We start from the raw sequence: 576716 nt of genomic DNA on the forward strand, positions 1-576716 counted from the left end.
CTTTGAAATGAGGCGACAGTATAATTACCATTGGTTAATTGCCGGGTTTTAAGATGTTCGATCCTCCCCAGCGCCACGCCCATCCCTGCCCTCTCCCGGGCTGAGCCGGCTCGAAGAGTCCGCCCCCGCTGTGACGTCACCAGCGCGGGGACCAATGGGTGGCGTGGGGTCCGGGACGCTTGCAGTTCCCGAGGGCGCCGCCGGCCTCGAGCGAGGCGCTCGCGTGCGCTCTGACTCCCTCCCCTCCCCCGCTCTTCCTCTTCCTTCCTGCCGTCTCTTCTTCTCCTCCCCTCAGCTTCCATTTTCTCTCGGCGCTGCCGCCGCCGCGCCGCGCCGCCACAGAGCTTAGAGGCGACCGGAGTCCTCCCCTCCCTCCCCCAACCCGGCACCGACGCCTCGCGCACCGCCGAAATGAATGAGGAGTACGACGTGATCGTGCTGGGCACCGGCTTGACGGTGAGCACAGGCCCCCCCCCCCGGGCCTCTCCCCGCCCAAGAAGCGGTGTTCCTGCCGCCGTCCCCGCTTATTCGGCGCCGGGGCTCCTTGCTTAACACGGGAGGGAGGCGGGCTCCCGTTTATGGATTGTGCACCGAGGGGAGGGGGGGAGGGGAGATGTTTGGCGCTGAGGCCTGGGCCGGAAGGAGGCGGGTGACGCTGGGCGGGGATGGTAGGGCCCAGGCGTAACCGGGCCTCAGTCTCGTAGAACCAACCCCCTCCTCCCGAAGAAGCGGCGACGCTCCGGGCCGCTCTTCCTCGTCGGGGGTCGCAGCGGTCCCGGACGCGGTTCCTCGCGAGTGCCGCCGCCGCAGATCCTTTCTGCCCAGCTGCCCCCTATTCCGGGGGCCCCCAGGCCCTTTCCGACCTTCTCCCTGCGGCCCGGGGAAGTAACGCGTTCCCCCGAAATAATCCTCTGCTCCGCTGGACTTGTACACGGGGGACCGTAACTTCCAGCGTTCGTGAAATGCACCGACGTGCGTTATTAAATAAAATGAACTCGAAATCTGCAGCGATTTTAGACTTCGTGTTTGTGGTTTCCAAGTCATAGTTTGCAGCTTTTGCAGTTGTCTCCAATTCTGTCTTTTACTTGCCTCTCAGATCTACTTAACACGTCTCCTGCTGATCTGATTTTTTTTCTAAATATACAAAGATAATTATAGAAATAAGTATATATGTGCTCAGAATCTTAAAGTGGGAAACATATACCGTTGGTGCAGTTTTCCAAGTTTCTTATTGAACCGTGATCTGTGAAGTGGATGGACCTCTTGCTCTTTACCATTTATTTTTTTAGGAATAGTAAATCAGATACTATGTGAATGATACTATTTAAACTTGATAAATTCAGTTAGCCTATATCTGTTGATAGGAAATAATCCTCGTTTGGAACTGAACCATGAAGATCGCTGTCCCATATCACTGGCCCACTCTCATCCAAACACACTCTAACATGACTTGCTTTGTTCGTTTCAGGAAGACATTCTAGGGTGTGCATTCTGGTTGTATGGGTGTGGTTCTCAGGCAGCAAAATGTACTCCCCTTCACTCAGTACAGCCTAAGCATGCCGATACCCAACAACTTGCACCTTGTTATACCTTGCTGTATAAGCCTCCTTTCCTCTGGCATACCTCTTGTAGCAGTGGTAAACTCCGGAGGTGGAGTACAGGCTGTGAATCAGGGAAGCCAAGGTTTAAATCCCACTGCCGCCACGCGTGACCTTGGGCAAGTCAATTCACTTTCCATTGCCTCTGGTGTAAACTCAGACTGTAAATCCTCCGAGGATAGGGAATGCCTCCTCTTTATAAATGGCTGAATAGCAGAACCTTAGATAAGAAGTACATGTAAAGTAACCATGATACATGTATAAAAGGACAAGACAACTGAAATTCATCAAATAGTCTTTATATTAGAACTCTCTGTAACTGGATCATTATTGGCATTTCTATAACGCTTTATCCTAATTATTTAACGCTACTATATGTGCCTTTTTGTAAACTGTTGTGATGGTAAATAACTTAATGACGGTATAGAAAAGATTTTAAATAAAATTCTCTATCTTTATTATATGTTCTATGTAAACCGATACGATGTGAATATGGTTATCGGTATATAAAAACACTTAAAATAAAAATAAATAAAAAATATTAAAAAAAAGTTGAACACCTATCCTTAGGACACTCCACTATTCTCCGTAGACTTCACTTGCTTCCTGGAATCACTACTGTGGGTCAGAGGTACATGGTATGTGATAAGGGTTTATATGTAGGAAAGAGAGGGGGATGTTAAGAGAAACAGATTCCATCAAGTTTGCCCCCAGCCACCCGAAAGCTGTCAATTCTTGGGAGGGCAGACGAGTGAAGCAAGCAAGAATCCCTTTCAAGAGGCAAGGGTCAACATACCAGCATCTAGTAGATGTATCTTCTTTGCCACTTTGCTAAAGGGAATTCCTTCCCCCCCCCCCCCCCAAAAAAACCCCAAAAAAACCTTGCTGATTCCTGAAATAATGCATATGTATAGTTGTCCTTGCTGCAAGGCTGTTTACTTACACTCTGCTGATGTGACAAAGGTGGTCCTCCCATTCAGCCACAAATTGTGCCCACATTGTATCGGGGCGGGGGCCCCCCCCTGTTTGAGCTTACTGGAGCATCAGGACAAATACTGTAACAGAAGATTGTGAAATGTGCCTACGTTCGGTTAAGAGTGCAGTTCTCCAACTTGTTTTCTCTGATCTGTGCTTGATGGGGAACTCCTTTTAAAGGAGCCTTACAGCAGCTTAGAACTTTCTCTAAGGCAGTGTAGCAATAATATTTGAGCAGCAGTTGGATTTAGCTATCTGTTGTGCGGATCTGATTAACAAATGGTTGCTTTTTCAGCCTGTTGATGTCATAGGGAGGGCAAGTTTGAAACTCCCAGCGTGGTAGGACTGCAAGCTAATTTTCAAAGGGAAACTGCTCCTAGCGTTGCTGTTAGAAATCTTGGCCAGCACATACTTATAATGTGGGGTCAGAAGTGCCAGTGTTTCTCTGTACCCGCATGGAAGCAGGTGCAAAGTACACACAGGTTTGAAAATGAAATCTGTGTATACTTTCTCTGCTCCTTTCACTAGCATACCGGGGAGGAGGGAATGATTGCAGCTTGTTTTTATATGTGGGTAAATGTTAAACATGTTTATTGCTCTCTAAATGTTTAGTAATGGCACTTGAGATGAATTCCAACACTGGTGAACAAGTCTAGTGTAATACAGAAAAGGATCTGTCAAGACAGTTTTAATGAGTGAAGCCTTTGCTTCTTAATTTACTCTGCTAAGGGACCTGCATGCTCAAATCCTGCATATTGTCTACCACGTACTTGCTTTGCATGGGTACTAACGGCATTTCATGGTAAAATTTTATCAGTGAGGCAAGAATATATTTCAGGGTCAAAGTTTGCTGGTTGCTTGTGACTATAAAAACCTGTAGCTTTTGTAACGCTTACTGAGGCGAAATAGTTAAGTACCATAGAAATGAATTCAGTACAGATGATGTCGTGGGTGTTCCTTCCCACTGAATAACCTATGGATTGTGAGGGGAGTTAGCTGATTGGTTGATCCATCTTGACCTGCCAAAAGTGCGCTCTGGTGGAGGGAGCAAAGATCAGTGACACAATTCCTGTCTGATTCATTCACTTTTTGTGGTATAGCTGCTGCTACTTTCTGTTAGTAGTGGATGTGCTGTCTGCCAAGGGTATTTATTTATTTATTTATTTAAGGCTTTTATATACCGACTTTCATGATACAGATCAAATCAACTCGGTTTACATCAAACGAAGCAGAACTAAACCAACCATACAACAAGACAATTTGAAGGAGCATAAAAAGTTACATTCTAACAAGGTTGCCTTAACTAGGAGAAGGAAAAAAAGAGAGGGGAGAACAAAGATAAATTACTATATACAATAAATTACTATATACGATGGTGTATGGGAGGGAGGTAGAGGCAGAATCTCGTGATGACTTTTGAATAAATCAGGCTGTTGTGTTATTGGCTGGGAAGGCTTGGCGGAATAGTCATGTCTTTAGTTTCTTTTTAAAAGTTAGTAGAGCAAGACAGCATGCTGCCCAGGAGAAGCTGAAACTGGAGGGAGTGAGGCTCACTCAGGAAATCCTTGACTGAAAGGGCAGCGGTGCCCTGAAACAGTCTGGCTGAGTTACATGTATTTATGTATGAGCATTACGGCTGCTTTCTCTGCATGCAAATATGTACATATTAGTGTAACTTTTTCAAAGCAAACCAAAAGAGCATGCTGCAACTCTTCCGTGGGGTTTTTTTTTTTTTTTAATATCTTAACCTACAGAATTGGGTATTTCCGCTCTGGAGCAGAGTGGGACCATCATCTTAGTCTATCTTGGGAATATCACATACCGCATGTTTCTTGGGCCCTGTGTGTATCATAGTCACACCAGCAGCCAAGAGCAATTATACAGCAGCATAACTGTACTGAAGGAAACTTTTGTAACATGCTTAATGTCTAAAGCATATACAGGGACATCAAATATTAAATGTACTCCCTATGCAAAGTGGCAAATTAATTATTCTGCAGACCTAACCTGTCAGCTCCAGCACCCAGTAAACATCATTTGCCCCATGTGGGACTCTCTATTTAAAAATGTGCATATGTTCTACAAGCTTTTTGATAGTGGTTCCTAGAGCTGGTTACTGCCCTCTCTTGAATGGATCCAGAGTAGGTGAAAAGCAAGTTGGAATAAACAGGTGCGCATAGCGAAACTAACGCTCTTCTGTTTTATTGAGGTTATTTGGAAAAAGTGTAACAAATCAGGCCTTTCGTTCACTGGCTTTGGACTGCTGTATAAACATGTGGGGTCTTAAAACATTCCTGGAGGCCCCTCCTTCTGTCAGATTGTTTTCCTGAAAGGTTTTCTTTTTTGCGAGCAGGGGATGTAGGACTTCTCTCCAGTGCTTCTAATATTTGCAGACATCTTTGTTCTTATGGTTGAACCAGTAAGAACTTGCTCAGTAATGCAGCAGAACAGGTGTGATCACAGAAATTCACGCTGATCCCCCATACAGAAATTGGAGCTGCAAATTGTTTGGGTTTTTTTTTTTTCCTTTCTCTTTATTAAATGTTTATATTTGTAAGTTTCCACAAACTTATTACCAAGAGGTGTAACAAAGCAAAAAAAACAAAAGCCATAGCAAAATATATCTATGAATATAAAAATAAATTAAACATCAGATCCGCAAACTCTTCATGGCATTATTCTATGAATTATAAGAAACTCGGGCAAGGAAAATTTTACTGAGAGGATAAACACATTCCTTGTTCAAATTTGACTTGTTAGCTTAAATAGGAGCCATTATTACTGTTTAAGACTGCAGCCTTGTTTTAAGCCCTGTGCACTGAGGCCGTCCACCACAGGTGTCAGTTTGTGAGTAGAAGGTAATGTCGGTGTTGGCAGAGAAGGTCCACTTGGCCCACTGAGTTACCCCTGGTTCCTGTCTCGCCACAGATCTGTTCCACCTTTTTAGCATGCTTGAACTCAGCCAGACTGTTTCAGGGCACCGCTGCCCGTTCAGTCAAGGATGTCCTGAGTGAGCCTCCCTCCCTCCAGTTTCAGCTTCTCCTGGGCAGCATGCTGTCTTGCTGTACTTTATTGAATCTTGCTGACTGTTTAAATTCTCCAGTTGGTCTGTCTTCCTCTTAGAGTAAGTTTAGTTTTGGAGCCTCTTCAAGTAGGATTTGTGTTTCAGGCCCTGCACCATTTCAGTTTAATTTTCATTTAGCTTTAAAACTTTTCTATGCCACACTCTCTAGTCCTAGGCAGCTTACAGGTTAAAACATTCATATTTTACAATAAAACACAAAGCAACTTAACAAAATCCTGCAACAAGCATCTCTTAGCATCAAGACCCATTGTGCTGTTTCTTTAATAACTTAGTTCCAGAAGGCTTCACAAAAGTCTGTGTTGAAGGTTTAAAACATGTTTCTTGCTGCAAATGTTTTGGTAATGAGCCCCACACGGATGCACCTGCTATAAAATATTCTGTCTTAACATTCAGCTAATCGAATGATTTTCACAGAAGGAATATCGGGAAGGCATTTGCCAACAGACCTCTAATTGCTCGTAGATCTGTAAATTCTGAGCAAAGCACTAATGCAAAAAGACGCATTGCTATATCATTGTCAAGATCTTAAATTTTATCCTGGATTGAACTGGAGTGATGTTGACATGAGTAATGCTCATTGTGAGAGGTCCAGGGAGTATCATTTCTGCTGGATTTTTTTTTATCATTTGGAAAGCTTTCAAAACTGAACCTGGTAAAAACCAAGGTAGCCAGAATTAGTCTAAGCTGGTCAGAACCAAAGCCTGCAGCACTCTCTTAATTGCCACGGAATCAATCTCACAAGATGCAAAGTTTGAAATAGGCAGCTCGGCTAACATTTAATCTGAGGGCAAAATAATAAAAGTAGTATCAACAGTAACTCAGAGGCTTCTTACCTGGTTAATAGGAATGCAGTACAGCTTGGAAATTGGATACAGGTGATCTACTCAATAATCCTAATTTCTGTTTTGGCAGCACTGACTGCTAATCTGTTTAACCAGTATTTGATGGTGTTTAAATATATAGTAGCCAATGCTAACACATTAGTAATTGAGAGAAACTGGATCTCATCCATGTATATTCTAAAATGTAAGCCAACACTAGCCAAGAGCTTACAGATTGGACTTGGATGTTGAATAAAGTGGCTGAAAGGATGGCGTCTTGAGGAGCACCTGCTACCAATGGAAACCAGGAAGACAGAAGCTGCCTTCTGAATTTCTCTCTTAATGTCATTTGTGCATGGAGGAAGGGAGTGGCCCTTTGCAGAAGTTAAGGAAGAATATTAGCTTGTCCTTTTTTTTTTTTTTTTAATTTGTCCTTATTCACTGGTGTGTTTTACACGTCCCTAATTGGTTTCTTCATCAAGTTTGAGTCTAATTAGTGGCCTTGTTATAAGCTGACCAGCTTGGCAGCGCTTTAATACGTCTTGCCTAGCACAAGGTTTTTCCCCTCAGCTGTTTCAGGCTTGTGTATGGAAGCCTGTCTGTAAGGCACAAGAACTGGGAGCCAGGCATATCTTTCTACTGTTTTCACATTAGCATAAGAACATGCCATACTGGGTCAGACCAAGGGTCCATCAAGCCAGGCATCCTTTTTCCAACAGAGGCCAATCCAGGCTACAAGAACCTGGCAAGTACCCAAAAACTAAGTCTATTCCATGTTACCATTGCTAGTAATAGCAGTGGCTATTTTCTAAGTCAACTTAATAGATAATGGATTTCTCCTCCAAGAACTTATTCAATCCTTTTTTAAACACAGCTATATTAACTGCACTAACCGCATCCTCTGGCAACAAATTCCAGAGTTTAATTGTGCGATGAGTAAAAAGAATTTTCTCAGATTAGTTTTAAATGTGCCACGTGCTAACTTTATGGAGTGCCCCCTAGTCTTTCTATTATCTGAAAGAGTAAAAAACCGATTCACATCTACCTGTTCTAGACCTCTCATGATTTTAAACACCTCTATCATATCCCCCCTCAGCCGTCTCTTCTCAAAGATGAAAAGTCCTAACCTCTTCAGTCTTTCCTCATAGGGGAGCTGTTCCATTCCCCTTATCATTTTGGTAGCCCTTCTCTGTACCTTCTCCATCGCAATTATATCTTTTTTGAGATGCGGCGACCAGAATTGTACACAGTATTCAAGGTGCGGTCTCACCATGGAGCGATACAGAGGCATTATGACATTTTCCGTTTTGTTTACCATTCCCTTCCTAATAATTCCTAACATTCTGTTTGCTTTTTTGACTGCCGCAGCACACTGAGCCGACGATTTCAATGTGTTATCCACTATGACGCCTAGATCTCTTTCTTGGGTTATAGCACCTAATATGGAACCCAACATTGTGTAATTATAGCACGGGTTATTTTTCCCTATATGCATCACCTTGCACTTATCCACATTAAATTTCATCTGCCATTTTGATGCCCAATTTTCCAGTCTCACAAGGTCTTCCTGCAATTTATCACAGTCTACTTGTGATTTAACTAATCTGAACAATTTTGTATCATCTGCAAATTTGATTATCTCACTCGTCGTATTTCTTTCCAGATCATTTATAAATATATTGAAAAGTAAGGGTCCCAATACAGATCCTGAGGCACTCCACTGCCCACTCCCTTCCTTTTTATTACAGTTAATGTTTCTCTCTGCTTATGACAATAGGTGGATGAAGTCTTGATGATGTCAGGAGCAGAGTAAACACAACTTCAAGCCAGATAATGAGCAGGCTCCTTTTCACTTAAGTGGATTAAAGAATGGAGTGGTAGAAATCAAGTAGAAGGGACATGGTGACAGGACGTGGGCAACACACTTTTACACTTTTAAAGAGTGACTTCTAATGCAACTGAATGTAGGGCCTCCACATTTTTATCTTTTTAACAGTTTAGAATATGATAAAGGATCCAAACCGTTTTGTTTTGAATATGAGAAAAATGTCGACATGGAACTTCTGCCCCCTCCAACAGTAAAGGTTGTATCAGCGGCGAGGAGAAATGCTGAGAAATAGATATACAAAAAGGACAGGCTTGAAAATGATACTATGACATACGAAGTCCATCAAGCCTAAAGAAAACTGTACCAGCCAGCAAACTGTTTTAGTGTCTCCCTGGCCTAGAGAAGCCCTGTGGCCATAGGTTTAATTCTAAGGGGCTGCAGTTGCTTGTGCAACTGATGCAGTGTGTGCCTGTGGTGTGCGCATGTTGATCTGCTTTTCTGGGGAACTTTCTTCCCAGACTGAGGCCCTGTAAGGTAACGAGTGGCCGTCTGTGAGCATGTGGGCTGTGAAGCAGAATTGATGATGCCATGGGGAAGGCAAGATGGCTTCAAAGTGTCAGTGATGGACAGGCCAAGGAGAAGATCCTGCCAACATGGTTTCATCCCATTATCTAAAATCAGCCCCTGAACTTTACATCCCAGTGCAGTCGCTCTTGCAAAGCTATTGGATGTGCATCATTTAATGTTTCTTCTTGGAAAAACCCTGAAATGCTCAGCTGGGTTTTTGTTCCAGTAACTCTCTTTTTCTCCAGGATATTTTTTTCTGCTTTTCTGTTAGGGCAGAGATTATTGGCTGCTTGTGAGGCCTGAAAGCACGACAGCCCTACCGTTCTGAGTTTTGTCCAGGATAAGCATTAACCTTGGATCTTTTCTCCGTGTAGGAATGCATCCTGTCCGGTATAATGTCTGTCAAAGGAAAGAAGGTTCTTCACATGGACCGCAATTCTTACTATGGAGGGGAAAGTGCATCCATAACACCATTGGAAGATGTAAGTCAGCAAAGCTTACAGGGAATGCGCTCTGGTTGGAACTCAAAATAACTATGTGGGAAGTTAAGAGGAAGAGATGAAGACTGATATTCTTCTTTATTTGTTTTTGTCTGCCTTTGTATTTTCTTTGAAGCTATATAAAAGATTTAACCTACCAGGGAGCCCCCCAGAAAGTATGGGAAGAGGAAGAGACTGGAATGTGGATCTTATTCCTAAATTTCTTATGGCAAATGGTAAGTCATCTCTTATGCAAACTAGATTTGTAGAAACTTGGTTGGATGGTGTAGGTCTGCTTGATGTGTAAATATAATGTCCTCTTGGAGCCTTTTCTCGGTAACTGAGGTCAGGAAAGAGGTGGTAGAAGGTAGTGTTGGGGAGAGAAGGAATTGTCCACAGTTTTGAATTGAAGTTCTGAGATTTGGTGATCCGGACTTACTATCTGAAGCAGGTGAGCTGAACATCCGGAGGATCAGAGAGATGGTGCTTGAGGAGGTTACAGATCAGTTGTAGAAAAGCAAAAGCATGAATGATTCAAGAGTGGAAAAGTGATGTTGTGAATGGCCCTAGATGAGGAGGGAGCACGTAGAAATGAAGCAGAAGAGTTCTTGGAAACCTGGTCAGAAATATAATTTAAACATTTATAAAGTGGTATCTTGTTACTGGATTAACCTAATACATTTCTTTGACTAGCTTTTGGGAGTTAAGTGCATGAAGCTGATAATTTTGGGTGTCACAAATGGTGACACCAGGATTACAGCTAAGAGGCACATGTGAGTGAATGTGCAGCACTTGAGGTTATCCCTTCCACTCACTTTGCTGTTTTCTTCCCCCAGTACTGGTGTGACTTAGTTTCAGGTTTTGTGCATTTGATATTCTGATGATCAGATATACAGGACAGAATCTGAATTGAAAAGAGCCTGGGGAGAAGCACAAATAATCTGAGGGGAGTGGTATTGATTTGTACAGATGAGTAGTTCTTATGTATGGGGAGATGAGAGAGGCTGTATTTCATTTTTTTTTTTTTTTTTTTTTTGCTGCCATCAAGTTTCTCTGTTTGTCATGAATTGTAAGATGAATTTACATGGGTTTGTCACTGGGGATTTTTCTAATCCTTGATGTCTCCCATAACACACAATATTCTTATGGTTTTCAGGTCAGTTGGTAAAAATGCTGTGTTATACAGATGTCACTCGCTATATGGACTTCAAAGTGATCGAGGGAAGTTATGTCTACAAGGCAGGAAAAGTCTACAAAGTGCCTTCCACTGAAGCAGAAGCCTTGGGCTCCAGTAAGCAAGCACTTCCTCCTTTCACTGCCCTGTTGTGTTCCAGTATCTCTATCAGTTGAAGGGGTTTTCCCAAACTTGTTTTTCATAGCATGAGAACTTATTGCCGGATGAGCCTTGAGAACATCACTTCATTCTGGGTCTGAATTTTCCTTTTGATTTAACATAACTGTAGCCTCTGCAGGTGGGGGACTCTCTTTTTTTTTTTTTTTTTTTTTTTTTTTAATCTTTAAACAAAATGCCCAGGTGATTTCATTTTGTTTGGGGTCGGTTGTACAGTGCCACCATTTTAAGTTTGTTGCTTAAGTATTTATATTTCCAGTTCGTACTCCAGATGAGTGGGTTTATGCATCCCTACCAGCAGACTGAGGCAGAGAACAAAACTTTGAGGCACTGCTACGGAACAGTGTGCGCCACCTGCAGTCCCTCAGTATTTGTCTCCAGCAGATGGTAGAGGTGTAAACCTGCAATCTGGAGTTTAAAAAAAAAATTTTTTTTAGGAGATTTCATCTCCCTAAGGTGCTAGGCTCCTTCATGGGACATCCCTCGGGTTGAGCAGAGGGGGTGAAAGCCAGGGGTCCTGGTTCCCTCACCCCCCCTCTGGGTCTCTGGCATGCTTGGCCTCCTTCGGAAGCAGGGAAGTATATGAATTTTCTTCCCTTCCCTGGTTGTTTTAAGTTGTTTGGGGGTGGGGAACTGTTTCCAGGCAGGAGAGCAGCAGGGCTGAGGCAGTTGAGCGGCTGAATTTCTCTGCCAGGAGGGAGGTAAGGGGTGGGGGGTAGCGAGTTCATTCCTTGACCGGGCACTGTTTTCTCCTTGCGTGAGCAGGGGCTATTTTTAAGCCCAATTGCGCTGGCATGCTACCACCCGCACAGCAAAGTTTGTCACGGTAGCAGTTCGAAATGGGCTTTCCTCAATTTGGCCACACTTTGCAGGGAAATCTCTCCGGGGGAGGGGGGGGGGGGGGGGGGCTGGGACTTCGGGGGGTGGCAGGAACACGAGGTCAGCTGGGCTGGTTCTGGAGGCCCGGGTAGGGGAGCCAGAGGAGCCGGCAGCCATTTTGTTAGCACATACTGGGAGTCAGGCTGCTATGGTAAAGCCTCGGAACTCCCCTCCCACACAGTTTCTCATGGATCAGGACCCTGAAGGTAGTAGGGAAAGGGAAGAAGCGCAGGGGGATGCAGACCCAGACCCTTCTTCAGATCCGGAAGCTCTTTTCTGCAGATTTTGTCCTCCTATTTGGCCAGAAAGGGAGCAGGGACCAAAAGACTTTTCCCCAGGAAGTTCTGGATGGCTAAGAAGCCTAGGGATTGGGGGCATGCAGAGTCCAGAGAGGTCCTGCGAGCCTTGGATCTCAGTTGGTCTGTAGTAGAATAAGACTTTTCAGAGGAGATGAATGATCCGGAGGACCAGTGAGGACCAGTGGATCTGGAGACGAACCCTGTTAGTACCTTAGTGGATCCATTGCAGGATCTGGTCAGGTTCCTGTTAATGCGTTGGGGGATCCAATGCAGGAACAGGACGAGGTTCCGATTGTGGACGTGATGAACCTCGAGTGGTTCGGCTCTTCCATAGGGATGAGCTGGGCCTGCCAATTCCCCAGGTGCTGGAGGAGCTGGGGATTAAGGTCACTCAGGAGGATTTGGATAATGAAGGGGTAAACCCAGTCCTAGAGGGATTACCGGGAGCCCCTAAGGCTTTTCCGTTGCCGAAGAAGGTGAGGAAGTTGGTGGATCGGGAATGGGAATCGCTTGAAGGTGGCCAGGGCTATGGCTAAATCATATCCCTTGCCGGAACTGAATCATGGAAGATTCCTAAGGTGGATGTGGCAATGTCCACTGTTACCAAGAAGACTATCATCCTGGTAGCTGGTTCAGCTGCACTGAAGAATGTCCAGGATCGGAAACTGGAAATTATACTTTGAGGTGTCAGCCTTGAGTCTGCGTGTGGCAGTGTGCGGAAGCTTGATGCAGAGAGCCTGCTTGTGCTGGTTGCAGAAGGCACATGATAAGCAGTCAGGAGTGGTGGCTGAGGCAGCTTAAGCTACCGGCTTGGACACGGGAATGGCCAATGTAGCAGATACCCTGTATGACATGATCTGGACCTCTGCTAGGAGCATGGTCTCTGCGTGGCGGCATGGAGACTCCTATGGCTGCGAAATTGGTCAGATGTGTGGCCTAAAGCCTAGCTCCCCTTCTTTGGCAAGCTGCTGTTTGGGGATGATCTGGAGCAGCTCATGAAGCAGTTGGAGTCAAAGGGTAATAAGTTGCCCAAGGATAGGAAGACCTCCAAGAAGTTTGTTTTTTTTTTTCTTCCGCGAGCTCGCTTCTGAGAGGTGAGATTTCACACTGATAGGAGCTGAGGGCGTGTGGTGCAAAAACAATTCGGGCAGGCAGTAGTCCTTTCAAGCCCAACACAGACCTCCTGACGGATGGTGGGTCCCACGGAGGGGGCGGAAATAAGTTTGGTCAATGAAGGCAGGCTGGTCTGCAACTCTCCGGTGGCTATCTGAGGGAGGTTGTCCCTCTTACAAGGAGTGGACCCAGGATCACCTTGGACCAGTGGGTTCTGGAAGTGGTAAGAGAATGGCTATGCCTTGGATCTCTCGTAAGCTCAGGGACTCCTTTGTAATTTCCCGCAGCGTCTCCTGGTCCAAGCAAGAGGCGGTGTGGGATACTTTGCAATGGCTGCAGCTTCTACATGCCATTGTTGGTACTTAGTGTACTTTGTGGTGCCCAAAAAGGAGGTGACTTTTTGGCCCATCCTCTATCTTCAGAAGTCAATGCTGCTCTCCGAGTGCTGCGGTTTTGGATAGAGATGTTGCGCGTGATGATAGCGGTGGTGCGCAAAGGGGAGTTTCTGGCATCGTTGGACTTGTTGGCAGCTTATCTCCATACCCCCATTTGTGCCGAACACCAGAGGTCCTGAGGTTCATGGTCCTGGGGGAGCATTTCCAATTTTGATCCCTTTGGGTTCGCGATAGCGCTGCACACGTTCACAAAGGTGTGATGGTGGTAGTGGCTGCAGCGCCTCATACTTGGACGATTAGTCAGGGTGAAGTCTGAAATGGTGGTGTCGCTCAGTCCAGTGGGTCCTGCAGCTCCTGGATTCATTGGGCTGGCTGGCTGAATCTGGTTAAGTGCCATTTAAAGCTGACCCAGTCGGAATATCCGGATAGGGAAGGCGTTTCTGACTACGGAGAGGGTAGTCAAGATGCAGAGTTAGATCCTTCGGCTGCTGCGTCTGTCTAGTCGCAGATCCTGGGTTCTGTAGCTTCTGTGCTGGGGTTAGTTCCATGGGCCTTTGATCACATGCACCCTCTCTAGAGGGTGGTGTTATCCTGTTGGAATCTGTTTTTGGAGAAATTTCAGCTTCCTTTGCCGATGCCAGTTCCAGTGTATCGTGATGGCTGTCTCTGTACAATCTTGAGAAAGGAATGGATCTGGAAGTGCCTGACTGGGTGGTGGTGATGTGTCAAGGAGAATCTGCCCAGGGGCAGTGGTCGTTGGAGGAGGCGAACTGGTCCATCAATCAGTTGGAATCCAGGGCAGTAAGCAAAGCCTTACTGGCATTTCTTCCACTCATTCAAAACAAGGCAGGGCGAGTGTTCTCGGGCAATGCGACAGTGGCGTATAACTGGCAGGGCGGAACGAAGAGTCATCTAGTAACGCTTGGAGGCACAAGAACTATTTGGGAGGAGAAACATCTGGCAAAAATAGCTGCTTCCCATGTAGCCAGAGTAGACAGTGCGCAGGTGGACTTCCTCTGCGAAACAGCATCTGGATCCAGGGGGGCTGGGAGCTAGCAGAGGCCTTTTCCTTGATTCAGGCCAGGTTGGGCAGACCAGCGGTGGACCTCAACTTCAGGAAATGCAAAGACTGATCATTTTTCAGTCGCAGAAGGGAGGTCGGATTGGAGGGTTTTGATGCCCTCGTTCAAACGTGGCCGACACATCTGCTGCTGTACATGTTCCCACCATGGCCTCTCATAGGTCGAGTGCTGCGGCGAATCGAGCTTTATCCGGACAGAGTGATTCTGGTGGAACCTGAGTGGCCAACGCTGGCTGTGGGTTGTGGACCTTTGTCTAATGGTGGACGGTCTTGTTCACTTGGCCCATCTGTCAGGGCTGTTGCGGCAGGGGCCGCATTTTCCGTCTGGTAGGATCGCTTCTGTCTAGTGGCTTGGCTTTTGAGGGGTGGCGGCTCCACTTGAAGGGTTATTCTGAGCCTGTGATTGCGACTTTGCTTCAGGCAAAGAGGCCTTCCACATCGTTGGCTTATGTCAGTGTGGAGAGTGTTTGAATTGTGGTGTTTGCAGAATAGGGTGCAGCCTTTGAATGTGGATGTTACACAGATTCTGGCCTTTGCAAAGCGGCTTAACTAAGGGTTTGGCCTATAATTTCCTTCGAGTTCAGGTGACAATTTTAGGATCCCTTCGAGGTAAGATTCAAGGAAGACAGTTGGTGTCTCATCCGGATGTGGTTCGTTTCCTCAAAGGGGCAAAAAACATCTTCGTCCTCGGGTCTGGAAGATTTGTCCAGCATGGAATCTGAATTTGGTTCTTCCGGTGCTGTGTGGTCCTCCTTTTGAACTGGTAAAAGCTTTTTTTTTTAAAGGATTTAATCCTGAAGGCTATCTCTCCAGCTAGAAGGATTTCTGAACTGCAAGCATTGTTGTATAAGGAACCTTTCCTGCATCTTTCGGAGGATGGGGTTTCTTTACATACAATTCATTCTATTTTGCCTAAGGTAATGTCCTCTTTTCATCTTAACCAGGCTGTCGAGCTACTGGCCTTTCCGAATTTGGCAGCCAATGCTCTAATGGCAAGGGAGCTTCACTTATTGGCTGTGCGTCAGATTCTTTTGTGACGAATGCCTTTTTAAGATCTGATCACCTGTTTGCCCTGTTCAGTGGTGCAAGGAAGGGTAATGAGGCTTCCAAAGGCACTATTGTGAAATGGTTGAAGGAGACTATTGCTTCAGCTTTCATCTGTAAGGGCCGATCAGTGCCAGAGGGGTTGAGAGTGCATTCCACTGGGGCACAGGCAACCTTGTGGGCGGATTGTCAATTGTTTTCTCCACAGGAGACTTGTCGTGCGGCAACGTGGTCTTCTCTTCACACTTTTACCAGACATTACCGCTCGGATGTGCGAACCTCCGAAGAGGTGGCGTTTGTGGAGAGTGTATTGGAACGGTCTTTCGAGTTCCCGCCCAGAATAGAGGGGCTTGGGTACATTTCACTTCTCTGGACTGATCAGGGGTATGAACAGGAAAGGAAATTTGGTTCTTAGCTGCTAATTTTTGTTCCTGAAGTACCACAGATCTGCCCATCTTTTGAAAGACTTCCTCGCTTCTGGATGTTGCTGAGCTGGTATGTGATATTCAGATTAATGAAAAGTGTACATAGTTTGGTATATGCTTTGTGTTAAGGGGGCCTAGTTTGCAGGGGGCTCCAACTTTTAAGTCTCTGTTCATCCAAGCTTTATTGGGGTTTGTTAAGGTAGACATCTTGGCTTGGGTACAGGTCAATACTGAGGGACTGCAGGTGGCACTCTCAAAGTTTTGTTCTCTGACTCCATCTGCTGGTAGGGATGCATAACCCCACTCGTCTGGACTGATCCGTGGTACTTCAGGAAAGAACCAATTTTCCTATATTCTGGTCTTGCACCCTAACAAGTGTGCCAGTGTTAAAATACCACCTGGTTGCTTAGGAGCATTGTTAGTGTCTGTCTTCAGGGGTACAGGTTGGATTGAAGTATGATATAATCTGCTTACCCAGCTCTTATCGCCCTTAGTTCGAATGGTCTAGTTTTTGGGCAGGGCAGAGGGTTTTCTTTTTTTTTTGTTTATGTTTTAGATAGTGTGACAGGAACAAGAAAGTGTATAGTAAGTGCTGGTACAACACTAACCAGTGTCCCACTATATTTTTGGTTGAAATCATAAGCCAATTGTGGATTTCAGTTTCATATATAGGGTAGCTTAAGTACTATTCGGCAATGCTTAAGCCGCTTGCCTTGCTTCAGTAAGACTTGCACTCTTTCACAAATGCAGAATTTACCTTGCCCTCCTTGAACACTAAATTCCTTTCCTCTACCTTTTAAGACTTCATCCCAGAAAAATCATTAGGACTTCCCTTTCCACTGGTCCTCCAATAATCTATTGAATCATTGTGGGCCGGACTTCATAATTCTAAAGAAGCAAGCTTGGCCTTTTGCAGCGACCATGACTCTGGTCGGTAGTTCCCAGCTCACAGCGAGTGACCAGCATAGTCTGGATGAGCCAGAGAAGCGCTCTCCACTGCTTAGGACTTGAGATAATTGTGGCCTGTAATGGAGAGCCAGCATAGCAATCCAAGCAAAGAAAAACTTGCTATCACCCTGCACACTGAATTAAGAGTTAGAACAGGTGATTACTACATTGGTATAGAATTGGTTTCTGAATATTATATTTCTTATTGCTTTCGCTTTCAGGTTTAATGGGCTTATTTGAGAAACGGCGGTTTAAGAAATTTTTGGTGTGCGTTTCCAACTTTGAAGAAAATGACCCCAAAACCTTGGACGGTATTGATCCCAAGAAGACAACCATGAGGGATGTGTATAAGAAGTTTGACTTGGGTCAGGATGTGATTGATTTCACAGGTCATGCTCTGGCCCTTTACAGAACTGATGAGTGAGTGTTTGCTGTTCACTGTCTGACCCTTGATCTCAAATGAAAGGGTATTTCTAACGTGGCATTGTGTTCTCCAGCCACGGAGCTGCAAACGTTTTCATGCTCTGACCCTGCTCTTCCAGCCTAACATTTTGATTTTATACTCTGAACAGGAGAGAGTCATCTATTTTTACAGGAAAAATAAATAAGTTAACCCTATACTGAAATGGGCAGCAGGCACAGCAGCCCATGCTTCCAATGACATTTTTTATGTTGCTCTGACATTCTCATCAGTACTGTGGAGAGTGGCTGCAATATGCTATAGATGTTGCCTGTGCTGTCAAGTTGTTTTGCAGACCCTGATGCTGTATTGCAAGATTTACTACAGTAATTAGTACACTGAGATCTTTGTTGTTCCAGTTACCTAGACCAGCCGTGCCTAGAAACCATCAACAGGATTAAGCTGTACAGCGAGTCTCTGGCCAGATATGGCAAAAGTCCGTACCTTTATCCTCTCTACGGGCTGGGAGAACTCCCACAAGGATTTGCAAGGTAATGGCATTCCTAGAAGAGCTACACCATTAGTAATGACTCTTAGTATTTTGGTAGAAAGAAATATGATTGTATACCTATGAGCAGGTTCCTAGCCAAGTTCAGGTTTTGCTAGTCTGTTCTCATGATGTCTTATTAAATTCTTACTTGAATGTGGTTAAAAAAAAAATCCCTGGGTTAAGTACCTAATTTTATCATTGAGCAGAAATGAGCTATCACAAGTGCCAGCAGTCAGCATTTATATGACATAAACATTAATGCCAGTATTGAGTGTGAAGGGAGTGGCTTGGTTGTGGCCTCTTAGCCAGCTGGCGTGCCTGGCTTGGGCACTGCTTATGCTGGCTCTTATTGCTCTCTAACCATTTTATTTTGTTTCTTAGAATTTCATTGCTGAGTACACGTGTATTGTGTTGAAAGTAAATGTGCATAATGGTTGCTCTTCGATAAGATTTATTCTCATTGATGATGAGTGAGAGGAGGCTTTTAATTCATAAATGCTGAAGTCCTAGGATACCTGTGAAAGGGTGTTGATTGTTCCATGTGTTTGAGAAGGCAGTCGGGTAACACTGTTGTGGACTCTGATTTGGTTTTGACTGTGTCACTGTATTTAAGTCTGGCAAGAGAGATCTGATTGATCAGATGCTTTATTGCCTTATTGCATTCGAATTTCAGAGCAGGAATTGAAGAGAAACTTGGCCTCCACCATCTAAACCTGATGGCAGGTAACACACTCTTTTATGTACCAGCAGTAAAGTTATAGGCTGGTATTGGTTTCCCTTACTAGCCCAATCCCAGTCCTTTGAGGAAGGATTGGGCTAGTAAGGGAAACCAATACCAGCCTGCAGTAAAATTCAAGAACTCTTGAATCAAAATATAGAAATCACCCTTTCCTTATCGTCCCCCAGATCAGTCCAGACGAATAGGTTTTTGTCCCCAACCAGCAGATGGAGATAGAAGAAAAGCCTTACTGCAGGTACATAAGACAGTGTGCCAGCTGCTCAGTCTCCAGCAGAAGGTGCAGGTGCAAAACCTGCAGTCGAACTTAGACCAAATTGCTCCCAGAACTATTAGATCCCGGATTGGGACCATTCCCCCTGGTGGAGTAGGAGGGAGCATTTGGTGGCCCTTGGGTGCTGGTGCTCTATCCTGGAAAGGGATTTGAAACCAGTGGTCCGGCTCACTTCCCCTGGATCATAAGAACATAAGTTGCCATGCTGGGTCAGACCAAGGGTCCATCAAGCCCAGCATCCTGTTTCCAACAGAGGCCAAAACCAGGCCACAAGAACCTGGCAATTACCCAAACACTAAGAAGATCCCATGCTACTGATGCAATTAATAGCAGTGGCTATTCCCTAAGTAAATTGATTAATAGCCATTAATAGACTTCTCCAAGAACATATCCAAACCTTTTTTGAACCCAGCTACACTAACTGCACTAACCACATCCTCTGGCAACAAATTCCAGAGCTTTATTGTACGTTGAGTGAAAGAATTTTCTCCGATTAGTCTTAAATGTGCTACTTGCTAACTTCATAGAATGCCCCCTATTCCTTCTATTATTCGAAAGTGAAAATAACCGAGTCACATCTACTCGTTCAAGACCTCTAATGATCTTAAAGACTTCTATCATATCCCCCCTCAGCCATCTTTTCTCCAAGCTGAACAGCCCTAACCTCTTCAGCCTTTCCTCATAGGGAAGCTGTTCCATAAGAACATAAGAAAATGCCATACTGGGTCAGACCAAGGGTCCATCAAGCCCAGCATCCTGTTTCCAACAGTGGCCAATCCAGGCCATAAGAACCTGGCAAGTACCCAAAAACTAAGTCTATTCCATGTAACCATTGCTAATGGCAGTGGCTATTCTCTAAGTGAACTTAATAGCAGGTAATGGACTTCTCCTCCAAGAACTTATCCAATCCTTTTTTAAACACAGCTATACTAACTGCACTAACCACATTCGCTGGCAACAAATTCCAGAGTTTAATTGTGCATTGAGTAAAAAAGAACTTTCTCCGATTAGTTTTAAATGTGCCCCATGCTAACTTCATGGAGTGCCCCCTAGTCTTTCTACTATCCGAAAGAGTAAATAACCAATTCACATCTACCCGTTCTAGACCTCTCATGATTTTAAACATCTCTATCATATCCCACCTCAGTCGTCTCTTCTCCAAGCTGAAAAGTCCTAACCTCTTTAGTCTTTCCTCATAGGGGAGTTGTTCCATTCCCCTTATCATTTTGGTAGCCCTTCTCTGTACCTTCTCCATCGCAATTATATCTTTTTTTATATGCGGCGACCAGAATTATACACAGTATTCAAGGTGCGGTCTCACCATGGAGCGATACAGAGGCATTATGACATTTTCCGTTTTATTCACCATTCCCTTTCTAATAATTCCCAACATTCTGTTTGCTTTTTTGACTGCCGCAGCACACTGAGCCGACGATTTCAATGTGTTATCCACTATGACACCTAGATCTCTTTCTTGGGTTGTAGCACCTAATATGGAACCCAACATTGTGTAATTATAGCATGGGTTATTTTTCCCTATATGCATCACCTTGCACTTATCCACATTAAATTTCATCTGCCATTTGGATGCCCAATTTTCCAGTCTCACAAGGTCTTCCTGCAATTTATCACAATCTGCTTGTGATTTAACTACTCTGGACAATTTTGTATCATCTGCAAATTTGATTATCTCACTCGCTGTATTTCTTTCCAGATCATTTATAAAAATACTGAAAAGTAAGGGTCCCAATACAGATCCTGAGGCACTCCACTGTCCACTCCCTTCCACTGAGAAAATTGTCCTTTTAATCCTACTCTGTTTCCTGTCTCTTAGCCAGTTTGTAATCCACGAAAGGACATCGCCACCTATCCTATGACTTTTTACTTTTCCTAGAAGCCTCTCATGAGGAACTTTATCAAACCCCTTCTGAAAATTCAAATATACTACATCTACCGGTTCACCTTTATCCACATGTTTATTAACTCCTTCAAAAAAGTGAAGCAGATTTGTGAGGCAAGACTTGCCCTGGGTAAAGCCATGCTGACTGTGTTCCATTAAACAATCTTTTTATATGTTATATATGATTTAAATTTGCATTAAAAGTTTTTGCTCTGTCGTGCTTATAATATGTAACAGTCTGAAATGAGCGTGATTGCAGTTTTGGAGAATAAGAGAGATTATTGCTGTCAACAAAAAGTGAGAATATTGTGAGTAGAGAAATAATTGAGTTTCTGCTTATATCAATTGATGAGTGATAATTTGATTTACTGTTAATATATTATTAGTACCATTACATGGTACTATTTACTCTGTGAAGTGTGTCAATGAATGTTTTTATTATGTATGTTTTGTTCATCGCCTAGGCCTATTAGTGTTAGGCGACTAATAAATTTTAATAAATGTAAAATGTAAATGTTCTGTGATTTTGATGTTTAGAACACTTTCCACTATTTTTCCTGGTCAGAAGTACCTTTTAGGATCCCAAATGGGTAGGTATATTCTAAGCTGCCTTATCCCAAGAATAAGCAGTAGATTTCTGCAACTTTACCTTAATGGTTAATGGACTTTTCCTCCGGGAACTTGTATAAATCTTTTTTAAATGCAGCTACACTTATAGCTTTCACCAGATTCTCTGGCAATGAATTTCAGAACTTAATTATGCATTGAGTAAAAAAAAAAAGATTTCTTAGTCTTAAATGTATTACTTTGTTTCCCCTGTTCTTTGTACTTCTCTCTTCTCCTCCAAGCTGGAGTCCTAACCTCTTTAGCCTTTCTTCATAAGGGAGCTGTTCCATCCCCTTTGTCATCTTGGTCGCCCTTCTCTGTTCCTTTTCTAATTCTGCTGTCTCTCTTTGAGATACGGTGACCAGAACTGCACACAATACTGAAGATGAGATCGCACCATGGAGCGATACAGAGGCATTGATATTCTAGTTTTTTTTTCCTCTCCATTCTTCCCTAAGTGCATCACTTTGTACTTCTCCACATTAAATTTCATTTGCCATTCGCATGTCCAGTCTTCCAGTTTTGCAATGTCCTCTTGCAATTTCTCTCAATCCTCTTGCGATTTAATAACTTTGAATAATTTTGTCATTGGTAAATTTGATCTCCTCACTTGTTCCCAGGTCATTTATAAATATATTAAAAAGCAGTGGTCCCAGAACAGATCCCTGGGGCACTCCCACTATTTATCTTTTTCAATTGGGAACATTTACCATTTAGTCCTGCTGTTTTCTATCTTTTAACCAGTTGTTAATCCACAATAGGACACTGCCCTCTATCCCATGACTTTTTAATTTAATAGCAATGCTCCTGTGAGGGCCTTTGTCAAATGTTTTCTGGAAATCCAGATACACTATATCGACTGGCTCAGGTTTATCCACATGTTTGTTTACGCTCTAAAAAAAAAAGTAGCAAATTTGTGAGGCAAGACTTCCTTTGTCTAAATCCATGTTGGCTTTGTACCATTAAACTAAGCTTATATGTTCAGCAAGTTTGTTCTTTATGATAGTTTCTACCATTCTTCTTGGCGCAGACATCAGACTTATGGTCTGCAGTTTCCTGGATCACCCCTTGATCCCTTTTTAAAAATTGATGTTAGATTGACAACTCTCCAGTCTTCAGGTACCATAGATGATGCTGATAATTTACAGATTTCCAATAGCAGATCTGCAATTTCATTCTTCTTGTTGGAGAGGGTTTTCCAGTTGATCTAGGGGTTATTGATTTCCCCTGCTCGAAGATAAGGGGGTTAATTGTAGCTTGGTTACAGGTTATCCTGAGTGACTGCAGGTGGCATACTCTTTTGTACCATCAGTAAAACTTTCCTTCTGCTGGTTGGGGAGAGAAAAACATTCATCTGAACTCATCTGTGGGACTCCAGGAAAGAAAATTAGCAGATAACCAATTTTCTCCTTCCTCATGTAACTACAATTTATTTTCTTCATTCTTTGGTTTGCTTTGGCTATATTCCTCATTTGATTTGCTTCCTTTTTTTTTTTATACATACTAAAAGTAACAACTGCCTTTCTAGGTTGAGTGCCATTTATGGTGGTACCTACATGCTGAACAAACCGGTTGAGATCATGGTAGAAAATGGAAGAGTAGCTGGTGTGAAATCTGAAGGCGAGGTACAGTGAATTTCACAGTGGCAGTCTGACTGCTTTTTAGCGCTCATAATTTTCTTTACAACGTTTTTATGTTCTCTGGATAGAGTAGAGATGTTCTTTTGTCCTTTTTTTGCAGGTTGCCCGTTGCAAGCAGTTGATCTGTGATCCCAGCTATGTGACTGATCGAGTAGCAAAGGTGGGCCAGGTGATTCGAGTAATCTGTATCATGAGCCACCCAATCAAAAACACAAATGATGCCAACTCCTGCCAAATCATCATTCCACAAAACCAGGTCAACAGGAAATCTGGTAAGAGCTGGCAACAGCATCTTGCATTCAGGTTGAGACCTTTCTAAATTCGGGCTCAGAGATATTTATAGAAACCCAGTTTATCTTTTGTAGGGTGCATTCTGTCTTGGGCCTTTTCTAGCTGTAAAAGATACAAGCTGCCATTTTGCTTTGTTAGTTCAGGTGGTTTCAGGGGAAGAAAGAACAGAGGCAGATGTGATGCATTCTCAGTAAGACTTGATTCCCTTTATGTACCCAGATCATTCCAGACTCCTGGGTTTATGCATCCATGCCAGCAGATGGAGACAGAGTTTAACTGACACTGCTTGATAAGCACTGGTGCCGCCTGCAGTTCCTCAGTATTTCTCTGTCTCCAGCAGATGGTGGCTGGTGCGTTCACCTGCAGTTCCTGGTGATTTTTCAGTCTTTTTTTTTCTTTCTCAGTTTTTTTCTCAGGAGCATTTCTCCCAGGGGTCGGGTGCCTGGGGGAAACCCTTCCCTGTTTGGTTAAGGTGGATGAGCTGGAGGTTGGTGACCTTTTTGAAAGCTCACTCCGGCTCCCATCCGTGAGGTGAAAATCTGGTGATCCAGATCCCTCCCTTCATGAGGCTGCCTAGGTGGCTTTTCAGCTTGGGGCAGCTGCTTTTTGTTTTTAGGGCTATCTCTCCTAGCTTTCAGGCTGAGCTGAAGCTGGACAGCTCCCCCTGGCCTTAGGAGAGCAGAGGCCCTGTTTTTGTAAAGTGTGGTTTTTTGTGTTTTGTTTTGTTTTTTTTTCAAAACAGGTTCAGCAGGAAGCAACTGCAGAAGGGGCAATAAGTCTCTCCTGGGCTGACAGGTGGCGTTTTTGGTGGACAGCATTGCAGGGCTCCATATATAACCGCGTGCTATGGTTTGTGGTTGAGCCTGACATGGGTGTGGTGCGGTTACTGCCCGCCTCAGCCATCTCTCTGCTCGGGTGGTGAGGGGCCTTCTCTTTCCCCTCACCCTGCAAAACATGTGGTACGGCTGTCACCAAGAAGACGACTATTCTGTTGGCGGGGGCCGCAGCTTTAAAGATTGTCCAAGACCATAAACTGGAGATTTACCTCAAGCGGATCTTTGAGGTTTCTGCTTTGAGCCTTTGGGCGGCTATTTGCTCCAGCTTCATGCACCGGGCATGCTTGAGTTGGGTGCATCAGCTGCAAGGGGACCAAGCTGGTCTTGCGGAGCGCTTGGAGGCTTCAGTGGCGTATATTGTATGGCTTGGTGCAGGTCTCTTCATGGCTTACGGCTTCAGCGGTGTCAGCCAGGAGATTATTGTGGTTGCGGCACTGATCAGCGGATCTGTCCAAATCTCAGTTGTTTCCTGCTGTTTAAGGTCCGTGTCTTGTTTGAAGAGGACCTTGAGCAGTTGGTAAAACAGGAGACAACAAGGTCCACAAGTTGCCAGACAGTCCTTTCAGTCTCGGGCCCGTTTCCGTGAAGGCAGAAGGACTCAATATGCGAAAAAGGGCAACAGCCCTGCAGAGGCAGTTTGCAGGCTGTAGTCAGTCCTGGGTGCAGACTTCTCGGGGAGCTTGGAGGCCCTTTAGAGCCCTCTCCAGAGGTGGGGCTCTGGGGGCAAAATCCTCCTAATGAGGTGAAGCCGGCCCACTCCGTCGTTCCCTTCTTGGGGGAGTCTAGTGCTTTTTCTACGAGGAGTGGGCCAGTCTCACTCTGGAGCAGTGGGTCCTCTTGATCATAAGAGACTGTTACGCTTTAGAATTTTCTCGTCCCGTCATGACCTCTTTTTGGTCTCCCCTTGCGGTTTGTTGACAAAGCAACGCACAGTTCAGGAGACCTTGGACAGGTTATGGGGTTTAGGAGCCATGGTGCAGATTCCCCCGGAAGAATGAAGCACCGGGCGGTACTCAGTTTATTTCATGCTTCCCAAAAAGGAGGGCACTTTTTGGCCTATTCTGGACCTAAGAAGAGTAAATGCAGCTTTGAAAATCCCAAGATTTCTCATGGAAACCCTACGGTCTGGGATTGTGGCAGTTCACAGTCAGGAATTCCTAGCTTCCTTGGATCTAACTGAGGTGTATCTTCATATCTCCATTCATTGGGATGACCAGCATTATCTGGGGTTCATGGTTCTCTGTCAGCATTTCCAGTTTCAGGCCCTTCCTCTCAGCCTAGCCATGGCGCGGCAGACCTTCACCAAGAATCATGGTGGTAGTGGCAGCGGCCTTGCCGCGCGAGGGAGTTCTGGTACATTCTTATCTCAACGATTGGCTCATCAGGACAAAGTCTGAGGCCAATTGTCACTCAGCGATCAGGAAGGTCATTCAACTCCTTCAGTCACTGGGCTGGGTGGTGAATTTCGCCAAGACCCATCTCAATCCCACCCAGTGTCTTGAGTATCTGGGAGCCCAGTTCGACACTAACGTGGGCAAGGTGTTCTTGACAGACCAGAGCACGAAGAAATTTTGTCACATATTCACAGTCTATTGGCATTGGGGGTGCCCAGAGCCTGGGAGTTTTTGCAGGTTCTGGGATCAATGCTTCCACCCTAGAGTTGGTTCCCTGGGCTTTTGCGCATTTGAGACCATTACAGAAAGCTCTGTTGGCACAATTGAATCCGCTGTTGGAGCTTTTTCATCAGCTGGTATCACTGGATGTTCCTACGAGGGAGAGCCTCTTGGTGGCTCCAAAGGTCTCACCTTCTTCAGGGGGTTGCTCTAGAGGTACCAGATTGGATTATTACTACTGATGCCAGTCGGTCTGGGGAGGGGGCAGTTAGCCAGCTTCAGTCGGCTCAGAGTGTGGTCGCCAGAAGAGCGCTCCTGGTCTATCATCCGCTTGGAGACCAGGGTTCTGTGATTAGTTACTGGCCTTTCTACCGATGGTCCAAGGTCGCTCGTTCAGAATTCTGTCGGACAATGCGACAACCGTAGCTTATATCCGTCGACAAGGCAGTACCAAAAGCCGGATGGTAGCTTGAGTCTCAGGAGTTAATGATGTGGGCAGAGGCATACTTGACTCTGATAGCGGCCTCTCATATTGTGGGCAACGAGAATGTCCTGACGGATTTTCTAAGTTACAGTCTTCTAGATCCGGGCGAATGGGACATGTTAGAGTTGGTGATGTGGGGTTGTCCACGTAGATCTGATGGTGTCTCGCCACAATGCAAAAGCCCCACGATTTTTCAGCTGTAGACGAGACTATGGAGCCGAGACTAGTCAATCTGGCTGTGATGGTCCGATACGGCCTGCTCCATCAAGATCCCATATTTTTCAATCAGGCAGATCTCTTCTGTCTAGCGGCTTGGCTTTTAAGAGGCGTCGTTTAAGGCACAGGGGGTACCCAAAACCGGTTATTACTACCCTTCTGCATGCGAGGTGCACGTTTACCTCATTGTCTTACCTCCAAGTCTGGAAGGTTTTTGAGACTTGGTGTGTGGCCAAAGGTGTTGTTGCTTTGCGGGCTTCGGTGTCCCAGATTTTATCTTTCCTGCAAGATGACTTGGACAAAGGCTTTGCATTTAACTCTCTCTGAATTCAGGTAGCGGCTCTGACCTCTTTGCGAGGGACGATTGATGGAAGATTTGTCCTCTCATCCTGATGTTGTACGGTTTCTTTGAGGGGTCAAGAATTTTACATCCTTCGGTATGGAAGGTCTGTCCATTGGGGAATCTTAATCTGGTCCTTCGAGCTTTGTGTGAACCACCTTTTGAGCCTCTTCGTAGGGCGACTCTTTATGGATTTGACCTTGAATGTTGTTTTCCTGGTAGCCATTTGTTTGGAACGGAGAATATCCGAGTTGCAGGCTTTATCTTGTAGGTACCCGTTCCAACAGATTTTCGGATTCTGGGGTGTCCTTATGGAGGTTCCATCTTTCCTTCCCAAGGTGGTCTCAGCTTTTCATTTTAATCAGACAGTCGAACTTCCAGCTTTTCCCAATTTGGATGCTGCTTCTCCTCATGCAAGGGAACTCGGGTGATGTTCGGAGGGCCTTACTGAGATATCTGGAGGTGACCAATGCCTTTCAGAGATCTGATCACTTATTTCTTTTGTAGAACGGCGCGAAGAAAGGGCTCCAGGCTTGCAAAGCTATCATTGTGAGGTGGCTCAAGGAGGCTATTGGGTCAGCCTATGTTCTTAAGGGCTGCCAGCTGCCGGACGGCTTACGGGCTCATTTTATTCGATCGCAAGCAGCCTCATGGGTGGAGGCTTAGTTGGTGTCGCCACAAGAGATTTGTTGGGCGGCTGCATATTTTTCGAGATATCGCCTAGACGTCCAGGATCCGGAAACTCATACTTTTGGCGAGAGTGTTTTGCGAGCGGGACTCCCCAGGAGTCCCACCCCTGCTAGGGGGCTTTGGTACATCCCATGAGTCTGGAATGATCTGGGTACGTACAGGGAAAGGAAAATTGGTTCTTACTTGCTAATTTTCGTTCCTGTAGTACCATGGATCATTCCAGAGCCAGTCCGCTTGATGGAGGTGGAGAGTATCCGCTGAGCTGTGCTCTTTTTGCTATGCAGATTTTATTTATTTAAGAGTTTTTATATACCGTCATTAAGTTATTCACCATCACAACGGTTTACAATAGGGCACCAGTAAAAAAAAATATGGGTCGTACATTACATAGGTGGTGCCATTAGTATTCGGTAACAAAAAGGCATTTATTTGTGGGGATTGAGTGTTTCATAGCAATGTGACCTGAAGGTTGCCTACAGTTTAAAAAAAAAAAAAAAAAAAAAAAAAAGTTGAACTAATTCAGTAAGGAGCATTAAATTAGGCATTGGGTGCTTTATGCCGCATATCCTTGCTTAATTGCCTGCATCAATTTTCTTTCTTGAAGGCTTGTATGAAAAGCCAGGTTTTGAGTTGTGTTTTGAAAAGTTTATGATTGCTCTGGAGTCTGAGATCAAGGGGCATGGAGTTCCTAATATGGGACCGGCTAGGGACAAAGCTCGCTCCCTCACTTGGGTAAGTCTTGCGGTTTTCACAGAAGGAATGGGAAGGAGTGCTCTGTTTGCTGACCTTAAATTTCTGTGTGGGACATGTACTCTAAGTGCTGTGTTCAGCCATTCTGCTTTATCGTTGTGGATAAGCTTGTGTATTAAGCACAGTGCTTTGAACTGTATTCTTTGTTCTATGGGAAGCCAATGTAGGGTGGCGAGCATATCTGTTATGTAATCTCTTGTTTTTTCCAGTGAGAATTCTTGCAGCAGCATTTTGTAAAATCTGTAGAGGTCTTACTGTAGTGTTAGGTAGGCCTAGTAGCAAGGCATTACAATAGTCTGTGCTGGCGAAAATCAGCGATTGAAGCACAGTACGGAAATGTGGTAATGATAGTAATGGTTTGAGTTTTCTTAGTATCATGAGTTTAGCATATCCTTCCTTAACCTTTATTGATATGTGTTGTTTGAGGCTTAGTTCATTGTCAATTATTACTCAGAGATTGCGAACTTTCTTTGCTAAGTCAATTTGTTGGTGTTTATTGAGAAATATTGGGGTTTGTGTAATGTTCATGCTTTTCCTTTCTAAGTGTATAGATTCGGTTTTATCAATGTTGATTATTAGCTCCATTTGGTTTAGAAGTTGTTTTATTATTTCAAGATACATCATGGCTAGGCCTATTGTTTTTTCAATAGTTTCATCGATTGGTAAGATTAACTGGATGTCGTCAGCGTAGATGGTAGTGTATGATTCCAAGTCCAGCGAGGAGATGGCATAGTGGCAGAAGATATGTTAAACAGCGTAGCAGATAGTGCTGACCCTTGTGGGACTCCAGTTTTCAAGGTAATCTTGTCGGATAGTGTGTTTTTAATTTGAACTTGAAATGTTCTGTTATTTAGATATGATTTAAACCATTTGATTGTTTTGTCTTGCAGACCTATTTCTTCGAGCCTTTTGATTAGTATTATGTGATTCACTGTGTCAAAAGCTGCAGATAAATCTAATATCAGAATATATTGTTTACCGTTGTCGAACCCTCTTAGTATATTATCCGTTAGTGCGAGTAGGAGTGTTTCAGTACTATAGCGCTTACGGAAACCGTGCTGGGATGGGTAAAGGATATTGTTATTATCTAAGTGCTCAGATAACTGCGTTTGTACTGTTTTTTTCGATTAATTTGGCCATTAGAGGTAAGTTTGACACTGGTCTGTAGTTTGCTAGTATTTGGGGGTCCATGTTTTTCTTTTTGATTGTTGGTTTGATTGCTTCTTTCAGTGTGTCTGGCATGTGTCCTTCTAGAGAGTAGTTTATAATTTTTGTGAAAGTAGGCGCGGTGATTTCAGTAAGCTTTTTGATTTCTACTATGGGTAGTGAGTCTATTTGCTGTGGGGCAGGATTTAGTTTCTTGATCATGTTCTCAACCTGATAGTCTGTTATTTCGACAAATTCGGACCATGGTGTCACGTCTTTTACACATTTTAATCTCTTGTTTGGGTGTCTTAGGTATTTTGTTTCTCAGGGTCTCAATTTTGTCATTGAAGAATCTCGCTATTTCATTACATCTGTTTTTTGGTATATTCTCTGGTGAGTTTGCGTTGTCTTTAGTAAGATTATCAACTGTTCTGGGGTTATTCATGTGTTTCTCTAACTTTGTGCTAAAGAAAGTTTTTTTTTTTTTGTTTTTTTTGGCTTCAGAGCTTTAACAGGTGTTCAAGTTTTTTTTGCAAGTGAGTGTTTGTGCTTGGGTACATATCAATACTGAGGAACTGTAGGTGGCACCAGTGCTTATCAAACAGTATCTGTTAAACTTTCTCTGTCTCCATCTGCTGGCACGGATGCATAAACCCAGGAGTCTGGAATGATCCGTGGTACTACAGGAACGAAAATTAGGTAAGAACCAATTTTCCTATTGGGCCTATCAAAACTACTATATAAAAATAGTGCTGATGGCACTCACAAGGCAATACAAGGTCATGTGTTCATTTCCCTGAAAAATGAAGTCATTCAGATAGAGCAGGCCAGGGAGTTTGTTTTAAAGAACTTACAATGTACATGGGAGGAAAGAGGAGATGAGGCAATTGGAAGGGTGGTTTGATGACCCAGCCTAAACCTGTGCTGTAAGATGAAGATACAGAGTAGGTACGGTGACAGGAATCTTGGACCAGGGGATTGTAGCCGGCTTGAAGGTGTCCCCCCACAGGCTGGGGGACCAGCTCCCTGAAGAATTGTCATTAATGTCTGGCACACTGCAGACGTTACCAGTGAACGATTATAGTATTAAGATTTCACACATCTTTCATATACACACACAATTCAATTATTGTAAAATTTACCAAAACCTTTATCTAAAGCGGATATATATCTTACATTTCCTTACCTTGTGCTTGAGTCAGAAAAGCCTGGGCATGAGTGTGACAGAATTTAAGATGTATTTTTTCATTGCAGGCATTTTTTAGTTTAAGATAATTGAATTATGAATGTATGTGAAAAATGTGTGAATGGATTGTAGTTACCGTTGAAGCCTCGACGATGAGCAGCACTGCTCACACGTTTGACTTGCCCTTTGTCAGGTCGATACAGTTATGCCGCGTTAGAGTGCGGCAGTGCCAGGCGCACCCTCGTTCCCCGCACGCACAGTTCTCTTCACCTACCCCTCGATACTCTCTTCTAATTGCATGCAAATGCATGCCGCGTCTGCGAAGCGTTAGGCGAAGGTTAGGCCCGCGCAACCCATTTTACTGTATAGAGCGCCTATACAGTATCCTGGGTGCGCGGGCCTAACGCTTCACGGCCGCGCTGGTATCTGTCATTTCAAATGTCATTTCAAATGACATTTGAAATGACAGGTACCAGGAAGTGGACAGTTATGTTCTCCGATGCTCGGCAAACTTTCCCCCGCTCACCTGCCCTGGCCGTGTCCGGTCTCCGGTGCAGCCCCAGTCCTGTCCCCTCCTCCCGAAGCAAAAAAAAAAACCGAAAAAGTAGCAAGAGAGCGAGGGGAGAGACGGGCAATCCTAGGCTCGGGCCTGCTAGTCCCTTCTCCTCTCCTCCCGAAGCAGGGCGCGAAAAGCAGCCTTGCTCCGGGAGGAGGGGGGGGAGCAGTTTAAAGCGACGCAGCGACTTACTTTTGCACCCCCCCCCGGACATCGGCGACGACCGCGGCTCCAGCCTCCAGCTGTCAGACGCATCGCACGTGGGAAAGCGGCCCCTATGCGTGCAATTGGCTGCTCAAGACGTGACGTCACGACGTTTGGCGTCACGGCATGTGACGTCACGTCTTGAGCAGCCAATTGCACGCATAGGGGCCGCTTTCCCACGTGCGATGTGTCTGTCTGAAGGCTGGAGGCAGGAGCCGCGGTCGTTGCCGATGTCTGGAGGGGGGGGTGGCTGCAAGAGTAAGTCGCTTCGTCGCTTTAAACTGCCCCCTCCTCCCGGAGCAAGGCTGCTTTTCGCGCCCTGCTTCGGGAGGAGAGAACAAGGGACTGGCAGGCCCGAGCGTAGGATTGCCAGTCTCTCTCCCCTCGCTCTCTTGCTACTTTTTTTTCGGGTTTTTTTTTTGCTTCGGGAGGAGGGGACAGGACTGGGGCTGCACCGGAGACCGGACGCAGCCAGGGCAGGTGAGCGGGGGCTGGGGGAAAGTTTGCCGTCTACCCTTACCCCTGCCTCTAACGCTGGGGTAAGGGTAGGCGGTAAGTTAGCAGGGTAAACGCGCGGCAAAACGGCAGGGTAAAAAAGCGATAGTCGGGGCGCGCGTTACTGTGTGGGAGGGAATAGCTAATTCGCTCGTTTACATTTAATATACATGCCGCGGGCGGAAGGGGTCACCCGGGGATTTTAAGAGGCGGTAGGGATGAGTTAAAGGGGATAGTGTATCGCGGGAAGGGCTAACGCGGCCGGAAAGTGAGTAGAAGGCGAGTTAGGAGCAGGGTAACCGCGGTTGCACTTTACTGTATCGATCTGTGTGTCTAGAGACGGCAAGCTCCCCATCTGTTCCTTTAAAATAACTTGGCCTTCAACCATGGTTGTTTAGTAGGTTGGGTAAGGCGGGCAGTGGCAGCCAAACAAAGCATGTGAAGTTAAAGATCTTGGGCTAGCCAGTGGAGCTGCAGGACTGTTAGAAGTGATGGAGGGGATAGGGGGGAAGGGAAAGGGGGGGGTTAAGGTATGAATGGAGAATGTATGTGGTGTCTGGGGGAGGGTTGGGGATTGGGACGGGGGAAAGATATTGGGGTGAAAACACAAAATTACGGTGGGAAGTATGTTGGGACTATGGTTGTACTGTGTTATTTATGCTGTTATGGTTCCATTTTGTACTATACTTTTGCTTGGGTGGCGGAGGCCACTTCCCACCTGTTAATAAAAAGTATTTTGACAAAAAAAAAAAAAAAGAAGTGATGGAGGGGGAGGAGGGAGGTGTATGTCTCAGAGGAGACTTCCGTTCAGCCTTGACCAGTGACGACGCTGAAGTCACACTGGGACAGTCGGCAGAGGTGTGGAATTAAAACCTTGACGGTGAAATTTTCAGTGTTTACATTTTTACACTTAGAAATAGTAAGAGGTCTGTACTCTTGAGGATTGGCCATCCACATTTCCTCCAGTCCATTACAAAGTTTGATCTTTCAACATAGTTTAAAAAAAAAAATCTGGGTAATACGGAGATGGTATTCTCAGCTGCATGCACTGCAATAAGCTTCTAAGGTGTCATTTCTCGGGGTAGGAGGAGATCGGTTTCAAATCGGGAACTAGAGACTATGGTTTTTTTGCCCTGTTGCTTTATATTTTCTCTGCCAGATATCTACGTCTGCATGATTTCCTCTGCGCACAATGTGGCAGCACAGGGAAAGTACATTGCCATTGCTAGCACCACCGTAGAAACGAGTGACCCAGAGAGAGAAATCAAACCTGCCTTGGATCTCCTGGAGCCTGTGGAACAGAAGTGAGTGCTTCCCATTCTGGTACTGGAGCGCATGGACTCCTAGTGAAGACGGTGCTTTTGTGTAGCCATTCTGGGTGAGGGAGAGATGTTAACTGGCACAGAACTGCATTTCAAGCTCTGAAATAACGTGTTTTTACTTTTATTTTTTTTTTTAGGTTTGTTAGCATCAGTGATATGTACAGTCCCACCGACCTGGGAACTGAAAGCCAGGTTTGTACAGATTTCTTTTCCCGAGCAGTGTGCGCACTTTGCTCTGACTGTCGTGTTTTGTATATGTTGTGTGGATGCTCTAAATACCAGGAACCTCCTCTATGTCCATAGTGGTACAGTATTGCAGTGGAGCTTGATAGACCCAGGACGATGCAGAAAAGTGCGTTCAGGTGAACACACACACGTTTACCTACTCTTGAACACTCGTTTTGTGAGCGTAAACCTTACTGCTGATGAAGCGAGGAGTTTTACGCTCTCAGAATGAGCGTTCAAAAATGTGTGGTCAGCCAGATAGTCGGATAAGTCTGACTTAATTGGGTAAGTGACCACGGTTAGCGGCTGCCACTTACCCAGATACATCAGTACTTATCCAGCTAAGTGGTAGGAACTGTCATAGGCCTGACTGTTCCAGTGGTGGCTCCCGCACTCCCTTCTACCCCTCCCGAGTTAAAATGTGTGCTCAGCCCATGCTGAGAACATGTTTTAACTCCTGATGCATTAGCATATTGTTAGCTTACTGCATCTGGAGTTTAAAACATCGAATCTGTGCGCTGTATTTCAGCGCACTGATGATTGCATTGGCCTGCTAATTTGGAAGTCCGAGGAGTGAGCTAGCCTGTGCTGCCCCGGCTGGTTTAGTGGAAAGGCAAAGTAAATTGTTTTTTTGCCATGCACTTTGCCTTTGTCTGAAACTGAAAATGGCTCACATCAAGATTTTGTACTACAGCAAATAGAGAACATAAAATCATGAATCGAGTAACAATTAATATAAATGTTCCATTTCCCCTACAGCAAGCAATAATATGAACTTTTATAAATAACAGGTATCTGCAAAATCATAGACAATTAAGAGACAAGCCATAGCAAAAAAGTCTTCACACCTTTCCTAAATTTTAAGAAATTATCAGCAAGATGAAACCCTTAGGAGGATTATTCCAGAAATATGATGCAACATTAAAACAAAAAGCGCTTTCTTCCGGGTGGCCTGTAACTTGGCAAACCGCTAAGAGCTGGAATTTGAAGAAGCCCTGTCTGGAACGTCTGCCACTGGCAAGGAAACAACTGACCTAGCTTATTCAGTACCTTGAAGGCCAGCGTCAGAGGCTGAAACTTTACTCTGTACTGAACTGGCAACCTCATGATGACAGTCTGCTGAACAAGCACATGAAGAGAGCGAGATTTAATATTCATCTGGAGTTGGGTCACCAGATCTGGGTGGTTTTAATGTTCACTTGGATTCTGCTGTTGAACTTCTAATGCTTTATGTACTCAGGATTTTCATTAGATGACACATTCACCTATTCTCCAGAGAAATCTCCTTCATAACAGTCTTTCTCCCTGTATGCAGGCTGGCTTTCAGATTGCTATTACTGTGGCTCCGGTAGTAAAGTATTTGACCTGGTTTCAAGCAGAGATGAGCAAACTTTGAGCCAAGGCCCCCTTGCCAAATTGGGTTGCATTACATAATGTATGCACATGAAGGATAGCTGATATAGTGTTTCCCTGTACGTACCAGGATCAGTCCAGACGGTGGGTTATGTCCCCCGTCCAGCAGATGGAGTCAGAACAGACTTCGAGGGGGCGTGACCATATAGGCTAGAACACCCTCTGCAGGAGAGCACTGCTTTTTAATAAATTTATAAATGACCTGGAAATGGGAACAAGTGAGGTGATCACATTTGCCACTGACACAATTTTTCAGAGTTGTTAAATCATAAGAGGATTGTGAGAAACTGCAAGAGGACTTTGCAAAACGGGAGACTGGGCATGCAAATGAAATGTGGACAAGTGTAAAGTGATGCATTTAGGGAAGAGTAACCCAAATTATACCTATACAATGCAAGGTTCCACATTAGGAGTCACTGGTCAGGAAAAGGATCGAGGTGTCATCATTGAAAATACATTGAAATGTTCAGCTCAGTGTTCAGCAGCAGCCAAGAAAGGAAATAAAATGCTAGGGATTATTAGGAAAGGAATGGAGAATAAAACAGAATATCATAATGCCTCTGTATCGCTCCATGGTGCATCCTCATCTTGAGTACTGTGAGCAGTTCTGATCACCACATCTCAAAGTTATAGCAGAATTAGAAAAGGTACAGAGAGAGACCACAATAAGGGGATGGAACAATTTCCCTATGAAAGGCTAAAGAGGTTAGGACTCTTCAGCTTGGAGAAGAGAAGGCTGAGGGGAGATATGATAGAGGTCCATTTATTTTATAGAACAAGCCGTTAAGCCCGTTAAAACGGGCTACATTACATTTTTTTTTCAGTCCATTTTCTAACACAGCACCCTTCTACACTTTTTTCTCCCCTCTCCCCCTTCCCCTCGTTCACTCCTCCCCTTTCCTCCACTCAGTCTTACTCACCCTCTGTCTCCCACTGCCTTTTTCCCCTCACTCTCACCTCTCTCCCCTTCCCTCAGTCACTCCCCACCCTCTCTCAATCCCATCCCCTCCCCCTCAGCCCTCCTCCACTCCCTTTTTCTCTGCTCCACAACTTCTTACCCTTCCACTTACATCCCTGTCTCTCACCTCTCCCTCATTCTCCCTCCCCCTCCCTCACTCTCACTCAGTCCCTCCCTCTCACTCAATCCCTCCCTCTCTCTCTCTCCTCCCTCCCTCGCTACTGGCCGCCGCTGGCAGAGACCGATGTGCTCGCCCGCACATGCGCGGTAGAGCTGGTCTCTACTGCGCATTTGCGGCACGTCGGTCAACCTTCAATTATTAGGTTGATGGAACAAGTAAACAATCAGTTTACTCTTTCAAAAAGTGCAAAGACCAGGGGACACACAATGAAATTACTAGGTAATCCGTTTAAATCTAATAAAATATTTTTTACTCTGCTTAAGCTCTGGAATTTGTTGCCAGAGGATGTGGTGAAAGCTGTTAGTGTAGCTGCATTTAAAAAAAAGGAAAAATCCATTAACAATTATTAAAGTAGAGTTGCAGAAATCCACTGCTTATTCTTGGGATAAGCAGCTTGGAATCTATTGACCTTTTGGGACCCTGCCAGATTCTTGTGACCTGGATTGGCCACTGTTGGAAACAGGATACTGGACTTGATGGTCCTTTGGTCTGACCCACTATGGCAAGTCTTAAGTTTTTATGGTATCCTGGATTCCTGGAGTTGCCATCCTCTCATCAGCCAACCAATCAGCCGTTGAACTGTTTGCCAGGCTGCAGGCAACCAACCATTCTGCCAACCAACAGCTCAAAGGCCAAGTTTTGATTCTCTTCAAGTTGCTGAAAGATGCAAGCAGATACACACCACAACTAGGCAGGCAGGCAGATGCACCACACCCAGAGAGACAGGCATAGATACACCAGGCATCCTGAGTTCCCTGTACATACCCGCATCAGTCCAGACAGTGGGTTGTGTCTCCCTTCCAGCAGATGGAGTCAGAGAGAAGCTTGAAGGGTGCTCTCTTACAGCCTGGAGTGCCCTCTGCGACCCTTCAGTATTTCTCTGACTCTAGCAGATGAAGGTTGCAGAACATGCCGTTCCCCATTTCAGCTACAGCAGGATAGAAGTTTAGATTTCTCTCTCTCATTCCTCCTTAAATTCTTTCACTGTCTGGATGGATCAAGTTTATAAAAAAAAAAAAGGGTTTCTGGCTTCTCAGTCACTTCCAAACTTGCAGGCAGAACTGGTAGCAGTATTACCTGGCATTTTTTCAGAGTAGATTTGGTAAGTTTTTGTACTTTTTCCTTCTCAGGCTTCTCTGACTTCCAGGGGTGAATGTTGATGGTCCAACCTCTCCCCCCTCACGACGGCCCGCTGCCCTGAGACGCCGCCTTCCTCGGGGCAGCGCTAGCAGAGATGCGACATTCCTCGGCTTTTTGTAAAAAAGCCAAGTAGTTTTCTGAGTGGAGGTTCTCTTACCCGCTCCTGCCAGGCTCTGGGGGTGTTTCTCATTTATTACCAGACTTTCCCTTCCCCCCATGCTGCGCTCAGTGTGATGTGCTGCCTGCGGAGAGCCCGGGACGCGGCTCTCCCTTGAAGGCATTTGTTCGAGGTGCTTCCCCGGCGGGGAGGGTCCCTCAAGGCTGGCTGGATATTCGGCTTTGCGCTCCCAGACGTGACTGCTCACTGGGGGGGGGCCATCCCCGAACCAGTCTAGCATGGGAACGGCGGCTGTTTTGTTTTCAGAGCCAGGCGCTCCTAGGCAGCCAAATGAGGATCCAGTCGGTGGTTTTTCTCCTTACCCACTGGTTTTAAAGCCGGTTAAACCCCTCCCCCCCCAGCCAGGGGGCAACGCCAGGGGACCTTCCCTCCACTTCCTCACTCGGGACCTCCATCAGGACCTCCACCCCCCCCCCCCAGCCTTTTTTCAGCGGATTTTGTGCTTTTGCACAATGCTTATTTGGCCAGTTTGGAACAGCGCCAGGATGCATCTTCAGGCCCCCCTCCTCCTAAGCTGATTTAGATTTGACAGATCCTCTGCAGTCCGCGGCAGTTCCTCAGGGGTCCACTGCATCTCCTCGGGTATCCTGAGTCAAGGCGGTCCCCTATCTGGATCCTTCTCCCCAGGGTGCTCTGGGGCCGGACCAGGATGATCTGACTTCACATGCACATGGAAGGGGATGACCCTAGGGTCTTATGTCTGTTTCAGAGGGATGAACTTGATCCTATCATCCCCCATGTCCTAGCACAGTTGGATATTGAGGCTCCACAGGATCCACCTGGCACCAGTCAGGGGCCATGAAAGGGGACCCCGTCCTTGCTGGAACGCGTCCACCAGCAAAAATGTTTCCTTTTCATCCTATGCTCCTTCAATTGCTATCCAGAGAATGGGATTCGCCAGAGTCTAGTCTGAGAGTAGGAAGGGCTATGGACAAGCTCTATCCCCTCCAGGAGGAATTCCTAGAACTCCTCAAAGTCCCCAAGGTAGACGTGTCAGTAACGGCATTCACAAAAAGGACTACCATCCCAGTCACGGGTGGAGCCGCCCTCTGAGACCTCCAGGATTGGAAGCTCGAAGTCTGCTTCAAAAAGGATTTTTGAGGTATCAGCCTTGGGGGTAAGAGCCACAGTGTGCAGCTCTTTAATGATGGGTCCAACAGCTGCTCAGTGCTCAAGACCTGCCACACAAGGAAGCGCAACAGGCAGAACACATAGAGGCGGTAATAGCTTATGGAGCGGATGCGCTATATGACTTACTCCGTGTCCTGGCCAGATCAATGGTATCAGCCTCTGCCAGGCGTCTCCTCTGACTCCGTAATTGGTTGGCTGATTCTTTGTCTAAGACTTATCTGGGATCTCTCCCCTTCAAAGGCAAATTACTGTTTGGTGAGGATCTTGACCAACTCTTCAAATCCCTGGAAGAGAACAAGGTGCATAAGTTGCTGGAGGATCGTCCTCTGACCTCCAGGATGTTCAATTCTACTAGAAGCCGATTCCGGGGTCATCTGTGTTTTCGACAGTCAAGACCGGCCTCTCAAAGACCACCTTCCTCACGGTCGCAGTGCTGGTCTCATTCCTTTTGCTGTTGAAGACCAGCTTGAGACAGCCTCCCTCAGGGGGCCTCTTCCAAGTCTTCCCAGTGAAGAATTGCTGGCCCACTCTTCGACACCCCCTCCCCCCCCCCAGGATAGGGGGACATCTCTCCCTCTTCTACGAGGAGTGGGTTAAAATTACATCAGACCGGTAGATTCTGGATATTCTTTAGCACAGCTATGCTTTAGAATTTGCTGGCCCCCCCCCCCTTAAAGGACAGGCTTCTTTTCTCTCCCTGCGGCCCAGTGAAGAAACATGTAGTACGTTAGACGCTCGACCGGCTCATGGACTTAGGTGCCATCCTCCCGGTGCCCCCGAAGGAGCAAGGGTTAGGCCATTATTCTACTTCGTCATCCCCAAAAAGGAAGACTCCTTCTGTCCAATCCTGGATCTCAAGATGGTCAACAGGGCCCTCAGGATCCCACATTTCAGGGTGGAGACGTTACGCTCTGTAATAGCGACGGTACACCGCGGAGAATTCCTAGCCTCCTTGGACTTGACGGAGGCTTATCTCCACATCCCCATCCTCAAGGGAACATCAACGCTTCCTTCACTTCAAAATCCTCTCTCAACATTTTCAATTTCAGGCCCTACCCTTCGGCCTAGCGACCGCTCCCCGCACCTTCACCAAGGTCATGGTGGTGGTGGCAGCAACCCTACGGATGAAGGGGATTCTAGTCCACCCCTACCTGGACGACTAGCTCATTCGAGCGAAGTCCCTGGACATTTGCCAGCGGGCAGTTGACAGTCTTGCAGCTTCTCCACTCTCTCGGATGGGTTGTCAATTTTGCCAAGAGCAGCCTTACTCCCCCTCAGACGCTTGACTTCTTAGGAGCAAGGTTCGATACCAATTTGGGCAAATTCTTCCCGCGTCAGGACCATGCTCTGTCGCTTATCTTTCAGGTACAGCGCTTCCGTTGCCTCTCACTTCCCACAGCATGGGACTATCTCCAGGTCCTGGGCTTGATGGCTTCAACTATAGATTTGGTTCCTTGGGCCTTTGCGCATATGCGTCCTTTGCAGAGGGTGTTACTCTCCTGCTGGAAGCCAGTGTCTCTCAGGAGTTCCAAGCACTCCTTCCACTGCTGGAAGTTGCCACTTGCTGCAGGGAGTGGTCTTGGAGATCCCACAGTGGGTGATCATCCCCAGGGATGCCAGCCTCTCCAGATGGGGAGCTGTGTCAAACGCAGTCTGCACAGGGACGATGGACTTCAGTATAAGTGACATGGCCAATCAGTTGTCTCGAAACCAAAGCCCTAGTTCTCCCATGGCCGCAAAACATCCTACTTTACATGTTCCCGCCATGGACCCTGATGGGAAAGGTGCTTCGAAGAATAGAGATTCACCAAGGTCCTGTAATTCTAGTGGCGCTGGAATGGCCACGAAGACCGTGGTTTGCAGACCTAGTCAAACTCACGGTGGACGGATCTCTGTCTGGGACATCTTCCCAACGTTCTGCGTCAGGGCCCTGTATTTTTCGACCGGGCAGATCGCTTCTGTCTTGCGGCCTGGCTTTTGAGAGGCACAGGTTGAGGAGATGGGGCTACCTGGAGGATGTTATTTCGATCCTCCTGAAGGCTAGGAAGACTTCCACTTCCACCTCCTATGTGCGGGTGTGGAAAGTTTTTGAGGCCTGATGTGAATCCACAGGTGTATCTCCACGTCGCGCTTCAGTAGTCCAGATACTATCCTTCTTACAGCGAGGCCTGAAGAAGGTGTTGGCATACAATTCCCTGATGGTTCAGGTGGCAGCCCTTGGTTCCCTCGTCTGTCACCTGGATAGAGCTCCTATTTCGTCATATCCTGATATAGTCCAGTTTCTAAAGGAGTTCGGATTCTAGGTGGTTCTCCTTTCGAGTCGCTGAGAGCTACCCTCAAAGACCTCACTCTGAAGACAGTTTTCCTGATCCAGCTCCGAGAAGCTCCGAGATCCAGCGGGCAGAACTTCTGCCCGCTGGATCTCGGAGCTTCAAGCTTTGTCGTGCAGGGAGCCTTCCCTCCATTTCACAGATTTGGGAGTATCCTTTAGCACAGTTCCATCTTTCCTGCCAAAGGTGGTCTCGGCCTTTCATTTGAATCAATTGGTGGAACTACCATCCTTCCCTGATGAGGATCCCAGAGAACTTAGACGGCTCGATGTCAAGCGAGTCCTAATTCAATATCTGGAGGTTACGAATGAATTCCGCCTATCGGACCATCTCTTTGTCATGTGGTACGGACCCAAAAAGGGGGAACAAGGCCTCTAAAACCACAATTGCTCGCTAGTTAAAGGAAGCAATCTCTTCAGCGTACTTTGCTGGTCGGCCACCTCCAGAGGGCATCAAGGTTCTTTCGCTCCATGCTCAAGCAGCTTCCTTGGCAGAAAGCCAGGCAGTCTCGCCGCAGGACATATGCAGAGCACCTACCTGGAAACCGTTGCACACCTTTGCACATCACTATTGCTTAAATCTCCAATCACCGGGTTTTGGCTCCTTTGGCATTCAGATCATTTGAGCAGGGCTATCTGAGGCCCACCCTACGTAGGGAAGCTTTGGTACATCCCACTGTCTGGACTGATCCGGTTACATACCGGGAAAAGAAAATTATTCCTTACCTGCTAATTTTCATTCCTGTAGTACTGCGGATCAGTCCAGACGCCCACCCTAAGAGTAGATATGGGTTTTGGGATTGTCGACTCAGTACTTTTGAATATCAGCTCAAATGATTAACAGTATGAGGACTGTTCGTGTATTGCCAGTGGTTCCTTTTGCAAGTTTGTTCTCACTACAATTTCTAATTAAAACATTCTTGTACATAGTTAGTTTGAGGTTGGTTTACTTGATCCATTCCGTGGTTTCTTCTTGCTTTGATATACTCAGGGGGTGCTCCAGACTATAAGAGCACCCTTCAAGCTTTTTTCTGACTCCATCTGCTGGAAGGGAGACACAACCCACTGTCTGGACTGATCCGTGGTACTACAGGAACGAAAATTAGCAGGTAAGGAATAATTTTCTTACAGATAGGCACAGACACAAACAATACCACATCAAGACAGAAGCAGAGAGACACTGAGGATACCCTCTGCACCCCTACTACTACTTATCACTTCTACAGCACTGTACAGAAACACATGAGACAACCCTTCTCAGCAGAGCTTACAATCTAATCACGGTACACAAGGCAAAACGGAGAATTTCATTTTTTAAGAAAACAGTTAATAAGACTGTGAGTGGAATAATGAGTTAAGATTTAAACTCAGCCTCCAAAAAGGTGAGTGTTTAGACTGGATTTGAGACCATGTGCCACACTGACTAAGAAAATCGCTTCTCTTCCTGGGGAAGCTTTTAGAAGAGGCTGCTTCAGACTATTTGTGGAGCTGGAGGAGAAAATGGCTGCAGTACAGAGAGTGCATTTTGTTTTTGTTTTTTTTAATAATGGTTTGAGAAGAAGCTTGGATTCAGTGGGGCTTTCTTTAGGCCTTGCTGCCTTCATGATCATGGCTCATGCTATTTTTTTGCATCGTTTGAAAGATCTCTGTAGCAGAGGCACTGTACTCAATTGGTTTGTTCTTTTTTTTGGATGGTAAGGGTTGGGGAAATACATTTCACAGCAGTGGAAGTTAGAGAGCAGGACCCCCACTCAGTTTAATATTTGTTTAACCACTGGGGGAATTAATCCGGGGGGCTACTGGTCTTAACTTTCACATGTGCTGATTTCCAACTGTTGTATGAGCTTGTTCCTCTGCATCAGGAAGCCCTTCAGAAACTCTCCAATGGGCTAATGGTGGTGATCTAAACTGCCAGAACTATGGTATTTTGGATTAAAGCCAAAAAGTAGTGTTTTTACTTGGAAGGAATGGAAGTGTCTTTACAGCAGGAGGTTTGTATTTTGGGGCTGATTGTTGACTCTTGGATTACATTTTCAGAGACCAGTTTCCTGTGTGCTTTAGACAATTTGTTTTTCTTTCATTACTCCACGTGACTGGCGAGCTGCCTGGGTTACAGCAGCTCCTTCGATGTGGGTCTCTTGGATGCCGAGATGGGAAGGTTGCAGTGTATTCAGAATACTGCTGCGTGCATTTTGATTGGTCTGCGGCTTTTTGATTGTATTTCTCCAGGCCGGAAGTCACTCCCCGGGCTTCCTGTTTTGTTTCACGTGCATCTTAAAATTGTTTGGTTTTAAGATATTGAATTGTAGTAGCTTTGAGCCATAGTTTGAGGACCCCTGATGTGTAACGTGTTAGGAACAGGCTGTTTTTAATTTTTAGTCTGTTGGGAGGGATATAGATGTGTCTGAATGTTAGGTCCTGCCATGCCCCCTCTGTGCGTTAAGTGATAATGCGCACACTGTACTAAAATATTCTCATTTTCTCTTTTAGATGTTTATTTCTCGCACTTATGACCCTACCACTCACTTTGAGACCACGTGTGATGATATTAAGGACATCTACAAGAGGATGACGGGCTCTGACTTTGATTTTGATGAAATGAGACGCAAGCAGTGTGACATATTTGGGGAAGGGCAGTAACAGATTCATGTCTATTGGGGAAATGGAAAACTGGTCTAAAGCATATCTATATATTTCAGGAAGTTAATGAACACTGTATAAGACTGAATATTGTAAGGCCTGCTTTTGTAAAACACATCTTTGAGAAACTGAAGAGTATTGCACTGGTAACTTACCTTTTTTGCTTATCATGTACAAATTTTTGTTATAAGAGGGCTGCTGTCCACAATTGACAAATTACTGTTTGATTTTGGTTTTCCAGTACTGGACATCAGTAGGCAAAATTTTCAGAGATAAATGGTTAATGTTTACAACCAGAGAGAATGAGGCAACATTTTGAAAGCAGTGAATTATGGGCAGTAGATGTATCTGATGGAACTGGGTGTTAGGACAGTAAAATTGAGACAAGCATTGCTCATGGAGTTGCCTCTTGTGCATGGCAAAAAGGAATTTGCACAATGCCTCTAGAATTGAGCTCTCTTCCCATCCATCTCGACTTTGAGTTTTCTTTGTGTAAGGTTCACTAAAAGTGCCCAAACTTGCTGTTGCCAAACACGGTCTTGATGCAGAACTCTAACCCAAGACTTAAGATTTTAAACCAGTTTTTACAGCATTTAGAGACAGCTGTAACCAGCACTCCTTTGTTTTAATCTAATAAGGTGATAAAGAGAGCAGACAAAATGTGATAGCATTTTCTGTCTTTCACAGGCTGTTTGGGATGGGCCAAACTGCATTACAGTATTGATAAGACCGCGCCAGAACTGCTCCCATTTGTTTCATGCCAGCGTGCCAGATTTCTGTACTACAAAGTAAAGCCAAAACCTGAAAACCAGAATGGTGCATTATTCATCTGTGCTCTCCCTGCAAGAGTTGGAATACCTAGATTGGTTTTCCTTTTTAGGCTGTGTGACCCAAACAAATATTGGTCAATGTTAACCTAGCAAGTGGCGCACTCTCTCTCCTGGAGAGGTTTGAGCAGAACAGGCGGTCTACAATGTGTGGTTCTCTATCACAGAACTTGTGTCTTGGAACTTGAGGTATCTTTAACTTAGGCGTCTTACCAGCTGAGATTCTGGTAGGTGACCTGCAGCTATGCACTAGTAAAAGCATAGAGTAGTAATGATTTTTGGAGGCCTTAGTGAACAAATTGCAGCCTTTTTTCCCAAGTAATTATAATTACAGAATATTAAAAGGTCTTATTAAATGGTTGAATTAAAAAGCTTAATTCTAAAACAGCATTGTGTGTTAAACCATTTTAGTGCAGTGCCAGTATCATAAGAAAATTAAAGGTGTCTAGCACTTGTTATGATGCTTGATGCTATCACATTTTCTGGCTCTGCTTGCATTCGATTGAACATTCAGTGCAAAAATTGGAAATTTGTTTGTATCCCAGATCAGCCCAGACAAGTGGGTTTATGCATCCCTACCAGCAGATGAAGGCAGAAAACAAAAACTTTTAGGCACTACTACATAACTGTGAGAGCACCACCTGCAGTCCCTCAGTATTTCTGTCTCCAGCAGGTGGAAGAGCTGCATGTCTGCAGTCCTGAGGGAAAGGAGATTCTGGGAAGGAAGATTGAGAGGACGGCTCCCCGAGGTGTTAGGTTCCTTTGTGGGCCATCCCTTGGGTGTAGAGCAGGGCAAGTGGGGGGTTGATTATTCCTGTCCTAACTTGGCCCTTGTCTGCAGGGGGTATGATAGCCAGGGGTCCTGGTTCCCTCACCCTCTCAGGTCCTTGCCCCTTGTAGTGATCAGCCCCTTCCAGCCAGAAGCAGGGAATTATTTTCTTTTATTCCCTTTCCAGTTGTCTGTTCCTCTTTTAAAAAAAAAAAAAGGGGGGAGGGGGCAATGCAGGAGGAAGTACAGGCTGAAGCAGGGCTCTGGGGGCTGGTCGCAGTGAGCAGGGCCAGATTGTCGACATGGTTGGGGCCGGGCGTCAGCACCGGGACAGTGCCGTCGACTGCATTGCAGGCGGGGGCTATTTTTAGGCCCGATTTTGCATCTTGGGGGCCGCCTGCTCAGCTTGGGAGAGAAACGGGTGTGGCTGCGATTTGCTCAGAGTGTGTGTCTGAGGGGTGGGAACTTCTGAGGAGATAGCCGGACAGTTGGCTGCTTCAGGTGTGATAGAGCTGGTGCAGGAGGCCCCTGGGGGGGTTGTCCTGAAAGCACTGTGGCCATTTTGGTTGTGTGTGCTAGGAGCATGGCTTCGGCTGTGGGGCTGCAGGATTCCCCTCCCCAGCTTTTTCCTGTGATTGAAACCCCTGCCCATGCTGGGGGGGGAGGGGGACCTGAAGCACACGGAACCCGATCAGAGTTCTTCTGATTTGGAGGGGTTCTCCACTAATTTTGTCCTGCTCCTCCACAAGGCCTATTTGGCCAAGGAAGAAGGGTCCAAGCGACTACTCCCTAGAAAGGTCTAAGGGACCCGGTGCCATTTGGTGACCTCTGTGGCTCAGAAGTTCCATGGAGGACACTGGGGACACATCGGGTGACATGGCTCTGAGCAGCTGCAGGGTGGTCTGGGGGATCCGGATAAGGACCTGATGCAGTTTTGGGGGATCCAGATGCCACGGTGGAGGACCCAGTGCAGGATTCCAAGGACATCCTGGTAACAGAGGGGGCGATCCTCGGGTGGTCGGGCTCTTCCGTAAGGATGAGCTGTGCCCTCTCATTCTCCAGGTTCTGGAGTTGGGGATCAAGGTTGCAGAAGAAGGCTCAGACAATGAGGGGATGACCGTGGTCCTATAAGGGCTGCGAGGTCCACCAAAGGCTTTTCATTTACCAAAATTGGTGGATTGGGAATGGGAATCTCCCGAGGCAGGTCGCAAGGTTGCCCGGGCAATGGTTAAACTGTATCCCTTATCGAAACAGACCTTAGAGCCCTGGAAAGTTCCTAAGGTGAATGTGGCCATGTCAGCTGTGACCAGGAAGACTACAATCCCGGTGGCAGGTGCAGCTGTGTTGAAGAATGTGCAGGATTGGAAATGAGATTTTGCTAAAGAGATTTTATTTCGGCCTTAAGCCTCTGGGTGGCTGTCTGCAGCAGCTGTTTCTGCTGGGCTCGGAAGGCTCACGAGAGGATGGCGGTTGCATCTAGTGAGGCTGCTCAGGCTGCCCCTTTGGAAGCAGGAATTTCTTGCATGGCAGATGCTCTGTATGACACAGTTCGCACATCGGCCAGGAATATGGTTTCTGCTGTGGCGGTCCAGAGACTTCTGTGGTTGCATAATTGGTCCGCAGATGAGTGGTTTAAGGCATAGCTGGGTAACCTCCCTTTGAAGGGCAAGTTGCTGTTTGGAGAGGACTTAGAGCAATTGATGAAGCAGTTGGGAGAGTCAAAGGAAAATAAGTTGCCCAAGGACAAGAAGACCACCAAGAAGTCCTTTCCACCATGGGCTAGTTTTCGAGAGACAAGGATATTTCGGTCAAGCAGAGGCTCCGTGGTGACGGCGCAAAAGCAGAGCTCAAATAGGCAGCAGTCCTTTTGAGTGCAACTTCAGTCTCCCAAGGACAGCGGTGTCCTGGGGGAGGCAGAAGGAAGGGTGCCCAATGAAGACATGCTTGTCCACTCCTCTCCAGCAAAGATCGGAGGGCGGCTATCCCTTTTTTTATGAGGATTGGACCAGAGTCACAACCAGACTAGTGGGTGCTGAACAATGGTGTGAGACGGCTACGCCTTTGAATTTTCTCAGCTGCTTAGGGATACCTTTGTGATCTCCAGTTGCGTTTCCCGCACCTTGTGGGAGGTGGTGCAGGACACCTTGCAAAGGTTGAGTGGGCCAAAGAAGGGGCAGTAAGGCTTCCAAGGCCTCGATTGCAAGATGGTTGGGAGAGGCGATCAATACAGCTTACATCTGGAAGGATTATGGGTGCAGGCAGTGTAACATCTCAGCAGGAGTTTTGTCGAGTAGCGACATGGTCTTTGCACACTCTCTAGTCATTACCGCCTGGATGTGGAGGTGCCAGAAGCGACTTTTGGGGAAAGTTGCGCGTGGGTCTTTTGAATTCCTGCCCCGTTTAGGGGAGCTTATGTACATCCCACTTGTCTGGACTGATCTGGGTTATGAACAGGAAAGGAAAACTTGCTCTTACATGATAATTTTTGTTCCTGTAGTACCACAAGTCAGTTCAGAGACCCATCCCCTTCAATCGAAAGACTTCCTTGCTTCTGGACGTAGTTGAGGCAGAATATACTCGTACACAGTAATGAGTGTACCGATACATGTATATGTTTGTTCTTGGTGTTCATTAAGGGGGTCCTAGTTCAGGGGGCTCCAACTAGTTTTCTGCTTGCCCATTGTTAGGGGGGGTGTTCATCTTGGCTTGGGTACAGCTCAATACTGAGGGACTGCAGGTGGCACGCTGATATGTTGCAGTTCCTAAAAGTTTTTGTTCTGCCTCCATCTACTGGTAGGGATGTATAAACCCACTTGTCTGGATTGATCTGTGGTACTACAGGACCGAAAATTATCAGGTAAAACATTTTCCTGTTTCCTAGCCTGTAGCCAGATGGACTCAGGACCAATGGGTTTTGCTCCCCTGCTAGCAGATGGAGACGGAGTGAGATTTCAAAGCAGATGTCACCCTAGATACATCCCTGCTTAGACCTCAGCCCTTCAGTTGCTGTACTTTTTGGAAGGAGAAAGTGTACATTTAAATTGGAGAAAAAATTGAGCCCCACTATCCTGTGGTGATACCTAAAGATCCCTCAGAGATGTGCCTTGGTCTGGTAGCCGATTCCTGGTGTGGACTTTGCTGTTTAAGCAGCTGAAAGGCAGTGGGTGCAGGAAGCCGAGCATGGCAGTGACTGCCAAAGCCCTCTCCCCCGACAGTCGGAGACACTCTGTACTCAGCTGGTAAGCACTGAGCCCAGGTAAGTGCCTCACAAATCTGCTTCACTTTTTTGAAGGAGTTAATAAACATGTGGATAAAGGTGAACCGGTAGATATAGTATACTTGGATTTTCAGAAGGCGTTTGACAAAGTTCCTCACGAGAGGCTTCTAGGAAAAGTAAAAAGTCATGGGATAAGTGGCGATGTCCTTTCGTGGATTACAAACTGGTTAAAAGACAGGAAACAGAGAGTAGGATTAAATGGGCAATTTTCTCAGTGGAAGGGAGTGGGCAGTGGAGTGCCTCAGGGATCTGTATTGGGACCCTTACTGTTCAATATATTTATAAATGATTTGGAAAGAAATACGACGAGTGAGATAATCAAATTTGCAGATGACACAAAATTGTTCAGAGTAGTTAAATCACAAGCAGTTTGTGATAAATTGCAGGAAGACCTTGTGAGACTGGAAAATTGGGCATCCAAATGGCAGATGAAATTTAATGTGAATAAGTGCAAGGTGATGCATATAGGGAAAAATAACCCATGCTATAATTACACAATGTTGGGTTCCATATTAGGTGCTACAACCCAAGAAAGAGATCTAGGTGTCATAGTGGATAACACATTGAAATCGTCGGATCAGTGTGCTGCGGCAGTCAAAAAAGGAAACAGAATGTTGGGAATTATTAGAAAGGGAATGGTGAATAAAACGGAAAATGTCATAATGCCTCTGTATCGCTCCATGGTGAGACTGCACCTTGAATACTGTGTACAATTCTGGTCGCCGCAGCTCAAAAAAGATATAATCTCAAAAGATATAATTGCGATGGAGAAGGTACAGAAAAGGGCTATCAAAATGATAAGGGGAATGGAACAACTCCCCTATGAGGAAAGACTAAAGAGGTTAGGACTTTTCAGCTTGGAGAAGAGACGATTGAGGGGGGATATGATAGAGGTGTTTAAAATCATGAGAGGTCTAGAACGATTAGATGTGAATCGGTTATTTACGCTTTCGGATAGTAGAAAGACTAGGGGGCACTCCATGAAGTTAGCATGGGGCACATTTAAAACTAATCGGAGAAAGTTCTTTTTTACTCAATGCACAATTAAACTCTGGAATTTGTTGCCAGAGGATGTGGTTAGTGCAGTTAGTATAGCTGTGTTTAAAAAAGGATTGGATAAGTTCTTGGAGGAGAAGTCCATTACCTGCTATTAATTAAGTTGACTTAGAAATAGCCACTGTTATTACTAGCAACGGTAACATGGAATAGACTTAGTTTTTGGGTACTTGCCAGGTTCTTATGGCCTGGGTTGGCCACTGTTGGAAACAGGATGCTGGGCTTGATGGACCCTTGGTCTGACCCAGTATGGCATTTTCTTATGGGCTGAAGCTAGACTGCCGTCTCCTGTTGATATCTGCTGAGCAGCAACATGGTGGTCCTTGCACACCTTCTTCAGGTTCTATCGCCTGGATGAACAGACCCGAGAGGATTCAGTCTTTTCAAGGGCAGTGTTGACTGGACTGTGGGCAGCCTCCCACCCTTATCAGGAGTAGCTTTTGTACATCCCATTGGTCTTGAGTCCATCTGGCTACATGCTAGGAAATGGAGAAATTACTTACCTGGTAATTTCATTTTACATAGTGTAGACAGATGGGACTCTGCATCCCACCCGCTGCTGCCTAAGAACAGTGCCAAGGATTTGCCCGTGGAGTGGATGTAGATTCCAAGAGTTTATGGGTAAGCCATCATTCAGTCCTTAAATCAGGGCATCTATATTCTTACTGAAGTTCAGTATTTGGTTGAGTACAGTTAGTTATCTGTGTTTAATTATTTTAAATCAAGTTTTTTTCAATAGTATGTCCATGGTGGCTTTTGAAGAGAATGCTGATGTATGGAGGTCACTGCAGGGGGTGTATCTAGGGTGACGTCAGCTTTGAAATCTAACTCTGTCTCCATCTGCTGGCAGGGGAGCATATCCATTGGTCCTAAGTCCTTCTGTCTACACGAAGGAAAAAAAATTATCAGGTAAGTACCGTAATTTCTCCATTACTCTGCTTTTACTTTAAAAGCAAAAGGTATATAGGGAAGCTTTGGTTCTGTTTCACAGCTTCTTACAATATTTTTAGTAGCCTTGGCATAACTTGCTGGCTGCATTGAAAAATTTTTCCTAAAATAGTTAACTAATTCTTTATCTCTGGTGGCTACATGTGAGAAACCTTGTAGTGCTTGCATGTTAAAATTGTAGTAACACACGCTGCACTCAAAGTATGAAACTGCTAATTTGGTCAGAGTAATTTCAGTTCCTGTTCATACCCCAGATCAGTCCAGACAAGGGGGTTTTGCAGCACTAGCAGTAGATGGAGGCAAGAATAAAAACTTCTCAGGCACTGCTACATTAGAGTGCCACCTGTAGTCCCTCAGTATTTCTGTCTCCAGCAGATGGTAGAGGTGTAAACCTGCAAGTCCGGAGTTTTGAACTTTAAAAATAAAAAAATTAGAATTAAAATTAGAAGAGAGATTTCTAAGTGAGGCTCCTCAAGGTGTTATGCTCCTTTGTGGGCCGTCCCTCGGGTAGAGCAGGGTGAGCATGGGGTTGGTTATCCCTGATCTAGCTCTGCCCTCATTTTTCCAGAGAGGAGGGGAAGTCAGGTGTCCTGGTTCCCTCACTCCTTCTGGGTCCCCTTCACTGTCAGCCACCAGCATCCAGAAGCAATGAAGTATTCAGTTTTATTTGTGCCTTCCTTTGTGTGTGTATTTTTTGAATGCTGTTGCTTTAAAATAAAGGAAATAAGCAGAGCATGACAGATAATCAGTGTGTGTGCGGGGAGGCCAGAGTCGGGTGAGTGGGGACAAGTGATTTGTTTACTGTGCTGGGTGCAGGGTCAGTGTTGGAACTCTTTGTTGCACTGGCAGGGGATTCCTTAGGCAGGAGTCTGTTTTTACAGCTGACTGTTGCTTCATGGCACCTCCCACTCAGTGCGGGGAAACTGTCGGGACGATTGTGACTTGATGCACCCTCGATTTGTCCCACTTTTGTCTTCGGGGGGGGGGGGGGGGGGGGTAGGGACCTCTGTGGGAATCCTGGGTGATGGTCATTCCACCCAGTTGTCCAGCCTTGTGCAGGAGACTGAGGGGGGGGTGGAGGTGGCAGTGGCCATCTTGACTCCATGTGGCAGAAGGCAGTTCTCTGCAAGGAGCCACAGGATTCACCTCCCCTGCTCTTTCCAGTTGATCAGTACCCTGTTGAGGACAGGGGAGGGAGAGAATGAGGATGGGGAGCAGGATTGGCAGGACTTCTCTGCTGATTTTTGTCCTGCTCCTCCATAAAGCCTATATGGCTAAGAAGGAAGCAGGAAGTAAGCGCTTTGCCCATCAGAAGACCCGTTCGACTAAGAGGCCTAAAGTGGCTAATCAGTCAGAGGTGGGGGAATTCTTTGGATTCTTGGTCTGGGTCGTCCCTCGGGGGATGAGGATGGCACTTCGGACAAGGCAGAAGGTATGCAGGGGAGGTCTGGGGTTTGATATGGGTAAAGATCTGTGGATACTCTAGCAGTTGCTCACTTTTCTTCTGTTCATTCAGGGGTGGACAGTGCGAGTGTTCTGACAATGCAACAATGGTGGCATACATAAACTGCCAAGGCAGAACAAAAGTAGTCTGTGTCTCAGGAGGTGCAAGAGTTGTTTGGGCGGAGGAGAATCTATTGGGAGTAGTGGTGTCTCATGTGATTGGAGTGGATAATGTGCAGGAGGACTATCTCAGCAGACAGCAGTTGGATTTGGGAGAGTGGGAGTTGTTGGCAGAGGCCTTGGCTCTTATCCAGACCAAATGGGGCAGTTGTCGGTCCGAGAAAATGCAAAGGCAGAGCAGTTTTTCAGCTGCTAGAAGGGTCGGCTCAGAAGGAATAGACACCCTGGTTCAACCGTGGTCGATTAAGCTTCTACTCTACGTTTTTCCCCTGTGGCCTCTCATAGGCAGAGTATTGCTTCACAACGAACATCTGGGCATGGTAATCCTCATGGCACCAGCATGGCTGCACTGGCCATGGTTTGCAGATTTGGTTCATCTCTCTATAGACAGTTCAATTCGCTTAGCCCATCTGCGCGGGCTGCTACGGCAGGGGCCCATCTTTTCAGAGCAGGCGGATCGCTTTTGTCTAGTGGCTTGGTTTTTGAAAAGTGACTGTTTCGCTTGAAGGGGAACTCAGAGCAGTGATAGTAACTTTGCTTCAGGCGAGAAGGCTTTCATGTCCTTGGCTTATATCCAAGTTTGGAGAGTGTTTGAGTTGTGGTATTTGGAGAATGGATTACAGCCATTACACATAGATGCGGTTTAGCAAAGGGACTTACCTATTATTTCATCAGAGTACAAGTGGCAGCCTTGGGTCTTCAAGGTAAGCTTCAGGGGAGACCATTGGCATCTTGTCCAGATGTAGTGCGTTTTCTGAAGGGGGCGAAGCATTTGCGTTCTCCGTTCCGGAGGATGTGTCCAGCATGGAGCCTTAATCTGGACCTTCAAGTTCTTTGTGGTCCTCCCTTTGAAACAGGTTAGACAAGCTTTTTGGAAGGATCTCACCTCGAAGACAGTTTTCTTCGCAGCCATTTGCTCAGTTAGGATTTTGGAGCTACAAGCTTTATCGTGTAGAAACCCCATCCTTCGCATTTCGGAGAATGGTGTATCATTACTTACGACATTTAATGCTTGATACTCCACTTGCGAAGGAGCTGCACCTATTAGATGTTCAGATTCTCTTACAGTATCTTAAGGTGACAAATGCCTTCCGGAGATCAGATCTTTATCTTGTTCAGTGGAGCGAAGAAGGGAAATAAAGCTTCTAAGGGTATGATTGCGTGAAGGTTGAAGGGGATAATAATTTCAGCCTATATCTGTAGGGGTCAGTCAGTTCCGGAGGCGTTGTGAGTGCATTCTACTAGGGTGCAGGCAGTCTTTTGGGTGGAGTGTCAACTGGTTTCTCCGCTGGCGACTTGTCAGATGGCAACTTGTCTTCTCTTAACGCTTTTACCAAACGTTACCGTCTGGATGTTTTTGCGCCAAGAGAGTCTGCGTTTGGGGAAAGTGTTTTGCACACTGGTCTTTCAGGTCCCCATCTGGTACAGAAGGGCTTGGGTACATCCCACTTGTCTGGACTGATCTGGGGTATGAACAGGAAAGAAAAGTTGGCTTTTACCTGCTAATTTTTGTTCCTGGAATACCACAGATCAGTCCAGAGGCCCATCCCCTTTGATTTTTCGAAAGACCTTCCTCGCTTCTAGATGTTGCTATGGTGGTTTGTAATTGTATGTAAATTTACAAACTTTTGACTTCAAAGATTGTACATAGGTTATTCCTTAGGGTTTCTAATTATAATAAACCTTGTTTTGAGACAGGGAGATCTAGTTTAAGGGGGCTCCAACTTTGAGTTTCTGCTTGCCCAGAATTATTTGGGTTTGTTTGGATTTGAACATCTTGGCTTGGGTACAGATCAATACTGAGAGACTGGAGGTGGCACACGGTTGTGTAGCAGTACCTGAAAATGTTTTTATTCTCCACCTCCATCTGCTGGTAGAGATGTAAAACCCACTTGACTGGAAAGATCTGTGGTATTCCAGGAACCAAAATTAGCAGGTAAGGACCAATTTTTCTCACTTATCCCTGAGCTTGAAATAGATCAACTATTTGGGATCTGCTGGAAGTTCCTTTAGCTTATGGTGCTAGAAGAGCATTTTCAATTTTGAGCTCTTCCATTCAGCTTGGCAATGGCACCAGAAATGTTTACCAAGATAATGGTGATGGTGGTGGCCGAAGTGCTGAGAAAGGAGAGGGTACCGGTTCACCCGTACTTAGACTGTCCATTTGGGCAAAGTCAGAATTGAAGTTTCATCAGTTGGTTCTGTAGTTCATGAGAATGTTGCAGTCTTTGGGCTGGGTAGTACACCTGGCACAGAGCAGTCCAATCATTGGAGTACCTAGGGGCATAGTTCAGTACCTGCATAGGCAAAGTGTTACTTACCTCGGCAAGGATGACAAAGTTGCAGGCTCAGGTTCTTCAGCTACTATGGCTTTTGGTGCCCAAGGTCTGGATTATTTGCAGGTCTTGGGTTCTCTGGCATCTACGCTGGAATTAGTTCTGTGAGTATTCAACCCCTTCAGAGAGTGCTTTTATCCCATTGGAGTTTGCTGTTGGAGGTCTTTCACCTTCCTTTACCACTTCAGGGATGTTCCTTGTCCAGTTTCTCATGATGGCTTTCTCGTCCCAATCTGGAGAGGGGTGGCATTCCAAATTGAGTGGTGGTGACCACGGATGCCAGCTTTAAGGGTTGCCGTTTGTCAAGACAAGGCTCAAGGTTGAGGGTCAGCAGCAGAAGCTTCCTGGTCTATCAGTCGGTTGGAAATGAGTGGTTCACAGAGCATTATTTTCTTTTCTGCCGCAGTTGTGAGGGTGGACAATGGGAGTCTTCTCAGACAATGCATTGGTGGCATATATCAATCAGGGTGGGATGAAGTTGCTTGCTAGCTCAGGAAGCCTAAGATCTTTTTGTCTGGGCGGAGCAATATCTGGTGGGGTTGAAGGCATCTCGTGGCCGGAGTGGACAATGTGCAGGTGGACTTTCTCCTTCCCCCGGCAACAGATCCTCTGAGGTCATGGTTCTCATTTGAGCCAGGTGGGGCAGTCCCCAACTAGACCTGATGACTTTGCAGTGCCAAGGCGAGTCAGTTCTTCATTTGCAGAACAAAGATTGGATCTGAGGGGCTCAATGCTCTAGTCCATCCTTGGACTACGGAGATCCTGTTATATGCTTCCCCGGTGGCATCTCGTAGACAGAGTTTTGCGACTCATAGAAGGGCACCCAGAGTGGTCCTAGTAGCTCTGGAGTGGCCGCATCAACCATGATTGCAGATCTCGTTCATCTCGCAGTAGACTGATCCATAAAATTAGTTTATCTGCAGAGGTTGTTTCAAGGGCCCATCTTTTCAGATCAGGGGGGATCGCTTTTGTCTTGCGGCTTGGCTTTTGAAAGAAGGCAATTGTTTGTTTAAAAGGGTACTCCTGAGTCTGTTATTGCTACTTTATTATGTCAGAGTATGGAGAATGTTTGAGGTGTGGTGTCTGGATGGGAAGGTTTTGATCCTCTGTATGTGGAGGTGTCTCAGATCTTTTTACAAAGAAGGAAGCCAAGGATCTAGCTCAGTGATGGCGAACTCCAGTCCTCGAGTGCTACAAACAGGCTAGGTTTTCAGGCTATCCACAGTGAATATGCATGAGAGAGAGGCAGTGCATGCAAATCTTTCTCATGCATATTCATTGTAGATAACCTGGCCTGTTTGAGGCACTCAAGGACTGGAGTTCGCCATCACTGGTCTAGCTTATGACTCTCTTCCAAGTGTAGGTAGCCTTCGGCTGCCTTCGAGGTGAGGTTCCAAGGGATGGTGTTGGCTTCGCATCCGCATGTCATTTGTTTTCTGAAGGGGGTGAAGCATTTGCATCCTCCAGTCTGCAGAATCTGTCCATTGTGGAATCTTAATTTGGTCCTGTGAATGCTGTGGGCTGCCTCAAGACTTTGAGACAGCCTTGAAGGATCTTACTTTGAAGACAGTCTTCTTTGTTCAACCAGACAAATGTCTGAACTTCAGGTGTTGTGTAGAGATCCTTTCCTGTGGATTACGGATGACAGGATTTCATTGCATATGGTGCCTTCCTTTTTACCAAAAGTTATCTCCCCCTTTCATTTTAACCAGATGGTGGAGTCTCCTGCATTTTGACATTTGGCGGTGGAGATACTACTAGCAAGGAAGCTTCACTTATTGGATGTTTGCCAGACTTTGTTGTGGTATCTTAAGGGTCACTAACAGTTTTAGGAGATCGGATCATCTTTTTGTCTTTAGTGGGGCAAGAAAAGGAAGGTAAGACTTGTAAGGCCACAGTTGTGAGATGGCGTAACTCTGTAAAGGTCACATCATTCTGAAGGGTTTGCATGCGCTTTCTACTCGGGCGCACGCAGACTCCTGGGCGGAATGTCAGTTTATTTTATTTAGCATTTGTTTATATACCGAGGTATAGCTGACATTGCCTTCACTTCGGTTTACATAATAACAACCAGTTACATTTAAATTCATAACAGTATGACAGAGATTGAATCAAAAAAACAATAACTTAATAAAATTCAATAAATACAATGAACATTAGATATGAATGTATGCATATCTTGAAGTAGACAGTTGATATCGTAATTGAGAAAAAGGTTTCTGCGAATTGGGGCAAGTTAGAAGGAGGGGGTTGCAGCAAGAAAAGGAATGAGAAGTGGATATGATAAAAGGTTTAAGTTCTGCTGTCAATGGGTGAGCAGTCATTGTATGACTGTGAGAGTAGCCAATTTTTGAGTTCTTTTTTAAAAGATTTAGAGTTTACTTGCGAATTGAGGTGTTGAGGTAGTGAGTTCCATAATTTTGGGCCGACGATAGAGATGGCTCTATTTCTAGTGGAGGATAGCTTGGCTTGTGGTAGTGAGGGGACATCCAGCTGAATTTTATATGTTGATCTTGTGGTACGTGATGATTTATGTAGATTTATAATATTGTCCAGGGCAGTGAAGTCAGCTTTGTGAATTGTCTTGTGTAGGATAGTGAGGACTTTATACTTTATTCTTTTTTTTAATTGGTAGCCGTTGTAGGTTGTGACTCCGCACCAGCAGATGGAGACAGAGCAAAACTTGACGGGCTCCCTACATATAGTAAGGTGCCACCCACAGCCCCTCAGTCGAATGTACTGTCAAAGCAAAACCAGTGCCCGACTAACTAGTAACAAATTTAAACAGATTCAGACCACCTCCGGCTGAAAACAGAAAACATCAGACCAGAGGCAAGCGGCCGTATGCCCGAACTGGAAATAATGCAGCACGAATAACCAAACGAGCGGACTCTCTCACTCTTCATCGTACCGAACAGACGGGCGGGAGCCTGGACTGATCCGTGGTACTACAGGAACGAAAATTATCAGGTAAGAACTAATTTTCATTTCCCTGTACGTACCCGGATCAGTCCAGACACCTGGGACGTACCAGAGCAAATTACCGAGGGTGGGAAGCAGAGAGTCCCGCTCGGAGAACACTCGCCCCAAACCCCTGAGACTCATATGCCTGGACATCAAGTCTGTAATGCCTCGTGAAAGTATGCAACGACTTCCACGTCGCTGCTCTACAGATCTCCTGCGTGGACACCTGAGAGACCTCGGCCCAGGATGTGGCTTGCGCCCGAGTGGAATGAGCACGAAGTTCCCTAGGTGCCAACTTACCCTGCAGAAGATATGCTGAACTAATAGCCTCTTTGAGCCAACGCGCAATAATGGCCCGCGACGCCGCAGACCCCCGGCGAGGCCCGGAACAGAGAACAAACAGATGGTCGGAAACCCGGAAGGGATTCGTAACCTCCAGGTAACGAAGCAGAATCCTGCGAACATCGAGCTTCCTTAAGTCTTTCATCCCCTTGTCCATCTGATCCCCGACCTCAAAACCTGGAAGGTCCACGGACTGATTTAAGTGAAAAGAGGACACCACCTTGGGCAAAAAGGACGGAACAGTCCGCAGGGAAACTCCGGCCTGCGAAAAACGCAAGAACGGTTCCCGACAAGACAAGGCCTGCAACTCCGAGACCCGACGAGCAGACGTAATGGCCACCAGAAACACGGTCTTCAAAGTAAGATCTTTCAGCGTCGCCCGCTTGAGTGGCTCAAACGGCGCTCCTCCGAGAGCCGAGAGCACGCAATTTAAATTCCAGGACGGACAAGGATTCCGTACAGGAGGGCGTAAATGTTTAGCCCCGCAAAGAAAACGTACCACATCCGGATGGCACGCCAAGGACACTCCGCGAACCTTACCGGGCAGACAACCAAGCGCAGCTATCTGGACCTTCAGGGTACTCCAGGCCAGCCCCTTCGAGAGACCCTCTTGTAGAAAAGCGAGGACCCCTGGCACCGAGGGACGTATAGGATCCACCTCATGAGTCCTACACCAGTCCTCAAAAATCGTCCACACCCTCATGTAGGTTAAGGACGTAAACTGTTTTCGAGCCCTCAACAAGGTAGCGATGACTGCCTCGGAGTACCCCTTAGTCCTCAAGCGCGCCCTTTCAAAAGCCAGGCCGCGAGACAAAAGTGATCCGCATTCTCCAAACAGACGGGTCCTTGTCGAAGAAGAGATGCAGCCCCGTGAAACCGAAGCGGAGGCTCCGCCGCCAGCTGAATGAGGTCCGCAAACCACGGGCGCCTTGGCCACTCCGGCGCCACCAGGATCACGTCCGACGGATGTAACTCGATCCGGCGAAGAACTTTGCCTATCAGAGGCCACGGAGGGAACACATATATCAACACGTCCGTGGGCCAGGGAAGCACCAGAGCATCGACTCCTTCTGCGCCCCGCTCCCTCCGACGGCTGAAGAACCGTGGGGTCTTTGAGTTGTGAGCGGTGGCCATCAGGTCCAGGCGAGGCATTCCCCACCTGGCACAGATGAGGCGATATGCTACGTCTGGTAACTCCCATTCGCCGGGATCCAGCCGGTGACGGCTGAGGAAATCCGCCTGTACGTTGTCTACACCTGCGATGTGAGACGCCGCCAAACTGCTGAGGTGTTGCTCCGCCCAGACCATGAGCTGCCGTGCCTCCTCCGCCACTTGCTGGCTCCTTGTTCCTCCCTGACGATTGATATAGGCCACTATGGTCGCGTTGTCCGAGAGCACCCGAACCGCCTGGCCCCGTATCCACGGCAGAAAAGCTTGCAAGGCAAACGACACCGCTCTTGTCTCTAAGCGGTTGATGGACCACCGCGATTGCTGGCTCGACCACTGACCTTGGACCGAGTGGCCTCCGCAGACCGCCCCCCAGCCGAACAGACTGGCATCCGTCGTCACCACCGTCCAGGTGGGCATGACCAGAGACACCCCGCATGTCAGATGATCGCGGGAGAGCCACCAATGCAGGCTGGCTCTGGCACAGGCCGTGAGAGGCAACGGACGATGAAATTCCTCCGACACCGGCTTCCAGCGGGAAAGTAACGCTGATTGTAACGGTCGCAGGTGAGCAAATGCCCAGGGGACCAGAGTGAGGGTCGAAGCCATGGAACCCAAAACCATCAGGTAATCGCAAACCAGCGGGCACCGCATGGACAAAATGTGTCGCACCTGTCGCTGGAGTTTGACTACTCTCTCCTGAGTCAGCGACACCCTGGCCCTCTCTGTGTCGAACAGGGCTCCCAGATACTCCAACCGCTGCGTAGGCTGCAGATGACTCTTGGAAAGGTTGACTACCCAACCGAGAGACTGCAAGAGCTGTAGGACCCTGGCAATCGCCTGCCGACACTCGGCCTCCGATTTGGCCCGGATGAGCCAATCGTCCAGGTAAGGGTGCACCAGCAGCCCTTCCCTCCGGAGCTGAGCAGCCACCACCACCATAACCTTGGTGAAGGTGCGTGGAGCCGTGGCAAGACCAAAGGGAAGAGCCCTGAACTGATAATGTCCGCCCAGGATGCAGAACCTCAAGTACCGGTGATAAGCCGGCTGGATCCCGATGTGAAGATACGCCTCCGTAAGGTCCAGAGAAGCAAGGAACTCGCCCGGACGAACCGCGGCAACTACCGAGCGGATCGTCTCCATCTTGAACCGCGGTACCCATAGGCACCAGTTGACGCCTTTTAGGTCGAGAATGGGCCGAAACGCTCCATCCTTCTTTGGGACCACGAAGTAAACGGAGTATCTTCCCTCGCCCCGCTGACCCTGCGGAACAGGAGTAATGGCGCCCAGGTCTTCTAGGCGCCGAAGGGTGGCCCGGACAGCGGCGCGCTTGACGAGGGCCTTGCAGGGCGAGACGAGGAACTTGTCCACCGGGAGCCGAACAAAATCTAACGCGTAACCGCCTCTTATCACTGCGAGGACCCACTGGTCGGAAGTTATCTTGGTCCACGCCTCGTAAAACAATGAGAGCCTCGCGCCCACGTAGGGTACGAGGGTTGGAGGCAACGAGGAATGGACCCTTCTCGTTTCATTGGGCCGACTTGGACCCCGAGCCCGACGAGGGTCCACCGGTCCTGTGGAATTTCTTCCCTCGAAAGGACTGAGACCAGGAGGATGATCTAGCCGAACCGGACCGGTAGGACTGGCCCGACCCCGTCGCCCTCTGCGGCCGCTGGCGGCGGTTAGCCCGGAACCAGTTTCTCGCGGAAAAGGAAGACCGAGGCCTGGGCCTATCCTCCGGCAACTTAAAAGCCTTGTTCTCGCTCAGGAACTGCATCAGATCGTCCAGCTGCTTACCAAACAGGAGCTTTCCCTTAAAGGGTAAGGAACCCAGATGGGCCTTGGACGCCCCATCCGCAGCCCAGTTGCGAAGCCAAAGGAGACGACGCGCCGAGACCGACACCATAGCTCTGGCCGAGGTTCTGAGTAAATCGTGCATCGCATCAGCGCTGTAGGCAATCACCGCTTCCAAGTTATCCGCCTGGGCAGCCTCCCCCGCGGAGAGGCCGGCGTTCGCTTGTAGGACTTGGGCCCAGTGGAGCCCCGCTCGCAGTGCAAAATTACTACATATGGCCGCCCGCACTCCCAGTGCGGACACTTCGAAGATCTTCTTCAATTGCACCTCCAGCTTCCTATCCTGGATATCCCTGAGGGCAGAGGCACCCGTAACTGGGATGGTGGATCTCTTTGTCACTGCTGACACCGCTGCGTCCACCCGCGGGAGACGCAGCAGTTCCAGAACGTCCTCTAGGAGGGGATACAGCTTGTCCATAGCCTTACTCACCTTCAGCCCCAGTTCCATTCCCGGAACAAGATATCTGAGGCCGAGAAGTGAAAAGGGAAAGCAAGCGCAGGGCCTGCCAGGCCCAACAGCACCGGATCCATCTTGGCCCCTTGCCGGGACTCCACTGGTGGAGCTTCCACACCGATCTCGTCCAGAATAGCCGGGATAAGGGGAGAGAGTTCTTCCCTACGAAACAGGCGGACGACCTTGGGGTCATCCCCCTCTGCCGCCTGCGGCCCCTTGCCGGCTCCCGGCTGGGCCTGCCCCTCATCCTCGTGGCCCTTCTGGCCTTCAGGGGCTCCCGAAAACGCTTCCTCCTCTGAGGAGGCGGTGGACGCAGTCTCCGACTCCTGCGGGTCGCCACGCGGCGGCCTCTTCTCCCGCGGACCACCCCGGGCGTCCCGGGTCCGAGCGGTCCTCTTCCGGGGCTGGGAGAGACCTTCCCTGCCCCCTGAAGCCTTTCCAGCCTTTCGCCTAGACTTCTTGTACTTCGCTAATTTCTGCAGCAACAGGGAAAAATCTTCCGAAAATGACCCCTCCGATCCGGAGGAACCCTCCACAGCACTCGGGCTCCCCGACCCACGGGGTCCCGGGGGCTCTCCCCCCGAAGTTCGAGGCTGTGGCGACAGCGAGGGAGGTTGGGTGCCATCTTGGAGTGCCCTCCTCGTGGCCTCCCTCACACTAGACAAAATGGCTTCCGTTCCCGCGCTAAGCGGGAATGGATCAAAGGACGTGGCCTTCGAGGTCTTCTCTGCAGGAGATCTGTCGAGCAGCAGCATGGTCTTCGCTTCATGCTTTTACCAAACATTACTGTTTGGATGTTTGAGTACCATGGAAGGTGACATTTGAGGAAAGTGTTGGGAGCTGGTCTTTCAGGTTCCTGCCCAGTGTGGGGGAGCTGGGGTACATCCCCCATTCAAGGACCAAACATTAGCAGGTAAGAACCAATTTTCCTTTCTGGTTCATACCCCAGAATCAGGCCAGAACCCTGTCCCTTTTTGGTTTCGAAAGCCCGTTTATTGCTTCTGGTTGTATTATAGTGCAGAATTTATTATGGATGTATATAGCAGAAATTTATGGTTGAAGATTTTCAGTTTCCTTCATTAGAGGTGAGGGCTCCAGTTCAGGGTCTCCTACCTTTTCCCTGCTCGACCTGGAGGGGTGGGGGGGCGGGGGTGCTAGGTTAGTTATTGCTGTCATTCATCTTGGCTTGGGTATAGATCTCTACTGAGGGGACTGCAGGTAGCAGTCTCTGAGATGTTTTTATTCTCTGCGGGTAGGGTTGCAGAACCCACGTGCCTGGACTGATCTATGCTATTTGAGGATCGAAAATTTAACTCGTACTTCAGACAGCAGCAGGGACATAAGCTGGCTCTGCTGAGATTAACCCCTTTAGCACCTGCTGCTGGTAGCTGTCTTGTAAAAGGAGTTTTAAATGTGAGATACTCATTTATAATGAAACCACTCTTCTGCTACAATGTTCAACTAGTGATGGGATGGCTGGGAGGAGGCGATGAGATGGTTGTTAGGAGTAACTTATGTTCTAAACATTTTCTTAAAATGGCAAGACCAGCTCCAGCACCTGTCCTATGAACATAAAGAGTTTTCCTTTCCCCCTGTCTATATTTTCTTGGCGATCCCTCCCACTGCCCAGCAAAAGCTACAGCTAGCCCACAATTTAAGGAGGGTAACCAGCCAATGCCTGGCATGCAAAAGGTTGAAAAGCACCATCCTATTGAATGTTGGTGTCTACACCTGTTAGACTTTAGGCAAGTCACTTTTGCACCGCAGAGGTGGTGCCTGATTGCCGTAGAGGGTGCTTTAAAACTCTTTAATTAGCAATGTCTTACTAGGACCAAAGACCTTTTATACTTTATGTAGGTTAGTTGGCATATATAAAGTAGGCCTAGTGCTAGAAGAAACTAGCTTTTCTTTTATGTGAAAAGCACTATGTAAGATGCTACCCCTAAGTCTGGAATGTGGTATTATGAAGATTAAAATTGTTTAACATTCAGGTACTAGTATATCCAAGAACAGAAAAAAATCAGCACCAGCACCTAATTTATACCCCCAGATTGACATTAGTGCATAATACCATGGTTATTAGATCACAGCTGTACTGCCAAGGACAATCCAAGGTGCATGAGTGCCCTACCTTACTGTAGCTTTCATCTTCCCTCCCTTGCTGAGAACTTGTACCGAGTGGGGTGGCTGAACTGTACTTAGGCCTGGGCTATGGTTCCAGACTATCGACCTGCCAGGAGTCCAGGCTTTCAACTGCTGTCATCTGGGATTAAATGAAACATGCAGATCTGTCCACTGTGAGAAGGTAGGAGCATAAGTTGGTGCCTTCTACCCTACCCCCTAACCATCTGTGAAATTTTCAATTAGGCAGCAGTACCAAATGCCATGCTAAGACATGCTTTTAGCACTGCTGCCCGTGCATGCTTTAGGCATCAGCTGGGATGAGCAGGGTAACCTAACCAGCAAGGCAAAAGCCTCTGCCAGTGTATAGAAGGGACACTGTAATTAAATCTCTGCCTATGCTGCTGAACAAAGCCAGAGCACCTGTTAGTACAAAGAAAGCTTGTTTATATATTTGTGCCAAGTTGGTGGAAGCCTTATAAATTAGGTTAAATTAAGGCCAATGTAGTTTGACGGTGCTTTACATGCTGACACTCTTATCTGCTAATTTCCTTTGAATCCTGCCCGACAAGTTGGGTAATGCTCACCTACTGGCAGTGAGAGCCAGAACAATAGGTTTGCTGACTCTCTCTATATATAGGGTCCTGTGCTAACACGCAGAATACACTTCTCCCCCCCCCCCCCCCCACCCCCCACCTTCAGGATCCTTCCCACTGATAACACTGAACTTTCCTGCTCCTGGGGGCAATTAGCACTACTGCAGAATTTGAGAGGGGTGAAGCCAGCTGTGAGCAGAGCCCATCTCGCTTGTAGTGAAGATGTAAATAAGCCTGGAGTACTGTTTGTGGCAACGATGCAGCAGGCCTGGCATATCGCCAGCAGAGCCCATCCTGCTCTCAGTTAAGATAGGCCCTATGAGAATGAGTGAGAGCCTGTGGGTAGGGGGGTGTGAGATGGGGGGTGGGGTGTATATGAGAAACTGAGGATGTATGGGTGGCTGGCAGCGTGGGGGAGCCTATGGGAGGAGATTGAAGGCGTGTATGTGTGAGAGTGGGAGCTGGTGTGTTTAAAAAAAAAAAAAAAAAAAAAGTGAAGGTGAGTGGGCATGTGTGAGAGCCTGGGTGAAGGTGTGTGCAAGAGAGGGAGCCTGTGTAAGGGAGTGTATATAAGAGTGAGCTGTTGTGAGGATGGGGTATGCATGTATATGAGAGCAAGGGCCTCTGGTAGGGTATTTGTTTGTGCAGGAGAGAGGGATGGAGAGAGCATGTGTAAGGGGCAATATTGAGAGAGGGGTCAAACTCTAGGAGTGGAGTTAGATTTGTAAAGGGTTGAGCCCATGGAGGAGTTGGGGCCTGAGTGGGCAAAGTGAAAGGGGTCTGGCCAGAGCAGTAGGAAGAGAGGGTGGAAGGTGCACTCTTATGAAAATTAATATTTTTTCTGTATTACATTTTAAATTAATTACTCAAAGACTAATGTATATTGTGTTAATTTGACCAATACAAAGTGTTGTAGAATTTATCCAGGAGTACCTTCCCCCAACTTTGGAAACTGGTTAACTAAGATTCTGACAGGATTCAAGGAAAGGAAATTAGTCTTATCTGTTAAACTTCATCTTTTTCTTAATCTGGCCAGAAAGGTCTGGACAGGCGCGATCTATGCAAGCTGTCCCTCTGTGGGCAGGTGACTGCCAAAACCTGCTCTCAAAATGTGGCCACCAAATGTGGCAGTGTCCTCCTAGCAGGAACATCCAAACAGTAATGTTTTGTGAATGAGTGCAGTGATGACCAAGTTAACTATCTTGCAAATCTCCACTGGGCAGAGCAAGCGTGCCTCTTCCCACAATGCTGCTTAAGCTCTAGTTAAATGGTTTAAAAACCACTGCAGTAATACTCTGCTTAGCAATTTGCACTGAGCTGATTGTTTCCTTAAGCTATTGTGCTAATGAAGCCTTCAACAATCATTCCCCCTTCTGGGTTTTCCCTGAAAGGCACAAAGCGGTGGTCAGATCTTGTAAAAGGATTAGATACTGTCAGATATCACAGAAGAGCACAGCCAATGGCGTTTCTCCGGCACCTGGAAAATTCCTTCCTGAAGCAGGGAAGAAAAACTGAGCTGAAACAGAAAACTACCATTTGCAGAAAAGAAGGAACTGTGGACATAAAACTTCTGAAAATCTGAGAGTTTGCAAATCTAAAATCTGACCTGCCAAACAGGTTCCAACCAAAAAGACTGTGTTAAGCATCAGCTCCTCAAATAATGTTGCCTTGAGAGGCCATAAGGCAGGATAACCAAGGCCCTTGTTCCTCTATTCAGATCCTAAGTGTGAATCACTACCTATGAGGCCATATTTGCTGCCCCTCACAGGAAGTGCAAGGTATGTGTGGATGGACTAAGGAAAACCCCTTGGAGCTTCCCTCTATAACAGACTAAGACCGCCACCTACACTGTGAGCGACTTGAGGACCAGACCTTTCTTCAGATCCTCCTGTAAAAGGATCAAATTGAAGTAATCTGTGCTTTGTAGGACCTTAATCCCTGTGCAGCTTCAATTCACTCCCTAAAATAAGTCATGGGCATGAAGGTCTGCAGGAGACTAGCTACCTTCTCTGAAAGACCTATTCTCTTCAAAAGAGCCCCACAAAACAGAATGGAGACAGACAAGATGGGCAGATCCAGGATTTTCCCATGCATAGGCATTGATAGTGCCCTTGGGAGAAAGGTTGAGCAACAGGAAATGAGTCTAACGCACAGAACTAGAGTTTCTTGCAGCAGCTCAGATTCTGTAGCAAAAATGTGAAAATTGTGAGATGCTGATGGCATTTCCATCGTTGATATTACATTATAAACCTTATGTGGGTATTTTTTTTTCTTTCATTGGTGAACAAAATGGATCTCGAGTATCTGTATAGGAAAGAGATCTCAGATGAGGAAAGGAAAAGGTGAGATCCAGGGATGGGGAAAAGGAGAGGGGAAGAGTAGGAAGCTGGTTGGAAGAAAAGCAGGGAGAGGGACAGAAGTTCTGGGATTGAGGAAGGGGGAAGGTGCTGAATCAGGAACCTCAGAGCTCCTCTGCTGAATGAGAAGGCAGTAAATGTTCAGCCAGCCTGCTGCCTCCCCCTCCCCAGAGTTTTGCTGCCCTAGGTATAGGCCCAGTGTACCTATTACCAAATCCAGGCCTGACCTTGAGTGAAAAGGGTTGCTGACTTGGAGAAGCCAAAAAAGATCCTTCTCAGATCTGCATACTAAGTGTGTCTAGTCCAAGGCAGAGCTACCCTCAAGGCTAAGTTGTGCTGAGCTGCCACTTTAAGAATGACTCTTCCCACCAGTGGCCATTAAGGAAAAACATGATCCTGAACCAGGCTATGGTTGTTTCAGAACATTCAGCCCCTCTGAATAACTTACCTTTCCACCTTGGAATTTCTTCTAGTGATTATCAGATCCATAATTGGTCTTCCCTAGCTGTTTAAAATCTCCCAACATGATAGAGACCTCTGCAAAGAAGGCATAAGAACCTTTGCCCAAGGTACCAAATCCACATCTGCTGCGAGGGACTGAGATTTGGACACCACCCTGCCATCAGACTGTATGTTTGACCCTAGAGCTTCTGAATTCTCTCGGCATCTCCCGTCCTACATCTTGAAACAGGTAAGGACTTGCTCTTGGGAAAAATTCACCACCCAGCCCAATTCCTGTAAATGGTGGTAGAACTCGGATTTTCTGTAGCCGGCCATCAGTTTGGAGAAAGTTCTCTGTGCTGTGCCCAGTCTGAATGGCAAAGCTTGGCACTCAAAATAGCCTCTAATATGGTGAAGAAACCTAATTTTAATTTATTTATTTAAGGCTTTTATATACCGACTTTCTTGATACAGATCAAATCAACTCGGTTTACATCGAACTAAGCAGAAACAATAACCAACCATATAACAAGACAGTTTGAAGGAGCATAAAAGTTACATTCTAACAAGGTTGCTTTAACTGGGAGAAGGAAAAAAAGAGGGGGAGAACGAAGATAAATTACTATATACAATAAACAAATTACTATTTACAATGGAGAATGGAAGGGAGGCATGATAATTCTAGATCAGGCTGTTGAGCTATTAGTAGGGAAGGCTTGGCAGAATAGCCATGTCTTCAATTTCTTTTTAAAAGTTAGTAGACAGGTTTCCTGTCTGAGGTCTGGGGGTATAGCGTTCCAGATGGAGGGTCCTGCGGTAGAAAATGTTCTGTGTCTGATGTTAGCGTGTTGTACAAATTTGATTGGGGGAACATGTAATGATCCCTTGTAGGCATCTCTTAAGGGTCTGGTCGTCAAGTGTAGTTTGAGAGGGTGTAAAAGGTCTATAGGAGTCTGATGGTGAATGTTTTTGTGGATAATTGTCAGCGATTTATGAAGGATCCTGAAGTTTACTGGGAGCCAGTGGAGGTCCTTTAGGATGGGGGAGATATGCGCTCTCCGATTAGTATTTGTCAAAATTCTCGCCGCTGCATTTTGGAGTAATTGGAGGGGTTTTATAGTGGAATTCGGTAGATCTTGCAAGATGGAATTGCAGTAGTCTATCTTGGAGAAAAGAATAGCTTGCAGGACAGATCTGAAGTCATGGTGGAATAGTAGCGGTTTGAGTTTTTTGAGTACTTGTAGCTTGTAGAAGCACTCCCTTGTTATGTGTTTTATAAACTGCTTTAAATTCAAGTGACTATCTATTATAACTCCAAGATCTCGGGCGTGGGATATTTGAATGTTAGAATGCAGTTGGTTATGAAATGGACTGCCTTCTGGGGTTATTAGCACTAGTTCAGTCTTAGAAGTGTTGAGTACCAGGTTAATACTTGAGAGGGGGTTGATCTTTTGTAAATGAGAGTTCCATAATTTGAGTGAGTCCAGTGACCTGGATATGGGGATTAAAATTTGTACATCATCGGCATAAATATAAAACTTAAGATTTAGATTTGAGAGTACATGGCAGAGAAGGGAGTATGTAGATGTTAAACAAGGTAGGCGATAAGGAGGAACCCTGAGGAACTCCGAATGGGGCATTTGTTTGAGAGGATTCCTTGTTATTGATTTTAACCTTATAGCTTCTATTGCTAAGGAAGGAGTTGAACCATCTGAGAGCTGATCCAGTAATACCTATATCTGACAGCCAGTTTAGTAGGGTATTATGATTTACGGTATCGAAAGCTGCAGAGATGTCGAAGGGCTAGAAGGAATGATTGCCCTTTATCAAAGCAGATGTGAATTTGATCAAGGAGAGAAATGAGGAGGGTTTCCGTGTTGTGTTCTTTCCGGAAGCCGTATTGTGAATCATGTAGTATGTTGTGGTCCTCTAGGTAGTCTGAAAGCTGCTTATTTACAATTTTCTCCATAATCTTGGCTATAAACGAGAGATTCGAGATGGGGCGGTAGTTGTTTAGGTCATCCGGATCCAGGTTTGGTTTTTTCAGAATGGGTTTAAGTGTGGCCGATTTGAGAGCATCTGGGAAAATTCCTTGTGAGAGGGAACAATTATTAATATCAGCTAGATATTTGGAAATGTATTCTGGTATGAGAATCAGGAATTTGGAAGGGATTTGGTCCTGCGGATGGGTCGATGGTTTCATTTTTTTTATCAGATTTTCCACCTCTATAGTGTGGGTAGGATCAAAAGATTCCAGGCTTATGTCTGTGTTTGTTCGGTGGAGGGTATCCGGAGGCAGTGAATTTGGATTGGTAGGTAATTTTAGCTAGAGTATTTGAGATTTTATTCTGAAAGAATAAAGCCAGATCATTGGCTTTCGATTGGGCTGTATCGTCTGGAATAGTAGGGGGAGCAGTTTTGGTGAGTTCAGATACATATGAGAAGAGGGCCTTCACATCAAAGATCATATCGTGAATACGGAGGGCAAAGAAATCTTTTTGTTTGAAGCGTTATCTTTCTGTAATTGTGGAGAGCGGTTTTGTATGTGGTTAGAGAATGGGGGTTGGGGTTCTTTCTCCATTCTTTTTCTTTCCGTCGAAGGTTTTGCTTCAAGGTGCGGAGCTCCTTAGAGAACCATGGTTGTTTATTTTTTTGATAAAGGTCTATAGATTTTTTAGACAGTGGGCATAAATTATTGGCTATCATTTCAGTAATAGTTTGCCAAGAAGTGATAGCAGAGTTAGGGTTAGATAGATCCAGTTTAGGAAGTTCTTTGATAAGAGAATTGCCGAGGTCTTCTGAAGGACATGGTTTCCTGTAGTGCAATGTGGTCGCCTGACGTGTGGCAGAGAATCCTGTCAATGATTTAATGGTGGAGGTGATCATGAAGTGGTCTGACCATGGAACCGGGAGGCATAAAGGGGGTGTGAGTGGGGTGAGGTTGGAATTTGTGAAGATAAGGTCAAGGGTGTGACCTGCTTTGTGTGGGTTGGTTGATGTGTTTGAATCCCATGTCTGAAAGGGCTGATAGGAAGGCTTCGCAGTTAGAAGATCGAGGATTGGCATCAATGTGAAAATTAAAATCTCCAAGGATTATGGCTGGAGAATCTGGATTTACATATTTTGCTATGATTTCCACCATAGGGGAGGCATCTTGTTCTAAAAGTCCAGGTGGGGCGTAAGTGAGGAGGATTTGGAGTGACTTAGATTTGAAAAAACCTATCTCCAGTTTGGGAATTGTGTTGATAGGTTGAAGAGTGAGGTTGAGGGATTTTTTTGCAGCTATGAGGAGACCTCCCCCTTTTCTCTTTTTTCTAGGTAGGGAGAAGATATCATATATCTGTGTAGGAAGTTGATTAATTAAGACTGTCTGGCTTTAGCCAGGTCTCCGTGATGGGCACAGATGTCAGGTTTAGCATCGAGCAGATAGTCGTGAAGGATGTGAGTTTTTTTGGTGATTGACTGAGCATTGAAAAGTGTTAAGGTGAAGAGGGCCAGCCCCAGCAATTGTGTAATGGGAGAGATCATCACCGGGGTGAGATTTCTGCGAGTTATTGGTTGATAACGTAGCAAAGGCTTCGTCTTGAAGCAGCTGTTGTGGTGCAATGTGTGTATCGGGTGTGCAGACATCATGTTGGGCATGAAGAGAACACTTTGATGGGATTTGCCAGCAGATGGTATTCCAAGGCTTAAAGGAATTGAGGACTTGAGGAGGAGTCTTAGAGGGAAGAATGATTAAGTAGTATGGCGGTGCTGGTTTTTGCTGAATGAGTAGTGTTGGCTAATTGAAGTCGTGGGATGAGTGGATGTAAGCTGATGATGGCTGGATGAATGCTGAGGGTCCTGGATGAATGCTGGAGGAATACTGAGGATCCTGGAAGAAAGTTAGGATGATGAGGATCTTGGATGAATGCTGAGGATCCTGGATGAATGCTAGAAGAATCCTGGAAGAGTGCTGGGGATCCTGGATGAATGCTAGAAGAATCCTGGAAGAGTGCTGGGGATCCTGGATGAATGCTGAGGATCCTGGTTAAATACTAGGGAGTCTGGAGAATGCTTGGGAGGGCCTGTATTAGATGTGTGAGGGAATTTCTATGAGGATGACCTTTCATGCTCCTCTCCAGTGGGGCTATTCAGATAGGCTTCTACTAGGGCCAGAGAGCTTAGAAATTCTCCATCCTGAAGGGGGAAATTCTCAGTGTCCAGTTCATCCATTTCAGATCGAAGCTCAGACAAAAAGTGTCACCTTGGGCTGCAAGAAGTAAATGGAATATCTTCCTTGTTCCCATGCCAGCATAGGAACAGAGGCTAGCTACCCTGACTGAAAATGGTCCGGAGCAGTCTGAACTGTCACCCTCTTCTGAAAGGGGGGGAAAACCATAATAGCACCTGAAATAGATCTGGGAAAATTCCATAATGTAGTTGCTTCTGCTGATGTCCACAATCTGCCTCTGGTAAAAGGCAATCGTTGGCCACCTATCTGACCTTCCAGATGGTGGGCCCCAAATTTCACTGAGTGGAATGCGAGCCTTCAGTGCCACTTGCCTCCCTGTCATGACCTTCTCGTTGGCTCCCTTGAAAGGGCAGGGATATTTGAAATGGGCAACCTGCTGATGTGCACTGAACTTTCCCAGTGCTGACTCCTGGCAGGGGTGGAATGGGCTGCCCCCCCCCCCCCCCTTAAACCTATTGTCTGGTAACCTAGGGGCCTTGGACTGCCCATGACCACAATTTTTGCTTTTCCAGATTCTCTCCAAATCTGAATTTTCAGTTAAACAGCAGGCTGGCTAGATGGGCTTTGGAAGCCAAGTCTTGTCTCTAGTTCCTCAACCAAAGCAAGCAGTGAGCTGCTGTGACTGAGGTCACAGTCTGAGCTGAAGTGCAAAGAAGATCATGTTACTCTTACTCAAAGAACCTCCTAACTGAGCAACACCTTTCATGTCTGTTCCTGAAGATCCTAAGACACCATATGAATCACTGCAGACAGCTGCCTGCAGTCAGACCCGCCACATCAAAGGATTTGTTTAATCCATGACAATGCTGTACATCCTTGAGTGGTATCCCCTTCTACTGCAATGGTGGTCTTCCTCTTGCCATTTGTCACCAGGGTGCCTAGAAACAATCTTCGGCTTCTCCTTCTCTTCTCTTTTAACATGCTCAAGAGTACTGGTGGATGAAGGATGGCAGGGGCTGAAGATGGTGGATCACTGGGGTAAGGAAGATAGATTTGGTCCCTTTGTCTCTAACACCTCATTTCTGTCCTGCTGAACCTGATCCTGCATACTCAGCTCCCCCCCATCACTTCCCCACTGGTCCTTGTCCTCTCCCTACTAGTTCCAAAGTCCCTAATTCTCACCACCTATACATGTGGTCCTTGAGCACCCCCTCCTCTCCCTGGAAAATTACCTTTTTGAGCAACTCTCCATCTCTTCCTGCTTGCAGAGATTGCAAGCTTTCTCTTCAAGCCAGACCAAGCTGGCTCTGCGCTGTCAGGGGGAGAGAAAGAACATAAGTTGCCATACTGGGTCAGACCAGGGGTCCATCAAGCCCAGCATCCTGTTTCCAACAGAGGCCAATCCAGGCCACAAAAAACCTGGCAAGTACCCAAAAACTAAGTCTATCCCATGTTACCGTTGCTAGTAATAGCAGTGACTATTTTCTAAGTCAACTTAATTAATAGCAGGTAAGGGACTTCTCCTCCAAGAACTTATCCAATCCTTTTTTAAACCCAGCTATACTAACTGCACTAACCACATCCTCTGGCAACAATTTCCAGAGCTTTATTGTGAGTTGAGAGAGAATTTTCTCTAATTTGTTTTAAATGTGCTACTTGCTAACTTCTTGGAGTGCCCCCTAGTCCTTCTGTTACCCAAGAGTAAATAACTGATTCAGCCTTACCCTGTTCTAGACCTCTCCTGATTTTATAGATTTCTATCATATCCTTCTCAATCGTCTCTTCTCCAAGCTGAACAGCCCCTAACCTCTTTAGCCTTTCCTCATCGGTGAGCTATTGCATCCCCTTTATCATTGTGGTTGCCCTTCTCTGTACTTTCTCCAGTGCAACTTTTTTTGAAATGTGGAAACCAGAATTGTACACAGTACTCAAGGGGCAGGCTCACCATAGCATGACACAGAGGTATTATGCCATTTTCCATTTTATTCACCATTCCCTTCCTAATAATGCATGTTTCCTCTTTTATTGCTGCAGCACATTAAACTGACTTTTTAAAATGTATTATCCTAGATTTTTTCCTGAGTGGTAGCTCCTAATATGGAACCTAACATAACTACAGTATGGGTTTTTCCCCTATATGCATTACCTTGCTGTTGCTCACATTAAATTGGGCATCCAAATGGCACATGCAATCTTCCAGGTTCACAAGGTCCTCCTACAACTTATCACAGTCCACTTTTGATTAAACTACTCTGCATAATCTGATTACCTGACTTAATGTATTCCTTTCCAGATCATTTATAAATATATTGAAAAGCACTGGGTGAAGTACAGATGTCAGAGGCACTGCACTGTTTACTCTCATCGTGAAAATTGACCATTTAATCCCACTGTTTCCAGTCTTAACTAGGTTGTAATCCACAAAAGAACATCACTTCTAATCCCCTGCCTTTTTAGAAGCCTCTCATGAGGCCCTTTCTCAAATGCCTTCTGAAAATCTAAATCCATTACAGCTACTCGTTCACCTTTATCCACGTTTATTGACCCCTTCAAAAAAAAAAAAAATGAAGCAGATTTGTGAGGCAAAACTTCCCTTGGGTAAATCCATGCTGACTGTTCCATTAAACCAGGTCTTTCTATATGCTCTATGATTTTGTTCTATTATTTTTCTCTTCACTGAAGTCTGGCTCCCTGGTCTATAGTTGCCTGGATCATCCTGGGAGCCCTTTTTAAATAGTGGGGTTACATTGACCAGGCACAATGGATGATTTTAAAGATAGTTAAAATGGGTAACCTAGTAGATCTGAAATTCCACTTTTGAGTTCCTTCAGAACCCTAGGATGCATACTATCTGGTCCAGGTGATTTGCTACTCGAGTTTGTTAATCTGGCCTACTAGATTGTCCAGGTTTCACAGTGATTTGGTTCAGTTCGTCTGACTCATCACCCCTGAAAACCATCTCTGAAACTGGTATCTCCCCAACATCCTCATTAGTAAACACGGAGGCAAAGAATTCATTTGGTCTTTCTGCAATGGCCTTATCCCTAAGAGCCCCTTTAATTCCTTGGTTATCTAATGCTCCAACTGACTCCCTTGCAGTATTCCTGCTTTGGATATACTATTTAAAACAGTTTTTTATGATGAGTTTGCCTCTAGGGTTAACTTCATTTCAAATTCTCTTAGCCTTTCTTATCAGTGTTTTTCACTTAAGCTGATAATGTTTATGCTTTATCTTATTTTCTTCAGATGGCTCCTTCCATTTGTTGAAGGATTTTTTTTGGGCCTCTTTTTTTCACCTCCCATTTTAAGCATGGCGGTAATTGTTTTGCCTTCCTTCCACTTCTCTTATTGTGTAGAATACAGCTGGAGTGTGTGTGTAAACACTGTCCATGCCTGTTGTAGACTACTGTGCAGTCTGCAGGGTCATTGGGCAAGGATGTGGGACCTGCAATTCAAAAGCATGGCCTGGTCTTTGCCACCTTTGGAGGGGAAGGAAGAGAGCAATATCATACTCACACCTCACTTTCTTTTCTCTCCCTGCATGTATTCTACCCCTTAAGATAGGTGCAAGGAAGGTCAACTGCGTGCCAGCGTAGCTAAAAGGTCAGGTGAAAGAGGCTATTTTAGATACAAGCACTTCCTTCAAAAATTGGAAGAATGATCCAGCTACAGCAAACCAGAAAACATATAAGCACTGGCACACTAAATAAAAAAATATTGATGGCAGGTTTAGAAAGCCAGAGCATGAAAGTCATAACTTTTTTTTTTTTTTTTTTACAACTATCAGAACCAGGAAGCTGCTGAGGGTAATTAGAGTGCTTAATAATTGAGGGGTGAAAGGGGCACTTAAGGAAGATAACACCATTGTAGAAATCTTAAATTAATTCTTTGCTTTGGGGTTCACCAATGAGGATAACTGTAAATGTGTTCTGCAATGATGATTTAGATGACCTGAACCAAATCACAATGAAGCTGGAACTTATAGGAGGCTAGCTTGACAAACTAAAGAGTAGCAAATCATCTGAAGGGGATGGCATTATACCCCAGCCTCCTGAAAAAGAGCAAGGTGTTTGGACCTTGTCATCCCTGGCACCCAGCTCTCCTGAGCTTCTGCTCCAGGCGGCCTCCTGTGTGCACACCAATGGGTATATGCACATCCTTCTAGCATGCATGAAAATATGTGCTCAAGCCTAGGTTGTGGTTGTATGTATACAAGTACATGCTCCTCGAGGCCATGGTCATATGTGCACAAGTAGCAGCACAGATCCATGCTCAAGCCTAGGTTGTGATTGTATGAATACAAGTACGTGTGCAAATACATGCTCCTCGAGGCCATGGTCGTATGTGCACACAGCAGTGCAGCTCCATACTGAAGTTTAGGTTGCAGTCTTCTACCTGTCCAAGTATGTGCTCCACTCTTAGGTGTGCAAGTACCTATGCAAATATATGCTCAAAGCTAGGCTGGGCCCTTATGCACAGAGGTTGTAGCACATCCATGCAGTGTGCATGGGTGCACCTGCAACGATCAGTACTGGGAGCACTGCTCTTTAATAAATTTATAAATAACCTGGAACTGGGAATAAGGGCCTCATTTTCCAAAGCTATCGCAGGCTTGCGCTGTTAGCACAAGCCTGCGATAGCTAGGAGGAGTCGGGGCTTCACTGGGGCTGACTCTGCGACAACAGCACGCACAGCGAAAAGGTAAGTACCTTTTCGCTGCCTATTTCGCACCCAATAACTACACCTTCTATGGTGTAGTTATTGGGCGCGATACCGGCAGCGATCGCACTGCGGTGGTGCGAGCGCAGCACCGCCCCCCCCCCCCAGCGCAATTTTCTAAAGTATCGCAAGCCTGCGATACTTTAGAAAATGAGGCCCTCAGTGAGGTAATCAAATTTGCCCATGACACAGTTATTCAAAGTTATTAAAGCACAAGATGATTGTGAGAAATTACAAGAGGACACTGCAAAACTGGGAGACTAGGCATCCAACTAGCAACTGAACTTTAATATGGATAAGTGCAAAGTGATACACGTAGGGAAAAGAAACCCAAATTATAGCTATATCATGCAAGGTTTCACATTAGGGAGTCTCTGAAATGTTGCCTGCTCCACGTGCAGGTCCCCAGAGGCAGGCAGAGCTCCATGAGACCATGGTGCAGGGAAGAGGGATTCAGCTTTGTAAGGAACTGGGGAAACCTTTGGGGAAAGGGGAGACTTTTCTGAAAGGATGGGCTCCACCTTAATCAGAGTGGAACCAAGCTGCTACTAACTTTCAAAAAGGAGATAGAGCAGCTTTTACACTCGAACAAGGGGGAAAGCCGGCAGTCACGCAGCAGTGCATGGTTTGGAGAAATGTATCCTTGAAGGATACTAATGAAACAGGAGAGTTAGGGCATCCCAACAGAGAGGTTCCATTAAATGCAAACATAATTCATATACCTATATGTAAAAAAAAAAAAATCACCAAAGCTAATGCTTTCCGAATTATCCTTAACAACGGAAAAGCAAGTTGTTAATACAAACAAAAAACACACTTTGAAATGTCTGTATGCTAATGCCAGAAGTCTAAGAAGTAAGATGGGAGAGTTAGAGTGTATAGCAGCAAATGATGAGATTGACATAATTGGCACCACAGAGATTTGGTGGAAGGAGGATAACCAATGGGACAGTGCTATATCAGGGTTCAAATTATATCGCAATGATAGGGAGGATCTGTGGCACTTTATGGCCGGGAGGGTATAGAGTCCAACAGGATCAAGATCATACAAGAGACTAAATGTTCAGTAGAATCTATATGGGTAGAAATCCCATGTGTTTTGGGTAAGAGTATAGTGATAGGAGTATACTACCGTCCGCCTGGACAAAATGGTCAGACAGATGATGAAATGCTCAGAGAAATCAGGGAAGCCAACCAATTTGGCAGTGCAATAATAATGGGAGATTACAATTACCCCAATATTGACTGGGTAAATGTAACATCAGGACTTGCTAGAGACAAAGTTCATGGATGTAATAAATGACTGCTTCATGGAGCAATTGGTTCAGGAACCAACAAGAGAGGGAGCTATTTTAGATTTAATTCTTAGTGGAACACAGGATTTGGTAAGAGAGGTAATGGTAGTGGGGCCACTTGGCAACAGTGATCATAACATGATCAAATTTAAACTAATAACTGCAAGTGGGACAATAAGTAAATCTGCAGCTCTAACACTAAACTTTCAAAAGGGAAACTTTAATAAAATGAGGAAAATAGAAAAAAACAAAGGTGCAGCTACAAAGGTTAAAAGTGTTCAACAGGCATGGACATTGTTTAAAAATACAATCCTAGAGGTGCAGTCCATATGTATTCCACACATTAAGAAAGGTGGAAGGAAGGCAAAACGATTACTGTCATGGTTAAAAGGTGAGGTGAAAGAGGCTATTTTAGTCAAAAAACATCCTTCAAAAATTGGAAGAAGGATCCATCTGAAGGAAATAGGATAAAACATAAGCATTGTCAAGTTAAGTGTAAAACATTGATAAGACAGGCGAAGAGAGAATTTGAAATGAAGTTGGCCACAGAGGCAAAAACTCATAATACAAACTTTTTAAACTATATCCGAAGCAAGAAACCTGTGAGGGAGTCGGTTGGACCATTAGATGACCAAGGGGTTAAAGGGGCTCTTAGGGAAGATAAGGCCATTGCAGAAAGACTAAATGAATTCTTTGCTTCCATGTTTACTAATGAGGATGTTGGGGATATACCAGTTCTGGAGATGGTTTTCAGGGGTGATGAGTCAGACGAAGTGAACAAAATCACTGTGAACCTGGAAGATGTAGTAGGCCAGATTGACAAACTAAAGAGTAGCAAATCACCTGGACCGGATGGTATGCATCCTAGGGTACTGAAGGAACTAAAACATGAAATTTCTGATCTATTAGTTAAAATTTGTAACCTATCATTAAAATCATCCATTGTACCTGAAGACTGAAGGGTGGCCAATGTAACCCCAATATTTAAAAAAGGCTCCAGGGGCGATCCGGGTAACTATAGACCAGTGAGCCTAACTTCAGTGCCGGGAAAAATAGTGGAAACTATCCTCAAGATCAAAATTGTAGAGCATATAGAAAGACATGATTTAATGGAACATAGTCAACATGGATTTACCCAAGGGAAGTCTTGCCTAACAAATCTTCATTTTTTTACATTAACATGTGGATAAAGGTGAACCGGTAGATGTAGTGTATTTGGATTTTCAGAAGGCTTTATATATATATAGATAGAGATATAGAGAGATATGTGATCTGGAAAGGAATAGGATGAGTGAGGTTATAAAATTTGCGGATGTTACAAAATTATTCAGAGTAGTTAAATCACAAGCAGAGTGTGATTATTACAGGAGGACCTTGCAAGACTGGAAGATTAGGCATCTAAATGGCAGATTAAATTTAATGTGGACAAGTGCAAGGTGGTGCATATAGGGAAAAATAACCCTTGTTGTAGTTACACGGTTAGGTTCCATATTAGGAGCTACCTCCCAGGAAAAAGATCTAGGTGTCATAGTGGATAACACTTTAAAATCATTGGCTCAGTGTGCTGCGGCAGTCAAAAAAGCAAACAGAATGTTAGGAATTATTAGGAAGGGAATGGTGAATAAAACGGAAAATGTCATAATGCCTCTATATCGCTCCATGGTGAGACCGCACCTGGAATACTGTGTACAATTCTGGTTGCCGCATCTCAAAAAAGATATAGTTGCGATGGAGAAGGTACAGAGAAGGGCAACCAAAATGATAAAGGGGATGGAACAGCTCCCCTATGAGGAAAGGCTGAAGAGGTTAGGACTGTTCAGCTTGGAAAAGAGACAGCTGAGGGGGGATATGATAAGAGTTCTTTACGATCATGAGAGGTCTTGAATGAGTAGATGTGAATTGGTTATTTACACTTTCAAATAATAGAAGGACTAGGGGGCATTCCATGAAGTTAGCAAGTAGCACATTTAAGACTAATCGGAGAAAAATATTTTTCACTCAATGCATAATAAAGGTCTGGAATTTATTGGCAGAGGATGTGGTTAGTGCAGTTAGTGTAGCTGGGTTCAAAAATGATTTGGATAAGTTCTTGGAGGAGAAGTCCATTAACTGCTATTAATCAAATTTACTTAGGGAACAGCCACTGCTATTAATTGCATCAGTGGCATGGGATCTTCTTAGTGTTTGGGTAATTGCCAGGTTCTTGTGGCCTGGTTTGGCCTCTGTTGGAAACAGGATGCTGTGCTTGATGGACCCTTGGTCTGACCAAGTATGGCAATTTCTTATATTCTTATCACTCAAGAAAATTATCCAGGTGGCACTGTTGGAAAATATATTGAAATGTTCTGCTCAGTGTGCAGCTACAGCCAAGAAAACAAATTGAATGGTAGGAATTCATTAGGAAAGGAATGGAGAATAAAACAATAGCACCATGCCTCTATTGCTCCATGGTGTGACCTCATCTTGACTATTGGCTGCAGCTCTGGTCACCACATCTCAAGAAAGATATAGCAGAATTAGAAAAGGTACAGAGAAGGGTGACCAAGATGATAAAGGGGATGGAAAAGTTCCCCTACGAAGAAAGGCTAAAGAGGTTAGGACTCTTCAGCTTGGAGAAGAGACGGCTGAGGGGGGGGATTTGATAGCGGTCTATAAAATGAGTGGAAGGAGTAGAGTTGTTTACTCTTTCAAAGAAAGACGAGGGGACATGAAGTTACTAGGGGATACATTTAAAGCTAATAAAATATTTTTGTACTCGATGCCTAATTAAGCTCTGAAACTAATTGCCAGAGGATGTGGTGACAACTTTAGTGTTTAAGAAAATGTTCAGACAAGTTCCTGAAGGAAAAGTTCATAAACCATTATTAAGGTGGACTTCAGAAATCCACTTCTTATCCCTGGGATAAGCAGCTTGGAATCTATCTACCCCTTGGGATCCTGCCAGCTACTTGTGACTTGGATTGGCCACTGTTGGAAACAGGATAATGGGCTTGGTGGACCTTTGTTCTGACCTAGTATGGCAAATCTTATGTGCCCTGTGGTTCAAAGATGGCAACTCTTCCACTGCAGCCCCGTCATGCCAATGGGGGAAACTCCTTGCTTCCAGAACTGTTGCCATGTGGACTATCTGCAGGCACTGGGCAGGACACCTGCACACCCCCCCCCCCCTCTTCTCAGAACCCAAATGGTATCGGCTGCTGCCTCTAGACATTGTGGTAGAAACAGTCTGTGCGCTTAACAGAATCACTGGGTCAAGACAAGACAATCCCTGCCTTCCGAGGGCTACTTAACTACACCCACAAAGTATCCAGAATCTGCACTCTAGGGCCTGCTCCTGTTTGCAGTGCTATTTGTATCTCACTTCCCCCCCTCTTTATTTGCCAGTGACAAATTTCAAAGAGGCTCTGAGCAGTGGAGGAAAGGTAAGAATTCTTCCAGGAATCAAGATCAAAAATAAAAAGGAGGGCTGAGAGAAGCCTAGCAATGCAGGCAGCTCCAGTCCAGGTGCTCTGCACTATCCTGGAAGCCCTGCCCCCCCCCCCCCCCCCCCCCCCCTGCAAAGTAGTCATTCTGCTGACCAAATTCCTCTTCCTCCAACCCCCACCCAACTGCACCGGTATCCTCTCCTGTCATCTGCTGGAGACAAAATTCTGGGAAGCCGATGTTAGGCTGGGCCCGTGGCACTCAGCCAGGTCTGGAACATGCATGAGGTATAAACATGTCCTGCCCCTATTGGCTGCAGATATTTCTCATGCACACTCATTACGGAAGTCCTGGCAACGGGCCTGGTTTGTGGCATTCTAGAAAGGAAAATTGGTTCTTACCTGCTAATTTTCGTTCCTGTAGTACCACGGATCCGTCCAGACTGCTGGGTCCTGCCTCCCCTCCAGCAGATTGAGACAGAGAAAGAAGAGCACCCCCCCTCTTAACCTGGTACCACCTGCATCTCTTCAGTGCAAACATTCCCAAAGCAGAATGACAACTACTGCAGATCAAGCAAAGGACAAAACAGACAACTCCCAAAATAAACAGGAACTGGCGAAAAGATGCCAAACTCAGAATAAGAAGAAACCTGTAGCCTTCTTCAGCAAATAAGAATATCAGAGGAATATCAAAGTGGACTCAAGAGAAACTGAGTGATACCCCCTTCAATGGGAGGGCATCTGGACCGATCTGTGGTACTACAGGAACGAAAATTAGCAGGTAAGAACCAATTTTCCTTTCCCTGTACGTACCCGGATCAGTCCAGGCTGCTGGGATGTACCAAAGCTTCCCTAACTAGGGTGGGATCTTGAGAGTCCCGCTCTAATGACACTGCTCCTGAAGCTGCTGAGTCCGGTGCCTGGACATCCAAACAGTAGTGTCTAGCAAAAGTGTGTAGAGGCTTCCAAGTCGTCGCTCTACAAATTTCTTGCGGCGAGACCAACTGACACTCGGCCCACGAAGTAGCTTGAAATCAGATCGAGTGCACTTTCAACCTATCAGGTATAGGCAATGTAAGTGGAAGAAATAGCCTCTTTCAACCAATGGGCAATGGTCGCCTTGGAAGCTTTGAGACCCTTTTTAGTGCTGCTTCGCATTCAGTGGATCCAGTCCTGTCGGGGTTGCAGAATTAATTCGTGCAACCCCGACAGGACCAGATCCACTGAATCCTGGGCTGAGACTTCCTGAGGGAACTCTACTCCGAGCTCTGACAAGACCCATAGGATGAGAGGGTCTAACTCCTCCCGGTGGAATAGGTGAACGACCTTCAGGTCATCTCCCTCCAAAGCCGATGCCTTCCCCGGCCCTTCATCTGGATCTGTCCCAGACAGGGGCTGATGGACCAAGGGAGCATGCGAAGCACCGACACTAGAAGGGGGAAGGTGTGGCTCTTTATGTCAGACAAAACATCCAAGCAACTGAGCTACAAGGAAGTTGGGGTAAGGAAGAAGCTCTATGTCAGACAAAACATCCAAGCAACTGAGCTACAAGGAAGTTGGGGTAAGGAAGAAGCTCTATGGCTCGACCTAAAAAAAGATGACGGAGCATCCATTTATATTGGAGTGGTTTACAGGCCTCCAAACCAAAAGGAAGAGCTGGACAGAGAGCTGGTTGAAGACATCCATAAGATAGGTAAGAAGGGAGAAGTGGTGATCGTGGGTGACTTTAATATGCCAGATGTAGACTGGAAAATCTCATCTGCAGAAACTAAAAATAGTAGAGCGATAGTGGATGCCATGCAAGTATCTTTGTTCAAACAAATGGTGTTGGAACCCACGAGAGAAGGAGCTATACTCGACTTAGTGCTCACTAATGCAGATAATGTCTCCGATGTCCAGGTGGGAGCCCACCTCAGCAGCAGTGACCATCAAACGGTATGGTTTAATATCAATAAAAGAATAGGGAAAAGAACCACAAAGACCCGAGTTTTACAGTTCAAAAACACAGACTTTGAGGAAATGGGTAAGTACCTGGAGGAAGAACTAAAAGGATGGGAGAACGAGAGAGATGTGGATCAGCAGTGGACCAATCTAAAAGGAGCAATCACCAAGGCAACTGCTCTATATGTTAGAAATGTAAAGAAAAGCAAAAGGAAACTGAAACCTATCTGGTTCTCAAAGGAGGTGGCTGACAAAATTAAAGCTAAAAGAACAGCATTCAAGATATATAAAAGATCCCAAAGGGAGGAGCACAAAGAAGCATATTTGAATCAACTGAGGGAGACAAAGAAATTAATCAAGTTGGCAAAAAGTCAAGCGGAAGAGAGGATTGCCAAGGAGATAATAAATGGTGACAAAACATTTTTCAGATACATCAGCGAAAAGAGAAAGGTCCAAAGTGGTATAGCAAAATTGAAAGGTGGTAATGATCAATGTGTGGAGAGTGACGAAGAAATGGCAGAAATATTAAACGAATACTTCAGCTCTGTGTTCACTAAAGAAGACCCTGGAGAAGGACCATCTCTACACAACAAGAAACTGGAGGGAAGTGGAATAGATGAAAATCCTTTCACAGTAGAAAATGTGTGGGAAGAGCTAAAGAACCTGAAAGTGGACAAAGCCATGGGGCCTGATGGTATTCATCCAAGGATATTGAGGGAGCTCAGAGATGTTCTGGCGGCTCCACTGTATGACCTGTTCAATAGATCCCTAGAAACGGGAGTGGTGCCGAGTGATTGGAGAAGAGCGGTGGTGGTCCCGCTTCACAAGAATGGCAACAGGGAGGAGGCTGGAAACTACAGACCAGTTAGCCTCACTTCGGTGGTGGGAAAAGTAATGGAGTCACTGCTGAAAGAGAGAATAGTGAACAATCTACAGTCCGGAGAATCGATGGACCAGAGGCAACATGGATTCACCAGGGGAAGATCCTGTCAGACAAATCTGATTGACTTTTTTGACTGGGTAACCAAGGAATTGGATCAAGGAAGAGCACTCGATATCATATACTTGGATTTCAGCAAAGCTTTTGATACGGTTCCGCACAGGAGACTGGTGAATAAAACGAGAAGCTTGGGAGTGAGTGCCGATGTGGTGACCTGGATTGCAAATTGGTTGACGGACAGAAGACAATGTGTGATGGTAAATGGAACCTTCTCTGAGGAGAGAGCGGTTATAAGTGGTGTACCGCAAGGATCGGTGTTGGGACCGGTCCTGTTCAATATCTTTGTGAGCGACATTGCGGACGGGATTGAAGGTAAGGTTTGTCTTTTTGCGGATGACACTAAGATCTGCAACAGAGTGGACACGCCGGAAGGAGTGGAGAGAATGAGACGGGATCTAAGGAAACTGGAAGAGTGGTCGAAGACATGGCAGCTGAGATTCAATGCAAAGAAATGCAAAGTCATGCATATGGGGAGTGGAAATCCGAATGAAATGTATTCGATGGGGGGGGGAAGGCTGATGTGCACGGAGCAGGAGAGGGACCTTGGGGTGATAGTATCTAATGATATGAAGTCTGCGAAACAATGCGACAAGGCGACAGCAAAAGCCAGAAGAATGCTGGGCTGCATAGAGAGAGGAATATCGAGTAAGAAAAGGGAAGTGATTATTCCCCTGTACAGGTCCTTGGTGAGGCCTCACCTGGAGTACTGTGTTCAGTTCTGGAGACCGTATCTTCAAAAAGACAAAGACAAGATGGAAGCGGTACAGAGAAGGGCGACCAGGAAGGTGGAGGATCTTCATCGGATGACGTACGAGGAGAGATTGAAGAATCTAAATATGTACACCCTGGAGGAGAGGAGGAGCAGAGGTGATATGATACAGACTTTCAGATACTTGAAAGGTTTTAATGATCCAAAGACAACGACAAACCTTTTCCGTAGGAAGAAAATCAGCAGAACCAGGGGTCACGATTTGAAGCTCCAGGGAGGAAGATTCAGAACCAATGCCAGGAAGTATTTCTTCACGGAGAGGGTGGTGGATGCCTGGAATGCCCTTCCGGAGGAAGTGGTGAAGACCAGAACTGTGAGGGACTTCAAAGGGGCGTGGGATAAACACTGTGGATCCATAAAGTCAAGAGACCGCCAATGTAGAGTGGGTGGCTCACCAGAACGATGGCTACTGCCCGGAGACAATACCCTTATTAAATAAACATACAGATGCTTACTGTGACTCCAACATCGCTCTAAGCTTCAACGGCAAGAGGAAATGTGGAAAAAAGGATTTGCTATCACAAAGAGGGGAGTAGCTGGCTTGTTACGGCGGTTACTACCCCAAACCAAATAAGCCTAATACTTCACTTTCCAAGCATATACAGCATAGTTCTCTGCTTCAACGGCAGGGGAGAAGAAAAGAGGGTTCGCACTCACAAAGCGGGGAGTAGCTGGCTTATTACGGCGGTTACTACCCCAAACCAAATGTGCCTGATACTTCGCTTTCGATGCATATCCAGCATGGCTCTCTGCTTCATGGCATGGGAGAGGCTGATACATCAAGCATTTCCAGCATAGCTCTCTGCTTCAACAGCAGGGGAATAAGAAAAGCTGAGGCTTCACGCATATCCAGAATAGCTTCAACTGCAGGGGAGAAGAAGAAAAAAAAAAAAAAGGATTCGCACTCACAGAGCAGGGAGTAGCTGGCTTGTTACGGCGGTTACTACCCTAAACCAAAAGGGCCTGATACTTCACTTTCAATGCATAACCCGCATGGCTCTCTGCTTCAACGGCAGGGGAGAAGAAAAACAACCAATAGGGGCTGTATGACATAGTCTGGGTAAAGGGAATAAGCATGGGTGTAGCTTGCTTATTGCAGCAGTTACTACCCCTACTACCCCTAACTAATCAAGCTTGATATTTCACTTGGATGCAGCTCCATCACTGCTCTCTACATTAAAGGTGGGGGTGGAAGGGAAATAGAACCAAGAGTTAAGAGAAACAGATAAGTATGAGAGAAAAAATGTGTGAAGCTTGCTGGGCAGACTGGATGGGCCGTTTGGTCTTCTTCTGCCGTCATTTCTATGTTTCTATGTCCGAAGAGGGGCCCCGTAATTTCGTGACTTGAAGGAACCCCTGGGAATCTTCTTGGGGGTCCCCTTCAGGGTGCCCCTGCTGTGGATCCCCACTCTGCTGAGCCTGGGTAGCCATGAAGGCCTTGTGCATTGATAGCACAAAATCCAATGAAAAGGCATTTGGACTGCCCACCTCCCCCTCCAGGGGAGTGGGCTTGCCATTTGAAAAGTCCTGGGACAGATCCTGAAGGTCCTTAGGACTGCTGCGAACTGGAGACAGGTTGGGCGGGAGATCCCGTCCCCAACGCCCTAGCCTCTGTGTCAGCAAAGGAATTCAAGATGGCCGCCGTTCCCATGCTCAGTGGGAACAAGTCAGCCTGACCCTCTTGAGTGGCAGATCATTTCGCCGCACTGCGTGACTTAGCCAGCAACCTCAGTTCCCGCTCCGAGGGATCCTCCCCAATGGGAAGGCACCTGACACAAAGCCCAGAACGGGAGAGCCGCGAAGAGGACTCCCCGCAGGCCACATGTAGTGCCAGAATACGGCACGGGGAAGATGTGGGGAAAGCGCCGACGGGACAGGGGCAGGAAAAGAGCTTCCCCACAGGCATCACGGCCACCGGCGGAGCTCTGGAGCACACCCGATCACAAATGCCGTGCTGGAGAAAGAGCCTGCCCTTTACCGTCCCAGAGAACCACAGACAAATGTCTTTACTTTATTTTATTTTTTATTTTTTACAGCAGCCGCAGCAAGAAGCAAAGAAGGCTGACAGGCTGCTCCCTGATCAGGTCAGGAATAAGGGGGGAGGACCGGACTCCTGGTCGTCACCCCTGGCGCCTTGTGTCCTGGAGCCCCAAGGAGTCACCAACCTCAGCTTCAGGAGACCAGGGGGGATGGCCCCACTAGGACCTACTTACTCCCTTGGAGGTTGGACCTGTTTAATGTCTTGCTTGATCCTCAATGTATCAAAAAAATCTTTTTTTTTTTTTAGATTCTTTTTTTTTAAACTGAGGAATCAGTCAAGACCGCAGCTTTTGCATCACCTTCATCTACTAGAGACAAAGAAATATAGAAGAGATGTAGGTGGCAAACCAGCATAAGAGGTGATGCTCTGCAAGCTTTTTTCTGTCTCCATCTGCTGGAGGGGAGGCAGGACCCAGCAGTCTGGACTGAGCCGGGTACGTACAGGGAACCAGATTTACATCTGCAGAGTTGTTCTCTGGTTCCATATGATGATAGGAGAGAGCATAAGCCCACTTCCCTAGACTTGTCTGGCAGGATGGGTAAGAAATTAAAAAAAAAAAAAAAAATCCTCCCAGTTTGTCCCCCACTATCCTCATGCCTGCATATGTGTCTTACAAAGCCCCTGCAAACAGCTACCTGCAGAGTGCATGTGTGTAATATTTTGTGGCAGTTTTTATCTTCACAATAGATTAAAAAAAACAAACCAGCTATCATGTAAAAAGGTAGATGGGTCCTCCCTCAAGAGCGATGAAAGATACCCACAGTTCTTGGGCAGCAAAAGACAGAACCTCACAGCTACTGAAAAAAACTGTGGCAATTCGGTTCAGTGAACCGAAGGTGGACTGGTTAAGTGTGCTAGAGCCAGCCGTGCTCGCTGTTACCACCAGCAATAAAAATGGATTCCGGAGGGAAATGGCTCTTGACTGTTCATTTTAGAAATCAACTGCAAAGCTTACAAAAAACAATATCCAAAACCTTTATTATACTCTTCCAAGTAACGTTAGATTTCATGCTTAGATCATATAAAAAACAGCTACTTTTACAGAGAGTCTGCCTTGTGAAGGAACGCAGGAAGACCATGAATGCAACCACAGCCTCTCACGCTCGCTAAACTTTACATGAAAGGAAAAAAGCACATGCCTAACGTCCTTTCATACAATTCATTTAAAAACAATCGTTGGGAAATCTCAAAATAGATCCTGGATGAGCTGGGGAGTGTCCAGAGGCTCCTGCAGAAAGGTTTCTATGTCATAAATGTGACTTTTCGCGTGTTCCAGCTTCTAAAGACTATATACAGAAGTGCTATACAGGGCCCACACCATACCAGAGAGCCCATGAATCCCCCGAGCAAGGAAGCCACTCCGAGGGTAGTGCTGCCTGTGTAACAGGTTCGGTTTTACACATCAATAATCTTTGCCCACAGGACATCTGCTTAAGTTGCGCATGGTGAGAGAATTACAGACCATGAAACATTTCAATGTCTCCCGTAGGCTATTTACAAGGAGAATGACCCCCCCCTACACACACAAAAAAAAATATATAAAAGGCAGGGGGGCGGGGGAGAAATCCATTAACACTCCACCCACATTAAAACTTACAGTGAAATCAAATGTACATTTTAATTGCAGCAAAGTCACTGTCCACATTTCCTATTTCATTTGACTGCCAGGTTGCTGGTTCTTTGGGGGTAGGGGGATTTCAGGAAACAAATAACTTATAATTGCTATATACAATAAATAATTGTGTAAAAAAAGGTTAGGGATTATAAGTGATGTTAAAAAAAAAACCAACCCAAAAATTCCTAAATAAATTCAAAGAAGCTTATTTATGAGAACATGGTAGGTTATCCAGGAGTCCATCGAGCCGTGGGGCCCAGCTGGGCTCTCTTCATGTGGCCAGCAGAAGAGCGACGGGAAGGGAGGGTCCTTCCGCAGCACTTTGCCTCAAGAGCTTGTTCATGTAGTGCTGGGTTTGATGCAGCCACACACTGGTTCCGTGGCGCCGTTTCACAGCCAGTGGGGTTCTCTTGCAGCTCGTGATCCATCCACCTACCTGAAAAGAGAGTTCACCTATTATTTCTCCTCTGGCCACAGAGGGGCAATGCTGTATCGTACACCCGAGCTCGCCTCCTAGGGGGACAGGGCTCGCTGGGGGAAGCACCTAGTGCTCCCGAGCCCCTGCGTGCAGCTGGATGGACAGAAGTGACCCTGCACCAGCCAAGCCTCATCAAACTAAATGAGAGAAAGCAGCCTGGATTGTCCATCGGTGTGAAGAAAAGGGGGATCAGAATGAGAGAGCCTGTAATTTCTATCATCTACCCCCCTGAATGTGAAGGGTTTTTCAGTATGCACCGAAAAATACATGGTGTAGGGAGACTCCCTCCATCCCCAGCTCAGGAAGTAGACTCTAAACCCAGATCCTCCAATTTACAGCCCACAGCACTGCCACCGAGTCAGCTGCCTTCCACATCTTAACGGAAGGGCAACACGGCAAAGACCAGCAACTTCATTAACTTCCCCACTGTTTCTGTGCAGAAGTCTTCAAAGTTGCCATCCTGTTCTCTTGGCCATTTTCATATGACTGTGGTTTAAGTGACACAGTTGGTTCCCTCTGCTAGCTCCCCATTAACAGGCACTGGGGGGGTATCCCAGGGTGCTGATATAGACAGCAGAGGTAGACAGTTCAAGCTCCTCTTACCTACAAAAGCCTTCATTCTGCAGCTCTTCACTATCTCTCACTCATCAGACAAGTCACTCCTACCTGTGCCCTCCTCTACCACCAATCCCCGACTCCGTGCTTTCCACCTGGCTGCACCGCGTGCTTGGAATAATCTTCCTGAGCTGGTGCATCAGGCTCCCCTCTCTCGCCTTGTTTAAATCCCATCTAAAGACCCACCGTTTTGAGGCTGCTTTTAAATCTTAAGCCCAACTGTTTGCCTTCAGCCTCATTAACTAATTTTAAGCACTGTCTTACGTCTGTCGACCTGTATGTTTGTCTTCATTAGAGCATAAGATGCATTGAGCAGGAGCTCTCTCTCTTATGTGTTTTGTGCAGTGCTGCAAACATTGAATAGCGCTATAGAAAAGTTAAGTACCCAATCTCCCTTAAAGTACGAGATCTAGGGATCTTCCTGGATTGTGAATTCTCAATGAACTCCTGCGTTAAAAAAATCATTAATGATGGTTATTTTAAATTAAATGTCCTTAAGAGATTAAAACCTCTTCTATTCCCAAAATATTTTAGAACAGTTTTAGAGGCACTTGTCTTGTCGAAATTAGACTACTGCAATTCATTATTTTCAGGCCTACCAGCAAATATTACAAGACCATTACAACTTCTGCAGAACTCAGCAGCTAGACTTTTAACAGGAACTAGAAGATCTGATCATATTACCCCAATATTAAAGGACCTTCACTGGTTGCCTGTTAAATACAGGGCTCAGCATGAAATCCTGTCCCTAATTCATAAAACGCTCTACAATGAAAAGATTGAATGGTTAACTTCATCATTACATTTCCACATCCCTTCAAGAATCGCTAGATCAACAGGTACAGGGATGCTACCAATTCCTTCCCCTAAGATTGCGCATCTAAATAATGTTAAAGAAAGAACTATTTCTATTGCTGGGCCCCAACTACGGAATTCTATACCACAGGAATTACGATTAGAAACAGACATTAAATTATTTAAAAAGGGCATTAAAACATGGCTATTCAAACAAGCCTTCCAAGAGCTGCTAACTTAATCAATTCAGTCTATTGACTATAATTCAAGGTAATGTATATTTTTGAATTTACTATCTCTGCTCTTACTATACTGCCTCTCTAACAGTTTAAATATGATTATTTAGTTTACTATTTTATTTAGTTTAATATTTTATTTTATTTATATTATGAAACTATGTATTTACTTCCTTTTCTCTTTTGGAAATGCAAATATTTTTAAATGAATATTTCTTACCTACTGTAAACTGGTTTGATATGTTCGCATGAAAACTTTGGTATATAAAAGTTATTAAATAAATAAGTAGTAGTAGTAGTAGTAGTAATAGGTGGGACAAACGTTGTTAAAACTGTGGATAGTGAGGAGTGCTGATAAAATGGGGAATGTGCATGTATGGTTGGTTGTGACTGAAGATGGAGTAAAAATGCCGGGGTTGTGAGGTCAAGGGGTGGGAGGGGCTATACTGAAAAATGGTAAGAAAAGAACGTATTATATTTGGTTTTTGCCATTTCGATGCAGATATTGTTGCTGTTTTCTTTGATGTTTCTGGAGACCAGTTTTTTATGGTCTGAGATGGAGAAATTACTTACTTGATAATTTCATTTTCCTTAGTGTAGACAGATGGACTCAGGACCAATGGGTATAGTGTGCTCCTGATAGCAGTTGGAGACTGATCAGATTTCAATCTGACGTCATCCCCTAGTACATATACCCCTGCAGGAAGTGCAGCTCTTCAGTCTTCTCCTCGAAAAGCAATTGTGGATATATGTATGACTGAATAATTTGAATAACTTGCTTAACTTTATAACTTGGTTAACTTAATTAATTTGAACCGGTTGAGTTGGTTGTAGCTGGAGACTGCCAGTGCCCTCAACCGAGAAACGTCGACACCTGGCAGGATGGGTGTCCTAGCTGGAGGAAAGCATGGCTTACCCGTGAATTACTCGCTCTCGGGATGTCACCCGAGAATTCCCTGAATAACGGCAGCTGTGGGTGGGATGCTGAGTCCATCTGTCTACACGAAGGAAAACGAAATTATCAGGTAAGTAATTTCTCCATTTCCTAGCATGTAGCAGATGGACTCAGGACCAATGGGATGTATAAAAGCTTCTCCCGAACCGGGTGGGAGGCTGCTCGTGACCCACTTAGTACTGCCCTTGCAAATGCTGTGTCCTCTCGAGCCTGAACATCCAGGCGGTAAAACCTGGAAAAGGTGTGGATGGAGGACCATGTCGCCGCCCAGCAGATCTCGGTGGGTGACAGCATCTTGGTTTCCGCCCAAGACACTACCTGGGCTCTAGTGGAATGGGCCTTGACTCGTAAAGGCGGTGGCTTGCCTGCTTCTACGTAGGCCGCCTTGATGACTTCTTTGATCCAGCGGGCTATGGTTGCTCGCGAGGCCGCTTCCCCTTGCCTTCCACTTTTGTGAAGGTCGAACAGATGGTCCGTCTTTCATACGGATTCCGACCTTTCCGGTATCTGACTAGGAGCCTGCTGACATTGAGATGGTGTAGCCTGCGAGACTCTTCCGAATTCGTATGCTCATCTGGCGATGGTAGCGAGATGGTTTGGTTGAGATGGAAGTGAGATACCACTTTGGGGAGGAATGACGGAACTGTACGTAACTGGATGGATCCCGAGGTGAGTCTGAGGAACGGCTCCCGGCAGGACAGTGCTTGTAGCTCGGAAATACGACAGGCCGAACAGACTGCCATCAGGAAGGATGTCTTCAATGTTAATAGTCGGAGACACAGGCCGCGAAGAGGTCTGAAGGAAGGTCCAGCTAAGAAATCTAGGACCAGGTTGAGGTTCCAAAGAGGCACCGGCCACTTTAGGGGTGGTCAGATCTGCTTGACTCCTTTCAGAAAGCTGGAGACATCTGGGTGAGAGGCTATGCCGCCACTCTCGGTTCTGTAGCATGACAATGCGGTCACCTGTACCGTGATGGAGTTGAGAGACAATCCCTTCTGTAGATCGTTCTGCAGGAATTCCAAAATTTCAGGAATTTTGACTGAGCATGGAACGATGTTGCGGTCCTCGCACCAGGCTTCGAATACTCTCCAAATCCTTATGTATGTTAGGGATGTGGAGAACTTGCGTGCTCGTAGTAGGGTGTCAATTACTGCCCCCGAGTATCCGCTCTTCCTCAGGCGAGTCCTCTCAATGGCCAGACTGTAAGAGAGAATCGAGCTGGATTCTCGTGGAGGATCGGTCCTTGTTGGAGCAGGTCTCTGTGTGGAGGTAGCGGGAGGGGGCTCCCTGTCAGCAGCCTTCGCATGTCTGCATACCACGGTCTTCTTGGCCAGTCTGTGGCCACTAGAAGTACTGGTCTATCTTGTGAATGATTGCGCCCAATAGGGGCCACGGTGGGAAGGCGTATAACAGAGTCTCCTGGGGCCAGGTCTGTACCAGGGAATCAATTCCCTGGGACTGGGGGTCCCACCTGCGGCTGAAGAAGCTGGGCACTTGAGTATTGGACCGGCTTGCCAAGAGGTCCATGGTTGGTGTTCCCCAACGGTTTATTATCAACTGGATTGCTGTGGTCCACAGCCTCCATTCTCCTGGGTCTAGACTTTCTCTGCTGAGGTAATCCGCAGCAACGTTGTCTTTCCTGGCGATGTGGATGGCCGAGATCTCTTGAAGGTTCGCTTCCGCCCATGAAATTAGGGGTCTATTTCCAGAGACACCTGTTGGCTTCTGGTTCCTGCCTGGCGGTTGATATAGGCCACTGTTGTGGTGTTGTTTGACATTACTCTGACTGACTTGTCTCTGAGTCTGTGACTGAACCATAGGCAGGCTAGTCTGACTGCCCGGGCCTCTAGGCGATTGATGTTCCACCCTGACTCTTCTTTGTTCCATTGTCCCTGAGCTGTCAGCAGTGTGCTCCCCATCCTCGTAGGCTGGCGTCCGTGGTGAGCAGGATCCAGGATTGTGAGGATAGTCTCGCTCCCTGGCTCAGATGGTCTTCTTGTAGCCACCATCGTAGTTGGGTCCGGACTTTGTCCGGGAGCTGAAGACGTATGGTGTAGTTCTGGGACAGTGGATTCCATCATGATAGTAGTGAGCGCTGTAGGGGTCTCATGTGAGCTCTTGCCCATGGCACTACTTCCAGTGTGGATGCCATGAGGCTGAGGACCTGTAGGTAGTCCCATGCTGTGGGGCGAAGCTCGCTTAGCAGGGTTCGTAACTGGATCATCAATTTCAATCTCCTTGTCAGTGTCAGGGTGACCTTGTCTTGTTTGGTGTCGAACCGGACTCCCAAGTATTCTAGAGATTGGGAGGGCTGCAGACAGCTCTTGTTTGTGTTGAGCACCCACCCAAGGCTCTCTGGTAGAGTTTTGACTCTTGTTGGTCACCTGGTGGCTTTCCTCTGGGGATTTCGCCCTGATCAGCCAATCGTCTAGATAAGGGTGTACGCGGATTCCTTCCTTCCTCAGTGATGCTGCCACCACTACTATGATCTCGGTGAACGTCCGGGGTGCTGTGGCTAACCCGAATGGTAGTGCCCGGAATTGGTAGTGACAGTCCAGGATCGTGAAGCATAGAAAACGCTGATGCTCTTGATGGATCGCTATGTGGAGGTAGGCTTTCCGACAGACCTAGGGATGTAAGGAACTCTCCCGGTTGTATCGCCCTTATTACCGAGTGTAGGGTTTCCATGCGGAAGCGAGGAGTCTTCAGATGACAGTTGACAGACTTGAGGTCCAGGGTGGGCCTGAACATTCCTTCTTTCTTGGAAACGATAAAATAGATGGAATAATTTATTTAAAGCTTTTTTATACTGGTATTAGTAGTTACATCATACCGGTTTACATCAGAACTGAAGGTGGAAAATACATCAAACAGGTACCGGGGATGGGACTACAGAGAACAAGAGAGAAGTAGCCGGAAACTGGCAAACAAGAGCAACAGACTGTATAAAACAACAAGTAAACAATATGACATAACGTTATACATAGGTTCAGATCACGTACTGAATAATGTCCAGTATTTACTTGATGTGGAGGCACCGGTGTTATTTATTTATTTATTTATTTATTTAAGGTTTTTTTATACCGGCATTCATGAACTCGTTCACATCATGTCGGTTTACAGAAAACAGGGGTGCGGATAATACAACCAAAAAACATAAATAACGTGATGAAGAGAAGCAGTTACAATTAACAAGGGCTAATGAACTGGGAATGTAAGAAATAGAAAGAGATAGAGGAGAATAATTATGTACAAAAGTTCAATATGAATATGGTGTCTCATATGTACAGTCTGAGTAGAGAGTTTGTTTATGGTGCATATTAGGTAGAGTTCGAGAAGGCTTGCCTGAAAAGCCATGTCTTGAGTCTTTTCCTAAAGGTTAGGAGACATGGTTCGTTTCTGAGTTCTGGAGGGATGGAGTTCCATAACTGTGGGCCTGCGGTGGAAAGGGCTCGGTCTCTTAAGGTGCTGTGATTAGTGGTTTTCGTGGGTGGAACAATGAGGCATCCTCTGTAGGCTTCCCTGGTCGGTCTTGTGGATTTGTGGAAGCGGGGAGGAATTTGTAGATCGATTGTGGTATGTTGGTGAATGATTTTGTATATCAAGGTGATGGATTTATAAATGACTCTGAAATGAATTGGTAACCAGTGGAGGTCTTGTAGCACTGGGGAGATATGGTCTCTTTTCTTAGTGTTTGTCAGTAGACGGGCTGCTGCGTTTTGGACCATTTGGAGCGGTTTTGTGTATGAGGAGGGGAGGCCAAGTAAAGTGGAGCAGCAGTAGTCCAATTTTGAGAAAATGAGGGCTTGGAGGATGGTTCTGAAGTCTTTGGCATGGAAGAGTGGTCTTATCCTTTTTAAAACTTGCAGTTTATAGAAACAGTCTTTGGTGGTTTTATTGATGTGGGCTTTGAAGTTTAGTTTATTGTCGATTAGCACACCTAGATCTCTTACATGAGTGGTTTGTAGGTTGTTTGGCAGAGAGGTTGTGAGATTGTTATCAGGAGTTATGAGTAATACTTCAGTTTTGGCGGAGTTTAGTACCAGATTGAGGCTGTTGAGGAGGTTTTTGATTTCTAGGTGACAGGATTCCCAGTATTCAAGGGTTTTTGAGTATGATTCTTTGATGGGGATCAGGATCTGGATGTCATCTGCATAGAGAAAGTGTATTAACTTGAGGTTGATGAGGAGTTGACATAGTGGTAGGAGGTAAATATTAAAGAGTGTAGGGGATAAAGAGGAACCTTGTGGGACTCCGATGGTCGAGTCGTGGCGTGATGATTCTTTATTCTGGATTTTTACCTTGTAGCCTCTGTTGGTTAGGAACGATTTGAACCAGGAGAGCGCTAAACCAGAGATTCCTATCGCAGCTAGCAGTTTGATGAGGATAGCGTGATTTACGGTATCGAAAGCTGCTGAGAGGTCCAAAAGGATCAATAGAAAGGATTGACCTTTGTCTGTACCTAAGATGAGTAGGTCTGTTAGGGAGGTAAGTAGGGATTCTGTGCCCCTATTTTTGCGGAATCCATGCTGTGAGGCGGATAGAATTTTGTTGTCTTCGATGAAGTCCGATAGTTGGGCGTTCACAAGCCTTTCCATAATCTTAGCTATGATAGGGAGATTAGCTATTGGACGGTAGTTGTTGGGGTCTTTTAGGTCCAGGTTGGGTTTTTTTTAAAAGAGGTTTGAGTGAGGCTTGTTTGAGGTCTTCTGGGAAGGAACCTTGGGATAGCGAGCAGTTGATGATGTCTGCTAATGTTTTGGATATGGTGTCTGGTATTGAGAGGAGAAGTTTTGAGGGAATATGGTCCGCTGGGTGCGAAGATGGTTTCATTCTTTTAAGGATGGTTTGGATTTCGGAAGACGAAGTGGGTTCAAACATTTCAAGATGAATGTTTTGATGTGAGGCATTAGGGCTGGAGTTAGAGGGATGATATTGGAGGGAAGTTGAGTAAGAAGATTTGTGATTTTGTTTTGAAAGAAGATGGCGAGTTCATCTGCTTTAGCTTGAGCTTGGTTACTAGGGCATTCTGGTGAGGGTACTTGGGTTAGGGAGGAAACATAGGAGAATAGAGCTTTTGCATCAAAGACTAAGTTGTGGATTTTGGAGGCAAAAAAGTCTCTTTTTGATTTGGAGGGTGCTGGCCTTGTATTGTTGTAGCGAGCGTTTGTAGGCTGAGAGTGTGCTAGCAGTAGGACTTTTCCGCCAGTTGGATTCCATTTGTCTTAATTTTTGTTTTAGCCTTCTAAGATCGTCGGTGAACCATGGTTGTTTTTTGGAGGCGTCTGGGTGGGATTTTTTTGTTGTTAGAGGGCAGAGCTTATTGGCTATGGATTCTGTGATGGAGTTCCATGATCGTAAGGCCGTATTGGGATCGGTGAGAACAATAGCGGGAAGGTGTTTGGTCAGCTGATTGGTGAGGTCGTCGGGGTGACAAGGTTTCCTGTAATTAAAGGAGGGAGTAGGTGGATGAGGAGCAGTAGATTTTTCCAATGCGAATGAGGTAGAAATCAGGGAGTGATCCGACCAGGGTATCTTCGTATTTTTTGGTGGGGAAGACGATTTTATGCCTTTGTTGATAAAGATCAGGTCCAACGTATGTCCTGCTTTATGTGTCGGGTTATTGACTATTTGGGTAAAGCCCATCGCTGAGAATGCTAGAAGGAGAGTTTGGCAGCTAGTTGAGAGAGCTGAGTTATCCATGTGGAGATTGAAATCTCCTAGTATTATTGCTGGGGCGTCCAGGTTTAGGAAGGTTGTGGTTATTTCGATGATGGGTGAGACGTCGGCTTCTAAGAGTCCTGGGGGGGCATAGATGAGAAGTATTTGAAGTTGGTGTGATGTGAAGAATCCAATTTCAAGTTTGGTATCGGAGTGGATCGGATGTTGTGAGAATTTGAGGTCTTTTTTAGTTGCAAGTAGGATTCCTCCTCCCCTCTTTTTCAGTCTAGGCAGGGAGAAGATGTCGTAGGTTAGCGTCGGTAGTTGGTTTAATATTGCAGTATCTGAGGGTTTCAACCATGTTTCAGTTATTGCGCAAATATCTGGTTTCTCGTCAGTGAGGTAGTCGTTGAGGATTAGTGATTTTTTGGTTATAGATTGCGCATTGAATAGCGATAGGGTGAATAGGGAGAGGCCTAGTAGTTGGGTTATCGGAGCTATTAGGATTGGTGTGAGTGTTTTAAGGTTGCGAAGGTTTGCTTGTCTGGTTGGATTTCTTTTCTGTGAGAAATAGTGAGGTGTGATTGGGATTGCAAATGTTGGATGCATTTTAGAGGCTAGGTCCATTTTAATTGTGGGTGTTGTTATAGAAGATGCTATGTTTGAGTGGAGTTGTTGAGTGGAGTGGCGTTGTTGAGTGGATGCTGGAGTCCTGGAGTGGCTGCTGGGTGGATGCTGGAGTCCTGGCGTGGATGCTGGGTGAGTGCTGGGTTCCTGGGTGGTTGTTGGAGTGTGTAGTCGTTTGTGAAGTTTGATTGTCTTTGTTTAGCGTTGTTCAGAGGCTGCTGGAGTCCTGCAGAGTTGTCAGTGTGTTTCACCGGTACTGCTGTTTGCCTCTGTATATGTCGTCCTGAATTGTTGTTTGAGAGGGAGAGCGTTTGAGCGTTAGATGGCTGACCTTGACTGTGTAGACGGACCTGGTTCTGATATGTTTGGAAATCTTGGTGGATTTTAGCAGGTGTTCAGCCGGCTTCAGTTAGTGGACCAGGATTCAGGGGCTCTCAGGGGCTGCACGAAGGGGCGCTCAAAGGGGCAGGCCCCTTTGTCGCGCTCCTTCGGCGCGTGACGCTAGGCGCGTGACGCTTGACCAGGTTAGATTTTTATAGATGACTCTTTTTTGTGTCGCTCAAAAGTGATGTCATCAATATGGGTCTTAGCATCCAGCACAGAGATTTAAAAGCGGAGTCGTTAGAAGCAGGGCAGTCTTCCAGCTGGGGGAGGGGTCAACAGCCACGAGGTGGAGGAGGAGGAGAGGGTCCAATGGAGGGCTGGGTGCAGGAAACAGCTCAATCCAAGCCCTGGATCCTGGCTTGCAGAGCAGAGAAAAGAAAGGCAAGTACCTGTACGGAGATTTAAAAGCACATTCGTTATAGCCTCTAAGGCTAGCAATTTGGTCAGTGTAGCTTCCGCTGCCATCCTCTTGGAAGGGGCGTGGCAGGGAGATTCCACAAACTTGTCCGGAGAGAAGTGGTGGAAATCCAGGTAATATCCCTCTCGAATGATGGCTAGGACCCACTTGGCCGAAATTATCTCGACCCATCTTTGGTAGAATAGGGCAAGTCTGCCCCCTATGGCTTCTTCCTTTGGATGGGTCGGCTGATTTTCATTGTGGGGTGCGGCTAGGGCCTGGGCCCGAGTTGGCTCCCCTTTTGTTGTGCTTGTTCTCAAAGGACTAGCTTCGGCCTGCGGGGCGGGCCGCTTGATATGTGCTTCTATATGGGTTGAAGCGCTGTGATCCTCTGCCCCTGGAAGTTCGGGGGAAGGGTCGCTGGTTTCTCTTATTCCTGTCCTCCGGTAGCTGTGGCAGTGGGGACTCACCCCATTTGTTGGCTAGTTTTTTTAGTTCGCTTCCGAACAGGAGGGGTCCCTTGAAGGGCATCCATGAGTCTCGTTTTGGAAGATGCGTCAGCCAACCAGTTTCGGGGCCAGAGTTGTCTTCTGGCTGCCACGGCGGATGACACTCCTAGCTGCGGTGCGCACCAGATCAGAAGCGGCATCCTCAAGGAATGATACCACTGATTCTAGGGCTTCCCCGAGAGTGTTGTTCCTGGTCTGTGATAAGCAGGCACGTGTCACCACAGCACAGCAGGCCGCGATCTGTAGAGACATAGCGGAGATGTCAAAGGACTGTTTGAGGATGGATTCCAGACGTCTGTCTTGAGCATCCTTGAGTGCTACTCCTCCCTCCACTGGGATAGTAGTGCGCTTTGAGACCGCGCAGACCATGGCATCCACTTTCGGACATGCCAGGAGATCTTTGGCGGCTGGGTCCAGAGGGTACATAGCTGCCAGGGCACGCCCCCCTTTGAACGTAGTTTCCGGAACATCCCATTCCAGATCAATTAGTTGCTGGACGGCTTGTAATAATAGGAAATGACGGGAGGTCTGACAGTCCCTCCAGTAGGGGGTTCGTCTTAGGGTCCCCTGAGGCACTTGTGCTTGGGATAGCCAGCTCTTTTAAGCTGTGTGTGACCAGGTCTGGAACCTAGTCCTTGGTGAAGAAGCGTCGCATGGTTCGGTGGGGCTCTGTCCCCGGGAGTTCCCCTTCCTCCAGGGGTTCTGAATCCTCATCCAAGTTGTCCTTGTCCCCGAAAGTGGGGCTTCTGGGTGGTGAGATCACTTCCCTAGGCATAGAGGGTCCCGGGATGTTGGTGTCCTTTGGTGGGACTTGTGGCCGTATTATAGGAGGCCCTGGTTACATGTGGACGAAGGTATGCAGACCTTTGATGAATTCCACCCAGGAGATAGATGCTGGGTCTAGACTAAGGGACGCCGTATCCCTGGGGAGCCCCGTTTGAGGGGGTTTCCGCTGTGCGATGCTAGGTCTGGCGTACTGTTCGAGAGGCTGGAACCCGGTACTGGCTGGGGAGGGTCATGAGTTGGATCCCTTAGGGCCTCTTCGCACTGTATACACAGGGCCGTGGCCTCCTCATGCTGTGCTGCTCCAATGTGGCATGCTGGGCAAAGGCCCTGAGCCTTGAGTTTCTTTTCCAGTGGTGCCATGGCTTGTGTGCATAAACTACAGTTTTGATGTACTCTCAGGGAGTTGTGCACGCTGTTGTGCGCACAGATCGAGTTGTGTGCCCGGCACAGTAAGCGCGTGGCTACGCGCGTCGTCTGTGTGCATGGTGCTTGTGCGCACGGCTTGCCTTTCTCCGCGCGGATCGGGGCGGCGAACAGATCAAAATGGTGATGGTGACGGCGACCACGCGGACAATATGGCGACCACCTCGGAGGGTCTCCACGTGGGAGGACCCTCTGATCTAACTGGGGTCTAGCCCTGCTAAGATAGATCAACCCGGTGGCACTGGTCCTGGCTGGTGACCTGTGCGACTCCTCGAGCTTCGGGGACCGGAAGCTTTTAAATAGATTTCTACCTTACCTTGTCTCGATGCTTCCCGGTCTCGTTCCGGGCGGTCTTCGGCTGCTGGGGGAGAGGGAAAATACCTTCACCGCCTCGCTCGAGGTTGCACCCGCTGCCTCTCAGCCTCACCCGATGTCGGGGGCTAGGTCCCCGCCGAGGGTCGGCCGCCGGTCCAAGGCTTACCTCCGAGGGATCGCGGAAATCACTTCGGGAATTCTCAACTGGGGGAGGGACCCAATGGGTGTCACCGCAGGAGAGCGGGGCTCGTCTGCAGAGGTAGGAATTCTTCTTATTCTTTTGGTTTTCTTTGGTGAAATTACTCTAACGCTGTGTGAGCGTGCATAGAGTCCCTAACTGCTATGGAGACGGAAAATACTGAAGAGCTGCATTTCCTGCAGGGGTAAATGTACTAGGACTGAAATCTGACTCCGTCTCCAACTGCTATCAGGAGCACACTATACCCATTGGTCCTGAGTCCATCTGCTACACGCTAGGAAATTGTGTATTCCTTGTCTTATCTAATAAAAATGATTTTTGAAAACAAAAAAAACCACAACCTGTGGATAGTCTTTTAGAAATAGAGGCCTGAGTGCTGCCAAACAAACTCTTCTGATTCCTCTACCTCCAAATCACCAGAAATGGGGAGAACTGAAAGAAGCCTTCTGTGGGCGAGAGCAGTCCCAGTCGGGGTATATCCCTGGGAAAATAGTCCAAAGGGAGGGGAACTCAAGACCCCCCTATGAAATCCCCGGCGCAGGTTCTCTTACCAGTATGTGGTTCTAAATGGAGCGGCCATTCTTTGCACGGTCCCCAAAAAGGTGGCTACGTCAGCAACCAGGATCCCGTTCTCTTCAAAGTCTTCTCTGCTAGTGCTGCGCTTATCTGCAAAGGCACAGCAACATTAATTCAGTTCCTTTTCTGCTTTGCACCCCCCTCACGCACTGTCTTACCAGTTTGCAGCCTGCAGGGGCTCCTCCCCCTTATAACCCACCTATCACACTGCCAGCCCTTTGGAGGGGGCCACAGTTCCCTTTAGAATCTGTCCCGCTGGCGTCCAGCGGACGGGACTGAATCCTGCCTCTGCTAATTATATTCTTAAGAGACATTGTACTGTTTCAGAGCTCAATACTTCTTTATCCTGTGTGGACTCCTCTTAAATTTTCACCACAGGCTTCAAAACCAAAATGACAGTGAACTGATGTGCAATTTACTGAACTCGGTCGCTGCTCTCCATGCCCCTTAGACTTTACCTGTTGGGGGAGGGATCCTTAGTTTTCTGTATCTCCTTACACAAACATAAGGCAAAGACTGCAAGCTTTGAAGTCTTGTCACAAGGATACAGAGCCTGGCCCAGAGCTCGTCACCTCTACGACTGGGTGGCTCAGGGGACAGGCACAGGGACAGAGAGCCTTTCACCTCCAGAACGGAATGGCTTGGTGGACGAATATAGGGATACAGAGCCAGTTACCTGGAGGACTGAATGGCTCAGGGTAGTGGTACAGGGATACAGAGCCTGTCACCTCCAGTACTGCAGGGCTCAGGGGACGGGGATACAGAGCCCGTCACCTCCAGTACTGCAGGGGACAGGGATACAGAGCCTGTCACCTCCAGTACTGCAGGGCTCAGGGGAAGGGGATGGGGATACAGAGCCTGTCACCTCCAGTACTGCAGGGCTCAGGGGAAGGGGATGGGGATACAGAGCCTGTCACCTCCAGTACTGCAGGGCTCAGGGGAAGGGGATGGGGATACAGAGCCTGTCACCTCCAGTACTGCAGGGCTCAGGGGAAGGGGATGGGGATACAGAGCCTGTCACCTCCAGTACTGCAGGGGACAGGGATACAGAGCCTGTCACCTCCAGTACTGCAGGGCTCAGGGGACTGGATACAGAACCTGTCACCTCCAGTACTGCAGGGCTCAGGGGACAGGGATACAGAGCCCGTCACCTCCAGTACTGCAGGGGACAGGGATACAGAGCCTGTCGCCTCCGGTACTGCAGGGCTCAGGGGACGGGGATACAGAGCCCGTCACCTCCGGTACTGCAGGGCTCAGGGGACGGGGATACAGAACCTGTCACTTCCAGTACTGCAGGGCTCAGGGGACGGGGATGGGGATACAGAGCCTGTCACCTCCAGTACTGCAGGGCTCAGGGGACAGGGATACAGAACTTGTCACTTCCAGTAGTGCAGGGCTCAGGGGACGGGGATACAGAGCCTGTCACCTCCGGTACCTGCAGGGCTCAGGGGATGGGAACAGGGATATCACTGGGGATGGGTGCAACAACACAGAGTCTGTCACATCTATGACTGGAGGCTAACTCAGGGGATGGACACCTCTAGGACTAGAGGAATAAAGAGAGGGACACAGGCTATCACCTCATATTGGACAGCTCGGGGATACCAAATGTATGGCAGCTGAGAAACGTGGCCCGCTTTGAGATGTCTGGTGCTTGGCTTAAGAAGAATGGTTTGCGGCATGCTCAAGTAGTGAAACATTGGAAAGAAAGAAAGACCCGCATCACCCTGGTAAGAATCTCTCAGATTTGGTGCATGCATGTGTGCTCCTGAAAATCCTAGGGAAGGCTGCTCATACCTGTCAGAAACAGAGCTAGTCTGGCCCCAATGTGCTGGATCTGCAGATTCAGTAAGCATTTCAACTCCTCTGATTTCTTCGGAGACCTGGAGTCACAGGGGTGGTAAGGCAGGACTTCGACGATATTGGCTTGCTGGCACGATTTCAGGATGAAGCTCTTTTTCTGAGCAATCAAGTTCACCCTGTTGGACAGATAATTCGAGACAGGTCAGCGGTGCTTTTATTTATGCTTTAAAAGGGTAGGGTGCCTCTCCAGCCAGGCCAGGCCCAATATGCCACTGTGCTTGCCAGAATTAGCTCACATTCAAAGTTACTTTCTGAACTGGAACTCAGCCTCCTGGCAAGATCTGCGCCGCCTTGTGGGCTACGAGTGCACATCCTACACCAGGATGTACCAAGGAATCGGGGAATAACTAATATTCTAACACCGAGCAGGGGTCAGTGCTCTTGGTATCGCTCTACAATTCCTTTTAAAAGCTTGAGCCAGGACCCCCCCAATCACCCTCCTCCCACACAAGGGATTATAAAATTTAGTGGCCCTTTTCCACAGACTCGCACAAGTTTTATGTCGCTTGTAATGCCCCAGACAGGGATGTTTGGGTCCTGGTTCACAGAATCTTCTTTCATTCTAAGCCTATGATAAAATCAAGCCCTCTATGTTTTGTCTCTCCTGAAGGATCCATTCGGGATCTGAATGAATGCATAAACCAAAATAAAGCAGCTACGAGTGTTCTGCCCACTGTAACTCAGTTGCCCAAAACAGTGATCGTGTGGACAGAGAGAGCATCCTAGCACCTCTTTTGCTAGAAGACACTTTTTGGAGCAAAAAAAAAAAAAAATACAGTTTTCTACTTTCTCACATTTTAAAGCTCTTCCACCTTGTAACTACTGGCACAGGTGCAGCTCACACTAAGAACAAATGACAAAAGAGATCTTTGTATAGCCAGGGCTCGTGAGGACCGCTGAGCGTACAGAAGACCTTAAGAACAGATCCCGATGAGCAAATATGAGGTTTGGTGGGAGGGGCAGAATTTGGAGACTGCTTCCAGGCAGTGGACAGTGAGCGCCATAGCTATCCTGAGGACGCTGAACTCCCCCAGATAAAGCTGGGGCGAGCCCACAGATCGTTGGGGGAAGCCACCGGGGAAACCTGGCAAGAGATACTGTAACTTTACTTTGAAAGAACGAGTCCTGGCTTGCTGCACTGGAAGGGCCTTAGAGTGGAGATATCCCAAGACCTGTCTCAGATTACAACACGGAGGAAGGAGTGCGCAAAGGGAACATCAAGTACAGACAGCTGTTTCCCTTCGGGCTTAGTTTCACTAATCAGTAGAGTGAAGGCTGTTTCGGAGGTGGCCAAGATCACGAAGGCAGCTGGTACAGAGGTACCCGCAGGACCAACCCAGAGCACGGGCGACACTAGCTCGTCAGCCCGCAGAGAGGCCCCCTAAGTGGCAGCGAGTTACCACCGGCGGCTGGGGGCCCGTCAATGTTACAGGAGGTCAGCATTCCCATTAATGCACTGGGCTAACGATTTCTCCTTTTCTAGAGGATAGCAGTGTCTGATCGATGCTGCATGCCTGATCTACTTGAGAAGGGATGAAGACAGTTATATTTCCGAACGCTGAACATACATTGAGGGTCGGAGGGGATTGGGATTGCTTTTTGGTGGGATGAGGACCTTCCTCAAGGAGGAGAAGTTCCACTGGGAAGCGTGGCGGATGGTGTTGAGGGGGGGAAAGGGGAAGGGGGTGTTAGAGAGGGCTGGATTGGGAGGCAGGCGGAAAATTTGACATTAGGGGAGTCTGAAATGTGGGTAAATATGATGGAGAGGGATAGGGGGCCTGGAGCGTCTACATTTTTAAAGGTTACACTTATTACTAGGCAGTGATGGGGGTTTGGAAAATTATGTCTTTGAATGCCAAAGGGGGCTGAATTCCCCGATTAGACGACTATTATTGTTTCAAGATGTGGAAGTTTTGAGAGCTAATGTAATATTCTGCCAGGAGAGACAACTCCGCAAGCATAATGAATGCCTTTTAAGGAATGCTTTCATCCTCAACGACACTTGGCCTCAGCGTCTCTCAGCGTCTCTCAGCGACACTTGGCCTCAGCGTCTCTCAGCGTCTCTCAGCGTCTCTCTTATTGTAACTGCATTCCTTAGCCTTCTCTTGTTTAATGTTTTTTACTACCATTACTATTATTTTATTATTATTACTTAGATCAATGTTATTTATTGCCTTTTGTTCCCTATCTACTTGTTAATTGTAAACTGACATGATGCGATATTTATCGCGAATGCCGGTATAGAAAAACTTAAAATAAATAAATGCAGGGGGCGGGTATAATTTTCTAAACACCTGGTGGTGGATGTGAGGGTGACTATCAGGGATGCAGAGGGTAGGTATACTGGGGTAAAGGCGACGTTGGCTAATGAACTTTTCACGTTAATCTATATGCTCCTAACAGCGCACAGGGACCTTTCTTGGACAGTATAGCTGAAAAGCTTGCGGAATGGGCAGAGGACCACCTCACTGGAGGAGGTGACTAATATAACACGCTGTCCTGGAGGGGGGGCGACATGGATGCAAGTGAATAGGCTGGCTCTCAAAACCTTGATGGGACTCAAAGGGCTGGTAGATATTTGGTGGCTGAAAAATCCAATGAGACGTGACTATTCATTTTTCTCCACAGTCCACTCATCCTGTTAAGATGACTACTTTTTTGGTGGCTCAAGCTTTGACTGGTCAGGTATTGGATACAAATATTGGGAGTATCACATGGTCGGACCATGCCCCCGTGTGGCTGACCATCACTACTGGCGGAAGTAGGGTTGGGGGAAAATATTGGCCGCTTAATGATAGTCTGTTAAACGATAAAGACTTTATTGAGCACTTAATGAAAGAGATCCAGGAGTAATTTAACTTTAACAATACAGAAGAAAGTTCTTCTGTGGCAGTCTGGGAGTGTCTAAAGGTGGTGGTGCGAGCAAATTCTTGAGAGAGAGAGAGAAAGCAGCATCTCGAGCTGGAACTGAGGCATAAACGAGCCCCTCATCCACAAACTTTGGCAAATGTAGAGCTGGCTAGACAAAATTTGCAAGCCCTAGATCTGGGTAAGATATCTTTTCAGATGGACCTCATTCAGCAGGAAGTCTTTGAATTCAGCGAGAAGGCTGAAGGAAAGATTTACTCATAACCATATTACTAATATTAAGGATATGAAGGGCACATTGTGATATGATGCACAGACTGTAGGCCAACGGTTCACATGCTTTTATGAGGAATTGTACTCAGATGATGAGACCATAATGAAATCTAATACAGATGCCTATCTGGATGGTATATCCTTGCCATCTTTGCCGGGAGAATATCGGAAGCGCTAGGTAGCCTCTGCGGAAAGAGTTAGATGTGAGGAGTGTGTAAGGGGCATTCGAGAGGGAGACTGGAGGTACAAAGTGACCCTTTTTTGCAGACAACCTCTTGTTTACGATGACAGACCCAGAGGACTCTATGCGAACTCTGCTGGAAGAGTTGCGAGGGTATGGGAAAGTCTCCGGATTCAAAGTAAATGAGGGTAAGTTGGAGATACTAAATAAATCTACGGATGGGGACCAGGTCAAGCAAATGAGATCTCAACTGCCTTTCAGGATAGCCAAAGACTGGGTGACATATCTGGGTGTGCGCAGAGTCCAGTTTGGGACAACTATTCCAGCTGAATTATTTATTTATTTATTTATTTGACAGTTTTATATACCGACGTTCTGGTAACAGTTACTAATCACTTCAGTTTACATTGCAACAAATAACTTGACAATATATAGAATAATGTCTTACAATGAACTATGAATTATGGCGCTTTGCTTATAGGTATTTACCGGGATTTAGACAAATGGGATAGAATGGGTTTGTTGTGGTTGGGGAGAATATCAATCATTAAAATAAATGTGCTGCCCAGGGTATGCTACTTCTTCCAGATGCTCCCAGCTGTGGCGTCAGATCAGCTTTAGAAATCCTGGCAGAAAAAGATTTTCACCTTCACTTGGAAGCGGAGACCGCCTAGAGTAGCAAGGGGAGTGCTATTTTTAAATAAAGCAAGAGAGGGGGCTTGTTGTGGTACTATGCGGCATCAGCTGCAAGTGATAATCGATTGGCATATAGTGGGAAGCTCTAAGCTTTGGGTTCAGTTAGGAGATGGAAATAAGTGTGTGGATGGGGAGAGATCTTTCACCTTTTTCTAGGTCAACACTGGCAGTGTGGAGGAAGCAGAGACCGCTAATAGTAGGGGAAAGACTTATCATCGTACTATGTTCTTATATAGTAAGGTTTTTCCCTTATTTATTTATTTAGAAACTTTTATATACCGGTATTAGTGGGGACATCATACCGGTTCACATATTAACAAAAGATTTAGAAGTACATTTCAACAGGGGAGGCGAACTGGGCAGGGGGTTAACCTAGAGCAGTAGGGAAAATAGATTAAACAACAAGAAATCAACAAGAGGTCATAACAAGAAGACAACAATGTACATTGTGATTAGATTCCTTAATATAAGGAAAAGGGCGGTCACCTAGGGGGTATGAGCAATAGAGGGAAGGGAGGGTCTATTCTGTGTAGGCTTGGTTGAACAGGAATGTTTTTAGTTTCTTTTTGAATTTGATGGCGCAGGGTTCAAGGCGCAAGTGGACGGGTAGGGAGTTCCAGAGGGCGGGGCCGGCAATGGATATGGAGCGGTCACGGGTGGATGAGAGATGAGCTGCCTTCAAGGACGGTACATGTAGATTACCTTTGTTGGCAGATCTGGTGGCTCGGGAGGACAGGGGCGCAGTGAAAGGGAGGTCAAGCCAGTTGGAGTTGTGTGTGTGGATAGATTTGTGTACTATGGTCAGGGTCTTGTAGTGTATACGGAAAAGGATGGGAAGCCAATGTAGATCCTTGAGGACAGGGGTAATATGTTCGTGTATGCGTGTGTTGGTAATGAGCCTTGCAGTGGCGTTTTGCAAAAGTTGAAGGGGTTTTATTGAAGATAAGGGGAGCCCTAGGAGGAGGGCATTACAATAGTCCAGTTTGGAGGTAAGGGTGGCTTGGATCACTGTGCGGAGATCTTGGGTGTACAGCAGGGGTCGGAGTTTCTTAAGAACGTTGAGTTTGAAGAAGCCTGCTTTGAGGATAGATTTGATTTGTGGTTTCATGCTAAGGTTGGGATCAAGGAGAACTCCGAGGTCCCTAACAGCTGGTTGACCTGAGAGGAGGTTAAGTTTAGGGTCATTAGGTATGAGGTCAGGCGGTTGCGAGGAGATGTGGAGGAGTTCCGTTTTGTTTGCGTTGAGGGCAAGCTGAAGGTTGGTGAGGAGGGAGTTGATGGCTGCAAGGCAATTTTCCCAGTGCTCCAGGGCGTCAGATATAGAGCTATGAATGGGAATGATGATCTGAACATCATCAGCATAGAGATAGAATTTGAGTTTAAGGTCAGTGAGGAGCTGGCAGAGGGGGGTGATATAAATATTGAAGAGGGTTGAGGAAAGAGATGAGCCTTGCGGGACTCCTTGTTGTAAAGGGTGTGAAGCAGAGAGGTTGTTTCCAATTTTGACAGAGAACTTTCTGTTTGAAAGATAGGATTTGAACCAGGCGAGAGCTATTCCTGAGATGCCGATGCTTTCTAGCCGTGTCAGGAGGCGGTGGTGGCTGATGGTATCAAAAGCCGCCGAAATGTCAAGGAGGGCAAGGAGGTAGCTGTGGCCTTGGCCCAGACCTCTGAGGAGGTAGTCGGCTAGGGAGAGGAGTAGGGATTCGGTATTAAAATGTTTTCTGAAGCCAAATTGGGAAACATGGAGGATAGCGTGATCTTCAAGGTAATCCATGAGTTGCGAATTAACAACTTTTTCCATTAGCTTGGAAATAAGAGGGAGGTTGGAGATGGGGCGGAAATTGGAGGGGTCTTTAGGGTCTAGGGAGGGTTTTTTAAGAAGGGGTTTGACGACAGCGTGCTTAAGTGAGTCTGGGACCATCCCATGGGTGAGGGAGCAGTTGATAATGTCTGCTATGGCTCTAGCTATGCTGTTTGGGATGGCTATTAGCGCTTTGGTGGGGATGGTGTCGCTAGGGTGAGAAGCTGGCTTAAGTTTACGAAGGAGGCTAATGATTTCCTTAGAGGAAGTGAAGTCAAGAATGGCCATTGTGGGTTGGGATGAGGCGGGGATAGGAGTAAGGGTGGTGGGGGCACAGAGATTGGAGAACGGAAATCTGGAGAGGAGGTTGGCGATTTTACTCTGGAAGTAGATGGCCAGTTCCTCACATTTGGCGGCTGCCTCAGAGTCTGGTATGGTAGGAGGGATGGGGGTGGTGAGGCTGGCGACATAGGAGAAAAGCACTTTGGGGTTGAATTTATAGTCATGGATTTTTTTTGAGTAGAAGTCACGTTTGTGTTTGAGTGTAGATAGTCTGTATTCGTGTAATGCTGTTTTGTAGCTAGAGGAGTGTTGCGGGGTAGGGTCCTTGCGCCATATTCTCTCTTTCTGTCTGAGATTATTTTTTAGGATTTTTAGCTCTTGGGTGTACCAGGGCTTGGAGGGTTTCGCAGAGGTGTTTATGACTCGTTTAGAGAGGGGGCATAGTTTATTGGCTATGTCTTCTGTAAGGCTATTCCAGGACGCTAAGGCTGTGTCGGGGTCAGAGCAGATTAGGTTTGGTAAGGACGAGGCTAATGCATCTGTAAGTTTGTCGCTGGGGCAAGTTTTTCTGGAAATTATGGTAGTGTGATGTGTATGGTTACTAGGAAGAGGTCTCATGGCAGAGAGTCGGCTTTCAATGAGGCAGTGGTCGGACCAGGGCACTGGGGTGCAGGTGGGTGTGGTGGTGGTTTGGAAGCTAGAGTTGATAAACATCAGGTCTAGCGTATGGCCAGCTTTGTGGGTTGGGGTTACTATGATTTGTCGGAAGCCTATGGCAAGGAGGGATTGAATGAAGGTGTCGCAGGATGCAGTGGGGGGGAGAGAGTCAACGTGGAGATTAAAATCTCCGAGGATGATGGAGGGGGTGTCAGTTTTTATCCATTGGGAAAAGATCGGGATATTCCTAGGGGTGGTGAGATTGGAGCAACACAGTTTTCCTTTGATATATAACGGAAGAGATCTTTGTTAGTGGATAGAGATCGATTCCCGTACGTCCAATTAGCGCATTATATTAGTCAGAAGAGAATAGGGTGGAGTTCGGGAAAGGAAAGACATTGAAGGATACTGTGATCAGGCAGATAAGTTTGTGAGGTCCATCTCGAAAATGTATGCTCTGCCGAATGCAGTCTTAAAATTCAAGCCAGCTCATGTATGGGCATGGGAGAAAGATTTGGGAAAACCGTAGAAGGAAACCGAACAGAAATAGTGTTTTCTGGCCCCAAAAGAGAGCTCGGTATCTGCACAAATAATGAAGAACGGGCATAACATGGTGTACAGATGGTACCTAACTCTTACGTGACTGCACAGAATCTAACCACAGGTGGACTTAATACACACATTAATGATTCCCAATTAACAGATGAGCAATATCAACTTTTACGACAGTTTGCTACGGTTACCAATTGTAAAACTGCTCGGAGATGGCGTAGAACTGCTGCCCCACCATTGGCATCCAATTTGCTCCCATTTAGAGAGGGTGTATTAAATGGAGAAACTCACAGTTATTAAGCATGACACCCTGTTGAGATTTGGGAAAACTTGGCAACCCAAATCTCAATGGTTAAGCACAACAAAGGAAGTCCCCGATTTGAGCTCTACTCCTATATGTGCTCCGTCATACATACTGAGAGGGGCAGGTGGGGGGTTATAGAGATAGTTGTGTGGGATATCTGTAAGCTGTTTCAAAATTGTTAGGAGTATATAAGTTGCCTAGTGAATGTTATGATATTCCTGTATTTGTCATGTTCAGGACCTTGTGATGACACATTGATGTACTTACTCTTTTGTCATTGAGCATTCAATAAAAGAAAGTAAATGATAAAGAAAAAAACAAAACAAACAAAAAATGACTGGCAAGGCCAAGAGCAGAACATGACATGGCCAGGCACCAAACTCTTGTCTCCAGCAGGGCCAGGAGCAGGAGCAGAGCAGACACTGGGCCACTGAGCTTTTTAAAGAAAGGCTTCCAATTAGCCGCCCACCAGCCTAATGGTACAACCCAAGCTCTCAGGCAGACTGAACCATTACCTCCTATCCTCTTTTAGTTTCTTGTCCTCTTTGTAATGAATTAACCATTTCCACCTTCCAGTCTCATTCAGTTTTTCCAGCACCTTCACCACCTCCTTCAGTTGACCTGTGGAGAGAAGAAGGTTACAAGTGGCAAGGTAGAAAACACTCGAATCACAGACCATGCATGCAGAGGAACGCACGTTCTCATGTTTATTTATGCTACGGCTACCTCCGGGAGATCAGGGGAATCGGCTGAGCGGGAGTCACGCGGACAGGGAGCTGCCCTGCACATCATGCTGGGATCCTTCTGTAACCTTCACGGCACCTGGATTCTTCCTGCCATTCTGTAAGCTATTCTGCACAATTATTTTGTTCCAAGCTTTGTCCCTCACTGCTACGTTACTGAAGTACCAATACCTTATAAATAGCAAGCAGAAGCTGCAACACTCTCTTATGCCACACAGTTCGAGTCCCAATGCATTTCTTAAGGCAGAAAGCCCTAACTATGCCCCACCCCCAAGTTTGAAAATTAAAATGTTCTCATGTCCCACCGACAACCTAGTCTGATTAAGCTGTGTCCCACCATTTGATCGTTATAGGGGGAAGTGGGAGACACACAGAATTCACATCCGGAAGCTAGGAAAAAAGTGCTCAGAAGCCCTTATCGGGCTTCGTTAGCTTGCACACCACCCAATCACGTCATTAATTAAAACAGGATTTACTAACCTACTGTTACAGTTTCCAATACTGTGTCCTCCGAGACCACAAAGCCTCCCGACTGAAAAAGCCCCTGGTAAGTGTAATTCATCACATCCTCAGGGCTGTCCACCCCGGCAAAGATGACGTTGGGAAGGAGCTTCAGTCGCAGCAAATGAGGGATCTGGAGAAAGAAAGCAAGGTGAGCCGGCAGCAGCCCAAAAATATCTATGGCCATACTGCAGCGCTGGGCACAGTGCTAAAAGGTGGTTTGAAAAGGCACACACATTACAATTTCCTTACAGGGGCAGAAAGGCGCAAAGTCCTGGATAGCTGGCTGCTTGAATGCTCACAGCGTGCTGAGATTTTGCATCAACTTTTCACTATTCAGTAGAAGCTGCCCTTTACATAAATGTAATTACCCTTGGATTACCTTGCTGGGCAGCCTAGATGGACCCTTTGGTTTTTATCTGTCATTGATTATGTTAACCTTCAGAAGATCCCTGCAGCCAGATACATGGCCCTGAGCACCATCCTGTGGGATAGGGCACATGACCAGATCTGGACAGCTTCCTGCACAGGAGGTACAAACCCATACCTACCTATTTTGTTGACAAACCGCATCTCTACCTGGTTGTCGGTTTGGATGAGGACAACTTTGTTGGACAGCTGATCTCTGAAAGCCCATAGCATGTACTTGATCGCCCGAAGCTCCAGGAAGTTGATTTGACAACAGTTTTCCTGAGCAGACATCCATGGTAAGAACAATTTGGGTAGGGAGACTTCAAAAAGAGATCCCCCATCTCTGATTTGAAAGTACCCACCACCCAGACAAGTCCCGAAGGGACAGGATGACTCTGATGCAAACCTGGAGTTGACTGAGGCGCCAAGTGGAGCATAGGGGCTCTCTGCTGCCTGGGACGGCCGCAGAAGCCCTGATGCTGTTGATGGGAGTGAGGGAGCGGAGGATAGTACTTCCTCTGCCCCAATCTTGCCGACCTCCTACAGGAGGACAGGTTCAGAGTGCTGGCGGAGAGGTGTTGAAGGGTTTCATGGTGGTCCCAGAGCTGTGATGATTCCTGCTGCAGAGACCCTCAATACTGATCTCGAAAGCATAAGTCGCTCAGACCTCATGTTTTCCGCACTCTAGGCCTTTATGCACCAGAGACATGAGGGTGTCCTGCTGCTGTTGAGGCAGCTGCTCGGCCACCTCCTGCATCTGCTTCCAGATGTCCCACGAGTACTGGCTCATGTGGAGCTGATAGGAAGCTATGCGGGCAATGAGCATGCCCCCCTAAAACACTTTCCTCCCAAGAGCGTCCATTGCTCTATGGTCCTTCCCCAGGGGGCACCAAGGAATGGGTCTGAGAATGCTTGGCTCTCTTGAGAGTGGATTCGACCACCAACTGGTGGGGCAGCTGATGATTATTTAATCCGGCAGCCTTCTTTTTAACGGCAGGCACTGTGAGGGGCTGTTCCCATATCCTCAGCAGCAACTCCTTAAGGATATCATGTACCGAGATCACCACAATCTCCTTAGGAGGCTCCACGAACTGGAGGATCTCAAGCATTTTGTTCCTGGCATCTTCCTCTGTAACTGAAATGGGATGGCTTCCACCATCACCCTCACAAACCCTATGAAGGTTAAGTCCTAAGGCAAAGACTTGCCTTCACGCTTCCGGAGGAGAAGGTTCTAAAGGGAGACTCTTAGAGCAAGGTTCCCTCTAATTTCCTACATGCTATGTGCGCAAATATTTTGTTGTGTGCAACTTTTCCGAAACTTAACTTAATGTTGTGTGTCCAAACATACAACTCAGCCTACTGGAGTTAAAAAAGAAGTGAAGACCAAGTGAAATGTTAACATGTTTATATACTTCTTAACTAAAGAGGTTACTAAGGTATAGCAAGTAGAAAGCGTAACAGTTTATTTGTTTTATACCATATATACTGGGCGACTGCGCCTCATAACTCAGTTCACAACTTCACAGTCTATAATATTTACATTTGTTCCCCGTGGTCTTTGACATTTGTCCATTCGTTATAGATTCTGTCAAGATCTATATTTCCACCATCTAGTTAATAGCTCTTCACACGCACGATCATATCCAAATGCTCCGTCTGTAATAGATTCCACGATTTGGTTTTCGTAGCGCTCATTAAACTGAAGCCACATTCACAGTCTACACTAGATGCCATGAATGTTTCTCCAATATCCATCAACACAGCGAGGTCTTTGAATTGTTCATTTTGAGTTACAAATGACAACATAGATGACAAATTTGAAACAACTTTGTCTTTGATTTTCTCAGCAACAACGAATTTGAAGACGTTGTATTGATCAACTATTGTTAACTCCTCAGGCAGAAACTCTTTATATTGAGCACAAAGTGATTTTATGTTATCAGTTCCGAAATCGAAGTCATAATTGACAAGTGACTCAATATCAAATGCAGCCCATGCCTGTACTTCCTCTTCTGGAAACCTTTCATCCAGATGGACACACAAGAGATTGATAAATGTGATCAGTGAGCTTGTGTCGACTGCACTATTGGTTGGTACTTGTAATAGTGCTTTAACACTTTGACTCCTCTGAGGTGAGCTTGTTATAAGAACATAAGAAAATGCCATACTGGGTCAGACCAAGGGTCCATCAAGCCCAGCATCCTGTTTCCAACAGTGGCCAATCCAGGCCATAAGAACCTGGCAAGTACCCAAAAACTAAGTCTATTCCATGTAACCATTGCTAATGGCAGTGGCTATTCTCTAAGTGAACTTAATAGCAGGTAATGGACTTCTCCTCCAAGAACTTATCCAATCCTTTTTAAACACAGCTATACTAACTGCACTAACCACATTCTCTGGCAACAAATTCCAGAGTTTAATTGTGCGTTGAGTAAAAAAGAACTTTCTCCGATTAGTTTTAAATGTGCCCCATGCTAACTTCATGGAGTGTCCCCTAGTCTTTCTACTATCCGAAAGAGTAAATAACCGAAAGAGTAAATAACCGATATATTGACTTCTGATCTTATTCAGTTTGCCTCGACCTAGATGGTGAGCTTCTAGAGTTGTTAAACTCTTCTTCTGAAGAAGAAGAGACAACGAAGCCAAATCTGATAGAACATCATTCAAAATTTCCAGAGCTACCCTAAACTCAGAAGTGCTCAGCTTCTTGAAACAGTATTTGGCAATTGGGTCTTTTCCCCGCTCTTCCTTGAAATATTGTAACAAAACAGCATAGTTTCGAACTATAGCTTGCACAGCAAAATGCCTCGACAGCCATCGCACTTCATTGTGGAGGAGTAGCCTAGTGGTTAGAACAGTGGGCTACAAACCAGGAGACCAGGGTTCGAGTCCTGCTGTCGCTCCTTGTGATCCTGCTGTCGCTCCTTGTGATCTTGGGCAAGTCACTTTACCCTCCATTGCCTCAGGTACAAACTTAGATTGTGAGCCCTCTGGGGATAGGGAAATACCTACAGCACCTGAATGTAATCCACTTTGAAGCGCTGTGAAAAGTGGAATATAATAAATCTAAATAAATAAATACATTTAAAAGTCTGAATACCACTCAATCATGCTCTGAGGCGTCAACGATTTCTTGACATTTAACTCTTTTCGAAATAGATCTACTAAACATCGAGTACACAGTTCTGATAAGAGTTTCAATGTCTTGCATCAGTTTGACTTCTTTCCATGTATCAGTTATTCCTAAATCTTCACGATGTGCTGCACAGTGTTGCTGAGTTAGGTGTGGGATTTCTTTTTTCAACTGTGCTACTACTCCATTTTTTCTTCCTAACATAACAGAGGCTCCGTCTGATGTAAACATAACCATCTTCCTTAAATCAAGCTTGTTTGCTGTATAAAAGAGTTTGATGGCAGATACGATTAAAGCAGCATTACAATGTTCTAATCGCAAAATGCCACCAAATGATACTTTGTAATCCAAAGCATTGCTAGGCCGATACTTAAAGTAAAGTATTAAGCATTTATCCCAAAAAAATGGAACTCTCTACCGCCTTATTTAAGAACTCAATCTAACATCAAAAAGTTCAAGAAGGACCTAAAAACTTTCCTCTTCCATACAGTCTACATCAATGATCATCTTTAACAACAATCCTTCTACAATCAATTCAACCATTCAAACCCAAACAAGAAAAAACAGTAACTACAACTGGCATCAACCTTAAGTATTACAATTTCAGAAATTTAATATGAAGCCCTCCTTTAAGATGAATTAATACTATTTTTGTTACTTTCCTTTTTTACATCTTTCCCTTCTCCCCCTCTTTCACCCCACCATCCCCCTCTACCTATCATTTCACTATTGTTATTGTTTTCTTCTTTTGCAATTATGTATAATTTATCTGATTGTTGTTTTGATTCTGTAAACCATTGTGATGGCTAAACCGAATGACGGTATATAAAAACGAATAAATAAATAAATAAATAAGCAAGCATTTGGTCAAAGATATGTCAGTGTTTTCATCAACTGTTAAAGTGTGGAACAATGCCGAAGAAATTTCTTGCATTATATCATTTTGAACAACGCTGTTGATGACTTCAAGAAATTCAAATGCGTAATTTTTACTTCTCCAATTATCTGGCAGCTTTACAAATTTGACCATGTGTTCATTTATATCTATAACAGCCAGCATAGAGGAGTTCAATTTGATGGCTAGCAAGACGCTGTCAATCAGGACCTTTATCTCATCTGGATTTGAACGCTTCCATTCTACAACGATTTGCCTCCTTTGCTTGTCTTCTGGAGTTTCTAGTAACAGGTTCTTCAACCCACCGCAAAATAGTGGATTCATATTTTTCAATTTTGTTACACTGTCAATGTGAGATTTACTTACTAGTTGTCTTTTGAGGAAATCCAGTTTCCAGACCTCGTTCCAACTTTTACCCATAGAAAACTCTCCTATAGCTTTCGCTTCAGCGCAGATAAAACAAATGACTTCTTTATCTTCGTCATACGAAAAACTTTTGCGCAGGGCTACACGAGTTAGGCCATGCGACTTCATGGTACTAGGTTTAACAGTATCATCTAGCCATTCGGATTTAAATGATGTAGCTGTTTCTCTTGCGTTTAAACACCTTTACTCATTTTGGTTTTATGCGTTCAAATCTTATTATCTTAATTGTAATTAACTTAAATATTATCAACTTATTTAAACTTAACCAGTTGACACTATCTTTTTCTAATGTTCTTTATAAATGATTTATATTACCACATGGCGTCATATATACTCAATCATCTAGCTGCTGACGCAGAGCACAGATTCTTGTACGCATGTGTATTGTGTAGCCTAGCAAAGCTAGCATCCCTCCTATCCACACTGTGTCGCTGTACCCTGAACCGCTGCAGCTATGCCTTTGGAGGTTGGGAGTATGAATTCTCCCTGACCTCATCCCATTAATGACCTAGCAGGCTAGCAGTCAGTTCTAGGTAACAGGTGGCATCCTGGCCTCTGTCAGAGATCTGCATCAGTGTGTGCACTTAGGCGTAAATTCACCTGGGTTACAGAAACTTTGGAGCAAGTGTTTAAACCAATACTATGGACTGTGTAGAGATTAGTCAGTTCTCTTAACCCACAGAGTGGCACAGACATTATGTAGTGCACGTTAGTTGTCTCCCATCATTGCTGTGCAAGTGTAATGATTTTATGCCTAATAATTTGCCTAGTTTTTGGAAAAACTCTAGGATTAAAAACTCTGTGCGCTAAACTTTGTACCATGTGTGCGGCCTTCCCGGGCCGTGTGCGCACGCACAGCTTAGAGGGAACACTGCCTCAGCCCTCGGAGGATGACTCTATGGTGTCATCCCTCCAGGGATCATAGGGACCCTCTTCCTCATTGTAAGCAACAGGGAATGGAGCCCTAGGCTCTCGGCCTTCATCCAGAGGTGCAGGCACAGGCAAAGTTTGATAGGGGGATACAGGCCTCGGCGTCTTTGCCCACTTGGGTGGAGCTTCCTCCTCCGAGGAACTGGCAACGACCACTGTATCGGTAGGGGGAGGCTGAGGTGCTCCGACAGGCACAGATGCAGTTCGGGGAACAGACACCAGTTGGATTGGTAATGCACCTATGAGTGCATTAAGCTTCTCCAGCAGTGATTCCAGGATGAATGGGACCGGTTCCGGTGCCGTCGGTGCCACAGGAACAATGCCATGCATCGCCTGTTCCACCGCCAGCTGGACTCTGCGTACCAGTTCATCCTTGAATGTTGCTGCGGCCAACACAAACTGGGAGGAAGGAGGGGGGTGACCAGATCCTCTTCAGACCCTTGAAGCAGATCGGTGATTGGATTCAGAACCAGTAGAGACCGTCGCAGAACCCGGCACCAATGGATAACTGATGCTCCTCACCACGGGGTCACTTCAGGGACATCACAGCATGTGCCACTGCATCCCCATGCCTGGCACCATGTATCGACGAAGACCGGTGCCGATGCTTCTTCAGCTTTCCTTGACGCTTGGCCCGGTCCTTCCCTGGTGCCAAAGCCGATGACAAGGAACCAGATGTCCTCGGCCTAGAGGAGATTAAAAGTGGTTGGGCTCTGGCACCCCTATCCACTAACGGTTCTGCCGATGGCCATGGTGTGGTGTCCACTGGTGTGGCTCAGAGGTCCATAGATGCCATTGCTGCCAATGCCAGTGGCTTGGTCTTCCTAGATTCGAAGAGCTGTTACACCTTGTTGAGTCAAAGTCTACGTCCCTTACGGGTCATCTGTGTGCCTAAGCGGCAATCTCGGACATCATGCGATGCCCCCAGGAAGGGGATACATTTCATGGGGGTTCGTAATGGATATAATCCTTGAGCACAGAGGGCATCACTGAAAATCAGACGTGGCATGACAGGTTGAAATAAAAGGGACGCAAAGTCAAAATCTATGGTGGCAGGAGTCAATAGCCGGCGGGCACCAAGGTATCACTGCTGCGGGGGAATCGACCACAAAAGGAAACTTACTGATAAACGAAAACCTGACTAGGAATACTATCAGGGATGGACTGAGAGGAACCCGGCATCGAATGTAAAAAAAAAACGCAAAACGTGAAAAGAGAAAGTTTTCCAAAACTAGGCCAAAAAGGCCCAGATTAGAGCTGACAAACTGCAATGCTGAAGCTCCACGGAAAAAGAGAGACTGGAGAAGGATCCCATGTGGACGTGTGGTATAGGGCATACTGAGCATGCTCAGTGTGCCAAGTCAAAGTTCTAGAAACTTTGACATAAGTTTTCCGTATTGGGGCTCCATCCTGCTTGTCATTGGAGAATAGACAATAGCTTCTGAAGTGTAAAGCCTGGCACAACGCAGGTGACCTTCTAATGTGGAAATCCTGGGGTGGGAGTAGAAGAACAGCAGTGGGCAAAGGTGGTACGTGCTAGTTAACATACAGAACTGGCAACTGCTATCATGAAATACAGCAAGTACAGGTCTCTAAACTGACAACTGCCTACCTGGTCATTTAATTTTTGAAAGTTAAGAACTTAAAAAAAAACAAACAAAAAAAACAAACACAAAAAACTCCCCAGACTAATTATACCATACTTATTTAAAAAACAAATGCACAAATGCAAATTATGATATTGTTAGCTACGTTACATTTTTCAGCACCATGACAGTAAGAGCTGACTTTTAAAAATAGTCACAAACCTTTGCTGTGCTTGGCCAGAGAAGGTTATTTGCACCCACCTCATGGACATGCAATGAGATGTCCTCATTTCTAATGACAATGATCAGCGTATCCTCCTCCAGATGTTCAGCCTGGCAGAAGGGCAGAATTTCCATTTCGGTATGACCCTTCCGTTTCAGCAGGTTCTAAAAAGGAGGAGTTACAGCAAAACACAGCATTAATGTCTCCCATACAATGTGGCCCAACATCCCAGTATGTGCTAGTCCTAAATTTGAGTGACCTGCATAGCTGGCGGAGAGCCCTTGCTGCTATACCCTCAGTGGCAGACCCTCAAGCAACACAAGATGGATGAATCCAGAGCCCAATCAAGGTTAAACAGAGACAGGAAACAGAGAGTAGGATTAAATGGTCAATTTTCTCAGTGGAAAAGGGTAAACAGTGGAGTGCCTCAGGGATCTGTACTTGGACCAGTGCTTTTCAATATATTTATAAATGATCTGGAAAGGAATACGATGAGTGAGGTTATCAAATTTGCAGATGATACAAAATTATTCAGAGTAGTTAAATCACAGGCAGATTGTGATACATTATAGGAGGACCTTGCGAGACTGGAAGATTGGGCATCCAAATGCCAGATGAAATTTAATGTGGATAAGTGCAAGGTGATGCATATAGGGAAAAATAACCCTTGCTGTAGTTACACGATGTTAGGTTCCATATTAGGAGCTACCACCCAGGAAAGAGATCTAGGCATCATAGTGGATAATACTTTAAAATCGTCGGCTCAGTGTGCTGCAGCAGTCAAAAAAGCAAACAGAATGTTAGGAATTATTAGGACGGGAATGGTTAATAAAACGGAAAATGTCATAATGCCTCTATTGCTCTATGGTGGTCACTGCATCTCAAAAAAATATAGCTGCGATGGGGAAGGTACAGAGAAAGGCAACCAAAATCATAAGGGGAATGGAACAGCTCCCCTATGAGGAAAGGCTGAAGAGGTTAGGGTTGTTCAGCTTGGAGAAGAGACGGCTGAGGGGGGATGTATGATAAGGTCTTTAAAATCATGAGAGGTCTTGAATGAGTAGATGTGAATTGGTTATTTAAACTTTCGGATAATAGGAGGACTAGGGGGCACTCCATGAAGTTAGTAAGTAGCACATTTAAGACTAATCTGAGAAATTTCTTTCACTCAACGCACAATTAAGCTGTGGAATTTGTTGCCAGAGGATGTGGTTAGTGCAGTTAGTGTAGCTGGGTTTGGAAAAAGTTTGGATAAGTTCTTGGAGGAGAAGTCCATTAATTGCTATTAATCAAGTTTACTTAGGGAATGGCCTCTGCTATTACTGGCATCAGTAGCATGGGATCTTCTTGGTGTTTGGGTAATTGCCAGGTTCTTATAGCCTGGATTGTCCACTGTTGGAAACAGGATGCTGGGCTTGATGGACCCTTGGTCTGACCCAGTAAGGCAATTTCTTATGTTCTTATGTGAAACATTTAAGGTTATTCCTTCAGTCATGAGCTCTAGCAGGCTATTAACACTATTTGTTATTGACAGAATGCTAATAGCAGGCATAATGCATTATCAAGTAAATTATAAGATTTGACCATATGACATCAGATGAGTCTTTCTGCTCTTGATATATAAAAACAGCAGCACTGGCAAAACTCTTTGCCAGCTGTAACAAACAAAGGCAGGACAGCTTTAAAATCAATGGGGTGTGTGACCCTAAACGACAAGTTAAATAGGCAAGGAAAGAAACTGAAGTAGGATGAAACTGAAGCAAGAAGCAAGTCTTTACATATTTTACTGAATATGAACATTAAAGAAGGCACGACGGGCCAGCTTTGTGGCTGTGCAGCAGACCTGCACACCGCCATGTGCAGGAACTTGGGTTCGGTTTGGCTGGGGATGCTGCATTCTCAGCCCAGAGGGAAAGACAGACCCAGTCATCATGCAACAGTGACACCTAATAGCCAGATTTAGGCCCATGCCCCCCCAACTCCCAGCCCAGGACTCTCTCTGCTGTAACCAGACTAGGCGGATCCCAGCTCCCAGTTCAAAATGAGCTGAAAGCCCAAAAGAGCAGGAGGAAAATGCCAGGTTGAAAAAACAAAGAAGAAATGACATAAGATGCGTCAGAAAAAAAGTCTATCGCACACAGCATCCCACCTCCAACAGCGGCCAATCCAGGTTACAAGTATGCGGTAGATCCTGGAGAGTGGATCCACTTCTTGTTGCTCATGCCCAGGAAACAAGTGGTAGCATTCCCAAGTCTACCTGGCTAATTATTTATGAACTTTTCATCCTGGAACTTGTCTGACTCTCTTTTAAACCCAGCTACTCTAACAGCTTTCACCACATCCTCTTGGCAACAAATTCTATAGCTTGACTGTATAGAATCAAAAAATAGTTCTCCAATTTGTTTTAAATCTGCTGTTAGTTTCTTTGCATGTCTCCCAGTCTTACCACTATTTAAAGGGGAAATAATCATCCCCTATGTACCTGTTCTACCCCACTGGTAATTTTATAAACCTTTATCATATCCTCTCCAAGTCATCTCTTCTCCAAGCTAAAGAGCCCTAATTGGTTTAGACTTTCCTCACAGGAGAGCTGTTCCATCCCCTTTATCATTTTAATCAGACGTCTCTGTACCTTATGTAGTTCCACTTTACCTTTCTTGAGCACACAATACAATACAAAGACATTACTTTACTCTCGGTTCTGTTCTCTATGCCTTTCCAAATAATCCCTAACATTCTATTTGATTTTTTGGCAGCTTGAAGCTTTGAACTGGCACTTTTAATAATTTTATCAAAGCATTGATGGCAGAAGCAAGTGTTCGAATATATTTAATGTTATTGTTTTATTTTATTGTGATTTTTTTTTTACTCTCATTTACATTTTATATTTGTTGTAAGTTGTAACTAATATGTATGTTTTATTGTGAGCTGCTCAGAAGTTTAGATGATGCTAGAGGTTTATAAAATCATGAGGGGGATGGAACAGGTAAATAGGAAACAGCTATTAACCCTTCCATATAGTGTCTAGTGCGCACCCCATTAAACTATCTGGTAGCAGATTCAAAATAAATTGGAGAAAGTATTAGTTGCCAAGGGGAGTGGTCAAGGCATCTAGCACAGCTGGGTTTAAAGACGATTTGGACCAGTTTCTGGAAGAGAAGTCCATAAACAATTATTAGCCAGGTAGACTGAGAAAACTGGCGAAATTACTTTCTGATAATTTTGTTTTCCTTGGTGTAGACAGATGAACTCAGGACCAGTTGGTTATGCTCCCTTGCCAGCAGATGGGAGACGGAGTCAAATTTCAAAGCTGACATCACCCTAGATATACCCCTGCAGTGAGCTCAGCTCTTCAGTATTCTCTTCGAAAAGCCATTGTGGATATATCTTTCCTTAAATAACTTGATTAAAACTGATTAAACTTGATTGAACTGATTCAACAGATTTAAAAAAACTGGAGACCGCCAGTGCACTCAACCAATTAACGCCGACACCGGGTAAACTGCAGGTGTCTTGAACTGGGGTAGGCAACAGCTTATCCGTATTTGCTTAACCTCGAGTTTCGCTTCCCGAGGGTCTCCTTCTCTGGGGCAGCCGTGGGCGGGATGCTGAGTCCATCTGTCTACACTAAGGAAAACTAAATTATCAGGTAAGTAATTTCTCCATTTCCTAGCGTGTAGCCAGATGGACTCAGGACCAGTGGGATGTACAAACGCTACTCCTGGACAGGGCGGGAGGCTGCCCGTGGCCCACTTAGTACTGCCCTTGCGAAGGCTGCGTCTTTTTGGGCTTGAACATCCAGGCGGTAGAACCTGGAGAAGGTTTGTAGGGAGGACCACGTCGCCGCTTGACAGATCTCGACAGGCGACAGCAGCTTGGTTTCTGCCCAAGATACTGCCTGGGCCCTCATAGAATGAGCCTTAACCTGAAGGGGTAAGGGCTTTCCTGCCTCTCATTCCACTCCAGGTCAATCAGTTCCTGGATGGCTTCCAACATTGGGAAATAGCATGAGGCCTTATGAAGGGACACCAAGATGGGGTTCTTCTTTGGTTCCACAATAGGATCCGTACCTGAAATACCCAGAGTCTTCAGAGTCTGGGAAACAAGGGCTGGTAATTCATCCCTGTGGAAGAAGCGAAGCATGGTTCTGTATGGTTCCAGGCCTGGAGGGATTTCTCCTTCTTCTAGGGAGCCACCATCATCATCTGAGGTGTCCAGGTCACTGTCAGGGAAATTCTTGGTTAGGCGAGGCATGTCTCGAGGCATCCAAGCCGGGCCGGAAGGATCTTGTGCTTCCGGCAGGGGTTGAACCCGGGTCGCAGCTGGGGCTGATTGCGCCTGAACGAAGGCTTACAGCCCTTGGAAAAATTCTAACCAGGAGGTTATTGGGTCCATGTTAATCCCAGGGGGAGTCTGAGTAGGGGACCCCTGAGGTGCCCTCTTGTGGAGAAGCCATTTCGGAGTTGCACAGATCCGGGGCGCTATCATATGTAGTGGCTCTGGACCCATCCTCAGACAGTGTGGGACCAGGCTTTGGTCCCCCCTTGGCTTCTTCACAGTGATGACACAGGCAGGACTCCGGTTCAGGATGTGCGGCTCTGATGTGGCAGGCTGTGCAAAGAGAGTGCCTTCTGGGCTTCTTGGACGCCGGTGCCATTGCCTCTATGTCTAGGCGCACAGGTAGTGTGCTTCAAAGGGCGCATAGTTATGCGCGTGAGTACAATGCGCGCATGTAGCTGTAAGCGCGGCTGAGCGTGTAGTTATGTGCGCGGTTCTGCGCACGTCTACGCTGAAGGCGCCCAAGTTGGGCACACTGACTGACTGACCTGCTCCGCGCGTACCGCCGGACGAGAAGGGAAGATGGCACCCCTGAGGGTCTCCATGTGTTCGGACCCCCTGCTCTGGACCGGGGCCTAGCCCAACCAAGGCTGCTCAACCTGATCCATGCTCCCTTTTATCTTGCCGGGTGAAATTTGGAATCGGGACGGCACTCCAAGCCCCAGAGACCTTAAAGTTTTCCTTTTATCTGGTCTCTGTGCTTACCGATCGCGTGCAGGGACGGTCTCCAGCTGCGGGAGGAGAGGGCTTTACTTTCACCACCGCGCTCAGATGTGCACCCTCTGCCTTTCAGCCGCTCTAGGGGCTAAGTCCACGCCGGGGTGACCGGCTACCTCACCTCTGAGGGATATTGAAATCACCTCAGGAATTCTCAACTGGGGGAGGGACCCTTAGGTATCACCGCAGGAGAGTGGGGCTCCTCTTAAATTAAATTGTGTCTTCTTGCTGTAATTTCCTAACACTGTGCTAGTGTCCGCATCTGCTAGAAGACTGAGAGATACTGAAGAGCTGAGCTCACTGCAGGGATATATCTAGGGTGATGTTAGCTTTGAAATCTGACTCAGTCTCCCATCTGCTAGCAGAACAGCACATAACCGACTGGTCCTGAGTCCATCTGGCTACATGCTAGGAAACACTGCTTATGCCTGGGAGGGAGCAATAAGGAATGAATCTGCCACGTAATTTCTGTTAATCTGGATTGACACTGTCAAGAGTCAGAATGCTGGTCTCAATGAACCCTTGGGTCTTACCCAGCATGGCACATTTTATGCTTTTAAGTCCTCACAGGTACTGGCAAAGTAGATGTAAAGCATTAATAAGCCAGGTCAACAAAAGAATTTGAGAAGATGCTTGCCACAGAGGGAAAAACTAATAAAAGCTTTTTCAAGTACATCAGAAGCAAGAAGGCTATAAAGGCATTATAGTTGGACCACTGAATGACTAGGAGATTAAAGGGGCACTCAGAGAAGACAAAACCATTGCAAAAAAACTCAAAAACCCCAAAACATGCTTGCATCTTTACTGAAGAGGATATTGGGGAGATACCCACACGAACTGATTTTTGAAAGTGACGAGTCGGAGGAACTGAAATAAATCACAGCAAATCTACAGGCTAAATAGCAGCATATCTCCAGGAACTGATGGCATTCACTTCAGAATTCAGAAAAAAACTAAAATATGAGATTTCAGATCTGCTCCTGTTAGTCTATAACATATCATTAAACCCTGCCACTGTACCCAGCTCTGGGAGTGATCTAGGAAACTACAGAGCAGTAAGCCTGATGTCAATGCCGGGCAAAATAAGAACTACAGTTAAGAACAGAATTGCTGGGCATATAGAAAGAGCCAACACGGTTTTAGCAAAAGGAAGTCATGCCTTATCAATTTATTAGAATTCTTTAGTGGTAGCAATATGCAAGAAAATTAATACAAATGTTCAGAAAGCAGCTTACGGTACACCTTTTTAAGTAAGCATTTTGCTACATGATTCTATGTTGTTTTATCTTAAATTTTCTCTGTCTTATTTATTTATTTATTAATAGACAATGTGTTTTATCAGTTATTTAGTTTATTTTATAATACGCAATGCTATGAAGATTATGTATGTTAACACCTGTGTGACTCCTAGACCCTTGGATTTGTGTCATATTGGTTTTTAAGATAAAATAAAAGGGTGAGCTGGTCGACATTGTACTGGGGTTTTCAGAAGGCATTTCCTCTCAAGTGCTGCATGAGAAATTCCTTAGGAAATTATAAAAGACATGGTTAGCCTGACTTCAGTGCCAGGAAAAATAGTGGAAAGTATTCTAAACATCAAAATCACAGAACATATAGAAAAACATGGTTTAATGGAACAAAGTCAGCATGGCTTTACCCAAGGCAAGTCTTGCCTCACAAATCTGCTTCACTTTTTTGAAGGAGTTAATAAACATGTGGATAAAGGTGAACCGGTAGATGTAGTATATTTGGATTTTCAGAAGGCATTTGATAAAGTTCCTCATGAGAGGCTTCTAGGAAAAGTAAAAAGTCATGGGATAGGTGGCGATGTCCTTTCGTGTATTACAAACTGGCTAAAATGAGCAGAAATGAGCCATGCCTACTAACTTTTAGGAAAAGACTTAAGACATGGCTGTTTAGGCAAGCCTTCCCGAACTCCACTTAACACGCCCACCATTAAAGACTCCACTCAGCAACTGTATATTTCGGATTGTGTATATATACTGTACTATTGTATATAATTAACCTCCTCTTTCTCTTTCTATTTTCATCTCCCAGTTATCAGCCCCTGTTAATTGTAACTGCATCTCTTCTTCACGTTTATTTATGTTCTTGGTTGTTTCTTCACACCCCTGTTTCATGTAAACCGGCATGATGTGAATGCTTTCATGAATGCCGGTATAGAAAAACCTTAAATTAAATAAATAAATAAATAAATAAAAGACAGGAAACAGAGATTAGGATTAAATGGTCAATTTTCTCAGTGGAAGGGAGTGGGCAATGAAGTGCCTCAGGGATCTGTACTGGGACCCTTACTTTTCAATATATTTATAAATGATCTGGAAAGAAATACGACGAGTGAGGTAATCAAATTTGCAGATGATACAAAATTGTTCAGAGTAGTTAAATCACAAGCAGATTGTGATAAATTGCAGGAAGACCTTGTGAGGCTGGAAAATTGGGCATCTAAATGGCAAATGAAATTTAATGTGGACAAGTGCAAGGTGATGCATATAGGGAAAAATAACCCATGCTATAGCTACACAATGTTAGGTTTCATATTAGGTGCTAGTACCCAAGAAAGAGATCTAGGGGTCATAATGGATAACACATTGAAATCATCGGTTCAGTGTGCTGCGGCAGTCAAAAAAGCAAACAATGTTGGGAATTATTAGAAAGGGAATGGTGAATAAAACGGAAAATGACATAATGCCTCTGTATCGCTCCATGGTGAGACCGCACCTTGAATACTGTGTACAATTCTGGTCGCCGCATCTCAAAAAAGATATAATTGCGATGGAGAAGGTACAGAGAAGGGCGACCAAAATGATAAGGGGAATGGAACAACTCCCCTATGAGGAAAGACTAAAGAGGTTAGGACTTTTCAGCTTGGAGAAGAGACGACTGAGGGGGGACTTGATAGAGGTGTTTAAAATCATGAGAGGTCTAGAATGGGTAGATGTGAATCGGTTATTTACTCTTTCGGATAGTAGAAAGACTAGGGGGCACTCCATGAAGTTAGCATGGGGCACATTTAAAACTAATCGGAGAAAGTTCTTTTTTACTCAACGCACAATTAAACTCTGGAATTTGTTGCCAGAGGATGTGGTTAGTGCAGTTAGTATAGCTGTGTTTAAAAAAGGATTGGATAAGTTCTTGGAGGAGAAGTCCATTACCTGCTATTAAGTTCACTTAGAGAATAGCCACTGCCATTAGCAATGGTTACATGGAATAGACTTAGTTTTTGGGTACTTGCCAGGTTCTTATGGCCTGGATTGGCCACTGTTGGAAACAGGATGCTGGGCTTGATGGACCCTTGGTCTGACCCGGTATGGCATTTTCTTATGTTCTTATGGAAGAGGAGGCAATGTCCTTCTCTGAATTGGACACTGGTTGTACAGGGCACCAGCCTGGCTAAAAAAGAAAGTTTATTTTCCTTTGGAGCCCTTGAAGGGCTGTTGTCACCTCTCGCCACACTCACGGAGCACAGAAGAGTTGCTGCTGAATACCATCCCTTAAGTGCTATTTACGGTCAATTCCACAGGCAGCAGAGCAGCGCTGGGGACCAAGGCAGCTTCTTGCCACTACCGTAGCACATCTTTAAGAACATAAAAAATTGCCATGCTGGGTCAGACCAAGGGTCCATCAAGCCCCGCATCCTGTTTCCAACAGAGGCCAATCCAGGTCACAAGAACCTGGCAAGTACCCAAAAACTAAGTCTATTCCATGTTACTGATGCCAGAAATAGCAGAGGCCATTCTCTAAGTCAACTAGATTAATAGCAGTTAATGGACTTCTCCTCCAAGAACTTATCCAAACCTTATTTAAACACAGCTACACTAACTGCACTAACCACATCCTCTGGCAACAAATTTCAGAGCTTAATTGTGCATTGAGTGAAAAAGAATTTCATGGAATTGCCCCCTAGTCCTTCTATTATCCAAAAGTGTAAATAACCGATTCACATCTACTCGTTCAAGACCTCTCATGATCTTAAACACCTCTATCTTATCCCCCCCCCCTCAGCAGTCTGTTCTCCAAGCTGAACTGCCCTAACCTCTTTCTCACATGGTACACAGTTTCAACTGCACAGGGAAGAGAGTCACAGAGATCCCGGCAGCAGGAAGCAGCATTCAGAAGTGCCAGGCCCCCAGTGTTACTTTCTTATTGGTGGGGCCAGGGCAAGAATGGAAGGTAAGAGTAAGGAGGAGAGGAAGGAATTAGAAGTGGAAGTCGTGGGAGTAAAGGATGAAAGGAAGTGGGCAGGAATGGAGGTAAGAGGAGGTGAGGATGGAAGATGTGGGAGGGCAAAAATGGATAATACGGAGCAGGAATAGAAGGGAAGAATGAGGAGAGGAAGGAAGAAGAGAAAGGGTAGGGATGAGGAAGAGGAGGCAGGGATGGAAGGTGTGTGTTAGGGAAGTGGACCCCTGTGCTGTGGTGTGGTTGGCATACCTAGCGAGTGAGCCCCCTAGGTCCATACCAACAGTTGGTAGATGAACCTAGAGATGGGACTGATCTGGAGCTTCAGTTATACCAGTCTCTTTCCCCACGGGTTGAGCCCTTGGGTTCCAGGGTCTGGCAGGACTTAGACAGGAGTCCCTCTGGGTCTGGCTGGAGAGAGTCTGGGGTTGGACTGGATCAGGGCAGGCAGCAAAGGAGAGTAACTGAAGTCCTGGCAAAAGTCAGAGACAGGCGGCAGGCAAGAATGGTCAGGGTCCAGGCTAAGGTCAATGGCAAGCAAGAATGGAAGTGAATAGGCTAGGGTCAGATCCAATGGTCAATCGAAGGCAGGACTGGGTAAGGTGAAAGGAGCTGGGCATGGCAGGGCAGGCTGGAGAGACAAGGCTGGGCAGACTGGACACGAGGCAGGACAGGCTAGAGAGAGAAGACAAGGTAAAGCAGGCTGGAGAGACTAGGCAAGGCAGACTGGGCACAGGAATACAATGAGCGAGGTTATCAAATTTGCGGATAATACAAAATTATTCAGAGTAGTTAAATCACAAGTGGATTGTGATACATTACAGGAGGACCTTGCAAGACTGGAAGGTTGGGCATCCAAATGGCAGAAGAAATTTAATGTGGTCAAGTGCAAGGTGTTGCATATAGGGAAAAATAACCCTTGCTGTAGTTACACGATGTTAGGTTCCATATTAGGAGCTACCACCCAGGAAAAAGATCTAGGCATCATAGTGGATAATACTTTAAAATCATCGGCTCAATGTGCTGCAGCAGTCAAAAAAGCAAACAGAATGTTAGGAATTATTAGGAAGGGAATGGTTAATAAAACAGAAAATGTCATAATGCCTCTGTATTGCTCCATGGTGAGACCGCACCTTGAATACTGTGTACAATTCTGGTTGCCGCATCTCAAAAAAGATAGTTGCGATGGAGAAAGTACAGAGCAGAGCAATCAAAATGATAAAGGGGATGCAAAAGCTCCCCTATGAGGAAAGGCTGAAGAGGTTAGGGCTGTTCAGCTTGGAGAAGAGACAACTGAGGGGGGATATGATAGAGGTCTTTAAGATCATGAGAGGTCTTGAAAGAGTAGATGTGAATCGGTTATTTACACTTTTGGATAATAGAAGGACTAGGGGGCACTCCATGAAGTTAGCAAGTAGCACATTTAAGACTAATCGGAAAAAAATTCTTTTTCACTCAACGCACAATTAAGCTCTGGAATTTGTTGCCAGAGGATGTGATTAGTGCAGTTAGTGTAGCTGGATTCAAAAAAGGTTTGGATAAGTTCTTGGAGAAGTCCATTAACTGCTATTAATCAAGTTGACTTAGGGAATGGCCTCTGCTATTACTGGCATCAGTAACCTGGGATCTTCTTGGTGTTTGGGTAATTGCCAGGTTCTTATAGCCTGGATTGGGCCCTGTTGGAAACAGGATGTGGGGCTTGATGGGCCCTTGGTCTGACCCAGCATGGCAATTTCTTATGTTCAGGTTAGGGCTCTTCGGCTTTGAGGAGAGACGACGGAGAGGTTTATAAAATGATGTGTGGTATGGAATGGGCTAGGGGACACTCCCTGAAACTAACAGGTAGCAGATTTAAAACAGTTATGAAAGCATTTTTTCAGTCAGCCTGTATAGTAAGTTATGGAACTTGCTGCCTGAAAGTATGGTGAAGGCTTATAATACAGAGGAGTTTAAAAAAAAAAGTTATTGGAGGCCAGGTCCATATATAGTTACTAGTCAGATAAACATTGGTTTGTCCATCCCTTTATACTTGTAGAAAGTAACAAGAAACAGACTCAGATTGAGATTTGTCAGGTATTTTCAGTGGATCTGGACAGGTCATCATCAGAGAGAGGATTCTGTATTCAATGGGCCACTGATCTGAGCCCGCATGGCATTCTCCAGTCCTCACAGACTGCTTGTGTTTTAAAAACTCTGAATAATTTTGTGTCATCCACAAATCCGATCACCTCACTGATAGCTCCCTTTTGCTGATCGTTTATGTAAATAAATGCTGAACAGCACTGGTCCCAGTACAGATTCCTAGAGCACTCCATTATTCACCTCTCTTCATTGGGAAAACTGACCATTTAATCCAACTCTGTTTCTTATCGTTTAGTCAGTTACCAACCTACAATTCTTTTTAATTTCCTAAAGACTCTCTCAGGAGGGACCTGCCAAATGCTTTCTGAAAATCCATATATACTAAATCAACCAGTTCATCCTTATTTATACCTTTAAAAATTAAAAAACATAGAAACATATAGAAACATAGAAATGATGGCAGAAGACCACCATACGGTCCATCCAGTCTGCCCAGCAAGCTTTCGCACTTTTTTTTTTTCATACTTTTCTGTTACTCTTGTCCCTTTAAATAACTTTTTTGGTTCTATTTCCCTTCCACCCCCGCCATCGTAGATAGCAGTGCTGGAGCTGCATCTAAGTGAAGTATCCAGCTAGTTGGTTTGGGGTAGTAACCACCATAATAAGCAAGCTACTCCCACGCTTGTTTACCCAGCCTGTGCAACTCCTTGTTGGTTGTTTGAATATATATCCTCTTTTCTTCATTCCCCCATGCCGTTGAAGCAGTGAGCTGCGCTGGATATGTATTCCAAGTGAAGTACCAGGCTTGATTAAGGCAAGACTACCCCTTTGCTTCTTCCTCATTAAGCCACATCTAGCTTCTACTATTTTGCATAGCACAAATATCAGGCTCTGGAGCCCTTTGTACATTTTTGGTCACCCTACAGTTTTCAGGCACACAGGCTGATTTTAATGCTAGGCTAAAGATTACTGGTAATAAGTCTGCAATTTCATATCAGAGTTTTTAGAACTCTGGGGCAAATACCATTCAGGCCCCGTGATGTGTCAATCTTTAGTTTGTCAAGTTGCTTTATTGCATTTTCCAATTTCACCTTCAAAGTAGTTACTGGTGTGGGCATCATCCATCATCCTCTTGTGGAAAGCAAAATCAGCACAACTATATAATCCATCTATGAAAACCACCAAGTTTTCAAGATTCTGAACATTTCAAGACACAATCTACCTAAGAGACACAGCCATTTTGTTCATTATTGATGTCAACAACATCATTCTGGTCCCATGGCTTTCTCTCCTTTTTCACGTTGCTTCTTTAACTGTAAATATATATTGCAAATATATTTACAACTGAAAACATAAGTAAAACATGATTTCAACGGGCATTTGCTGACGGAAAGCAAAATGTAGATCACTGATTGGCCTCTCTTTTCTCACACATTTCAGTTACTGCTCTGACACTGAGTAGGATTCAAGATGACACAAGAGTAACTGAAATGTGTGTTGTCATCTTACGCAAGGAAAATATTAAACATCATAGGCTCTTTCCGTTTGCGATGGCCTTTACAATAAGTGGTGTGACCTCCAGAGTTAAAACTGTCCTTTACTATCTTAACAGCTGCTGGTAATGCGGTCATCTATACAAAAAGTCTCCCACTAGAGCTCCAGTGAAGAGTGACTCGGTGACATGGCACCATGTTTCTGCATCCAAAGGTGGAAAATGGTTGAGGATGCAATCTCGGGGTTCTGCTACATCGAAAGCCACTGCGACTTGAGTGCTTTGAGTGATAGCTTGGAATGTTTCTCTGTTTTTGCTTTCTCTCCCATAGCTGAACAAGGACGGGGGAGAGCGCCAAACTGGGTTGGACACTATATTTTGATGGAGCTTTTTGGTGGCTTTCCTGATCGTTGTTGTCATTCCTCATAATCTGTACTATGGATTTGGGGAGTACAGATCTTATTGGGAAGGGGGTTGGAAAAAGGAATGGGATAGATGAGGGGCTGGTCATGGGGGCAGCGGAGGGTGCTTTGGTTACTGTTGAGATTCAGAGGATATGTTTATTTTCCTTTACAGAGCTTGAGAACTTGTATGCTTGTTTTCTGGTGTTTTGTATTTTTTTTTTTTTTTTTAAATCTTTTTTCACCTGTACTGATGCTTATCTTCTAATCTTCTGGGGGGACACAGAGTTATTTCTTTAAATGTGAAGGGGCTTAATGTGTCCTAGAAGAGACAATTGCTTCTTAAAGAAATCTTTAAAAGCTTCTATTTGTTTTGTACAAGAAACCCTTTTTAGGAAAAAACATGAACATCTTTTGAACAATACGTTTTTTTTCCAAATATATATTTCGCTTCTGTGCAAAATAAATATTGTGATGTTGGGATAATTTTTTCTAAAGATCTCCTTGTGAATGTTCACTATGTTATTAAAGATAAAGAGGGGAGATACATTATGGTCAAATTTATATCATAGTAAATATATGTGCTGCCAATTTAGACTCAGTTTACATTTAGAAGGGAAAAAGATTTTACTATAACTCATAACCCAGCTTTGGATAATTGATCAGGGAGCGTGAGGAGGAGTCGCCTTCAGAGATGTCCGCTGAAAAAATTACTTAGGAAATTTGATTTAATATTTGGCAGATGTCCAATCCTTTGAAGAGGGCCTATACTTTTTTTTTTCTTCTCCTCAATTCCTATACCAGGATAGATTTTTTTCTCATCAATAAAGCATTATTGGCTTCTCTAGTAATAAGTGTGGATATTTGCATTATTTCCTGGTCCAATCTTGCTACAATATGGTTTGATTTCTCTCCTATGCGGGAAGATCTGGGCATTCGCTATTGGAGGCTGAGAGTCTGGTAGCTGATGCTGAGTTTTATCAGCAGTTACAAGAAGAGACGGTAATTTACTTTAGGGAAAATGGTGGGATTGTTTTAAGGTAGTTGTCTGAAAGAAATTGTTTGCATGAGCAGTTTAAAAGAAATGGGAGAAATCGAGAGAGTTTGGATTTAGAAATATCATATTCAGTTCTTAGAATAAGCATAAACAATCTCTGTCCTTTAGTCTACAAGCAGTTGGCATCTACGCGTACCCAGTTACGTGCTTTGTGTTGAGGAGATAAATCATACTTTGAATCTTACCCATTAGCAGTATTTTGAATTTGGGAAGAAGGCTAGCAAGTTATTAGCTTTTAAACTGTGGGAGAGAACAGAAGTGGCTCATATAGGGGGTAATTTTCAAAAGGATTTGAATGCTTAAAACTATGCATTTTACATATGTAAGTGGGCTTTGAAAAATTGCTACAATATATGCCAACAGATTTTATGCATGTAAGTACATTTTACATGCATAAATAGAGTTTTGAAAATTGCTACAATAGTGAGTTACATTTACATGCTGTAATAGCTCAGTCTCTTGAGGGGGAAATTGGCCTTTGAGTGCACCTATCTCTTCTTCAGGGACTCCCACCACCCATGGAGAGGGGGGAAGTCAACACATTCCTTTAGTTTACTCTGATGTATCCATCCATTCCTCCATTTTGCTAGACAAATCTCCTGTCTCCTCCTCTCTGCCTCTCACCCTTGAAGCCTCTTCCCTTTGTAATTCCATCGACTCTGGTTCTGCTTCCTTTTGGTAATCAACCCCTCCCCTTTTCAACACAGCTTCTTCCCAATCTAGGTCATCCTTGCTCCTCCCAAATGGCTCCCTAAGAACCCAGGACCCTTGGACTTGATCCCTCGTACCTCCACGCCCCCCTCCCTTGGCCAAGGGGAATCTGGGATATGTAGAGCTGCAGGATTGCTCCTGATACCTAGGTTTCCTTTGTCTCTATCTAGCCCTCTGCTTTTGCTCCATTAGAAGTAGGGTCAGTATGACATTCACCACACATGCCTCCCCCAGTCTCTACCCCATTAGCTGAGTTGGGACAGCATGACATTCACCACACATGCATAACTCCTTTGAAAATTACCTCCATAGTGAAAATACATAATACGCATGGAGGCCTTCTAGTGTGGAGCGCAGAGATACACGATTTGTTGAATTTTTTTTAGACATCTCTCTAGGACTGATTGTAAAATTTCTGAATCAGATATAGATGATTATTAAGATGAGGCTGCTTTACCTGATCTAAATAATCGCTCCCTCTAGATTAACAAGATAGATTGAATAGAGATCTCAAAATATGAGATTTCTCAGGCTATTATAAGTCTGAAGTCTGGGCAATCACCTGATTTGGATGGACTCTAGCAAATTTTATAAGATGTTTAAATATCTGCTTGTGGAACCATTAGTGCTTATGTTTAATGTCCTATTAGATGGCAGAGGTTTGCTACACTTGATACAGACGATTGGGATCTGGTGATACCTACACTGAGGGGGAAAAATATGCTCTTTGTGGAGCATATCGACCTATTTCCCTATTAAATTTGGATACTAAAATATTGGCTAAAGCACTGGCAATTCGGTTGGGGGGTGTAGCCCCAGATTTAATAGGAAAATTAGTTTCTTACCTGATAATTTTCGTTCCTGTAGTACCAAGGATCAGTCCAGGACACCTGGGTTGTGACTCCGCACCAGTAGATGGAGACAGACTAAAACTTGTGGGCGGAGCCTTATATGCCCCTGTGCCAGTCACAGCCCCTCAGTCATACGTAATGTCAAAGTAGAAACCCAATTAGGCAACCATAGCTAACTAGCCAAACTCGCTACTTAAATGGAAACAATTCCAACCCTTGCAGGAACCAGACTCCCCAACCGGGAGAGCGAACAAGCAGAGAGCGTACGGAAACAACGATGAGCGGACTCTCCGATACCTTAGCGTAGGACTGCGGGCGGGATCCTGGACTGATCCTTGGTACTACAGGAACGAAAATTATCAGGTAAGAAACTAATTTTCCTTTCCCTGTACGTACCAGGATCAGTCCAGGACACCTGGGATGTACCAGAGCCAACTTACCGAGGGTGGGAAGCAGAGAGTCCCGCTCGGAGTACCCTCTCCCCAAAAACCTCCGGCCTCAGCGGCCTGAACATCCAGACGGTAATGTCGGACGAAGGTATGCAACGACTTCCAGGTAGCCGCCCTACAAATCTCTTGAGGCGACACCTGAGAAACCTCCGCCCAAGACGCAGCATGAGACCTTGTCGAATGAGCCCGAAGATCCACCAGCGGAGGCTTTCCCCGTACCATGTACACTGAGCCTATGGCCCCTTTGAGCCAACGGGCGATCGTCGTACGAGACGCTGCAGCGCCCTTCCTTGGGCCGGAAAAGAGGACAAACAGATGATCCGTTACCCGAAAAGGATTAGTGACCTCCAGAAAGCGAAGGAGGGACCTCCGCACATCCAGCTTCCGTAAATCTCTCGATTTCGGATCCGACGACTCCCCGACCGCTAAAGCGGGAAGTTCAACGGATTGGTTCAAATGAAAAGCCGAGATGACCTTAGGAAGAAAGGAAGGGACAGTCCGCAAGGAAACGCCTGTGTCGGAGATTCGCAAGAACGGCTCCCTACAGGACAACACCTGCAATTCCGAGAGACGGCGAGCCGAAGAAATCGCCACCAGAAAACACGGTCTTTAACGTGAGATCTTTGACAGTAGAGCGCTGCAAAGGCTCAAACGGTGCCGAACATAAGGCCGAAAGAACCCAATTGAAATTCCAAGCCGGACAGGGAGGACGCAAGGGAGGATGGAGATGTTTAGCCCCTTTCAGGAAACGGGCTATATCCGGGTGAAGAGCCAGGGAGGATCCCCCGACCTTCCCCCGCAAACAACCAAGTGCCGCCACTTGGACCCGTAGGGAACTGCACGCCAATCCTCTGGCCAGTCCCGCCTGGAGGAAAGCCAGAATATCAGGGACCGCAACGGTAGTGGGATCCAAACCTCGCTTCACACACCAATCCTCAAAAACTACCCATACCCTGACATAAGCCAGGGACGTAGACTGCTTTCGGGACCTCAGTAGCGTAGCAATAACTGCGTCTGAGTAACCTTTTCTCTTCAACCGATTCCTCACAAAAGCCATGCCGCGAGACAGAAGTGATCCGCATCCTCCAAACAGACGGGGCCCTGATGAAGCAGCCCCGCGAACCCCTGAAGACGAAGGGGAGCCGTCACCGACAACTGTATGAGGTCTGCGAACCATGGACGGCGTGGCCACTCCGGTGCCACCATGACCACGTTGGACGGGTACAATTCTATGCGCCGCAGAATCTCGCCGATCCTTGGCCACGGGGGAAACACGTACAGCAGCACATCCGTCGGCCAAGGAAGCACCAACGCATCGACGCCCGCTGCTGCCCTCTCTCGACGCCGACTGTAAAAACGCGGAGCCTTCGCGTTGTGCCACGTGGCCATCAGATCCATGTGGGGAACTCCCCACGTCCTGCAGATGAGAAGAAACACTTCGTCCGCCAGTTCCCACTCTCCGGGATCTAGACGATGCCTGCTGAGAAAATCCGCCTGCACGTTGTCGACCCCGGCAATGTGAGACGCTGTTATGCTGCTGAGATGTTGTTCCGACCAGGCCATCAACATTTGCGCCTCTTCCGCCACCAGTGGACTTCTCGTCCCGCCTTGACGATTGATGTAGGTCACGGGGATGGCGTTGTCCGACAGTACCCGGACCGCCTGTCCCCGCACCAATGGTAGGAAGGCTTGGAGAGCCAGACGGACCGCTCTGGTCTCGAGGCGGTTGATGGACCACTGAGCTTGCGATTCTGACCAAAGGCCTTGCACCGACTTCCCTAGGCAAACTGCTCCCCAGCCGGAGAGACTGGCATCCGTGGTCACCACCGTCCAATGTGGAACGAGAAGGGATACGCCACAGGACAGATGACTTGGATCCAGCCACCAAAGAAGACTGGATCGTGCCGGACCCACAAGCGGGAGCGGTGGGTAGAAAATCCTCCGAAATCGGCTTCCAACGGGACAGCAAAGAAGACTGCAATGGCCGCAGGTGAGTGAACGCCCAGGGTACCAACGCGAGCGTTGAAGCCATAGGGACGGCGAAGAGACAACAGACGCCTCACCTGAGATTGCAGCTTGCATATCCGATCGACTCTTGTGGTAATTGACCACCCAGCCCAGGGACTGCAAGAGCTGGAGGACCCTGTCCACCGCCCGTCGACATTGACTCTCGGACTTCGCCCGAATCAGCCAATCGTCAAGGTAAGGATGAACCAGGAGACCTTCCCGTCGCCGCTGCGCCGCCACTACCACCATCACTTTCGTGAATGTCCGAGGCGCCGTTGCAAGGCCAAATGGGAGCGCCCGAAATTGGTAGTGCCTCCCCAGGATGTAGAACCTCAGAAACTGCTGGCACGATGGCTGAATGCCCACGTGAAGGTACGCCTCCGTGAGATCCAGAGAAGCCAGAAATTCGCCTGGACGCACCGAAGCGATAACTGACCGAATCGTTTCCATTCTGAAGTGGGGAACGCGAAGACATCTGTTTACTCCTTTCAGGTCCAGAATTGGTCTTGAAGAGCCGTCCTTCTTGGGAACCACGAAGTAAATGGAGTAACGGCCCGTGCCGCGCTGATCGACAGGGACGGGGGATATGGCCCCCAAGCTTTCCGCCCTCTTCCCGGAGGCCTTGCAGGGCGAGACCAGGAATTTGTCCGCTGGGATGCGAGCAAGTCTAACTCGTAGCCGTGGCTGATCACGTCGAGGACCCATTGATCCGACGTCACCCTGGTCCACTTCTCAAGGAATAAGGTTAATCGCGCCCCTACATTTGGAACGGCGTGCTGCGGGCGCGACGAGGGGTGGACCGGCCGGACTTCATTGGGAGGGCTTGGCCCCTGCACCCGACGGGGCTCCTCCTTGCCTCCCGTAACGTTTCCCACGAAAGGACTGCTGCCACTGAGTGTTCTGGGAAGAAGATGGCCTATACGAAGGTCCGGCGGATCTTTGAGGGCGCGATTTCCTGGGCCCCCGGTATCAGGACCAGGCCGGAAAAGAGGACCGCGCTCTGGCCCTATCCTCGGGCAGCTTGAATGCCCTGTTCTCTCCCAGAGAAATCATCAAATCATCCAACTCCTTACCGAACAACAACTTTCCCTTGAAAGGTAACGAACCCAGGTGGGCCTTGGAAGAGCCATCTGCTGCCCAGTTGCGCAGCCACAGGAGACGGCGCGCTGAAACTGCTGCCACCATGGACCTAGCCGAAGTGCGCAGAAGGTTGTGGAGGGCGTCAGCTCCATAAGCTATTGCCACCTCCAATCTAACAGCCTGAGACGTCTCTTCCGCAGACAGGCCCGCATTCGCCTGAAGGACTTGGGCCCAGCGTAAACTAGCTCGCCTGGCGAAGTTAGTGCAGATTGCGGCCCGCGAAATTAGTGCAGATTGCGGCCCGCACCCCTAGGGCGGATACCTCAAATATCTTCTTGAGCTGCACCTCGAGCTTCCTGTCTTGTAGATCCCGAAGGGCCGTCGCCCCCGTGACCGGGATAGTGGACCTTTTCGTCACCGCGGAGACCGCTGAATCCACCTTTGGAAGTCGAAGAAGTTCCAGCGCCTCCTCCAGGAGCGGGTAGAGCTTGTCCATGGCCTTGCTGACTTTCAACCCTAACTCCGGGGTATCCCACTCCCGGAACAAGATATCCGAAGAAAAATGAAAATGAAAAGCCACCGCCGGTCCCGTGAGACCTCGCAGAACTGGATCCATATTGGCCTCCTGGCGGACCACCACGGGTGGAGCCTCTATCCCCAGCTCCTGGAGGATGGCCGGGATGAGTGGCGACAGTTCCTCTCTGCGGAACAGGCGGACTACCTTGGGGACATCCCCGTCCGCTGCCTGTGTACCTTTTCCCGCGCCGGGCTGGGCGGAATCATCCGCCCCCGACGCCTCGGCCCTCCTCGGGGACTCTTCGGGATCATCAGTATCCGCCGTGGAGGAATCTTCTGAATCTGCTTCCTGGGGTACGCCCCGGGGCCGCTGTTTCCCTCGCGAGGGAACCTGGGCGTGCGCACCGCGGTATTTATTTATTTATTTATTTATTTATTTTTTTCTTCTTTTCTTTGCCTTGCGCTTTCTCGGTGGGGCCTGGTGGGGGCCCTCCTCAGAGCCTCCCCCCTCGGGAGCGCTTGCTACGCTTGTACTTAAGTACCTTGCGCAGCAAAACCGCGAAATCCTCCGAAAACGACCCCGAGTCAGAAGAATCGGCCCCGGAATCCCCCCGGGGCCGAAGCCCCTCCGCGACGACCCCTCCCGCCGTGCCCCGCTGCGGGGAAAACGCGGGAGGTAGAGCCGAATTGCCCGCCGCGGTCCGCGTGAATTCCCTGCCGGTGGCCCAAAATGGCCACCATTCCCGCGCTGAGCAGGAAAATGTCCTGAGGCCTATCTAATTGGCCTACCCCTCGCGGCGGCGAACGCGCGCTCCGGGCCCGAGCCCCTCGCGATGCCCCGGACGTTCCTTCACCGCCCGGGACGCAGGCCGAGCAGAGGCCCTCCCGGGACAAACGCGTGCGCGCCGATCCGTGGGCTTGCAGGAAGAACCGCGCGGCATGCCGACGAACGCGGGAAGAAAAAACTGAGGCGCGCGTCAAAATTAATAAAAACTAATTCGGCGACCTTCCCCCCTGCCAGCGGCGCCCCCCCGCGTGAAAAACGAAGGAGTAGCGACGCCGAAGCAACGGAGAGCCGGCCGCAACAAAATAAACAGGAAACTTTTTTTTTTTTTTTTTTTTAAACGCTGACGCTGGCCGCTGTCCCGGGTCCTGGAGCCCTAGTCCTGCAGGGGTGAGTGAACCGGGCTCCCCGGTGTCACCCCTGACGCTGCCACTAGCCCAGCCGGGTCCTCGACCCTGGCAGCGGCCTCAACCGGGGGAGGGTAGTCCCCTCAGGACCTCTCAACTCCCCTGGGAGGCAGGGCACCCGGGACTAAGGATTAAAAAACAAACCCCAAATTGGTCATAAAACAACTAGGCCTAACAAAAACTAACTCAAAATTAAAACCTGACTAACCACCAGAATCAGGTCAGGCAGGGCTGTGACCGGACCTGCACCATCTACTGGAGACAGAGTAAGACTGAGGGGCTGTGACTGGCACAGGGGCATATAAGGCTCCGCCCACAAGTTTTAGTCTGTCTCCATCTACTGGTGCGGAGTCACAACCCAGGTGTCCAGGACTGATCCTGGTACGTACAGGGAAACATGATTTCCAATCAGTTTATAGCACGTAGACAATATTAGCAGATAATATTCGCTGGGTTCTAAATTTGATATAGTTTGTTAGAAAAGAGAATATTTCTTCTTTAGTTTTGATTGTTGATGCCAAGAAGGCCTTTGATAGAATTCATTGGCCTTTTATGCTTAAAGTGATGGATAAAGTTGGACTTGGCAGTCATTTTGTTCTGTGGATTAAAAAATTTTATGAAAATAAGAAGATAAGATATGCCATACTGGGTCAGACCAAGGGTCCACCAAGCCCAGATTCTTGTCTCCAACTGTGGCCAATGCAAGTCACAAGTATCTGGCAAGTACCCAAACATTAAACAGATCCCATGCTACCAATGCCGGCAACAAGCAGTGGCTATTCCCTATTAATTCAAAGCAGTTTATGGACTTCTCCTCCAGGAGCTTACCCAAATCTTTTTAAACCCAGCTACACTAACTGCCTTAACCACATCCTCTGGCAATGAATTCCAGAGCTTAATTGTGCGTTAAGTGAAAAATAATTTTCTCAGATTCATTTTAAATGTGCTACTTGCTAACTTAATGAAGTGCCCCCTAATCCTTGTATTATCTGAAAGAGTAAATAACTTATTCACATTTACCTGTTCAAATGTAGACCTCTATCATATCCCCCCTCAGCCATCTCTTCTCCAAGCTGAACAGCCCTAACAGTAGGGTACTAGGCAAGGGTGCCCACTGTTGCCATTGTTGTTTGCTTTATGTATGGAATCTTTTGAAAAGATTAGGAGGAAGTCGGATATATAACCTTAACCTCAAACACTTCCTTTACGCCGATGATATCCAGATTGTGATACCCATTAAAGAATCTTACACGAAAACACTGGATTATTGGGAAAATTGTCTCCATGAAATCAAACGCCTCCTCTCCAACCTTAACCTAGTTTTAAACTCCTCCAAGTCCGAACTTCTGCTCATCTCCCCAGATAACAGCAACTTCATCTCTAATCCTCCAGCTATCCCTACAATCACTCAAGTTAGAGACCTAGGAGTGCTAATTGACAACCGGATGAACCTGAAAGCTTCCATCAACAGAACTACCAAAGACTGCTTCCACAAACTCCAAGTGCTGAAAAGAATAAGACCGCTCTTCCACACTCAGGATTTCAGATCAATTCTACAAGCAATCATTTTTTTCAAAGATAGATTACTGTAAGTCTATCTTTCTGGGTCTCCCTTCCTCCTAACACTAAACCCCTTCAGACGGTACAGAATGCTGCCGCTCGACTACTGACAAACTCCAGGAGAAGGGACCACATCACCCCAATCCTAAAAGATCTACATTGGCTGCCAATCCCCTGCAGAATCATCTAAAAATCTCTTTCCATTATCTACAAAACCATCCACCAATATTCCCCACTCGACCTACAAATCCCTTTCCGAATTTACAATTCATCAAGACCAACAAGAGACGTACTAAGAGGATCTCTCCAGGTCCCCCCTGCCAAAACCACCAAACATATCACCTTAAGAGATCGAGCCTTCTCTACAGCCAGCCCTCCTTTGTGGAACTCCATCCCCCCTGATCTCAGACAAGAACCCAGCCTCCCAACATTCAGGAAACGACTTAAGACCTGGCTGTTCAAACAAGCATTCCCGGACACCAATTAATATCTCTCACCTTCAAACACAGGTTACCCAGCCAGGTCTACCTCTTCTCCTTGTAAATATCTATAGCTATTGCCATAGCTACTGTTATAGCTAATATTTTAACTAATGTAATTATTCTACAGCTATTACTATCCTCTCCTTTATTTCTCTTCTCCCAGTTCTATATTCCTTGTTATTTGTAACTGCCTCCTCTACACCTCCAGGCTACTCAGTTGTTTTTTGTTTATTGTTTATTGCACACCCCTGTTTATATGCAAACCAGCATGATGTGAATATTTCATGAATGCCGGTATATAAAAATCTTAAATAAATAAATATATATGGTGTGAAAGTAGATTCTAAAGAGTTTAAAATGTATCTGTTTGCTGATGACCTCTTTACCTTAAGTGAAGAGATGAGCTCTCTCCTCTTTGGTGGATGAGATTTTATTTTGGGAGTGTGTCTGGTTTTAAAATGAATATGGATAAATCTGAGATTTTGAGTACTAATCTCCCTCTAACCCTAGTTGAGAGATTAAAACAAAATTTTTCTTTTCACTGGGCAAAGCGTTACCTTAAGAACATAAGAAATTGCCATGCTGGGTCAGACCAAGGGTCCATTAAGCCCAGCATCCTGTTTCCAACAGAGGCCAAACCTGGCAATTACCCAAACACTAAGAAGATCCCATGCCACTGATGCAATTAATAGCAGTGGCTATTCCCTAAGTAAATTTGATTAATAGCCATTAATGGACTTCTCCAAGAACTTATCCAAACCTTTTTTGAACCCAGCTACACTAACTGCACTAACCACATCCTCTGGCAACAAATTCCAGAGCTTAATTGTACGTTGAGTGAAAAAGAATTTTCTCCGATTAGTCTTAAATGTGCTACTTGCTAGCTTCATGAAATGCCCCCTAGTCTTTCTATTATTCGAAAGTATAAATAACACAGACCTCTCATGATCTTAAAGATCTCTATCATATTCCTCCTCAGCCGTCTCTTCTCCAAGCTGAACAGCCCTAACCTCTTCAGCCTTTCCTCATAGGGGAGTTGTTCCATCCCCTTTATTATTTTGGTTGCCCTTCTCTGTACCTTCTCCATCGCAACTATATCTTTTTTGAGATGCGGCGACCAGAATTGTACACAGTATTCAAGGTGTGGTCTCACCATGGAGCGATATAGAGGCATTATGACATTTTCCGTTATATTAACCATTCCCTTCCTAATAATTCCTAACATTCTGTTTGCTTTTTTGACTGCTGCAGAACACTGAGCCGACGATTTTAAAGTATTATCCACGATGATGCCTAGATCTTTTTCCTGGGTGGTAGTTCCTAATATGGAACCCAACATTGTGTAATTATAGCATGGGTTATTTTTCCCTATATGCAACACCTTGCCCTTGTCCACATTAAATTTCATCTGCCATTTGGATGCCCAATCTTCCAGTCTTGCAATCCGCATTACAGGAGGGTTTTTTTCTTTCTGCTGATGTGAATAATTTGTATTCTTTAAATTTTACTCCACTTCTTAAAGACATTATTTCTGCTTTTGGACAATGTCAAGGAGTCACTTTTTCATGGCTAGGGAGAAAGTGAAACACTGAAAACGTCCTGGCTAGCTGAGTTACTATTTTCAAGTCTGGTCTCTTGAAATCCCAGATAAAATACTTCAGTTGCTACATCAGCATATTTTTGGATTTATTTGGAAACATGGAGGATCGCAGATAGCGCAGTGTTTCAATATAAGATGAATGGGGGTTTAGGATGTACTATATTGTTGCTCAGATGCATGTTTTTCTAGATTGGCATAGTTTAGGGTGGCCAAAACAATGGTTGTATATTGAACAGCTGCTGATGGGTAAGGTTCCTTTACAAGCTTTTTTATGGCTACCTAAGAGGGCTCATATTTCTACTTTATTCTGTAGCTTTTCACTATTTTTTTTCTTGCAGATGTTTGGACAATGGGGCCTTTGTAGAGTGGGTCAGTTGTTTACTTCCCTTTTCAGATATGGTTGAGACATTTGCCCTTACAGATAAAGGTAAGTTCTCCTATTTACAAGTGCAGCATTTTCTCTCCAAAGGGGATATTTTGGGGGATATTGCAAAGGGCAACTTATTGAGGGGTTTATGTTCTAAACCTCAGGGTACTAAAGGCTTGATCTAAAAAATGTATTCCATTTTGAATAAGGAACTAAAAGATAATCCTACACATATACTTTCTTGAGAAAAGGATCTTCCAACTGAATTGGATGAGGTACAGTGCTCCAAGTGCTTCCTGGGTGTTAAAAGGTGTTCCATTTCTTCCTTAATTGTTGAAAATGGATAAAAATTGCTTTTTCAATGGTATCTGACTCCTGAGAGACTGCATCGGATTTACCCTGGAGAATTTATGTTGGAGGCTGTGTGGATGGAGGGCTTGATTCCTTCCTTCATGTCTGGTGCAACTGCCCTAAAGTTCAAATTTATGGGAAATGGTGTGGCCTTTCTTTTTAACATCACTGGTTGTACAATCCTGAAGGCTGCTAAGGTGACACTGCTGGGTATATGCGATTTTGATATTTCTAAATGGGTGTGGAAGCCGATTCCCCAAATCATAACTGCTGCAACATGTGAAATTGCTCAACATTGGAAAACTGTTGGTTTACCTGGGGAAGCAAAATTTCAGTGCAGAATATGGCAGGTAACATTTATTGAGTCATTCAACTGCTCTCAGGAATGATAAAGTGTTTAATTTAATGCGATATGGAAACCATCTGAGAAATGGTGTAATGTAGGATTTTAATTGTATCTATGATGTATGCTATCATTCTACACGTGCAGAATAAATATAAATATAATATAAATATAAAAATATAATATAATATTAATATAAAAGTCTTTAAATAAATAAAATAAATAAATGTGTGTGTGTGTGTGGGGGGTTATTGAGGAAAATATTCATTGTTATATTGTGCGGTTTCTTTTGGATTTATCCTGGAATTTCAATAAAATGCAATTTAAAACATTAATTAAAGGCTGTGAAATGTCTGGCTCTGACCCTTGCAAATCCAGCCAGTAAAAATGTATCTGCAAGTAGGAAAAATTAGCAGAGATCGTCTTTGTTTTTGAGGGGATGGTTTTGTTAATGAACTTGTATATGTGGTCATTAATCAAAAGGTACTAGGATTCTAGAGGGAGACACAAGTAGTTCAGGAACTAATCTCCTGAAGAAGGAAGTGCCTGGATGCCAAACAAAAAAAACCTGTGATTTGGGCAAGATATATTCCTCAAGCCACTGCAAAACTAACTAATGCACTTTAATAAAACAGAGCAGGAAGTTTGCAATCATTACCTTCATTCTCCTAAAGGATGGGTCATCTCCAGTTTCAAAAACGAAGAACATAAAAGGCTTTTTACATGCGTCTTTTGCAACACTGTTTAGTTTGAAGCACATGCTGGAGCAGAGGTCTGTAATCAAGCTTCTGTAAGAGGCAAGGCTTTGTGGATACAAGTCTGGTATCTCCGCTAGACTGGCCATTTCCTGCTCCAGGCTACCTGAACTACTACTGCTCAATTCCTTCCTGGCATGCCGAATGGGCCCACTTGGAGTTGAAACAGCAACAGGTGCTTCTCTTAGCTTATTTGAACACTTGAATTCATTGGTAGGGAAAGAAGATGGGGCTGGCTTGCTGGTCTGAGTTCTGCCTTTGAGGGAATTTCTACCATCGGCAATTTTGTCCTGGAATCTGGCAGACAAAGGAGGCGCTGTCAAAACACCTCTTGTTTTACATCGAGACTGCTGGCCCAAGGCACCTCCCCCTGCATCTGAGCGCCTTAATGTTACTACCAGAGGAGTTGTAGTACAGGTTGCTCTACTGGCACTCTGCCTTTGTGGCCCCTTCCGCAAAGCCAAAGTCTTAATGGTGGCCTGGCTACAAGAATTTGTCAAAAGTTTATGTGCATGGGCAGAAATTGGTGGTGCCAGGCTCTTTAGAACTTGTTTTAGCTTATGAATGAAACGCAAGTACTCTAGGTCTAAAGTGTTCTGAGTGAGATCAGTAACCATCCACTTCCTAGTCAATGCACTAATCTGGTTTGATCTTTCTGGGAGGCTTTTATCTCCCTGCAAACTGTGCAAAGTCCTGCTCGATTCTCTTGGATGCATTTTAACAGTAAAATTTATGTAGTGCTGTTGGCTTCCGTAATGATCAGTAACGCGATCAGGCAAAGGAGAGCATTCACTATCTTGCTCGAACGCTGTATGAAATCCTCTGTATTTACTGACAGAGTGCGACAGTGGAAACGTTCTGCCCACTGCTGTGTAATCCCGTGCATAGGTGCTTTTGCCACTTTTGCATTCCGGGTACCTGTTCGCAGACTTTTTCAATACCAGTTTCCTGGCTGTGTTCCTTATTCTTGAAACAAAAGAACCATAAAGTTCAACTGTGGAAGGGTCAACATCACCACCAAGTTCCCGTTTAGAGTGTTGTTGCGTATAAAGATGGTCAGCACTGGGCTCCTTTGCCAAATTTTTGTCAGGGGTGTGTTCTGCAGCAGAGAGCTCAGAAGCATTTTTGGCATTACCAGTGTCCAAAATCCCTTCAAAACTCCCATACATTGAGGATTTTGAAGAATTCTGAATAGAAGAGCTACAAAATCCTTCATTAATACGTTGAGTACATGTCACCATGGTTGACTCAAGAAGTACTATCCTAGACTCTTCCACTTTCTCTTCATTATTTTTCAGTTCTGTCACTGCATTTTCTAGTTTTTCCTCACCCTCAGAAGTGCATACCGAGCTCACAGGACTAAAATCTCGCACATTAATTTCAGGTTCTTCTATCAGGAGTTGGCCACTCTGCAGCTCTGCCACTTTACACAAAGAGCTCTCATGTCGTGAATCCAGTGCCTTTTGCTTACCCTCAGAAGCACACACAGAACTCACAGGACTAAAACCTCCCACATTGATTTCAGGCTCTTCTACAAACAGCTGGTCACTCTGTAGCTCAACTTCACACACAGAGCTCTCATGATGTGCATCCATAGTCTTTTGCTCGCCCTCAGAATCACGTATAGGTCTCAAAGGTCTAAACTCTCCAAGGTTGTTTGCAGGCTCTTCTGCAAGTTGCTGGTCCCTCTGTAATTCCTCCATGTCACACACACAGCTTTCGTGATGTGCATCTACAGTTTTTTGCTCAACTTCAGAAGCACTCACAGGGCTAAAACCTCCCTGGTTGATTTTAGGCTCTTCTGCAAGTTGCTGGCCCCTTTGAAGTTCCTCCATATCACACACAGAGCTCTCATGTTGTGCATCTACATTATTTTGCTCGCTTTCAGAAGCACTCACAGGGCTAAAACCTCCCTGGTTGATTTCAGGCTCTTCTACAAACAGCTGGTCACTCTGTAGCTCAACTTCACACACAGAGCTCTCATGATGTGCATTCAGAATATTTTGCTCATCCTCGGAAGCACTCACAGGGCTAAAACCTCCCTGATTGATTTCAGGCTCTTCGGCAAGTTGCTGGTCCCTTTGAAGTTCCTCCATGTCACACACAGAGCTCTTGTGATGTGCATCTACAGTTTTTTGCTCATCCTCGGAAGCACTCACAGGGCTAAAACCTGCCTGGTTGATTTCAGGCTCTTCTGTAAGAAACTGGTCCCTCTGTAATTCCTCCATGTCGCACACATAGCTCTCGTGATGTTCATCCATAGTCTTTTGCTGTCCCTCAGAATCCCGTACAGGGCTCAAAGGACTAAGATCTCCAAGGTTGTTTGCAGGCTCTTCTGCAAGTTGCTGGTCCCTCTGCAATTTCTCCACGTCACACACACAGCTCTCATGTTGTGCATCCATAATATTTTGCTCACCCTCAGAAGCACTCACAGGGCTAAAACCACCCTGATTGATTTCAGGCTTTTCTGCAAGTTGCTGGTCCCTTTGAAGTTCCTCCATGTCACACACAGAGCTCTTGTGATGTGCATCTACAGTTTTTTGCTCAATGTCAGAAGCACTCACAGGGCTAAAACCTTCCTGGTTGATTTCAGGCTCTTCTGTAAGAAACGGGTCATTCTGTAGTTCTGCCACTTCACACACAGAGCTCTCATGACACGAACCCATATTATTTTGTTCACCTTTGGTAGCACACACAGAGCTGATAGAAGTAAAACCTCCCACATCAACCATAGATGCTTCTTTAATTGTCTCCTTATTCTTTAATTCCATCACCTCAGATATGGCATTTTCATGACATATTTGCCTTGATTTTCCCTCTCCTTCAGAACTGTATTCAGAGCGTACAGGAAGGATGCCTCTCAGGTTCACATTGGACTCTTTTGACAGTTCTTCACTACTCTGCATTTTCATCAGACCACATACAGAAATTTCATCACAAACTTTCTCTCTCTTTTCCCCTTTGGAAGAGTTTCTAAAGCTTGCACTTTCCCAGTTGATAGACTTATTATATGAAACGCATCCACTGTTTACCTCAATCTTTAACAATTCTGGGGATTCAACCAAAGCTATTTCATGCTCTTGATCTATAGTATCCCTTCTAATGTGTTTTGTGAAATCAATGTGGGAAGAACTGTCCTGAAATCTGGTTTCTTTATTTTCTGAGTCCATATTTGCTTGTGCAGTGTCCAATTCATCTCTCTTTTCAGAGTTTCCGGCTTTGTTCTGCAAGGAATCTTTAAGCTTTTCTAATGTAGTGAGTTGGAGCTCTGTCACATGACTGAAGGGATGACTTCTCCTTTCGCCTACACTATTTTGTGGCATTTGATCTGACACACACAGGGAGTCATCCTTTTCAGAACACACTTCTTCATTCTCTTTAACGCTATTGTCCAGAAAGTTATTGTGTGTAAAATAGTCCTTATCTAATAATTTTTCGCTAGGGTGCACTGGTGGTACACCTGGTGATTCTGTCAGCTCAGAAAACGAGGCATTAACTTCTCCACTATTGTCTTCTCTGAGCTCTTGTACTTTACTAGCACATACTGGCTTCTCCTCCACAGAATTCACTCCTTCACTCTGAGAGCAGCTCTTCTCCGATGCAGAGCTGCTTATATTTATATTTCTAGGACCCACACTATCACTTTCACTTGCTGTTGGAAATTTGCTTGGAGGTGCCATCATTACTGTAAGACGATCCTCGTGTTCTTGAGTGGCAGCTGCCTCATGGACTTGGTTTGTTTCATTGCTCTGAGCAATGGAACTGTGCCTAGCATCTTCCAAGGAGGTCCAAGTGTGTTTATTAGCTACTGTATCAGTTTGGACAGATTTCATATTTTCAGACTCCATAACATCCCTGAGCTCCTCCTGGTGCTCATTTGAAGAGAGCAAGACCTTGTGGGAAGTCGCTTCATTGTTATGGTTGGCAGATGGTAATGCTGCTTGGGATAAGTCATTTGGATAAAGTGACTTGTTGGCAGTAACACTAGCAGATTTGTTCCCTTCAGGTGCTAAAACTTCCTGGGCATATACTTCATTAATCTGCTCCAAGGCCATATTTTTGTTGTCCAAATTAGCATCACCACCTTCTTTACTACCTATTGATTCCTGCAGATCGACTGTCTGCTCTTGGCTGGAACTGTCCAGGTCTAGGCATACAATTTCTTCCTCTGTCTGCCACTCCTCAAAATGATGTAGAGTCTCTGTATCATCATCACTAGTACACTCCTCTTCATTATCCTTTAAGGATATAATCAGCGTATTTGTGGGACTGTCAATTTCAGAAGCAGAAGTTATATCACCAACTGCAGACTGTTCCCGGTTCATCTTCTCAGAGAATTCAGCCTGTGACGTATCGGTATTTCTCTGTGAAAGCTTACTGAAATCTCCAGGACTTGGTACCGAGCCCGAGTCACTGTTAGGGGGTGCTTGGTGCATCATATTTCCATCTGAGCATTCATTACTGGAAGATACAGTCTCAACACTCAAAGACATTTCTTCTTCTTCAACTTCATGTCCATTAATCTGAAATTGCAAAATTAGAAATTCAAGTTTTATTCTACTGGTCCAATAATACAGGCTATTTTACTAGTTTACTATTCACAGCATTGTGCCCATTAACTTTCCCACAAATGTGCTTGAAATTCAAAGGGAATGCACACAAACTCATTTAAGGAAGAATAAAAGTCAACAAACAAGTTGTAGGTGATAACCTTTTACTGTTTACAGTGTTTTACCTGAGGAAATGAGTTTTGCCTAACCTCAATGCGGGGAAAAATAGGAAAATTGGTTCTTACCTGCTAATTTTTGGTCCGGGAATACCACAGATCAGTTCAGACAAGTGTGTTTTACATCCTTACCAGCAGATGGAGGCAGAGAACAAAAACATTGAGAAACTGCTACTTAACCAAGAGGGCCACCCACAGTCCCTCAGTTTTGACATACACCCAAGCCAAGATGTCTATGCCCCAAAGCCCTAATGATTTCCATCTGGGGCAAGCAGAGAATCAAAGTTGGAGCCCACTACAACCTTGGAACCCCAACATCTCCAACAAGGGCAAAAAAACCTTCCAACCCTAACTGTTTAACATATATACAATCTTTGCAAATACAGCATTATCAGCACCCAGAAGCGGGGAAGGTCTTTTGGAAAATAAAAGGGACGAGATTCTGGACTGATCTGGGGTATTCCAGGAACAAATATTAGTAGGTAAAAAACAATTTTCCTTTCCTGTTCATACCCCAGATCAGTCCAGACAAATCCTGTTCATACCCCAGATCAGTCCAGACAAATGGATGTACCCAAGCCCCTACAGTGGGTGGGAACCTGAAAGACCTGTTCATAACATGCTTTCTCCAAACGTCACTTCTTGGGTCTGAACATCCAAGGCAGTAATGTTTAGTAAAAATGTACAGGGAAGACCATGTCACCGCCCGACAAATCTCCTGCAGAAATACCAGCTGACACTCCACCAAGGAGGCTGCCTGCGCCCTAGTAGAATGTGCCTACAACCCCTCAGGAATCGATCGACCCTTACAGAGATAGGCTGAAAAATTGATCCTTTCAACCATCGTGCAATCGTGCTCTTAGAAGCTTTACATTCTTTCTTTGCTCCACTGAACAAAACAAAAAGATGATCCAACCTCCGAAAGTCATTGGTGACCTTAAGATATTGCAACAGAGTCCGACGAACATACAACAAGTGAAGCTCCTTTATATGCAGCGTATCTGATGTCAGGTGCAGAAAAGCTGGCAACTCCACCATCTGGTTGAGATGAAATGGATACGATCTTCAGCAAAAAAGAAGGAACTATACGCAATACCATGTTGTCCAAAATCCATAGAAAAAGACCTCTGCACTACAAGGCCTGAAGCTCCAAAATCTGGCTAGCCAAACAAATCACCACCAAGAAAAGAGTCTTCAAGGTGAGATCCTTCAAAGATGTCCTTCTAAGCAGTTCAAAGGGAGACCCACAGAGCGCCTGAAGATCCAGATTAAGGTTCCACGATGGACACATCCTACGAACCAGCAGGTGTAAGTGCTTCATCCCCTTAAGAAATGCATGATATCCAGATGAGTTGCCAACGGCCTCCCCTGAATCTTCCCTCGAAAACAGCCCAAGACTGCTACCTGTACTTGGAGCGAATTATAGGCTAATCCCTTTTACTAAGCTGTCTTGCTAAAATGCCAGGACCTGAGAAACCTGCAAAGGTTCAAAGTCGTTCTCCAAACACCATGACTCAAAACACTCTCCACACTCGGATATATGCCAGAGAAGTGGATGGCCTCCTAGCCTAAAGCAAAGTGGCAATAAATGGCTCCAAATATCTTTTTAAGTGAAAATGCCACCTCTTAAAAGTCAAGCTGCTAGACAAAAAGGATCCGCCCATTCTGAAAAAATGGGCTCCTGACGCAGCAACCCCTGCAGGAGACCTAATTGGATGGGACTATCTATTGTCAGCTAAACCAGATCCGAAAACCACAGATGGTGTAGCCACTCTGGTGCCATGAGGATCACTCTTCCTGGATGCTGCTCGATACAATGTAACACTCGACTTACGAGAGGCCATGGGGGTAAACATACAGAAGTAGTCTCGTGGGCCAAGGTTGAAGCAGGGCAATCAATCACTTTGGATCCCAACTCCCTCCTGCGACTGAAGATCCTGTCTGCCTTGGCATTTTCTCGAGACGTCATGAGATCCAACGGAGGCTTGCTCTACTTGCCCTGGATGAGGACAAAGGCCTCCGCTGACAACTCCTATTTTCCCTAGACCCAGCTGTTGCTTGCTGAGGTAATCTTCTTGCACACTGTCCAGTTTGGCCACGTGAGATGCCACTAGCCCCCGCTAGATGGTTTTCTGCCCAGACAACCAAATCCTCGGCCTCTTGAGCCACTAGGCGACTCTTCGACCCACCCTGAAGATTGATATATGCCACCGTTGTTGCATTGTCTGAGAATACTCGCATTGTGCGCCCCCGAATCTGCGAAAGGAAAGTAACACCTTGCGAACTGCCCTTGTTTCCAATTGGTTGATCAACCAGGAAGCTTTTCTTGGCAACCACTGACCTTGGGCCATCTGTCATAAGAAACAACTTGCCATACTGGGTCAGATCAAGGGTCCTTAAAGTCCAGCATCCTGTTTCCAACAGTAGCCAATCCAGGCTACAAGTACCTGGCAAGTACCCAAAAACTAAGTATATCCCATGCTACTGATGCTAATAATAAATAGTAGTGGCTATTTTCTAAGTCAACTTGATTAATAGCAGTTAATGGACTTCTCCTCCAAAAACTTATCCAAAACCTTTTTTAAACTCAGCTACACTAACTACACTAACCACATCCCCTGGCAACAAATTTCAGAGTTTAATTATGCGTTGAGTGAAAAAGAATTTTCTCCAATTAGTTTAAATGTGCTACATGCTCACTTCATGGTGTGCCCCCCCAGTCCTTCTATTATCCGAAAGAGTAATAACTGATTCACATTTACCCGTTCAAGACCTCCCATGATTTTAAAGACTTCCATCATATCCCCTGCCTCAGCACTCTCTTCTCCAAGCTGAACAGCTCTAACCTCTTTAGTCTTTCCTCATAGGGGAGCTGTTCCATCCTCTTTTATCATTTTAGTCACCCTTCTCTGTATCTTCTCCATCGCAACTATATCTTTTTTGAGATGCGGCGACCAGAATTGTACAGAGTATTCAAGGTGCGTTTTCACCAAGGAGTGATAGAGGCATTGACATTTTCTGTATTATTCACCATTCCCTTCCTAATAATTCTTAGCACTGTTTGCTTTTTTGACTGCCGCAGCACACTGAGTCGATGATTTCAATGTATTATCTACTATGACGCCTAGATCTCTTTCCTGGATGTCCTTAAACTGCCTCCAACCCCTGAGGCTGGCATCTGGGGTCACTACCACCCAGTCCAGGACCTCCAGCACCACTCCTCTCTCCAAACTGGGATGTGACAGCCACCACGAGAAACTTGACTTGGACTCTCCCTGAAGTGATAAGGGAAGCTGAAATTCCTCCAACAGCAGATTCCAATGGGATAAAATCCACCTCTGTAGAGGCCGCATGTAAGCAAATGCCCACGGGATCAATTCCAGCATAGATGTCCTAGAACATAGGACCTGCAAATAATTCCAGATCTGGGTACCGAAAGACACAGTAGTCGAAGCACTTGAGCCTGCAACTAGATCACCCTCTCCAAGGTAAGGAAGACCTTGCCTAAGTGGATATTGAAATGCACCCCCAGATACTCAGACTGGGATGGCTCCAGACAGGGATGTCAGATTTATCACCAAACCCAGAGACCTCAAGCGCTCCATGATGTGTCGAATCGAACGACGGCACTCCAACTTCGCTCGGATGAGCCAGTCATCCAAGTTCGGATACACCAGGACCCTTTCCCTTCTGAGGGATGCTGCCACCAAAACCATCACCTTCATGAAAGTCTGTACCACTGTCGCTAACCCAAATGGAAGTGCTCAAAACTGGAAATGCTCTCCTAGCACAGTGAAGCGCAGAAATCTTTGATGGTCTGAATGTATGGGAATGAGCAGGTAAGTCTCCATTAAATTCAATGATATAAGAAACCCTCATTTGCAAACCGCTATCACCGTCCGCGTCATCTCCATATGAATGCACGGCACCCACAGCATTGCACTGACCTTCTGCAGATCGAGAATGGGCCGAAAGTTGCCCTCCTTCTTGGGAACCATGAAGTAAACTGAATATCTTCCTAGCCCTTGCTCCTTTAGGGGAGCTGAGACAATGGCATCCAGGTGCTGCAGTTGCTGCAACATGTCCCATACTGCCACTTGATTGGCGTGAGAAGCGCAATGGGACACCACATAGTCCTCTCTGATTGGGCGCGAAAATTCTAAGGCATAGCAGTCTCTTTATTTCTAGAGCCCTTTGATTGGACGTGATCTTGGTCAACGCCTCGTAAAAGAATGGTTGGAATAAGCTGAAGATCCTGACGTTCTCTCTTGTGCCTTCTGCACCCAGCACAAACAAGCTCTGCATCAGGCTAACACAGACTGCAGCTTGAAGGCTCAAAGCTGAGACCTCAAACAGTCTCTTCAACAGGATCTCCAGCTTCTGATCCTGGACATCCTTCAGTGCAGTCCTCCCTGCTACGGGAATGGTAGTCTTCTTTTTCACTGCAGACACCACTGCATCTACCTTCAGAAGCCTCCAAAGCTCCTAGGTCTCTTCCAGTAAGGGATACAACTTAGCCATAGCCCTGGCTACCCTTCAAGCCTGCTTCAGGAGAATCCTACTCCCTGTCAACCAATTTCTTAACCTTCATCTTTAAAGGAAAAGCCTTTGATGGCCCACACAGTCCATCCAGGACAGGATGTACCTCTTCATTGCCTGAATTCTCCTGCATGACCTTGATCCCCAGTTTCTCCAGCACCTGTGTAATGAGAGGTTGCAGTTCTTCCTTACGCAATAATCTCACCACCTTAGGATTGTCCCCTTCCACAACAAGAACCTCCTCTGCATCAAGTCCACTACCCGCCAGTGCATCCACAGGATCAACGTCGGGTCCCCTTGTGAACCCTCTTGTAGACCTTCACCTTCTGAATCTTCACCCGATGGGTGTCCCAGACACCGAAGCCGAATAAGCCCCCCTTGTCCTTGCCTGCATAGCTGCTCTAGGCCTCTTAGCCAAGCGCTGGAACTTCTGGATGGTTGAATGTTTACTTGCTACTTGCTTTATAGAGTAGCAGGGCAAAATCCGTGAAAAATCCTCAGAACCACTGGCTCCCTTCTCCACAGTGTCCTCATCTGGCTCTCCTGTCCTTTCTCTATCTTTCTCAGGGCATTGATCTGCTGGAGACAGCGGAGGAGAGTCCCTGAACTCCCTAGCAGATGCAAGCCTCTGGCCATGAGGAGACAACATGGCTGCCATCTCCTTCGAAACCTCCCTCCCCCAAGGGCCTGAAGAATGCATGCAGCGATCACTTCTTGACCCCTCCGCGGAGGTCCCTTCCTCTCTGGAGGCACAGCTGGTGCACAACGAAGCTCCAGTGAGGCATGATCGCCTCACTCCGCAAACCCGACACTTTCCCACGCTCAGTGGGAGGCGCCATGCTTTTGCCATGGTCAGTGGTTAAAATAACTTCGAGTGCCGCGATCATCAAGTCGCTCCTGCTGACACTGTCCCAAAACCCAGGTGCTGCCGCCGAGTTGCATGCGTCCCTCACCCTCACTACCGGCCTTATTGCTCCAATAGGAATGCCCGATCAGCCTTGCTACTCTATTTACTTCCTTTTCTTTTCTTATTTTTTTCTTTTTTTAAGAAACAGCTACCAAAGAAGCCCAGAGAAAGAGAAAGATATACTTCCCTGGTTCTGGCTGCCGTATGAAGGTAAGAAGGTCTCAGAGGGAGCAAGGAAACTAGGACCTCTGGCTTTCTCTCTGGAAGATGAGGGCCAAGCCAGATGAGGGATTGCTACCCCCCTCCTCTGCTCACCCTGCTCTACCCAAGGGATGACACATGAAGGAACCTAACACTTGGGGTACACCACTCTTCACTAGCTTTTTTTTTTGTTGTTTTTTTTTAATTAAACTCCAGACTGCAGATTTGCACGTCTACCATCTGCTGGAGACTGAGAAATATGTTCTTATGAGGGTCTGCAGGTGGCACTCTCGGTCAAGTAGCAGTGCTTGAAAAATTTTCATTCTCTGCCTCCATCTGCTGGTAGGGATTCAAATCCCAGTTGTCTGGACTGATCTGGGGTATGAACAGGAAATGCTTGTTATTTTATTAAATGCATTTTTCCCCACATTGTGAAGAAGTATTTCTGGGGGACAGGGGATCAAAGACTACACATAGTTTTGATTATCTAAAACTATACAAGCTGTTTTAGGCAAAAAAAAAAAAAAAATAAAAAATCACACACTGAGAAAAGGATGTTATAAACAGCTGTGGGTCATTTTTGAGGGGGCAAAACTACTTGTGTAATTTTACTTTTATTACTGGTGAAAACTCCATGAATAAAAATTACCCTAGGATTTACACCAAATAGGGGTTCTTGATTATTTCCTCCATAACTGTCAAACAATTTTTAGATCAATAGTTAAGAGCCATGAAGTCAACTTATTGGAAGAGGAGCGATGTTGAGTTATTTGCTGTGTTTTTATTATGAATGTGGTACTGTAATTCATTCTGAGCTCTTTTTGGTAGGCCAGATAAGATATTAAAAGTAAGAAAGAATTAAAATCGTAGAACAAGTACTTCACTACCAAGTGTGGACTGCATCGATATTACAGCTTGATCATAATTAATGGACTGACAGAGATCCTCAACACTACTGTTAGGGAAGGCAAGACGGCACCACAAGCTACAGTTTTGCCAAGTTGCACTCTTTGATTAAAACACCATCTTGGAAATTCTCTACTGTTGTGTGGGTTCTGACACGACTGACCCCTGCAGACAATTTTGTTTACACCACCTCATCTCACCTTATTGTGACAATCAGAAATGTTGTCGCTGCATACCTCGGAAGAAGTGGTTTGCTGCCCTGCACAGTTCTTCACTGACATGTTGATGTCTTCAGTCATGCCAGGGGCATGGGCTGGCTGAGAGTCTGCTATTTGCGATTTACTGTGGCCGAGGGGCAAGGCACCATTATTAGCACTGCTGTTGTCGTCATCTGCAGCTTCTGATGTTGAATCTGCACAAGCTTCTATGGTGTTTGGAAATCCATCATCGTCTTCCAAGAGTTCAAAGGGATCCAAGGTGCTGTTTATGGACACATACTTTGCAGGGTTGCTGTGTTCTACAACTTTCCTTGATGCATGGCTCAAAAACTTGTTGGGCTTGTTGTAAAATAATGCTACCCAAGTGTGAAGAATAAGTTTCACTTCTTCCACATTATCAGGCAAATCAGGATCCCAGGGCCTAGAAAATGTAAAAGGTATTACAATTTCTTTTCAAAACTGTGTATAATTCTCTTACATTCAAGCGCACTCCTCACCTTACAAAAAGACAAGAGTTTTTGAGAAAGGGCACAAAATTGTAATCTGGTCCAAACCTGTTTTTTTTCACTACACTATTCTCTTCCGACTGTCAGGTCTCTTTCTGTGTAGCCTGTAAAAAGGACTAGTCTTGCCGTATCACTGGCAGTAGTCTAAAGCAGAAAATCTGATCACACTGGGTCTGTTGCTTGGTCTCTTTCAGGGTGACCAAAAATTATTTGAGTCATACTACTCTGACAAACCCACAAGATATTCAAAACAAACACAACTTAACATGCTTCCTGGCATGATCTACCCCAAAAAACGTTAAAGAATCTCACTCAAAATTTATTTAAATGTTTTATATACCGTCAATCCATGTGAGAATCTCGAGTTCACAACGGTTTACATCTAAAACATTCATAAATAAAAAGAGTATTACAGGGTAGACAGACACTCTTAGAAACGGTAGTAGTACAAAGATAGACATCTAACGGAGAAACAGAGCTAGATAAAAAGGGTTAGTGAGGGGAGGTGGGATATTGAACGAGAATTATTTATTTACATTTAAAATATATCTTGGATCTGTGAAAAAACACTATTTAAATATAGTTGGTGATCTTCATATTGCACTAATTAGGCACAAGAGATCTTGAGCTCTTGATAACCACAATGTGCAAAGATATTATCATCAATCAATATAAGAAGTTCCAATGTTCATATCGTGAGCCAACAGTTCTTTTTTTGAATATATTTTCTTTGCAAATAAAAAGTAAATCTTTTTGTGCACAGGTGCACAGTGAATCTTCTTTTGTGCAATCCTTAACTTCCACCCGACAATGCAATGTTTCGAACAAACGTCCTTCTTCAGGAGTAAACGCTATCATTGCGTCTCCGTGTCGAACTGCCCGGTCTCTGTCAGAGCTTCACCAGCAGGAAAATCAGTCCGGAAAGCCGGACTGAAGAAGGACATTTGTTCGAAACACTGCAAAGAAAATATATTAAAAAAAAGAACTGTTGGCTCCCGATATGAATGTTAGAACTTCTTATATTGACTGATGATATCTTTGCACATTTATATCAGGAACTCGAGATCTCTCGTGCCTGATTAGTGCAATATGAAGATCACCCACTATATTTAAAGGGGGTTTTTTCACAGATCTAAGATATATATATATATACACACATTTTGAGTGAGATTCTTTAATATTTTTATGTTGGTGTGATTCTTGCACTCTCGGGTTTCCTTTTTTCAGTATGATCTACCCCAAGACATTTTATTTATTTATTTATTTATTTTATATACCGACATTCAATCGAGATATCACATCGGTTTCCAGATAACTAAAAGAATAGGGCTAGATCGGCCCTATTTTACATTATAACATGGTAACAATTATAACAGAATTATAACAGAAATACATGGAACAATAGATTATAGTATATAACATATGTACATAAATGACTTGTTGATAAAAATAATTTAGGATTAAGGATAGCAGGGAGGGTTGGGAGGAGGGAGGGAAGAGAGGGGTGGGTGGGAGGAAGGGAGTGTCAGGGAGGGATGAAAGGGGGGAGAGATGCCTGTGTAGGGGGTGAGGTGTGTTGCGTTCGGGCAGGTTAAGGGTCAGGTGGGAAGGCTTTTAAGAACAGCCATGTTTTGAGGTGTTTTTTGAAGACTTGCAATGAAGGTTCATGTCATGCCATGTGTCACACATGTCATGCCATGTGTGACAAACATCATTTGAAGCCTCTGGGATGCCTCTTAATCAACACATTAGAAATCTGAGATGTCAAAGACATTAAAGGGCTTAATATTCAAAAATATCCAGTTATCTAAGTTATCCAGATATAACTTTCTGGATAACTTAGAAAGAATATTGAACGTGTTTAACTTATTTAGTTAACTTAATCAGATAAGGCTGCATATAGGTACTTATTCGGTTAAGATTCCCAAATAAGTTGCCCTGCCTCCATCTGCCCATTGCCCACCACCAAGATATCCAGCTATTTACTTAGCCGAATAATACTTATCTGGCTACCTGGTGGCTGCTGAATACAGCCAGATATTCAGCAGCTGCCACTTAGCTGGATAAGTCCCTATAAGTCTTCTCTATAGCTGGTCCAAAAGAATGGAACTCTATCCCAGGATACCTAAGTTCCATCAAAGATTCCAAATCATTCAAAAAAGAACTAAAAACATGGTTGTTTAGACAATCATACACTGAATGATATGACCCATATATACCAATCCCAACCTTCTTCCTAAACCCTTACTTCTTTAATAAGATGATGCAAACTAAACCTGAACTATTTATTTCTAACATGTTAGACTCTGCTGTTGCTGAGTTGTTTCTATATATATATTTTTCTCTTTGTATTGTATTATGTTATAATTTATAACTGTTCATTGTATGAATTTGTTACACTGTAAACCGGAATGAAGGCACTTAGCTATATTTCGGTATATAAAAGAATACAAATAAATAAAAAAATAAATATTTATCAGGCTAAGCAGCATAAAATATCGGCCACTAAATATTTAGGAAACAAATTAAAGCACTTATTGTAAAATTGCTTTTAATGTTTAGCTTTAAAGATGATTTCATTTCATTTATAGGCATGATGCTGTTTGCTTTGTTTTACTTGTATTGTTAAATGTGATTAATATATGCTCCACATTGAACAGAACATGGAATTTGCAGAATATAAAAGATCCTAAATAAGTGTGTGAAAAAAAGGCCATTTTGTTAATGTAGTATTGCTTTAAAATAATTAACAAAATGGCCTTTTTTAATGAAATAATGTATTATTGCTTTAAAAGAATTATTTCATTAAAAAAGGCCATTTTGTTAATGTATTATTGCTTTTAAAAGAATTTCATTAAAAAACAAAAAAACAAGCAGTCTTCTTGGATAGGAGACAAACATTGCAAATGCAGTTTTCCCAATGCCAATTTTTGCAATTTTATACTTTTTTAAATTTGCAAGAAATACCCATTAGCAAAAATTGTCTATTCACCAACTGCAAGTTGAATCCATAATTTCACTTCTAATTATTTTAGTAAACAGGACCATATATTTTCATTAGTGCTTGTGCCTCGTTGTACTGCTGTCTTTCATGAGTATTTTTGGAGGGCTCAGCAGTGGTCTTCCTGTTCCTCTGGACTTCCTGTTTAATTGGAAGAAGCCTTTATTGCCCTACAGTGCCATGAATCATTGCCTTCTTTCACATCTGAGCTTCTTGGTGGGTTGCTTCACCTCCACTGGGTGCCCCTGCAGAAAACCTGCAGACCCTGTAAAAATTCTACCCAGGAAAAGGAGGAAGGATCCAAACCAGGGCCCATAGGCCCAAACTGGACACACTCCAACCCTTCTGCAAGAGATGTCTCTATCATTGGGAACAAGGAGGAAGGGGACCCCCCATCCACTGTATCGCCTTCCGTCCCACGCCCCTCTCGAGGGGATGGCCCAACATCGGCAAAATCCAAAGTGGCCAAATCACCTTGAGCATCCAAGCAGCGCTGACACAGGCGAAAAGAAAGTGATGACTGGATGGCCCTTATATGGCAAGCATCACAGATAGCCAGGCGCTTAAGACAGTTTTGTACCCACGCCATAGTCTTTCTGCACTGGGCTCTAGGCAGCTCCTGTGCACCGCCCAGCAGTGTCCGCGAGTACATGGACAAATACGCACCCAAAACTAGGCCGCAGTTGTATGCACACAAAATACCCCAGTGCACGAATATAGGCTGTGGCCTTATGCGCCTGAAGAGCGAGGCCTAGACAAAGGCTGCTCAACCCACTAAGCTCAAGCAGTCTCCACCGTACACCAACTCCCCAGAGAAGTGAGAGGCAAAGGGGGTAAAGACGCAGAGTCACCAGCGCCGAGGGAAGAACACCTGGTAAGGAAAAAAGAGAGGGGGACTGAAACTTCCCTACTCTTTTCTTTTTTTTCATATTACAAGCAATCCCCCAGTAGGGAGATGCATGTGCATCATCTGTTGGAGACAGAATACTGGTGGACTGAAGTTGGGGCAGCACTATATATCCATTGCATCAATTTTACTCCGTCTCCATCTGCTGGAAAAGGTGCATAATCCACTTGTGTGGACTGGTCTGCCTGACTGCAGAGGAGGCTGAGATACCTACAATTAAGGGTTTCTCCCAGTTATTACACCTTGTATTCCTCTCTCTATAGCCCAGTCATCATAGTCCTCAGTATGAAAGACTAAGGCTCCTCTGGAACTCTGCAGGCGTGAGCCCTGAATATTACCAGCAGATGTTGCTGTTTTGCAATGACTGGGAATTCCTGCCAGTCCAATGAATCAGGGAGATTAGCCAACCCCCAAAATAACTTTCTTTTTATTTATTTATTTATTTTTTTAACCGTATAGGTCCCAGAACTCATCTAACAATTACTGAAATTAAGGCAGATTAAAAAGCTGGATTTAAAAAAAGGTAAAATTTGGAGTACAACATAGTGCCTCTTTAAGATAAGGTTATAAAAATGAAAGTTAGGATGTTTGCAATTGAGGGATTCTCTGTTATTTAGCATTTGCAGCCCTTTGGAGATCAGTTTTGGCTAACGATGAAACCTACTGGCTTTTCTCCGGTATGCATATACTGGATTCCATAGCATAACCATGCTGCTGAATATCCATTTTACGTTAACCGGATAATTAATATCTGGATAACTTAGACAACCGGATATCTTTGAATATTGGGCGCAAAGTAGTTAACTTTAAATTATGAAAAGACCTAATTAGGCACAAATAAGAAAATCTAGTGAAGAGGAAGAAAAGGATGTAAGAACCATAGATGAGGATGGTCCCAAAGGCTCTAATGACATCCAGTGGTGTGTGAGAACATCAAGAAAGTTTTAGAGCTTGGCAGCAACAGGAAAATTGGTTCTTACCTGCTAGTTTTCATTCCTGAAGCACCACGGATCAGTCTAGACAGGTGGGTTTATGCATCCCTACCAGCAGATGGAGGCAGAGAACAAAAAGTTTGAGGCACTGCTACATAACCGAGAGCGCCACTTGCAGTCCCTCAGTACTGACCTGTACCCAAGCCAAGATGTCTACCTTAAACCCCAATAAACCTGGGGTGAATAGATACTTAAAGGCTGAAGCCCCCTGGAAAAACTACGCCCTCTTAACCTGACAGAACACACATCTGAAACTATATACACTTCTCATTACTCTGAATATATCACATATCAGCTCAGCAACATCCAGAAGTAAGGAAGTCTTTCGAAATGGGGACAGGTCTCTGGACTGATCCGTGGTATTTCAGGAACGAAAATTAGCAGGTAAGACCAATTTTCCTTTCCTGTTCATATCCCAGATCAGTCCAGACAAGTAGGATGTACCCAAGCCCCTCTATTCTGAGAGGGAACTTGAAAGACCCGCATGCAACAAGAAGAAACCGTACGTAAAGAAACCACTTTACCTCCAAAAAACGCAGGAAAGGGTCTCTACACAACAAAGTTCAAAAATCCTTCTAGATGAACACAGGCACCAGGAGAACAGCCTTCAGGGTTAAGTCCTTTCGAGAAGCCCTCATAACCAGTTCAAAGGGAGGACCACACAGCACCTGAAGAACTAAGTTCAGATTCCATGCTGGATAAATCCTCCAAACGAGAAAACAGAAACGTTTTGCCCCTTTGAGGAAATGAACCACATCTGGATGAGATGCCAACGGTCTTCCCTGAATCCTACCTCAAAGGGAACCTAAGGCTGCCACCTGAACCCGAAGGGAATTATAGGCCAAACTGTTAGTCAAACTCCTTTGCAAAAAGGCTAGAATTCTAGGAATGTCCACCTTCAAAGGCTGCACCTTGTTCTGCAAACACCAGGATTCAAAGACTCTCCTCACTCGGACATAAGCCAAAGACGTGGAAGGCTTCCTTGCCTGAAGCAAAGTCACAATCATAGGCTCAGGATAATCTTTCAAGCAGAGCCAAGCCACTAGATAGACTTGATCCTCCCAATGTGAAAATACAGGTCCCTGCCGCATCAGCCCTGACAGATAAGCCAAACGAACAGGACAGTCCACCGCCAGGAGGTGGTCTGCAAACCACGGCCGATGCGGCCACTCAAGAGCCACCTGAATCACCCTGCCTGAATGAAGCTCGATGAGCCACGGCACTTGGCCTACGAGATGCCACTGTGGAAACACGTACAGCTACAGGTGTTTCGGCCATGGAACTCCCTTCTGCAACTGAAAAACTGATCCGTCTTCACATTTTCTGAAGTCGCCATGAGGCCCACCACTGGTCTGCCCAATCTGGCCTGAGTCAAGAAGGCCTCCGCTGACAACTCCCACACCCCCAGATCCAGACGCTGTCTGCTGAGGAAGTCCGCCAGCACACTGTCCACTCCAGCTACATGGGAAGCTGCTATACTTGCTAAATGTTTCTCTGCCCAAACAAAAAGTTCTTGCACCGCCAGCACTACTAGACTACTCTTCGTTCCATCCTAATGATGTCACATTGTCAGTGAACACTCGCACTGACTCGCCCTGAATGAGCGGGAGAAATGACAGTAAGGCTTCACACACTACCCAGGTTTTCAGCCGATTGATGACCAGGTTGCCCCCTCTGAAGACCACTGCCCCTGGGCCAATTTTCCTTGACACATCACCCCCCCCAACCAGAGAGGCTGACAACTGTGGTCACTACCACCAAGTTGGGCACTTCCCGATCCATCCCTTTCTTGAGATAGTGCCGAAACAGCCACCACAAGAGACTGGAAATGGCATCCTCTGGTAACGGCATAGGAAGCTGAAATTCCTTAGAAAGCGGATTCCAACGGGATAATAGCGTCCTCTGCAACGGGCACAAGTGAGCAGAGGCCCATGAAACTAACTCTAGCGTAGAAGCCATGGAACCCAGGACCTGCAAATAAGCCTGGACTCTGGGAACCGACAGACGCATCAGCCAAAAGACCTGTCTCTGTAACTTGACTACCGCTCTGTAGTCAGAAATACCTTCCCCATCTGGGTATCTAAGCGTGTCTTCAGACATTACAACGACTGGTTCGACTTTAAACGGCTCTTTGCCAGATTCCTCACCCAGCCCAATTAATCCAGGAGCTGCCAGACCCGCTAGACAATGACAGTACTCCATTTCTGACTTCGCCCGTACTAACCAATCAACCAGGTACGGGAGCACCAAGATACCTTTCTTCTTGGGTGCCGCCACCACTACCACCATCACTATGTGAATGTGCACGGCGCAGCTGGCAACCCAAAGGGAAGGGCTCGAAATTGGAAAAGCTCCCCCCAGGAGCCTGAACCTCAGGAACGCTGGAGTTTGGCCCAATTGGGGATATGGAGATATGCTTCCGACAAGTCCAATGACGCCCGAAACTCCCCTTTGCGCACTGCCCGCTAATACTTTGTGCAATGTCTCCATCCAAAACTGCAGCACCCATAGGGCAGCATTGACCTTCTGCAGATCAAGAATGGGCCAAAAAGTCCCCTCCCTTTTGGGCACCACAAAGTACATGGGGTATTGACCCTGCCCCCTCTCCAGAGGAAGCACTGGAACAAAGGCACACAGGAGCTGTAGCTGTTGCAACATCTCCCACATTGCCTCTCACATAGCCCAGGAGACACAGCGGGAGATTACAAAGGCATTCCTGAGCAGATGAGAAAATTCCAAGGCATAGCAGTCTCTCACCTCCTCCAGGACCCACTGGTCTGACATGATCTTGGTCCACTCCTCTTAAAAGAGGGACAGCCTTCCTCCAATAGCCTCTGGAGAGGAGCAGACCAGCCTGCCTTCAATGTCCAATCTTCCTTCTGCCTTCCCCCCTAGGGCCTACCGTCCCTCAGAGGCCTGCATTGGGCTTGAAAAGACTGCTGCCTGCCCAAACTCTGCTTTTGCACCGCTGGCCCCAGGGTTCCTGCTAGTGTGAAGCCGCCTTGCTTCTTGGAATTGAGCTTACAGAGGAAAAAACTTCTTGGAGGTTTTCTTGTCCTCAGGCAACATATTACCCTTCGACTCCCCCACTTGCTTTATGAGCTGTTCTAAATCCTCTCCAAATAGCAGCTTTACCTTGAAGGGGAGATTAGACAGCTGCACATTTGATGACCAATTTCGTAGCCATAGGAGTCTCCTCACAGCTACCACTATCTTCTGATGGAAGACTGGATTATGTCATACAGAGCATCAGCCACAAAGGCCACTCCCACTTCCAAGCGGGCTGCCTGTGCTGCTCAGCTGCAGTCTCTTACCACTTGAGTGCCTTCTCCACCCAGCACACATACTGCATCAAACTTCTGCACACTGCGGCATGAAGACTCCAAGCCGAAACCTCAAACCGTCTTTGAGCAGGATCTCCATATTCAAAGCTTGGACATCTTTTAGAGCTGTCGCTCTGGCTCCTGGAATGGATGTTTTCTCCAGGACTTCAAGATCTGCTCCAGCCAGGGGTATAGCTTTGCCATAGCTCTCGCTATCTCCAGGCCCGCCTCAGGAGATTCTCCCTCCTGATCTACTAGCATCTTCACTCTCTGCAATGGAAAGGCCTTAGGGGGCCTCCTTAATCCCTCCAGGACCGGGTCCACCCCTTCATTAGCCAAGTCCTCCCAGGTTTATTTCGGCAAGGGATATAGCTTAGCCATAGCTCTGGCTACCTTGAGACCCGCTTCAGGAGACTCCTACTAACGTCTTCACCTTCTTGGGGAAAGGAAAATCGCCTTAGGAGGCTCCCACAGTCCCTCCAGGACCGGGTTCAACCCTTAATCCCCAAATCTTCCAACACCTGGGGAACCTGCAGACCTAACTCCTCCCTGTGGAACAACTGAAGTACCCAAGAGCAGTCACCCTCAGCAGTCGGGACGTCATCGAACAGGATCCACTAAATTGCTGACTGGTCTGGCACCACCGCAATATCCTGCCACTGATTGGGCCCATCCAACTCATCTGAAGTGTCCCCATCCTCAGGCGTGGACCATCCCAGCCCAAGGAGACGCAGGATCCCTACAGATTCCACTTGCTCCAACCCCCCCCCCGAGTTTTTTTTTTGTTTTTTTTTTTAGTCACAAGGGGTTTTCTGGGAAGCGGCAGCCTGGATCCTACCTCCTTCTCAGCCAAATAGGCCTTGTGAAAAAGCAGGACAAGATCTGCTGAAAACTGCTCAGAATCCAAAGAGTTGTCATCCCCCTGGCCCCCTGTCCCTAAATTGACAGGCAAAAGTGGAGGAGGGGAGTCGAGGCTCTGAAGCAGCATCTTAGCTCCTGCCATGTGCTCTCAAAATGGCCGCCGGTTTCTCTGACACCCCCCGTCCGTCCCCCCCCCCCCCCCCCCCCCGGGGCCTGCAGCATGGTCCGGCTGACCTCATGGTCTGACCACCCTGATGGGCCCACAGAGGTCCCGGACCCTCGAGGCACCCTCCGCACAAAATGCAGTTGTAGAGTCGAACTACTCTCACACTGCAACCGCAGCAACTGTACGGTGCTAAGCAGGCATCGGCCTGAATAGTGGTCAGGCCTAAAAATAGCCCCTGCTGCTGAACAAACCACCAGTGGCGTATCCCCGATGTTAAGCAAGCCCCTGGTTCAGCAATCAGGAGGCTTTTGCCCTCACTCTCCCAGCCCTGCCTCCCTGCAGCTCAGCCAATCAGCACCCGAGCAGCTCCCTTCGCAGCGTCTTTTTTTTTTTTTTTTTATTATTTAAAGGCACAGACATCGAAATAAGGAAATAACCAGCAAACAAGGAAAGCACAAAGAAAGGGGCTACCTTCCCTGCTTCTGGATGTTCAGACAGCAGACTCTGGAAGTGAGGACTCAGAGGGGGTGAGGGAACCAGGACCCCTGGCTTTCGCCTCCCCTGAATGATAAAGGATGAGCTAACTCAGGGGTCACCAACCCCCCGCTCGCCCTACTCAACCCAAGGGATGGCCCACAAAGGAACCTAACACCTTGCGGAGCCTTTCAGGAATTTTCAACTTTTTTTTTTTTTTTTTAATCAAACTCCAGACTGCAAGTGTGCACCTCTCCCATCTGCTGGAGACAGAGAAATACTGAGGGACTGCAGGTGGCGCTCTCTTGTTATGTAGCAGCGCCCCAAACCTTTTGTTCTCTGCCTCCATCTGCTGGTAGGGATGCAAATACCCACTTGTCTGGACAGATCCAGGATACAAACAGGAATCACTCTTACCAGGCACAAACTTGCCTTTGGAGATGGAACTTACCCATGCAAAGCTCGATTCACTGTTTTCTCCAAGGGATCACTGGTGTATTTGCTGTCAAGCTGGAAGAGATAGTCAGCCTCCCACGTACAATTCACCCTAAATGTTTCATCTGTCTTCAGCACAGTGCGTGACCGGTGCGAGGCAGTCTTCTTATCCAAGGCTACGAGGCGCCTTCTGGGCTTTTCAGTTGTGCACTCAGACTCTCCTTGCAGATGGACGGTGTTCTGCTGATGCCTAAAGGGCATGACCCTTCCAATCACAGTGCCTGCCTTCATGCTGTTAACTCTGTACTTGCCATGAGAATTTTGCACCCCCTTTGAAAACTGATACTTTTTCGAATGGTCCGAGAAAGGCAACGTGTATGAATGCTCAAGAGAAATATGGGAGATGGTGCTGCAACTGTTATCCAGTGGGAGAGAGGTCGTGTCTCTTCTCGGGAGGTGGCGGTGGGCCGTGGAAGGGGACTGATAACCTCCTCTGCGTGGCCTGTCAACTCGGTAATACTCATGATCAGAAGCAGTTCGGATGGACTTCCTCTTGACGGATGCTTTGTAGTCTGCGGTCCTTTTAGCGGGCCAGGAACGGTCATCCGTGACAACGCATGGCATGGTGCTAGTGGTCGCTGAACTCAGAGCCAGATCTGCCAGGAGGTTTAGAGCGTGCGATTCATAGCAGTTCAACCTCTGAGCAATGCTGCTCTCTTCTGGTGCCTCACTTTGCCCGCCTGACATTTCCAGTGCCTCGTCAGGTACGTTCTGGAGTACCTCACTCTTCCTGGCGGAGGCCTGGGCTACTGTCGGGCTCTTTGTGTTATGCACGTTACTGTTCCTGAAGGGGGCCTTGGTTATTTTCTCGCTGTATCTGGCGGCCCGGGCCGCCGTAACCACACTTTTATTCTTCCTGCTGCTTTTCCCAGCTACCAGCTTTACCATCGTCACAGGGTTTTGCTTGGGAGGCTTCTTCATACCGACAGCATCACCTCGACTTCCAGATAAATGTTTGTTTGACAGACTTGGTGAACTTTTTCTGGCTACAGAACAAAAAAAAAGGAAAAAAAGTCAATTATTACAGTAGCCCAAGTAAGCATTTACTAAAAATTGTATGAAGTTCACATTCAAAGGGGTTTTGTCCAGCTAAATTCCAATACCGAACAAACCCCAGGGTTTGTAAAACTTTCCCACCTGTTTGACTGCCCTGGGGCAGAGCAAAGTTAGCCAGTGTTAATCTAGAGCTAGCCAGATAAAGTTAACTGGGAATATTCAGCAGCGAGCTGAATATCCGGTATAAAAGCTAGCCAGATTCACTCAGCCGGCCCTCCCTGTGACTGAATCTTGACGTCACATACTTTTTTTTTTTGTATGTCAGTAGGCTCCTTTACTTCTACTGTACATTTCCATGTTGCATCTTCAATCTGGTGCTGGCTCCCCTTTACCTATGCTGCACTCCCCCTTTCTTGACACTTGAAGGTTAACATCTCCCCAACTCGTAGGGCGTGACCCAAAACTAAATACATAGCAAGCAGCCCAGTACATACAGTCACAGGGTATCTGAAGACAAATAATTAACAAACTAAATAAAAGCTAAACAAGTTACTTTTTCTACTTATGTAACCCCCTCCGTGGCCCTTGGCAAAGGGAGTGGGGAGGGAGTCACTTTCCAAACCCTGCTGAGCACAGATCCATTTGCTGCAGAGTTGGGGAAAGGCTTAACCTGCAGGGCCCTGAAGAGGATCACCTGCCAAGCTCCAAGTGCTGTGTTGCAAATGCAATCATGATCCGCTGCAAACAATTTCAGCGCTAGACCAAGACAAAGGCAAGGCCTCAAACTGTCCGAGTGCCCAGGCAGGACATTGGAAATCCCTCCTAGTACTTCCAAAAGATATCTTCTCCCTGTGAAACCCTTTGGACGCCAAGAAAATCCTCTTCTCCCACCTCAAAGAATGGCAGCACTCAAACTGCTGGCGGTCCCAGCAATGCATCCAGACTGCCCCTTCTTTCTTCACCCTTGAAACACAAGCCTGCCGACCACCACTGGATCTCCACAGAATCTTCCTCCACCTGCTCCTCTCCTAGAACCCAGTGAGAGCCACATCCCCTCCGACTGCCCCTTAACTGCTCCCTGCAACACTGATTCACCTTCTCGCTGACCCACTCCCAACTGGAGGGGCCTGTTTGTCGCCCCTAAGGAACTCCTCTTTACCAGCCATACCCACTCAGACCTCCCAGCTCGTCCCAGCATGCCCTTAAATCCACCAATGGAGCTTCAGCTACGGTGGCAGAACCGAGAGCAGACTCATTCTCTGCAGAAGTCGCTGGGGGTAAATTTTCCCAAGCAGATTCACTAGGTGGCTAGATTTAATCATTTCAAAAGTGGCTGTCCATGAAGGTGGAGTTTGGGTGGAGATGAAACCGTGACTGGCTAACTTGGTCAGCTAAAACAAGGCCTTTTGATTACAGGCTTGAATTAAATAAACTAAAGAAATTCACCTATGAATAAAAACCCTGCTTTGTTGATCTCATATCTGAAGTACTCAGTCAGTTACAGGACTTAATTTACAACATCTGCTTATTAAAACGCTTACTGTATTTTACTAATTTGTTAGTTATGTAAAACCTTTATTGTAAATCACTTTGACTTACATAAGATTTGCGATCAATCAAGAGGAGGTGGTGAATTCAAAAACAGAGAAAGATTTCAAAGGGGCATGGGATAAATACCATAGATCCCTAAAGGCTAGAGATGGAAATGAAGAAAAGAGTGCATGGGGATAACTTGCTGGTGCGGCAGTTACTACCCTTAACCAATAAGCCTTCATAATGTTGATGCAGCTCCATCATTGCTCTCTGCTTTTATGGCAGGGGGAAAAGAGGAAAAGGGGAATTAGATTCAGACAGCAACCAACAAGGACAGTGGAGAAATTACTTACCTGATAATTTTGTTTTCCTTAGTGTAGACAGATGGACTCCTGATAGCAGTTGGAGATGGAGTCAGATTTCAATCTGACGTCAGCACTACATATACCCGTGCAGGAAGCTCTGCTCTTCAGGATTCTCTTCACAAAGCAATAGTGGATATATGTGTGTTTGGATAACTTGATTAAACTTGAACTAGTTGACGTGAATTATAACTGGAGACCGCCAGTGTCGTCAACCGAGAAACGCTGACACCCAGTAACTATGGGTGTCTTAACTGGGGGTAAGTCTGGCTTACTCGTGCTTGTCTTGCTCTCGGGGATTGTCACTCGAGGTTTCCGTATTTTGAGGCAGCTGTGGGCGGGATACTGAGTCCATCTGTCTACACTAAGGAAAATGCATATCCAGCATAGCTCTCTGCTTCAACGACAGGGGAGAAAGACTGATACCTCACTTTCAATGCATATCCAGCATAGCTCTCTGCTTCAACGGCAGGGGAGAAAGACTGATACTTCAAGCATATCCAGCATAGCTCTCTGCTTCAACGGCAGGGGAGAAAGTCTGATACCTCACTTTCAATGCATATCCAGCATAGCTCTCTGCTTCAACGGTAGGGGGAATGAAGAAAGGTGGATCTATATACAGACAACAACCAACAAGGACTGAATTATTTAGTCTGGGTGGGCAGGTGGGGTGGGTGTGGCTTGCTTATTGCAGCGGTTGCTACCCCTAACTAATTGGGTTAGATATTTCACTTAGATGCAGTTCCAACACTGCTCTCTCATTAATGATGGGGGTGGAAGGGAAATAGAACCAAAAGGTTACTGAGAGCCAAGAGTAACATAAGTATGAGAAAAAAAAAAGTGCGAAACTTGCTGGGCAGACTGGATGGACCGTTTGGTCTTCTTCTGCCGTCATTTCTATGTTTCATTTCTATGTAAGTAATTTCTCAATTTCCTAGCATGTAGCAGATGGACTCAGAACCAATGGGATGTACAAATGCTACTCCCGAACCGGGTGGGAGGCTGCCCGTGGCCCACTTAGTACTGCCCTTGCGAATGCTGTGTCCTCCCTGGCCTGAACATCCAGGCGGTAGAACCTCGAGAAGGTGTGAATGGAGGACCACGTCGCCGCCCAACAGATCTCAGCGGGTGACAGCATCTTGGTTTCTGCTCAGGACACTGCCTGGGCTCTTGTGGAATGGGCCTTGACTTGTAGAGGTGGAGGCTTGCCTGTCTCTACGTAGGCCGCCTTGATTACTTCCTTGATCCAGTGGGCTATGGTTGCCCGCGAGGCTGCTTCCCTTTGTTTCTTCCCACTGTGAAGAACGAATAGGTGGTCCGTCTTTCGTACGGATTCCGATCTTTCCAGGTAGTGGACTAGGAGTCTGCAGACGTTAAGATGGCGTAGGCGGCGTGAGTCTTCAGAGTCCTTATGCTTGTCTGGAGATGGCAGCAAGATGGTTTGGTTTAGATGGAAATGAGAAACCACCTTTGGAAGGAAGGAGGGGACAGTGCGTAGCTGTATGGATCCCGGTAATAATCTGAGGAACGGTTCCCAGTAGGATAGAGCTTGAAGTTCGGAGATGCGATGGGCTGAACATATTGCCACTAGGAAAGCAGTCTCCTAAGTCAGGAGCCGTAGGGACAGACCGCGTGTAGGTCTGAAGGAAGCTCCCGCTAGGAAGTTGAGTACTAGATTGAGATTCCACAGGGGTACCAGCCACTTTAGTGGTGGTCGGATTTGCTTGACCCCTCTCAGGAAGCAGAAGACATCTGGATGGGAAGAAAGACTGATGTCGTCCACTTTGGTTCTGAAGCAGGCCAGCATGGCCAGTTGAACCTTGATGGAGTTGAGAGACAACCCCTTCTTCAGGCCATCCTGCAGGAATTCCAGGATCATGGGAATCTTGACTGTCCGCGGAAGTATGTCATGGTCTTCACACCAGGCTTCAAATATTCTCCATATTCGTATACAAGTTAATTGACACCTTGCTCGGAGCAAGGTGTCAATTACTGCCCTCGAGTATCCGCTTTTCTTCAGGCGAGTCCTTTCAATGGCCAGACCGTAAGAGAGAATAGAGTTGGGTCTTCATGGAGGATCGGTCCTTGCTGGAGCAGGTCACTGTGTGGAGGTAGACACATGGGGTTCCCCGCCAGAAGTCTTCGCATATCTGCATACCACGGCCTTCTTGGCCAATCGGAGGCCACTAGAAGTACTAGCCCCCTGTGGTGTTCTATCTTGCGGATGATCCCTCCCAGTAGTGGCCATGGAGAAAAGACGTGCAGCAGGTCTTCCTGTGACCAGGTTTGGATGAGGGCGTCAAGCCCCTGGGATTGAGGGTCTTGTCTGCGACTGAAGAACTTGGGTGTTGGACCGGGTTGCCAGAAGATCCATGGCTGAGGTTTCCCAGCGGTCTATTATCAACTGGAAGGCTGTGGTTGACAGCCTCCATTTCCCTGGGTCTAGACTTTCTCTGCTGAGGTAATCCGCAGTGACGTTGTCTTTTCCCATGATGTGGGCGGCCGAGATCCCTTGCAGGTTTGCTTCCGCCCTCGTCATTAGGGGGTCTATTTCCATGGACACCTGTTGGCTTCTGGTTCCTCCCTGGCACTTGATGTAGGCCACTGTTGTGGCGTTATCAGACATGACTGACAGCTTCTCCTCGGAGTCTGTGACTGAATCGTAGGCAGCCTAGTCTGACTGCCCGGGCTTCCAGTCGGTTGATGTTCCATCCCGACTCTTCCTTGTCCCATCGCTTCCGAACAGGAGGGCTCCTTTAAAGGGTATTCTCGTGAGTTTTGTCTTGGAGGTTGCGTTGGCTAACCAGCTTCGGAGCCAGAGTTGCCTTCTGGTGCCACAATGGATGAGACGCCCCTGGCTGAGGTGCGCACCAGGTCGGACATCGCATCCGTGAAGAAGGATATCGCTGGTTCTAAAGTTTCAACGGGCATTGTAGCGTTCCTGGCGCGTGATAAGCAGGCACGTATCACCACGACACAGCAGGCAGCGATCTGTAGTGAGATATCTGCTGCATCAAATGACTGTTTAAGGATGGATTCCTGACGTCTGTCCTGGGCATCCTTGAGTGCCGCTCCTTTGACTGGAATGGTAGTGTGCTTCGCGACAGCGCAGACCATGGCGTCCACTTTGGGAAACACCAGGAGTTCTTTGGCTGAGGGATCCAGTGGGTATAGGGCTTCTAGGGCCTGTTCTCTTTTGAAACTGGCCTCCGGAGCATTCCATTCCAGGTCGATCAGTTGTTGTACGGCTTGTAGCAACGGGAAATGGCATGAGGCCTGACAGAGCCCGACCAGAAGAGGGTTCGTCTTTGGTTCCGCTGTGGTGCTTGTGCCTGGGATGGCTAGTTCCCTCAGGCGCAGAGACACGAGGTCTGGTAACTCGTCTCTGGAGAAGAAACGCATCATGGTACGGTATGCTTCCTTCCTTCCTCCAGTGAGTCTGGTTCTTCCTCAGAGGTGTCTGTATCCCCTAACAGGAGGCTTTTGTCTGGAGGGGGCACGTCTCGGGGAGGCAGAGAGGGGCCTGGAAGATTTTGGTCTTCTGGTGGAGGCTGTGGCTGTGTCACTGGTGGCACAGATTGTGCCTGGACAAAGGTTTGCAGCCCTTTGAAGAATTCTACCCAGGAAAAGGTTCCTGGGTCAATATTGAAGCCAGCGGCGTTCCTCAAGGGGGCCCAACTGAGAAGGGGACGAGCCGGGGGTAGAGAGGTCCGGGGTACTATCATTGGTGGAGCCGGATTCCTCTTCTGGGCAGGGGGGCCTTGTCCTGGTTCCCACAGGGCCGCCTCGCACTGTAGGCACGGGGCAGAATCCTCCTCACGTTGCGCAGCTCTTAGGTGGCAGGCTGGGCAGAGGACTTTTGCCTTGGCTTTCTTGGTCTGTGCGTTTATATGCATGCACCGGGCGGCTTAGATATGCGCTCCAGGGGCGTCGAAGATGTGCGTGTAAACTGCAAAGATATAAGAACATAAGAAATTGCCATGCTAGGTCAGACCAAGGGTCCATCAAGCCCAGCATCCTGTTTCCAACAGAGGCCAAACCAGGCCACAAGAACCTGGCAATTACCCAAACACTGAGAAGATCCCATGCCACTGATGCAATCAATAGCAGTGGCTATTCCCTAAGTAAATTTGATTAATAGCCATTAATGGACTTCTCCTCCAAGAACTTATCCAAACCTTTTTTGAACCCAGTCCCGAACTGCTAAGGAGACTGAGAAATACTGAAGAGCAGAGGCTCCTTAACAGGTATATCTGGTGCCGACTATTTGGCGGACCTCTTGAATGTGGTTATTCCCATTACCCCTTTATGGCTCTTATTTGGCTTATATCACCCATTCGTATCAGAGATCTTGGCTCATGCTTGCTTTTGGCAAAGGCTTGTGTTGTAGGTAAAAGAATCATTCTTTCTAAATGGAGGACAACAGATGACCCGTCTTACTGGGCCTGGAGGAACGGCTTCCACTCGATGATGATCATGGAGAACATGATGGCACGGCAATCCCCTATCGCGAGACGGCGATTCCTCTCGGTGTGGCACCTGTACATCCAATCGCTTCCCCATCGCATTCGGAGTCTGCTTTTGAATGCTTGAGCGAGCGGCACCCGGGTTATTTTAGTGCGATGTGAGCATTGTGGACCAGACAGATTACATGCTGTTTAGTATTCTTGATTATGCTGTTTTACGACGAACATAGCGGGGAGGGGGGTTTCGAATATTGCTCTGATTGTATTCGTATGCCAGGGGTGGGCTCAGAGACACACCCACCTCAGGATTGTTTGTTTATTCTGTGATTGAAAACAATAAAAATCGTTAAACCTTAAAAATTGACTTAAGCTAAAACGTAACCAGCTAAAGGAGGCACTTAGAAATTCTACCCCTTTGGCAGAACTGAGTGATTTTAGTGACAAACATACTAGAAAAAGGAGCCCTGAGCGTCGAGAGCAGTTTATGAGAATGCTACACACAGCCAAGATGGTTCCAATTTTGCTCCCCACCCTTGATGCACATTCCTGCTGCTGTAATAAAAAGTGAAAACCTGTATGGTTCTCCACCTCTGGCAAGGCATAGAGAGAGGCCTCAAACCCTGTGACGTCCAGGGACGGTTTGGCAATCTGCATCTCCAGCTCCCTCCATAGTCACACCACTAAGTCCCTCACCTGGATTTCATATCACTGTGACTGCAAGCCCTCCGGGATAATGGCTGACAATCTACTGTGCCGCTCGGATTTTTAGTAATGCAGGTCGAGGAAGAACTCTAACGGTAAAGACAGTCAAGCACTGGGACAAGTCTCTGCCACTGAAGATTTTAAGAGCTGCTGAAACAAACACCTGTCTGGAATGGTTTCTTGAAATCTCCTTCAGCTCTTTCTAGGGTTTTACGATCTTGTGTAATTACTACAACTCCCTTCACTTGTACAGCATGGTGATAACACTGTAGAAATAATTACTCACCTGCTACCTATTTTCCGAAGCTACCATCTTCAAAAGCTCCACAGCTTAGGAGAAGGCCCTTCAGTTTGCTACATGGCAAGTCAGTATGACTCCTTTACACATGAATAATAATTCTGATTTATAATCCGCCTCTCATGACACTTCAAGGCGGATTACATTCAGGTACTGTAGGTGTTTTGGTCTGAACATCTGTATATGGTGCAGTCCGGCATCATACTGCCCACAGTCCTCTGCACCGGTGGGTAAGGAATCCAAGTCTCAGTACCGTGTCTAATGCCCCAGAAAGATGAGGAGAGCTACCAAAATAATGAAGAGCCTACCCCACAGTCCCTGGGATGGGAGACTTAAAAACGTCACCTAAAGTAGACAAAGGGAAGGAGGATCAAAGAAAGCCATTCAATAAGCTGCTTCTCTTTAAAAGAATCAGATTCAGAGAGGAAAGCTGTACAAAGAACATTCTACCCCAGGGTGCAACCCACCCGTCCCCTGCTCTTCTTCACTGAAACAATATAAAACGCTCAAGGAACTGCATTACCTTTGTACCTCACTCTGGGAAAGGCGATTTAAAGGCCGCTTGAAACAAGCACAGAGGGGAGACGGACAGGAAACGCAGACGGGCAGGCTGCGTGGGCTGTGCGGTCTTTGATCTGCCGTCGTGTTCTACGTTTCTGCGCTCGTAAAGAAAGAGGCGTGCGCCCACACAACCCGGGGCAGCCGTCTTACCTGGCTCCACCTGCTTCTTGCTCATGGCTTGCTTTTTCCCTTTAGCTTTGCTTTTCATGACTGGCTTTCTCATGGCTTTTGCAAGCCTTTTCTTGCTGCGCGGGACTTTTTTGGCAGATGGTTTCGGCACCTCCTTGGCCTTCTTGACGCTCAGCCCCGAAGGCACTTTCTCCCGCGAGGCGCCTCCTTCAGGGGACGACTCCGGCTTCACGGGTTGCACAAACTCCGCCGTCAGCACTTCAGCACCTGAACGTAAAAAAAATGCCACACCGGATCAGACTAAAAGGTCCATCGAGCCCAGCATCCTGTCTCCGATCACAAACACCCGGCAGGATCCCAAAGAAGAGTTTCAGTCCTCCTTGCTCATAACCAGGAATAAGCAGTGGCTTTCCCAAATCTACATAGCTAATAATGGTTCATGGTCTTTTCCCTCCAGGAACCTGTCTAAACCCTTTTTAAACTGAGCTACGCTAACTGCGCTCAGTTTAAAAAAAAAAAAAAAAAAAAAAGGAGGTTGGAGAAGATTGCGACCAGTGAGTACTTTGTTATGTTTGAGGTGGTGGGGGATAGGGACAAGGGCTCATGGTAAATTTTGTTTTTGGTACAGGACTTGCACTTAACCAGATATCTATTGAAGATATCCGGATAAGTGGCTGGTTATAACTTTAGACCTAATCGGCCACATTCAAAAGCTATCTTTAGCCGGATAACTTGCCCACACAGCAGCTTGCTGAATATGGACCTCTGCGTATCCCCTAGTACTTAGTACTGTTTGAAAGCTTCCCGTTTCCCCAATCCACCCCACTCATATCCCCCCTCTCAGCCATCTCTTCTGCAGACTGAAGAGCCCACACCTCTTTAGTGTCTCCTCGTAGGGAAGCCATTCCACCCCCTTTTATTTATTTATTTATTTATTTACAATTCTTATATACCGCACAATGGGTAGGGAACTATCCGTCTAGGCGGTTTACATATTAGAAACATACACAAATAATATTACACTAACATTGCATCAATTTATCATTCTGCTCGCTCTTCTCTGTACTGTTTCTGGTTCCTCCACTTTACTTATTTTTATTTTATTTAATGCAATTATACACCGCATTCGCTCATAGTCTAAGCAGCTTACTGTTTTTGAGATGGGACTGCACACAGTACTAAAGGTGTGGTCACACCATAGCCTGATACAGAGGCATATCATGATATCCTGTTTTATTTTCCAATCCTTTCCTAATACCACCTATAGGAAAATTGGTTCTTACCTGCTAATTTTCATTCCTGTCGTACCACAGATCAGTCCAGACTCCTGGTTTTGCCTCCCTGCCAGCAAATGGAGACAGAGAAAGTTTTACAGACACTGCCACTTAACCTCGTGGGCCACCTGCAGCTCCTCAGTATTGAACTGTATCAAAGCTTAAGAAAAACTCTCTAAAAAAGGTCCAAATACCAATAACACTCTTAACTTGTATGTGTTTTCATTTTTTTTTTTTTTTAAGCGGTCTGCATTATATACAACTAGAAAATAGTCTGAGTGGATGACTCCTCCTCCTCCACAGATCGGGCGGATTCTGGACTGATCTGTGGTACTACAGGAACGAAAATTAGCAGGTAAGTACCAATTTTCCTTTCCATGTACGTACCCAGATCAGTCCAGACTCCTGGGATGTAACAAAGCTTCCTACACTGGGTGGGGACCTGCAGAGTCCCGCTCGCAAAACACTCTCACTGAAGGATGGATGACCTGTATTCCCCATATCTAGACGATAATACTTTGTAAAAGCATGCAGCGACTTCCAAGTCACCGCCCTGCAAATTTCCTGCCGAGAATCTAGCTGGGCCTCCGCACACGAAGCAGCCTGAGAGCGCATCGAATGAGCACGCAATCCCTCAGGAACCAGCCAACCCTTGCACATGCAAGCCGACCCAATAGCCTCCTTAAGCCAATGAGCAATGGTAGCCTTAGAAGCCTGAAACCTCTCTTTGGACCACTCCAGACAACAAAAAGATGGTCCAACCTTCGAAAATCATTCGTAACTTTCAGATACTTTAATAAAACCCTGCGTACATCCAACAATCTAAGTTCCCTCGTGTGAGGGGCGGAAGCATCTACCTATGGAAAGGCTGGAAGCTCCACCGTCTGATTCACGTGAAATGCGGCAATGACCTTTAGCAAAAAGGAAGGTACCGTACACAGGGATACCCCCGAATCAGAAATCCTAAGAAACGGATCACAGCACGACAAGGCCTGTAACTCGGAAACTCTCCTAGCCAAATAGATTGCCACCAGAAAAACAGCTTTAAGCATCAAATCCTTAAGAGTCACCCTTCTGAGAGGTTCAAAGGGAGCCTCACACAAACCCTTGTCCTTAAGGACAAGATTAAGACTCCAAGGTGGACAAACTCTCCGCAACAGAGCATGCAAATTCTTCACACCCCACAAGAACCACATGATATCAGGATGAGCCGACAAGGCAGCCCCTTCAGTCTTGCCTCTAAGAGAACCTAAAGCCACCACCCGAACCTTAAGAGAGTTTAGCGCCAAGCCTTTGACTAAACTTTCCTGTAGAAAGGACAAGACATCCACCTCTGAGGCTTCCAGAGGCTGCACACCATGTGTGGTACATCAGATCCTGACATAAGAGGTAGATTTTCTCTTGCAAGAGTGTCATTACCACAGCCTCAGGATAGCGCTTGCACTTCAATCGCCTCCTCTCAAAAGCCATGCCGCTAGACCACAGTGAGCAACAGAGTCTAAAAATATGGGACCTTGGCGAAGAAGACCCAAAATCTGACCGAATCATATCAGCCGGTCCACGGCTAGATTGACCAAATCCACAAACCAAGGACGCCATGGCCACGCCAGAGCCACCAAGAGCACCTCGCCCCGTTTCTCTATCCAACATAACACTTTTCCCACTAGAGGCGACGGAGGAAAAACATAAAGCAGCACTCCCTGAGGCCAGGGCCCCAGCATCTACACCCTCTGCCCTGAATTCTCTTCTCTGGCTGAAAAACCAAATTGCCTTGGCATTCTGACGAGTCTCCATTATATCTACATGAGGATCCCCCATCTCTCCCAGATGAGCTGCATTGCTGCATCCGACAGCTCCCACTCTCCAGGATCCAACAGTTTGCCACTCAGAAAATCCATTTGAATGTTTTCTACCCCTGCTATGTGCAATGCTGCTAAGTGCTCCAAATGGTGTTCCACCCACTGAATCAACTCCTGAGCCACCGTTCGACTCTTGGTCCCGCCCTGTCGATTGATATAAGCACCCTGAACTTCCCATGCTACAGCATGCAGCAACTTGGAATCCAGCAGCCACAAAGATGAATTGTCTCATGCCAAGCCCTTGAGAGGAAGGGGAACAAAAAAGTCTTCTGAGAGTGGGTTCCAGTGAGCCAAAGAGCCCCCTGCAAAGGCTTCATATGGGCAAATGCCCACAGGACTAGCTCTAGGGTAGAAGCCATTTGAGCCCAGAACCTGCAAATAATCCCATACCTTGGGAATCAGCAAAATCAGCAAACGCCAAACCTCCCTCTGCAGCTTCTGAGCCTGCTCCACTATCAAGAAAACCTTGTCCTGTTGTGTGTAGAACTGGGCACCTAGATACTCCAGAGACTGAGAAGAAACCAAATGACTCTTTGCCAGGTTCACCACCCAACAGAGCGTTTCAAGAAACCGGACCACTTTCTGCACTGATCAACAACAGAAGTCCTTGGACTTTGCCCTAATAGCTAGTCATCCAGATAAGGATGTACCAAAACACCTTCCTGATGCAATACAGCCGCTACCACCACTATTACCTTGGTGAACGTGCGAGGAGCCGTGGCCAATCCGAAGGGAAGAGCCTGAAACTAAAAAACAAATCGCAGAAACCTTTGATGGTTCCTCTGAATGGGAATATGCAGATACGCCTACATCAAATCCAGCAATGCCAAAAACTCGCTTGCGCGAACCGCTACACTAATGGACCTCAGGGTCTCTATGCAAAAACATGGAACTCAGAGTGCTGCATTCACCTTCTTTAAGTCCAGAATTGGCTGTAAAGTGCCTTCCTTCTTTGGGATGATGAAATAAATGGAACACTGTCCCGTCTGCTGCTCGTCACGAGGGATGGGGACCACCGCCCCCAGCTGCCACAACAAGCTCAGTGTTTCCCGAACTGTAAGCTGCTTGCCTAACAACCCGCATGGGGAAACCAGGAACAGATCCCAAACTGACCTTGCAAACTCCAATGCGTAACCTTCCCTTATCAGTGCTATTCTGCCCAGGGAATCAACTCCTGGGCCTCTCAAGCCACTAAGTGATTCTTGGTTCCACTTTGACGATTGATGTAGTCCACCATCGTTGCATTGTCTGATAGGATCAGCACTGGAAGGCTGCATAACCTTGGCAGACAGGCAAGCAACATGAAATGCACGGCTCTCGTCTCTAACCGATTGATAGACCATGAGGTCTCCCGTTTCAACCACTGGCCCTGCACAGACTGATCTTGCCACTCTGCCCTCCATCCAGTGAGGCTTGTATCGGTGGTGACTATTATCCAATTCAGAATCTCCAATTCCGCAGCATGTTCGAGATTGATGCGAGTAAGCACCACAAACATTTGTCCCTGGCTTCCCCCTCTAATGGACAAGGAAGATGAAACTCTTCAAATAATGGATTCCAGCTGAAGAAGAGCCCCCCTGCAGAGGCCGCATATATGCAAACGCCCAATGCATTAATTCCAATGTTGATGCCATAGAACCCAGACCTGTAAATAGTCCCAGACCCTGGGCACCGAAAGCTCTAGTAGAAGCCTAATCTGACTCTGCAATTTCAGCAATCTCTCTCCATGAGAAACACTCTCTCTGCCAGTGTGTTGAACTGAGCTCCCAGATACTCCAAAGTGTGTAAGAGGACTAAATGGCTCGTTGCTAGGTTCACCACCTATCCTAGAGACTTCAAGCACATCAGTATCTTTTCTACTAATTGTCGATGGAGGTCATTTTATTTTGCATGAATAAACCAGTCATCTAGATACGGATACACCTACACACTTTCCTTTTGCAATGCGGCTGCCTCCACCACCATCACCTTGGTGAAGGTACGTGGAGCTGTCGCCAGCCGAAGGGAAGGACTCAAAACTGAAAATATTCCCTTAGAACCATACCTCGGGAATCTCTTGTGCTCCGGCCTGATGACTATGTGCAGATATGCCTCTATCAAGGCGAGAGGTGCCAAGAACTCTCCCTTGTGTACCACCGCAATGATGGACCTCAGAGTCTGACCTCAGAGTTTCCTTGTGGGAAACGGGGAACCACGAGAGCTGCATTTACCTTCTTTAAATCCAGTATCTCTTGAATTGGACAGGGGGAAAAAGAAACAGGATGCTTAAAATTATCCTCTGGCCACACTAAGCGTGTTCAGGGTCTGAGCCAACAAACTCAACAAGACATCTCTGTGAAAAAAAAGAAAAATCTGACCAGAGTCCAAAGCGGCTCTCAATCATATGCAATTTCTCCCTCTTCTAAAAGTGAGAAAGCCAATTCCCCATCGGAATCCTCCGATATTTCATGATCCACACCTCCACATAACCAGGGACAGCCTTCCTGCGGCATTTGCCCGCCGTGACTGACAAATGGGAAGCCCAAGCACGTGATTCCTACATAGTAGGTTGTTTCACCTTCGCTGGGCACCCCTGCAGAAAGGTCTGCAGGCCCTAGAAACATTCCACCCAGGAGAAGGATGGATCTATACCAGAGTCCATAGGCCCAACCTTGCTCTCTCCAACCTCTCTCGGGAAGCTTCTGACCCCAGCAACAAGGGAGGAGAACTGACCATCATGTCACCTCCCCCCTCCAGAGACACCTTAGGTCGAGATGATGTCCCAAAATGGGCAAAAGCTGTACTAGTCAAATTGCTTTGAGCCTCTAAACAGCATTTATACAAATGGAGAGAGAAAGAGAGAGAGAGTGAGGACTGAATTGCTATCAGATGGCACACCTCACAGATAGCAAGGCGCTTGGATCTGTTGATCCCTGGTGCCTAGCTCTCCTGAACTTCGGCTCTAGGCGGCCTCCTAGGCGCTTACCAATGCCACCTGGACGTACACGCACAACCCCCAGGACGCATGCAAATACATGCGCGGCTACATAGACTATACGAGCACGTATTTGCGTGCGTATGACTGCGACCTAGTCTTAGGTTGCGGTCATACGCACGCAAATACGTGCTCGTATAGTCTATGTAGCCGCGCAAATACGAACTCAAGTACCTGCACAAATATGTGTAGGTCGCAGACATTCACGCTCAAATCTAGGTTGCAGCCTTATGCGCCCAGGTCCCAGCACATGCAACCGCCACGCAGTGAGAATACGCGCACACACCTACACGCACGAGGAAAGAACCGCTGCAATGGCTTATCACACGACTAAGTAAAGCCTGCCTGCACCTTCAGCGCATTTAGGCCCGGATCCGTTTAACATCCAGCACTGAAAATCATCAGCCTGAAGAGCTTCTCAACAGCTCAGGCCTCTTGACTGGCCGAGAATCCATGGAGACTAGGGCCAAGAGCCAGCATCTCGCTAAATAGGCTTTGCGCATAAGAAAACTAAAACCAGTAGAAGACCTCTACCAGAACCAGAAACTCCTCCTCAGTGCAAGTGCCTCTCTGCCCCTCTGTGGGACAGGGAACTGCCAGCGATAGTTGAGGAGGGGATTCCCCTGCCTCTTCTGCCGACACTCCTAGGGAATCAAAAATGGCCGCCATTTCTACGCTGACAGGGAAAGCCTTACTGCTAAACCCTTCATCCGTGAGGCTTGTTCTACCGATGCAATCATACTTGACACAGACCCCTGAATGCTTTTGTGGCACGCACACGCTGTTCCTGCCCACACCTGCGGCACCACCACGATCCTTCAGTATAACCCATACCATAGCAGAATGAAAAATATCATAACCTTTAACATAAGAACCAATGGCTGTATCAAACCACTTAAGAAAAAAGGAAACTGCATAATGTGGAACTTATGTACATGGAGGGAGCATGTCTATAAGCAACCGGAATGCTACCTCGTTGAGAATGTTCTGCAAAAGGAAAAAAACGATATCAAGAGGACTCTCCAGACTCCAAGGGCGGGTGTCTGGACTGATCCTTGGTACTACAGGAACAAAAATTAGCAGGTAAGAACCAATTTTCCTTTCCCTGTACATACCAGGATCAGTCCAGACCGCTGGGTTGTACCCAAGCTACCCTAAATGGGGTGGGATCTGGAGAGTCCCGCTCGGAGAACATTGCTGCCGAAGCAGTCGATATCCGGATCCCGGATGTCCAAACGGTAATGCTTCGCGCAAAGGTATGTAAAGATTTCCCCCTTAGGGGGATCCAAAATTGGGCAGAAGGAGCCCTCCATCTTGGGGACCACGAAATATATGATGTTCTGCCGGTTCCGATCTCCTCCTGAGGGACCGGTACAATGGCCCCCAGGGCTGCCAGCCGATGCAGAGTCTGAGTTACCGCCGCTTGCTTCGCGTGAGACCCGCAGGGCGATATCAAAAACAGGTCCCGCAGCGGGTAAGCAAACTCCAAAGCGTAACCGTGTTCAATGATGCCTAGCCCCCACTGGTCCAACGTAATCTTGACCCATTCCTCGAGAAAGAGACTGAGGAGTGGGCCAGCACACCTTCATTGTTAGGACTTACCCCCGGAAGATCCTTGAGGACCCCCGTCCCGGGGAGGCCTGTGGCCTCGAAAGGAAGAAGGCCAAGCCTGCGATCTCTGCGACGGCTGCTGGGACGTATAGGAAGAAGAGAAGGCCCTGCCCCTAGGGCAAGCCGAACCAAAGGTCCTAGGAGTTCTAGGCTTGTCCTCCAGTAACTTGTACACTTTGTTTTCGCCTAGGGACTTAATAAGGGCCTCCAGGTCCTCTCTGAACAAGAATTTCCCCTTAAATGGGAGATTGCCCAACTGAGTCTTGGAGGAAACATCAGCCGACCAGTTGCGTAGCCACAGGAGACTTCTGGCCAAAACCGCAGACGCCATATTGCCCGACGCCGCCCGCAGAAGATCATATAAGGCTAAGGTGGGCAAGTCCGGTCCTCAAGGGCTGCAAACCAGTCGGGTTTTCAGGATACCCCTAATGAATATGCATGAAATAGATTTGCATACAACTGAGACAGTGTGTGTGCAGGTCTCTCTCATGCATATTCATTAAGGATATCCTGAAAACCCGACTGGTTTGCAGCCCTCGAGGACCGGAATTGCCCACCCCTGATATAAGGCATCTGCTGTATAAGCCATCGCTGCCTCCACATTATCAGCTTGCTCAGCTTCTGCCGGAGGCAACTGCTGCATGGTAAGCATCTGCTGTACCCATCTAAGGGTCGCCCTTTGCATGAGGCTACTGCACACCGCCGCCTGAACGCATAAGGCCAAGACCTCAAAGATGCGCTTGAGAAGGACCTCCAGTTTCCGATCCTGAAGATCCTTAAGGGCGGTCACCCCTGCCACCGGGATGGTCATACGTTTGGTGACAGCTGAGACTGCAGCGTCCACTTTGGGCACCTTAAGGACTGCCAAGGCGTCATCCAGTAAAGGGTAGAGCTTTTCCATAGCACGTCCCACCTGGAGGCTGGCCTCGGGAGTCTCCCACTCCCGTGTCACCAGCTGCATCAACATTGGGTGAAAAGGAAAACCCTTCGGAGGAGCTTTAAGTCCTGAGAGAACCGGATCCCCTTTGGAAACCTCAGCGCTAGGTTGCGGTGCCTCAATATCCAGCTTCTCCAGCACTTTGGGAATCAGATGCTCCAGCTCTTCCTTCTGAAACAGCCTAAGAACCCTGGGATCATCCCCCTCCACTGGGGTGGCCTCATCAGCGTCCCCATTTCCGTTCCCAAGGAGAAGGTCCTGCGCCCCAGGACCCGGTGGATTTGGAGCTGAAAACCCCAAGGGATTGATGGCATTCCAGCCAGACTGCCCCCTAGAGGTATCCAATCCCCCTGATGGCCTGGGGACCTTGGGTGGAGGAGGTACCGGTTCCTGCAACTCAACTTCCGCTTCTAAAAAAGCTTTGTGCATTAGAAGCACAAACTTAGAAGGACTGCTGACTCTTTAAGGCCCCCCCTCCCAGGGGAGGGGCCTTATCGGGAGGAGAGGCAGGCCCTAGGTCTGCAGGCCACACAGGGCTCAAATTAGGAGGCGACAGTGTAGGAGGGATCTCCCCTCCCCCTGCAGCCAGCTCCTCTTCCTCCCCTCTGGGGAAGGCAAAATGGCCGCCGTTCCCGCATTAGATGGGGACGGCCCGGCCCGAGGGCAGCAGGAGTGCAACCCTGCATCCGCCCCTCGAGAACGTGCTGACAGGCTTCCCCTGGCACTCCCCGATGGTCCTTCACCACCAGGGAGACATCTAGTGCAGAGGCCATCGCGGGAGAGCCATCTGACTGGCTCTCCGCAAGCGGAGCACGAGGCATGGCAGAAGGTAAGGTCAGCAATCTGGTGCCAAAAACGCCCCTCCGGAGCCCCTGGAACCTGCAAGGCAAGAATTTAAACCTCTAAAGGTTTCTTTTCTTTTTTTAAAATGCTGTCAACTAGGGGAAAACCGGCGTCCCTGGGACCACTAACACTGCAGGGCACACCCGAGGAATGCGTACATCTCAGGGTGAAGAGAGGAGAGGGACCGGCCCACCAGTGAATCTCCCCACTTACTAGTCGGCGGGGCTCCGGGAATGCAGCTATCGGGGCGTCCCACTCCAGCCGAGCCTCTACCAAGGTGACTTGGGAGGCCTATCCAACTTCAGCAAAGAACAAAAGTAACTAACCTTTTTTTTTTTTTTTAATTAGCTTGATGTAGCCAAGGAATCCTTCAGAAAGAACAGGCTTTCTGGTAAATTTAAGTCAAAAAACCCCTTTCTTTTCTTTTCTTTTTTTTTTTTTTTACAGGATCAGGACCGCATGGTTCTGTCAGCCTCATCTGCTAGAGTCAGAGAAAATACTGAAGGATCGCAGGTGGCACACCAGTGTAAGAGCGGGTGCCTTTCAGTTTTTTTTCTCTGACCATCTGCTGGAAGGGAGACACAACCCAGCGGTATATGTACAGGGAATCAGCATTATAACTGTTAAAATTCTCTAACAAATTTTATATATACATTATACATATATATATACATACACACACAAACACATTATATATAATATATATATATATATATATAAATGTGTATACACAAACAGGTTGAAACCCCCTCCTATCTACAAAATCTTATTCACAAGAACATTACAGAAGATTAAAAATGTTTTACTAACAGTATTAATACAAAAAGCGTCTAACAAATCCCACACAATATTAATACATATCACATTTGGGCTACTTCCCCTTAATATTTTATAAAAATTGTCACATTCATACACATTTTAAAATATAGATAACAGATATTATAACCAAATTGGTTGAATCATCAGTTCGTTGGACTGAGGGATAAAATCCCACTATTATAACTCGGCTACTAGGTGCAAATGGAGATAATGAACAGTACTCAAAGAATGTAAAACCCGCTGGTATCGTACAGTCCTGAAGACCTCCACTCTTGGACTCCCCCAACGCACGCCTTCGTTTTGCCATGTAACAGGCTTCCTCAGGGGATTATGTCAGCGCCAAGTAGTTGGGAAAGACCATGGAGATTTATGAACACCAACTAAGAGCACAAACTCATCAAATGGATGGAACCTGTCATCTTCCTAGAAACGCCGCTGCCCAAAATCAGATGTGCGAAATAGATACTCCTGTGACTTCAGGGATGAAACCTCCCATGGCCACTAAACAGATGTCTAAAAAAGAAAGACTCATTAGAAACTGAGGAGGGACACCCAGTTCCATGATGGCACGATACTAACGGGATTTACATATTGAGCTTATGTACTGTTCATCATTGCCATTGGATGCCAACAACCAAACACAAATAGATGAGGTGAGTGGGATCAGCAGCATCCTAACATCTCTCTGCCAATGCCCTCTGTCTTATCATTCTGCGGGAATGTCTTATTCCAAACAAAGTGTCAGGCTGCAGCAGCCCGCTACCCGTCACCCCTGTCCATGTATGCATTCAGTCACTATTCCCTACTGATAATTGCTTTCTCCCTTCTTGGTCCAATGACCACATGATTCAACTGCACAAAACACCACGTACGACAAGAAACACCAGCAAATTACTCCTAGTCATTCCCTCCCTTCCCTCTGCTAAATTATCCTACACTAGGAATAGAGCCTTTTCGATTGCTGGTCCAAAAGCATGGAATTCATTACCTGCCTATCTAAGCTCGATCAGAGACTCCAAATCTTTCAAAAAAGAACTGAAAACTTGGTTATTCAGACAAACTTTCCCAGACGAAGTTGGTTAATTTAATCACATATGCTCTGAATTACTTCCTCTTCTAGCCATGGCCCTATTTCTTCCCTCTTCCCTTGCCATTTCCTCTTTAACCCCTTATTCATTTGCTGATTTGTTACCTTTTTTCCTCCCTTGACTCCTAAGTCCCTTACCCTCCTTTTCTTCCTTCTCCTATTTCACCTCTTATATGAGCCTCTTTCACACATCCTAGCATGTTTCCATTTAAGTTATATATCTAAATGCTTACCTATTCATGCTTTCCTACTGCAATTCCTATGGTAAGTCGTACTCTGTTATACCTATTTTCACACTTCTGACTTTCGCCAGATTGTTAATAGTTGTCTATACACGTTTCAATATGTTCATAATGAATTTGTTATATGTATTATGTTGTTTACATTGTAAACCGGAGTGAAGGCAGCCTGCTAAACCTCGGTATATAAAAGAATCTAAATAAATAAATAAATAAATGTTCACACCATATTTCTGTCACTCAGACACTTAGGTTTGCGCTCACCTCTTTTTCTTCTCTGCAGGAAGTGAACATGTGCAAGTTTAACTGTGGTCTCCCTGGGATCTTGGGTGCTGTCATGTCCTTGTTTTTTGGAACCCAAAGGGGATGGGCTGGAGATTTTTTTCGTCCAAGTCCCCTTCTGGTTTGCAACCTTCTCAGCTGCAGAAGGCGGGTCCTGGGGGCTCCATCTCCTCTTAGCGCCCGCCTCCAGGTCCATGCTGCCCTTCCTCTTGCTCGTTTGCCTCCGTGGATTTAGTTCATCTCTCGTTTCTTTCGTGCTGCTTCTGTCACCTTGGCTTGACTGATGCTTTCCATCAGCGGCCTCAGCTTTCCCAGCTGCAACTTTAACCTGTCCACCTGGTGCAGGACCCACTGGTGCCCCTGGGGTGACAGCCTCACGGCGGCCGTCAGCACCGCTGCACAGGGACACGGGGGTTTTAGCGGGGGGCTGTAAAGACGTCATCACCTGCGACACCTCCACCGCATAGCTGCTGGGATCCGCGATGTACGACTGCAGCCGTGACAGCGTGGTTTCGGCAGAGACTGGCCCCGACCTGTCCGCTGGCTTGTCCGAGGCGAGGTTTAACCGGTCCTTGCCGGCAAGCTGCGTGTCAGGAGGAGAGATGGTCCTGTGAAGCCGGACGAACTCCTGCACGCTCTTTTCCACCAGAGCGCCGGGACTCACTGCTGCTTCCCCCTGGAACTGTCTGGCTTTCAGCAAGGCATTCTGCAGGCCAGGATGAAGCACGGTCATCATGGAGGAAATCGCTTCCCCATTGGTTTCCCTCTTTAATGTTTGTTCTACAAGAATAAAAAAAAAAATGCATAAAAAGCTTCTATTTTTCACCCTATTCAATTACGTGTTGTCATTCTTATCATAAAGAAAGCAAGCAATGAAATTCTGCTAAACAAACTACACATTTTAGAGGCAATTTAAATACATCTTCCAGTGTCTGGGGGTAGTCACCAGGTCCATGAGCACTTCCCCCATGACTATGCACCAGTTCTCAAAGGAAAGTCACATGCGCGCTTTTCCCTTTGAAAACCCCCACAGAGATTTGCACCTCCTTTTTCTGTGGGTACTTTATCCCTTCAAAGCGTACAGCGTTTTAAAAATGCAAAACGTTGGCACGTAGTCCCCCACCTTTTCCCTGCCCTCAGAAATGCCCTTCTGTCGTGGAACAAGGCAACACACGGTTATCCGCATACAGGGGGGTGGCAGTTTTCACAAAAGCCCTTTTACCCAGGCCGGTGGCCATTAAACCGGGTAAACTGCTTTCGACAATTGCCCTTCCCGTGGTTCTAATCTCCTGCTAAAATGCTCTACTCTTTCAGGCACGATCGGAGGAGCTGCTCCATAAATCATATGGAACAATGCTCGGCCATCCCACCACAGGACTAGCTACATTCCCTGATCCGAGACCATAGGCAGGATCGAGGGAGCTGTCTGATCAGAAGCACTCATTTATTTTTTATTTATTTAAGGTTTTTTTATACCGGCATTCATGAAGAGCTCACATCATGTCGGTTTACATAGAACAGGGGTGCAATGGATATAACAACGAACATAGATTAAACGTGATGAAGAGAAGCAGTTACAATTAACAAGGACTATTGAACTGGGGTGGAGGAATTAAAGAGAGATAGAAGAAGTTAATTATATACAATTATACAATATATACATTAAACAATATATATAGCTGCTGTGTAGGATATTTGCTGGCGAGGCGTGTTAATTGGAGTTCGGGAAGGCTTGCTTGCAACCAAGAATGACAATAGTCTATCGGCGTAAGCAGCTTTCAATCAAAAGTGAACATTGCTCCATCAGAGAATGCTGGTGCAAACAAACATCTCGATAATGGTGAGCCAGTGGATGTAGTGAACCTGGATTTTCACAGAAAGCATTTGACAAAGTGCCCCATGAGAGTCTTCTCAGAAAATGTAAAAAAGTCATAGGATAGAAGACAGTGTCCTGCTGTTAACTGGTTAAAAGGCTGGAAACAGAGAGTAGAACTAAATTATCAACTTTCCATATGTTGAAATGTCATTAGTGGAGTAGGGCAGGAATTGCTACTGGGATATGTACTGTTTAACATAGTCATAAATGATCTGAAGAAGGGAATGATGAGTGAGGTGATCAACTCTGCAGATGACACGAAACTATTCAAATTTTTGTGAGGAACTGCAGAAGGACCGTGTAAGACCAGGAGATGGCATCTGAAATTTAACATAACACACTTTCTGTATGCAGATGACATCCAAATACTCATCCCGATTCAAAACTTCCTGGACGAAACATACAAGAAAACAGCGACCTATCTCATGACAAACAATTGTTAACCAAATTGAAACTCGTAATAAACATCAAAAAAACAGATAATAATTGACAGAAAAACCAAACCAACACCCCCCACCACCCCTAATTATAGAGAATCAAATAACTGCAATCTCCCTGATCTCTCATGCACGCAATCTTGGAGTCATCATAGACAGCGAACTCTCATTCAAAAATCACATCACAACAAAAATAAAAGAAGGATATCTAAAACTACTAACCCTGAAACACATAAAACCCTTCCTAACCCAAGAGGACTTCAGAACAGTATTACAACTTCTCATGCTCTCCATACTCGACTACTGCAACTCTCTACTACTCGGACTACCTCTATCCACCACCCGTCCCCCTCCAGATTCTACAAAATTCAGCAGCCAGACTACTCACCGAAACCAAACAACACGAGCACATAACCCCAATTCTTACATCCCTATACCGGCTTCCAATCAAATACCGAATTGACTACAAAATATTAACCATTGTACACAAACACATACATGAAGAACGAAACGACTGGCTAAGAGAAGCGATTAAACCACACAAACTACAAAAAAGCCTCCGCTCTGCAGACAAAGGACTCCTGGCAATCCCCCCCCCCCCGCCGAGCCACCCAACTGACATCAGTATATGAACGCGCCATCTCCCTCGCAAGCCCCCAAATATGGAATACACTACCGACTGAACTAAGACTACAACCTAGCCAAAAACCATTCCAAAAAGAACTGAAATCATGGATGTTCACCAAAGCCTACCAAAACGCATACTGCCACTAACCTACCCCAGACCACTCTGAAAGATCACAAACACCCATGCTACTTGTCTAAACCCATAAGCGAAACCTTGCTAAATACTGATAGTTAAGGGTAACCAAGTTAACGTTATACTATATTTCCTACTACTTCCTACTAATTGCTGTTCTATATTTAGACCTTTGTTACCTTTTAAAAATTTAGCATTAGAATGTACTTCCTATGAAAAATTTCTAACCATCTTAACAAAATATTAGAATTGTAAACCGTTGTGATGGCAATACCGAACGACAGTATATAAAACTCTACAATAATAATAATAATGTGCAAAAGTGCAAAGTGAAGCACATAGGAGGGAAAAACTCCCAACTACAGGTACACTATGCTGGGTTCTCCATTAAGAGGCATCAACCAGGACAGGATTTTGTGAGCAATATGTTGAAATCTTCAGTTAAGTGTGTGGCGGCAGTCAGAAAAGCAAACTGAACTTTAAGAATGATCTGCAAAGGAATGAAGAATAAAATGCATAAAAATGGGGAAGTGACGTCACCTGACCAAGATGGCTGCATAGTCACATTGCTCCCACAACCAACACTGCATAATTGTGTTTTTCTTAACTCCTACCAGCCCGATTGGATCACGAGTGTGATAATCTGCGACGTGTTAGTATGGCGAGTTGGAAGGAGGTTACAGATCTTCGGGAGTTCTCTTTTTCTGGGAGCTCAGCAGATTTAAAAGAAAGCCACGATCCTGACATGGCACCGATTGAAAAAGCAGACAACGCTGACACAGTTACAAAGCTCGATACACAGGCTGTTGGAAGCGGAGGATTTAGTCGGGAGGAACAACTCGCCTGGTTTAAGAAGCTGAAGGCAGATATTACAGCGGTGAAGACAGAGGTGGTGAAAACCGTGAGTGAGCTGAACAGGGAAGCGGAGGCGCTTAATCAACGGCTTATTGATGTGGAGCACTGGGGGCATGAAACGACAAATGAGCGGTCTGACATATAAACGCTTCAGAAGGATAAACAAGATTTGGCCCTCAAAGTTGAAGACAAAGGGGTAGATTTTATAAAAGTACGCCCGCCAGGCGCAAACAAAAGTACGCCGGATTTTAATAGATACGCGCATAGCCGCACGTATCTTTTAAAATCCGGGGTCGGCGCGCGCAAGGCTGCCCAAAATCGGCAGCCTGCGCGCCGAGCCGCACAGCCTGCCTCCGTTCCCTCCGAGGCTGCTCCAAAATCGAAGCGGCCTCAGAGGGAACTTTCCTTCCACCCCCCGCACCTTCCCCTAACTAAACCGCCCCACGGCCCTAATTCCTCCCCCTACCTTTATCGCAAAAGTTACGCCTGCCCAAGGCAGGCGTAACTTGCGCCAGGCCGGCTGCCGGCACGCCATGGTCCAGGTCCTGGTCCGGAGACCCCGGAACGCCCCCGATGACGCGCCAGCCACGACACACTCCCCCACACGCCGTCCCGGGGCTTGCGTGCGCCGCGGAGCCTATGCAAGATAGGCTCGGCGTGCGCAGGGGGGTTTAGGGTAGGTTTTCGGGGGTTACGCATGTAACCCTTTGAAAATCTACCCCTTAGTGAGCAGATCACGCCAGGGTAATATAAGAATTCATGGAGTGCCAGAAAATGATAAATTCACCAACTGCAGAAAAATTGTACAATCCATATGCACTGCGATTCTCTCTATCGTCAGAAATTCAGAAGAAAAGAGAGAAGTATTAGTTAAAAGGGCCCATAGGTCTCTGGGTAAAATTCAGCCTAATCGAGCGAGAGATATTGTGACCTGCATACACGATTACACCACCAAAGAAGAGATTATACAGAAATAAGCCTGATGCTTCACCTTCAATGCATATACAGCATAGTTCTCTGCTTCCACGGCAGGGGAGAAGAAAAAAGGGTTCGCACTCACAAAGTGGGGAGTAGCTGGCTTGTTACGGCGGTTACTACCCCAAACCAAATGTGTCTGATACTTCACTTTCGATGCATATCCAGCATGGCTCTCTGCTTCAACGGCATGGGAGAAGACTGATACATCACGCATTTCCAGCATAGCTCCCTGCTTCAACAGCAGGGGAGAAGAAAAACAACCAATAAGGACTGTATAACATAGTCTGGGTAAAACAAATAAGCATGGGTGTAGCTTGCTTATTGCGGCGGTTACTACCCCTACTACCCCTAACTAATCAAGCTAGATATTTCAATGGTGGGGGTGGAAGGGAAATAGAACCAAGAGCTAAGAGAAACAGATAAATATGAGAGAAAAAAACGTGTGAAGCTTGCTGGGCAGACTGGATGGGCCGTTTGGTCTTCTTCTGCCGTCATTTCTATGTTTCTATGTTTCTATGTTCTCTCAAAAGGGTCAATCTGTTGGTGGGGCATGGACATTACCATTTTTAATGATTTATCTCTTCAGACTTTGCAGAAAAGAAAAGAATTAAAGGTGGTGACTGATGCTTTAGGATGGGAAGATGTCAGTTATAAATGGTTATTATCCTTTCGGCATTGTACTTACTATTGCTATGAAGCTTTCTCTGCTGCTGAGTCTACATCGTTGTTAACTGGAGCTGGAATTGCTGTACAGCAGCCTATGACAGACTCCAGATCCAGGATGCAGAGAGAAACCTCCAGATGGCAAAGGGAGACAGAAGACTGTGAAGGAATTCGGATGGAGATGACACTGAAGCAGTGTCGATGGCTGGAGGCCTTCCCTGAGGGACAGTGTGCCTGTTCTGATTAATTTGGCTTTTATGATCCTTTTCAGTGTCTTAAGAACATGCCATACTGGGTCAGACCAAAGGTCCATCAAGCCCAGCATCCTGTCTCCAACAGTGGCCAATCCAGGCCATAAGAACCTGGCAAGTATCCAAAAACTAAGTCTATTCCATGTAACCATTGCCAATGGCAGTGGCTATTCTCTAAGTGAACTTAATAGCAAGTAATGGACTTCTCCTCCAAGAACTTATCCAATCCTTTTTTAAACACAGCTATACTAACTGCACTAACCACATCCTCTGCCAACAAATTCCAGAGTTTAATTGTGCATTGAGTGAAAAAGAATTTTCTCCAATTAGTTTTAAATGTGCTACTTGCTAACTTCATGGAGTACCCCCTAGTCTTTCTATTATCCAAAAGAGTAAATAACCGATTCACATCTACCCATTCTAGACCTCTCATGATTTTAAACACCTCTATCATATCCCCCCTCAGCCGTCTCTTCTCCAAGCTGAAAAGTCCTAACCTCTTTAGTCTTTCCTCATAGGGGAGCTGTTCCATTCCCCTTATCATTTTGGTAGCCCTTCTCTGTACCTTCTCCATCGCAATTATATCTTTTTTGAGATGCGGCGACCAGAATTGTACACAGTATTCAAGGTGCGGTCTCACCATGGAGCGATACAGAGGCATTATGACATTTTCCGTTTTATTCACCATTCCCTTTCTAATAATTCCCAACATTCTGTTTCCTTTTTTGACTGCCGCAGCACACTGAGCCGACGATTTCAATGTGTTATCCACTATGACTCCTAGATCTTTTTCCTGGGTTGTAGCACCTAATATGGAACCCAACATTGTGTAATTATAGCATGGGTTATTATTCCCTATATGCATCACCTTGCACTTATCCACATTAAATTTCATCTGCCATTTGGATGCCCAATTTTCCAGTCTCACAAGCTCTTCCTGCAATTTATCACAATCTGCTTGCGATTTAACTACTCTGAACAATTTTGTGTCATCTGCAAATTTGATTATCTCACTCGTCGTATTTCTTTCCAGATCATTTATAAATATATTGAAAAGTAGGGGTCCCAATACAGATCCCTGAGGCTAGAGGCACATTTATACACCTGTGGTGGGAATGTCTGGGAACTGGGAAACTACGGGATGCAGTGCTTGATTTCATTTAATTATTGGGAGGTGTCCAGGTTCCTTAGAATCCCAAAGTGCATTTATTATGTACACCAACAGCAGTGGGGACAGAGATTTTTCAGCGATGGGTTCAGCAGGTGGTCACGGCAACTAGGTGCGAAATTGCTTATTGGTGGCGCAAGCCTACTGCTCCTTCATGGAGAGATATTTGTGCCAGGCTTGACAGGGTGTTTTAAATGGGAAATTTAACCACCGTGCACAATGACGGGGTGGTCAGATTTGAGAAAATGTGGCACCCTACACACACTGGAAATCTAAGCCATCCATATGATTGTTTACTTGGGGCAGTGCTGCGCCGGTCCTGTCTTGGGTGTGGTCCTCCCTGGGAATTCTAAGACTGGGATGAAGGCAGGATTGATGGGGGTATAATATTGTTTACTAGGGTGTTGTATTCTCACCTATTACTTTTTCTTGGGGTCCGTGTGCTTTGTATTGGCTCAGTTCTTCGTCTCTGTCGACACATATGTACCTATATATACACGTATGTTCTGTATCAATACTCGGTCATCACAGGGATTCGGAGGGGGGGGTTTGAGGGTGGGAGTATAATAATGAAAAGTTAGCAGCATTTGAATGATAGTTTATTTTATGGCAGCATGTTAGTGGTAAATTTCTTACAGTAATGTCAGGAAGTATTTCTTCACGGAGAGTGGTGGATGCCTGGAATGCCCTTCCGGAGGAAGTGGTGAAGTCCAAAACTGTGAAGGACTTCAAAGGGGCGTGGGATAAACACTGTGGATCCATCAGGTCTAGAGGACGTGTATAAAGAGCAGGCAGCAAAACACTCTCTACATTAATGGTGAGGGTGAAAGGGAAATAGAACCAAAGGTTACTAAGAGCCAAGAGAAACAGATAAGTATGAGAAAAAAGAAGTGTGAAGTGAAGTGAAATGAAGTGTGAAGCTTGCTGGGCAGACTGGATGGACCGATTGGTCTTCTTCTGCCGTCGTTTCTATGTTTCTAGTAACATTTCTATGGTGTCATGGCACTATAGAAATGTTAGATTATTGCAATTCTATTCTATTAGGTCTCCCGTCTTCCCATACTAAACCTCTTCAGATGGTTCAGAACACGGCAGCCAGAATTTTGACAAACACAAGAAGAAGAGACCACATATCTCCGATCCTCAAAGACTTACATTGGCTGCCTGTGCACTATAGAATTTTATATAAATCCATTACCACCATATACAAAGCATTCCATCAACTCTCTCCGCTTAACCTCCAAATCCCATTTAAAAAACATACCTCCACCAGACCTATCAGAGAGTCCTACAGAGATTCACTACAGGTTCCTCCTGCCAAAACCTTTCACCATATGACTCTTAGAGACAGGGCCTTCTCTACTGCAGGACCGACTTTGTGGAACTCCACCCCACCAGAACTGAGACAGGAACCCTGTCTTCCTACATTTAGAAAAAGACTTAAAACCTGGTTATTTATGAAAGCCTTTCCAGATACCAACTGAACTTACTTTCAATTCAAGCAACTCAACTCCGTCAGAGTAATCAACAACCTTGGACAACTCCTTAATGTATTTTTCTTTTTCTAATTTGGCAGGTTTTATTACCTGGGCTATTTCTTTTTTAGCTCATTGTTAATTTCGCTTTCACCTTCTCTTCAATCCAAGTTGCATTATGTCCCTGTTTTATTGTAACTGCTATTTTCCTATTCTATCACATGTTAATGTTAAGTGTTTTAAGTATTTATCCTTCTGTCACACCCTGTTTATTGTAAACCGGCATGATGCGACTCCCATCGCGAATGCCGGTATATAAGAAATGCAAATAAATAAATAAATATATGTTCTCATTGTGCTGAAGTTCATCTGTTTCATTTAATAAACATTAAAACGCAAAAAAAAAAAAAAGAAATGTTTACTTCGTCTATCGAGGGCTGCCAATTTAGCGGGTATAACTGTTTTAGCGAAACCTGGGAAGGATGAGACATTCTCTGGTTCCTATAGACCAATATCTTTGATTAATGTCAATCTTAAATTGTTGGCTAATAGGCTCAGGATGTTTCTTCAGACATTAAGGACCGTCGCTAGTTAACAAGAAACTGGAGGGGAGTGGAGTAGATGTAACTCTGTTTACAGTAGAGAATGTATGGGAAGAGCTGAGGAAACTGAAAGTGGACAAAGCCATGGGGGCCTGATGAGGTTCATCCCAGGATACTGAGGGAGCTCAGAGATGTGCTGGTGGGTCCGCTGCATGACCTGTTCAATAGATCCCTAGAAACGAGAGACTTAGTTTTTTGGATACTTGCCAGGTTCTTATGGCCTGGATTGGCCACTGTTGGAAACAGGATGCTGAGCTTGATGGACCCTTGGTCTGACCCAGTATGGCATGTTCTTATGTTCTATTGATTGGAGTAGAGCGGTGGTGGTTCCGCTTCAAAAGAGTGGGAGCAGAGTGGAGGCTGGTAACTACAGACCGGTTAGCCTCACCTCGGTGATGGGAAAAGTAATGGAGTCGCTGCTGAAAGAAATAGTGAACTATCTACAGTCGGAAGAATTGCTGGACCAGAGGCAGCATGGATTCACCAGGGGAAGATCCTGTCAGACAAATCTGATAGACATTTTTGACTGGGTGACTAGGGAATTGGATCGAGGAAGAAAGCTCGATGTCACCTACTTGGATTTCAGCAAAGCTTTTGATACGGTCCCGCACAAGAGGCTGGTGAATAAAATGAGAAGCTTAGGAGTGAGTGCCGAGGTGGTGGCCTGGATTGCAAACTGGTTGACGGACAGAAGACAACGTGTGATGGTAAATGGAACTTACTCTGAAGAGAGAGCGGTGTTAAGCGGAGAGCCACAAGGACTGGTGTTGGGACCGGTCTTGTCCAATATCTTTGTGAGTGACATTGCGGACAGGATAGAAGGTAAGGTTTGTCTTTTTGTGGATGACACTAAGATCTGCAACAGAGTGGACACGCCGGAAGGAGTGGAGAAAATGAGACAGGATTTAAGAAAGCTGGAAGAGTGGTCGAAGATATGGCAGCTTGAGATTCAATGCCAAGAAGTACAGAGTCATGCATATGGGGTGTGGAAATCCAAAAGAACTGTATTCGATGGGGGGTGAAGAGCTGATGTGCACGGAGCAGGAGAGAAACCTTGGGGTGATAGTGTCTAACGATCTGAAGTCGGCGAAACAATGTGACAAGGCGATAGCTAAAGCCAGAAGAATGCTCGGCTGCATAGAGAGAGGAATATCAAGTAAGAAAAGGGAAGTGATTATCCCCTTGTACAGGTCCTTGGTGAGACCTCACCTGGAGTACTGTGCTCAGTTCTGGAGACCGTTTCTCCAAAGGGACAGAGAAAGGATGGAGGCGGTCCAGAGAAGGGCGACCAAAAAGGTGGATGGTCTTCATCGAATGACTTATGAGGAGAGATTGACGAATCTAAATATGTACACCCTGGAGGAAAGGAGGGGCAGGGTTGATATGATACAGACTTTCAGATACTTGAAAGGTTTTAATGATCCAAAGACGACAAACCTTTTCCGTTGGAAAAAAAATCAGCAGAACCAGGCATCACGATTTGAAGCTCCAGGGAAGAAGACTCAGAACCAATGTCAGGAAGTATTTCTACAAGGAGAGGGTGGTGGATGCCTGGAACACCCTTCCGGAGGAAGTGGTGAAGACCAAAACTGTGAAGGATTTCAAAGGGGTGTGGGATAAACACTGTGGATCCATAAAGTCTAGAGGATGTGAATGAAGAGAAGAGGCATGGGGGTGGATTGCGGGAATAACAGCTAATACCTGGAGAGAAATACCCTTATTCAATAAACATTCACACAGTTAATGCAACTCCAACATTGCTCTATGCTTCAACGGCAAGAGGAAATGTGGAAAAAAAGGATTTGCATTCACAAAAAAGCGGGGGAGTAGCTTGCTTGTTGCGGCGGTTACTACCCCAAACCAAGTAAGCCTGATAATTCACTTTCAATGCATATCCAGCGCAACTCACTGCTTCAACGGCAGTGGGGAATGAAGAAAAGAGGATTTATATTCAGACAACAACCAACAAGGACTAAATTGCATAGGCTGGGTAAACAAATAAGCATGGGAGTAGCTTGCTTATTGCGGCGGCTACTACCCCTAACCAATTAAGCTAGATACTTCACTTAGATGCAGCTCAAGCATTGCTCTCTACATCAATGGTGGGGGTGGAAGGTAACTAGAACCAAAAAGCTACTAATAAGGGCCAAGAGTAATAGATAAGTATGAGTTAAAAAAAACAAGTGTGAAAGCTTGCTGGGCAGACTGGATGGGCCGTCATTTTTAAGTTTCTATGTTTCATTTCTATAGAATGGTGAGCCTGATTTCAGTGCCATGTAAAATCTTGGAAACTGTTGTAAAGAATAAAATTACAAAATATTTAGATAGACATGATTTGATGGGATACAGCCAACATGGATTTACCCAAGAGAAGTCTTGCCTCACATATCTCCTACATTTTTTTTGAAGGGGTGAATAAATACGTGGACAAAGATGAACTGGTAGATGTGGTGTATTTGGATTTTCAGAAGGCATTCGACAAAGTCCCACGTGAGAGGCTTCTAAGAAAACTAAAAACTCATAGGATTGAAGGCGATGTCCTTTTGTGGACTGCAAGCTGGTTAAGACAGGAAACAGAGAGTAGGATTAAATGGTCAATTTTCACAGTGGAAAAATGTAAACAGTGGAGTGCCTTGGGAATTCGTACTTGGACTGGTGCTTTTTAATATATTTATAAATGATCTAGAAAGGGGTACGATGAGTGAAGTGATCAAATTTGCGGATGACACAAAAATTATGCAGAGTAATTAAATCTCAAACAGATTGGAGATAAATTACAGGAGGACCTTGCGAGACTGGAAGACTAGGCATCCAAATAGCAGATGAAATTTAATGTGCACAAGTGCAAGGTGATGCATATAGGGAAAAATAACCCATGCTGAAATTACACAATGTTAGGTTCTATCTTAGGAGTTATCACCCAGGAAAGAGTTCTAGGTGTCATAGTGGACATTGAAATTGTCAGCTCAGTGTGCTATGGCGATCAAACAAGCAAACAGAATGTTAGGAATTATTAGGAATGGAATGGCAAATAAAACTATGGCGATCAAAAAAGCAAACAGAATGTTAGGAATTATTAGGAACGGAATGGCAAATAAAACTATGGATGTCATAATGCCTCTGTATTACTCCATGGTAAGACCGCATCTTGAATACTGTGTGCAATTTGAATACTGTGTGCAATTTATTCTGGTTACCGCATCTCAAAAAAAGATATAGTTGCACTGGAGAAAGTGCAGAGAAGGGCGACCAAAATCATCAGGGACATGGAACAGCTGCCCTATGAGGAAAGGCTAAAGAAGTTAGGGCTGTTCAGTTTGGAGAAGAGACGATTGAGGAGGTATATGATAGAAGTCTACAAAATCATGAAAGGACTTGAACAAGTTAATGTAAATCGGTTATTTACTCTCTCAAATAATAGAAAGACCAGAGGGGCACTCCATAAAGTTATCAAGTAGCTCATTTAAAACAAATAGAAGAAAATTCTTTTTCACTCAGCGCATAGTTAAGCTCTGGAATTCATTGCCAGAGGATGTGGTTTCAGTAGTTGGTGTAACTGGGTTTAAAAAAGGTTTAGATAAGTTCACAGATGAAAAATCCATACACTGCTATTAATTAATTAGCAATAGTAGCTTGAGATTTATTTAATGTTTGGGTACTTGCCAGGTACTTGTGACTTGGATTGGCCACTGTTGGAAACAGGATACTGGGCTTGATGGACCCTTGGTCTGACCCAGTATGACATATCTTACGTTCTGGTGCCAGGGGCTCAGGCTTTGCCAGGCTGTAGTATCTGAGAGTCGGGGACTATGGCTCAGTGAATCTTAACATAGTAAGTCCAGCTGTGCACAATATGGTGATGGTAAAATATCTCTAAAAAAAAGTTAGGTTGTTAGTAAAAATCTGGCACTGTCAGTAAAAATCATTTTCATGAGTTGGCAACTGCCTGTGATCCACAGTCCAAGTTCTCTCTGAGACTGCATTAAGACAGATGCCTACAAAAAGGGGAGGAAGTCTGCCAGCAATATTGGATAATGTAGTTCCTGAAACTATTTTTTTAACCCACCCTAACTCAACTCTAAGTCTGCCAAGTTCTCTCTTTAACCCAGGAGGCTGAGCACTGATGGGGCAACGCCAAAGTGCATGAGTTCTGCAGCCCTGCCCTATTGCTCTGCACCATTCCCTCGTATCTATTGCAAGTCGGCTACCTCAAAAGCAGCAGAAGTGGCTGCAAGGAGCAAGCACTTGAGGCGCTCCTGTTCCTAGTTAGGGATCAGTCTATAAAGCATCAGGAAGCAGGGAGGCGCAGGAGAGAGGGAAGGTGAAATCACAATTTATTTACAGAAGGAGACGGAAGATCTATGCTAAATTCTACGAGATTTAGCTATTAAAAGCAGTTAGAAAGCAGTTCAATTCCCTCACAGAAAATGGGAAACAAAGCAAGTCCAGACTGGCTCTTAATGTAAATGAAATATAACCAGCTCAGTCCAACTGCCAAGGCTTCCAAATGAGATGTGCATAAGAAAAGTCATCTACAACCCAGTCTCTCTTCTCTTCTTAGAAAGTTTTATAAAACCGGGAAATCAGAGTTTACTTCCAGAAGCAGACAGAGCAAAGAAATGTAGCTTAATTAAAAAAAACAAAACAACCAGAAGCTAGAGCTCGGATCCTTTCACAGAAAGCAGGGAACAAAGTGGTGCCTGTGAAAACCAAAACTGCACTGGATGGTACCAAGAAATGTGTTTTCCATAATGGTATAACTCACCAGGCCTTCCAGTCCACACACAGTGCACAGAGACTAATGTGAGTTCAGGGGCTACTAACACTCTGGAAAAAGTATATTTTCACAATTCTGTTTATTTCAAGAACTTTTACATAAGGGTCAGCATAAGAAAATTGGTTCTTACCTGCTAATTTTCACTCCTGTAGTACCAACAGATCAGTCCAGACTCCTGGGTTTATTCATCCCTGCCAGCAGATGGAGACAGAGAAAAGCCTCGCTGACACTGCTTGATAAGCCCTGGTGCCACCTGCAGTAGTTCAGTATTAATCTGTACCCAAGCTGAAAACGTGCAAAAAACTGAATAAAAACTTGCAAAAAACTTGTAAAAAAATTCGGTAAGTTATGAACAAACCAAGAACAGAAGTATGCTGAAAGGATTATAGCTGAGCGGAAGACTCACCCCCCTCCAACCCAGGTGGGTTCTGGACTGATCCATTGGTACTACAGGAATGAAAATTAGCAGGTTAAGAACCAATTTTCTTTTCCCTGTACGTACTCGGATCAGTCCAGACTCCTGGGATGTACCAAAGCTTCCTAGAGAGGGTGGGAACTGGAGAGTCCCACTCGCAAAACACCTTCAAGCAAAAGACTGGGAATCAGAAATTCCCAAATCCAAACAGTAAGTCCTTGCAAAAGTATGCAGCGATTTCCAAGTTGCCGCCCTTCAAATCTCCTGTGGAGACACAACTGAGCCTCCGCCCATGAAGCCACCTGAGCCCGAGTCGAGTGGGCCCACAAAGCCTCAGGGACTTGACGGCCCTTGAGAATATACGCCGACCCAATAGCCTCCTTAAGCCACCTGGCAATAGTTGCTTTGGAGGCATGGGTACCCTTCTTTGATCTGCTCCATAAAACAAAAAGATGATCAGACCTCCTGAAATCATTAGTAACCTTGAGATAGTGAACCAAGGCCCTGCGGACATCCAACAGCTTAAGTGTAGCTGTGTTTAAAAAAGGATTGGATAAGTTCTTGGAGGAGAAGTCCATTACCTGATATTAATTAAGTTGACTTAGAAAATAGCCAATGCTCTTACTAGCAACAGTAGCATGAGACAGACTGGGTACTTACCAGGTTCTTATGGCCTGGATTGGCCACTGTTGGAAACAGGATGCTGGGCTTGATGGACCCTTGGTCTTATGTTCTCCCGAGCATGCTGCACAGAATCATCCAACTCTGTAAACGCTGGGAGCTCGATAGTCTGATTAACATGAAAGGCAGAGACCACCTTTGGGACAAAGGAAGGAACCGTACGCAACGTGACTCCAGAATCAGATATTTGAAGGAACGGGTCCCTGCATGACAAGGCCTGCAATTCAGAAATTCTCCTGGCCACCAAGAACACAACCTTGAGAGTCAAATTCTTAAGGGTCGCTCTCCGAATTGGCTCAAATGGAGCATCACACAATACTCGCAGAACTAGATTAAGGTTCCAGGGAGGACAGACCTTCTGCACCGGAGGACGCAAATTCTTACTCCCCGCAGAAACCTCTGTACATCCAGATGAGAACCCTCAATCTTCCCTTGCAAGCAGGCGAGAGCCGCTACCTGCACCTGAAGAGAATTAAAAGCAAGGCTTTTAGCTAAACCCTCTTGTAGGAAAGACAAGACGTGAGAAATCAAGGCACGAACCGCCTGTATCCCTCGGTCGGTAGACCAAGCCTCAAACACTTTCCAAACACAAACATAAGAGAAGGAAGTAGACTGCCGCCTAGCCTGAAAAAGCGTAGTGATCACCGGCTATGGATATCCTCTCAGCCTCAAGCGACGCCTCTCAAACGCCAAGCCGCTAGACAAAAGTGATCTGCCTGGTCGGAAAATACGGGACCCTGACGGAGCCGCAGTGGACCGTCCACAGCTAGATTGATGACATCTGCGAACCACGGTTGACGTGGCCACTCCGGAGCTACTAGGATCACCTTCCTGGGGTGTTTCTCTATGCGGCACAACACCTTGCCCACTAGAGGCCATGGAGGAAAAACAAAGCAAGATCCCCCGAGGCCAAGACACTACCACAGCGTTGACCCCCTCGGCCCCGTACTCCCTCCTGTGGCTGAAAAACCGAAGAGCTTTCGCATTGAGCCGAGTTGCCATCAAATCGATGTGAGGACAACCCCACATCTTCCGGATGAGCCACATTGCGGAATCCGCCAATTTCCACTTGCCTGGATCTAAGCTCTGATGACTGAGAAAATCAGCCTGGACGTTGTCGACGCCCGCGATATGAGTCGCAGCTAACTGAACCAAGTACAGTTCCGACCCAGAGAAACAGCTCCTGAGCTTCCAGGGCCATCCCCTGGCTCTTTGTGCTGCCCTGATGATTGATGTAAGCTACCTTCGTCGCATTGTCCAACAGAACCCTGACCGATCGACCCTGAACGAGGGGGAGGAAGGCTCAAAGTGCCAGCCGCACCACCCTGGTCTCCAACCGATTGATAGTCCACGAGGCTTCTACTGCCGACCAAGTGCCCTGGGCCGACTGCCGCTCGCAGACCGCCCCCCAACCAGAGAGACTGGCATCGGTAGTGAGAAGCACCCAATCCGGGTGGGGGGGGGGGGGGGAGGAGTCGCCCCAGAGCCTTACCACTCAGCCGCCTGTCGTCTTCTTCTTTTATTTTTTTTTTAAACTTTAACAAAAAATAGCAGGGAAGTTCCTCTCCTAGAGCTGAAAGGAGTTGTCCAGCTCAGATCAGCCACTAAGCAATAAGGAGAGAAACCCCTGAAGAAGAAAAAAGGGCTGAAAGCCGCAAGACTGGCCTCGTGAGGGGAGGGATCTGGACCACCAGATTTACACCCTAATGAACAATTTGGACCTCAGCTGGTCCACCTCAACCTAAGGGAACCAGCCCCCTGAGAGGAAGGCTCACCCGAAAAAGGAAAAGGCTAGAAAAAAAGAGTAAAAGAACAACTACAGGTTTATGCACCAGCCATCTGCTGGAGACAGAGAAATACTGAACTACTGCAGGTGGCACCAGGGCTTATCAAGCAGTGTCAGCGAGGCTTTTCTCTGTCTCCATCTACTGGCAGGGATGAATAAACCCAGGAGTCTGGACTGATCCGTTTACTTACAGGGAACTGGCCCTCTGAAAGGATCTGCTCTTAAATGGCTTCGTCACTCGCGCCTGCAATCTCTGCTGCTGTGTTCCCAGGAGCAGAAGCCTTATGACGTCAGATGAAAACAGCAAACCATGGAGGGTCAAAAGCCTCTTTCCCCCATGCAATAAAGAAAGGGCAAGGCCAGCGGAAATAGGACATCACATACTATACATAGCTCCATACAGGCCTCCGTTTGGAAGGTTCATTTGCTTCCAAAAAGCCTGAAATCTAGTGGACGGAAGAACCTGACCAACAGCAGCAGTGCCCTCTTCCTCAGAGCAGAAGAGGGGATGAGCCTTACTACAGTAAAAGTCCATAGGTGCTGAGGAGGCATTTGTGCAATACTCCTGCCATTTTAGTGAATGGTTTAATCTCCAACTGCGCATGCAGAAAATCTCTGGCAGTCTCCCCATATCTAGTGGGCTCCAAGTCTCCCCCTATTTACCGTACCCAATTCCCAGTTCCAGCCACTGAATTTTAATCAGGTTTAACCCCACATACAATGGTCTACACTCCTTTTCTAACATAGCAAGGATGTCCTGCACCCAGGAAGTTTGACGTTTGCCGCTTCAACAGAGAGCTACACCCTCTGCACGTTACACAGTGCTTCGAAAGCACGCGCAGCAAACAAAACTGCCCATTCGCTATGCAGTTCTACTTTTCACGGTAAAGTCCTTTACACAGCTCCTCTGCAGTATTGCTGAACCCTCAGTAACAATGCCGCAAATAGCTCCCGCTGCCGGCATCCAATTGGTTCATGTTGGTTATGAGGTCATGAATGACATCACGAATGCAGCGTGGAACAATCAGATTCTATTGACTACAAGTAACCCAGGACTCTGCTGACTCTGTTCCTCCCAGGACGTCGCTTTAACGTATTTCTCAGCTAATGACTGGGCAGGACTTCCTGATCCCGCAGCCGCACAAGGAAAACACGAGCGCAGAATTACTGTGCCACCCACCTGATGAGACCACAGGTCTCCTGCCTTGCAGACCCAATAATCTGGAGGAAGAGAATATAAACAGAGCAAGAAGACCAGTGGAGAACTGCACATCAAACTCTGTGAACAAACAAGAAGAAAGAAGGTGTAAAATATACAAGTCAGGAGAGGTCACTCACACACACTCTCATTTTGCTGGGAGGGTTGTTTTACAGTACTTACCTTTCCCAGATGTTAAAACCGAAGATGTAATTAAGATAAGAAATCCCTGATCATTTAAAGATCTGATGATTGCCTAAAAACAAAAGGAAAAGACAGTGGAAGAAAATCTAATTGCTTCAAGGCATGGTTTTTGCACTGGATGGGAGCGTTTTAAAGAGGCATTTTAGGCAATACAGTCAAATAAATAAACCTCTTCTCCCCCTAACCTTCTTAGTTGCTGCTGAATGGGACCCCTGTTTGCTCTTATTTATGTATTTACAACAATTCTATTCTGCATTTTTCAGTGACCTAATACAAAGCAGATTACAAGATTAATAAGAATGTAACACACTATAGCAAAAGCTGAGCATGGCTGCTGCAGAGATCTGGGGCCACTGTCTGCCAGGTTTCATCGAGCAGCACATTCACTTCCTGTTTCTTCCAGCGCTCAGTGTAATGAATGGACGCATAAGCACCAGGACCTCTGCCCTCCAGTGCCTGGTGAGCTGGGGGTCTGGGCAAGGCTGCAGCAGAGGCCGTTCTGTGTGTTCCTTGTACCGGATGAATTGTTCAATTACTGAGTCGTTTTGATATGATGAATGTGAAGAAGCTACAGTGGCCTGCCGAAGTAAGCCAGTTGATAAGAGTTATCTGGATTATCGGAAGGCATTTGGTAAAGTTCCCGATGACAGATTCCTGAGGGAATTAAAAAGTATGGGACAGGAGGCCATGTCCCATTGTGGATTTGTCACTGGTAAAGGATAGGAAACAAACACTAAGACTAAAGAGTCAGTTTTCCCATTGAAGAAAAGTCATTAAGAAGTTGCCATACTGAGTCAGGCCAAGGGTCCATCAAGCCCAGCATCCTGTTTCCAACAGTGACCAATCCAGATTACAAGTATCTGGCAAGTACCCAAACATTAAATAGAACCCATGCCACCGATGCCAGTAATAGCAGTGACTATTCCCTAACAACATGATTAATAGCAGTTTGTAGACTTCTCCTCCAGGAATTTATCCAAACCTTTTTTAAACCCAGCTACACTAACTGCACTAACCACATCCTCTGGCAACAAATTCCAGAGCTTAATTGTGCGTTGAGTGAAAAAGAATTTTCTGATTTGTTTTAAATGTGCTACTTGCTAACTTCATGGAGTGCCCACTAGTCCTATTATCTGAAAGAGTAAATAACAGATTCACATTTACCCATTCTAGACCTCTCATGATTTTATACACTATCATATCCCCCCTCAGCCGTCTGATACTTCACTTTCAATGCACATCCAGCATAGCTCTCTGCTTCAATGGCAGGGGGGAATGAAGAAAAGTGGATCTATATACAGACAACAACCAACAAGGGCTGAATTACATAGTCTGAGTAAACAAATAAGCATGGGTGTAGCTTGCTTATTGCGGCGGTTACTACCCCTAATTATTTATTTATTTTATTTTAAATCTTTTCTATACCGTCACAATGGTTTACATCAAGGCACATAAAATTAATGACACTGTGATTTGCACATTTACAAGAGTGCCATAAGGTTCAGTAACATAGTTAGTGATCAATAGTGTTAAATGTAATTAATCATGTCCATGTCTCTATCTCGGTTTTTATTACAGAATTAACTTTAAAATTGTGACTTGTCCTTTAAAGACTACACACTTAGTGAATACAGCAGTGTGTGTGGATGTTTTTATTGATCGTGCTTTGCCTGTCCCTGGTTTCTATTCTCCCTTCTCTTTCTGAAAAGCTTGTTTAAAGAGCCAGGTTTTTAAACCTTTTCTAAAGGTTTTGCTGTCTTTTGTAGTCTTAAATTTAGGGGCATGGAGTTCCATAGTATGGGTCCTACCAGTGATAATGCTCTCTCTCGTACCTGTGTTAGTCTTGCAGTTTTGACTGATGGAATGGTTAGGAGTGCTTTGTTTGCTGACCTTAGGTTTCTGTTAGGGATGTGTACACGTAGGGCTGTATTTAACCAGTCTGCATGTTCGTTATGTATTAACTTATGTATGGTGCACAGTGTTTTGTATTGAATTCTTTGTTCAATGGGAAGCCAGTGTAGTTCAGCCAGTGTTTCGGTGATGTGATCTCTTTTACTTTTGCCAGTTAAGACTCTTGCGGCTGAGTTTTGCAGAACCTGCAATGGTCTTAGTGAGGTGTATGGAAGACCTAGTAGAAGTGCATTACAATAATCAGTGCTTGCAAATATTAATGCTTGTAGTACCGATCGAAAGTTGGCCGTTGTCAGAAGTGGTTTAAGTCTCCTGAGGACCATGAGTTTAGCATATCCTTCTCTTACTTTTAGAGATATGTGTTGTTTTAAGCTTAATTCGGGGTCAATTATTACTCCTAGATTCCATACTTTTTCTGCAAGTTTTATTTGTTGATTGCTTTTTAGTGTGATTGGACTATGTTTGATTTCCGTATTTTTTCTCTCTAAATGTAAGAATTCTGTCTTCTCTATATTAATTACTAATTCCATTTGGTTTAGTAGCTGTTTGATGATATCTAGATACATGTTGGCTAAGTTTAATGTTTTCTCAATTGTGTCGTCAATGGGTAAAATTAATTGGATATCATCAGCGTATATATAGTGTGTGATTCCCAGACCAGTTAGCAGGTGGCATAGTGGTAGTAAGTATATGTTGAAAAGTGTTGCGGAGAGGGCAGATCCTTGGGGTACTCCCGTTTGAAGGTTTATTTTGTTTTGATATAGCGTCTTTAATTTATACCTGAAAATATCTGTCATTGAGATATGATCTGAACCACTTGATAGTTTTGTTGTTTAGGCCTATTTCTTCTAGTCTATTTAAGAGTATGTCATGATTTACCGTGTCAAATGCTGCTGACAGGTCAAGCATCACTAGAATGTAATGTTTACCGTTATCAAATCCCCTCACGATGTTGTCTGTAAGTGCAAGCAGAAGTGTCTCTGTGCTACAGTATTTTCGAAAGCCATGTTGTGATGGATAAAGGATGTTATTGTTATCTAGGTGTTCTGCTAGTTGCTTTTGTATAGTTTTTTCTATTAACTTTGCGATTAAGGGTAGGTTTGATACTGGTCTGTAGTTACTCAGGTTCAGTGGGTCACTGTTTTTCTTTTTTAAAATAGGTTTTATGATAGCTCCTTTTAGTGCGTCAGGCATGGATCCTTCCTCTAGGGATAGATTAACGATCTTTGCCAGTGTTGGTGATACAGTGTTCGCTACTTTTTTTATGTCTGCAGTTGTAATTGTGTCAAGTGCATGGGGTGCAGGATTACGTTTTTTTAGCATAGTTTCAATTTCCATTTCTGATACTTCATTGAATGTTGACCATTGCATAACATCTCTTTCCTTCATTTTAATTACTTGTTTTGCTGTATTTGGGATTTTTGTTTTTAGATTTTTGATTTTATCGCTAAAAAACATTGCAACCTCGTTGCATCTATTTTCTGGAAGGTCTTGTGGAGATTCAGAACTGTCATTGGTGAGGTTTCTTACTATGGAAAATAATGTTCTTGGGTTGTTTGCATGTTTTTCTATTTTGAAGCTATAGAACTGTTTCTTCGTGTTGAGAATTAATTGTTTATAATATGCTAAGTGTTTTCTGTATTTTGTTAGGTTTTCGTTAGTTTTATTTTTTTTCCATTCTTTTTCTTTTTTCCTTAAGCTAGATATTTCCTTAAGCTAGATATTTCACTTGATGCAGTTCCAACATTGCTCTCTACATTAATGGCAGGGGTGGAAGGGAAATAGAACCAAAAGGTTACTAAGGGCCAAGAGTAACAGATAAGTATGAGAGAGAAAAAAAAAGCACGAAAGCTTGCTGGGCAGACTGGATGGGCCGTTTGGTCTTCTTCTGCTGTCATTTCTATGTTTCTTCTCCAAACTGAAAAGCCCTAACCTCTTTAGCCTTTTCTCATAGGAGAGCCGTTCCATATCCTTTATCATTTTGATTGCCCTTCTCTGTACCTTCGCCAGTGTAACTATATCTTTTTTGAGATGTGGCGACCAGAACTGCAGAGGCATTATGACATCCTCCACTTTATTTACCATTTCTTTCCTAATAATCCCTAACATTGTTTGCTTTTTTGACTGCTGCAGCACACTAAGCTGACGATTTTAAAGTATTATCCACTATGACACCTAGATCTCTTTCCTGGGTGGTAGCTCCTAATATGGAACCTAACATTGTGTAACTACAGCATGGGTTATTTTTCCCTATATGCATCACCTTACACCTGCTTATATTAAATTTCATCTGCCCTTTGGACACCCAATTTTCCAATTTCACAAGCTCCTCCTACAATTTATCACAATATGCATGTGATTTAACTACTCTAAAAAAGTTAGTGTCATCTGCAGATTTGATCACCTCACTCGTATCCCTTTCCAGATCATTTATAAATATATTGAAAAGCACCGATCCAAGTACAGATCACTGAGGCACTCCACTGTTTACCCTTTTCCACTGAGAAAATTGACCATTTAATCCTACTCTGTTTCCTGTCTTTTAACCAGTTTGTAATCCATGAAAGGACATTGCCTCCTATCCCATGACTTTTTAGTTTCCTTAGAATCCTCACATGAGGGACTTTGTCAAATGCCTTCTGAAAATCCAAATACACCACATCTATTGGTTCACCTTTATCCACATTTTATTAGCCCCTTCAGTAGTGGAGTGCCCAAAGAATCTGTACTGGGACCAGTGCTTAGCATATTTAGTAACAATATGGAAAAGGGAGCAATGAGTGAGGTGATCAAATTTACACAACACGAAAAGACTGAGGATATGCTGGAAGATCGTGCAAGGCTGGGAGAGTGGTCATCTAAATGGAAGATTACATTTAATGTGGACCAAGACAAAGTCATGCACATAGGACAAAATTATCCTAATACTATGTACACAATGCCGGACTCCACATTAGGAGCTGCTACTTAGGAAAAATGACCTGTCATTGGGGTCTATGCAGTAAGGCAAGGGCTGAGGAACCTGACCGATGCATCGTCCTTGAGGGCCATACACCGGTCAGATTTTCAGGACATCCCCAATGAATATGCATTAGATATTCATAGATTTGCATGCACTGCCTACAATGTATCTTCTGAATATTCGTTATATTTTGAAAACTTGACTTATTTTGCCTTCAAAACCAGAGGTTCTCCACCCCTGCACAGATTAGGATGTGCACATTAAACCAGGATCAGAGGACATTAGCATGCACCTGCATATAAATGATTTATCACAGTATGCAAACTAGCTTTAACAGGCACATGGTAATAGTGTGGTATACTCTCCTCCTACTATTACTTACAATGGGCCTGCTAAAGATCAACACCTTCCTCAAACCAGATGTTAACCTTTTAGCGCAAATGTACACCTCAAAATTCCCTGTGCTAGCTAGCCCAAAACGAAAGGACCAGTTAACATGGGGGACTTCATAACCCCCCCCCCCCACCCCACTCAGCCAATCATGTGCATCCTCCTCCAAGCACACCCCTATAAAGCACACACATTGTGCTACCCTCTCAATCCAGCATTTCAGACACCATCCAACCACAGCGATGCAGTCCCTGCACTATCAAACAACTCAAGTCCCCCCAAAGGCATTCTAATACCCACCCCTCCACACCAAAGACCCCATTTCTGGCTTATTCTCCTCCCCCACCTAAGACCCCAACCCCAGAAACATACTGAACAATCCCATCCAACCACTACAGAATATAGTCTTATTTTTCCAGAGAGAGTCCCATCTTTAAGGGCAGTCTAGAATAGCCCTCCTGATGATACTGCTGCGCTCCACCAAATGTGGCACTTTACTATTATCATGGGGGCTGGAGGGGGTGGTGAGGAAATCAGGGTCCTGAGTGAGGAGAAATCAAAATCTTGGAAGGCGACAGGATGCCTTCAGGGGGGAATAAAAATTCTTGGCGAGGAGGTATCCGTGATGCCTTCAGTGGAAGGATTGGTGGGGAGGAGGGGATTGGAGTCTTGAAGGGAGATGGGGTATCTTTGGGGGTAGGGGAAGTCAGGAGTCTTGGAATGTGATGGATGCCTTTAGAGGGATCAGGGTCACCATTTCCCCTACGCTGTGCACACGCGCACAGGTCAAGAACCCCTGCGCGCACGGCAAACACAGTGTGCACAAGAAATCCCGATATTTGCATTATACTGGCTTGTAGCGCACACATTTGAACTCAACTTATAAAAAGTTGCACAAAAGAAAATTTTGTGCACATAGCATTTCAAACATTTGATGGAACATTGACCATGGTCTTGGCGGGGGTGCCAGGATGACAGAATTGGGTTCAGAGAGTATAGAGACTTCACCAGCATGTTAGGGGACCAATCTGGGTCAGGGTGCCGGCCTTGAAAGGACATGCCTCAATGTATGTGCAGGTGGTGGGCTGTGTGCAAGGGGAAGGAACATGCTTGACTAGGGGATGAAATGCCCCCATACCAACTGGTCCTTTTGCTTTGGACCAATGGAGAAATTACTTACCTGATAATTTCGTTTTCCTTAGTGTAGACAGATGGACTCAGGACCAATGGGTATAGTGTACTCCTGATAACAGATGGGAGACGGAGTCAGTCGGTGTTTACTGAAGAGGATGTTGGGGAGGTACCCGTAATGGAGAAGGTTTTCATGGGTAATGATTCAGATGGACTGAATCAAATCACGGTGAACCTAGAAGATGTGGTAGGCCTGATTGACAAACTGAAGAGTAGTAAATCACCTGGACCGGATGGTATACACCCCAGAGTTCTGAAGGAACTAAAAAATGAAATTTCAGACCTATTAGTAAAAATTTGTAACCTATCATTAAAATCATCCATTATACCTGAAGACTGGAGGATAGCAAATGTAACCCCAATATTTAAAAAGGGCTCCAGGGGCGATCCGGGAAACTACAGACCGGTTAGCCTGACTTCAGTGCCAGGAAAAATAGTGGAAAGTGTTCTAAACATCAAAATCACAGAACATATAGAAAGACATAGTTTAATGGAACAAAGTCAGCATGGCTTTACCCAGGGCAAGTCTTGCCTCACAAATCTGCTTCACTTTTTTGAAGGAGTTAATAAACATGTGGATAAAGGTGAACCGGTAGATATAGTATACTTGGATTTTCAGAAGGCGTTTGACAAAGTTCCTCATGAGAGGCTTCTAGGAAAAGTAAAAAGTCATGGGATAGGTGGCGATGTCCTTTCGTGGATTGCAAACTGGCTAAAAGACAGGAAACAGAGAGTAGGATTAAATGGGCAATTTTCTCAGTGGAAGGGAGTGGACAGTGGAGTGCCTCAGGGATCTGTATTGGGACCCTTACTGTTCAATATATTTATAAATGATCTGGAAAGAAATACGACGAGTGAGATAATCAAATTTGCAGATGACACAAAATTGTTCAGAGTAGTTAAATCACAAGCAGATTGTGATAAATTGCAGGAAGACCTTGTGAGACTGGAAAATTGGGCATCCAAATGGCAGATGAAATTTAATGTGGATAAGTGCAAGGTGATGCATATAGGGAAAAATAACCCATGCTATAATTACACGATGTTGGGTTCCATATTAGGTGCTACAACCCAAGAAAGAGATCTAGGTGTCATAGTGGATAACACATTGAAATCGTCGGTTCAGTGTGCTGCGGCAGTCAAAAAAGCAAACAGAATGTTGGGAATTATTAGAAAAGGAATGATGAATAAAACGGAAAATGTCATAATGCCTCTGTATCGCTCCATGGTGAGACCGCACCTTGAATACTGTGTACAATTCTGGTCGCCGCATCTCAAAAAAGATATAATTGCGTTGGAGAAGGTACAGAGAAGGTCTACCAAAATGATAAGGGGAATGGAACAACTCCCCTATGAGGAAAGACTAAAGAGGTTAGGACTTTTCAGCTTGGAGAAGAGACGACTGAGGGGGGATATGATAGAGGTGTTTAAAATCATGAGAGGTCTAGAACGGGTAGATGTGAATCGGTTATTTACTCTTTCGGATAGTAGAAAGACTAGGGGACACTCCATGAAGTTAGCATGGGGCACATTTAAAACTAATCGGAGAAAGTTCTTTTTTACTCAACGCACAATTAAACTCTGGAATTTGTTGCCAGAGAATGTGGTTCGTGCAGTTAGTATAGCTGTGTTTAAAAAAGGATTGGATAAGTTCTTGGAGGAGAAGTCCATTACCTGCTATTAAGTTCACTTAGAGAATAGCCACTGCCATTAGCAATGGTTACATGGAATAGACTTAGTTTTTGGGTACTTGCCAGGTTCTTAAGGCCTGGATTGGCCACTGTTGGAAACAGGATGCTGGGCTTGATGGACCCTTGGTCTGACCCAGTATGGCATTTTCTTATGTTCTTATGTTCAAGCTGACGTCAGCCTACATATACCCGTGCAGGAAGCTTAGCTCTTCAGTATTCTCCTCGAAAAGCAATTGTGGATATATGTGTGTTTTAATAACTTGATTAACTTGGTTAACTTGATTAATTAGGACTGGTTAAACTGATTTCCAATTGGAGACTGCCAGTGCACTCAACCAAGAAATGCCGACACCCAGTAACTATGGGTGTCTTGAACTAGTGGTAATACCTGGCTTACCTGTTCTTGTCTTGTTCTCGGGGATTGTCACCGAGTTTTCTGGATTTCGGGGCAGCCATGGGTGGGATGCTGAGTCCATCTGTCTACACTAAGGAAAACGAAATTATCAGGTAAGTAATTTCTCCATTTCCTAGCGTGTAGCAGGTAGACTCATGACCAATGGGATGTACAAAAGCTACTCCCGAACCGGGTGGAAGGCTGCCCATGGCCCACTTAGTACTGCCCTTGCAAAGGTTGTGTCCTCCCGGGCCTGGACATCCAGGTGGTAGAACCTGGAGAAGGTATGTATGGAGGATCACGTCACTGCCAGACAGATCTTGGCAGGCGACAGCATCTTGGTTTCTGCCCAGGACACTGCCTGAGCCCTTGTAGAATGGGCCTTGCCTTGTAGAGGTGGAGGCTTCCCTGCCTCTACGTAGGCTGACTTGATTACTCCTTTGATCCAGAGGGCTATGATTGCCCGCAAGGCCGCTTCCCCTTGTTTCTTCCAGCTGTGAAGAATGAATAGGTGGTCCGTCTTTCGAACAGATTCTGATCTTTCCAGGTATCGGATAAGGAGTCTGCCGATGTTTAGATGGCGAAGACGGCGTGATTCTTCCGAGTCCTTATGTTTGTCTGGAGATGGTAGCGATATGGTTTGGTTTAGATGAAATTGAGAAACCACCTTCGGAAGAAAAGAGGGGACTGTGCGTAGTTGTATGGATCCTGGTGTGAACCTGAGGAATGGTTCTCGACAGGATAGGGCTTGAAGCTCGGAGTTGCGATGGGCTAAACATATTGCCACTAGGAATGCAGTCTAAGGTCAGTAGCCGTAGTGACAGACTGCAAGTAGGTCTGAAGGAAGCTCCCGCTAGGAAGTCTAGTACTAGATTGAGATTCCATAGGGGCCCCGGCCACTGTGGTCGGATTTGTTTGACCCCTCTCAGGAAGCAGGAAACATCTGGATCGGTTGATAGACTGGTGCCATCCACTTTGGCTCTGAAGCAGGCCAGCGCGGCCACCTGAACCTTGAGGGAGTTGAGGCACAACCCCTTCTTCAAGCCATCCTGCAGAAATTCCAAGATTATGGGGATTTTGACCATCAGCGGAAGGATCTCGCGGTCCTCACACCAGGCTTAGAATAGTCTCCATATTCATATGTAAGCTAGCGACGTGGAGAATTTGTGTGCTCGGAGCAAGGTGTCAATCACTGCCCTCGAGTATCCGCTCTTCTTCAGGCGAGTCCTCTCAATGGCCAGACCGTAAGAGAGAATCTAGTTGGGTCTTCGTGGAGGATCGGTCCTTGCTGGAGAAGGGCCCTGTGTGGAGGTAGGCACAGAGGGTTCCCCGCATGAAGTCTTCACATGTCTGTGCTCCATGGCCTTCTTGGCCAGTCCGGGGCCACTAGAAGTACTAGCCCCCTGTGGTGTTCTATCTTGCGGATGATCCCGCCCAGTAGTGGCCATGGGGGAAAGGCGTACTATTGCAGGACTTCCTGCGGCCAGGTCTGGACGAGGGCGTCGATTCCCTGGGATTGCGAGTCTTGTCTGCGGCTGGAGAACTTGGGAACGGGCATTGGACCGGGTTGCCAGGAGATCCATGGCTGGAGTTCCCCAGCAGTTTACTATCAACTGGAAGGCTGTGGTCGATTGCGTCCATTCCCCTGGGTCTAGACTCTCTCTATTGAGGCAGTCCACAGTGACTTTGTCTTTTCCCGCGATGTGGGCAGCTGAGATCCCTTGCAGGTTTGCTTCCACCCACGCCATTAGAGGATCTATTTCCAGGGACACCTGTTGGCTTCTGGTTCCTCCCTGGCAGTTGATGTAGGCAACTGTTGTGGCGTTGTCCGACATGACAGAAATTTGCCCTGGAGTCTGTGACTGAATTGCAGGCAGGCAAGTCTGACTGCTCGAGCTTCCAGTCGGTTTATGTTCCATCTCGACTCTTCCTTGTCCCATTGCCCCTGGGCCGTCAGTTCCTGATAGTGGGCTCCCCACCCTTGCAGGCTCGCATCCGTGGTGAGCATGATCCAGGTCGGTGGGGACAGTCTTACTCCCTTGCTCAGATGGTCTTTCTGAAGCCACCACTGGAGCTGGGTCCGAACTTCTGCCGGTACCTAGAGGCGAATGGAGTAGTTCTGGGACATCGGGTTCCATCGTGACAGTAGGGAACTTTGTAGTGGGCGCATGTGGGCCCTTGCCCATGGAATGACTTCTAGGGTTGATGTCATGAGACAGAGGACTTGGAGGTAGTCCCATACCTTGGGGCGAGCATGGTTCAACAGTTTTCGCAACTGGTCCATGAGTTTCCTTCTCCTTGTAGGGGGAAGAACGACCTTGTCTTGTTTGGTGTCAAACTGGACTCCCAGGTACTCTAGTGAATGGGAGGGCTGCAGGCAGCTCTTGGCTGTGTTGACGACCCACCCGAGAATTCTGCAGTAGATTCTTGACTCTGGTGGTAGCCTGGTATCTTTCCTCTGGAGATTTTGCCCTGATCAGCCAATCGTCCAGATACGGATGTACGAGGATTCCTTCTTTCCTCAGTGTCACCGCCACTACCACCATGATTTTGGTGAACGCCCGAGGGGTGGTAGCTAGTTAAAAGGGTAGCACCCAGAACTGGTAATGATGGTCCAGTATCGCAAAGCGTAGGAAGCGCTGATGGTCGTGGTGGACCGGGATGTGGAGATAGGCTTCAGATAGATCCAGTGAAGTCAGGAATTCTTCTGGTTGTACTGCCCTTATGACTGAGCCTAGGTTTTCCATGCGGAAGTGCGGTACCCTCAGGTAGCGGTTGAGGGTCTTGAGATCCAGGATGGGCCTGAACGTTCCCCTCCTTCTTGGGGATGATAAAATAGATGGAATAGTGACCAGTATTTAGTTGGTGCTTGGGCACCGGTATTATCGCCTTTAGGCTGAGTAGTTTTGTCAGTGTGGTTTCCACTGCCGTCCTCTTGGAGAGGGAGTGGCACTGTGATCTCTCAAATTTGTCTGGAGGGATGCTGTGGAAGTCCAGATAGTATCCTTCTCAAATGATGGTTAGGACCCACTTGTCAGACATTATCTTGACCCATCTTTGGTAGAAGAGGGTAAAGTCTGCCCCCCATGACTTCTTCCTGTGGATAGGTCTCTTGATTCTCATTGTGAGGTGCGGCTGGGGCCTGTATCTGAGCCCGCTCCCCTCTTGTTGTCTCTGTTCCGAAAGGACTGGGCCCTGCCTGTGGAGCGAGGTGCTTGGTATGTGTTTTTGTATGGTCTAAAACGCTGGGCTCCTCTGCCCTTGGTTGTTCGGGGAGAGGGATGCTGGTTTCTTTTGTTCCTGTCCTCCGGTAACCGAGGTACTGGGGATTTGCCCCATTTGTTGGCTAGCTTCTCCAGTTTGCTTCCGAACAGGAGGGATCCTTTAAAAGGCATTCTTGTGAGCTTCGTCTTGGAAGTTGCGTCAGCTGACCAATTTCGGAGCCATAGTTGCCTTCTGGCTGCCACTACGGAGGAGACGCCCCTGGCTGAGTTGCGCACCAGGTCAGAGGTCGCATCCAAGAGGAAAGATATCACCAGTTCTAATATTTCAGTGGAGGTGGTTGCGTCCCTGGAGAGAAGCAAGTAGGCACGTGTCACAACGGCGCAGCAAGAAGCGATCTGCAGGGTCATTGCTGCAACATCAAATGACTGTTTAAGGATGGATTCCTGACGTCTGTCCTGGGGATCCTTGAGTGCAGCTCCTCCTTTGACTGGGATGGTGGTGTGCTTTGAGATAGCGCAGACCATGGCATCCACTTTTGGGAACCGTAGGAGTTCTTTGGTAGTGGGTTCCAGGGGGTATAGGGCTTCTAGTGCCCGTCCTCCTTTGAAGCTGGCCTCCGGGGCATTCCATTCCAGGTCGATCAGCTGTTGTATGGCCTGCAGCATTGGGAGTTAGCATGAGGCCTGACGGAGACCGACCAAAACTGGGTTCGTCTTTGGCTCCACTGTGGAATTTGCGCCTGGAATGGCCAGCGTCTTGAGCAGGGGTGGGCAAGTCCGGTCCTCGAGGACTGCAAACCAGTCGGGTTTTCAGGATACCCCTAATGAATATGCATGAAATAGATTTGCATACAACTGAAGCAGTGTGTATGCAGGTCTCTCTCATGCATATTCATTAAGGATATCCTGAAAACCCGACTGGTTTGCAGCCCTCGAGGACCAGAATTGCCCACCCCTGGAACTCTTGAGGGTCAGAGACACGAGATCTGGTAACTCGTCTTTGGAGAAGAATCGCATCATGGTTCGGTGTGGTTCCATCCCTGGAGGGATTTCCCCTTCCTCCAGGGAGTCAGACTCTTCCCCCGAGGTGTCTGTGTCCCCTAAGGGGAGACGTTTGCCTGGATGGGGCATGTCTCGGAAGGTCCGAGAAGTGCTTGGAAGGTCTTGCGCTTCTGGTGGAGACTGGGGCTGTGTCGCCGGAGGTACCGATTGCGCCTGGACAAAGGTTTGCAACCCTTTGAAGAATTCCACCCAGGAAAAGGTCCCTGGGCCTATATTGAATCCAGTGGAGGCCCCCGAGGTGCCCATCTGGGTAGGAGCCAAGTCGGAGATACAGAGGTCCGGGGTACTATCGTTAGTGGAGCCGGATCCCTCTACTGGCTGAGGGGGGCTTGCTTCGGTTCCATCTGAGTCTCTTCACACTGCAGACATAGGGCAGAGGCCACTTCGGGTTGCGCAGTTCTCAGGTTGCAGGGTGGGCAGAGGGCTTGTCCCTTGGCTTTCTTGGCCGGCGGTGCCATGATTTGTGCGCATGGAGTGGCTCATAACTCGTCTGTGCATGTAGGTGCGCATGCCGGGAGACTTAGTTGTGCGCCAATGATGTGCGTGCAGACCGCTATTTGTGCGCTTGGCGGGGATGTGTGCGCTTTGCACACAGGCACCAATGCGTGCACCGCTGTGTGCCCAGCACCGATGCGCGCGCCGCTGTGCGCACAAGTCGTTTATGCGCCTGGCTCACCGCTGTGCGCATGGCTCAGTTGTGTGGACAATAAGGCGATCAAGGGGGAGAAATGGCGCCGACGACCACACGAGCAAGATGGCGACCCCCCCCCCCCCGGAGGGTCTCCACGTGTGACGACCCTTGCATCAGATTGGGGTCTAGCCCGGACGGGGCTGCTCAACCCGATTTAACAGACGCCGGAAGGACGATCTGTGCGGCTAACCAAGCCTTGGAGACCGGAGACTAAAAGTTTTCTACCTTACCTTGTCTCGGCGCTTCCTGGTCTCGTGCCGGGCGGTCTCCGCTGCGGGGGGAGAGGGAAAATACCTTCACCGCCGCGCTCTGTATTGCACCCGTTGCCTCTCAGCCACTCTGGGGGCTAAGTCCACACCGGGAACCGGCTACCGGACCGAGGCTTACCTCTGAGGGATCTCGGAAATCACCTCAGGAATTCTCGACTGGGGGAGGGACCCTTAGGTATCACCGCAGGAGAGCGGGGCTCGTCTTGTAGAGGTAAGGTTTCTTTCTTCTTTGGTTTGGATTTTCTAACAATGTGCAAGTGTGTGTGTAGTGTCCCTTCTGCTTTGGAGATGGAGAAATATTGAAGAGCTAACTTCCTGCACGGGTATATGTAGGCTGACAGCTTGAAATCTGACTCAGTCTCCCATCTGCTATCAGGAGTACACTATATCCATTGGTCCTGAGTCCATCTGCTACACGCTAGGAAATTACCATAGCACTTGATCACTCAAGATAATAATTTGTTGTGTGCTTAGACCACTAAGTAGCATTCTAGCATGCAAGCTAAATTTTTAGCTCATACATGCAAAGAACCTTTTTCGTGCTCAGTATGCAAAGCAAATAGAACATTAGAACTTATTTGGAAAGGAACAGAGAATATCATAATGCCTTTCTACAGATCTATGATACAACCATACTGCGAGTATTGTGTGAAGTTCTGGTTTCCCCAATTAAAGAAAGATATAGCGGAAGTAGAAAACACAGAAAAATGGATGGAATGGTTTCCTTATGAAGAAAGGATAAACAGGTTGGGGCTCTTCTGCTTGGAGGAATGATGACAGAGGGGATATGAGCGGTGCATAAAATCAGGAGTGTTAGGGAACATTTCATTCTCTTTCAAATAGGACAAGGATTAAGGGACACTCCAAGAAAATAACTGCTAGTAGATTTAAAAAAAAAAAAAAAAAATGTTTAAGTTTTTTTTTTTTTTTTTTACTCAACACACAATTAAGCTGTGGAATTTGTTGCCAGAGGATGCAGTCAAGGCCAGTAATTTTGAGGTCCTTATTCAGACACAATCCAGAGAGCAAAGTTAGCCCGCTGCAGCCACACTATTGACTATAGCCAGCCAACTAACTATAGCCGGCTAACTTTAGCACAGCTCTTTGACTTGATCAGACTTAGCCAGATAAGTCATCTGGCTACCTGAATACTGGAGTTACCCAGTCAGATAATAACGCCTCCCAGCTACACCCCTGGACCACCCCTAACTTATCCGGCTAAATTCTAGCCATCTAACTTCTGAAAATAGCCGGGTAAGCCATTTAGATGGATAATGATTATGTTATCTGTCTAAATGACTTTTGAATATGAACTTCATAGTTGGGCTTAAAAACAGTTTGGACAGGTTTTTGGAAGACAGGTCCATTAACAAATATAAGCCAAGATAGGCTTGGGGAACGAAACTCTTACTTCAGGGAATTAACAGCAGGAAATGGATTGCCCCATTAGGATTTCTTGGGCATGGCTTCCAAGTGATGGGGATTGGCCACTGTCAGAGAAACACTGAACTGGAAACCCCAAGACAGACTCTGTAGGCAATGCAACATCGGAGAAACAGAAGCAGAAATGCATTTCCTCTGTGCTGTACAAAATAGAGAGAGATCAGAGATTTGCATTTTCCAAAGCTGACAGAGAATATTCAGACCTCCCACAGAGTGAGCAAGAAAAAAAACTTTGTGGGCTACATATTCAGTCACTGTCCAAATAGAGTTTATCCAACTAGCTGGATAAATGTATCCAGCTAACTTTGGAGGGATATTCAACAGTGCAGCCAGACAACTTTAGCCAGCTAACTTTAGGATAGCTCTTTGGTACAACCAGACTGCGATAAGTTATCTGTTAACACCCTTGATAAGTTAACACCCTTGATGAATATTGAATTGTGATGGATCATGACCTGAATTTGACTATGACCTTGTTCTTATGACATTATAGTTAACTTGTTGTTTGTTCCTATGCTTCTCTGCTCTCCTTATGGTTTTTTGTACCCCTTACCCTTCCCCTGTCACTTGTAATTTCCGTTGCTTTTGTTCCATGTAAGCCGAGGTGATGTTTCGACTAACATCGGTATAAAAGACTTTTAAATAAATAAATCAATCTGGCCAACTCTGAATATCGGAGTTAGATGGATAACTACTCAGCTAACATAACTCCTCCCCAAAATGCCCCCGGATTGCCTCTAAGTTATCCGGCTAGGTTTTAGCTGGATAATAAGATATCCAGATAAGTGCCCAAATATTCATTTAGCCGGATAATTAGTCATTGATCTAGCTAAATGCCTCTGAATATGGACCTCTGTATAATCCTGGGGAAGAGAGGAAAAACAGCTGCTATGGCAGCAAGATATGTGGTATACTGCTACCAGGCCAGGGACAATATGGACCAGCAGCAAAACCCGAGACTTGTCCCCGATGCTGTACTTTCTGTGACCTCTAATCTTCACTTGGCTTGTTACCATTTTGTAATTTTCTTCCCTTCCACTGCAATCGTTCTGTATATGACTTTGGCAACACATGTAAAATTGCCAGGCCAATAAAGTTATCTGAATCTTTGTCTGACTCTGCCCAGCACTTCTTATGCTCCTCACAAATACAACAGGCAAGAGAAGTTTCTGTTTCACTTTCACTGGTAAGCAGCTGAAAATGGAAATCAGGATCCGATGCAGCTGCTGGTGGAGTTTAGGGGGAATGTATATGGGAAAGAGCCAGCTGACTACACCTGGCCTAGCAGCGTCCCTGCAAAATGCCTGGAGTACTATGACAGTAAGTTGTGTTTGTTCTGGGGCAAATGACTCTGACCCTGCCTTTTCCACTCAGGGGATTCTGGTTTCTCTCTCGGGTCTGGGAGGAGATGCTGTCAATAGCAGCACATAACATGGATTAAACAGTCTGGGGGTGTAAGATAACAAGGGCACACTAAGGTGCATACTCAAAAATGATCCATCTAAATGGCACATTTGGCATATTAAGCCACTTATCTATCTAAATTCTAATTTAACTGGATAAAAAAAGGCGCATTCTTGGGAGGGATTGCGTTATGCAGCTAACTTACCCATATAGCGGGTTTATCCGGCTAGGTTAGCCGGGATAAGTTTAGACTAAAGGTATCCGGGCCATGTGTGGCCAGATAACTTAGCTACCAAAGATATCTGGGTAAGTAATGCTCCTGAAAACCAAAAAAAAAAAAACCAAAAACAAACCCAGTCGTGGGCCTCCCAGCCAGGATTCCTCCCCAACCTCTATACAGAGATATTAGTGCTGCTGGGCCCAGGCCTCCTACCCTTCTCCCCCTTCTTTCCCCCAGCACCACCCCCCACCACTCTGGTAATAATGCTGGAAGCGTACATTTACCTGGATATCTTTGAACGTATCTGGGTATCAGGTCACACAAAGCCGGATAACTTTAGGCCTAACCAACCATAATGAAACTATGACCAGATAGGGTTAAAGTTATCTGGCTATATGTAAGCAGATAGCTTTAAACAAAATATATTCACCAGGACTTTAGCTGGATAACTTGTCCACTAATCACTCTACTGAATAGGACCCCACTGTGTGTGCAATTCTCTATCTCAAAGATTTAGCAAAACTGGAGAAGGTGCAGGGAAAGGTAAACTAAATTAAAAATAAAAAACAAAGGGAAATGGACTATCAAGAAAGGAAAGCAGGTTAGCAGCTCTTCAGCTTGGAGAAGAGTCAACTGATAGAGGGGATATGAGAGGTTTCTAAAATCATGAGTGGGGAACAGTTATTTACCCTTTCAGGTAGTACTAGGATTAGGAGGCAACGCCATGGTAGTAGATTTAAAACAAATTTAAGAAAGTGTTGGGGTTTTTTTTTCAGTCAATGCACAGTTAAGCTGTGGAATTTCTTGCCGGAGGATGCAGTCAAGGCCTGTAATATAGCTTTGAAACAGTTTGGAGAAGTTTCTGTAAGAGAGGGCCATTAACAGCTATAAGCAGACAAGGCTTGGGGAATGCAGACTCTTAGTGCTGAGAGTTAACAGCAGGAAATGGATTGGCCCATTAGGTTCCCTTGGGCACGACTTCCAAGTGATCAGGATCGGCCACTGTGGGAGACAGGATGTTGGGCTCAATGGAGCGTTTGTCTGGCCCAGCTTAGCACTTATGTTCTTCACAAACACAGAAGGGAAGCTAAGTTTCTGTTTCGCTTTCATTGGTATGCAACTGAAAGTGAAAGTAAGCAGAGCAGCTCTCAGGCCAAGAGTTTGGAGAAAATTCTTTTCCACTCAATGCGCAATTAAGCTCTGGAATTTGTTGCCAGAGGATGTGGTTAGTGCAGCTGGGTTCGAAAAAGGTTTGGATAACGTCTTGGAGAAGTCCATTACCTGTTATTAATCAAGTTAACTTAGAAAATAGCCACCGCTATTACCGGCATCGGTAGCGTGGGATAGACTTAGTTTTTGGGTACTTGCCAGGTTCTTATGGCCTGGATTGGCCACTGTTGGAAACAGGATGCTGGGCTTGATGGACCCTTGGTCTGACCCAGCATGGCAGTTTCTTATGTTCAGCACTGGGAGAAACGATTCAGAAACACCTCTCCTCGTGGAGCTCAGCACCTTTTCTCTTTCCTCCAGTATTCGGACATCAGTTTCATCTTCCCAGTATTAAATCAATTGGCATTTCCAGTGAAACATACTATTTTAGCATCCCTATAACCTTCATTTTGATACCTTGTTAGAATCCTGCATAAAGAGTACCTGGAAATGTAAAGTCGCCTGATTTTTACCTCCAAGATCAATCACTAATACAGTAAGTTAGCCCAACATAAAAGTAAAACCTGCAGTTTGCCGGCTGCCCTCTCTCGCTACGTATGGGTTGCGTTACTTTTAAGCTGCACCTTTTCCATGCTGACCCTGCTAGCAGGAAACATGGCTCAACCTTGCAGCATTTGCTTTCTGCTCTGCTTTCACTCACTGATCTTCTTCACATGCAGGATCAGAGAATCTTTCATTAATGCAATTATTCCTTTCACACATTGGAATTGTTTAAAGCCACATGAAGGGGCGAGTAAAAGGCATTCAAGGGTAGTTCCTCAAACCTTTGACACTCTGCAAAGTCCTCAGCTTCCATCACTAGTGCTAAAGATATTCTGAAAATAAAAAGTCATCCTGCCAGCACCAAAGGGTTATAGTTTGTATGTGAGAAGGGGGGAGGGAGAGAAATTTAAACACCTAAGCTAATGACAAAAACATCAGAAACCCACCCTCACCCCTGCCTCAAGTCTCAGCCAACAGAATTTCTCACTCTTACCAAATCCTTTTCTTTCATTTTGCCAATCAGTCGATTCAGCTGGTCTTCGTTCTGACTTGTCGTTATCACTTCATAGAGACTGCAAAAGGCGCCTTGATGTTGAGCTGAAAAGGGGAAGGAAAATTGCAAACCTATGAATCCTCCCCGCAAAGTACGGTGCCCCGGTTCATACATACAAACCACCCGGCGGTTTCAGAGGAACTTCTTACACTGGGCGAGATCACGGATGAGGCCACGCGTTTCCTACCGTGGCAAGCAGCGGGTGCGGGGCACGATGCCACTTCCCTCCACACGCTCCCTCCCAAGCTTAACTCGGCAGTGCACAAAGAAACATTTCCTTTATTTTAAACTCGCTGCTGAACTGTTAATCATGCACCTTCTAGGTTTTGTGTTACAAAGTACGGTGAATAATAGATCACTATTTACTTTCTTTCTTTCTTCATACCTTTCCTGATTTCCCCTAAAAGGACATTGGTTCTTGCCTGCTAATTTTTCTTCCGGTAGAACCACGGATCAGTCCAGACTGCTGGGTTTTGCCTCCCTGCCAGCAGATGGAGACAGGGAAAGCTTCACTGACACTGTACATAACCCAGTGGGCCACTTGCAGTCCCTCAGTATTGACCTGTACCTAAGCCAAGATGATAGCAACCACCATAAACTTCTAGGCAAACTCCCTCCCCTCCAAACCAGAGGAAGATGGAAGTTGCCCAAAAAAAACTCTTTCCCAAATTTAACATCAGCGATCAGAATTGAAAACCTCCAACAACTCCGCACTATATACAAACAACAGTACAAGCAGCAGACTCTCCGCCCCCCCCCCCCCCCCCAGTAAATGGGCGGGGCTGTGGACTGATCTGTGGTACTACAGGAACAAAAATTAGCAGGTAAGAACCAATTTTCCTTTCCCTGTACGTACCCGGATCAGTCCAGGACTCCCGCGATGTACCTAAGCTCCCCTGAACTCAGATAGAAACATAGAAATGACGGTAGAAGAAGACCAAACGGCCCATCCAGTCTGCCCAGCAAGCTACGCACTTTATCCATTTTTTTCCCCCCTTTTTCTCTCTCCCACCTTTTACTATTGGCTTCCAGTACCCTCCAGCCCTAATTCCCCTCCACCCCACCATCAATTTAGAGAGCAGCTCCGTATCTGCATTCAAGTGAACGTCCAACTCAATTAGGGGTAGCAACCGCTGTAACAAGCAGGCCACACCCTTACCCCATACTCTTACCCACCCCTGTTTTTATTTTTTTGTTTGTTTTTTTATTTTTTTGTTATTTTTTTTTGGAGATAGCAGCCCTCCATCCTTCCGCTCCGTGAAGGTGGAACACTAACTACTGGCTACTGGTATCCCGCTCCGTGAATGCCTCTGTGGCTACTGCCGCTCCGTGCAGTGTTTTGCTGCACGGAGCAGCAAACATTAAAAAACGGAGTGGAACATAGGACATGGAATGTTCCACTCACAGAATATTCTTACCAAAACACATGGAAGCCAGAGCCCTGACATCCAAGTGATAATGCCTAGCAAAAGTATGTAACGATTTCCCTATAGTCACCCTGCAAATTTCAGGCGGAGATGCCTGTTGTGACTCAGCCCAGGAGGTCACCCAAGGACACATCGAGTGCATGCCCCTAAATCCCCTAGCTCCAGGCGCCCTTTTAGAAATGTAAATCAATTTGATCGCTTCCTTCAGCCACCACACAATTATAGCTTTAGATGCCTTACCTCCTTAGTTTGGACCATTATACAATATAAAGAGGTAATCCAATCTACAAAGAGGTGATCCGAACTACGGAAAATATTAGTGACCTTTAGATACCACAATAATGCATGCCTAAGCTCTCCCACATGAGGCGTAGAGGAATCCAAATCTGAAAAAGCTGGAAGTTCCAATGTCTGACTAAGATGGAATGCCGAGACTACCTTAGGAAGGAAAGAAGGCAACATGCATAAAGATACCCCTGAATCAGACATATGTAGGAAGGGATCTAGACATGACAGCACCTAGAGCTCTGAAATTCTCCTGGCTGAAGAAACAGCCACCAAGAAAATCACTTTAAGAGTCAAGTCCTTAACCGTAGCCCTCTTTAGTGGATCAAACAGAGCCTCACACAAATCTCTAAGGATCAGATTTAGATTCCAAGACGGACACATTTTCCACACACGTCTTTAGCTCCTCGAAGGAATCATATTACATCCGGATACGTAGAAAGATGATACCTTTGCACCTTACCCCAGAGACCACCCAATGTCGTTACCTGGACTCTCAAGAGAGTTAAAGGCCAGTCCCATGACCAGAACATTCCTGATGAAAAGCCAAATCCAACTCTACAATTTCAGCAATCTCTCTCCATGAGGAACACTAGCTCTGCCAGAGTTTCCAATGGAGCTTCCAGATACTCCTTCAGATTGACAGAGAGGACTAAATGGCTAGGTTAGCTACCCATTCTAGAGACTCCAAGTGCATCAGTACCTTGTCGACAGAGGTGCCTGTTGACAAGGTACCTCTGACTGCACACGAATGAGCCAGTCGTCCAGACACGGATGCACCAACATATCCTCCTTTTGCAATAAGGCCACTACCACCACCATTACTTTGGTGAAGGTACGTGGAGCCATCGCCAGCCAAACAGAAGGGCTCAAAACCAAAAATGTTCCCTTAGGACCATGAAACTCAGGAATGTCTAGTGCTCCAGCTTGATGGCTATGTGCAGGAATGCCTCTGTCAAGTCGAGAGATGCCAAGAACACTCCCTTGCATACTATCGCTATGACGGACCTCACAGTTGGATCTCAGTCTCTACGCACAAATGAGGAACCTTGAGAGCCACATTTACCTTCTTTAAATTAAATTGGATACAGGAAAATCCTACCTACTGGCCCTACTAGACATATCGGCAGCCTTCGACACTGTCAATCATCAAATCCTTATCACACGCTTGACAGAGATAGGAGTCACCGACACAGCACTGGACTGGCTCACCTCTTACCTCACTAACAGAGAATACCTTATAAAACTCGAAAACTTTGAATCCGGCCACGTCCCCCTCAGACAAGGCGTTCCCCAAGGATCTTCCCTTTCCTCTACCCTCTTCAATATATACCTCCTCCCCCTCTGCAACCTACTCTCAAACCTAGGCCTGAACTTCTTCCTATACGCCGATGACGTACAAATACTCATACCCATTCAAAAAACCCTCAATGAAACCATCCTTTTTTGGGAATCTTGCCTAGTCACCATCAACGCCCTACTAACAGACCTTCACCTTGCTCTCAATGCAACTAAAACCGAACTACTCTTTATATCCAAGCAATCTGAGCATGATTCCTCCACCACACCACCGCCCCCTAACATCTCCCCCACTCTACCCCCCGCCGTAAGAGACCTGGGAGTCACCCTTGACCAACACCTCAATTTCAAACCTCACATCAAGTCCCTCCTTAAAGCAGGTTTCTACAAACTTCAGATCCTCAAAAAACTCAAGCCTCTACTCCACACTCAAGACTTCAGACTAGTCCTACAGTCCACCATCTTCTCCAAAGTGGACTACTGTAACGCCCTGCTACTAGGCCTCCCTTTCTCCACCATCAAACCTCTCCAAACCCTCCAAAACGCCATGGCTCGAATCCTTACCAATACACGTAAAAGAGAGCATATCACACCCATCCTAATAGACCTACACTGGCTGCCCATCCATTTCCGCTCCCAATACAAAACCCTTACCATCCTTCATAACACCCTCTACAAAAACAACCCCCCTTGGCTTAAAGAAATGCCCCACTTCCACCTCTCAACCCGCCAGACAAGATCCACCTCCACAGGCACCCTTCACACCCCCCCCCCCTCAAAACAGCCCGATTATCCACCACCAGAGAAAGAGCCTTCACCATCGCGGGCCCCGTCCTCTGGAATTCCCTCCCTACACACCTCCGTCTTGAACCCTCCCTACCCATCTTCAAAAAAGGCATTAAGACCTGGCTCTTCAAGCAGGCTTACCCCAACTCCAGCCCCTCGTAGCCTTCCCCCCTAGTCCACCCAGTCTCCCCCCTCTAGCCTCTCCCTAGTCCCTCCTCCCTTATTCCACCCCAGCCTCCCTCATCCACCCCAGCCTCCCCCCTCACCCCCTCCCGCCCCTCACCTGTTCCTATATCCCCCCCAGCCCACCTCTCACTCCTGCGCTACCCTTTACTGTCCTCCGCTGTATTATCAATTTTAAAACATTTAACCTGCGCCAAAAACCTTAAATCAAGCTCCCTTTTAGTACCTGCTATAACCATAACTGTTGTAAATAAGCTAATATTTTACATTTTTGTGTTTTTAAATGTTCAAATAAGTTTTCATTATATCCCATAACTGTTGTAAGTAAGCATCCATTTTTCTCCCCTATATAATCTTTTACCCCCCCTTAACCGCTGTAATTAAACAACAATGTATAACCCCGTTAAGCAACCTCTCTTGTAAATACTGCTACGTTCCTTTTACCTGCTCAGCTGCTCTCTTTCCTCCTTACCTTCCTCCCTCTCTCTCCCCCCCCCCCCCCTTTTTTTCGCTCCTGCTCCATCCCCCACTCCCTGTTTTTTGTAATTTCCTCCTTTCTCAAGTTTATTGTAAACCGGTGTGATGTGCTTGCACGAACACCGGTATATTAAAAGCTGTTAAATAAATAAATAAATAAATAAATAATACAGGGTTGAAAGAAACAGGATGCTTAACCTAAAATTGACATCGGGCTACATTAAGCATGTTCTGGGTCTGAGCCAACAAACTTAGGCCACGCTGCGTATGTTCAGGGACTAAGTCAACAAAGTCAACAAGACATCTTTGTAAAAAAAAAAATATATATTTTTTGAGCAGAGTCCGAAGCGGCAATCATGTGCAGGTTCTCCCTCTTCTAGAAGTGAGAAAGCCAATTCCCCATTAAATCATCCAATGTCTCATGATCCACATCCCCTTGAACATTACCAGGGACAGCCTCCCTGCTGCATTTGCCTACCGTCATTGACAAATTGGAGGCCTGAGCACACAATCCCTACATAGTAGGTTGCTTCACCTTCGCTGGGCATCCCTGCAGAAAGCTCTGCAGACCCTGGGAAAAGGAAAATTGGTCCTTACCTGCTAGTTTTCGTTCCTGTAGTACCACGGATCAGTCCAGATGCCTGGGTTTTGCCTCCCCTCCAATAGATGGAGACAGAGAAGTTTTAATGGACTCTGTCCTATACCCCTGAGGTGCCACCTAGAGTCTGTCAGTATTACACTGTACCCAAGCAGAGAAAAGTAAACTAGTACAACCAAAATTCCCCCCCCTTGTAGAGCAGAGGGAATAAAAACTGGTAACAAGAACAAAAAAATGCCCATTCTCCTAACCTTTGAAGGTGAGCGCACAATATCAAAATGTATTGAATAAATCTGCAGAATATGAACATCAACCAGTCGAGCGGACTCTCCATTTCCGCATGGGTGGGACTCTGGACTGATCCGTGGTACTATAGGAACGAAAATTAGCAGGTAAGGACCAATTTTCCTTTCCCTGTACGTACCCGGATCGGTCCAGACTCCTGGGATGTACCAAAGCTTCCCTAACCAGGGTGGGACTGAGAGAGTCCTGATCAGAGAACACTGGCCCTGAAGGAACCGGGCTCTGGGGCCCGGACATCTAGATGGTAATGCCTAGCAAATGTGTGCGGAGATTTCCACGTAGCTGCTCGACAAATCTCCTGCGGCAACACCTGCTGACATTCCACCCATGAAGTCGCCTGCGATCTAGTAGAATGAGCCCGGAGACCGACCAGAATCTGACGGCCCTGAACTAGGTAAGCCAAAGCAATAACTTCCTTCAGCCAGCGTGCAATGGTGGCCCTTGAAGCTTTCTTGACCCTTCCTGGGACCACTCCATAGGACAAACAGATGGTCCGAAAAACGGAAACCGTTCGTGACCTCCAAATAACGTATCAGCATGCATCCGACGTCTAACTGTCTTAACTCCCTAGACTCAGAAGTAGAAAGATCTAGGCCCACCAAGGACGGGAGCTCCACCATCTGATTCAAATGGAAAGAGACACTACTTTCGGAAGAAAGGAGGGAACCGTTCGTAAAGAAACTCCTTCGTTAGAAATCCTTAAGAAGGGCTCCCGACAAGATAAGGCCTGTAGCTCCGAAACACGCCGTGCCAATACGATAGCCACGAGGAAAACGACCTTCAACGTCAAGATCTTTCAAGGTCTCCGCTTCAGCGGTTCGAAAGGCGCATTACAAAGGACACGGAGAACCAGGTTGAGCTTCCATGAAGGACAGGGGTTCCAAATCGGAGGACGCAGATGTTTAATGCCACGCAGAAAATGAACTACATCCGGATGAGACGCTAGAGCGAGGCCCTGTACCTTTCCTCGAAAACTACCAAGGGCTGCCACCTGAACTCTTAGGGAACTGAAGGCTAGACGTTTTACTAGACCTGCCTGCAGAAAGGCCAGAACATCCGGAATAGTAGCCCTGGATGGCTCCACTGCTTGATTCAGGCACCAGTCCTCGAAAATACCCCAAACTCTGACATAGGCTATGGAGGTAGAAGTTTTACGAGATTGGAAAAGCGTAGTAATCACCTCCGAGGAGTAACCCTTATTTCGCCATCTCCGCCTTTCAAAAACCATGCTGCTAGACAAAAGCGATCTACCTCTGTGAAATAAACGGGACCTTGTCACAACAGACTCAGGGATGGGTGAAATCTCAGCAGGCTATCTACCACCAGATTGAAAAGGTCCGCAAACCATGGGCGCCTCGGCCACTCTGGCGTGATGAGTATCACCTTGCCCGAATGAGCCTCGATGCAGCGTAGAACCTTGCCAACCAACGGCCATGGCGGAAAGACGTAAAACAGAATGTCCTTTGGCCAGGGAAGCACCAGAGCGTCTACACCTTCCGCTCCTGGCTCTCTTTGACGACTGAAAAATCGAGGAGCTTTGGCATTGCAATACATCGCGGGCCTGGACCATCGGTTGCACAGGAGACTGAAAGCCTCAGAGTTCCCACTCTCCCGGATCCAACTGGTGGCAGCTGAGAAAATCGGCTTGCACATTGTCCACTCCGGCAATGTGAGAGGCTGCTCTTACATTGTGTACAGGTGCTGTTCCACCCAGCTGATTAAAAGTTGAGCCTCCGTCGCCACCGGACTCAGAGTTCCGCCCTGACGTTTGATGTAAACCACCACTGTCGCATTGTCAGAGAGAATCCGCACTGATCTCCCCTCTACTAAGGGAAGGAAGGCCTGTGGTGCCAACTGAATCGCTCTGATCTCCAATCGACTGATCAACCAAGATGACTCCGACCTCATCCACTGACCTTGCACTGCATTCCTCGACAAACAGATCCCCACCCGGAGAGGCTGGCATCGGTGGTTACCACTATCCAGGAGGGATTTTCCAAATCTACACCCTCGTAAATTGTTTGGACACAGCCACCAAAAAAGACTGGCCCGTGCCGAATCCGTCAGTGGGAGGAGAAGATGAAACTGTTCGGAGAGCAGAATCCACCGGGAGAGCAAGGCTGACTGAAGAGGACACATATGCACAAAGACCCAGGGTACCAGTTCAAGAGTGGAAGCCATCGAACCAAGGACCTGCAAATAATCCCCTGGGACGAGGCATGGATCACAAGGACTCTACCTGAGTGAGAAGCTTGGACAATCTTTCTTCAGTAAGGAAAATCTTTCCCAAGATCATGTAGAACCGAGCACCCAAAAAATCCAAGGACTGGGAGAGAACCAGGTGATTGTTGGGGTTGACCACCCAACCCAACGAGCTCAACATGTGTAGCATCCTCTGCACCGCTGCCCTGCAAAGGTGTTCTGACTTCGCTCGAATCAGCCAATCGTCCAGGTACAGGTGTACCAAAATCCCCTCCTTTCGCAGGGCCGCTGCAACAACCACATCACCTTGGTGAAGACTCTGGGCGCTGTCGCCAGACCGAACCGTGGCACGCAAAATTGAAAATGATGCCCCAGGATCACAAACCACATATTTCTGATGATCTGGGCATATAGGAATGTGCAAGTAAGCTTCTGTCAGATCTAGAGATGCTAGGAATTCCCCTTTGTGTACAGACGCTATCACCGAGCGAAGAGTTTCCATCCAAAAACGAGGCACCTTTAGAGTCCGATTGACTCTCTCTAAGTCTAGGATGGGCACCAAAAGTAGGCAGAGTAACACCCTCACCTGAGCTCTCCTGCGGGTACTGGAACTATGGCGCCTAGGTCCTGTAACTGCCGCAGTGTCCTGTGATCTGTATTTTAATACAGGAACACCGGTATATAAAAATCTAAAAATAAATAAATAAATGGTACCCGCATGGGGAAACCATGTACTGCTCGTGGATCGGCCGACCAAAATCTAACACGTAACCGTGTTCTACTATACCGAGGACCCACTGATCTGAGGTTAAGTTGGACCACTCTTCTAGAAAAATGAATATCCTCCCCCCTATTCTTGGGACAGAAGAGTGGACCGGCCTCGCTTCATTTCACTGACTTGGGACCCCCATGAGATTGTGGAGCTCAATCTCTGGTAGGCCGGCACCCTCGAAAGGACTGATTCCAAGAAGATTGGTGGCCGGGTCCTGGTGAAAGGATGAACCAGCGGAACGTGAAGAGCGAAACAGGTGATTTCCCCGAAATCTCACCCATTGAGGATAGGATCCTCTCGTCCTGGGTCTATCCTCCGGCAACCTATGGACTTTAATCTCCCCCAGAGATTTTATCATTTCCTCCAATTGTTGCCCAAAAAGCAGCTTATCCTTGAAGGGTAAGGAACTCAATTGAGCCTTAGAGGAAACATCCGCAGCCCAGTGTCTAAGCCAGAAGAACCTGCGGGTTGACACGGCCGAGACCATAGTCTTGCCAGAAGTCCGCAACAGGTCATAAAGCGTGTCAGCACTGTAAGCTATCACCGCCTCCAGGCGCCCTGCTTGCACCACCTCACTCGCAGAAAGGAATACTACGCTTGCAAATCCTGAACCCAGGGGAGACTGGCTCGCAGCGCGAAACTGCTGAACATAGCTGCCCAGACTCCTAGGGCCGAAACCTCAAAAATCTTTTTAAGCTGCAACTCCAATTTGCGATCCTGCAAATCCTTCAGGGCAGTGGCTCCTGTTACCAGGATGGTGGTTTTCTTGGTCACTGCCGAGACTGTGGCGTCCACCTTAGGGACCTTAAGGAGGTCCAGCGCTTCCTCTGGAAGCGGGTATAACTTGTCCATAGCCAGACTTACCTTTAAACCAAGGTCCGAAGTGTTCCACTCCTTAAACAAAAGATCTGTAACTGACATATGAAATGGAAAAGATCGAACTGGACCCCTGAGGCCCACCATCACCGGATCCAAAGCCCCAAACTGTGAGTCCTCCGGAGGAACCTCAATGCCCAGCTCCTCCAGAATGGCCGGGATAAGTGAACCGAGCTCATCCCTTCTGAACAGGTGGACCACTTTGGGATCATAATCCTCCACTAAAGGCGCGTCTACTGGCTTGGCTGGCTGGAGCTGGTGATCCTGATCCGCAGCCAGGCCCCTCACCAGGGGCTTGCAGAGGAGACTCGCCTTCATCCACCCCGTCCGTATCTGAACATGAAAAGGACCGGAGAGGGCGTTTGGCCTTGGGGGCTTCTATGCCACCGAGTGACTTGGTACACTTGTGGAGTGATGAAGCCCCTGTCTCAGCCCCCAGCAATGGCAGGATCTCACGGGGTACCTTAGTACCCTTTGAAGGCTTTATGCAGCAACAAAACAAAATCGGAGAATGAGGAAGAAGACTCATCCGAGTCCTTCCTCCATTCCTCCTCTGAGGAAGAGATCTGTGCTGCCTGCAAGTCACCTCCCCCAGGGCAACAGGACTTGGCGGAGAGCTCCCCTCCCCCAAGGCAGCCTTCTCCTGCTGCCTGAACATTCACAGTAAGGCTTCAGTACCTGTGCTGAGAAGAAAAGGATCCTGAGGCTGCCACAACTTTGCCCTACCAGGGTCCCTGCGTGCTCTAGAGCTGCTGCGATGCAATTTTGCCGGAATCAGCTTCCTCGAAGAGCCTTCCCCTCCCGACAAGCACCTGGTACAAACTCTTGCCTGCAGGCCGCACCATGCAGCATGATTCCCGAGCTAAATTAGGATCGTGGCCCAAAAAATGAACCAGCGCAACCAAGACAAACCCCCGGGAGCTCATAGGAACTGAAAAGGACGCGTGAAAATATGCTCTCAAGGTTGCGGTCATATGTGCAGAAGGTCATGCGTAGATACATGTCCGTATAGACCATGGTTGTACACACACAAATACCTGCGCAAATGCGTGCTCAAGTGTAGGTTGCAGTCTTATGCGCACAAGTACCCGCACAAATTGGCACTCAAGTCTAGGTTGCAGACGTGCATGCTGAAATCTAAGCCGCAGCCTTATGTGCACAGGTCCCCAAGTATGCAACCTCCATGCGGCGAAAATGCATGCACATGACTACGCATGTGGGAAAAGAACTACTACTGCGGCCAACCACGTGGCTAAGCAAACCTGCCTGCACATTCAGCAGCACTGAAAATCATCGAAGACCTGAAGAGCTTCTCAACAGCTCAGGCCTCTTGAATGGCCAAGAATCCATGGAGACTGGGGCCGAGAGTCAGCACCCCCTGCTGCTTGTTCTGCATAAGCAAATAAAAACTGGCAGAAGACCTCTACCAGAACCAGAGACCCCTCCTCAGTGCAAGTGCCTCTCTGCATCTCTGTGGAACAGGGAACCACCAGAGATATTTGAGAAGGGGATTCCCGAAACCAGAACTCAGAACCAGAACCAGGAATTGAAAATGGCTGCCGTTTCCACGCTGACAGGGAAAGCATCAGCACTAGACCCAATCACCCACGAGGCTTGTTCTACTGGTGCAGAAATGCTGGACACAGACCTCTGAATGCCAAGCTGCTTTTGCGCATGCTGTCCTCCCTGCACCTGTGGCACCACCAGTACCTCAATGGCAAGAAGGGGAACAGTCCCTCAGCGTGACGGAGCCAACACCTGGTCTCCTCTGCAGGCAGAGAAGCTCCCCCCAGGACCTCGATGCTGCACAGATCCTCTAACTAGTTCCTTGTTCTCTCTTTTTTTTTTTTTTTTTTTTACTCTGAGAACAAATAAAGATACATAGGAATAAATATTCAGCCGCTAAGTGACTACTTACGTTAACCGGATATCCATATCCAGGTAACTTAACCGGGATATTCAGCAGCGTGGCTGCACTACTGAATAAACTCAGATAAGTTACAATTAGCCAGATATGTGGTATCCGGCTAACTTTAGACCTGCCTATGGCATGTTTAGAGTTAAGAATATAAGAACATAAGAAATTGCCAAGCTGGGTCAGACCAAGGATCCATCAAGCCCAGCACCCTGTTTCCAACAGAGGCCAAATCAGGCCACAAGAACTTGGCAATTACCCAAACACTAAGAAGATCCCATGCTACTGATGCAATTAATAGCAGTGGCTATTCCCTACCTAAACTTGATTAATAGCCGTTAATGGACTTCTCCTCCAAGAACTTATCCAAACCTTTTTTGAACCCAGCTACACTAACTGCACTAACCACATCCTCTGGCAACAAATTCCAGAGCTTAATTGTGCGTTGAGTGAAAAAGAATTTTCTCTGACTAATCTTAAATGTGCTACTTGCTAACTTCATGGAATGCCCCCTAGATCTTCTATTATTCGAAAGTGTAAATAACTGATTCACATCTACTCGTTCAAGACCTCTCATGATCTTAAAGACCTCTATCATATCCCCCCTCAGCCGTCTCTTCTCCAAGCTCAACAGCCCTAATCTCTTCAGCCTTTCCTCATAGGGGAGCTGTTCCATCCCCTTTATCATTTTGGTTGCCCTTCTCTGTACCTTCTCCATCGCAACTATATCTTTTTTGAGATGCGGCGACCAGAACTGTACACAGTATTCAAGGTGCGGTCTCACCATGGAGCGATATAGAGGCATTATGACATTTTCTGTTTTATTAACCATTCCCTTCCTAATAATTCCTAACATTCTGTTTGCTTTTTTGACTGCTGCAGCACACTTAGCCGATGATTTTAAAGTATTATCTACTATGATGCCTAGATCTTTTTACTGGGTGGTAGCTCCTAATATGGAACCTAACATCGTGTAACTACAGCAAGGGTTATTTTTCCCTATATGCAACACCTTCCACTTGTCCACATTAAATTTCATCTGCCATTTGGATAACCAATCTTCCAGTCTTGCAAGGTCCTCCTGTAATGTATCACAATCCGCTTGTGATTTAACTACTCTGAATAGTTTTGTATCATCCGCAAATTTGATTACCTCACTCGTCGTATTCCTTTCCAGATCATTTATTTATATATTGAAAAGCACCGGTCCAAATACAGATCCCTGAGGCATTCCACTGTTTATCCTTTTCCACTGAGAAAAAGTGACCATTTAATCCTACTCTCTGTTTCCTGTCTTTTAACCAGTTTGTAATCCATGAAAGGACATTGCCTCCTATCCCATGACTTTTAAATTTTCTTAGAAGCCTCTCATGAGGGACTTTGTCAAACGCCTTCTGAAAATCCAAATACACCACATCTACCGGTTCACCTTTATCCACATGCTTATTAACTCCTTCAAAAAAATGAAGGTTTGCTAGGCAAGACTTCCCTTGGGTAAATCCATGTCGACTGTGTTCCATTAAACCATGTCTTTCTATATTCTCTATGATTTTGATCTTGAGAATAGTTTCCGCTATTTTTCCCGGCACTGAAGTCAGGCTCACTGGTCTATAGTTACCCGGATCACCCCTGGAGCCTTTTTTAAATATTGGGGTTACATTGGCCACCCTCCAGTCTTCAAGTACAATGGATGATTTTAATGATAGGTTACAAATTTTAACTAATAGATCAGAAATTTCTTTTTTGAGTTCCTTCAGTACCCTAGGATGCATACCATCTGGTCCAGGTGATTTGCTACTCTTTAGTTTGTCAATCTGGCTTACTACATCTTCCAGGTTCACAGTAATTTCATTCAGTTCGTCTGACTCAATCACCCCCTGAAAACCATCTCCGGAACTGGTATCTCCCCAACATCCTCATTAGTAAACACAGAAGCAAAGAATTCATTTAGTCTTTCTGCAATGGCCTTATCTTCCCTAAGAGCCCCTTTAACCCCTCGGTCATCTAATGGTCCAACCGATTCCCTCACAGGTTTCTTGCTTCGGATATATTTAGAAAAGATTTTATTATGAGTTTTTGCCTCTATGGCCAACTTCATTTCAAATTCTCTCTTCGTCTGTCTTATCAATGCTTTACACTTAACTTGACAATGCTTATGTTTTATCCTATTTTCTTCAGATGGATCCTTCTTCCAATTCTTGAAGGATTTTTTTTTGGCTAAAATAGCCTCTTTCACCTCACCTTTTAACCGTCTATCTCCGAATATCAGAGATAGGTTGTTAACCGGCTAACTCAGCTCCATCCATAGGCACATGCGCTTAAATACTGCATGAAAAGATTTTTTTTATTGCTTCATGCATACATAGTTTGTGCCCATTTCTAAAGTTGAAGTAAAGGTGTATATTGTTGATTATTGTGGGTTTTGGTTACACCTTATTGCTTATGAATAATTTATAGTTTTCAATATGTACCCCATAGAAACTAATACTTTCCTTTGGTGCAGAGGTTCAGGTTCCAGGAGCGCAAGCTGCATGGCAGATCAGAAAAGATCCAGACCACTGGCTATATCACTCTTCTTTCGCCAAACTTTAACAATCCAGCCCAGGATAAATTGTATAAAAGGGATAATTTCCTGCTCCACTGAGCTTGCGGTGTAGAACTGCCAGCAGGTTCCACCGCTGTCTCATGGGGGACAAGGGATCAGGACCACCAGATGTCACCCCACGGACCTCCAGACCTAGCTATCAGAAGGGTCATCAAACCCCTGCTCGTCTGCCTCACACCAGGATCTCACAATCCCCTGGGAAGATCCAGAAATTTGTTTTGTCTTTTAATCTTTTTTTTTTTCCCCTCTTTCTCCAGACTGCAGGTTTTACACCATCTACCATCTGCTGAAGACAGAGAAATAATGGGGAACTGCAGGTGGCACACTGGGTTATGTACAGCGTCAGTGAAACTTTCTATGTCACCATCTGCTGGTAGGGAGGCAAAACCAAGGCGTCTGGACTGATGTGGGTATGTACTGGGAACATCAGTTAAGCATATAGGTATAACAATATAGGACGAAGCATGAGGCAGTAAATTATACAGCAGTGCCTGGTCTTATAAAAGAAAATTGGTTCTTACCTGATAATTTTCATTCCTGTAGTACCAACGGATCGTCCAGAACTCCTGGGTTAATTCATCCCTGTCAGCACATGGAGACAGATAAAGCCTCGCTGACACAGCTTGAAAACCCCTGGTGCCACCTGCAGTAGCTCAGTATTGATCTGCACCCAAGCTGAAAAATAACACTATGTGCAATAACTGACTAAAAACGTCTCAAATAACTTGAAAAAAGTGTATAGGTTTACAACAAAGAACGGAAGTTTACTGACAAAGTTATAGCTGAACAGATGACTCTCCCTTCTAACCCGGGTGGGTTCTGGACTGATCCGTTGGTACTACAGGAACGAAAATTATCAGGTAAGAACCAATTTTCTTTTCCCTGTACATACCCGGATCAGTCCAGAACTCCTGGGATGTACCAAAGCTTCTTAGAGCGGGTGGGACCTGGAGAGCCCCGCTCGCAAGACACCTTCACCAAAAGATATGGAATCCGAAAATCCCAAATCCAACTGTAATGCCATGCAAAAGTATGTAGAGACTTCCAAGTCGCTGCCCTGCAAATTTCCTGCGGAGATACCAACTGCACCTCCGCCCATGAAGCGGCCTGAGCCCGCGTCAAATGAGCTCGCAAACCGTCAGGAACCTGACAGCCCTTGAGAAGGTATGCTGACCCAATAGCCTCCTTAAGCCACCTGGCAATCGTTGTTTTGGAGGCCTTGGTACCCCTTTCTTTGGCCCGCTCCATAACACAAACAGATGATCCGATCTTCTGAATTCATTAGTAACCTTGAGATAACGAAGCAAGGTTCTACGGACATCTAACATCCTAAGCTCCCAAGCATGCTGCATAGAAGCATCCGAGTCTGTAAACGCTGGGAGCTCGATAGTCTGATTAACATGAAAGGCAGACACTACCTTTGGGACAAATGAAGGAACCGTATGCAACGTAATACCTGAATCAGATATTTGAAGAAATGGATCTCTACAAGACAAGGCCTGTAATTCTGAAATCCTCCTAGCAGAACAAATGGCCACCAAGAACACCACCTTGAGAGTCAAATCTTTAAGAGTCGCTCTCCGAATAGGTTCAAATGGAGCATCACACAATACTCGCAGAACCAGATTAAGATTCCAGGGAGGGCAAATTTTCCGTACCGGAGGCCTCAAATTCTTAACTCTCTGAAGTTAAGAATTTGAGAAGACAGGGTGAGAAGACAGGGAATAACCCTCAATTTTGTCTTGTAAGCAAGCAAGCGCCGCGACCTGCACTTTAAGGGAATTAAAAGCTCTTGTAGAAAAGACAAGACGTGAGATATCGAGGCCTGAACCGCAAGAACCCCTCGATCGGAACACCAAGTTTCAAACACTTTCCAGACCCGAACACATGAGAGAGAAGTGGATTGCCGCCGAGTCTGTAAAAGTGTAGTAATCATCGGTTCTGGGTATCTTCTCCGTCGCAAGTGATCTGCCTGATTGGAAAATACGGGACCTTGATGAAGCAGTTCTGAAAGGTGACTCAGGCGCAACAGACCATCCACCACTAGATTGACAAGATCCGCGAACCATAATCGACGCAGCCACTCTGGAGCTACCAGGATCATCTTTCCTGGGTGTTTCTCTATTCTGCGCAATATTTTTCCCACCAGTGGCCACGGCGGGAATACATACAGTAAGACTTTCGGAAGCCAAGGCACAACTAGAGCATCGTCTCCCTCGGCCCCGTACTCTCTCCTGCAACTGAAGAACCGAGGAGCTTTCGCATTGAGCCGAGTCGCCATCAAATCGACGTGGGGACGGCTCCACCGTCTCCGAATGAGCCGCATCGCGGACTCCGCCAACTCCCACTCGCCTGGATCTAAGGTTTGATGACTGAGAAAATCGGCCTGAATGTTGTCGACCCCTGCGATATGAGAGACCACTAGCTGAATCAAATACCTTTCTGCCCATTGAAACAGCTCTCGCGTTTCCATCGCTACCACTTGACTCTTGGTCCCGCCTTGGCAATTGATATACGCAAACGTTGTGGCGTTGTCTGACAGAACTCTGACCGAACGTCCCTGAACGAGGGGAAGAAAGGTTTGAAGTGCCAGCCATACCGCTCTGATCTCCAACCGATTGATTGGCCACGAGGCTTCCATCACCGACCAAGTACCCTGGGCCGATTGTTGCTCGCAGACCGCTCCCCAACTAGAGAGACTGGCGTCGGTAGTGAGAACCACCCACTCCGGAACCTCTAGGCTGACTCCACGCTGTAGATTGAAAGACTGTAGCCACCATGATAGACTGTTCCGTGCCGACGCATCCAGAAAAACCGGTAAATGAAAATACTGTGACAGAGGATTTCATTTGTCCAACAGAGTCCTCCGAAGTGGACGCATATGCGCGAAGGCCCACAGTACCAATGCTAGGGTGGAAGCCATCGAACCCAGAACCTGTAGGAAATCCCAGGCTCATGGAATTTTCAATGCTAATAAGCGGCGAACCTGTGACCGAAGTTTGAGCATCCTCTCCTGTGTGAGAAACACCCTGCCTTGGCTCGCGTCGAAACAAGCGCCGAGGTATTCGAGTACTTGGGACGGCTCTAAGTGACTCTTCGTCCGGTTCACCACTCAGCTGAGAGACTCCAACAGGCGAACCACTTTCTGAATTGATGCACGGCAACCCTCCAATGACTTTTCCCGAATTAGCCAATCGGAGAGCCACCGCCACCACCACCATCACCTTGGTGAATGTGCAGGGAGCCGTCGCTAGCCCGAAAGGCAGAGCCTGGAATTGGAAATGTTGACCCAACACCACGAAACGGAGAAGTCGCTGATGCGCTGGACGAATTGGGATATGCAAGTATGCCTCCGTCAGATCTACGGATGCCAAGAACTCCCGAGAACGGACCGCCGCTATCACCGAGCGGAGCATTTCCATTCGAAAACGTGGGATATGTAAGGACCTGTTGACTGATTTGAGGTCCAAAATGGGGCGAAACGTCCCCTCCTTTTTCGGGACAACGAAATAGATGGGAGTAGCGACCCCTGCCCCGTTCGCGAGGCGGTACCGGAATCACCGCTCCCAACGTCTCTCGAACTGCTCGGCACTTTGTTGAAAACCCGCAATGGGAGATTAAGAAGAGGTCGGGAACGGAGTGTGCAAATTCTAAAGTGTAACCGTCTCTTATCACAGAGTATCCACTGATCCTGTGTGATTTTGGTCCACTCCCCGTAAAAATCTGCCAGCCGGCCCCCTATATAGGGAACGGCGGAGTGAACCGGCCTCACTTCATTGGGAGGACTTGACCACTGCTGCTCCTCCCGTCGCGGGAGCTCTAAAAGGTCGTCGCCCTCTGCGAAAGGACTGGTCCCAGCAGGAGCCCCACAGTTGCTGAAAAGGCTTTTGGAGTCCCTGAAGCACGATCTGGATTGAAACGCCTGGTGATTCCTCGGCTTGTCCTCCGGCAGCTTGTGAACATTTGACTCACTCAGCTGCTTGATGAGTTGTTCCAGCTGCTCACCAAACAAAAGACGACGCTTGAAAGGCAAAGAGCCTAACCGGGTCTTAGAAGAGACAACCGCGGACCAGAGACAGAGCCAAAGTAACCGTCTGGCCGTGACCGCCGAACTCATGACAGGTGACAGCGAACGTACCAAGTCGTACAACACATCCGCTACATACGCGACCGTCGCATCCATGCAATCCGCATCCGACGTATCGGTCCCATGAGGTGCATCCTGAAAATTCTGCACCCATCGCAGACATGCCCTCTGCATAAAGCCGGAGCACATGGCAGCCCAGAGCCCCAAGGCTGCACTCTCAAAAACCCTCTTGAGATGAAGTTCCAACTTTCGGTCCTGGAGATCCTTGAGGGCCGTGGCCCCTTCCACGGGAATCGAAGTCTTCTTAGTGTCCGCGGAAACTGCCGCATCCACCTGTGAAAGTGCAAAAAGCTCCAAGGTTTGCTCCGGTAACGGGTAGAGCTTGGACATAGCCCTACCTACCCTCAAACCTGAGTCAGGAGAATCCCACTTGTGCTCAATCAATTGCCAGATCGACCTATGGTACGGGAAGGCTGAAGGGGGAGCACGAAGACTATCCAGAACGGGGTCCACATCATCCACCTCCGGAACCTCCTGCAGGGGTTTCAACCCCAGCTCCTCAAGGATCTGCGGAAGTAGAGGTGCCAGCTCCTCTCTCAGGAACAACCGAAGAATCTTGGGATCATACCCTTCCACCACTGATGGCAGTCCTATGTCATCTCCCTGGTCCGGATCCGGCGCCACCCCAGTCGGGACCTGTGAGCCCCCTGTCACCCCACGGGGCCAGGCACGACGGAATGGCCAAGTCTCACGGCTGCGCGGGTCCCGTCCAGGAATTAATAGGCTGCGGATCCTGATTGGGAGGGGCCAAAAAACCGGAGCCCCCCCCCATCCCCTCCTGCTGCGCCAGGTAAGCCTGGTGCATCAGGAGAATGAAATCTGTGGAAAAGGGACGGCACCCGGGAGCAAATTGGGGATCTGGCCTCCCTCCGGTCCCTGAGGTAAGGGATCCGAAGAACCTGCACCTCCAGTGAGACCCTGCGCATCAGGGGTCCTGGGATGGACAGGAGAAAGCCTCGGAGGAGAATCCCCCATTCCCTCCGATAATGGTGGTAAGCGCGAAACCGCATCCAAAATGGCCGCCGCTCCCGTTTCAAGGGAGCCGGCAGACCCGGCGGTAGCAGGAGGCTGCAAAACCGGTCCGATCGCGGCAGCCACGTTTTTGCAGAGGCGCTGGCGTTTGCCCCCCCCCCTCTCCCCGGGAGAAGAGAGGGCCCTCCCCCCGAAATACACCCAGAACAGAGGCCTGATCGACTGAGACGTGCTGGGACTGACCCACACGCGCGGCAAGCCGAGCCGCAAACCATGCCGGTAATCACAGGAAAAAATTCAAAATTAAAAGTAAAGAAAAGTGCCGAAAAGAAACCCGATCGGGGAAGGGGCGGGGAGAAAAAAAGAGAGACACACCCCGGAGCCTTACCATCAGCCGACTTACTGCTTGTTACAAACTTTTTTTTTTTTTTTAAACTTTAAAAGTTAACAAAAAACATATCTCTCTCAGAGCTGAAAAAAGCTGTCCAGCTCAACACAGCTGCTGAAATAAAGGGAGAGAAACCTCTGACCAAAAGGAAAAGGCTGCAAGCCGCATGGCCGGCCTCATGAGGGGAGGGATCTGGACCACCAGATTTACACCCCACGGTATAACTTGGACCTCAACTGGTCCACCTCAACCGAGCAGAGAAGGGTTCCTCAAGGAACCAATCCCCTGGGAGGAAGGCTCACCCGCAAAGAAAAATCTAAAAGGAAAAAACAGCATGGGTAAAAAGAAAAGCCCTGCAGGTTAATGCACCAGCCATCTGCTGGAGACAGATAAATACTGAGCTACTGCAGGTGGCACCAGGGCTTATCAAGTAGTGTCAGCGAGGCTCATCTGTCTCCATCTGCTGGCAGGGATGAATTAACCCAGGCGTTCTGGACTGATCCGGGTACGTACAGGGAAAAGGGTTTTCTATAATCCCACTTTCACCTTTCCATTCACATCTCCCTTCTGCCTCCATATATAGAAACATAGAAATGACGGCAGAAAAAGACCAATCGGCTCATCCAGTCTGCCCAGCAAGCTCCCACACATTTTCCCATACTTAGCTGTTTCACCGACCACCAAGCTCAGTGCCCTTGTTGATAACTGATTCAAATTTCCTGCCACCCCCTACAATTGATGCAGAGAGTAATGTTGGTAATTTCCTCAAATGCCCAGTAGGATCCAGTTTGGCCAATTGATTTGAGTTCCATCTTCACGGACACTGGCCTACAAGCTCTGTGTAATAGTGCATCAGGGAATGTGTTCACCCCCTAGAAATAGGGGCTTCTTGTCCTTCAACAGCATCCCCTCTGCAACTCTCCTTACCCCTCTCGCTAGACAAAACCATGGTATGAAACTTACATCTCCGTAAAGGAAGCATGCTACATTTTCCACAGGCTAGCTCCAGGAAAAGTCAGAAAAAGTAACTTCAGAACAAAGGAAAAGGAAAATTGGTTCTTACCTGCTAATTTTCGTTCCTGTAGTACCACGGATCAGTCCAGACTGCTGGTTATGCCTCCCTTCCAGCAGATGGAGACAGAGATAAAGCTGAAAGGCACCCCCTCTTAGCCTGGTGTGCCACCTGCGATCCTTCAGTATAATCAATACCATAGCAGAATGAATTAATTTAAGAACCAATGGCTAGACCAACAATTTATCTGAAGAATAAACTTTGAAAACTATACACATGGAAAAGAGTACTGAGTCGGATATATCCAATATCTTCATCTTCTTTCATATAGTCTGCAGAAAATCAGAAATTGAAATTATTATTATTATTACCGAGTGGACTCTCCAGAACAGAATACCCTGGGCGGGCATCTGGACTGATCCGTGGTACTACAGGAATGGAAATTAGCAGGTAAGAACCAATTTTCCTTTCCCTATACGTACCCGGATCAGTCCAGGCTACTGGGATGTACCCAAGCTGCCCTAAATAGGGTGGGACCTGGAGAGTACTGCTCGAAGTACACTGCTGCCAAAACAATCGACGTTTCGGGGTTCGGGCGTCCAAACGGTAATGCTTAGCAAAAGTGTGTAAGGATTTCAAGTGGCTGCTCAACAAATCTCCTGCAGCGAAACACACTGGCTTCCTGCCCAAGATGCCGCTTGAGATCTGATCAAATGAGCTTTCAGACCATCTGGTACCGGCCACCCATGACATAGGAACGCTGAAGTAATAGCTTCTTTCAGCCATCGGGCAATGGTAGCTTTTGATGCCTTATGCCCCTTTTTAGGACCGCTCCATACAACAAAAAGATGGACCGACAACCGAAATTCATTAGTCACCTCCAAATACCGAAGGAGAACCCACTTGACATCCAATTTCCTCAAGTCGCAAGCCTGAGGGGAATCACGATCTAAATCTGAGAAAGCCGGCAACCCTACTAACTGATTCAAATGAAATGCTGACACTACTTTTGGTAAAAAAGAAAGTACCTTTCGGAGCGACACCCCGGATTCCGAAATCGGCAGAAACTGTTCCCAGCAGGATAACTCTTGAATCTCAGATATTCGCCTGGCCGAACAGATAGCCCCAAGGAAAAAAGCCTTATGCGTTAAGTCCTTTAACGTAGCTCATTTGAGAGGTTCAAAAGGAAGACCGCACAATCCCCTGAGAACCAGATTCAAACTCCAAGAAGGGCACACTAGATGAACCGGGAGGGCTTTAGATGCTTGGCACCCTTCAGAAAACGTGCCACATCAGGATGAACTGCAAGGGATGTTCCATCAACTTTCCCCCTGAAACAGCTCTGAGCTGCAACTTGAACCCGGAGCGAGCTGTACGCCAACCCTTTCTTCAATCCTTCCTGTAAGAAGGCGAGAATATGCATAATAGTGGTTCGCTGCAGGGAAACCTTCAACGCGCTACACCATGAATCAAAAACCTTCCAAACCCAAACATAAGTGAGCTAAGTAGAAGTATTTCGTTTCCGTAGGAGGGTGGAGATGACTGAATCCGTGTAACCTTTCTTTCTCAACTGTCTCCTTTCATAAGCCAAGCCGCTAGACAAAAGTGATCTGCCCGATCAAAAAATACCGGACCCTGCCGAAGTAGATTCGGGAGGTGACCAGGACATAAAGGACCGTCCACTGCCAATTTGATCAGATCTGCGAACCACGGCCTCCATGGCCATTCCGGAGCTACGAGAATGACCGATCCTGGTTGGGCCTCTATTCTTAGGATTTTGACCACTAACAGCCAGGGGGAAAAAGCGTAGAGCAGAATGTTGCGGGGCCACAGAAGGACCAGGGCATCCACTCCTTCCACCCCGTGCTCCCTTCTGCGACTGAAGAAACGAGCCGCCTTTGCGTTTCGCCAAGTTGCCATCAAGTCCAAACGGCGCACTCGCCACCGGCAAGTCAAGAGCTGCATCGCGTCGTCAGACAGCTCCCACTCTCTGGGGTCTAATTGTTGGTGACTGAGAAAATCCGCCTGCACGTTGTTCACACCGGCTATGTGTGAAGCTGCCAATCGGGCCAGATTGCATTCCGCCCATACCATCAGCTTGTCTGCTTCCCCGGCTACCGGCTGACTTCTTGTTCCCCCTTGGCGATTGATATATGCCACCGTCGTCGTGTTGTCTGACAGAATCCGGACCGCCTAATGCCGGACAAGAGGGAGAAAACTGCGCAGAGCCAGATGGACCGCTCTCGTTTCCAATCGATTTATGGACCACTTTGCCTCCTGACACGTCCACTGACCTTGTGCCGACTGTGATTGGCAAACTGCCCCCCAACCGGAGAGGCTGGCATCCTTGTCACAATCACCCACTGAGGGTCTTCGAGGTCCACTCCGCGTCACAAATATTCCGGAACTAACCACCATCCGAGGCTGGCTCTGGCAGGGTCCAGGAGTAGTAAGGGTAACTGGAACTCTTCCGACTTGGGATCCCAGCAGGAAAGTAACGCCCTCTGTAAAGGCCTCATATGAGCGAAGGCCCAGGGGACCAACTCCAGAGTAGACGCCATAGAACCAAGAACTTGTAAGTAGTCCCATACCTTGGGCGTCGGGAGGGCCAACAGCTGGCGAACCCGAGTCGTCAACTTGTCTATCCGCTCCTGTAAGAGGAAAACTTTGCCCACAGCCGTATCGAATCGGGCTCCCAAGAAATCCAACACCTAGGACGGGACCCAACTGGCTCTTGGAGAAATTGATGACCCATCCGAGCAAGTGAAGACGATGCAAGACCGACTGAACCGCCATCTTGCAAAGGTCTTCTGACTTTGCCCGAATGAGCTCCCTCCAGAGAGCCGCTGCCACTACCACCATCACCTTGGTGAAGACGTGGGGAGCCATCACCAAACCGAAAGGAATCACTTGGAACTGGTAAAGCTCACCCAAGACTATGAACTACAGAAACCTCTGATGATGATCTCGGATTCCTATGTGAAGATAAGCCTCTGTCAGATCCAACGAGGCCAAAAATTCCCCTTTGTGGACGGCCGCAATGACTGACCTCAAATTCTCCATGCGAAAGCGAGGTACCCGAAGCACCCTGTTGACTTTCTTCAAGTCCAATATCGGACGGAAGGAGCCCTCCTTCTTGGGGACCATGAAATAAATTGAGTACCTGCCGGTCAGGCGTTCGGTTGGCGGAACTGGAACAATCGCTCTCAGACTTTCAATTGACACAGGGTTTGATTTACCTCCTGCTGTTTTGCCCGAGACCCGCAAGGAGACACCAAAAAGAGGTCTCTGAGCAGGTGAGCAAAATCTAAAGCGTAACCGTGTTCTATGATGTTTAGAACCCACTGATCCGAGGTGATCTTGACACATTCCTCGAGAAACAGAGAGAGACTACCTCCTATCTCCAGAACGGAGGAGTTGGCCAGCGCACCTTCATTGGGTAGACTTATTGCCAGAGAATCCTTGGGAGGCCCCGTCACGAGCCGGCCACCAGCTGCGAAAGGAATGAGCCCAAGCCTGGGACCTTGTCAACGGCTGCTGAGGAGCAAAGGACAGAGCTCTGTAACGGCGCTGCCCCCGAAAATGACCCCGAGATGAACCAAAGGTCCTAGAAGGTCTAGGCATGTCCTCCGGAAACTTGTACACTTTATTGTCCCCTAAGGACTTAATGAGATGTTCTAGATCATCGCCAAATAAAAGCTTTCCTTTGAATGGGAAAGAACCCAACTAAGACTTGGAGGAGACCTCGTGCGCGATGAGGTACGGAGGAGATCATACAAAGCGTCTGCGGAATAAGCCACTGCCGCCTCCATACGGTCCACCTCTGCCGGGGGAAGTTCCTGAGCCATGAGCAACTGTTGCACCCATCTAAGGGTTGCTCTCTGCATGAGACTACTACAGACAGCTGCTCTGATGCAGAGCGCTGACACCTCAAAAATCCTTTTGAGAAGAACCTCCAGCTTCCTATCCTGGAGATCTTTAAGCGCAGCCGCTCCTGTCACCGGGATAGTTGTGCGCTTGGCGATTGCTGAAACGGCCGCGTCCACCTTAGGAATCTTAAGAAGATCTAACGACTCCTCTGGAAGCAGATAAAGCTTCTCCATACCCCTACTGACCCGCAGACTGGCCTCCAGCGCTTCCCATTCCCGGGTCATAAGCTGTAAGAGCATCGGGTGAAAAGGAAAGGTTCTAGGGGGAGCCCGAAGACTCGACAGAACAGGATCCCCGTGGAAGGCTCAGCCACTGGCTGTGGAGCCTGAATATCTAGTTCCAACAGCACATGAGGGATCAAAGTGTCCAGCTCCTCCCTGTGAAAGAATCTGAGTACCCACGGATCATCCCCTTCAACTGGTGCAGATTTGTCAACGTCATCGGTCGTGTCCGTGTCGGGAGGATCCGGGGACGCCAGATCTGTGGGGGGTCAGGGAGTGGGGTTACCACCACATCTGGAGCCACACGAACCACTCGAACTCTGAGCGTCCTGACCTTCAGCAGGCCTAGGGACCTTCGCTGGAGGAGGATCCTGTAAATTTAAATCAGCTTCTGCCTCCATATAGGCTTTGTGCAACAAAAGTACAAATTGGGAGGAAAAAGGGTGCTGTCTCTTTAAGACCTCCCCCCCCCCGCGGAAAAACCCAGACTGGGGGGGAGAGAGTCAGGCACCGGATCTGAGGCTTCTCAGGGCTCAAATTCGGCGGCGAGAGCTGAGGTGGTAATTCCCCTCCCCTTGAGCCTTGCAGCGCAACAGAGCCTGGAGGAGGTAAAATGGCCGCAATTCCTGCGCTAATCGGGAACGGGGCAGGCCGAGATTTCCGAGTCGGCAAACTTTTCCCTGCACTTCGAGACCGTGCAAGGGACGCTCCCCCTGCTGTCGGCAGCCAATTCCGATGGGCCTTCTCCCCCAGGAATGCATTGGTAGCAGAGGCCATCGTGGGAGAGCCGCGCTGCCGGCTCCCCGCAGGCTGAGCACCTCGATCCACGTGGCATTGTGCACTGAACCGCGACAAGGTAAGCAGCTGCACTAAAAATACCTCCGGAGACCTGGGAGCGTGAAAACGTTTTGTTTTGTTTTTTATATTGCTTCCGATCAACCAGGGGAATGAAATGTCCCTGGGTCCAAGCTGAGCAACAGAGGCTCACACCAGAGGAATGACAACTTCTCTGGGCTGTTAGGGGGAGGGAACAGCCCACCGGTAAATCCCCCTACTCACCAGGTCGAGAAACAGTCTCTGGGCGGAAAAGGCTCTCGGGGTATGAACCCCAGCTGTGTCTACTACCAAGGGGGTGTGGAACCCCTTGGGAGGACTTGTACTCCTGTGCAAAATATTATTATTATTATTATTTTTTTTTTTTACTATTCTATCTTATAAACCAATTGATCTAGCCAGAGGTAACAAAGATACCAAGACCCCTCTTGACACTTTTTTTTTTTTTTTTTAAAGGATCAGGACCGCAGGTTCTGCCACCTTCATCTGCTGGAGACAGAGAAATACTGAAGGATCGCAGGTGGCACGCCAGGCTAAGAGGGGGTGCCTTTCAGCTTTTTCTCTGTCTCCATCTGCTGGAAGGAAGGCATAACCAGCGGCCTGGACTGATCCGGGTACGTACAGGGAATACGATTTACTAAATTAAGATCATGCATTTGATGAAAAGGACTTTGGCCATCGAAAGATTATGCCTCAATAAATCGGTTAGTCTCCAAGGCGCTGTCAGCCTTTATTGTTTTTGCTACTACAGAAAACACAAGTTACCCCTTTGGAAATTAAAATTGGCATCTGGAGTCATGCAGAATTTACCCTCTTTCTTTGTGAAGTTGCACTTTTCAAAGACACCAACTGGCAGCTTCTTCTTTAGAGCCGACACATGCATGGCAGCCTTGACTTCAAGTTTATCTGACCTAGGAAAACAAGATGCCAGCAGCATTAATGTCAAGAACAGTAGCATGTGCTCTCCACACATATACCTCACCAGTAGGCTACTGCGTCACAAAAAGAGACCTCTCCGGATGAATCTAAACATTGCCAGTCTTTCACTCACCTCCAGGAATGCAGCTCAAAACATACAAAGACCAAACACTCTCAATTAAAAAAAACCCCCACCATAAAACCCACATTCATTGTAAGTCACTATTTACTGTAACCGTATGTAAGACCCAGCATGCTACTGCCAGAGTCTCCGACTCACAGGCCTAAGCAATCTGGGCACAGGCAGCAATAAAATCCCATGCACGCTACATGCAACTCCGTGTCCGACTGGTACAGGTGCAGAACTACACAAGAGCCCAAAATGAAAAAGAGCAGAGGGGTTATTTTTATTTTTAAATGGAGATCACGTCCACAATCCGAGCTGTGTTTCCCTGCAAAGGCCTTATTTTGTGAACTTAAACCATTCAATCATTCACAGGATTAGTATTTAATCCTTTCTGTACTTTGGCTCAGGATCATGTGGGCCTTTGTAATAACAGCCCTCACCCTACCTTCTAATAAGGGAATGGCTGGGCAGCAGGGTCAGCCGTGACAACAGCGATGTGCAGGAGGCGAATACTCCGCACCGGAGTAGAGGAGGAGGAGGAGGAGGAGTGCTCCTGGGAACCTTGATCCACACAAGCTCTCAAGGCTTATGAGGGGTTATTTTTCCCCTCAAATATTTTTTTTATTGGCAAGAAATGAGGAGAGCTCAGAAATAAAGAACAGCCCACGAGTCATGCTTTCCTCCAGCGTATTACAACAAAGGCTGCAACGCTCTTATTCGATGTCTCTCGTCAAAATCAAATGTATTTTACTTCCAGACTTCAATGAGTGTTACCTGCATTGATAAGTCTTCCCTCAATGCAGCTAAATGTCTGCACAACGTGGAACTATGCGAGCCTGCACGAGGAAAGCCAAGTGCATTCTTCTTTGGTTAATTATGGCAAAGTGGAAGGAAAAATTCATACTCACAGCTGTGCCGGGATGGGAGAACTATGCGGTGACTGAAGTACTATATCACACACCAGCTGACCCTGAACAACAAGCGGCCCCCTCCATGCACTGTAAAATACTGAGAATAAAGGAGAAAACTCCATTAAAAAAAAAAAGCTCTGGAAATTACAGCACAGAGATGTCTCAGTACTCCAAAATGTACAATTTAAAAAAAAAACCCACTCACCTTGATTACTGAATGAAATTCTGAGAAATAAAGGAAAAAGAAAAAATGATTAGGGATATAGAAAAGGAGAGAGGAACATATTTCTTGTTTTAAACCCCTTTAAAAAAAAATGTGCTCAAAGTTTCTTACCTATCTTTGTCATTTAAGATTGCCACAGTTCGTTTAGGTTCAGTGTACTGGAAGGCCAAGATTACATAGGGACAGATCTGCCTCGGTCTCTGAACAATGCTGCCGTTGTGATATTCGTAGACATAATACTGCAGAGGGAGGAAGAAAGGACTCATTGGGAAAAGTGCACCATTAAAAAAAAACAAAACTCCACAGAACGCTCTTTGTTGTGCTGGATTCTGAGCTCTGGGTCAACGTACCTGGTTTAGCTCGAATGCGTGAAAATGACTCGTTTTAGCAGAAACCTTGCCGACTTTTGCCGATACGTGGCAGTCATAGCCAGGAGACGGGGCCGTATACTTCGAAGTATAGTTTTCAGGTACCACCTTCATCTTTCCCTGTAGCAAGAAAAGGAGATATTGCTAGGAACGGATTCGCGGGTTGCAGGCACTGCACCTCATTTCCTTCTAAAATATGGTGAAGTCAGCCCACAACCCCCTGTAGGAATTCCTTAAGTTGATCAGCAAGACAGAATCAGGATTTGAACGTTTAAAAAAAAAAAACTTAACCAGTGCAAAAAGTAGGACACTAATAAAATAGCATTAGGGAATTTATTTACAGAAAAACAAAAGGAATTTGATGCAAGAGGTTGGAAGTGCCCTTTAGTGCTCCAGATTCAAAGTCAACCGAGCAGGGAGTGCGACAACAGTAGAAAAGAGATAAAGACATGAGCAGCTCGTTAAGAAAGCATGAGAAAAATCTGGAAAAAGCACAGTGAGGGAGAAGTGGATTATCAGGCATGCTAGCATCAAATACAGCAAGCAATTTATACAACTCCACAATTCAAGTCTTCCTCTCCCCACTGACTCTTTAAGCTTAGGAGAGTTACACTGTCCTCCTGCCATAACGTGATTGGGTAATGCTATCAATAACACACTCCCATTTCCCCTCTCTTCTCAGTCACACAGATCCAGCACCAACACCAACACCAACACAAGGACCTTCTACTCAGAGGGGTCCTAATGTATCATATTGATAAAGCGCCTCAGGCATCTGTTTGGATGTAATTTGGATAAGCAGTTTATACATTTTTTAAATAAATAAATACATGCAAATCAATATTACTGTTAACTTCTGATACTGCTAGAGTCCAACTTGTCAATGAACGTTCAGCTGTTTTTGGTTTTTTTTGTAAGGAGGAAACTGCGCGAGCATTTTTCATGCAGATAGTTTAATCGAATTTTCAAAGGGAAACCATGCAGACACTTTCCCATTGAAAATGCTGATATGCAGTAAGGCCTTTGACACAGTTCTGCATAGGCAACTTATAAATAAACTGAGTGCCCTTGGTTTGGACCCTAAAGTGATTGATTGGGTTAGAAACTGGTTAAATAGGCGGCAACAAAGAATACTGGTAAACTGAGTTCACGCTGAGGAAAGGGGATGTTATTAGAGGCGTGCCACAGGGATCGATACTTGGACGGATTCTTTTCAACATTTTCATAAGTGATATTGTGGAAGGACTGTCGGGAAAAGTTTGTCTTTTTGCGGATGATTCCAAAACTTGTAACAGGGTAGACAATCAGAAAGGACTGGAAAACATGAAGAAGGATCTAGTGAAACTTGAGGAATGGTCTAGAGTCTGGCAATTAAGATTTCATAACGCCAAAAAATGCAGAGTCATACATTTAGGCTGCAAAACCCCAAGGGAAAAATACAGTCTAGGGGGTGAAAATCTTCATGAAATGAGAGCAGGATTTTGGAGTGATCATCTCTCATGACCTCAAAGCAGCCAAATAGATGAATAAAGCAATGGTAAAAACCAGAAGGATGCTTGGACTCATAAGGAGAGGAATGGTCAGCAGAAGAAGGGAGGTGATATTACCCTGATGAGACCTCATTTGGACAACACAGTTTTTGAGACCGCACCTTCACAAGGATATAAACCGGATGGCATCAGTCCAGAAGAGGGCTACTAAAATGGTCAGTGGTCTTTGTTCTAAACCATTAAAAAAAAAAAAAAATAAATAAATGCTAAATAAATAAATATGGGGACAGACTTAAAGATCTAAGATGGGGAGATAAGATTAAGACATTTAAATACCTCAGAGATATCAATGCACAGGAGTGGGTCTCTTTCAACGGAAAAGAGACTCTGGAACAAGAAATCATGGGATGAGGATAAAAGAGTGTAGGCCAGAAGTAATCTAAGGAAAATTTTTTTTGTTTATTTTTACAGGAAGAGAAGTGGATGCATGGAAAAACCTTCCAGTGGAGGCAAACATAGTATCTGAATTCAAGAAAGCATGAGACGAGCACAGTGCATGGTAGGGATCGTAGAGCGAAGCAGTTGTGTTGATGCTTCGCTCTACGATCCCTACCATGACGTAGGGATCGTATATGACGGCAGAAAAAAAAACCATAAGGCATTGGTTTCCATGAGAAACATCTGGTTGGCAAGGTGAATGGGAATTATGCATAAGCGTCCCTCAGATCCAGAGCATACATCCAATCCCCCGGTTGTATAAAGGGAAGAATCATCGGGAGGAAGTGCATCTTGAACCTCTCAAACAAACAACTTTCCAGCTTCCACAAGCCCAGGATGGGCCTTAATCCCCATGACTTCCTAGGGATTAGAAAATACCAGGAATAGAATCCCTGGCCACATTCCTGCAAAAGGTACAAACTCGACTGACTTCTGCCAGAGAGGCACTACTTCCAGCTGCAGCTGCGCTGATTGGGAGGGTCTGAAACCAAAGACTGATATTCATCAGTTTGGAGGAGAGCGAGAGCACTACTACAATTTTCAGAACCAGCCTGTCTTTTGTCACATGGACCCATTTCAGGAGGAAGAACTGGACCCTTGTCCCATGACGGGAGGCAGGGAAGTAGGCCTCAGGAGTGTCAAAAACTGGCCCCAGGTTTAAGTTGTGACTGCTGCTGGGCCTTTGGCCGATGCCTTTCACTCTGCCTACCTTTAGCAGTTAGCTGCTGCTGGGGATTGGAAGGAACCAGATAACGCTGAAAAGATGAAAAAAAAGATGACTTTGGAACATGCATTTATAGGAGAAGTACTGTTGTTGGGCTATGGTGGATTGATCCCTCAATGCTAATATGACTTAATGATGGATTGATGCTCCTTGTCTCCTGCACTTTATCCTTAAATAAGTTATCTCCTGTACAGGGTATAACTGCTAGATGGTTGCGCCCATCTTCATGAATGCCATTTGCTTGCAAACAGGCAAAGCTCTGGCCATACTGGCAAATGCTTCATATGTAGAGCGTATAAGATGCTTCTCACACTCCTCCACATCTTCTACCACTTGATGGATGTCTGCACGCTCAGGGTCTGATAATTCAGTCAAAGATTTTAGCTTTTGCACACATTCATGTAAGTAATGCACCATGTACAACTGGCTAGCAGCAGCCCTGGTGCTAAGTATTGATCCCTAGAAGACCTTATTTCTCAACGCATCCAACATAAACTCCACCATGGAGTGATGTGGCAGCTGGGCTAGCTCAAAGCCTGGGGAGGCTTGGACCCTATAATTTAGGTCAGGCTTTTAGCCACAAGAAGGCATGCCGTCAGTGTCTGCCATATCCTCATCTGCAGTTCCTTGAAGAGTCTGTGCAGCAGAATGGCCATAGAGTCCACTGGAGTAGGAAGAAACTGAAGAAGCCCAACGCCATATGTTCTCAGGTTTGGTTCCTTCTTGACACGAATAGACAGAATCTTAGCCAGCTTACCCAAAAACCATGAGTAGATGAGATCCTCTGAAGGAGAGGTATGCTGCAAGTTCGGTAGGGAACATGAAGGAATTCCTGTGGATTTTTCCTCTCCATCTGACTACTGGGGTACACCAAGCCATGACCCCTGACAATGAGGAGGGTGATTGTGGAGGTGGACCTCCATTAGTCCAAGAGGGAAAACTTCTGGTAGAAACTCAAAATGAATTGATCCCTTCAGATTATTAAAGGAACTCCCTTGGAGCAGGATGTAGACTTAGACCCAACTTTAAAATCTTCTAAGGAAAAGCAGGAGCTTCTAGGGGTCTTTGGGCAACCCCAATGTGTGGGAAAACTGTCTTCGCCGTGAACAGGAGATGTTCCTACCTCCCTCCTTGGTCCTCAGGGCTTAAGGAAGCTAGGAAACTTTTCACCAGATTTGACAATTGGGCTCCCACTGACTGGCTGAAGAAGCCTCTGCACTGGAGCTAGAGGAAAATCCAGAAATCCAGATAGACTCATTTATGTTAGTCTAATGACTTATTGTATTTTGTGTTATAATTGTGTATGTATTGTAATCCACCAAGATAAGAAAATTATTATTTACCTGCTAATTTTCGTTCCTGTAGTACCATGGATCAGTCCAGACAGTGGGTTATGTCCCCAATCCAGCAGATGGAGTCAGCACAAGCTTTGAGGGGGCGTATCCATATATACTACTACCCCCTCTGCAGGAGTTCAGTATCGAGTATATCAAAGCCCGAGTAGAAACCCCCGAAGGATCAAGTTTGTGGAAACAGATAATTAAAACAATTGTAACCGCAACAAGTAACTGCAAACATACTACCAACTTGTAGGGAGCTATGAAAAACAGCGAAAAGAAACAACTGTGAAGACACAGAACACTGCGAGCAAGAAGCAGCGCAGAGCTGAGCAGGATCAAGAACCCAAACGCGGTGGGCGTCTGGACTGATCCATGGTACTACAGGAACGAAAATTAGCAGGTAAATAATAATTTTCTTTTCCCTGTACGTACCTGGATCAGTCCAGACAGTGGGATGTACCCAAGCTTCCCTAAATCGGGTGGGGTCCTGCGAGGCCTGCTCGGAGAACCTGCTCGCCAAAGTGTCCAGAGACCGAAGAGGCGAGGTGCAGACGATAGTGCCTCGAGAACGTGTGTAACGATTTCCAGGTGGCTGCCCTACAAATTTCCTGCGAGGATACCGAGCGAACCTCCGCCCAGGAAGCCGCCTGAGAACGTGTAGAATGCGCTACGATTCCGGGTGGGGGAGTCCGACCCGCCCCAATGTAAGAAGCAGCAATGCCGGCCTTCAGCCATCTGGCAATGGTAGTCTTCGAGGCCTGAGACCCCTTCTTAGGACCGGCCCAGAGTACAAAGAGATGGTCAGAGGTTCGGAACTCATTTGTAGCCTCCAGATAGAGGCGCAGAGTGCGCTTGACATTCAAGAGACGGAGAGACTTCGGCTCTGAGGAAGAGAAGGACAGCAACTCCACCGTCTGGTTCACATGGAATGCAGAAACCACCTTCGGAAGGAAGGAGGGAACGGTGCGAAGCGAAACTCCAGAGTCGGAGAAACGGAGATAGGGCTCTCTACACAACAGAGCCTGCATCTCCGAGATGCGTCGAGCGGAACAGATGGCCACAAGAAACACAGTCTTGAGAGTGAGATCCTTTATCGTTGCGCTGCGCAGCAGCTCGAACGGTGGTCCCGACAGGGAGCAAAGCACAAGGTTAAGACTCCAGGAGGGACAAGGGTCCCGTAACGGAGGACGCATATGCTTGACACCCTTGAGAAAACGAGCAATGTCAGGATGCTGTAGAAGAGAGCCCCCATCGCTCAACAGCGAACCAAGGGCGGCCACCTGAACCCGTAGTGAATTATAGGTGAGCCCTTTTTCCACCCCCGCCTGTAGAAACTGAAGGATCTGAGGTACAGAAGCCTTAGCGGGTCTCGTGGCCTGGCTGGTACACCACAGCTCGAACACCTTCCAGACTCGAACATAGGCCGATGTCTTTCGTGCCCGCAATAGCGTGGATACTACCGCCTCCAGGTAGCCCCGACGCCGGAGGCGGCGCCTCTCAAAAGCCAGGCTGCAAGACAGAAGAATTCTGCCTGCTCGAAAAATACCGGGCCCTGATGTAGAAGCTGGGGGAGGTGCCCCAGCCTGATTGGCCTGTCGATCACCAGCTGTAGCAGGTCCGCAAACCAGGGTCGCCTGGGCCATTCTGGGGTGACGAAAACCACGGTCCCCTGATGGCTTTCTATTCTGCGGAGCATCCTGCCCACCAGGGGCCATGGTGGAAAAGAAAGATATGGCGGCCACGGGAGGACCAGGGCATCCACTCCCTCCGCGCTCTCTCCGGCGACTGAAGAAGCGTGGAGCCTTGGCGTTGAGAGCGGACGCCATCAGATCCAAGTGGGGGGCCCCCCACCGATGGACGAGAAGTTGCATTGCTTTGTCGGAGAGAGACCACTCTCCGGGTCCAGCAGTTGACGACTGAGGAAGTCCGCCTGGACGTTGTCCACACCGGCGACGTGCGAGGCTGCTAGCCGGACGAGATGACGCTCCGCCCATTGCATCAGCAGCGCCGCCTCGAGCGCGACCTGCGGGCTGCGCGTGCCTCCTTGTCGGTTGATGTAGACCACGGTGGTAGCGTTGTCCGATAGGATTCTGACTTCTCGGTTCCGAAGAAGCGGGAGGAAATGTCGCAGAGCTAGCCGGACCGCTCTGGTTTCCAGACGGTTGATTGACCACTTCACCTCCACCGTGGACCACGTCCCCTGCGTGGCGCTTCGATCGCAGACTGCACCCCAGCCTGCTAGACTGGCATAGGTGGTCACCACCACCCAATTTGGCAGATCGAGGGACATGCCACGGGCCAGGTTCGGCGGATCCAACCACCAGCCCAGACTGTCCCTGGCATTCTGTGGGAGCGGGAGAATCATCTGATAGTCCTGCAATACTGGTTTCCAACGGGAGAAGAGCGCCCACTGTAAGGTCCTGAGGTGCGCGAAAGCCCAAGGTACAAGGTCGATGGTGGACCCCATCACTCCCAGGAGTTGCAGGTAGTCCCAGGAGGTGGGCTCTGGTAACGCAGAGAACCGTCGTGTGTGATCCCGCAAGGATTGAGCTTTGTCCTGGCGCAGAAAAACTTTGCCCAGTAGGGTGTCGAAAGTTGCCCCCAAAAAAAACCCAAGCGTTGCGAGGGCATGAGGGAGCTCTTGGAGAAGTTCACTACCCATCCCAGGGAATGTAGAAACCGTACTACTCGAGTCACCGCTGAGCGTCCATGATCGAATGACTTCGCCCGGAGGAGCCAATCGTCCAGATAAGGATGAACCAGGATGCCCTCCTTCCGGAGAGCTGCCGCCACAACTACCATGATCTTGGTGAAGGTGTGCAGCGCCGGCGCCAATCCAAACGCGAGAGCCGTGAACTGAAAATGCTGGTCCAGAATTTTGAAACGAAGGAAACTGTGGTGGTCCGGGCGGATGGGAATGTGCAGGTAGGCCTCCGTTAAGTCCAGGGAGGCGAGGAACTCCCCCCGATGCACCGCCGCAATCACTGACCGGAGCGTTTCCATGCGGAACCGAACGACTCGAAGGGATTTGTTGACTTCCTTGAGGACTAGGATAGGCCGGAAGGAACCGTCCTTCTTTGGTACGACGAAATAGATGGAATAGTGGCCCGAGCCCACCTCTCCGAAGGGCACGGGCGCAGTAGCGCCTATCTCCCGGAGTCTGTCCAGAGTCAGCTGCACCGCTCCTCTCTTGAGGTCCGAGCCACAGGGGGAAAAGATGAACCTTCCCTGCGGGGGGCGGACAAATTCCAATGCGTAGCCGTGTTTTATGGTATCCAGGACCCACTGGTCCGAGGTGATCCGTGCCCACTCCGCTTAGAAATACGTTAGTCGGTCCCCAATCCTGGGGACAGGGGAGTGGGCGAGACTGGCATCATTGTGAAGACTTGGTATAGGGGTTCCCGGTTCCGAGAGTAGTGCGTGCGGGCCGATGCCCGCGGAAGGCGCGCAACCAGGGCTGAGACCTGGGGGCGGATGGCCGGGAGCCCGTCTGTCTGTAGCCCCTGTAGCGCCGTTGCGCTCTGGCTCTGGTCCGAGAAGAAGAAAACGCTCTGGATGGTCGAAACCTATCCTCCGGCAGCCGATGAACAGCGTTCTCCCCCAGGGACTTGATCTGGTCCAAATCCTCCCCGAAGAGGAACTTGCCCCTGAAGGGAAGAGAGCCCAGACTGGACTTAGAGGACGTATCAGACGCCCAATTGCGTAGCCACAGTAGTCGTCGTGCTGCCACTACCGAAACCATGGATCTTGTGAGGACCCGAAAAAGGTCGTACGAGGCGTCCGCCCCATACGCCACTGCGGCTTCTAGCCGATCTGCCTGGGCAGCCTCATCGGACGGCAGGTTCTGAGACGTGAGGAGTTGTTGCACCCAAAGGAGACTAGCCCGCTGGGCAAGCGAACTGCACATCACCGCCCGCATACCCAGAGCGGAGACCTCGAAAACCCGCTTAAGGAAAACTTCCAACTTACGATCCTGTGTGTCCCGCAACGCCGCACCTCCCGTCACTGGGATAGTCGTCCTCTTCGTGACCGCCGACACTGCGGAGTCCACCTTTGGGACCTTGATGAGGTCCAGAAAATCTTCGGGGAGCGGGTACAGCTTTTCCATAGCCCGGCTGCTCTTCAGGGAGGCCTCCGGGGTGTCCCATTCCCTGGTGAGAAGTTGTAAAAACGAGTCATGAATGGGAAAAGCCCGAGCCCTCGGCCGGAGTGCCGCCAGGACAGGATCTCCCTTCCTTGAAGAAGTGATGACAGCGGGAGCTACTGGGGCAGGCGGGTCTGGTGGCGGATCCAAATCTAATTCTTGGATGATCTGCGGGATGAGGTCGTCCGCTCTTCCCTCTGGAAGAGGCGTAGGGTACGCGGATCATCCCCCTCCTGTGTGCCGTCCCCTTGTCCCCCGTCCGGGAGGTCAAGTCCATGTCCCGCTGGGTCTGGCACCGCCCCCACTGCCGCGGGCGTGGATCGGACCCGGGTAGGAAGGCGGGAGGCCCCCACTCCCGGAGGGTCGGGGGGGGCCGGCGTCGAGGGCGACATCCGAGGGATCTTAGGAGGGGGGGGGGGGGGTGTCCCACAGGTGCTTCCAGCCCCTGCAGATAAGCGGTATGCATGAGCAGGATAAACTCCGGAGAGAACCCCGGCCTGCTCGGGTGCGCTTCGGGGGCGGCGTGGTTCCTGCTCCCTGGCTCTGGGTGCTTGGTTCCTGCACCAAAATCGGGGGAACACCCCCGCTGGTAGAGTCCTCCAGGGATCCGTTCTCCCTCGTGGCCTCCAGGGATCCGTTCCCCCTCGTGGCCTGCGCCTCAGGGCGCTCAGAATGTAAAATGGCCGCCGTTCCCGCCAAAAATGGCGGAGTGGCCGGCCCGCACCGCCCGGGCAAAAAAGAGAAATCAGTCAGGGACTGTGAGGTACCTTCCCCCCCGGGAAGGCATCGTGCACAGATGCCCTCCCGGGAAATCCGGGACCCCGGGTCTCCGCAGGCCGCACAGCGGGACGGCCGCGGCATCGGGATTGCTGCAGGAGAAAAGAAAAAGCCACGGGGGGGGCCACGCGCACAAAGGCGCCGCTGCGGGGGGGCCCGGTCGGCCTGCACTGCCCGCTGTCTGAAAATAGAGGAGGGTGCCGCGGGGGGGCCTTCCTGGCCACACGACCCGCCCCAGACATCTTTCCCTAAATGGCTCAGCAGCCCATGAGGAGCTGTAAAATGGCCGCGGGTGAGGGAGTAAAGAGCGAAGAGGCCGGCTCCACCGGCTTTCGCGAGCACCGGGGGCTGAGCTGTAAAGGAAAAAACTACAAAGGAAAAACAAACTTACCCCTGGCTGCAACGAGAAATAAACAGCAAGGCCGCAGAGAAGAGACAAGGAAGATAAGCCACTCCCCAGAAGTTGAAAGAACTCTGCCTTTTTTTTTTTTTTTTTTTTAAACTTAATACAAACTTGATACAAACTTGATCCACAGAAAAAGACAACAACAAGCCATAATCAAGCAAGAAAGTGAAGGAAAAGGAGGGGAAGCCTGATTCCCCTACTCGCATCTGCTGGAGTCAGAAGATACTGAACTCCTGCAGAGGGGGTAGTAGTATATATGGATACGCCCCCTCAAAGCTTGTGCTGACTCCATCTGCTGGATTGGGGACATAACCCACTGTCTGGACTGATCCAGGTACGTACAGGGAACTGTGGATTGGTGGAATATACGTTTTAAAATGAATAAAGCCTCACTAAAGGCAGTTGGCAGCCCAGAGGAAGAATTTGACACTGCAGCAGTTATAAGTGCTGCAGAAGCAGCTGTTTCTGAGATGCTCCATGCCGGTCACATCAACACCTCCCACCAAATGGTGCTGTTGTTTCATCACTAGTGCCAACTTCTGCACCACAGCCCCAGCAACTTATGCACCAGGGCACTCCACGCCAATGACATTGTGGCCTGCCACACCGAGAGGGATGACTGCACCCTAGATTGCAGGCCCCATGCCAAGGGTGCAGATGGTGCTGTGGTCTGCACCAGGTCTGGGTAAAACAGATGGCTTGATGCCATGGGAATCTTCTGTGCCATGAAGGCACCTGGCACCACTCAGGCTACCTCCCACCTCTGAGGATGCCTCGCTGCTGGACAAAGAGCAGCTCCACTGCTTAGACTTGCACAAAGGCTTTGGACTCGTACCCGCTGCCGCTTTCCTCAGGGCCTCCATTTTGCAGACGCAGAACTGCTGCACTATCAGGGACATCCAATCACAGCTGTAGCAGCTGGAGGAGTCATGATCCGAGCCCAGGCAGCAAAAGCAGATGGAATGCATTATCAGTGATGGACATGCGGCCTCCACAAACACAGGCCTTAAAACTGCTGACTGCAGTCTTCTTGGCCTTGTGCTTTTCCACACTCACGTTTTTGAGGAAAACAAAAACGTTCCGTTGAGGGGCTGCTGAGGCAGCAGCAAAAATAGATGTAACGAGGCCAAAATAACCATTTTGAAAGAGAGACTGGGACACATCCTGCATAATGCAATACTTTGGAAACATAAGCTGCCCCCTCCCTCTGAGGTGAAGGACTTGGCAGCAAACTTCTGGCATTTCTACCACATGAAAGCTTGCAAAGGGGAGCTGAAAAAACAACAACGTCACTCATTTTATTCCTTAATTATATCTGTATAATTTTAGTTTCCTGTTCATAAAGTCACAGGGAACGGGTGGGACAGCAGGATCTGAATTCACATCCCAGGTGACCCTCTGGTTTCCAAGCAATTCACTAATTCCTAGACTATATCTCTCACCACTATCTTATTGCTACCAAATGAACAGAGCTGCTTAAGGGGGCGATAGTTTTTGTTTTGGTTTTTTTTTTTTTAATTGGCACATGGGCCTGGCAGCCAGATTTCCAGAACCCCACCCAATGTCTACAAAAAATGGGCCCTGCCAGGTTGGGCTAAGCCCCACTCATTACCTCCCAAAACCCCTCCAAGTAGACTTGAAAATTAAATTGCATGGTCTGCTTGCTGGCCTCCCTTGCCCACTGCTGTCAGAGCAGTACTGGAAGCTGCCAGGATTGCAGGTTCTCCTTGTGCCAGAAAGGGATTTGGACAAAATCAGGTGGGTGGGAGGATACAGAGGATGGCAAGTGGACCCATGCCAGTTTTATTTGGCTCAGCAGGGCTCATTTTTTAGACACTGGGTGGGGATCTCGGAATCGAGCCGCCAGGCCTGAGTGGTATTTTTATATAGATAGATATAGATACTATCGCCACTTAAACAGCTATGTTCTTTTGAATATAGCTGGCTAAGCCTTAAGTTATCCGGCTACCTTTAGCCGGATCACTTTAAATCTAATCAGCTATATTCCAAGATACTCAGTTACATTGAAAGTGATCCGGCTAAAGGTAGCCAGGTAACTTTATTCGAAGATAATCAGGGGGATGTTTATCCTGCTGAATATCCAGGATTGCTTGTCTAGATAACTTCAGCCAGAAAAGTGAGCTGTTTTAGGGCTTTTGGAATATTGAGGCCTATATGCTCTAAAGCTGCCATATGCAACAGCCTCAAGTAAGGGAAAGAGCAATTGCTTACCTGTAACAGGTGTTCTCCTAGGATAGCAGGATGTTAGTCCTCACATGTGGATGACATCACCCGATGGAGACCGGCACGGAAAACTTCTGGAAGCTTTGACCAGCACACTGAGCATGCCCAGCCTGCCACTATCCGCCCATCCACGAGAGGTCCCCCTTCAATCTCGTAACAGAGAAAAATACGAGCAAAAAGATAAAATAACAAATCGGAAGGAGAGCTCAACTCTGCGGGGTGGCGGGCAGGATTCCTGAGGACTAACAACCTGCTGTCCTAGGAGAACACCTGTTACAGGTAAGCAACTGCGCTTTCTCCTAGGACAAGCAGGATAGTAGTCCTCACATGTGGGTGAATACCAAGCTCCAGGCTGTCTCCGTTAACGAGTGAGACCAACAGGTGTCAAACAAGGTGCCAACGGGCACAACTGCGGCTCTGCTCTGCTGGGTGGCAGGGGACTGCCTGGCTCTCCAATCAAAGGTACTAGGCAGAAGAGTTGGGTTCAGGTCTGGAAAAGATTGCATAAGACAGACTGACCAAAAATACTGTCCTGTTGCCCATCTTTATCCAAGCAGTAGGGAACCACAAACATGTGAAGAGAGCTCCATGTAGCAGCACAGCAAATTTCAACGACAGGGACTGCTTGCAGATGAGCAACAGACGTCGCTATGGCCCACACAGAGTGAGCTTTGATTCGGCCAGTCAGCTGAAGGCCTGCTTGCGCATAACAGAAGGCGATGCAATCCACCAGCCAGGTAGATAAAGTCTGTTTATCCTCCACCAACCTCAGCCTATTGGTATCAAAGGACACAAAGAGCTGAGTGGACTGCCTGTGACCAGCTGTGAGTTGTAAATTTATTTATTTATTTGTTGAGTTTTATATCCCGTCATTCGGTAAAGCCATCATAACGGTTTACAAAATTTAACTGTAACTCTCTTAACAATTGTGGAAAAAGTATAACAATGTGCATATTAAACAGAAGTTAAACATTTCAAGTCCAGAAAGTATCATTATGTGGGAGGAGGAGGGATTGTTTGTTCTGGTTGGAGCGAAGTTATTTTGAGGTTTTTGGATGAAAGTTCGATTGGGAGTTAGGATGTTCAGAAGTATGAAGGTCAGAGTAGAATTTGCGAAACAGCAATGTTTTTAGGTCTTTTTTGAACGTTTTGAGGTTGGATTCTCAGATCTTTAGGTAGAGAATTCCAAAATTTAGGGGAGGCAATGGAAAAGGCTCTTTCTCTTGTTGTTGTTAGATGCGCATCTCTGATGGGGGGTGATGTTTAAGCATCCTGAGTTGTTTGAACGTAGGTTTCTTTGAGGATTCTGGGGGATTATGTTTAAGCCATTTAGTCCTTGATGATCATTGTTTAGAATTTTATGAATGATGGTCATTTATTTGTGTTCGATGCATGCTTTAATTGGGAGCCAATGAAGTGAGATCAATATGGGCGTTATGTGTTCATTTCTTTTTGTTCCTGTCAGAACTCTGGCTGCTGAGTTCTGCAGAATCTGGAGCGGTTTAAGGTTTGAATAAGGTATTCCAATTAGTAAGGAGTTGCAGTAGTCGAAGGTGGAGAAAATGAGTAATTGTAAGACCGTTCTGAAATCATAAGGGTTAAGAAACGGTTTTAAGTGTCTTAGGGTTCGAAGTCTGTGATATCCTTCTTTAGTTTTATTTGATACGTGGTTCTTAAATGAAAGTTCTTTATCGATGATAATTCCAAGGTTCCTGATGTGGGTGGTGGGGAGTATAGAGTTCATTTGTTTGTCTAGTAAAGGCAGGGGTGGCGGAGTTGGATTGGGTTTTTCATCCATGAGTATTATTTCAGTTTTGTCTATGTTGATTATGAGTTTCAGAGAATTTAGGAGATTTTTAATTGAGATAAGTAGAGTTGAGATTTTCTTGTAGGTGTCTTCGATCGAATTTTGGATGGGAATTAGAAGTTGAATGTCGTTGGCGTAGAGGAAGTGGGTGATTCCATGTTTCAGAAAGGGGGATTCCTTCTTTACAGAGCTTCTTGATGGTCCAGTGATCTTCCGGCTTTATAAATTCAACTTTTAGAACATGGACTTCCATGTGTCAGGCGTTTTGGCAAAAAATGGAACATCAACTTTTCGGGCTGATATTCTTCATAAGTTAAGTTGAAACACTATTAACTATAAACATCGTGGATGAAGATTGTGGATAATTTCTATTACGTGGTAAAAGACGCAAATATTTTTCACATGAACTTTGATGTTGCATCACTTAAAAAATTAAAAATGACCGATTAAATATTGTGGCACTAATCGGATGTGCATAGCACACTGAATCATGTGTACTTACCTCACACATTTTGCCCAGATATGATGGTCATTGACAATTTTGATTTGATATTTGTTGATTATTGATTATGGTATGTCAGTTCCTCTTTAGACGGTCCTTTAATTGAGCCACCATGTTCCGGACCTTATCCCCAAAGAGGTTGTCACCTGTGCAAGGAAGGACTGCCAGCTTCTCTTGCACCTCTGAGCGGAGATCATAAGCACAGAACCAATCCATTCTGCGGGCGCCGATACCCACGGCCGCTACGTGATCCGTTGTCTCAAACACTTCATAGGTGGATTTCACCTTGTGTTTGCCAGCTTCTAGACCCTGCAGGACAATGGTTGAGAGTGACTCCTGTTGCTGCTGAGGCAAGCTCTTTGTGAGGTCCTGGACCCATTTCCAGAGATTCCAGTTGTATTGGGTCATATATAACTGGTATGCGGCAATTCGGGCGATGCACTTAGTGCCCTGAAAACCTTTCTGCCTAGAGCATCGAGCTCCCTATGTTCTCGCCCCAGAGGGGAAGAGGCATGGGTATGGGAGTGCCTGGCTTTCTTAAGGGCAGACTCCACTACCGACTGGTGGGGAAGATTTTGCCTCTCAAAACCCATGGCCTGCTGAACCAAATAGGTGGCATCTGCCTTCCTATTTATGAGAGAGACGGAGATCGGGTGCTCCCACATCCGAAGGAGAAGATCCTTAAAGATATTGGAATGGGAACCGTCATGATCTCCTTGGGAGTGTCGACAAACTGGAGCACCTCCAGCATCTTATGCTGCGCATCCTCCTCCATAAGCAACTGGAAGGGGATAGCCTCGGCCATGGCCCTGACGAACCCCACAAAAGAGATCCTCTGGAGGAGATAGATGCCTCTCCTCCGGCGGGGAAGTTTCAGAGAGAGGATCATCTGAGTAATCAGAAGAAGACTCCGAGGAATTGTCGTCCCCCCCCCCCCCATGGGTCATAGGGGCCTTCCTCCTCGCTAAGACCATGGTGGCGTGAGTGAGGCCTGCAGGCTATTTCAGCCCTGGGTTCCAATGGTTTGGAGGAACCGAGGGCACCGCGGAAATCAACATTTCCCCTGGCATCGGGGGTCCGAGGGAGGCCAGAGGCTCCAGGCAAAGGCTAAGGAAATCGAGGCCTTGGAAATGTGGCACCGGCCGCATCTTCCTCCTCAGAGGACCCAATGATATGGATCACTCCCAAGGGGGGCATCGATGGCCACCATGGAACTGAAGGTCCCTCAGGCACCCGTTACATCGGTAGGGCGCCTAACAGGACATCCACACACTCGAGCACAGGTGCCAGCATGGACGGAGGTGGCTCCGGCACCAGTATGGGGGTCAGAGCCACTGGCGGCTTGAAGCTCCCTAGAGCTCTGAGCACTGTGGTCTCCACCCTGCAGTCCAACTTCTCCTGGACGTCCGGTGAGGCAAGGACTCACGGAGGGGGATGAGGCATCACCGGCTCTTCCTTGGGTCTCCAGGGAGGCATGGTGCCCAGCACAGATATCAGTGGGGAACACCTAGGTCTCCCGGGTATATCGGAGGATGGGGCCTCCAGGCATGGGGTTGCTTCGGTGGCGGTTGGCCACCGGTACAACACTGGAACTGGAGCTGCACATGGACGGTGACCAGTGTCAGTGCTTGCAGAATCTCCCACAGTGCTCAGCCCAGTCTTTCCCCAGTGCCGAGGAAGCGGAGGATCCCGATGCCCTGGAAACTGGTGAGACCAGAGGAGACCGGTCACTATTCCCACGATCCTTGGCAGATGTAAGAGGGGGAGTAGCGACAGTAGGCGTATTGAGGGGCTCCCCGCGGCTCTCCGGTGTCGACTGACGTGGGTGTGGACGGAGCAGACTTTTTGGAACCGAAAGGTTTCTCCATCTTGTCGAGGCACACACGACGGCCTTTGGGGGGGTCATCTGATCACATAGCTAACACCCTCGGATGCAAACCTCACGCAGATCCGTGATAAGACATGGTCCGCGGGCACTAGGGGCACCAACGAAAGCCGGACGACGCCATGAAAAAACAACCCGAACAGAGTCTATGACCGGGGGCCACCGAGAAGTGGGACTCTGGGAATTGCCCGCGAAAAAGGAAGAAAAATTATTTTACCTATCACGCCAAGGAAAGGCACCGACCGCAAAGGGGGACCAGTCGATGGAACAGGGAAAAAATCCCAAAAAGAGCACAAAATAGAAGAAAAGAAGCAAAGCTCCACAAACCGCGAGGCAACTGCACTGTGGAAAAAGAGAGACTGAAGGGGGACCTCATGTGGACGCATGGATAGTGGCATGCTGGTCAAAGCTTCTAGAAACTTTTGACAAACGTTTTCCATGCCGGGCTCCATCAGATGATGTTACCCACATGTGAGGACAACCATTCTGCTTGTCCTAGGAGAACATCAGGTCTTTTCCTTTAAAATTTCAAAATTAGATGAGAGAATCTGGCTCAGCAAGTCTTCCTGCCTGTCCCAGAAGTCTCCAAGATAGGCAATAAAAACATAATCCCACTCCACTTACCTAAAAACCTGAAGTAGAAATGTAAGCTACAAGGTTTTACTATATGGTAATATGTCATCCCTTATACAGCTGGCAAGTTCCTCTCATCCGTCAAAGTGGACTGGTCTTCGTTCACAAAGCTATGGATCAGTAAAGCGCCAGAAAATTAGGCTTGAATCCCTACTCCGCTAGTGATCCAGTGCATGACTCTGGACAAGCATCATCGCAGGCTACCCAGTGTCAGCTGTTTAAACTTCAGTAGTAGTATGGCAGTCCCTTCAGCCATTTGAGAGGAGCCATGTAGTCCAGTTGCCAGGCCTTGCAGAGCTCAGGTAGTTGCTAGGAAAACTCAATCCTCTGAATTTTACTTGAACAAAAAGGTGAGGTTTAAATTCAAATTATAGTTCTGTAAGATCAAGTCAGTCTCACTATGACTGCCAGCAGTTCTAGTCTATTCTGCTTTACTTTTTAGGGAGGGAGAAAGGCAGGTGAGTCAGTCTCATCCCCTCAAAACCTACTCACTACCCATTTTTGACAGCAGGTGTGGAAGTCATTCACAGCTCTCAAGGATTCCACACAGCACCTTTTTCTCTCTCTCTTTCTTCTTGTCACATATAGCTCAGACATTAAAACAACCAACCAGGCCCGGGCTAAAAGGCACCAACATGCTCTTAATCCTGCCAGACGCTGCTGCTGCTGAGTGATGACAAAGGACACCACACCTCCTGGGGGGTGTGAATGCTACACAGAGAACAACAAGGACAGCCCCAACATAATCTTACCTTGATTAGTTTAAAAATTACAATGTAGCCCGATTTTCCATGGTACCAAGGTCTTGGGTGCAGATAATCCGAGTACTTCGAAATATAAACACCTTCAAAATTAAGCACACAACAGCTGATTTCAACGTGCATTTTTATTTCTGGATTAAAAAGCAAAACAAAACCTATCTGCAGAGAAGCAGAGGCTCTTCCACAACAGATTATTTATTTTATTTATTTAAAAAGTTTTCTATGCCGTCGTTAAGTTAAACACCATCACAACGGTTTACAGAAGGGCACGATAAAGAGAAATATGGGTGGTATAGATTACAAATTACTCGTGTGCCATCGTAGTATGGTAACAATGTAAAATAATAAACTAGGTGTGCAAATTAAACCTGATTGTTAGGAACAAATTAGGCAGTTTGATTTTAACATTAATATGCTTATGTAGGTTACTAAAAACTTGTAGCTTGGTGCATCCTTATCGCTCAACTATTTTTCTCCTTTTCTTTATCTTTATAAAATGCTAGTTTAAAAAGCCAGGTTTTCAGATTCGTTTTGAATAAGCCCTAAATGCAGTTAAGACACAGGTCATGATTCTAGATAAATCGCCATCTGATGACAGGGGCCATCAGATACCAACTGTAAGTCAAGTAAAGAGTTTTGATGTTTGGCTTGAATCCAGTCTATCACTATGTACCCCAAGTGAAACTGGTTGTGAAAATAGAGTTAAAAACATAAGATTTGCCATACTGGATCAGACCATAGGTCCATCAAGTCCAATATCCCATTTCCAACAGTGGCCAATTCAGGTCACAAGTTCCTGGCAGGATCCCAAAAGGTCAATAGATTGCACACTGTTAAGACCCAGGGATAACACTGGATTTCCCCAAATCAACCTTAATAATGATTTATGGACTTTTCTTCCAGGAACTCATTCAAACCTTTTTTAAACCCAGCTCCACTAACAGCTTTCATTCACCACATCTTCCGGCAACGAAGTCCAGAGTTTAATTATATGTTGAGTAAACAAAGATTTTCTCCTATTTGTCTTAAATTCATTACCTAACAACTTCACTGAAAGTCCCCTAGTCTTTGTACATTTTGAAAGAGTAAAAGAGTAAAAAAGAGTAAAAAAAAAGAGATTTGCATTTATTTGTTCCATTTCACTCATTATTTTATAGACCTCTATCATATCTCCCCTCAGCCGTCTCTTCTCTAAGCTGAAGAGTCCTAACCTCTTTAGCCTTTCTTCATATGGGAATTCTACCATCCCCTTTATCATTTTGGTCGCACTTCTTTATACCTTTTCTAATTCTGATATCTTTTTTGAGATGTGATAATCAGAACTGCACACAATATTCAAGATGAGGTCACACCATAGAGCGATACAGAGCCAATATAATATTCTCTGTTTTAATCTCCATTCCTCTCCTAATAATCCCTAACATTCTATTTGCTTTCTTGGCCACCACCGCAGACTAAGCAGAAGATTTCAACTTATTATCCACAATGATGCCTAGATCCTTTTCCTGAGTGGTGACTCCTAATGTGGAACCTTGCATTGTGTAGCTATAATTCGGTTACACTTCCCTACGTGCATCACTTTGCACTTGTCCACATTAAATGTCATATGCCATTTGGATGCCCAGTCTCCCAGTATTGCAAGGTCCTCCTGCAGTTTCTCATATAAGAAGTTGCCATAGTGGGTCAGACCGAGGGGGTCTTTCAAGCCTGGCATCCTGTTTACAACAGTGGTCAATTCAAGATATAATTACCTGGCAAATACCCAAACACTAAATAAATCCCATGCTACTAATTAATGCCAAAATTAAACAAGGGCTATTCCCTAAGACAATTTGATTAATAGCAGTTTATGGACTTCTCCTCCAGGAACTTGTCCAAATCTTTTTTAAACCCAGCTACGCTAACTGCCTCAACCACATCATCTGACAAGGAATTTCAGAGTTTAATTGTACGCTTAGTGAAAAAGAATCTTCTTATGATTTAACAACTTTGAATAATTTGATATCAGCAAATCTGATTACTTCATTCGTGTTGCGTCCGTCGGTCTCAGACGGCTTCGACCTCTGTGCCTCACCTTTCTTCCTTCTCTCTCCTCAAGCCTTGGAAAGATGACTGCTGCCGCATCTTCATGCCACTCTCTCCGGTGTCCCCGGAATGGCAACAGCGATGGTGTTCGCCATGATTTTCCTGAGGGCTTCTTAGGGTGCAAGCGCGCACGCACGCCACCCACGTCTTTATCCATGTCATGGCGGGAACCTTGGGGGCGTCCCCTCCGAGTGACGTCATCACATCCTGGTATTTAGCCTGCCCTTCGTTTGCTAACAAACTGAGTTAGCAAGGATTGGACTGGATTGGATTGGATTGCCTCCGGTCTAAGCTGCTCTGCCACTTTCCAGCTGCTGCTGGAAGCTCTCTCTGCCCTTCGGGGTAATTTCTTCACTAACCTGGGTACCTGTTCCTTGGGGGCCCTTTGCTCTATTTCAGGTATCTATCTTGGGAAACCAGGTACTCGCTCCTCGAGGGCCTACTCTCCCCAATCTGGTGCCTGCCACTGAACAATTTCTGCCTGCCAGGACCTTCAACTGTACAGCTATCTACTTCAGTGAATACTAACCCTTTTCAGGCTGTCTCATCTGCAGTTCAGCGCTCTGCATCTACATCCGGGACCTGTCCCTGCTACGCCGCGCTGCCCATCCTACTCGGAGGTGAGACTGGTCTCCTCTGCTGTGGACCCCTGGACTACTTCACTGGGTTACCCTCACTGCTGCCTGCTCCCCGGGCAGTACCATCAAGCTGTACAATAAATACAAATTCTCTGTGTTTGCGTGTATAGAGTCTAGCCTAGTACTGCAGTTCCTCACGGGGCTCCTCCCCGTGGGAGTGGCCATCACCGCAGTACCCAAGAATCCACTCCAACACCTCACAACCATAACAATTTGATGTTCTCATTTCTAATCATTTATAAATATGTTAAAACGCAACTGTCCTAGGACAAATCCCAGGGGCACGCCACTATTCACTTTTCTCCATTGAAAAAATGATTTTCTATCTTTTAACCAAATCTCAATGAACAATAGAACATTGCCTCTTATCCCATGACACTTTAACTTCCTCAGGAGTGTCTCATAAGGTACTTTATCAAACGCTTTCTGAAAATCCAGAATCACTATCTCATCTGGCTCACCTTTATCCAAATGTTTATTCACGCCTTCAAAAAAATGTAACAAATTGGTGAGGTAAGCTTCCCTTGGCTAAATCCATGTAGACTTTGTCCAATTAAAATGTTTATATGTTCAGTAATGTTGTTCTTTAGAATAGTTTCAACCATTATTCCCCAGCACTGACATCAGGCTTACCGGTCTGTAGTTTTCCGGATCACCCCTGGAACCCTTCTTAAAAACCGATGTTACAATGGCCAACCTTCAGTCTTCAGGTACTGTAGCTGATTTTAATGATAGTTTATATTAACTGTAGGTCTGCAATTTCAATTTTCAGTTCTTTCAACACCCTAGGATATATACAATCTGGTCCAGGTGATTTGCTATTCTTTAGTTTGTCAATTTGCCCTAGTACATCTTCCAGGTTCACCAAGATTTGTTTCAATTCCTCTGAATCAGCACCTTTAAATATCCCTTCTAGCATGGGGATCTGTCTTACTTCTTCCTCAGGAAAGACAGATGCAAAGAATTAATTTAATCTCTCCACTTGTCCTTCCTTAGCACTGCTTTTACCCCTCAATCATCTATTGGTCCAAATGATTCCCTTGTAAGCTTTTTGCTTCAAAAGTTATTTTGCTTCCACAGCAAGCTTCTTTTCAAATTCTGTCTTTGCCTTCCTTATCAATGCTTTGCATCTAACTTGCCAGTGCTTATGCTGTTTCCTGTTCTCTTCATTCAGATCCCTTTTCCATTTTTTTGAAAGATGTTCTTTTGGCTACGACAGCCTTACCTTTCAACCATGCCGGCAGTTGTTTGCTCTTCCTTCCACCTTTTTTAAGGCATGAAATACATCTGGTCTGGGATTCCAAGAAGGTATTTTTAAACCATCTTGACATTTGCAGCTGCTTCTTTAAGTTTTTTCCTAACAATTTTTCTCAATTTTCCTTTTGAAAGTTAAATGCTATCGCAGTAGATTTCTTTAGTATCCTTCTAGCATTTGCATACACAGATTTCAAAGTATGAAAGCAGCACCAAGAGAAAGGAACAGAAACAGCCAAAGCCACTGGAGGGAGAAATGGGTGCAACATGAGGATGAGAGTAATGTAAGAAGGAGCACAGAAGGAAGGTAAAGGAGTAATTAAGGAACAACAAAAGGCATCAGAACAGCTAAGCAGCTCTGCAAATGCCTCCACTCTGCAGCACCTCACTAACTCTCCTCTCCTCGTGCACTCTGCTCAGCGGATAAGTCACTCCTGTCTGTCCTTTTCCTCTATCGACAATTCCTTGCGCCATGTGCTTGGAATACTCTTCCTGAACTGGTGCATCCTGCTCCCTCTCCTGCTGGGTTTAAATCCCATCTAAAACCCCACCTTTTTGAAGCTACTTTTAACTCTTAGGCCCGATTGTTTGCTTTTTGCCTCATTAACTTTCAATTCTTTCTTTTTTTAACCATTGTCCTACTTTATAAAATACCTCAAGTCTCTTGTCCTGTATGTTTGTCTTATTAGACTGCAAGCACTATTGAGCAGGGACTGTCTTTTTTGTGTGTCTGTACAGCACTGCTTATGTTATGTAGTGCTATAAAAATGTTGAGTAGTAGTAGTAGCAGCGGTAGTCTGTATTAACAATCTGTTTATCAGTTGACAGGGGTAATTTGGAATCTTTCTGCTCTATCTGCTCTTTATTTAAAGGCAAACTGGCTATTTAATTTTCATTGCAACCTCTCTATTGGGATGCCCTAACATCCCTGTTTTGTTAGTATCCTTTAAAGATAAATCATCCCGAACCACAGCTTTCCCCCATCTAGTTTAAAAGCTGCTCCATTTTCTTTTTTAAAGGCCAGCAGCCTGGTTCCACTCTGGTTAAGGTGACGCCCATACCATCGGAATATTCTCCCACTTCCTCAGAATGTTCCCCAGGTCCTAAAATAAGCTAAAACCCTCTTTCCCTACACCATCATCTCAGCCACACATTGAAACTCTGGAGCTCAACCATCATCTCAGCCATGCATTGAAACTCTAGAGCTTGGCCTGTGCGTGGAACGGGGAGCATTTCAGAGAATACAACCTTGGAGGTTCTCGATTTCAGTTTCCTACCTAAGAGCCTAAATGTAGCCTTCAGAACCTCCCTCCTGCACTTTCCTATGTCACTGATACCCAACATGTACCACCAGTCACTTCCTCCCCCAGCACTTTCTACAATCTTACCTAGGTGGCACATGAGATCTGCCACCTTCGCATCAGGCAGGCAAGTTACCAAGGGATCCCTCATGCTGATTTAGCCACCCACTATCTACATTTCTAATGACCAAATCACCACCTACTATAATGGCCGTCCTAACCCTTTCCTCCTGGGCACATGGGTTAGGATAAGGTATCACCTGGAGGGCAGGTTCTAGCTACAGGACCACTTCCTGCCATATAGTCTGCTAGATGACCCTGCTTCTCCAAAGCAGCACAAGGGCTACTTGACTGGAGTTGAGACTGCTTTACTATATCCCTGAAGGCCTCTTCTATGTACCTGTCTGTCTGCCTCAGCTTCTCCAGGTCTGCCATGACGCCAGGAGCTCTTTGTACAGGGTGCACACACATATCTCACCAACACACAGATGTGGCACTTGATGCAAAAGATTGGATAGCCCTCAATTTACTGCTGGATTTCTGTCTGCATCTTCATTTTATTAAGTTGCTAAAATTTTAAAGCTGGTTATGGAGTAGGTATGTCTTTCAACTGAAGGGGTTTTAAATTATTTGGTGATTTTTTTAAATCTAAGGTTTTTAAACTGATAACTAGGTGACTCGTCAGTTTGTGAATGACCAGAAACAAGACTAAAATTAGTCAATCACTGAAATCAGGGTTAATCGGATGTTATACAAACTCCTATTTTCAAGATTTTCTTCCTAACCAGAGGGGGGGCGGGGGGGGGGGGGGGAAGGTATCTATTTACCTAGATAGAGGGTAGTCTGTCTCTCTTTTACCAATGGTGGGTTGACATCACTTCGGACAAATGAGTTCTGAAAGTCATACGAGAAGGATATGCACTGGAATTCCACAGCACTCTTCAGGACAAATTCATGTAGTGTCCCTGCCACTCCCAGCTCAAGAAGCAGACAGTGGAGATTACACTTCTATGGCTCCTCAGGATGAGGGCTGTGATCCCAGTACCTACGCTCCAGGAAAACATGGGGCATTATTCCATTTATTTTGTTGTACCCAAGAAGATTGGTTCCTTTTGTCCCATCCTGGACCTCAAGAGTGTCAACCGTCACCTGCGAATGACTCATTTTTGCATGAAGACCTTACGCTCCGTGATAATGGCCGTATAAATAGGGAGAGCTCCTAACCTCCCTGGACCTATCCGAGGCCTATCTACATATTCCAATCCAACAAGAACACCACCGTTTCCCTACATTTTGCGATACTGGGTCACCATTATCAGTTTCGGGCAATGGCCTTTGGCCTAGCCACCTCCCCGAGAACATTTTCCAAGATTATGGTAGTTGTGGCAGCAACACTAAGGAAAGACGGGATCCTGGTGCATCCATATATGGACGATTGGCCGATCCGGGCCAAGTCTGTAGAAGAGAGTCTCCGGGTGACCTACAGGGTGATGATCTTGTTACAGGAACTCAGTCAGGTAGTAAACCTGGCTAAGAGCAGCCTTAAGCCTTCCCAGTCCTTGAAGTATCTGGGAGTCTGGTTTAACACCAGGCAGGGCAAGGTTCTCCTTCTGACCATACGGATACAGAAGTTGATGTACCAGGTGCGTCGGTTGGTGAACAGAGTATACCCTACGGCTATCTCTAAGTCCTCTGTTTGAAGGCAGCAACCCTGGAAGTAGTGCCATAAGCGAGGGCACGCTTGCGTCCATTTCAATGCTCTCTGCTATCACGTTGGAACTCACAGTCTCAAGGCTATGATGTCTCTGCTGCCTTTGATACCATAGATCACTCAATATTATTTTCAAGGATTTAAAACATTGGTATATCAACAAATTTCCGATAATTAAAAAGTAGGAGGTCCAGTAATTTCCTTTTGGAGTATATATGGTATTTGACTGCTCCGTTTTCTGGTTGTCTCTCCCCTTTGTTTCCTAAAATTTTATGGGGGTAGCTTAATTTCTGTTTTTGTAGTGAAAGTTTACCGCTTGTAAAGTATTATTACTTTTTTCTGTAATCCCACATTTCCTAAATGCAAGAAACTTCTTGTAAATTTGTTTAAATATGCAATAAAAATAAAATTAAAAAAAAAACACATTGGTATATCAGACACTGTCTTCAAATGGTTTCAATCATTCTTATCGAATCGTACTTATCAAATCAATATCAGTCCCAACTCTTCTGATTGGTAAACCATTTCTTCAGGCATGCCACAAGGCTCTGTCCTTTCTGCCACCCTTTTTAACATCTACTTGTTACCACTATGTCATTTACTAAATAACAGGCATCCAATTTCTCATTCCTTATCTTGGTCTAACACTTTAGCTACTATTTGCCTATACATCAAAACGATAAATAGCTGGCTTTCACACAATCGATTGAAACTCAACACTGTAAAACCTGAAAATTCTCCATCTATCCTCAATTCCACATTCAGCCTGTAGTCCCCCAACAAAACTCGACCTGGACGGTACTCTAATTCCAACAACATCAACAAGCACACAACTTAGGAGTTATACTAGACTCTAGTTTATCTAGATCGCACCATATTTCCAGTACTGTGAAAAATTCATTTTTTAAACTTCACATGTTGAAACGACTACACCCAGATGACTTTTGCACAATCCTACAACCCCTAATTTTTAGTAGTTTTGATTACTGCAACACGCTACTGTTCAGTCTTCATGATAATGCCATCTGTCTACTACAACTAATACAGAACTCAGCTGCTCGGATCTTAACTGGTTCATCCCGCAGAGATCACATTTCCCCCGTTTTATATTCTCTACACTGGCTACCCATTCAATACAGAATCAGATATAAAGTTCTCTCCATTAAACATAACTTAATCTATAATGACACTCAACCAAACAGGAACTTACGCTCTATGCATAAAAATCTTTTACAAGTATCCACAATCAGAACTGCCCCACTTGATATCACAGGAAGATGTGCCTTCTCTGTCGCTGGCCCTCAAACCTGGAATGCAATCCCAGACAACTTGAGACACATCACTAACTGCAAAGAGTTTAAAAAGAATTTGAAAACTTTTCTTTTCAGGAGTGCTTTTGTTACATTTATTAATTCATAAACCATTACCCCATGATTTTAAGTATAATACCACTGCCTTAATATTATTTTTACCCTAATTTAGATCTCTGTTTAATTTTCTACTTTTCTTTCTTTTTTAATATTCCGTTTTTTTACCTGTTAAATTGTATTTCCTTTTTATGTATGTAACTAAAACATGTAAATCGTTTGTCCACCTTCCGGTGTAAAAACGGAATATAAATAATTTTAAATAAATAAAAATAAATCTCAGCCTCCCATATCGCAGGAAAAGACAACATCAGAGCAGACTTTCTAAGCAGGGAGAGTCTGGATCCAAGAGAGTGGGGGCTGTCAACCAAAGCGTTTCAACTGATAGTAGATCGTTGGGGCCCTCCATCAATCGACCTGCTGGCCGCATCTCACAATGCAAAGGTTCCTAGATTCTTCAGTTGCAGAAGAGATCCGTTGTCCCTGGGAATCGACGCTCTCATCCAGATCTGACCAGAAGACAAGTTGATATATGCCTTCCCTCCATGGCCCCTTCTGAGCAGGGTCATTCGCAGAATCAAACTCCACAGGGGACTAATCCTACTAGTAGCTCCAGATTGGCCCAGGCATCCATGGTATGCGGACATGCAGAGACTCCTGGTGGAGAACCCCCTGCGCCTCCCACCGCACAGGGATCTGTTGCAGCAGGGTCGAGTCCTTCATGAGGATCCGACTCGATTCTGTCTTACGGTTTGGCCCTTGAGAGGCCTCGCCTGATGAAGCGGGGATATTCTGCAGTGGTAATTATCACCTTACTCCGCGCATTCAGAAGTTAATTATGCCCCTAGCATATGTGCGGGTCTAGAGAGTGTTTGAGGCTTGGTGCAAAGAACATGGTGTCCCCTCTCGGACGGTCAGAATCCCACTTATTCTGGAATTTTTGCAGGATGGCTTGAATAAAGGTTTGGTCCTTAATTCCTTGAAGGTGCAGGTAGCAGCTGTATCCTCTTTCAAGGGTGAGGTGAATGGGACCTCCCTGTCGGCTCATCCTGATGTGAACCAATTTCTGAAGGTAGTGAAGCACCTTCGACCTCCCTTATAGTTGCCAGTCCCCTTGTGGAATTTAATTTAGTACTGGATTTTTTGGCAGGTCCTTCTTTTCGACCACTGCACAGTCTTTCCTTGTGTTTATTGACTTTTAAAACGGTGTTCCTAGTGGCTATATGCTTGGCATGGCGCATCTCTGAACTGCAGGCTGTGTCGTGCCGGGAGCCGTTCCTCCGGCTATGTACGGTTCCCATCCTTCTTGCCCAAGGTAGAATCAGAGTTTCATTTGAATCAGTCCATTTCGTTGCCATCCCTTTATAAACTCAAGGATGCAGAGGAATATCATCTCCTCCATCATTTGGATGTCAAGAGACTCCTAGTGCGGTATCTGGAAGTCTCAGAACCGGTCCAAAAGATAAACTGCCTGTTTGTTCTTCACAGTGGAAGGAAGCAGGGCGAACCAGCTTCGCGGGCTACCACAGCTTGCTAGATTAAGGAGGTGGTCATGGGATCCTATGTGGAGGCTGAAAAGCCATTGCTTTCTCAGGTTAGAGCTCATTCCACTAGAACTCAAGTGGTCTCATGGGCAGAAGTTAGACTACTGTCGCCCGTCGATATCTGCCGAGCGGCGACATGGTTCTCCTTGCACACCTTCTCCAGGTTTTATTGCCTGGACATACAGGCCTGAAAGGACAGAGCCTTTGCACAAGCAGCGTTGACCAGACTGCAGGCAGCCTCCTGCCCCGATACATCTTATTGGTCCCATTGATCTGGCTACATGCTAGGAAATGGAGAAATTACTTACCTCGTAATTTCGTTTTCCTTAGGGTAGACAGATGGACTCAGCTGCCCAAGGACTGTGCCACAGGGTCTTCCGTGGAATAAGCCTCGAATCCAAGGTAATACAGGTAACTGCTCATCCAGTCCCTAGATTAGGGCACCTATATTCTTATTGGAGTTCAGTGTTTATGGTTGGTTGAATACAGTTATGGTTAACCATTTTTAATCAAATTTTTAATCAAGTCCTTTCACTAATATGTCCACAGTGGCTTTTGAAGAGAATACTGGACGGCTGAGGTCATGGCAAGGGTATATGTACTGTTAAGTCAGCTTTACAGCCTTACTCCGTCTCCATCTGCTGGCATGGGAGCATAACCCACTGGTCCTGTTCCATCTGTCTACACTAAGGAAAACGAAATTACCAGGTAAGTAATTTCTCCATTATCTGCGTAAAGTTAGGAGTGTGATTTCTCTGACCTGATTTCTGCATTCACAAACTAACGTTTAGCTCCCATCCCCAGACGCTTACCTTTTCCTTTAGATAAAGTTTATATGCACGGTATTTATGCAGTCAGCGAGGGTGGGGCTGGGCAGTAGGAAATACTGAAAGCTCATTTTTTGTGTGTGCAACTCGAAAAATGTCCTTTACTGAGGCTTTTAACCATGATGTGTTAAGGATGAGCAGAAAAGAACCCCTTGGTCACTCAGTCTGCCCATTTATATCTGCCTACTGTGGTGTCACAGGTCTAACTTGATCTGTGGTCGCCCCCCCCCTCCTCCCCTCCACCAATAAGGTGCTTTTGTGTTTGTCCCATGCACACTTCAATTCTGCCACCTTCGCTGAAAACATGTTCCATTGAAAAATCACTTGCTCACATTCCTTATCAGCTTCATTTGATGATCCCCTTTGCTGTGAGATTTTTATTCTGTGGAAAATGCTTCATCTGTTGAAGAGCGTCAACTTTCCCTCCTTACTTCTCAGAGCACATCTTTACCTCCCTCAGAATCTCTATATCTGATTTACAGTGCAGTCCATGAACCATTTTGGTGGCCCTCGAACTGCCTCTTTTTGCCTCCTAAAGTAATGAAAATCCAAAGAAAACTGAAACAATGTAGTTGGCTGTACTCATCACTCATGGGCTAATCACGAAAGTTGAGATTCATCCATTTTGAGTAGATGCACATGGGTCATTCCATATCAAGTGGACCAGGGGTCCACGTTCAACCTCCTCCAAATCGAACAAAATTTTGCATGAATGTTCTCTTGGGCAGTGGTCCCCAGCCCTCCAGGGTTGGGGACCACTGCTCTAGGGTCTCAAATTAAACCATCTACATTTTTCACCTGGATCTTCATTGGTTGGAGAGATAGAGGCAGTTGAATGGAGGTCACCTCAGAGTACCATGCTCCGCAGAACCTAAAATGACCATTTTGCCCAGGTGCTACAGCCCAATACCATCTCTCAGGGTCCTGAAATTTTGTGGATTAGTACATCCCCTGGTGATATGTTCCAAATTTTGCACTGGGACTTATTTATTTATTTAACATGTTTTGTATACCGTCATTCAGTTTCGCCATAACGGTTCACAATAGTTACATTAGTTAAACAAACGAGTCATATTAGAGAACATTGCTACATCATATTTTTTATAGATAGCATTTACATTATGGTTATTATATAGTTTAAGTAGTTAGCCACATGCAAATGGGCTGGCATATGTGCATTGTCTTGTAAGTTCTTGAGTTGTCTTAGATGCTTTTATGATTCTCTGAGGCTATTTTATTGTGCTGTGTTATTTACTGTATGCAAGCCTGAACATGCAAAAGCATCACCTTCACAAGGAACTATGGTAATGTTGTGGCAGAGATTTTGGGAACATGCCCTGTCCTATGACACCAATGTGCTCTTTGTATCCCTGGTATCAAATTTTTCTTTGTGCCAAAGGAGGACATTGAAGCAATCAGTCCTGTTCAGGATGAGAGGTTTAGCAAATATTATACAGTTGCTAGCACAAGGGAAAATCATCAATTCAAGCCCACCGATACAACTAAAATTTGCATTAGCAACATTTTGAATGACGTCACCTCATTCATTGCAAGTCTTCTAGAACATGAAAATGAATAGTTTTCTGCCCTTCGCGTATCCAGCTTCCAACCTGGTCCTGCATCTTTGACAAATCCTGGTGGATTGGCCATATACGTGAAGTCGCAACTGAGAAACGTGATGTCTTGGTCAGTTTTTTGCACCCCCAAGGTCCTGCCAGGTCATTTTACTGGACGCCCCATTGAGACACTTGTTAAGTTCCAGAAGAGCACAATATTGCTACTCTTGATGCACCGTAATAACTTCATCAGGCAGGCAGTACATTCATTCACAAGCCACTTTGTCATGCATTGATGGGATATTCAAAAGCATGTGCAAGGCAGGAAAAACCACTGAGTGAATTTTTGTGAAATCTGCAGTTTAAGCAATTCTCATATGTACTGTCTTGCCTTTCTTGTTTTTTGCTTAAATAAAAGCTTGGGAACCTGTGGCTGGTACCTTGTCTGGCTGTCTGCAGTAGCCCTTAGGCGATGGGGGTGTCAATTTTGCTGACCTGGCAGTGGCTAAGCCACCACTGACCAATGCAAGGTAACTAACCAACATCAAAGTTTTCCCACTGACTTTGATGACTAATTTATGAAAATATGTCTAAATAAACGTGTGTCAAAAGTTAAAAGTGTGGTAGCCACCGTAAACTGAGCTGCACTGTAAAATTTCACAACTCTAGCTCATTTGCATGTTTCACAGTTGGATGCCAAAGATGGCTCTTTTTAACATAGTGCATTCACGCATGCTAATGATGCTTGTCTTTGGGACTGAAATTCTGACCAAAGCAAGGCTGGGTCCAAGACGAAACAGGGTGACTTTTGTAGCAAAAAAGGTGCTCTTTCAAATTACATTAGAAAGAAAAAAAAAATTAAACACTACACAGTAGAGATATTTGCACCCTAAAAATGAAAAAAATTTGCATAAAAAGGTGACATAATGTCTTTATGTAACTATATCTTTGCTTCCAGTTGGTTGCAAAGCCTCCTAGATGTACATCATGGGCTATGACTACTGATCCAGTTATGGCCTGAATCGAAGAATACATCAGGAACAAAGATGAGTCAAAGTAGGCCTTAAATTTCTTTTGTAAAATTTTTCACATAGTTTGGTGGCCCATGGAAAGGGTGGCAAGCTCATGTTACATTCCAAACTTTGCATAAGAACTTAGTACCAGAGGTTGTAGTAATCCACAAACTTTCAGGCCCCTAACAGGGATTGTTTGGCTGCAGTGCCCGGACAAAGTGGCCATTTTGTGCTGTGCAGAGCACAGTACTCCAAAAGTTACCTTCATTCAGCTGCCTCTAGCTCTTGAACCAATAGAGATCCAGCCGAATAAATTTTGCATAGTTTGTTGAGGCCATGGCAAACATCCACACAAAACTTTATTCCATTTGAAGGAGGTTGAGCATAGGTGATTTTCTAAACTGATCCACTTGACATGGAATGTTCCACATACAAACTGCCATATCCAACCCTACACCAACTTCCCCTTCAATCACATCTTCTAACCAATTCCCCACACCCAGCACAGGAGCAGCACCACCACCACTTCTTCTCTCCACATTCGTCCTAAACATATCCAAAAGCTGCCACCAACTCTGCTAACAAAGACACTCAGAGACCCCGTCATCCTGATCCTGCCTCCCACAAGACCAATACTCTGGCTCCCTTCTTTATCTTATTAAAAATGTAATAATTCCTACAGCCAGCAAGGTTAGTGAGACTGCAGTAAAACAGCCTCCCCATGCTCATTAAAATCCAGATCTTCACCAGGTTGCCTCCATGCAGATCAGCCTATTTCCTCGGAAGCCCAATGCTGGTATGTCAGTACCGTACAGGGCTGGAACAGACACTTTTCAGGTTACTCCATGCTTTTTTTTACAAGTGCAGTCATACTGCTGTCTTGGGCTACAACTGCTGCTCCGTGCAAGTTACCCCAGTGCCTCATTACCATCCTCTTGCCTGTTTCAAACAGCTGAAAGCAGGTACTTGACACTGCCCTGAAGCAATGAACCCCAGTTTCTGCAGGAAACATGCTGGCATGTCATCATGCTGCTTTCTCCGCATGCTAGTCCATCTTGGTGCTCACGCACACAAATCAGTTTTTCTGGGTGTGGCTAGACAGAACAAAGACCAAGATGCGTGCAAAACGACATGAACTGATGTAGCTAATATATCCTGCATCTCAACATTTGGATGGGTATCTTGAATTATTATCTGCAAAACGGCAATGATGCCCCCCTGCTCTACCACGCTAAATAGTAGTCATGACCTGAATCAAATTTAAAAGAGCCCTTTGGAATGTAAATTGAAGAGATGGGTTCCATCTTGGGCATCCAACATCTGGATACCAATTCTCTCTGAACTTTTTAGCATTCGCTTGAGAGGCGTACATGGCTTTTCTGCGGGTTTAGGGGGTTGAAACGCTTGGCACACACCATTTTGCTTTACGGCACGCAATAGCGAGTACACAGAGAATGCAGCATGCACTATTTGAATAATATGCATGTTGCAAAACCATCAGCCCGCATTAAAAACACTGCAATGCACATTACAGGATTTTAGCATGGGCTATTTGCATAGCTGCTCAGGCTGAAAGAAACAAACAGCCAGGTGGACGGAGGTAGAGGCAATGGCGCCCACACACCAGAGGAAGGAGAAAGCCCCTGTGGTGCTCAACTGGTCCGCGCAGTCTTGAGGGACTCAACGGCAGCCTTGGAGGTAAGGATGAGGGAAAAAAGGATTATGCTGGGGAGGGAAAGAGACAGTGCTGGGGTTGGGCTTTTTTGCATATATGCTAATCTTTATATTCAAATGTTTGCTTTACTGTACATATTTATTTAAAAATCTATACACCACCTATTAACATTTCCAGGTGGTTTACAATAAAAATATCCACAATTTATAAAAACAAGATCAAATGTCCAAACAAAAAAATCATACTAAAACATACTAAAAGCCAAGTTGTTTACCCCCCTTGTTATAATTAATAATATAATTTTACATTTACATTGTACTATGCGCTGAGCACCTTTGGCAACATGGCATTTCATATGTTTTTAATAAATTTAATTAACAAAACTCAGCTACTTATAAATAAATAAATAAATAAAAACCAAAGCTGAATGCTAAAAACAAAAAAGCAAACCCTGGGAGGAGTTTAAATAACAAATGCAATGTAAATGACAAAAATAAAAAAGGAAAATCATTTCACGTATTTTCATGCTCCTCCCGGTAGCTTTCTTTACTGTTATCCAGGGCAGGACTTGGGCCAGAAAACAATACGTGGCAAGAATCCAGGCAAAGCCACAAATTATCACTTCTGAGTCAATCAACACCCTCTCCCCTCTTAGAAGATGCAAATATTAGAGTCTAGCAGTTCATTATAAGGAGACCGGTCCCTCTTCCTTGGGCTTACCTGCTAATGGATCCCCTAGCGTGCTCATGGTACTGCTCCCTACACAAAGTCCAGTCTGGCACACCAATTTTGCCTTTAAAATAGAAAAAGAAACCACCTGTGTTTACATGGTAATCTTACAAAAATCAGTTCAACCAAAATTACCAAAGACATGTTTTGCAAGGTGCTCATTTCCACTACTAATCTAGCTAGTTAGTAAGAATGGCCCGCTCTCTCTTCTTTGATTAGCATTTTATTCTAGAGTTTGACGTTTTTCCCAAAGTTTCCCGGATAGATTCCACCATTCTTAGAGATCTAATTAATTGGGTCGTCATCGGGAAACTGCTGCAGTTCAGGGCGAGGCCTGGTGGTGAGAGAGGCGGCCTGAGAACCAGAGAAGGGCAGGGTTGAAATCTTGCTTCTCTCACTTATGCTCCCCTGTGACCTTGGACAAGTTACTTCACCCTTCATCGCCTCCGGCACGACTTGCATTGTCAGCCCTCTTGGGCAGAGAAATAAACTTCAGGACCTGTACTGTTAACACATCTTGAGCTCAGATTTACGTCTAAAACCGCTAAAGAGTGAAAGTGAGCCTGCAGGAGAAGATTTGCAGTTAAAGCAGAGGAATGTCTACAAATTGTATATTTTATTTTAAAACGTTTGATCAAATTCTCATTCCTGCAGCCTGATCCGCGTTGCTTGAGCTGTAGGAATAGACAACAGAAGCAAGTTCCTGCACAGCAACATCCTCCTAGGCCAACTGCATCATCAGAGTGAGGGATCTGCCACCCCCCCACATCAATAGAGAAGGACCCCCTCGCCCACTGACCATCTGGAAAGCTCTGTAGCCCAGCCACGCTCCTGATTCCAGGGCAACAATGTGTAAAGAGCAGAGCTGAGAGCAGGCAATGGGGGAGAAGGGACCAGATAAAAGCAGCTTGCTTGATAAACTGAGTTTGTATGGAGGAGGAAACAAGAGCGCCACACTGAAGTGTCATAATTACTATGCAATACCTTTGTATGTTTATACCGCAAAACCACAGCTTCCAAAACTACCAGATAAAAGTTAAGTAAACAAGGCAGAGTTTGCCTCCTCAACTAAAAGGCCTTCAAGATTAAACTTAAAGCCTTCTGAGGAAGCAATTTTTACTTTCACTTTGGAAAGGTTTAGTAATAGTGCCTAGGAGTTCATGCCTGGAGACTAAAAACAGGATGTGCATGCAAAACCCTTGTAACTCATGTTACATATACAGCACATCTTTCAAGGAAACGAAAGTAACTTTTGCAAGTAAAATAAATCTCCAAACTTAGCTTTAAATCCTACAAACTACACCCGCATTATATGGAATATTAAAGTACAGTAATAAACGACAGAAATCTGTCAAGGGTCACCTTCTAGGTTCCTGGGAGGTGAAACCAAGGATCATCCCAAGGTACCAGGAGCATAAGCTGCTACCCTAAAGGCTGCTGGGATAATTTCAAGGGCGTCAGAAGATCGGCCTTGGCTTCACATCATAAGGTAGATTTTAAAAAGGCCGCGCTTGCGCCCATAAGCAGGCGTATCTCGCTGCGCACAAAAATATATGCTATTTTATAACCTACATGCGTAGGTTATAAAATACTCTCCACGCATGCATGTTGTACGGCACATACATATGGCCACTCTGCTACTGCTCCTTGTTAGGTGCAGGAGTCTGGTGAATATCACCCGGGGGGGGGGGGGGGGGGGGGGGGGGGGAGAGAGACACTGTTTATAGGGCTCAGGCTGAGACTCTATAATATGAACCATCGTAAGAGGATACATCAATCTGGGGTGAGTTTTCAGGAGGTGAGTTGGGGTTAGAGGGTGATGCAGACATGTTCAGAGGTAGCCATTGCAAAATTGACCTCAATAAAGAACTTTTGACTTTATAAGCAATGAAAAGGAGTTGATTTTTAATAGAGATGTGCATCGAGTGCCCGATCGTTCCCGCTTTCGGGTTCGTGTGGCCGCGGGAAAATCTCGATTTCCCGCGGATCGACCTTTTTTTTTTTCTTCCGTGAAAAATCGGTTTTCGGCTTAGCGCGCGCTAACAAAAACCAGCAAAAAGTAACAAAAAAAAAAACGGTTTTTTGTTAGCGCGCGCTAACCCGAAAACAGATTTCCCCCGAAAATTCGGGGAAAATGGAATCTGTTTTCGGTGTTGACGATCCATGACGATTTAGGGAATTTTGGAGGTTGCGTCAGCTGACCAATTCCGCGGCCATAGCTGTCGTCTGGCCGCCACCACTGAGGCCACTCCTCTGGCCGAAGTACGGACTAAATCAGAGCCCACGTCTACTAAAAAGGCGGCAGTATAACAGTATCAAAGGCTGGTGTAAGTTCGGCAGAACATATCGCTCTGTGCCGCAAGTGGCCTCTTTAGCTATTGGACAGAAGGGTGGGCCATGGATATCCCTACTTCATACTTGCTTTCATGTTTCAAGCTTATGCCCAAAAGCCTACCAGACCTCTCTCTTCAAGAGCTACAATTCAAGATTCTGCACCACATTTTTGGCGATGACATTCGCCGCTGCCGGATGGGGAGGGTATCTTCCTCTAAATGTATTAAATGTCATCAAGTGACGGGTACCTTGGCGCACAGGTTGTTTGCTTGCTCTGTTCTGAAAGCCTTTTGGACGAAAGTGCTTGCTGTAGTCGCTCAATGCACGGGCTCCTCTATTGGTTGGACGGGCAAGTTACTTCTTTCGGGATTAAGGGGTGCTCTCCCTTCTTATAAGTTGTCCTTGGATAAATCTGGCCACACTGCAATATTATTGGCATGTCGAACGATCTTAGCTGACTGGATAACACCGGATACGCCACTCAATCTGCGGGCCTGGTTTGGACGGCTGGCATTTACAATGCAAATGGAGCGGCTGGTCACCCTGAATGATGAGAAGGCACGGGACTTGATCTACCAGTCTTGCTGGTCTACTTGTTATGCTCTTTTGCCGTAGGATCTTCAAGCTACTCTAACTGCCGCTGGATATCATCCTTCTTGGAAATGACTGGAAATCTAGCAATGTCTTGTGCATTGCCACTTGATTTGAGATCAGTGTATGCTATGATGGGGATTGATCTTGGTTGGGGCCTTTGAAATCTTTTCTCTGCAAATGTTACCAATGTTTGTTCTGGAGGGGATGTCTCCCAGGGTAGGGCGAGGAGTGTCTGTGGATGTCTGTGATGTGACTGGGTGGTGGGTTATGGTTTGAGTTTACTCCAATCATTTTTGGTCCGTAGGACCTCAAAAGGAGAGTACACGGGATGTTGTTACAGTTGTCTTTACTATGTTGGGGGATTGCTCTTGTAGTGAACCATGGTGTTACTTTTGACGCATTTTGTGTTTTACATCCCCAAAGTCTGGTTTTGATTATCCTTGTGTCGCTCTAATAAAAAGTTATTTTGACAAAAAAAAAAAAAAAAAAAGATAAAATTTTGTTTCTTTTCTTTTTTGCTGTAATTCTTAACACTATTCTAGTGTGTGGGATAGTGTCAGCATCTGCTAGGAGACGGAGAGATACTGAAGAGCTGAGGTCACTGCAGGGGTATACCTAGAGTGACGTCAGCTTTGAAATCTGACTCCATCTCCCATCTGCTAGGAGACGGAGAGATACTGAAGAGCTGAGGTTACTGCAGGGGTATATCTAGAGTGATGTCAGCTTTGAAACCTGACTGTTTCCATCTGCTAGCAGAAGAGCACATAACCCACTGGTCCTGAGTCCATCTGGCTAAACGCTAGGAAATTGGTCGTTTTTGCACACGCAAGGCTTTTAAAATCTACCTTTATTTGCGGATCCCAGAGATACAAAGTACAAAGATTGTGAACACTACTCTTAATATGACCCAAAAATGTGTGTACACACACACACAGTGAATCCATCATATGATCTAAAAAATTTGCTAGCAATCCACTGAGATTGACAAAAGATCCCACTGACCTTCACAAATATCAAATTGCCAAAGACAGCTCTACTTTGCTGCAGACTGATGATAATTTCAGAAGCAGGCCCCATAGCCGAGACACAATTCCATCCCTCGGGCAATAAAGTGCCACCTATATTCCTGTATATGTTTAAACTAGATGAATGGGTTCCTTGCCAGACTGGGTGGTGGGGGACCATGAATGATCAAAGAGTGTGGGTACTGCTGGTGTGCTGCAGGTGATAATTCAGGGTGGTGCCATTTCCAGGGTCAGGAAGTCAAGTTATTGACTGGGAAACAATGCTGCGCCTGGCCAGCTAGCGTCTCATTCTGCTCTCTCCGGTTCACCACAAGGGATCTGCCAGGTAAGGAGACTGAAGAAAGCCGTGCACACAATGATTTCTGATTCGCGTAACCTAATGCTTACCCCGGGTATTGCCACCTTACCTGATTTTCACTATCAAACAGGAGAAACGCGAAGCACTCTTTCAGCTCCTCTTCCGTATAACCGCTGGCCGCCTTCTGCAGAGTAAATTTTTTGTACTGTACAAGAAACAGAAAGAAACATTCTGGATGAACAGCGCGCCATTCTCCAGTAAAACAATACTTACTGTCACATACCACCTTCTGCATGCAGAGGAGGCCTGCGGTGACTTACAGAATATAATATGTACCATTAGCAGCAGAAAATACCTAAACCCTCCAGCATAATCTAACTACATCCCACCCCTCCTCTGCACTTACTAAAGGATGGCCAGGAACACAACCCACCCAAAATTACAGACTCAAATTCATCCCAGGCCCTACCTAAATCCAGAGCCAAAGGAGGCTTACAGCAAGAATATAGGTAAGTGCAACAAGCAGCTCCTTACCTCTTCCACGAAGGCGTGATTTATCACCAAACTCGGCCGGCTATACTGAAAACAGTTCCGAGACACAGACCCCAAGTAAGAGCGCCGCAGGAGTGCAACTATCATCGCGAAGGAGTCCGAATCCTTCACCACTTGCTGAAAAACTGCAGGGAATCAGGACAACAAAATTCGAATGACTGTGTGCAACCTGCAGTTTAGTTCAGCTGCTGAAAAACTAGAAAGACCCGCTGTGGGTTCTACCAGGGGTCAAAAGCACAGCAGTGTATTCATATTATTTTATTTATTTAATATGCTTATATTCTGCAATAGAATATAGATTCAGCTGTGAAAAGGAACTCAATGAAAAGAGCTGTCTAGCAACCGTCATATTGCCACAGATTACGTTTTGCTTATATAGTCAAGCCCGTGAAGCACTGGGCTTGTCTAATCCTAGGTTGCATAAGACACGATACTCTCCTACACGGCAGTGTTTCGGAGTATATGACTCCTTCTTCAGGGAGCTTCAGGTGGGGGCATACTGTCAAAATCATTCTGTGTGGAAACAAATGGAGAGTTCTTAAAAAAATGCCAAGTGGCTAATAAAACAAATGACTCCAGGTTAGGAAGGGAAAAACTTACTAAATTGCTGAGTATGGTCAGTCCATCTGCTGGTAACAGCGTCTGCTAAAACAATAGTAGTGCAAGAGACATTACAACGACAATATGAAAGGCTTTTCTTTAAGTGTATTATATGCTCTGAAAATGCTGCACAAAAAGCTGCTACCTAATGGGTGGGAGTACTTACGTGCACAATCAAAAGTGCCGCCTTATAGAGATCTATGCCGCGACTGACGGCTAGAATATGGCAGAGACGCCAAATTTAAAGGGAACTCCTCCGAATGCTGATGAGCAAAAAGAACACTTGCCCCTGGGCAAACACCATGTGGCAAGTGTTCTTTTTGCTCATCAGCATTTGTTGGTACCACAAGGACAGATCCCCAAACAGGCATTCAAATTACAAATAAACAGGCAGTTAATTGCAGCACCGATTTTGTCATTTATGCTTTACAATGTCCGTGTACAAAAATACATGTAGGGCGCACACGGCGTAAAATCCGCATAAGACTCACAGAACATCGCAGCAGGATTAACAACAGAGACATCAAAGCCCCTCTGGTACAACCCAGCATCTCACATGCGCATTTATTTGAAGATTATAAGTGGATCATTCTCGAGCATGTTCCCCCTCATTGGAGAGGAGGAGACAGATCGGCGCAGTTGAATTTCAAAGAAAACCGCTGGATTTTTCCCCTACGCTCCATGGAACCTCATAGACTCAATGAAAAAGTGGAATGGTTTACTCTCATTTGACAACACATCTAATATGGCCGCGTTAGCCACGTCATTTCCCATAAATGGATCAGTCTACGATGAAGAGCCTTTTTCAATATGGCCGCGATGATGATGTCCATTCCCTTTTATGGCATCTTATTAAGAGTAGAATATTCCCCCCTCGACGTCACTTTCCATATATGGTCATCACCATATATGGGGTGACTGACATCATTTCCTGCTTGCTCCTCCAGCAGTCGGAGGAGTTCCCTTTAAATTTGGCGTCTCTGCCATATTCTAGCCGTCAGTCGCGGCATAGATCTCTATAAGGCAGCACTTTTGATTGTGCACGTAAGTACTCCCCACCCATTAGGTAGCAGCTTTTTGTGCAGCATTTTCAGAGCATATAATACACTTAAAGAAAAGCCTTTCATATTGTCGTTGTAATGTCTCTTGCACTACTATTGTTTTAGCAGGCGCTGTTACCAGCAGATGGACTGACCATACTCAGCAATTTAGTAAGTTTTTCCCTTCCTAACCTGGAGTCATTTGTGTTTTATTAGCCACTTGGCATTTTTTAAGAACTCTCCATTTGTTTCCACACAGAATGATTTTGACAGTATGTCCCCACCTGAAGCTCCCTGAAGAAGGAGTCATATACTCCGAAACACTGCCGTGTAGGAGAGTATCGTGTCTTATGCAACCTAGGATTAGACAAGCCCAGTGCTTCACGGGCTTGACTATATAAGCCAAAAAGTAATCTGTGGCAATATATGACGGTTGCTAGACAGCTCTTTTCATTGAGTTCCTTTTCACAGCTGAATCTATATTCTTTTGTGATTTACTCTTATTTTCAGCTGTTTTGGGTCATATAATAGTGCTATATTCTGCAATAGCCATAAAATGTTCAGTGCAAATTCCAAGTATACATTCATAATTAAAACAAGCATATACAATAGTAAAACCAACATGGAAACAATCAAAACGAAACGTGCAATATCTAACATATCAACAAATGGAATTGTGATTTAAAAAAAATACACGAATGTATATAAATGTACACATACAGACTCACACACTGGTTACAAATGTAAAAGTGAAATCCTTCTTTGAATTTTTCAAGCCATTCCCCTGCAGTGGTATTCATTTTTCTTTAACTCCTTTTGTGGGACTCTTGGGATACTACTTAAAGTGTATCCAATTGGGATCAATTTCTTATCAACCATTGTCTGTTGGCAGCTCGGCATACCACAGCGTTATATTGGATGAGTACTCTCAAATGAAGACTGCATCTATTGAGAAAATTACATATTCTTTAAGGGAGAAACTAGAGAAATATGAGAAAATATTGACAGTTTTGGGATTATATGCAAAAGTAGTGTTACGTTGAGGATGACAAAGATGGGTTGGGATAAATCTATTGCAACTGTGTTGATGGTTTTCCAGTTTTGGGAAGCCAGTAAGTCTTATATCATTCTTTATATTGTGTAATGTACACTGTCTGTTGAAATAAAGTTACAAAAAAAAGGTCACAGCCCACAATAAAATATAACATAAAATATATATTTACGACTATTGATTGCAGTCCTCATACAGCGCCCTTACCAAACAGATGCAGCAACTGGGAAGCCTCTGCTGGAGCACATTTGTGTGTCACTAGGCACTATGAATGCTGCCTTGACACTGGCTGGAGATAAATACTTTGGGAACCCTAGAGGCTAAAGGATGGAACTGAAGAAAAGAGTGCATGGAGTAACCTGATGGTGCAGCAGTTATGACCCTTAACCAATAAGCCTTCATACTGTTGATGCAACGTCATCATTGCTCCCTGCTTCAACGGCAGGGGAAGAAGGGAAATTGGATTTGTTCAGCAATTGAGAGCCCGACTTTTACGGACTGGAGAAACAAGTACAGGGTAACTTATTGATTAAGGGGTAGATTTTCAAAGGGATATGCACGTACCCCCCGAAAACCTACCCCAAACCCCCCCCTCCTGCATGCGCCGAGCCTATTTTGCCTAGGCTCGGCAGCGCGCACAAGCCCCGGGACGCGCGTAAGTCCCGGGGCGTGTGGGCGGTCCGGAGGCGTGGCCTGTGTCAGGGCCTGCCGCGCCGGCGCATAAGTTACTACTGCCTGGAGGCAGTAGTAACTTTTCCGATAAAGGTAGGGGGGGGGAGGTTCTAGATAGGGCGGGGGGTGGGTAGAAAGAAAGTTCCCTCCGAGGCCGCTCTGAACAGGCAGCGTGCGCAGGGCTCGGCGCGCGCAAGTTGCACAAATGTGCACCCCCTTGCGCGCGCGTATCTTATAAAATCCGGTGGCGCGAACAAAAGTATGCGCGCACGCGTATGTTTTTAAAATCTACCTCTAAGGGTAGTAACCTCCGCATCAGCCAGACTGACACGATGCTGCAACTCAAACCTCGCACTCTGCTTCAACAGCAGGGGCATAACAGGGAACTGGACTCAACAGTAATCAACGAGGGCTAGTGTGGGAAACTGATAAGCACGGGGGGGATTAACAGGGAATTGGATTCAAACAGCGACCACCGAGGGCCCTGACCTTTATGGTCTGGGAAACAACACATGTGGGGTAACCTACACGGCACAGGCTTACTGGGCAGACTGGATGGACCATTTGGTCCTTTTCTGCTGTCATTTCTACGTTTTATTTTGATACAGTCATGTGCCATGGTCTGATAAACCCAAAAGCAATTCTTCTCACTCAACCCATACAGTATTCTAAACACAGAATACTGAATATACAGCAGGAAAACTGTGTAAAGCCAGCACTTTTATTTGAACTTTGGAAGCCCATTTTGTGATTCTTTTACAGGGAAGATCATTGTGTGATGCAAGCTGACTCAGTCCTAGTTTTGCTCTATTGCATACGCCCAGAGTCCTGCTTTCTCCCAAGGGAACTGGAGCTACCACTCTGTGCAAGCAGTGGAGCGAATCCAAGACAGGCTTGAGCAGTTCTTGATGAGGTGGAGTCAGCTAGTAAGCGTACCTTTAGCTCAAAAGTAAATAGGCCCTGAATGAAACTGCCTGGAAAGCAGCAGTTTAGGAAAGAATCCCGCATCCTGGGCTGTTGGACATCAGGAATACTAAGGGCCACTGTTTTCTCTAAGCCGTGCATGTGTGTGCACATGCACGGCAAAACAGTGCACACAAGAAATCCCGACATTATTTGCATTATACTTTCAAGTAGCGCACAAATTTAAACTCGGCTTATAAAACATTGCACGAAAGAAAGAGGTGAAAAACCTAACCTTTCAAAAAGCAGAGGGAACATTGAAACTTGGGTGACCCAAGTTGGCCACTTCATAGCCAACCCACATGAACAGCAGCTGCTGTTCTGGGGAAGACCCACCAGGCAAACATTTCCTCAAGAAAGTGACTTGCTTTCAACTTTTGGCATAAAGGAGAAGGGAGCAGAGGAGTAGCCTAGTGGTTAGAGCTGCGGGGCTATGAGCCAGGGAAGCTCAGGGCTCAAATCCCACTGCTGCCCCTTGTGACCTTGGGCGAATCACTTTAGCCTCCGTTGCCTCAGGTGCAAACTTAGGTTGTGAGCCCCCTAGGGGGAGGGAAATATCTGCATGTAATCTGCTCTGAGTTGCCAAAAAGCAGAATATAAATAAGTAGCATGTAATTGCTATTTTATAAGCATTATACTTCAGGGGAGGCCTAGGGGGCATTTTAGAGCAGGTCCTACAGGTACAAATGGAAGTTATTTTGTAAGAGACTTATGCTCATACATTTGGCAACTTACTTGCATAATTTGACAGCTGCTAATTAGCTGGCGTGACAGATATTAGATTTGTTTATTGGGAGGTCCGGGTGAACTGGGAGAGTTCAGGCTGAAGAACCAGGAGGGTCTCGATGAGCTGCAGGAGGACTGGGCAAACAGGCAAAGGAAATCAGAAAACCGGTAATTTCAATTACGCGCGCAAGTTTTAAAATATATCGGTTTCCACATGGGACTTGGGTTTCACATGTGCAAGTTCTACTTTTTTTTTTTTTTGCATGTAAAATATAGGCACTTTTTTTTAATTGGTAGGAAAAGTACTCGCTTCAACGCATTGTATGCATTTGTGCAGATGTCGGGGAGCAAACCTATCCGTGTTTTATAAATCGCATGGGTTATAAAACGCTATCGCAGAGCTCCACGCGGCCATATGTGCGTGCACATGCAGCCGTGCCCGAGTTGTCTGAAAGTTATTCTCTTAGTAAATTGAGGGCCTCAATGAAAAGGAACGAGCTAAATGAAAAGCAAATAAAAGTAGTATTCCAACGCGCCAATCCATTCCTTCGCATCAAATTATTATATCCTATCCTTTTTGCTAAAGTGTCTGCAAATTCTGATCCCGCGTGCTGGCGGGGCTGCGGTGCGCAAGCTTCGTACATACGTATGTGGTGGTTTGGCTGAGAAGTATACAATTTCTGGAAGAACGTTACTCAGGAAGTGTCCGATATTACTGATGACCCGCCTTGTTCTCTGGGGCAGCCCAGCTGCTCTTAGTAGATAAGACTCAAGATAGCAAGGTTTTGGAACGTTGCTCATTGGATAACTCAATGTCGACAGATAGCTGACATTCAGCTGCTTTGTGATGCTACGGAGCTTACTACAACCTGAATTAATAACCATTTAAGACCGCTATCTACTTCTGGGTTTTATATATCTCATAAGACATAGGTGCTGTTGTGTCACGCCTTTTATTATGCTTTCTTTAGCAAGGTATTATTGTTCTTTTCATATTCTATGCACTTTGCATGCCAAAATCATTTTTAATAAAAAGGTTTTTTAAAAAAATCCATTCCGTCCATCTCCGCACATATCCCCTTAAGATCCGGTAATCTACTAACACCGACACACGTTTGCTTGTAAATAACTTCACAAAACAAGTCCAAACACCACTCCTGCAGATCCTGGGAGCACAACTGGTTACCTGTTGGCTAAGCTGATGATTAACAGGCGTCACTTCTTTGTTAGAATCTACCAACTTTTTTGTTTGCTACCCATCACTTCATCATCAAAAATTGTTTTGTTTTATAATCAGACATGTAAAAATCCGACAAGCTGTTAGTTATAAGGGTGGGGAACAGAGGCACTGACCCACAACGGAGAACCGAGCGGCTCCTGTCAGGGAGTAGCAATGACACTGGTTTATTTATGGCGAGAGCTGGAGAAATGTGACGTGATCGATAGGGTGCAGGAAGGGAATAGCGCCCTCTGATGCAGAATGGCTTCTTAAGCCTTCAAATCCCAGCAGTACAAAGTGCAGCAATTATCAGACTCATGTGGCACTACCCCATGACCTCGCCCTTCTCAGGGGCATGAAGGGTTAAAATACAGCACTATGCTGGCTCAACCAGAGACATGAGCTCGGGCTATGCCCAGAGGAACTCTGCTCGGCCCTGGAATGTTTAGGAGACACGCAATGCCCACTAGAGGGACATGTGCTCCCTCGGACTCAGCAGGGAAGAGGGGCTTAGAGAAGAGTTAGGGGGGCACACCCAAGAGCGAGCCACAAACTGCAGGGCATATGCAGCACAAAATTGTAGCAAGTGATTCCCATACTGTGAGTCACGAGACAAAGTTTCATTGTGGTCATGCAGGCATGGAAATCTAGAGAGTACAAATCTGGACAGCAAGCAGTGAATTATTTCCAAAAGATTGCATCTGTCTACAGAATGGAAGCTGTGAAAAAAACACCACACCGACATCTTATTTTATTCTGTTAACAGTTTGAAAATGGATCCTCGATGGAAAGATGGAAGACACATTCGCCGGGTTTCTGCGTCCATGCCTTTATCTAGAAACTCCTCAAAAGAAATGTGCTTTGTTTCTTGGCTCTGTTATTTCTAATAGCGATCAGGAAGACCCAGGCCTAACTTAATTACACTTCTGCTACAGCAGTGAAGATAGGCAGAGGCCTGGTCCATGCCAGTGAACAGTGGCTGCTGCTGCATAGACCCTGATCAATTTCTGATCGACCACAGCTGAGCTGTTGCTTCAGCTTGCAAATTTCTGCTGCTGCACTCCAGTTAAAACATTCAGATTTTGATTAGCAAGGTTAAAAAATGAGGGAGGATTTGAAAAACATGCACATAGATTTTCTAGCGCTTTTCAATGTTCCCTTATTGAAAGTGATCTGAATCTCACAAGTGAACAATAAAGGATCACTTTGGGCCTTCTCAAGTTTAGAGACATTCAACACACTTTAGCAGAAAGTGCTGTGCCTTTGGAAAGTCAGACAGATGGACTGAATGCACAGTGGAATCTCTGTAGATAGAAATGTCATGTGTGATTGGGAAAGAATATAGCAGTGGGGGTATATTACTGTCCACCTGGTCAGAAGGAACAGATGAAATATTAACAGAAATTAGAGATGCTAACAAATTTGGTAAAGTAATAATGGGAGACTTCAATTTCCCCAATATTGACTGGGTAAATGTCACATCAGAACATACTAGGGGGATAAAGTTTTTAGATGAAATTAATGATCACTTCATGGAGAAGCTGGTGCAGGAACCGACGAGATGGGGAGCTATTTCAGACCTAACCCTAAGTGGAACACAAGATTTGTCACAAAAAGCAACAGAAATAGGAACACTTGGCAACAGTAATCATGACATGATCAAATGTGACGTAACTGGAGGGAGGACATTAAGGAAAACTACTACTCTAGCATTTAATTTTCAAAATTTCCACTGCTTATTCTTGGGATAAGAGACTTAGGGGTGGATTTTAAAAGGCCCGCGCGTGTAAATCCTTCTGGATTTACGCGCGCCGGCGCGCGTAAGTCCCGGGGCTTTCGAAAAGGGGAGGGAGGGGGCATGTCCGGGGGCGTTCCTGAAACAACGCGGCGTTTCGGGGGCAGGCCCGGGGGCATGGCGCCGGCCCGGGGGCGTGGTCGAGGCCTCCGGACCAGCCCCCGGGACCGGAGGATGGAGCGGGGCTGCCGGCCGACGTGCGCAAAGTTAGGGGGGGATGGGTTAGGTAGGGGAAGGTGGGAGGAGGGCGAAGAAAAGTTCCCTCCGAGGCCGCTCCGAAATCGGAGCGGCCTCGGAGGGAACAGGCAGGCCGTGCTGGGCTCGGCGCGCGTAGGTTACACAAATGTGCACCCCCTTGCGCGCGCCGACCCCGGATTTTATAGGCTACGCGCGTATCTTATAAAATCCAGCGTACTTTTTAAAAATCTGCCCCTTAGACTCTAGCTACCCTTTGGGATCCTGTCAGGTACTTGTTACCTGGATTGGCCACCAATGGAAACAGGATATTGAGTTTGATGGACTTTTGGTCTGACCCTATATGGCAAGTCTTATGTTCTTATGTAAAAGAGAGACTATGATAAAATAACAGAAAAAAAAAAAAGTTGCAGATGCAAAGGTTAAAAGTTTACATAAGGCTGGACATTGTTTAGAAATACCATTTTGGAAGCCCAGGCCAGATGTATTCCACATATTAAAAAAGCAGAAAGAATGCCAAATGACTGCCACTATTGTTAAAAAGTGAGTTAGAAGACACTACTATAGCCAAAATATTTTCAAAAAATGGAAAGAGGATCCAAATGAAGAAAAACAGGAAAACGCATAACTCTGGCAACTTAAATGTAAAATATTGCTAAGGTAGATAAAAAGAGAATTTGAGAAGAAGCTCGCTGTAGAGGCAAACCTTCATAATAAAAACTTTTCCAAATATATCCAAAATAGGAAGCCTGTGAAGGAATCAGTTGGACCATTAGATGATTGAGGGGTAAAAGAAGCACTCAGGGACAATAAGGCCATAGTGGAAAGACTAAATGAATCCATTGCTTTAGTGTTTAAATGAGGAGGATGTTGGAGAGATACCAATGCTAGAAACGATTACTTAATAATGATGATGATTCAGAGGAACTGAAACAAATTACGGCAAACATGGAAGATGTAATAGGACAAACTAAAAGAGAAACAATCACTTGGACCAGATGGTTTACACCACAAAATTATGAAAGAATTCAAAAATGAAACTGCAGAACTATTACTAGTAATTTATAACCTATCATTAAAATTGTCTATTGTACATGAAGATTGGAGAGTGGCCAATGTAAAGCCAATCTTTGAAAAGGGATGATTCAGGAAACTAGTTACTGGTGAGCCTGAAATCAGTGCCAGGAAAAATCATAGAAACTATTCTAAAGAATAAAATTACAGAACATATACAATTGTGCTCATAAGTTTACATATCCCTGGCAGAATTTGTAAGATATTTAGCATTTTTAAGAAAACATGAGTGAATAGACAAAACATGTCTGTTATTTTAATGGGTTTCAAATTAAACTATTATACATCACAGAATAGCAAAATCATTAAACAAACCATAGTAATAAGGGAAATAATAAAATGGCCCTGTTCAACAGTTGGCAAGAAGCAATCTGGCTATACTCAAACGCACTTCCCAAAAAATATATTATAGTACAGATACAGGGATAAGAATTATTACTCCATTCCATTAAACATTCTCAAATATTAACATTTTTTTTATTTCAAATAACTAAATTTCAAATATATTTTCACTTAATGTACTAGAGCAATATATCAAACAAACACAAATTTTATCCAAATGTATACAATCATTAATTACATCAACAATCCCTCTCCAAAAATATAAAATCCTCACTCACACACTCATACTCGAAGCACTTTCCCGTATATCAAAACACACATCACATAAATCCCACATTTATCCCACTTAAAAACCCCAAATAATGCAGTATTTAGCAATTGCTACATGCCTGAATCTTATTCAAATGAAGACTTCCTGAGATACATATATACGGTCTTCCAGCTCAGATTACTTCTTCAGAGCAGACTTCCAACTCTAAACAGTGTCCCACAAACATTATCCCTCTTCAAAAGTTTGCATACCCTTATGGGCCCATTTTAAAAGGCCTGATCACGTAAAAATAGACGGTTACGCGCGTGGCCGGGCCCTGCCCGCACCGCACACATTTTACAAAGGGCCCTGTTACGTGCAGAATTGCCGGGCCAAGTAAAAGGGGCGGGGCCAGGACAGCGCCATTAGATCCTGTCCCGGGGAAGCGCGAGCCGGCAGCCAGCTGGCGCGCGGAGTTTACTTCTGCTCCAGAGGAGCAGTAAGTATCCCAAAAAAAAAAAAAAAATTGGGGGTAGAAAGAGATAGTTTAGGGGTCAGGGATGAGAGGGGAAGAAGTACAGGGTTAGTGTTAGGGGAGTTTCCTCCCAGTCCACTCCTTAATCGAAGCAGATTGGGAGGGAACTGCAAAAGGCCTACCTGCATAGCCGTGCGTATTTTTAAAACCCCCCCCCCCTCAACTGCACGCGACACCCACCCATGCAGATTATAAAATCAGGCGCGCCTGTATCGTATTTTATAACGTGCTCGGCGACACGCACGATATAAAATTGGCGCATAAAGTCAACCCCTTAGTTCTTAATATTGTGTATTACCCCCTTTTGCACCAATGACAGCTTGCAGTCTCTTCTGATAGTTGTGAATGAGGCCCCTTATTGTCTCATGTGGTAAAGCTGCCCATTCCTCTTGGCAGAAAGCCGTCAGATCCTGTAAATTCATTGGTTGTTAGCATGAACTGCATGTTTCAATTCTCCCCAAAGTGGCTCAGTGATGTTGAGGTCAGGAAACTGTGATGGTCACTCCAGAATCTTCACTTTCTTCTGCTGCAGCCACTGAAGGGTCGACTTGGCCTTATGTTTCAGATCATTGTCATGTTGGTAAGTCCAAGTGTGCCCTATGCGCAGCTTCCTGGCCGATGAATGCAAATTCTCCTTCAGTATTTTCTGATAAGATTCTGAATTCATCCTGCTATCAATTTTGATTAAATTCCCTCTGACACTGTAGCTCACCCCCCCCCCCCCCCCCCAAACAGCAGAGATCCACTTCCATGCTTCACTGTAAGGGTGGTGCGCTTCCCTTCATAGCATTTATAGTTGTGACCATAAAGTTCAGTTTTGGTCTGATCACTCCAAATTATTTTACAGAAGTTTTGAGGCTTCTCTGGGTGCTCTTTGGCCTATTGAAAGCAGGCCGTTTTGTGGCATTAGTGCAGCAATGGCTTTTTTGCTGGTAACTCTACCATGCAGCCCATTTTTGTTCAAGTACCTTCTTATTATGCATGATGAAATACCCACACCATTTTGTTTCAGACAATCCTGTATTTCAGTAGAAGTTGCTTGTGGGTTTTTCGTTGCATCCCAACAAAAGTTTCCTAGCAGTGGTGTCAGAAATCTTTCTTGATCTACCTTGCTATAAGAGAACCCATAATTTTCCACTTCTTGATCAGAGTTTGAACAGTTCTGATTGGCATTTTCAAATCTTTGGATATCTTTTTATATTCTTTTTTCTGATTTATAAAGTTGGACTACTTTTGCTTGCAGATCCTTTGACAGTTCTTTTGCTTTCCCCATTCTTCAGAAACCACCAAAATCAGTGCAGCCTTCGATCAAATGCACAAGGGTTTCTCAAGAGCTAAGAAACTCATTGACTATTTACACCCAGACACTAATTAAAATCAAACAAGGCATAGGTGTGTATACCTACCCTTCTTTGCCATTTCATCCTGTGTGTGTCAACTTGAGTAAATATTATGAGCCCAAACATTCAAGAGTATGAAAACTTTTGAACGGGACCATTTTTTATTTCCCTTAATGCTATGGTTTGTTTAATGAATGTGCTATTCTGTGATGCATAATAGTTTAATTTGATGTACATTAAAAATAACCAATGTATTTTGTCTGATCACTCATGTTTTCTTAAAATGCCAACACACCCTCAATACAAAATAGGTTGCACTGGTCAAATTTTCTCATTTATGGTACAGCCACATGTGAGATCACCTACACATATTATTTGTAGGACCCACTCTCAATGAGTTTGTCTATCAGCCAAACTCATGATTTGGTATTAGGTCCCTTTGCTTTATTTTTTATTATTAACTTTACATTTTTTTATGTTGTTCTGTATTTTCTGATTTCTATCTTAAAAAGTCTTCATAAAAAGCTGACGAACTCCAATATTAATCACAAAACGAGCATACCATTACAGATCATATTGAAAATTATCACAAAAGAGTCAGTAACCCAACGGAGCAATACTCATCTGAACTTCTTCAAAAACAGTCCCGACACGATCGTGTTTCAGACCACCCAGTCCTGCTTCAGGGGAAACACTCTTCTAAAGCTATACTCCATTTCCTAAAGTGACTCAAATTTTTCACCGTTCTATCAGCATAAATTCCATTCTGTGGCTAAATCGGCATCTTCTTCTCGTGGTCTGAATTCAGTTCCGCAACTTCACAAAAACATGGCGAACCTTCAGGGCCTTTTATCTTAAAACTGGAAGTGCGTACGTCACATCCAGTCACCAACCAGGTCGTGATCACAACAGCAAAAAACTCATTCATTGATACTCAAATAACAAAAATATATTGCACAATGCATACCATATATATGCGATATAAAAGGAAGAGCAAGATCTTCTTCAAATCATTCATAATCTCAAGAAACTTTATGAATACAAAAGGCAGGTTACAACTAAGTCCGTTTCACTACACCATGGCGTGAGATGCTACTTCCTTATTTCGTAAAGTAGTTCTCAACTACGTCCTTCTTTTCACCAAAAAAAGGGGGGAATCGCAGCTTAATTCAAAGAATGTATGAATTCTAAATCAACGAATTCCAGTTTATTTTTTCATTCAAACCTTGAGGACACACAGAAAGGAGTTTAAAAATCCAAAAGTGTTCAAGTCTATTGAGACAAGCTTGGATATCCGCTTCTCGGGTGCCCTTCTGTGATTTCTTTAAGATGGACCATCGCAAATCAGAAACATTGTGTTTAACCTGCAAGCAATGCTGAACAAGGGGAGCTGTAAGTTTGGAGGTCTTGATGCAACTTCTGTGCTCAATCAATCTGGTGCGAATTTTTCTCTTAGTATGCCCCACATAGATCATATCACAGGGGCATTGTATCACATATACCACACTGTGACGGGATCACTATTCCAGTCCGGGTGGGTAGAATAAAATCAGGAACAAAAACTCCTTGGAACCAAAGTCCTAGAAGAAGGGGGAAGAAAACCCAGGTGACACAGAGTCAAGGATATGCACTGGTGGCTTCCCCTGTTAACCATAGAGACAAACACAGGTGTGGGAGGTTAAGGGTGGGACTTTCCCAGAGCCAATTAGCTGGCAGAGGAGGAGGAGTTTATAAGGTATAAAAGAGACTCCCTAACCCAGCAGAGTCAGTCTCCTGCCAGGGACTGAAGGAGAAGGACCATGCTACCTGTTGCTCTTCAAGACTGGAACTTTGGTTTGCCTGCTTAGATGGAAGATGGATGGCTGGCGTGACTTCCAGGAAGGTGAGCCGGGAGCTAAAGACTGTTTTAATATCCGGATGTACCTACTTAAGGATATTGGTTGAGAGACTGCCAGTGGGTAGTTGTATCTAAGGGATGAGAAAATTATCCCAAGAGATACAGTGGGAGGTGGCAATTAGGCCCAGTGTGCCATACTTTGGATGTTGGGTTGAAGCCAGCCTTTGCAAAGTGAGTCGCTGGCTCAGTGGGGAGGGCATTGGCCTTCCAGCCAGGCCGGGAGGGTTCAAACCCTGCCTGGGGACTTGAAGATAAATTACAAAGAACTTCTATTTGAGTTTTCAAGGGACCAGGAAAGTTCTCTCAGGGGCTGGACCTTGGAAACGATGCAGTTGAGTACATGGACCGGAGGAACAGTGACACACACATTCAGACTCTCAGGTAGTTAATGCCACCAGATCGACCAGTGTCTGAATTGGGGGATTGCCATTGATGGCCCGTTAGGGCCCGTGCACAAATCTCACATATTTGTTGGCCTCCTGTCTTCAAATTCTCGTGTGGAATCGAATGCAGATCTAACCACCAGATAAGAAAATTATTACTTACCTGCTAATTTTCGTTCCTGTAGTACCATGGATCAGTCCAGACAGTGGGTTATGTCCCCAATCCAGCAGATGGAGTCAGCACAAGCTTTGAGGGGGCGTATCCATATATACTACTACCCCCTCTGCAGGAGTTCAGTATCGAGTATATCAAAGCCCGAGTAGAAACCCCCGAAGGATCAAGTTTGTGGAAACAGATAATTAAAACAATTGTAACCGCAACAAGTAACGGCAAACATCCTACCAACTTGTAGGGAGTTGTGAAAAACAGCAAAAAGGAAACGACTGTGAAGACACAGAGCACTGTGAACAGGAAATAGCGCAGAGCTGAGCAGGACCAAGAACCCAAATGCGGTGGGCGTCTGGACTGATCCATGGTACTACAGGAACGAAAATTAGCAGGTAAGTAATAATTTTCTTTTCCCTGTACGTACCAGGATCAGTCCAGACAGTGAGATGTACCCAAGCTTCCCTAAACCGGGTGGGGTCCTGCGAGGCCTGCTCGGAGAACCTGCTCGCCAAAGTGTCCAGAGACCGAAGAGGCGAGGTGCAGACGATAGTGCCTCGAGAACGTGTGTAACGATTTCCAGGTGGCTGCTCGAAAAATTTCTTGCGAGGAAATGCGCGACGATGCCGGGTGGGGGAATCCGTCCCGCCCCAATGTAGGAAGCAGCAATGCCGGCCTTCAACCATCTGGCAATGGTCGCCTTCGAGGCCTGAGACCCCTTCTTAGGTCCGGACCAGAGTACGAAGAGATGGTCAGAGATCCGGAACTCATTTGTAGCCTCCAGATAGAGGCGCAGAGTGCACTTGACATCCAAGAGACGGAGCGTCTTCGGCTCTGAGGAGGAGAAGGACGGCAGCTCCACCGTCTGGTTCACATGGAATGCAGAAACCACCTTCGGCAGGAAGGAGGGAACGGTGCGAAGCGAAACTCCAGAGTCGGAAAAACGAAGATAAGGCTCTCTACACGACAGAGCCTGCAGCTCCGAGATGCGTCGAGCAGAACAGATGGCCACAAGAAAAAAAGAGTCTTGAGAGTGAGATCCTTTATCGTTGCGCTGCGCAGCGGCTTGAACGGTGGTCCCTACAGGGAGCGAAGCACAAAGTTAAGACTCCAGGAGGGACAAGGGTCCCGCAACGGAGGACGCATATGCTTGACACCCTTGAGAAAACGAGCAATGTCAGGGTGCTGTAGAAGAGAGCCCCCATCGCTCAACAGCGAACCAAGGGCGGCCACCTGAACCCGTAGTGAATTATAGGCGAGCCCTTTTTCCACTCCCGCCTGTAGAAACTGAAGGATCTGAGGTACAGAAGCCTTAGCGGGTCTCGTGGCCTGGCTGGTACACCACAGCTCGAACACCTTCCAGACCCGAACATAGGCCGCCGACGGCGATGTTTTTCGTGCCCGCAATAGTGTGGATACTACCGCCTCCGGGTAGCCCCGACGCCGGAGGCGGCGCCTCTCAAAAGCCAGGCCGCAAGACAGAAGAGTTCTCTGCCTGCTCGAAAAATACCGGGCCCTGATGTAGGAGCTGGGGGAGGTGCCCCAGTCTGATTGGCCCGTCGATCACCAGCTGTAGAAGGTCTGCAAACCAGGGTCGCCTGAGCCATTCCGGAGCGACGAAGACCACGGTCCCCTGATGGCTTTCTATTCTGCGGAGCATCCTGCCCACCAGAGGCCACGGTGGAAAAGCGTAGAGCAGAAGATGTGGGGGCCACGGAAGGACCAGGGCATCCACCCCCTCCGCGCCGCGCTCTCTCCGGCGACTGAAGAAGCGTGGAGCCTTGGCGTTGAGAGCGGACGCCATCAGATCCAAGTGGGGGGCCCCCCACCGATGGACGAGAAGTTGCATCGCTTTGTCGGAGAGAGACCACTCTCCTGGGTCCAGCAGTTGACGACTGAGGAAGTCCGCCTGGACGTTGTCCACCCCGGCGATGTGCAAGGCCGCTAGCCGGACGAGATGACGCTCCACCCATTGCATCAGTAGCGCCGCCTCGAGCGCGACCTGCGGGCTGCGCGTGCCTCCTTGTCGGTTGATGTAGGCCACGGTGGTAGCGTTGTCCGATAGAATTCTGACTTCCCGGTTCCGAAGAAGCGGGAGGAAAGGTCGCAGAGCTAGCCGGACCGCTCTGGTTTCCAGACGGTTGATTGACCACTTCGCCTCCACCGCGGACCACGTCCCCTGCGTGGCGCTTCGATCGCATACTGCACACCAGCCTGCTAGACTGGCATCGGTAGTCACCACCACCCAATTTGGCAGATCGAGGGACACGCCCCGGGCCAGGTTCGGCGGATCCAACCACCAGCCCAGACTGTCCCTGGCATTCTGCGGGAGCGGGAGAATCATCTGGTAGTCCTGTGATACTGGTTTCCACCGGGAGAGGAGCGCCCACTGTAAGGTCCTGAGGTGCACGAAAGCCCAAGGTACAAGGTCGATGGTGGACCCCATCACTCCCAGGAGTTGTAGGTAGTCCCAGGAGGTGGGCTCTGGTAACGCAGAGAACCGTCGTGTGTGATCCCGCAAGGATTGAGCCTTGTCCTGGCACAGAAAAACTTTGCCCAGTAGGGTGTCGAAGGTCGCCCCCAAGAAATCCAAGCGTTGCGAGGGAGTGAGGGAGCTCTTGGAGAAGTTCACTACCCATCCCAGGGAATGTAGAAACCGTACTACTCGAGTCACCGCTGAGCGTCCATGATAGAATGACTTCGCCCGGATGAGCCAATCGTCCAGATAAGGATGAACCAGGATGCCTTCCTTCCGGAGGGCTGCAGCCACGACTATCATGATCTTGGTGAAGGTGCGCGGCGCCGTCGCCAATCCGAAGGGGAGAGCCGTGAACTGAAAATGCTGGTCCAGGATTTTGAAACGAAGGAAACGGTGGTGGTCCGGGCGGATGGGAATGTGCAGGTAGGCCTCCGTTAAGTCCAGGGAGGCGAGAAACTCCCCCTGATGTACCGCCGCAATCACTGATCGGAGCGTTTCCATGTGGAACCGAACGACTCGAAGGGATTTGTTGACTTCCTTGAGGTCCAGTATAGGCCGGAAGGAACCGTCCTTCTTTGGCACGACGAAATAGATGGAATAGTGGGCCGAACCCACCTCTCCGAAGGGCTCGGGCGCAATAGCGCCTATCTCCCGGAGTCTGTCCAGAGTCAGCTGCACCGCCCTTCTTTTGAGGTCCGAGCCACAGGGAGAGAAGATGAACCTTCCCTGCGGAGGGCGGACAAATTCCAATGCGTAGCCGTGTTTTATGGTATCCAGGACCCACTGGTCCGAGGTGATCCGCGCCCACTCCGCGTAGAAAAACGTTAGCCGGCCCCCAATCCTGGGGACAGAGGAGTGGGCGAGACTGGCATCATTGTAAGACTTGTTAGAGGGGTTCCCGGGTCCGGGAGTAGTGCGACGACCACGAAAGGAGCGCGACCAGGGCTGAGACCTGGGGGCGGATGGCCGGGCGGCCGCCTGTCTGTATCCCCTGTAGCGCCGCTGCACTCTGGTCCGAGAAGAAGAAAACGCTCTGGATGGACGAAACCTATCCTCCGGCAGCCGATGAACAGCGTTCTCCCCCAGGGACTTGATGATCTGATCCAAATCCTCCCCGAAGAGGAACTTGCCCCTGAAGGGGAGAGAGACCAGACTGGACTTCGAGGACGTATCTGCCGCCCAGTTGCGTAGCCATAGTAGTCGGCGTGCCGCCACTACTGATACCATGGATCTTGCGAGGACCCGAAAAAGATCGTACGAGGCGTCCGCCCCATACGCCACCGCGGCCTCCAGCCGATCCGCCTGGGCAGCCTCATCGGCCGGCAGATTCTGAGATGTGAGGAGTTGTTGTACCCAAAGGAGACTAGCCCGCTGGGCAAGCGAACTGCACATCACTGCCCGCATGCCAGCGCGGAGACCTCGAAGACCCGCTTAAGGAAAACCTCCAACTTACGATCCTGTGTGTCTCGCAATGCCGCACCTCCCGTTACTGGGATAGTCGTCCTCTTCGTGACCGCCGACACTGCGGAGTCCACCTTTGGGACCTTGATGAGGTCCAGAAAATCTTCAGGGAGCGGGTACAGCTTTTCCATTGCCCGGCTGCTCTTCAGGGAGGCCTCCGGGGTGTCCCATTCCCTGGTGAGAAGTTGTAAAAACGAGTCATGGATAGGAAAAGCTGGAGCCCTCGGCCGAAGCGCCGCCAGGACTGGATCTCCCTTCTTTGAGGAGGTGACGACAGCGGGAGCCACTGGAGCAGGCGGGTCCGGTGGAGGGTCCAAATCTAATTCCTGAATGATCTGCGGGATGAGGTCATCCAGTTCTTCCCTCTGGAAGAGGCGTAGGGTATGCGGATCATCCCCTTCTTGCGTGCCGTCCCCTTGGCCCCCGGTCCGGGAGGTCAGGTCCCTGTCCCGCTGGGTCGGGCACCGCCCCCACTGCCGCTGGCGCCGAACGGACCCGAGTAGGAGGACGGGAGGCCCCCGCTCCCGAAGGGTCGGGGGGGGCTGGCGCCGAGGGCGACATCCGTGGGATCTTAGGGGGGGGGGGTCCCACAGGTGTGTCCAGCCCCTGTAGATAAGCTGTATGCATGAGCAGGATAAACTCCGGAGAGAATCCCGGTCTGCCCGGGTGCGTTTCGAGGGGCGGCGTGGTTCCTGCTCCCTGGCTCTGGGTGCTTGGCTCCTGCACCAGAATCGGGGGGGCGCCCCCGCTTGTAGGGTCTACCCGAGAGACGTTCTCCCTCGTGTCCTGCGCCTCCGGGCGCTCAGAATGTAAGCTGGCCCCCGTTCCCGCCAAAAATGGCGGAGTGGCCGGCCTGCGCCGCCCGGGCAAAAAAGAAAATTCAGTAAGGGACTGTGAGGTACCTTCCCCCCCGGGAAGGCATCATGCACAGATGCCCTCCCAGGAAATCCGGGACCCCGGGTCGCCGCAGGCCGCACAGTGCAACGGCCGCGGCATCGGGATCGCCGGGGGAGAGATGAAAAACGGCGGCAAAAAAGAGCAAAAGCCTCGGGAGGGGCCACGCGCACGAAAGCGCCGCTGCGGGGGGGCCCGGGCAGCCCGCACTGCCCGCAATTACAGGGGGGGTGCCGCGGGGGGGCCTTCCCGGCCACACAACCCGCCCCAGAAGTCTTTCCCAAGCGCAGCAGCAGCCCACGGGGAGCTGCAAAATGGCCGCGGGTGAGTGAAGAAAAACGAAGAGGCCGGCACCACCGGCTTTTGCGGGCACCAGGAGCTGTGCTGTGAAGAAAAACTACAGAGGAAGAAAAACTTACTTACCCCTGCTGCAACGACAAAGAAAACAGCACGGCTGCAGAAAAGAGACAGGAGAGATAAGCCACTCCCCAAAAGGTGAAAGGACCCTGCTTTACTTTCTTTTTTTTTTTTTTTTTAAACTTGATACAAGACTTGATACAAACTTGATCCATGAGAAAAAGGCAGCAAAATAATCAAGCAAAAAAAGTGAGAAAGAAGTAAAATGGAGGAGAAGCCTGATTCCCCTACTCGCATCTGCTGGAGTCAGAAGATACTGAACTCCTGCAGAGGGGGTAGTAGTATATATGGATACGCCCCCTCAAAGCTTGTGCTGACTCCATCTGCTGGATTGGGGACATAACCCACTGTCTGGACTGATCCTGGTACGTACAGAGAACTGATATTTTGTGCCCACGAGAATGCAAATCTGGGAACAATCTGAAATACTCTATGCAGAGTTAACATCTGCCAGTGAGATTTCACAATACTGACCACCTCATTACTGTGAGCAGAATATCTTAACACACGTCAAATTGAGTGTAAGGTTTCTGCTTATATTGCACATTTAAATGATTTTCTAATCACAGATTTAGGGTATCCTTTTTGAGAAAAACGTTCACATAGCTCCACTGCTTGTTTCTGAAATTCCTCTTTGCTCGAACATATCCTTCTCAACCGCAAAAATTGGGAGAAAGGAAGTCCATCTTTCAACTTTTTAGGATGATAACTTGAATACCGAAGAAAATGATTACGATGTTTCTTTTCTAAACAACGTAGTCGTAATCTTACAACCTTCTCGTTGAATCAAGATATCCAAAAACGCCACAGTGTGCTGATGGTACTAAGCTGGAAACTGAAGATGCGAATTTTGCTCATTCGGGTGGTCCGAAACACGATCGTGTCGGGACAGTTTTTGAAGAAGTTCAGATGAGTATTGCTCCGTTGGGTTACTGACTCTCTTGTGGTGATTTTCAATATGATCTGCAATGGTATGCTTGTTTTGTGATTAATATCTGAGTTCGTCAGCTTTTTATGAAGACTTTAAAGATAGAAATCAGAAAATACAGATAAACATAAAAAAATTTAAAGTTAATAATAAAAATAAAGCAAAGGGACCTAACACCAAATCATGAGTTTGATAGACACTCACTGAGTGTGGGTCCTACAAATAATGTGTGTGGGTGATCTCACATGTGGCTGTACCATAAATGAGAAAATTTGACCAGTGAAACCTTTTTTGTTTTGTGAGTGAGTTTGCACTTTAAAGGGTTTCTGGAATACATTGTGTATATTGGGCTAGTTTTTTATTCTTCAAATGCCAGACACCTTAAAAATTCTGCCACGGGTATGTAAACTTATGAACACAACTGTAGAGTGTGTTAAATTTGGCCGACTGCGGGGCATACCTACGATTAGCTGCACACACTGACAAGACCGCAAATGCCGATGCCCAGCCTCCAGACCCGCCATGCCCTCCTTAGGTTCGTGCACGCGGGTCTGTGCACACTTTAAATGCATCATGATGGGAAAGCCCTCCGCTGGCGTGCACTTTTTTTATTTTTATTAACTTTTTACCATATTTGATAATGTTCAGAATTGTAAAACAAAAACAAAATATTATGAATTTAAACATTCTGTATACATTGTCAAAGCATTATAGGCAATAGGTGAGCAAGATGCAAATAAAGCAGTGATACAAAGAAATAAACCTTTATCCAAACATACTTAAGCATTGTAGTTGCCACGTGCTAATTATATATGCCAACCCACAGTGGAGTTTACTTAGGAGTGAGTATCTAAATATAATCGCAACTGATCAGGATCATTGAAAACATATTGAGTTTTGATATACAATTAAACATAGACAAGGAAAACGTAATGTAAATTTTGCTCCTCTTGAAGTGGTCTCCTCTCTCGTTGCAATAAACTTTTTTTTCTCTTAGCTTGTGTATTTCTTGCAATGTCCAGGAATACACGAACCTGCTGGCCATAGAAATTTTGCTTTTGTTAACGAAAAACGTTTTTAACACAGAGTCTCTCTCTGATGCAAAAGTAAACTGTACCAGTAATACGGCTCTAGTGTCTATGGACATCTCAAACAACTTCTCCAAAATATCTGTTAATTCCATCAACGGGTCTAAAGGTTTTTCTTGTTGCAGAATAATTTCTTCTCTGGGTTGAGGTAAGTAATATAACTTAGATATTGCAGGAATCGCCTGATCAGGTATCTTTGGGAAATTTAAAATTCTTAAATTGGACTGTTCTGTCCCCAGTAAAGGGTACATGTTTGTGTCTGTATACATTGCATCTCACCTGTGTTTACTACAGCCCCTCCCTCTTGAACTCGTGACACTTTCTGTAACCCAGGACAAAAGTCTGGGAGCCTTGCCTTTAAAGGGAGTTTGCCTTTAACAGAAGCCCCCTCCCCTCTGTTCCTCCCATTGGGAAAGGGTCTGCATGCCTTCTCAATCTAACTTGGGTCTTCTCAGGTGCCTTATTGGCTGAAGGGATTGCTCTTCATGTCCCCTCCTGTGTCACATGGATCCTAGGCTCGCCACAGTTGGATCTCGCCCCTAGCCCCAGCCTGTGGGGACTTTTTCTGTAATCACTCTCCAAGACTGTGGGTCAGTCTCAGCCACGCCATGTAGAAGATACACGTGCCTGTAACCTCTGTTACACGAACAGCTTTTTTACATTCCTCCTACAGCTTTAATCCTAAAAGACTAATCAGCTTTAAACCCTCGTCTTCTTACCCTACATCCCAAGAAACTCCTGTTCCTCCCTCTCCTGCCTATTTCCAGCCACAAAGATCTTCGCCTGAGGCTACATTGAATTCAACAATTGTGAGTAATAGAAAAAGTATCTATGCAATAAATGATTCATACTTAAAAGATCATTGATTTGGAGAAAGTTAGCTGTCTGGATGAGGAAACTTGGGAAGTTTTTATTGAGCCAGAACATGGACTCTCTCAGCTGGTTCTCGAAGGATTCTATTTTATTCATTTGGAATGTTTCAGATCTTAAGTTACTTTGAACCGCCTCCATACCTTCTATTTTTTAATCCATTACTTTTAAAAAATGTTTTCACCTTTATTACTTTATTTTCCCAGAGTCTAAGTCTTATTTATACTTTCCTGTAACATATTTCAGCGTGTTTATAGATTTGTTCATCAGTACTAACATGCTCCAAATTTCTTCCAGAGTTATTTTCTGAGGCCTTATCAAGGGGGGATTGCAAATAACTTATTTTTAGATTCTCATTTCCTACCTCTTCCAGGCCCTTTCCGACAGTGTCTTGATACCGTGCCTCTTCTTTTTGGCCCCTGAAACCCTGAGTATCCGGGTTCTCCGAAGGGCTTAAAGTTTCCTCAGCCCTTCTCTGGACACCAAAACTAAATGAGGCTGATTTCTCCAGTAATAAAGTTGGTAAGTCCGCTCTTTCCAGGACTCCGGACGGCGGTTCAGGAGTTGTTGGCGAGCAGAGGCCGAGGGATGTTTTATCGGCCATGGGGCTTGGCATCCGCTCCATTCCAACCTCCCCAGCAGCTCCTTCCTCCAGCTGAAACGGCACGGGTCTCGTGAACATGGCCTCTATCCAGGGTTGCCTTGAATCAGAAACTGGAGTCTATGTAATGTCTCTCACCTTAGCTTTCCTTTTTGTATGAGGCATTTTACTTCCAAACCAACAGAATGAGAGAGGTAAATCAGACAAGGTCGAAAACATCTTTTTAGGAAACCAGAGCTGCAATGTTCGCATGCACACTACGCCAGCGGCTCCTCTACTTAAGTGCCTGGCCGGCACGTCAACGATGCCTCAGCAATGGGTAGAGTAGTGCATGTTGCTCCTGTGTCCCTGTTTGTTCCTGACTGTTCCTTCGTTCGAGTGTTCCTTCGTTCCTGTGCTCTAGCTTTGCCTTACCCAGCCTGTCTCATCCAGTGCATCCTTGGCCTGATTTCCTGGTCCTGACCACTTGCTTTGGACCTGACCACGATTGCCTGCCACCTAGACCCAATCTCTTGCCTTACATAAGAAAATTGGTTCTTACCTGAATTTTCGTTCCTGTAGTACCACGGATCAGTCCAGACCGTGGGTTATGCCTCCCTTCCAGCAGATGGAGACAGAGAAAAACTTGAAGGGGACCCTCACTTAACCTGGTGTGCCTCCTGCATCCCTTCAGTATATCGAATAACCAAGCAGAAAAATAATTAACCATGCTAGCAATGAATCACGCAAGAACAGAACTGCAACAATAAACGGATAACATGGAAAGCAATCTGTAGAGTTCTTTCTTAGTATGCTGCAATCAAATAACCAGATACCCGCGCGCAGACTCCTGAAATATTGGAACCCAATACCACCCACTCCTAAACCTAGGGCGGGTGACTGGACTGATCCGTGGTACTACAGGACCAAAAATTATCAGGTAAGAACAAAATTTTCTTTTCCCTGTACGTACCCGGATCAATCCAGACCATGGGATGTACCAAAGCTTCCTTAAAAAGGGTGGGCCCTTGCGAGTCCCGCGCACAGCACGCCACTGCCAAAACTGCAGCTTTCTGGAGCCTGAATGTCCAAACGGTAGTGGCGAGCAAAGTATGGAGGTTCTTCCAAGTAGCAGCTCTAGAAATCTCTTGAGACAAAACCAACTGGCATTTGGCCCACGAAGCCGCTTGGAAACGAATAGAATGTGCTTTCAGGCCCTCCGGAACGACCTTTACAAATGTACGTGGATGAAATCGCTTCTCTCAACCAGTGTGCAATTGTTGTCTTAGAAGCTTTCTGACCTCCCCTGGGACCACTCCAAAGGACAAATAAATGATCTGACAGCCTGAAAGAATTTGTGATCTCCAAACAGTGCAACAAAGCAATGAAGCTCCTTCACATCCACAGACAAATTTGGAAACACCAGAAGCTCAACCAACTGACTCAAATGGAAAGTAGAGACCACCTTTGGCAAAAAAGACAGGACCGTACGAAGAGAAACCCCAGAGTCAGAAATTCTCAAAAAAGGTTCCCTACACGAGAGAGCCTGCAACTCAAACTCTGCGAGCTGAGCAAATAGCTACCAAGAACACTGTCTTCAACATGAGGTCCTTTAACGTCGCCTTTTTAATGGGCTCAAAAGGCTGATCACACGAAGCACCAAATTAAGACTCCATGACTGACATACGGGGCAGACAGGAGGCCTCAAATGCCTTACTCCTCTGAGAAAATGCATCACCGAGCTGTCAACCAGAATACTTAGGACCGCTACCTGAACCCGGAGGGAATTGAAAGCCAAGTCCTTGGCCAAACTGCTCTGCAGAAAACAACATTTGAGCAATAGTAGTGTGTCAGGGCAGAATCTCTCGCTCCCGACACCACGTCTCAAACTCACCACACCTGAACATATGAGAGAGTGGTAGATGACTTTCTAGCTTGCAGTAGAGTAGCGATGACCTCCTCAGAGTATCATTTCTTCTTCAATCTCCTCCTTTCAAAAGCCAGGCCGTTAGACAAAAGCGATCTGCTGGTCGAAAAATATAGGACCCTGACGAAGAAGACTGGGCAGATGCCAGAGTCATAGTGATCTGTCCACCGCCAGATTGATTAAGACCACGGACGCCGGGGTCATTCTGGAGCCACAAGTTATCACGCTCCCCCGGGTGAACCTCTATCCTGCGAAGAACTTTGACCAATGGCCAAGGAGGGAACACATACAGAAGAACTGAGACCGGCCAGGGAAGCACCAGTGCAGACTCCCTCTGCGCCGTGATCCCTTCGGCGACTGAAAAATCGGAGCCTTGGCATTGTCTCGCATTGCCATCAGGTCCATGTGGGGAGTTCCCCACCTGCGAGCAATTAGATCCATTGCTTGGTCCGAGAGCTCCCACTCTCCTGGGTCGATGCGTTTTCGACTTAGGAAATCCACTTGTACCTTGTCCTTTCCTGCAATGTGAGATGCCGCCAGTAGTGCAAGATTGTTTCGCCCAAGCCATGAGGAGCTCTGCCTCGTTGGCTACTACTTGGCTCAGAGTACCCCCCCCTGACTGTTGATGTAGGCCACCGTTGTCGCATTGTCTGAGAGGACGTGAACCACCTGATTGCGAATGCACGGAAGGAAATGTTGTAACGCCAGGCAAACCGCTCTGGTTTCCAGCCGATTGATTGACCATTGGGATTCCTCCTGGGACCAGTTGCCCTGTATCGAATGATACTGGCAGACATCTCCCCAGCTGGAGAGACTAGCATCCGTAGTCACCACTATCCAGTTCAGGACCTCCTGATCCACTCCTCAAGACAAGTGGAGCAGGCACAGCCACTACCCAAGACTGGACCTGGCGTGATCTGTGAGTGGTAGAGGAAACCAAAACTCCTCCAACTTGGGACCCACCGGGAAAGCAACGCTCGTTGTAAAGGTCTCATGAGCAGAAGCCCAGGGCACGATCTCCAGTGCAGATGCCATCGATCCAAGAACTTGAAGATAGTCCCAAGCCATAAGTTGCGGGAGCGACAACAAATGACTAACTTGATCCATTAATTTGTGCATCCGATCCAGTGGAAGGTACAACTTCCCGACAGTGGTATCGAACCAAACTCCCAGAAAATTCAGCGTCTAAGCAGGAACCAACGTGCTCTTGGCCTGATTGATCACCCAGCAGAGCGATTCCAAGAGACTTTGTGGATAGCTTCCACACTGAGTTCCCTCGACTTCGCTCTAATAAGCCAATCGTCCAGGTATGGATGAATGAGAAGGCCTTGTCTCCTTAGGGCTGCCACTACAACCACTATCATCTTGGTGAACATCCGGGGCGCGGTTGCGAGAACGAAAGGTAGGGCGCAGAATTGGTAATATATTCCCAAGATCATGAAGCGAAGAAACTTCTGATCTTCTCGAATCGGAATGTGCAAGTATGCCTCCATGAGATCTAAAGAGGCCAAAAATTTGCCCTTGTGGACCACCGCTATGACAGAATGTAGCGTTTCCATCCGAAAATGCAGGACCTTGAGACTTGTTTATCTTCTTGAGGTCCAAGATTAGCGGGAAGGACCCGTCCTTCTTCAGGACTACAAAGTAGATTGAGTACCTCCCCATTAACCAGAACTCCAGAGGGACTGGCTTCACTGCTCCAAGAGCAAGCAATCGCTCGAGAGTCTGAAGAACAATGTCCCGCTTTCCCTTCGCTCCGCAGGGGGATATCAGAAGAGATATCTCTGAGAGGACGAGCAAATTCCAAAGCGTAGCATTATTCTATTATGCTTAGCCCCCACTGATCGGAGGTAATTCTGGCCCACGCCTCGTAAAACCGGGACAGGCGGCACCCCCCCCCCCCCAACCTGAGGGATCGGCCGGCCCCATCTCATTGTGGAGCCATGGAGGCAAGAGAGGAGGAAGAACCTCCCTCCCGGGAGGGCCTGCATCCACGAAAGGACGAGTTCCAGGGCTGAAGCCTGGCCAAAGGCGGACGCTGTCCCACAGATTGTGGCTGGTTCTGCCGAAACAGATACTGTCCCTTTAGAGCGGGAGGACTGAAACCCTCTGGAGGCTCTTGGTCTGTCCTTTGGCAACTTATGAACTTTATTCTCACTCACAGACTATATCAACTTTCCAAATCATCACCAAAAAGAAAACCACCTTTGAATGGAAGAGCCCCAAGCTGGGCCTTGGAGGAAACATCCGCTGACCAGTTGCGCAACCACAGAAAATGCTTGCAGACATGTTGCAAGAAGAAGTGCGGAGATCATACAGTGCAGCCTCCAGATGCTCCGCCTGTTCTACCTCCCTAGGAGGGAGATCTCTGAATGTCATCAGTTGCTGTACCCAGCGCAAGCTGGCCCACAGTATGTAACTACTACAGACCACCGCTCGAATACCCAAGGCTGACACCTCAAAAATGAGCTTCAGCAGGACTTTGAGTTTCCGATCTTGAAGATCCTTGAGAGCCGCCGATCCAGCCACCAGAATAGTGGTCTGCTTGATAACAGCCGAAACGGAAGCGTCCACTTTAGGGGATCGCAGAAGTTCCAACAACTCATCGAGCAAAGGATAAAGTTTATCCATAGCCCGACCAACCCTCAGACCAGCATCTGGAGCATCCCACTCCCTGGTCATCAGCTGCTGCAGCATGGGATGAAAGGGAAAAGCCCGGGTCGGTACTCGCAACCCTGCCAGGACCGGATCCACCGAATCCTGCAGGGGAATCTCCACCCCCAGCTCTGTAAGGACCGAAGGAGTTGGAACCCCTTATTCCTCTTTGGAACAGACGAACCACTTTCCGATCATCGCCATCCAACGGGGCTTGTTTCCCCTGATCCTCTTCTGAAGACCCAGGAAGGAGAGGCGGCTGCGCCTGCGGCCACACCGCCAAGAACCTCCAGAGCAGCCGTTCCTCCTGAAGCCAAAGAGCCTTTTAACTTCGCGACCCGCAGAGACGCGGGGCCCATCCTTGCGCTTGGCAACCTGGGGGGGGGCAGTCCCTGTGGAGGTCTCACAGGCAAAGCACCACCTTACGGAGACTGTGAAGCCAAAAAGGCTTTATGCATTAGGACGACAAAATCTAAAGAAAAGGAGTTTGAATCAACATTTATTTTTATATACCAGTATTCGATTTTACATATCACATCGGTTTACATTCAAACAAAAATGCAGGAAATATGTTTCCTTTGTCTAATACATTGAACATTTATAACAAGGAAATTGTTAACAAGGGATAAAACTAGAACATGGAGATGGCTAACAAAAGAGAGGAACCTTAATGGAAAACATCATCCCCACCAGGGGCATCAGGATCCTCCTGGAAAGAATCCTGGTCCGGATCAGAAGTATCCACAGGACTGGCAGGGACCAGCGACAGCGCTGAGAGAAACTCCCCTACCCCCATAGCCCTTGCCTGAGCTTCAGCAAAAATGTTTAAAATGGCTGCCGTCCCTGCACTGAGGGGAAACTGGTCAGTCCGAGGATCCCACGGAGCAGATCGTTTTTGAGCCCCTTGGGGCTTTGGCAATGCTGCAGACCCAGAAAAAGAGCTGCCTTCCCCTCCAGGGAGGCAGCGGGAGCAAATGCCAGCCCGGGAAAGCCACGAGGACCTCCTTCCCCCCCAGCAACGGAAAGATGGCCACGGCATCATGGTGAGTCTAAAAACGGCGAAGACGCAGCAAAACGGACGCGGAGTTGTCCCCAATTGCAGTTGACCAAAAAAGAAAGCTTTTCAGCATTTTAAAAAAAAAAAGTTTTGAAAACGGCCATGGGGTAAGAGAGGGACCGGACCACCGGTAATCTCTTCCCCAGCCCCTTATCTGGCTGGAGCCCTGCGTAGTAACAAACCCCAGTTCCAAGAACCTGCCACCAGGATCTAACAACCCCCTGGGAGGAATAGGAAAGCACTACTTTACTGCTGTAGCACTCTTTTTTTTTTTTTTTTTTTTTTGCTTGATTCTAAACTTTACTGCAGACAGCCAAATGCCTGTCTCTGCAAATTTTTTTTTTTTTTTTTTTTTTTTTTTTTAAGGGATAGCCTATACCCCAGAAACAGGGCAAAACTTCAGTGTTTGCACCATCTCCATCTGCTGGAGACGGAGAAATAATGAAGGGATGCAGGAGGCACACCAGGTTAAGTGAGGGTGCTCTTCAAATTTTTCTCTGTCTCCATTTGCTGGCAGGGAGGCATAACCCAGGGTCTGGACTGATCCAGAATAGACTTTCTCTGATATGCAGACATTAGGGATAAAGCACAGGACTGCTTCTATGGCCAAATCCAAAAGCAAAGCATGTTCAAGCAGCATTGTCTGAATTATCAAGAAGGCTACGCATCCTGTAAAAATGTTGCTAGCAGTAATTTTGTTACGGATTTGAAAGTTGCTTGGTTTTGATTACAAATATTACTACCCTTAAGGCTTGGGGGGTAACCAGTACGGAGTAGCAGTTACTATCCTTAACAGAAGGAATAGGGGTATCCTGCATGAAGTAGCAGATACTTCTATAAGAAGCTTTCTGGGCAGACTGGTTGGACCATTTTGTCTTTTTCTGCCGGCATTACTATGTTACTATTGTACTGTGTAGCTATAATTTACAATGCTCTTCCCTAAATGCATGACTGCACTTGCCCACATTAAATGCATTTTCTGCCATTTGGATTCCCAAGTGCAAAGTGATGCACATAGGGAAAAATAATCCAAGCTGTAGTTAAACGTTAGGTTTCATATTATGATTCACTATCCAGTAAAGGGACCTAGGAATCATCATAGATGATATATTGAAATTCTCGGCTCAGTGTGCTGTGGCAGTTAAAAGAAAACAATGTTAGGAAGTATTAGGAAAGGAACAGAGAATAAAATGGAGAATATTATAATACCTCTATATCACAACCACAGCTAGAGTACCATGTGCAGCTCTGGTTGCCACATCTTAAAAAAACAAAACACACACAACACAGAGGAACTAGAAGAGGTACAGAAAGGGCAACCAATATGATAAAGGAGATGGAACAGCTCCCCTATGAGCTAAGACTAAAGAAATTAAAGCTCTTCAGCTTGGAGAAGAGATGGCTAAGGGGATCTATTTCTTACATTTCTTATATAGACCTCTATTAGAGGTCTATACAATCATGAGTGGAGTGAAACAGGTAAATGCAAATTGTTTACTCTTTCAAAAAATGTAAAGACTAGGAGACACTCCATGAAGTTATTAAGAAGCACATTTAAAGAAAATCAGAAAAAATATTTTCACTTATGGAATCTATCTACTATTTGGGATCCTGCCAGGTACCTGTGACCTGGATTGGCCACTACTGGAAACAGGATACTGTGCTTGCTGGACCCTGTATGGCAGTTCTTATAAATCAGAGCTATCAAGCTTTTGCACCCTGTGTTAAAACAGGGCTACAAGAAAGGCCTTGCAAATAAATGGAAACAAAAAAATCAGTGAAAATAAGATTTATTTTTCAGATTCACATTTCTACTTTATTCACCTAGCTTTGTAATTCGTGAATTATTTTTTCCCCCATTTATCTTCTTTGGAAAGCTGGGCTTCAAGACAAGTAGTTAACTATATGCTGTATTTGTTATAGAAGTACACAGATTTAACTAAATTTTTTTTTTTGCTCCCTTGTTATAATGTAACTTTATGCTTCATCAAGTTTTCTTTTGTTAATTGGTTATGGTTAACTGCTTAGTTCGATGTAAACCGATTTGATTTGTATCAAAGTCGGTATATAAAAGTCTTAAATAAAATATTGAAGCACTAAAAAAAGTCAAAGACCCCTACAGCAAATGCAGGAAATTAAAACAGGAAATTTCTCCAGCACCTAGAATGTAGGTCCTGAAAACACTTATAAGCAACTTAGAAGAATCAGCCACATGACTGCAGGACAGGGCCTTTTGTATCTGTTTAGCACAACTCTGACCTTCAATGCACAAGGCAACATCAAAAGATTTAAAAATATACAAGTGTATGGAGAAAGACTAAACAGAGTAGGGCTTTTTAGCTTGGAAAAAAAGATGACTGACAGGGGATAGGATTGAAATTTACAAAATCATCAATGGGATAGAGCAGGTAAACAGGGCACATTTACCCTTTCAAAAACACTAGGGGAACACTCTTTGAAACTTAAAACCGGTAAATTTAAAACAAATCGTAGGAAGTATTTTTTCACTGCGTGCACAATCAAGCTTTAAAATCTGTTGCCGGAGAACATGGTCAATTGGGGTAGTGAGGTTCAAAAGAGAACTGGACAAGTTCCTGAAGGAAAAGTCAATTAATAGTTATTAGCCTGGTTGATGTGGGAGTGAAATGTAAGAAACAGATCAACTATTGGGGATTTTCTGGGTACGTATGACCCTAAAATGCTGGACTTGGTGTCCCAGCATGGCACTTCTGATGTTGTTAAGTCACCTGTCAGACTGTGTGAAATGGGTTTTTCTCATCCACACTAAATATGAGGCTACCCAAAGTTACAACCCCTACCAGATCCATATTCTAGGAGGTGCATTTTTCATAGCTCAGGGGATATACTGCCTAAACATCCTGCATGTGAAATACATGCTCACGAAGGAGCACGTGATTCACCTAAACGCCAAACTGACAGTTTCTACACTGTCAGTGAAGAAGAACGAACTCATAAGGGACATGAGCTGTCCAGCATTACTTGGGGGGGGGGGGGGGCAGGCGAAGAAAATATTTTATCTGAGCGTTACAATTGTAAAAACCATGAAACAGTGTTATACCTACAACCGAGGCTTATTTTGAATGAGATGCTCTAAAAAGGCCATTTAGGACAATTTGGTTCCCCCTCCCCCTCCTTGGCTAGGAGAGGTAACCCGCCGTCCAGCAGTTACCCAAGGACAAAGCACCCGGATCCCTGCACCCTCACCTGTTGCAGATGACCCCGAAGCCTCTGCCCCACCGTCCACGCGTCCAGCCATGGTGGGGTCCCTCCCACCCCCGCGCACTCTCCGCTTCCTGCCAAGGTGGGTCACATCGGCCACGAGCAGAGCCTCAGCGCGCCGTCCATGTCAGCTTCATCCCTCCGAGGCACGGGGACCTGTGCACCCCGCCGCGTCCATCTCCACCGGGGGATCGTGCGCGGCGTGGGGTCTTCGCGTGTCACCGAGGGCGCGTGGAGCGGGAGCGCGGCGGCATTAATGAGGTGGCATTTGGCGGGGGTGGGGGGGGGGAGGCTGAGCGGCTCAGGACCACCTCCTCAGCTAGCGCTCCTCCTCCGTCTGCCTTTATACCCGGGAGAAAGGACAGGCAGGAAAATACCTATGCGTATAGCACTATATTAAATAAATAAGTAGCCCATAAGCGAAGTCTCCGTGCACGACTAAGCCAAGAAGAAAAAAAATGTCCGCCTTGCAACAATCCCCCCCCCCCCTCTCCGGAAGTAAAAGGCGAGCGTTAGAGGAAAAAAAAACAGAAAGTGAAAACTCAACCGGAAGCAAACTCCGCGCGCTGCGCCCCCGCCCGCCCGATCACTTCCCGCGGGGTCACCGGGAGAGGGGGCTGGTGGTTGGCTCTGGGGCTGCGCGTGTCCGCGGGGGAGGAGAGAGAGGCAGGCGCTCCCCTTGGTCTTTCCTTTCTTCTGTTGAATATTAACCGCATAATCGCACTTATGACATCTGCGTCACAAGGGCGATTATATTACGTCACAGCGGTTGGGGCTGGCTTGCTCGGTCTTCTCGGCTTCCCTTCCCTGGCGGCGGGGGAGGGGGGAGCATTGTTGCCAGATTGGGCTGTTTTTATTCATTTATGTTTTTTTGTGCGGGTTGGGCTGGGAAAATGGGCGGCTGAGTGCTTGCAACCCTCTTTTGCTGGCATCTTTTTCTTGTTCGCAGATAGCCGGCACCCTTGCCAGCAGTCGCAGTGTGATGACGCACCTGCAGCATCAGCAGAAGGCGACTGTTGCTTATTCCAGGAGGGGGAGGGGGGGTTCTGCGCAGAATTCGGAGAGAGGCCAGCGGGCTGCGCTCGTGGCAGAAGCAGACTGGCGAAGCAAGGAAGGCAAGAGAGCCTGTGAGAGAGTGTGTATGTGAGTGAGAGATTAGGAGCCTGGTTGTATGAAAAAGGGTTTCGGTGTGTCTGCGTATGTGAGTGAGAGACTAGGAGCCTGGTTGTATGAAAAAGGGTTTCGGTGTGTCTGCGTATGTGAGTGAGAGACTAGGAGCCTGGTTGTATGAAAAAGGGTTTCGGTGTGTCTGCGTATGTGAGAGGGGGGATCCTGTTTGGGGGAGGGGAGGGTTCGAGAGAGAATCGCTGTGAAGGAAGTGTGTGTGCACGAGAGCGAGAAAAGGAGCCTGGGGTGTATTTGTGTAAGAGAGAGGGATCTTGTGGGGAGGTTGTGTGTGTCATTAAAATCCTCCATTGTACCTGAGAACTGGATGGTGGCTAATGTAACCCCCATATTTAAAAAGGGCTCCAGGGGTGATCCGGGAAACTACAGACCGGTTAGCCTGACTTCAGTGCCAGGAAAAATAGTGGAACGTGTTCTAAAGATCAAAATCACAGAACATATAGAAAGACATGGTTTAATAGAACAAAGTCAGCATGGCTTTACCCAAGGCAAGTCTTGCCTCACAAATCTGCTTCACTTTTTTGAAGGAGTTAATAAACATGTGGATAAAGGTGAACCGGTAGATATAGTATACTTGGATTTTCAGAAGGCGTTTGACAAAGTTCCTCACGAGAGGCTTCTAGGAAAAGTAAAAAGTCATGGGATAGGTGGCAATGTCCTTTCGTGGATTGCAAACCTGCCAAAAGGAAACAGAGAGTAGGATTAAATGGACAATTTTCTCAGTGGAAGGGTGTGGGCAGTGGAGTGCCTCAGGGATCTGATTGGGGCCCTTTTCAATATATTTATAAATGATCTGGAAAGAAATACGACAAGTGAGGTAATCAAATTTGCAGATGATACAAAATTGTTCAGAGTAGTTAAATCACAAGCAGATTGTGATAAATTGCAGGAAGACCTTGTGAGGCTGGAAAATTGGGCATCCAAATGGCAGATGAAATTTAATGTGGACAAGTGCAAGATGATCCATATAGGGAAAAATAACCCATGCTATAGGTACACAATGTTAGGTTCCATATTAGGTACTACTACCCAAGAAAGAAATCTAGGCGTCATAGTGGATAGCACATTTAAATCGATTCAGTGTGCTGCGGCAGTCAAAAAAGCAAACAGAATGTTGGGAATTATTAGAAAGGGACTGGTGAATAAAATGGAAAATGTCATAATGCCTCTGTATCGCTCCATGGTGAGACCGCACCTTGAATACTGTGTACAATTCTGGTCGCCACATCTCAAAAAAGATATAATTGCGATGGAGAAGGTACAGAGAAGGGTGACCAAAATGATAAAGGGAATGGAACAGCTCCCCTGTGAGGAAAGACTAAAGAGGTTAGGACTTTTCAGCTTGGAGAAGAGATGGCTGAGGAGGGTTATGATAGAGGTGTTTAAAATCATGAGAGGTCTAGAACGGGTAGATGTGAATCGGTTTTTCACTCTTTCGGATAATAGAAAGACCAGGGGGCACTCCATGAAGTTAACATGTGGCACATTTAAAACTAATCGGAGAAAGTTCTTTTTCACTCTACGCACAATTAAACTCTGGAATTTGTTGCCAGAAGATGTGGTTAGTGCAGTTAGTATAGCTGTGTTTAAAAAAGGATTGGATAAGTTCTTGGAGGAGAAGTCCATTACTTGCTATTAATTGAGTTGACTTAGAAAATAGTCACCGCTATTACTAGCAACAGTAACATGGAATAGACTTAGTTTTTGGGTACTTGCCAGGTTCTTATGGCTTGGATTGGCCACTGTTGGAAACAGGATGCTGGGCTTGATAGACCCTTGGTCTGACCCAATATGGCATGTTATTATGTAGGGATCAAACTCTGAAAGTGGAGAGCTGTGGGGGTGAAGATAGAGTGGAAGGGGCTGAGCGTGGAGGGGACCGGGAGAGATACTGGAGAGGGTTCTGGCCAGAGAAGTAAGGAGAGACGGAAAGGACACTACAGCGTGCTTTTAGGGGAATTCTGCCCAAAATATTTAAAACTCTGCATTACCTTTTAAATTAATTATCTTGACTAATATAAGGTGTGCAACATTCCCCCAGGAGTACGTGCTCTAGCTTGCAGAGCTCGGAAGGGGTAGAGTTATGTGGTCACAGAGCGATATCGCTTACACCACTAGGCTCATATAAAACAAATTATAGATTTAAATGAAACTCAAACCTCGAAGAAAAGTTACTTTCCAGTTTGTTCTTGTGCTGATATCACTAACGTTTTTTAGGAAGCAGCACCACTAAACATATGACTTCTGTCAGGAGGTTCTGCATAGAGAAAATATGGTAGAAATGAAACCAGCATAAAGTCTAAATCTGAATAGCAATGTATTTAATTTATATTCTACTTGTAAACAAGACATCCAAACAGAACCTCCTCATCCTGATTACAGCCATCATTATGTGTTGGTCTGATTTCTTGTTTTTATTTTTCCCAAAACTGTGTCTAAAAAATTGAGGATTTATGGGTTATAATGTTATTAAAAAGCCCCAAAACCCTACAATAGGAGCTGTGTAAGACAGTACAGAGAGCATTAATGGTGTTGGGCCATAAGAGATCTCTCAAAGCTCACAATTTTACTTGCCTACAAAACATTTTTAATCATTATTTATAATCCTTTAGCACCACATATAAAGCTATTATGCTGATAAAGTTATCTTAATTTGCCCACTGCCTGATTGAGCGGCCTGCCTGCACAGCCCAGCTGTCTGCCCACACTCCCGAACCTGCTAAAGTTGTCATTTTGCTACAACTACACTCTTCCTCCATTTTGGTCCTGAACCCAAAGCTAACCTCCCCGCTCCATCCTGCCGAAGCTTTGTAACCTGGCTGCTGCCTGGGAACCAGAGACAGAAACTTGACCACCACAGGAGATGATTAGGGAATGGTGGTGCCTGAAGTTTAACATCCTGGGAGATGGGGGAGAGACAAAGCAGCTTTATTGAATAGGTGGGGGCAAGAGGGATGCTGGGGTAGAAAGAGAAGATGTGGAGTGCCATGGGAAGGAACTAAGACAGAGGGGTTAGTTAAGGGAAGCTAGTGCTACCGGAATATAAAGGGTGGGAACAGGAGGAGAAGAGGGAGGTGGGTGAGTGCAGTAGAGAAAGAGAGAGGGTGAGAAACGGGAAGAAAGGAAGATAGATGGGTTGGGGACCTTGAGAAGGGAGAATGGAGTGAAAGAGTGGGAGGAAGAGAGATGGGAGTGTGCGATGAGAGAGTGGGAGGTAGAAGGATGGTGGAGGAGGGGAAGAGGGTGCGAATGCTCAGATGAAGGACCAAAGCTGGCGACTGAGAACTGAAGTGCAAGAGCCAAGGCTGCTGTTAGTAAGGACAGTAAATTTTTTTCAGTAAGGCATAGACTTTTCAGTCTGATTTTCAAACATAAGATACTTGTGTACAGGTGATGCTTTGAATATCAGCTTGTGATGCAGATAAAATTAGGTGCATACCTTTTGAGTGTTGATTCGTGGCATAAAGCAGTGGTTCTCAACCTTTTTTTGGCCGAGACACACCTGACAGATGGTTCTCACATGTGTGACACACTGAACATGTGACCATCACGGGGCTAAATGTAAACATTTACTCTGCATGCACAGAAATCCCCTCGACTCCCAGCAATGAGTGCAGAGCAGATCTAGGGCATTACCCTGTACAACCCGCCACACAAAAAAGATATTCTGGTTCTGATGACATCCCAGTAAAAGCAAAACAAACTCCTTTTACTACAAGGCAAAAAACAGCCTTTCTTATGAAAAGACAGTAATCTACCACTAATGCATATCCTATTGAGAAAACACAACAAATACGATTGATACAAATGCCTACATGCTAGTAAAATACCTCGCCTCGGTCACACACCCTTCACCAAGTACAGAAAAACCACAAATTATAAATATGGAAACAGAAACTGGAATGGAAAACCAAAAAAGCCACTCTGCATGCAGTGCGAACCTGGAGAAATGGAAAGAGAAATATAGCACCTAACATAATAATGCACACAAACTAATCTGCACAAAGTTACACCTGTATTATGGAACACACTCAAACAGTAACAACCCTATCTAAGAAATACAACTATTAAACCAGGCCCTAAACACTAATACATTTCCTATTGGGAAAACAGAATAAGCAAAGCTGCTATAGAGCCCCACACAGAAATAATTGTAAAGCTATACTAAAAATGTTACAAAACAGCTGCTGAACAGAATAATATCCAACAATTAAAAACTCATAAAAATTATTAAAACATGTCCAAATATCAATAAAATATCAATAAAATATTTCAAATCAGCAGACATCACATAATACCCAATATTACCCATAATACCCTGCCTCTTAACTTTTAGGAAAAGACTTAAGACTTGGTTATTCAAGCAAGCTTTCCCAGACACAATCTAATGTCACAAGTCACGGACTCAAACCAAGGACTTCAAAATATTCAGCCATTAATCATGCCATCTATACATAGCATTTAATTTATTTATATACCGTTTAATCGTTTATTCTTTCCTATCTCTTCCTTCTTATCCAAGTTCTGCTACCCTTGTTATTTGTAACTGCTCCTTCGATCACCACAGTTCTAGTTGATGTATTTAATGCACTCCTGTTTCATGTAAACCAGCAAGATATGTGCTCATGATTGCCGGTATATAAAAACCTTAAATAAATAAAAATAAATAAATAATTAAAATGGCAATCAAGAAAAATACATTTAAAAAGCCACTTTACTAACCACCTCCAGCAACTCTCCTACTCCTTTCCCTTGCAGGCCAATAGCACTCACCAGAAGCAGCAAGAGCTGCTGAAGCTCTGTCCTCACAGTCCTCTTCCTTAGTGCCCACAACCAGTCACACACACACACACACCCAATTAGACCCCACAACCAGTCTCTGTCGCTCTCGCACTCATGGTCTCTTATATACACAAATGCTGTCGCACCCATTCACACCAGCTCTTACCCAGGCTTCCATTCACACCCACAAGCTCTCATCCAGACTTCCATTCACACATACACACACACACCAGCTCTTACCCAAGCACCCATTCACACCCACAAGCGCTCACCCATGCATCCATTCACACCCACAGATACAAGCTCTCAACCCAGACATCCATTCACACCCACAGATACAAGCTCTCAACCCAGACATCCATTCACACCCACAGATACAAGCTCTCAACCCAGACATCCATTCACACCCACAGATACAAGCTCTCAACCCAGACATCCATTCACACCCACAGATACAAGCTCTGATCCTAGCCTGTTGGAGACGCCTCTTCTCACCTATCCTCTGGACGTGGACTTACAAGGCCTTGGCCTTTCTTTGCTTAGGTGCCTCCTGTCTCCTTCTGTTCCTTCAGCACCTAAGCTCCTGTACCTAACCCAGTCCAGGGTAGGACTACACCACCTATTGACTGCTGTCTCTGGGCTGAGCTACTTGTCTCTACCATCGAGGCCCACCTAAGTCCTTCTGGCCCCGGCACCCAAAGGCTCAACCCAAGGGGAACGAGAGCTGGTATAGGTGAAGCTCCAGCGGCCTCTAACCTCAGCCCACTCCACCTGCCGATGGTGGGGAACCGTAGGTCCCTACCTACAGGTTGCGTCAACCCCAACTCGGCCCAAGGGTCCACCTCCGACGCAACACTCTCTTTACTAGCACCTGATAGGAAAATTATTTTATTAATTGAGGGAATTTTCTCCACTTTAAACTTCAAGATCTCAAGAAAAATCTTTCTCAGTGTGATATGGGTCTTCCCCCAACACTCTGCGGAAATTAAAAAATCTGAGATTTAAATGCCTAACATGGTTTTCAAGAAATTCCAGTCTGCGGGAGCAATTTCCAAAATCCTTAATCAGTTTAAAATTGCAAGCCTGGGTTTGAGATGTAACCGACTCCATATACGCTATTTGAGTTTTGAGATCACGAATTTGACCCTCAAATTTTAACATTTATTGAGTCAACCTTAGTAGTTAAAATCCCAATCTTAGGGGGTTATTTTCCGCATGGAATGATGAATCCTGGCCTTAGCTTGGCAGTCTTTCACAGAGCCTCCAAATCCTACAATTAGGGCCCAAAGCGCATCAAGAGTGACAGTGGCAGGCTTGGGAGGAGGACGAAAAAACTCACCCACAAAACCAGGGGAGACAACTCCTGGAATGCCCATCGCTGATATTGCAACTGTCTTTTCCTGTTCTTCCTGAGTCCCAATGGGAGAAGAGACCGCCAATTCTAGATCAAGCAGACATCTGAGTTTGCCATCCAGGCAGCTAAACTTTTTCTCCAATCAGTCCTCAAGACAAAGATTCTTTAAGTTTGAAATTATTTATTGTACAGGTAAATTCTACTTAAAATTGTTGCATCTCAAACGTAAGCCTCAAGGCAAAGATCTTTGGTAACTGGAGACAGGGTAGCAGGAGGGAGAAGGAGGTCTCTTATGTTGCAGGAGTTGGTTTATGGTAGAGGTAGGGAGCGTGAGGGATATGAGGCTGATTTAGTCTTCAGACGAAGGCAGTAAGAGAAAAGGTAAAAATCCAATCGTTTCACAGGGTTTTACAAAGCGCTGCTAGTTCAGAAGAAAGCATGGGCAAGATTGAGCTCTCATCGAGAGCTGCTAAAGGAAACGCCTCCCCAAGCTAGAAGCTGTGTGAATACTGGTTAGGGGCACACAGATTTACTAGCATCAGTTTAGTTCCATAAAGAGTCCCCATGCCTCTGATATACCTTCCATTGATGGTCACCATTTGGCGTTCTAGCTGAAGTGATAACACCTTGTGGATTAATATCACCACCCCCCTCTCTCTAGCAGAAAATGAGGAATAAAAACATTGTCCCACCCATTCCCTTCATAGCTTATTATGCTCCAGGTCATCAAGGTGTGACTCCTGACGAAAGTCTATATTAAATTTTGGTTTTCTTAATCCCAATGAAACTTTCTTCTTTTGGATAGGGGCTGTAGCCCATCTACATTAAGAGAACAGAGGTGAACCATATTCCAACATATATGGTTTAAGCACACAGTTATGATGGGTAGGCTCCCCAACCTAAGCCTTGGAGTGGAGGATAGCCTAGTGGTTAGAGCAGCGGGGCTAGGAACCAGGAGACCAGTGTTCAAGTCCCACTGTTGCTCCTTGTGACCTTGGGCAAGTCACTTTACCCTCCATTGCCTCAGGTACAAACTTAGGGCTGAATTCATCATTATTCACAGAATGATGAAAACTGTGAAAAAGGGGGCAGGGTGGGGCAAAATGCCACAGACATTTGCACCGCGGAGGTGCAATTTCACCGGCCGCAGTGCAGCCAGCTGCAGCCTTTCGCGCAAATAGCTCCACCGTAAAAGGTGGTGCTATTTGCCGTGCAGTGGTGCCGTGGCCGACTCCTCCCCTCCAGCTAATTTGCATGATATCGTGTGTGATAACGCTTTGAAAAATAACCCCCTGAGATTGTAAGTACCTGAAGGTAATCTGCTTTTGAAGTGCGAAAAGCAGAATATAAAAATCTAAATAAAGCCTTCCATCACACACAGTAGAAATCCTAAACAGATCTTATCCATTTTCTTTATTGTTTTAAGAGTACAATTACTTTTATTTAATGCCCATTTAATTGACCAAGCATACCACATCATTCACACACATCTTTCCTAACATAACTTCCCATTTTGTTGAACTCAGAAAAAAACCCCTCCCAAACTAAGGGGGTCGTTTATCAAAGTGCTTTATGGCGTTTTTGCATGCGAAAAATACCATAACACAGGGGAGGAGTTTGCGATGGGATTTCTGGCCAAGTGGGCTGGCTTCGCAAATTGCGAAGCCATATCGCAGGAAATAACTACACCTTTTTCATTTGCATTTGTTGTGTTTGTGGCATTGTGTGGCCCCTTAGTCACAGTGGAGATGACTCCTCCCATGGGGAGGGGCCCTGTGGGGAACCACAGCGATAGGCTAAACGCAGAGAGCGGACACTTGTAGATGGAAAGCTTTATTGTACTGCTGTAGATAGATGGTATGAGGCAGGAAGGAAAGGCATTGGAGTCCGGCAAGGTGCCAATACGTTCAGACAGTCTCAGATATAGAAATCTCACCCAGATGTTCAAGGTAGATAGGAACCCGCAGTGCGGGAAAGCCGAGCCTGGTGGGTGGAGTTGGAGAACCGAATCATAAAGGTACTCACTGGAACGTAGTGCAAGCGTCTTCCTGATAATGAAGAAGGTGGGACCAAAGGTCCGTGGTGCAGGATACTTAGACTGGTTAGGCCCTCGAGAAGCGAGTACCTGATAGTCCGGAGATCCTAAAATGAAATAAGAGAGAGAGACCTCCGAGGAGAGGTTGTCTAATTAGTAGAGCCCCGAAGGGTGGATGGAAGCGAGAGGCCCCCGAGAAGCGGGTGCCTAGAGTTTCTAAACGGAGTGAGGCCCTGGAGAGTAGAGCAGTGTCTAAGCGTGCAGCTTAGAGCGGTCAGAGTAGCTAAAGCGGAGTCTTTGCTAACTCAAAGGTGGAAGCGTAGCGGAGGCTTTAAATACCCGAAGGTATTGACGTCATGTGGTGGGGATGCCCCCGAGGTTCCCGCCATCACGTGTATTTGAGCGTAGGAGATGTGCACGCGTGCGCCCTAGGAGGCCACGGGAATGAGCATGGCGGATTGGGACGCCCATGCTGAGCTGGAGACGCCGAGGCCCTCGGCACCGGAAGCAGCCATCTTGCCCAAGGAGGAGGAAAAGAGAAGAAAAGACGTAAGGCAGAGCAGTCGCAGCCGTCTGCGACCGATGGATGCAACAGCGTTAAGCTGTGCAATATGGCTTTATCGAACATAGCATTTTCACTGTTTCATTTTTTTTTCATTTTTATTAAAATTTATTGATCGCCTATCACAAAAAAGGTCTAGGCGATTCACAATGAAACATACATAATGTATTGTTAAAACAAACAACATGAAAATAAGAAATACCATTAGATTTCATGAAAACAATGGTATTAACAAAATTTGTCAATAATTGATAAAATAATTCATATTCATCTATCGAAAGAATCCATAATTAAGCTTCTTAAAAAAAAAACTTAACTTCAGTATGCATATCATTACCCTTTAGAACACATCAAAGGCACGGTAAAGCAGAAGTTCTTTCAGTGATCGCCTACATTTTTTTAAATTATCAATTGTTTGTAATTCAAACGGAAGAAGATTCCAGACTGCTGGTGCAGCTACTGAGAATGATGTCTCTCTCATAGAAGATAAATGTGCTAAACGAACAGATGGTACCTCAAGCAATCCAAGTTGGGAAGATCTTAACCCTCGAATGGGTTTTGTAGTGTTCGTGGACCCTTGAGCCGGCTGTAACAGATGGTGATGCACTGTGGGAAGGCCCACAGTGGAGGTTGCAACCGATAGGTGGCCCAAGGCAGGAGACCTGATGGATCTTCACCACTGGAAGTCCGAGATCCCCCCAGGAGGAGCCTGTGAGGATCCGAGCCGCTTGGACTTACAATGGTCTCCTGTGAGCAGTAACTGGAGAGACGTCCTGGAGTGAAGATGTGGAAGCAGATGCCAGGAGTCCGACTGGAGCTTCACCACTGGAAGCCCGAGATCCCCCCAGGAGGAGCCCGTGAGGACCCGAGCTGCTTGGACTTAGGTGAGGCCTCCTAGAAGGAAGCGCAGGACACAGAAGGTCGGACTGGAGTCCGAAGCCAAGGATCAAGCTGGAGTCAGAAGCCAGGAATCAAGCCGAAGTCAGAACTGCAACTAGAGACTCTAAGCGCGTGAACCTCGTTGCAAGACAAGGACTGAATGTAGATGCAGGGTTTGAATACTCTGAAGACGTCTGAGTCATCCTGGGGTGGTGCTGGCTTTTCCCGCGCTGGCCCCTTTAAGAGAAGAGCCCCTGCGCGCACGCCTAAGGGGGCGGGGCCAGCCCTGGAGCATTGGCGGCGTCTCCCTCGCACAGGGAGCGAGATCATGCAGGCCTGCTCAGGCCGGAGGAATGCCGCGGCGACCCGGACCGTCCCCGAGGTAGGAGGAGGGACCGGGGCACGGCCCAGGACCACAACAGGTTTATAAACATGTAACAGTGTGCTGAACCATGTCGATGAATCTGGACTAAGTAATTTAATATTACCATAGCAATTTTATATTCAATTAATTGGGGAACAGGTAACCCATTCAGACTGGATAAGACCTGTTTGATATGTTCTTAACGTTTGGTGTTGGAGACCAACCTAGCTGCTGCGTTGAGTAATAATTAAAGTGATTGAAGAAGGACTTTAGGTGCGCCTATTAGCAAACTATTACAATAGTCCAAATGGGGAAACATAATCGCACATAGAATCGTATGTAGATCATGTTCAAAGAGTAGATGACGAAGGCTCAAAATCAAACGAAGTTTGAAGAATCCTGATTTTACAATTGCTTTAATTTGGGGTTTGAATGATAGGGTTTCATCAAGCAAAACTCCAAGACTCTTGACAGGTTTATTAAGTAAAAAAGAGATGTTATCCATTAGAATAGTATCATGGTGGGGAACAGAATGAGGATGATGAATTAATAGAAATTCTGTTTTATTTGTATTAAGGGAAAGTTTATTTTGGTGTAACCATTTCCTGATTGTGGTCATGCAAAGTTGAAGATGATCAATAGTTTCCTGCCAAGAAGTTTGAATTTTAATATAAAACTGAATATCATCAGAATAGATCTTAAAACCATCTGTAATGGCTGTTAATAGTTTGGCAATGGGAGCAAGATATAGATTAAATAGCATTGCTGACAACGCGGCCCCTTGCGGTACTCCGGATTTCAATAGTTGTAGGCCAGTCTGCTGATGATTGAATCTGAAAAATTGAGAATGATTATTAAGATAGTCTGTAAACCATGCAAGAATCATTCCAGATACTCCACACTCACGGAGGCGAAAGAGTAAGATCTCGTGGTCGATCGTATCGAAGGCCGACAATATGTCAAGAGAGACCAACAGAAACTGCTGTCCTCCAAGACCACGCTTGATGGAGTCAATCAGAGAGATAAGGAGAAGTTCAGTGTTCATGCAACGGCGAAACCCAAATTGATGTGGGATCAAAATTTCATTATCTTCAAGAAAATCGGTGAATTGTTTTAGAACTACACCTTCAATTACCTTGGCAATAAAGGGCAATGAGGAGATTGGTCGATAATTAGCTACATTATTAGCATCTAAATGTGATTTTTTTAGTAATGGTTTAACAGATGCAATTTTTAAACTATTGGGCATACCACCTAAGGTAAGAGATGTATTAACAATAGAAGTAATAGATGACTTCAACACATCAAGAATAGCTTTAGAGATTGAAGTAGAAATATTTGTTTCTGGACAGATGGTATTGTTCAAATGTGAAACTACATTGGCAATTTCTATGGAAGACACAGTTTCAAAGGTAGACCAAATAGAGTTACAATCAGAAACATCACCAGAGAAACAAGGAGACACATCCTTAAAGAGCAAAGACAAATTTTCAAGTTTCAACTAAAAATATTTCAGAAACATATCAGATGATAAAGATTCAGCATTAGGTTTATTCAGCTTATGATCTTTAGTCAAATTATGTACTAGATGAAACAACGCCTTAGGCCTATTTTCTAATTCCTTTATTTTATTTGAATAGTATTCTTTTTTAGCTTTAAGAGTTTTTGACTGATATTTCGCTAATGATATTCTAAAATGAATAGCATTCTCTAAAGAATGTTGTTTAAACCATTTTCTCTCACTTCTTCTCAATACTTGTCGAAGTGTAATTAACAACGGTGTTAACCAAGGTTTAGTCTTCTTTTTCGCACGAGTGAACTGTTTCATGGGAGCAGTAGAATCAAGAGTAGTTGTAACATGCCTAGACCATACCTCTAAATAGGTATCAAGATCATTACCTTCAATAAATTCAAGGACCGGAACAAGAACTTATTTACAATTAGAAATGTCAATGAACATTCTCTTAGAATATGTGGAAGGAGTAGTAACAAAACTGACTTCACTAGAACCTGATAATGAGAAGCTAATAAGGGCATGATCGGACCAGGGCACCTTTTTAACAAATGGATTGTGTTTAGGTTGAAAATTAGAACAGTTGTTAATAAAAACTAAATCAAGGGTGTTACCCAAACGATGTGTAGAACCTTGAATCATTTGAACCCATCGCACAGAGGCTAAAATATCATTAAATAATTGTACCTGGTTATCATCTAGAATCAAATTATAAGGTAAATTGAAGTCACCTAATATTAACATATTGTTCAAATTAGTCTGCGCTAACAAAAGTTGTTCAAATAATAACGATAGATTAGAATGTAGCAATTTAGAAGGACAATAAACAAGACGAATGGAAAAACTTGGGGGTAGATTTTCAAAAGGTTACACGCGTAGGTTACGCGTGTAACCCCTGAAAACCTACCCCAAACACCCCCCCCCCCTGCGCGCGCCGAGCCTAGCTTGCATAAGTCCCGGGGCTTTCCTGGAGGGGCGTGTTGTGGAGGCGCGTCATTCGGGGGCGGGGCCGCGGGCGTGGTTCTGCCCGGGGGCATTTCGGGGGCATGGTTGAGGACTCTGAAACAGCTCCCGGCAGGCGTAACTTTTAAAACAAAGGTAGGGGGGGGTTAGATAGGGCTGGGGGGGTGGGTTAGGGAGGGGAAGGTGCAGGGGGTGGAAGGAAAGTTCCCTCCGAGGCCGCTCCGATTTCGGAGCAGCCTCAGAGGGAACGGAGGCAGGCTGCGCGGCTCGGCACGTATCTATTAAAATCCGGCATACTTTTGTTTGCGCCTGGTGCGCGAACAAAAGTGCGCGTGGGCGCAGTTTTATAAAATCTACCCCTTGATGTATAAACAAGAAGAATTTCTTGAAAAGAGGTTCCACTAAGATTTTGAGATTTGAGTTTATAAATTTCCTTAAAGATAATAAGTAACCCCCCCCCTCTCCCTTTTAACTGTGGTTGTGAAATAAATTAATATAGAATTCAAAAAAGAGCTAGTTATTTTTCATTCAATAAATCCAGCCAACAAACAAAGGAAAAAACAAAATATCATTTAACTGTGCTCACAAAGATTTTTTCAAAATATTTATAGTGATAAATTGACCGTATCGGCAAGCCTGGCGATGCACACCCTTGATTGTATTAATGGGAGCCGTCCGGACTTCTCATCATTTACGGTCAAAAAATTATCACATTGATTTTTGTTTATATTTTTATCAATTTTGTATTTTTGCGTTTTTTTGCATTATTAGTGTTTTTTAATGTATCCAAGGCAATTATTTAATGTGTCCAAAGGACAAGAAGAATAGGCTCGACACCCGGCCGATGTTTCGCTACTGCTTCTTCAGGAGCGTTGCATTTACTTAATTTTAGTATCTCCCGACTCTGTTTCACCGGGAGCGTACTAAAGCAATTCTTGCCCGCCAAATTCAGAAGCGGTTTCTTCTCATGCAGTTTTTTTGCCCGCCAAATTTGTTTCCAAAGGCGGTTTCTTCTCAAATTAATTGCCCAGAAGTGTCCTTCAGTCCTGCAATTAATTTGAGAAGAAACCGCCTTTGGAAACAAATTTGGCAGGCAAAAAAACTGCATGAGAAGAAACCGCTTCTAAATTCACATGAGAAGAAACCGCTTCTAAATTTGGCGGGCAAGAATTGCTTTAGTACGCTCCCGGTGAAACAGAGTAATGTATCCCTGATTATTTATCTGGCAATTTATCTATAAATATGAAATGAAGAAAAAAAAAAAGCGCAGCAGAGGCTTAATTAAAGGTGCTTACCTTTTTATTCTAAAAGGATGTTACAATATAAGTAAGCTGTGAGGCAAAATAAAAAGAGAATGCAAGAATAAGGACATCAGAGGGAGGAAGAAGTGAGTTGATAACGAGGTGCAACTCCCTGCAAGGATGTTCCTTATCTGCTCAGCACAGATCGCTTGGGTCATTACTGCCTCTCATAAAACGTCTGGGGTGACTTCAGCTCTCTTGTCTGCTGAGCTGTGCTGCAGTCTTGGCAGAGATCCACATCTGTCCGAGGTTCTGAATGTGAAAGTGAAACAAGCCTTTACAGGATTCTGCTTTCTGTTAGGACATCTTATAACAGCGTTTTGTGAGAGGATGGGTCCCCGGGTTCTGGTAGGCTCTTAAAAGAGGAAGCTATGCCCGTCAAGCTATGCCTGACAAGCAGGAAGACGCAGCTTCCTGTCTGAGCCATACGGTGTATGTAATCACAAAAATTAAAAAAGGCAAACCCTGATCTGAGACAAAGAAATCAGAACCATTGGTCCAAACAGTCTGCTTGTTCACATCTGCTTACTGTGCTGTCGCAGATCTGACTCACCTAGGTTAGGGCTGGCCAACTGCAGTCTTCACGAGCCACAAACGGGCCTAGTTTTTAGGAGATCCACAGTGAATATGCATGGGATAGAATTGGAGGCATGACCTCCATTGTATGCAAATTTATCTCATGCATATTCATTGTGTGCATCCTGCAAACTAGGCCCGTTTGTGGCTCATGAGGACCACAGTTGGCCACCCCTGGTCTTTAGTCTTCCTCATCCCTCTGCCACTTTTTTCGGTTGGGGGGGGGGGGGCAAACAAACCAACTTCGCCCCTACCCCCAACTTCCCCAATTACCGAAGCTGGGTGGGGCAGGACCCGCCCCATTTTGGTGGCCTTTCTTTGAATTGCCTACAGAATGTTTGTGAGAAGTAAGCTTTCATCTTGCTGTTTGCTCATAAAGTCAAGCAGTCACAATTAAGCTGACTGCAATGATACCTAAGTACCTACAGCACCTGAATGTAATCTGCTCTGAAGTGCCGAAAAGCGGAATATAAATAAATAAACAGCAACATACTGGGGCTCTGGAAACCCTGAACCTGTTTGCGATCCCGCTGTTAATTACATTTTAATCTGATGCAAATGAAAGTTGTGGGGAGACGTACAGCAGCATCTTTGTATCATCAGGCCCGGCACGACCGGGTGTGCATGCCGTGCATTTGCACAGAGTGGTACACCTGGGGAGGCCGCAGGCCACCAGTGGAGCCTAACCAGCCAGCGGCTGAAGAAGGAGAGAGCACCAGCGATGGAAGGAGAGGCCCGACTTCCGGGTAAGGGCATGCGTGCGCACAGCTTCCACTCCCTCCCCCCCAAGCAAGAGGATCGGTGGGCCATTCGGCCCCTAGATAGCAGGAGGCCTGTGATGCCGTGGTGAAGCTCATCCCACCATGGCCCGAAGACAACACAGGAGGCCCACGGGACTGTGGTGGAGCGCATCCCACCATGGCCTGATGATAACAGGAGACACTGTGTGTGTGTGTGTGTGTGTGTGTGTGTGAGAGAGCTTGTATGTATGTGTGAATGAGTGAGAGCCTGTGTGTGAGTGAGAGCCTGATTGTATGTGCCTGTGAATGTGTCTTTGTGAGAGCTCATGTGTGTCACATATAGGCTCTCACAGGCACACACACACATAATGTATCTGTGAGGGTGAGGGAGAGACAGACTTTGTATGTTAGAGAGAGAGAATGTGTGAGAGAATGAATGTGTTATTGTGCCTGTGTGTGTGAGAGAGAAGATAAAATTTGTGCGGCCCTCCCTCCCCCAATCCACGACAATCTCAGGATGACTGGAAATCAGATCCCAGGAATGGAGAGCAGATTTTTAAATCCTTATTAATGATTATTGGGTGTAATTTGATGATTCTGTTCTTTTGAAATATGTATTTTTTGGGGGAGGGGAAACAGAATGTTATTTTAATTGGATTTTTTTGGTGTTTGGGAAATTTTCAGTATTGTATTCATTAACTGGTTTGACATACTCTTTTTATGAATATGACTTTACTATTATTATTTATTAATGTTTTATATTTCTTGAACTTATTATTTAACATTTTAAAAGGCATTGCAATTTGTGAAGAATCTCTTTTATCCATGTGGTTGTGGGGTGGGGGACACATAGCTGAGTGTGGAGCAAGGGCTGAGGCAGCGAAAGCCCGAGTGTACCTGAATTTTAACTCCGCTTGAGCGTGGTGTAGGGAAGGTGAGTAAACCCAAGATCCGGCTGAGAATTTGCTCTTGCCTGTGGCAGGCTGGCTGAGGTATTTACGATGGGGCTGCTTGCTCTGTGCAGCTATGCTAGAGGAGTACTTGTGCTGGGGACAGTGCTGCTTTTATGCAAGGCTATGATTCAGTATCCGGTCTGCTCTGCTGCTGAAGCTGAATGCTTTTTATTAGGGGCCCATTTAAACTCCCTGCGTGGATTAACGGGCTCCTGCTTTTGAAGCAGGCTGACTTGGAAGAACATTCAGGGGTGGCCAAGTCTGATCCTCAAGAGCCGCAGACAGGCCTGATTTTCAGGATATCCACAATGAATAGGCATGAGAGACCGTACATGCAAATCTATCTCATACCTACTCATTGTGGATATCCTGAAAACCTGACTTGCTAGATGTGTCCTGAGGACTGGGTTGAGAACACCCTGTACTATAGTTACATCTGAAAGGAAATGTACTGTCAGATTATCACTTCTCCTCAGGTTTTGCACTACTGAACTGATTTTTGTTACAAAGCACATTTCTGACGTGACTGATTCATTGGATTGAGAGTAGGTCTACTAGGCATCCCTAAGGGCTCTTCCCTTAAGAGTGAATAACCAGCCTCAGCAATTGCTCTGGCTTTTTAAATGGGTAAAACCTACAAGCCATAGGACAACGCAATATCTTTAATTAACCTGATGCTATTTTAATGATCCAAACAAAATGTTACGCTCGCCGCCCACGGCAGCTCCGCGGTGCGGTCCTCTCACCTCTCTGCACAAGCTTCAGGCTCCAGCGGCAGTGGGCTGCCAGTCTCAACCTCTGAATCCCGCCAGCACCTCCGGCCCTGCTCCGCTTCCCGGGACCTCCAGCCAGGATGCCTCCACTCCTCAGGCCTCCCCACAGGCCTCGCGGAGAGACGCCGCCAGCAGCACCGCACCCCTCCCTAGGTGCGCGCACATCTGTGAATGATTTAAAGGGCCCGCGGTGGGAACCTGGCCGCAGACCTGGATGCTGATGTCAGATCTTTCAGCACATAAATACCCAGGCCGCACTCCTCAGCGTCGCCTTTGCAACAGGTCTCCTGTTCCTGGTTTCCGAGTGCTCGTTGCTGCAGTACTTGTTTGTTCATGTTCCTGATTCTCCAGGTTCCCGGTTCCTGTTCTGCTGTTTGTCTCGTCTTGTGTTTGATTTCCTGGATTTGACCACTGCTTCGCCTGACTTCGTCCACCTGCCTTCTCCAAGCCTGACCTCTGCTATGCCTGACCACTTCTGCCTTCTCCGTGCCTTGACCTTTGTTACGTCTGACCACACCTGCCTTCTCCGTGCCTTGACCATTGCTACGTCTGACCACGCCTACCTTCTCCGTGCCCTGACCATTGCTGTCTGATCATGCCTGCCTTCTCCGTGCCCTGGCCATTGCTACGTCTGACCACACTTGTTTTCTCCGTGCCTTTGCTACGTACGACTTCGCCTCAGACTCTCAAGTCCAGAGTTCCACGTTGCTTGCTACACCTTCCAAGTGCCACCCGCTTCTACTCAAGTTTGACAGTGACGCCTATGTCCCTATCCTCTGGACACGGATTATTAAGGCTTCGGCCTTCCTTTGCTCAGGCACCTTCAGTATCCTCCTGTTCCCTGGTGCTTGGGTTTCCATTCTGCATCCTGTCCGGGATAGGATCTCGCTACCTGCTGGCTGCTGTCTCTGGGCTGAACCAGCTACTTCTGATACCCAACCTCGAGGCCCGCCTAAATCTTGCTGGCCCCGGCACCCGAAGGCTCAACCCTAGGGGAACAAGAGTTGGTATAGGTGAAGCTCCAGTGGCCTCCAGCTTCAGCCCACTCCACCTGCTGACGGTGGGGACCCGTAGGCCCTCGCCTACGGGTTGTGTCAACCCCCCCTCAGCCCAAGGATCACCTCCTATGCAACACAAAACCAAACACAATGGGACCAAAATGCCAACCTCTAAAATGATCCGGTCAACACAAAACCTTGTACCAAAGTGAAAATAAGGTGTCAGCAAGCCTGACGACATGTCATGCACAAAAAGGTGCTAAGACCGCCCGGACTAATCAATCATCCATGTTAGGCAGGAACTATTTTTTTTAATTTTTTAAGCAAATAAAACCAAAAACAGTCAGAAGTGTCATCTTAAGCGAACCCAACAACATGACCGATGTAGCGCAGGTTTGCTTCCTCAGGGGTAAGTTTGAATTTCATAATCCACTATGACTGTTAACTGTAAAACAAACGTAATGTTCAATATGTAGCCAGAAACACAATAATAAAAGGCAGTCCTTATCTGTATGACAGAAATACCGTTCAAATCAGAACAGATAGTCTCAGAATGATCTCTCAGAAAGACCACTAAAGCAAAAGCCAAGGTCGTCATATAATGCACAGAAAGGACATCAGAGCAGCTCCACCTGCAAGAAGAAAACATGATGAGGACGCACCCTGGTGACAAAAAGAAGCAAAAAGTCAGCCACAAAAAAAAACAAAACAAAACCCAAAACAGTCAACCCAAAAAAACTCCAAAGTCTAAATCAGCATTAAGTCCCAGAGGCGAAACAGATCGTAATTTGTAAATCCATTTTTGTTCAAGTTGTAACACTCTGCAGTCCAAATCCCCACTACGCCAGTGAGAAAACAATTGATCTATTACACACAATTTTAAATCATCAAAGAAGCGTGACAGTTCATCGCAATATGCGACCAAAGGGGCATTCAAATGATGGTGTATAAGATTAGACTGAAATTCAATCATACGGGTCTTAATCATTCGTTTACTTTTATCCACATAGATTTTGTCACAGGGACATGTGAAGAGATAACAGCAGATGACAAACATGTAGTATGATGTTTCAACTTGATGACTTAATTAGTAGCAGAAACAGTCAAAGATGTGACAGCCATTTGTTGCACTGGAGGTGGATTCTTGGGCTGAGGTGGGGTTGACGCAACCCATAGGCGAGGGCCTATGGGTTCCCACCGTCAGCAGGTGGAGTGAGCTGAAGCTAGAGGCCACTGGTGCTTCACCTATACCAGCCCACGTTCCCCTCGGGTTGAGCCTTTGGGTGCCGGGGCCGGCAGGCGGGCCTCGGGGTAGAACAACAAAGGCGAACAGTTCAGCTCAGAGACAGCAGCCAGCAGGTGGCGTAATGTTTTTATTTTATTTATTTAGATTTATATTCCGCTTTTCACATTTTTTTCAGCGCTTCAAAGTGGATTAACGGCTATTAATCACATTTACTTAGGGAATAGCCACTGCTATTAATTGCATCAGTAGCATGGGATCTTCTTAGTGTTTGGGTAATTGCCAGGTTCTTGTGGCCTAGTTTGGCCTCTGTTGGAAACAGGATGCTGGGCTTGATGGACCCTTGGTCTGTCCCAGCATGGCAATTTCTTATGTTCTTATGATTACATTCAGGTACTGTAGGTATTTCCCTATCCCCACAGGGCTTACAATGTAAGTTTGTACCTTATCCTGGACTGGTCCCAGTACAGGAACTCAAGCACCAAGGGACGAGGTTTGACTGAAGGTGCTTGAGCAGAGAAAGGCCGAAGCCTTGAGAGTCCAAGTCCAGAGGATAGGGACAGAGGCGTCACTATCAAACTCGAATGAGAGCTGGCGGCAATGGAAGGATGTAGCAAGTAATCGTAGAACTCTGGAAACAAAGAGTTTATAGCGTAGTCGTTCGTAGCAATGGTCAGGGCACGGAGAAGGCAGGCGTGGTCGGGCGTAGCAAGAGTCAGGCCCAGAGAAGGCAATCATAGACGTGGCAGTGGTCAGGGCACGGAGAAGGCAGGTGTGGTCAGATGTAGCAGTGGTCAATTTATTTATTTATTTATTTAAATTCTTTTAATATACCGATGCTCAAGAACCAGGTCTTATCGTACCGGTTTACAATAAACTAGGGGGAACCAGTTAAACAATGAAAGCAAAATGTTACATTATAACAGGGAAAGTGGAACTGGGCTGTTAGAAAAAGAATAGGTTAAACAATTTCTAACTGGAAGAGCAGGGCATGTAAGTAGGAGCAAGTGCTTACATGGTAAGAATATCTACAAATTTACATAGTGTATTATGATTAAGCAAGTTTTATGAAAGTGCAGTTAGCCGAAATACAGTTCCTTTGAATTCCGGAATACAGTTCCTTTGAGTTCCGGAAAGGGACGCAATCGTAGGGTATGTGACTGTGTGGGTGACCCTAAGGTTTCTTCAAGGGTATGCTTGGGTGAACAGCCAAGTTTTTTGGTCAAGGCACGGAGAAGGCAAGCGTGGTCAGACATAGCAGAGGTCAGGCTTGGAGAAGGCAGGCAAGGTTGGACGTAGCAGAGGTCAGGCTTGGAGAAGGCAAGCAAGGTCAGATGTAGCAGAGGTCGGCACCAGGAGATCAGTCGAAACACAAATGAGATGAACGAAGACACAGGAACTGGAAGACACTCAGGAATACAGAACGAGGAAGCACGGAGGCAACGAGTACTCAGAACCAAGCAGGGAACCAAGGAGACCTGTTACAAAGGCAAAGCTTCAGTGCTCGGCTTGAGCTTAAATACATTGAGAGATCTGACGTCAGCATCCAGGTCCGCGGCCAGGTTCCTGCCACGGGCCCTTTAAAGGTTTTACATGATGTGCGGCGCCTCTCCGCGAACCCTGCGGAGAGGCCCGACAGATGGAGGCATCCTGGCTGGAAGTCCTGGGAAGTGGAGCAGGGCCGAAGGCGCTGGCAGGAGCCCGAGGTTGGAGCCGGCGGCCCACTGCCACAGGCAACGGGGAGCTGGAACCTGGAGGTTGCTTGGAAAGGTGAGAGGGCCGCACCGCAGGGCTGCTGCGGGAGGCGAACGTAAACCATAGAAACATGACAAACCAAACAGTGTGCACACGGGCGATGAGCACCACTAGAGGGGAAAGCAGAGTCAACTGGCTTAGGTGTATGCAGTTCTCAGGGGGGTTCCAAAGACATCATTGACCTGTAGTATTCTCCAATTGCGTAAGATCGATGCTCAAACTGCATGTATTGTGGAGAAAAAGGCAGAACACAAATGCTTATTTTAATGGAGTCAGTTGGCTGTGGGAGAAAAAGCCATTCTCGATGACTAAATCCGGCTCTTAGATAGGCTTTACCTATGCAAGATTTGGGATAGCCTCTGGCCAAAAAACGATTGCTTAACAAAGTGGCTTGAGACTTGAAATCTGCAACAGATGAACAAATCTGAGGTAACCTAAAAAAAATTGGCTCACTGGGAGGTTCTCTTTCAAAGTGAGTGGGTGACAACTGGAAAAGTACAAAAAAGTGTTCGAACAGACCAGCTTACGATATAATGAAGTCACAAAACCAGTAGAGGTTTTGCAAATCAAGATATCTAAAAAAGGAATCTGATTGGAATGGGTATTAGCTTTAAAATGTAAATGAGAGGCCAAAGAATTTAACCAGGTTAAGAATGTCAAAATCAGATGTAGAGCCTTTCCATAATACAAATATGTCGTCTATATAACGTTTCCAAAGCAAGATGTTTGTTTTAAATGGAAAATCAATTAGATGGCGGCCTTCAAATTCACCAACATACAAATTGTCTAAATCAGGAGCCATGGTTGCTCCCATGGCAGTGCCACAGGTCTATTGGTAAAACACTTGATTGAAGGCAAAAAAATTTTTAGTCAGAGCTAGCTCAAGAAGCTGACCTAAAAAATCAGTCGTGATCCGATGTAGTCTTGCTTGCTGATCAAAATAATATGTGGCGACTGAAATAGCTTCATCTTGTTGTATGTTCATATAAAGAGCTCCGATATCTAGGGTGACCAGTGTCAAAATGTAATCCTTCTAAAAAGGAAATCATCACTTGAGAATCTCAAATGTAAGGAGGAAGCTGTGGAACCATCGGTGCCAGAAAAAAATAAATGAACCACGATAAAGGTTCAAGTAGAGAATTTTTGCCAAAAACGATGGGATGTCCTGGCAGATTGACAAGCTTTGCCTCACCTCTCTTTTACCTTTCTCCTCCTCCTTCGGAAGGAAGGCTGCCTCCGCTGAATCCCTCGGCGTCTCTGAGCCAGCATGGGCATCCCCATCCGCCATGGTTATTCCTGAGGTCTCCTAGGGCGCGCGCGCTGCCCATGTTCTTAAACAGGTCATGGCGGGAACCTCGGGGGCGGCCCCACCGCATGACGTCAGTACCTCTGGGTATTTAAACCTCCGCTCCACTCCAATACAACGAGTTAGCAAGGACTTCGGTTTTGCTACTCTGACCGCTTCTAAGCTTCTAAAATGACGCCGGTCCATCAGGCAATGAAGGTGAGGGGCAACCCACCAACATCGGGTACCCTGAGAGACAATCCCTGGCTGAAAAAAAGTGAAAAATCGCCATGAAACTAAGAAGATTGTGAGTCCTCAGGAAGAATGAGACCCGCCCCCGATGACGTCACCACGCTTAGCGTCAGAGCCGGTAAACGACGCCGGTCCATCGGGCGTCGCGCGACAAAGGGGCGCTAACCTTTGTGCTTCTTTTAAAATAATTGTAGTTATGTTTTTCTTTTCAATTAACCTTTATCAAAGTTGTTTAGCTTTTTACTTTGTTAACAATTGTTTCGTTTTAGATGTTCAATGTATTAGACTAAGGAATTATATTTCCTGCTTATTCAGTTTCATTGTAAAACCGGCCTGATTTGCATTTCATGCAAGAATGTCGGTAAATAAAAATTAAAAATAAATAAATAAATAAATAAATAAGCTGCTCGCTTGGATTCCTCACTAACCTTCAGGGTATTTCACTACCTACAGGGTACCTGCTCCTTGGGGGCCCCTCGCTTCTACTTGCCCTCCGGGGTTACTCAGCCTAACCATCAGGACACCCGCCCCTCGGGGGTCTTGTCTGCTTTATTCCAGGTACCCTCGGTGCTCCTAGGTACTCGCTCCTCGAGGGCCTATCCTGCTCTGGGTATCCTGCACCTCAGACCACGGGTCCTTCTCTTCACTAGACTACCGAAGGAAGCTGTCATCGCTGCTATCCTGTGAGTACTACTACACTCCAAGCTCTCCTCGCTCCACCCTTCAGGTTCACAGCCTATCCTGTGCTGTGGAACACTACCGGACCTTCGCTACATCTGGGTGAGATCATCAACTACATTACTACTGAGAATATCTGGAGCCCTACTGTGATATCACTGGACTACAACACTGTCCGTTCCTCGGACAAGGATCATCTTCATCACATCAGTATAATAAAGCTTCCTTTCCTCTATGTCCGCTTGCTATTGAGTCTAGCCTATCGTTGTGGTTCCCCACGGGGCCCCTCCCCATGGGAGGAGTCATCGCCACTTCGACCAAGAGTCCACAATATGCCACAAACCCAACATGTAGATGATGAATGATGTTCAAAAAACAGCTGGATCTTAAGAGAATGTACAAACCGGAAAAGACTAACCTCACAGGCAAACACATCAAAATGGGGGGGGGGGGGGGGTACGAAGGAAAGCCCACGTTCCAAAACCCATCTGTGTATGTCAGAAAGAGGGAAGGATGACAAATTCAAAATTAAAGATTCCTGGACGAACACATCTGTCATGATGAGACGTTTGGCTGCGATGGATGATAAAGGGTTGCTGGGTTTGAAACAAACACGATACGTGCTGCGAGGGGCATTTGTACCTTGCCCTAAAAAATTAGGCTGATTCGAAGGATGGAAATTGTGGCGAGAGGGACAATCATTAGCCCATAGGTCTTCGTCACCGAAGGAGTCCTCTCCACAGGAATCAAACGTTTTATGTCTCCAAGAGCTTTTACTAGTACGGTTACCCATCCCTGGGTATACTGAGCCTTTAGAATAATCCCATTCATCATGGCAAAATTTCTCAAATTTAATTTTCTTGGTCTGCTTGGAACTTATCAAGAGAATCTTTAATTGTTTTCAACTGTGTTGTATATTGTTCCAAGACCATATTAGATTGTAGAGAGGATTTATGATGTTCAATTTCCTCATTAACCTGAAGGTCCGATTTTTGGACGGTTTTAATAATTAAGATCATTAAGTCCAAACTGCCCTTATTCAGAATCACATTCCAATCAGCCAAAACATCAGGATCTTTGGTGTACAAATGGGGTTCTTGAAAGATACGCAGACCACGGCGAATACGTCGAGCTCGACAATATTCGAGTAATGTGTCAGCATGTAGTGTAATACGGACCGAGCGGCATAAGTCTCTGTAAAACAGCCCATTAGTCATCATGGAGCCTGATGGAACAAACAAATGTTCTGAAAAGTGCGTACAAATTGGCTTCAGAGAAACTCAAAGTTTTCAAGCGGTCATGACTCAAAATGGTAAGCATTTGGCAATGTGGACCCATTTTGTTTAGTTCTATAATATTGGGACTTGGACTCTTTTTCTGTTTTGCTATTTTAATGATGCCTATAGTGTCGTGTTGAATACACATGGCAGTCGAAGTCGAATAATCTTTTAAAAGGTCCCAACACACTAGAACTGCTCCTGAAAAACACCTTGGTACTAGCTTGGGAGCACCTACACCAACCTCTCGTTTGACTTCGGCGAATCGCCGAACGGCACTACTACAGCAGCACGTGCTCCCCACGCCGGAGGACTCCACCTCCCGGCGCTCCCCGCGCGCGCGCGCGACCTTTACCCGTCCGCCACGTGACGCCCGCCTGCGAGCAGCACCACCACCGACAACAGCAAGACGTTAGGCGGGAGCGCGGCGAACGAGAAGCGGCGCGAGGCCCGGCATGGAGACGACTGACGGCCGCGGCGCTATGGCCTCCTCCCTGTTCCGGGGAGAGATCGGTGAGCCGGCGGCGAGGCTGTTCCGGGAAAAGGGCGGGCGAGCGGCCAGCCGGCTGCCGGCGAGGGGGGGGAGGAGAGAGGAGCTGGTCCGGGCCTGCGAGGGGAGGGGATGAGATGAGGGTGGAGCCTGGGAGGAACCGAGGAGGGGTCATCTGTGTTGTGAAAGAGGAACGCATAAATGTGAGCTAAGTTTTACTCGCTGAAAAAAAACTAAACAAAACCCCGAGTCGTAGCTCTTTGCGGCAAGTAATTTAATGGTATGCAGATCTGACGGGATTTAAACACACAGACACGCGCGTAAAAATGGGGGGGGGGGGAGGTATGAGAGAGGTTTACAAAATAATGAGTGGAATGGAACGGGTAAACGCGGATCAATTGTTTACGCTTTCAGAGACCCAGAGGTCACACGACGACGTTACTAGGTGACGCGCTTAAAGTAAACGGGAGGGAATATGTTTCTACTCCACTCATAATTAAACACTGCAGTTAGTGTCACAGGGTTTAAAAAAGGTTTCCACAAGCTCCGGGAAGCAAGGGCCATCCACCAGACTAAGGTGACCGTTGATCATTACAGTCAGCTCCTGGGTGGCTGATGTAAGGATCATTTTTTTTTTTTTTTTTAAATGGGAAACTGCAGACCAGGGTTTTCACGCCCAAATTCTGGCTTTTTTTGGCTGCGGGGGTTTCCGTCAATATTTTTTGGCATGTGTGTTTTTTTGGGCGACCTGCCCGAGTGGGTGGGCCATACTGCCCTAAAGCCAGAAGCAGCTGCCTTTCGCAAATAACATTTACGAGCTACTGCACGGGGCACAGGGTGCGAAACGGGCGAGAACGAGCTTCAGCGCTCGTGCTTGCTGCCCTCTTGCTTGTATTTTTACACGCACGTGGGAGTAGAAAATATAAAAAGAGTGGGGGCTGGTTGGCGAGGGAAGATTCCCCACCTTTGCCCCCGCTCTTGCAATAATACCCCCTTCACCATCATTGCCAATGCTCACACATGGAGGCACGACATCATGGGTGTGCATGCGCAGAGCTGCCCAAATCCCTCCTCCAGATACTGAGCACACCCCTATGCCTCCCTCCCCGTGAACGAGACCACTCACTGCCAAACCTTCTTGGCCACTCCTATCCAAGAAACAAACCACTCACTGCCCCACCGCCTAGTGCAGGGGTCAGGAACCTATGGTTCGCGAGCCAGATGTGGCTCTTTTGATGGCTGCATCTGGCTTGCAGACAAATCTTTAATAAAAAAGTAAAAATCTAACAAAACCCCCCACCCTCCTGATGCCCCCCCAAGACCTCCAAAATTAATTTACTACAACCCCCCACCCTCCTGACCCCCCAAGACCTGCCAAAAGACCCTGGTGGTCCAGCGGGGGTCCAGGAGTGGTCTGGGAGCGATCTCCTGGACTTGGGCTGCAGGCTGCCAGTAGTCAAAATGGCGCCGACGGCCCTTTGCCCTCACTATGTCACTGGGGTCGACCAATGGCGGCGGTAGCCCCTGTGACATAGTAAGGGCAAAGGGCCGTCAGCTGCCAGTAATCACGACTAACCCTCATACACCCTACTAGCATTCAAGATGGCATCGGCGTAAGCAAGCAAAAGCCCATACTGGGCCAGGTCACGGTCACCCACTACACTGGCTAGCCGGAGGAATGAGCGGATCCAATTAAACACATTATGAGCCACCCTTCATTGCACACCCTGCGATCTGTCACCTCCACTCTTTCTTTTCTTTTTCCCTTCTCTTCCCCCTGCGACCCTCCAGCAGCTTGAAGATATCTATGTACTTCCGTTGTCTGATCTTCCGCCGAAGAGACCTTGGAACATCCTCCCACAATTCTGATAGGCTGACAAGCGCAGGCGCTCCCCTGTCCTGACCCTTTCCAATGGCCCCACACTGAGGACCGACACCTCCATGTGACACACCAGATGAGACCGAAGAGGACGAAGAAGAATGGGAAGAGTGGAACGGGAACACTTCTTCTTGCGCCAAGATTTTACCCGCTTCTTGGGAGCCACGGAACCCGAAGCCGGAAGCTCAGGAGCACCTATCCTTGGCGCAGCATTTGAATCACTCGCACAAGCGCCGGTACCACGACGTCCCCGACAGGAGCCGACAACTCACCTATCTGACCACTAGCAGGACCGGTTGCCACAGGAGCTAGAACCGCGGAGCTGTATGTATTCTGTCCGCTGACAGGACCGCTGTGCCGGACACGCTGGTAGCAGCAGATATGGGATCATTCCGCCACAACACGAAGGCCCCGGTCTGTCAATCGCCTCGCCCTCTGGAGAAACCTGCGTATAAAAAGAAGGAGCAGCAGCCACAGCCCCAGAAGACCCAAAACCAGGAGGCCTAACCCACGATCCCCCAAAGAAATAAGGCCAATCTCGAAGACCCCTACCCGAATAGGCGGGAGCTGAGGCTCCCTGCCACAACCCGGTATTGGCATCCCAAGGGGGCACTAAAGGGGCAGGGAACCATCCCGGAGGGCACCCATACCATGACTGCGATAGACCCTCATCCTACACAGGAAAGTAAGGTCCCCAATTTTCCCTCGGGCCCCAACCATGACCTGGGCCCCCACTAGCACGCCATCACCTGCACTCCACTCCAGAGCCCGGGGTTGGATTAGACCCTGGAGCCCTGGGAGGGCCCACCCAGGATGCCCGGGACCCGGCAACTGGATGCACCCCAGATCCAGGGAGAAACATCCCAAATCCCTCCCAACCCTGAATCAGACCCAACACTGGGCCTAGGTTCAGGGCAAACCACAGCAGCATCGGAGGCTGCAGCCCTGCTAGCTACAGCACCTGACAGCTCTGTGTGCTGAGGCACAGGAACTGCCGGCTGCTGCAAAACATTGAGAGGCAGGGGTAAGGGCCGGAATCTAACTGCGCGGAGAGCAGGGGAGCCGCGGGAGAGCCCACCTCCTTCCTTGCCGACACGACCTTGCCCCCACGCACATGGGACCTGGAAGCCTGACCCCGGGTCACACTCCCACCCGAATTCACCGCCAGCACAACAGGCTCCCTTCCTGCTCTTCCAACGCCGGCCCCTCCGCCTCCTCTTTCGGCATACGCGGCTTCCTCTGACGCCATCGCGGCTCTCGCGTTCACCACAGACCCGGTCCTTTCAAAGAAGAGACTGCTGCAGCGACATTTGAACAAACAGCAGACCTGGCACGGACTCGCTAACCAGCAAGGAAAAATCCCCATGACCCCTGAAGCATCACAATGCAGCGCCGAAAACCCAGCTGTGGAAGGAAAGCTGCCCCGCGGAACGCTGGGTAAACCCTCCACCGACTCCTCCCGCTCCCAGCTAAACCGAGCATGGGAACCAATCGGTTCCCTGCATGGGGTGGTTTGAATTAAACCACCCAATCCCTGTCCTGCTGGCTCTCAGAACCTGAGCGGCCAGGCGGCCATCTGCTGCCTCCCTACCCGCCCCCCCCCGGAGCCAAACATGCCAGGCTTGCATAAACGAGCCTGGCACCATATTACAACAGCCAGACAGGCATGAGGCCTACCCGACCTCATAGTATTTGGTGCTGTGCATTCGTGGTCCTGGACCTGGGTGCTGTGGTTCACCCTTGGACTCAGGACCTCCAGGTCTGAGACTATGCTGGTACAGTTCCATAGAGTAACACTATCCCCAAATGTGAGTTAACTTTACTCCACATAGGATTTACATTTCCAGCGATAAAGCCCTTAATGCTTAACTCTGAGTTGGGGTTTTGTTTTGTTTTTAACACATCTTGCATTAGGAAGTAATAGCTAATGCCTTCATTAACAAGGAATTTGCAGGGAGCAGCGAAGATGAACACGGACGGGAGAGGAGTGAGATTGCGGCTCCCAGCTGCTTTTCCCCTTTGCCTGATCTAAGCTGTGTGAGTGGGGAGGGTGGGGGTTCACAGCAGCTGCCAATGTAGGGGGATCCAGGCAGAGTCTTGTGTGAGTGCAGAACTACTGTTATTTTATGGGCACAAAAAATGTTTTGTGTGCGCAGGTCTTTTTTGCACACAGCTTGATTCAATGTGCGCATAAATCATGCCTGACAGATTCTCCAGAGCTAACATGTGTGATCGACCTGTGCTGCGTGCACATTTTCAACCCCCCATGGATTAGCAGACCATTTGTTTACTCCGTCGAGATTTAACTTTTTTTAGCATCTGTATTAAGCAAATATGCACTGAATTTCAGCGATCAGTCCTAACACAGGGCTTACATCAGCCCCTTAATGCAGATTAATGCAGCCCCTTCAATACAGATTAGAACCTTTTCTCTTTCTCTCCCAAGTCTCCCTTCGAAAAGCTTAAGCATGGAAATGAGCCTCACCCACATCTAAATTCTTGCTTTGGCTTGGCTTTTCGCCTTTTAATTGGAGGAGAAGCACATGGTTTAACACACCAGACCTAGACTTAATTATATTCCATTTTCAGTAGAAAAAGCAGCCTTTTTTTTCACCCTAGAGTATAAGGGGATTGCCTCATACCTGCCACCAGTGTGAATTCTGTGTTGATAACTGATTTGTGGAAGAGATACAGAGGCTACATTTAACATTGCAGAAACTGAAGCAGATGGGAAGGCTTCTAAATAGTTCATGTTCCGAGCTCTCTCTTGAGTGAATTATTCTGAGTGATATGAGATATTTACATGGTGGCCATTTTTTTGAAGAGTTCTGGAGTTCTCTCCCTCATAGATATGTAGGTTTAAGGAAAGCGATGCTTTGAAACCTGGCGCTTGATGACCAATGTTATGCAGTGATTAGGATCATTGTGTACCCACTGGATGGAATTAACGCCTACTCCATTCGTGTCAATGACTTAAGACTGGTAAAAGCTTGAAGAACATTAAGCTCCCAGAAATAAATATATTTGCTCATGCTTTTGCTGTGTTACAATCGCCAGTCAATGGTAACCCATCAGCCAGTCAAATCCCCTCTGTTTCAAATCCATTTTCTGGAGCAGTCATCAGAAATGCAGGCATTTGTGAGTTCAAATCCTGACTCTTCTTGTGGCCCTTGACATCTGACCTTACTTTCTTGGGTAAGCACACTCAGGGGGATGAGACTTAATGCTATCTTGTAGATCAGGTATCAGAACTGGTATCTAAACTTGCACCATGGAGATGGTTGTATGTATGTATGTATGTTTATGTACAGTGTAATAGGCGGTGGAGTCCAATATTGTTGAAATGTGCTGTATAAACCCAAATTATTTAAAGAAATATTTCGTTGTTCCCTTTAGGCTGTGCCCTGATGCCACTCATAAATGGAGAGAGGGAAGGACAGAAAGAGAACTGAGAGAAGGAGGGAATGGTGAAAGGTACCTAGGATACCAGCAACATTCAGAAGATATAGGGGGAGAGAGGAAAGAAGGAAAAAAGAATTCCAGAGAAATGAAAGATTGAAAAATAAAACAAAAGTAAGAAATGAGCCCGAGACCTCTGACAATAGTCGAGAAACTTGAATCAAAAGGAAAAGATGAATAATTTCATAGTAACATAGTAAGTGTCGTCAGAAAGAATCAAGTGGCCCATCCAGTCTGCCCAAGTCCTTTTTTTTTTTGGTCTGTTCTTAGGGTTGTAATTGTTGCTCAGCAGGTTGCCCCAGTCAACATGGGTTACCCTTTTCTTCATCGCCGTCATTTCAGATATAAAACAAGGATAACGAATATTTCCCGTCGATAGCAGGCTGATTTAGCCATGCTGTATGGGAGCGCATCGTGATCCTGGTAGGCGGAGCTTCCCTCAGTGAGTCACAGAGTTTTAACTCTGTACAGCTGCGCGGTGTGTTCCCTCGCGAATCAGCCATCTTCCCTTCAGTCGATTTTTTTTTTCCGCGAGCCGAATGCACATGGGCTTTAGTTCTCTCACTGAAGAAATATTTTATATCAGAAATTTTCAAATTTTTTCAATTTTTTTCCCTGCATAATGGCACCCAAACCGTCTGGGTTTAAATATTGCCAATGCAGGAAGATTATGTCTCTCATGGACGGGCATAATTATTGTTACTTGTGCCTCGGGCCCGATCACGACCAGGGATCGTGTCGTGATTGTGGCAGAATGTCACCACGGGCACGCCAACATTGCGTGGAACGGATCGAGTGCCTCAAAACCTCAGGTACTCATGCCCCGAAGCCATCAGCGCAATCTTCGCCCGGCCGGGTGAAGACAACTTCGACTTCCTATAGAAAACGGGCCTCCTCCCTGGGACCATGGGAGAAGCCCAGCCACTCATCAGGACCTGGGACCAGGTATATTATACCTACAGAGCCCAACAAAATTAGCCAGGGGTCGAGAATCGCTCCCCCTGCTCCGATAAAGACCCCAGCTGCGTCTTCCGAAGAACAGGGATCGGTTCCCGGCACTTCGCGGCCTAGAGCATCGTCTGCGTCGACGCATATTGCGCATCACCGGTGCTCAGTGTCCATGACGCACGCGTCGTCTTCGACACAATCGAAGCTTCAGCCACCTTCGCACCTAGCGCCGCCCATGACGCAACCGGCTATACACACGATGCCCTTGATGCACGATGCCACTGAGGCGTACGGATCAGTCTATGAAGCTATCGAAGCAAGCTCCGCAGTTCATGGCGCCATTGACGCATACTGCACACTCTCTGGCGCCATCGACGCATAAGGACCCTTTACAATATCTGCCTTCTAAAAAGCATAAAACCAAGACAGATTCCGGGTCCAGACACAAACACCATAGTTCAGAAGGAAAACTGACTTCATCCCTGATGCACTCGGGCTGCTCCTCTCATTCCAGAGCAACCCTTTCGGATGTAGATGTAGAAGGTTTATCTGACCTTCCGTCCCCTTCATCTAAAGTGATTTCCAGTAGCGCATACTCAGTATCTTCGGACATATCTTTATCATCCAAACGCAGAAGCCATTCACTGGCCTTACATCCACCTTCTCCTAAAAGATCAAAACCTCCATCAGGTTTTTCTTCTAAAGAAATTCCACATTCCCGTCCACCTTCCCAGGACAGGCCAAATCAGAACACAGCAAGGCACACTGGCATCAAAAGCTATGTCGACAGTTTCTCAAGCGTTATCCACTTCTTTCAAGATTTAGAATCAATGAAAATGCCACAATCTCCACATAAGGATTCTCCACCACCAGCTTCTCCTAAGGAAAAGAGTCCTGAACCACTGAAGGGACTGGATATTCCAGAATTTTCAGACCCGGATCACCCTTATAGCCCTGAATCGCCAATTACATCGGCCTAGTCTCCCTCTTCCTCCACGGGCTTGCCGTCTGACCCTCCAGACACCTTACCAGAACCCTATTCTCCGCCTGAGGATCTCTCATACTCTAAATTTATTGAGAAAATGGGAACGTTCCTCAATGTGGAAACTGGAAAAGTGGCTGACCCACGCTCAGAGACACTCGGTATACTCAAAACTTTTGACATGCCACACGAACCCACTGCGCTACCACCTCATGCAGTTCTTCAAGGAGTTCTTGAAAAGATGTGGGAAGCCCCCTTTTCCACTCCTTCAACATCTAGAAAGACGGACTTAAAATTCCGAATGCAAAACTCAGCAATTTATAATGCAGCTCAACTTCCACATAACTCAATTGTAGTGGAGTCTGCAATGTCCAAGGCAAAGCGTCCAAAATTACAAGCCAACACTCCGCCAGGTAAAGACAATAGATATCTGGATGAGTTTGGGCGAAAGACTTACCACGCTTCAATGCTGTCGTCAAAGATAAGTACTCACCAATTTTATATGACGCAGTATTTGTTTGAGTCGCTTCAAAAGTTAAAACCCCTCTGTACAGCAGATGACAATTCCTTACCGCAACCCTTCACAGATTTGGAGGAAGGCCTGCGTCATTTACTACGTTCCATATACGAGAACTTTGACACATCTTCCAGGACATCGCGGCAATTGCGGCTTGCTACATAGCTTGGTTGAGAGCTAGCGCCATAAGGAACGATGTCCATGAAAAACTAGCAGATCTCCCGTGCAAACCTGAAAATCTGTTTGGAAACCAATTTGCGGAGATTGTTTCAAAATTAAAGGAGCAGAACTTATCGGTACTCTCCTTAACTTCACCAATTGACTTCCAGTCTTCCTCAAAAAGATATAACCCCTCGTATTGTCGTAACACATACCCAAGGATTCAGTTTCGCTCTTATCCCTCATATAGGCCGCAACCATTCACTCCAGCGAGATCTTCTTCTCAGTCCTCGCTCCCACGTCAATGTTCTCGACAACAGCGTCCTGCTAAACAAGCTGCAGCATCCCTACAAAAACAGCCTAAGGCATTTTGAGGGAGGCGATGCCATCCTCCCCGCTACCAGTTGGAGGACGCCTACAATTTTTCCACGAGCATTGGGAATCCATCACTTCAGATCAGTGGGTACTTCAAATTATAAAGGAGGGTTACCAGATGAATTTCATAACCAGTCCCCCTCTGCCGCATATACCACCTCTACAAGGGTTCTAACATCAGATACCCTAGTTAAAAATAGAGGTCTCAGAACTCCTTCTCAACGAATCCATTCAGCTTCTTCCATCTTATCAAATGGATCAAGGATTCTACTCCCAATATTTCCTCATTCCCAAGAAATCAGGGGGTTCTCGGCCCATTCTCGATCTTCGAGACCTGAACAAACATATTCAGAAAGAGAAATTCAAAATGACCTCTCTCAAAAACATTCTTCCTCTTCTACAAAAGAACGATTGGATGCGTTCCATCGATCTGAAGGATGCATACTCACACATTCCCATGCACCCGTCCTCCTGGCGTTTCCTATGTTTCTGAGTTCAGAACACTCATTACCAATACAAAGTCCTTCCGTTCGGCCTTTCCTCAGCACCCAGGATGTTCACGAAGTGCCTCGCAGTGGTGGTGGCTCACCTAAGCCTATAATCAATCCAATTTTTCCTTACCTGGACGACTGGCTTATAGTAGCCTCAGACCCACTTACGCTCCAGACCCATACAACCACCACATTATGATGCCTACAGAATTTGGGATTCATCATCAATTACTAAAAATCCCAACTCCAACCCACACAACCTCTGCAGTTTATTGGAGCAGTGATACACACTGCACACAACAGAGCTTATCTGCCTCGAGACAGAGCTCTCACCCTCTCCAACCTAGCTCAACGTCTGCACCTGCAAACATGCTCTTCTGCACGATGTGTTCTTCAATTACTCAGCCACATTGCAGCTTCGATCCATGTAGTTCCGCACACGAGACTTCATATGAGACAACTTCAATGGGGACTCAAACATCAGTGGAGCCAGTACAAGCAATCTTTAACAAAACGAGTCCACATTACGGCGACAATGAAAATGGACATTCGGTGGCTCTCCCATTCCAATCTCTCCCTTGGTTCCTTTTTCAGGACTCCTTATCAGTTGATTCTCACACAGATGCCTCCCGGAGGGGGTGGGGAGCACACTTGACCACCCTAAAGACTCAGGGATTGTGGTCCCCCAGGGAATCAATGCTGCACATAAATCTAGAACTTCGAGCAATTTGGAAAGCACTTCAAACCTTCTCAGCTCAAGTTGTGGGAAAGCCACTCATGATTTATACGGTCAGGTCGCCATGTTCTACATAAACAAAGAAGGCGGATCAGGTTCATGGACCCTTTGCTGAGAAGCTCTCTGGATTCTTTGTTGGGCAGAGTCCATGCAGATATCCCTTCAAGCAACCTACTTGCCGGGATTGGACAACATCACAGTGGACCGCCTCAGCAGGATTTTCCATCCACACGAGTGGAGGCTCAATCCAACAGTGACAACATATCTCTTCCAGAAATGGGGATATCCCACTCTCGACTTATTTGCGACAGAGGACAATAGACAAGTTCCCCGCTTTTGTTCAGTTTATCCAAGCACACTTCGTTACGCGCCGGATGCATTTCTAATTCCATGGACAGAAGGTCTGCTTTACACTTACCCTCCAATTCCACTCATTTCCAGGACGATTCAAAAATGTATACAGGACGTCTCAGACATGATTTTAATAGTGCCAGCGTGGCCAAGACAACCGTGGTATCCATATCTACTCCGGCTATCCATAACCCACCAAATTCCTCTGGAATCCCACCCAAACCTTCTCACGCAGGAAGGGGGAAATCTGCTCCACCCAATGCACCACTCCCTTCACTTGACAGCATGGAGATTGAAAGGCAATTATTAAGTCACCTGGCACTTCCCACTCCTGTTGAAGATATCCTTCTAGCGTCCAGGAAAGCCTCCACCAGACGTAACTACAAAGGGAAATGGTTTCGCTATTCGCAATGGTGCGCTCACCGGAAGCTTGATCCTTTCTCCGCAACCGTAGCAGAGTTGCTTCAATATCTACATCACCTCTATGACTCTGGTCTTGCCACTGCATCTGTACGGGTACATAGTGCGATTGCAGCTTTCCATGATCTGGACAGAGGTCTTCCAATTTCACACCACCCACTAATCTCCAGATTTATGCGTGGTCTAATCCACCTCCGTCCACCAACAATGAAACCTCCAGTTCCTTGGGACTTAAATGTCATTCTGGAGCAATTATTGTTACCCCCCTTTGAACCTCTGGACACCTCACACATTAAATACTTGATGAGGAAAACAGTGTTCTTGGTGGCGGTTATGTCTGCACGGAGAGTCAGTGAGCTTCAAGCGCTAGTTCACTACCCGCCATATCTAGAATTCTTCCATGACAATGTCACTCTTCAACCTCATCCAACCTTTCTACCAAAAGTAATCTCTCCATTCCATTTAAATCAAACAATTACACTACCAATATTCAAACCGAAACCGCATATCCATGATAGGGATCGGCAATTGCATTCACTCGATTGCAAACGAGCCCTGGCATACTACAAACAGAGAACTGAATCGCAGTCTAGACCATCCCAACTCTTCCTTTCTTTCAATCCTAATGCTCCGGGATAACCAGTCTTGAAAAGAACTATTGCCAGCTGGTTATCTCAATGCATCCAATTCTGTTATAATAAACGTTCCATACAATTGGACTCTAAACCTCGAGCACACCAGATCAGAGCCACAGCAGCATCGGTGGCACACCTCAGACAAGTTCCTATAATAGATATTTGCAAGGCTGCAACGTGGTCTTCCCTACACACATTCACGTTGCACTACTGCCTACAGCTACAATCCACCTCAGATGCTGCACTAGGTTCAGCAGTCTTGTCCAACTTTCCACAATGATAAGACTGTCTACCTTTATAAAGATGGATGTCCTACATCAAAGTATACAAAGCTGGACACCATCTATAACTTGGGACTCCCATACAGCATGGCTAAATCAGCCTGCTATCGACGGGAAAAAGCAAGTTTGCTTACCGTAAATGGTGTTTCCGTAGATAGCAGATGATTTAGCCATGCGTCCCCGCCCTCCTCCCTAGACAGTCAAAAAACAAACAAAAAAAACTGGCATTTGCTTATGCATTCATCTTGGATACAAAGAGACTGAAGGGAAGATGGCTGATTCGCACGGGAACACACCGCGCAGCTGCACAGTTAAAACTCTGTGACTCACTGAGGGAAGCTCCGCCTACCAGGATCGCAATGCGCTCCCATACAGCATGGCTAAATCATCTGCTATCTACGGAAACACCGTTTACGGTAAGCAAACTTGCTTTTCCTGACTCCACAAAAATGCAAACTAAGGTGCGCATTACATCGCGCACGTGTGAAACCGCTCCTCACAGGGCAGTGGAAGCCTAGCAGGGGAGACGCTCCTCCTCCTGGCGCTGTGGGTGTGCTTGCTGAAAGCGGTAGCAGCATACTAATTCCTTCCCTCTGCTTCTCTGTAGGTTTCTGGGCTGACAGGACACCTGTGCATGAGGCAGCCAGGCAAGGGCATGTCGGGCAACTTCAGGAGCTGATTGACTATGGAGCCTGCGTGAACCTGGTGACAGTGGACTCCATCACTCCCTTGCATGAGGCCTGCTTACAAAGGCAGACTCAGTGCGTGAAGCTGCTGCTCACTGCAGGGGCCCAGGTGTGTAATGCTGCGGGGCGAAATGCAAAACTTTACTTGTGCTTTTTATCGGTTTTAGCAGCAGGAAGGTATCTTGAATGTTTCATGTGACTATTTACATTTCATCCTGTAAAGAAGAAGAGCTTGTTAGAGATTTGATGTGTGAGATTTGATGTTAGAGATTTGATGTGTGCACAGTATTTCAAAACAAGTATATGCACTGCTACTCCCACCAAATCAAGTGGAACAAGTTAGAGCTAAGTTATGTTTTTATTGTTCAAACCGTTTATTAGTTTTAAGATGTGTACATAGATTTGTTTTATTGTTTTGTTTTTATTCCAATCAACCCATTTATTATATTTTTAATTCTTGCTTCCTCATAGCCCTTCAGAGCAGCCATGTTAGCAAGAGAGGCACTAATTACTGCATGCACTCTGCACCTGAATTGTTTACTGCTCACAGCTTAGTCAGTATGGATCAGTCTGATTTCATTTCATATGAGGTACTGTGACAGATTTTTCAAGCTACCCCCTTACAGGCTGCTAGGCCTGTAAGGGGGTAGCTTGAACCATAAACTAATGTCTTTGTAGAACGCTCTCTAAATTGAGTGAGTGTTTTCCCTCTACATACCGGATCAGTCCAGACTCCTGGGTTTTGCCTCCGCACCAGCAGATGGAGACAGAGCAAGATTTGACTGGCTCTGCCATATATACCAGGGTGCCACCCACAGCCAGCCAGTATTACTCTGTCTCCAGCAGATGGTCTGGGTGCTCCACTCACAGTCTGATTTAAAAAAAAAAAAAAAAAAAGAAACAGGGAGATAGGTAGATTTGATTTTGTATTATTAGGTGCCTTGAATTAAGTTCTTTCTTTCAAAAAAAAAAAAAGATTGTTGCTGAAGGAAGAAGGACTCCCGCTTGACGGTCTTCGCCTCCCAGGGGGTTTGGTAGGTCCTGAGGGGACCATCCCCCCTGGTTTTGCAGGCGGCTGGGGCTAAGGGTCGAGGGCCCTACCTGTGCCTTGGAGGCAGCCCAGCTTGGGGTGATACAGGAGAGTCCGGACCACTCACCCCAACGAGACCACTTCAGGACCCATTGGTGGACAGCAGAGCAGGTCAGGCGGCGTTTTCTATACAAAAAAGACTTGTTTTTTCGTTCGCGGGTCTCTCTTACCTTGTTGCCACAGCGATCCGTTTGGGTGGGCTTTCTCTCCCCCTTCTTCATTTTCCCTACTTTTCAGGCCGATACAGTACAGTGCGCTTCGATGGAGCGCACTGTTAGCCTGCGCTGGGACGCGCGTTTTCCCTTACCCCTTATTCAGTAAGGGGAGGAAAACGCGCGTCCAACCCGTGGCACCTAATAGCGCCCTCAACATGCAAATGCATGTTGAGGGCCCTATTAGGTAGGCGCGTGGGATACAGAAAGTAAAATGTGCAGCCAAGCCGCACATTTTACTTTCAGAAATTAGCGCCGACCCAAAGGTCGGAGGTCCCGAAAAGTAAAAAAAGTAAAAAAAAAAAATAAATTTTGAATTCGGCCCGCGGCTGTCGGGCCGAAAACCGGACGTTCAATTTTGCCGGTGTCCGGTTTCTGAGCCCATGGCTGTCAGCGGGCTCGAGAACCGACACCGGCAAAATTGAGCATCGGCTGTCAAACCTGCTGACAGCCGCCGCTCCTGTCAAAAAGGAGGCACTAGGGACGCTAGTGTCCCTAGCGCCTCCTTTTCCCCGTTTTTACCGCGTCACCTAATTTAAATAGAGAATCGCGCACATCCGCCGAAGGGCCGGTGCACGCACCGGGAGAGCAGGCGTTCATCCGCTCTCCCGCGGACTTTACTGTATCGGTCCGTTTGTTGGGTCGGCCAGGTTACCTGATGCCATGCGGTCAGGTCTGCGTAGCATGTGGGGTGGATGGCGCGCGCGCCTCTCGCAGGATGGGCTTTGCTCTGCCTGCATGCCTGGAGGTGAGGGGATTTCGCGGCCGGTCAGGAGGGTACTTGTGAGGTGCAGTTAGTTGGCAATCACCATCGGGGAACTGCCTGCCTCGTCCCACAGACCTGGGCCGGTGAGCGCGGGAAAAGCCGCCATTTTGGGAGCCGCTTCAGTCGCGGTTCTGATCGCTGGGGGATGGTGATTCCCCCCCCCCCCCCCACAGCCGACAGCTGCGAGGCTCGTTCCGGCTGCGTCGGCTGCAGGTGGAGGACTGGATGACGATGCTGGAACGGATTCAGAAGGTTCCTTTTCGTCCTTTTCTTCAGATTTTATTTTAGCCATGCACAGAGCCTTTAAGGCTCGCAAGGCCTTAAAGAGACAGGCTCTTGTCCGGAAGCTTCGAGGCACCGCCTCCCCCAGCCAAGAGGCCGAGCCAGACACGAGACCCAGGGAGAGCTTCCAAGGCTCAACATCCATTACGGACTATTCCACTCTGGGAGGATTCGGACTTGGCTTCGGAGTCCCCAGATCCGGATGATCCAGAAGAGACTACCCTGCCCCCGAGGGGGGTCGAAGGAGTAGGCGACCACACTCAGGGATCTGCGTGGCAGAGTCAGGTCACTGAGGGTGACGATCCTAAGGTGGTCCGCCTGTTCCTTAGGGATGAACTGGGTCCCCTAATTCCTGCAATCCTAGAAGAGTTAAGGATTGCGGTGCCGCCAGAGGAGTCTCGTTTGGGCTCGATGGACCCAGTATTATTGGGCCTGAGTGATCCTCCTACAGCCTTTCTCTTCCATTTTTCGGCTATGGACTTGCGTTTTCATGAATGGGATACTCCAGATTTGGGGTTGAAGGTCCCGAAGGCTATGGATGAACTATATCCTCTTCCGGAGGATGCTTTGGATATGCTTCGGGTTCCGACGGTGGATTCTGCGGTTTCTGCGGTGACGAAAAGGACTACCATTCCAGTTACGGGGGCTATAGCTGTTAAAGACCTTCAAAATCGGAAATTAGAGGTGCAGCTTAAGAAGATCTTTGAAGTTTCCGCCCTAGGGGTCCGGGCGGCAATGTGTAGTAATTTTGCCCTGAGAGCGGGGCTTCGCTGGGTGCAACAGTTGTTAGCCAATGAGGGCCTTTCAGAAGAAGAAGCGCGACAGGCAGGCCGTCTCAAAGTGGTAGTGGCCTATAGTGCTGATGCCCTTTGTGATCTTCTGCGCACTTCAGCTCGCTCCATGGTCTCGGCAGTATCGGCACACAGGCTGTTGTGGTTGCAAAATTGGGCGGCGGATGGGGCCTCCAAATCCCGTTTGGGTTCCTTGCCCTTTAAGGGGAAACTTCTTTTTGGGAAAGAACTGGAGGATATGATTCAGTCACTGGGCGAGAATAAGGTTCACCGCCTGCCGGAGGACAGGACACGATCCAGGGGATCCTTCTCTAAACGATCCCGATTTCGAGGGTCGCACAAGTCTCGCCTGGCTCATACCACCACTTCTTCCTTTCATCCCACGCCAGCAGTTTTGGTCCAGACCTCTTGTGGCCGGCGCTTCGGTAGACCTGGAGTTTCCCAGACGTCTTCAGGTGGGAAGCCTGCACAATGATGTCAGGCCATTCCTTTCCTCGGTACCAAAGGTAGGGGACAGATTGTCTCTGTTTTACGAGGAATGGACTACAATCACGTCGGACCAGTGGGTGCTCTCAGTGATAAAACACGGCTACGCTTTAGATTTTGCACGCCATCCCAGCCCGAGGTTCCTAATATCTCCGTGCGGATATGCCACAAAAAGGCAAGCGGTCAAACTCACTTTGCATCATCTTCTGGACCTGGGGGCAATCGTTCCGGTATCTCCCCCAGAACAGCGAAGGGGATGTTATTCCATATACTTCGTAGTTCCAAAAAAGGAGGGTTCCTTCCGACCCATCCTTGACCTCAAGCATGTCAGATGTCTGCGGATACCCCGCTTTCGCATTGAGACATTACGGTCGGTCATCGCTTCCGTTCGGCCGGGAGAGTTTCTGGCTTCACTAGACCTGACAGAGGTGTATCTGCACATTGGGATCAAACAAGACTACCAGAAATATCTGAGATTTTTCGTCCTAGGGAACCACTACCAGTTTCAAGTGCTATCATTCGGTCTTGCGACGGCTCCCAGAATGATTACCAAAATTATGGTGGTGGTGGCTGCTCAACTTCGCTGGGAAGGCTTGCTGGTGCACCCGTACTTGGACGATTGGTTGATTCGGGCGAAGTCTGAAAGTCTGTGTCACTCGGCAGTCCAACTGGTGCTACAGGTGCTGAAGTTTCTCGGTTGGGTGGTCAACTTAGCCAAAAGTTACCTAGTCCCATCCCAGTCGGAGTTTTTGGGAGCCTTGTTCGACACCTGTCAGGGAATAGTTTACCTTTCATCGGATCGCGGTCTCAAGCTGCAGGGCCAAGTATCGACCCTGCTTCAACTACACATCCCGATGGTCTGGGATTACTTACAGGTAATTGGTTTCATGGCTTCTACTCTGGAATTGGTCCTGTGGTCATTCGCGCACATGAGGCCTTTACAATCGGCCCTGCTTTCCCGTTGGAGTCCCATTTCCGAACAGTTCTACCTTCCCCTGCCCTTGACGGAGTCTGCCCGTTCCAGTCTAGGGTGGTGGCTGTGTTCGGATAACCTGCACAAGGGTGTTCTACTGACGGTGCCAGAATGGACGGTGGTCACCACGGATGCCATCCTTTCTGGTTGGGGAGCCGTTTGTTTGTGACAGTCGGTTCAGGGACTCTGGTCTCCAGCGGAGTCTCGGTGGTCGATCAACCGCTTGGAAACCAGAGCAGTTCGCCTAGCCCTGCAGGCTTTTCTTCCTATCATTCACGGGAAGTCGGTAAGAGTGCTGTCCGACAATGCGACCACAGTAGCGTACATCAATCGGCAGGGTGGAAGCAGGAGTCGGCCGGTGGCACTGGAAGCTCGACTGTTGATCCAGTGGGCGGAACTTCACCTATCCGCCTTAGCTGCATCCCACATAGCAGGGGTCGACAATGTACACGCAGATTTTCTGAGTCTAAATCAGCTCGACCCCGGAGAGTGGGAGCTAGCGGAAAGGGCTTATCAACTCATCTGCAACAGATGGGGCACGCCGTGCATGGATCTCATGGCGACTTTCAAGAATGCCAAGGCTTCTCGCTTCTTTGCTCGTCGCAGGGACACAGGGGCAGAGGGCGTGGTTGCTCTAGCTTTGGCTTGGCCGGCGTCTGTTCTGCTGTACATTTTTCCACCTTGGCCTCTGATCGGCAAAGTACTTCGTCGCATAGAGACACATCCGTCGGATGTGATCCTGGTAGCTCCCGAGTGGCCCCGTCTGCCATGGTTTGCGGATCTGCTCAATCTGGTGGTAGACGGTCCGCTGCGCTTCCCGCTTCTTCCGAACCTTCTTCATCAGGGTCCAGTTTGTTTCGTAGCGCATGGCATTTGAGAGGAGGCGCCTGAAAGGTAAAGGTTACTCGGACGCGGTGATGACCACTCTCCTCAGGTCACGCAAGGTGTCGACTTCCCTATCTTACTTATGGGTTTGGAGGATTTTCGAGTCATGGTGTGTTTCACGTCAGATTGCTCCCACTCTGGCGTCGGTATCCCGAGTTCTAGCTTTCCTCCAGGACGGTTTGTCCAAGAGCTTGTCCTGTAGTTCCTTGCGGGTGCAGGTGGCAGCCCTGGGTTGTTTGCGTGGTTCTATAGATGGGGTGGCATTGGCAGCATATCCTGATGTCTCGCAATTTCTTCGCAGGGCAAAACATTTGCAGCCACCGGTGCGTCTTCCATGTCCATCCTGGAATTTGAATGTTGTCCTTATGGCTTTGTGTGTGCTTCCTTTCGAACCATTGAAGAGGGCGACTCTGAAAGACCTCACGTTGAAGATGGTATTTTTGGTAGCAATTTCCTCAGCATGTCGGGTCTCTGAATTGCAGGCGTTATCATGCCGGGAGCCTTTCTTGAGGATCTCAGATTCCGGGGTTAGTTTACGGACTGTGCCATCATTTCTTTTGAAAGTAGTGTCCTCTTTTCATTTGAATCAGTCCGTAGAACTTCCTTCATTTTCCGATTTGGATTGGTCGGATCCTCTTTCCAAGGAGTTGAGAAAATTGGATGTTCGAAGGGCACTTCTGTGTTATCTGGAAGTTACTATCGCTTTTAGGTCCTCGGATCACCTCTTTGTTCTCTGGAATGGACCAAAGCGGGGTAATTTGGCTTCCAAGACCATGATCGCATGGTGGTTGAAAGAGGCCATTAATTCTGCTTACTTGCTTTCTGGAAAGCCATTACTGATAGGGCTCAAGGCGCGTTCCACTCGATCTCAGGCAGCTGCCTGGGCTGAATGTCATCAAATCTCCCCGCAGGAGATTTGCAGAGCAGCAACTTGGAAATTGTTGCATACTTTTGCGCGTCATTACAGGCTCGATGTGCAAGATCCAAGCGGGGCAAATTTCGGGGTATGCGTGTTGAGAGTGGGCCTCTCCAGTTCCCATCCCACGTAGGTGCAAGCTCTGGTACATCCCAGGAGTCTGGACTGATCCGGTACTTACAGGAAAAGAAAATTAGGTCTTAGCTTCGATAATTTTCGTTCCTGTAGTACCAAGGATCAGTCCAGAGTCCTGCCCGCTGTGTGCAACAAGGTTTGGGAGAGTCCGCTACTGCTATTTGTTTGTGTTGTCCTCTGGTCTGCGGATTTTCCTGCTGTTCGTATCCTTATTTACAGGTCTGGTTTTTCTTGTTGGGGTCAGTGATCCATATGTTCAGTTACATTTCTTGTAGATAGTTTGGTTTGAGAATCATTCTGCTTTGACATGGCGTAATACTGGCTGCCTGTGGGTGGCACCCTGATATATATGGCAGAGCCACTCAAATCTTGCTCTGTCTCCATCTGCTGGTGCGGAGGAAAAACCCAGGAGTCTGGACTGATCCTTAGTACTACAGGAACGAAAATTATCGAAGGTAAGACCTAATTTTCTTTTGCTGGTTCCTGGTACAGTGCTGGGTTTTTGAAGAGCTCATGCATCCACAGAAATGTGTCAAACTGCCAAGGCAACCGGCAGGAGGCCAGGAATTGCTTGCCACTTTCCATGGCAAATTGAGAGATTCCACAGTCCAGAAGTACTAAGGTGTTTCTCTCATACTGTGCCCTACATCTTCTCCCATGTGCATTAAAGGAGATGGCAATGACTTCCCTAATACAAAGTGAGGAGTGTGACATAATATATAAAACAGTAATAAAATTAGCACATGCTATTCTAGTACAATTTATAATACAATATATATGGTTCTCAGATTTATATTGATGCAATTTTTAACATTTTGTATTCAAAAGTACTTTTAATTGAAGTCAATCTGCAACTCTCAAAACATTATAGAAAGGTTATGTTTCAAGTGTTGCATGCTTGTGTTTTATGGAGGAAGTTTACCTGGCGGTTAAGAACCCTAAAGTAGGGGGTCACCAGAGATGAAACTCTGACATTGACCTCATACTTTTCTCCCTTGCATTGCGAAAAGTTGGACAAGTCATATTATCTCCCATAGCCTCCGTGCTAGTCTCTGCTCTACTACTCGCTTTGTAACCTTGGGCGAGTTGTTTTGTCTCCCTTTGCTTCATTTTACCCAACTATAACTGGTCAGTATTTATAGTTTTCCTAGCGTGTAGCAGATGGACTCAGGACCAATAGGTATAGTGTGCTCCTGATAGCAGTTGGAGGCGGAATCAGATTTCAATCTGACGTCAGCATTACAGGAAGCTCTGCTCTTCAGTATTTCTCAGTGTCCTTAGCAGTTTGGGACTATACACACGCTTGCACAGCGTTAGAAAATCCAAACCAAAATTCCAAAACGAAGAAATAATCTTACCTCTAGAGATGAGCCCCGCTCTCCTGCGGTGATATCTAAGGGTCCCTCCCCCAGTCAAGAATTCCTGAGGTGATTTCCGAGATCCCTCAGAGGTAAGCCTCGGGCTGATAGCCAATTCCTGGCGTGGACTTAGCCCCCAGGAACGGGAGTGGCTGAGAGGCAGCGGGTGCAAGTCCGAGCATGGCGGTGAAGGTAATTTCCCTCTCTCCCCACAGCCGGAGACTGCCCGGCACCAGACCAGGAAATGCCGAGACAAGATAAGGTAGAAAACTTTCTTAAATCTCCAGTGTCTGAGGCTCGAATAACTGTACAGATCGCCAGCCGGCGTCTGTCCCATTGGGTTGATCAGCGCAGTCTGGGCTAGACCCCGATTCGGCTTGAGGGCCCACCCACGTGGAGATCCTCCGGGGGGGGGGGGGGGGGCACCATCTTGCTTGTGTGGTCGCCGGCACTATTTCCCCCCCTTGATCGCTGTACTGTCCGCCTAACTGAGCCGTGCTCACAGCGGCGAGCCGGGTGCATAACATACTTGTGTGAACAGCAGCACGCGCATTGGTGCCGTGCGCATAGCGACTTGCTCAACGGCGCCAGGCGCACAATTTCGGCTGCGCGCATATCTCCGTAAGCGCATATACTGGCCTGCACGCATATCTTCACAGCTTGCACGCACACCCTCTGCGCACCCGGATCGCATATCTAAGCCTCCCAGCGTGCGCATATAAATGCACAGACTGGGTTTGAATGCCCCTACTCGCACAAACCATGGCTCCACCGGCCAACAAAGTCAAAGCACAAGCCCTCTGCCCAGCCTGCCACATAAGAGCTGTGCAGCATGAAGCGGCTACTGCCCTGTGCTTACAGTGCGAGACGGCTCTAGGAGAACCAGGACAAGGTCCCCCTCCCAGCCAGTACAGGAATCCGGCTCCACCGATAGTATCCTGGACCTCTCTATCCCCAGCTCGGCCCTCCCTCAGACGGGGCTCTCAGGGGAATGCCGCTGGGTTCAATATGGACCCAGGAACCTTTTCCTGGGTGGAATTCTTCAAAGGTCTGCAAACCATCCAGGCACAATCGGCGCCACCTGTGACACAGCCACAGCATCCACCAGAGGACCTAAACCTACCAGGCCACTTTCGGCCTCCCAGAGATCCTCCACCTCTGGACAAAAGCCTCACCTTAGGGGACACGGACACCTCGGAGGAAGATCAAGAATCCTGGGAGGAGGGGGAAATCCCTCCAGTAACAGAACCATACCGAACCATGATGCATTTCTTCTCCAAAGACGAGCTACCAGACTTGTGTCTCTGAGCCTGAAGGAGCTGACCATCCTAGGCACAAGCGCCACAGTGGAACCAAAGACGAACCCTCTTCTGGTTGGGCTCTGTCAGGCCTCACGCCATTTCCCGTTGCTACAAGCCGTACAACAACTGATCGACCTGGAATGGAATGCTCCGGAGGCCAGTTTCAAAGGAGGATGTGCCCTAGAAACCCTATACCCACTAGATCCCTCATCCAAAGAACTCCTAGTGTTTCCCAAAGTGGACGCCATGCTCTGCGCTGTCACAAAGTGCACTACCATTCCAGTCGAAGGAGGAGCGGCACTCAAGGATGCCCAGGACAGACATCAGGAATCCATCCTTAAACAATCATTTGATGCAGCAGCTATGTCACTGCAAATCGCTGCCTGCTGTGCCATAGTGACACACGCATGCTTGTCACTGACCAGGAACACCACCACACCCGTCGAAACATTAGAACCAGCAATATCCTTCCTCACGGATGCCACCTCCAACCTGGTGCACACCTCAGCCAGGGGCATCTCATCCATTGTGGCAGCCAGAAGGCAACTCTGGCTCCGAAGCTGGTCAGCCGACGCGACTTCCAAGATGAAACTCACGAGAATGCCCTTTAAAGGAGCCCTCCTGTTCAGAAGTGAACTGGAGAAGTTAGCCGACAAATGAGGCGAATCCCCAGTACCTCGGCTACCGGAGGACAAGAACAAGAGAAGCCAACGCCCCTCTCCCCGAACATCCAGGGGCAGAGGATCACAAAGTTTTAGACCGTACAAGAATACATACCAAGCACCTCGCCCCACAGACAGGGGCCAGTCCTTTCGGAACAAACACAACAAGAGGGGAGGCGGTGCAGGCCCAGGCCCCAGCCGCACCCCACAATGAGAATCAACAGACCCATCCACAGGAAGAAGCCATAGGGGGCAGGCTTGCTCTATTCTACCAAAGATGGGTCAAGATAACGTCGGACAAGTGGATCCTAACCATCAGTTGGGAGGGATACTATCTGGACTTCCTCAGTATCCCCCCAGACAAATTTGTGAAATCCCCTTGCCACTCCCCCTCCAAGAGGTCGGCAGTGGAAACCACACTGACCAAATTGCTCGCCCTAAAGGCTATAACACCGGTGCCCATGCACCAACAAAATACTGGGCACTATTCCATCTATTTTATCGTGCCCAAGAAAGAGGGAATGTACTGGCCCATCCTTGACCTCAAATCTGCCTGAGGGTATTACACTTCCGCATGGAAACCCTGCGCTCCGTCATAAAGGCGGTACAGCAGGGAGAATTTCCGACCTCCCTGGATCCGTCAGAAGCCTATCTGCACATCCCGGTTCATCACGACCACCAGCGCTTTCTACGCTTCTCGACCATTGACCACCACTACCAATTCCGAGCGCTACCCTTAGGACTAGCCACTGCCCCTCGGACATTCACCAAAATCATGGTGGTAGTGGCAGCAACACTGAGGAAAGAAGGAATCCTTGTACACCCGTACCTGGACGATTGGCTGATCAGAGAAAAATCTCCAGAAGAAAGTCATCAGGCGACCTCCAGAGTCAAGAACCTACTGCAAAACCTTGGGTGGGTCGTCAACACAATCAAGAGCTGTCTGCAGCCCTCCCAATCTAGAATACCCGGGAGTCCGGTTCGACACCCAGCAGGACAAGGTCGTCCTTCCCATTACAAGGAGAAGGAAATTGATGGACCAGTTGAGAAAACTGTTGAACGGTGCTTGCCCCACGGTATGGGACTACCTCCAAGTCCTTGGACTCATGACATCAACCCTAGAAGTCACATGTGTCACAAGGGCCCACATGTGACCACTACAACGTTCCCTACTGTCACGATGGAACCCGATGTACCAGGACTACACCGTCTGCCCCCAGTTGCCAGCAGAGGTACGGACCCAGCTCCTATGGTGGATATAAGAGGACCATCTGAGCAAGGGAATAAGGCTATCCACACCAACCTGGGTCTTGCTCACCATGGATGCGAGCCTACAAAGGTGGGGACCCCACTGTCAGGAACTGTTGGCCCAGGGGCAATGGGACAAGGAAGAGTCAGGATGGAACATCAACCGACTGGAAGCCCGGGCAGTCAGACTAGCCTGCCTACTATTCAGTCACAGACTCCGAGGAGAAGCTGTCAGTCCACACAGGGACCTGCTCCAGCAAGGACTGATCCTCCACGAAAACCCAACTGGATTCTCTCTTACGGTTTGGCCATTGAGAGGACTCACCTGAAGAAGAGCAGATACTCGAGGACAGTAATTGACACCCTGCTCCAAGCATGCAAGTTTTCCACATCTTTAACTTTTATATACGAATATGGAGAATATTCGAAGACTGGTGTGAAGACCGTGACATCCTGCCGCGGACAGTCAAAATTCCCATGATTGTGGAATTCCTGCAGGACGGCCGGAATTCCTGCAGGACGGCCTTGATGGAATCTCTCAACTCAATCAAGGTTCAACTGGCCGCCCTGGCCTGCTTCAGAGCCAAAGTGGACAGCATCAGTCTATCTTCCCATCCAGACGTCTCCCACTTCCTGAGAGGGGTCAAGCAAATCCAACCACCACTAAAGTGGCTGGTACCCCTATGGAATCTCAATCTAGTACTCTACTTCCTAGCGGGAGCTTCCTTCACATCTACACGCGGTCTGTCCCTACGGCTCCTGACCTTGAAGACTGCATTCCTAGTGGCAATATGCTCATCCCGTCGCATCTCCGAACTTCAAGCACTATCCTGTCGGGAACCATTCCTCAGATTCACACCGGGATCCATACAGCTATGCACTGTCCCCTCCTTCCTTCCAAAGGTGGTTTCTCATTTCCATCTAAACCAAACCATCTCACTGCCATCTCCAGACGAGCAAAAGGACTCAAAGACTCACGCTGCCTATGTCATCTTAACGTCGGCCGACTCCTAGTCTGCTACCTGGAAAGATCGGAATCCGTACGAAAGATGGACTACCTATTTGTCCTTCACAGCAGGAAGAAACAAGGGGAAGAGGCCTCGCGGGCAACCATAGCCCGCTGAATCAAAGAAGTAATCAAGGCGCCCTACGTAGAGGCTGGCAAGCCTCCACCTCTACAAGTCAAGGCCCATTCCACAAGGGCCCAGGCAGTGTCCTGGGCAGAAACCAAGATCTGTCGGGCTGCGACGTGGTCCTCCATTCACACCTTCTCGAGGTACTACCGCCTGGATGTTCAGGCCAGGGAGGACACAGCATTCGCAAGGGCAGTACTAAGTGGGCCACGGGCAGCCTCCCACCCAGTTCGGGAGTAGCTTTGGTACATCCCATTGGTCCTGAGTCCATCTGCTACATGCTAGGAAATGGAGAAATTACTTACCTGATAATTTCGTTTTCCTTAGTGTAGACAGATGGACTCAGCATCTCGCCCACGGCTGCCTCAAAATACGGAAACCTCAGGTAACAATCCCCGAGAGCAAGACAAGCACGGGTAAGCCAGACTTATCCCTAGTTAAAACACCCATAGCTACCGGGTGTCTGTGTTTCTCGGTTGACGACACTGGCGGTCTCCAGCTACAATTCACGTCAACTAGTTCAAGTTAATCAAGTTAACCTAGTTAATCAAGTTATCCAAACACACATATATCCCACTATTGCTTTTCGAGGAGAATACTGAAGAGCAGAGCTTTCTGCACAAGTATATGTAGTGCTGACGTCAGATTTAAATCTGACTCCGTCTCCAACTGCTATCAGGAGCACACTATACCCATTGATCCTGAGTCCATCTGTCTACACTAAGGAAAACGAAATTATCAGGTAAGTAATTTCTTCAATCAATTTCCTTTTCGTTCTGCAGACCAGTCTAAAAACTTCTGGGATTTCCTCTCTTTCACCAGCAGGTGGAGGCAGAGAACTTTTTTTTTTCCTTTGGTGCTATATATATTCTGGGATAGCCGGAAGTCCTTCTGGAATTCTCTGCCTTCAGTTGGTGAAGGCAGCGTAAGATAGCAGGAATCGCCAAATAAATAAATAAAACATTGAAAGAACAAAGAGAAGCAGACACATGGGCTCTCTGTGAAATGCAGACCTTTTCAGGCTGGTGCAAGTTCCCCTTACCCCCGCAGAGCACGGGAGTTATGAAAACCAGGAAAGTGAAAGCAAACCTAAAGGGGATGCCAAGGAGGAGCAGGGTTGCGGCCCAAATTAGAACATGTTGGCACGATGGAGGAAATGTCCTTACTGCGGCCTCCACAAGCAGAGCACCATAGTGGGCTCTTCCACAAATGTAAGACGGACTCGCCCAAGCAAGCCACCCAGATAAGGAAAGTGAATCTGGAGGCGGGGAAGCAAGAAAATGCGGCATCTGCGAGTGAAATAGTGCAGGGGGAGGAGCTAACTCCCGCACAGGGAGACAGGGGGAGGACCTAACTCCCGCACAGGGAGACAGGGGGAGGAGCTAACTCCTGCACAGGGAGACAATCGTGGAAGGGCTGAACGCAGCAGAGAAGTGGTGGAAGGCCCAAGAAGGGAGCCTAGAGAGGAAGCAGGGCCTGAGTAGAAAGGAGCAGACTTCTGATAAGATGGAAGAGGAATTGAGTGAGTATGAATTCTCTGATGCACACAGCTTATTGTGACATGGGGGGAGGCAAAATGAAGTAACCTTGCGGATAAGGCTGGAGGACGGGCCAAAGAGGCCCCGATAGAAGGAAAAGAGAGCCCCATAGGAAGCCAAAGCCCCTTGGGCCTCTCCCCAGCAGAAGATAGTGGCCTTCTGGAGTTGGGAGAAAGAGGAGGCAGTGAGACTATTTAGAAGAGAAGAACTGGGCCCCCTTATTCAACAAGTGGTCCAATCCCTGGATAGGGGAAAGAAGAGAAACCTGCAAAAAGAAGGGGAGACTCCATACTAAAAGGCATTGAAAGATAGGTGCTCCATTCTAGATTTATCCTCTGACACAGGGCTAAGGCCCAAATGCTCTATGAGTGACCTACACCCATTGCAGCAAGAAGCAGCCTTCCAAGGATTGATGCCGCAGTAGCAGCAGTCTCCAAGAGGACCACTATTCCACCAGAAGGGGGCCTAGCTCCCAAGGATACGCAGGATCACAAAATAGATTCCTTTCTCAAAAGGAGGCAGTAAGTGTCTCCCTTCAGGCTGCAGTTTGTGGAGGTTATGTGGTGTCGTGAGTTCGTGTCACTCATCACTTTCCTAGTCACAATCCGGTTGGCATTCGCTGGGTACAAAAGAAACTGAACCCCTGGTTAAGTCTCTATTGCTTATTCTTAATCCAGGATGTCAGTGTTATGGGTTCCAATCCTCTCACCTCAATTGGTAAGCGGCGCTTAAACGAAGTCCCAGCGACAGCTTCTAATCCTCTCACCCCAATTGGTGAGCAGGGCTTAAACAAATATAGTCCCAGATTTTCCCAGTAGTTTAAAGTCTCAATAGTTTTGTTTTATCAAAACACAACAGTCTCCAAATCATACAGTAAGAAAGCAACTCTCATTTTAATCCTCCTGCATGCTGCTCACAGTTGTTTCCTACACGGCTGCACTCTAGGGGCCTGGCTCTTGGGGAACCAGGTCCAACTGCCACCTCGCTGCAACTACATCCACCCAATAACAGTATTCATGAATGTGTCCCCTTCTGGAGGGGGTTTCCACCACTCGTTTGCCAAGCCAATCAGTTGCGGCTTGTCCTCAGGATTGCTCAACACCTCCCCCTCCATCTTCTATGTCTCTTAATTTGGTTCTAGGCGAGCTGCTTCCTGATACTGCCCCGTCCCTCCTTCAGATAAGCGCATGCCCTTCTCCCCACCATGCCAGAGCGCTCTCATTCTCTTGATAGGTAAAGCCTAGGAAATTCCACCCCCTCCTGAACCTCTGTGCTTTCTGGGAGTTGGAGTCCACCTCCTATTCTGATTTCTTTTACATACTGGATCCCCTCAGGTTTTCCTTACAGCCTGCTTCATGTATTAACCAGGGGAATTTTATGCCCATCACAGTGGCTACAGCCCTAATAAGGGGGATCCAGAAGTGGCACAAAGCAGCTAGCCTATCAGAGGATTGTTCTTCAGAGACAGCTCAGATGGAAGCAGGAGCAGCCTTTGTGGCCAATATGTTGAATGATTTGGTAGATCCTTGGCATAGCAAGTAGCAGCAGGGTTAAGGCCAAGAGATATTTGTGGTTGAGAAATTGGGCAGTGGATGCACCATCAAAAGCTCGCATTTATTAAAGTTCCCTTTAAAGGGCAGTTATTTGGTAAGGAATTAGAGAAATGAAAAATTTGGAAGAGTCCAAGGTCCAAATGTTGCCAGAAGACTGGAATAAGAATGCATATAAAGGCCTAATGTAGAGACCGGGGGAGTACAAGTAATATAGAGCCCCAGACCTTATTTCCAGGGGGAAGAGCCTAAGGAAAGGCATCCCTTTTGGGATAGCTAGAAAGGTTTTAGGGATAAAGCCTCCAGAGGTGACGGGGGATTGAGAGGAGGCAAGTGATAGGGCGGGGGCCCACTCTTTGATCCCACCTGTAGGTGGGCGGTTAGCAAAGTTCTACGGAGAGTGGGTTCATATCATCAAGGACAAGTGGGCCCTAGAGATTATCCAAAAATGGTATGTCCTGGAATTTGCCACCCCAGTTCTAAATTCATTTATAGTTTCCCCAGGGGGATCACAAGCAAAGAAGCAATTCAGACAACATTAGAAAGATTGCACCTACTGGAAGCTATAGTGCCTGTACTGAAAGAGCAAAGTGGGGAAGAATGTTGTTCCCTATATTTCATGGTGCCAAAGAAAGAAGGCGTCTTTTGGATGGTACTAGATCTGAAGAAAATAAACAGACACCTACGAATCCTCATGCTCAAAATGGAAACCTTAATCAGTAATGGGATCAATAAGAAGAGGGGAGAGTTCCTTACCTCTCTGATATACTTGCACTCATCAGATGTATTTAAGATTTGCAATATTAGGCAATCACTTTCAGTTCAAAGCATTTCCCTTTGGCCTGGTGACAACACCATGTACATTTACTAAGGTAATGGTGGTGGTAGCAATTTTCTTGAGAAAACAAGTTATTTGGTTCATCTATACCTGGACGACTGGCTAGTCTGGGCCAGATCTCGCCAGGAGAGCCACAAAGCTACACAACAGTCAGAGAGCAGCTAGAGAAACTGGGGTGGGTAGTGAAAGACAGCAAGAGCCAGTTGAAGTCCACCCAGTCTCTGGTATATTTGAGGGCCTGATTCGATACAAAAATAGGGAGAGACTTCATGATTTGAGAGTACCCTGAAGTTACAAAACTGAGTGAGGAGGGCTGCTATGATGCGAAAGCCCACAGTTAGGTCATGTTTGCAGGTATTGAATCAATGGCAGCAGCTATAGACTTAGTCCCGTGGGCAAGGGTCCACATGCTTCTACTTCATTCAGCCTTACTAGCAAGATGGGCCCCACGGAGCAGGACTATGACAGGAGGCAGAGGCTTCCAGAGAAAGTTAGGGAAAGCCTATATTGGTGGATGTCAGATGCCAGTATGAGTGGAGGAGTGTCATTAGAACAGACTGACTTGGAGGGCAGAAACAACAGATGCCAGCCAGACAGGATAGGGGCCGCATTTCGGCAGGCAGACAGGCAGCACAAAGCAGATGGGTGGAGACAGAAGCATCCTGGTCAGTGAATCGGCTAGTGCCCAGGGCAGTCAGGATGGCCTTCAGGAAGTTTTGCTCCAGCTTGCATGGACAAGTGTTAAGGATATTCTCAGACAGTGCTGTGGCAATAGCAGAGATAAACAATCAGCTGCAAAAGGAGTCTAAAGCATTAATGGGGTGGGTAGAAGCTCACATGGAGGCACTGCTGGCAACACATATAGCGGGAAATGCCATCCTACAAGTGGATTAACTCAGCAGGCACACAGATCCTGGAGAGTGGGAACTCACTGGGCACCATTTGCAAAGATAGTACAAGCATGGGGGACCCCATGCTGGGATTTAATGGCAAGGCAGGACATTTTTTAGTCGTGACAAAGAACAAGTATCAAAGGGGTAGACACACTGATACAGAAGTGGCCAACAAATGAGTTACTGTATGTATTCTTGCCATGGCCAATGATAGCAAGAGTCATCAGGAGGATCTTCCACCACAGGGGCTGTGATCATTTTAGTGGTGTTGGATTGACCCAGGCAACCATGGTATGGGGATTTTGTGAGATTGCAGAAGAAGGGTCCAATGAAGCTAGAGGTGTTCAAGGCAAGGACTAATGGCCATGGAAGATCCGAATCCCTAGTGTCTTACAACCTGGCTGTTGAAAGAAGAAAATTGAGATCTGGGGGTACCCAGAGGCAGTCATCAACACATTGCTTAAATCAAAGAAATGCTCAACCTACTTAGCATATGGGAGAGTATGAAGGGAGTTTGAAGCTTGGTGTAAGAAAAATATTATTCCCGCTAGCGCAGGGATAGGGATGATCCTGGAATTCCTACAGGAAGTCCTGGAGAAAGGGTTAACACTGAATTCCTTAAGGGTTCAAGTGGCAGCTTTAGTATGTTTATAGAGGCCAAGTGGAGGGGTCCTCCCATGTGACATGTTTTCTGAGGTTAGTAAAAGTATGTCTATCAGGTAGTGCTAGCTTGGGATCTGAACCTAGTCCTGAAGGTCTTTGAGAGAGGTATCGGTGAAAGATGTGACATTGAAGACAGTCTTGGTATCAATATGCTCTGCCAGGAGTATCTCAGAGTTGCAGGCACTTTTGTGTAAGGATCCATACCTGGTGTTCCACAAGAATAGGGTCATAATAAGGCCAGTCCCCTCCTTTTTCCCAAAAGTAGTATCAGAATTTCATAGGAATCAGGAAATATCTCTTCCAGCATTTGAAAAGGAGGAATGTAGAGGAAAAGGTAGAAAGAAACACCTGCTAGATGTTAGGAGAATCATCATGAGATACCTTGAGATTACAAATAACTTCAGAAAATTGGGCAGGCATTTTGTTTTGTTCGGGGTCCCATGAAGGGCAGGCTGCTTCCATTGCAAAGTGGCTCAAGGAGCCAATAGCGGTAGTGTACATTGGGTAAGGTAAGCATGTGCCAGTAGGCCTAAAGACCCACTCTGCTAGAGCCCAGTTGTCGGCAGTATCTCCACTGGAAATCTGCAGGGCGGCAACTTGGGTATCATTACATTCGTTATAAAGCACTATAAACTGGATCTGCAGAGAAAGGAGGAGACTAGGTTTGACAGGAAAGTGTTTGCAGTGATAGAAACAGTACCCCTCTCAACATAGCACTGTTCTGGCACATCCCAGAAGTTTTTAGACTGGTCTAAAAGATGAAAAGGAAGATGAAATTTAATCTTGCTTGTTAATTTCCTTTCCTTGAGTCCTAGCAGACCAGTCTACAGCCCTCCCAGAAGAGAAAAGAACAGGAGGAGAATCAGGAAGCAAATAGGGACTAATGGAAGCACGATCATAAGGACGCAGTTGTCTGTCTACTTAGTGTCTCAGAGAAAGAAGGGATGGACACGAGAAGTCCATAGATTTAAAGCGTATTATTTCATTTTCCTACTAATCTGCTCCCTCTTTGTCTCCTGAAAAAATATGTATAAGTAAGTGGTTTAAGCTACAGCAGTAAGCTACTGAAAGACTTCTGGCTATCCTAGAATATTTAGCACCGAAGAAAAAAGGAAGTTCTATCTCCACCTGCTTATGAAAGAGGGGAAATCCAAGATGTTTTTAGACTGGGCTGCTAGGACTCAAGGAAAGGAAATTAACAGGTAAAATTAAATGTCACCATTCTTCTACCTTTAGAAGCTCTCATGCAGCCAAGACATCAAAATCAATAACCAGACTTTTCATCCAGAGGTAGTTGATGTATGATTTTGAAGTATCACTGCTATTAAACATTTTGGAATCCTGTTCTAGTGAAAGGCACCATGTAATGGCATCTTACTAAAATTAATGTCTTTTTCAAAAGATTGAATCTCATTTTAAACTGAGGTGACGTTGATTTGCTGCCACTGAATATCCATCACAAGCATTTTTGTTTGGTATATAGTGATATAGTCTGCCAAGATACTTCTAAGTATCTTAAGCATGATCCATGAATACATAATTGAAAAAAAGAAAAGGAAACCTGAAACGGCCCTCTCGCAGGAGGACTGTATCGTAGAACAGTGCAGTATGAATGCCACCTGAGCCTGGTATCTCTCCTCCTTTCAGGTGGATGCCAGGAACATCGATGGTAGTACCCCGCTCTGTGATGCGTGTGCCTCGGGCAGTATCGAGTGTATTAAGCTACTCCTGGAGCACGGAGCCAAGGTGAATCTTCCGCTCTTCACAGCGTCACCTCTCCATGAAGCCTGCATGAGCGGTGAGAGCAACTCCCAAGGGAGGATTTCTGTACACTCCTACAGCCTGAAGTAGGTTTATCATAGAATTAATCTTGCCCCTCCAAAGACACAAAACACAGTTAAGCCCTCAGTCTCCTGACTCCCTTTTTCAGGAAGGAACATATTTGCTTCCTATTTAAAAACTTAAACTGAGAGAGCTGGTTTTGTTGGAATAATTCTTGCAGGTGTATGATACTTTTCCCGTTGATAGCAGGGTTGAATTAGCCATGCTGTCATGGGAGCTGTCCTTCAGGTCCCGGGAGGCGGAGCTTCCCCAAGCAGAGGTTAGTGTCTTGCCCTCTGCGACTGCGCGTGGGTTCTTGCGCAGGAAAGTAACATTCTCCTCAGTCTGTTTTTTTCCAAAAAACCGAGTAGGCAATCGGGGTCAAGCCCTGTATATGTGGAAAAATCATGTTCATTACAGATGGATATGATTTGTGTTATCGATGCCTAGGTCCGGACCATAATCAAGGCGACTGCCCACATTGTGGGTGAATGTCGCCGAGGGCCCAATGTCAACAGGCCCAGAAAATTCAAGATCTAAAATCGGGGAGAGAAGGCTCTTACGCCCCTCCATCAGACACACAGTCATCACCGGGACCGTCAAAAACCAGGCCCCATTGACAAAGAGGGCAGCCTCGATGGAACCCAGACTCTCCAGGCCTGGAGAAAAGGTGAGATCCACGGAAGAGTTAGAGAAAACCCACGATAAGGGATCAGGACCAGGGCAGGACTCGTACCCGACACCCTCGACACAGAGCGGGGATAAATTAACTCTGACACTGATGCCGGAGCAGCGCCGGGGGTATCGGCGCCAACACCGATGCCGCAGCCTTTGGCTTCAAAATCTGTTGGAGCAGCGCCTGGGATATCGGCACCGAAGACGAAGCATTATCAAACTGATCCGACGCACTTGGCGCCGAAGTTAACAACCTCGACGCCGATGCACAAATTGAAGCCGGCGCATCTTTCATCGCAGTCAGCGCCGAAGCAGACGAACGCGATGCATAAAGAGTCGAGACTGACGCATTCAGCATTGAAGCCGGCACAACGAGTGTCGGAGGTGACGTACCCGACGCCTAAATTGAAGCATTCGACGCCACAGTCGAGACACTCGACTCACAAAAGAAAACACACGACGCATCAGGGCTCTTCATCTCCACAGCCTTGACAAATAGTATCATCACAGACGCAGGTTAATCCTGCTACTCTGGAGAGTCTAACTTTGCCATCAGAACCTCGTCCCAAGCGTATGAGGACACATGAGATTTCTCACAACTTCCATCGACACCATCATACCGACAGGAGCAGACACAGGGATATAACAGGATCTAGATATAGTGGACTGGCTAGTCCACACCACTTACACAGTTCCAGTTCATCAGGGACAAGAAGGACTGCCATAACCAGTTTGTCTTCGGAAGCAGACGTGATCCAATTACCATCCTCTCCTACATTCTTACGGAGTCGGTCCGGCAGCTCATCAAGATCACAACCATATTCTGCACAGCACCAACGGCCAGAGCCTCTAGGTAAAGGGGAAAAGGTCGCGAAAAGGGACAAACGTCCAGTAGACCTTCAGGCAGACTTAAGGTCCTCACGGGAACCAGTGCAAAATCCCAGTCGCCCGGCCATGCCACCTCAGGCACGGGAAGTCTTTTCTCAGCTGTCTGAAGCATTGTCGGAATTTTTTTGATGCCCTACAGACAACTTTCTCTTTGCCTCCTGAATCGCCCTCCACTTCTCCGGAATCCCCGCAACCTACCAAGGTATCATCTCTGACCCCCTCAAGGTCTCCTGCTTCACTTTACTCTCCTGTACCTATCAACTACCCCAGTTCAATACAGGGTACAGATTCGCCTCCTTCCTCACCATCTTCCGCTGCGAGTTTTCCATCTGACCCACCAGAGCAACTTCAGGAACCATATTCGCCACCTGAAGACCTATCATATCCCAGGTTTTTAGATAAGATGGGAGCGATTCTACAGTTGGAGACCCCGAAGCTCCCTAATCCCAGGGTGGAGACTTTGGGTCTCTTAAAAGTTTTTGACGTTCCAAGCGAACCAACTTCACTTCTCCCTCAGGCAGTACTAGACAAAGTACGGGAAATATCCTGGGAAACTCCGTTTTCAATACCAGCAGTTGCCAGGAAAACTGATCTAAAATATAAGATGCGAAAAACCCCTTGTTATTCTACACCACAACTGCCACACCCGTCTGTCGTAGTAGAATCGGCAATGCAACGGGCTAAGAAGTCCAAACTACATGCATCTGCCCCTCCTAGTCGTGACAACCAGTGCTTAGATGAGTTTACTAAAAAGGTATATCAGAACGCCATGCTCACTTGTCGCGTACAGCACCACCAATTTTATATGGTGCAATACCTTTATGAATGCAACCAAGGACTTGCTGGTGTCCACAGCAGACTCCGTTCCACGACCTCTTCAGGACATGGAGGAAAGTACCAGACATTTGCTTCGATCCATTTATGAAGGGTTCAAAATCTCATCGAGAGCCTCAGCTATGATGACTGCAGCTTGGCGTATGGCGTGGCTCCGAGCCAGCGCCATACGGAAAGATCTACATGAAAAACTAGCCAACCTTCCATGTATGGGCGACAACCTTTTCGGTGAATGTTTTCAAGAGGCAGTAACAAAGTTAAAAGACCAGGCGGTAGCAGTTCAGTCTCCTGCCGGCCCCTCTCAATATTCAACCTCACGGTGTTATTTCGGGCCCTCGCACCGTCTCCAATACCCACATCGATCATACCAGTCTTACAGACCCACTACTTACCAGCCGTACCAACGTCCTCAGCAACAACAACAACAACAGTTGAACAGGAGAGGGAAACCGAGGACTCAACGCCCGCAATCTCAGCAATCAACAGCAACAGCGAAAACTTCAGTCTTTTTAAGAGTTCTGCTGCCATCTCCACATCAAGCGCCCCCGCAAGAATCACAGCTCGCTTTCAAGCATGGAAGGAGATAACATCAGATCACTGGGTTCTGGAGATTGTGCAAAGAGGTTACCAGCTACAATTCACAATTAATCCTTCACTTCCTCACCCACCGGAGCATACAATAAAGATGTCTCATCTCCAACTCGAACAAGAGATCCTCTCGCTCAAACAACAGGGAGCGATCCGTCGTATTTCACAAGGAGCCCACAACAAGGGCTTCTACTAACCATATTTCCTCATTCCCAAGAAATCCGGTGGCCTTCGCAAGCTCAACAAATGCCTCAGCAAGGAAAAGTTCAAAATAGTATCCCTCAAATCAATTCTGCTATTCCTTCAATGGAACGACTGGATGTGCTCGATAGATTTGAAGGATGCCTACACGCACATTCCTATCCACCCATCTTCATGACGCTACCTTTGCTTCCAATACAAGACACAAGGTTACCAATACAAGGTTCTTCCTTTCGGCCTATCAGCAGCCCCGAGAGTTTTCACCAACTACATGGTGGTGGTGGTGGCGGCATATCTGACAGAGGGGCATGTGCATTTTTCTGTACCTGAACGACTGGCTTATAGTAGCCTCGACCCCTGCTACACTGATAGATTACCTTCATCAGGTGATCGAATGCTCACTACTGTCACGTTGGAACCTGCAGTCTCAAGACTATTCAGTTCGTCTCCACTTACCAGTGGGAGTACGCTCTCAGCTCCAGTGGTGGCTACAGGAAACTCATCTGAGCAGGGGTGTACCCCTGTCCTCTCCGAACTGGCTGGTCCTTACAACCGACGCGAACCTCCAGGGCTGGGGAGCTCACTGTCAGGAACTGGCGGCCCAGGGGTGTTGGACCGAGGAAGAGGCACTTTGGAACATAAACCACCTGGAAGCCCGGGCAGTCAATTCGGCGTGTCTACAGTTCAGAAACCTTCTCTAGGGACAAACAGTCCACGTAATGTCAGACAATGCAACGACTGCAGCCTACATCAACTGCCAGGGGGGGGAACTAAAAGCCCACAAGTGTCACAGGAGATAGATCTCCTTATGGAATGGGCGGAAATACATCTAGCAAATGATCTCTGCCTCCCACATCGCAGGAAAAGACAATGTCAGAGCAGACTTTCTAAACAGAGAGAGTCTGGATCCAGGAGAGTGGGCATTGTCGGCCAAAGCCTTTCAGCTGGTGGTAGATTGCTGGGGCAATTCCATCTATCGACCTGCTGGCCGCATCTCACAATGTGAAGGTTCCCTGATTCTTCAGTTGCAGAAGAGATCAGTGGTCCCTGGGGATCGATGCTCTCGTTCAGACCTGGCCAGAAGAGGACTTGCTATATGCCTTCCCTCCGTGGCCCCTGCTGGGCAGGGTCATTCGCAGAATCGAGCACCACAGGGGATTAGTCCTACTAATAGCTCCAGATTGGCCCAGGCGTTCGTGGGTATGCGGACATGCAGAGACTCCTGGTGGAGACCCCCTTGTGCCTCCCACTGCACAGAGACCGGTCCTTCACGAGGATCCAACTCGATTCTGTCTTATGGTTTTGGCCCTTGAGAGGGCTTGCCTGATGAAGCGTGGATATTTGGCGGCAGTAATTGCCACCTTACTCCATGTGCAGAAGTTCTCTACTTCCTTATCGTATGTGCGGGTCTGGAGAGTATTTGAGGCGTGGTGCAAGGAACGCGGTGTTTCCCCTCAGATGATCAAAATTCCACTAATTCTGGAATTTTTGCAGGATGGCTTGAATAAAGGTTTGACCCTTAACTCCTTGAAGATCCAAGTAGCGGCTCTCTCCCGTTTCAGGTGCGAGGTGAACGGAACCTGCCCGTTTTCTGAAAGGGGTAAAGCGCCTCCAGCCTTGTACGGTGGTCAGTTCCCTTGTGGAATCTTAATCTAGTACTGGAGTTTTTGGCAGGGCCCTCCTTTCGGCCACTGCACAGTCTTTCCTTGCACTTGTTACCCCTGAAAATGGTGTTCCTGATTGCTATATGCTCGGCTTGTCGCATCTCTGAATTACAGGCATTGTTATGTCGGGAACTGTTCCTCTGGATAACTCCAGGAGCATTACAACTTCGTACCGTTCCATCCTTTTTGCCCAAGGTAGTTTCTGAGATTCATTTGAATTAGTCCATTTTGCTTCCATCCCTAGATAGGCACAAGGATGTAGAATACCACCTCCTCTGCCATTTAAACTTCAGTAGGCTCTTGGTGCAGTATTTAGAAGTTTCAGAACTGGTCCGTGAGTCAGATCGTTTGTTTGATCTTCATGGTGGAAGGAGGCAGGGCGGACCAGCTTTGCGGGCTACCATAGCGGGCTGGATCAAGGAGATGGTCACGGGAGCCTATGTGGAGGCAGGAAAGCCATAACCCTTTCAGGTTAAAGCTCATTCCACTAGGGCTCAGGCAGTTTCCTGGGCTGAAGCTAGACTGCTGTTTCCAGTCAACATCTGCCGAGCGGCGACATGGTCCTCCTTACACACCTTCTCCAGGTTCTGTTGTCTGGACGTTCCTGTCCGAGAGGATGCAGCCTTTGCAAGGGCGGTGTTAACAGGACCGCAGGCAGCCTCTCGCCCCGACCAGGAGTAGCTTTTGTACATCCCATTGGTCCTGAGACCATCTGGCTACACGCTAGGAAATGGAGAAATTACTTGCCTTGATAATTTCGTTTTCCTTAGTATAGACAGATGGACTCAACATCCCGCCCACTGCTGCCCAAGAACAGTGCCAAGGAATCGCTCATGAAATGAAAATAGATTCTAAGAGATTACGGGTAAACTGTTGCCCAGTCCCTGGATCAGGGCATCAATAATCTTGCTGGGATTCAATGTTTGGTTGAGAACAGTTATGGTTATCCAGTTTTAGTCAAGTTGGTTTTAATCAAGTTTTTTCGATAGTATGTCCACAGTGGCTTTTATTTATTTATTTATAACTTTTTTTATACCGAAGTTCAGGTAACAGAATTACTTATCACTCCGGTTTACTTTATAACAAGTAGAAAACAATGACAACATATGTCTTACAATGAACAAGGGAGTGAACAACTTGGATAATATAACATAACTAGGAACAGTAGCAGTATGCACTATTAGAGCAAAACTAGCGCATGGGGAGAGAGGTTTGCTAATGGGGGGGAGGGGGAAGGAAGGTTTTGAAGAGAATACTTTTTTTGAAGAGAATACTATTCTTTTGAAGAGAATACTGAAGGGCTGAGGTCACTACAGGGGGTGTATGTAGGGTGACATCAGCTTTGAAACCTGACTCTGTCTCCATCTGTTGGCAGGGGAGCACATCCCATTGGTCCTGAGTCCGTCTGTTAGCACTAAAGAAAATGAAATTAGTAAGTAATTTCTCCATTCTTGAAGCACCCAGATTACCATAAATCTCTTCTTGCTACTCTTGTTCCTGGTTTGGATTTTGTTGTGATCTTTCTCACTTCCTTTAGTACCTCGCTGTTCGAGTCTGAACTTGAGCCTGTTGTGTTTTTGTAGGTAAAGCTGAGTGTGTGAGACTTTTGATAGATGTTGGTGCAAATCTGGAGGCTCATGACTGCCATTTTGGAACCCCGCTGCATGTGGCATGTGCGAGGGAGCATCTTGATTGCGTCAAAATCTTGCTCAATGCAGGTAGGGTGCATGGTCTGACCTTTTTACCAGTGAACTGTTTTGGTTAGAAGGGCCCATGGAGAAATGCCTTATTTCCAATATCTTTGAAATGCAGGGAACAGTTTTAAAATTTTTAAGGCCTGATTCATTGAGGTCTTTTCCCGTAGACACAGAATAACAGAAAAATATTAATGGATCAGGCCTTTTGTGTTCCCTACCATTGTAAATGTGTCTCTGGGTTAGGGATGACCAACTTCACTCCTCGAGAGCTGCATACAGGTCTCTTTTTCCAAATACCCACAATGGATATTCATGAGAGATATTTGCATATATTTGATCTGAGAATCAGACTAACTTTTGTATAGTTTGATGATTCTGGAAAGCAGACAAAATTGTTTCACTCAAGGACCAGAATTGGCCATCTCTTCTGGTGCTTTGGTAAACCAAGGTACTGACATAATTTTGGAACAAATGTAGGAAAACCAGTGTGGAGGGAAAAACTGAATGGTAGATACATCTCCTGCGACTCGCTCTGTAAAGAGGTTCAGCCTTGGAGAAGACTTCTCTTCTGGCCTGCTTGAAGCAAATGTTGAGGGATGGGAGGGGAGAAAATGGGACAATACTCCTCTCCTGTAAACCTCAGTACTAAGTAACTGGACAGTTTTTCCTCCACACTGGTTTTCCTACATTTATTTCATAGCTGTGAGACCTTTCAGAAAGTTTTTTTAGCGAGTGGGTTCTGGCAGTGTATTTTCATTACTTTCAAAACCAGAATATAATTTCACTGCAAACAGCAGGAAGGCGGGAGCTCACTTAGTTTCTAGCTGCTTCTTTGGGATTCCCACGCACTCTGAACTTGCCATGGCTCTACATTCACAGCCATCTGGGTATTTTTTTTTCCCTTCTTTAAGTCCCTCTCCCCCACCCCCATCTAGCGCAGCCATCATAACCGAGGCACACAGATCCTGCACAGGTGCTGTCAAGGCACCCAGTAGCTGTCAGTCCAGAGCAGTTGGTAGGGCTACGTCCCCCCTGAGGGCTGCGATTGCCACCTCTGCAGCCTCTGGTGGCCGGAGGACAAGAAGCCAGACTCTGGAGTCTGCCCCCTTCTCCTGCCACTTAAATGTTATCTGAGTCCACTAAACCCACCCTTCTGAAAAATCCTGAATTTCATGTGATTTTTTTTTTGTGGATTGTGATTTTCAGCTTATCTTAAACTAATTTCTTTCTTTCTTCTTTTTTTTTTTTCCTGTTTGGTCCAAGGGGCCAATGTGAATGCAGCAAAGCTTCATGAGACAGCTCTTCACCATGCAAGCAAGGTGAAAAATAAGGATCTGATAAAGATGTTGGTGGAATTTGGAGGGAATGTTTATGCGAGGGATAACAGGGGGAAGAAGCCAGCTGACTACACCTGGCCTAGCAGTGCCCCTGCAAAATGTCTGGAGTACTATGAAAGTAAGTTGTGTTTGTTCTGATGAAGATGACTCTGACCCTGCCTCTTCCGCACAGGAGACAGCGATGTGCATCAGTGGCGTAGCTAGACAATTTGGCGCCCGGGGCAAGAGACTTCTTCGTCACCCCCTCCCTCCATCAATGATTTGCATTGAAATCGGTGCTATTTTTCTGCAGAGCCAGGCGTTTTGGCACCCCTTAGACCCGGAACATATGCTCAGTGTGCATGGAGTTTATACAGTGTCTAATTAGCATACATGGCTGTTATTACATCCCATACTTCCACAACTTTTTGCAGGATGCGCACAAAAAAAATCCACGCAGAAAAATCAGCAGTCTTATTACATTGGCCTGTCAGATAGCAGCATCACCCCGCCCCCATTAGACCTTCTGAAAGATAAAAGAAACACGATAGTGGCACATGTGATCACCGTGGAAGTCTCCAAGATCCCAGTCCAGCTCAGTTCACAGATATACTGATTTTCCCGCTGCCGGCGGCTAACACACAACATTCAGTGTCTGACCTGCACTCAGTACGCAGCGCTGCAGGGGCCCTCCACGGCCACACGCCTTCTTCCTGTACCACCCCCCTTTCCTTTTGGCCGCTACAAAGAGGAGTGCAGTTCTGCAACAACGCTGCTGGACTCCTCTCGTTTGACTAACAGGGAAAGCTCCCAAAAGAAAGGCGGCGCCACCACCGCCTCAGTCAAAACAGAAACCAAGCTCGAATGAGCTTCCGCCCGCCGCGGTCTACTCCAAGCAAGTCCACTCGCCGTCTCCCGGGAAACACCTCTGACTGCCAGCCGGCTCCGCCAATCAGAGGGCAGCAGCAGCGAAGACAGATGAGAGACTGCCGCCAATAGGGGACACGCGCGAGCGAGGTTGGGGAGGCTTCGCGGCCAGTTTCTCGGCTACAGTCTGCGCGTGCCGGCGACGGGAATGATTGGGGTTCCTTCCAGTTGTGCGCAACGAGCTATGGTAAACTGCTGCCACAAGGCGGTGCGCGTGGGAATGGAAAAAGTTGGTCGGAGAGCGTAACAGGAGCTTTGTGATTCCTAGAGCGTATCCCTCACGCGTTTTGGTGCCCCCTTAGACCCGGCGCCCGGGGCAGCTGCCCACCCCTCGCTACGCGTCGGGCCATTCGTTTCTTTTCTTTTGTTGGTACACATATACCCACGAAATGAATGAAACGAATGCACAACCCCTAACAGCTGATGCTGACTTCTCTTTCCCTTTGCTATTCCTTGCATCTGGGAGGAGATGCTGTCAGTACTAGCACATACCATGAATTAAACAGTTTGGGGGTGTCGGTGAAAAGGATACACTACGGTGTAATCACATCTTGAGTTTTTTGTGTGCAATTCTGGTTACCCTATCTCAAAGATTTAGCAGAAGTAGAAAAGGTACAGGGAAAGGTAAACAAAATAAAACAAAGAACAAAGGGAAATGGACTATTAAGAAAGGAAAGCAGGTTAGAGCTCTTCAGCTTGGAGAAGAGACAACTGATAGAGGGGATATGAGAGGTTTCTAAAATCATGAGTGGGGAACAGTTATTTACCCTTTCAGGTAGTACTAGGATTAGGAGGAACACCATGGTAGTAGATTTAAAACAAATTTAAGAAAGTGTTGGGGGTTTTTTCAGTCAATGCACAGTTAAGCTGTGGAATTTGTTGCCGGAGGATGCAGTCAAGGCCTGTAATATAGCTGGGCTTTGAAACAGTTTGGAGAAGTTTCTGTAAGAGAGGGCCATTAACAGCTATAAGCAGACAAGGCTTGGGGAATGCAGACTCTTAGTGCTGAGAGTTAACAGCAGGAAATGGATTGGCCCATTAGGTTCCCTTGGGCACGACTTCCAAGTGATCAGGATCAGCCACTGTGGGAGACAGGATGTTGGGCTCAATGGAGCGTTTGTCTGGCCCAGCCTAGCACTTATGTTCTTCACAAACAGACAGGTCGATACAGTAACGTGCAGTTAAAGATTCCCCGTCTGTAACGTGCTGGGAGCGCACAATACAGACGAGTAAGGCGATTCAGCGATACAGTCTCCAGTTTCAAGCGTCCCTAGCGCTTCCTAAAACAGACGCATAACCCTTTCCGCACCCAGCATGTAAATGAACGAAAAAGCTGTATAATGAAGGAATTAGCTATTCCCCTCCGATACTGTAACGGGCGCTGATACTATCTCCTCAGTAACCCGCTGTTTTGCCGCGGCCTTAACGTGTTAGTTTACCGCCTCCCCCTAGTAGGAGTTAGTGTAGTGTAGTGTAGTGTAAAAAACATTGCTTACCCGCCCTGGTCCCGTCCGGTCTCCGGTCCAGCCCGTCCGGTCTCTGGTGTAGCCCCAGTCCGGTCTCCTGCAGCCCGTCCGGTCCCCTCCTCCCGAAGCAAAAAAAAACGAAAAAGTAGCAAGGCTCGGGCCTGCAACGGCAGTCCCTTCTCCCTTCCTCCCGATTTCGCACGGCCATTCATCCAGGCAGAGGGAACCGGTGGCGAAAACGGCCCACGGTTCCCTCTGCCTGGATGAATGCACGGCCACCGGCAGTGAAGGAATGGCCGTGCGATTTCAGCGCTGAAGGCAGTCACATGCCGTGACGTGACGTCACGGCATGTGACTGCCTTCAGCGCTGAAATCGCACGGCCATTCATCCAGGCAGAGGGAACCGGTGGCGAAAACGGCCCACGGTTCCCTCTGCCTGGATGAATGCACGGCCACCCGGCTCCCTCCACCTGAATTAATGCGCGCCTGTGAGACCCGGCCGGGTCTCACAGGCGCGCATTAATTCACTGCCGGTGGGGGTTGCCGGAGGCCGCTTTCGCCGCCGGCTCCCTCCGCCTGAATTAATGCGCGCCTGTGCAACCCGGCCTCGTTTGAACACGCGCCCACCCGCCCCCCGGATCCCGCTGCCGCGCCCGCCCAATCGAACACGCGCCTACCTGCCCGCGGCCTCAATCAAACACCCGGCTCCCGCCGCCGGCCGCCTGGACCCACGCCGCCGCCTGGATGACCGCATGAAAGTGACAGGTATTTAAAAAAATGTTTTTTTATAACACTCAGGTTTTTACATATTTTTGGTTTTTGGTTTTTTACACTTCCTGGTGCCTGTATTAAGCGCCTATACAGTAAAATGGGTTACGCGGGCATAACCCTTCCCTAACGCTTTAAAGCCGCGGCATGCATTTGCATGCGATTAGAAGAGAGTATCGGGGACTAAGTGAAGAGAACTGTGCGTGCGGGGAGGATGGGTGCGCCTGACACTGCCGCACTGTTTCTACCGCGGCCTTACTGTATCGACCTGATAGAAGGGAAGCTAAGTTTCTGTTTCGCTTTCATTGGTATGCAACTGAAAGTGAAAGTAAGCAGAGCAGCACTCAGGCCCTGCTGTCTTTCCTTGCTTCTCAAGACAAAGTTCAGCCCTGGGAGAAATGATTTCAGAAACACCTCTCCTCATGGAGCTCTGCCCCTTTTCCAGCTGCACTTCTCATTCCTTCAGTATTCGGACATCAGTTTCATCTTCCCAATATTTGCTCAGTTTAGAGCTCCAATCAAATAACTATTCTCCTTATCCGTTTGCTAGACCAGTCTTCACAATAGGGAATTCCTTCTCTGCAGCTGATGAAGATAGAGAACATGCCTCCACGCTGTTTGCTGTGATGTCATTTCCTCTATAAGAGAGGTGCCCTGGAGGCAGTCCCCAGTAGTTCTCTGTCTCACAGTAGATGAAGATGAGTGTGGCACATTTAAAACTAATCGGAGAAAGTTCTTTTTTACTCAGTGCACAATTAAACTCTGGAATTTGTTGCCAGAGGATGTGGTTAGTGCAGTTAGTATAGCTGTGTTTAAAAAAGGATTGGATAAGTTCTTGGAGGAGAAGTCCATTACCTGCTATTAATTAAGTTGACTTAGAAAATAGCCACTGCTATTATTAACAACAGTAGCATGGAATAGACTTAGTTTTTGGGTACTTGCCAGGTTCTTATGGCCTGGATTGGCCACTGTTGGAAACAGGATGCTGGGCTTGATGGACTCTTGGTCTGACCCAGTATGGTAAAAAAAAAAAAAAGTGCTTTTTGACATCGCAAGTCTCCATTTGCCACCTGAAAGACCCCCTCCCCGGCTTTGGAGGCAGTCCCAGTATTCCTTCCCCTATTATCCACTATTCCCAGGATATTTGCTCTGCCCACCTCCCTGGTGACATCCGTCTGGCCGTGCCCCCAGTCCTCGTAGGGCTGCACTGGCCACAGGATCATGGGAACTACAGATGCCAAGTGCCTCACCCTGACTTTTCCTTCTGCCTCTCCTCTGTCCCTATGCGGCACGGTAATTTAAAAAAAAAAAAAAAAAAAAGAGCTAAACGACTACAGCAGAAGAAGGGCTGCCTCCCGATATGGAGCGCAGGTGCTGGGAGGGCCTGCTCAGGCAGCGCTAGAGTCAGGCGTGTGAGTAAGCAGGGGTGGACCCTGGCTGTACAGGCATGCATGTCTTCTCTTCATCCCCTGCCGGCAAGCAGAACAAAGCAGTGGCATGCTAAGAGGGAGGAGATGCCTGGCCTGCGGGACTAAGAGATCCCATGGTGGCAAGTTCCCTCTGCGATTCTCACCTGACAGTGAAGGAGCCCAGGCCCTCCCCATCTCTCACCTGGTACAACAGGCAGTTGGTGAGGCTTCTACAAGCAGGGAGGATGGGGGACAGGAAGAAGTAAACGCCTGCAGCTAAGTGAAGTTTCAGGTCCACCCTCAGCTGCTTCATCGGAAAGCAAGCATGGGAAGCCCAGGGAGTTTAGTGCCCCTTTGGGGTGACCCTCAGGGGCCTTTCTCAACCAAGTTCGTCCTGCTAATGTATCAGGCTTTACCAGTCCTTGCTAAACAACCAGGGGCCCCCAGGGCATCTGGGGCTGCGGGTCATGAACCCCCCCTTAGAAGAGGGCTTGGACAGTTACCGCAAGCCCAGGGCAGTCCTCGGGGACTCAGGACTCTAGAGGGAGCTCCCTGAGAATGGACTCAAAATCCTTAGAGGAACAGGAGTGGTCCTCAGATGAGGAAGGGGACGCAGCGGTGGTGTGCCTGTTATATAGGGAAGAATTGCCATCCCTAATTACAGACACCTTGGTATCCCTCAAGATTATAGATCCTAAAAAGGACTATGCAGAAGGGGACCTCATCCTCCAGAGAATGAGGAAGCGTCAGAAAATCTTCCCTCTGCATTCTACCCAGGGGCCACTAAAAGGAACTAAGATCCTCAGGAAGGTCTACCTACTGCCACATGACATGAGGGATTCCCATTTCAGGTTTCCCAAGGTGGACGCTCTAGTATAAGCCATTACCCACAAGACCACCATTCCAGTGGAAGAAGGGTTTACACTGAAGGACGAACAGGATAGAAAGATGATAAACATGTTAAGGCAATCCTTCACAACTGATGCTTGGACCTTGCAAGCTTCCTTGTGCGGGTGCTATGTGGCTCGAACAGTAGCGCATTGGGTCCATCAGCTGCCAGATACCGAGGCTTCAGACCTAATTGAATCAGATAGCCTTCTTAGCAGATGCCTTCAATGACCTGCTTAGAATGACTTTCTGGGCCTTGACCTTGGGGGTAGCAGTAAGAAGGTTTCTGTAGCTCTGTAATTTATTTATTTTATTTATTTAAAATCTTTTCTATACCGTCGTTAAGCTAGTTGCCGTCACAACGGTTCACAACAAGGCACACAATTTCAAACTTCAATGTATTGAATTATATTAACTTAACAGGTGCCATCAAAATACTGTAACAGAGTTTCATATTAAATATTACTTAGTGGTGGTGATAAGTCATGTCAACTTTAAGTATATCGGCTATAAGATAAATTAACACTTAAGTATGGTCCTCTGTTTGTAATTTAATAGAGGTAAAGTAAGATAAAATATATACACACACACCATTTGAGTAAGCTGATGTGTGTGTGTGGGAGTTCTTCGGACTGCATCATACAATTCTCTGGATTCTACTCTTCATTCCCTTTGTGGTATGCTTGCTTAAATAGCCATGTTTTTAAACTTTTTTTGAATGCTTTGATGTCTCTTTGTGTTCTGATTTCTAAAGGCATTGTGTTCCATATTATGGGACCTGCTAGGGATAGGGCCCTATCCCTTACTTGCATTAGTCTGGCTGTTTTTACTGAGGGAATAGTTAGTAGGGCTTTGTTTGCTGATCTCAAGTTTCTATTAGGGACGTGTACGTGAAGGGCTGTGTTCAGCCATTCTGCCTTTTCATCGTGTATTAATTTATGTATGGTGCAAAGAGTCTTGTATTGTAATTGGGCCTTAGACGAATCCTCGAAGGCCCGCTTGTCTAAATCACCTTTTAGAGGGGGATTGCTGTTTGGGGGAAGAGCTAGACAGGCAAGTAAAGAGTTTGGGGGAGGCAAAGCCCCAAAGGCTTCCAGAGAATAGGCAGAGGCCCAGCTCCAGGAATCTGAGGTGTCAGCAACTCGGGGATTACTGAAGATACAAGTTTGGCACCTCTGGCTTACCAGCAGGCAGAGAAGTCTAGGACTCTGTCCTTTTGAGGAGCCAAGCGTCCAAAAGGTGATCTCCCAGCGACAGCAGGCTGTAGCCACCCACCCCAGTGATGGTTAGGGGGTCCATCCGAGTCTAGTACCCATGGAAGATCACCTACAGGGGTTCTACTCGGAGTGGACCCACATCACTTCAGACTACTGGGTACTCAAAGTGATCTGCACAAAGTATGCCCCCATATTAGTCAAGGCAGTTACTCAAATGTTGATAGTCTCCCCCTGCTCTTCACCAGAGAAGGGGTCAGCAGTAGAGGCTACCCTAGTCAAATCACAAGGGCTACAAGCAGTATGCCTGGTGCCAGCCCAAGAATTGGGCCTGGGAACATATTCTATCTACCCAAGAAGGATGGCTCCTTTTGCTCAATATCTCAAGGAGGTCAACAAGTGCCTTGGGGTTCTGCATTTCCACATGGAAACCCTGCACTCAGTTATCGTGGCAGGAAGAAAGGGGAAGTTTCTCTCTTCCTTAGACATAAGAGCATATGAAATTGCCATACTGGGTCAGACCAAGGGTCCATCAAGCCCAGCATCCTGTTTCCAACAGTGGCCAATCCAGGCTACAAGTACCTGGCAATTACCCAAACACTAAGTAGATCCCATGCTACTGATGCCAGTAATAGCAGTGGCTATTCTCTAAGACAATTTGATTAATAGTAGGTAATGGACTTCTCCTTCAAGAACTTATCCAAACCTTTTTTAAACCCAGCTACACTAACTGCACTAACCACATCCCCTGGCAACAAATTCCAGACTTTAATTGTGCGTTGAGTGAAAAAGAACTTTATCCGATTAGTTTTAAATGTGCCACATACTAACTTCATGGAGTGCGCCCTAGTCCTTCTATTATCTGAAAGAGTAAATAACTGATTCACATCTACCCGTTCCAGACCTCTCATGATTTTAAAGACCTCTATCATATCCCCCCTCAGCCGTCTCTTCTCCAAGCAGCATTATTATAACAATGTTCATGTTCCAGATCATTCTTGTGATCTTTTTAACTAACCGACCATCAGTTAACTATTGTGATGAGCTAGTTTTAAAATATCATATGACACAGGGTATATAGTATTTAAATCAAGAGGTCAACAGATGCTGACAAGAAGGTGCTACTGGGTGATTAAAACATCTCCCTTTGCATTCCTGAGCAGTTTAAGGTGTTGGCATATGCAAGCTGGTGATTGGCACACAGCATTAGTTAATTAGATAGTGTTTAGATTCCACCTAATCCTGGGCATATAGTTCTAGGCAGATTGCATCAATCGGTACAATCACCAGCTAAACAATAACAAACCTGTGTTTTGCAGGGTAGTGCTGGTTGTGTAGAACAGTAGTTGAGACATAGTCTTAAGAAACTGGAGAATTGTCTTCCAGTCTTCTCATTCCATGCCTGACCTTGAGTATGTCACTTGACCTCTTGCCATAAAGGTAGGATTTTGTGCACAAAAACGTTGTCTGTGTGGGCACTGCTTGGCATTTCATCCGAGTACTTATTGCTGCTTTTTCTCTTTTAGAGATGCCCATGACCTTATCTCAGATCTGCAGGCTCAGCCTGAGGAAGGCTGTCGGTCAGCGAGGACTGGACAAGATTGCCAAGTTAAATATCCCTCCGAGAATAATCGAATTTCTTTCATACAACTGAACCAATAGGAAAACAGTTGGGAGCATTATCTTTGTATCCTGATAATTGATATTTTAATTTATTATATTTGATATAAATGGTATTTGTGAGGACTGGCACTTTTTCTTCATCAATCGGAAGCCGAAGATTATTCTGTACGTACCACATCTTTTAAGACTTTTGTAAGGGGCGGTGTGGCTTGTCAGATCTGGATCCTGCAAATTAAGGACATCCTGTTTTGAAGGAGGTAACATCTGTGTGCCCCTTAACACCACTTGGATTCTTCCAGGATGCATCGTGCGGCCCACACCCATCCGTCCTTTTGTGATTCCAGTTCTTTGAACATGTAGCCAGCCACTTATTCTGAGAGAATGGTGCAAAGGGCTGGTAGCCCTGATGATGCCGCTGCAGGCAGGACCCGCATAGCTTATTGGCAGGAGGTGATATAAACTACGGCATTGACTGTGTTGGAGGATGCATCACCTGTGCACTAGTTTTGGAACGAAGGAAAACAGACTTTGCCATGTTAAATGTATTTTGTGGTGTGTTATAAGGCAGAGAGGGAGTCTATGGCACCAGTTGTGCAATTTGCTTCAGCCATTGTTATGGGTGTGCTGTGTGTAATTTGGGGCCAGCCTGGAAGAAAAATGGAAGTTGCTTTTTATTGTTAAATTACTTCTCTTACTAAAATGGCTATTTCATTATTGTGCGTCCACAAGAAACAATGGTAATATTTCCCTGAATTCTCGGACTTAAGACCCCAACCTTTTTACGTAGAAAAAGCTGCCTCCTGCTGCTGGTGGTGTCCTTTGGGCATATGTTCTGCTGCTGTAATGTTTTTATGTGCAAGCTGCATAGAGTCGCAGCCTCAGATTCATAGAGATGTAGGGCCTCGTGGCCTCAGCTCTGCAGGATGGCAGAACAGCTGGAGGTATTTGGGTCACTGCATTTATTCTTCATCCTCTTGCTGGTTTGAAGGAATATTTAGCTCTCAGAGATTTACTCCTGTTATGAGGCATTTCTAAGTGTGAAATTCTTGTCACATCTACATATGCTGCTGGGATATGGGGGGAGGGAGTCTGTCCCATAGCACAAAACTTATAATAGCGGTAACCCTTCTGGACATGAGCTGTCTCTGTTAATGCTCAGGCCTTTGGTTTCCTCGTAGAAAAATGATGGCAGAAAAAGGCCACATGGCCCAACCAGTCTGCCCAATCAACAAATTATCTAGCCTTACAATTCCCCTTACACCTGCGGCGATTGCTGGTATTTATCCCATGCTTTCTTGAATTCATATACCATTTTTGTCTCCATAACCTGCATCCTCCACCTTCTCTATAAAGAAATATTTCCCCTTTCACTCTCGTGGCATGACCCCTCATTCCCTGTACGTACTAGGATCAGTCCAGATGGTGGGTTATGTCCCCCGTCCAGCAGATGGAGTCAGAGCAAAGCTTCGGAGGGTGATGACATATAAGCCAGTGCACCCTCAGTGGAGTCTCAGTATCTTTCTGACTCCAGCAGATAGGAGTAGGGGAGCCTGGGCTTCCCTGGGATTGAAGAGATTTATTCTCTCTCCCTTTCTGTTTTGTTTTCCTTTCTATTGATGGATCAAGTTTATTAAAAAAAAAAAAAAAAAAAAGAAAGGGTTTTGTTTCACTTAAAGCAGGCCACTGCCGTTTTCAGAACTTGCAAACAGTTCTGCTCCTTTGGGGGCTAGCCTGCTTCTTCTTTTTCCTCTCTTCTCAGGTCTGATTCTTTGGGGTAAGTCGTTGTGTATTATTTTCTTTTTCCAGGATGTTTAGAACAGACTTGCTCAGGGGTGATTGCTGAAAGCTTCAGCCCCTCCCCCCGCCACGATTCAACCTGTGGCCCCGAGACGCGCATTCCTCAGGGCTGCCAACTGCAGAGAGCACGTTGCTCAGCAGTGGGTCTGAGGTACAGCGGATGCATCTGCCCACGGCACAGGTTTCCTCGTGGCGCCCCCCCCTCCTCCCCACTGGTTCTCATGCTGAGAGCACACCGTTGTTCTGCCTGCGGGGAGCCGGGGTCGCGGCTCTCCCGCGAGGGGGTGTGTTCGAGGTGCCTCCCTGGTGGGGAGGGCACCTCACAGCCGGCGGGATGGCATCCTTTGCGCGATGAAGCGCGCCTGCATATTTCTGGGTCGACCCCGATCCCGTCTATGGCGGGAGCGGCGGCCATTTTGAACATGGAGCAAGCAATTCCATCACCTGAGGGGGAAGAGTTAGATGATTTTGCTGACAGACAGCCTCCGATTCTCACTCCGGTTCAGCCTTTGGTTCCCGGGTTTCAGCCTGGGGCTCTTCCCGAGGACTTCTTGGATCTTCTCAAGGTCCCGAAGGTAGACTCTGCAGTATCGGCGGTCACGAAGCGCACGACTATTCCGGTCACTGGAGGCATGGCCCTGCAGGATCTGCAGGACCGGAAGCTGGAGGTGTATCTCAAAAGGGTGTTTGAGGTTTCCGCCCTCGGTGTCTGAGCAGCCATCTGTAGTTCCCTTGCACAGTGTGCGGGTCTTCGCTGGGTTCAGCAACTTTTGACCTCTCATGCTTTACCACCTGAGGAAGCCACTCAGGCAGACCGCCTGGAGGCTGTCATCGCCTATGGAGCGGATGCCCTCTATGACCTGCTGCGAGTACTGGCTAGATCGATGGTGTCGGTGGTTTCGGCACGACACCTCCTGTGGCTACACAACTGGTCAGCAGACTCATGCAAGGCGTGGCTAGGATCTCTCCCGTTTAAAGGAAAGTGTCTCTTCGGGGAGGATCTAGACCAGATAATCAAGCTTCTCAGTGAGAATGCGATACACCGGCTACCTGAGGACTGACCCAGATCTTCCAGGTCCTTTAACCCTTCCAGAAGCCGTTTCCGGACGCAACGCTGCCTCCGCACCACCAGACAGACGACACCCAGGACACCTTCCTCCAGGTCTCAGTCGTGGACTTGGTCCTTTTGAGGCTGCAGACCAACCAGGGACGGGGTGGCCCAAGGGGCTCCCATCAAGTCCTCTCAATGATGCCAGAATGATCCACTCCTCGACCCCCAGGATCGGGGGGGTGCATTTCGCTCTTCTACAAGGAGTGGGTCCACATCACCTCGGATCAGTGGATTTTAGACATCCTAAGGCGAGCTTACGCATTGGAATTTGTAAGACCCCCGAGAGACAGGTTCCTCTTCTCTCCCTGCAGAACATCACACAAGCAGCTTGCAGTTCACCAGACTCTCGGCAGGCTCCTAGATCTCGGGGCCATAATCCCAGTACCCCCCCAAGGAGGTGGGTTCCAGACACTATTCAATCTATTTTGTGGTCCCCAAAAAGGAGGGCTCCTTCCGACCGATACTGGATCTCAAGATGATCAACAAGTCCCTCAAAGTCCTACATTTCCGGATGGAGACCCTACGGTCAGTGATAGCGGCAGTCCACAGAGGGGAATTTCTTGCCTCGCTGGACGTGACAGAGGCTTACCTACACATTCCCATTCTCAAAGCGCATCAGCATTTTCTCCGCTTCAAGATCCTGGGCCAACATTTTCAATTCGAAGCCCTCCCATTCGGTCTTGCGACCGTGCCCCGAACATTTTCCAAGGTAATGGTGGTGGTGGCGGCAGCCCTCAGATGAGAAGGCATTTTGGTTCACCCATATCTCGACGATTGGCTCATCAGTGCCAAGACACTGGCACAGGGGCATGCAGCAGTCACTCAGGTGGTGCAACTTCTACAATCCCTTGGGTGGGTCATCAACTTCTCCAAGAGCACTTTTCTCCCGTCGCAGTCCTTGGATTTCCTGGGGGCGCGCTTCGACACGGCCAAGGGCAAGGTCTACCTGCATCCGGATCGGGCACAATCAATTCGGGAGCAGGTGCATCACTTCTCTACTCTTCCCGCACCCACAGCCTAGGATTACCTGCAGCTGCTGGGATCCATGGTGTCCACCATCGATCTCGTGTCCTGGGCCTTTGCACACCTGCGCCCCTTACAAAGGGCACTACTCTCTCGCTGAAAACCGGTGTCCCAGGACTACCAGCTCATCCTTCCACTCCCCCAGTTTGCCAGGGACAGCTTCCTATGGTGGCTGGATCTGCTCCATCTGGCGCAGGGCGTGGCCCTCAAGGTCCCAGACTGGGTGGTGGTCACCACGGATGGCAGTCTGCCAGTCTAGATCTGCACAGGGTCTATGGCAGGGGTCAGGAACCTTTTTGGCTGAGAGAGCCATAAACGCCACATATTTTAAAATGTAATTCCATGAGAGCCATACAATATGTTTAAAACTAAATACAAGTAAATATGTGCATTTTATGTAAGATCACACTTTTAATGTACAATAAGTCTCTGAAAATATTACACCAGGCCTTAAGACACCAATACATCTCCTATTAGGAAAACGGACCAAGTCAGGCTGCTATAGAGTCCTACACAGAAACAACACGCCAGCAGAAAACATCACCTGAATCACGTGCTGTCCCTCACCTAACATAGAATAAAGAGACCAAAACGCATAACAAGAAGCATGCAGAAAAAACTGAATTGGAAACTGCAACAAGCCAGAGTCTCTGTATGCAGTGTAACAAAGGAAAAAAGAAACATCACCCATCCTTATAAAACAAATCAAGAAATATAAAATCATCAGCAGTAAAACTGTACTAACAAAAAGAACATATTTCGAAACAGCTGATGAGTGGAATATCCAATAATTAAAAACTCATATAAAACATTTCCAGATACCAACAAAATATTTCAAAATAGCAGACACAAAGATCCAGTAATGAAAAATAATAAGGATACAAAAATTTTTTTGCTCTGCATACCTGGGAACGTTTGATATCCAGGTGTCCTGAGATTGTTCTGAATTAGCAGGAGGTGGGGTGGTTTGCTTGGAACTTTCTCCTCTCTCAGTCACATACCAGCACTCTCTCTCACACTGGCTCTCAATGACACACCTATACACACATGCTCTCAGTACTCACATATACACATGTTTTTTCTCTCTCATATAGGCTCTTAATTACACATTTACACATATGCTGTCTATCTTTTCACGCTTACACACACACACAGGCTTTCAATCACATAAATACATGCTGTCTTTTTCTCTCACACACAGACTCTCATTCACATGCTTACAAACATGTCCTCTCTTTCTCTCATTTACACACAGGCTCTCAATCACATACTCACATGCTCCCTCACCTAAATCAGCTCTCAATCACACACAGACACACATGGTCTCTCTCTCTCATTGAAACACAGGCTCTCAATCACATACTCCATCACCTAAACCAGCTGTCAATCAGACACAGACACACATGATATCTATCTTACTTGTACACACAGGCTCTTAATCATACATACACATGATCTCTCTCACACACAAAGGATCTCAATCATACACACATATTCTTTCACACAAACAGGTTTTCAATCACAAACTTACACATACAGGTTCCCAATGGTAAACGTACATTCATGCTCTCTCTCTCACAGGCAGGCTCTCAATCACAGACATACTCTCTTTCACATGTACAGGCTCTCAATCATTCACATACATGCAATCTCTCACTCACACACACAGGATCTCAAACACACATGCTTGCTCGCTCATTCACTCTCTCTCTCCCCCACCCCCACCCCGGGAACTAGCGGCAGCAGCAGCCTCCTCCCAACGCTAACCTCCTTCATTTTCAGCCCTCGCGGAGGCGAAGGCGGAGTCCCATCGGTCGCGGTTGAAACTCTTCATTTTCCTCCGAGCCGCGCTGCAGTCCTCTTCCCGTCGGACATTAGCGTGGCCTCTTCTTCCCGCGCAGGCACCCGATGTTCACCACTTCCTCTTCCGGGCCGCGGGAAGAAGAGAGCGCACCGGCGTGCTCTCTTCTTCCCGCGGCCTGGTAGAGGAAGTGGTGAGCATCGGGTGCCTGCGCGGGAAGACTCCCGCGCAGGCACCCGATGACTCCAGCGCTGACACCCGATGACTCCCGCACAGGCACCCAATGACTCCCGCGCAGGCACCCGGCTGACTCCAGTCGTGCCGCTGACTCTCTCTTCTCCTCTCCCCCCCGCGGCCCGGAAGAGGAAGTGGTGAGCATCGGGTGCCTGCGCGGAAGAAGAGACCACGCTAGTGTGGTCTCTTCTTCCCGCGCAGGCAACCCGATGCTCTCCACTTCCTCTTCCGGGCCGGGGGGGGGGGGGGGGGGGGAGAAGAGAGCACACCGGTGCCGCTGACTCCAGCTGTCCTGCCGCGTTCCGCCCGGGCTGACAGCATTTTAAGCCCGGGCGGCGGAGGACCGGGGAGCAGCTGGGTCAGCGGGGAACCGCGAAGTGTGGCGACACTTGTCCACGAGCCAGATGCAGCCCTCAAAAGAGCCATAGGTTCCCGACCCCTGGTCTATGGACAAAGTACCAAGCCACGTGGCCCATCATTCGCCTGGAAACAAAGGCAGTACGTCTGGCACTGGAACAATTTCTTCCTCTCGTTCAACATCGGGCGGTCAGGATATTATCAGACAACGCGACCACAGTGGCGTATATCAGCCGCCAGGGGGGCACAAGGAGTCGACACATCTCCCTGGAAACGGATCTTCTGATGTCTTGGGCGGAGATGAATCTCTCTCGCCTGGCAGCCTCCCACATTGTGGGCGTGGACAATATCCAGGCGGACTTCCTGAGTCAACAACGTTTGGACCCCGGGGAGTGGGAACTCTCCAGGGAGGCGATGAGGCTACTCATCCATCATTGGGGGACCCCTCACCTAGATCTTATGGCCACCTCTTGCAACACCAAGGTGCCGCGATTTTTCAGCCGCAGAAGGAACCACGGCGCAGAAGGTACCTCTTACACAGCCCCGCTGCATTGAAGCACGCCTTTTGGGTCCGTACAGGTTCAGCAGCGCTCCTTGCTCGGCATTCGCCTACTTGTGCACCTAAGATGGACGTGCTACTCAGACGGATTCACCCCAACGGAGGTAAATGCCAGCCCTGGCCCGTGTGCCCAAAGTGGACGCACCCTGGCCTATGCATCCAAATCAGACACAGTATCCAGCCTCAGAGGGATTCCCCACCCCCCATGAAGATAAGCGCTGATCCCCCCCTGGCCTGGGCGTCCACACTGCCTGAGCTGAGTGGGATTCCCCCGAAAAGGCTTGCAGCGGTAAGAACCAGACCAAGGCCTTCCCCGCAGCCAGTGCCTCAGGCGTCTTCCTGTGGCCCGAGCTACATCATTCTCCTCAGCCACTGCTTTTCTTTTTTTTTTTTTAGCAAGAAATAAAGCAGAAATATTTCCCTGTTGGAGGGGGGAGAGTGAGCGGGGAAAACATGGGAACCAGACCAGTGGTTTTCAGTCCCCTCACTGTGCGTAGGCCAAGACGAAGACGGGGTCACCAACACCTCTGCTTGCCCTGCTCTACCAGGGAGATGGCCTTCCACAGCACCCAACACCCCTGGGAGCAAACATCTCCTTTCATTTCTTGTTTGTTTTGTTTTTTTTTTGTTTTCTTTCTTTTAATCTCCAGACTGCAGGTTTTGCACCTTTACCATCTGCTAGAGACAGAGAAATACTAAGGGACTGCCGGTTAAGTAGCAGTGTCCGTAAAACTTTTCTTTGTTTCCATCTGCTGATTGGGAAGCAAAACCCAAGCGTCTGGACTGATCTGGAGTATGAACAGGAACATGCAGTTTCTCCTGCCCAGCTGATGAATCGGGGGAGCCTGGGGGCACCAGGATGGGAACAGTATTATTTATGGCCCAGATTGTCACAGCATGAGCCTTCCACCTCCCCACCCTCCTATACTATGTACATAATTTATTGAGGCTGGCAGGGCAACGCTGCTTCCCAGAAATACTTCCTCCTTCCTGCTTTCCCTGACCACTGCCCTGCATCTCTCTGTACAAGAAGGCATGGCATGGTCCAGGAGTCCAGGGATCTCAGTAGCAGGAAAGCGGAGATATCCTTTGATTGATCAGGCCCTATGAGGGTTGATGCCTCTCATAGCTGGGAATCTCAGCTCTGCAACGTATGCTTTCTGAACCCATTGGCGAGGTGTCTGACCTTCCTGTGCCTCTTCCTTGTACTTGGTAATAACATTGGAGGCAGGTGCAAAACGGTGCGTTAGGCACAGCGTACAGTTTAACCCTTGGTTGTGTGCGTTTTTTTTTCTGCACAAACACTACTGCCAGCGCAGCAAGGAGTTTTGCACTCAACATTATGGGGAAAAAATTGAAAGTTGGCCATTTAAGTAACAAGCCGAAACAGTAAAAGTCGCGGGAGAGCGGGCGAGCGATTTAGTATTCAAATAAGGGCTGACGCTCAATTTTGCCGGCGTCAGTTCTCAAACCCGCTGACAGCCACAGGTTCAGAAACCAGACGCCAGCAAAATTGAGCATCCAGTTTTCAATTTTTCAATTTTCAATTTTTTACTTTTGGGACCTCCGCCTTAATATCGCGTTTTTGAGATGCAAGGGTAAAGCTAGCGTGTCGAAAACGTGTGACCACCCCCCCCAAACCATTAGCACCTGCAACATGCAAATGCATGTTGATGGCCCTATTAATTATTCCCGCACAATTCAGTAAGTAAAATGTGCAGCCAAGCCGCACATTTTACTTTCAGAAATTAGCGCCTACCCAAAGGTAGGCGCTAATTTCTTCGGGCACCGGGAAAGTGCACAGAAAAGCAGTAAAAACTGCTTTTCTGTACACCCTCCGCCTTAATATCATAGCGATATTAAGTTGGAGGTCCCGAAAGTAAAAAGTTAGCCAGAAATAACCAATCTGGCTCAGTTACAATGTATATTCACCGGCATGGCAAAGCTGCTGAACATACGCGTATATGTGCACATTTCACCAGATAAGTCTACCCGTCTAAGTTAGACCTGCTCTATGGAGCATCTACACTTAGACATAAACTTATGCAGCTAACTCCAAATATCAGTAGTCAGCCATATAAGTTATATGGCTAAGTCACTCTGCCCCCGATCTGCCCAGTACGCACCTAGTTTTAGCCATACAAGGGACTTATACAGCTAAGCAGGGCCACTGATCATAAGCACATGTTCAGCGGCTGCTACTCAGCCTCATAAGTCCCACTATGAACATTGGGCCCCCTGCATTTACATTAGCGCCCGCTCATGGAAATTCCATGCTAATGGTGGCATTAGGTGTTACTCCCAAATGTGAAGAAGTGTGCTGCCTTACCTCGTGTTTTCTTAGCACCGGAAACTTAACTCCTAGCCTGAGGTGGAGTAAAGTTCCCAGGGCTGACGTTAGTCTGCGGCAGAAGCTGGAGTTCCGGTGCCGGGGCTTCTAGTTGGATTTATGTGTAGAAAAATACTTTGCGTGAGTATATGGGCCTAGGCATGAGCAATGCATATTGCTCATGCCTAGGCCCATGCATATTTTATGCATGAAAAACACGTTTTTCATGCATAAAATACGATTAAAGCACACTGGGACAGTAACTTTAAAACCAGTGCATGGGTGCCCATACATGCACGTATGTGCGTGTGAGTGCTCACACGCTGGAATTTTAAATCGTGAGTGCAGTTGCACGTGTATGATTTAAAATAAGCCTACCATGTATACGTGTGCTCCTAATTTTAAGCCTTTTCTCGAGCAAACGTACTTCAGGTATCTTCCTTAGGACTTTGTCAGTTTTAACGTGCACAGGTAAGTGGATTTTAAAACATGCTCACATGAAGGGCATTCCCAGTGTTACCAATTAGTCCACCAGTTTGCCCAGTCTGTCTCAAGGTCATCCAGACCCCTCTGCTTCTTCAGCCTGCACGCCCCCCAGTTGACCCAGACCCTTCACCCAGTCGTTTTAGGCCTAAACAGATTTCTGCAGAATTAAGAGCAGAAGTAAACATGCGTGGCTAACAGCGCGCCATGCACAGCCACCACCGGATTTAAAATATGGATTTCCCTGCGTACATTTTGGTCCCGCCCATGACACGCCCCAAGTCCGCTGGGGTTTTTTTTTGCATGCGCATATACGTGCATAATTTGTGGCTTTTAAAATATGCATTGCTCATGCGTAGGCCCATATACTCGCGCAAGCAATGTTTTTAAAATTCACCCCCCAAAAAATGCTTTCTGCACTAAAAAATATCTTTTTGTGCACATAAATCCTTTATGCATGGAAAACGTGATTTATGGACATAAGCCATATTGTCTGTGTATAATCTTTTTTTTTTTTTTTTTTGTGCGCTAAGCCTTTTATGTGTGGCTTAGCGCACAATTATAACTCCTGATACATTAGCATACCATTGGCTTACTGCATCAGGAGTTTATAAAACCCCCAAAATGTACCTTCTCACTTCGGAAGCTTTCATGCATCCCAGCCCCTGCGGCAGTCTAAGCAAGCTACATGCAAGGGAATTTGTATAGGGGGAGCCCCTAGGATCGTTGGCAATCTGCTCCGTGGGTACTCCAGCCTCAGACCTATCTTTGCCCCAGTCACTCTGCTTTCCAGGATATCCCTGATGAATACGCATGAGATGTTTGCATGCACTGGTCCCTCTGTGCGCAAGTCTTTCATGCACGTTCAGTGGGGTTGTCCTGAAAACCGGACTGACTGGGTGAGGGTGAGGACAGATGTGAGCAGCAGAGCAGGGAGCGGTGACTGCATGTATATGTGGAAATGTGAAGTGCATCAGGACACCATCTGAGGCCCAGGAGAAAGCTTTCTTAGCTGAACATCCTCAAAGGAACAGTGCATGAAACCGCACTTATTTTGGCTTTAACCGTTGATTTTCAGCTGGAGTGAAGGTTACTTGTAAATGTACTTGCGGTTGCACAACAGTAGGGATGTGTTCGTACGTCACTGCTGGCTTTTCCGGAGCTCTATGTACCAGCACGGATTGTGAAGCAATGCATGCTATATATACATTGCCTGGGAGAACATGTGCTGAGCGATGATGACATAGCAGCTGCAGGATCCTCCTTACGTGCGTGTTGGGATTGTTATTGTAGACTGTTGCTATGTTGGGCTCTACCTTTGCTTGTTAGAAGATATTCAGGTTGTACAGCTTGCATAATGTATACTGAGAAGGCTGGGACTCCTAAGCCAGTGTAACTGGATGGCAGTAGGTGAGACGCAGCCGATGCCTGACCTCTCCTTACCTCAGCTTCTCTTGAAAAGCCCTTATAACCACCACCGCCTCCATCTTCTTTATAATGTTCAGCCTGATGGCTATGGTATTGCTGTCAACAGCTTGGGAAAGGGACAATCCTCTGCCTGAGGGCCTTCTAACCCAAGACAACCAATAATGTTTACAAAATATGCTGTAAATAGGCACCCGACCCTGAGAGAAACATTGTGATCCTGGCGCTCATAAAGCAAGGTGTGATGTGTTTTCTGGGGATGTTAGGACAGTGCTAGGGAACTTTTAACAACTCAGCACATGCAGCAGAGAAGAGGAGAACATGGCGCGCAGCTTGGTGTACAGAGCTGTTCACTTAACTAGTAAAATGTAGACGTTTGTGTATGCTTATTACTCTACGTGCACAGTGAAGTGGTTAAGCATCCGTCACTTGTCTGACCTGTGTTAGTCTCCTGGCAGGGGGGCAATGATAGCCACTGCAGAGGTGACCCCTGCTGGTAATGGAGTGACATTGGCAATTATCCTGGGGAAGACGTGTGGAGAAAATGAAGGATGAGATGAAAAGTGACTTTCTGTAAAGGGTAAAGTATTTGAAAAACTTCAGGTTATGTTAGGCATTAGATCCTGTTGTAACTGTCCTAGTGCCCTTGCCATCTGATATTTGACAGCTCCTGGTCTTGGATGCGAGTTACAGAAATGTATTCACATTCCTAGAAGTCATTAGATGTCTGAGGAGGCAGAATTGAATAGTTGCATGCATGATGCTGCCAGCCCGGTGTAAATCTTAGGCTGTGCATGATCCCAAAGTCAGATTTTTTTCACTATGGAGAGACAGAAATTGGAAGGCAAGAAAATTGGGCTAGATGAGGAGTAGGTGAAAATATTATGATGGTCAAGTATTAATGAAACCACACAAGATTAGATACCAATTCATCCCTATAAGTCTTACTCTGGGGTTTCTAAAAAGATATACCTGGAATTAGGGGGTGGTCACTACTTGAGTTGGATTTTCCTCTGAGATCTTACCTTGGTTCACTGATTTAGAGATTATATGTACATCTTACAATGCCTACGAGTGTAACAGAATGCAGCAGCTAGGCTGTTACTAACAGTAGATTTCATCATCGTATCACTCCCGCACTGTGTACCCCACACTGGTTGCCAGTATATTGGAGAATTCTATTTAAACTCGTGACTATGATCCACCAGGCCCAAAGTGGACATACACCTATATGTGTAAGCTCAGCAGGGCAACTATATAAACCGCTCCATAGTTTGAGATCGGCCGGGAAAAACCTAGTGGAGGTGCCAATGATAGGCCAGGCCTGTCCCGATGAAACCAGAGAGAGAAATCTTTGCATTGCTGGCCCATCTCTCTGGAATAGTTTACCTGATGATCTTAGGAACATCCAATGCCACATAATGTTCAGGAAACGTGTAAAACCACATGGTTTTACAGTCTTTTCCCATCAGAAGATGCTTCTTTTATTGTTGCTTTTTTATAATTTACTTGTATGTTTTGTGTTGTGTATTATAACCTTTCCCTTGTGCTGTTTTTATGTTGTGTGCGAGTTATTTTTATGTTGCTTATGAGTGGTTTTTGTTGTTACCTGCAAAGAACTGTGGATTGTGCAGGCTACAAACTGTGAAAATAAATAAATAAAGTAAATTATGCCCAATTTGTGACTTAAAACTCCTCAAGGTTTTCTGGAGCCTCCAAATGTGTCATTCTAAGCCCACCAAAAAATGTAAACCATTCAAACTAAAGTGGTACTATTTTTAAGGTTACAAGAAGTGGAGGTGAGACTTGCTGTTAAAGTGCCTCATTCATCGCCCGAGATGGAGTATTGATCCTAGCTTGAATGTGAAGATTGACTTCAGATGCTGCTGATCAGGAGCTTCTCCCCCATCAATGGAGAGCAGCTCCAGGTTAGAGATGTCACACCTAGAAAGTGGCCACAGCTCTGGTCGGGAGGGCTGTGGGGAGAGATCGCAGAGGCAAGGGGGAGGTGGATGATGTCGGTGGCTGCCCAGGTGGTCCCTATTGACTCAGGAGCAGCACTGAGGAGCCTTGCAAGAGACTTTCCCTACAGCCCTTGGCCAGCAAGAGGACCTGTTTGGCACTCGGGAATTTGTCCCAAGGTGAGGAAGAGAAAAAAATTTGGGGAAAAGTAACATATCTCCTTCTTTATGTGAGCAAACTTAGAACTGAGCTCCTACTTCTTTCTGTTTATGGATGCTAAGCCAGATAGCAAGTCACTCCCCTTTTCGTACGTAATCCAGTGTTACGTTTGCAATGGACCTCTTCTCCCATTTCTCTCTCTCTGGTTTGTAAAAGCTGGAGTGGGCCTATAGGGCTTGGCGGTTGACTGGATCTTTATTCAGTATCTTGTGCAAACACTTACTCGGCATTGTTCACACTTGGCGTAAAGAGCATGGTCTCTTTGTGTAACAAATCTTGGCTACCACAAAGTCCCTCCATCCAAGATACCTGTTGTACAGCGTTTGCACAGCAGTCTTTGTCTGCTATTATGAACCCATTATGAAGCAAAGTTCTCATTTCTTAGCCAGTTCCTCAAAAAGAAGGGGCAATGGAACATGAATGCCTTTTTATTGGTAAGTAATTAACAAAATCAAATCTTTCACTTATGTCTGTATCATAAAAATCTGGCGCTAACAGAGTAAATGACCATCGGTCCCATCCAGTCTGCCCAATTATTCTGTCCACACTGCTAAGGATACATCCCAGCTGCCGGCCATAGTGTGGGACCACCTGCAAGATTTCTCTTTATCCAGGACAGTACTGTGGGTTTTGGGGTTTTTTTTGGTCTTCTTCATTTGTACTCCTTGGACCAAAGAGTATACAAAATCCTCACTTAGTTCCCTCCAGCACTCTCCTTTCACATGTCGAAGCACAAGGTTCCATAATAATCTAACCAGCAATACTAGCAAATCTGTGGTCCAAATATCCAACCTCCCAGATCCTTTGCATAGCCCACCAGTCAGCCCTGCCTAAGTGAGCCATCTGTGTTTCCACTAGGACTTGTGGTTCAGAACATGCAACCTGCCAAACAGACCTAACTGTCAGTCAATTTTATCATCGCAGCCTGTCCAACAACCCAGCCACAAGGATGACCTGTGTTAACAGTTCATATTTGCCTTTTGGCCCCTTCTTGAATTAGGTGCATACAGTGCTGTGAATGCTTACGTGTTGCTAAAGCAGAAGGGTACAGCTTTGACCCTCGAGGGCTGCAGATGATCTGGTTTTCTGAGTAAGTGGGCTATGGAATTATCCCGAATCTCTGGTCAAGCTTATGCAAATATGCCTGATAAATATCCATTGCAGATATCTTGAAAATCCAGTCTAGCGATAGTTATTGAGGATCCAGGTACATTTCTGCATTAGTGTGGGCTCGATTTCTGTGTATAATATGTAAAAGAACTAATGTGATTCTATTACTTGGAGCTGGAATTGGATCTTAAATGGAGAACTAAGTTGCAGATCTTTGCTTCCACTTTTACAGGTTGATGTAATCATTTTAACTGTTGACTGCCTCATGCCAAAGGTTGCATCCCCAGGCTTTCTCCAAAAGAGCTCAGTTACATAGGAGAGATGGGGCAGTGGGGAATGGAAATCGTGCCAATGACAAGAATGGCTAATTCTGGTCCTGGAGAAGCCAATAAGCCTGCAAACAGAGCTGGCTCTTAGACCCAGCGTACCAGTGGTGGAGCTGTCAGGGGCAGCTGGTGCCCAAGTGGTGAAGGGGGACCTGCCTGGTCCCAAGATCAGAGTATGACTGTGCAGCTCAGCCAACCCGAGCCCATGTGGCTTCCATATGGGAATAGTTTGGGCTCAAATTGACAAAAGATGGGGGAGGGGGCCCCTCCCTCTCAGAAGTCATCATTGATGATTGGAAGATGATGTCCCCCTTCCCCTCCTGGACCTCTTGGCAGAGGGAAGGTCTGCACCGGGGCCCAAATGATCATTGCTGTAGCACTGCAGCATAGTTAAAAAAACATAAATAAATAAAAATCTCATTAATATTCCTTGTGGCTGTCTTGGAAAGCAATCCTGTTTGTAGCCCTTGTGGATGAGTTGGTTGCCCCTAGGCAGGGAGTTCTAGTCTTAATGTTTGATAGGGGCTGGGTTTGTCATGGAGCAGTCAATAAGGAGCTTGAGTTTGAAACGATGTAATGCGGCATTTTAACCACCAGAGGGCACACATGCATTGTACCGAGCGGAAGGCAGCGAAAAGCTGCTGCATCTCCAGGCCAGAAACTCGATCCATCCTGACTGGGTAAATGTAACATCAGGACTTGCTAGAGTCATAAAGTTCCTGGATGTAATATATGACTGCTTCATGGAGCAATTGGTTCAAGAACCAACAAGAGAGGGAGCTATTTTAGATTTAATTCTTAGTGGAACGCAAGATTTGGTGAGAGAAGTAACGGTGGTGGGGCCACTTGGCAACAGTGATCATAACATGATCAAATTTAAACTAATAACTGGAAGGGGGACAATAAGTAAATCTGCAGCTCTAACACTTAAATTTCAAAAGGGAAACTTTGATAAAATGAGGAAAATAGTTAGAAAAAAACTGAAAGGTGCAGCTGCAAAGGTAAAAGTGTTCAACAGGCATGGACATTGTTTAAAAATACAATCCTAGAGGCGCAATCCATATGTATTCCACGCATTAAGAAAGGTGGAAGGAAGGCAAAACGATTACCGTCATGGTTAAAAGGTGAGGTGAAAGAGGCTATTTTAGCCAAAAAAACATCCTTCAAAAATTGGAAGAAGGATCCATCTGAAGAAAATAGGATAAAACATAAGCATTGTCAAGCTAAGTGTAAACATTGATAAGACAGGCGAAGAGAGAATTTGAAATGAAGTTGGCCATAGAGGCAAAAACTCATAATAAAAACTTTTTTAAATATATCCAAAGCAAGAAACCTGTGAGGGAGTCGGTTGGACCATTAGATAACAGAGGGGTTAAAGGGGCTCTTAGGGAAGATAAGGCCATTGCAGAAAGACTAAATGAATTCTTTGCTTCCGTGTTTACTAATCAGGATGTTGGGGAGATACCAGTTCTGGAGATGGTTTTCAGGGGTGATGAGTCAGACGAACTGAACGAAATCACTGTGAACCTGGAAGATGTAGTAGGGCAGATTGACAAACTAAAGAGTAGCAAATCACCTGGACTGGATGGTATGCATCCTAGGGTTCTGAAGGAACTAAAAAATGAAATTTCTGATCTATTAGTTAAAATTTATAACCTATCTTTAAAATCATTCATTGTACCTGAAGACTGGAGGGTGGCCAATGTAACCCCAATATTTAAAATAGGCTCCAGGGGCGATCCGGGTAACTATAGACCAGTTAGCCTGACTTCAGTGCCAGGAAAAATAGTGGAAACTATTCTCAAGATCAAATTCGTAGAGCATATAGAAAGACATGATTTAATGGAACATAGTCAACATGGATTTACCCAAGGGAAGTCTTGCCTAACAAATCTGCTTCATTTTTTTGAAGGGGTTAATAAACATGTGGATAAAGGTGAACCAGTAGATGTAGTGTATTTGGATTTTCAGAAGGCGTTTGACAAAGTCCCTCATGAGAGGCTTCTACGAAAACTAAAAAGTCATGGGATAGGAGGCGATGTCCTTTCGTGGATTACAAGCTGGTTAAAAGACAGGAAACAGAGAGTAGGATTAAATGGTCAATTTTCTCAGTGGAAAAGAGTAAACAGTGGAGTGCCTCAGGGATCTGTACTTGGACCTGTGCTTTTCAATATATATATAAATGATCTGGAAAGGAATACGACGAGTGAGGTAATCAAATTTGCGGATGATACAAAATTATTCAGAGTAGTTAAATCACAAGCAGACTGTGATACATTACAGGAGGACCTTGCAAGACTTGAAGATTGGGCATCCAAATGGCAGATGAAATTTAATGTGGACAAGTGCAAGGTGTTGCACATAGGGAAAAATAACCATTGCTGTAGTTACACGATGTTAGGTTCCATATTAGGAGCTACCACCCAGGAAAAAGATCTAAGCATCATAGTGGATAATACTTTAAAATTGTCGGCTCAGTGTGCTGCAGCAGTCAAAAAAGCAAATAGAATGTTAGGAATTATTAGGAAGGGAATGGTTAATAGAACGGAAAATGTCATAATGCCTCTATATCGCTCCATGGTGAGACCACACCTTGAATACTGTGTACAATTCTGGTCGCCGCATCTCAAAAAAGATATAGTTGCGATGGAGAAGGTACAGAGAAGGGCAACCAATATGATAAAGGGGATGGAACAGCTTCCCTATGAGGAAAAGCTGAAGAGGATAGGGCTGTTCAGTTTGGAGAAGAGACGGCTGAGGGGGGATATGATAGAGGTCTTTAAGATCATGAGAGGTCTTGAACGAGTAGATGTGACTCGGTTATTTTCACTTTCAAATAATAGAAGGACTAGAGGGCATTCCATGAAGTTAGCAAGTAGCACATTTAAGACTAATCAGAGAAAATTCTTTTTCACTCAACTCACAATAAAGCTCTGGAATTTGTTGCCAGAGGATGTGGTTAGTGCAGTTAGTGTAGCTGGGTTCAAAAAAGGTTTGGATAAGTTCTTGGAGGAGAAGTCCATTAATGGCTATTAATCAAGTTTACTTAGGGAATAGCCACTGCTATTAATTGCATCAGTAGCATGGGATCTTCTTAGTGTTTGGGTAATTGCCAGGTTCTTGTGGCCTGGTTTTGGCCACTGTTGGAAACAGGATGCTGGGCTTGATGGATCCTTGGTCTAACCCAGCATGGCAATTTCTTATGTTCTTATGAGGCTATCATGCCAATACTATAAAGTGCGCACTGCTGAACGCACTGTTTAACTCACTGTTGGAAGAGCGTTTTGGATGCACGTCCACGACCCCCTTGTACAATAAGGGGTTCAGCACGTCCATTACGCGCGTCCAAACCCCCACCGCCCCACAACTAATAGCGCTCATCACGTGCAAATACATGTTGATGAGGCTATTAGTAATTCTCCCCAGATAACTGTAAAAAAAAAAAAAAGTGTACCCGATCCGCCCATTTTAGGCTCAGAAATTAGTGCGTGCCCAAGGGTAGGTTTTAATTTATGAGCAGCCTGAAAAAGTGTACAGAAAAGCAGAAAATACTGCTTTTCTGTACATCCTCTGACTTAATATTCTAGCGATATTAAGTCTGAGGAACCAAAAAGGTTAAAAAAAAAATGCAGGCGGGTCAGGTTAGGAAAACGGATGTTCAATTTTATGAGCGTGCGTTTTCCTAACCCGCTGACAGCCACCTCTCCTGGGCTTCTGCTGCCAAGGAGGCGCTAGGGACGCGCTATTGTCCCTAACGCCTCCTTTTTAGCGCAGCTCCTCATTTAAATACAGGATCGTATGTTGGGGGAGCAGGCATTCAACACCGAGTGCCCATTTTCCCATGCACTTTACAATTTCGGCCTGTAAATCTGATTCCTTTTCTGCATTGGGTTAGGAAGGCACTGTTTGCATTTCCACCCCATCCCATCCCGCCCCGCTTCCAGAAAACTGCTAGGTTTTAACCGAAACAGTAACCTATACTAGAATTGTTTTCTGTTATATGACTGTGAAGTACATTTCCTCCTTTTCTCTTTTCACTTTTATTTTCTCTATTGACAGTCAGGTATGAATCAGTCATAACATGTGGGTGAATCATCTGATACCGTTGACATGGAACCAGGAAAAATCTTACTGAGCATGTGCGGGAGTTCCTCATTGCATGTGCTGCCTTGAGAGCCACTCAGTCTTTCTTTGTCTGTGCTACCACACGGGCAAGTTCCCAGTCTCGCTCGCAAGATTTTGTTTAGGCCAATTCTGCTTCATTGTATCTTTTCTATTTTTGCTGATGCTTTGGCAGACCCTCAACAGACCAAGATAATGGTGGTTAGTGGCTTAAAGCTGCCAGATGTCCATTATCGATACCCATTCAGTGTATGCTGCTTGGGCTCAGATCATGATGCCAGTTGTGGTAGGATGCCCCCGATGGCGCATGGAAAATGAAATCCTTGTGGAAGGCCTATCAGTTAAAAGCCCGAAGCCATGGCACAAGGTAGAGCAGCAGAGCCACTTCCTCTTGGAACAGGAAGTCAAGGTGGGATTCTTCTCCTCCCCCCCTTTCCCATAAGTTGGGGAAAGCTCTCTGCCTGCGGCACTGGTTCCTGGATCCATTACAGGTCAGTGTTGAAGGTTAAGGTGCTGTCATGGATTGGCAGGCTGGAATCGGGGAGCACCCCCACATAGGTGGTACCAGGCTGAAGGACAGGACTGGAGCTGATCTTCTGCCTAACCAACTCCCTCCCCTGCAGGTTGAGTCCTTGGGTGCTGGGGTCCAGTAGGACTTGTCTTCTGTAGAACAGGACATGGACTGGGAGCTGAGGTCAGGCACAGGCTGGAAAAGGCAGAGCCTGAGGCAAAAGGACAAGGGTAAGGCCTAGGAAACTGACAAGGGGACTGGAATAGACAGAACAGTAACAATAAACAGTAAAGCCCAACAGGGCAGAAGGCTGGCTAGGAGAACTTAGCAGGCCCGGAGGCTGTAAAGTAAGGCAAGAAAGACCAAGAGGATACTAAGCATGGCAGGAAGGCCATAGAGCAAGGCCAGAAGACCTGGAAGTGCCCAAAGCAAGGCAAGAGGCCACAAGGCAAGGTAGGAGGCTTGGGTAGGCCACAAGACAAGGCAGATTAACAAGGTAAGGCTGGCCAGGTCAGAGAGCCGAGGTGACTCAGTGAAGAGGCATTAAGGCACTGGACAGGCTGGATTAAGTAGGGCTGAAGCTTGGGGGTGGTGAACTCAGCAAGGAAGTAATTGGCAAATTAGTGAGCAAGGCTTGCTGAGGAGCCCTGGTAGAGGGAAGAATGTGCAGCCGGCTGAACCTTGGCACGGAGAGACTGCACCGCAGGCAAAACCATGACAGGTGCCAGCACAAGAGACCCTTCTTGAGCCATCTCCTCAGCACCTAAGAAACCAGTGCTGTCAGCATGAGGTTTTTGCCATAGCAGAACCTTCCTTGACCTCGAGGTGAACAGTCACTGCCTCAGTGAAAGTGCCATAATCTTTCATGGCACAGAAGATCCCCCGTGGTGCTGAGCCATCTTTTCTATCCAAAGCCAGCACAGATGAGGACGCTGTCCAGTTTGGAGCACCTCCACACATAAGCACAAGAGTCCAGTTATAGCACAAGGGACTGTTTCACTGGTGCAGCCAATCAGTTGTAATGCTGGCCAGTGAGAGATGCTGGTGCAACTGGTGCAGATCATGTCTGAGCTGGCCACTTACCTACAACTATGACTCCCATCTGGGTTTCTGAAGAGGATGTCTCTCTTTCAGCTCCAGTGCAAAGGGTCTCTCAGGCTGGGGGAGCACAGCTTTTGGAGCTGGTGAAGAACTATGCCTCCTGAAGACCGGAGAGAGGTTGGAGCCTGTCCTGTCCAAGACAGAGCAAATTTTCCCAGAGGTTTGTGCTTCATCCCAGGGGCTCCCAGAAGTGGGAATAAGGTCCCTCCCTGAAATGGTAGATCCTCCTCCTCCAGGGCCCTTTCATGCATTGGAAGGGAAAGAAGTTGGGCCAGTTCAATTCGAGTTCCTGTAAGAAATTTCCCCCTTGAACCTACAGAGAACCCCTCCTCATCTGCCTTCATCACCGTTGAGTGTTATCGCTCAGTACACTCCTATAGTCAGAGAAGGAGGAAGATTCCACGGGAATTCTTTCGGATCCCCTCCCAGATGTGCCTTAGCATAGCTTTCCTCCAGAATATCTCTACTGCTCATGGTTTTTGGATAAGCTGGGGAAGATGAGGTCTATCTGACGGGCCGATACAGTACAGTGCGCTCCGGCAGAGCGCACTGTTAACCCGCGTTTGGACGCGCGTTTGACACGCTAGCTTTACCCCTTATTCAGTAAGGGGTAATAGCGCGTCGAAAACGTGCGGCCAACCCCCCCCCCCCCGAAACTAATAGCGCCCGCAACATGCAAATGCATGGTAATGGCCCTATTAGTTATTCCCGCACGATCCAGAAAGCAAAATGTGCAGCCAAGCCGCACATTTTACTTTCAGAAATTAGCACCTACCAAAAGGTAGGCGTTAATTTCTGCCGGCACCGGGAAAGTGCACAGAAAAGCAGTAAAAACTGCTTTTCTGTACACCCTCCGACTTAATATTATGGCGATATTAAGTCAGAGGTCCCAAAAGTAAAAAATAATTAAAAAAAAAAAATTTAAAATCAGCCCACAGCTTGCGGGTTGAAAACCGGACGCTCAATTTTGCCGGCGTCCAGTTTCCGAACCCATGGCTGTCAGCGGGTTTGAGAACGGACGCTGGCAAAATGAGCGTCAGCTGTCAAACTCGCTGACAGCCGTTGCTTCTGTCAAAAAAGAGGCGCTAGGGACGTGCTAGTGTCCCTAGCGCCTCTTTTTACCGCAGGCCCTTATTTGAATACTAAATCACGCGCACAGGAGAGTGGCCTGTGTCCCGCGACTTTTACTGTATCGGCCCGATTGTCAGGAAGGAGCAAGATCCAGGAACCAATGTATACAGGCTACTTCAGTTTCTTCAACCTCTAGCATAATCTGTACTCCTCATGGATCTGTTAACTCATGCAAGGAATTATAGTCAGATAATTATTTTCTTAATGTAATAAATGTTGCCTGAGAGACAGGTATTTATTAAAAATAAGATTATTATCTGGCTATAATTCCTTGAATGAGTTAACATTGTTAAAAGTTAGATGCAATACATGTCTGCAACCACCAGATGGTAGCAGGTCAATCTAAAGCAGGGGTCGGGAACCCATGGCTCGCGAGCCAGATATGGCTCTTTTGAGGGCTGCATCTGGCTCGCAGACAAGTGTTGCCACACTTTCCCGCTGACCCAGCTGCTCCCCGGTCCTCCTCCGCACGGGCTTAAAATGCTGTCAGCCCGGGCGGAACGCGGCAGGACAGCTGGAGTCAGCGGCACCGGCGTGCTTTCTTCTTCCCGCCCCCCCCATCCGCGGCCCGGAAGAGGAAGTGGAGAGTATCGAGTGCGTGCGCGGCAGGAAGAGGCCACACTAGTGCGCTCGGCATCGGCCCGAAGAAAAGAAGACTGCAGCGCGGCTCGGAGGAAAATGAAGAGCTTCAACCGCGGCCGATGGGACTCCGCAAGGGCTGAAAATGAAGAGGTTAGCGTTGGGAGGAGGCTGCTGCTGCCGCCGCGAGTTCCCGGGGTGGGGGAGAGAGAGAGTGAATGAGCGAGCACCCTGGGAACTCGCGGCGGCAGCAGCAGCCTCCTCCCAACGCTAACCTCTTCATTTTCAGCCCTCGCGGAGGCGGAATCCCATCGGCCGCGGCTGAACCTCTTCGTTTTCCTCCGAGCCGCGCTGCAGTCTTCTTTTCTTCGGGCCGATGCCGAGCGCACTAGTGTGGCCTCTTCCTGCCGCGCACGCACCCGATACTCTCCACTTCCTCTTCCGGGCCGCGGGGGGGGGGGGGGGCTGTGTGTGTGTGTGTGTGTGTGAGAGATGCATGTATGTGAATGATTGAGAGCCTGTACATGTGAAAGAGAGTATGTGTGTGATTGAGAGCCTGCCTGTGAGAGAGAGAGAGCATGAATGTAAGTTTACCATTGGGAACCTGTATGTGTAAGTTTGTGATTGAAAACCTGTTTGTGTGAAAGAGTATGTGTGTGTGATTGAGATCCTTTGTGTGTGAGAGAGATCATGTGTATGTATGATTAAGAGCCTGTGTGTATAAGTAAGAGAGTGACCATGTGTGTCTGTGTGTGATTGAGAGCTGGTTTAGGTGATGGAGCATGTGAGTATGTGATTGAGAGCCTGTGTTTAAATGAGAGAGAGAGACCATGTGTGTCTGTGTGTGATTGAGAGCTGATTTAGGTGAGGGAGCATGTGAGTATGTGATTGAGAGCCTGTGTGTAAATGAGAGAAAGAGAGGACATGTTTGTAAGAATGTGAATGAGAGTCTGTGTGTGAGAGAAAAAGACAGCATGTATTTATGTGATTGAAAGCCTGTGTGTGTAAGCATGAAAAGATAGACAGCATGTGTGTAAATGTGTAATTAAGAGCCTATATAAGTGAGAGAGAAAAAACGTGTATATGTGAGTACTGAGAGCATGTGTGTATAGGTGTGTCATTGAGAGCCAGTGTGAGTGAGAGTGCTGGTATGTGACTGAGAGAGGAGAAAGTTCCAAGCAAACCACCCCACCTCCTGCTAATTCAGAACAATCTCAGGACACCTGGATATCAAACGTTCCCAGGTATGCAGAGCAAAAAAAATTTTGTATCCTTATTATTTTTCATTACTGGGTCTTTGTGTCTGCTATTTTGAAATATTTTGTTGGTATCTGGAAATGTTTTATATGAGTGTTTAATTATTGGATATTCCACTCATCAGCTGTTTCGAAATATGTTCTTTTTGTTAGTACAGTTTTACTGCTGATGATTTTATATTTCTTGATTTGTTTTATAAGGATGGGTGATGTTTCTTTTTTCCTTTGTTACACTGCATACAGAGACTCTGGCTTGTTGCAGTTTCCAGTTCAGTTTTTTCTGCATGCTTCTTGTTATGCGTTTTGGTCTCTTTATTCTATGTTAGGTGAGGGACAGCACGTGATTCAGGTGAGGTTTTCTGCTGGCATGTAGTTTCTGTGTAGGACTCTATAGCAGCCTGACTTGGTCCGTTTTCCTAATAGGAGATGTATTGGTGTCTTAAGGCCTGGTGTAATATTTTCAGAGACTTATTGTACTTTAAAAGTGTGATCTTACATAAAATGCACACATTTACTTGTATTTAGTTTTAAACATATTGTATGGCTCTCATGGAATTACATTTTAAAATATGTGGCGTTTATGGCTCTCTCAGCCAAAAAGGTTCCTGACCCCTGATCTAAAGGAACAGGCTTGCTGTTTTAGAATCAGTGCTTTGTTTTTAAAGGATTACACTGGGGAACAATTTTTAACATATTTCCTGTTGAGTTCGATTTTTCAGCTGTTTTAGACTTAAATAGGCATTCTGATTTCAAAACTGCAGTTAGTTTTCTTCTATCACGTCAAGTTTTTTCTCTACAGCCTATTTTAGGCCTGGATTTATCAAAATGCACTAAATATCGCATGCGATAGGAAAAGGGGCATGTTTTATGGTAATAGGCTTCGCATAGGTATTACCACAGACGGTCCACAAATTCAGCAGCTCATTAAAGATGAACATTTCATCGGGACAATGTCAGAATTCCAAAAGAATGCTTGGTTGTCATTAAAAACCTTGTCAAGGACTTTCTTGGAAATCCACGAGCACAGAATTACACCGAAATTGTCCAGAAACTCTTGGAGAGCTTCAAAATGCTTCGTTGCAACATGAGCATCAAGGTGCATTTTCTGCATAGCCATCTTGCTGACTTCCCGAAAAACCTTGGTGCAGTCAGGGATGAACAAGGTGAACGATTCCACCACGGTATCAGGGTAGATGGGATGTACATACCACGATATCAGGGTAGATGGGATGTACATATGATGGCTGACTATTGTTGGAGCATCAGGCGAGATTGTCCACAGATTGAACACTGCCGGAAAAGCTATAAGCGTAAAATTTTACCTTAATATGTATGTTTGGTAGCAGAACTTTACTACTTGTACACAATTTAACTTATAGTAACAATATATAGCCTTTGTATGAATAAAATAACTCTAAATAAACAGTATATTCAGGTAATTTTTTCTTTTACTTCCTTTGTATGTACATTTTGTATGATTTTTGGGACAAAGGGAGGGTATCCTGTACCTTAAAAAGTTGACGTGATAGAGAAAAACCGGGGTCATTTTTTGATTCAGATGTCAAAAGTTAGTCAAAAACAAGTGTCAGATCTAACTCAACAAAAATTGTGTTCCCCAGTGTTCTAGGTACATCTTCAATTAGCAATTTACTGCAACAGTCGCTGACCATTTTCTGTCTCACAATTTAGGAATACTCATAACCAGGGCAAGGGTATTACATGTCATAGGCGAACTTTAAAAGCCCACCCACACACGCACGCACAATTACAAATTATTCATTTATAACAGATTTTACATTTTTATTGGTGTTTAACAAACAAATTACACATAAAAAGAACATTCTGAGTATAGTCTTTTGAGGTAAAAATCTCACTTAAAACAACCAGTATATTATATTTACATGCACTGCTCTGGTGCCAACCAGAAAACCCTGCAAAAGTACCCATATGTTATTAGGCCTATTGTAATGCAATCTGGATGCGGGCTTGGCCCTCAGAAAGCCTTGAGTAAACAATTATAATATGGTAAACCTCCCACACCATAACAGCATTAACTGCCAGCACTCAAACAATAACAATCTTACTTATGAAAAAGTAACACTGCAAATATAAACCAGCTCCTAAAATACCAATTCCCTATTGGGAAAACAGAACAAGCCAGGCTGCTATCCGTGCATCTCTACACAGAAGCTTCGTGCTAACAGAATCCCTCACCTCGGTCACACAGGCAGAACACAGACAGTCCATCACTAAATAAAAAGTCCATCACAGAATAAAAAGAGACCATAAAGTATAAATGAAAATTTACAGACAAAAACTGAACTGGTAACTGCAACAAGGCACACTCTGTATACAGTGCAACAATGGAAACATCATTTGTCATAAAACAATAAAATCAAGAAATATAAAACAATCATAATAGTAAAACCATATTAATAATGAAAATAAATATCAAGACAGCTGAAGAATAAACATCCAATAATTAAAAACTCATATAAATTGATTTTTAAATTTCTCAAACACCAGTAAAATATTTCAAAAAAGCAGACATCAAATAACACCCAATAATTAAAACTAATAAGGATAAAAATAAAATATCCCACGCTTCATACCTGGGAACTTTTGGTTTCCAGTCACTCTGAGATTGTTGTGGATTAGCGGGGGAGGGATGACACACAAACTTCCTCCTCTCTCTCATATATGCACACACACTTTCTTTCTCTCATGTTCACATGCTCGTGCTTCCTCTCTCCCATGTGTGCACACACACACACACATATACATATGCTCCCTTTCACACATGCGTTCACGCACACAGATGCTCTCTCGCTCACACACTCCCACACATTCATACTACCTCTCTCACATTTTCCTTGTCACACACACACACACACACACGCTCTCACTCTCTCTCTCACATACACACACACACACATGCTCTCTCACACACAGAGGCTTCACCTTCTTTTCTTCCACATGCTCCCTGGAAGTCTTGGGCCCACCTCTTCACTTTGGCTGCTGGTGAGATGGGGTCCACTGGCAGCCCGCAGCATCTTCTCTGCTTAGGCTACCAGTGGACGGGATGAGGTCTACTGGATGACCCGCGACTTCACTACCTCAGCTCTTTCCCTCAGTTCTTATCCCCCCTCCCTCAGTACCTCAGCTCTCCCTCCCCTTCCTCCCACTTTTCATCCCCTTCCCTCCCTCCCTCTAGATATTCTTCCCTTCTCACACTCCCTCAGTTCCTCCCCATCCCTGTAGAGATTCTTCTACCCCTTAGTGACTCATTACCTCAGCTCTTTCCCTCACTTCTCACCCCCTCCCTCACTACCTCAGCTCTTCCTCCCCTTCCTCCCACTTTTCATCCCTTTCCCTCCCTCCCTCTAGATATTCTTCCTTTCTCACAGTCCCTCAGTTCTTCCCCATCCCTGTCGAGATTCTTCTACCCCTTAGTGAGTCACTATCTCAGCTTTTTCCCCCCTTTATCCCTCTCCCTTCCTCTGTTGGCTCTGACCTCCCCTCTTCTCATCTTCCTATGCTTCCTCCACTTTCTTCCTGCCGGCTCCCCATGCCTCCCCCCCCCCCTCACCACCTTCTCACCCATTCACTTCCAGCCTCATAGCCCTCCCCAAGCTCTTCCTCCTCTCACTCCCTGGTGCAGTTTATTATAATCAGGATTCCTTTCCCCCTCCTTTCCACTTGAGCAGGCAGCAGGAGCAGCCGAAGTAAAGGCTGGCAGACCCGCCGTGGCATAGGAGCTGCTAAAGAGCCACGCCAGCTCAGATTTATTTATCGGATTGGACAGCGATAACCCAAATCCCTGCCCGATCAAATGCATCAACACCCCTGCCGGAGCTGATGCGTGAGCCAGCACTAGGAGGAGCAGCAGCAGCATTTGAATGATGTCATCTCCTGCTGCTACACAGCCAGTCTTGCAAGAGGAGCAATGATCTTGCAGCTCCTCTTGCAAGTCTGGCCCTGCGGCAGCAGGAGATGACATCATTCAAATGCTGCTGCTGCTACTGCTCGCTGACATGGGAGATCTAGGAGTTTGTTTATTTATTTATTTGAGGGTTTTTATATACCGGGGCACGTTTGGAACATCACCTCGGTTTACAGTGTAACAAAACATAGCAACCAGGAGCTTTACATAAAACGCATCAACGTCAAAATTGGGCGGAGGTAAAGAATGCATTGGATCAGGCAGGGGTTAGGGTTAACTCTGCCCAATCCAATAAATAAATTGCCGGCCTTTTCTTTACTTCAGCTGCCGGCGGGGTGGAGTGCGCTGGTTGGTCCCGCAGCCTCCCTTCCATTTTGCATGCGAGTGGCCCAGTCCACTGCCTCCTCGGAACCGCCACCCTGTGCAAGTGCACAGTTTGCACAGTGGATTCCGCCGGCCCTGTCCCTTTGAACCAGTAGACTTAAAGTTTCTTTCCTGAAAGTGTTGTTGCTTACTGTTGGCACAAAGCGTGAGTGAATTCCAAGCTGTGGTTCATATTCCCCATATCTGCAGTTTTGTTCACAAAAGGGTTGTTCTGCAAACTCACCCCAAGTCCTTTTCAAAATTGGTATCTGCATTCCGCATTAACAAAACTAAATGCAAGCTCACTCTCCGGCTTCTCAGCTGTTTGTGTTCTTTCCTCCCAGTAGAATGAGAAGGGACAGTTGCCAAACAAATGCTTCTGTATAATTGGCTGGCATACTGTATTGCACACTGCTATGCATTGGCTGGCCTGCAGGTTACAGACTGTGAAGGCTCATCAAGTGAGAGCCATGGAAATTCTTTAGCTCAACTCAGGGCACTTCCATTGAAGACATATGCAAAGCTGTTACTTAGTCATCAGTTCACACCATCATATCCCAGTCCTGTCTGAAGGACACATCACAGAGAGACAGTAACTTTGGACAAGCAATTTTGCACCACCTGTTAACCAGGCTGTGCAAAATTAGTGGTAGGGGTCTGGGTTAATTTTTCAGTACTTGCTCTGCAGTGCAATCCTCAGCTTGGGGCTCCCCTATGTGTTATGGTTGATTCATGCCAACTTGTCGATGGCAGTGGCATAACCATAGGTGGGCCATGGCCCACCTACTTTGGGATCAGGCACACCCAATCAGAGTTGCCCACTGGCTGAAGAAGTATCCCTGCAGCAGGGCTGCTGCAGACCCCATCCTGCAGAAGCCCGGCAGCATGGCCATCGTGGACCCAATCCCACGGCATTTGAAGAAGGGGGCTGGCAGAAGTCGATAAATTGGCCCAGAAGAGAGGGGGAGGTCCTCATAGACTGTGTGTGAGAGAGCATGTGAGTGAGAGCCTGTGCGTGTGTGTGGTGTCTGTCTGTATATGTGTGTGTGTGTAATAGAGATGTGAATCATTTTTGATTTTCATATCGTCCTTCGTTTTTGGCCCGTCGCAGGAAATTTAGTTTTCCCGCGGTTTGGGTCCTTTTTTTTCGGTAAAAATTGTTTTTTTGGGTTATTGCGCACTAACCCGAAAAATGATTTTTCCCGAAATTTCAGGAAAAATCCAATCGTTTTTCAGATTCTCCGAACCATGCCGAATTAGACAATTTCGTTGAAATTGTCCAATTTGGCAAAAACAAATGCACATCTCTAGTGTGTATATGTATGTTTATGAAAGCAAGTGAGAGCACGTGCGAATGTGTGAGGAGCCTATGAGAAAGCACGTGAGAGAGAGCCTGGGTATGTTTTGAGAGAGGAAGGGAAGAAAACAGGAGGAGAAAGAAGAAAGAGAAAGGAAAAAGACTGAAAAAGGAATTAGGAATAAACTGACATGGAGAAAGTGTGAGAAAAAAAAGACTGGGACTATCCAATTAGAAAAAAGAGATCAGATAACAAAGATTGAAAAGAAAATTTATTGTAACGCCCCCTTAACTGCTTACCTCGCGGGGCGTTCCTGGGTCTGGGACCCATCTAGCAGGAGCCCCCCTAGGCAGACTACGTCTGTTCTCGCATTCTTGGCACCTGGTGCCTCCATCTTGGAAAGCAGATGTAGGTGGGTGAGATTTCCTTCCCTTCACCCCAGGAAAACAAATGGGACTATGAACAAGGCTGGTAGTATGTACAAATATATACAGGTTTATTAGATTATACAAGCATATACATTTCTACATGACTATGTACATGGCTAATAGGATGTCGAACAGCACACTTATCTACTCGTAGTTAATAGTCTCAGTGTACACAGCTATATACATTTCTACAAGGTAGCAAGAACATTTAATATTTCACAATTTATGGTTGTTTGCCCCCACAGTATACCACCATATAGAATAGAAGTGACCTCTAGAGTTCCCACTTAATCAAGTGTTATTATTAACCTCCCCCTTTTTTTCCCAAGTCTCACCCATGTGAAAAGATGCAACTGGGCTGGTGGGCAGTGTTGGCTTGGGGGTCCTTTGTATCTAAACTGCTGCCATCTACTCAGTGCCGCTTCCACTCTGCTGAAAGGTCCATGTCAATGCTGGGGTCCATGCCCTCCTGGGGGACCTGACTCCACCTCCTGGAATGCTGCTGGAGTCCACCCCCACCCCTCCTGGGGGGGACCACTCAATCTGCTGCTGAGGTCCACACCCTTCTGGGGACTGCTTGATCAACTGCTGGAGTCCCCTTGCTCAAGGGGAACTGCTCAATCTGCTGTTGGGGGTTCCCTTCCTCCTGGGGGCCCACTCGATCTGTCGCTGTTGTCCACACCCTCCTGGGGGACTGCTCGATCTGCCGACGGGGTCCGCTTCCTTCTGAGGATCTGCTCCACCTCCAGATCTGCCGCTGAGGTCCACAGCTTCCTGGGGAACTGCTCAGTCTGCCACTGAGGTCGGAGGATTTTTTCTTGGCTTGGGTTTACAGCTCCACTAGGCCCATGGCTTGTTTAGCATTCTGTGATTCAGGCCCTCCACAGTCAGCTTTCAGTGATTTTAGCTCTGTTAAGCTCATAGTCATTCGCTGTTACCCAGCCTGGATGGGTCTCCTTCTCTCAACCAAAAGGCCAAGATCCAGGCAGGACCATAGAAAGATAATATGTGCACATCCTTCCATCCTGCCTGGCTTTTTTTTCCTGTTGTCTGAGAACTAGATACTCAAGGGTCTAACTCCTCTTGTTAGTCATAGTGAGAATCTATTTGCTCCCTAGGATTATTTTTTAGTAAATTTCTCTCATAAATCCCTCTCTCATTCAGAATTCTCAAATGTAGACTTTTCCAGTCATAGTTCTGTAATTTAGGATTTTGTTATCCTTTGATTTAAAGTGATATTTCACTGCAAGTTACCAACAGCAGTCCAGGGGGGCTGTGACATGCAAATCCCCTACCTGAGACTCTGACTCATCTACTCAAAGGTCATTTAAGCACCTTCACAGTAAGGGATCTGGCAACCTTTTCAATCTCATTCTGGATTTCCTGGGCTGGCGGCTCATGTTACAAAGCTGCATTGCCCTTTTTTTTTTCTCAGCTACAGTTCACTTAAATTGTAGCAAGCTCTTTACCCTCTCTCCCTTGGGAGGGGGGTTTCATTATTTTGAGTTTTTATTAATTGGAATATGCCATTTGTTTTAAATCTGCACTATCTAAGGCTTGTGTTGGTTGGTTGATCACACTGTCATGTCTGTCTGTGGCCACCAGAGGGTGCCTGGAACTATTCAAATACAATATACTCTGTCTGCACACAGGCACATACACAGGCTGTTATTGACCAGACAACCCAAGCAACACTGAGTTATATGCTAATATGCTCTGTCCGTGAAGCCCTATCTCTCATGCTTCCACACACGGGGACAGACAGGCATAGGCATAAACACATAGACACATGCAGAAGCACACAGAGTGCACACAAGCATGTGCAGGCTCACGCACTCATTACAATCTGGCTCACATATACACACACAGGCAGAGACATTCATACTCACAGACAGGCAGAGGCATACACACACAGAGGCTGTTATAGACCAGAATACCCAAACAACAACAGGCACATTTCACTAGTATATTTCTATTTGGTTCTTTAAGAGTTCTACTGTTCAGAGTGTGCTTTCTTAGGCTATTTCAGTTTTGTCTGCATGTTTCTGTTTCTAATTTGTAGTCCCTTATTTCTGTATTAGGTAAGGGTTGGTCTACATTCTGTGTGTGTAATTGAGATGTATTATTTCTGCTAGTGTTTAGTTTCTTTGTAGGGGTTTGTAGCAGTCTGAATTATTTTGTTTCCTCAGTAGGTGCTGTATTAGTGTTCCAGGGCTTGATGTAATACTTGCATTGCCTTTTTATAGGTAAGGCTGCTGTTGTTTGGCTAATTGTATTACAATATGGCAAGGTTCTAGGTGTTTTTTGTTTTTGCAGGGGTTTGTGTTACTTCACACTGGGGTAGATTTTAATAAAGTACGCCTGCGTGTACTTTTGTTTGCGCACCAAGCGTGAACAAGAGTACGCCGGATTTTAATAGATACGCGCGTAGCCGCGCGTATCCTTTAATATCCGGGGTCGGCGCGCTCAAGGCTGCGCAAAATCGGCAGCCTGTGCGCGCCGTTCCCTCCATCCCCCCACACCTTCCCCTACCTAACCCACCCCCCCAGTCCTATCTAAACCCCCCTACCTTTGTTGGCAAAGTTACGCCTGCCCGTGCCGGGCCGGCCACCGGAGCGCAATTCCCCGGCCCAGGAGCAGATTCTGAGGCCTCAGCCACGCCCCCGAAACGCCCCGGGCCGGAACCACGCCTGCAGCCCCGCCCCCAAATGACACGCCGCCGCCACGACACGCCCACCGACATTCCCCCCCCCAGGAAAGCCCCGGGACTTATGCGCGTCGACGAGCCTATTCAACATAGGCTCGGTGCGTGCAGGGGGAACTTGGGGCAGGTTTTCGGGGGGTACGCGTGTATCTTACGCGTGTACCCCTTTGAAAATCTGCCCCAAAGTGTTTGGCAGTGGAGGGAGTTTGATTTGCTGTTACTGAGGAGACAACAGAATTTGAATATTTCTTTTGCATGTTGGATTGTAATGCGAACTGTCCTAGTTCTGCTCTGCACCCATTGCATATCTTCAGTTATGATTATTGCTCTTTTATTGTAGTTTTGATGTTTTCTGCCTTTCTGGAAAGAGGATTCACAAAAGATTGATACATTTGATTAGATAATTGATTGGATGTGATGTTTCTGTTATGCACTTTATGCTTTTTACATGATGATTATTCTTGTGTATTTATAAACTGCAATAAATATAAAATAAATTTTATTTTTTATTTATTATTTATCATTTTAACCAAAAAGGTTTACAAGAATACTTCTTGGAAAGAAACAATCAACTTTTACACAAAGAAACTAAATTTACTTTCCTCTTACATCGTATAGTCCACAAAAACAAGGATTCATTTTAACAAAAAAGTCATGCCATTATTTTTCTTAAAGAAATTAACCAGACAAGCTTATTACTTTACTTGGGCTAATCACTAATAAAGAAAGGGACAAAGCTTCTAACTCGCAACAGTTTTATCACTCAAAAAGAAAGTTAATTGAGGAGGTGAATAGAAGACATGAATTACCCCTATAACTGACACAACACTTACAGGGATGTTTAAGAAAAAAGGTTTGCTCCTATTTGGAGAACCCTAGTTTTCATAATCAGAAATTGTTTCCTCTTACTCTGTGTTTGTTTTGAGAAATCTGGATAAATTCTAACATTCAAAGCTAGAGATTTCTCCATACGGTGCTTGTAGAATAATCTAAGCACCCAGTCCCTGTCTGACTCAAAGACAAAAGTGACTAACATAGTAGCCCCTTGTGCTAGGTCACTATCTGAGGTTTGCAACAGTAAAGAAACATTTCAATTTGGGATCATAACATTCATTTTCTGTGTCCCTTCTTGATCTTTTTCATTTTCCTGTTTTCCATAAGATGGTATATAATATACTTTAGCAAGTGGCAGTATAGCAGATTCTGTAACTTTAAATACTTCTAACAGATATTTTTTAAACATTTCTTTTGGTGAAATATATTTATTTATTTATTGCAGATTTTTCTATACCGACATTCATTTAGAGAAAAACATCACATCGGATTACATTCAACAAGAAAGATATCACCAGTGCTTTATAAATGCAATTATAGAGAATACAAAATGATATTAAAGTAATCAAAGGATATTACATAAACTATTTATTGTTATAATCAAAGGGTATTAAGGAAAAATAGTAATTATAGTATTGTCATGATCACGCCCATCCGCTCAGCACGCTGTGGGGCTTTGCTGGGCTTCAGGCCTCCGGCTTCGCTCATATGCCACGTCCCGTCCACTTGCACAGCTCATGCACAGCGCTGCTATGGACTCCTCACAGCCTCTAGTCAGAGTGCCAGGCCTAATCCTGGCACTCCATCTCCTCCTCCAGAGACTCTGAGGAGCCGGGCTTTTGTGGCCAGCTCCACCACCGTGGCACGCCCCCTTCCTCAGCTTCCATAGACTCTGCTGAGTCATAGGGATCGGTCCCAATTTCCTCCACCTGTTCCTGCTCATCCTCCAGCCAGGGGTCAGGTGTCGGTTCAGGGAACCTGGGAAGTGTAGTCTTTGCTACCTTCCTCAGCGCCCTCCGGTGGCTAGGTTTGGTACTACCAGCTTCTTCTTTTCTGTGTCCCGGCTGTTTCTGCCCCGGGCCAGGTCGTACTGCATCACAGTATATATGACAATTTGGGAAAATTAATTAATCATAAGTTCTTTTTTCTGTTTGCATTCTCTAAATTTTCTACCTTTAGCTGAAATTGTTGATTTTCTTTAATCAATGTATCTTGAACTAATTTCCCATTATCCAAATTCTTCTTAATTATATCTGTATCAGTTGATACTTTCAATTTAGATTTTTCTATGTTGGAATCCTTATCTTGAATAACATTTACTTTTTCTACTATTGGGTTTAATTGTAACGCAAAAGATTTTTTAAAATTAGTAATTGCAACCCAAATCTCAGTAAAGTGATCTTATCAGGTTTTACTAAGTCTGGGACAGATATCTTAGCAAGATAAGATGTTTCATCCACCATAGGTGAATCCAATAGTTCTTTATCTCCTACTTTTTCTAGTGAGTTGACTTGGTCCCTTAAGGGACCTATCCAGTTGTTTCCTCCAGTTTCTCCAGAAGACTCTGGCCCTGCTGGACAATGTTCTTTTTCTGTGACTTCCGGCAGACAAACTTGCCCCCAAGTGAATCTGGGTTCTGGAGGACACCGGATTCATAGGTGGTTCCCGGTAGATCGGGGATAGTAAAATTGACAAGTCCGGAAGGGAGGCCAAGAATTTGCCTTTCGGCCCCTCCCCCTCCCAACACCTCATCCGATCTTAAGGCTCACAGAATGTGAGCGTCCATCGGACCAGTTAATTGGGATCCGGGGGCAGGTGCAGGGTCCACCCTCTCCTTAGCCCGTCGTTTCCGCACAGAGTGTGGCATAACAAAAAAAAAAGGAAAACTTAAACCAGTCCTGAACTACGGTATTCACATTTACTGGTTTAACCAATATTGAATCCTTGAAGCAGAGGATACTCAGAGCAGTAGAGGAACAACACAGGATTTAGTAGAGGAGTCAAAGTAGCACAGTCTATCAGGAAAAAAGATTCCTTTTTTTTCCTTTTATTTTAAATCAAAGCTGCGCGCCCCTTTGGCGCGTGCGGCTTGGGCAGCGTGTTGGCGTCAGCTGCGCGCTGCAGGTGGGCGGGACTTAGAGTCCTCCAGCCACGTCGCTCTGGTGACATCAGTGGAAATCAATTAGGCACTCACACAGGCTGGGAAAGCGTCCTCACCTGGGGGTACCCAAAGTAAGTTTTCCGATTCCTCTCTCCTCCAAATATAAAATAAATTTAATACAGATTCAAAAGGCATTTTTAATGTTGATAAGTGCTTGAAATAGAATTAAAATATTTTAAAGTGTCACTCGTTATGCATGACGACTGTTGCAGACTAGAAATCCATGTCTGGTGCACTCTAAGGCATTATTTTTCATAATAAGTAACAAAGTAAGTGACAGCAGAAAAAGATCCAAGTGAGCCAGCAAGCTATTTAGGGCAGTAACTACCACGTCATGCAGCATGGGTTACTCCTTTTCTTCATGTCCACCCTTTAGTAGGGATGTGAATCGTTTTAGGACGATTAAAATTATCGTCCGATAATTTTAATATCGTCTTAAACCGTTATGGAACACAATACAATAGAGATTCTAACGATTTATCATTATAAATCGTTAGAATCGTGAGCCGGCACACTAAAACCCCCTAAAACCCACCCCCGACCCTTTAAATTAAATCCCCCACCCTCCCGAACCCCCCCAAATGAGTTAAATAACCTGCGGGTCCAGCGGCGGTCCGGAACGGCAGCGGGCCGGAACGGGCTCCTGCTCCTCAATCTTGTTGTCTTCAGCCGGCGCCATTTTCCAAAATGGCGGCGAAAAATGGCGGCGGCCATAGACGAACACGATTGGACGGCAGGAGGTCCTTCCGGACCCCCGCTGGACTTTTGGCAAGTCTCGTGGGGGTCAGGAGGCCCCCCACAAGCTGGCCAAAAGTTCCTGGAGGTCCAGCGGGGGTCAGGGAGCGATTTCCCGCCGCGAATCGTTTTCGTACGGAAAATGGCGCCGGCAGGAGATCGACTGCAGGAGGTCGTTCAGCGAGGGTTCCGGCGCCTCGCTGAACGACCTCCTGCAGTCGATCTCCTGCCGGCGCCATTTTCCGTACGAAAACGATTCGCGGCGGGAAATCGCTCCCTGACCCCCGCTGGACCTCCAGGAACTTTTGGCCAGCTTGTGGGGGGCCTCCTGACCCCCACGAGACTTGCCAAAAGTCCAGCGGGGGTCCGGAAGGACCTCCTGCCGTCCAATCGTGTTCGTCTATGGCCGCCGCCATTTTTCGCCGCCATTTTGGAAAATGGCGCCGGCTGAAGACAACAAGATTGAGGAGCAGGAGCCCGTTCCGGACCGCTGCCGTTCCGGACCGCCGCTGGACCCGCAGGTTATTTAAGTCATTTGGGGGGGGTTCGGGAGGGTGGGGGATTTAATTTAAAGGGTCAGGGGTGGGTTTTAGGGGGTTTTAATGTGCCGGTTTTGCGATTTTTCGATTTTTCGATTTTTCACGATTTTTCACGATTTTTCACGATATTTTACCCCCCCAAACGGCAACAATATGATTCCCTCCCCCTCCCAGCCGAAATCGATCGTTAAGACGATCGAGGACACGATTCACATCCCTACCCTTTAGCCATTAGGGATCATCTGAGGTCGATATTGAAAGGCTGGCTAAGCTTAGGTGAACAAACTTACCCGGCTAACTTAGCTGGGATATTCAGCGGCACAGCCACAGTGCTGAATATACCTTGATAACTTTAAAGTTAGCCGGATAAGGAGCTCCTCCCTGTTACAGCCCTGTTCTCTTCACTATTTAGCCAGCTAAAGGGGGCCCCACAAACGGGGCCAGATATTCAGACGTCACCACTTAGCTGGCTAAGTGGCACTAAACATCAACCTCTCTGTGTTTATTCCGCCTCGCCTTTTTGAATTTCATTATTGTTCTTGCCTTCAGTACCTTTCTGGGAGGGCATTCCTAAGTTCAGGTTATGCCACTGGTCGACGGAGAAAGCAAGTTTGCTCCCCTGTAAACAGCAGCAGGAATCGGCCACACTTTAATGCTCGTCTGCCTCATAAGAACGTGCCATGCTGGGTCAGACCAAGGGTCCATCAAGCCCAGCATCCTGTTTCCAACAGAGGCCAAACCAGGCCATAAGAACCTGGCAAGTACCCAAACACTAAGTCTATTAACCCAAAAACTAAGTCTATCATAGCGATATTAAGTCGGAGGTCCCGAAGAGTAAAAAAAGTAAAAAAAAATTTGAATTCGGCCCGCAGCTGTCGGGCCGAAAACCGGACGCTCAATTTTGCCAGCGTCTGGCTTCCGAGCCCGTGGCTGTCAGCGGGCTCGGAAGCCAGACCTCCCTGGAGAGTCAACTCCCTCACTAAAAAACTTGAGCTCTGGAAGAGACTAAGGGGGCTGATGAGCCTGGGTCCATGTCTGCGCCGTGGGATGGTTTCATCCCGCGGGCTACGAAGAAACCCTTTATTGTTGACGGCGGGCTTCAGATTTGCGCGCCAACATCAGATGCCTGGGCAGCAAGAAGACGTTTCCGAAGGCAGGGGGAAGATCTGCGGAAATGGTGCAGATATTTTGCCATCTTCAGTCCAACATAAATGAACACACACAAAAAAAAAAAACCCCAACCAAAATCTTGAAACAAAGTAAAAACAATGTTGTAAAGTCCCTGCTTCTCCATCATCGATCACATGACAGAAAAAAAACACAAAACTGTGTTCTTTTCTGTTGTAGGTTAAGGGTCTCCTTGAGTCTGTCTGCGGGAAGCAGGCCTCTGCCAGAGAGCGGGGCTGGACGCTCTGCTCACTCTAACGTGTTGATTTTGGAACCTTCAGGGCTCTTTCTGTGTCGTTTTCAGATTGCTCCGGCGAGGGCCGTTAGACCTGACACAGAGAAATGCTGCCTTCCTGCAGGGGCGGATTCCCAGACATTCGCTCCTTTTTTTTTTTTGTTTGTGCTTTCCACCCTCCCTCTTTCTTTTGAAAATGAATTTTCAAAAGCTTTCTGAAGCTTTCCAAGATGAAAGCAGCTCCGTGATCGCAGATCCTTGCTCCGCAGCTGAGTCGCATGAAGAGTCTTGCATCAGAAAGGATGAACAGAAGAGCCGGGCTATGGCACGTGCAATAGTTCTGCAGTAAGACTGTAGTTTTCAGCATCATAAGAACATAAGAACATGCCATACTGGGTCAGACCAGGGATCCATCAAGCCCAGCATCCTGTTTCCAACAGAGGCCAATCCAGGCCATAAGAACCTGGCAAGTACCCAAATCATTAAATAGATCCCATGCTACCAGGGCCGGTGCTACCCAATAGGCAAACATGGTCACCTAAGGCAGAGGTCCCCAATCACCGGTCCGCGGACCAGGACCGGGCCGTTGGGGTTTTTTTGCCGGTCCACAGCACCGCCGCAGACCAGCACTAAACACTGACAGTGTGCTCTGCTCTGCCGCGGCTCAGAGCACACTTTGTGGGGTGGATGCTGCTGAGCGGTAAATTACTGCTGTGCCTTGTGCCGGATACATACAGCAAGAAGATCAGCAGGGCTGTGGTGGAGCTCACGTCACCACGGCCCAAAGAAAAAGGTCGCGTCTAAACGTGCAGGTGCTCCTCCTCCTTCCTGCCCGCGCGGCCCCGGAAGAAAAATGTTGCTGGAGCCGCGTGGGCAGGAAGGAAGAGCAGCATCAGCCGCATGCATAAGAGGAGCAGTGCGGCCCAAGAAGACCAGGGCCGCTGCAGAGCCCATCCTGTGGCGACCCGTAAAGAAGAGGCCCAGAGGTGAGAGAGAGGCTGAGGGCCTGTAGAGTGTGTATGTGTGCGTGTATGAGATGAGTTGAGAGATTGTGTGTGAGAGTGAGGACCTGAATGTTTGCAGAGAAAGCATGTGAGAGCTTCTGTGTGTGTGTGAGAGAGACAGCATGTGACAGTGAGAGCCTGTGCTTGAGCAAGACAGCATGTGCCAGTGAGAGACTGTGTGTATGAATGATTGTATGAGAGAGAGCATGTGAGTGAGAGCCTGTGTGTGTGAATGTGTGTGTGTGTGTATGAGAGAGAGAGAGAGAGAGAGAGAAAGCATGTGAGAATGAGAACCTGACTGTGTTTGAGGGAAGAAGACAGATGGAGAGAAAAGAAATAGAAAAAAAGACAATATAAAAGGAATTGGCAAAAAAAAATAAGAAAGGGAAGGTGGAAAAAAAAAAGCCTGTGACCAACCGATTAGAAAACTGAGATCAGACAGCAAAGGTAAAAAAAATAAAAATAAATTACTTTTTACTGATTGACACATGTAATCTTTGGGAATGTGCAAGAGTAGCACTTTCTCTATGTGGATCTCACAATGTACGAGATCAGCATGGAGAATGTGGAAGCCCACGGGGCCTGTACATAGGAGGCAGCAGAATGGGCTTCAGTGTCAGTAGCAGCAATCAGCACCTCCCCAATAGCCATGCGGCAGCAGTGACAGTGGCAGCAGAGGAATGAGAGAGGCTCCGAGGTTGCTGGCAAAAGAAAGAGAGGGGGGTCTGCCTTTAGTGTGTGCATGTGTATGAATGGGACTCTGCCTGGGGGTGTATGTGTGTGCATGCATGGGTGCCTGCCTGAGGGTGTGTCTGTGTATGAGAATGAATGGGTGTCTTCCTGGGGTTTGCTCACAGCCAGGGGAGGTCATGAGAGGGAAGGCGTCAGGTGGAGGAGAGAGGTGTGAAGTTTGGAAAACAAGGGAAACCAGCCTGGTGCTCCCACTCATTCTGAACCTATGGTGAGTTGAGTCACATTCACATTATAAATGTCATAATTAAATGATAAGTGTGCACTAAAATCCAACTCCTTCATAACCCCGCCCCCAAATGACCAAAGCACCGCCCCTGCCCCACCCCCACCCACCCTGCCAGGCCATGGAAAATGGTCTTGCTTGAAGCTGGTCCCTGGAGCAAAAAAGGTTGGGGACCACTGACCTAAGGCATCAGCTATTAGGGGGCGGCAAAGAGCAGTCATGCAGGGCCGTGAGCAGCGCCCATCCAGCTCACAGCCGAGAAATGCAGACACTTGGTGAACCACGAGCAGCGCTTCTATTTATGTGTGTGTGTGTGTGTGAGAGGGATTGTGCGTGAACGAGAGATCAATGGGGTTAGTGAGAGAGAGGGAGGGAGCCTTTGTAAGAGTGCGTGTGTGAATGAGACAAGGAACATAAGTTTGTATAAGAGAGGGGGGCCTGTCTGAGTGATTGAGGTTGAGGCCGGAGCCAGGGCACGAACTGAGGGGGAGGAGGGGCAGGTGCAAGGCAGAAGGTTAGCCTAGGGCACCTAATACCCTTGCAGCAGGCCTGTATGCTACTGATGCCAGTAATAGCAGCGGCTATTCCCTAAGTCAACATGATTAATAGCAGTTAATGGACTTCTCCAAGAATGTATCCAAACATTTTTTAAACCCAGATACACTAACTTCCCTAACCATATCCTCTGGCAACAAATTCCAGGGCTTAATTGTGTGCTGAGTGAAAAAGAATTTTCTCCAATTTGTTTTAAATGAACTACTTGCTAACTTCATGGAGTGCACCCTAATAGTCCTTGTATTATCTGAAAGAGTAAATAACCAATTCCTATTTACCCGATCAAGTCCTTTCATGATTTTAAAGTCCTTTATTGTATCCCCCCTTAGCCGTCTCTTCTCCAAGCTGAACACCCTCGTCAGCCTTTCTTCATAGGGGAGCCATACCCATTCCCTTTATCATTTTGGTTGCCCTTCTCTGTACCTTTTCCATTGCAATTATATCTTTTTTGAGATGCGGCGACCAGAGTTGTACACAGTATTCAAGGTGCGGCCTCTCAGAGGCATTATGACATTTTCCGTTTTATTCACCATTCCCTTTCTAATAATTCCCAACATTCTGTTTGCTTTTTTGACTGCCGCAGCACACTGAGCCAACGATTTCAATCTGTTATCCACTATGTCGCCTAGATCTCTTTCTTGGGTTGTAGCACCTAATATGGAACCCAACATTGTGTAATTATAGCATGGGTTATTTTTCCCTATATGCATCACCTTGCACTTATTCACATTAAATTTCATCTGCCATTTGGATGCCCAATTTTCCAGTCTCACAAGGTTCTCTTGCAATTTATCACAATCTGCTTGTGATTTAACTACTCTGAATAATTTTGTATCATCTGCAAATTTGATTACCTCACTCGTATTTCTTTCCATTTATAAATTTAAACAAACCATTTAATCCTACTCTCTGTTTCCTGACTTTTAACCAGTTTGCTATCCACAAAAGGACATCGCCACCTATCCCATGACTTTTTAGTTTTCTCAGTAGCCTCTCATGAGGACCCACATCTACCGATTCACCTTTATCCACATGTTTATTGACCCCTTCAAAAAAATGAAGCAGATTTGTGAGGCAAGACTTGCCTTGGGTAAATCCATGCTGGCTGTGCGTTGAATTGCACCAGGAGCCCTGGAAGATGTCTTCCTCCCTGTCTAGACTTGAACCCAGACCTGTAGCACTCCTAGTTGAGGATAAAGCACCAAAACAGGGGACCCGCTACAGTAACTTTTCATCCATAAAGGATCCCACCACTTCAGAAAGGTGTTCACAGCTATTGTCACTGTGGTGGACAACTGTGTTCAAATTAAAAAAAAACCCAAACAAACAAACCTGTCCTTTGTACTACATAAAAGTTTTCAGTAGGGAAACAAACAGAGCTTCTTGTTTTTATTACCCAATTACAAGTGGCTGACGCAGCATGATAAATGGAGTTGGTGGTAAATGGGAATTTTCTCGATGTCCTCCTGCCGGATGTATTGTAAGTATATATATATATATATATATATATATATTTACAATACATCTCTGTGCATGCAATAAGGTAAGATCAGGACTCACTTCGTCTCTCCCTTAGGACGTGGAATTGCTGGCAAGCCTCCTTCCAAGTCACATTTCAGTAACTGTGGTAGAGAGAGCCCAGACTGACGGGGCATTGAAAATTGAGGAAGACTAGTAGAAGCCGGACCCTGGAGGACTTGTTCAGCGAGCCATCAGATTGCAGAGCTTCAGTATAATCCAAACCAGAACCTTGCACAGTGCCGAGCACAACCGGCTGAAATCCTCAGCAAGCTCCTGTGACTGGTGAAGAAAATTGTGGGTTGCTGGAGCAACCCAGAGCAAAACCACTAAATGGTGCAGATTGCATAATTAACATAATCCAGTTGTTCTGTTACCCCATCACATGCATTCCTTATTGTTTTTGTGACCCACAAATTGGGACTCGGTTGGCTTTCTAGCTTAAGAGATTCCTCCACCAAAGCTGAGAATCTAGGTGGCTCTATCAGAAGCAATGCCTACAGCTCCCTCTACACCACACGTTGCGAGTGCTGCCTCTACCCTGGTCTCCGGACTCCATTAATTACCTGGTGAGGGGCTAAGAGAATAGAAGCTGACGTGATTAACACACAAAGGATTACATTTGCACAGTGGAGTGAGGAGCTGTAGAATACAGTAATGGAGTAACCCCCGTCACCCATGACAGGAGCATCTAGAATCTGGATCAGCAGACCGACAAGTCTGTAGACGGGTTTATAAGAAATCTTTTCACCCGGTGAATGAGGAATCCAGTCTGGTGTTCATGATTATCTCCTAGCTCACTATGGGGTAGATTTTCAAAAAATGCGAATAGGCGTACTTTTGCTGGCGCATCAGGCGCCAGCAAAAGTACGCTGGATTTTAGTAGATACGCGCGGAGCCGTATCCACTAAAATCCTGGATCGGCGCGCGCAAGGCTATGAATTCTGTATAGCCGGCACGCGCCGAGCCGCGCTGCCTACCCCCGGAACGGCCTTGGAGGGAATCCTCTAACGCCCTCCCCTCATCTTCCCCTCCCTTCCTCTATCTAACCCACCCGCCCGGCCCTGTCTACACTCCCCCCTTACCTTTCTCCGGGGATTTACGCCTCCCGGAGGGAGAAGTAAATCCCCGCGCGCCAGCAGGCCTCTTGCGCGCCGGGCCGCGACCTGGGGGCGGGTACGGAGGGCGCGGCCACGCCCCCGGACCGCCCCGGGCCGTAGCCACGCCCCCGTACCCGCCCCCAAAACGCTGCCGACACGCCCCCGAAACGCTGCAACGACCGGGCCCGCCCCCGACACGCCCCCCTCGGAGAACCCTGGGACTTACGCGAGTCCCGGTGTTCTGCGCGCGCCGGTAGGCCTATGTAAAATAGGCTCACCGGCGAGCAGGGCTCTGAAAATCCGCCCCTATGCTTTTAGTTTCTCCAGGGATACAATGATGAACCTGGTCCCCATTTGCTTGATGCATCGTGTTCACTACAGCCGCAGCAGTGAGCTGGACGAAACAGCCACCTTCTTCCTTTATCCTATTTGCCTCAGCAGCATCACCCTCGCTGATATGAAAATTGCTCAGTAAAATGATTAATTTGCAGAGAAGACAAGTACCAGTCATTTCTTTAGCTAACTGAAGTAGATCTCTTGGATATAGGCTGCTAGAATTGGGTTCCTAATGTATGCAGAGGATGGTTTTCAGCTTTCAGAAGAGTTTCTGTTTAGAGATGTAGTTGGTGTCAGCTCTCCGATCAGGAGTAAGCTGATGCTTACTTTACGTTCTGTACGACCAACCTGAATCTTTCACAGTGGGTCAACTTTGCGATGCACTCAGACAAACCTAAGATTGATTTGGACTCATTGGGCCGGATTTTCAAAAGGTTACGCACGCCGGGCCTATTTTCAAAAGGCCCGGCGACGCATGTAAATCCCCGGGACGCGTGCAAGTCCCAGGGCTTGCAAAGAGGGGCGGGAAGGGGGCGGAGTGGGGGCTGGGTCAGGCTCCCGGCACAGCGTCCATATTTGCTGCTGTGCCGAGGATTGCGCGCCGGCAGTTGGCCAGCGCGGGCAGCTTACTTCAGCCCCAGGGCTGAAGTAAGTTTGCTGATAAACAAAACGTCAAAGGTAGGGGGGAAAGGGCGGGGGAGGTAGGGGAAGGGAAGGTGGGATGGGGGGGGGGGGGGAGGTAGGAAAGTTCCCTCCGAGGCCCCTCTGATTTCGGAGCGGCCTGGGAGGGAATGGGGGAGGGCAGCGCGGCTCAGAGCGGGCTCAGCGCACGCAAGGTGCACAATTGTGCACTCCCTTGCGCGCGCTGACCCCGGATTTTATAACATGCGTGTGCCTGTGCACACATGTTATAAAATCGGGCGCACACATGTACGCCCGCACGCTCTTTTTAAAAATCTACCCCATTGTATACCTTACCTCTCTCCTGCAGTGATTATTACCTAATACTCTCCTTACTATGCTTAGTTACATTTTGATCCTTACTGACTGCAAGACAGTAGCGACTTACACGGATTTTAATCACAGGGTCATTCATCAAAATGCGTTATGGATTTAATGCGTGTGTTAACGCCATAACTCATGCGATAATAGCACTAGCCCATGGCGCAAAAGCAAAATTTTGGGAAGGGACGGGATTAATGAAAATGAGGGGCACTATCACACCATGCGATAGCATAACACATGTTATTGCATGGTTTTAACGCTAGAAATAACAACACCTTTTTTCCTAGCATAAAGGCGTGCAATATGACTGAAATGATTTGCGATACATTTTTGGAATACCATTTTGGGGGGGGGGGGGGGGCAGAGAGAGAACCTCTGGGGAGGCCTTCACAGTATGCAGCTATTCATACGTCTATAGGAGGGGCAGATAATAGCTCGGGGTGAGGTGTTGGTGGTGGTTTAGGGGCCCAGTTTTACATGCATAGTGAGATGTACAAACAGCACAGTACACCTTGTGAAGATTTGACATCATTTGGAGTGAGGAAAGTCTCACAAAGATGAAAATTTGTACTATGTTCTCTCGCCCTAGCTTGATGGTACCCTGTTATAGAGTCTATCAAGCTAGGGCGAGAGAACATTGTAGAAATGTCATCTTTGTGAGACTTTCCTCATTCCAAATGACGTCAAATCCTCACCAAGGTGTACTGTGCTGTCCATACATCTTAGTCTGCGTGTAAAACTGGCCCCTAAACCCTAAACCACCACCAACACTACACTTCAAGCTATTAGATGGCCCTCCTATAGGCATATATTTTACCTTCTCTTCGTGCCCTCTCTTTTTTCCTACTCCAAGTTAACATATCCTTGTTATAATGTAACTTTATACTCCTTTCAATTTGTCTCTTGTTATTGGTTGTTTATAATTACTGCTTGTTCGATGTAAACCGAGTTGATTTGATTTGTATCAAGAAAGTCGGTATATAAAAGTCTTAAATAAATAAATAAATAAATAAATATAAATAGGGGTGGATCCCAACTTACCGCATGTTCTTCCTAAAGATATGTGGGAAAGGTATTTAATGGAAATACTTCAGGACCCTTCCCTTAATTTCAAGGGTATATTATATTCCACCTTTCAAGAAAAAATCTCCTGATAAGGATGAGATGCAACTTCTCTCTCCAACAGAAACTCCTAAATTGGACATTGCAGTAATATTGGAAACATCTGAAGAAAACCTGGTTACACCAGCTACACTAATTGTTTCTTTCCTGCTTGAGTCGGACAGAGAATGGGTTTTAAAGAAATATTTCAAACATCCTATGGAGCCCTTTCTAACAAAATAGAGTTCACATTTTTCCTGATTTGGCCAGGTCTATGCAGACGAGAAGGCGACAATTTTTTTTTTTTTTTTTTTATGAGACCTAGGGTGCCGGAATTGGGGGCCTTTCTCTTACTTAAATTTCTCTGCAAATGTGTGGTCAAAATGTCAGGGGCTTCATATATTTTCTATCAACCCTCTCAATTGTCAACTTTTCTATCTAATAAATTAGGAATGCAGCCTTGTTCCTCACCTGTTTTAACATGTTGAGCACATATATTAGTAATTAGTCCTCTAATAATTTATGAGCTACCCTATAAACTAGTTTTTTCTTGTAAAGAATTGCATTAGTTATTCCTCTGAGGAGTGTAATTGGACCCCTTTACTTGTGGATTTAAGAAGCAGATACCATAATTATTATTCTGTGATTTCATTTTCTTTCTTTTTTCTTAACTTTTGTGATTTTCTTGGATATGTGCATTGTTTTTTCAAGATACTCTTGGAATAAATTTTGTGAAAATGTATAAATATAAAACAAATAAATAAATATGGGGTAGAAACTGTGAAGGCCTTATAAATAGGTTCTCTCTCTCTCTCTCCCACAGGGTACAAAACGTTTACCACACTATGTTACCATAACATGCACTTTTTCCTTATTGTGGGCATTAGGCCTGCGATATTACAGCATTTTGATGAATCTAGGGGTTAGATTGGAAGGCAATGGCATTATATTTATCTAATGATAGAGGTTTATAAAATAATGAGTGGAATGCAATGAATAAACAATCAATATTTTTACTCTTTTGAAAAGTACAAAGACTAGGGGACACCCAATGAAGTTACTAGGTAATACATTTAAAACTAATAAGAGAAAATATTCTTTTACTCAATGCATAATTAAGTTCTGGAATTTGTTGCCAGAGGATGTGGTGAAAGCTATTAGTTTAACTGTGTTTAAAAAAAAGGTTTGAACAAGTTCCTGGAGGAAAAATCCATTAACCATTATTAAGATGAGTTGAGGAAATCCACTGCTTATTCTTGGGCTAAGCAGCTTGAAATCGCTCTACCCCTTGAGATCCTGCCAGGTACGTTTGAGCTGGATTGGCCACTGTTGGAAACAGGATGCTGGGCTCGATGGACTCGAGGTCTGACACAGTATGGCAATTTCTTAGGTTTTTATGTTCTTATCTCGGTTCCCAGAGGATTTCCTTGATGTCCCTCTGGCTAGACAAACAGATATGTGGAATAATATTTTGGGGGCTGCACTTGTGAGGCATCAAATTGTGAACTCCGCCTCCTCCTAGGCTTGATTTCATTCAAGTAGTCACTTATAACAAAATCATACGAGCCTGCTGGTACGTCAATACATGAAACAAAAAATGCCAGAGGAGTATAAATACAAACCATGGAAAACTCAAGTCCCCTGCCCAGCACACGGTGTTGTTCTTACCTTCTTCAGGGGCAGTAATAATTCCTTGATTTATAATGAATACGCTGAATAATAGATAACAAGAAATATTCAATTCATGATCATATATTGAAAAAGTCTTAAAATCCATTGCTCGCATTTTGAAGGAAAAGGACCCAAACTAATTGTTCAGAGCTGATTGCAATAACTGAATTGGTTTAATTCAAGATTTAGGATTGCTGAGAAGGCAGGGCCATCATTCCGAGAGAACATGGTGGAAATAGAAACACAGAGCACAATAGAGGGTCTGTGTAAAACTGCAAAAACATTGTCATTTAGAAATTAAACAGGCAAAAAGGGAGTATTTGACTAAACCGATCTAGTTAGCTGGCAATCACCCAAAGCAACTTTTTAAACTGATTACGCAATTCTCTACTGGGACCAAAAAAACAATCACTCGATAACGCCTGACGCGCGCATTAAATAGGGGATGCATGAAAATGTCGGGCTCGCGCATGCCGAGCAGATTTTAAAAGTCGCCTGGATATGCACTTAAATGCCGTAGCGTGCACATCTCGGAGGTTTTCGAAAAAGGGCATGGTCTGGGCAGGGCATGGGCATTTCGGGGCGTGAAGCTGAGATGTGCGCTTAAATACTTGGGCAGTCCAGCACGTGCCGATGCCCCCTCCTGCGTAACTTTACTTCTGCCATGGATGCCATGGAAGTTCTAAAATAAAGATAAATAGGCAGATCTGTGGGGCTTTAAGAGTTGGGGATAACTTGCGGGGTAGGGGGGGGAGTGAAGGCTGTTAAACTGGGGGTTTGGAGGATCTCTCTCTCAAGTGGGTGAACTGGGGATGAACTGGTAAAATTGGGAATGGCATTGGCGCACACCCCATTTAAAATCCCCCGATTTACATGGTAGAAGTGGCATTTGCATGCACTTGTGCGCACCCACTTAAAATTTGGCTCGCATGTGTGCACAGCCAGGCAATGTTATAGCATGCGCTCATATATGCGTGCAAGTTATAAAATAGCCACGTCCCTGGGCGCAGGCCGACGAATGCGTGCACATGTGCGCCTGCGTGTCGGTTTGAAAGTTACCGTCTTAGTCTCATGGTGAATGCATTTACCATCTTCATTGATGATAGGATCACAAAGATCTGAAATGAAGTTTCTGTTCTGGGCCTCTAGTACCTCATTAGATAAGCAGAAGGTGTGTGGGGTGGAGGAGGAGGAGGGCAGAATGAAATTGACACAAGCCTGAAGAGACAGTTTTCTTCGTTTATATCATGTCGCCAGTGGATGTTGATAGGCTGTTAGTTATGATGAGCTCTACTGCATCGGCACTGGCTTGAATGCCCAGAGCTTGGACTTTCCAAATTCTTATCAGCCATAGTCCACATTAGCTTAACAAGGTGTCGTGTTACGCCTTCTTTGAAAAAATAAAATAAAAGCTAGGATCCATCCAGTTCTTTAAAAAAAGACTCATTGAATTCCACTGATTGGCAACTCTCAACTGGTTTCGAAACTGCCAATCCTCTCCAGGATGGTCATTCATCAAATCGCGTTAGAGTGTTGATGCGCATGTTAGGGTCCTAACAAACACGATTAATACCACATCGCGAAATGTGTAAGCAAATTTAAAATTAGTATTCAAGTGGGAGGAATTTGGGAGAAGTAAATGGAAATGAGGGCCAGTTACCGTTGCGTGCGATAAAGTAATGCACAGCAACGCAGATTTTAATGCCGGAAATAACTGCACCTTTTTTCTGTGTGATAGGCCTGCAATAGGTTCAGGGGGGGCGAGAAAGCAGGAGAGAGCGCCTCTTGGAGGCTCACTTATAACAGAACTTTTTATATCACTGTAAGAGGGGGCATTATGAACTCGGGGTGAGGTGGATTTTGAGGGTTAGTTTTACATGCACAGTCATATGTACGAACAGCACAGTTACCATCAGTGAAGATTTAATGTGATTTGGAGTGATGAAAGGTAAAAGAAAAGTAGATTTGTACCATGTTCTCTCTACCTAGCTTGATGCGCTCTCTACCTAGCTGCAATCAATCTCTTTCTCTCTCTCTCTCACCAGCAACCCGGACTACAATTTGTGAGAAATATCCTTTTTGGCTGCAATAAATTACTCAGTGTGTGATGTGACAATAACGTGTTCCGATAATTACCTATGCGATGCGGTATCAGGTAAATTAGCCTAACCACGCCCCTTTTTATCGCAGGTGCTATTTTTGCTATATTTATAGCAACATGATGACTCTAGGTCTAAGATCATTAAGAAGGTTGTTGCTAATTAACTGAATGATTTTGTAGAGCAAACCAATATACCCCTCACCCAGACGCAATGTTTGCCACCTTTGCAGAATACTACCACAAGCAGATCCATGCTGTTGCGCAGATTGGCTGCGCTGCCCGGCGTCCAATTCCGCTTACCTTGCCGTGGGCAGCCAACAGGGTCCCGGGCTCCCTGGTCGCAGCTGGACCCCATTGCCATTTCCCCATAGCTGACCTGCCTCTTCCCCAGCCGGCAGCGCCACGGGACACCCCGCGCTGACTCTGTGTGGCCTGCTGGCCATCCGACGCCGCCAGCCTCTACTGGCCCCTAGGCGTGCGCGCGCCGCTCCTTGTGATTTAAAGGGCCAGTGGTGCGCAAACCCCTTGGTCCTCATTGGATGACATCAATTTGCAGGGACTATTTAAGGATAATCCTTGCACTCTGCCAGCGCCTTGATGACAAGACTCTTCACTTCCACAAGTTCTTTGCTCCAGCGAGTTCCCTGCATTTCCAGAGTTTCCTGAGTTCGCAGAGTGTTCCCAAGTCCCTGTCCCATCCTGTTCCTCGGACTGACGCCTGCCTCGACATTTGCCTGGACCCCGACCATGAGTATCGCCGCCTGCCTCGACCCTTGCCTAGACATCGACTGCAGAGACGCCACGGAAGTCCAGCCTGCCGACGGGAACTCATGGGGGCTCCTCCCCACAGGGTATGAGAACTCCCCCTCGGTCCAAGGGTCCACGTCCAGAACACATGCAATATGGAAATTTGATCATATTATACCCATACTCCAGAATCCTTCACAGGCTGCTGGTGTTATATGAGCGAAATTCGCAATTTTATGTTTGGTTTTTCAATTGATTCATAGAGGTTGACTTTAATATCTCTCAGGTTGGTTGACTCCCTATCAGCCAGTAAGAGTATTGCATTAAAAACATAAGAAGTTGCCATACTGGGTCAGACCAAGGGTTCATCAAGCTCAACATCCTGCTTCCAACAGTGGTCAATCCAGGATTCAAGTACCTGGCAAGTACCCAAACATTAAGTAGATCCCATGTTACTGATGCTAGTAATAAGAAGTGGCTACAAGAGATGATTCATGTTACCTGTAGTCTCATACATAGGGAGAGGGAATCGTGAACAATCCCTCCTGCTGTTCACGATTCCCTCTACATCTGTTACGAGACTAGAGGTGACATGACATACCTCTTGCAGTTATTGAGTTCCTCTGCTCTGAAACTCACTCCCCTTAGCCATTTGCAGAAAATTAAATGATCTTAAATTTAGAAAATATGTGAAGGCCTGGATTTTTAATCAGGCCTTTTAAATGTTAGATTACTTAGGTTGTTTAACTCTATTGGGCAGTATTATGATTTCTTTAGTCTGTTTTTATTATTATGTATATAGGTTGTTTGTCTTTATTATTGTGATTTTGTAGTACTTTTATATTGTTGCTTGTGTTTTTGTTATATGTGCTTTCAAATTTAATAAATAAGAAGAATAATAAACCATAAGTTACAAAAAACACCAATTGAAAACATTGACAGTATTTGAATTAATGTGGTGAAGATAGCTGTTTAATAATTCACAAGACAAAATGATATTCTTTTCTTAATGGTCACCTTCAGAGAAGCTTCTAGACTAAATTGCTGCATGTACTGAAGTGAACGTTTTCTTGCAATGATAATGTGGTGTCCACAGATTTCCCGCCCACAGTTTATGGGGGAAATTTTCCAAACTCTGCAGGTATTTTTCCCCTTGGACTTTTATTGAAAACATTTATAGCCTGCTTATAGCAAACCAGCCCTGCTAAATGGGCTTTTGTCCAGGGAAAAAGTCCCCGCAGAGATTTGCACCTGCTTTTTCTGGCAGATGCTTTTCCCCTGAAAAACAATGTGTGTAGTTCTGAAAACGCAAAACCGCACATGTTGTTGCCTTTCCCTGATCTAACGTCGTCTCTGATCCCAGCTACTTTTCCCGTGGGTAAACATAGGCACAGGGGTGATCCCCATGTGCATTTTTACCCACATACTGAGTGGGCAGTTTCTACCAGAATATTTACCTTAGTAAATGGCTTTTGAAAAAATTGCCATATTTAATGCCTAGGGGCTACAGTTAAGATCACTGTGAAGTTTACCATGGATTAGTTAGGGCCTGAAGAAAGTGTACGCATTCCGTACTGTGTAGTACTTCAGGAGCACCTGAGACAAGAAATAATGCTTACGGTGTCTCCATTAAAAATGTTATTGTTCTGTCGTCATGAAATGTTGCGGAGGGAGGGGGTGTTTACGAGGCTTCCTGCGCCCCTGAGTTGTATGGAATAAAGTCCCACGTTACATCATGCACGGTGGAATCTGATTGCTCCTTTTGTATGTGAAATGTTATTTTGAGGTATCAGATGTCTTTTTGGGTTGTGATGGCCTTCATTGGACCTACAGCATCCATGTGTATGTGCTGATGTGATCCACTGAGAATCGTAGATCAGCAGAACATAATCATGTAAACCGGAGTGAAGGCAGAACGCTATACTTCGGTATATAAAAAAATCCAAATAAATAAATAAATGTATTAAATCATAATAGATAAATGTTAGGTGCGTGAGCTTTGAAGACCACACTGGTCCCTTCTTCAGATGTGACTGCAAGGCTTGAAGGGCTGGAGCTTGTATATGGGGACAGATAGAGAATCCAGTTTCTTGACTCCCTCCGCTGGCTCCCATTTGTGCAGAAGATCAGGCCCGGTGTGACCGGGTGTGCATACTGTGCATTTGCAGGGAGCGGCATACCCAAGGAGGCGGCGGGCTGGTGGCATCAGGAGAGGCCACCGGCAGAGCCTAACCAGTCGGCGGCCGAAGAGAGAATGTCAGCGACGGAAGGAGAGGTCCATGTGTGCACACACGCCCCTGCACAGCTTCCTCTTCCTCCCCCCCAAGCAGGAAGATCGGTGGGCCGCAGTGGCGTACTAAGAGGGGGCAAGAGAGCGGAAGCTATGTGATGGCGTGCGTGCATGCAAAGGTCCCACGGCAGCTCGAAGTAACATGCTGGTGGGGTTCCTACTTCCTGCCAGCAAAAGCAATGCCCTGCGGTGCCATCAGCAGAGAGAGAAGCCCTGCCGTGCTGCTGGCCTTTCCTCAGAGCCGGCAGCAGATGAAGAGGCCCTGCTCTGCAGCCAGCGGCCAAAGAAGAGGTCCAAAATGTGTGGGAGAGAGCAAAGATTGGCCCTGTGCAAGTAAGGGCCTGTGTATGAGAGGGTGGGTGTATGTGTGAGGGTGCCTGAGTGAGACTGTATAAGAGCATCTGTGTGTATGTGTGACTGTGTGAGGGTGCCTGTGTAAGAGCTTCTGTGTGTGTATGTGTGAGAACCTGTGTGCCTATGAATGTGTTTGTGTGAGAGCTTGTGCGTTTGAATGTTTGTGCCTGTGAGAGCCTGTGTGTCACATATAATCTCTCACAGTCACGCACACATGCACACACATAATGTATCTGTGAGGGTGAGGGAGAGACAGCCTTTGGATGTTAGAGAGGGGGAGTGTGTGAGAGAATGAATGTGTTATTGTGCCTGTGTGTGTGAGAGAGAAGATAAAATTTGTGAGGCCCTACCTCCCCCAATCCACGACAATCTCAGGGTGACTTGAAATCAGATGCCAGATATGGAGAGCAGATTTTAAAATCCGTATTAGTTTTAATTATTGGGTGTAATTTGATGATTCTCCTCTTTTGAACTATTTTTTTTTGAGGGGGGGGAGAAATAGTACATTTTTTTAATTGGATTTTTTATTCATCAAATTTAAAAAAACATTTTTGGTGTTTGGGAAATTTTTGATATTCTATTCATTAACTGGTTTGAAATATTCTTTTTATGAATATGACTTTACTCTTATGACTAATGTTTTATATTTGATTTTATTATTTAATGTTTTATGAAGAATGGTAATGTTTCTGTTTTTCCATTGTTGCTCTGAATACAGAGGCTGGCTTTTGTGGGTTACAGTTCGGTTCTTCTCAGCACGTTTCTGTTTATACTTTCTGGTCTCTTTTTTCTGTATTTGCTCAGGGTCTCTCTGTGTTCTGCGTATGTGATCGAGGTGAGGTATTTTGCTGGCATAGATAAGGTTATTAGGGTTATTTTGGTATGGGAGGTTTACTATCAGGCAAATACAGTAAAGGTTGTGGGAGAGCGCACAGGCTACTCTCCTGTGCCCGCGATTCAGGGGGGACAAACATGCAAATTAGGGCCCGCGGTAAAAATAAGCACTAGGGACACTAGCGCATCCCTAGCGCCTATTTTTTGATGGAAGCGGTGGCTGTCAGCGAATCTGACAGCTAACGCTCAATTTTGCCGGTGTCGGTTCTCAAACCTGCTGACAGCCACGGGTTCGGAAACCGGATGCCGGCAAAATTGAGCGTCTGGTTTTCGAGCCGCAGGCCAATTTTAATTTTTTTTTTTTTTTTTTAATTATTTTAAACTTTTAGGACCTCTGACTTAATATTGCCATGATATTAAGTCGAGGGGGCACAGAAAAGCAGTTTTAACTGCTTTTCTGTGCACTTCCCTGGCGCCGGCAGAAATTAATGCCTACCTTTGGGTAGGCGCTAATTTCTGAAAGTAAAATGTGTGGCTTGGCTGCACATTTTACTTACTGAATCGTGCGGGAATACCTAATAGGGCCATCAACATGCATTTGCATGTTGCGGGCGCTATTAGTTTCGGGGGTTTGGACGCACATTTTCGACGCGCTATTACCCCTTACTGAATAAGGGATAGAGCTAGCACTTCAAAAACGCGCATCCAAACTGTACTGTATCGGCCCGTATATTGTAATGCTAATTCCATTTGTTCTGAGGGCCAAGCTCACATCCAATACACATTACAAAAAAATCTAATTCCTTAGCCGCTCTAAGTGTCTTTTTTGCAGAGTTTTCTGGTTGGCAGCACAGCAGTGCATGTAAATATAATTTGCATGTTGTAAGTGATATTTTTGCCTCAGAAGACTGTACAATGAATGTTCTTTTTCATGTACAATTTGTTATCAATGCATAATTTTTGTAGGGGTGGGGGGTGGCGTGTGTGCAGGGCTGTAAGGTTTGCCTAGGGTACCTAATGCCCTTCCCTATCCAGGGGTTCTGGGGGGGGGGGGGGGGAGGCTTGTCAGTTTAAAAAATATAGATTCCAGGATGGAGCTGGGCTTCATTTGATGGGCCCGGGCCAGGCACTGAATGAATCGGGCCAGATTTTAAGTTGTTCTCACTGGCATTTCAGTGCATCTGTGCTAATGTCCCGAGGTACCTGATTGAAAGCTGCTCAGCACAGGCCCGATAGTGTTCTCAGAGCTTCTCCAGGCTTCCAGATAGAAGTTTCCTTCAATCTAATTTTGAAATGAGCTTTTATTTATACAGAGCCTCGGCTCTAAAATTCCCTTCCAGTTTTGGTAAGAAATGAATCTAATTACCTTTCTTATTTCTCCTTTTAGAGTAGTGGTGAGGAGTGGGGTCAGGGTGCCAGGAGCAGTTCTGGATCTCGGGCAGCACCGTGAAGAAGAACATGATGTATTAATGTTGGAGGATGGCAGGTTTCAGGACCTTGATTGATTTTCTATGTTTTAGGTGCTGGTTTTTTATTTTATTCTGTATGTATTTGTAGACTGATGCACTATACCACCTGTGGTGCTGATTTCCAATGGTAGAAGCAGGGACTACACGTACCACAACGCACTGGGAAGTACGTTAAAAAATCAGAATTGGCCAAAAGTCTCTCTTCTTCAACTTGGGTCACACTGCAGCTCAGGTATAGGTTGGAAGGGTGTTGAAGAGCAGGGATGGTGGACTCCACAAACAGGCCAGGTTTTCAAGATATCCACAATAAATATGCATGAGATAGATCTGCATGCAATGCTTAAGAACATAAGAAATTGCCATGCTGGGTCAGATCAAGGGTCCATCAAGCCCAGCATCCTGATTCCAACAGAGGCCAAACCAGGCCACAAGAACCTGGCAATTACCAAAACACTAAGAAGATCCCATGCTACTGATGTAATTAATAGCAGTGGCTATCCCCTAAGTAAACTTGATTAATAGCAGTTAATGGACTTCTCCTCCAAGAACTTATCCAAACTTTTTTGAACCCAGCTACACTAACTGCACTAATCACATCCTCTGGCAACAAATTCCAGAGTTTAATTGTGCATTGAGTAAAAAAGAACTTTCTCTGATTAGTTTTAAATGTGCTACTTGCTAACTTCATGGAGTGGCCCCTAGTCCTTCTATTATTTGAAAGTGTAAATAACCGATTCACATCTACTTTTTCAAGACCTCTCATGATCTTAAAGATCTCTATCATATCCCCCCTCAGCCGTCTCTTCTTTAAGCTGAACAGCCCTAAGTTCTTTAGCCTTTCCTCATAGGGGAGGTGTTCCATTCCCTTTATCATTTTGGTTGCCCTTCTTTGTACCTTCTCCATCGCAACTATATCTTTTTTTAGATGCGGCGACCAGAATTGTACACGGTATTCAAGGTGCGGTCTCACCATGGAGCGATACAGAGGCATTATGACATTTTCCGTTCTATTAACCATTCCCTTCCTAATAATTCCTAACATTCTGTTTGCTTTTTTGACTGCTGCAGCACACTGAGCCAACTGTTGTATGCTAATATATATCATGATACTCGTAGCGAATATCCTGAAAACCCAGGCTTGTTTGTAGCTCTTGAGGGCCAGAATTGCTGACCTCTGTTGTAGAGTAAAAGCTCACACTTTAGGCGAGTTCATGAGGTGTCAAGTGGTGATTGCATTAGCATCGACTAGCAAATAAAAACATAGATTTAGAAGAATTACTTTAACACCTCACTAAAGTCCACGAACTGCTTTGTGTAATTCTTATGCTCTAATAAAAAGCATCACAGCAGGCAAAGACTCCACTGTTCTCCAGGACCAAAATGGCTACTAGAAGTGTGTGTCATGTGACATCATAGACAGTTTGAACCAATCAGATCTTGTTAGAGGTCAATTATGAATCTCTTGATGTCAGGGCTGCTCCCAGGAACTGCTGCGGAATAGCTTAAAGAACTGAGAAACTAAATAACAGCGATGATATTTGGAATTGACTATTTGCCATGTGTATTTCTGAAATTATTGCACAATGCATGGAGGCTCCCATTTATCCTGGGATGTAGATGCACCTGCGGTCACCACCACTAACAACATCATCGTTCCCATTGCTTCCCTGGCTTCAGCTCTGTGGTATTTCAATGTTCCAACTTTGCTCACAGTAGAGCCGTCAATGTCTGGGCACGTCTTAAAATAGCTTTCGTATTTGCCAACCAGTTCTACTTTAATTCCCTGGATAAATATTGCATGCTTTTCTATTTAGAAGGCATTCCTTTTTTAGGATCTCCCGCAGAGGAGGCTGGCTGTATCTGCTTCTTTCAAAATAGCAAAACAAACAAAATTGGGCTGGGAGATCAAACTGGTCTTACTGTACCGAAACTGGTCAATCCTCCTCTCCTCTGCAGGCTTAATGTTACCGAGGAAAGAAAAGGGTGATTGCTCCACTGAACCGCTCTTGGCTGTCATTACATAACCACACTCTGTATTCTAGGGATTAACAATATTACTATTTATATGTTCAGTATGTCCATAATGCCAATGTACACATCTCCATGCAAGCTAATTGATGTGCTGCACCCCTTCCTTAGAGCAAACCTGCATAAGAATCCAAACACACAGTGTGCTGTAATTAAATCAAGTTGTTTTTATGGGCTATGTAGCTTTGGCTGCAAAATTTCGGGTCAGTGTTCACTGCAGCTTTACTAAATGTTAATTAGTGCCGTCAATTACTGAAACCGAAGCCCACAAACCCTCAGCGGCAGGTCAGTTTTTGGACCACCGATCCGTTTAGTAACATCGCTGGGTCCTGAGCTTTTGTTTGCCTCCTCTGGCCTGCATTGTTTATGAATCCTGCCAGTCCTCGGCTTCAGAATTTCCACAGTGAAAATTAGCCATATCACTTGATCTGCTTAACCGCAGCCAGAAGTTATTTGGCTAACTTTAGGCAGATAGAGTTACTCAGTTTTGGAAGGGGGTCGGTCCCTTTAATGAGAGAGAAGGGACCAAACCTTGGTCTTTTTTTTTTTTTTTACCAGGAGGGACGTGAATAAATTAATATTAACGTGCCAGGAGCAATCAGCTCTGTTGCACTTAATATTCAGCCTGATGCGTCACTTTTGGGGAGGGGGGGCTCAGGGCGTAGGAATTTGGCCAGCACCTTTGCGAAAGATAGGGGGGGGATCAGGTCAGAGAGGTGGAACGGCACTCGTTCGACCTGCTAGGGTTTCGTTTCATTTTTTGTTTTCCAGCTAATTTTAGGCCTGGTCTTTTCCTGACCAGAGTCAGCCAGATAACTTTACCTGGCTAAAGCTGATGTTCAATGTTTGCTGGGTTCATTTAAGTCCTGCCCCCTCCTCTTTGTATATCTTGCTACGTTTTAGCTGGCGGACGATTTAAAGTCAGGGTTTACCCAGCCTTAAATGCTAAACCTTGCTACAAGCTACTTCCATGGTTTAGTTAACCTGAATGTTACGTTCGTGGACCCTTGGGCTGGTTGGAACAGAAGATGGAGCGCTGTGGCAGTTCACAGCGAAGTCCCAACCAGGAGGCGGTTCAGGAGCTCGATGCTGGCTGACGCGCTGGTCTACGATGAAGTCCTTTGCGACCAAGGACAAAACCCTCACTGGACGGATGGACGCTGTTGGACCGAGGAGGAAGGAGACTCTTCGCCCTGGAGACCGGTACTCCTCCGGGAGGAGCCCTTAGGAGCCCAGCCGCTGGGACTTTAGGAGATTCACCCTGGAAGCCGAAGTCCCCCCAGGAGGGGCCTGTAGGGACACGGCCCGCTGGGACTTAGGCGATTTCCTGAGGATGCGGGTGATCCGGATGCTGGCGCCTCCAGCAGGTCGTAGGAAATCCAGAAGTCAGTCCAGGAGTCAGAGTCCAAGGGTGGTCCGTAGCCAGTCCAGGGGTCGGTATCCAGAGAGCGATCCGCAGCCAGTCCAGGGTCGGAGCCGGAGAGCGATCCGAAGCCAGTCCAGGGGTCAGAGCCAGAAGAATCAACAGCGGAGGGAAGGCAGAAGCAGGATGAAGACAAACAAGACCACAGCAGCACAAACCAACTCCAGGAACCTTGTTGCAAGGCACTGGAGTGAAGTAGATGCAGGGTACATATACCCTGAAGGCGTCTGACCTCATCCACAGGTGCAGCAAGGATTTTCCCGTGCTGGCCCCTTTAAGGGGAGCTCCTCCCCGCGCGCGCGCGCGCATCAGGGGGCGGGGCCAGCCATGTCGAGCCGTCAGCGTCTCTCCCGAGGAGGGAGAGACGCGCTGGAGGGCCTGGAGGCCTGAAGACATCCCGAAATGGCCCGGGCCGCCCCCGAGGTAGGTGGAGGGACCGGGGCACGGCCCGGGACCGCAACACTGAAAACCAGGCTTGTTGGAGGCATTCTTGAGGACTGGATTTGGGAATCCCCGCTGTAGGAAAGGTTTTGAGACATTTGTTATAGACACTTTATTTAAATAAAGGGTTTTATTACAAAGTCCCCATCTCTATTGGACCTCAGGGAGATTGAGGGTTTTGGTGAAGGTCGCACAGTCAGCGGGGGGGGGGGGGGGGGGGGGGTGGCAGGCTGGGATTTCCAGGTGTCCAGAACACATTGATAAAAGCAAACCGGAAACTGATCCAATATAGCAGCTGCGACCAAGACAAGAGGATCAGTGAACACCAGGAGTTCTTTATTTTGCACAAAACATCATAAAAAGCCCGGCTCAGGCCGAGTTTCGCTCTTTGAGCTGCTTCAGGGGCTATTATGTGTAATGCCGGTGGTTTGTCTCCATGCAGCAGTTCAGCCTCTTTAGGAATGTTTAAGCAATTGTCTTCAGGACAAACCATGGGGAATACACCTCCACTCGGATGCCGGAACGAGCACTTCAACGGCAAATTCCGCTTCAGACAGGATCTCAGCCGAATAAACACCAGCTCTTAGACCAGTGATGGCTAACCTATGACACGCGTGTCAGAGGTGACACGCCGAGACTTTTTGCTGACATGCGCAGCGTTTCGAGGACTATCGGGAATTTCTTTTTTAATCTGCTGCGCCAAGCCTTTTTTTTTTTTTTTTTTTTTAATCGGCTGCGCCGACCCTTTAAAACTAGTTTTTTAGTATCCCCCCACCCTCTGGACCCCTCCACCCCCAAAGCGACAGGCAGATAGGCAGGGCCGCAGCCCGAAGAAAAACATCGCGATTAAACGCGCTGATGCTCCTCCTCCTTCCTGCCTGTGCGGCCCCGGAAGTAAACGTTACCGGAGCAACGTGGGCTGCAAGGAGGTGAAGCATCGGCGCGTGCAGAAGAGGAGCAGCGCTTGCGTTTATGGGCAGCCATGAATCCCAAGTTGCAGCGGCCCGAGAAGAGGAAGAGGCCTGGTAGCAGGGCTGCCGCAGAGCCCATCCTGCAACGACCCGCGAAGAGGAGGCCCAGAGGTGAGAGAGAGGCTGAGGGTCTGTAGAGGGTGTGTGTGTGTGTATGAGATGAGTTGAGAGATTGTGTGTGAGAGTGAGGACCTGAATGTTTGCAGAGACAGCATGTGAGAGCCTCTGTGTGTGTGTGAGAGAGACAGCGTGTGACGGTGAGAGCCTATGCTTGAGCAAGACAGCATGTGGGAGTGAGAGAGAGCCTGTGTGTGTGTGAGAGTCAGACAGCATGTGCCAGTGAGAGACTGTGTGTGTGTGTGAGAGAGAGAAATGCATGTGAGAATGAGAACCTGTGTGTTTGAGGGAAGAAGATGGAGAGAAAAGAAACAGAAAAAAAGACCATATAAAAGGAATTGGCAAAAAAAATAAGAAAGGGAAGGTGGGAAAAAAAAAAGAAAGGGAAGGTGGGAAAAAAAAGCCTGTGACCAACCAATTAGAAAATGAAGATCAGACAGCAAAGGTAAAAAACAAAATAAATTACTTTTTAGTGATTGGCACATGTAATCTTTGGGAATGTGCAAGAATAGCACTTTCTCTATGCGGATCTCACAATGTACGAGATCAGCATGGAGGAAGTGGAAGCCCACGGGGCCTGCACAGAGGAGGCAGCAGAATGGGCTTCAGTGCCAATAGCAGCAATCAGCGCCTCCCCAATAGCCATGAGGCAGCAGTGACAGTGGCAGCAGAGGAATGAGAGAGGCTCCGAGGTTGCTGGCAAAAGAAAGAGAGGGGGTCTGCCTTTAGTGTGTGCATGTGTATGAATGGGAGTCTGCCTGGGGGTGTATGTGTGTGAATGCATGGGTGTCTGCCTGGGGGTCTGTGTGTGTGAGAATGAATTGGTGCCTGCCTGGAGGATGGAGCGGGAGTGGTGTGAAAGTGAATGGGAGCCTGCTGTGTGTGTGTGTGTGTGTGTGTGTGTGTGTGTATATGTGAGGGAGCCAGTGAGTGTGAGAGCATAAGAACATAAGAAATTGCCATGCTGGGTCAGACCAAGGGTCCATCAAGCCCAACATCCTGTTTCCAACAGAGGCCAAACCAGGCCACAAGAACCTGGCAATTACCCAAACACCTAGAAGATCCCATGCTACTGATGCAATTAATTCTATGACATATACCAATACAAGGGATGCAATTAATAGCAGTGACTATTCCCTAAGTAAACTTGATTAATAGCAGTTAATGGACTTCTCTTCCAAGAACTTATCCAAACCTTTTTTGAACCCAGCTACACTAACTGCACTAACCACATCCTCTGGCAAAAAATTCCAGAGATTTATTGTGCGTTGAGTGAAAAAGAATTTTCTCCGATTAGTCTTAAATGTGCTACTTGCTAACTTCATGGAATGCCCCCTAGTCCTTCTATTATTCGAAAGTGTAAATAACCGAGTCACATCTACTCGTTCAAGACCTCTCATGATCTTAAAGACCTCTATGATATCCCCCCTCAGCCGTCTCTTCTCCAAGCTGAACAGCCCTAACCTCTTCAGCCTTTCCTCATAGGGGAGCTGTTCCATCCCCTTTATCATTTTGGTTGCCCTTCTCTGTACCTTCTCCATTGCAACTATATCTTTTTTGAGATACGGCGACAAGAATTGTACACAGTATTCAAGGTGTGGTCTCACCATGGAGCGATATAGTGGAATTATGACATTTTCCGTTTTATTAACCATTCCCTTCCTAATAATTCCTAACATTTTATTTGCTTTTTTGACTGCTGCAGCACACTGAGCTGACGATTTCAATGTATTATCTACTATGACGCCTAGATCTCTTTCTTGGGTGGTAGCTCCTAATATGGAACCTAACATCGTGTAACTACAGCTAGGGTTATTTTTCCCTATATGCAACACCTTGCACTTGTCCACATTAAATTTCATCTGCCATTTGGATGCCCAATCTTCCAGTCTTGCAAGGTCCTCCTGTAATGTATCACTGTCTGCTTGTGATTTAACTACTCTGAATAATTTTGTATCATCCGCAAATTTGATAACGTCACTCATCGTATTCCTTTCCAGATCATTGATATATATATTGAAAAGCACCGGTCCAAGTACAGATCCCTGAGGCACTCCACTGTTTACCCTTTTCCACTGAGAAAATTGACCATTTAGTCCTACTCTCTGTTTCCTGTCTTTTAACCAGTTTGTAATCCACGAAAGGACAACGCCTCCTATCCCATGACTTTTTAGTTTTCGTAGAAGCCTCTCATGAGGGACTTTGTCAAATGCCTTCTGAAAATCCAAATACACTACATCTACCGGTTCACCTTTATCCACATGTTTATTAACCCCTTCAAAAAAATGAAGCAGGTTTGTTAGGCAAGACTTCCCTTGGGTAAATCCATGTTGACTGTGTCCCATTAAATCATGTCTTTCTATATGCTCTACAATTTTGATCTTGAGGATAGTTTCCACTATTTTTCCCGGCACTGAAGTTAGGCTCACTGGTCTATAGTTACCCGGATCATCCCTGGAGCCTTTTTTAAATATTGGGGTTACATTGGCCACCCTCCAGTCTTCAGGTACAATGGATGATTTTAATGATAGGTTACAAATTTTAACTAATAGGTCAGAAATTTCATTTTTTAGTTCCTTTAGTACCCTGGGATGCATACCATCCGGTCCAGGTGACTTGCTACTCTTTAGTTTGTCAATCTGGCCTACTACATCTTCCAGGTTGACAGTGATTTCGTTCAGTTCGTCTGACTCATCACCCCTGAAAACCAACTCCGGAACTGGTATCTCCCCAACATCCTCACTAGTAAACACGGAAGCAAAGAATTCATTTAGTCTTTCTGCAATGGCCTTATCTTCCCTAAGAGCCCCTTTAACCCCTCGGTCATCTAATGGTCCAACCGACTCCCTCACAGGTTTCTTGCTTTGGATATATTTAAAAAAGTTTTTATTATGAGTTTTTGCCTCTATGGCCAACTTCATTTCAAATTCTCTCTTCGCTTGTTTTATCAAAGTTTTACACTTAACTTGACAATGCTTATGTTTTATCCTATTTTCTTCAGATGGATCTTTCTTCCAATTTTTGAAGGATGATTTTTTGGCTAAAATAGCCTCTTTCACCTCACCTTTTAACCATGACGGTAATCGTTTTGCCTTCCTTCCACCTTTCTTAATGCGTGGAATACATATGGACTGCGCCTCTAGGATTGTATTTTTAAACAATGTCCAAGCCTGTTGAACACTTTTAACCTTTGCAGCTGCACCTTTCAGTTTTTTTCTAACTATTTTCCTCATTTTATCAAAGTTTCCCTTTTGAAAGTTTAGTGTTAGAGCTGCAGATTTACTTATTGTCCCCCTACCAGTTATTAGTTTAAATTTGATCATGTTATGATGTTATGAGTGTGTATGAGAAAATCCAGGGGAGTAAGAGTTTCTGGGAGGGGGAAAGAGTGTTTTAATTGAAGATTTAGCCAATGAAATTCAGCAACAAAAAAGTCACTAAGCAGGTAAGGTAAAGAATTATTTGTTTTTGCTTTATTAATAAATACAGTACATATATTAAAATTATAACTTTTTGTTATTAATATTAGAGCTACAAATATCACAAAATTATGGATTTTTCTAGAAGTGACACAACACCATCCGAGTTATGCTCGGTTTTTTTTAATTAATTTTGACACACTGAGCGCAAAAGGTTGGCCATCACTGTCTTAGACAGTGCTCTAAAACACCTTAGCACCTCCACTCGAATGCCGGCACAAGCACTTCAGTGGCAAATTCCGCTTCAGACAGGACCTCAGCCGAATAAACACCAGCTCTTAGACAGTCAGAGCCATCAATTTTTCAGCTGGTGTTTATTCGGCTGAGGTCCTGTCTGAAGCGGAATTTGCCACTGAAGTGCTTGTGCCGGCATTCGAGTGGAGGTGCTAAGGTGTTTTAGAGCACTGTCTAAGAGCTGGTGTTTATTCGGCTGAGATCCTGTCTGAAGCGGAATTTGCCGTTGAAGTGCTCATTCCGGCATCCGAGTGGAGGTGTATTCCCCATGGTTTGTCCTGAAGGCAATTGCTTAAACATTCCTAAAGAGGCTGAACTGCTGCATGGAGACAAACCACCGGCATTACACATAATAGCCCCTGAAGCAGCTCAAAGAGCGAAACTCGGCCTGAGTCGGGCTTTTTATGATGTTTTGTGCAAAATAAAGAACTCCTGGTGTTCACTGATCCTCTTGCCTTGGTCAGAACACATAATTATGATTCATAGACATTTCTATTTGTACTCCAACAAATGAAGAAAATCAGTGAAACAAACAGTGCCTCAATTTACAATATGGGTTGCTAAGAAATTGCAAAAAAGGCTGCAGATATTTTATTTTGACCAATCTCTTATGAAAAGTTGTTTAAAAAATATACAGAAATGATATTCTTCGGGAAGCTGAGATCTGTATTGCTTTTTGCTTGTCTCTGAAAAATCTGCTTTTTGATTTAGATTGTAAAGTTTATCAGCAAGGGCTCTCTCATGTACTTTTCTCCAATGCTGCATATGTCCAGTATTGTTTTAGAAGTGGGAAGCAGTATTAAAGCTAGCACACATTTTCTATAATAGAGGAAAATACATTTGAGGCCTGGTCTGGGAATACCAGTTAGGTTAAAGATTCCTTTAGCAAAGGGTCGTTACTGGAGGGAGATAAACCATCTATAAAATGAGTAACCTTGGCCGATTCCCATGCAGGGATGTTTTCAATGGTTGGCCATCTTTACCGGAATCCTCTGCCAGAGAAGTTAAAGCCTGCAAGAACTATTTGCAAGCTTACGAAATGGCGGAAGACATTATTTTTTTTTTTACCCAAGCTTTTTAAATTTATAAATGAAAGCCTAATTCAGTGTTAAAGCTGAGTTTTGTATGTTGCTGCTATTCTTAGTAATTCTAGTCTGGCATGTGGCTGTTAATGTGCTTTTGAGTCTGTTGAATTTGAAGATGATTCTGTGTTGCTCGATGTCTTTAATGACATTGTCTAAGTCTTTTTACCTTCTTTTTTAGTATTTGGTTTTATTATGTCATCCACCTAGTATGGGCAGACTTTAATTTTAAAAAGGGAGACTACGATAAACTGAGGAAATTTGAAAGGAAACTAAATGGAGAAGTTGTAAGGAGTAAGAGTCTGCATAGGGGACATTATTTAAAAATGCCATAATGGAAGCCCAGATAAAATGCCACAAGTGAAAAAAATGCAGGAAAAAAAGGTCATACATCTACCACCATGGCCAACTGGTACTGTGAAGGAGGTTATTAGAGGCAAAAAAAAAGCATCCTTTAAAACATTGAAAAATGTCCTAATGAGGAAAATAGAAAAGAGCATAAGCCCTGGCAAATTAGCTGTAAAGATTAAGTTAATCTGTTCTGTATCAAAAGGATGTTATGCAGACGCAGAGGATGCTTTGCAATTTCCAAACACACTGGTTTTATTCACAATATTTAGTTGCTGTACAAATCTTAAATCCTTTCTTGGCCTCTCTTATTAAGGGTTTACATCTAGTTTGTTGCAAACAGGGGACCGTGGAGTGGAACTGTCACGCATAAAAGGAGATTGCAAAGCCTTCTCTGCATATGTTATGACATCCTTTTAATACAGGGCAGACTAATTTAGTGACAGATCTGCTCCAGGGCCCTTGCTTGCAGCAAATTAGATGCAAACCAGTAATAAGACAGGCCAAGAAAAATCTGAGCAGACAAAAACGTTTCCAATTAAGATCCATCTCGCCCAGGCCTCCGTCTCAGGCAGCGGCCCCAGAATCACCAGATGCCAACCAGAGTTCATCTAAGTTCATCAAAAAGCAAGAAGCTTGCGAGGGAGTCAATTGGATGACAGAGGGCAGAAAAGGGCTGGTGGGGGAGAATAAGGCCCTTTGCAGAGAAACAAAATTACTTTCTTGCTTTGATCTTCATTCCTGAGGATATTGGGGGGAGTCGTTCATGCCGGAGCTAACGTTGATAGGTAACGACTTGGAGGAACTGACAGAACTCCCTGTGAATGTGGAAGAGATGCTGGAGGCAACTGAAAAAAAAAACTGAATGGTATTCAGCCCAGACTTTCGACAGAGCTCAGATTTAAAATTGCAGATCTGCTCCCGGTGACCTGTAATCTGTCATTAAAAGTTGCCTCAGCAGGTGAGGACTGAAGAGCTAATGTAATACCAGTTTATGGAGAGGGTTCCAGGTGTGATAGCGGAAACAGAGCAGCGGGCCTGACGCTGCTGTGGGCCAAAACTGGTGGGAAAATGTTTGTTAAGAATAGAATTATTGGGCATCTGAATAAACATGGCTTAACAGGGAAGGGGCAAGCAAAGGGAAGTCACGGCTTACCATGCAAACAATTCCAATATAGCAGTATAAATGCATTTGTGGATAAGAGCGGACCAGTCAATATAGTGCATCTGGTTAAGAGACTCCTGAGGAAATTTAAAAAAGTCAAGGAATATAGGTAATTGGTTAAAAGATAAGAGTAGGATTAAATGGTCAGTTTTCCTATGGCCAGAGGTGAGTGCCCCAGAGACCTGTAATGGGACCAGTATTGTATATAACACAGTCATTAAAGGACCAATGTGCGAGGTGATCAGATCTGCACAGGATACGACATTATTGAACGTATTTAAAACACAAGCAGCCTGTAGGAATTGTAGGAGGACCTTGTGAGACTGGAAAATTGGGCATCCAAATGGCAGATGAAATTTAATGTGGATAAGTGCAAGGTGATGCATATAGGGAAAAATAAACCTAACTCTGGTGCACAGTCCTGGCTTCCACAGGACCTACTACTCAGGAAAAGGACAAGTCTTTGAGACCCTCAGCTCAGCCTATGGCAGTGGTTACAAAAGCGAACAGAAGGTTAGGAATGATTTGGCAAGGGACAGAGAATAAAATATTACTATTATAATGCCTCGATGTGGATTCATGGGTCCTTGGGTCGCTCCATCTCAAAAACTTATAGCAGAACTAAAAAAGGTTCAGAGAAGGGCAATCAAATTGAAGAAGGGGATGGAACGGCTCCTTGTGAAGAAAGGCTGAACAGATTAGGGCTCTTCAGCTTGGAAAAGAGACGACTGAGCAGGGATATGACAGAGGTGGTACAGAGCAAGCAAATAGGGAATGGCTATTTACCTTGGCTAATACGGTGGCAGATTTTATTTTTTTGAAATTCAAAATTTTTATTGTGAACAATAAACACACATAACATTCAACATTTGCATAGCACGTCACAGTTTTCAGTTAAGCATGTGAACCATACCCCACGAGGTCTAACTCCAATCCCAACAAAATTAAAAGGGAAGAAACGTAAAAGAAAAGCGTCACGACTACTCAGTGAGAATCTACTGTATACTACACAGCACGACAGCTAGCAAAATCATCACACATACACAAAGCAAGAAATGCTCTCATACAAGTAAGTATGAGAATTAGCTCTCAGCTTGCTGCCTTCCCCACCAGATTACAAAAAGCACCCATGTTTTTTCTGATTTGGATTAGAGAGATATACCTTATGGCTGAAATGTTTTCTAGCCAATAAAACCTATAGCGTCTAAGGAGAGCTGATGTGAATGTGAGAGCTTCCTTACATTTCCACTTTGCTGCTATCTCTCATCTAAAACCTCTGTAGTGACCTCTCAATTCCCAAGACAGGCACATTCAACAGTATATATTTAGGGTTATAAACACATCACCAGCACCCACCTCAGTCGAGGCCCATAAAGTTATTTCCAAAAATCACAAATCACTCCACAAGACCATCACATATGGAAAAAGAACCCCTGCTCCCTGCAACTCCTCAACACTTCTCATCTACCATAGAGAACATAGTATGCAATCGCTTGGGTGTTAAATTCCATCTCATTAGTACCTTGTAGCTATTTTCCTGTAGTATTGCTGATATAGAGCATTTACTTGTGTGTAAAAAGTCTAAATCCCACTTCAGTTCACCCATAGGATCTCTCAGGTCCTTGTCTCAGTCGTGAATATACTTAGATGGCGGCTCTGAAGGCTCCCCAAGTAATAACTTATCCAATTTGAAGTAACCCCTCTCAGAGCGTTGGCCTTGTCACAATCATATTCCAATAATGTTTTGCCCCTAGCTATCGAAGCACGTACCCTCTTAGAAAGTACAAAGTGCCTCACTTGGGCGAATACCAAATAATTGGACTCCACCAGGCCATACATGTGACTCAAGTCATGAAGACTTGAAAGTTTCCCTCCACCAACACATTCTCAGATATAAAATCCCCTTCTCTTTCCATCTTTCAAACGCTCGGATATACAAGGCAGTCGGCAAATCTGTAGTATGGAGCAAGTGAGACTGGTAAAAGAAATCCTGGCTGCCAACCAATTTGTCTCTCCATTGATATCAAACTTTAGTATTGATCAAGGCAAATGGTACTCAAACCAGCTGCCTCCAGATCTGTCTGGGTTTCTATATTAAAGCCTGAATAAGCCCAGGATACCCACTGTTTCAGGTGGAATTTTTTATTCCAGTCTATTATAACCCTCAATTGGGATGCTGTGTAATAACAAGACAAACTAGGACCCTTAATCTTAGGTAAAAACATTTCTGAGCGAGCCACTCTAGGTGGCCTTCCCCTCCAAATGAAGTTGAAGATCCAAAATATCACAGAAGAGATATTAGTCCTGGGGGAATTCTGAGCTACTGCGGAGCGCAGAATTCCCCTCCAGTGCAGCTGCGCAGAATTTGCACAGAATTTGCACAGAATTTGGCAGGCCCCGGTGTGTCATCATTTATTTATTTATTTAATTTTATATACCGGCAACCGTTTGCACATCGTGCCGGTTTACAGATAACTTGCAACAAGGATATATAGGCAAAGCCTTTACAAGGAACAGTGTATAACATAAGCTAAAAAACAGAGCAAATAACTAGATAACTTGTGGAAGGAGGGGGTGGGGTGATCGAGACAGAGGAGGGGGCAGAGGAGGGTGAAAACTGGTACATAAGGAAAAAATATGTACAGGGGTCGAGTGATTATTGACATTGACATGAGCGAACACTGTCTCACGGTGAAGATGGAGCAAGCCCCGGCGTACTGCAAGCAGAGGCCATCCTGCTCACGGCATGCCATGATCTGCTTCATCTTCACCTCGAGCAGGACGGGCTGCATTTGATGGCCAGCTGGGGGCCTGCTCCTTCTTCGCCACGAGCAGGACGGCCTCTGCTCACATCGTGCTGTGGGGCCTGTTCCATCTTTGCAGCAAGTGGAGGCCGTCCTGCTCTTGGCGAAGATGGAGTAGGCACCGGTGACTGTGTGTGTGTTTGTGTAAGACTGTGAGCCTAGGGGGGGGGGGGTGAGAGAGTGAGCATGTGTGTGTGCCAGAGAGAAGGAGCCTATGTGAGGAGATTGTGAAGGAGTGTGTACATGTGTGAGATATTGGGAGCTGGTGTGTCTGAAAAAGGGATTGTGTGTATGTGAGGGTGCTTGTTTATGAGAGAGGGAGTATGTGTAAGAAAGAGAGCCTGTGTGAAGGAATATCTGTGTATGAGAGAGAGAGAGGGAGGGAGCCTATGTGCAGGGGTGTGTGTGTGAGAGAGGGAGCCAGTGTGCAGGGTTGTGTGAGAGAGAGAGAGACATAGGTAGCCTGTGTGAGGTTGTATGCATGAGAGAGAAAGGGAGCCTGTGTGGGTGTGTGTGCAAGAGAAATAGGAAGCCTGTATGAGGATGTGTGTGTGTGTGTGTGTGTGTGTGCACAAGAGAGAGAAAAAGGGAGCCTGTATGAGAGGGTGTGTGTACGAGAGAAAGGGGGGGGAGTCTGTATGAGTGTGTGTGTGTATGAGAAAGAGTCTGTATGAGTGTGTGTGTGTGTGTGTGTGAGAGAGATAGAGAGCCTCTATGGGAGGGTTTGTATGTGCACGAGAGAAAGGGAGCGTATGTGCGTGTGTGAGAGAGAGAGAGCAAGAGGGACAGAGAGAGCCTGTGTGAGGGGCAGGACTGAGAGAGGGGTCAAATTCTGGGAGTGGAGATAGAGTGGAAGGAATTGAGCCTAGAGGGGGAGGGGAGAGAGAGTGGCAGGTGGAGGAGTTGGGGCCTGAGAAGGCAAAGTGAAAGGAGACTGGCCAAGGGAATAGGGAGAGAGGGTGGAAGAGACACTCTTACAATGAACTTCAGCTCAAAATATTTAAAACTCTGCATCTTTAAGTAATAACTTTTTTCTGTATCACATTTTAAATTAATTACTGAAAGACTGTCATGTATATAGTATTATTTTGACCAATATAAAATGTGCAGAATTTAAAGTTTTTGTGCTCAGAATTTTACATTTTTTTGCACAGAATTCCCCCAGGAGTAAGATATATACCAGTAGTGTAATGAACAAATAAAGGAATCTGGGCAGAATATTCATTTTAATAATTGCAATGTTTCCCGGCCAAGAGAACCCCTTATCCCTCCAACTTTTCCAAATCTTTCATGACAGACTTGACCAGTGGAATGTAATTTAGCTCAAATAACTCCTCAACTCAGTTGCTAAGCTGAACACCTAAATATCTGATTTTATGCTTGACCCCACCTAAATGGAAAAAAGACTTTGGATACACCCCACATCGGAATTTGTGAACTGGCGGCAGATTTAAAACAAATTTGATAAAGAGTATTTTTTTTTTTTCAGTCGCTGCACGATTAAGCTGTGGTGTTTTTACAGAGGATGTTTTTACCCACCCTTAAATTCAAATTCTGTGCAGGTAAACATTACGCCCGATGCAGAAAGGAGTTTTACCTGCATAAAATGCGCGCTCGGCGTCCTGCATTCTCTCCCGATGCAGAGAGGGGCGCTGGCCGAACGCACATGTTCTTAACCTTAGAATCTCTTTACGCCTGCGCGGAGGTGGAGTAAACGCGCTCCTCCCCCTTACCTGCAGGGATAAGTGGCATAGGCTTGACCGCGTGTTTATTTTGTAAGTCTAACCCTGGCCATCTAGCTCCCTATACGCTCTCTCCCGTTCAGCCCCTCCCCTCCCGAGTTAAAAGATGCATTCAGCTTGTGCTGACCGCACATTTGAACTCCCCTTACATTTGCATAGCATTAGCTTCCTGCATTGGGAGTTAAAAAGTTGTTTGTTTGTTTTTTTAACCTGTACATTAAAAGTGTGCGCTGAACTTCAGTGCACAGGCTCCTAACCTCCAGATTGTTGCATTGGCCTGACATTTTGTTGATCCTATCGGATGGATGACCGCAAGCTCCTCCAGAAAACAGTTTTATTGCTCTGCATTTCTTCTCTCTGTAGCCTTGGGGATTTATCTTCCTGAAGAATAGAACGGTCTGTTACAAGTGAAGATATCCAAGCAATGGTGTGATTTCACGCCTGTGGCACCTAATGGCTGTTTGCAGCTAGTTTGTACTTCACGGCCTTGCCATTTTGTTAGGCTGTCCCCCAAATAAGGGAGCACCTGTTTACTGTAAAAATAATCACCTCGGTGAGATTGGATTTCATCAGGCGCTCTTCATTAACAGCCGCGTGCCTGCACCCTCCTGGCAGGGCCAAGGCCTTTAAATACCAAAAGAGGAAAGCAGTGGTGCCGGGGATGAAAGTGGTGCTTTCTACAAAGGTTAACTCTCGTTTTGCCTGGCCGGGAAGAGATCCTTCTGTAGCTGGGAACTAGCGCACAGGAGACAGAGAGTTTGCAGAGCCTGGAAATCGCGGGCAAGTTATCCAAAGCTTTGCTCCGGTTGGGCCCCATGGCTCAGGCTGAAGCCTGAGGGATCAGATTCAGGTGGCCCCGCCCATCGGGGATGATTGGGCCTGGGCGAGGCACAGAAGTGGGGAAGATGGAACCCAAAGAGGGACACTAAGGGTGCACCCCCCCCCCCCCCACAGAGGACAGGCCCCTCCCCCCCAAGCCCTCGGGCCGGCAAGGGTCCCCAGAACAGCCCCCAGGCGTGTCACCAGGAGGGAGGGAAGGCCAAACAGAAAGCTGGGACATGCGCATTAACACAGGCCGATACAGTAAAAGTCGCAGGAGAGCGGGCGAGCGCCCAGGCCACTCTCCTGTGTGTGCGATTTAGTATTCAAATGAGGGCCCGCGGTAAAAAGAGGCGCTAAGGACACTAGCGCGTCCCTAGCGCCTCTTTTTGGACAGGAGCGGCGGCTGTCAGCGAGTTTGACAGCCGACGCTCAATTTTGCCGGCGTCGGTTCTCAAACCCGCTGACAGCCACGGGTTCTGAAAATGGACGCCGACATAATTGAGCGTCCATCTTCTGACCCGCGGGCCGGGGGCCGATTTTTTATTTTTACTTTTTTTACTTTTTAATTATTTTTAACTTTTGGGACCTCCGACTGCTTTTCTGTTCACTTTCCCGGCGCCTGCAGAAACTAGCGCCTACCTTTGGGTAGGCGCTAGTTTCTGAAAGTAAAATGCGCGGCTTGGCTGCACATTTTACTTACTGAATCGCGCGGGAATACCTAATAGGGCCATCAACATGCATTTGCATGTTGCGGACGCTATTAGTTTCGGGGGGGGGGGGGGGGGGGGGTGTTGGCCGCGCGTTTTTGACGCGATATTACCCCTTACTGAATAAGGGGTAAAGCTAGCGCGTCGAAAACGCCCGTCCAAACGTGGGTTAACAGTGCGCTCTGCCGGAGCGCACTGTACTGTATCGGCCTGTAAGATCGGGGGCAATCATTACAGCAGAACATTACTTGGACAAATCTGACCCGCACAGACCCCGTCCTGTTCTTGTGAAAAGTAGAAACATTCAAATGCTGTAAATAGCATTGCCCCAATCGAAATCTCACTTCATAGCAAATGCAAATGTGTAATACGGATCTTGTGGTTTCTTGTATTATTCTTACACTTCTGGCTTCCTTTGATATTTTGTGAATAGCATGGCAGCATAGCTCTGGGTGTCTCTGTCCTGGAGAGATTTCCCATTACCCAGCTATTTTTCCAGCCTCAGGTCAGCTCTCGTTTGAATGTATTCGTGATGTATTTGTACAGCGTACATTTCTGTTGTTTTTTGCTGCCGCTCCTTATTTTCTGTTTTTGCTCTTAGAAATAGCTTTTTTTTTTTTTTTTTTTAACTAGATGGTACTAGAAGCTTCCAGTGCATTAGTGTTAACCTGTAACATGTTCGGTTCGACCTGGCAGAACCGAAGATCATTTTGACGCACCGCAGAGAGAGGATGTCACGTGATACGCAAAGCAAACGCTTCGCTTCTCCTTCCTGCTACCGAGCTTCGTCTGTGTCCTGAGGAATAAGCAGCAGGAGACAGCATACTTAGTACAAAAGCAAGGAAGCGGGACCGTGCTGCTAGGCCTCTGCATCACCAGAGGTGACTGCACCCCTGTGGGCTTCGCTAGGGATGAAAGGTGCTTTGAGTCGGCATTATCCCTGTTAGCAAAGATCTGGGATGACTGGGGGAGAGCTCCCGGGGTGGGCTCACGGGGAGCTGTGACAGTAGGAGCATGAGTGCGAGTGCTCCCTCACTTGGGGGCCGATGCAAATCAGTGCGCTCAGCCGAGCGCACTGTATAACCCGCAGTCGGACGTGGGATAAATAGGCACTAATCCACCCCCTAATGCAATAGGGGGATTAGAGCCTATTTAAAGCTAATCTGACGCAGAGTGAATGAGATAACGCTCATCACATGCAAATGCATGTTAATGAGCCTATTACTCAATCACTCCGCATGCAAAAAGATAAACGTGCGTCTCAGACGCACATTTATCGCTGAGCTATTAACGCCTGGAGCAGACGCACATTTAACGCTGAGCTATTAACGCCTGGAGCAGACGCACATTTATCGCTGAGCTATTAATGCCTGGAGCAGGCGTTAATAGCTCAGTGCAGGTAAAAGAAGTACAGAAAAGCAGAAAAAACTGCTTTCCTGTACTTCTTTTTTAAGGTTAATAAATAAATAAATAACTCGGCAGACCGACGCCGGTAAACTCGGCCTCGGTTTTCATAACCGGCCGTCTGCCAGTAATTAAAATGGCCGCCGATAAACCGGCAGCCACGGCGGCCCATGTTAGCAAGGAGGCGCCTCCTTCCTGGCGCGAGCCCCCTAATTTACATATCGCACGGCACACACACCCCCCCTTGCGGGCGCCGTGCGTGCGTTAAGAAAGCGGGCGCTGAAAAGTCAGCGAACCTTATTGCATCGGCCCCCTTGGCGAGCCGGAGCTAATCCAGCCCGTGCCCTCTTGGCTTTCTGAGGCAGAGCCTGTGTTTGGAGAGCAGGAGGAGTAGGGGAGCAGTAAGTTTTATAGCAGCCCTCCTAGATTAGGCAGAGAGGCAGGGATGGTAGGTCAGTCTTCAAAACCACACACAAGTCAAGCTGTGAGAGAAGGTCCTGCCCCCGTTTTCCCCTTTAATATTTGCAGAAAGTTGTCTCGTTTTTCCTCTTATTGATTGGGCAGTCTGCTTTTCCTTTGCCTTCCTGGCCTCTGGATTTTTTTTTCCCCCACCTTGACTTCTGGTTTCCTTCTCGCTGTTCCTGCTGGGTCTCTTTTACAGAGGACCCTATTGATTGCTTTGGTTTCCTCTTCCCTTGCTCACCCGCCTCGCTTGGAGATCTTCGAGGCCCATGAAACCCTGTGAATTCTTACATTGTGCTCAGGACGGCCCTCACACTCTTCGGCATGCAAGTCCGGTGGCGGCAGACGTAAGAATGTTAATGGGAATCACATCTGCCGCCCGCTTTGCTGCTCCCGCGCCCTGATGGATCTTGCAGACCTGGAGTTTGGTGGGGCAAACCACCAAGCAGCCGAGAAATATTGAGAGGCCAAGGATTTGGACAGTGCTCCGTACTACCCTTTCTTTATCTCCTTGTGGGCATTTGGCTTTAAAGTAGAGCAGGTTGGAAAGCACTTAAGCCGGGACCGGTGCGGTGATGTAAAGGACCTGGGGGTCCGTTCCAGGGTCCCCGAAACGGGTGGTGCTGGGGATGGGGCAGTGGGGAGAGGGGATCCCAGTCATCCTGCGACGGTGACATCTAGAAGCTGGATTTACAGCCCCTGATTATGGGGTACTTGGAAGGAGCTCGGGTGTGCGATCCCTGGCCAAGGGGCGGTCAGTAGGTGGGGACGGCCTAAGTGGAAGACTCCCCCCCCCCCCCGGCTCGTTGAGACTGAAGGCTCAGAACGCTGGACCCGAGCTCTGCCTTCGGTGAAGCTAGAAGGAGCAGGAGGAAGCTGCCAGGCCACGAATAGGAAAAGTGCTTAGGTTGCAGTGAAGATGGCTGCAGAAGTGTTGTCCTCCTGCTTCTCCCGGGTAGCGTGGGGGGGGAGGGGGGGGCAGGGGTGGTCAGCTCTGATCCTGGAGGGGTTTCGGAGTGATCGGAACATGCAAGTTAGCCTGATTTTCTAAGACCAAAATGTCCGAAAAAAAAAATAAAACCCCATGAATATTAATTGCGAATATCCTGAAAACCAGACCTCTTTTTGGCCCTCGAAGACTGGAACTTCCCGTCTGTACCACAGACCCTCTGGCTTTGCTCCTGCTTTCCTGTTCTGCCGCTGAGGATTCTCTGCGCTGGTCCAAGGCTTCCTCGAATCTCAGCGCTGTTTTTGCGCACCCACACGCCACCTCCTGTGGGAGGCTGCCGCACGCACCCACCACACTCTCTCTCTCTCTTTACATCGCCCCCGATCCCACCTGCCTCCAGGCCCATGCAGTGCCCGACAGCGCCCTGCAGCTGCCGGTGGTCTGCGCGTGCACTGGATGATGCTGCACCGACAGTCGTGCCTCGCTCCCGCTGCTGCTTCTGCGCCTGCTTGCCCCCCCCCCCCCCCCCCGCTTATACCAGCACCAGCCCATTACCATTCTCAGAGCCACCCTGAGACTTGAAGCATCGTGAGAGCAGGGCCGGTGCAAGGCTAGCAGGTGCCCTTCCGCCCCCTCCCCCGTTCGCGCCGCACCGTTCATGACGCCCCCCCCCCCCCGCCAGTCTCGGGCCCGACTCCTCCCTACCTCGTTGGCTCCGCCCACTGTACGCTTCTCAGGGCTGCGAGCGCGGCGTGCGCTGCCCGCGACCCGACAATCTCTACCTCCCTGTGCCGCGAGCGGCTCCTCTCGTGGCACCGCCTGGCTGCACTTCGGCACCTCCTAAGGGTCAGCGCCGCAGGCGACTGCAGTTTGCCAGTGGATATGCGCCGGCCCTGCGTGAGAGTACCCAGAAGTGGTCACTGCCACAGTATTTCACTCTGCAGATGGTCTGTACTTCTGATTCGCAGATCACACGTTTTCAGTAATCTATCCCTTCCAGATCTTTTTTTTTTGTTTGTTTGTTTGTAAATGCCCCACACTACAAGATCAATTCCACCCATCTGTTAAAAAGTACAAGCTACACACACATCAGATCTGCTCTTCACCTATTTTTGTTGGCTTTCAGGATGCAGTTCTCCCCGAGGAGACTGAAGGTCACTCGTCTACATACGGGGGGGGGGGGGGGGGGTTTGGGTGGGCAGGATATCCTGAATGCTTCAGTTCTGCTTTACTCTTTCCATAGGCCCAATCAGTACACTATCTCCTCTGATCCACAGAGCCCAGGTTTCCTGAGACCCAGCCAGGGAATTCTGGCTTTTTCCTAAAAGCCATAAAACATTTCAGCAAACAGATTTAAAAAAAAAAAAAAAAAATCCCATTCCAGAGATTTGATGATTCACTCAGACAGTTCACTGTAAATGATGCCATTAAACAAAGATTATCTTCTCTTTTATTTGATGGTATTTTTTTTTTCTGGTTTCTTGTTTTAGAAGCTGCCTGTGAGCTGAAGTGATGTATGGTCCATCTCACAAACCATCATTTATGTCCTGTATCTGCCCAGCATAAGAATGCCTTGCAAACACTACAGCATATCCTTTTCCCTTATCCTCTTATGGCAGGGGGTATCTATGGAAAGAAAACAGGAGGGGCAGGGGGAATGTGCAAACCTAATTTTTAATTTCTTTGCAGCCCTTAATCTCGCTTTTCTTTTTGTCTTCTAATTTAACATTTGCTGTGGATGAAAAATACGCAATTTATTTTCTGGCCATACCTCTTGCCCTAGAAGTTAATCCCCTGTCCCAGCCCTCCACACACAGCACCTTCCCTTCCCCTAATTAACCAGAAGAAGCCAATTCAGGGCCAACACTCCTGTTGAAGATTTAGCCTCCGGGTACAAACCTAGTGCTTTTAATTGTGCTTCATAAATTCATCATTTCCAAGGCAAGCAGGAACTGCACCAGAGCTCTGAGTCACCAGCTCTGCCTTGCAGCAATTGGGAATGATGCATTTTATGAAAAGCAATTTGATTAATTCTTGCTGCTAAGTTTACTGATTCATTAATGAGTGGGATTGTGAGAGATTTGATAATTGCCATGGAGACACATATGATGGTGGCGCCATTGAGGCTTATGGAGGCAAATGATGTACGCAAGACGATGACCAACTTCCAGGGTAGGCTGGAGTGCCAGAGGTGTTCCAGGGCAAGGATGATTCTCTAATTCAAGGTGGCTTAGAGGCCAGCTGTACAGAAGTGCCCAAGAGGCACATAAAATAATGAGAGGATCCAATGCATGTGGTCGGTGATGTGGACCCAGCTAAGGGTAGTGGGGTTGGCTATTCTTTGCATCTAGTAAGGGAATTCCTTCAGTACACGCCCTCCTATGAACACTGTCCCTCTAGGATCTTTACGTGCTGGCCACCTTTGAAGTCCCACAAAATTCACTCTACTCTGTGTCCAATCAAACAATTAACTTTTATTTTCTGGGATGTCCAGGCAGCAGCTATGTACTTTACTTACAGAGGGCATACAGAACATACTGAATTATTCAGAGTTCATGGAGTACACAGCCAAGTTTAAACATTCAAAAACAAGGTTTAACAACTGTTGCGAGGGTGGACTCTTGGGCCAAGGTGACGTTGGCACTACCCGCAGGGTCCTCACTGTTGGCGGGCGGAGCTGGCTGGAGCAGAGGCCCAACACGTTCCTCGCAGGTTGAGCCCTTGAATGCCAAGCTGGACTTAGGCGCGGGCTTCTGGGTGGTGAAGGATCCATCGTGGAAGTAGAAGGCCCAGCGAGAAGAAGACAAGTCAGTTCGGGCAGAGGTCGAGGCAGGCAGCAGACAGCGGAGATGAAGACAAATGGAGGATAAGGCGGACAGCGATCCAGCGAGGTCAAAGGAGGTCTGAGGTCAGCCGAGAATCCAAAACAAAGATGAAACTGGGGTCCAAGCCAAGATCCAAAAGCCGAAGAGTCAATCCGAAGAGAGGAAGGCAAGGCGGGACAGCAAGGGGAGAAGATGGACAAGGAATCACCAGATGAGGATATAGGACCACCGAAGACACAGGAACAGGAACCAGGAATCAAAGACAGGATGCGGGAATGAAGAAGGAACCAGGAACAGCGTGGCAATCAGCTATTCATTGCCGAGGCATCTGACGGGGGCCAGAGCAGGCCTTAAATAGTGGCAGGTCTGTGATGTCATCTGGAGGCGCCGTGGGACTTTTCCCACTGCGGGCCCTTTAAAGCCGGCTCAGACTCGCACGCGCCTAGGGACGCTCACTCAGCTGAGCGGTGTCTCTCACGGGCCATGGTGGGCCTGTGCAGCAGTCGGTTGGTTGGCGCCCCGGGACGCCCCTCCCGGTTCGTGGCTACAGGTGAGAGCGGCTGGTCGCGGGACAGACCCGTGGCCGGCCAATCACAGCAATAACTTGCACAGCAGGATTTGGATCACCTCCTTGCACTTTGCCACTGCTCCTGTCTGGAACACCATTGAACGGAACATAAGAGTTTACATCCCTTCATACTCAGGCACCAGGGATTTTCCCCAAATACCAGCTCCCCTCCTCACCCTAGAACTGGTAATTCATACTCTCCCGGCTTCCTCTTCCTATTAAATGTGGGACATGGGACTCACACCCCTAACTCCTGGGGCAACTCTCTCCAATCTCCCCTCTATCTACTTGCATTTCCTTTAATGCTCTCACCTTTCCTTAGTCATCCCCATTCCAACCTTCCATCAGTCTCCTCCACACTCAGGCCTCGTTTTGGAACAACCCTGACCTCTTAGCTCTTGGCCATTCCCTCAGGGGGGAGGAGTTTCCGCTTCTCCAGTATCCTTGGCCTCTTCTCTCGTCTTCATCCTCCGGCTCTTTCCTCAGTAGGAATCCCCTCTTCTCCTACTCCTGGAAACGGGCCTCTCCCCCCCTCGGGGTCCCAACTGATTGAAGGCTGGCTACTCCAGGCTCCCTACATCCTGGAGGGCCCTCTCTTCCTCAAACCCATACTCAGAAAGGGCAACTCCCACCAAACTGACCCATGTTTTATACCCTCCTAGGCCAGTCCCGCACCATTCAGAGCCCTTAATAACATTCAGGTTAAAACATGGCAACAAACACAACACCACATAGGAAGGGGGGGGGGGACACGGGACGGGGACAAATGTTTTAAAATTAAAAAATAAAAATTCACAGCACAGCGTTATGCTCGGTGGGATCCAATGGCCGTCCGGCAGTCCTGCAGGCCCAATCAGCATTTCTCCTCATAAAACTTCAGCTCAAGTTCATCCCAGGGTCTCCCCACTCAAAACGCCTTGAAATATTAAAGCATGAATGGGGAAACAACTGGTGATTGGTATGTTTTATTCACGTCTGACTGAACTACCCACTGACTTGCCCAGAAACGCCAGGAAGCTGTTATTCCATTTTCTTATAGCCGCTGCCTCATGTTGCAAGTTGACTTTGCTCCCTCTGGATTCATTCCTGAAACACATCTGGACAGTATCCTCTACGGGGAAATGTACTGCGATTAAGAATGATATTTTGCCATCGAAAGGGTTTTCTGACATTTCTGGGGGCACCCACTGTGTGCTGTCAGCAAGGCCCCTCTTCTCATAATGGGGCAAGGCACAGAACTCAGAACAGACCCGTCACCCCAATCTTTCAAGAAAAAGCTTAAAACCTGGGCTATTTCTTAAAGCCTTTGCAGCAATAACATGACCAGACTCCCACACCAGAACAAACCCCTACAGCCCAGTCAACAACCCTATCAACCGACACGCACCCTTACTATTCTATTAACCTCTCACTAACACTCAAACTCCAATGCAAGATATTATTTCTGGTCCTGACCGCTGTAAAATAGAAGCTCTTCCGCCTAGTCCTTAACTGTAAGACTTAAATCCTACCCCTGACTACAACATGATAAAAGTTCCTTTCACTTTGACCTCCATTAATGTTCCTCTCTCTCGTTAACCATTTCCATGTTCCATTCATATCCCTTGTTAACCATTTCCATGCTACAAATGTTCAATGTATTAGACAAAGGAAACGCCCGATTTCCTGCATTTTTTGGTTGAATGTAAACCGACGTGATATGCAAAATCAAACACCGGTATAGAAAAATAAACAAATAAACAAATAAATAACTAAGATATCGCTTTTCTCTGTGCGGAACAGCACGGGTTCTCCCAGAAGCAGAAAGCAAGCCCTTTCCAGGTAAGGCAGCTCATGATCCCAGCTGTCTGTTCAGGGCAGGTAAGAAGCCACCTGTATTTAAAACATGAACACAAAAAGGGTCTCTGGGGTAGAAATATATGATCTTTTTGTATTTGTTTGTTTTTTATATTACTGGAACTGCACTACTTGTAAAGATATTAAACTCCCAGCAAGGCTGTGCAATGTCTCTAAGTGCCGTTGCAATGGATGCCTCTTCCGTGCACACCAGTGAGAGCAAATTAAAATGTGTTTTTACAAGCAGGGACTACAATGTATTTATTTATTTATTTATTCATTCCACGTGAGAATTGCTAGATCACAACGGTGCATAAGTTTGACGAAAAATACAAATGAATGTAATGGGAGTGATGTCCTTGAGAAGGTCTAATACTATTTTGTTTCTTCTGCTAGGAAGTGCAGGAAGTACAAGTGTAGGACCTAGGGACAACTGGTAACGGAGACTTTGTTTTACATTAACTTGGAAAGTTACAGCTTCTCACAAACCTAAAACACATTTTTCTGAAGTTCAGAAGCTGTTGAAACATCTCCAAAGACTGCTAATATACAAAAATATGTTTAGAAGAGGATCCCTGCCGTACAGACAAGCTTCCTGCTGTTACCCCGAAAGTGCCGAGAAGCCTGAAGCCCAGCAGACCAGACTCAGCATTGGGCAGCAGGACCCAGGGGCAAGGCTGCCACCCAGGGGACGTCCCTGCACCTCACTCCCTGCTGAAGGGCAAGGGGCATTAACTCGGTGGCTCCTGCCAGGGAGAGGCAGCGCTGCAGAGGGATCTGGTTCCTGGATGGAGGCGTCGAGCCATTCCAGATTTTAAGAACCGTTCATCTCAGTGCATTCTGGGGGCCTGCCGTGCTGTTTCCTCCATGTGTAAAACAACAAAACACCAGAAGGAAGGGGGTCAGTCCTGGGGTTTCTTAGGGAGGACTTTTTTCTCGGAGTTTGGAGAAGGGAGGATGTTAGTCTCTTGCCTCCTTGCTGGCGGCGGCTTGCGGCGGGGTGCGGTAGTTCACATGGCCGCCCCGTGGAATTGTTTGTTTCTGTGTAGTATCTGTAGTTGGAGAGTTTCCCCCCAAGTGCTTGGAGTAAATCTCTCATTTCAGGGTTTTTCTTCAAAGCTCCCACTTGATCTGTAGCCACAGGCAGGGAGCAAGGAGTTGGCAGAAACGCGGGAATAACCTGAGAAGGTGAACGAGAGGAGCGTTGGTTAACGCGTGCTGATAGATCAAGATCCCGTGCTCCGTCAGGGAACTGAACAGGAGCAAAGCAGAGATCTGCGGAGCATGGATACTACCAGCAGACAATGTACCATGTGCCAAATCGTTTGTGCTTCTTGGAGCGCCGTAGCTGTCTTTGTTGGGAGCTGATGCTAATGCTTTGGGCCCTGAAAGAACAGGCCTTCTCCCCCCCCCCCCCCCCCCCCCGGAGAACCCAGCCAGTATCGAGAGGTGTGAGTCGGGACTCGGCCCCGGTCCTGAGTGCACCACCTCTTCCCAGCGGAGTCCCCGGGAGAAGGGTTTACACTCATTTCATAGAGAGAGAGAGAGAGATAGCGGAAGCAAAGTGGAACCAGACAAACACCAAGCGTTGGGGATCAGCAGGATCAAACGCCCAGTGCCCTCTGTATTGTCAGGGACTTTAACCATAGGCGGTAGTGCTGCTCCTCCCCTTCTCTCTCTCTCCCGCCCCCCCCCCCCCCCACCACCACCACCACCACTATAAAAGCACTAGGGTTGTCTGGGTCTTAATCCGACGCGGTGAGTAAAGCTCAGGCAAGCACAAAAAAAATAAACTAAAATTTAATCCTTCTGTACTTTTAACCAGTGCTGAAGCACCTAAGTATGAAAACATGTGGAAGCTTCCTGCTGAGGATGGGTAGAATAATCTCTGCGGCCCAAGTAGCGCCTTGATCTGCCCTGTTATCAGCTCCGTAGGTGCAGAAAGGTCAGCAGGGGTTGAAAGGCGCTGTCCACGGCCCTCCTCCCCGTGACCTTCCACTGCCGAACATTTAGGATCCTTTTGGCCCATCTGCGCAGGTCTGGCTAAACAGACACCACGGTCCGTAACGCGGTGGGGAGATTTTGCTTGCCCTGTACCGTTTTCAATCAGTCAGATCTCCTGAAAGAAGAAAGGCAAATCCGAAGTGGTACCGTGACACTTTATTGGGAAGTAAAGGGGCCGTCCGCTGTTTGGAAATGGCAAAAGTCCGGGAACCGTGGTGCTCTTGCTGTTTCACGGCAGCTAAGATTTGCGCCTTTATATTCCAAGCTTCCAAAGGAGCAGCCGAATGCAGCCCAAACGCGCAACTTCCTCAAACGGAGAAGACTGGAAAACTCGGGGAAGAGCGGACAGGATTCCTGGCTGCAGGGAAAACAAAAGGTTTCAACCAGAAAGCAGGCAGGGTGGGGGCAGTACCTCAGCAGGAAGGGGAAACGAGCAGACTAGGTGGGCCTGGTGGTTGCAATCTGCCTTCAGATTCTCTGGGGGAGGGGTTTTATGGAACATTTAGTATGGCTTAAAAAAAACCGAACAAACATTTCCCACCGGGCACCGCCACGCCGAGCTCGCCCGCCACCCTCTCGTTTTGAAGTGGCAAAGATGCAACGGTTTAATAAACAGAGCAGCTGTATGGACCGGCACAAGCGCGCAGCACCAAGATGTTCACCAAGAGTTGCAAATGAACTATTTTGTACCCAAAGCACCTGGCACCGGACAGGTGACTGGCAAGCATGAACTGCACCTGGGTCTTATTCCTCAAAGCTGAGATCTTCAGCCTAAAAAGCAGGGGCGTTGCTGGGTACCTAAACGATCCAGGTCACAAGCCCCTTCCCTCCTGCTGAGATTTTGATAATTAACTCGTCATGATCCAACAGCTTCCCCCCCTCCCCCCCCTCCCCAGAACAATCCTGTCAAAACACAGAACTGGACATCAGAGTTTTAAATATGAAATTTTAAATGATCTCTCTTCTACGTTTCCATGCAGCTGTCATCAGGGAGTCGTCCTGTGTGACCGGCGACAGGGAAGCCGCCCTGTTAGTTTAATCCCGGCAGGGGTCCCATGGCTCTCTCCACACCCACCTCTTACTTCCAACCACATGGATACAGGGCACCTCCCTCCCCCCCCCCCCCCCCCCGCTCATAAACCAGGAGGCACCGCTACAAAGATTTTGCACCATTGTGGCAAAGCGCTGGGCTTGCACGTCAGTGGCACCTTCTGTGCAATAAAGACAGCCTGGTCAGTTTCAGCCATCTAAGAAAACTACCACTGAAATCATGCAAGAGCATCAATCAATCAAAACTCTTCTCTGTGGGCGTGAATCCCCATATAAACCCTGCACCTCAGGTTCTCCTGTGCCCTGCGTTCACAGAAACTCCCTTTACCCCTCGCCATAGAAAAACAATATTCAGATTCTGGCGTCACCTCACTGAAAGAGCAACGCATTAGCACAACTCGGCAACATTGTGTAATAACTCAAAACCCTGCAAAAAAATGTGCTCAGAACCTACAGCAAACCTGCCAAACCATAACACCCAAACTGCTAGACTCCAACACGTAATACCCCAACCCATGAACAGGCAACTCTGCACAAATTACCCCAGGCCCTAAAACATCAGGGAAACAGAACAAGCCAGGCAGCTATAGATCCCTACGCAGGAACTGCATGCTAGCTGAATACCTCACCTCGGTCACACATGGATAACACAGACAGACCCTCGCCAAATACAGAATGAAGAGACCATAAAGTACAAACAGAAATGTGCAGACAAAAACTGAACTGGAAACCACAACAAGCCAGACTGTATGTAGTGCAAAATGGAATAAAAGAAACATCAGCATTCCTCGTTAAACATCAAATGCAATCAAGACGTATTAACCCTACCAACAAGAAGAATCTCCAATCAGCTGATGAGTAGAACAACATCCAATAATTAAAAATGCATACAAAAATCTTTACAAATGTACCAAACACCAATAAAATCCATCACATCCAATACTTATAACTAATAAGGATACAAAATTTGCCTGCTCTCCATACTCGGGATCTTAAGATTTCCCATCACCCTGAGATTGCCGTAGTGTGGATGCAGGAGGCACACAAACCTTAACCTCTCTCTCTCATTTTTGCACTCTCTCACACAAGTCTCACTCTCAAACTCACGCAGGCAGTCTCTCTTATACACACAAACACACACAATCTCACTCACACACAGGCATTTCCTCTCACACACACACAGAGGCACTCTCTCCCACTCTCACACATAGACACAGCACACTCTCACTCTCCCACATAGACACAGCACACTCACTCACACACAGGCATTTCCTCTCACTCACACACGTTCACACTCACAGAGGCACTCTCTTCCACTCTCACACATAGACACAGCACACTCTCACTCTCACACAGAGGAACCAACTCACAGACACACAAGACTCTCTCACGCTCACACAGGCACACTCTCTCTACACACACACAGAAGCACTTTCTGGACTTCTTCCTCTTGCTCAGCCACCAGCTGCAGCAAACGCCAGCAGCCTCACAGGTCCTCTTCTTTGGCCACCAGCTGCAGCAAAAGCTGGAAGCCCTGCAGGACCTCCTCTTCGGCCGCCGGCTCCAGGAAACGCCGGCAGTCCTGCAGGGCCTCTCCTGCTCTGCCTGCGGATGGAGATCCCGGCGCACGGCCCCCATGTACCCAGTGCTAATGACGCCTCTGCTGGAAAGCAAGGGTAGAGGTAGCAGCAGATCTTAGCCAACTCCTTACAAGTTCAGTCAAGAGCGCTGCCAGGTCTTTTCCAGGTTATGCCTGCAAACTAACTCCTTTCAGATCCATTGCATAGACATTTATTTGCACACATTGTTATTTAGGCTATCTTGAAAGCCTTAGCTCTGGCAGACTCTGTTTGACCTGAACTTTTTTTTTTTTTTTTGGACCCAGTAGTTTTTTCCTGCTCCGTCCAGTACAGTCGGAACCAGGTCTGGGATGAGGTGTCAAGAACCTTCATTCGCAATGACCTGGAGATTTTCCCTGCGTTGTGCATCGCCTCCACCCCCAAAGTACATTGTCTGATCACTGCAGTGATGCACCTTCCAGAACCTTACAATTGTGGGCGGTGAATCTGGCCACCAGGAGTCACCCTTAAGCAATTCCATAACCCCCCACACCCACCCACCAGGGGGCTGTGAACGTTGCTTCTGCAGCTGACCCAATGAATGTAAAACCCAACTTGGGGATCAAATTTGGGAACCTTAAATATGGCAATGCAGGGCACTTGCCACCTGACTCACCGGGCCTGCCCTTGGCCAGCACTTTTGGTGGCTGGTAGCCTAAACTGGCACTGAACCTGACAGCACTGCAAGGATGGTGGGGCTGCATGAATAACCGTTTGATAAGGCTATAACAAGCGATGGTGGAACTATTCCTTGGGCAAGTCACTTTACCCTCCGTTGCCTCAGGTACAAAATTTAGATTGTGGGCCCTCTGGGGACAGAGAAATAACTACAGTACCTGAATGTAATCCGCTCTGAAGTGCTGAAAAGCGGAAAATTAAACAAATAAATGCATAAATAGATCTCTAGTGTATTCGTTTCATTCAGGAGCAGCGGGCACACGTAGCTGCTCGTTTCAACTATCGAGGCCAGTTTAAGGGAGAATTCACTCTCTGTCATTCTGATTTCACGGTGCCCCTTGCACAAGCCATGCAGGGTAGCATTTTGATCCTGGTCTCCCTCCCCCCCCCCCCCCCCCCCGTCCGATATCCTGCAGCTGGCTCAGCCCTGGGCAGGCAACTGTGCCCGGGCAGCCACTTGAAGACGAGGGTTCTTTACTAGAAGTCCGGGCGCAAATCCACAGCGTGACCGCGTTTCCGAAACATAGGTGCCTACGTCTATTACCGTTTCTTCTGCTACATTTTAGCCAAGTATTTTTTATAGATGGTTTCAGTATGTTCCCGTTTTTGAAAAGAGCAGATCACTGTGTCCTTACCAAGAAAGGAAGTAAAATTTCAGTTTTATAACAAAATGTAGTTTAGTTACCGATTTATTTTCTTAGGCAAAAAGGTGGTCAGATGCATTACTCAGTTACGTAGAACTAATTAGTTACAAAATGCCCCTGTACGCCAAGTTTGGATTATAATGGGCACTTCTTCAGCCTTCCTGTCTGTTGGATTTATCATCAGATTTGTTACTCTTTTGTTGCACTTCAGATGATAATTTCACTCATTTGTGTGACGAGCCCCTATGTCACTGGAGCATTGCCCTTGGAGAAAGGGTGTTTTTTTTTCGGGGGGGGGGACGGGACGTCCCTTTGACCTCTCCTTGGGGCTTGGCGGTACTGTAAGTAAAGCCAGTATTAGAGCACGGATAGACTGAGAAGATTCCTCACTGTCATCTCTATTCAGCTGCTTTGCAAGCTGACGTATCTCAGTGTTGTGTTGTGCTGTGTTTCCTTGCTAAGTGCCTGAGAATACTGCAGGATGGCCATTACCGGTGAACGTTTCCTGCAAAGATGAAACTGAGTCTGAGTGTTTGATTAGAAAGTGTCTGGGCTTTCAGAAAAAGGAACGATGCAGACGGTTACCCTGACATAACAGTTGGACCTAATGACTTATTCTTAGGGGATGATATTCCACCAGAAGAAGAAATAGCTATTTCATATATGATGGAATAAACAGTGTGTAGTGAACTAAAACAGTTAATGGGTGACAAGTGAAATAATTTTAAATGTCTTGGTATGTTGGAACTTTATTATTTGGAGGGTCACTTAACCTCTGTGTTAAGTGAAAGGGATGTGTACTGAGTAGTTTACCATGAGCCCCCTTTAAGTAAAAATGGGAAGAGGATCCTCTATCTAGAGGGAGCGCATCTTAGATTTCTCTATTCGATGTTCAGGAGTTTGGTGGGAGGAGATCCAGGGTGGGGGGCCTGGAGGCTGGGGTGCCCGGAGGGGCCTCTCATCACAGAGATGACTCTGCAGGGGGGGGGCTTTCCCTTTCAAGTGGAAACAACTTGGGGGGGCTCAGTATTGGCTCCTGAATATTCAAGAGTGAATCCGGCACCACAGTTCATGGGGGGGGGGGGGGGGTCCCCAGAGCGTGGCATTCCCGAAGGGCTAAAGCTCGGGGACTGGTCTGGGGAGGATGCTAGATGGCCCTGGGAGGGGTGTGATGATGGCTGAGAGAGGGCGAGTGAGTACTGAGTGAGCATCACTATAGTGAGCAAGATACTTTGTTACTTCATTGAAGATTTAGAGCAAGAAAGGTTTTGGGGGTTTTTTTGTTGTTGTTGCTGTGCTAGCCCGGGGACCCTGATTGAATCGGTGACTTCTCCGATATTTCGGAGAGCTCTGACTGCTGGGGAACCCTGGAATGCACAATAAAGTTTGTGTTGTTTGAAGATCTGAGGAAGCCCCTCTTTAAATCGAAGTATGGGACGGGCAACGTTTTGGAATAAGAGCGAGGAATGCAGGCAGAGGAGGAAGTCCCTCTGTCTAACGTTTCTTTCTTTCTGCTTTTCAGCACTTCAGAGCAGATTACATGCAGGGGTTTCCCTGTGCCCAGAGGGCTCACAATCTTAAGTTTGTACCTGAGGTAGCAGAGGGTAAAGTGATTCGCCCAAGGTCACAAGGGGCAGCAGTGGGATTTGAACCCTGAGCTTCGCTGGTTCATAGCCCCGCTGCTCTAACCACTAAAGCTATTCCTCCATTCCTAATAAAATATCACCCCTGCTTCTGGTCCACTACACCAATTGCTCATCTTATTTTTTAACCCCCCAGGAGCTGGTGCTGAGCTTCCTAAAAAGGCATCAGACCCTCCAGGTGCCTGTTGGGGGGAGGAGGGTGCATATGAATTTACTTCTGGCTCTCAACATACAAAACATTTATAAAAATATTTTTCTGGGACCTGTGAATTAAAAGTGCAGGTTACGCATGCAGGAGAGCTACGTAGTGATGCCTTGTTTCTGATTGCATGGGGCGTCTCGTGAGGCCTGACTTGTCTGAAGGGCAGAACAGTAACGGATGTGATAAGCACAGAGGATCCTCAGACACTTAAGGTGTGAGAGTAAGGCCTGAACCTGGGCAGGTGCTGAAGTCTTAGATCAGGAATGGGCAGACTGGATGGGCCTGCTGTCATTTGCTCCATTTCTATATTCAGCCGCTGCGGTTGACCATCCCTCCCCATATACAGCCGTGGAGTTGCCTGTGCGCATCTGCCCATGCTGGCAGATTGCCTTTGAGAGTCTGTAGCTGTTTTAATTGGTTTTGTGTTGAAGGTTTAGCAAGCGAATGCCACTTGGTCCTAGAATGAGGTATTTCAGCAGACGATTGTTAATCATCCTCTTGACCGTAGACCAGGGTCGATGCGTGTGATGAGGTGAGGTGCGCACCTGTCTCATCTCTATTCGTCGCTGGAAGTCCTGAAAACCCATCTGGCCCTGGTGTCATTGGGAAGTCCTGCAGTAAAAGTCAGTAAAGGATCCAACATAGAAACATAGAAGTGACGGCAGAAGAAGACCAAACTGCCCATCTAGTCTGCCCAGCAAGCTTTCACACCTATTTGTTTTCATACTTATCTGTTACTCTGACCGCTGAGGTCAGGGCCCTTATTGGTAACTTTTTGGTTCCAATTCCCTTCCACCTCCACTAACGATGCAGACAGCAGTGCTGGAGCTGCATCTAAGTGAAGTATCTAGCTAATTGGTTTGGGGTAGTAACCGCCATAATAAGCAAGCTACTCCCACGCTTGTTTACCCTGCCTGTGCAATTCAGTCCTTGTTGGTTGTCTGAATATAAATCCTCTTTACTTCATTCCCCCCTGCCGTTGAAGCAGTGAACTGTGCCGAATATGTATTCCAAGAATCAATTGATTCGGGGTAGTAACTGCCGTAATAAGCAAGCTACACCCATGCTTATTTGTTTACCCAGAGTATGTATTTCATTCCTTGTTGGTTGTTGTCTGAATATAAATTGTCTTTTCTTCATTCTCCATTCTCCCTGCCGTTGAAGCAGAGAGCTATGCTGGATATGCATTGAAAGTGAAGTATCAGGCTTATTTGGTTTGGGGTAGTAACCACCGTAACAAGCAAGCTACTCTCCCGCTTATTTGTGAATGCAAATCCTTTTTTCCACATTTCCTCTTGCTGTTGAAGCATAGAGCAATGTTGGAGTCACATTAACTGTGTGAATGTTTATTGAATAAGGATATAATCTCCAGGTAGTAGCCATCATTCCCGCAAGCAAGCCACTCCCTTGCCTCTTCTCTTCATTCACATCCTCTAGACTTTATGGATCCACAGTGTTTATCCCATCATCAGTCCATGGTTTTCCGTCTGTTCAGTGGTAACAAGAAGAGTCCTTTCTGTAGCCCTTTTGCTCTCAGATACTTGAGGGGGCCTTGAGTGTTCCTTTCCGTAGTGGAGGGGACGCATTTCAAGACGTTACAGATGAGAGAAACTGTAAAATCACGCCATACCCAGTCTTGATGTAACCTAGACATTTTTCTTTCGAAATTAAAGCGGGGGGATCACAAACTTCAAACAAAAAGTCTGTCTTTTTGTGCTCCATGTAAAGCTGTAGGAGGATCATCTTCAGTGCACGTCACTTTTGTAGTTGTCTAAAGGTTCTTCCAGTCTCAGCCCTGGAGGGCCATGCAGACTCGGTGTAATTCTCTTGGAGCCTTCTGCGTGCACTAAGGACTCCTTCCCACCCAAGTTGTGAAGAATTAGGTTACCCGCTCACCCATGCAACACTCATGGGTCAGGTTCTGGCTCCTGGATGAGCACCATGGCTGGATTATTAGGTTTTTTTATACTCTGGATGTCAAGCATCCCAAAGATCTCGCATTGCAAATCGGATGGGCTCACTCTGGCAACCTGCAAGAAGGCGCCCTAGCTGGGGTAAGCGAAGCCATGAGAGATCCTTCAGTGCCTGCACGCACAGGCGCCCCCCTGGAGATCAGCTTCTGCAATTTTCCACTCTACAGGTCTGCACGTACTGCTTGCTCCTGCCCAGCATCCCTCTAGTCTAGAGGGCCTCATACACCCGAGGCACGGCACATACCATAAATGCACACTGGAACAGGAGTCTACCTCTGATTAATGGCATGGATGATATATCTTGACATTTACATTTACATCATTCCCGTACATTTTACAATTTCATACTTCAAAAACAAAGACACGGCCATTTCGCTGCTGGAAAATGTGACTGTCAACATTTTGGTGGTTAATCTGTATGATAGCTTCCAATTGAAAGAGCAATATTATTATTACCTAATTGCAGTGGGGTAAACTGAGTCACAAGGAAATAAAGCGACTTTCTCAAGTTCACAGAGTCACTGGGAAAGCAGGATTGCGGGAGCTCTCCTGGCTTCTGCTCTGCTGCCCTAACCACAGAAACCCAACCTTCTCCTTTGTGTGCTCTCCAATGAGGCTTTCTGCCAGAACAACAACTCTGATTACAAAGCTTTTATTGCAAGGTTTGTAAACACTGGCTGTACAAAGAGAGGCAGGTGACTTTCCAAAGGTTTCTCATATTTTGTAGATCATGCCGAAGACTGCAGTCTGCCAGCATAGCTCACCTCTTCATGGTTTGTTGTTCATTCAGTGCATCCTCGACAAACACAAGCAGCATCACTTATTATAAAAAAAAAAGCAGTGCTTCATGTAGGCAACAGCACGTGAAGGGCATGCATTAAAGGATTTTGACACAAATTTCAGGTACTGAAATCCTTTAATGCACACCCTGGAGCATGATATTGCACATACAAGGTGGCTTGGATGCAAGAATGCCTTACGCGTTTTGCTTGGAAAATAACATTTACTTTCAACCTTTTTCTCTTTTTTTTCCCCAGACGGAATGCTTAAATCACTCAGCTGAACTCTCGCTGGGGCTAAAGCAGACTGTGCCATCTTTAAGATTTGTAAATATTGGCCTGCCGATTGGTTGGTGACATGCTGGCACAGTATCTGAACACAGGGGTAGCACGGTGCTGTCTGAAGAATCCCAGTAATGTTTACCTGTATGCCTGTACACGGCGATTAATACTGCCGTGGTACCATTGCCTTGTTTTATCTGCGAGTGGCCCCACTGTTGCTGCTGCCTTTTTTTTTTTTTTTTACCCCATCCTGTGACCCCTGCTGCTAGCAGAGGCACATCCTGGTGGGGCAAAGACCGTGGCATGCTGCCTCTGCCAGCATTTGCTCCTTCTCCCAGAAGCATGTTGGGCCTGAGCCCTTGTAATGTCCTCTGGAGTGTGTGTGTGTGTGTGGGGGGGGGGGGGGGGGAGAAAGAAGAATCCTGGTCAGTTCTGGCACTTGGAAGGGGGGGTGGGGATACAATGGTGAATCCCTATGATGTGTGGAAGCTACAGCGCGTATTGTGAGTAGTGCTTATCCTTTATGGAAACCACTGACCCTAAGAGACTCGTTTCTAAACTAGACATGCCCTTTATCCTAACGCGACCAGCTAGCTCCGCGGCACAAGGGACAGACTGAGCTGGTCCTGGTCTTATGCCACTGTACTTCTGCTTTTTTACAGAAACTGGAATTATAAGCCCATAGAGGCAATAGGGTCGGCTCAGCCTGCTCCTGACGACAGAGTCGTCTGGTCACTTGAATCTCCTCTAAACAATTTATCCTGGGGGACTGATTCTAAATGCAATGCTCCCTCTTTCTAAAAGAAAATGCCTTTACTAATACATTTGGGTTGCAACCCTATGACACTATATTTTCCACAATCTCGTGTGATATTGCTCTCCATACGCACTGCGGAGCTGCAGGGATAGTGCGAATTGGACTAGGCTGGGGAGTTTGTGTGTCTCTCGCGCACTCCAGTTAGATGGACTTCACCAATGCTAAACATCCCTTGGCCTTCCAGCAACTCAAAGAATTCAGACACAGATTAATAAATACAATTACAACTACGCTATGGCACTATTTTGAGCACTGATGATGTTGTACACATGTGGATGGTGGCAACACTTCGAGAATTTATACAGCTGTGCTAAGTCAATTAAAGTCGGAGAAGAGACCATTGATTTGTGAGGAAACATCTCAGTCAGAGCTAGAGCTGGCAACCACCCAGTCTAGAAGCAGGAGCTCTCCACGTCGGCCACAAGGAGGCACTCCTGGTGGACGAGCTGTGGAATCTTAGCTGCAGGTACTACCTCCCACCACAGGAGGGAGCCGATTACTGTTGTCATAGAGAACAACTGCTGGTCATGATGTGGCTCACCCACCCTGTCACTACAGATCAGGAGACATTTGCAATTAAATTGCTGCACAATTACAAAACAGTAAAAAATAAAAAAAATAAATCTTGAACCAGATCCTAGATTACGGCCACGGTCACATTTTCTGCCAACAGCCCAGCTTTTAAACAATCCTTTGAGCTATATTTCATGCCTGAGTCTAGTTGATAAAGGCACAATATCTGGAAAAAAAAATACCAGAGTTAAGGCTAAAATAGAAAGTGAGATTAGGGACTATATTTTGGTAGCTGGACCTTCTTCGGGCTATGGAAAAATAAGACTGTGTTTTCACGTTCCCAGGATCAAGATGTGACCTTTTTCTGTTTTCTGCCTCAGGAGTGAAACATTTAGAAATCAAATAACCTCTCTTTAACGTCAGCCCTGAGAACTGCAGTTGCTGAACAGACGCATTGTTTTAAGATTGTTTTAGCGGCTGATGAGAGCTGTAAATACTGTAGGGGGTTGATGATAAAAAAAATAATAACACCACTAAAATAGAATAACGTACTTCTCGGAAGCAGCAGAAGCGTTGGGCAATAAGGGGACTCGCCAGTCAGGAAACAGAGCCCTGTTTGCCTTCAGCCGACTAAGCCTTTAGCTTTGAAATGCTCCGCGCAGGAGCTCCTCTTCTTGATGGAGATATGCCTGTGCTTATGGGGAAGAAAAGCAACGTTTCAGCTAAGTCAACATCAGGTGCTTCTTGGATGCCAAGACCAACCGTAAACAGGCTTTAGCGGCGCAAAACTAAAAGGAAGATTTTTGTTTTCACATCTAGCAGCCAAGCGTTGAGGACCTGGGAACGCAGCATGTGCCAACTCTCTGGGATCATCCCCGGGGCCGCAAGGTCACCTCTTACGGTGCGAAAGCTTATTTTGCACCATTTTGTAGTAGGCAAGTGGGGGAAAAACAAATTCTACCTCCAAAGTGTGTCCATTCCTACTATCATACCCTACCCTATCCACCCACCCACACACTATACACTTAATTTACTTTCTAAAAACTTTGCATTATGGGAAAAAAATATTGCTACAATAGTTACTTTTATTTTATTTTATTTTTTTTACATTTTGTGTTGAAATCTTTGGTTCTGGCTCTGGGATCCAGTTCTAAGATTGTACAGCTGGAAGAAACCATAATAGGAAAGGGACAATGAAGCAGGAACAAGTCAAGGCTCGGAGGGAGTGACATCAGCTGGAAGAAGGGGGCCATGGTTGGTGCTCACGCTACTTGTCGGGGAGGGCTTCTCGGCCATTGCTCAACAGCGACACCTAGTGGCCAGATTTTTGTCTCCATGTTCCAGAGGTTGCCGTGATTTCCAGCCACTGGCCGAGGATGCCTGCTGCCACGTGTGGGCTGAGGGAGGTGAGAAGGGGGATATTAAGACAGGTGAAAGACATCTCTGAACGAGGCCCAAAGTCTTTTCTGTTTGAGCTGGAAGCCCCAACGAGCATGAGGAAAGCCACCAGGCCTGCCCCGCCATGAAAGGACAATGTGTGATGCACAAATAAAAAAGCAGAACACTTAGGGCCTGATTCACTGAGACTTTTCTTCCACTGTTTTGTCTATCGGACAAGATCTTGATGAATCGGGCTCTATCTATATTGCCATATCCCTAGCTCCTGTCACAGTTACATTTGCAGCCTCGCTCGGAGATGTGATCGGCATAATGATGGATTCCCCCCCTCGGTGAACAGACCTCTGAGGAGAGCTGTCACCAAAATGAATATTCGAGCAATGCACCCAACCCCCTTTACCTGTGAGCCAATGAACGCAGCAAGGAGAAAAAACTGTGCACTTTTTATTATTCCAAGAACCAGGGCTGCGGTAATAGAAATGCACATCGAGGTTAAAACCGTGAACAGATACTAATATAGATGCAGAGTCAAACCAGATTCCAGTGGTACTCTCTGCCCTAGGGCAATAAACTATAATCTTAAATCTGCTGATTCCAAGGCCTCGGATGCGTTTACGTTGTCAGCGAGCTCACTATAACCCTTGAAGGTATATAGTTGCCCTAATAACTGGGCCCGATAATATACCTGCATAAACACATACAGATTCCCCCCACCAGATCCTCAGAAGGCGATTGCTGTGATACATTTATAGTCCCTTAACCTTTGGGGGGTCAGTAATGAAGCATGCAAAGAGTTCAGCTGGGATGTGCAAAAGGAGGGCCCTTTCCATGGGTGAGACCAGAGATTCAAGGGTTAAAATTAGAAATCCACAGGTTTGCATCTGGTGCGGATGTATAACTCTGCTTCTAAGGTGGCCATGGATGTCACTGGAGTACAGTCTGATGGCTCAGTGCTTTTATGCAAGGGTCGGGCACAGACCTCTTCCCCTGCAAGGTGTGAGAGAATAGTTACTTACACTCCCCAAACGACTCCTCCAAGTACCGATCTTCCCTCTCTTCTATGAGGTCTCTATCCCCTGCATGCAGGTTGCAGTGAGTAATGCCCCCAGTCACACGTTACAGGAGCCTGGCAGCGACTCTTAGCAACTGCATGGTCTTAGCAGAGTATTGATATTGTGCTTTATTGTAACGCCTCGATGCTGGTGGGAAAAGCAGGTAATAAATAAATCCATAGGTGCAGCTAGTTTATTCCCAAGCTATTCACTGTATCCCACTGCCCAGCCTAGCTGGGATACTCCTGTGGGATCCCTGCAAGGAACGGCAGCACTTCGGCTCGTCACATACGTTGGCAGCGGTCAATCTGCTGAAATACCAGGCAGTTTGTTACATTCCCACGTATATCGGAAGTGAACCTTGAACCTAGAAATCTGGACACTGGATGAGGTTCTAAGCTAGATTGTCAATTATTCATGAATGTCCACATTTCCTCAGCAGTTTGATCTAACTTTTATCACTTACACCTGACTCATCAACTTTGACCACATTTGTGTCAGAAGGATCTTGCCATTATTGTTCACCCTTTGGTAACCAATAGATTAATTCCCTGTATCAGGGTTTCCCTAAGAACAGCCTGAAGAGATGGCAACCATTACAAAATACGGCTGCTAGATTACTGACTAGGAAGCAGAAGAATGATGCCATTGAACCGAATGACGGTATATAAAAATGAATAAATAAATAAATAAATAAATAAATTTACGTGACCTTCATTGGCTGGCAATAGAAGCCAGGCAGAGATGATTTTTAAACGTCTGCATTTGGGGATGCCTAAATATTTGGCGGATTACTTGTAGCGATACGAACCATCTATGGATCTACGGTTATGCGCTCTTCTCAGCAAGAGATGTTAGCTCAGCCCTCTTTGGAGATTCTCCTCCTTACCACGACCTTGTGGAATTCAAGTCCTTTATGTCTCTAGAAATATTCTCGCTACTTACCTTTCAGAAAGAAGCTTGAAGCTTGGCTTCTGTGAGCAAATGTATGCAGCCTTGAGCTGAGCTAGATCTGTCTGGGAAGACGAGGAGTCCTCCATTATTAGCATGGGAAGGATCTAGAATTAAAGGGGATTACAGAGCAGGGCAGATTTTTAGAAAATTGTAAATGATTTGCATACATGTAAAATGGATCTATGTTTGTTATTTTTGGGGTTAGGAGGCTAATGTTAGTTTTAATATATTTTCATTTGTATTCCGTTATGATGTTCAAAAAAAAAAAATGAATGGCAGATAATCAAGTAGAGAATAAATAAATAAATAAATAAATAAATAAATAAATAAATCTCCAACTGCTCTAAAAAAAAAAAACCCAGGCAGATTTGAATTCTTTCTCTCTGATTGGTCAGGTCCTCCTCTGTGCTTCCACTGGTTCTTAGCATCATGTGATCAAGGGCATGGTGCAAACCCCTGAAGAAATAATAGGCTGAGGGAGCCACGTTGAGAAGGGCTGCAGATGCCCCAAAAGCCACAAATCAGCAACGTCTCAGCTGCACCTTTGTGACAGGCATGAAGGCATGGGGTGACTGCACAAAGAGGGCACTACACATTCCTGTGCCCATGCCCATGCAACAGTAACATGGACCCTTGTTCTGATCCAGTATGACATGTTCTTATGTATTCTGTGTAGTATCTAATCCCTTCTCTAGAGAAAATTTGCAATATTGCAATATTGATGCTATCAAAGTGTGTGCCCCCCAAGCTGGCCAAAAGTTCCGGTTGGGTCCAACGGGGGTCCCGGAGCGGAGGCGCGGAGAAACACGTGACGTCCGCGTCACTCCGACGTGACGCCAACGTCACGTGCTCCTCGCAAAGGAAAACAGCGATGGCTTCCTGACTCCCCGCTGGACCACCAGGGAGTTTTGGTAAGTCTTGGGGGGGTCAGGAGGGTGGGGGTTTAAGTGTTTATTTAGGTTCAACGTATTCAACGTAGCTATGTTGAATAAGTTGAAAATGTGATGCGTTGCGCATCATCACTTTTTTTAAGTTAAAAAAAAAAGTTGCGTTTTACATATGCGTTCAAAACGAATGCACACCCCTAGTTTGCAGGAAATTGCTAGGATGTCGTGGAGGGGTCCGAGAATTCATACATTCCATCTGCAATAGCCGATGTAAGTGGTTGCGCAACTCCCAAAATGATGGTGGGGTCGAGTTTTTCCAATGGAGCAATATTAATTTCATGCCCACGTAGCAAGCTTTGCGAAAGAACAGGCGAGGGCCCCCTTGCCTTGTATAAGCAACAGCGGAATCCAATCAAACAGCGTTGGGTGTGGCGATGGAGTTACTACTATGTCTAACAAGTCCGCCAAATAGTGGATAATTCGCCCCCAATATTGTCTGATTAGTGGGCAGCTCCAAAACAAATGGGTAAACGTTCCCTCCGCCTTATTACATTTCCCACAAGTTGACGAAAGGGTGAGATGAGACTGATATGCCACCTTGGTGGAAATATATGCCCTCCACAGGAACTCATGGAACAATCGCAATAAGGAAGGCAGAGCGGATTGGAGGTGAGTTAAGAAAACTAGAATATCGTCCGTAAAGGCAGCATATTTGAAGGTTTCTGATTGAAAGCAGACACCCCCCCCCCCGGATCTCCCACGACATTTGTATGGCCCGTAAAAGAGGTTCAAGTTGTAACAAGAAAAGCAGTGGTGATAGGGGGCACCCCTGTCTCATGCCTCGTCCCACTCCAAATTCAACCGACTGCAATCCATTAGCGATTATGATAGCAGAGGGGTCAGTATATAGTAGACAAATCGCATCATAGAAAAACCCATCAAATCTTATAGAGCAAAGTGTTTTGAACAGGTAATCCCATTCTACTCAATCGAATGCCTTCTCGGCATCAAAACTAACCACTAGATATGGTTCCCCTACCTGTGTACAAAGAGCCATGGTTGCTAGCGTTTTCCTAATATTTGTAAGGCCATACCGTTTCCAAACGAATCCCACCTGACTCGATGCTACCAAATTGGGGAGTAGGACCGCTAAACCGCTAAACACTCTGCCAGCACCTTTGCTAACAAATTTTTATCTTGATTTAACAATGAGATGGGACGGTATGACGTGGTGCACAATTGATCTTTGCCCGGTTTGGGTATAAGCATGGTATTCATGGAATTAGTGTGAGCGGGGTAGGAGCCTCAGGTGGCTAACTCATTAAACTAACCCAGGTAAGAGAGAGAGCACTTTCCTTAGCAGGCCCTATGCTATGGAACTCCATGCCTGTCGAGATCCGCTTGCAAAGAGACATCAAAACCTTCAGAAAACATTTAAAAACATGGTTATTCAAACAAGCGTACAACAAAGAGAAAGGTGAGTAGAACACAGGGGTAAAATGGCGACTGGCAAAAACACCCAAACTCAATACCCAACGATACCCGGGTATTTTGCTCCATTTTTAACTTTTTATTATTATCTCTATACTAAATCCGGTTCTATAAATACGGACAAGTTACAACACGCTCTGTTAAGTTTATATAAAGATCTTTGTTATCGTAAAGTCTTGGCACATGTTTAATGATAGAATTTTTTATCTATTCCTGATAGTAATATTTGTGCCTTATTGTAAACCGTTATGATGGTACCCAACTGAATGACGGTATAGAAAAGTCTTAAAACAAACAAATAAATAAATAAATAAATAAACGTGCTCATCATAAAAGGTGTAAGGGAGTCATTCAGGGTGCGATAGAATTCTGACGTACAGGCATCTGGCCCTGGCGCCTTGAACCGTTTGGTGTGTGTAATAGCACCCTTAACTTCGTCAGGCGTTATGGGTTGGTTCAACCATTGTTGTTGCTCATATGTGATACCCAGCAACTCCATTTTAGAGTAGAACCGGTTCATGGCCTCCGGGTCCCCGGATTCAGATCTATATAGATGGGAGTGATATTCCCGAAAGGTGTGTAAAATAGAAGGCGTATCAGAGACCACCTGGCCCGATTGGGTTCGCAGGGATGCAATATGTCGGGGGCCGCATTATGTCCTAATTAAGTTAGACATTAGCTTCCCAGATTTATTACTATACTGAAATAATTTAAATTGGTAATAGATTAGGCTTTCTTAGCTCTTTGATGGATTAATGATTTGATTGTGTTTTGTATGGTTAAAAACCTTTCCTTGTTGGTTCGAGAATGTACTAATGCAAGAGCGCATTTAGCTTGGTGGAGATGAGCACTTAACATTAAAAGTTGCTTGTCCATCATTTTCTGCTTTCTAGCGGTATAGGAAATGATTTCCTCTTGGAGAACTGCCTTTGTGGTATACCAACATAATATAGGGTCATCCACATGTTCCTTATTGAAATGCAGGAACTCCTTCCATTTATCACGAAGGTAGTCTTGAAAGTGAGTGTCATCCGCTAGATAATTGGGGTAACGCCAACGGAATGCTGATGGGTCGGCAGCATGCCCCCCGGGGTAACCCAGATTGAGGCATGATCTAATATAATTATATCATCTATACTTGTGTCTTGTAGATTAGTAAAGGAGTTTGCACTCAACAGAAAATAATCCAATCTTGAGAGGGACCCATGGGCTTGAGAAATATGAGTAAAGTCCCGCTCAGTGGGGTGTAACGTGCGCCATGTGTCGACCAAGTGGAGGGAGTGTTCAAGAAACAAAATCCCATTTCCCTGAGTACTAGCACTCTGGTGCGTGGGGTCCCTATCCATTTGGGCATCATGGGTGGTATTAAAATCCCCTCCAATTAGGATAGTGTGGTCTATATAAGAGACCAAATATTTATAGATATCTCTAAAGAACTGGATCTTTGGGTTATTGGAAGCATAAACATTACAATAAACAGTGATATTCTGCTGTAGTTCAGTAACCAATATAATATACCTGCCCTCCGGGTCCTTGACCTCCCTTTGCACTGTAAGCAGGGTTTGCTTATTGAACAGTATGGCAACACCCGCTGATCTCGAGGGGGATGAGGCATAATGAACTGCTCCCACCCACCTCATGCATAATTTTCTGTGTTCCAAGTCACTTAGGTGGGTTTCCTGCAAAAAAGAAATGTCGGCAGATTTTTTTCTGCAAGGTGGTCAGAATTTTGGATCTTTTAGTGGGAGAATGGATGCCACAAAAGTTCCAGGATATCAGACGCAGGCCTCTAGTGGCCATTTATATTCTGGTCACCAGGAGTCGATGTGAAGTTGGAAATTACCAAAAAGACGGGAGCCCTCCCAGCTAAGACTCCCATCCTCCAGATCGTAGGCCAAGTCTGGATCGGGATCTGCAATCTATGAAGCTCGGACCTTGGAACTCAGTGACATAGCTGCTTCACGTAAGGTTTCCTCTGTTCTCCCACCCTCCCCACCCATCCCCAATCCCAACCACCACCCATTCAATTATCCTTATTCACCTAACATGCCCCTATCAGGCGAAGGGATCACTGCTGCAGGTTCCATACCCCACCTCCTCCAGCCCATAATCAGACAACTTGGGTCAACCACGAAATTTTAAGCAAGTGCCTCATCGGCAATGGAAAAAGAACATTTCAATAACAGAAGTACTATCAGAACCAGGTAACAGAAATCAGCTGAAAGCCAAGATGCCATTTTCCGCTATCAGCAACCATATCTCTGGCACCGGTGTTTCTGAAAAAAGGGTTTGAACGTCCCCAAGTCCATGGCATGTGTCCTTTGCCTTAGAATTGGCAGAGAGAAGTGGGGTCTACCTTTATGCTCCGGACGTAGCTGAGGCGCAGCCCGCCTCCTCCAACTAGGTTGATGCCACTCTCACCCGGATATCTGATGCACAGCCTCTCACGGATGCGTCAAGATTTAAGCACACTCTGGCGATCAGTGCGCGACCTTTCCCATTCCTGGAGGAATTGCTGGGCTTCCTCAGACGTGTTTATCCACTTAGGGCCTTGAGGGGGTCGATATTCTTAAACGGGCCGGGAATACCAGCGTTGCTCTGAGGCCCATGGCGTACAGTTTAATACAGTAGGGAGCCATAGCCCGCCGTTGCGTGGAGACAGTCGCAGAAACGTCCTGGAAAATGGGTATTTTTTGGTTCTCATAGGTGAGTGAATTTCTGGTTCTCAGGGCGCGCAGGATGGAGCTCTTGTGAGCGAAGTTGAGGATTTTGGCAATCACTACACTAATAGGGCCTAGCCGCATCTGCCCGTTTAGGCCCTATTCTGTGTGCTCTTTCTATTCGCAGTGGGCCTCTTGCAGCAGGCAGGGCCAGTTCACGTGTGAGCCACGATTCCAAGAAAGAGGCGAGCTCCCCATCAGATAGCATCTCCGGCAAGCCCACGAACCTCAAATTTGATCTCCTCTACCTGTTCTCCAGGTCTTCTATTTTTTCTGCACGTGTGGCCAGAGTAGGTTTTAGCTGTGCTATTTTTCTGCCGAAGAGTCGCGGCGGCCATCTTGGATTTCGGACACCCTCTGTTCCAGATCAGTTACCCGGGTTTCAAAGCCCGAGAATGAGGCAGAGAGCTCGGTCAATCTGGCTGAAATGGCCTGCAGGTCGGGTCGGAGGGCCTCCTGCACTGCCATTTTAATGTTGGCAGTTGCCGCGCTTGGGGGTGCCTCAGCGGGTCCGGACTCCTCCTTCTCCTGCTGCACCTCTACTTCTCCTTTCCTTTCTTTGTAAGGTGCGTCGCCATTTGCGCTCAACCTGCCTTACCCGGATTTCAGTGAGTGCCTGGGCGTGCGGTGAGACAGAGGCTCGTTGAAAAAGATTATTTTTTTCCATTTCATTTGCCGGTAGTCAGGCCGAGAAGCGGGAGGGCAAGGTGGTGGTGGGGGGGAAGGAAAGTTCCTTCCGAGGCCGCTCCGATTTCGGTGCAGCCTTGGAGGGAATGGGGAAAGCCATTGGGGCTCCCCTAGGGCTCGGCAAGCGCAAGGTGCAGAAGTGTGCACCCCCTTGCACGCGCCGACCCTGGATTTTATAACATGCGCGTGGCTGCGTGCACATGTTATAAAATCGGGCGTAGATTTGTGCACGCCAGGTTGCGCGCACAAATCTACGCCCGCGTGTAGCTACTAAAATCTGGCCCTGTGGTTCCATTCCTCCTCTCGCCCAAAATATTTCTTTTCTGCCTCCATCGTTCACTGCCAAGGCCAGGATTTCCAGCTAAATATGCAGGAGCTATGTAATTTACATGTATTGGAGTCCCAGTACTGGATCTGTTCTGAAGGCTCTTGCAGGTTTTTGGGTTTTTTTTAAAATGTGTTCTCTGACTGGAGATCTAACTTCTGGTCAGTGATCGGCTCCGAATGCCTGCAGGAAGGAAATCCCAATAAACTTGTTTGCTTTTCTTTATCCTGTTGAACACAGTGGACGAGTCAGGACTCCTTAGTCATGCAACTAACCAATAATAAACTGCCATTCCCTGGTCAGGCCTGGAGTTTGCTCTTCTTGTTTGCCTTTATGACTCCCTCAGATGAATGTAAATAGGAGGTTATCTGAATGCTTGGGGTGTTACAGATCGCATTGCTCACCAAAAAGATTGTACACGGTAAATAACAGAGGTTGACATCATCTGAAGCGTCTGGGATTGCAATGGTTTGTTTACAGGCCCTGGCTAAGCCCTGTCACTTATAAGGCCTTCCAGGATCATCTTCCAGGGTGAGCGTGCACGAGAAAAATGTGCAAGGTTGCACCAGTGGACAGGGCTGGGCCTGGGAGAGTGGGAAAAGCCACATACCCCTTAAACCAGGGGAAACTCAAAACGAAAAGAAAACAGATAAGAGAAAGGACCATCTTTTGTATCTACTCTCCAGAGTTGACATTTTCAGCGCCCCCCCCCCCCCCCATCTGCAGCAGTGCTGGTATCTCCTCAGAGCTCCTGGGCTAGGCAGAGGCTGAGGTAAAGCAGGAAACTGAAACACGTGTCATTTAATAAGTATTAAATATTTTGTACTCACTGACAAAGTAGGTCATGCCAGGTGGCTGTGGGTCTTCCAGGGTAGGCTGCATCTGGCTCTGGGTTTCTTTTTTTACTTTTTAAACTCTTTAGAGCAATAGTATGCAGGCGCCGGTAAAGCTGCCTAGCAGTATAAATCCCAGAATGCACCTCATGTGCCCAGCACTGTAAGTCCCAGAATGCACCTCATGTGCCCAGCACTATAAATCCCAGAATGCAGTTCATGTGACCGGCACTATACGTCCCAGACTCTGGGGCCTCTTGCAGTCACTTCCTCCTTTTAGGGCTTCCTGTTGCCATGGAAACTGGCAGGGCTTAAGTTATGGACCAAAAGGAAGTGGGACTGTGGAGGAGGGCGAGAGGGGTGGGGCCAGGTGTGGTCTGTGCAAAGAGGCGGAGCCAAGGTTGGGCGTGAACTCTGGTGGGTGGGATTTCCCTCCCTCCCTGTACCCCAGGAAAACAAATGGGACTGTGAACAAGGCTGGCAGTATGTACCAATATATATACAGGTTTATTAGACTATAAAGCATATACATTTCTACAGGACTATTATGCACATGGCTAATAGGATGTCAAGCAGCACGTGTTCAGTACTCTGGGTCTACACAACTCTAGACATTTCTACAAGGTAGCAAGAACATCTCATATTTGGCAATTTGGGGTTGTTGGGGACCCCCTGCATCCCCACTAAAGCATTGTTATTATCCTCCCCAGGCTCACTCAAGTGAACCATGCGACTGGGCTGCTGGGCAGTATTGGTCTGGGGGAGGGGGTGCCTATCTTCTGTTTATGCCAACACTAGGGCAAGGGGAGAACCAACAATCAAGGGAGGCAAAGTTGGGTCTCTGGGGGCCCATTGCCTTTGCAGGGGAGGGGGCACTTGTTCTGTGGCACTGTTCTTCAGTTCAGCTTGTGCTGACAGCTCAGGCATAATGTTTAGCTCATAAGCAGGCACATACTGTTATCAAGCCTGGAAGAATCACCTGCTCCCAGTTATGCTTCTATTTATTCTATTATCCAGCCCTGTAGGGGTTACCTCTCAGGGCTGAAAATGAGGAAAAATCACAGAAACAGATAAACATCCAGACCCTGTTTTCTCCAACCTGTCTGGGAACTTCACACCCAATGTAACTGAATACCCCTGAACGTCGGGGTGAAAATCTGTCTGCCTCCCAATACTGTCTTCCAGCACATTTCTCTCACAAATCTCTTCCCTAGCCAAAGTTCTGCAATTTAGAAGTTTTAATCCTCTGAATTTTTTTGTTAGTGATATGTCCTACAAAATTACCCAGAGGTCCAGGGGACTGTGATATGCAAATCCCCTACCTCAATGTCTGACTAATCCATTCAATGGTCAGTTAAGTATCCTCACAGCAACCTTTTCAGTCTCCTGAGCTTGTGGCTCAGGTTACTTAGTTGTAGAAGTCTCTCTTGTAGCTCACTCAAACCTCAGTCTCTTGGGGGAGGTTCACTCTCTCCCCCACTTAAATATCTTGTCGCCCTCAGCAAGAGGCCACTCTCTTGCATGTACCTCGCCTTTAGACTGAAGTCTCAACGCATTCCTTCATTCATTTTGGGTAATAGGCAGTCAGCTGTTTGTGTGCTACTATCAGGGGGACAATTCACTGGGTTTCCAGGACTATGGTAAGTGAACCTTATTGTGGGCTTCACAGTCCCACCTGTCTTTCTAGGCTCTCAAGGTGGCAGTTTACCATCCCCCTTCTTGGTTGGGGTGGAGAGGGTTCAGCTCTAGCTTGGGGTTTCCTCTGGGAGGAAACACCAACCATCCAATGGGCAGGAGGTGGGCTCTGTGTACTGTTTTCACTGGTCCTTCACCCCTCTCTGGCCTCACCCGGGAAACAGGCAGGTTGTTTAATTTTTTTCTCAACAACATAGGGGTAGACCTCCGCCTATGAGCAATTTTGTGTCTCCCAGTCAGCCCCCCATTCTCTAAGAGTACTCAGTCCCCTGCCATCAAATCGTTGTGCCTCGCCTTCTGGTCATATCGGTGCTTGTTTCTCTGGCTCAGTTTGTAAGCAGACTCTGCAGCCAACCTGTCAGCTGCCTCCAACTGTTGTTCTTTTAGCCTCTTCACATAGCTTTGAAAAGTCTGAGGCAGTGACCCATCTACTGAAACCCCAAAACACAGATCAATCGGCAACGGGGCCTCTCGCCCAGACATCAGAGAATAGGGTGAGATCCCCGTGGCATCATTATATGTGCAGTTGTAAGCATGCACCAAATAGCTCTCATACTGGCTGCAGTTCCTCTTTTTGAGCTGGCTTCAATGTCCCCAACATGTTCAGATGTGTTCTGTTAAACCTCCCTGGGGATGATAGGGAGAGGTGAGGGACTTCCTAACCCCAGCAACCCGCAACATCTCTTTAATGAGTCTGCGTTCAAAATCCCTCCACTGGTCGGAGCGAATCCGGGCTGGGAGCCCATAGCTCCCAGAGAACTTCTCCCATAATACTCTGGCAACAGTCTCCGCTCTCTGGTCCTTGGTGGGGTATGCCCACACCTGGGAACTTTTGACTTCCAGTCACCCTGAGATCACCATGCTTTAGCAGGGGGGAAGGCAATTGCACAGTGGGACCGGGTGCTCACAAATTTGCTCTCATAAACGCTCTTACATGTTCACACTTACTTTCACTGCTCATTCTCTCACATTCTCACATGTCCATTTACACCTTTACGTCTGCCATTCTCCCACCAACACACACTCACTCAGGCACGTCTATCCCTCTTCCATACACACATGCCCACTCACCACTATATAGCCTTCATATGGACAACTATGGTTATTTACGCCCCTCGGCTCCAGTCCCTGCACTGTTTGGCGTGAGATTGTGCGACAACCTAGCTTCATAGAAGCTCCGGTCTATTAACCCCCTCCTCCTCTCTTCCCTGATGATCCTGATCCTCCGTCCCCAGGCTCCCCCATAAATTCCCTAGTGGTTCTTGTACCCCCCTCCCACCCCCAGTGGTCCTAAAGCCCCTAAGTCTAACTTCCCTATCCCTGGTGAACCTCCAGCCCCTCCTCTGCCTGGGAAATCTCCCTCTGCAGCCAGGGCCGGCGGAAGCGCTAGGCCAGGGCCTAGGGCGCCGACCATTAGGGGGGCACCCCTGCCGCTCGCGAGAGGCAGGAGTCGGGGTAGAAGGTGCCTAATCCCCAGGCACCGGCCCTGTCTGCAGCAACTCTCTTCCTCCTGCCTGCTTGGCCTGTAAACTACAGACGCCCTGCACCTTCCGCCGTCCCGGGGCCTGGGATTCAAAACCACGGCCTGCTTCTCTGTCTCCTTGGGGACGGAAGGGAGGGCGCAACGCCACACATTTCTCCTCACTCGCTGCCTACTCCTTCCTCCTGGCACGGTTTCGACCTTTTACACTGGCTTCCTGTGCCAAGGGTCGGCCTGCTGTGCAGTCTTCCTGCCAGCCGGAGTCCTCAGCGAGCCTGGCCTGTAGCCTTGCCATTCCTGCCTTGCCTGGGTAGGCCGCAAGGCAAGACAGGAATGAAAGAACAAAGTGGCCAGGTCAGGGAGCCAAGCTGACTCGAAGAGGCCATTAGGTAATAGGCTTAGGCGTTCGCCCGCCCTCCCGCGGACTTTACTGTATCGGCCCGTTTGTGAGGATAAGCAGGAAGCCAACGCACCCAGGAGGGGCGGAAGCAGTGGGGCAGACATTCACCCTGCGTCTTTATTTGACCTTGGCTGTTGACCCTCACGGCCTTCTAAATTGTGCTGGGCAATAGCACAAACATCTAAGCCATGGGGTAAAGCAGCTCCAGCGCGCTCTGCTCTTCTCTGCCTCCTCCCAGGGCCGTAAATGATCCAGGCCGGCTCTGTTCTGTTCCCTCAGGGCAGCCAGAATTAAGGACTCGCCGCTGGCTCCGTTCTGCCTTCATGGGTCCCGGAGACAAGGTTGCAGAATGCGGTTCTGGGCTGTTCTGCCAGAAATGAAGGCCCCTGTAATGGACACGGAACAGGGGGTGAATCAGCACAAATCTGAAGGTGGTGAGCAGCAGGGCCGCTCATCAAGGCCCGGGCTGAAGCGTTCACAATTGGCACTGCCGCTCACGCCTGTGCTAATTCAGAACCTCTTTTGTGTCTGCGCTTTGCTCTGCAGCATCTGCTTCACTGCCATACAGGAGGAGGGGGGGGGGGGGGGGGGGAACAGGGAAGTGACTGGATTAGGAAGGAGGGCGGTCGTTCTCTTCCCTGTGTGCTCCAGGCTCAGCCCCTCTTCTTCCCTTCCCTGCAGGCTGCCTGGAGGGGAGGGGGTGGAGCTTCTTAAGCCTGAATCAGAACTGCTTGCCATCCCCTGTCCCCGCATAAGAACATAAGAAAATGCCATACTGGGTCAGACCAAGGGTCCATCAAGCCCAGCATCCTGTTTCCAACAGTGGCCAATCCAGGCCATAAGAACCTGGCAAGTACCCAAAAACTAAGTCTATTCCATGTAACCATTGCTAATGGCAGTGGCTATTCTCTAAGTGAACTTAATAGCAGGTAATGGACTTCTCCTCCAAGAACTTATCCAAACCTTTTTTAAACCCAGCTACACTAACTGCACTAACCACATCCTCCGGCAACAAATTCCAGCATATTAAGCCCTGGAAACTGGTGAGAGGGAGAGGGGCCTCTCAGCATGTGATGGTTGGCATGAGGCAACCTCTGAATGTTTCCTTTGGAGTTGTTGCGGCTGCTTCTGTGGGCTCGTGGCTGCCACCAATCTACTGGACAAGCGGCAGAGTGGAGGGGGAGGGGCGGTGTCTGGATAGCGGCATGGCAGCGGCGGCGACGCTCCGGCGCCTATCAGGTTTTGGCACCGAAGGCAGTTGCTACCCCAGGATCAGGCCAACTTAGCTGGGGCCCACAGTAAGGAGCCCACTGGGACCACCATAATGACTTGGCTGGCAGCGAGGAAGCTCAGCAGGAGCGGCCAGTTTGCCCACAGTCCAGCTAAGCCACAGCGGGCAGCAGGGTTCACATCTGATATTTTGCTCAGCTGCCAGTCTTTGAATGTTATTAGCTGTTATCAATAAAGCTGGGACCTTTTAATTACACAAAATGTCTGGCTCTTTGTCGACGGAGTTGAGCGTGCGGGGATGGGGAAACTGAAGAGCCAGAGTGGCCGATGTTGTGTAGATTTCAATTGTCAGCGCAGAACTTAACACTCAGAAAGAATGTTGAATACTTAAATGCCCCGCTTTCAGAATAACCGCTTTCCAATCCTTATACTGGCACTATTCTTAATGCAGTAGTCCCTATGCTTTTTTACATAGTTTTTGTAGTTTGGGACCTCAGTAGGGTTTCAGAATGCCATTTCTCTCATTGGTTTTATATTGTTTTTATGTTTTTGAATTGGTATTATTGTACTTTATGTATTTACTAGATATCGGTTTTATTGTCCTATGATATTTGGTTTTATTTGCTCCATTTATGTTATTAATGTGTTTATTGATCAGTGCAGGGTATAAAACGATTAAATAAATAACACTTGAATATTCCACTCTTAGCTCTTTTTTTTTTTTTTTAAGCACGGCAAACTGTGTCCTTCCCAGAGCCGTTATGCAGGGCCCTCACGCTGACCCTGTTCCCCATCCCTGCCTCAGCTATCTATGGAAATTATTACCAGAGACGGCCTGCAGAGCTCGGCCAGCCTGTTTGCTTTGCAAAAGGCGGACGTCTGCTTGCCTGTGCTTTTGAACAGAGATTTCCGTAGGCGCCTAACGAGGTCGGCATAGCAAAATCGAGAGCCTGACCTCTGCTTTACTCCCCTGAGCCTCAGGTCAGAAAAGGAATCAGCAAGCATCCTAAATCCTGTTTGGGTTTTTTGGGTTTTTTTTGTTCTTGTTGCAAAGATTAGCAAGGCATCTCCTCTGTAACTTACTTCTTCGTAGACCTCTGCCCTGTTGTGCCATAAAACTCACGGGCCGGGGCATCAGCTTTCTTGGAAATGTTAAGACGGAGACGCGTCCCCCATCTCCAGGCCCAGATCTCATGAAAGAGCCCTTTGTATTGTCACACGAATGGACTGTGGGACTCTCTGCACCCCCTCCCCCCCCCACTAGGCCCCCCTGTGAAATGCAGCGACAGGTGTGGTGGGGCAAAGCCTCAGCTTGGGAAGATCCCGGCGTGCCAGAAGGGTCACAAGAGCGCATTGCAGCCAGAAGTCAGAGAGTCTGGGGGGACGGACGCAAAACGTGGGCTGCACGCTGGCAGCTTGTGCCCCTGAATCTGCCCTATCGCGTTTCATGATACTCCTTCAGTCCTCAGACAAACCAATTACAAGCACGGTGCAGGCCTTGACAGCAGCAGGTTGGGTGGTTTAGTTTTTTTTTTTAATTATATTCTTATTATTTCCTTTGCTACAGGAAATCTCCTCCTAGCTGGCTGGACCTGGGTCCTCTGGAAGTTCTTTCATGGTAGATGCTGACGTGGCAATTTTACAGCTGAACAGATGAGAGGCAAAAGACGGGTCAGTGACAGATTGGCCAACATTCCCGCAGTTCTGGTTACAAAACTGCCTCGTTTTCTTCCATGTCCTGTGAAACCCCCCCCCCCCAAAAAAAAACTCATCCAGTCCAATGTGCTTAGGAAGACCACCCAAAACGTCCCACAAAATAGCATTAGGAAGTTGGTGAAGATAGCGAGTAGTGGTTAGACTTCTGTAGTCTCTCACATATCTAAGGAAAAAAAATATTGCCTCTCTACCAGAGAGTTTTACACAATGAATTGATACTAAGAGCTGGAGCTCCTGTGATCTCTAACTTCACCCTTCCACCCCTCTTCTGCGCTCGTCCCAGACGTAAAGACTGCAATGTGAGCAGCTCAGCAGCTTACAGCAGATGCCTAGCTCTGTACTCACTGTCAGCTGCATATACTGCCAAAAAGCACACGGGTAGCACATTCCCCAGGCACCAGCAGTGGCTCCAGCTCTGATTTATTGCCTTCTGTCCTGCGTTTCATCCCGACAAGCAAGGTTATTATTGGTGTGACACCCGTCTTGTTGCAGCTCAGCCTCAGCAGGCAGCAGCAGTGTTGGGTTGATTCACCCACGAGGTGTGGCAGAGCTTGAGGTTGCTGTTCGAAATTCCACGGCTCCTCTCGTTCACATTTCATATCCACCCCATCCCTTAGTTTTCCTCTCTTGCCACTTTTCATTCCTCTTTCCCTCTCCTTGTTCCTTCTCTCCGCTGTCTTAGATAATTTTGTTCCAAGATGCGAACAGTATTAAAATATGCTTCTTTTTTTTTTTTTTTAATTTAAAAACTCTGTTTTGACACACAAGAAGAATGTGAACCCCTTAGTGGAGTAGGAGACAGGAATCTCGAGGATCACTTTTGCTAACAGAGTCCTATTTATAAAGCAACAGTGGTTCACTTCTGCTTTCCCTTTTGGTTTCGTCATGTCCTGACATCTCTCCCCCACACAGTCTGCACTTTACGGGATTAGATTTTCAGTAGAGTGCCCAAGTACAAAGTCAAGTGAGCAGTTTCAAATATGCAAAAAAAAAAACCAACCCGTAATTTTCAAAAGCAAGCTACCCACGTCAATTCAGACTGAATATCAGTTTATTATGTAGCTAAATATATACACATAAAGTTATGCACATAAACTGCATGTTGATTATTACATACTTTTTTAAAATTCAGATTACATGGGTACATAAGAACATAGGAAATTGCCATGCTGGGTCAGACCAAGGATCCATCAAGCCCAGCATCCTGTTTCCAACAGAGGCCAAACCAGGCCACAAGAACCTGGCAATTACCCAAACACTAAGAAGATCCCATGCTACTGATGCAATTTATAGCGCCGGCCATCCAGTGCTCCTACCATGTGACAGGGGCCGGACAATGGCACGGATACCCTGTCACATGGTAAGGGCAAAGGGCCATCGGCGCCATTTTTATTAGTGGCAGCCGACGGCCCGAGAGCGGGAGATCGCTCCCGGCGCCCCCACTGGACCACCAGGTAATTTTAAAACGTTTTGGGGGGGGGGTTTGGGAGGGTGGGGGAAGGTAAGGGATTAGTTTTAAAGGGTCGGGGTGGGTTTAGGGGTTGTTTTGGTATGCCGGTTTTCCCGCCCTCCCCCCAAATAACTCCCGTTAGTGGACACAAACCCGATTAACGATTTTTCACAATAAATCGGGGGAATTTCTATTGTATCGCGCACTCTAACGATTTTTGACGATTTAAAAAAATATCGGACGATATTTCAAATCGTCAAAAAAACGATTCACATCCCTATTCCTTACTGCAGACCCTTTGTGACAGAGCATCAGCATCAATGTTGGTCTTACGGGGGCAATATTTTAAGTCAAAGCATTATGTGGCTAGAGCGGCCAGCCATCGGTGCCCAGTTGCATTGAGGTTAGCAGTGATGAGTATATAGGTCAATGGATTATTGTCTGTGCACACAAGCCTGAATTTTAAAAGCCCCGAGCGTGTAAAATTCGGGGGTTACAGGCATGGCCGGGCCCTGCATGGGCTTCGGAGGAGTAGCAGTAAGTATATAATCAAAAAATTTGGGGATAGCTAGGGTAGGTTTTGGGGTAGAGGAGGAGAGGGGAAAAGCAGGAAGGGTAGGGTTAGGGTTGGGGAACTGGTCTAGGCCCAATCGTGTCACCACGCATAGTTTTCAAAAATCCCCCCCTGCGCGGGGAGAAGGCCACCCGACCGCACATGTGTGCACGTTATAAAACCGGCGCGTCCATTTACGTGCGCACGCCTTTTAAAAGCAGCCCCACAGTGAACCTGGCACTGTATAGGTAATCATGGAATTTGGCCATAGCCCATTTTAAGGTTCAGAATTCAAGCTGATGCGTTGGCTTCTTTTTCTCAGATTCAGTCAGCTTTCTACTAGCAAAAGCAACAGGCTGCATGCAATTGGCGTGCTCTTGGTATAGTACAGCGCCCAAGTCCTCCAAGCCAGCATCAGTGTGCAGGATATACAGCAGATGGCTGTTAGAGGTAAAAAAAACAACCACCTTTTTTAAGACGTATATGATATCAATGAGATATATATAATATAATATATAATGTTCTACTTATATTTGTTATTTGACGACCTGTTTTAATGTAACGCCATAGCCGCGATTGTTCTGTTACAATGGAAACCGATATGATTTGATATTTTTTTCAAGAATGTCGGTATATAAGAATTCTAAATAAATAAATAAATAAACAAACAAATAAATAAATAAATATATGGGTGCCATTTGTCATATATTTGTTGATACAATTTTAAATTTAAATTGAGTTCAAACGTTTCTCATATTTATATTGTATTTATATTGTATCTATATTATTTCATTATTACTATGTTAAATTGTTAAATTATCTATAATATTTATCTATAAGATTTATTTAGTTCTATGTTAAATTGGCAATTTGTTCTATTGTTCCATGTAAAGCCCCCCTTCTCTTTTTTGGGCAATTCATCGTTTCATGTAAACCGGAGTGATTTGTAGTTCTTACAAGAACTTCGGTATATAAAAAATTAAAAATAAAATAAATAAATAAATTTGGAAGTGGTGGAATATAATTATGTTTAATTAATTAATTTGCAAAAGTCAACACAGGGGCATGCATGAGATGATAAATGAGGTCTCTGAAAGCCTCTTCGCAGTCCGTGGTCCGCCCGGCACCGAAAGGTTCAGACAACTTGAAATGCTTCACTCCTGAGCCAGGGGCCTTGGCCTTATCTTTTCTCTCTGGGGGATGACCCCTTGTGAGATCTGTTAAGGGTTGTGTTATCGAGGAATAGTTCTGAATAAATCTCCTGTAGTAGCCACAAGAGCCTAAAAAGGACTTCAGCGCCTTCAAATCGGTAGGCCTCGACCACTTATAGCCACTGTTGCAGCCTTGGCAGAGTCGGCAGCGATGCCCTTCTCTGACGCAATACTCCCAACCTATTTCAGCTGAGGCAGGCAGAACTGACACTTGACCAGGGACAGTCTGAGCCCCTGAGGGTCTTCCTCAGCCTGGCTTCCTGCTACTCCTTGGGGCATCCGCTCAAACTGGTAGAAACCCAGGGTATACATGAAGGCGTTTTTTTCCCCCCACTTTTCACATTCTTCCATAGGGATCTGGTAATACCCACTTCTTAGATCTAATACAGAAAACCATTTGCTTCCTGTCAGGCAATCTGATACATCGTCTATCCTCGGCAGGGTGTACTGGTCTGGAATGGTTCTCTTCTTCAATGTCCAGCAGTCTATGCACATCCGAACTGCCCGTTCTTCTTCCAAGCCACCACTATGGGGGAGGCATCAGGGCTTCTCGATTCCCGTATTATTCCTGTAGATGCTTTCGGACATCCCCAGTGTCGCCTGGGGCTAGTCACCGTGACTTTTCATGGAAAGGCAGGTGTCGTGCAGGAGTATAGCTTGCCCTACTCCTTTGGCTAACCCCACATACCAATCATGGGTGTAAAACACATTGCCATGCTTGGATAGTTGCTAAATTAATCGCTCCTTTCACTCGGGGGAGATCGGGGAGTCCTGGAAGTTAAACAACGAGGAGTCAATTAGAGGGGGTGAGGCCCCTCTGAGGGGAACCTCCTACTGCCACGGTGCCCACAGTGTAAGCTCCAACACATGATAAGCTCGTGGGGGCAGGAACCTGGTTTATAGTAGCTTGCTACAGTTCGATGTCCAGTAATGTGTTTCTACAGGATCATCCTAGATTGGGGGTAGTAGGGTGTGGGGGGGTGAACATGATTGTTGAGTTGTTTAGGTATCAAAATCTCAGAGGTGGGGGAGGACAAAGGGTACGCTATAGGCCCAAGCCTCATATCTTGTAAGTACCTGGCAATACCTCCATGGATAGTCAGACAGACATTTCATGACAGCATGGTCTGCCCTCAGTGGAGACCCTACGTGAGGCTGCAGTCTTTCACTGACTGCATGGCAGCAGGCATTGTTTTGATGAGTAGTGTGAGCGTTAGTTCCTAGTGCTGTGGCCTAGCTGATGCAGCCTCATAAGGAGGACCTACGTGGCCCATGCTGACAGCTGCAGCGGGACAGACTGAAGCTTAACCTTTACAGCCGCATCCCTTGCAGATCGAGCCCTTGGGTTTCGGCGGCCGGCGGGACTTAGGTGGCTTCCTAGGGCAGTCAGGCAAACGAGAGTCCAAGGACAGGCCGAGCGCAGGGCAGGCAGGAGATACTCGAAACAGGCCAGAGATCAGGGCAGGCAGCAAGCGAGCTTGGTCAGGTCCCATAACGCACTGCTGCCGTTCTATCATCTGCTTAACTTGCCTGATTTTTCCTACTGCCTGTGATCTTTGCACAGTACACTGCCTAGAACAGTGACAGGGAAAGGCTACTTTGTGCATCTATGAGGTTGTTTGTTTTTTTTTTTTGGAACTGTATCACATCTCTTGGATAATGGTAGGAAGAGCAGTTGGACTTGACTTCCTTTCCAAGGCTCCCACTGCTTGACCTTCAGCAACCCGGGCCCGGCCTCCAGCAGCTAATCAGACTCAGGCCGCTCGGGTCACCCCCCCACCCTGCTTGCCGGCCAGCGATCAGGCTCTGGGCCCGCAGCACCGCTGGCTGCAGCCGAGAAAGCTTCCTATCCTGGCACTCGCGCGCGCCCCCCCCGCCCATGTCACCAACGGCGCAGGCGCCAACCATTGTTGTTCCCCAGCGCCCCGCCCTCGCCCGTCTGCCAGCTTCGCTGCTGAAAGGCGCGAGACAATGGCGGACCCCAGACCCCTGGCAGGAAGCTGCCTTGAAATCTGGGCAGAGTGCAGCCTGCAGCCTGTCCCAGCCTTGCTACAACTCCAGCCTCCTCCTGCCTTTTTTTTTTTCCTCCCCGTGCAAGCCCTGGTGTTTTGTCTGGAAAAGGCCTTTCTGCAGGGGGGAAGCTGGAGGAGGGGGATTTCATCTAAGACACAGGCTTTGACGGGACCGATTAAAATCCGGATTATCAAATAAACACAAACAAACACCCCCCCTCCCAAAAAAAAAATCAAAAAAAAAAATCACTGCGCCAACACCGATTTTTCTTCCTCTGTTTTCCCCTGCTCTCTGCCACCGGTGAAATCCGAGAGTCTGCGAGGCTCGGCAGGAGGCCAGGCAGCCAAAAACAGGTTTCTCCAGGAAAGAAAGCAGGAGAGCCTGCGCTCTTATCTCTGCAGGAAGGTCCTGTTATGGTCGGTGCAGAGCAGGGTAGGCGATGGTCAGTTTGGGGGTCACAGATCCCTCCCCTCCCCCCCCCCCCTCCTCTAATAGAAGGTAAAATGGTTGAAAGAGCAGTACAGAGAGCGCTGCCTGCACTATTACTGGGCTGGAGGGGGAGTCATTTTCAGCCAGTTCACTCGGGGAAACCAATAAATCTCTTTATTTGCACTCTCAGTCCCAAAATCTAAATCCTCCCTGATAGTGGCTTAGGTGCTTGTTTTGGCTCATTCTAGTTCCAGGATCAGTCAGCGCACCACATCATGTTTTGTTGGGTTTTTTTTGGTCAAATCTTTATTATGAATTGGTAACCTGAATATGTATTTATTTATTTTTTTTTTTTTTTGCAGGTCTGTTCTGGTTCAGGCTTTACAGAGACCTTTCAAATAATGGTTTAAGTTCTGTTCTAGCTCAGGGCAAAACATAAAGGTAGGGTGGGCTTTTGGTTTACGTGCAGGTTCGGTTTCGGGCCGCACCGACGATTTCCTGATCCCGCGCTGGCCTCTCTTTTACCTCCTGCCCAGCCCGGCCTTCCTCCTCTGCTGCAGCCCTTATCTGCACTCCCGGAAAAACCAAGCTGAAAGCAGCGTTAGGGGAAACGGCAGCGACAGGCCGATGCAGAAAGGTGCGTTCGCTCGAACGCACCTTTCTGCCTGCGTTTGAGCGTTGCATATTCTGGGGCGCAAAGCTCACAGCCGGAGCAGCAAGGAATTCTGTGCACAGAAAATGGGCGTCCCGGAGCGGCAGTGCTGCTTAAGCTCCCTCGCATGGAAATCCCGTGCAGATGTGGACATTAAGAGGTACTGCCCGATGCACAGAGACTGCATCCAGCCAGCGAGCCTTTCTTAGCGTTGGAAACGTAACTCTGGGGTTAGAACTAAGAGTTATGTTTCCGGCGCTATAAAAACAAATCGAAAAAAAAATAGGATAAAAAAAAAAAAGTCAGGAGTGCTCTGGGTAAGAGCTGGCAGCCACCTGACATCCGAAGAAGGGGTCTCTGACCTGGAAAGCTGGTGCCTCAATAAGTTGGTAAAGTCTATAAGGTCATTTTTGCTAAGGCAGATTAACATGGCTCTCCCTCTGAAGATCAGTAACTCCAGAGAGAGCCTTGGAGGAGCTGCAAAATGTTTTGGTGCTACAAAGCAGCAGCTGCATTTAGTTTACTTTCTAACAGGAGGGTCCAAGTTGGAGAAACGGCAACCTGGCGGCTCAATGCCTGCCCTGCACTCTGCCAAGCGGAGGGTCCCAGGTTTTGAGTCCCTGCTCGGCTCTTGCGGGGGACGCTGCAGAGGCAGCATTCACCGCCTCGGGGAGAGGAGGGAGGAGTTACAGCGATTGCACAGCCGTGAACCCTGGTAGCTGGATTTAGGGTGCACGACCGCAGGGTTCCAGAAGCAGCCCCGGTGCATGGGCCTCCCGGCTGAGAACTGTCACTGCCGTGTCAGGGGATCCAAAACAGGAGGGGAATTTCCCCTGGGCTAGTGAACGAAGGCTCACGGAGCCAGATCCCGGCCCTGGTTCTGACTGGCCTGGAAGCCCAGAGGAGTGCGAGGAAGCTGCCAGGGATGCAAAAGGAGGAAGAAACGCAAGTGCAAAAAATAAGGCTGCGGTTAAAAGAGCTTCTTTTTTTGCCTGAGGGGCTCCTCATTGCACACCCTTCCTCCCTCTGTTACTTTTGGCTTTCTGGAGAAGCAGCTGTCTCTCCCAGCAGTAATTACTGGGTGGGATTGTTCTGCTGCTGAGAGGCCAAAAAAATCCCACATTATGGCAGGGCAGCCTCGTCAGCATCAGCCCTCAATATGCTGACATGTGTTAGCCGCAGCCCCGAACCGTTCAAGTGGTTTAAATTGCGCCCCCTTATCTCCCCCCACTCCCTTTTCGGAACCAGCCCATCTGCCTTGCCTCTTCCCCTTCCTCACCCACCGCCATCTGCGTCCTGCCAGGCAGATCTACAAAGACGAGCCCAAGCGGCAGACCAGGAGAGGGGGCTCCGTGGTTAGGCCCATCAGGCGAAACTCACACTCGGGGGGGGGCAGAGGGCAACGAGCTAGGCGTGTTGTGGGAGTCTCAAACTATGGCTCTCAGCTCTATAATTAGCTGGCCACCGGCTCCATGAAGCGCACTTTTGGAAACAGAGAAGCCTTTAATCTCTGCGAATTCAGTTCGGGGGCTGGGAGACGCCTCGTTACCTCTGCTTCCTTTCATTGTGACAACAGTGACAAAACGGAGCAAGCCAAGATTTGGACGTGAAAGATGGCGGCAGAACCTCTGCGCTTCAAGCCAGGTTTTCTCCTTTCTGACTTCCTTCCGCCACTCAGAGCAGAAACTTCCCTTCTCCCTCCTCTTCCCCAGGACAGCTCCTAATCTCAGAGTCCTAATTCTCCATCCCCCAGAGCAAGGAGCTTCCTGCCCACCTGTAACCAGCCTGGCTCTGCTTGCCCCTTCCCCTTGGCTCCCGTTTGGGCCTCTCGGGCGTGGGACAGGGGCACCAGCAGTCGCTGGCATGGTTTGAAGCCTTGATTAAGTGTCAGAAATCGGGGGCAGGAGGTGGATTAACGGAAGGACTTTCAGGCAGAAGGGTGGAGCACTCCAGTAACATTTCAAGGGCTTCGTGACCAGACATCATGGAAATGAGAGTCGGCAAAAAAAAAAAAAAAGGTGATGGAGGAGGTCACGCGACGTGGCGGGCTCGGTGGGACGTGGGAGTATCGAGCTCCAGCCGCCACTCTAATATCTCTGCATTTTTCCTGCGATATTCTGGCCACTTTGTGATCGGGGATCTAAGAACACATCCCAGCCTCCATGGTGCGAGCCTCCATGACGGAGTTGGGCAACCGCGTGGACCTCGTGGAAGGACGGGGTCGCGGTGGTCGAGGATGATCTTGGAGCCCTGGAATGGAAGACAGAGGCAGCGAACAAAGCCACTCGAGCGATGGAGAATCGATCTCATCGGAACAATCTCAGACTTGCGGGCCTGCCCGAAAGTATTCCCGAACGAGATCTGGTGCGGACTCTGGAAACATGGCCGACAGCCGCAGTTGTTTCACTGGCGCCAGCTCCAGCGGGCCTGATTGAACGTGCGCGTAGATGAGGGCCCAAAACCCGCGGCCGATCAGAAGCCGCGAGTGGTAATCGCCAAAATGTTGAACTATGCTCGGAAAGTTGAAATTTTGCAGCATCATTGGAAGCACAGAGATTTGCAATTCGACAATAAAAATAATTTATCGGCGTCGCTTTACTTAAATGGTGCACAGCCAGGGGTTCAGGAAACGGACGCTTGTCAATTGAGCGTCCGTTTCCTGCTCCTGACTGCTGGCAATTTTTGGGGTTTTTTTAACTTTTTAACTTTTTTTTTATTACTTTATGAAAGATTTTTGCTCCTACTTAATATTGCAACAATATTAAGTAGGAGGCTGTACAGAAAAGCACATTTTTCTGCTTTTCTGTACTAGTTTTAGGAGCGCTCAGCAATTAACGCCTGCTCCGGGCAGGCGTTAATTTCTGATCGAAAAAATGTGCGTCTTAGATGCACATTTCTTTTTTTTTGCATTGGGAGTGAATAGCTAATAGCCTCGTTCACATGCATTTGCATGTGATGAGCGCTATTTGGTTTCACTCCGCATTGGATGCACGTTGTAGAGGCGCTAATCCCCTTATTGTATAACTACGGCTTATACAGTGCGCTCGGCTGAGCGCACTGTATTGCATCGGCCCCATTGTGTTCCTTATGGGAATAACTTTTATTGCTAGTTTTTTTTACCGACGTGTTATATTTTGGATTTTGCGCCGTGGTTACATTCTGCTGATTGGGTGGTGGTTGAGCACGTATGCCATCTACTATGACCTCAAGTCTCTGTATTAGGGCCCGCTTTGGGAAATGTCACGGGGGGTGGGGGGGGGTGGGGAGTGAGTGGGTCAGGGGTGCTATCTCACGGAGTACTCTTGTTGGTATTGATCGGGGGAGGGAGAGGGGGTGGGACGCATGGGGTTACTAATACAATTTCCCTGGCACCGTTCTCAATATAAGGGAGATCTTTTTCATGTGTGGGAGAACCGACATTAGATATTTCATTGTGGGGTATTGGGGGTAGGTGCTTGGCTCGCCTGGTTGGAAGATTCAGGGATTCTCATAGGTGGTTATTCTCCTTCTGGCGATTAATTTAGTCCCTTGGAATGTAGCTGGGTGGGGCACCCCAGAAAAAAAGAGAGAAAGTACTGAGCCGCCTGAATAAATTGCAATCTAAAGTAGTTTTTTTTACAGAAACTCACTGAAGCTCTACAGAGGCTATCACATTGAGAAAGAGGTGGGTGGTGCATGTTTTTATGCGGCTGGGACCACCAAAGGTTATGGGGTTGCTATTCTTGTAACTAAGGCGGTGTCTTTTCAACCGATAAAGAGTGGGGCTGATCCTGGAGGGAGGTACAGCATTGTGTTGGGAATGTTAATGGGCTCCATTCTTCTTTTTAGAGTTGGCTTATGCCCCAAATAAGTACGATCATTCATTTTTTGTGACCCTGTTGGCTCAAATTTCTCAAACAGGAGTTTATCCTGTGATACTGGGAAGGGATGTAAATTGTGTAATTGATACGAACTTGGACAGGCAACCGGCTCAAGAGGGCCATCCTCTTAGTGAAAACAAGGGACCCCAGTTTTTGTGCAAAAATTTGATCTCTGGCGACTCCTACACCCAGTTAATTCCTAAATCCATCAGTAATTTACACAGTGGGAGCACGTAAATATTGAATAGTGTTGCTGAGAGAGCTGAACCTTGAGGGACCCCTGTATCAATATGGAAGGTATCAGATATGTGATTGTCCAATTTGACTTGGAAAGTTCTATTAGGTAAGAAGGAACAGAACCATCTGAGAACACTACCATCGATTCCAATGTTTCTCAGCTGATGACACAACAGAGGGTGGCCCACAGTGTCAAAGGCGGCTGTTACGTCAGTTAGCACAAGAAAATAAGATTCATCAGCATCAAACCCTTGTAAAGTAGAGTCCATTAAAGAAAAGAGTAATGTCTCCGTGGAACAATGTTTCCTAAATCCAGATTGATTTGGGAAGAGAATATCTTGGTCTTCCAGATGATTGACAAGTTGAGATAACGCTGCTTTTTTTGAGTACTGTTGAGAGAAAAGGCAAATTGGATATTGGACGACAGTTGACCTAATCATCGATTCTACCAGTTTTATTTTTTAGGATCGGCTTTATCACAGCTTGTTTTAACCCATGTGGAACAATTCCTTCTGAGAGAGAATGGTTAATTAATGTAGTGATTGTTGGACCGTGTATGTGTTTCAAAGAAGAGGCTGGAATTGGGTCACATGGATGAATAGCAGGATTAATTTTGGCAATGATTTGATTAATTTCAAGACTAGTTACTCTTTCAAATGCAGACCACGTAACCAGGCCATGTGAATCTTCAGGTGCTTTTTTGGGAGAACAGATAGGGAAATTGAGTTTTCAATTTATAGATTTTGTCTAAGAAGGATGTAGCATATTCATTGCAAGCGGCCTTTGAGAAGTTATACATTTGATAGATGTTAATGCCTGTTTATGATTACTACCACTGTAACCCATCTGTTGCGTCCGTCAGGCTCAGACGACTTCGCCCAACATGCCTCACCTTTCTCTCACCTTTCTACACCAGCTTCGGGAGAATGGCGTCCGTGGTGTCTCCTTGCCGCACCCTCCGGCTTCCCCGGAGCGGCTCTGGTGCGGCGTTCGGCCATCTTCACCCGAGGCCTCCTACCTTTGTTGCAGTGTTGGCGCGAACCCTGGGGGCGTTCCCCTCGAGTGATGTCACTGCTTCCACATATTTAAGGTTGCCCATTTGCTGACTCTCGCTGAGTTAGCAAGGATCGGTTTGCCCCGGTCTGAAGCTACTCTGCCGCTTCTATCCACTGGAAGCTATCTCCATCCTTTGGAGGTTCTCTATCCTGGGTACCTGCTCCTCAGGGGCCCTCTGCTTATTTACAGGGGCCTATCCTCTTACAGGTACTTGCGCCTCGAGGGCCTGTGTGTCTTTCCTGGTGCCTGTTCCATTCTTCAACCTGCTGGAAATCCATCTATCAGCTACAGAGAGTGAGTACAACTTCTACCAGTCTGTCTCTCATCAGTTCCTCGCTACCTGTCTGCATCGGGCCTACACCACCTTTGTGGAACGGGTCTCCTCTGCCGAGGACCACGGTCTGCTAACACCTATCTCTCTACTGCTCATTGGGATTTTCTGTACTCAGCTACGGGAGTGTGTTTAACATCTGCCAGTCTGTCTCTCCTACAGTGCCTTATTGGACACCTGCATCGGGGCCTTACACCAACATTGTGGGACGGGTCTCCCTTGCCAAGGATTACAGACTGCTACCAGCCAACCTGCTCTCTACTGCCACCTCTGGTGGTCATCCTAGCTGTACAATAAAAGAAACTATCTCTGTGTCTGTGCTATTGAGTCTAGCTCGGTGCATCAGTCTCCCTACCGGACTCCTACCCGTAGGAGATAACATCACTGTTGCCCCTGAGAATCCACCAAACACCTCTATATCATAACACCATCATTATTTGCTGATCTAAAGCTATGAATGTTACTTTTGTAAACCGTTGTGATCTCTACCTGGAACAACGGTATATAAAATATCTAAATAAATAAACAAATAATCAAGCTTACTTAGGAAATAGCCACTGCTATTACTGGCATTGCAGCATGGGATCTAGTTAATGCTTGGGTACTTGCCAGGTACTTTTATCCTGGATTGGCCACTGACCCAGTATGGCAAATCTTATGATCTTATGTTCTTAACTATTTATTCACAGTGCTTCAAAGATGCAGAAACCAAAATAGTAGCTCACTTTACATCAGGCATATCTATCAGGTAAACATACTCTGTCTGGGTGTATCGATGAGGTCCTATCAGCAACCTGGGGCCTCCCCAAGCTTTCCAGGCTTAAGTTCTTATGGTAGGGTGAAGGGAACCTCCCTTCACCCAGAATCCTTTGTGGCGTTCTGCCTTAAGGATGATTGGATTAAAACCCCGAGCTGGTTTTTTTAAGGTAGAATGAGGGAGTTGTTGGTACATAACGTCATACACCCTTCCCCTCAGCTCAGCCTTGTCAGGTCGAGCGTCCAGACATGTCCAGGCTCTATCTCAAGTGCCTCCCTCCTTTGATTGTACTATCCCCAACACCCATGAATTGTCTTCATAAGGTTGCAAAATGGGGATGATGTCAATCCAGGACTACTGGGTACAGAAGCTCCGGGAGGACAGCCGTTTCTAACACGGCTTGTCCTGCGATGGTTGTCAAGAGAATGTGGGAGGTTGAACATGTCTCTAGGTTCTTATAGTTGATGTGACCTTGACATAGTAATTCCTGGAAAATGAGCATATTGTTACAACCGGAATCTATCAAGGCCTAGGTAGGGGCTCCCTCCAGTTCCACCTGGATTATAAAGTCCTTAAGTCATACATGCGGGACATCCACAAAATTGCAGCTTGGGAGTTTTGACAACTTGTGATCCCAAGCATATTTCCACATGTCATTAACATTCTGGGCTGTCGCTGCTCTTTGCTCTCTCACGTTGTTCTGCTAACTTGCGTTCGCAATCCAGGTCATTAAGCCAAGGGCATTCCTCCTTTGCATGACCTTCTGTTTTACAGAAAGAACACTCCCATAGGGCCGGATGAGTTTCTGCCCTACCAGATTCATGTAAAGACTCTTCAGTTTCTGGCTGCCTATATGGACAGTGGTCTTCTTCATGCCCGTTCTCCACACAAAGGGCACAAAAACAGAGGGTCTGCAAGGCCTTGTTTCTGGGTTGTTCCCGCCTTTCTGTATTCCCCTTTTTTTTCAGGTTGCGGATCATTGCTGCTTCAGAGCATTATTTTTAAGCATGTGCAATTCCTCCTCTGACGTTGGCTGGGTCACCAGGCAAAAGTTCAGAAGTTCACTTCGCCATATTAACAGTCCTTTGCCAAGGGTCCTTTCTGTCCACAGTTAAAACAAACCAGGTATGGAGGCCGAGCCCCCTATCTTGGAGGTTCATTGCTGAGGTCCTCTATTCTCTGTACCATGGCATGTTATGGTCTGTCTCTTTAAGCCCCTTATGCTGGTGGGCATTGACTGTGCCTAGTGGAAGGCTTCTGCCACTTCCAGGGCTCTCTCCAGGGTAAGCCCGGTGTGTCAGAAGACCCAATTCCACATGGACCAGTCCAGACCATCTAGGAACTGCTCCAGGAGTATTTTGTGAGCCACTTCCAGTCCCAGCTTTGCCTCTGGCTGGAGCCACTTCTACCTGTCATCTTTCAAACAATGAAAGAGGTTTCTGGGGCTCGCCCCGGGCTGTAGGGCCGCTTGTTGGAACTGCTGCCAGTAGTTCTCTGGTGAGTACCCAGCTCTTTGTAGTATAGCGGCCTTGCCGCCTTCATAGGAAGCTCTCCCATCTGGACTGGCGGACTGGAATACCACTTGACTCCTGCCGGTGAGCAAATTAGCCAAATAAGTTGTCCAGCTGGTCTCCGGCCAGGCCAAGAGGCGAGCGGTCCTTTCAAAGTTCTTTAGAAAGGCTCCGGGCCCTCTCTTCCCTTCCTCTTATACAGGACATGTGAAGGTGCCTGAGGAATTCTGGACATAGCCGATTGCAGGGTCTCAGCCAGCTGATTTAAGAATGCACCTTGCTGAATTAATTGGTCTTTCGCTGCTTCTGGTTATCTATTGTCACGATCACGCCCATCCGTGATCAGGCCTAGTCCTGGCACTCCCAAACAGTACACAGAGAAAAAGGCTTTTATCACAAAAAGGGTTTAATGGAGTCCTGTAGCCTCACCGGCTGCAGCCCTGCAACAATGCCTGCTTGACTGTACAAACCCCCAAGCCTAACTGCTTAGGTCCTCCTTAGCAAGCTTAGAGTTAAACAGCATTTAAACCATAATATCCTTTCAACATTTCTTAAACCTCCTTGTCCAAACCTAGGATTTACCATCCCCCAACCTCCTGGTTATTCCAGCTCCATAGAGGAACAGCTGGAGCTTTCCTCTCCCCAGCTTACCTCCATCTCCTCCTCCAGAGACTCTGAGGAGCCGGGCTTTTGTGGCCAGCTCCACCACGGTGGCACGCCCTCTTCCTCAGCTTCCATAGACTCTGCTGAGTCATAGGGATCAGTCCCAATTTCCTCCACCTGTTCCTGCTCATCCTCCAGCCAGGGGTCAGGTGTCGGTTCAGGGAACCTGGGAAGTGTAGTCTTTGCTACCTTCCTCAGCGCCCTCCGGTGGTTAGGTTTGGTACCGCCAGCTTCTGCTTTTCTGTGTCCCGGCTGTTTCTGCCCCGGGCCAGGTCGTACTGCATCACACTATTTATGTTTGTACAGTGTTTTGCAGCAGTTGCTGTCCTGTGGCCAGGGCCTGGATTACCTGTTCCATTTTATCTCCCTTTGGGACCAGCTCCCAAATACTACTTGATCCCGAACTGTCCAGGTGGGGCCAGCCCCCTTGGCCTGCTATAGTAGAAATTGAAGTCAGAAGGCTCCAGGAAAGAAAAAACTCTGCAAGCAGATTTTTTTTATTGTTTTTTTTTTTTCTGGCAGGCTGTGGGTTTTTACTTAAGCAACAAAAAATTCCTGACCTGACACCACGAGTAGCGTTTTCGGGCCTGCTGCAGCCATGGGAATAACTCAGGAACACAATAAGATTGGACCAACTTAATACCGGTGCAAGTATTTATTTACAGCATTTTAAAGATACAGAAACCAAAGAGGTAGCTCACCTTACATCAGGCAAAACGTATCAGGTAAACATACTCCGTCCGGGTGTAGCGTGAGATCCTACCAGCTCCCTGGGGCCTCCTGGGTTCTTATGGTAGGGTGAAAGCCAGAATCCCTTGCAGCGTTCTGCCTTAATACCCTGAGCCCAGCTTCTTAAGGTAGAATGAGGGAGTTGTCGGTACCCTCCGTCACACGTATGAATTGAGAAAAAAGACTGAAATAAGTCACAAACTTCCTAAAAAGTACTTGCAGCATCACCAAGTAAATTAACTCAGCAGTAAAGAACTTTATTTCATCAACTGCATCTGATCAGTAAGGAGAAAAGTTGGAAACCACGCAGAACTCGTATGTGTTTCATTGTGTTATGATTTTAACGATGGCCAATGCTGAGATCATCACTGCTGTATACAGTATGCAAGACTGGGAGTTAAGCTAAGCAATGTCAAGGGCCTTGAAATAATTCCCCCCCCCCCCCCCCCAGGAAACCCTGGAAAATGCATGTTGTGGCGTAAGGCCAGTGCTCCCCCTTAAACAGAAATCTGAGATATGGCCTCTGGAACTGTTATCCGGGTTCTACCATCACAGGGGTGACCCAGATAAGATTAGAGGAAGGAAGGGGCTGAAGCACTAGAGATAAACCTGCAGAGGCTCCGTAACAAGTGAGGCCCGAGTGCATGGGAAATAAGAGTGATTCAGCTCAACCAGCCCACGATGAAGGGAAATCTCTTATCGCAAATTTTCGTTGGTGCCTGACGCTCCTCCCATTGGGCAAAATGCACAGGTCAGTAGGAGAACCTGTCGGCCTCCGGGGACGCTGAGTAACCGAACCTTAAGGTTGCCTTAGTCCTGTAAAGCAGCTTCAAAGGGACACCCCAGGGTGAAACTAAGAACAGATTAAGGATGCTGCATACCATGGCTGGGCCTGAATAGGGAAGGTGGTTTCATGGCCCACTGCAGGCGTTAATTAGCTTAACGAGGCTAAAATAATTATGCCCATGGCTCCCTGACCCATTACACAGGTCAGTTAGCTAAACTATGTTAAGATTACCACATCCTTTCCAAGCACTGTTCTGCACATTGTATCCTCAATTTACTTTAACTGTGCCAATATAATAATGTCCTCCTTGCATATTTTATCTTCCCCTCCCCCAGTTTACTCCATCTATATGTATATGTAACCACCCCCCCCCCAAAAAAAAAAGTCATAGGACTTTTATCACTGCTGAGTCCTTGCAAACTTGCTGCAGGCCCAGGAGTTTTTCCACACGGCTGGGAGTGGGGGAGAGGTGTAGGCTGCAATCGCTCCTAGATGCGAGAAGACCTATAGCACGATCACATAAAAATAGCAATTCACGCACAAAAGATTTACACTGCCCAAGAAACACAAAAAGTGCAGTACCTGGAGCTCCTAATTCTCTGGTGGCCTCACTTGCCTTGCAAGACTTCTTTAAGCGCAGTTTAGTGATCTTCTGTTGCTTTTATAGCTCCCTCCCCTTGTGCACCTGCTCTCTGCAGCTCCTTCAGCTGATTCAAATTCAGATGCGAATAACTTTATTGGCAGGACAATGTAATATACATAATAATTAAAAGAAAAGGAGAAAAGAGAGGAAAATTACAAACTAATAATAATAATAATAGTAAAGTTACAGGAAGTACGATATCAGGGACCTGTCTGAGGTTCTGGTGCTGCTTATCCTTCGACCTTGGATGGATGCCCTCCTCTGGACACAGATTTATGCACAACTTGCACCTACCCCGAGCTTTCCTTCATCAGCAGGCGAGAAGCCCTTTGTCCAGTTCCTCAGGCCTGGATTGAGAGAGAGGCAAGCTCCCCATCCAACTCCCTCTTAGGGAGCAGACCAGCGGGCAAGCCGCCGTGACTCCGAGGGATCGCTTTTATAAAATCAGGACGATCCCTCCCCTGAGGGGATGGATCATGTAGGGTGCGTAACTCCACCTCCAAAACGTTTCCAGAACAGTCCCACCTAGGGTAAGGTTTTGATAGGCTCCTGGTGCTTGCTATGAGGGCCAGGGTGGTACTGAGTCTCGGGGCTTAGTCCTAGCAAAGCCCCCAATGAATCTTGGCATGGTTTCTCTGAAAGGGAGGGAAGGACACAGCAACCAGGCCCCTCTCTTTGTCTCTATATGGGCCGGAGAGTGCTAAAAACCAAAAGGAGCATGCAAGTTGGGTGTTCCAAAATAAAGCTTACTGCTCAACTTGATAAACCGAAATGGACACTAAACTCAATTTTTCCATAATCACAGCAGTAAATCAAATCCAGCAATAATCCCGTCTCTGTGTCCTTTTCTATTATCCCAGGGTCCCTGTCTTCCCTTGGGTGCACAATATGGATTCTCCTTTTTTTTTTTAGGCCATCCCCGCACAAAGGCTTACGTCCAATGCTTGATCCTTCCTTCTAAACTCCTCTTGAAGGGGTCTGAACGCTTCAACCTGACAAAGGACTTCATGTACCAGAATTCCCTGCTTCATGACGGGTTTACTTACAGTCTGCAATACAGCTGTAATTAGGACATTGAGAAACTCTCTGTCAGCACATTGCACATTTTCATTTTTTTGGCTTCGCTGTTCTTATTCTCTGATAAGCTTTCACTGCTGTAACCTAGATTAGAACAATGGATGTATTATGTGATGGGCTGTATTACTGCAGACTCGCGAATTCCTTTCCAGAACTGCAAGTCCCAGCAGCCTCTCCTGCAGAACATGGGAGAAGTTTCACGAAAGTTCCAGGGTGTCTAGGGAGGGGGTCAGTAGCCCCTTCAGCCGGAATATGCTCGCTCAGCAGTGCTTAGAACGCATGTGTAAAAGATAAGAACTGTAAAGTGCATAAGAGTCTGCTCCTGGAGGGGAGGGGCATGCAGTTGTACTAAGCCTTTGTCTTAGCTGCATCTTGCTGGCAATAAAAGTCTATCTTTACGGATCAGTTGTCTGGACCTCCTTACTGACTAAAAAGAGACGGTTACATTTGGCGAGCCAGCCAGGAGGTACCGGGGACGCTATTTTAGCCCCCCAGTTGGTCCAGGGGATTTTGTGGCGGAGTGATCCCCCAGACTTGCCTGGTGAGTGGCCACCGCTGAGTTCAGTGATCAGGTATCTGAGGGGGTCATTCCACGGAGATCCTCTGAGACCTTTGGGCTGGTGATCCGGGAAGAAGGCTTTCATGACGTTCGGAAGAACCCTGCAGGCGAGTATTATGGGAATGATGGGAAAAGTGAAGAATAGCTAAAAGAGTAGCAAATAACCGGTCCATCCGTGAGGGGACCGAGGGGGCTTTGATCACACCCCAAGCGGTGGTTTGGTAGGAATTGCATTCCGAAAGCCACGCGCATAAAAAGAGGAAAAAGAAGTAACGCATACGATAGTGGGAATAGGTTTCTTGTTGTGTGAAAGAGAGTGAATGGCCTCGCAGTTCTAGGCCGGGCTGACCGCGTCCTAGTCGGGGCGATTGTGACCCTTTTGTGTCTGACGGGTACGGACCCCTTACCTATCCGTCTTCCCTTCCCTCCTTTGTCTGTGAATTCTATCCTGATGGGAGGGGGCGGTTCGACTCCATTAAAAGTCATGACGGAACACTATAGGGAAGTGTTCGATAGACATAAATGTACTAAACCCGGAATGATTCAACGATGCACCCATAGGTGGCCCAGTTTGTGTGTAAATTGGCCTCCGGTAGGAACTTTCGATTTCCAAACGGCCACGAGGGTCCAGAAAATAGTTAGTGAAGAAGGGAATCCGGGTTGCCCTGAGGATATACCGTACATAACTGCTTGGATTGCAGTTATTGAAAATCCTCCGTCGTGGGCAAAGAAGTTAGTGGAGGGAGCCGCCCTCGTAATGGTGGCTCAGGCGCACAAAATGGGGAACTGGAAGTCCCCATTATTAATTAAGGATTGTAATGTATGTAACTGCTATCTGTGAATTGCAAGCACATGTACCAGGGATTTTTTTAATTGTTTTAAACCCTAATAAGAAGAGATTTTGGTTTACAGATGCTGCACAAGACTACTATACAACAAATTAATGTACAATGTTAAGTTAAAATACTGATTTGATTACTGGAGAATGCATTTACTGGTGTTGAAGTTTAGAACTTGATGGCAGTTAAGGGTTAACGGCAGAGATAATTACAGGAGAGAGGAGGGAATCGAGCCAGAGGAAAAAAAAAAAAAAAAAGACGTTGAGCCAGTGCGTAGTGCATTCAATATGGCTGTGCGTTTCAATGCTGACGTTGTTAATCAGAAGCTTTCAGTTTTCTCATATCTTCTATCCCAGTGTCCTCCCTATGCTTATCTTTCTATTCTCTAATACCATGTTAATTATTGTTCTTACTTGTCTCCTATATATTATCTGTTATTTAAAAGTTACATTGGAACGCATGATAAAGTATGAACTCTCTTTTGCTGACGCAGTTTATTTTGAAGCTGTCTCTGGGAAATTTAGAGAAATGATTAAGAATGGGTTCTTTGTTAAAGTTTTTCTTGTTGCTTCTTTGGCTAGCAGTAGTTAAATATGCAGAGCTACTCCCTGTTTTAAGGAACTGGCAAGATAAGACAGCCAAGCATGTGCAGCGCTGACTGTGAGAATTACAGGATGCCGTTTGTAAAAAAAAAAAAAAAAACAAAAAAAAAAAACCGGAGAAAACAAAGACTTAATATTAAAAATTTTGATTCAGTGGCAGGCGCAAGATAAGGATTATTGGAAGTTGTGGGCAAGAGAAGGGGCCACTATGCAAGATTAGGAACAAGAGCAAATATGAGTCGGCCCAAATGATAAAGTAGTGGCCCACACACACACACACACATATATATATATATATATATATTGCAATTATGTTCTTTGACCACTGGTGGGGGCTGGGCTCTGGCTATTACCATATGTTCTTAGTGTTTGCAATGTAATTGATACAAGGCTTCCAAGGGTTTGATCATCACTCCTGCACACCTAAAGCGCCCCCCCTGGATCCTTGCCTGCAGATCCAGGTTGACTTTATTGAATTAACCCAATGCCAAACTTACAAGTATGAAGGAAGCAATGTTTTGCAGCTTCTGGCCCTGCCACTTGGGCTGAAGATGGTTCTTATGGATATAGAACTCCAATCTATATGTTAAATCGTATTATCCGACTACAAGCAGTGTTGGAACTTCTCACTAATGACTCATCGTATTTTGAGATGTATGGGAACAGGGATCAGGAAGAGAAGAAAAGGGCCCATCCCTGCAACCAGGAACTTAATAATAGAGACCCGACATCCGAAAGAAGCTGCAGAAGGCCGAAGGCTTTGAGGGCATGAGCCTCAGCCAGTTAAAAGCTATAGCAGACCAAGTATGTGGAAATAGAGAAGTGGAAGAGAAAAGAGAGAAGCAAGTAGAGACATGAAGGAGAAAGTGACTGTTAGCCGCCGCTCTCGAGGACACGCGGATGGGAAGGAGCCAAGACAATGGCAGACCGCGAAGAGGAGGGGGAACAAGACCCCCTTTGGGAAAGAATCAGTGTGCGTACTGCAAAAATGAAGGCCATTGGAAGAGAGACTGTGAAGAATGGCAAAAGAAATACGGGAGCCCTGCAGTGAATACTAACGACAAAAATGGACCTGCACCGACACAAAGGGGCCGAGGAGGAAGGAGATCGGACAACCCCCACTGGCAGATGGCGGGGGAGGCGACAAGGAGCATACAGCCTGAAGAGACCGGGAGGGAAGAATCCCCACTGACTCTCTGGTGGAGATCCACGAGGTAACACAACAAAAATCAGGGGCCTGTTGGACTCAGAGGCCAACGATCTGTCATGACTGCACCAATCGGCCCCCCCGACGAAAGAGACTGTTTCTATAGTGGGTGCCTCAGGTCAGGTACTCACTGCCCCTCTGCAGAAAGAATGAAGTATACAAGTAGGCGGGACCATGGTATCCCTTATCGGATGGAACCTGCTGTGTAAGCCTCAGACCACATTGAGATTTCAACCAACAGGGGAAGTTAAAGCCTCCTTCGGGGACCATCCAGTGATACTCATCTGTCCCCTTCAAGAAGAATGGAGACTACATCTTCCCATAGTCGAACGAACCATCGAACATCGATATGAAAACAACACCCCCCTCAACAAAAACGAAGACAACTGATGGATAGTGTACCCCAAGTATGGTTCGAACAGAACCCGGGAGGAATAGCTATCGACGCTACCCCCATATGGATAGAGATGAAACAGAATGCACAGGTGATTAATCAACCTCAATACCCCATTCCATATATGGCCAGGCAAGGAATCCAGATACATCTGCAGAGACTGTACGACTTGGGCATTCTCCGACGAATCCGATCTGCTTGGAACACCCCTTTGTTGCCTGTAAAGAAACCTGGATCTGATGATTATCGACCAGTACAAGACCTACGGAAAGTGAATAGTCAAGTAGAAGATCTAGTAGCCCTCGTGCCAAATTCATATTCAATCTTGGCTCAAGTCTCTCCTGCATCAAAGTGGTACAGTGTCATTGATCTCAAAGATGCCTTCTTCTCCGTCCCGGTGGCGGAGGAATGTCAGAAGATTTTTGCTTTCACATGGGAAAATGCACCTACTGGAATAAAGCAGCAGTACACATGGACTCGTTTGCCTCAAGGGTTTAGGCACTCACCTACGCTGTTCGGTGAGCAACTGGCAAAAGACTTGAAGATGTACCAAGTCATGTATGGGCCAGTAATACAATACGTGGATGATCTTCTGGTGTTTCGAGAGACGTACCTCGAATGTGAAGTATCCACTCTTCAGCTGCTAAAGACGTTGTACTCAAAAGGGTATCGTGCAAGTAAAAAGAAAGCGCAAATCTGTGAATTGGAATTAGAGTATTTAGGCTTCCAAATACGTGGAGGAACCCGTTGTCTGGGAATTTCTCGCACCAGTTCAATACGAGGTCAACCTGTACCCACTTGTAAGAAGGAACTCCGAGCGTTCCTTGGAGCTGCAGGATACTGTAGACTGTGGATTGCTAACTATGCAGTTATGGCCCAACCCCTGTACGACAAGTTGCGGGGTAAGGAATCAGAGTCTCAAACTTTTCAATGGGAAGGACACGAGCTAGCAAGCTTACGTCAATTAAAAGAAGCCTTAATTGAACCACCTGCTTTAGGATTGCCAGATGTAATGAAACCATTCCATCTATTCGTCGATGAAAAGAAAGGAATGGCCATTGGGGTATTGACTCAAACTCTAGGCTCATGGGAGCGACCTGTTGCATATCTCTCAAAAGGAATGGACAATGTTGCAAAAGGATGGCCTGGTTGCCTTCAAAGCATTGCGGCTGCATGCTTACTAATTCCAGAAGCAGTCAAATTAACTTTTGGTCAAACTCTGAACATAACAACTCCCCACACCATTCAAGGACTGCTAGAGACCCATGGACCAAAATGAATGACTAATTCACGTCTCGTCAAGTATTAAGCCTTACTGTGTGAAACACCTGAAATTCAAATACAAGACAGCAAAAACTTGAACCCGGCCACTCTTATGCCGGCACCTGAACCAGTTGCCCATGATTGTGAAGAAGTCATGACTACAATACATTCCAGTAGACCAGACCTGAGGGATCAACCCTGGCAAGGAGCTTGGACTTTATTCACTGATGGGAGCAGCCAAATCATTCATGAGATACGTTCTGCTGGATATGCTGTTGTATCCGAAGATGAAATCGTTGAGGCTCAACCTCTTCCCCCAGGAACGTCTGCACAAAAAGCTGAACTAATTGCCCTTACTCGAGCTCTGCAGTTGGCAGAAGGACAAACTGTAAATATCTATACAGACTCTAAATATGCCTTCCTTACAATTCAAGTGCATGGAGCATTATAGAGGGAAAACAATTGAACAATGCATCAGAAGTACGTGAATTACTAGACGCAGTTTGGCTACCTCGCAAGGTGGCTGTAATGCATTGCAAAGCACACACCAGGAAATCAAACCCTATTGTCAAGGAAATCAGAGAGCAGATGAAGCAGCAAAAAGGGGCAACTCGGGAACCCTTCCAAGCAGTATTAATTGCATCGAATCATCAGGCTTCAGGCAGTCCTGGAGCTCATCACCAACGACTGCTTTCGCTCTTAAACTCTGGGCAAAACAAAATACCAAAATTATGACTGCAGTGTACCAGAATAGATTGGTTTTAGATTATCCTCTGGCCCAGGAAGGAGGGTTTGTGGAACATTTAACCTCTCCAATTGTTGTTTACAGGTAGATGTCCAAAACAAGGTTATCCAAGACATCACTGATCGCATGGTCAAGATGGCACACGTCCCTGTCCAGCAGTGGAATAGTGCTTGGGACTGGACCAATGGATTCCGTGGTTGGTTTTCCATGATCGGTGGATTTAAGAGCTTGTTTGTTATCCCAGCCAGTTTAATTCTGTTTTGTCTTTTAGGACCCTGAATTATTCCTTTCTTGCTCAAACCGCCTTCGTCAGGTGATGAAGGACATTGCTGAACGCAAAACAGCCACGCAGCTTCTGTCACTGTACATGTATTCCTCTGAGCCTATAGAACCTGTTTAACCATCCTCATGTTTTATCCTGGGCCATCTTCCCATACATGACAAGTTCGGGCTACAAAGGGGGGTGGAGCCAATAGGGCCCATCCGTCTCAAACCCGTGAAGAAACCATCGGACTGTTTGGGAAATTAGGGCCCCCTGAGAACTCAAATTGCTAATTTTTCTTGTTTCTGTTTCTTTCAGCTCCACAGTTGCGTTGTGATGGTGTGATACTTTTCATAAAGAATGATAAGTATCAAAGGGGGGAATGAAGGGGTCTGAACGCTTCAACCTGACAAAGGACTTCATGTACCAGAATTCCCTGCTTCATGACGGGTTTACTTACAGTCTGCAATACAGCTGTAATTAGGACATTGAGAAACTCTCTGTCAGCACATTGCACATTTTCATTTTTTTGGCTTCGCTGTTCTTATTCTCTGATAAGCTTTCACTGCTGTAACCTAGATTAGAACAATGGATGTATTATGTGATGGGCTGTATTACTGCAGACTCGCGAATTCCTTTCCAGAACTGCAAGTCCCAGCAGCCTCTCCTGCAGAACATGGGAGAAGTTTCACGAAAGTTCCAGGGTGTCTAGGGAGGGGGTCAGTAGCCCCTTCAGCCGGAATATGCTTGCTCAGCAATGCTTAGAACGCATGTGTAAAAGATAAGAACTGTAAAGTGCATAAGAGTCTGCTCCTGGAGGGGAGGGGCATGCAGTTGTACTGAGCCTTTGTCTTAGCTGCATCTTGCTGGCAATAAAAGTCTATCTTTACGGATCAGTTGTCTGGACCTCCTTACTGACTAAAAAGAGACGGTTACACTCTCAACTTAAAAAGTCTATGGGACAGACCAGGATGGGGAGTCTCGGGCTTCTCCTCCCCTCTGCAAACGTCTGGATGCTCGCGGGCATCCTCAGCTTCTTTGCACCCACAAGAAACATGGACAAATCCTAACACAAGATCCGGAAAGAAAAATCTATGAAAGCTCTTTCACCAACCCTGAGCTGAAGGTCAGCTAAAAGATAACCTTCTCTTCCCACTCCTAGTCAGCAGCTTTAAACCACCACCACCACAGTAACGGGGTAACTCTGCATTCTCCAAGCTTCAAGCAAAACCCCAGCGACAGAAGGGAGAGTTCTCTCCGAACCCTCGGGCTGCTCCTACTAACCTCCTGGGACTAGGTTAGTCTCATCCACTGTTCCTAAACCACTGGGCGGCGAGTTCACCTGCTAAAGGAACTAAAGACCCCTTTCCATGCGTGTGTATATATATTATATGCATGCAGATATATATCGGTTTACCCTCCTCCTTCAGCACACACTTCCTGGGCCTGATGAAGTGGACTCTGGTGCTTCAGTTATTCTCTTGCTTTATAAGGCGTCACCAACCTCTGAGTCATTTCAGTCACTACACACGAGGGGTGTGCATCGATATTTTTTTTTATTTCATTTTACATAAGAACATGCCATACTGGTTCAGACCAAGGGTCCATCAAGCCCAGCATCCTGTTTCCAACAGTGGCCAATCCAGGCCATAAGAACCTGGGCAAGTACCCAAAAACTAAGTCTATACCATGTTACTGTTGCTAGTAATAGCAGTGGCTATTTTCTAAGTCAACTTAATTAATAGCAGGTAATGGACTTCTCCTCCAAGAACTTATCCAATCCTTTTTTAAACACAGCTACACTAACTGCACTAACCACATCCTCTGGCAACAAATTCCAGAGTTTAATTGTGCATTGAGTGAAGAAGAACTTTCTCCGATTAGTTTTAAATGTGCTACATGCTAACTTCATGGAATGCCCCCTAGTTTTTCTATTATCCGAAAGTGAAAATAACCGATTCACATCTACCCGTTCTAGACCTCTCATGATTTTAAACACCTCTATCATATCCCCCCTCAGTCGTCTCTTCTCCAAGCTGAAAAGTCCTAACCTCTTTAGTCTTTCCTCATAGGGGAGCTGTTCCATCCCCTTTATCATTTTGATTGCCCTTCTCTGTACCTTCTCCATCGCAATTATATCTTTTTTGAGATGCGGCGACCAGAATTGTACACAGTATTCAAGGTGCGGTCTCACCATGGAGCGATATAGAGGCATTATGACATTTTCCGTTTTATTCACCATTCCCTTCCTAATAATTCCTAACATTCTGTTTGCTTTTTTGACTGCCGTAGCACACTGCACCGACCATTTCAATGTGTTATCCACTATGACACCTAGATTTCTTTCTTGTGTTATAGCACCTAATATGGAACCTAACATTGTGTAACTACAGCAAGGGTTATTTTTCCCTAAATGCATCACCTTGCACTTGTCCACATTTTGTTCTTCGTTTTCTTAACACGAAAAATCCCAGAGCAATGAGCAATGGAAGAAAAAAAAAAAAAAAGGAAATGGACAATTAAAAAAAAAAAGAAATAATTGTCAGGTCTGGCTTCCTTCCTGCTGAAAAAATACTCAGGCATTCAAAATTTTAAACACCTCCCTCCCGATTATTACTGGACTCCCACCTCACTTCTTTCCTCATCCACTGGGATTTCACGGGGCAGGAGTAATCCCCAGTTGCTTCTGCCCTCCCCCTCCCCTCATGCTGCTTTTCATATGGCGCCAATCGGTCGCTCCCAGGCAGGGGCCGTTCTGAAATGTTGCCGTACAACAAAATGGCACCGGCCTTTGAGTCAGCCAGCGCCATTGTTGTCGTGGGCCATACTTTTTAAACAGCGCTGACCTCAGATCAGCTGGCGCTATTATGAGAAACGGCATCAGCGAGGCAGGAGCGCCCAGGGGACTGCCCCCGCCCCCATGAAGACCTGGCAGAGGGAATGGCAGGGCTGGGGAAACAAACCATAAGACCGAGGGGAGGGGGCGAGCGTGGCAGTTTTAAAATTGAGAATGCTCAGGTAGTTTGCCAGTGGGCGCGGGGCTGGGATTGGCTTAAAATTAATTTTGAAAAAGAAACGAATTAAAACACGATGACCTTCCTTATTATTATTTTCTTTAAAAAGAAAATGAATGACACTGGAAATTCTGTTGCCTTTCCTGTTTTGTGTCAGACGGAAAACACATCCCTAGGACAGACTGACTCCCCCTCTGGATGCTCTGCCTTTTAAAGCTGCTCAGGCTCTTGGCGCGAGAGCTGATTTGTAGCAGGTGAATCAGGAAGGATGGGTGAGGGCCTTTCATTGCGGGGATGGTGTTTGCCCTGCTCAGCCCAGAGACTGGGAAGGCTTGCACGCTTGGTTGTGACAGCAGGAAACTCTGTTGGCGCTACAATCTCGCACAGCACCGCTCCCTTCTGCATAATTCAGCTTAGAGGTATATAATGTGCTGGGGTTTCATTTTGAAATCTAACTTTGAACCTCTTATAAAGCAGGCTGAGTCCATTGGGTACAGATTTACTTGCCGCACTGTGCAGTCCTTGCCAAAAATTTCAAAGGGAAAATCCCTACTTTGAAAATTCTCTTTCAGCGGCCGTAGACACAAAATACTTGCCAGACTGCAAGCCTCACACACATTTTTAAAACTTGCCTCCATATATTGTACTGCAGAGTCTATTAAAAAGCCTTTGTCGCTGACTTGCAGTCTAAAGCTGCAGTTTTCTTGCGTTCCTAACTAGTCCAAGCTAAACCTAATTCTCATTTTTCTCAGGCAGTCAGCACTTAGGTTAGGTCCAGTGAGCAGCGGCTGGCGAGCATGACCCAGTGCAAGATTTTTGACTTCATTATAGGAGGAAGAGGTGGGTGGAAAAATGTATTCCTTTATTGAAAAGATTTATATGCCCCGTAACATGAAGCTAACGTCTAATCTGCTTTCCATGTAACCGCAATGACTAAGTCGCGAATCAGTCCTTTTCAGGGTCTTCCCCACCCATGCCAATCCGGGAAAAAAAACCCAACAACTACTATGTGAGGTTTTACAATCTTTAGAAGGTGAGTCATGGCCTTTTCCAGGTCATTTCTGTGCTCCAACACTCTGATTACATACTTGGGGGAAGGGAGCACTTTTCACCTGACATGGATAACAGCAGAGATAAGGAAAACCAACAGATGCAGTGCACCTTGGAAAGTAGCCAGGACCCATGGGGATGTCTCCGCCCATTTTTTTTATGCAAATGATTCTTTTGATGGCCTACCTCAGGGATGGCCAACTCCGGTCCTCAAGAGCCACAAATAAATGGAATACAGAGAAGCCTAAAGAATTTGCCTCACGTTGACAAACTATATTATAAGCCAACAAAGGCAGTGAGACAACCACGTCCCTGGGCTGGAGGGTTCACATGGAAAGAGAGGGAGTTTAGCTAGAGGGATATTTTTAATTAAAAAAATTAGCTATTATGAAACTGATAGTGTACGAAATCCATCTCTTCTCTCAAGTGACATCAGCTAAGAACAACCAGTGAGAAAAGATAAGAGTGTCTATTGCTTGGCTACCAGCAGCGCCTCCTCGTGGTTGATCAGTGCAGCTGCTAGCAGTAGGCGTCTCACAGCTACATTCCCTCTCCGGCGCCTCTTAGCGTCTAAGAGTGTTATGTGAAGCATCTTCCCCCATCACCATCATTATCAGCTGTAACAGAGTGGCCCTACACCCCCTCCTCCCCTTTAACCTGTATGGGACCAGGCATCTAGGCTGGTCCACCTGAAAGCCCATCGAGGGAGAGAAGTCTGTGGGCGGGGCCCTGCTGGACAGGATAAGAGGCGGAGAGCACTGCGGGTGCACAGGAGGTCCCGCCTCTCCAGGAGAAGGCAGCTCCTGAATCCTCTCTCTTATAAGGTGAGGGTGGAGGTAAGCAGTCTAGGCATGTGCAAGCTAACTAAATAATAAAGTGGAATCTTGTGCGAAAGAGGCTGGAGTCGGCTCAGCTCTCCCACACCAGCATTTAAGGAAACTGCATACTAAAGCAGCTGTATTGACCTGCTTTTCAAAATTTAGGACCTGATTCACTGAGACACTTCAACCCATTTTCTGTGTATGGGAAAAAGGCTTTAGTAAATCAGGGTCTTAATTATTAATATATATGTGTGGATATATATATATATATATATATATATATATATATATTTATATATATATATATATATATATAATACTAATATATATGGATCACAGTGTGTGTGTGTGTGTATATATATATATATATATATATACACACACACACTAGTATTATATATATATATATATATATTATATATATATATATATATATATATATATATATATATATATATAATACTAATATATATGGATCACAGTATGTGTGTGTGTGTGTATATATATATATATATACACACACACACACATACTGTGATCCATATATATTAGTATTATCTATATATATATATATATATATATATATATATAATACTAATATATATGGATCACAGTGTGTGTGTGTGTGTATATATATATATATATAATACTAATATATATGGATCACGGTGTGTGTGTATATATATATATATATATATATATATACACACACACACTGTGATCCATGTGCAATGATACTAATATATATATGGATCACAGTGTGTGTGTATGTATATATATATATATATATATATATATATATATATATAATACTAATATATATGGATCACGGTGTGTGTGTGTGTGTATATATATATATATATATATATATATATACACACACACACACCGTGATCCATATATATATTAGTATCATTGCACATGGATCACAGTGTGTGTGTGTATATATATATATATATTTTTTTTTTCTTTGCACTTGTTATAGTTCGTACTGTATATACTCAGGTTATAATTCTGTACGTTATAATTTATTGCTCACCCCTTGTTCTATGTAAACCGACATGATACGACCAACCGTGAACACCGGTATAGAAAAGCACAAATAAATAAAAAATAAATAAAATAAATATATATATGCACACACTGTGATCCATGTGCAATGATATTTCACTATTCAAATGACAATATATAGATATATTTTACACTACCGACACGCCACAAACTCCCCCCAACCCCAGAATTTTGCAGGCACTTACTGTCAGGCTGCGGAGGGGAGGGGGGGGGGTAGGAGGGATGGTTTCACTCCTTGTGCCCGGTTAAATATTTGCCATTGTTGGTGCAGGCGAACAAGCTGAAGCAAGCGATAAACATTTCTAAGGAATATAAAATTGTAAATCATTTACGGCACTGACTATATGATCCAGGCTGCACCCGCGGCCACGCCTGGCCCCGCTGAACTGGCGCACGTTTCTCCCCACACGTAGCGAGGCACTGCCCTGTGTCCTGCATGCAAGCTCACGGCCCAGGGCTGGAGAAAACACTAGCGTCACAGCTAAATCAGCACCAATCTTCAGCAGGCAGGTTAGCAGCCGAAAACGCAGTTCTTCCTGTCGGACTCCTGAAGAAAGGTGGCCGTTTAACCTTCGTGAAAAGAACATGGCTTGCAATTTTTTTTTTCAGGCAAGCTGCGTTATTTTATTTCCATGAAATTTGACTAGTAATGAGCTGCTCCTTCCCATCTTTTGCATTACTGGGGGCCAAAATAACACAAGGTATTTTAAGTATCACGCTTTATATAGTTGCGATGGAGAAGGTACAGAGAAGGGCAACCAAAATGATAAAGGGGATGGAACAGCTCCCCTGTGAGGAAAGGCTGAAGAGGTTAGGACTGTTCAGCTTGGAGAAGAGACGGCTGAGGGGGGATATGATAGAGGTCTTTAAGATCATGAGAGGTCTTGAACGAGTAGATGTGACTCGGTTATTTTCACTTTCGAATAATAGAAGGACTAGGGGGTATTCCATGAAGTTAGCAAGTAACACATTTAAGACTAATCGGAGAAAATTCTTTTTCACTCAACGCACAATAAAGCTCTGGAATTTGTTGCCAGAGGATGTGGTTAGTGCAGTTAGTGTAGCTGGGTTCAAAAAAGGTTTGGATAAGTTCTTGGAGGAGAAGTCCATTAATGGCTATTAATCAAGTTTACTTAGGGAGTGGCCACTGCTGTTGGTTGCATCGGTGGCATGGGATCTTCTTAGTGTTTGGGTGGTTGCCGGGTTCTTGTGGCCTGGCTTTGGCCTCTGTTGGGGGTGGGATGCTGGGCATGATGGACCCTTGGTCTGACCCAGCATGGCAATTTCTTATGTTCTTATGACTAACGCAAGGCATCTACTGCACGGTGAATGCCTCACAGGGCTTCATCTATCCCTTAGATTGTGATATAGCTGCACTGGAGAAAGTGCAGAGAAGGGTGACCAAAATCATAAGTGGCATGGAGCGGCTGCCCTATGAGGAAAGGCTAAAGAGGTTAGGGCTGTTCAGTTTGGAGAAGAGACGACCGAGGGGGATATGATAGAGGTCTACAAAATCATGAAAGGACCTGAACAAGTTAATGTAAATCAGTTATTTACTCTCTCAGATAATAGCAGGACCAGGGGGCCCTCCATGAAGTTAGCAAGTGGCTCATTTAAAACAAATAGAAGAAAATTCTTTTTCACTCTGTGCATAGTTAAGCTCTGGAATTCATTGCCAGAGGATGTGGTTACAGCAGTTAGTGTAACTGAGTTTCAAAAAGGTTTTGATAAGTTCCTAGAGGAAAAATCCATAAATTGCTATTAATTAATAAGCAATAGTAGCTTGAGATTTATCTAATGTTTGGGTACTTGCCAGATACTTGTGACCTGGATTGGCCACTTTTGGAAACAGGATGCTGGGCTTGATGGACCCTTGGTCTGACCCAGTATGGCATATCTGGGGACAGGGAAAATACCTACAATACCTGAATGTAATCTGCTTTGAAGTCTGTGAAAGGTGGAATATAAAATAAAGAAGGAAACAGGAACTGGGATGGCAGAAAAGCACCATTCAGGTTTATCAGCGAGGAGGGAAAATACGGGCTGAACGACTTCCTGCCTGGAAGCAGAAGGCACACACAGGTCCTGTGCACAGAGCTGGAAATTGCAGGAGATCCCAATAAACCAGATGCCTCTGTGGAAATTTAACACACGCCCAGTGGGAAAAAAAAAAAAGGCATACGATGTGATAAACTATTGTTCCGCATCAGTCAATTCTTTCACAGGGGGGAAAAAAATTGCGTTAAAAAGGCGCAGTTGGCAAATTTAAACCTGGAGTTGCTGAAAGAGAATTGCGACTCTCAACAAGGTCTGATCCACTACTCCTTCAAGCATTAGTTGTACCCCCCATGCCCACTGGGCACCAGGCCTTTCGTTATTCGGGTCCCGCCTCATGGAGGCCAGGTCCGTTACAAATACTTACCCAGATGAATGACTTAACTTTTGGGGGGAAAAAAGGGAGAAGCGCGACTGTACAACCAGACGTTGGGTAACGCGGTTCGAGAAGACGTTTTTCATGTTTTCCATTTTTCAACGTTGTTTTAACTGTTATTGGATTTGGCATTTTAATATTGTGATTTTAAAAGGGACGGTCTGTACCCCGGTTTTTTCTTTCCTTTCATACGAAAATCGGGAAATCAAGTCGTCATGAAAATATAAAATCAATAACGTCCCAGATGTGTGCTCGGGGCAGAAAAGGGCCTATAGCCCATTTGGAAATGGCCCAAGGATTTCGTTTCTTTGGGACGTCTGGAAGAGGAAATATTCTGCCAGCCTAATTAAGCAAGTTAAAAAGCTTGCACGTGGCTCTTTGGCCCCTTGGGCTGGAGAGCTGACATGCCAGAATGAAATGACAAGGGGGGGTAGGTTTTCAGAAAGGCTCCCTAACCGGCTTCATGGGTGGGTAAAGGCTTGCACGACGGTAAAAGGAGGCCGCAAAGGCAGGAGAGAAATTCATCACTCTGAGCCCTCTCCGCTGCCCTAGGGGACTCCTGCTTTCCTGGTCCCGGTGTTTATCTGTGGCCCTGCCCTCCCTCCTGCTGATGTCATCAGGGGCCGACAATAAAATAAAATCCCGCTGCAGATGGCGGGGCCCCTTACTACACTAAGATCCTTCAGGAGCCATCACAAGGGTTAGGGAAATTGGGGGGGAGGGAGAATTGATCGCAGGTGCTTACCTTTGCCTCTGTCCTTGGTGAGAGAGGGGGTTTTTTTTTGTATTTGCTGATATTTTGTAATATTTTGTCATTTTATTGTTTCATTAAATTTTGATTATTATCTTGTGAACCGCTCTGAGGTGTCTTTAAAGGAGGGCAGGATATGAACATAAATTGTATTGAAAACGCCCCGGAACGCCTTTTCTTTCCTGCAGAAACGTTGTGCGCGGTATTGGGAGTAGGTGCGCACCCGTCCTCCCATGGCTGACTTGGGTGGGTTTTAACTCTCTTTCTACCCACCTGCCAGCTCTAATCTTTGAGACCCGGCCTCCGAGTGCGCTCACTGTGAGGTTTCTGTCTTCCTGCGTTCCTGGCTTTCTTCAAGCAGGGCCATCCCTTCCCTGGTGGCCTCCCCTAGCTGACAAGTCAGAGCAGCCATGGTGCTTCCCTTGCTTTGGTTCAGCTTTCCCCTTCTCCCAAGGTCTGTAAGAGCTGCTTCTCAGCCACGCTCTTAGCCTCTTTCAGGGCTGTGGAAACAGAAGCCTGAGTTACGTTGGGAAAGGAGGCCTCCGACCTGGCAGTGCGGATCACTCATTAAGCCACCGTGATGGCCTGACCACCCCCCCCCCAGCACTTCCTCCCCGTCACCTTGTCACCGACACTCTAGCACTTCCCACCGTTGACTTATCACTTTATCCCTGCCTTGTTTGTAGTACATCTAAGCCCCGGCTATCTCATGCCCCCTTACTAAATTGCTGTGGTAAAGGGCAAGTCAGGAAGGTAGAGGAGGTGCAAGATAGGGCATTTAACATTCATTAACCTGTGGCCAGGTGTCGTCCCCCCCCCCCTCACGCAGTGCACCTGGCATGGGCCTGAGTGCTGCAATTACATCAAAGCTGAATGGTGAGAACGAGACAATGCTAAGAGAGCAATGCCTTGGTTAGAGTTGCTCCCTCGTGATGGAACCAACGTGGTTCCTGCGATAAGGCATTCCAGATAGTGAGCAGGAAAATAAACAGTGCCCAGCTGTAAAAACATGGTATTTTTTTTTTTTCCAAGCCAAATCAGGTTCACTGCAAAAGTTTCACAGTTCTCATAGACACGCACACAAAAAAAAGAGTTGAGTTAGCAGCAGTTTGAAACTTGTTAGCACCAATCGTTCAGGCTTCAGTTGTAGCTATTGTCTGTTTGCACGTCTTTCATATACATTTATAATTCAATTATCTTAAAAAAAAAATCTAAGAGAGACCGTTCTCAGACATTAGCCACTTTTTGGAATAAATGTGACTTGCGTACTGTTAAAAAAATCTGTTCCTGCCTACAGTGCTAGAACGTCTGGTATCTCCCTTACAAGGATGCTCAATGGTCCAGGCACTGGTGATGTTTGCTTCTATATGCGAGCATTGGGTTGCTGGATATCCTTGGATCCTGTGCTCTGTGGCAGAGTTGTCAGCTCATCCAAGTAAACTCCATGCCATTCATAACGATTTAATTCAGATTTCTCTAAGGAAAGCAGGACTGCATCTTCATGCATGCAATTAGGAAAAACCCATAAGAACATGCCATACTGGGTCAGACCAAGGGTCCCTCAAGCCCAGCATCCTGTTTCCAACAGAGGCCAATCCAGGCCATAAGAACCTGGCAAGTACCCAAAAACTAAGTCTATTCCATGGTACCGTTGCTAGTAATAGCAGTGGCTGGATTGGCCTCTTTGAATAAACCTGGGTTAGAGAGCAACCAGAACCTTGGTTCAGTTGGAGCTGGGATTGCTGTAGAGGCTCATTACATGTATTTTATTTATATAAGACTTATTTTCTGGATTTTCAAAATTTTATTCAGAGCAGATTAGAATGTTAAAAACATTCATAACTTAAAACAAACATGCATAAACAAATAGCAATTTAAATTAACATGTTTCATAAAAATGCTTTTCTAAAAACCAGCCTTTAGCTTTTTCCTAAAAACCTTGATATCTCTTTCCTCTCATACATGCACAGGCAAGCTATTCCACAATTCAGGGGCGGCATATGAAAACATGCTCACGAGTCGACTGTAATCTTGCACTACACAAAGAATGCACTGTTGACAAGCTTTTCCCTGAAGTGTGCAATGCTCTGCTAGGAACACAAGGAATAGGTCTGGTAAAATACCCTTTGTTTCTCCATTCAATAGTTTATGAATTATGACTAGCAATTTAAAACGTGCTCTCCATTTAACTGGTAACTAGTGAAGAGATACCAAACCTGGCATAATGGGCTCAAAAGGCGGGATTTTCAGCAACACTCTAGCAGTAGAATTTTGTAGTAGTTACAATGCCCGAATATATGTGTTGGGCAGTAGGGATGTGCATTCGGCGGCTGTGCGTTCAATTGTTTCGCTGTTACACGTGTACTGAAAGTATTTGCATAATGACGAAACGAATGAACTAACGGCCACCGAATGCACATCCCTATAAATGGGCAGGCCCACCAATAAACTATAGCAAAAATCAATTTGCAAAAACACCAATGCATGTAATACCGTTCTAAAATATTCTCGAGAAAGGAAATCTCTAAGGGACTTTATCAATTTCAGCTAATAGGATGCTCTTTTCATTACATTTTTCTCAATTCACGATCATATAGCCAAGCATGTATTTCATTATCATTTGAAAATTTTCATTCAGAAAGCAACCCAACTTATTACATGGTATGAAAAACTGGATGTCGTCGGCTAACATAAAATATATCCTTGCTCATCCCCTCTAGTTTCTTAGCCAATGAGCTTACATATACATTGAACATTACCGCAGATATCGCGGACCTTGTGGTACACCGGACTCAGTTTTCACTCTGGAAGAATTAACTTTTCTCAGAGGACACCTGCTGGTACTGTTCAGACAAAAACGAACCTAACCTCCTTAGTACAGTCCCTGAAAGTCCTATTTCTTGAAGGTGAAAAAGCATCAGACTGTGGTCAATGGTGTCGAAGGCCGAGCTGATATCCAATTGGATCAACACCACTGCCTCACCACGATCGCGAGTACCTTGGAATACATTTAACGAGGAAAGCAGTAATAATTCCACGCTATGAGCTTTCCTAAAGCCATATTGATACTTAGCCAGGACATCGTTTTTATCTAGATGCTCGTCAAACTATACTAAAACACACTTCTCAATGATTTTACTCAATTAGAAACTGGATGGTAATTAGTGGTATCATCTACCGGAAATGTATGATTTTTCTGAATCGGACGTGGTACTGCTTCTGTCAGGGATTCAGGTATCTTACCTTCTGACAAAGATTTATTTACTATAACCTTGTAAATAGGGTTCTGAAGCCCCTTCATAACTGTAAAAGGGCACGGGTCTAACATGCAATGCGTATTACTTAGATTCCCTATTACTGACGTTATCTCAGGTAAAGAGACATAATTCAGCTCTGTCCAGCCAGAATTACAAGTAAAGCCCTGAAGTATTTTATCACAATTTTTAAACTGAGACTGAGCAGCATCCTTATTCTATTTACAAAATCATTACTACTTGGTAAACCAACAACACGTGAATCGCTTTGGTTGTCAATCTGTTCACAACAGAGAAGAGTTCATGTGGATGATTCAAAGAATTATTTATCTTCATACTAATATAAGCCTTCTTCCTCTCTGAACAGTCTTTTCTGTAACTTTTAAAGACGTCTGAGTATCTAATTTATCTCTCTTCCAAGCTCTTTCAGCTCTACATACTTCTTTTCTCCTTAGTATACCACGGAGCACATTTACAGGGGCATCTGACTTTTACATCTTTTGCCGGTGCACGCCTGTTACGGGTTTGTGAGAAAGCAGAATCCCAGATGTCAGTCAGCATATTGACATTCATGGGTTCACTGTCTGTTCCAGTCAGAACCTCATCGACCACTCATTGCAGGTCCTTTTAAAACAATTTCATATTCCGCGGCAGGAGAGAACAGTGAGAGGGGTGGGGAAGGGGGCAGGGGAGTATGGTGTTCAGATAAACTCCTGTCCAGGATCCTAGCCGGGTCTTCAGACCTGTGTTGCCAGGACAGCTAGCGTGGTCTGGAGAAGACCAGAAGCCTAGGGGGGAGGGGGGGGGGGGGAACAGGCAGGAAGCAGTCGATTGGGAGATGGATTTTTTGGATTTTTTTTTCTGTAACTGTGCAAGCAAGAAGAATAAAGTGCCGGGCTTGGGATGAAAAGGATTCTGCTGTCTGTGTGTGATATCCGCTCAATACGTCCTCTAAACAGGGACACAACAGGAAGGGCAGGCTACGTTACTGTACAGCCCAATCTGGGACAGCAGTCTGCCCACTTGTAAATCACGGGTTGGGTTGGGAGGCGTCCATCACCCAGAACAGAGATGGCAGGAGGAAAGCTGGCCAGAGATGAGGTGATGAGCGAAAGCCGCAGGTTCCTCACTGTAGAGTCTGTGCCTTCTCCTGGTTGGGTTCTTGATGTCTGAGATGGCAGTGTGGACGCCGCGCTCTGGAATGAGGAGGTGTGAAAAATAATGCATTAAATCAAAGTGAACATTAAAAACGGTTCTCCATTGTACCCTACAAATGTATGTCTCGGGTTTTGTTGTAGCTTGCTTTTCAAGAGTGAGAGAGCATTAGTTTAGTGGAGTGATCACATCACCATCTGGAGCCATTGCCACTCTTCCTGGACCATTAGACTGTATAATGCTTATTTAAGATCTCCTCAAACCACGTCCCTACAGGCAGACGCCACTTAATGGTCCTCCAGAAGCCTCTGTGTGTTAGAACTGAGTTGTTTTTTTTTGTTTTTCTGCAGGCCGAGAAATGTTGCGGTGCACATAGCTGGGTGAGCTTGTTCCATTGTGCTTAGCTGAAACAGGAGAAGGTGGGAGAATGTGATCTTTTTTTTTTTTTTCATCTTCTCTGATCTTAGATAATTTCACCTTCTTTGGAATTTATTGATGAAAGCCTGGCGTGCAGATTTTGTTGACTTGCTTGATTTCTGAAATAACACTGAACCCATCAAACAGCTGCCAGTGAAACCCACAGGAGAGGAAGAGGAAAAGAGTCATCATGGCAGCGTCTCCCACCTTCCCGGCTGAATCCTGAAACCAAATCCCCCCCTCCCCCCCGCGGTTTCATCGGTGACACATAGTTGGCGACCTGAGGGCCACGCTTGGAACGCAGCAAGGTAGACGTAATATGTGTGGCATAAATAAGGATCAGGCCCCTGCTCCCATTACAGAGCTATGTTGTAATAAAACTGGAGACGCCAGGTCCTGGTCTAAGTATCTGATGCTTTGCAGAGTACCTAAGTCTTATAATTATTGCATTCTTCATCAGTCAGGCATCAGGACATCCTGTGCCAGTGAGGCTGGAAAGTGGACACAACTTTACTCTCTGGAACTGGGTGGTTTGTTTTCAACAATTGCAGGGTGGACAGAAGACCAGAGTGCCATCAAGTTCAGCCTTCTTCTGACTGTCTAACACTCCTCTCTAGAGTACATAGCATTCAAAAGGAAGGAGAAAAGAAACACATTGTTTTGCTTTGTGCTGCAGATGTTCATTCTTCCCAATTCCTCATATGGTGCTCCTTTGGAGATTTAGGATCTGTCCTTTTCCCTAATTCTAACTATATAATCACACTTATCCATCTATTCTTCTCAGAACAACGTGTCCAGTTTTTTTTCTTTTTTTGCTGCTCATAAACAGGGTCGATGCTTCCATTAAACAAACTAGACAGTCACCTAGAATACCAGTATCTTAGGGGTGGCAAAATCCCGCCAGCACAAGGTCCAAAGGGGTGTTGTGCCAGAGCCACTAGTGCTGAAGAAGGGTGTGCTGTGCTGGAGCTCCTGCTGCCGCTGTGCTGGAGAAGGGCGTGCTGTGCTGGAGCTACTACTGCCGCTGTGCTGAAGAAGGGCGTGCTGTGCTGGAGCTCCTGCTGCCGCTGTGCTGGAGCTACTGCTGCCGCTGTGCTGAAGAAGGGCGTGCTGTGCTGGAGCTCCTGCTGCCGCTGTGCTGGAGCTCCTGCTGCCGCTGTGCTAGAGCTCTTGCTGCCGCTGTGCTGAAGAAGGGCGTGCTGTGCTGGAGCTACTACTGCCGCTGTGCTGGAGCTACTACTGCCGCTGTGCTGAAGAAGGGCGTGCTGTGCTGGAGCCTGCTGCCGCTCTGCTGGAGCTCCTAATGCTGTTGTGCTGGAGCTACTACTGCCGCTGTGCTGAAGAAGGGCGTGCTGTGCTGGAGCTACTGCTGCCGCTGTGCTGGAGCTACTGCTGCTGCTGTGCTGAAGAAGGGCGTTCTGTGCTGGAGCCTGCTGCCGCTGTGCTGGAACTCCTAATGCTGTTGTGCTGGAGCAACTACTGCCGCTGTGCTGAAGAAGGGCATGCTGTGCTGGAGCTACTGCTGCCGCTGTTCTGGAGCTACTGCTGCCGCTGTGCTGAAGAAGGGCATGCTGTGCTGGAGCTACTACTGCCGCTGTGCTGAAGAAGGGCGTGCTGTGCTGGAGCTACTGCTGCCGCTGTGCTGGAGCAACTGTTGCCACTGTGCTGGAGCTCCTAATGCTGTTGTGCTGGAGCTACTACTGCCGCTGTGCTGAAGAAGGGCATGCTGTGCTGGAGCTACTGCTGCCGCTGTGCTGAAGAAGGGCGTGCTGTGCTGGAGCTACTGCTGCCGCTGTGTTGGAGCTACTGCTTCTGCTGTGCTGAAGAAGGGCGTGCTGTGCTGGAGCTACTGCTGCCGCTGTGCTGGAGCTACTACTGCTGCTGTGCTGGAGCAACTGTTGCCACTGTGCTGGAGCTACTACTGCCGCTGTGCTGAAGAAAGGCGTGCTGTGCTGGAGCAACTGTTGCCACGTGCTGGAGCTACTACTGCCGCTGTGCTGAAGAAAGGCGTGCTGTGCTGGAGCAACTGTTGCCACTGTGCTGGAGCTACTGCTGCTGCTGTGCTGAAGAAGGGCGTGCTGTGCTGGAGCTATTGCTGCCGCTGTGCTGGAGCTACTGCTGCCGCTGTGCTGGAGCAATTGCTGCCGCTGAGCTGGAGCTACTGCTGCCGCTGTGCTGGAGCAATTGCTGCCGCTGTGCTGGAGCAACTGTCGCCACTGTGCTGGAGCTACTACTGCCGCTGTGCTGAAGAAGGGCGTGCTGTGCTGGAGCTACTGCTGCCGCTGTGCTGGAGCTACTGCTGCTGCTGTGCTGAAGAAAGGCGTGCTGTGCTGGAGCAACTGCTGCCGCTGTGCTGGAGCTACTGCTGCCGCTGTGCTGGAGCAATTGCTGCCGCTGTGCTGAAGAAGGGCGTGCTGTGCTGGAGCTACTGCTGCCGCTGTGCTGGAGCTACTGCTGCCGCTGTGCTGGAGCAATTGCTGCCGCTGTGCTGAAGAAGGGCGTGCTGTGCTGGAGCTACTGCTGCCGCTGTGCTGGAGCTACTACTGCCGCTGTGCTGCAGGCAAGTTGAGGGAGGGGGTGGCATGACCAAAGGTTTGCCTAAGGCACCAAATACTCATGCACTGGCCCTGCTCATTAATTTTGTAGCCATGATAGGGTCCACTGGCAAAATGTTTCAAAACTTCACTGTTCCAAGTAATGAATCCCAATCTTGGAAGATGGTAAACAAGATTTCATCTGCATCTGAGTAGTTGCTACTTGCTACCTTGTTTTTGCTTGTTGCTCCCGGGATTAAAAGCTCTTCTACGAAATCCCTGTAAGGGCAATTGATATATTTGTGCATTCTAACTAACCCCTGTCCTGCTCCCTCCTCCTCCAACACAAAAAAATGTCTTTTTTCTGAGGGAGAAAGGATGACCGAATGGACTGGCACGTATTGCTGATTCAAATCTAGCTCAAGTTGGTAAAGACCTAAAGCCATTACATATGAGAGCTGTTTGGTGGCCTATGAGGAATGAGTTAGTGGTTCCGGTCCACATACAACCATCATTACTGGCAGCAAGTAGCACTTCCGTCTAATCATAGTCCCTTCTGTGCACAAAGCCAGAGCAGGATCTGGGGGTGATTATACCTGATGATCTTAAGGTGGCCAAAGAGGTAGATAAAGAGACAGCAAAAACCATAAGGATGCTTTGGTGCAGAGGGAAAAGAATAGCCAGAAGGGAAAAAGAGGTGATAATGTCTCCCTATAAGTCTCTGATGAGATCTCATTTGGACTACTGTGTACAATTCTGGAGACTGCACTTTCAAAAGGAGATAAACCAAACAGAGTCGGTCTACACTCTACGGGGCAGTTTCTGTACTAAAATTATCAACAAAATTCATCATAAAGCACAAAGGGATAGACTTAAAGAGGCTAAACATGTATATCTTGTAAGAAAGGAGGGAGAGGGGAAATATGATAGAGACGCATAGTTACATCCAAGGAATAAATGCACAGGAGGTAGACCTTTTCCAATGAAAAGGAGGCTCAGAAACAAAGGGTCATGGGATGAGGGTGAAAGGACTCAGGAGTAATCTAAGGAAATATTTCTTTACAGCAGGGTGGTGGATGCATGGAACAGCCTCCCTGTGGAGGTGGTGGAGATGAGGACAGTGATCAGAATTCAAGGAAACTTGGGACAAACACAGAGAATCTCTGAGAGAGAGGAAAAGACTAAAATTTGAGCAGATGTGCATGAGCAGACTAGATGTGCAGTATTGTGTATAGCTGCTGTCATGTTCTATATTTCACACTGCCTTTGTACTGTTGACATTTGTGTACAGTGTCCTGGATTAGGGCACGATACTGTCCTCAGCTCTTGAGTGCCTAGACCGACAGTTAAACCTTATTCCTAGCTTCAAATATCAGAGGAAACTCAGTCCTGAATATCAAGAGTAGCTGCACAGAAAGGAGACTGTCACAGCTGTGTGAAGTTCTGTCTTGGAAGCTCAGTAGTCTGAAGAAGGCTGAGAGAGAAGCTGTAGAATGTGACTGGTGAAAAGCAATGCTTCTGCATAGCTTGAAACAGGAGTCAGGAGGAGCTGCTAGCCTGCAGAGAGAGCTCAGTTCCAACTGAAGGAAATCAAGGGAGGCAAATTGTCCCAGGCATTCGTAGCGGCAAGGGACCAATGAGATCAGGCAAGAGAAAGCAGACAGAGAAACAAAGTAATACAGGAAAGATAGCTAGGAACCATGGTGGCCATTGGTGTGTGTGTGTGTGGTATGAATGCGACGTGTCTGTTTGGGGGGGATAACAACAACACAAGCATCACGTTAACATCTTGATTAGGCAGTTCTTTTTGTGACCAGAAGTATTTTTGTACAAAGTGTTTCTTATTCCGGATGTACATGTTTTGATGACTCTAATAAAGAAATGTTTTGAAAGAATAATTCAAAAGACAACCAATCAACTGAAGCCAAGATGGCCACTGCATGAGACTCGCCGTAGGAGCCCTCTATACTTGCTACTGATTTTCCTTGGAAATCTACAGCGCAGGAACCCTTCAAGATGCCTCATACAAAGCGTAAAGCTAAACTAAAAAATCATGTACCTGATAAAGATGAAGGACTCCAGCAAACAAAACTTCAGAGCTTCTTCGATGTAACCCCAAAAACTCCGGGAGCAAGGGCCACGATGGAAGAGAGCCAGGAGCTTGGCTCTCTAGCCAGGGCTGAGATGATCTCGCTAAGCCCGGGGGCGTCTGAGACGCCGTCACCTCCCCGAGGTCAGATGCGGTTCGAATTGAAGGAAACATTGCGATCTCGGGGAGAAAGGAGCAGAGAGACGCTGACCCAGGATTCTGATGGAGGAGGGGGAGAGAGCGCGATAGAGGGAGTTAGAGGAGCTCTGGTTGGAGGAATTACCTAGACTCCTAAACCCCCATTAATGGCACCGGCACAAGTCAACGAGGAGAGCTTCACAGCACAAGAACTGGTAACGCTGACTCCCGGAACAGCTTTTTCGCTACAAAAACCATCAGTTATCACACTAGAATCGGTATGGAATGCTTTACTATCTATTCAATCCGCTATTTCAAATTTGACACAAGTAGTTCTAGAGACTAACAAAAAGGGCTTGAATATTGAAAAAACTGTGAGTGTACAGGGAAAGAAAATTGAACAACTGGAGGAAACATCTTTGAAAATGGAAAACGTTCAAGTCAACTTAATTAAATCAGCAAGTTTATCTGAGAGAAAATGTGAAAATATGGAAAATTCACTTCGATATTTAAATCTGAGAGTGGTTAATTTTTCTATTATTAAGAAAATGCCTCCTCTCAAAACGTTTAAAGAATTTATGAAGGATTGTATTAAAATACCAAAGGAAATCTCACCTGTGATAACTAAAGCTTTTTTTGTGTCAAGGAAACCTTTGCCTGTAAATGAGGGAGAAATGTTGGAACAACAACAGTCATGAAATATTTCATATATAATAGAGATGTCTTTACAGACAGAAATACATACGAGAGGTACCTTACTGGTTTCTTTTGTGTTTGAGCAAGACAGGAATTTTGTCCTAAAATTTTTCTTTAGAAATAGAGTAGCCCATTACTATGGGCAACAAGTTTGGGTGTACCCGGACATTGTCCGCCCTACACAGGAGCATAGAAAACAATGTATCCAAATGACATCTGAGGTGGCAAATAGAGGGGCCAGTATGGTATTAAGATACCCTTGTAAGTGTTTGTTAAAATTTCGAGATGAGAAGTATATTTTCCTTGAACCTGAACAGTTGAGGAGTTTTCTTGATGGGAAGGGCTGACGAGTGAAGCCAATAAAGTAGGGGATGTATCTCCAGCAGAGGTTTATTCTTTTAATTCAAACGTTTTATGTTGAGCTCCTGTATTTTCTTAGTAATACATTTTGGCTCCCAATATTTCCCCTGTGTGATTAGAGATGAAATATGAATTATATGAATGATTGTAAAATATTTGCCTTGTGGATTAAGATGTTTGGAATCTCTATTCTGTTGATTATATGATGGTAATAAATCTGAAATGGCAAAATTAAAAATTAAAAAAACAAAGACAACCAATCAGGAGAGAGAGCTCAACAACACGTAGAGAACCAAGCTGTGCAACATCAATAAGATTAAACAGAATGACAGCATAACCAGGAAACATATATACATATTTTCAAATATACTGTGAAGGCAGAACAGGCACCATAGAGATGCCAAACTCTATAAGATAACCCCAACTTAGACAATTTTTCTGCATATATAGGCCCCTAATTAGCTCAACAGCCCAAATTTTTGCTTTCCCTACATTTGAATTTCCTTTTTGAACAAAAGTGTCTGAAACCAAGCTCTGTGCTTCAGATAAGGAGTGACATCTAGGAGGATTATATTTTTGTTCCTTGTTTTCTACTCATGTCCCCACTGCGTGCAGGGCAACACACTCCTGGCTCTGGCTGCTGTCAAACTTTGAACTGCTCTTGAGTGCTCTGTTATCTAAGCCTTCACATGCACTGTTGCACTTTGGTAGCTAGAGAGATATTGGCCTTGATCTAGTAAGGATCCATTACCAAGAGCTCCTCCGGCTTAGTGTGAGCTGCCTGAACTGTCTGTCTAGTCCTCCCAGCTCTGTGCTCCTTACTTCTCCCGGTGGCCATCTTGTTTTCTGTATAAGCTTGTACTTTTACTGAGGCAATCTCAGCAGTCAGTTGCCCAAGCTTGGTCCTTCCTTCTGGCCCTCGTACTCTGGCTCCGCTTCTGTTTCCAGAAGACTTCAGTATTATCAGCATCTTCATTCAGCGTCTACATTCAATGCTCCTGGTATTCTACTTCCCAGCCTCCTGGATCTCTGGTTAGTTCTTGCACCTACCCTGTTTGCCAGGCCTCTCGCTCCTTGTTCGTGTTGAGGCTACCTCCGTTTTCTGATGTCTCACTGGCCACCAGCATTGGGGGGCTCAACCCGAAGGAAAGGTGGCTGGTTTAGTGGAAGTCCATCTACCGTTGGTGGCCTAGATTCGACACGCCTGGGATTAGGCCACTCATTTCTGGGGCAATTCATAGACTACAAACATTACAAGTCTACACAGATATTTCAAGTTTGCTGATGGAAAATTTAGAAAAACTCCCTAAAAGGTTAGTCTATACTAAATTCAACATGTGATGATGTATGATTTTTGATATGGGAAAACCCCAAATTGATCAATTCAAATGACTTGTTATGTGTTTGTGGCTGCATAACTGCACAGTCTCACACACAGGCCGATACAGTAAAGTCCGCAGGAGAGGGGGCAAACGCACAGGCCACTCTCCTGTGCGTGCGATTCTGTATGCAAATTAGGCCCGGCGGTAAAAACGGGTAAAAGGAGGCGCTAGGGACACTAGCACGTCCCTAGCGCCTCCTTTTGGACCAGAACGGCGGCTGTCAGCGGGTTTGACAGCCGACGCTCAATTTTGCTGGCGTCGGTTCTCGAGCCCGCTGACAGCCATGGGTTCGGAAACCGGATGCTGGCAAAATTGAGCGTCCAGTTTTCAAGCCGCGGGCTGACTTCAAACTTTTTTTTTTTTTTGTAACTTTTGGTAACTTTCGGGACCTCCAACTTAATATCGCCATGATATTAAGTTGGAGGGTGCACAGAAAAGCAGTTTTTACTGCTTTTCTGTGCACTTTCCCGGTGCCTGAAGAAATTAGCGCCTACCTTTGGGTAGGCGCTAATTTCTGAAAGTAAAATGTGTGGCTTGGCTGCACATTTTGTTTTCTGAATCACGCGGGAATACCTAATAGGGCCATCAACATGCATTTGCATGTTGCGGGCGCTATTAGGTTTGGGGGGGTTGGATGCGCGTTTTCAGCCCCTTACTGAATAAGGGGTAATACTAGCGCGTCAAATGCACATCCAATAGAGGGTTAACAGTGCGCTCTGTCGGAGCGCACTGTACTGTATCGGCCCAACAGTCAATAATAGTTGAATATTTAGCCTATGGTGAGGAAGAAGGGCGTGTGCGGTAATTAGCAGACAAGAAAACATGAATTATACCCATACATATACACTTTTTCTTTCAAGACAATTTATATTGATTTTCTTAATTTTTTTTCCAGATCTGCAGCAATTTATTTTGTAATTTATCCAGGAAATAAAATCCGGTAAATAAGGGAAATTTCTCTGCACCAAACCCAAGCTTTCAAAACACTCAAGGAAAATAAAAAGCAACGGAGACGAAAACCAACAAAGCCAGAGCGTAAAGTAAGAAAGGAGACAAATTCCCCGAGGTCATCAAGGATTGAGAATTAAGGAGATCTTTCAGAAAATACAACCAGGAAGTGCAGTGTAAGGATTGAGAGTTAAGGAGGTCTTTCAGAAAGTACAACCAGGAAGTGCAGTGTAATGATTCAGAGTTAAGGAGGTCTTTCAGAAAATACAACCAGGAAGTGCAGTGTAAGGATTGAGAGTTAAGGAGATCTTTCAGAAAATACAACCAGGAAGTTTATTTATTTATTTATTTATTTATTTATTTATTGTTTTTGTTATACCGAGTTTCATGATAGGCATCACATCAACCCGGTTTACAAATAACAAGGAGTGTAAAGCATAACGTAACGTAAAAAACAATATTTTCAATAAGAACCTTGAACTTTAAATACAGTGAATCAGAAAAAGGGAGAGGGAAAGTTACAAAAAACAAGGAAAATAAACTTGGGATGGAAGGGGAGAAATTGAACAGCACAATATTTACATTTCAGCCTATTGATACATTAGAATAGCAAGTGAAAAATGAAATGGTACATAGGTAATCAAATGAATAAATATGACAGTTGTGAATGGTAATAGTATGATAAATATTCAGCAGGAATTAGTGAGAGAGGGTTTGAGGTTGGTTGATTCGTGTTTACATTCCATTATTGCATACGAGTTAGTGCTAGTGAGAGGAGTGCAGTGTAAGGATTGAGAGTTAAGGAGGTCTTTCAGAAAATACAACCAGGAAGTGCAGTGTAAGGATTGAGAGTTAAGGAGATCTTTCAGAAAATACAACCAGGAAGTGCAGTGTAAGGATTGAGAGTTAAGGAGATCTTTCAGAAAGTACAACCAGGAAGTGCAGTGTAAGGATTGAGAGTTAAGGAGATCTTTCAGAAAATACAACCAGGAAGTGCAGTGTAAGGATTGAGAGTTAAGGAGATCTTTCAGAAAATACAACCAGGAAGTGCAGTGTAAGGATTGAGAGTTAAGGAGATCTTTCAGAAAGTACAACCAGGAAGTGCAGTGTAAGGATTGAGAGTTAAGGAGATCTTTCAGAGAGTACAACCAGGAAGTGCAGTGTAATGATTGAGAGTTAAGGAGATCTTTCAGAAAATACAACCAGGAAGTGCAGTGTGTCAGAATGTAGAACATATGGAAGTAACGCCAGGGAGCAAATGTTTGGAATCAGAAGACAAATTCTCTAACAAATCTTTGACTGCCACCAAATCCAATGAGGAATGTCTTGAAGTATCAAAAAGAAATATATGGGCCCGATTTTCAAAATAATTTACGGGCTTAAAACTGGGTTTCACAAGTGGAAATGCACTTTATCCATGTAAGTGGGCTTTTGAAAATTGCTGCAGTATATGCCATTGAATTCTCAATAGGTTTTGCACATGATAAGTGCACTTAATGTGGGTAAATGGCTTTTGAAAACTGCTACCTTACTATGTGACGTTTACACGTGTACCTCCCTTGAACATTCGCCGGCCTGGTTCTGGAGAGAACTCATAGGCTTACCGTGTGGGCCTCATCAAACGGCACCCTCGCAGCTGGATCAGGACCAGCACGGGGAGTATCGGAGTCTTGTACTAATTACGCTCGCTCTAATTCATTTGCCCATCATTAAACGCTGGCATGAATTAAAATTAAAAACCTCAAAGAGTAAACACATCACTAGACGCACCGGTTTTCCCCCTAGAGCCTCCCAGAAATGAGGATTTAGTTCTAAGAATAAAGCCTCACAGCAGATTACACAGAATCTGCTGGGAACAAATTATTCATTTCCCACTGTATGAACGGCAAGGAATTTGCAGGAATAAAGGAGTCACCTCTGCAGAGAACGCTGCACTTTCTGAAAGAAATGGCCCTGCACCATCCCTTGGTATCTGCGAAAGCCGCCTTTCCTCAGCACCAGACCGTGAGAGAGTATTCTAGGGCAGTATCCATCTCGGTACCTTTATTTGTTGGGCCTTATCTGTATAGATAATTTAGTGGTCTGATTGTTCATGCACACATTTCTTTGACTTGAATTTGTTGAATGTGTGTATTTGTATCTGATTTTTATTTATGTTACCTTGTAAACCACCGTGTAGCCTTCTGGGAGAGGCCTTCATGGCTAGCAGTTGGCCATGCTAGGGATTGGGGACTCGTCCCTAGCACAGGCTCCTGCTCTTTAGATTGGATGTGTTGCTGGAATAGGTTGAGGAGGACACCCTAGTTCGGCCAAGTGTTTCCCTCATGGTGCTATCTAGTACTTGGTGAGTATTTTATAATAATGGAAGCGGTGATGGCAAGTGCCTTCTTGTTTGTTTCCATAAGACTCGGGTGATCATGGCCCCCCACCAGGGTGACTGGGACATTCTTGGTCGCACACTGCAGCGTTTACCATTTTGTTTTCTGCAGCCCGCAGCACCCAGTTTTCCGGGGTGGTCCTCCCGTCCAGCCCAACCTTGCTTAGCCGCCAAGATCTGACGGGCTTAGGCTAACCTAGGGTGGTGCTGATGGAAGGACAACGGCAGTAACCCTTCCTAAACTTGTGTCTGGATTTCTTTGGCCGCTTGCTGCTTGGCCTGACTATGTATGGCAGGGGATGTGAGTGAGAACAGAGCTCGTGCCACAGACTGCTTCTGATGATATCTGTCTGAGAGGGGGCAGATTGCAAATAAGCCCTAAACAATATTCACTTTTATACCGGGGCAGCTCTGGAGCCATGCAGCCACACTGGGTGCCACTGTTGTAGGGGCACTGCGGCTGCTTCAAAGGGGTGAGGCCACAGCATTCGGTGGGTAGGACTGCCCTCGCTCTCCGGATCTTTCCTCTCCGGGACACCCCCTCTGCCTGCACAGGGCGCCACTCGGGTTAAGGCCGGCCCTGCCTGTGTAATGCAGAACCTAACAAGTGATTAAAATGATGTTTTCCATGCAACTTACTGTGTTGTGCACAATGCCAAAAAATATGCTGTGCTGAAGAATATAGCTTATGCACACCACTGCTACAAAATCTTCTGGCACGGATAGTTTGATTTGGAGAAAGAACAGACATGCCATGCGATACATTTTAAGAGTAACAAAAACACAGGGCAGTGCATAAAACAATAGCGCAGTTGTTGAATTGATAAAAGGATCTTTCTGTGCCTCAAGGTTGCAATGAAGTTAACAGGTCACCACAGAACTGGTGTGTTTGAAGCCTTCTTTGTAAAGCTTGAGCTTTGCCGGTAACTCTTGCGGTGCAATTGTGAGTCGTGATTCGTGAGCCTCCGGGACAGGAGAGGGGTAGGTGACGGAATCAGGCAGGAAGCCCGACAACACTTTGGGATGGGAGTCAAAAAGCCACGACCAGATCAAAATGGCCCCGGAGATATCATATCAGCCCCCCCCCCGGCTATTTACGGTCTGTCGTTTCTTTTTATTTACCCTCATTTATGGTATAATCACTGCTGAGGCCTCTTCTGCTGCCGCGGTGTCCTCTGCTGATTGTGGCGAGGTGCGACATTTGGGCAATGGAAACCACAGAAGTGCGCTTCACATCCTGACGGGATGACGTGGGTTTCTGAAGTCTGCGCGCTGTCGTGGAACGTCGTCGCCGGGTATCGCCGAGCGGTTGTCCAAAAGATGATGGGCGTTCCTGGTGAAGGCCACATCTTCTCCCAGAAGGCCCGGCTCTTCAGCCCCAATCCCACACGTGGCCGTTTACACACACACTCACAAAAAAAAAAAAGGAAACCGAGATTAACCTTCAGAAAGGGAAAAGTCAGGTCATTTCCTGGAACAGCGCCATTATCACTTGCTAGGTTGGAACTGTTCGATATGAGATATTCCTTGGGCTAGAGAGAGGGTTTAAATGTGGAGCACATTCACTTTAGGATTAATTTAAATAATCTTCTTCCTCCCTGTGTGACCCAGAGGGAAATTTCCTTGGGCCTCAGGTTTCCTGGTAGTATCACTCTCTTTTCCTTACACCAGCCTCGCCCATCCCCTTTCAAAGGGTTTCTCGCAGCCTGGGTGCTGTCAGTGTGCAGCCAGGCCCTCCACCCTGGGGGACGGACGGGACAGATTAATGTTTTTCAAGGGTGATTCTGTAAAATGCCAGCGTTGCTTTGAGTATGGGAATTTATACAAAATCATGAAAGGTCTTGAATGGGTAAAAGTGAAAATGCTATTTATTCTTTCAGATAAAACAAGGACTCCATGAAGTTAACAAATAGCACATTTAAAACAAATCAGAGAAAATTCTTTTTCACTCAACGCACAATTAAGCTCTGGAATTCGTTGCCAGAGGATGTGGTTAAGGCAGTTAATGTAGCTGGGTTTAAAAAAGCTTTGGTTAAGTTCCTGGAGGAGAAATCCATAAACTGCTATTAATCAATAGGAAATAGCCACTGCTTGTTGCCGGCTTTAGTAGCATGGGATCTACTTAGTGTTTGGGTAATTGCCAGGTACTTATGGCCTGGATTGGCCTCTGTTGGAAACAGGATGCTGGGCTTGATGGACCCTTGGTCTGACCCAGTATGGCATGTTCTTATGTGCTCCATTTACCCACAGTGGTAGGAAACCAGAGAGGATGACAACTGGGCAGACTGGATGGGTCAAATGGTCTTTATGTGTGGCATTTGCTATGATATACTCCTGGGGGAATTCTGTGCTACTGCGGAGCGCAGAATTTGCACAGAATTCCCCCCTGTACAGAATTTGGAAATTCTGCGCAGAAAATAGCAGAGGAGTCCCTGGCATATTGCAAACAGAGTGCGTCCCGTGGCACACGGGACGCGCTCCATTCGCGGCGAAGATGAAGGCCCGGTGCACCGTTCGCGGCAAAAAGGGAAGGCCCTCGTGTGCCTCGAACGGCGCACCGGGCCTTCATCTTCGCCGCGAACGGAGTGTGTCCTGCGGCACACGGGGGCCTTCCCTTTTCGCTGCGAATGGCGTGCTGGGCCTTCATCTTCACCTCAAATGGAGCGCAATCCGCAGCATGCCGGTGAGAGAGAGTGTGTGTTGGGGAGGGTGAGAGAGAGCAGGAGGGTGTGAGAGAGAGCATGGGGGGGATGCTGGTGAGAGATAATGTGTGTCTGAGAGAGGGGAGGGTGTCAAGACAGCATGGTTGGTAAGAGGGGGGTGGGGAGGGTGAGAGAGAGCAGGAGGGTGTGAGAGAGAGCATGGGAGGTAAGAGAGAGAGGCTTGGGGGATGCTTGAATGTGGGTTTCAGAGAGAAAGGGAGCCTATATGAGGAGATTGTGAAGGAGTGTGTGTGTGTGTGAGTTTGGGAGCTGGTGTATATGAAAAACGGATCGTGTGTATGTGAGGGTGCTAGCCTGTGTGAAGGGATTGTGTATGTGTGAGGCAGAGCCTGTGTGAAGGGGTGCGTGAGAGAGAGACACAGAGGTAGCCTGTGTGAGGATGTATGTGTGAGAGAGAAAGGGAGCTTGTGTGGGTGTGTATGCAAGAGAGAGGGCCTTGTATGAGGGGATGTGTGTGTGTGAGAGAGTGAGGGAGCCTGTATGAGGGTGTGTGTATGTGTACAAGAGGAGGAGGGACAGAGAGAGCCTGTGTGAGGATGTATGTGTGAGAGAGAAAGGGAATGTGGGTTTCAGAGAGAAAGGAAGCCTATATGAGGAGATTGTGAAGGAGTGTGTGTGTGTGTGAGTTTGGGAGCTGGTGTATATGAAAAACGGATCGTGTGTATGTGAGGGTGCTAGCCTGTGTGAAGGGATTGTGTATGTGTGAGGCAGAGCCTGTGTGAAGGGGTGCGTGAGAGAGAGACACAGAGGTAGCCTGTGTGAGGATGTATGTGTGAGAGAGAAAGGGAGCTTGTGTGGGTGTGTATGCAAGAGAGAGGGCCTTGTATGAGGGGATGTGTGTGTGTGAGAGAGTGAGGGAGCCTGTATGAGGGTGTGTGTATGTGTACAAGAGGAGGAGGGACAGAGAGAGCCTGTGTGAGGATGTATGTGTGAGAGAGAAAGGGAGCTTGTGTGGGTGTGATTGCAAGAGAGAGGGCCCTGTATGAGGGGATGTGTGTGTGTGCGAGAGAGTGAGGGAGCCTGTATGAGGGTGTGTGTATGTGGAAAGGACACTCTTACAGAGAATTTCTAGGGAAATTCTGCTCAAAATATTTAAAATGCTGCAACTTTAAGTAATAACTTTTTTCTGTAATAATTAAAAATGTAATTACTTAAAGACTGTCATGTAAATTGCGTTATTTTGACCATAAATTATTTTGCGCAGAATTCCCCCAGGAGTAGCTATGTTACTATGTATGTACGTAACGTGTCCTATGCATTCAGCTGTAAAAAAAAAAAATGTAGAGCTTAAATAGTAAACACATGGTAAAAACTGTCCACAGTTCTAATGGCTTCTAAGTGTGGTACAGCAAGTTCTCCCATCCATAATTATTAATAGTAAATGTAAGAGTAATAATGGAATCCCTTTAAATCTGAGCCACCTGAAACCAGCGGATCTGTTGATGCCCCATTTGGCTGGTTAAAGCTTGGCCAGAAGCACGAAATGAGTAAGTTTGATTGTTGCAAACCTCTTTCTTGAAGGAGAGGGTTTCCGGTTGGGATCTAAACAGCACGGACTCTGCAGGGTCTTGTTTTAATATTAGTCACCTCTTTGTAAGTGAGCCAGTGGATGTACTGAGACCTCTTTACTCCTTCTTGTCTTGACTAATATGATGTGACGGAGGTGGGTAGGGTAGGGTATACGTCTCTACATGCACAGACTTGGGTTTTACACAGGCGCTGAAGGATTTCTTCCAAGGGCCCAGACAGATGTTGCAATGCAGGTGGGTAGATGAAGCCAGCATGCCACGTTGTACCAGGTGATACCTTGGCAATGCAACACCATATGCGGAAACATATCTTATTATTTTATGAATGGAGATCTCATAAATATTACCGAGAGCTTCTCTTTGTTTTGAACAAAGAGAAGTTCTCGGTAATATTTATGAGGTCTCCATTCATAATATAATAATAAATGTTTCCGCATATGGTGTTTAAGTGTTGGAGCGAAGCGGAAGCATGTGTTGATTGGGGATGGAGGGGACCCACACCCGCCTCCTTTCTGAGCTGACATCTGTTGGCCTTAATCATGGATGGTGAATTTTCTGCCATTGCCTGTTCCATCCCTGGCAGTGTTTTCCTGGTTCTAGGATTCATTTCTTTTAATTAAATTTCACATATTTATATTCCGCCTTTTGTAACACCAGAAATAAGCAAAATGGAGTGCAACAACGAGAAACACTATTCATTTGCAAAAATGCATCTACCGCTGTAGACAATGTTCAAAGTGGTTTGCAGTAAAAACTTACAGATGAAAATGAACATAAAAATAATTCCTAGCACCCAAAAATTGAAACCACACTCCATTAAAAATAAAACAGACAACAACCGTTCCCGTCAAAATCAAGTCACAGAACCCACAACCACTCAACAGCGCCACAATTCCAGCCAACGCGACAAACCCCAAGAAACGTTAAGCACGAACGCCGCCACGCTTCGGATCTCATGTCATGCAGTACGTCTCCAGCTGGCGTGGAGCACTGGAAAGCATTTTTCTTCCGCTGCAATTAGTAAACCAGAAAAGCAGGAACTAAATTTAGCAGAGGACGGATTGATTTTTGACCTAATTCCTTTTGTCTCTTTGCGCTTGTCAAGAGCACTTTAAGAAGGCACTCGCCCATCATGAGGTGGAGCAGCAGAGGCCCCACGGACTTCCTGCAGAAACAGAGAAGTGGGGGAGCACGAGAGCAGAAAAAGAGCGTCCAGGCCATCCACATCTTCTGCTCTGCTTTATGGTCCCGTCCCCTCCCTCAGAGTTTCCCTCTGTGCTTGTCCCATGTTTCCTTGCTTTCTAATGTGGTCCCCCCCTCCTACAGGCGGAGGCCGTTCCAGTCATCCACCACCCTTCCTGTAGAGAAATATTTCCCTAAATGACTCCAGAGTCTGCCCCCTTTCACCCCTCGATCCAGAGCCTCCTGCGCATTGATACCTCGGAGTATTTAAGTATCTAGTGCATCTCCCTTTCCTCCGTATGGGATACAATTTATTATTTATTTGTTCCCGTTTGATATTCCGCTCTCTCTGTGTAAACCCGGAGTGGGCATGATAAAATATGGATAATACAATATGTGGCACATGGATATACCAGAAGTAGCCCTAAACTATACATACAATAGTTTGCATTTTTAGTTTACCTTTCCAAAGGATGCTCACATCATTATTAAAATTCATGTGCATTAATTCCCTGCCCCAAAGAGCTTACAGTCTGAGTAGATAGCTGAGGCAACGAGAGATAAAGTGACTTGCTTAAAAATCAGAAGGCGCATCAGTGGGAGCTATGGGATTTAAACCCTGGTTTCCCTGGTCCTCAGCTCATCAATTTAACCATTCCTTGACCCCAGGCTGCAAACACCACTAATGCTAGTGCATTATGTATTCGCAGAATTTTATTTTATTTCTTTGGGTACAGTTTCAACAACTCTTTTAAGAATATTATTTGTGAGAATATCCAAACAATAAGGGGGACTGGATGGCAGAAGGGAACTGGCACAGAGTTATGCAGCCCCTCCTCATCTCTGGGTCACCGATTCAGATTTAGCTCAAGTTGGCAATGATATCATTACTCTCTGAAAGCCATTTGGTGGCCTGTTTTTGGCAAACAGGCCTCCACGTAACTATAACCACCTTCAATGTTTAGCACCAGTTGTCATCATTGTCAGCAGAGGCCAAAGATTATAAGACAAGGAGACCAAATTACCCTCTCGCTCATAGAGTTGGTCCCTCCAGAGCAGAGTTGCCGGAAAGTTTGCACTGGCATTGCCCGCGCTGTATCTATTCTGCGGATAAAGAGTCCCGAAGCAGCATTCACAGCCCCCAGGTGGGCCGGATGCACAGCAGCAACACATACTGGCTGGCTTGTGGTGCATTCGTGCTTGGCTTCTCAGCCAGAGGACTGTAGCTGTGGCTCATGTCACTGTAGCCTCAGTAGGGACCAGTCCCGACTGAGCTAAAAGCCCCAAGCTACAGGAGAAAGCTGCTGGGCCAAAAAAATAACTAATGCATGCATCCTTTAATATCCCTATAGGCCTGAGGATGCATTGTAAGATACATGCATTCTGTGCATTTCAATGGAGATTACCTATATATAACACAAAAGGATGTACATATACTGAGGTCAAAATTCAAAGCCATTGAGATGGATAACTCACAAGTTATCCATCTAACTCCAAGTGATCCATCTAATTCCAAGATATCAATTTAAATGTTTAGTTTGTAGAGCAAGTCTGCCCAAACAGTGGGTCAGGACCCCACATGGGGGTCACAGAACCTTCAGCTGAGGGTCACAACACTCTTTAGGAACCAGCAGCATTAGTAGTGGAAGCCAGCATGGGGCCTGGGAGGCAGCACGCATTCTCCGGCCCCGTAAGCCTCGTAGTGGCACTGTCCTAGCCTGAGTTTCTGTGGTAACCGAAAGCCCTGCATGAGGAGAGATTGGGACCACTACAACAGGGCTTGTGAGCTGCTGGGACCACTACAACAGGGCTTGTGTGCTGCTGCTGCCCCTTGCAGACCATCATTGGACTTAGGACTAGCCATGAGGGGAGAGGAGGGCTGAGTGGTCGTGGGCCACTGGAGACGGCTTCTCTCTCCTCACCCACCTCTGAGCCTACCCGAGAGGAATATGTTGCTCCTATCATCAGCCTGCCCTCTCTTCTCACCAGTTGTTATTTACCCCTGGCTTGGGGCCTTAAAGGAAGATGTTGCCACTGACTCTGAAGAGGGGGATATTCAGAGAAGAGGCTGCTTAAAGGGAGGGATCAGATGCAGGAGGGGTTTGAGAGTTGGATCAGCTGGAGAGGGATTGGCTGGGGAGGGTGAGAGAAAGGGAATGAAGGACTGACTGGAGATGTGAGAAGAACCTAGGGGGTTTTGAAGGGATCAACTGAGGGGATGTAAGTGAGGAGGGCATGGGCGAGGGGTGAGTGGGAAAGGATGATAGAGGATATCTTTGGGGTTATAAGGAAGGCTTGGGGTGAAAGGAGATCAACTGAGGGATGCAAAAAGGGCTACAGGGGTGAGAGAGAGGAGGTAGGCTAGGGAAGTGAAAGAGCTGGAGGATATGAGAAGATATCAGCTGGAGGGGCAGAGATTAAGAGAGTGGTAGGGACTTTCATGTTCAGTTTTTTATTTCTTTCCAGAATGTATCCGTGTTTATTGCAAGAAGATAAAAAATATTTACATAGAAAAATGATGAATAATTTTTTCCTCTGCTCTCATTTTTTATCCTGTTTTAATAAATGCTGATAATTTCCTGAGTAAAAAAAATAAAAACTGAAAATGAAGAACTCTAGATAGTGGGTGCATTGGAGGGGAGGAGGTTATGAGATGAGGTCTTCCGGTGAGCGTGAAGCTTGAGAGAAAGGATTGGAGAAGGTATGAGATGAGGTCTTCTGGTGAGCGTGAAGCTTGAGAGAAAGGACTGGGGAAGGTTTGAGATGAGGTCTTCTGGTGAGCGTGAAGCTTGAGAGAAAGGACTGGAGAAGGTTATGAGATGAGGTCTTCTGGTGAGCGTGAAGCTTGAGAGAAAGGATTGGAGGAGCTTATGAGATGAGGTCTTCCGGCGAGTGTGAAGCTTGAGAGAAAAGATTGGAGAAGCTTATGAGATGAGGTCTTCCGGCGAGTGTGAAGCTTGAGAGAAAGGACTGAAAGAGGTTATGAGATGAGGTCTTCCGGCGAGCATGAAGCTTGAGAGAAAGGATTGATTAGATAGGTCTCAGCTGGACTGTGGTGAGACTGGAGGGGGGACCATGACCCTGCTCATTCATTTTGGTTGTCCTCTAGGGTCATGTGAATTTTTAAATGCTAAATTGGCTAAGAGTTGGAGAAGCCTGGTATAGAATAGAAGTATGAGTGTAGGAGGTATGACAGAAGATGTGCGAGAGAATGAACATAAGAACATAAGATATGCCATACTGGGTCAGACCAAGGGTCCATCAAGCCCAGTATTCTGTCTCCAACAGTGGCCAATCCAAGTCACAAGTACCTGGCAAGTACCCAGACATTAGATAGATCACAAGCTACTATTGCTTATTAATTACCATCATAGCAGTTTATGGATTTATTCTCTAGGAACTTATCCAAACCTTTTTTAAATCCAGTTATACAACTACTATAACCACATCCTCTGGCAATGAATTCCAGAGCTTAACTATGCACTGAATGAAAAAGAATTTTCTTTGATTTGTTTTAAATGAGCTACTTGCTAACTTCATGGAGTGTCCCCTGGTCCTTCTATTACCTGAGAGAGTAAATAACTGATTTACATTAACTTGTTCAAGTCCTTTCATGATTTTAAACACCTCTATCATATCCCCCCTCAGTCATCTCTTCTCCAAGCTGAACAGCCCTAACTTCTTTAGCCTTTCCTCATAGGGCAGCCATTCCATGACCCATATCATTTTGGTTGCCCTTCTCTGTACTTTCTCCAGTGCAGCTATATCCTTTTTGAGATGTGATGACCAGAACTGCACACAGTATTCAAGGTGCGGTCTCACCATGGAGCGATACAGAGGCATTATGACATTCTCCGTTTTATTTTCCATTCCCTTCTTAATAATTCCTAACATTCTGTTTGCTTTATTGATCACCACAGCACACTGAGCCGACGGTTTCAATGTATTACCCAGTATGATGCCTAGATCTTTTTCCTGGGTGGTAACTCCTAAGATAGAACCTAACATCGTGTAACTACAGCAAGGGTTATTTTTCCCTATATACAACGCCTTGCACTTGTCCACGTTACATTTTATCTGCCATTTGGATGCCCAGTCTTCCAGTCTTGCAAGGTCCTCCTGCAATTCATTACAATCTGCTTGAGATGTAACTATTCTGCATAATTTTGTGTCATCCGCAAATTTAATCACCTCACTTGTTGTACCCCTTTCCAGATCATTTATAATTACATTAAAAAGCACCGGTACAAGTACAGATCCACTGTGAAAACTGACCATTTAATCCTACTCTCTGTTTCCTGTCTTTTAACCAATTTGCAATCCACAAAAGGACATCACTTCCTATCCCATGACTTTTTAGTTTTCTTAGAAGCCAAGAGTTGTCTTGTTTTTGAGAGACTTAGTTGTTCATTACAAGAAGGATCCTTACCAAAAATCTTAAAATCGGCAGTGGTTAAACAGGTACTGAAGAAGCCTACATCTGACCCAAATAACTTAAACATCTATCGTCTAATTAATAATCTGTCTTTTCTTGCTAAATTATTAGAAAAAGTAGTGTTGAATCAATTTTGAGATTTTTTTTAGATGCTCACCACGTTCTAGATGACCAACAGATGTGAAATAAACGAAGAGAAAGATTTAGAGTAAGATAAGAGGGATGGTGTGCATGGCGTTTCTGAGAAATGCCAAAAGTGTTTACTCAAAGGAGAGAACACTGCAGTCCCGGGGAGGAAGAGTGGCAGTGAGTCTTTGTAAAAAACAGTGTTGTAGAGTGGAATAAGATGATTCGGTGCGGTTCGTTTCCACAACGCATGAAAAGATGTTTCTTAGTGTCAGGATTGGGAGCTGCATTGCTTCAGTGGCGCGCCAGCTCTGACGTACGCCTGAAGCACACGTAAAGGTATGACGTACGCCTGAAGCACACGTAAAGATATGACGTACGCCTGAAGCACACGTAAAGGTATGACGTACGCCTGAAGCACACGTAAAGGTATGAATTACTCCTGAAGCACACGTAAAGATATCTGTGCCTGAGGGCTGCAGGAGATGAATAAATGAAGGTGCTGGGTTTGGCTGGGGGAATGGGCCTGTGTGCGTGGACTAGAGGATGTTAATGGGGCATCCGTGCACCGTGATTATCTGAGAAATATTTTCTTTTTGTTGTGCATATGAGTAGCTGCTATAAATCACCTTTTAAAGCCACCCCACCCCAGAGGCCTAAACAGGGTGAACCGACCCCAAAATGAGAGAAACCGCTCGCTACCCCTGGCCCATGGTTTCCTGCTCCCCCTCCCTTTCCTGCTCCAGATGAAATATTTGGCGAGGAGTGGATGCTGTGCCATGCGTTGGGATGACCTCATGTTTGCATAACCTCATTCGCAGTTACGAAAATTCCTCTGAAGCATTCTGCAGGGATGGGGGGGGAAAAAGCAAACAAAAAAAAGCCTCTTGTTATTCAAAGGGCGCTGCGTTGCCACATGCACTGCCACACCTTCGCCATTTCTGAATCAGTGCTTTCCGGTGGTTGCCCATAAATGGACGCCGAATGTGTGCCCTCTCGTCTCGAGATAAAAGAGTCAAACACCACAGAGAAAGACGACGAAGTTCATGCATTTTTTTTTTTTTATTCATTTGGAATAAGATTAAAACTGAAAGAAGCCCCATGCGCTGTTTTTATTTCTTAATGATTTAACTTTTCCTCCCTCTGGTTCCTTGTTCGTAGGTCGAAGCAACCTTACAGGTAGGAGGGGAAACAGCTGCAAGGAAGGTTTGTAAGACGCCATCCTGCCTTTTTCGGTGCAAGGAACAAATGGTGCGCGCCATTATCTTAAAAACATAAACACCCGAAAATGAGTCCAAAATGAGCTTTTACCGTCTGCCAAAGTGAAAGCTGGAGCTCTTAGCAGCGCGATCCCAGCACGTGTTCTGCGTTTTAAGTTAAGTACCTATCGCCCATCGCCCTTTTGACTCCTGGAAAATTGCCCCCCCAGGAGAACTCCCCTTCTGGCCCACGCGTCAGAGGCCCTTGGCCCTAGTTTGTGAACGGTGCTCCTGCCAGAAGCCTCTGCTGCCCACACTGACCGAAGACCATAAACAGAAGAAGCTTCTGAAAAGGTGATCGGCCCTCAGAGAGGGCTGAGGAGAGGCCCTAGTAGGAGAGAGAGGTGTTTTACTGCCTGGCAAACAGCACAAATAAGTGAAGGGGAGTTCTAATAGCAGGGGGCTATAGCAAAAGAAACATTAAAAACAAAAACCTAAGAACTAAAGTATATTCAGGCCAAAATAAATAATAGTTAGGAATGAGCTCAATAGAAGAAGCTGGATATCTTGAGGCATTTTGCTGGCACCACTGCTGTCAAGCTCTGTTGAAATACTGGGCTGGAATAACTGTTTACGTAGGCGATGGATTGCCCCTGGCAGAGGGCAGTTAATGGCCGCCCTGCTTGGAGGGCAGGATCCCTCTGGCTGAAGGTGTGATTAGATTGACCTCTGTCTTTCAGTGCTGGCTCTGCTTCTCTGGGAAGGACGCCAGGCCCCCCTGGTTCCCATGTGGCACTGAGGACTCTCTATCCTTTCTGCCCCTGACAAGAAGGGGGGGGGGGTTACTTGCTATGAGGCAAAGGGAGCGCAGATCCACAGAGAATGGATTGATGTATTTTGCCCGCCTTATCACTTTGCCAAGAAATATAAATCCCAGCCGCGCTTTGTGCTGAGCTCTTCCCAGTCCTGATGTTGTCAGCTTTACTTCTCTCTGACTGGGGGTGGGGGCAGTGATTGACATCCATTTTTTAGCGAGGGGTCCTAAAGAGATCTTTTTTGCTCTGAAGACCAGAGTGCACATTGCTGTATTTAACTGATAACTAAGGGACAAGAAGGAAATCAGGGGAACCGCCCTCAGCTTCTTTTTATGGCCTTGAAGACCTTGAGAAAGTCACTTAACCCTCCGTTGACTCAGGCACAAACTTAGGGGGGGGGGGCCTATGTAATAAAACTCACGCAAAAAATCAGGGTTAGATTTTAGCGTGGGTTTTATTTCTCCTGCTTGTTAAAAAAAAAAAAAGTGGCCCCCGCAGGATGCAGGTAGCTAACGACATGCATGCTAAACAACAGCTCTCTTTTTTACATTTTTTCATGTCATTTCCCAAAAATCCGCACTAAAAAAAATAAAATAAATAAAAACCCAATTTCCCCCACCTCCCAAGTGGAGCTCCCTCCTTCCTGCTCTAGCCCAATGTGACCAGCACAGGCCAGGCTCAGTGGGTGGGCCCAGCGAGTCCACCCTCCACCCCACTCCAGGAGATATCCTCTGCCTCTCAACCCTAAAAAAAAAAAAAAAAAAAAAAAAAGGTTGGGTTGGGCCCGGTGAGTGCTCCCTCCTCTCCCAGCCCCCTCCCTCTCACCTTAAAAAAAAAAAAAAAGATCAGGCCAAAGCTGAACCCTCCCACCCTCCAGAGCCCCTACCCACCTGAGAACTCCAGCCACTTCTCAGCAGGGGTTGTTCCCTCACCGGCAGCCGATTGGTCCTTCCACTGTAAGCCGCCAGTGAAAAGACCAATCCCCTTTCAGAATTCTGATTGGACGGCCTTCTGAAAGGGGGGTTTCGTCCTTTAAGCTGACCGTGAAGGGGCCCAGCGGCAGCCAGTGAAGGAGTGCACCCAGGGATCCAAGGCCAAGCAAGCTGCAAAGCTGTTGAGGAGTACGAATCCTACAACAACAGTAAAAGACTTTTCGAACATCACTGCCACTGGGCCCCCAGGCCAGCTCATTTTTCTTTCATTTTTAAGGGGGGTGTTGGAATCTAATATTTCTGAAATTGGGATGGTGCTGCTGTGCTGATCTTTATCAGGAAATGGTGAAGGTACCAGTGATATATCTGAAGCATGAGTAGAGTGCGAACAGCTAGGACAGTGATGCCAGCTTTCTAAAAAATCTGGTACCTGGTTACCTTGTGCACCTAAATGCTTTCTGCATGACTTTGTATATTTTAACAATAAAAATAATTACACGTTATCTTTCCTCCATGCTATCAATCTGCCTCCCACACTCCTCCAATTCAATATATTGTGCTTGTGCCCTCTACATATGAGTCCGCCTTCTTAAAACCACACCATAATGTGTTCATCTAATTAAATCTAACTAGCTGTAATACTGCAACCTAATGTGCTGTAACCATTGTGAACCTAATTTTGTAACATGCTTTGATCTCTCCGCCTGGAAAGGCATGAAATAAATAAACAATGTGATGATGATGAGAATGAAAAGCAGGAGGAGAAATAAAGAATGGAAATTAAGTAAGAAGAGCTGAGGAGGAAGCAGTAATGAAAAAAATATGTACTACTCTTTGTTATTTTGGATAGGAAATGATTCGAAACGAAGCAACAAATGTTGCTGTGATCTTCCATTCGTTTTTACATCCCCAGTTACTTTAATGTAATTAGCGTATGGGAACTTTCAGTATCTTTTATTAGCTGAGCTTGTATATTGTACTTCTTTGTATATATTGAACTGAAGAGAAAACTGGGTGTCTCCATGGACATGATAGACACAATGAGAAAATATTATTAGAGAAGAAAAAAGGACCCAGAGAACCAGAAATGGCTGAAGCCATTGGACACAAACCTTCATTCCATCTATAAACCCATGACTGCGTCAACATAGAACTAAGTTGATTCATTACACTAACTAGTGATGACAAGATCTAGTTAAGCAAAGTATGAAGAAACTGGACCTAGTTTGGGGTTATTTGGCAGAGGGCACAGTTTTCAGTGTCTTATTTGATATACATTTAGGGCCTGATTTAATCTATGGATGTACAACCCCACAGCATGCCAGCAGAATTTAATTTTGCACCCACACAAATCTTTGCAGCAAACTAAGCTTTCCCTTTTGCTTGACTGCTGCCCTGGTAGTGGGCATCCAAAAGGGAGACGTGGCCAGAGGCCACATCGAGGACATCCTTTCAATCCTTCTTCCCCATGCAAATACTGTATGCACCTCATTTGGAGCTGTAAGGAGTGGCCTTATGACCCTATTTGCCAAAGGCCTCTGGTCTGTAAGCCTCCATGAATAAGCTTCCTGCTGGGAAAAGAACAGCTGAGTTTGCATGAGTCACAAGAGCGGCCGTGGCATGGGAATTGTGGTACAGCATGATGGGGGTGAGAGATTTCACATCCCAGCACCATGCAGAATCCCATAGTGCGTGGTAAGTGCACAGGGCCTGCTGTGTCACAAAATCATGCACAGAAAATCGTTTGATCAGATTCTAAGTTCCTACTTGACCATTTTAGGTTTCTACGTTTGGTCTCAGCACCACTTGCCTCATGGCGAACTCTATTGCACCTCCTACTTTCTTAAGCTGTCCTCATGAAGTCGGTTCACGGATATAAAGACTGTGGCATAGGCTTTATGGGGGTGATGGAAAAAAAAGGTTTATATACCTTAACTGATTATTGTATTTTCCTAAGGATGCTCTCTCTCTCTCTCTCTCTCTCTCTCTCGTTCACTGTCAAGATCACCTTTGCAAGAGGAAGCATTGCCACTTGCTCCACCTTCACTGACATGCTTGGCACTCAATAGAAACTGGCCTAATCTTACAGTGATAACCATAAAGTAAAACAAAATGACATCCCAGTCACCTTTCATGTGAAAGCCAGCTAGAGAGGACCACAGATTCACCTTTAATGAAGATGACAAACGTTTGACCAGGTTCTCAGAGTGGCGCTCTGTGCACTGCCAGATGAAGGAGAGAGAGAGGCCCGGGGACTCATGGAAGCAGGCTGAAGTAAAATCTGCTATGACAAGCTGAGCATATTTCTCGAGCAGCCTTCTTTCTGGGGGAGACGCCCCCTTAAAGGAAGACAGACCCCCCTCCTGACCATTAGTGTTCAGCCATTACCTTCTGACGTGTCTGAATGACTCCCATTACATCTGCAGAAAGTCCCATAAACCTCATGCATTCGTGACTCAAGAAGCTGTGAGACATTCCCTCCGTACAATTCATCCGGTCATCTGCTGAGAGTCCTGTATTGGATAAATATTACTAAAACCCTCAATGCATTCTTTTATTGTGTATTTAATTTGACAAATTACACAGCTTGTCCATGACATACAGACAACAGGTTGTGTTAGGAGATGGTCCCCATACCAGTACATACGTTTCCACTGACAGATGCAAAGTTAAATCTTCCTTAAACCACAGTGCATTCCTGTGGCCTAGATTTCCTATCACATGTATGCCTAATGCATATGTATCAGAAAACAACAAGGTGGAAAATTAATGCAAAAAGGAAACAAAACTCCATGGAATAAATCTGATAACGTTCACATAAAGATAAACCATGTTAGTAAAAATTAAAGAAGACCTGGCTATTCTGAAAATTTAGGGGGTTCTAGAACAAGAGGACACAGCTTGAGGCTGCAAGGAGGAAGACTCAGGAGCGGCACCAGAAGAGGGTGGGGGATGCATGGAACAACCTCTCAGGAGAGATGGCGGAGGTGAATTCCAAAAAGCAAAGTCTGGGATAAGCAGAGAGGATTCCTGGTTATAGAGAAGAGCAGGGAGAGGCAAAATTCAGCTGAGAGCTAGGGCACCACAGCAGGAAGGAAAGTGGGCAGACGAAACAGGCAGCAGGGTCACGTTTTCATGGTTCTGTGTCTAATTTTCAAAGTTAATTACATGCACAAAACATGGTGTACTGAGGAGAGGCTCTCCAGGGGGCGGGGTTGGGATTTATGCATATATATTTTTATTTTAAAAAGTATCAGGATACATTTTCAAAGGAAAATGTAAATGAAACATGCTATCAAGGCAGTTTCAAAAGCTCATTTAGCCGTGTTAATTGCACTTAACGTGGGTAAAACCAATTGACTACTCAATGCCGTATATTGTAGCAATTTTCAAAAGCATACACACAAATCGACTTTGAAACACAAGTGCCCTCCTAACTTGAATTTGGCATTCAGGTTGGGTTGCGGCTGAATAAACATGCGCACATTTAACCAATATAGAATAGGGCTGTAAAGTTAGACAAGTTAGCGGCATGCTGTGTGCGCGCCAATCGACTGAAAATGTAAGATATCCGCCTACATCCAATGGACACCTCTCCGCTGAATTTTAGGCCACTGACAAATCGTCTGTGGTTCATTCACTCGATCTGCACGCCTAGCTCCTGATTTTACTCTTCCCTCTCCACCGGGTGCCTGACAAGAGCTGCTGCAAACAGACCGGATGAGTAGACGGCAGGTCTGAACACATTCCTAACCCACTCCAGGGCGTATCGTTGTTGTATGAGTGAAGGGAGTGCAAGAGAGGGAATGAATAACCAGAAGGAATGACAGTTCAAATAAGAAACCCATCCCAACAACTGGAATACACAATAAACAGCTAAAAAAAACCCCCACCAGCAACAAGGTTTGCAACATTGTTAGATGCTGAAAAATAATAAACGTGCCCCTGACCACTGACAGGGAATTGTAAGATCTCGAGAAGAATCCTGAAGGAGTGGGAGAGGTCAGGGGTCAACCAGCCTCAAAGCAGGAAAGAAGACCAGAAGTGCATTGAGTTTAACCTTCTTCAAGTTAAGAGTATTCAAAGTAGCAAATTGCCCGTTTCCTAGTGCTGTTCTGCACTCTTACTCCTAGATTTCATTATTTTTTTTTAATCATACTATGTTACATTTCTTGTACTTTTACACTGTTTTTAGAAACAAAGTCACGCGTTTTCAGGGAAGGCCCAGAGGGAACTGGGTTCAACTCCCAATTCGGGAGGGCGTCCCAGTCATTGTGAAACAGTGACACCTCATGGCCGGATTCAGGGCCATATGATTGCCCGCTGAAGACTGTCGCTGTCATCACTGGATTAAAGTAGGATGGGAGGTGACAGAGAATAGCGGGGGGGAATCTCCAGAAAGCAGCGAAAGAAATCTGTTGGGGGCTTGATCCCAGCCTTAGTTGTGACTGAGCTGGAAGAAAGAAATGAAAGTCATGTCTTTCCCCTTTACAGAAGTCTCTCTGCCCGAGTCCCCTTTATTGTGCTGCACCTTGCACTTCACGTGATGCCTGGCACGGGAGCGCAAGGTGGCGACCCCCGGCACAGCGGCGCAGGAAGTGACTTAAATTCAGAGCCTCGGGAGCCGCTTAAGCGGGGGCCAACTTTCGAAAGTGCTGAACGCGAACATCTCCTGGGGAATGAAATAAAAAATCAAAAGCAACAAAGCCGATATTTTAACGGCTCTGTTTGTTCCAGCTGCCAGCTGAGCTGTCAAAAGATGTTTGCATTTTTTTTTTCCCTTTAAAACCTGCCTGTCCTTTCAAGCAATGCCAGCAGAAGGCAGATCTTCAATTCGCTGTCGGAATTTAAAAAAAAAAAAAAAAAGCTAAGGTTTGTTGTTCCTTCTGCTCCAAGAGATAAGGTTGCAAACCAGCTGCCGAAAGGCGCCTGTCGATGTCCTTGTGCCCTGCCTCCTGTCTTCTACCTATGGGCACAGGTAGGCCTTTAGCATAACCGGGGTTTTCTCGTGTATGTTTAACGGTGTAATAAATCGGCAAGTTCTGCGTGCCAAGTTTGTGCTGGCTTCACGCTGAGCTGGTGTAAGTTTCAAACAGCGCTGACAGAATTCTTTTCATCCAGAGGGCGAAAAAAAAAAAGACGTTTTGTACTATTCTGGGCGTGCCGTCCCTTTCATGCCAACAGAGAGCCCTTTGTGATCCATCACGTTAGGACTGTAGCAATTAAAAATAAAACCCATGTTGGGGAAGGCGAGGCGAGGGCGTTTGCGCAGAGAGCGCCAGGGAGAAGCGCGGAGAAGATCGCTGCTAAGGGAAACCCCTGCCCTGCGACGATCCTTCAGGGGTTACCGGCCTGACTCACTCAGACGGTGCATTGCAGAAAGAAGCCATCCTGTCGTGACGTGGGGGGGGGGGGGGGGCATGCACGCTGACCCACGACTGATCGTGTTGAGGGGGGGGGGGGGAGGGGGGCTGACGGCGCGGAGAGCCTGGGTACTCTTGTACCCGCGGACCTGGGGTTGAAAGGAAAGCCTCTTCCCTTTACTTTCCCTTGGAAAGCGACTGCCGCCTACGAGGTGCGTGGATTACAAAAGTACCGGCCTGCTTTGTGCCCGTTCTTCCAGCAGGCGAAGGAACGGGTGCTCAGCTCCACGTGCAGACTTTTAAAATTCCGCTCTGCGCCCGTCCCTTCCCCTGGCCTGAGGCGTGTCCCTGGGGGCCACCCTGTTTTATTCCAGCTAAGAGCCGACATGTTGCAAACGTCTGTGCTTACTTTCAGGGGGGACTTGAGCTGGGTAATGCTGCTAAAAATGCCGTCGAACGTTCTCCTCCCAAAATACCAAAGCATAAAGCTGTATTAGAGCAGATGGTTCACAGGCGCTGCAACACGAACTGTGTCTAAAGTGCATAGAAAGGCAAGTAATCAAATTCCCAAATCCAAATCCGTGCACAGTTTTCACCACAACAGTAGCACAAGCACGGAAACTTATCCCAGCACCGATGCCTGCTCACCGTCAACTTAGCAAGTGATAGAACATGAAAACCCAGTAGCATTCATATACACATGCATGAATAATAAAAACACATATACGCCCTTGACAGGTACTAATGCAACCTGCGCCATGGTCAGTCAAGAAATGGAGAAAAACCAGATGATGATTTTTGTAGCTTTGTAATTGACCCCAGGGCCAACAGAAATGAGTTGGTGGCTATGGCTTTGACCACTAATTCAAGCAACTGGTTGGTCATCAGGTTGAACGGCTTGGACAGAAAGGATGTCAATATATCGTAGCCAATCCACATGACTTGCTTAAGCATAACTTAATGTTGATGTGCATGTTCCTGGATGGCCATGTGTTACCTTATCCCCTATCTTCTCAGTATTATGCTGTCTATAGCTATCAGCACATTCTACCCTATGATGGCTTTAGTGGAGAGTAATGCTTCATAGATGTAAAATGCTTATAGGTTTCTGGTGAAGGAAGTGGTCCTCCTTGATTTGCAGAGGTACTCATAAGTGAGAAAGACAAAGCAAAGTGTGCAAAGGTGCTAGAGATATCATTTTTATCTTTCCACATACAGTACCTGTGAGTCTTCCTCAACTCCTATATGAGTTTAACTGTCCTCTACTTATGACTGTATTTTTTTCAACTAATAATTACATATTTCTGTGTTTCTCTTATTGTTTACTCCTCCCTCACCCAGTACACCCATCCTGTGCAGTTGGGCTGTGTAATTGCTTTGAAAACATATGAAGATGAGGCAGCATGATGAGTGGAGTGTAGGGACATTATTTCTGACCTCTCGTCCTTAGTATGAGCTGACTTTTCAGTTGGAGCATGCTCAGTGTTCTTCATTCACCCAATTTTGGATGTTGGTGATGGCAGGCGACTCAGGAAAGGAATATTGCATGGAAGCTGCTTGTTCTGTTGACGCTTATAATGCAGCATTTCCCAGCCCCCTCCTGGAGGCACACCGAACCAGTCGAGTTTTCAGGATTGCCACAATTAATATGCATGAGATAGATTTGCATACATTGGGCCTCCAAAGTATGCAAATCTATCTCATGCATATTCATTATGGATATCCTGAAAATTCGACTGGCTAGGTGTGCCTCCAGGAGGGGGCTGGGAAACACTGTAATAACGTCTTACACGATGCTGAGTGGAGGCTGGTCTACAGAGGGGCATGCGAGGGGTTTATGAAACCTTTCTGAGACATTGGGGAGATGTCAGAGAGGGGAGTAAACACGGGATGTGATTATTTCTATTTATTTATTTATTTATTTAAAAGCATTGGATATTCCAGCTTTTTTGAAAAGTAGACCCAAGGCAAATTACATAAAATGACAAGGCATTGAGTACACAAGTAATGGATGCATGCAGATATGGTAAACACACATGAGATAGATTGTAGGAGCATGCATGGCAATAATTTTTATCTTGTTTTATTTTTTTGTGTTTAGTTTATTTTCATTTTGGAATTTTTATTTTGTATGATTTTTTCTTTTTCAATTTTTTTTTATTTTTAGTGTGCAGTAACTCAAAATAGCATGCACTAACTCTAATGAACAATAAATCAAATTAGTAAGTGCTAACTTGAAATAATGCATACTAATTTGAAAATTCGATTTGGTGTGCACTAATTTGAGTTAGCATGCACTATGTCAATTTAGTTTGCACTAAAAACAAAAGAACATTTTGAAAAATCAAAAATTTCAAGCCATTTCACTTACAAAATGGCATGAATCGATGCAGAGAAGGTCACTGACTTGTCTATCATTTTAGATGAAACTGCATCCCAGTAGATTGCAAGCAGATAGACAGGAAGTAGAGCACATTAGGTAGAAATAAGGAAGCGGGTGAATTGTGTATAAATTGCATATATCAATATCTCTATATCTATATCTAGCTCTCTCTCTCTATCTATATATCTATATCTAGCTCTCTCTATCTATATATCTATATCTAGCTCTCTCTCTCTCTATCTATATATATATCTATATCTAGCTCTCTCTATCTCTATATCTATATCTAGCTCTCTCTCTCTCTATCTATATCTATATATCTATATCTATATATACATATTTAAGGCATAAATTAAACACCAGTGGTGTGAGAGATATTAAGAACCAGTTAGACAAATACTTTTCTGCCAGAAACGTTTCTAAGTGCCAATTTTGAATGAATTGCCTGTGCACAGACAGCAAAGGACTTCTGGCTTTGGTAAAACCCGTGATGCTGCAGCAGCTCTGCCACAAAATGATCATGAGAAAACATTGTATTCAACCAAATCCCTGCATCCCTTCAATTCACATCCGGAGCCCTGCTCTCACTACTTCTAATTACTCAGAACACCCAGGAATAAGATCTAGGTGTCATAGTGGATAACACATTGAAATCGTCGGCTCAGTGTGCTGCAGCAGTCAAAAAAGCAAACAATGTTAGGAATTATTAGGAAGGGAATGGTTAATAGAACGGAAAATGTCATAATGCCTCTGTATCGCTCCATGGTGAGACCGCACCTTGAATACTGTGTACAATTCTGGTCTCCGCATCTCAAAAAAGATAGAGTTGCGATGGAGAAGGTACAGAGAAGGGCAACCAAAATGATAAAGGGGATGGAACAGCTCCCCTATGAGGAAAGGCTAAAGAAGTTAGGGCTGTTCAGTTTGGAGAAAAGATGACTGAGGGAGAGATATAATAGAGATCTATAAAATCATGAAAGGACCTGAACAAGTTAATGTAAATCGGTTATTTACTCTCTCAGATAATTGCAGGACCAGGGGGTAATCCATAAAGTTAGCAAGTAGCTCATTTAAAACAAATAGAAGAAAATTCTTTTTCACTCAGCGCATAATTAAGATCTGGAATTCATTGCCAGAGGATGTGGTTACAGCAGTTAGTATAACTGGGGTTTAAAAAAAGTTTGGATAAGTTCCTAGAGGAAAAATCCATAAACTGCTATTAATTAATAAGCAATAGTAGCTTGTGATTTATTTAATGTTTGGGTACTTGCCAGGTTCTTATGGCCTGGATTGGCCACTGTTGGAAACAGGATACTGGGCTTGATGGACCCTTGGTCTGACCCAGTATGGCATACCTTATGCTCTTAAGTTCTTAATCATGTCGGCATTGTAGTGTTGCTCCTCTATCAGATCCCTTTCTGTGAATATTTCCTTCCCGTTTGTTGTCTGGTCACTAGACTAACTTGCTACCACACAATGTCCACAGAGCTATACGTGGAGTGCCACGCATTGTAACGTGATAGCAGTCCGTGGCATCCTGTGGTATTGGCCTCATGGAAGTCAGGCAACCCATGGCAAATATGTGGGATGGCTGCGGAGTGCCATATATCATAATGTAATGAATGTGAGTCAGGCCCTGAATACGAGACAACCTCTTCTTATAACCGGACTGATGCGGTCCTAACAGCCAAAGGGAACCTTCTTCCATCTTCTC

At 46.4% G+C, this 576716-nt stretch overlaps 3 protein-coding genes across 11 annotated transcripts; 2 read left to right on the forward strand and 1 right to left on the reverse strand.

Moving 5' to 3' along the window:
* The first annotated feature begins 411 nt into the window (after nucleotides 1-411).
* Nucleotides 412-44192, forward strand: GDI2 (GDP dissociation inhibitor 2). The gene is made up of 11 exons (XM_029615506.1): nucleotides 412-456; nucleotides 9249-9356; nucleotides 9490-9589; nucleotides 10510-10644; nucleotides 17110-17308; nucleotides 17708-17839; nucleotides 22883-22979; nucleotides 23095-23266; nucleotides 32961-33105; nucleotides 33261-33315; nucleotides 43169-44192. The coding sequence occupies exons 1-11, from the start codon at nucleotides 412-414 to the stop codon at nucleotides 43316-43318; spliced, it is 1338 nt and encodes a 445-aa protein (XP_029471366.1). The 3' UTR covers nucleotides 43319-44192.
* A 42570-nt stretch (nucleotides 44193-86762) lies between these two features.
* TASOR2 (transcription activation suppressor family member 2) lies at nucleotides 86763-323542 on the reverse strand. Of its 3 annotated transcripts, none has more exons than XM_029617192.1 (24): nucleotides 323024-323542; nucleotides 291177-291319; nucleotides 290752-290847; nucleotides 286383-286455; nucleotides 270683-270774; nucleotides 253463-253600; nucleotides 253224-253351; nucleotides 253095-253114; nucleotides 252887-252986; nucleotides 251744-251844; nucleotides 225642-225745; nucleotides 206563-206635; nucleotides 206362-206460; nucleotides 188440-189237; nucleotides 176554-176799; nucleotides 167442-168471; nucleotides 156779-157181; nucleotides 145167-149786; nucleotides 118749-118874; nucleotides 111086-111239; nucleotides 110378-110483; nucleotides 102180-102361; nucleotides 100358-100472; nucleotides 86763-87862 (listed from the first exon to the last, which is right to left on the reverse strand). In XM_029617192.1, the coding sequence occupies exons 1-24, from the start codon at nucleotides 323073-323075 to the stop codon at nucleotides 87859-87861; spliced, it is 9003 nt and encodes a 3000-aa protein (XP_029473052.1). In that variant the 5' UTR covers nucleotides 323076-323542; the 3' UTR covers nucleotides 86763-87858. The 3 variants fall into 3 exon arrangements, with proteins under 3 accessions (XP_029473052.1, XP_029473051.1, XP_029473053.1); XM_029617191.1 differs by having other exon boundaries at nucleotides 156743-157181; XM_029617193.1 differs by lacking the exons at nucleotides 270683-270774; nucleotides 290752-290847; nucleotides 291177-291319; nucleotides 323024-323542 and having other exon boundaries at nucleotides 156743-157181; nucleotides 286383-286446.
* A 463-nt stretch (nucleotides 323543-324005) lies between these two features.
* ASB13 (ankyrin repeat and SOCS box containing 13) lies at nucleotides 324006-397329 on the forward strand. 7 transcript variants are annotated; one of them, XM_029616244.1, is made up of 8 exons: nucleotides 348752-349019; nucleotides 354272-354349; nucleotides 360837-361024; nucleotides 380283-380433; nucleotides 386682-386738; nucleotides 386890-387024; nucleotides 388267-388458; nucleotides 396518-397329. In XM_029616244.1, exons 2-8 carry the CDS (start codon nucleotides 354340-354342, stop codon nucleotides 396643-396645), a joined length of 861 nt encoding a protein of 286 aa, XP_029472104.1. In that variant the 5' UTR covers nucleotides 348752-349019; nucleotides 354272-354339; the 3' UTR covers nucleotides 396646-397329. The 7 variants fall into 7 exon arrangements, with proteins under 7 accessions (XP_029472098.1, XP_029472101.1, XP_029472105.1 ...); XM_029616238.1 differs by lacking the exons at nucleotides 348752-349019; nucleotides 354272-354349 and adding an exon at nucleotides 324006-324153; XM_029616240.1 differs by lacking the exons at nucleotides 348752-349019; nucleotides 354272-354349 and adding an exon at nucleotides 348514-348541.
* The last annotated feature ends 179387 nt before the right edge of the window (nucleotides 397330-576716 follow it).

Source organism: Rhinatrema bivittatum, chromosome 9, assembly GCF_901001135.1.
Source record: "Rhinatrema bivittatum chromosome 9, aRhiBiv1.1, whole genome shotgun sequence".
In the NCBI taxonomy this organism is placed as follows: domain Eukaryota; kingdom Metazoa; phylum Chordata; class Amphibia; order Gymnophiona; family Rhinatrematidae; genus Rhinatrema; species Rhinatrema bivittatum.

Bases quoted from the DNA above. Each gene is read 5' to 3' on its own strand.
- TASOR2 (XM_029617191.1), bottom strand. From the start codon at position 323,075: ATGGCTGGACGCGTGGACGGTGGGGCAGAGGCTTCGGGGTCATCTGCA. The intron at 253,352-253,462 runs GTACGTTGACCC...CTCCCTCTGCAG, and splicing joins ACGCATTCGAGCTAAACCAG to TATTATGTCTACGAATATCA. The intron at 253,115-253,223 runs GTAAGAAACTTT...TTTATTTCTCAG, and splicing joins ATCTTAAATGACAAAGATAG to AATTTCATTCAGTAATCAAG.
- GDI2 (XM_029615506.1), top strand. From the start codon at position 412: ATGAATGAGGAGTACGACGTGATCGTGCTGGGCACCGGCTTGACG. The intron at 10,645-17,109 runs GTAAGCAAGCAC...TTTCGCTTTCAG, and splicing joins AGCAGAAGCCTTGGGCTCCA to GTTTAATGGGCTTATTTGAG. The intron at 17,309-17,707 runs GTGAGTGTTTGC...TTGTTGTTCCAG, and splicing joins GCCCTTTACAGAACTGATGA to TTACCTAGACCAGCCGTGCC.
- ASB13 (XM_029616238.1), top strand. From the start codon at position 324,021: ATGACGCACCTGCAGCATCAGCAGAAGGCGACTGTTGCTTATTCCAGG. The intron at 361,025-380,282 runs GTGTGTAATGCT...TCCTCCTTTCAG, and splicing joins TGCTCACTGCAGGGGCCCAG to GTGGATGCCAGGAACATCGA. The intron at 380,434-386,681 runs GTGAGAGCAACT...ATCTGTTGGCAG, and splicing joins CCATGAAGCCTGCATGAGCG to GGGAGCACATCCCATTGGTC.